This window comes from Lepeophtheirus salmonis, chromosome Z, assembly GCF_016086655.4.
Source record: "Lepeophtheirus salmonis chromosome Z, UVic_Lsal_1.4, whole genome shotgun sequence".
NCBI classification, from domain to species: domain Eukaryota; kingdom Metazoa; phylum Arthropoda; class Copepoda; order Siphonostomatoida; family Caligidae; genus Lepeophtheirus; species Lepeophtheirus salmonis.
Window position 1 is genome coordinate 14,894,095 of NC_092584.1, and position 524,814 is coordinate 15,418,908.

The following is a 524,814-nucleotide window of genomic DNA, read 5'->3' on the forward strand; positions in this document are numbered from 1 at the left end:
TGCAAACCATCCAAGCTACTACCCCCGTTGTTGTGACCATTTAAGCAGTTGTTTTTGCCCTTTACTGAGTTGTGTATCATAATTCTTGATATGTTTAGCTAAAATAGAATCATATTTTATGGTTAGATTTAAAAAAAAATTTAACACTTACTGTGAGATAGTACAAAATTCTGAGTTCCAATTCGATATTCGTAAATACTTTTTACTGATAACTTGATCGTCATTTGGTGTGGATGACTCAAAACATTTTTATATGTATTTCTATAAATGACATCAGTAACAACATCCTCCATTAATTTAATGATGTTTGCTCGGGAAGGGATATGTTTACCCGTGTATTTTCCATAAATTTTTTGAACGTAGATGATTGGCAATGGATAAGGTTATATTACATGCAATAAGCATCGTTGTGAGATCAAAGTTAAAGTCTGACATGATGTATTCATCGTTAAATTGATTTTTTAGATGAATATCCATGCTCTTGATATTAGATGAGGATAATGAGTGGCGTGTAATTCTAGACGGGGGACTAAAGGCACATTTATATCGACAAATCCGACAAACCATCTGTTTCTCATCCGGTAAGTATTTTCCAAATTCCTAGACCTCCATTTTCAGAAATCCAGACAGAAGGCGACGTTATTTTAGGCATTTTATTCAGTTCTTTATCGACTATCCCCATCTAATATTAATATTGAATAATAAAGGCGGGAATGATAACGTTCATGATTGATAGAAGAAGATGTATATTATTTAATCAATGATGCCATAAGTATTTCTTCTCTTCTCCTCACACGCTTTTCTATTCTTACCAAAATTATCACCCTTAATCATAATTAAAAGCTGGGATTTGGGAAGCTAAAACACTGTCGCTTAATCCTATTTTAGTTGCACATATGTATAATACGAAAAAAAAAACCGTTAATAATATTCAACAAAAATGGGTTATTCTGAAATTATTTTCAGATCCACTACGAACCTTTTCTTAATCATGAGTAGATATTATTATTATATTGAATGAAGAGACCGGCTAATAAGGTAATCAATATCTTCAATACCACGAGAAAGTGACTGTCACAATGTACTGTTCGATTAGTTCAGGAGCCTTAACTTTAAAATTTGCTGATAATAATGGTAATGGGGGAGAAAAAAAAAAATATGATTCTACCTACATTGTATTATAATTATTTAAATGCAAATATTTTAGTACTTTGTTAAGCATGTAATATTTTATGGCTCTTTTTTCTTATATTAAATATGTAGCAAAATCAATTAGAGGAAATTTTGGTGAACTAGGATTTTGTGGGATTTTGTTGTGTCTTGACGAGGGAGAGACACAATCTTATTTATAGTAGGAGGGATCCAGGATGACCGAGAGACAAATGAGAAGAAGAAATGGCGTGGAGGAATAAGACTACACTTATTATAAGATCATGTGTATTCTAACTATACTCTATTTTATTTACACAATACGAGACTATTTATACTACGTAAAGCACAGTACTTTAATACACTAAAGAACATACAAGAAAATAAGATCAAGAAAGGAAGTATGAAATACATAACAAATTTGTTCTTTTTTTGTTTCAAATACCGGATTGAGGAGCATCCTCAAATATTATGGCATGGTTGAGCTGAAAGATTCTAAAAAATGTTGGATATAAATTTTACTTTGAACATTAGTTTACTTCATTGAATTTGATAGTTTGGGTTGCCAAAAAAATCATATTTTCAGTTGGCCCGGTTAGGCGTTATAGGTTGGCAAACTGCAAATAAAAAACTGAGAAGAATATGAAATCACATGGAAGAAGTTTTTGTTCCAAGAAAGCCGAACAACCTTCGATGCTGTCAATATCTCTTACGTACAATGGCAAAATAATCTCTGATTGGTGAAACGCATATTTCTATAGTTTAAAGGTTTGATCAGTCAAAAATGCAAGATGGTGGGATGTCATTTAATGACTTGGGTACCTTTGCAGTAGGTAAATGCAGTGTAGCACTTTGCATTAATAAAGATTTCAATAGTTTGCTTATATTTCATACGAAATATTCTAATATTATATGAATGATTAGGGGTTTTCTTTTCATGCATGTATAGTAAAATGGATTTTTTGTTTGCTTGTTTATGTTTTGATATTACCGTTTAAGAGAATTAATTCAAAAATCATTTTTTCTACTTTATATTACTCGTATTAGATATTTCTCAATTTTAGAGCGTCAAATCATCATGATTCAAATACACGGAGTATAAGATATAGAAATTATCACTAATCCTCACTAAATCATTCACATAATAATAATATTTGAAGTAACTATAGATAAAAATATATTATATCTCTATGAAAGTTATGCAAAATAATTATATATAATAAAAGTTCTTTTTTTAAATTATTTATTGAGCTCTTAAAAACCACGAATATCCCTTCTTTAATTTTCAAAATAGAGAATTTTATTATTGTAATAGTAAACCGATATTATTTATCTTTAACAAATGGCAATAATTACTATTAATCAAGTTTTACATGAATCCAACCTTCAATAATATTAAAAAAAAATATATAGGTAATTGAAACGTTGAAAATATCATCTACGTGGATTTCAATTGTGTTATATATTGGAGATAGTTTGAATTAATCTAATAATAATGTCAACATTTTTAACAGAAATTCTAATATTATGCTCAATGGATTTACAGCATATGTTTCTAAATGCCTATAAATAACAAAATATATAATCATAATTGATTAATAAAGAAACAGTCTTGTAGAAAACTTTTAATAAAGAGAAAAATTCGGATTGGGAGCGAAATAGTGTGTATCTCTAACTGTTTATGTGTCAAATGTTCTCAGCTGTTTTTAATGACGTCATCACAATAACAATGTTCTCAAATGTTAAATTATCATATCGTTTATATTAGTAATTTACTTGTGCCTTACAGAACGGACCACTAATTGAATTATTAATTATAAAGTATAGGAGTTCATCATGATATCAGAAGGATTTCTAAAGGCCGTAATACTTATCGCTGGTCCTCAAAAGGGAACCCGTTTCCGTCCATTATCATTAGATGTTCCTAAGCCTCTGTTTCCTCTGGCTGGGATTTGTATGATTGAACATCAAATTGAGGCTTGTTCCAAAGTCAAGGATATCAAGGAGATTCTCATAATTGGGTTTTATCCTCCTAATGATTTAGCTCAATTTATACAGGAAATGAGCAAAAAGTACGATGCTCATATACGATACCTTCAGGTAACGTTCAATAGTATGATTGAGATTAGAAATGAGCTCATATCTAATTTTTTTTATTTATTGAATTGTCATTTTGGAGTTTTAATCATCTAAAAACATTTTATTAATTCATCTTTTATTAGTCATTGTTGGTTAATATTTTACTTCATCGAAAAGGCTGACTCGTTTAAATAAAAAATGACAATTTAAAAGTTAAAGAGAGCCATTTTTATAAATAAAAAAAAAAACTTGACAAACATTGGCATAGAATGCACAAATCTTGTCTATTGTAATGACCAGGTAGACAAACCCTGTTTCGCACTTTTTTTAAGTGTACATAAGTAATCACATGTGCATATATTCATCTAAGTACTTTGTCTGTTAAGCATTCCTTGCCTACAAAAATGGAGCAACATTTTTATTTATTGTATCATAAAATTTAGGAGAAAATATTTATTTATCAGATAATACTTTATCTTCACATGAAGCCTTTTTATGGACATTGTTGCATATTTGCAATAACTGATAAATGATGGTTAAGTGGGCCCTGTAATTTTGTATAATTTTTTTTCTATGGCATACAAAAATCCCTTTAATTAATTTTTTTTGAGCTTGATTGCAACAATTAGCTTGGATCATTTGGGATACGTACAAATTATGAACTCATCGAAAAAACCTTAAACGAAACATGGAACTAAAATAATTACAGGCTGATGCTATTTCAATTTATTAATTTTAATATACATTTAAAGATTCTACTTGGAAAAATGATCCTTAGGATACGCAAGATATGTATCGTTATATGAAATAATTGTTTAACCATATTTTTCTAAAAAGTTTCCCGAAATAGCCCTGGTCTACCTTGGGTCATAACTTGTCCATTTTTATGCAGATGCTAATGTCAAGTCTTTTTTAAATAAATCTCATAAGCAGGGTATGAAAATTAAAAATATAGTTTTAGTTTTTTATAGAATATTTCACTTTCTCTTAAATCTTTTTTTTTTTGAAATTCTTATCAATTGTTTTTGAAATACTCGATTGACTTTTTTACTCATACATATGTTATAAAGTATACTTAATATTTATAGGAATTTGCACCCTTAGGGACTGCAGGTGGAATTTATCATTTCCGCGACCAAATAAGAAGTGGTTCACCTCGTGCCTTCTTTGTTTTTAATGGCGATGTCTGCGCCAATTTTCCTTTGACGGATCTTTTGGAATTTCATAAAGAACCCTCACTTATGAGTTTAACCGGGACCGAGGCCACAAAGCAGCAATCCTTGAATTTCGGATGTATGGTTGAAAATAAAGAAACCCATAGCCTTTTACATTATGTTGAGAAGCCTAAAACATACGTCTCCTCTCTGATAAATTGTGGTATCTACCTATTTTCTAATAAGATTTTCGAAAATTTGCAAAAGGTAATTAAATTCTCTGCTTTTAGTAAAATAAATTATTTATTGATCGATATTCTGCCTTGATTTAGGTTTATCAAGATAATCAAAATAAATATTATTCCAAAGTAGAGGATCAAATTGAGAATCGAGAGGCCATTTGGTTAGAAAAGGATATATTGACATCTTTGGCCGGCACGGGTCTTGCACGAGTGCATCAAACAAGTAAATGGTGGTCACAGATGAAAACAGCAGGATCTGCCATCTATGCCAATAGAGGATATCTAAACCTTTACGCTGAATTGCATCCATCACGACTCACGACCAACAAAGAAAATTGTCCACAAATCATTGGTAACGTCTATGTCCATCCATCTGCCAATGTTCATCCCTCCGCTGTGGTACACTCATCAAGATCATCTCTGTTAATTTTTATCCTTAACTATATCTTTTACAGCTTGGACCTAATGTGAGTATCAGTAAAAATGTAACAATCAGCGCAGGATCCCGTGTTAAGGAGTCCATTATATTGGAAAATTCATTCGTTGGTGAACATAGTTTAGTGATGTATTCCGTCATTGGCATCTCAACAAAAATAGGAAACTGGTGTCGCGTTGAGGGAACTCCTACGGATCCTAACCCTAATAAACCCTTTGCCAAAATGGAAAATGAGACACTTTTTAGTGTAGATGGGAAATTAAATCCTTCCATCACGATTCTAGGTAATTTTTTTTTATATATACCTATATTTTTATCATTGGAAATATTCAAAATTAAATTTTCAATTGAAGGTTGCAACGTGAACATGTCATCCGAAATGATTTTATTGAATACTATCGTTTTGCCTCATAAGGTGCTCAATCGAAGCTTTAAAAATGAAATTATACTATAAAAATGTGATATTCTTATGGTGTTTGTTTTGGTTTACTTTTTTTTGGTTTTGAAAAATATTGTTTTGTTTTTTATTTTAATTAAAAAATTATATTTTAACTGTTCTTTTTCGTACATGCCTTTTGTAGAAAATTTTTATAGTATGTTTTGAAGAAAAATTCAATAAGTGGGTGGGATTCAGAGTCAATTTATCCTTTCCTTCGTTAGCACAAATCCTCCTAAAAGAGTATCAAGCACTGGGTCATGACCATTGTCATCCAAGTAAAAATAAATTAGCATGCTCCAGAATGCTGTAAAATGAATGAAAAGCTTCCCATCTGGCATAATATTTGAGATGAGAAGTATGCAAATGAGTACTAAAGAATAAGTGGACGTAATAATCAACCAAGCGGGAAATCCCTGATTTTGACTTTCCATCTTTAGTTTCATCTCCTCCTCCTCCTCATTTCCATGAAAAGGATCTATTGAAACATGAATCCTTTGCATCGACTCCATTTTCAGTGTCTGTCCGTCCCTTTTCTCAGTTGATTTTTTATGCAGTTTATTATTACTCATAGTCAAAGGACGTTGCTGGGCCGGGGATGGCGAAGAAGATTTTTTAGGCATGGTTGCCGAAGTCAATAGTAACGGAGTAGTGGAAGATCTTGTATATCCATCATCAAGAGGTGGAGGCAATGAATTCCCTCTACTCGATGTAAGAATGGAGTTTTCGTTGAGACTATTACGACGAGACATTATTATTTCATCGTATTGTGAAACTCTGGGTAGTGATGAATCCGTTATTCTTTTTGTTGTAGAAGGGGCAATGGGTCTAGATCTTCGTACTGGCGGCTCAGGACTTTTCTTTGGAGCGGGATATAAGGGTGGCAACTGTCTGAGGGAATCTTCAGGCGTAATCGAAATTATGGGTACATCCAAATATGACTCAATTACTGTTTCTGCTATTGACTGAACGGATGCAGATTTATTTCTATCATTTTTATCTGCCTCATCAGCTATCATTCGTGCTTCCTCGATCATATCCTTTAAAGTCATCTCAAATTTATTTAGTTCTGACATTTTATCTGGTGGAATGAGGGAAGATAGATTCTCTTGGGAACTATGTAGACTCTCCATCAGATTATCAACGCTTCCGATGCCAGTTTGAGATGAAATTTGTTTTAACTCTTCAAAAAGCTTTTTCGCTTTTTCGTAATCCCCTGGATCAATTTCAGAAACAGTTTCCATGTCAGGAGGATTCTCTGTGGAAGATTGTGCGTAAGGATGTTTCTGGCTACCGCTGCTAACTGAAGAATCATCAGGAATATCCACTGAGGAAATCGATGGGATACCATCACCTTTGAGATATAAAATTAAATTGGTGAGTATTTAATGAAATAATTTGAATGTAGATATGATAATTACTATCGTATGATGGTACTCTCAGGTCGTTTAATTTTTTGACTTTTAAAAATCTTTCTAAAATATTTTCTTCATCCTCAGACATCGAATCCCATGCTCGTTTTGTTTCTTGTAATATCTGATTTTTGCGAGTTTTTGGCAATGGTTCATCCTCGATTGGAGCTGGCGGAAGAGAAGGAGCAAAATCCTGGGCTCTGTGTAAAATATAATTCATTAATTAGAAATGAGCAAATACATATAATAGATGAAAGTAATACCTGTCATTTGCTACCCCTGCAACATCAAATGGATTTGATTCCTCTCCAGCTGGACTTAGTCCATAAACGTTTTCTGCTTTAATTCGAAACTTGTATCTTTATGAATAATAAAATGGTTGTATCAAAAATAAGGAATATAATGGAATCACCTTGATCCCGGAATTAGATCATGAATCACAGCCTGTGTTTCTTTGCTTGTTTGAGCCTTTAGCCACACATCCCAAACATCTCTAAAGTATTCTATTATATAATGTTTAACATCCGCTCCTCCATCATCATCAGGTGGATCCCAACGTAGAGTACATCTTGTTTCTGTGATATCTATAACTACGGGACTACTAGGACTAGCAGGAGGTGCTATTTTTAATTTGAGTAAAATAAATTTTAAAACGTGATTTTGATTAAATACATATAAGAAAATGATATATTACATGTCACTGTCACTAGGATTGAAATTGCATCCTCCCCATTCTCATTTTCAGCATAACATCGAAATTCACCACAATGCCAACGTTTTGCTTCAGGAATTCGTATTGCAGTATAATTTTCTAATGTTTCAATGGAGAGATCCGAGCCTTGAGTTATAGGCTCGTCCTCAAAAAACCATACAATCTACCAAATAATAAATCAAGTGATCAACGATATATTTATTTTGTTAAATAAACCTTAGGTGCCGGTTTTCCAACGATGCCCACTTTCAACCGAATCAGCTCATCTTGTCGAAATATGAGCCCTTCTTGATAATTTTCAGGAACGTCAAATCTTGGAGGAGCTTCATCAAAAATATATTTAATATGAGGCAATAAAATAATCATTGTTTATCATTTTATTTGAAGAACAAAGATTATAGAAATCTTAATTAATATTTACTAGGAATTCGTATTTAAAATAGTGATATCAAATGAAAATTAGAGTGTTTGAAGCTGTCCCATTTTCATTATAAGAGAATTTGAAACGCATATATGTATTACTTTTTGATACATACTTTCTATGATTAATTGTGAGGTTGTAACAGCTCTTCCAAGCATATTAGAAGCAACACATTTTATAACACCGGAGTCACTCAATCTGGCATCCTTCAAGCATATATGTGATCCCTCATCTTCCTCTTTTATGTCAAGTCGCTCAGAAGTAAATAATTCCAAATCGTCTTTATACCATTGAATACTAGGCTTTGGAGTTCCCAAGACTTTAACTCGAAATTCAATCTAGAATGATGTTCTTTGAATGAAGAAGGAACGCCGCCACAATAGGAATGGAATAAATGTGTAACTTACTTTTTCATTTTCCAAAGCAATGCTGTCAGATAGAGAGTGAAGAAAATAAGGAGCTATTTGTACGCCAGGAACATCAATCACTACTGGATCAGAGGGCTCTCCAGCTTCAGAGGGCCCAGAATCATTGAGTGCAATAACTCTAAATCTGTACATAATCCCATACAAGATATTACTGAGCGTACATTTTGGTTCATATCCCTCAATAAATGTGATTTCAATCCATTGTCCAGATTGAAGATCAACCATTTCCACTTTATACCCAGTAATTGGATATCCACCATCATCTTCAGGAGCTGTCCATGTTATATTGATCTCGTCTGTGACGGACTGGTCTTCAGGAGTAACAATTTTTGAAGATAACTCTACAGTAGGGCGACCAGGAGGTGAAGGTACTCCTAGGATAAGGGTTATATTATAGTTTTAATATATTTATTTATATGAAAAACATCTTACCTGCAGTCCAGGATGTTTTGGATTTTTTTAACTCTCCAGCAAGTGTACCTCCAGCCGGGCCTTTGCCAGACTGATTTCCCATGGTTCAGTGTATCTATTAGCTTATGGAAAATATAATTGATTCGATGTCGATGAAGGTGAAGTTAGCTTTTGTTTAAAATCTTTCACACCTTTAATTTAACACTTAGCTGCTTCCTCCTATCCTTTCACTCACGAAGAAAGTTTTTCCACTCGAACTGAGTTGGAACGTCAGTAACTAATCAATAGACAAACTGTTGCTCATTTGCTTGCAATCATTTTATGATCTATCATTCTTTTTTAGCAGTATCGTGTAAAGGATCTAAACAATATAATATACAAAAGCAAGATTCCTCAAGCCAAAAGAGGAATTGGAGACTTGCCAAGCATTCTAACTGAATAAAAACTTAAGAGAACGATTTTCTGTACATACAGTAACATTATAAAAGTGAAACGTAAGCTCATAAGAGGAAGTGAAATGCAATTTCTATTTTTGAATATTTGTATGTTCAGAGATCCTCCATGTCTCCACGTCTATTATCGAAGTAATTCATTTTCTATAAAGAAACTCTCGCTTCAACTTAAATATAATATTGGATATTTTTTGAAGACACTTTTTGAGACAAATCACTCTATTAAAGTTAATTTCGTTCGGATCCGTGATTATTTTTTGAATTTAATGTTATTAGATTGGGAAGTTATTATGTAAATTTGTTCAATGTAATAATCAATTATATTTAACAGAGGTGGGGAAAATTCCTTGAATATTTTTCATTGAGTCCTCAGATTTCTTTCGTGCTCATTTCAAGAAGATAATTAAAGTATAGGGACTTAAGAATTTTCTTGAGTTAAGTATAAATCAACTACGAGTACAAGTCAAGTTTCGATTCTTTGATCGTAAAATTCAATTAAGTAGCAAGTACCCCCTTACTGTAACTCAATTCTTCTTGATTGAGCTTAAAACAGAGTTCCAACTGACATGTTGGGATTTGATCTATAACTCTCAAAATGGTTAATAAATTACATAGCAAAGCTCATTTTCGGTGACGAAAAGATTGGTCCTATAAGTTATTTTTATTAATAAACTACCCTCTTTGTTTGTACTGACAAAGCCCATAATGTAGGAGGTTCTGATTATATGGGACAAATACTTACAAACTTACTTTCACTCATCGAGATTTAAATATCGTATCAATAAGTTAAGTAACATGAAGATTATGACGTACATTTAATAACTTTTTTAAGCGATTAGCACTATGATTACACATCATTTTGAAGTTTGAAATGCTACATACTTCAAGTATGAGTCAAAACAAATTAAAATATAAATGAAGATTAAAAAATAAATCATAACCATGACGGGGAAACATCCACAAGTTTCCAAGAAAGCTTAAATGTCAAAGCCTTAAAATAAAGAGAAAGGATTAGGCAGAAATAAAAACAAGGAATTGATCGATCTTGATTGATCTGCTTACTTCTCTAAGATTTAAGGATTTCCCGCTTCTAACACGTTTCATGCATTTATGATTAATTATAGAAGGCATTGCATGGAAATAAAAGAAACCAATTTTGTTAGCTAATCGATCTTCCATTGAGGTAGTATCATTATAAACTCGCTAGAAACGAAACATTTACATTTGGGCACACATTAAAAAGTCATAATTGAGGCAAAAACTAGGAAATGGCCTTACAACTAAGCAATTCCGAAATCTTTCCTCACAGTCACAATCAAAAAGAGGTAGATAGGAGGATGGATTACAAAGGTTGTTTTTGCAACTCCTGCGTTCCACAAAATCCGGACAATTATCATGGGCACGACAACAATTGTCAACCTTAGGGTAAATATTACTCACTGCGTCGATAATGGGGGTATTGTTACGGAATCCACACCAATATGTAGGGTTTATTCTTGAAAGTAATTGACCCTTTAGAGTCATCAATAAATTATTCATATTGAGTCCTGTAGTTGTCTGAAAAAAAGTAGAATTAATTTCAAATCTTTAATATTTTGATAGAGTATTTATTCATAGTTATTACTTAGTTACTTACCCCTGAAGTTAGTAAGATTATTGTAATGGTAATTGTAAAGTTATTCATCATTTTATGTAAATTGACTATTATGAACTCTAGATGAGGCTTTTATGATTGGATCAAGCTGGATCCCAGGATAAAGTAACGTTAGGAAATAAACTTTACCGGTTTTAACATAAATAATAAAGTTTATCATTTCCTCTCTGTGTTTAATCTAAATTAGTAGTTATTTAACTATTCTAGAAAAGGTAGACAAATTTTGTCTGTTTTCCATTACGATTATTAGTAATTTGACAGCTTTCTTATGAAGTCTTCTCATATTTACTATTTAATTGGATATGAGAGACAATGATCGAATATTATTCATCACAAATGGGCATTACATATGTAGATCTGGTGTTCCCCAGTATGAGTACCACAGACCAAATTCAGAGTAACCCTTTGTACATAACATCCACAACAATTAAATAATAACAAATGACTACCAAAATATTCAACTCAACACATCGGCTTTTGACTTATGATCCATAAATTATAAAACATTTGGCTAGACAATAGTCATGCAGCCTCCAAATTGATAATTATTCCTCTATTGAATTTACAGAATAGTTTAATTTTTAAAAGTGATGAATCATGATCACGGAGATTGAAAGGTATCCCTAGGAAGGTCCTCATTTTGGTAATTGAAAATACAGCCACAGAACTGTGAATCATCTCGTGAAAGTTTTCATCCATTAATAATGATTTAAATATTAGTGCTCGACAGACAATTTGTGATCCTAAACATGGATAATCTTTTGTATAAATCGATTTGATGTAAATAAGTCCTAATTCGAATATCAAATTTCATTGTATTAATTTTTGGATACATCATTTGATCTCAGATGTCCTTATTATTGAGTATAAAGTAAATACTTTTATATTAAACTTTGTGGATGATAAGTTTCCAAGTATAAACTGAAAATATTTTATTAACTATCTATGTCGTATAGGTAAGGTTGTGCCGGTTTTGGTTATGCGTTTCTATCGGTTTCTTTCATTAGAACGGTCTCGGTTTAGCTTTATTGGTCTCGTTTCTTTTTTATACTGGCTGAATTTGGTAACATGCACTTAAATCAAGGGACGTTGCTAGAAAATTCAGACACAAGAAATAATATTAGATACAAACAGTGTACCTTATAAGTAAAGTGCATGGTACCTCAAGTTTCAGCTGGGGCCCTGGAAACTAAGGTTGCTTAAGATAATAGTTTTCAAAGTGGGAGCAGTTGAGGGAGGCAAGGGGGGGGGGTACAGGAAGAAGGAGAATAGAGGATTGCTTTCAGTCTAAACATACAAATTACACATGTTTCGTATAAAGGGGGCCTCAGCTAAAAATGTATCAGTCTAGGGGGCCTTGGCATAGTAAAGTTGGGAAACACCTGGCTTAAGAAATATTATTGAACCCGACCTTGATCCATAGTCTACTCCACCCCTTCCCCATTTTATTTACATTTAGTGCCTAAAACCCCTTTTCCAAATCCATAAGAAACCCTTACTATTTGGAACTCAGATACAACTACATCACCCTGGCGAAGTAAAAAAAAATCATTGGAAAACGTTGCAATTGCACAAAAAAAACTTAGAAAATTGACTTATTGATTAAAGTTAGTATATTTTTTATAATATAATATTGTATTTTCTTTATATATACTATATAAGAACAAAAGCACAAGAACCGAGACCAAATAAACAAAATATTGCGGGCTCGGTTCGACTTTGTCGGTTCCAGTTCTAGCTGTTCATGAACCAAAACCGCTCGACCGATAAAAGTACAACCTTGCATATAGGTATATTTTTTTAATAAGCTGTCAGTTCTTTCATAGCTTTTTTCACACAACTATAGAAAAACTGATAGAATGAATCAGTCTCTATTACTAATTAGTCTATTAGTTAATTTTTTTTTTGTTCATACTTGGGGTTAATTTGTGCAAAATTTACCAGTACATTGAAGATATTGTTCTGTCAGTCCTTATTTAGAACTGAAGACTACACACTTTCGTTCAGTTGAGTCTTGGTCCGGTCCAGTTCAGTCCTGCATATCAGTCCTAAAACTTATAAAGTTCGGCCCTTGATGACGTCACTCAACTTTGTACTTTAAAAAAAAAAGGGATTAGTATTAACAGTTAGTGTTGTGTTGGGCCTTATTTATTCAGTATAGTCCAGTCTAAGGCTTTACACCAAGTAGAAATAATAATAAACAGGTGAGAAATGTCTTGGTGAGAATTTAATTTTTTTGTTCGCCAGAGGAAATAGTTTGTTATTATTTCTACCTTGAAGTAAATAACAACTCTAGGGGTACTAGCTATAGACTAGAATATATTCGTTTATTAATATAAAAATAGCTAAAATTGAGTCAAAAGTGTAGAAAGTAGAATATATTCTATTCTACTAATTCTAGTATTAATAAATAAGTATTAACTATAGTTTAGTTATTTTAGTGATAAATTATGTGAGATGATAAGATGGGAGTCTTTTGAGACTTTGATAGCTCCGTAACTTGCCCTTCAAAGGAGCTGACGAGCTCATTGACCATATCAAGCGTAATTACTAATTTTAGAGATGCACTCTTCTAGTCAATTGATCTCTACAAGTACTGTATGGCTTTGCTGCCCAATGTCAGATGATATCTATTGAAACATTCCTGTCTCGATGTTTTGAAGGAGTTTTATTAACTTGAATATATTTTTTATAACTATTTACTGTGTCTATTAGTAATTTGAATTTATATTAAAACATTATACAGTCACATCATGTGTCGCAAGAATTTAAGGTCAATTTTTTCTGGAAAAATTCTTTATATGTAGCCTGTAAGATGATCTTCGTTTACACCACTTATCAAACTCTATGGGAAAACTTGGTACCGAAAATGGAGATATATTTGCAGACAATGGGAGTGAGTGGATCACTTCAAGGAAACATTGAGGCCAAACTTCACTTTTCTAATCAGATACAAAGGAATGGGGGTTTTAATAATATATTTTGAACTGCATTGATACTGCTGGCCCTGCAATAGTGATGCTGAAAAGATGCCTTTAGCTCTCTTAATTTCATCTCCGTAGCTATACAGTTGTATTCTTCAAAGACTCTACACGCAAATTTGCTAATAATTTCAGCAAAAGTTATTCTTATATGCATATTGAAGCGTAATTTTATCTCTTCTGGAGACTATTTTCCTTGCTCGAACTTCTCATTCAAAAAAGAAATGCCAAATCCGGACGAAGTTTGTTTTCATCCGAGAAAATTTATTTTCTAATAAAACAAAGGGTCCCTCCAAGAAGGAGACAGACGGCTCCTTTGCTCAAATAGAATTGAAAGATTCATTTATCTGACGTAAAGGTATTTTCTTCTAAGCTGGTGGAGAGCTTCCCACACTTTTTCCCCCTACATAGAACGACTTCGAAGGAAAAGATGATTCCGAAAGACCTCCTTCCTTAACTTCTTCATTTTCACCTTCCTCAGGAACCTCCTAGTGATAGTAATCAAACTTCTCCGAAACATGAAGACGAGAATGTTCAACTAGGTCTCCGACATTTGGTAGTAAAGCCTTACAATTAGGTTACAATCCGTTACATTCAAAATGAGTCTTAACGTAATGAAAAAGCTCGCTTGCTCCTTTAAAGACAGGTTGCAGAGCTTACAGACTAATCCAATTATCAAAAGACTCCGATAGATTAATCTTAATATCTCACATAATTAATTTCTAACTAAAAAGTAAAATAATTATCAACTTTACAGTATAAATATTTATAAAGACAAGAATATAGATAAACACTTCTTATCGTCTTTAGTATAAATAAATGAATGAAGTCGTAGGAAATGGGCATCTCGTGGAAAAATAGAAAAATACGGACCCATACCATTTCCACAGGCTAACGGTCGTGTTTTTTACTTGGTTTAAAGCTTTAGTCAAGTACTGTATTATGACTGGTCCTTTACGAGCGTCTGTTTTTAGGACTATTAGTACTAGAACTGATTAAAAAAAGAATAAATAAAGTTAAGTAACATCATCAAGAACTGAACTTTATGGACTGGACTGGACATCAATCTTCAGTTCTAAATAAGAATCCACACATCACTACTAATAGTACGAAGTAACGCCGTCTTACAGGCGGTTCCTAAAACTGGACTTGACCGAATAAATACGGACTGAAACAAAACTAATAGAACGTGTATGTAATTATACAAAATATATACGCGAAAAGGGTGACTGCATCCTTGACATAGATTGGCGAAACACTAAAGGTGGTCCTTTGGGTAAGAGATCATCTTCAGGATTAAAGTTCTCAAAGCTTATAATATTATTTGTAGAAGAAGATTTGGAGAGAGAATTTGCATTCTTTTGATTGTCGGAAGAATTGGTAGCATTACTGGATTTTTGTGAGGAGTACGTTTTGTTCAGTATTTTCGGATAGACATGATTAATTGGTTAATTTGATTAATTTATCTGAGAGTGTACACTTTTTATGATGAAGTTTCACTGCACTCTCCCAATTAGAAGTAAAGTGGATGAATCCACCGTAATAAGGTCGTGGACGACGGCACAACTCAGGAGGAATGTCTAAATACGTTTATGAGCTTTTTTGATAGAATTAGTACATGGAACAGCTGGAGGGGTTGTCATCATTATTGGACTCGCTGGACTCGAGTCTGATGCTGTTGTCGTAATTCTGTAGTATTAATTTCAAGAAATTTAAACTTAAATTATGGATTAAAACCTTAAGTGGAGGAGTAGCAATATGAACTTCTGGTACAAGATTTTTGGGCCCATCAGAGACCAAATCTGAAACCACCGGAACACTCCATTTGGTGGCAAATTGAGAAAAAGGCCTGCAAAGTCTGCCACTCGAATATTGATGCCCTGAAGACCTCCGTTAACCAGCAGCAGAAGATCATGAAAAATAACTACGTTGCCAATGTGTGTAAGGAGTCCCGGAGGCGGTTGGTGGCTGGCATTGAGATTGATGGTAGCAAGATTCATGATTAATGTGCATTATTATAGTAAAAAATACTACAATTTTTTTTCTATATACAACATCATCTCGATCAATTATGAGTATTTTAATGACTACTTAGAGGTAGGTGTTACTACTTTTTCTACACTCAGTACTGTGATAGCGATGGTCACCTTTAAGAGAAACGACATATGGTATCAGGGGCGTCTGCAGAAAGTAGGCTGGAGGGGTTTTAGCTCCTTCCCTACAATAAAGGAATTTTTGATCACTACTGACAGAGAAAGTAAATAAATCAAGAAAATAGTGTACTAATCTTTAATTTATTTATGTATGTATTGAATTTTTTTAAATATATTTTCTTTTGAGAAATTACATTTTTCATTTGTATTAGGACATCCAATTAGTTCTATAGATGGGGATTTAGCGCCTTTTCTCTACATAAGAATTGTATACGTACGGAGAGGAAATGAAATATAATATTTTAGCTATAGGAGCGTCAGCAAGAGGGAATTGATTAGTAAGAAATGCATGAATGAAATAAAATAGTTAAAATATTATATGATTTTTTGAATAAATCAAATCAAAAGCAGTATGATGCTGTTAGAGAGGTTGCGTGATTTTAATAGTGAATAGTATATCTAGACACAAAAATAGTACATGCTTCATCATAATTTATTTTCAGTGCATTTCAATGGTAGTTTTAGCATTTTTTTCTAGGCTTCTAGAAGCTTCTGAATATGGTTGCCTGGTGTTTAAAGAAAAACAATATTTAACTCTTCCAGGTTACAAAATCATTTTGCATAATTTGGCACTTCATTATCAATCTGATGCTAGTGTAATTTTTACAATGTAGAAAGTTAAATAACATTCTTCAATCGATGAAAGACGAAAGCTAATATGCGGTCTAACAAAAAAGGACCCTATTGAACTTTGCTCGCTTAGTCTCAATACTTAGCCAAATGTGATAAAGCCTCATTTGTCAAATGTTCATTGCATGTATTTATATGAATTTTCACAAGCTTCAAGGTTGAGAAGCTATGCTTTCATCCAAAGAAACTAACTGCAAATATCTTTGAGCTAGTCCATCCAAATAGGAGAAGTAGGGTTTCTACTAAAGCTTTAAAACAAAGACCACTTCATCAATATTTTTAGTAGTGTCCTAGTGACAAACAACTACTAGGGTCTCAATGGTAGGAAGGAACAGGTTGATTCTGAGAACCCTCTACTTCCTTTACTCTGGCTTGGACACAAAATCCCTTTGCAATCATTACAATAGCACCATCATATCCTTAAACAACCATATGATCTATGAATTTAATGTAAGAAATTATTAGATTAGTTGTGTATGATCATTATTATATTGGTTTAAATAAACTTGATTATAAGTGCTTTCATCATTGGAAAATTCTACTGAAGAGACTGTTAATAGAAAAAAAATTGATATAAATTTAAAATATTAGAATTATTTTTTTAACTAAGATATATCGTTTCTTCACTTTAGGTTGCCTGGATTTAGAACTCATATTGGAAGTCCTAAATAAATACATAATAACTAATATTTGTTGGTATTTGAAGTCTGTCGATAAAAAGGAACTTAACGTCAAACCTTGAATGTAATCGCAAATTCTAGCATGGATTGAAGAAATTCTTGAGGACTCTAAGGGTTTCCAATTTTTTCTTCAGACTGCAACTTCCCATAAGGAAATAGTTCTTCCTTATTCTTTGGGAATCAATAAAAGAAAATGGATTTACCTCCTTTGGTTTGAATGGAATTTCAGCCAAAGACGACACAGGTAGTAGGCATATCGAAGCATACAGTAATTCCCAAGTAACAAAATAAATCCACTTGTAAAAATAAATTTATCCAATTTCATATAATTTTATTGAAAATATTTTACATAGAGTAGGGAATCAACTTATTCAAATTCATCCTATTAGTAGCTACTTGTCTAAAAATAAATGACAGCAACGCCTTCGATGGGTCTGTAGTTGGCTCTTTTCATACCGTACCAATATTTAGTGAATCTATATTTTTTGACTTGATATATATTCATAAAAATATTCTGATGAAATATATTTCCTTTTCTTATCTATTCTTTGATTAAAAATATTGACTATACTTATTATAGACATACACATTTAGGTACTTCTATTTTTGAAAGTATTTTTCGGAACAATAGGTAATTAATGATTCCATAGATGAATGTTTAAGATAATCGTATCTATTACTAAAAATTAATAAAGAATAAAGAATATTAATTAATTATTTTGAAATTCATAATATATAATATACTTAAATTAGGATAAAATTGCTGCCAACACATTTTTACGTGATGACTTAGGATTTGTGAGCAATCGCTCAAAAAATGGCTCAATGCTCAGTTTGACTTTGAAGACCAAAGTCAAAGGCTGATTTAGCTATTTTTTGTTTGAAAATAGCTAATTTTTCTAAACTGGTATGAAATAAAGAAATAAAATTTGGATTCTAGTCAGATTACACACAAATTTTGATGGTTTTTGATTATATTTTTCTAGGAAAATTCGCATGCAAAGCCATTCCTTCATTAAACTCTCTTTTTGGAGATAAAACTATGTATATGATGCAATCAGGTTTACAATTACATAATCGGCTATTCTGAAAACAATTGATTAGAGGAAGAGGAAATTTCACCAAAATGGACTGTTGAATAATCAGCCTTGAATCTTGCAATATAAGAGAAATACTTTTGCTCCAAATTGCGAAATCTTGATTTGTCGATATAAGATAGACAATTAATTTAAATTATTCTTATAAAACTGTATTTTTCTTTAAATACAAATTGCTCAATTTGTCAGTTGTCAGTTTGGAAACTCATTTTACAAAATTTTCTGTATTCCCCCCCCCTTATTTTGTCCAAAAAAATTGCTCAAAAATCTTTGAAAAAAAGTCTGAAAATGACGAATAAAACACAACTTTTTTGTTGGTTTTGTGTGGCACTTATGAAAATACTTATATATAATACGAAACATATATTTTTTAGTTCGTAATCCGAACAATATTTTTTATTTTCCACAGCTGTTATCCTTATACTTAACTTTTGAAGAGAAAACATCAAAGTATATTGTAATATCTAGTGCGTGTGCTCATAAAATACATAGAGTAGCACTGAATATTTGTTGGAGATTTATAAATAGTTTTGTAAATCTGTATATTAAAAAAAAACCAATGTATGGTAACCCTGAGAATTCCAAAAAATAATGTTTGAGAGAAGAGCAGTAGCTGTCGTTTATTTAAATTATTCTGAGTAACTTACCTTTATAACGCCCCAACCAATCCTCAGCATCACTCTCCTTCATTCATGAGCTCACAAATTTGTTTTTCCACTTTAAAATCATTTTCATTTTTTGTCAATAGCTTTGGATTTAAACAAAATTAATTAACATTTGATTTTGTGTCCACATTTTTGAATTTTTTTTTTCGAAAATTTTAATTTTTGAATTTTTTTTTCCAAAAAATTTAATATTTAAAAGTTAGTTTTTGAATTTTTTCTTTGGTGAATAGGTATAAATTTAAAAAATTTTTTTTAGAAAATTTAATATTGAAAAATTAATTTTTAGAAGTTCCATTTCCAAAAATTTTAATTTTCCGTGAATACATATGGATTTTTGAATTGTTTTTTGGGCGAATAGCTTTCAATTTTTGAAATATTTGAAATAAAAAAATAATTTTTGAAATTTATTTCCACAAAAATTAATTTTTTTAATGGATTTTGAAAAAAAATTTCAAAAAACTTTAATATTTGAAATTTCGTTTTTGAATTCTTTCTTCTTTTTTCCAAAAAAATTTCAAAAACCCTGTCCGCCCAAAAAAATAAATATATATATTTATATGATCCTTGCAGACGCCCATGTTTGCAGTGATATGTTTTCTCCTCAAGATTGAAGTAATAATTATAACAGCTTCAGAAAATAAAAATAAACAATATTCTGGTTGCCAACTACAACAAAAAATATTTCATAGTACGAAAATAATTAAGACTTACACACCTAGTGTAAGGTTAAGTCCTTGTTGGACTAGAGTAGAATTGAGAATCTACATCAGAGTAATTAGATACGTAGGTGTTTGAACTTAGCTTTTTCCTGAACATTCTTCAAATTTACAAGAGTTACCATGTTAATTTTTTTTTTATTTTAAAAACAAATATCGATAGGTCATATTTTATACAACTCTACTTCTGAATATATCCATGAAATTGCATTCATATATGTATGTATACTAATATTTATCTTGAGCCAAAAGTTGATTAAATTTTTGGAAAATGTGTGAAAAAAATAAAAATTACATTTTTATTTTTTTGAATGTGTATGATAATTATTTTTGAACAATAAATACTTTGTATTATAATAAGATGTAATTGTAAAAAGAATAGAAATACCATTTTTTCAAAATTAATATCTAGTTTAAAAAAAGAAGAGTTAATAGTTTAAAAAAATGTAAATATTTTCTTCATTGGGATTGCACAGAAGTATTAATGGAAATCTTGTATGTTTTCCACATGTTAAAAAAAAAAAAGGAAGCGGAAATCAACATGATAATCCTGATGATTTGAAGAATGCTTTGGATGAGAGCTGCTTAGCTGTGATGACGTTTCTTTAGATCATCTACAATCAGCTGTGACAAGGGAGGAGGGGGAGAAGGAAATAAATAAAGACATAAGTAAGAATTACTCCGATGTCGTTCCTCAATTCTACTCGGAGTCCAATACGGACTTACAATTATAAATCCTCACCAAATCCTCAAGGTTACTCTCCGTATTTTATGAGCACGAATGTTCAATCAGGGTTTGAATATAATTGAATGTAGTAGGAATGAAAGTTCACTACTCAGGAGTTAAATAATAAAGATAACAGCAAGGGAAAAGAAAATTCATTCTTCAGATTACCAATTCCAAAAAAATGAGCCAGATAAAAAATAAACGATTTACATCACTACATATTTATAACTGTTAGGGTGAGGATTCTACGTCTTTCGCATTGTGTTACCTCACTAACACAAAAAACTGTAGATGTTTCTGCTTCTATTCTCCTAATAAATGTTCTGAACATTGATTGTTTGTATCAAAATTAGTTCTTATTGAGCTGTGAATCCTTTTCAATAAATATTGAATCATAATTACATAGTTTGGTAGAAATGTCCCAAAATTGGCTAATCACTAATTGATTTTGAGCTTTTTTTTTGTTTTCCTTTTCGTATGAAAGATTGCGCGATACAACGGAGGTAACGTTTTCCCAAATTGTGTACACGTAATATATGTATAGACAATTATTAATTTCTAAAAAAAACTTTTCATATTATAATCTTAAAGCCTGAAAAACTCCCCGTTTTAAAATGAAGAGGTTTTGGGATTTTAAAAGCGTCTTGTTTGTAGGAGATAAAATACTATGATATATTTTATAAGTTAAAAAATTACTAACATGGCTGGTTCTCTCCCTCAAATAAGAAACATTTATATCCCAGAACCTATTTATGTTCATAGGGATAATTGATGAGGTTTGGAGATTAATATATGCAAAGTTCTTAGAAAACTGGTTACGTTCATAGGCATGATAGATATGAAAACTCACCTTTTGAGTGCTCAATAGGGTAATTGGACTTCCAAACGACTTTTGATCTTGGTGGCCATTTGAATAATCAAGAAGTTTGATATACTGAGTCTAAATCCGGAATTTAAAAAAAAATTACAAATATCTAATGTTGTCACATTCTTATTTCCGATCTGTGTTAAACAACAACAAAATTATTTGTTTTTTGTTTCCTCTTCTACAAATTTTTTTTTTAAATAAAATAATAATTAGCATCAGTTAGTACAAAATGGAAATGCAAAATAATAATCCAAAAGAAATTTTATTGGAGTTGTTTAGAGAAGAGATCTAAGTATCTTAAGGGATCAAAATTACCAAGCTATAAATAAGTTTTTTTATGTTATTTAGAAAGCATTAAACACATTAAAGCTCATATTTTCCCTTCAGTGAAAGAAGAAGTAGAAAATAGCAACTCTATGTGTTATGAATGAGATTCAACGTTTCTATGATAAGGCAAAAATACCAATGATCAATTAAAAAAAAAAAATTGCAAGAAAAGTTATATCCTTCATGACAATGTCTACTAAAGTTGTCTTTAAATTCTTATTGATATAAAATCAGCTCACAAAAAAGTTTTTCGTAGTCATGAAAGCTTAAAAGAAGCCATGCTGTTCTTCAGGGGCAATACCAAGGAAATTATGCTTCACAGTCTTTAGGGAAAGTCTGAAGAAGAAAGGAATATTGTTCAAGATATAAAGACAAAAATAAGATTCAGTCTTGGAGTTATTTACTATTTTCGTATTGATACATTTCTCATTCTATTTTTCTCCCTCAGAGTGGTAATTTTTAAAAATTCCTTTATTTAGGGAGGGCTACAGCCCTCCAGCCCCCCCTGTTAGATTCTCAGAAAATACGAGATGAGGTCATTTTTTTTTAATGTTTGTACGTATTTTTGATGATATAGTGACAATTTTGCTTAAAAAAAAACTACAAGAAGCGAGAATGAGTATTGAGCTGCACTTAAAAAAGCGGGCCACGATACAACTCACAGGACACGTGTTGGGCATCCTTGCTCTTAAGGTTAAACTTTCAAAACCAGAACAAAAGCCAATTACATCCCGTAACTTGTACAGAGTTTGGGCAGAGCAGCTTAGTGTTCAAGTTGTGTGAACGCAGGTTTAAAAAAAGTACTTAAATCCACTGTTGCTGGTAATATTACATATCACTACTACATATGTAAATTATATTAATAGGTATAAAATAATCCAACAAAACTTTGCACATCAATATACATTTTTTACTTTTTATTGAATGTCTTTGGGGAAAAAAAAAACACATTGTTCAGACAGCCAACTTAAAAAAATATTGCACTCGTTTTGGTCATACTTTCTATAACTCTATACACGAGGCAATTATTTCATATTAAAAAAGAATACCAATCTATGAAACTTTTACAGGCTATCCAACTCTTCAAAAATTAAAAAAAGAAAGTTTTTGATGTGTAAAATTACTAAAGAACAAATATTGATGAACATAAGTTTTTTTTGTCTTAGCATAGATGATATAATTATAACTATTTAAGGTATAGGTATATTATAAGGTAAAAGTATGTCTTTGTAAAGTTATCCATTTTCTAATAATATTATACTATCTAAACTTCCTATTTTGAAATAATATGTAAATATGGCCTGAAAAGTCCCGGCCTTAACAGAAAAAATGTGATTTTTTGTTCAAAATTTATTCATTAATATAATCTCCATCAAGAGCAACACAATCATTTCAGTGCGATAACATTTTATAAAATCCTTTACCTTTTGGCTAAAAATAATGTTCCGTTTCAGCGATAACATCTTCTTAGATAAGAAAAACATTTTTTAGTTAGTAGTCGTTTGGAGCAAAATATTGAGAGTAAAATGGATTCAGAAGCAATTCAATGTTCAATTCATGAATATTTGCCATTGTTTTGATTTACTTGTGACACGGCGCGTTATCCTGGTGAAACAACACTTTTTTCTTCTTGAAATGGGACCGTTTCTCCCTGATTTCGTTCTTCTAACCCTCTAATAACGCTATATAATATTTATTGTTGATGCTATTTCCCTTCTCAAAGAAGTTTATAAATATTATGCCATGTGCATACCAAAATACCTAAGCCATAACCTTTCCAGATGATTGTTGTCCTTTTGGGAGGTTTGTACGAAGTTCTCCAGTTAATGTCCAGTCAGATAAGGATCTTTTTGATTCCAGAGAGAAGTAATTGATCCATTTTTTATTCATTGTCACATACTAACGTAAGAATTCCGGTTTGTTAGGTTTAAACATGGCCAAACACTGCTCAGAATCATTTTTGGTCAACAGTCACAAACGCTGCAACCATTTTGAACAGAGATTTCTCATGGACAAATGTTCGTGCAATATGACGTTCTTTTGATATATTTACGATGTTAGCTAATTCAAACAAATTGACTTTTCAATCATTCAAAACGATTTTGGGGATTTTTTAAATGTTTTTACAACCTCATTTGGACGTCATTTGGACAGATCAGATTCCTAGGGTCTGGAAAGCAAGTTTGATTTTTCACTTACAAGTTTTTTTTTTAATAAAACCCCGTTTAATAATTCTCCGTATCTCAAAGTTTTTTTTTACGGTATGGGTTGTCGATTCGAAAATGCACCAAAAATAATAATACTCCAAAAAGTGCATTATTGTGCGTATTTAGTATATATTATGAGGAGAGAGGATGAGCGAGTTAATCTTAGTATGTACCTTCAATTAGGTTGAAGAATGAACATAGTATCTAAGCAATGACAATGACAATAATTAAATCACAGGATCACACATTTGAATTTTTTTTTGGACATTTACATGGTTAGAAACAATAAAAAATGTTGTATACACGTAGGTTTTAAAAAAAATTATACCAATTTATAGTAAATCGGTTTAGTTTAGAATTTTAACATAAATAAAATATTTTTTATTTTTCATTGGCTATCTTTAATCTGAAGTGCATTGAGTCATGGTCATCATTGTCGTCTCTACGTTTCACTGTGGTGGATAATAAATAATAATTTTCTTCCATGATAGAATGTCTATAAATAGAAGAATGAATAATCAGTCATCAGTCAAGTACACGGATAAAGAGAAGAGTTGCAAAAGAGTTCTAGGACAGCCGGAGTATTAAAGAGTTAATCATCGCCTTAAGGAGTTACTTTTTTTTCTTCCTTTTGGGATATTGTTTTGGCCAATCATTTAATCAATTTTATTAACTCAGTTGATGTAAAAAAAGAACAATGAGTAGAGTTAACGTTGAATAGTCCAAATTTGTTCTTCAAATCAATAACATCTATATCCAATCAATTTTTATAGCGAACTCTTTTCTACCGGGCTGTAACTTCAAAGATACGTCTCCCACACATTATCAAAGGGCCATCAAAAATCCTCTATATCTTTCTTTCTCATTGGTTGGTAAAAAAATAGCTCCATCTATGTGTGAACCCTTGTATTTTTCACCCTCTTAATTGATTGTATTAGTAAAAATATGTTCTTGCTCTAAAAGTTATAACATTTAATAGACATTTCGAAGCGGTGGCTCTTAAACTTTTGATTAAAGTTGTAAATTTATTTATAATAAATATTAAACTTAGAATAAATGACCAAAGAGATGCAACAGTAGAGTTCGAACCATAAAATATAAAAATATAAGAAAAGCGGCGAATATGTCATGCAGCAAAATTTCTTCAAGGCAAAATTACCATCCACAAAAATGTAATCGGAAAAATTACTGGATTCGAAAAATGTTCGTAGCAATGTTAAGAGGTCACGTCTTGAAGCTTTAGCAGAGCTCCAATGATAAGAAAAGCTGTTGTGAACCCTACATTGCTTGTCCCTTGGCCTTTGTAATTGCTCCCAGCAGATCGATGGTAATAGTAATTGAAATTATGTTTTTTATTAATAGGTGCTATTTTTTCTATATAGAAGGAATTGGATTAATATTAGTCATACAGATTAATGATGTGGGAACCGGGTTATCATTATATTATTAATATTCTTTGATAAATATTACTGAACTCTATTATAATTATTATTGTTCTCCTACAATCTGACCTTTGAATGCCTCCTTGAATCCTCTCTGTGATTTGCCTCGTCACATTCAACTACCTTTTCTATTGATGCATCCTGGCTCATAACGAAGATGAAATCACTACTCTTGCCTAATCCGATGTTATACTTGTTCAAACATCCAGGAGTATTTTGGATATGAATAATCCATCATATCTAAAGTCTAATGATAATTATTGATAACGGATAATAAAGCGATTATCACTTCTTTCATTCGAATTTCTGTCTTGTTTATTTATTTTTCTTTAATCTTATATTTATTATTTACTAATATTTTTTATTTTGTTTTTGGTTCGAACTCATTAGTAATTAGATACGTGAGTTTATCACTTTTATTAAATAAAAGAAGGCAAATCTTTCGCCCAGCGAGCATTATCCTAGACAAATTTTTTCAGGGCAAGTAATCTTAGGATACACTTTCCCAAGACAATTTTTTGCGTTGGTGGGCATTCCTGAGACGATTTTCAAAACTGTATACAACAAAAATTTAAATCCGTATTTTATCATTATAAAGTAAAAATAAAAATTGTCTGATATGTTTGATTCCCTTTTAGAAAACGAAAGTTTGCACCCAGTATGGAACAAAATAGATAAACTATTTATGAGTTCTTCGCATACACATTTTAAACATTATCATCGAAAAAAGGTTTTTTGTTCGTTCCAATGGTGTAAAAAGCTTATCACATCAATAAGGAACCATTTATGTAATATGGACGTATCTTTTATTGCTATTATTTATTATACTTAAATATTACATTTGTATAAAAAAAAAAAACGAAAATATTTTTAAATTTGATTAAATAAAGTACTTATGTATATATTGGTAGATACCGTTATTGTTGATATCAGTTTTCAGTCACTAACAAAAAAGCTTGTAATGTGACGATTAAAAAAGATTTGTTCGTACTTTCTGTCATAAATACGTAAATACATGGAGTAGGTTGGTAATGTGAATCCTAGATGATAATACAACCTATTAATCCCTCCATTCAGTTTTTATTACGCTTATCTAAGGTTTGAATTTTAATTGTATATTTTGGCATTATTTCGAAAAAAAATTTCTTATATCTAAGGTTCTCCTTAGTTTAAAATGTATCACTTTTTGAAAATAACAAAAAAATATATATTTAAAAAAAATTATCATCAAATTAAAAGAAAAAAAAAACATAAATAAAATTAAGGGACAACTAATTAATATTATCAATCAATATAGCGGCCTTTGCCTTAATGACCAGTTCCAGCCTGGTGCAGAACTTTACACAGCAGTTATTTACAAGGCTCCCCTCTATGTTGGCTCAAGCAGTGATGATGACGGTCTTCAATTGCTCTTTTGTTGTGTATCAAACTCTCAAAAGGCTCCCTTAAGGCCCCCAAAAGCACTAAATTTCCGGTGTGAAGGGTCGGTACAGTGAGGGACCCAGGAGTATTACTTTTCAAGCTTGTTGAGGAGAATTTTGCACTGAATCACACACTTTACTCAATCCAAAGACTTCAACCCTTGATGACAAGATTTTTGTAGGCATTAAGGTTTAAATGCTTATAAGAGGTGAGTGACTCCTGTCAAATTCAAGAGCAAGGCCATAGACGGTCACCTTGCCTCTTCTGCCTTCAAATGCTTCGACCAATTCCTTTGGTCTTGATATGGACCTTGGAGTCCCTCTCATGATAATAAGATCTAATGGTGATTTTCCACGCACGGATAGCTCCAGAATCACAGCTTCGAGTTTTCCATGTTTTTGATTATGACGCTCTTATTTATCGGTTGACTTTGCTTATTTTTGGTTTACAGTTTCTTTAGTTAATTGTTAACAATAAGTTATTAGAGTGAAACATCAAGATATAGCAAAAATGACAAAGGTACGCCATTTAATGATTTTTTTTTTTTTACATTTTAGAAAGAATGGCTTGTATCAGTATACCAGATGGTATATTTGCATGGATGTCATACTATAAAAACGGATCAAATTTTTTAGATACCAACGAGATCAAAAAAAGAAAAGATATTTGCATATTATCTTCTTTAAAACTCAACAATTCTTCTTTTAAAAATAAAGAGTTTCTGTATCAAAAATATCAAAATGTGAAAATGTCACAAATTAAATCAGCACGTCAGCTGAAGGGGTGAATGGAATTGTGTTTTTTTTTTCATCGAAATGTTGTAATTCGTCTTTTATTTTATAATGTGATTCGGGATTTTTGTGTGATCTATATTTTTAAAACTAAAATATGTTAAAAAAATTGTAAAATTTTTGGCACCAACAAATTTAATAATGTAAATTACGAAATCATGAAAGAATGGTGAAGTTGTGATCACAATTTAGTTAAGTACTACTATATAGTATAAAAACTTTCCTTAAACAATTTTTTCTTGCTTTTGGAAAGATATCTTTTTGATATCAGATAAAAACCAAGTCCTTATACCCTACGTAGCACGGATCACCTTCTAACATCACAGTCTATTAGACATTAAAATAAAAGTTTCATTGATAGTTTGGGACTCCGCTCTTCTCATGAAGAAAAATGACATACAGGGTGATCACTTAAAAATGAGAAAATGCTAAAAGCCGTTTTCTCTTCTCTATATTTTTATTTTGCGCCATTTTTATGACAAACTTTTGAAACAAAAGTTGATCATAAAACAATTTTCTACACTATATGTCCCCCTTCATTCTGAATGATGGCTTCAATACAGGGACAAATAGAAGTTCAGCTGCCCGTCAAAATCCGAGGAAAAGTTGTTCCACTCCTCCGTGATCACAGCCTTCAGAGCATCGACATTGGGATGAGAAGTCTTGTTCGTCTTACCCTCCAAGATGTATCAAGCAGCGAAGTCCAGGGGGTTCACGTCGCGTAAGGAATAAGGCTAGAAGTCTGCTCGTCAGAAGGCAGCTATTTTCTCCCTTCAGAAATGCTACACCTTCTTGGACGTGTGTGATAGTGCGCCATCTTGGGTAAACACGTAGTTGTACCTGAGGAACGTTCTCTTCAACATGACATGGTACCTGATAACGAAAGACCTTAAAGTAGCCGTTTGTGCTGACTTTCTCGTTGCACTGAAGAAGTAGGCAGGCATGTTACTGCCGTTGGACTCCACGACACTGAGAACCATGACTTGAGCTGGATGTATGGGCTTGAAACTTCCCTTGACCTGAGCTCTATAAACATATTTAATGGTAGTTCCAACGTTTCAAAGCTTGAAATGCTCTATTTTATGTTATAGCGGGAGTTAAAAATCCCGCAAAAATCCCGAAATCACTAACAAACCTGGAAAGTTTTGATTTGTGATGATGACTAAGTTAATCACAAGTCAGCTGTGATTAGGTAAGTTCATCCCAGAACCCAAATTTGCAGTATTTTACGTCTATAATGTCACTTTTTTGTGGTCCCATTTTGTGGTTCTTTTAATTTTGAACCCAACTGAAGGTATTTCTGCATTTTTACAAGAATATCTAATATTTAAAATTTTTTTGTGAACAGCTATGGATTTTTGAATATTTATTCCAAATAATTTAATAATTTAAATTTTTTTCCTAATAATGTAATATTTTAAATTTTTCCAAAGGATTTAATTTTTTATCAATACCTTTGAATTTAATTTTTTATCAATACCTTTGAATTTTATTTTTTTTCGAAAATATTTAATATTTTAAATTTAATTTTTGATATTTTTTTGCAAAAATTTAATTTTTTGTGGAAGCTACGGATTTTTTATATTATTTTCCCAAAATGTATTTTTTTTATAATAGGTAAAGATTTTTGAGCTTTTTTACCCAAAAAATTTAATATATGAAACATGTTTCAAAATAATTTAATTTTTTGCAAAATGCTGTGGGTTTTTGAAATTCTTTTAAAAATTTAATATTCGAAACTTTTTCCAGAAAATTGAATTTTTTGTGAATAGTTGTGAAGTTTTGATTTTTTTTTCTAAAAATTAAATTTTTTATCCATACTTGTGAATTTTTGAAATTTATTTCCTAAAAATTTAATTTTTTGTGAACTGCTGTGGATTTTTGAAATTTTGTTTAAAAAATTTAATAGTTCTAATTTTTATGTAAGTGAAAAAAAAATTTGTTTTTTTAATAAAAAATCCTCCAAAAACCAAGTCCCACCCCCCAAAAAATAAATAATAGTAAAAGATATATATATAATTTTGCAGATGCCCTTAAATATGTTGTACATCAACCTAAAAACAGTTTTGAATAAAAATCAGGAAGTGAGAAAATTCCAATTTATTTCATAGATACATACGAACAACACAATGTTTTATATTTAAGTCAACTTTAGGCATGGTATTCAAATTTGTTGCATTATTTGGAATAGGCTAGAATTTTAGCTATATACTTATAACCTTTATTTGATTTAAGAGACTGATATTATTTGTGGCTACTTTAAGTTCAATTTGCAACATACACAAAGAGTTAATTAGAATAATTTGTTGATAGAATTTGACGAATATTTGTCGAAGAATACAAATGCAGACTAAACTTTGAGAAAAATCATTTCTAGATTGCTTCTGTGTTGATGATGCAGATATGTAAATATGCAAAGTTGTTATATATAAATCCTCGTTTGTTCAATATGAAAATGGATCATTTTTAGTAGTGTGATGCTAGTTCGAACCCTCCCATATCAATTTCCAAAAATGTACAAAAACTCACACTCCCTTTTAATCATTCAATCGATGAAGTTTTAAATGATGTTTGGATCCATATAATACAACTCAGATAGAAATAATTCTCGTCCACTGCATTCATGAAACATGTACTGGCATGACTTCTCCTTTATCACTGGTAATAAAATCCCCAACTTGAATGATTTAGTAATTCGAATGCATTTGATAAAGTTTCGTGCACAATAAGAGAAGGTATGTTGAGGAAATGAGCTAATTCCTCTACTGCACTCTGGACGGATGGCTATGACTCTTCCAGGCCAGTCGCAGAGGCCACTGAGGGGATTAAACATGAGATAACCACAATAGTCCATTCTTTTACGGCTACAATCGTAGTAAAGATGACAATTATTTTGGAGTTCTATACAGGATTGACTCAGGGAAGCAAAGAAGATCACTGGACACAAAAGAATATTGAAGGTGCGAAGAATCATTGTGTCAAACTACTAACTGAAACATATCAACGAAACAATAACTGGGGGGTATGTGTTGTAACGGATCTATCCTTTAAATAATGGGCCCGTGTATTGTTTACACTATACGTATTACTATGGAATTACATTTCTTTATTATTGGCCAATAGACCAAGGGAGACATTCCGTTGTTATCACGCTATTATTGTACGTTATTGCCTCCCATTCCCTTCCCCTAGCAGTAAAAGTAATAATTACTTAAAGTTGAGAAATAAAAATTATTTGAGTTAATTACTTTTTATTGGTGCTTGTCTCTTTTTGAATCTACTTGACAGTTAATTCCTCGGATTATGTGTGACTTATGCAACTTGTTTTCAAATAGGAGAATGTCGTAGATAGGGCCCTGAACCCAATTCATGAGATAGGGAAGTTTTATAAAAGTGACGTCAAGAAGTGCTTAAAACAATAATCCCTCAACTCTAATGGCCCCAATGCTATAAACCAAGTGGGAAAACGAAGCCATATAATCCGTAATTGTATAAAGTAGTGGTTTATGATGCATAAGCCAAATGTGTTCTTGGAATCGCGGGTAACAAGCGAATTTTATTGGTTGAAAGGGATCATATTTATATATATAAGTTTGGTACCCACGCATCTTGTAAAGAGTATTGTACTGATCGTCAAAAAAGTAACTTCCCCTTGTTGCTCTCTCACGTGCATCATGGTAAAGAAACCGTCCCTTTTTTTATGGGTATATAACAACAGAGGTACTGACTTGTGAAATAATGATTCGGAGAATAAGAGTCTTGCCGTTTTTGCGGTTTCTTGTGCCAATTTCGTTATTTATGGCAAGTAATCCGTCATTCCAAAACCTCCCATCACATCAACATTTTAAAAGTCTTCAAGAAACACAAGATTCAAGGTAACTGAAGGAGAATACGACGGCATATAGTTCTATTTGGACATGGTAAAGTTATTTGTGTATGGATCATCCCAGTTTCTCCAAGTTTATTGAAAAATTTACTGGAAAAACTTTTCCGTGTCGATATCTTTAACAAATAGGTCGAGGAAGTGTGTCAAGGAGATTTGAATAGAATAAAAGAAGAGGTGGATGAAAGTGATATTTTCGTTGCATTAGATGAGACAACAGATCATTAAGGGAGGTCAATGGCTGCAATTTTGATTGGCCCTTTGGACGGACATTTCTGTGGGAGACCTTACTTTATCGTTTTGATTGATATTGAGATTGCAAACGCAAAAAATGTAGATAACATCGTCTTAAGCTCAGTTTATAAGTTATTAGGAGGAGATTTTGTCCCATGTAGACTTAGGGGTTTAATCACTGATGCCGCATCGTATTGTCTCAAAGCAGGAGAAAATCTTTGAACTAATTTCCCAGAATTGCTTCACATCACATGTGTTGCTCATAAATTATAGTTCAGCAAAAGTTTCCTCTAACGAAAGAACTAATTTATTCATACTGTTTGATACGGAATTCCCTTCCGCTCATGGCCAATTATAACAAGATAGGTTAAAAGTAGTGGAGTACTACTATCATCACTTCGACATCTTTAGAGAATATTTAAATAGCCTTGATGAAAATTTGGTAGCAACCAGAAGACCACAAGAAGTAATCAATAATGATTCCATACGAGAAGAAATCGTATTGAAATTTTCATCGAATACCTTTGGCAGTAACTGCACTTGAAGAAAGATTGCTTCTCCTTATCTGCTTGACCATTGTAGAAAATCTGACTCAAGATTTGAAGGAATAACCGTTCAAGCAGGGCTGCGGAGTCAGAGTCGTGGAGTGGGAGGAGGTGCCTTTTCGGTTGATTCGGAGTCAGGAGTCGTAAAATTTCAACCCACTCCAACTACAAAAATTATTATAGTTTATATAAATGAAACTTATTTATAGTCTAAGGCGTACATAAAGTATTCATAAGATGTTTTGTTTTTTAAATGTTTATAAATTATACGTATTCATTGCTATTAATTTATAAACTTGAAAGTTAACTCAGCGTTATAGGTTTACTTCACATATGTCAAACGTGCTTAATAGTCTATACAATCACAATTTCTGAACATTTCTAAAGTCTAAATTATTAGGTTGGAAAGAGCATAACCACTAGGCATGCTAGTTCATTACTTAGTCTTGCGAATAGTCAATGCCATCCGAGTATATATATGATCAATACAAAAAGGAGGTCCAAACTAAGTCCAAAGAAATTGAGGGAATTATTGATCACCAAATGAAATGAATGTTATGTAAACATTTAAATGTCAACACGTAAATATTAACAATATTTTTTAAATAATCTGTTGCTTTACTGACTCCTTTCTATTCTTTAGATGTGACTTCTTTTTTTTTTTAACACGATAATAATTCAATACACTATTACATTTTAAAATTCAATGACTCCTTTGGGCTAAGTTGATAATCCTGTAAAGAAAAACGCGTGCAAGGAGAAGGGGAGGGGGGGGGGGAGAAAGACTTATGGAATCATTGTTTAAATACTGATGTGATTATCAGCTGCCCTTCTTTATTATGATTTTCGAGGGTATAACAAAAGTATTTATTAGCAAAATGTTTAATGAAGATATACTACGTATAATTGACTAAGACGTTTTTTATCCGTTACAGTAGATTCTATAACGTCACACTCCATGAAATTGTAATTGATTATGAACCTTATTCTCAGAATAATAGCTAATGAAACGACAAAGTAGAGTATTTCGAATATATTTGAAGTTCCAAGTTTAAAACAGAAGGCTTTAATTAAACATAATCTACATAATAAAAAATATACCATCATACATTTATGTTAAATATACAAAATTAAACAATTAGAATCATATAACTAATAATAACAATAAATTATAAATACAGAATATTGAAATAATAGATTGATCCAAATAATGTTTTCTTGTTCTGACATCAAAATTCAGTTAAATATGTCATAACTTTAGGCTGCAAAACACAAACCAGACGTGGAGTTTAATCAAAATGAGCATCACCCCTTTTGCCTCATGTGGAAGTTGCTATAAACAATTGTGCACAAGATAGATATATCTCTACCAATGAGATCTAAATCATTATCCAACAAAATCACATTTTTTAATGCAAAAGAACAACGTATGCTTAACTTAGTACAATTTGATCCCCTGATTCCAAATATGGCCTTATTTTCTCTCTGACAGCCTCGTGGCCTTCAGAATAAGGTAATTCAATTTTTGTTATTTTTGGCTATTTAAGGCTCAAAGTAGTTTTAAGCCCTCATTGTTGAAGATAGGGATAAATTATATTAATATATTTTAAAACGGAATGTTAAAAAACTAAAAACTATTTTTTAAATGTATGCATCATACTTTTAACTCGAGTTATCTTTATTTAAAGTAGAAATTAGGGGCCTTTTTTTCAAAGGCTCATAGCTTTAAGACGAATTGAAAGAAAAGGAGAAGAAGATAAGATATATTATACAATTTGTTATAACATTAAGCCTCATGTCTCAAACTGTATAAATAAATTATTTTAAGCTTCATGGACACAAGAGGACTCGTTGCATATCCGTTGTGAGTAAGAGATTCCACAAAACGGACATTCAAGGGAGTCCTCATAGCATATCCATTTTTTTTTCTCTCTTTCTGTTTCTATCTCATTTCTTCTTCTCTTTCTTTGTTTCTATCTCTTGTGGTTGGGGCATACTTAATGACTTTTATTATAAAATCAATTCAAAAATGAGTTGTATCCTTGAAATATTGTAATGGCCTTATCTTAAATTGTCAACGATATAGAGTGTTTTTGGAAAGGCTCTTTAAAAAAAAATTAAAGATCATACTTTCTACTATTAAATGTAATACTTTTTCAATCTATTCGTCTTGAAGCCATAAGCCTCTGAATAAAAAGCATCTATTTTTCACTTTAAACAAAGATAACTCGAGTTAAAAGTTTGATAAATACATTTTAAAAAAAGTTTAAGAATTTTTTAACATTTGGCTTTAAAACATATTTACAAAATTTATCCCTATCTTCAACACCGATGGCTTAATACTGCTTTGAACCTTAAAAAAACAATAACAAAAAATGTATTGCCTTTTTGTGAAGGCCACGAGGCTATGAGAGAAACAATAAGGCCATATTTGGAATCAAGGGATTAAATTCTATTAAATAGAGAATATACTGTTTTTGTACCATTTTTGCTGTTTGTTTGTTAATTATTAATAATAAAGTAAATGTAAAAATCATAAAGTTAAACAATAAATGCACTAATAAAAAAAGGTTAGAATTAAATCCATCTCTTCTTCCAATATTAGTACGAACAGCTTTTAGAATCCTACTTTCATTTATTTCATGTTTATCTAAAAAAAGAAAAGTTAATCCATGCAGTCAAATTATAAACCTTAATTACTTATCTTAAATATATAAATAGGACTCCTTTATAACAGATAAGACAATTCGGGGAACCATTCTTGACTTAATATAGTTTTCTATCATGACATCGAAAAAAGATTTAGAGCAAAAGGTAATTATGTAGTAATGTCCGGTAATATTACTCAGACAAACTAGTTGCTAACCATCCAAAGCTACTACCCCCGTTGTTGTGACAATTTGAGCAGTTGTTTTTGTTTTCTGAACATCACTTCTTGACTTTTTTTGCAATAAGAAGCTCCATCCGTAATAAACACCTTCAAGCGAATAGCATTAAAGTAGATTCCATGAGTAACTTGAATATTCTCGACAACAAAATTTAAGATGTTCTTGGCTAATGCCAACTTTTAATGTCTATCACGTTGATGAGTTATGGACGATCCAAAAATAACCATCCAAAAGACCAATAAATAAAAGACTGATTGATTGCTCCAGATTATCTTTTGTCTCATCGACAGCAATAAAAATATCCTTCCCTTTGACTTTTTCTTTTATTTTGGAGATGACATCATTAACTTGATTTTTTAGATGAATATCCACGCTCTTGATATGAGATGAGGATAATGAGTAGCGTTTAATTCTGGGCGGGGGACTAAAGGCACATTTATATCGACAAATCCGACAAGCCGTCTGTTTCTCATCCGGTAAGTATTTCCAAATTCCTGGGCCTCCATTTCCAGAAATACAGACAGAAGACGACGTTATTTTAGGCATTTTATTCAGTTCTCTATCGACTATCAGTGTCTAATATTATATTAGTTGAGAATAATAAAGGCGGGAATTGATAACGTTCTTCATAGAGAAAGATTTTTATTATTTTAATCAATGATACCATTAGTATTTTTTCCCTTCTCCTTGCACGCTTTTGTATCTTTACCAAAATTATCATTACATTTGGAAATATAAAAAACAAAACAAGTAACAAATAAACAAGAACTAAAGGGCCACAAAGCTAGCGTGTATGTCTAACATAATTTATAATCAACATAAGATTATTTAGATAATTTTTTTTTCTTCAATCATTGTAATTAAAATTAAAAACTTTTTTAAAGTACTCATTTACACATTATTACCAAATCGTGACCAGAAGTTAGGCCCTGTGCAGTTTTGCCCTCAGAAGTTCTGCCCTGTGTAGTTTCGCCCTCATGCATATGTTATAGCATAAATGTATCTTCTGTATATAATTTAAGGTCTGTCTCCCTTTCTTAAAGTCCTTTGTAATTAATTATGAAATTATGGCCTTTGAGTAATTAATATGAAATCGTCGTTGTTTCTTATTATAACGAATTTGAACCGTTTTTTTTTACCGGTGTACTTAAGCTGAGGGAAAAGAGGAAGAATGAACACAAATAAATAATTTTGAATGAAAATAGACATAGTAAGGGAGGACTTTAATTTTACATGTTTCTAGTCTTTTTATAAAGAAGTTGTTACACTTGTTAACATATACTGTGAGTATTTGAAATACTTTATTGCTTGTTAATAACTTTTTGGCATGAAATGTTTAAATTAAATCGCATGAGACTTGCAACTATCCGAATCCCTTTGACTTAATCCTGGTAAGAAATATAAAAATATTTAATTTCTAATATTTTGACGCTAAATCAAGGTACCTTTTTCAGCTTTTTCAGTCAAGTTATCGAAAGACAGATTAGATCAGGATCGACCATAGCCCTTATCTTCCAGTGGCCATTGAATAACGTAACAGAGACGTTTTTGAGTATACCGCAAGGGATTTTATATATTAATATATGGACATGCCTGGGAAAAACTCCACAAATCTGTCAAGGAGAGGAAGAAAAGGATTTATACGATATTAACCTGAAATATTCATTCTATTCACAACTAAAACGAAGATTTTGTACTGGGACGAATAATACCTCGTAAGAATATAATATAAATATAAAATCGCATATTTTATGGTTTTTTTTTTTTGCATAATCTTTGAAAATGAACTATCACTACCGGATCGAAAGAGGGGGGACCATGGTGGAACCCCTCTTTCAGTATACTGATCTCCCTCAGGATAGTTATTTCTATTACAGCAATGTTTTGATTGAATTGCTGTTGCTACAGGAACGACTTTAATTTTACATGTTCTTAAGTCATTTTATTGCTACTACCAAGATTGGGCATTTTATTGTTGCGTTGAAAACAAATAATAGAATAAACAATATATATATTATATATAAATGTTTTATAAGCTACTCTATAGATGGGGTTGCAGTCATCCACAAGCTTTATACCTCCTCTTCTCGTTTTTATAAGGTGTACCATATCTCTTACTCCACTTGTAAACATGAACTACCCAGATTGTTCGGTTATCATTAATAATGTATTTGAAATGTACTCCACTTTCGGGTGGTTCTTGTACAACATAAGTTTAACTTATAGTCAATAACAATACATACCAAATATTGAATTTGTGAGCTTTGAAGCAAATAATTGACTACCTTAAATTGAAGTACTTTACACAGTTATAATTTTACTATACCAATTAAATAATTGGCTAGATAGTGAAAGAGGATCCCCAAATAGCTGAATCAATTACTACTGATAATATAAAAGTAAAGAAAAACCATTTTTTGATATTAGATTTCAAAAGTATCTTAACACCATCAGACGTAAACGTAAGTTATACAATAAGCAAGTCAGAATACTCCAAAAATTCATCTGAAGATGATGAGGAAAATTAAGAAACTTTAATAATAGTTGATGAATTAAAAGATAATAACTATACCTACATACGTAATACTTTTGCCTTTATACAGCAAGGAAAATGAAAACAAGGTTTATTACGGTTTTAACAGAAGTATCTATCTTATTCACTAAGACTCTTACAGCAACAGTTTTAAGCTCTGTGTCTCCGGTTATTGATAATTTAATCATTCCGACTATGTGGAGTTAAACATTTTTCATCAGAAATATCCAAATACAACTACAGATTTCTGACTAAGTCACCTAGTATTTTTGACTTTTTTTGTTTTCATAACGCCAGTTCTCTTTAAACGATTTTATAGCTGGTTTGTACAAACCAATAAAAACGACCAGTTAAAAATGAATCATTTTATTAATAAACAAAACTGTATTCGAGTAGAAAAAATAAATAAAAATCAATACATTTTCTTAATAGGAGTCCAATGTAAACGATGCAATTACATTTGAAGACCTAACGATGCAATGAAAAGATGTATTTGGATTTAAATCCTACATGACACATTTTATGAAAATTGTTGGTTCTGAACCAATTTTAAAACTATATTGATTGTCCGAAATAGGTGAAGAAAGAGGAGAGGAAGATTGATTGCGTTGTCTCAGGGAGTCCACGTTAAGGTGAGGACTCTTGTTGGGAATTTTTATTCAAGCCGCAGATATAGGAGTTGAGAGGCTCTACAATCCGAGCTTTATCTGTGGCTTGACACAACTCTCGCCTCCTCCTGGATGAAGACGAACAGGACGTGCACAATGCCAGTTACTTAGTTTTAACTATGAGACGTCACCGACCTATATAATAACTGGATTCTCCATAGGCAAAGAAAAGGAGAGTCAACCGTCAGCTGTCGGCAGCCATCTTAGGTACATATAATTTGTATATGAAGATATATATGAGACTTCTCTCTCACTTCGAACATTGGATAAGTTGAGTAGCCAAATTTACCTAATAAAAAGTTAAAAAATACATATTTCTCATTTTTTTTAAATATATCATGTTTTCATACCTTCATTTTCATATTATGAAAGTTAATATGCCTCTTTTTAAGTTTATTTCAAGTCTGTATTTGTTCGGACGATTGAAGTTTTTCCAACTCTTCTCAATTTCACCTTTCTACCATTTTTATCCACCATAACTTTGATAGATACAAACGTATTCCTAACTAATTTTATACAATGGCATGTGTCTAATAAAACAAAATATTTTGGTGGGGATCACTGAGATGAAAAAAGTATGTCCGAAACTCCTTGCCTTTTTCCAAATTAGCCCCCAATTTTTTTCACATAGTTGGATGGCTATTAGGTCCATTGCAAGTTAATGAAGTTTCTTTTATATTGATTGAATGGAGCCTTCTCAGACATTGGTTGACAAGATTTGCTTTTTCGAAGCCAGTCGATCAAATCTTCGAATGAAGTCGACGGTTCCTTCAGAATTTTTGAATTATATCAATTGAAGGTCTTTATGGGAAAATTTTGGATGAATTTTGGAAAAATGGATGAAAAAATGAGCGACTGGAACTTTCCAATTCTGATTGAAAGACACAACCTAAAAGACAAGGGCCTTTGTTGGCGGCAGAGTCTCACATAATTCTTCTTCATCAAGACCAATGTTGACATATGCATAAAATCTTTTCCCATTCGTTTGAATTTTTTTGAAAACTGACATTTCGTCTAATGTCAAATTGACGAGAATTATTTGCCTTCGATTTAAGAATATCAAAGGAAGATTTAGTAAAACCTGGATCCTTATCCACATTAGAATACCATTTTCGAATGGTACTGAGACTAGGTAGGCATAAGTCAAAGGTATTTCTCACATTTTGTCGAGTAGAATGACAATGTCAAATCAAATGCTGGGAGCTTAGGTTAGTAGTATCTACGACTTCCCTTTACACCACTTCTGATATGCATTCTTTTTAAAATGTTTTTAGCAATGTCAGACATTGGATCAAGAATGGATAAAGCCTCTTCTGATAGCATTCTCTTGGATCTCATGTCTTTGAAAACGTCAACCAAGTTTCCTAACTTCTTGAAAAATTTATTCCGTTGACATCTGTATTTTTTAGAACGGTTTGCAAGCTCAGAAATCATATTGGTTTGCCATTGGAGCTTCTTCTTAATGACTTGAGCTGATGGGAGAGAATAGGGATGATCCAATTGCACATTTTCCGTAGCTCAATGTGGGAAGGATCTATCTCGAGTCCAGGAGATGGTTTGACCTTTTTAGGAGGTGAGGAGGACCTCATGTCTTCAAACTTGCGTTTTCGAAGAGTTCTTGCAGCTTTTTCTTGAAGGCGAGGCGGGAATGCTTTGAATAGAGTAGGCACAGCATTGTCTCTCAGCCTTATAACGTCCAGAGTCCGATTGAAGGATTTCAAAGTAAAATGTTCTGAACAAATTCTCGAAAACTTTTTGGGAGAAAAGTCATCTCGCTTGAGATTCCTTACCCATTGTCTGCACCTCTCTGGATCCTGGGTCGGAAAACGATGATATGAAATTGCCAATAAAGTATTGAATCTGAACTTTCTAGTCTAAGTCGAGTAGAAAGTCGGAGTTAATGTTATAAAAAATCAGTAGGATATTTGAAAAGGTATTCAATCCACTTATTGTCAAACTTTTGCATTTAAAAGTTTTAAGTTCATGTTGGGAAAAAATTATTCTAGCTTACTTTTGTGTTGATGGGTCACATATTATATATAATATGTTAGGTATTGTCCAACAAGGGAATTTCTAATAATTTCATTTATCTAACTTCGTTCCTCCCTGTTAGATCAATCAAAATCAGTCACAATTTATCAAGAATATAAGTAGAAGAAAATATGTGACAGCTGACATGGACTGACCTAAAAATACTATTACAATTTATACCTACATTGTACTCGTTGATAATATTTCTATCGTGTTTTGTATTTTTATTCAATCTTAACATGACACAAATACTACTATAAATAATTCAACCAACTACATAGACGTATGTTTTTAATGCATACAGTGTGCGTGAAGGATTTTAGCCTAAATGTAATAATTTAAAAACATTGTGTAATATATACATACAAGCTGTTAAGATCAAATCGGTGCACGTTTCAAAAATCCTTAAATTTTCACTGAGGCCACATTTTTTGGTAAATTTACTCGAAAATTGGCTTGAATTATGTATATGAATGTTGAGAAAGAGCTCATTTGATATATTTGCCTCCAGCATCAATAACGGCTTGGATCCAGGCATAGAAGTAGGGACCTTCGTTGACAAAGTAGTTCCATGGTATGTTGGTCATTGTCTTGTTGATGGAGGGAATCCGAGATACCTTGATGGCATGATTTATTTTAGAATCAACGAGGGCTCAGACAAAATTATTCATCGGATTAAGATCCAGACTGCTCGAGGGCCATATTTTCTTCCCAATGAAGTCATTCCAGTACTCACTCAGACCTTTCAGCGACTTTATCAGACTCTGGAAGAGCCTTACGAATATTTTGCACGGTCCAGATTGGGACACCGGTCACATTTGAGACCTCCCAATTTGAAATTTCTATTTTGTTTAGAATCAAAATCATCATCACAGACCAACTTTGTACTTCCTCTATAAATTCAATCTTCTTTAAATCTGAAGTAGCTGTCGTCATGATGCCCAAAAATTCCCTAAAGTTTGTTGATACAACCACGTTTCTGCCGACAGAAAAAAAGACGCCATCAGACAGCTGAAGTATAATAAAATCGCTGGGGCATGTAAGCGCCGATTTTATTTAGACTAGAGTTGTATAGAATGTGACCATCCAGTTTGACAAAATTTGGTACACCGAAAAAGGGCTTCAGCTTAGCTCTCACGAATAGGTGTATGAAAATTTTCGAGTTACATTTAAAAAAAGTATATGTTGGTAATCTGCAAGATATTAGTGATCTTATTAATTATTTATCCCTTTTTTGAAAATTCAAAAGTATTAACAAGTAAGAAGCAGTATAGTTTTTAAATGGATCTCTTTCAGTAGATTTTCATATCCCTAGTCAACGACTAGAGTTGTAACCAACCATGAAAAACGAGAAGGAAATCTGATCTAGTTCTTCTGGATGTATGATTTGGACATCTGTTTCCAGAGCTCCATGATGCCGGTTTTTAATTCATACCACTTCCAGTGAGAGGTATTAACAGTTTGAAACTCCAAAAATAATCCACACTTTGTAGTTCAGAGGATTGAGATCAGGTGAAAATGAAACTCGTTGAACTTTGCTTAGAAAAAGGCAAAGTGTAACGCAAAGCTTTTGGGAGATTTATGAGATGGAGCCTCAATTATCAAATTTTTACGTTATGTGTTTTCTTGACCTTTGATCTTGACCTCGCAAAATTTAATGATCAATTACTGCGACCATATATAGTCTTCGTACTAAGTTTGATCAATATCGATTTGTAACTTTTGTCGTAATCCTAGTGACTAAAAACAAATAGAGGCAAAAACATAACCTCCATTCAACTTCACTGTGGTAGTAATAATCCCCTAAGATGGCGTCTCCTTCAGTTAGGATACAATTTATGAAAGCAGTTAAATTTCTTTAATAATTATAATTTATTATATTTGATATACTGTGTAAAACTGCGAAACAACGAAGTTTGTTGATAAAAACTAACTATTCTACATACAATGGACAATATGGGATAAGCAAATTTGGTGTACGAACAAATGTATGTACAGTGTACATACATTGTACTAATATTGTACACTTGATGTATTCAGATCACGAAATGATATCGAAAAAGATGAGAAAAAAACCTATTACCATATTCATTTTTTATTTATTTTATGTTCCTGTTAGCCAGCTAGGAGACTCACAATTACCTAGGACTAACTCTTCCTTATACATACATAAATAATATTAGTACCTACTTAATTTTTGCCTTCATTGAATTGAATCGTATAATTACGACCATTCTAAGAATTTAATGTAATTGAATAGGGCGTAAGTGTAGCTAACTTGGTTCTTTGTTATTACTATTTACTAAGTCTTTATAACAAAGTAGCGAAACGAGCCTATTAACTTCAAGCATTGAAGTTATCTATTTTCCCACGCTACATGTCGTTTTTTATGATGAGTCCATATTGAATATAGGACGGATTCACATTTTTTCGGGTGCAGGTCGGCTTAGATCTTTGGACGTAAACATTCGAAATATAATTAAATATAATATATTTATATATATATATATAGTACGACTACATTTAATAAAAATGGTGTGTAACGAGTCTCTTCTATAGTGTTGGAATCAGAATAAATTATGAGAACTAAATATTAATACTAATAATATATTACAAGCATGTTAATTAATTGAAAAAAATATTAGACTATGACATTTAATGAAATAAAAATTTCATATTTTAAGAAACCCTTACCTAAAATATTTACTTTTTGTGTCAAAAATTTCAATGTCGAAATTCTCTATAACTGTAAGCATTAGACAACCCGGATTTTATAAACAAAGGAAGAAATTCAATTGTACAAGAACTGGGTGATCAGAACAACTATACATTTTAAAGTTATTGGCAGTGTAATAAGTATCCTCACTCTCCCCTAAGCTTTTTAAGATCTCGAAATTCCCTCAGTTCTTTTTTATGACCCGTAAAAGTACGATCAATTGAAACTTTTTCAGATCATGGATAATACAAATTTACCTTTGCTGCACCCAAATACTTCGGATCGGGATTCCAAAAATTATCTTTTTTTAGCAATACTATAGCCTTTTAAGATCTGGAAAATCCCTCAGAATATTGCAAGTTTACTTATATCATACCCTGGTCCGAAACCCGTCATATTTCTAGTCACTATATCATTTTTGTCATTTTCTGTAAAGAACTTTGTCTTCCGTTTGCAATGTTAATCCTGTTAATTCAGATAGAAGAGTTAATTCATAGAGTCTTTGTTAAAGTTGATAATTTTGGTAAGGATACAAAAGCGTGCGAGGAGAAGGGAAGAAATACTTATGCTATCATTGATTAAAATAATAAATATCTTCCTTCCTCTATCAAGAACGTTATCAATTCCCGCCCTTATTATTCAATATTGATATAATATTAAATACTTTAGTAAATATCAAGATACTTAGAGACAAGGTTGGTCAGTCATTCTTTTTTTTATGGCGTCATAATATAGTCAGCTGTTTACAAGTTCATTAATTACATATATATATCCAGATATTTTATATATATGACGTCACCGAATTGGGCGTGTGTATCCATAAAATTTTCATGAAAATATCGTCTCTGACCTACCTTGTCTCTCCTGGTAAATACTAAACTTCGGAAAATAGGAAAAAAAAATATCACCTTGAATTTTGATAATTTTGAAATATTTAAAATGCATTATGCTTCTCTTTTGGCTTCCTTTATTGTTCGGGATGGGATTTTGTAGAGACCCATTACAGTTTTATTATTCTGGTATTCTATGAATAGGCATTCATAGATCGAGGATGAGTGAATGAGTGAACATATTTAAGGTACATTTTATTTTATCAACTATTATTTTAACCGGTTTGTCATTTTTATCACTCCTAGTTAGAATTGTAGAAGTTTGTTCTCCTTTAAACTTCAGGTATCTGCAGAGTTGTATAAAATATGCCCTAGAGAGTGGGAGTGGCTTTTGTTATTTGGTACAAGCTTTTTTATTTTCCAAAAGTTATTATCATTATTATTCAATTCTTGAAGACAAAACATCCAAGTATAAAGTAATAACTACTCATGAAAGACGGAGAGTAACAATGAGGGGTTCTTTGTCATTTATAAGTGTAAGTCTTTAATGGACTCGGAGTAGAATTGAGGATTAAAATTGGAGCAATTTTTACCTACATCTTTGCTTGTTATGTAGGGGGACTTGTGTTTATTTCCTTCCTCTCACGACTACTTGCAGCTGATCTAATAAAACTTCATGACAGCTAAGCTACTCTCCTCCCAAAATATTCTAAAAGTTGTCAGAATTACCACGTTCATTCACAGATTATTTTAATTGTCGGTACGTTACTGGTTGTAATAGTAGAAACATAAGTAATTAAAAATAAGAAATCTTTAAAAAAAACACTTTATGTTTAAAAAAAAAGACTTTATTATTTCGGAGCATACTTTATTTATTGAAAAGACTTTTAATGACAAGGCACAGCTTAATTAAAGAACGCATTATTATATGTACAATATAAAGATAGACTTATACGAAGTCAATTAAGGTAGTTGTTAATGACTACTATCTAACTAGAGTGTTAATATTTCATGTGCTACCGTACAATTACAACCTTTTCATGTCATTACATAATATACTACATATTTATGACTAAAGGATATCCTGTTACTTTAATTTCTTTGTCTTTTTAAAGTAACATTTAAAAGCATGCATATGACACAAATAAAGTTTTATGTATATCACTAGTATGAGCTGTCCGTTCCACGGAGGTAAGGGGGGGACAAAAAATGCCCCATATTTATTCTGTCAATACAGAAAAATAAATAATGTAATTTATAATTTATGTTTGTCTATTTTCATCAAGTGTAAAAGTATGTACTTAATTTTTTTAGAACAATAATTAAAAACCCTAAAACCCGAATATATTTATCAATACAACCCAGAAAATAAGCAAAACTCATTTTAAAAAATTTCCGTGGTGGCCTTTTGGGTTTGATAAAAAAAAAGAAGAAGTTCGACATAATTACTCCTGAACGGGTATTGTGTACGGCATACTGCAACAGTTACGGCTGCTTTGAAGATCATCGAACAAATTTCCACTCACACGTAGACCACTTTAAAAGTGACAATGCCCAGATACAAATTGCTAAAGTTGGATAAATCATAATAGTCATTAACAGTAAATAATCAACAGATTGCTACGTAACAATCCTTTCAGTATGTCGCTAATCCAAATTTATGATTAATATTTTTTTTTTTTGTCTTTTAGTTCATGTTTTTTTATTTATTTATTACTAATATAAAGTTTAGTTTATTACAATAACCTCTGTTTTTTTACTAAAGTTATGTAAATTAAAGCTTGTTCAATCCAATGTCACTCAACGTACCTACTCTTAACTTTCCTTCTTACAAATTTAGACTAAAGTGAAGATTGCTTAATACATGCACCAACTACATCTTCCCTTGTCGTGCCTCCATGTACAACTGGAAGTATTTGTTCATGCAAATCACACGAATAAAATTCCTTTACTTCCAATGAATTAGTATCCTGCGTAATATTTTGAATTGTTCGATCCATTGCTTCAATAGAATGCTTATGGGCCATAGGTACGTCAAAATATTACCAAAGTATCAATACGCTTTTTCAAATTAGTTCTGCAATGTCCCTATTTGGGGTTATTGAACAGGTTGAATTCTCATTGATGTTGATTGGAATCTGTTTGAGCAGCTGTTATATGATTTACAGCCATCCCAAACAAAACAACTGGTTAATGCAATCGTACCTTCCCTTTTAATTTTTAATAGTAGAATGTTGAACAAAAATCTTACTACCTGAAAAAACTGCACAAGAGGAGGAGAAGGAAGATTCAAAAGTTTATTTTTGTATATATAAGATGTTGGTAGGGTAGATTTGGGACTATATACCTTATCTCCAGACTATACCCTTGTAGGATGAAAACAAAACAAAACAAAAAGGAGAAGAAATACGGTAGACTACCATGCATTAATTACCTTGTAAATTTGAACGACTGCATTTAAGTCATTTATGAGTATTTTTCAATATATTTTCTTTAGATAGGCAATATACAGCATTTTCTTAATATTAGTTATATATATATATAATAAAAAAAACATCAGTATAGAGAAGAAATCAATAAAATATATAGAATAATGCTCATATTATGAAAAACATAAACTAACAGTAAGATCTTAAATTGCACTTTATCTTGAATATAATAAATATAGAGTTCAATGTCATTATCTTGCTAAGATAACCGAATATAAAGTCTTGAATAATCCTCTTTTGTCTTGTGATTTTGACTTTTCTCTCTAGAGAGAGATAAATGTATATTTAGTAATACTATGGAAATCAAATTTTCTAAATCATCCCCACTTTCATTTTGGCTGGGAATAGTTTGTGCTAAAGGTCAATAATAGTTCATCAAATAATAATTAATAGCACGGATTTTAAAATCTCCACCCGCCTGACAATAATGTCAAATACAAAATAGCATTTGCAGGCCCAAAATTAAACTAAATGAATGAATAAGATAAAAAAATAAAATAACAGAGAACTCATAATTAACGAATTTAAATTTTGAAGAATATAATTAATGTTCTATTATTTTTGCAATCAATACTAAAACAATTGTATTTTTTTTTTTCACATTTTAACTTTAGTTTTCAGTAAAACAACTTATAATTAGCTAGTACAGCAAACATGTAATAATTTATTTATTCCTGTGGAGATCCTAGATCCTTGCGAGAGTAATATTCCAAAATGGTGACCAGCAATTTGGCTGTTCTAGCCTCAAAATTTTGGGAATTGTACTGGCATTCAGATATTCCGACATAAGTCTACAGAAGTTAAAAGGTCCCATATATTTTGTAAAGCACATAATAACTTAACTGTTCTAAATAACTCTATTATCTATAATTAATTTATTTGTGTGAAGATCCTAGTTCTTCGCTAGAGTAATATTCTAATAAGAGGACACACAATTTAGTTGTTTAGAATAGGATCCCAACTCAATACATTTGGGAATTGCCAATATATTCAGATATTTCAGTGTAAGTCCATAGAAGGTAAGAGGTCTCTGATATTTTTAAAGCAAAAAATCACTTAACAGCTCAAAATAACTATTTATATGTAATACCAGAATATAATTTGCTTTGTTATCTTATTGATTTTCGGTTTCTTTTTTTTTACATATCAAAAATGCTTACGATTTACAAATCAAATTATCCTTATTCCTTTATTCTAGACCAGGGTAATCTACGTATAAAGATATTAATCGTGCGTGTCATCATATGTCTTATGGCTTATATGTCTTACACACATATACAGAACAGTTGTTGAAAGTACATTGTGTGTATAGCACATGTGTATATTCAACTAGGCTTAAAAGATTTTTCATCCAGTGTTAAGAGTTATGAGAGTTAATTTTCCATAAGAAATCATCTCTTTAAATGAAGGATTATGATTTCTCATTACTTTATATGTAGATTACACTGCATTTTGTATAAGACTATAACCATTTGCTAAGATTTACATAATATAACGATATAATACGATGCTTCATAACTAGAGCCATTCATAAATAAACAGAACTGTTCAAAATACATTTTTTACCATGTATGTAGTTTGAATCAAGACTCGGTTCTTTGACTTTATGTCCGAGTCAAGTCGATAGTCCTTCTATTTTGCAGACTCTTAATTAGAATTAATGTGTCACTCGATTTTGAGTCGTAAATAGCTCTGTCCTATTCACACTTTATTTTTACGAGTCTGAATCTAGTATCGAGTGTTTGAGGTGGATTCCATGTCGAGTCTAATGTTTTTAAGTGCTATTTGCAAGTTCAAGTCCCTCTCTCTGCCATTTATGTTAATATGCTAAAGTATCGGGATTCGAAACCAATTATCTTGACTTTTTGGGGTATTACTCTAAATGTGCAGGCAAAGAAATGTTGTGATATCCATTTAAAGAGTGCGGAGGATATTTGAGTCGTGAGTCTGGCAGCTCATATTTCAAATACAACGTTGAATATTGACCTTAAGCCAAATAAACTGGTTAGTTAGGAGATTTGTCAGTCTATTGCCAGCAGCCCAGTGGTATAGATGCATTTACCTTTCCCAGGAGTGAAAACGCCACGCAGTGCTCATGATGATATCCACCAGATATGACATCAAAAATCATTGGAAACATGTTGAAAATTGCTGAATCGTTTGTCTGTGAAGTAAAACGTGAGCTGATTGAGCCAAGTTATGACTTTGAAGCTGTGGCTGCTGGAAAGGAATATTCTGAAGGTTTGGCCTGAACCGAGTAGATGAATTCATTGACAAATTCCCATGAGAGTCTTGGCCAGGGAGATAACTGTCAGAAACTATATGAACGGGGACATGAGGTATACAACATACAAGATGTAAAACAAGATACAAGATAGATAGCCGCAAAAATGGATTGCTGACAACTTCTGTGACTTTACCATCCCTGATGTTTGGCCTCCTAACTCACCTACCTGTAATACCATGGCATTTTATGTGTGGCCATGGTGGAGAAAAATACGAACAGGACTGCCTCAAAGAGTAGGGACGACCTCATCAACAGGATCAAATTCATCTTCGGTAAACTCCCCAATGGTTCATTAATTTCAACCCTCGTATTGAAATGGGATATGAAGATTAATTAATGTTAATTATTTCCCAAAGTAATGACCATTATACTTTTAATTACGAAAAGATAACATCTAAGTACGGAGAAGTTACACAGAGGATAATTTTCCGTTATTAATTATAATATTATTAGGATTGAGAAGGTTCTCCTTTCTATAGCGGTCTATCATTTTCTTCCCCCAAAATCATATAGCAAGAAAATGATATTAAGATGAGTCTTAATTCAGTAATACCATATGCTCTGATCCCACCGTCACCTCACGCTCTTATACAAATCCCATCTTTCCCTATGGAATAAATAGTTTTGAATTACGAGCTCCGTACAGTCCCTATTTAGAAATAAATCAATAATTTTATATTTTAAATAATATACAAAAAAATAATGTTAACAAAAAATGTAGACAAGATTTTTACAAAACTTTTTTCACTCTATATGGGCACCTACATTATTAATAACAGCATTTACACGTCGTTTGAAGGCCATGGATGAGTTAATGACAAACTCGTCTGATAACTTGTACCATGCTGCTATTATGGTGGACTTCAGTGAGTCCACATTTGGCTGTTGGTTTCCCTCTTCAATGTGCCCCATATAGAAAAGTCCAGTGGGTTAAAATATGGTTAGGAAAGGGCTTATATCTCTTTGGACCAGAATTGAGCCATGTTATGAGCGCAGAACTTTTGTCACTTGGCAGACGTGTGAGAGGGGTGCAGTTCTGAGTCCACACGTAGTCACCCTACGGGTACTTGGTCTTCAGCCATGGCAAGATGGTGTAGCTAAGAACCAAATAGTAGGCATCTTGGCCGATTTTCTGTCTAGCCTTCAAAAAGAACGGATGTATGTTCTTTCCATCAAAGACAACAACGCCGAGGACCATTGTTTGGGACGTATATTTGGTGTGGTAAACCTATTGTACCTTTTATTTTGTTTCTATATACCAGAAGTCGTTCCGGTTGTTGTTGAATTGATCAACTGTGAAAATCTTCTTCTCTAAGAAAATTTTCGCAATTACCCCATTTGCCTTGATACATGTGAGGATTTTTTTACATCTCTCGAGCCTCCTTGCTTTCATGCCCTCTGTCAGAAGGTGCATGGGGTCGTTGGGAAAAAAGTAATCATAAGTTGTGCTTTATATCCCCCCTGATAGTTCTAGAAGTCGTTGGAGAGGTGATTCATCGACTTAGTGGGATCTTCCTTCATATTCTTCTCCAAACTTAACAAGAATTTCGTATCCCTCTTTAAATTATGCCCTCCACATCCTGACATCCTGAAGAGGGCTTTTCTATTTTTTTCATCTTGGCCAACTTAAAAACCAGGCTTCTAGAACACTTAACAATGTCCGTAGTCTTCATCACATCAAGTCCAGCATCTAAGAGATCTTTTTACTTGTTGCTCGCTCATGACGATGAAATGACTGAATGATTTATATAGTTTGTTTATGAAAAAAGGACGTTGGAAACAGAATATCAAAAAATAATCCCTAAACCTTTTCAGAGTAATGAGAAAATAAACATTAATTAACAGTCCACGTTTTCCTGCCCTACCATGTATAATATATATGTATAGTTATTAAGTATATTGCAATCTGACGTTCCTCCGTTAAAAGAAATAAGTTAATACTTATTATTGTATTTAGATACACAATAAAAATACTAATATTAAAGATATTGTCTGTACAGACATGTTTGTACATATTTTTAATCACTGTTTTTGGGTAGTACATACATCTCTTTCTCTTCTAGATCATGAGGCTAATGAAACTTTTGCATAGTTTCTTAATTATCCTTGTGACCACATTTTCACAATTTTACTGTTTGATTGTTTAAATTTTATATTTCAATACGTCTTCATGATTGGTTCTCAGTTCTGACGTATTTGATTTTGTATATTCAACTATAGAATAAGCACTTCCCGGACTTTACTCTGTATTGCAACCTTTCATCTATAAAAAAGAAAGAAAAAGACTCAAAATCCGTCAAATTATGACACTTGGGAATTTTTTTTTGCAGTTGGATTGATATTGTAATTTCTTAGAGAGCCTCATTTAAAGTGTGTAACAACAAAACCAACACTTCAGGGTTCCAGATTAAAAAAAGTGCGTAATATTATTTTTAAGGTGAAATATACATCCCTTGAAATCTAAGCACTTATTAATTTAATAATTAATGAAGTTGGAGTGATTGAAATTTATGCTTATTTCGATATATGAAAGATAAACAATTAGTTACAAAATAAAACAGACCTTAGCTCTCTAGTTTATGTGTAAGTCGAGGAAATGCACTTGAACTTGATCAACGAATTTCCATTCGTACACTCCAAGCAGTTGGGCGTCTCACAGGACCACCATCTACGCTGTCAGCGAGTCTGAAAAAGTTAGAGAGACAGAAGGGATCTGTCAAAAAGGATAAACTGGAATATAGGAGTTTAAGAAAACAGCCCAGACCAATCCCCTCAAGTCTATGAAGGCCCATACAAGAGATCTCGGGATTTCATACCAGAATGTCCAAAGAGCTATCAAAAAAGTGCGTGGAAAGAGCCTTGGAAGGATGGAGAGGCCTCTTTTGACACCAGCAATGGAAAAAATACATCTCTTCCGTTACAAAACCTTTTAATGAATATTTTAAGTACTTTTGAACTCTTTTTGACACTTTTTGCTCCCCCACAGTCCTGATACCAACCCCTCCACGGGTGCCAGAACTTCCCTCACAGCCTGGAAGCCATCATTACCGCTAAGAGCGGTTACATTAATGAGTAAGAGAGCTCAGACACACATCTATTTAAACTACTAATTTTGCCAAAATTCTATAGTAAATTAATAAAACATATCTTGTTGATATTTAAAGTTCAAAGTTGTCATATTTTAATGAACCAATCGGTGACTGTTTCTAATTGTTTTTATTATTGATCTCATATGTATATATAATTCATGGGCTTATACATATGTTAAGCTTTGAATAATATATAAACGCTGGTATTTGAAAACGAATTTTGTTTAATACATTCAAAAGAAGCTTGGTTCTAGACAAATTTCTTCTACTTTGTGACCATTATAATGTTATGTTGCTTCCTCCTTGCCCTTGATTTTTCTCACAAGTTATCTTTAATGATCCTTTGGACGTAACCTCGCTCACATTCCTCTTCTTAGTCATACTGCAAGTTTCTTTTCACTGTTTATATATCAAAACGGTTTTGACACACATAGCCATTCCTTTTCTTCTTACAGTTCGTTCCCGAAATTGTCCATACTTTATTTTTATACTTTATCAAAAAAACCTAATTGAGCATTTGTGGATTTGTTGCAGAGTTACAATTGTAAGTCTTTGTTGGATTAAGGGATCAACATTGGAGTAACTCTTGCCAATTACTAATTAATTATTTACTTCTCCCCTTCTTCCTTGACATAGTTAATTGTAGGTGATCTAATTAAAAATCGTGGTTACCGGGTTTCTTTTATTTAGACCAAAATACTTTTTATTATATAAAAATTTTCACTTAGTACAAATAACGGGAGTCAATGGTTATTTTTCGGTACAAACCGCGGTCCGACTGTGGACTGTTAATTTTCGGTTTCTTTTATTTACCTTGACCAAAATACACACGGTTTTTATCAAAAAAAAAATATAAAAATCTTTCACTTAGTACCCGAAATAACGACATGGAGTCAATAAGTTATTTGTCTAGACCGATTTGTCCCTATTTTTCGGTACAAACCGCGGTCCTAGACTGTGGACTGAGTTTTTTTATGTCTCACTTTATAGACCAATTTTGATTCGGTCTCACTTTTCGGACCGATTTTTTTCCGGTCTCAATTTATGGACCAATTTCTTTTGGTCTCATATATTATGAGATTATAGATTAAGTCTTCTAATCGACTTATTTATGTTTAATTTCACGAATCCTTTTTCATAAATCGATATTTTTCTTGACAGCAAATATTTTGAAGCTGTAATATAGGGTATGTTTATTATTAATAAATAGTTAAACCAACTTATTAAATATGAAACCTATTGAATCACGGATGGAAAGAAAATGAATTTGATTTAAATGCAAGGAATTTACAATACTAATAATTATGTTAATTAATTTATTTACAAGTGTAAAGACGTGTTACATAACACTCTCGTTTTATTTTCCATATTTTAATATTTACTGAATTACTTTGTTGTGATATTACTAAGTTCGTGATTTAGAGAAAGGTCCAGACAGAGGATGAAGACCTCGAAGGCTTTAAATAATCAGAATATCTCCGTATTAGACGAGGAAATCTTCAATCCGAGGATCAAGGAGGAGAGGTTGATAGGATTAATGAACTAAAAAGTTCCTATAACAAAAAATGATGATCTAACATTATAGTCCCCTTGTGATACTCCCAAAACTAAAGAGAAGGAAGGTATTTTATAATCATGAAAATCTGCTGTAGAATTGGCATCTTAAAAAACGAAAAAAGAAACCGAAAATCAAAATGGCAACCTGACATTTTGATAAATGTTTTGGAGGAGAGAAAGAATAATACTCATGACGTTTCATTCGATCGTCTACAATCAGCTGTGACGAAAGAGAAGAAAGAGAAGAGGATATAAACAAGGACATTTGCCAGAATTACTCGGATGTCGATCCTTAATACTACTCTGAGTCCAACAAGGGCTTACAATTATAACTCTGTAACAATTCCTCAGGGTTACACTCCGTCTTTTATGATCACACAACAATGTTCAATCTCGGCCGGCTTTTACAGTTCCTTTTTTTCTTTATAAGCTCTTTGATTTTTAAGAACATGCTATGAACAAGCGTAAAAATGTTCGCATATGGATGAATGGAGTGATATGTTCTCTGGATAATATAAATAATTTCGTCATTTTTCTCTAGGTCATTTAACAATGTAGAATTGAGTTTCCGTTGTCCTGTATTTCTCGTTTCTCTTAGTTTTTGATATATTTGGAAGCTAATGCCTCTATGATTTGATAACTTTTTTCAAAGACATTGTTATAAAAAGTTGATTCCCTTAGAAAACCCTTGATTAAGAAACTAATCAATACGCAAATATATTTTCCTAGAATGTGTGTATTGAAGGTATGATTACTATTGTCATAATATACCCATACATCAAAGAAATCAAACAAGGACATTATAGACTTCTGTGCTCAAGTAGCACAAAGATGGTTGTTTACAGAATTTAGTAGTGGTTTAATTAATTTTTCGACCAAACGACTTCATATTTCGGAATCTATCTCATGCATTCATTGAAAAGTTAGTTCGGAAAGAAGAATCCATTTATTCGTATCCTGAACTCAGTTTTCCCATTTATCCGGAAATAGTTCCTTGATAGGGTTCTACTGGCTCTCTTCATCCTGACTTAGTTGGTCATGTAAAATAATTTCAACCCTCTGAATATTTTTCCATGGTCACCAAGGAATTACTCATGAGGAAAATAAAGAGCTCATATAGATCATAAGAAAATACTTGAATTTATTAAAAAATGAGAGATCGTCCTCAAGAAATGGAAGGAACTATTGCAGTAAAGATGGACTAAAGGATAATAATAATAATAAAAAGGGAGAAATTATGATTGCTAAATGAGTTCAAAAGCACTTCATTGAACCCAAAGTTAATAGAAATACAAGGTCATACCAAAACGTGGATACTTTATGTTTGACTTCCACTACGCTTTTTAATAGTGGTGTCATTGAATATGATTGGTTGCACAGCAGTTGGTACAATCAATCAACTTGAAAATTCTAGAAATAGTGACGTCATAGAATATGATTGGTTGTGTGTTTTGACAAAATCTGTTTTTCTTGCCCAGCAGTCGGTACGATACATCAAATTAAAAATTCTAGCAAGCCATTACGTAATGTTCTAACCTTTTATTTCTATTAATCTTGCTTGAATCCAAATTTAGTCCCCTTTACAACCTTAATAATATGTATAGCACGAAAAAAAAAAAAAATTCTGTTATAACCAATCTATGATTTAGTTGTAGACTGGAGTCTACAACATGTAATGGAATGTTACAAGTTGTAGTTTCTCTCTTAATTATTGAATCATGTCACTTTTTAATAATTATATTTTTTATTTTTGAAATATTTATTATTCTTCATAAATGCATTTTATATATTTGCAGTCATAAAATGTTTGTTTTTAATCATAATGAATTGGTTTGGATACTAGTTTTGACAAATTTAATTAAATTATACACGTATATAGAAAAAACAATATATATATTTTCCTATCTTGTTAATATTATTGGGTAAAATATTGAGACAGAAAAAACATTATCAAGATTAAATTTACTATAAATACTATACAACGTATTCATAGCCTCAACAATAAATAATGTTGCACTTCGGTCTGAAATTTCTAGACCGGTCTAAGACTGTTATAGTTTTTAGTGAACTGAACTAAATCGGGGATTTGAAAGAAGTTAGGTCCAGATCGGTCTCAAAGAAAAATTCGGCCTTCATTGGTCTTAAAAATCCGGTGTGGATTGGTAATATTTAAAATTTGGTGTTGACCAATTCTAACTGGGCTACGGATTCAGAAAAAAATGTAATGTAACAGCATGAGAATGAGAAAATGATTGATTTCATTTAAAAAGTACCGTCTCTGGCCCAATATTAGTCTCTTAAATGAAATAAACGTTCTCAACTACAAAAAAAAAAAACCTCTTGGGTATCTTAACTTAGCCCACAAATTTAAATAGAACACATGAAACTGACTCAAATTTGTTATAAAATATAGGACTGTATGTATAGAATGGTTTGTTTATATACGGAACAAGTTGGACCTCAATATCTTGACAACCCTGAGATCTATGTTTATGAAAGTGAGCTCATCAGATTCAGCTGACAAAAGTGTATACAAAGTTTTTCAAGGAATCTGATAAATCTGTAATACCTGCAAGGAAGACTGGTTCTGAGAGCAAAAAAAAAAACAACAACACAAAAACACTCCAGACATGAGTTTTTGGGCAAAGGGCATAGCTTGCCGGATCTGAGCCCCTTGGACATCTATGTGCCTTGGAGAGAGAGTCCAATAAACTTGCACATAAAACTGTTTACTCCCCTTGGGATACAATTGATCCATGCAGTGCCCATCATGGACAAGGAGTTCCTCATCAAGCCCTGTGCAAGGTTCAGGACCGGGTTGTAGCATGTGGTTGAAGCTAGAGGTGGCTAATTTGAGCAATTGACTACGTCGTGTAAAGATAAAAATATTTATGAATTACTGAATTAATTTTGGGTAATAATACCTTATTCTTAAATTTTCCGGATTTATTATCCTCAGGCTGTATATAATTGGGGAAATAAAAACATCCGTGGGTTTTTTTCCCCTTTAGTTTGACAATAAAATTCATATAGTTAGGATTATCCTATTTTTAAAATATGCCCCGTTTTGTTGGATAACTTTGTTCCATTTTGAAGGCACTTTACAATTCAAAAACCGATCGATTTTGTTACGTATCATCAATTTGATGCAAAACTTTTTTTGTGTGTCAATTCGTGGGGCACCCATCCATCGAGCATCTACTTATTACCAGCCTTATGAAAATGGTTCCAAACGATGTTTTGGCTAATCTTAAGTTCCTTCGCCATAGAATAAGTGTTCACATGCCGGTCTTACTCGACGATTTCATTTTTTATCGACATTATCGATGACCACCTTCCAAAGCGTCCCTCATTGTCGATGTTCATATTAACAGAAGGGAATCCTTAGAACCTGCATTGCTGTTGCATTCGGTACTGTGTTGGGCCCATAAACAACACAATTTTTGACTTTTCACCTTGGTCCTAGTGATGCTGAATAATGTAGCGAATTTTCTGTGTTATAAATTCCATTTTTTTAAACACACAACTGGCTTCACCAAACACAAAACTGTTAATTAACTTTTTTTTAAAGTGCACAATTAATTTTTAAGTATAATTAAAGCTTTTTTTATGCAATGTATTAATCGTGAGATATATCTTACTAAAGACATCTAGCGAAAATGCTCATAACTTTTTACATAACAAAATATAAAGTACAAAAATAGTTTATGGATTTTCTCCTTTTCTTGATTATTCACTTTTCTAAGTTAATGAGCATAAAATATTTACAAATAAATATTTTTTATCAGAAAAGTCAAAAGTACACACTTAGCTTATTGATCACTAATGGGAGAATCAAATACAATTTCAACTATCGTATTTTACCCATAAAAAAAAATACTGTAAATTATTCATTTAATAAGTTTATCTGATTTTTTCCGTTGCAACTTGTATAATCTGCTTGTAGTAGTACGAGTTGACACAGCTAATTAATTAATAATAATTAAATAATATGTTGCCAATATAATCTTGAAAAGCCTATAAAGAAAATTATACTGTCGAATCACATTTCTCTTTAATTAAATTGGCTACATTTCTGTTCAGAGCAACTCCTATTAAATAGGCAAAAATTACATGTATTCATAGGACAATGGGATCTTCTAAAGTGATTTCTCCCCCCACCCCATTTTCCTCCATATGATGTTAATTGTCTATCAAAAAATAATAAACACTTTCTTCAAAAGTCCTGACTCCAATTTATTCATTTTAACAATCTTTTTTTAATAATTTTACATGAGCATCTGTTCAAAAAGAAGTATTTGCAAAAAAAAAAAAAAACTTTAGTATAATTATGTAAGCCTTCTCAATTTCTTAAAGATTTATAAAGTTAGAAAGACTTTAGTGGATATATTAAGGGACCATTTTTACTCATATTTAAAGTGTGTTATCATCGAAGGATTTTGATTTTTTTTAAATCATTTTATTGAGCTTCAAGATCTTAAAAAAAAAAAAAAATCAAATCAAATTTTTCTTCTTCATCTTTTATTTAAACATCGAATATTTTGACGATGTGTTAAAAAAAAAAAAATTAGACTATGATCAACATCAATATGTTCAATATATGGAAATTCGTCTTCCCTTCAGACTATTTCTTTTGTAGATACTCAGACCCATTGAGAGTCTTCCAAGTATAGTTCCAATAAGTGTTGTCACAATACAAATTTTCTTTCAGGTTTAAAGATTGGACAGATTCACAATTTCTTGGATCTTGGTTCTTGAGACTTAATTACTCAGTTAATTTCGGATACCCAAACTTTCGGATCCAGATCGTAATATTAATTACTGGGATACTTTTATAGAATTTTATCAGCATTTTACCCAAAGTTCATACCTAAAAGAAACACAGAATTAAGCTTACATTTTTTTTCATAACCCTATGTTATTACTATTAAAACATATAGGAATTATTGTTTAATTCTAAAAGCTTTTTAAGATCCGGAAAATCACTTGATTTTTGTATAAGTCATAAAATTTTGGGTACCTTAAGCCGGTTCGGTTCTCGGATATTTTAGGATAATACAATTTACCTTATATCTTAACAGGGTACTTAGGATCCGGGTTATTCTTTAGATAGGAATAACCCTGATGTTGATTCTCGATTCTACTCCGAGTCCATCAAGGATTTACACTTATAACCAGTAGTCAAGTTGTAAAATCAAACGAGGGGGATGGTCAGTCATGTACTCTGATTATTGTTGTGTCTTAAATCTCTTAATCATTAACGTAGCTGCCCTTAGCTGCTATAATAGTTTTCGGGACCAAAAATGTCAAAAAAGAGTTTTACAAAATGAAGAGATGAGTGTTTTTCATTGCTGGTGTCCAAAGTGGCCTCTTCATCCTCACTAGCTCTTTCCACCAACTGTTTTGATAGCCCTCTGGACAGTCTGGTGGGAAGCCCCGAGATCTCTTTCAAGGGTCTTCATAGACTTGAGAGGGTTGGCCTAAACTTTTTTTTAAAACTCATCTAGGTACGCTTTGGCCTTTTTGATAGACTCCTTCTTCTTTTCCAACGTTCCGAACACACTGACGGCGTAAATGTTGGTCCTGGAGACACCCAACTGCTTGGATTGCGCGAACAGAAAATTTTCGATCACGTTCAACTCTGGACTTGTGCGTAAGCTAAAGAGGTCAAGTTTTTTTTTATACTTTAACATATCGGAATATGAATTAATTTTAATTACTCAACCTTCATTAATCATTGAATAAGTAAGTATTCAGATTTCAATGGACCAGTTTATGAACAACTAAAAATTATAGTTTGATTTCAATTTGGTTATTAATGTATTTTCTTATTATTATTTAGATAAGATGTTAAATAATTTCTTCATTAATTGGTATGTGTATTGTATATCATGATTATTCGTACTCCTGTTCTTCACTTTGCTTACATTTTTAAATAAAAGCTATACTTTTATTACATAATACATAGACTCGGTCCAGCACCGAATTTTTTTTCGGTTCGGTCTTAGGTAACTTTTTCTAGACCGATTTTTTGGTCGAGCACGGTGTCTCAGACCGTGGACCGATCTTTTTCGGTCTCAGTTTGTACACCGATTTTGATTCGGTCTCACTTTATGGACGGATTTTTTTTCCGTCTCAATTTATGGACGGATTTTTTTCGCGTCTCAATTTATGTACGGATTGTTTCGGCCTCATATATTATAAGAGACCATATTTTTTTTCTATATCAACTGTGATTCATTTTTTTCAAAAAATCTCAAAAGTACACGATAAGTTCTAGAACAAATACTGTATACATATAAGAGACAGCAGGATCAAAAATAATCCGATCTTTCTCTGTTTAAACTTCGTATAGCGTAATTGTACTTGAACAAACATATGATGTCATGTTATAAACAATTTATCTGTAAAATTGGGCTAAACCGATTTTTTTGGGACCAAACTAAACCTATTTTTTCCTTGTGACAGATCTAGACCGAACTTTTCTTTCTTTGGACCCATCTAGACGAAATTTTTATATCAGAACGGTACAGACAGAGTTTTTTTCGAGTCTAATTCGAAACCCAACACTAATAATACACTTTACTATGAAAACTTTATTCATACATACTACAATTTTATAATTTGTATGATTCCAAGGGATTTGGTTAATATATGTATATGTTATTACAACGATAGAGACTTCTCTTTAACCGTCAATTCATCATAAGTAGAATGCTCACATAGTTGTTCCATAGTTCTCCTTCTTCACTATCATAATTGGGAGAGCATGAAAAGTTATTGGAGTATGAATGACATAAAGTAAGGTTGGATTTTTTTTCTTGTAAGCTCTTTGTCTTCTTTATTCCTATTTAATAAAAGTTTTTGACTTTCATTTTTTCTTATAATAAATATTGTAAGAAAACACGTTGTTATCTTTATTGAATCATGCAAATTTTCCTCCAAAAAGAAGCAGAAAAAAACGCCCAAAATCATGTGGTACCTGGCCAAATGAAACAATCATACCAACTACTATTTATATCTTATATACTTGCAAACTATCACTGCCATATTATTTGTTCACGATTTTTAGAATGAATTACATATTATTAAAATCTACATAGTATTTTATTCGATACTGTACTACAATATTGCTTAGTAATATTTGATTAAAATGGTAGTTATGATTAGTTATTATATTATTTCTATGAAGAAATAGCCGGAAATAAATAAATCATATAAATAATAGAAAGACCAATATATTTTATATATAAACGACGAGGGATCAACAACAAATTGTATTCCTGTTCTTTTGGAAAATGAAAAGAAAATTAATTCTATATATTTTTATTAGGAAAAAAAAATGGGGCATCTAAAAAATACACACGATTTACATCTCCATTGATAAGTATACAATTTTTTTTTAAAATATATTATTTGTTTTAATGTGCTCTTTTTTATAATTATGAAGTTTTATTTCTTCACTTTACGACAAACAATGGCTTTTACTATTGTAATCAAAAATGAGGAATTTAGACTTCTAAAAAAAGAGTCTATTTATCGTCATTTTATGTACTGATAAAGCACTTTCTCCGATTTAGAGAAAGATATAAAAACCATTAAAATATTTTTTGGAACTTGGAAATATGTATCTAAAAACTATATTTTATGCTTTATACTTTCAAGGAGAAAAATAATAATAAATCATTCAGATATTTGGAAAAAATATCTTTCAAACAAACACTTTGTGGACCAAAAGACCAGACATTTCGGAGTCTAAAAGCCATGTTAAGGTTTCAGCTGATAAAAGTAATTAAAAGCACATTATCTCAATCCAAGGCCATCTTTTTGTTATTGATTAGTGTAGTAATCAGATGAACTATAGCCATCTATAAAATATCACAGGTGGCGGTGGATGGCGACTGTAAACGTTACTTTTATGATTTTAAACCTCAAAACAGTTTTCCAAAATCTAAACAATATTCTTAATATGGAGTCTTAATAATCAAAGATTCATCATCAAATTTATATATGAAAAACTCGTGTATTGTGTCCCATATTTTGTATTGTTTTTTATTTCTGAAGAAACATTTGTACACAATTATATTATATATTATTATAAAGAAAAAAAAAACCTTTGAATGGAGCTCCCAATATAATTTCTTCCCCTTACTTCTCCAAATCAAACGGCTCCCATTCACTTGTATGGTCTCTTGTGTAAATAAATATGTTAAAAGAAGCTGAAAAAAACAAACAAAAAAAAACATCATACGAGTATTTTCTTATTTTTCTTCATGAAAAAGTTTTTTTATTATATTTTGATGATATAATGAAATACTATGTACTAGATATACATGGATTTGTTTCTGGTCCTTTTATGGCCCTTCTTCATATTTATTTTCTTTCATTTCTTATGAAAGGACTGAAAGTATATACGTCTACATGTACTTCCAGGGAAAATGGCCTGTTAATGTTTACGATCCCATTTAAAACATTGTTCAAAAAAAATAAAAAATATATATATGAATTGTACCTTTCTAAAGGGGTACACATTTATTTTTTGTATGTGGTTCTAAAAAGAATCCCTACAGGAATATTATCCTCCGGAATTAGTGACTTATCTACCAATCTCTATCATATACAGATGGGACTGACACATCTTACGATCTGTTGATTGTGTCCCACCTGCAAAAAAACACCTTAAAAAGAGGTAGCGGTCCTCGAACCCGTCATTATAAAGAAAATATGGGGAAATTAGGCGGATCCTTTATGGCTCTTGAAGCGGCTGCGGTGGATTTTTTCTGCTTCGAGGGTCCAAGTTTATATTGAACAACCATCTGAGCTGGAGCATGTGCGATTCAATAAGGGATTCTTTGATGTGAAGGGATATGTTTTTAACCTTTTTCTAGGTTCCATGGTTATCATACAAATATTCTGAGCGTTTGGGGTGCAATATGGGAAATTAGGAGGGTCGTTTTATTGTCCCACATCTGCACATAGAAAAATTCATCTTAATTATACTGTATATATAGTGATTAATCTACAAATCTTTACCATCTACCGATGAGAATGACCCATCTAAGGATCTAGTTTCCCTATCAGCAGAAAAACTATTGAAATAGATAGCAGCCCCCACAGTTGTCGTTATTAAAAAGTATGGGGAAATTAGGAGTACCCTTTATGGCTCTTGAAGAGGCTGTGATGGTTATTAATCTGCTTCGAGGCCACAAGTTAATACTACACAACCCACGGATCTGGACTATTCTATAATGGGTTCTTTGATATGACGGGGGTGGTTTTTAACTTTTCTGAAGGTTGCACAGTTGTCATAGGAGATGAGTAGTTTTTATTGAAAAAACGATTGTCACGTGTACTCTTTCCACATTTTTTATTATTATATAATCAGTTGTTGTGGTTTTAACTTCTCTCTCTGATGCATGTATTATTGCCTATACTTGGTGTAAATTGCTTATACCAAAAATCATACAAAAATAAATATATATGAATTTAAATATAATTACAATATTTTCCCTGCGCTAATGTTATTTTAGATCTATAAGGTTCTCCTCTTTAGGTCCGTATTTCATTTATATAGAAGGCAGCTGATATAAACAAGGGTTTTCATTCAGGTGTGCCATATGTTTCCCTCTCACCTTCTCCTCGCGCTCTTTTTTTCACTAACCACTACTCAACTCTAGTTATGATACAGACTAATCCCGTACGTCTGGGGTTCAATTTAAAAAATTAGGAAGGTTATTTTATTGTCCCACATTTGTACATAGGAAAATTATTAACGGTTAATTAGATGGGACAAATTGGTAGATGAATGACTTTAAACGTAGCATAATTGCAGGTAGTTTTTTGGAGATGACAATTTTCCTCAGGGTAATTTTACATTCATGAATATTTTTGGGATAGCAATACTCCGGAAGTACTTAGACTTTGTGTTTCTTTGCATATTCTTTACCAAATGTTATTTTTCAATCCCGTAATTTGGGGTCAGCATTGATTATACAAAAATAAACTCTAAGGCAAGAGACGACAAACTTATCATTGTGATGTACAAATTATTACCTTGAACTATGATAAGTTTAAAATTGTCTGTTGTGATGTATTCATCTTTTGACTCCAGTAATTATTAGGGGTTGGATGTTTGTGGATAAATATTATAGTTTTATTTTCCATGCATTCTAGTCATTTTATGATTGAGGTTGTGTTAATATGTGAAAAAATTTGAAACATATGCTTTATGGTTCATTATTATTTCAACTGCCTTGCTACCTCTTTCCGTAGAGTGTCTTTAATTTTAGCGCCATTGGGGCATAGCACAAAAAAAAAAACAAAATCTGCAAGGCCTTTTATTTTTCTACTTTATTATTTTTTGTCAATAAATAAGCTTCTTTGGAACACATTGATGATAGAACTAGTTGCTCTTCGACTTTGACAAGATCTGGGCCTTCTTGAAATTCTTTTGTACCATTTAATCTTGGAAAAAAATGTAATCGACATTATTTACTTTTTAGAAATTTAGACTTTATTCAAATCTTCCAAAACACTTTCTTTAAGGTGTCTGACGGGATTTAACACCGAATACGGAGGGAGGGTATTTGTTCTTTTATTATGCAGAATGTGCTTTTATTATCTTGTTAAGTAGATTGTTTGAGTTACTCTTATTTATAAGGAATAGGTTAATCTCTATTAATAAAACAAAGTTACACTCCTGGGTTTTTTATAATAACATCCACTCTAGCTACCTTTAATCAAGAAGGATGTTCCATTAAGGGAGTGAGGGAATTTCATAATGGGACCATGATTTAGAATTTGAGCAATCAGTGAGTTGATACAATTTGACTGAATTGAGTTTAACATTTTATTTTTTTCAAAATGTTATGGAAAAGTATTTAAAAAGTAACCTTGATTCATCTTAGGAACCATGAAGCGAGTAAAATATAATTTAGTTATATGTGTATTTATTTATGAATATAGGAAAACAGCTCAATATTGCAGGAGTTTATATATAGAATTGAGCGTGTATACAGGGTGCACTGTATATAGTGGTCCATGATGTAAGTCATATAAATATAGTTTCATCTAAGAAATAACAATGTAGTCGTATTAATGAAATATTGTAGTTTCCTGAACAAAGAATCGAACGTGAATACGTGAAGTAAATCTTATAAATAATTTTTAATATAAGAAATAATAATGTAGTCGTATTAATGAAATACTGCAGTTGTGTACGTATACCGGGTGGTCCATTGAAATCTGAACACTTCCTAATTCAATAATTAATAAGTTTGAGTGATTAAAATTAATTCATATTTCGATATATTAAAACAAAATAAATCTGAGCTCTTTAGCTAACGTACAAGTAGAGAAAATGACCCTTAAACATGATTATCGTATTATTATTTGCGACTTCCAAGCATTTGGGCGTCTCCAATACCTTCATCTACGCGGTGAGCATGCCCGAAAAGTTAGAGAGGAATAAGTGCTCTGTCAAAAAATCCAAACTAGACCTGAAAGACTTAAATAAAACACCCCAGACAAATCACCCCCCCCACCCAAATCCATGATGGCCCATGTGAGATATCTTTGTGTTTCAAACTAAAACGTCTTGAGAGCTATCCAAAAAGTGGGTGTAAATAACCTTGTGAGGGCGGAGAATCCACTTTTGACACGAGCAATAAAAGAAACCTATCTTTTCCGTTGCAAGACTCTTTTGAATGAGTCGAGTTCTTTTGAACTCTTATTTTACAGGTTTGGCTCCCTACAGACCTGAAACTAACACCATCAACTATATCTTTAGGATGCATGTAGAAGGGAAGGCCTGCAGTGTCCAGCATCATAACACTGAGGCCCTCAAAGACACTGTCAGCCAGCACTGGAAACACCAAGATAGAGATCTACATCCACAGCGGGTGCCAGGCCTTCTAAGGGCTGTTATATCAATGGTTAAGAGAGCTTAGGCACACATCTGTTTGTATTATTAATTTTATTGAAATTCTATTGTTAATTAATAAATTATATCTTGAAGCTTAAAATTCAAAGTTGTCATATTTTAATGGACCAATCGGTCACTGTTTCTAATTGTTTTTATTATTGATCTCATATGTATATATAATTCATGGGCTTATACATATGTTAATCTTTGAATAAAATATAAACGCTGGTATTTGAAAACAAATTTTGTTTAATACATTCAAAAGAAGCTTGGTTCTAGACAAATTTCTTCTACTTTGTGACCATCATAATGAGATGTTTCTTCCTCCTTGCTCTTGATTTTGCTCACAAGTTATCTTTAATGATCCTTCGGACGTAACCTCACTCACATTCATCTTCTTGGTCATACCGCAAGTTTCTTTTCACTTTCTTTCCTTCAAGGCGGTTTTGATACACATAGTCATGACCTTTTCTCTTACTGTTCGTTTCTGAACTTGCCCAGACTGTCTAACAACTGTTCCTTGGATTTCAAATCGCTTTTTAAAGGCATACACGGTCGTCCGGCTGATCTTGAGGTCATTGACAATCTCGGTTGGGGTCTTCTGGGGCGAATGCATTTTCAGTACGAGAATTCTTTTGGCTTCATTTTGCCATGTTTGAAGATATAGGTAGCAATATTTATTAATAAAAACAATTGCATAAGATTATTAGAATATAACGGAACCTCAATTTTGTAAAAAAAATCCTATAAGAACTCGAGCTGTGATCATTTATTTCAGTGTAAACTTAAATATAACCAATGAGGTAGAGTATAGTTAAGGGGGGGGGGGCATTGCAGTTTCCAAGCTCAGCAAGGAGGCCTTAATGACATCTCTAGAGGCAAAATTTCTGGATGAAAAAATATTATAAAATAATATTCTCTATGTACAATATCATCCTGATCAATTATGAGTATTTTAATTACAACTTAGAGGCAAGTTTCAGTACTTTTTCTACACCCGTTAGTAAATTCCTTCAATGACTTATTTATTATTCTTAAACTTGTATTAATATATCACAACCTTTCTTTATCAAAGAAACCAAAAAAAGACCCAAAATCTGTTGGTACTGAGCCAGTTATTCAAAACTATGAGAAATTATTATTTAATCATTGTTGGGAGTTGTCCACAGCTGACTAAGAGCTTATTCGAATTCAACCAATCAACGCTCAGAACACTGATAAGGAGGTATATGACAGCTCAAAAAAATACTTATTATTAGTGTTGTAAATCCTAAGCATTTTCTTAGCAACCAGGGGTTTCTTGTTTTCTTGCTTCATTCTTGAGAAGAGAACGTAAAAGTATAAAGTGAAATTATGAATGTGTGTGATAATTAATGATGGAAAAAAACATCTGAGAATTTCTTGGGAGTTATAATTGTACGAGTACCCGTTGGACTCAGCATAGAATTGAAGATTGAAAACGGGGTAATTCATGCCCAGTGCCGTAATCACGAGTTTGTTACTGGTAAGGGCTGGCTAGAGGGGTCAATGATGACTCACCATTAATAAGACAGACAAATACAACTAATGAAAAATTACTGAGGGCCCATGCCACCTGGGTTTTGTTGATTATGTTCTTGTTTGATATCTATTGCCATTTTTGTTTAATTTCCTTCATCTCACAGATGTTTGTAACTCATTTAATTAAACGTCACGACAGCTTATCTACTCTTCTCCCAACATTCTTCACATTGCCAGGGTTACCATGTCAATTTTCTGGGGGGGTTATGATATAAAAAAAAATCTTATTGCTTACAAATCTACTTATTTTGATTTTTTTAATATCCTCATTCATTTAATCATCTCAGTGTAAGAAAAAAAAAACAGCACACACATAAATAATAGCATAATATGATGTTATATGTACAATATAAAATTCAAACATTTAATGTTTGAAGCAGATCGCAAGAAAAAAATATGAATATGTAACATAAAATAGAAACCACAATGACAAAATATACAATTATAACAACAAAAAAAAGAAGAAAAAAAAGGGAACATACGCAAGAAGGTATTGACCAGACTCGTAACCTGTAATAGTTTAAACGAAGCCTATAGTCAAAGGGAAAAATTCAGTGTGGAATGGGCATGTTAAAAAAAAAGAAACTAAAGATCAACATGGTAACCCTAAGAATTTGAAGAACGTTATGGAGGAGGGCAATAATAATGTTCATGACGTTTCATTAGATGAGCTACAATCAGCTGTGACAAGAGAGGAAGGAAAAAGGATATAAAATAGAATATTTGCTAGAATTACTCGAATCTTGATCCTTAATTCTACTATGAGTCCAACAAGGACTTACCATTATATCTCTGCAACAAAGCCTCTAGGTTACACTCAGTCTTTTATGAACACACACGAACCTTCAAACAGGTTCCGAATATAATTTAATCTAATTATGAAAGATGTTCACTACTCAGGAATTAAATAATAAAGCAAACTGCTAAGAAAAACAAAATTCATTCTTTATACTACACATTACAAATTAATGGGCCGGATTTACATGTATGATTACAGTAATGTATAGTGATAAAAAATCGTATGTATTTTTTGCTGGCCTGTTATTTTTGTGGGAATTGGTAATAAGAAAAATGAATTTTCTTTTCTTCAGATGTTGTCATTATTATTTAATTTGTGCGTATAAAAATCCTTAAATAAATAGATTCAATTATATTCAAAGCCTCATTGAACATTCGTGAGTGCTCATAAAAGACGGAAAGTAACTTTGGGGATTTATTGCAGTTATAATTCCTGGTGGGACTCAGAGTAGAATTAGAGATCAATATCAGAGTAATTCTTTCCAGTCCTTTTTTATTTCCTTCTAAGCTACACTCCTCCCGGACATTCTTTAAATTGTCTGAGTTACTATGTTGACTTTCGGTTTCTTTTCTTTAACATACCAAAATGTGGTGAATTTTGTATATCTGCTAAATAGCAGCTGATATTAACATTTTTTAATAACATACGTCTGTCTCTCGCCATAGTCCACAACTCATAGGCCATAACTATAATTGTAAAAAAAAAATGACCTACCAGTATTTGAAAAAAAAAGAAAACGAAAATTAACATAATTATTTGAAGAATGTTTAGAAGGCGAGCAGTTTAGCTGGCATGCTATGTTTGTTGCATTTAGCTGCTATAAGTCGTATAAGGAAGGAAATCAACGAAAATTTCATTTTTTTAATATTTACTTACAAATCACTCTAATGACGATCCTCAATTATACTTTACGTTCTACAGCTCCGCATCAAATCCTCAGTATTACTCTTTGTCGAACGTCTTTCACGCTTAAAGTGATTACTTTATACCGGATCCTCTTCCATTATCATATTATTTTCCTCTATGCTTATTATCCTTAATTATTAATATTAAAAACCATCAAAGTTTGAAGAAATAATAATCATGGAATATTATTGAAATTGACAAATTCACTTTTTCCTTTTTTTTTTTTTTTTTTAAATTGTCATATATGTAATATTCAATTCCTACGTTTTTTAACTAAAATTAATATTTTTCAAAGTAATTATAATGAGTCGTATGGTGACAACCTGTATATGAATATATCTACCCTTACATTATTCATATATAGTAATAATTTAAAAGGAATGATGCACTGAAGGAAATTAAAACTATAAAAAACACATTAGTTTTTTGTTGTTGTTTTAATTCCCTGCTTTGGGTTCTTTGTGAATGGATGTAATTCCATTATGTTTATACATAATTAAAAAGAGAAAAAGCCTCAAATAGTATGTACATTGAAACCTCCTTCCACCTTTTCTACTTTTGCTCTCGATTCATTCATCTAATGAAAACAGCAGACTCTTATATCTGGTCGCAATATTAGAAGAGGCTGAGGCTCTCCACCTGGCTGATTACATTGTTGACGTCGGTTACACTACCCCAAGTTTGTTGGGATCCCACATATCGGAGAATAAAAATTTACTTGTATCGTACCCGAGTACTTGGGTTCCGAATTCAAGGCTAGTACTATTTTTATTAAGCCTTTTATGCATATAGCCTTTTTAAGATCCGAAAAATTCATTGGATCTTTTTTAAGATCCCTAAAGGTTCGAATAACTGAAGCCGGTTCGAGTCTAGGATATTTTATTTTTTTACAAGTTTACTTACCCAGTGCCCAAGTACTTCAGTTCAGGATCCAAGACCCGTCCTATTTATTAAGAAAAAAATTGCCTTTCTAAGATAGAAAAAATCCTTTGGATCTTTTTTAAGCTCCCCAAAGGGTCAAGAACCCGAAGCCAGTTCTCTTTTCTTATAATACAACTTTACCAATACCATAGCCAGGTACATTAGTTCTGGATCCATTATGCGCCCTATATTTATTAAGCAATAATATAAGCTTTTTAGGATCCGAAAAATCCCTAGAGGTTCGAGTACCTTAGCAGGTAAATATGGTTTTTAGATCTTTTTGGAGAATACAAATTTACGTATGCCATATCCAGATACTTTGGATCCAGATTAAAATATGGAGGAGGCTTTCAAAATAGAGTTGGGCATATCTAAAGTTCAGAAGAAACTTTATGCGGCAATACTCAAGGCTCAGCATATCCCAGAAAGGTCTTGCAAAGTTGATTACAAGAGTGCCAATGTTAAATAAATATGTCGAAAATTCATATCAGATAGGTGAGTTCTCCCACTGTCCAATGTACATAAACTGAATAAGCCAAACTTCAGTATTTGTATGTCTGGTGATTTTTTAATTTATCTTTATATTTAAATCTTTTATTTTTTCAATAAGAGACATAAATTATGTATACAGCTGTGAATGATTAACAGATTATATATTATTAGTTATGGGGATTTTGTAAAGGTCTTAACAGTGTTGGCTGTTCCGAAATACAAGAACAAAAAAACCAAAAAAACCCTATCCCTGTAGTAGGAAAACTGCCCTGGGAAAAATTGCCCATGGAAGATTGCCCCGGAGGAAAATTGCTCGTATTTTGGTCAACCGCATGGTCAATAATAACATATTACAATATTAATGTAACACAATTTCCATGCATTTTTTGAAATTCAATCCAATCTTCTAAGAAATGGATATACAGGATTGTAAGGAGATTATTACAAAATAGGAGGAGGAGGTGGATAAATAGCTTAGGGCCTCTAAAAATATGGTTGAATACCGTCCATCATCGGATTGTCCATGTTGTAGTGTGGGATTGCTAAAAACCGTCGCCAATTCATCCAATATATCAAAGGAACCTCTCTAATACCAAAAAAAAAATCCATTCTTTTTTATTATAATTATTGAGAAATACAGCAAATATATGTTGTGGGTATTTTTACATAAAACAAGGTCAAGATGGTCAAGGATTTTTTTTTTTTTTTTGAGAGATCCCTGATTTCATTTGTGAAAAAACTTGCTAGACCTTTAAACACTGTCAAATTACGAGAGGATACTTAAGCTTTCCAATAGATACAAGTTGTCTGGGTTTACCATTGATAGCTTTTGCCTTCCATTATCTCAGTCTATTATCACATAGATCAATTAATATCATTTGTGCGGTCAGATACCAGACAAAATGACTAAGATTTTTTACACCTACAAATATTTTAATAATAATGAAGTTTTCTTAAACCTCAAGTTTTTGAGCTTATGCTTACGCGAGATTATGAGATCTTATGTCAATTTACTACATAAAAGTATAGGAAAGTCGAATTTCAGTAGGGAAAATTCGTTTGAAAATGATCAATATTTATCTTCCAACGTTCTCTCTACAATGGAAGGAGCTCTCCGGGGGAACCGATATCTGATTCTTCCTAAAGTTTCTAATTACATAAGAGGTAAACTCTTCAACCAAAATATCTTAGAATTAGATTTGAAGTTCTTAATCTAGTTTTGGGGTACCGCAATGGGAATTAAAGTGCTACCCACGTTTGCCAATATTTTCATCTGCAAAAAATAAATGGCAATACAATATTTGAATCAAAATGTTTCCAATACTCTTTATTTTCTACGCAGATTCATTCATAATTTGTTTGCAATTTGGACTGAAACAGAAAAATAACTTGAAAATTTCATGTCTCAAATGAATTCAGTTCATCCCATAATAAAGTTCACGTCATCATACAACTTTGCGATACAATCTACCACGTTTGTGCACACCACAGTTTACATATTTTATATATTCCTAGTTTTAAACTTTAATGTTTTTATTTTTTTGTAAAAGCTTGGAATTAAGAATATTGTTGAAAAAAGCTGGAAACAAACCGGTACCGTGTACTTAGAGGTAGGACTATGAAGGACTATGTTATATTATTATTTCAGAAGAGGTCTCAAATGGAGACGAAGTCGATTAAATGTTACTGATCCTCTAAACATCTATGTTTTATTTTGTCGGTTGAGTCAAGTCCATCTTTTTTAAAGTTTTATTGATAAAATAGTACCATACATGCAATGTATCTACAATATTTATAGAAATAAGAGCAGTAGCAGGCAAATTGAAGGAGGGGGTGGGGATGACTAGTGTATGATAATAAAAATTGCCAAGTTTAGATATACAATTAAAATAACATTTTTTAATCTTTTTTTCTTTATATTTACTGGAGCGTCCGCAGGATTATATTTGGGGGAAGGGGCATGATTTTTTGAATTAAAAAAAAAAAAAAAAATTTTCAATATATCCATTACAATTCACAAAAAATTTAAAATTAAATTTCTTGGAAAAAAATTGGAAATAGACAGCTATTCACAAAAATAATTTTTTTTTGGAAAAATTTCAAAAACTAAATATAATATTTAATTTTTAAAATTAATTTTTTGAAAAATCTATAATTATTCACAAAAAATTCAAAAATCCACAGCTGTTGACACTCACAAAAAAAAATTGAAAAGAAGATTTGAAAAAATAATTTTTAAATATTTATATTTTTTTTTTAATTTCAAAAATCCACAATTATTCACAAAAAAAAATAAATTTTTTTTTAAATTTCAAAAATCCATTGGTCTTAACAAAAAATTTAATTTTTCGGAGAAAAAAAATTTAAAAATGATTGTTTTTTTTTTGAAAATTTGGATATCCAAATCCTTTGGACGGCCCTGATTTAGATATATAGTGTACTTCTAATATAATGTCTACAATAGACTTACTCGTATAAATAAAAATTTAATTTTGAATAGTTAATGTTGACTAAGTTTCACAGCACGGATTGATTTTCCTCAAATAAATCTTTCACTATTATATATTTGAGGAGGAGGAAATGAGGCGGGATCACGTTCTTTTGAATGTTTGTAAAAGCTTACTAGGAAATCTTGTTTATGTTTCCAATATTTCGCACATTCCAACCCATTTAACAGTACGAGAATAAAATATAAATACGGAAGATAGCTAGCTTTCAATGGAATATCAATGGAAGTTTATTTTTGCTTCATTACTCAAATACATAGAGCCCTTAAAGAAATTATACAATATACATACATCATTGCCTAGGAATGGGTATTCCGTAGGGAAGTATTATAATGAACTCGATAAAGAGCTTTACTAATAAATATATTGGACTCTCCAAAAATTATTATTATTCGTTATACGAGATGTTTAACGGATACAAATCATTTATAATACTGGTCTTTCTAATTCTATTTTATTACCAACAGAAGTACATTGAATTCCTTTGAATTATTAGGCGTCGAAAAAAAGACAAAGTGAGACAAAAACTATTTTTCTATTATAGAACCTTGATCTAACGGACCCCGCTGTAACGAATTTCGATGGAAAGGACAAAATCAAATACATCAAATTTTATTCGCTCAGCGGGGTGAGAGGTTTGCTGATAGAACAACAGTACAAGTTTATCGGTTTAAATAAAATTAATTTATTAAGAAACAAGTTTGTAACGCTGACAAACCCGCTTTGTTTTAGAGGTCACTCCCGAAGAGTATGCAAGCATTTCGGATCAAAGAAAAAACGCCTCGGAAGAAAAAAAACTAGGAGAAATTCTCTATATTATTGGAAGCAAGCGCTACTTGAACCCACTGCGTCGCTGGCACGGACACCTTCTTCTCTCTATTAGTCCATTAGATCGAACTGTAAATATATATGTATAGAGTTGTATAAAATATGACCTATCGACATGTAAAAATAAAATAAACCAAAAAATCAAATGGTAACCCTGATAAAAATTTGAAGAATGTTTAGGGGAAAAGATCAGCTTAGCTATTTTACTGGGCTATTAAAATAGCTGTAAGAAAGGTATTAAACACAATTTATTTCCTTAAATAGGAAGGAAATAGGGAGAGAGTTATTTCAATGTCGATTCTCATTTCTTCTCTGATTCCAACGCTTAATACACAAATAATATTTATCACTTTTTGTAATGTAATCGAAATTTGAAAAAAGTTGGAAACAAATCGGTACAATGTACTTTCTGTCGAAGACAAAAGAGGCAAGGTCATCGTCAGCAGCCTCTCCGGAGAGTTCAACGTCAGGAGAAGGACCATGGAGCGGGTTGTTAAGAAAGATCTTGGCCTGAGGTAGGACTATGAAGCACCATTTTATTTATTACACAATATGTAATCCTTCATGTTTACAACACTCCTGATTATTTTATAATTAGAAGTTCCAGAATCAAGAATTAAAGAATAATCATAACAATTTTGGAAAAAAATAAAAACACTATTCCGATTGACAAATAGAAATAAATTTCGCACTCATTAAGGCCAGATTTTATACAAATGTACAGAGATATGTACTCCATTTATTTAAATATTACACAGTGAGCTTTACCTACTTATACTACATTATGCTTTCTTAAATAAACTAGTTACACAGTTTTAAGATATTAAAAGGTCTAATTACAAAACAAATTTTGTTTTATTAATATAGATATCCGCGGGGATATATATAGAAATGGGATATTTTGAATAATTTCGGAAAAAGGCTGCGTGTTGTTATTATTATTCAAACACACGTGGGAAAATTATAAAACGTTATCCTCTATTTAAGTTAAAATCCATCACTATGATAGTAAGCATTGATACTAATCAGTAGCATTTTTGCTATGTTAATTGTAATTTTTATAATTTGAAGAACGTTTTGGAGAAGAAGAGTCTAGCAGTCATGACGTTTCATTAGAGTAGCTACAATCAGCTTTAACCATGTGGTAGAGCAATATGGAAATAAACAGGGATATAAGTAAGAATTACTCTGATGTCGAAACTCAACTTTACCCTGAGTCAAACATGGACTCCGCAACAAATCCTCTATCTTTTATGAACCCACACAAATGTTCAATCCAGTTTCGTATATATCAATGATAGTTTGTATGTGATAAAAAAAAGGAAGTTCCCTCCAAGGGAATTAAATAATAATTATAGCAGCTTCAGAAAAGAAAACCATCTTTTCAGGTTGCCAAAAAAAATGGCCGAGCTAAAAAACGCTACCGATTTGCACCACTGATGATAAGTCTTACGATCTGCTTCAAAGTATATTCATTTTTAATTGACATTATAGTTTTCAAAAATTTGACATCAGATAGATTTGCGTATTCGTAAGAAATGGATCAACGAAAGGAATGACAAGGATACATGACTCATGAGCAGGGATGTTAATATTGGCTAAAACACGGTGAGTGAGTGTATATTTATATTCTAGCGTATCAGTGAGTAAGGAGTACTATAGTGTATAGTGATTTCTGTAAGCAGATACTGTCGTCCCAAAAAAAAAAAATTCCCCACCACTTTTTGGCTTACATCTTGTGTATCCGGCAAGTTACAAGAAGGCGCGATTGCCAATCCGAACTCCACAATCACATCCATTGAAGAGTATCTCGGGGTAGAAAAGTCGACCACATTTCTTCCGATAAAAAAAATAGACGTCAAATCCCTCAGAAGAGTTTAAAGGTCCTTATTATTGGGAAAAAAAGAGACTTGAGAGGTCCAAAAACTATTGAACGCGAGGAAGCGAAATCCAGCCGACGTCGTTCTATTTTCGGATAAGAAGACTTTCACGATGGATCTGGTGTTTAACCGACATAATGACGAGGTATCGACACCACAAAGTATGCCGGGTCCGTGATGATGATGGGCCTCGTCACATCCACCGGACAAAAGATGAAACCAATCTGGTTCCCCACCGGATATCACCTTAAAGCTGACGATTACCTCGACATTCTCAAGAAGAATGTAGTCCCGTGGGTCTGGAAATTTTTCAGGAAGGGGTCTGTCGTATTCGTTTTTTTTTTTTGATACAGTGAAAACATTTTTGGGATCCTTTCCCAAAAACGTTTCGATATTAAGTTTAATGATTTTTTTTTTAGAAAAGTATATTTTTATATAGTTATGAAAATTCCTTTTCATAGAATTGAGTACATTCCATTTTTTTCAAGGGGCCCCATTTCTATTTTTTTTAAAGACATCAAAAATTTCTTGCTGATAGTCCACTTTTCTAACTCTTATACTCGATATAGGGGAGGGAGATATCACACCTCCCGTAGGTCCGGTTCTGAGCAACGATTTAAAAAGAAAAATAGAAATAATAGTACCATTTATATTATATATAAAAATGCATATTATGTTTTATAAAATCCATTTAAGTTAATATTCCTTGTTTAACCATAATGGTATCGTGTATTTTCAAAGAACCCTTTATTGTTTTGGCATTGCATACACAATCATTTATTTTATTAAGTTATGACATTATTAAAGCATAAATTTCTTAATGATTGTTGCTTGAAAATTGTATGCAAGGCATTATGTTTAATGATAATCTTTAAACAAACTCGAAAGACTTAAAAAGACAACCCACTCTAAAAAACCTAGATTGAATATAAATTGACCTTGTTCACATAGGGGAAACTCGACCTATATACCTTTCAATGTGTCGTTTTACCTTGAGTTGTAAATTTTAAGGACTTTCGGTACGTAAAGAAAAATAAAGCCGAAAAATGATATGGTAGCCCTTACAATTTGTAAAAATGTTTCGGAGGAGAGTAGCTTTGTTGTTTTATTAGATAAGATTCAAGCAACTATGAGAAGAAATAAATAGACACTAATCCCACTCCGTATCTAGTAAGGTCATAGGTTTACTCTAGGTTCAACTAGAATGGGAACTCGGTAGTGCTCAAAAACTAGACATAAAATCAAATTGAGTTTTGTATCTCAAGACACATGCAAGTTAGGAATTTTTATTCTCAAAATTGAGTGTAAATTACATTTGTTTTTTTATACGAATTATCGTCACTTTTTATGAACAAATTATTCTTATTAACCTTTTGAGTGTGTCACAAATTGACCTCAAAGTAGCCTAAATTGATTGACGTAATCCAATAATAAGAAATTGTTAGATTTTATTTAAAACCCCATCAGGTAATTTATTGAACAGTCATGACAATTAAACTGCTCCTCTTTCAAAAATTCTTGAAATTGTAAGGGTTACCTTGTCAATTTTGGCACAAGGGAATTTTTCCATATTATTTTTGCCCTCAGGACATTTTGTCTTGAACCATTCTCCTTAAAGCCATTTTGCTTTATTATATAAATAAAACGTAGGTTAGATTTATACGTCGTTTTTGTTATTTTTTGGTGAAAATTGATATTCACTTGTAATTTTTAAATCAAAATATTTATATAAAACGGTTTTAAATAGTGGGGTGTTTTTGTTTTTTTTAATCATGAAATCATGCCCCAAAAATTCAATGCATACACCAACAAAATCTTACTAGAAAATGAATTTAAACTAGAGATAAAATATTATATAGTAGAAAGAAATATCTTATTCATTACATTGTAAAATTATATTTATTATCTACACTACGAAACATGATTGTTTAGCGATGTAATAACAAATTTTTAATACCTATTAGGTTCTGATATATAATAAATCTAAGGATTAGAAGGATAGGTTTTGATCGATAGTAAGCTTCAAGCTCTTTTATCTAAATGTTGGCTCATTTAGACTTACAATAGTTGGGTATTTTCCTTAACAAAAATGAAAAAAAAAAAATCTAATTTGTTGTTTTAAGTAATTGTTGATTTCGAGTATATTTTATATCTTTAAATTTTTTTCCATTTTTTATAAAATTTTAATAACAATAATTAATGGCTAAAAAGAAATAAAATATTGTCAAGTCATTGCATGTTATTATCCACGCAGTTTATTTTTATGACAAATCAAAAGTCGTCATGACATATTTATATAGTACATATATTTTAGTATGTAGTCTATATTATATATTTTCTTTAATTTGTGGACACTGGATAATATTGCTTTTATTTAAACATAATATATATAATAGTTAATGAAACGTGTGACCTTCACGTTAACTACTTTATATAGAGTGTGTCAGGTAATTGTGCTGTTCTTTCCTTGATGGATGAAGGGTGAGAAAGGCTACAATTGCACTTTATACAAATATATTATTTATTTAAGGAATTTAAATATGTGGTAAATGCATCGATACAAAATTAATTATAAATGAATAGATTTCTATAAAATATGACCTCTGACTATATAAAATTCAAAAAATAGAAAACTAACATGGTAATTTTGACAGTTTCAGGAATGTTTGCGAGAAAAACAGTTTTGGCTATCATTACGTTTTATTATATCAGCTGCAATCAGCTGTAAGTGGAAATAAATAAACACAAATATCCCTTCAAAAATAGCAAGGACATAGAAGCCAGAATTATTCAAATATCGATCCTCAAATCTACTCTGAGTCAAACAAGCAATTATATTAACATGGGTGTCCACATAATTAATTCAACTCCGAGTAATGAAGGGAAAAAGTAAAATTCCGTCACTGTCTCGGTTCCTCTAAAGCTGTGATTCCCAAACTTTTTTGAGTTCGACCCTGAAAATATGTGACTACACAATGTACACTTCTCGTTGAGAAATAATATATAATTTGGAGTACATTGCATGCAAATAAAGGACATATCAACCCTATAAAGTGAACCCCAGAGACAATATATTTTATCTGTATATATTGATCAAAAATAAAGATTTTAATTCTACATATATTGAAAAATATATTAAAAACACAAGAAATACAACGAAGTAAAATTAAAGTTTTTATGCTTGAACTCAAATATATTTTCAATATTTAATCAGGCAAATATGCTATCTACTACTTGAAATTATTTCTAAACTATCAATCCTCTTTTTTTGTGGTAAATAAAGTCAAAATTGAGACACACAAAAAATAAAATAACTGTCTGTGGATGTACAATTAGCTTTATAAAGGAATCCTCTCGCGACCCCCTCCGTCGCAAAATAAGCTAAAAATATATTCACAAAACTACAAAGAAATTAACCCATAAATAATTAATTATTCTTGAAACCTCAAAGGTCTTTCTTTTTTTTTTAAAGTATAACACAATAACAATAATTCATTATTCATAGAGGCACTTTAACAACCTTTGAACTACATTATTATTGTTTGATAATGATGATAAAAAGTATACATTTTAAAAATGTATACTTTTTATAAATATATGTGTGGCATCTAAATTTAGAATGAAAATAAACTTATATATAAATAAAATTTTCTCAAAATTTGAATGATGAGTGATGACACACAAGATAAAGATCTATATTTATCAACATAAAATCAATATTGAAGTATAATGGGCACTCGATAGAGTGCAAAACCTCCGCTATGTATCTCAATTTTTTTTAAAGTTATTGTCAATTATGCATTTTTCAAGTTTGTCTTACTTTGACGTATTAAAATGTAATGGGCTCTGACAGTGACCATACCTAATCTTCGTACCAAGTTTGATCAAAATCGTTCAGCAACTTTTGTGGTAATCCCCTAGTGACCAACAAACAAGCAAACAGTCCCAAAAACATAACTTTGATTAACGAAAGTAATATTAATCAAGAAAAGGAGAAAAGCCCAATGCATTTCTTTACTTCCTAGAGTATCAAAATTTCATTCACATATTTGAGCCAATTATAGGATTTCACTTCAAATTTATGGGATAAGTACCCAATAATTTCATCTATTGATGGAATATTTATTTGATTCATTTGTAATAATAATTAGTTGTATAAGAGCTGTATATAGAAAAGAATAAAATCTTGCAGGCATTTAGTTTTCTATATATTTTATGCAACTCTATTAAGTAAATATGGCATTAAAGACTCTATTTTAACAACAAACGTGTGTAGTAGCTAAGGCTCAACCAGGTAGTACGATTGAGAGTTAAGTGATCCCTGGCTCGTCCCGTAAATTATTATTTTTATTTTTTTTTCAAGCTGATATTATTTCTTGTGGAGAGAACATACATTTATTTAGTAACTATGTGTGAGCATGCCCATAAAAAAAAAAATAGTAAGAAGATTAATACCGCGGATTTCTTGAGTAGTTTTCTTCTATATTTTAAAGCAAAGCTTGCCTACTCTACGACGTATAATAACTGTAGTCAATCCAGGATGATACTAAAAAACCTATAAGGGAAGAGGCGTCATGTATATCAATCAAGAATGTTTCTTTCTACTCTCTAATTCTGATTCGTCTAAAATTTGGTATATGCACTATTTTTATCTTTTTCGCAGTAGTACCCATTATGGGGCTGAGTCTGTCACGTGAACGACTCACTCGGTCGGTCAAAAAAAGAAGAAAAAGAATAAAATTCTTGTCAATTGACTCGCATCACTATGCGGACTGAAGACGTAGACTACAAAAGATAGAAGCTTTTAAAAATATACAACCGGCCTGTGGAGACACAGGAATGTCCTATTTGGGAATTGCCGCGAAATAAATTATCATAAATCATTTATATTACTTAAAAAATGTGTCTGACGTCACATGTTTTCTTTTTCTAATTTATATCGGTCCAGATCGCGGTCCATTGACTCACTCAATTTAGACCAATGGATAGTCGATCCGGTTCATTCAGTCTAGATCGACCCAACTATAGTCATTATAATCCCGTCTTTTGATTAATGTTCATCTAATGCAATGTAATAGAAGTCAAACTTTCAAACAGGGTTATGTATTTTTCTTTAGAATAAACCAGAAACATATTTTATTAATTAAAACCCTAGTCAATGAATACTTGAGCCACACGGAATTAATTAGATAAAATAAATAAAGAGATTTAAGTAAAAGGAACAAATAAAAAGAAGGAGGAGAAAAGATAGAAGCGTGTATATTGTATTTGTAGATGGTCAGTTTATGAAGGGTAAATTAATATTTTGACGGTTTGGTCCTCCAATTTATTGATTAATTAGATGAATCTCCTGGAATATGGACCTGCATCCACCCATTGTTCCTTTGTATGCATGTATTTTCATTTGGATATACCAGGCACTCACCTCCAGCCTTGACCTTTTATCGTCCATTTATGAAGAAGATCACATGCCTTACTCGGTGGATCTCACTTAAAATCTAAAAGTATCTTTCAGCTATCCTATGAGATACTTTGAAACTTTTTGAATCTATTTGTCTTAAAGCTATGAGCCTTTAAATAAAAGAACATATATTTTCCTCTTTAAACAAAGATAACTCGAGTTATAAATACGATGCAGAGATTTTAAAGATCGTTTTCGAACTTTTTAGCATACGGCTTTAAAATATATTAATATAATTTATCCCTATCTTCAACACCGAGAGCTTAAAACAGCTTTAGACCCTAAAAATAGCCAAAAATAAGAATAATATATATGGCCACGAGGCTTTGACAGAATAAATAAGGCCATATTTGGAATCAGGGGATCAAACTCCATTAATTTGAGTATATACTGTTTTCGTTCCATTTTTGCTGTTGCACAGTTTATAGGTATTGAATGTCTCATAATTTTCTGATTCTAGGAAAATTATTCTGTGAAAAAAATTGTCAGTCCAACAAGGACTTACACTTATAATTCTCCAACCAAATATAAGTGTTACTTTTCGTCTTTCATGCACTAGTAACTACTTTATACTTATTTTTTTCTCTTCAATAATAAAATAATAATGTTAACGTCGTTGAAAAATGAAAAAAACCTCTTTATGCTGCACCTACATACAAAAAGACACCCTCTTTCATTATCATATTTTTTTCATCACTACATATATTACTACTACTATTATTAGATTCGAGTATTAAATTTTTGTTATTTAAAAAAAAAAGCTGAATATGAATCCTGGTTACCCTGACAATTTGAAGAATATTTGACATAGATAAAGGCAGGAATTACTCCAATGTTTATCTCAATTCTACTCCAAGTCTAACAAGGACTTAGGCTTATTAATCTACAACAATTTCTCGGCGTTACTTTCACACGCTAGTGACTACCTTATATTTATTTCTCTCTTAATAGAATAAAATAATAATGACAAAAACTTTGGAAAATAAAAAAATACGTATTCACGTTGCAGCCAATGTTAATATAATTACAAGGTTATACCATAATGCTTAACCTAGAAATATTTTACTTCCACGACACGGTTTAATAGTGACGTCAAAAAGTATAACTATTACAAAGAGGTGCTATATATCGCATTCCTTGACTATTACTGTTAGAGTACCGATGTTATACCCTATGACGTCAAAATCTATCTGTCTGGCCAAGAAAGTCGGTACCGTACATCAAATTGAAAATTCTAGCAAAGCCGATTACATGATGGAATAACTTTGTATTTCTATTAACCTTGGTTATAACTACAAAAAGGCTTTTTGAAGGTCCAATTTCATATTATTTTTATCTATGGGGATCTCTGTCAGCGATATGTACATTACTTTTCTTTTTGATTGACACTACCCCGGATTTAGACCATTTTCACATCCCTAGTTGTAATTTAGATCATTCAACAGCCTATTCATAAATATAAATTTAGGTGAGCCCATGGACTTTCATTATTAAATATAATTTAAATGAGTATAAATTGTCATATCTTTTTTTATATAAAATATTATGCAGTATTTTCATAGATAAATCTTAAGGACATGGGACATCAAGAAAAATATATTTTATTTAATGTATAATTAAAATTTTCTAGTTATAAGAAATCGTAAAAAGTTTTAAATAAAAATATAATAATTTATCATTGTTCTATATACTCGTATATGCAATATACATAGCATGCAAATTAAGCATTTAATTGTGATTTGAAAGCTATATATTTCTATAAATAAATATATTACTTTATAAACGGCAATAAGTTGCATATACATTAGGGTGAACTGTAATTAGAAAAATTGGAAATTTGGTATTGCTGGATATTTTTAAATTTGCATTTTATTCCTCTAAACAAGAAAATAACCATAAAACGTCAAAAAAAAAGGGTCCTTCATGGACGGGTTTTGATTTGAAAATCTATGAAATGTTGAAAAAAAGACAATTTTGGTGTTGTTTCTTTAAAATTATCGATTTGAATCCAGTTACAAGATTTTGATTTTATTAAGTATTATAGTTAAAACACATAACATGCACCAATATTATTACAAACTTTCTCTCTCTAACTTTCCTCAAAAGATGAGTATTTTAGTTCCAAGCATGTTGCCAATAAAAAAGTATTCTTTTTGGGTACCCCGTATCCCGAGCATTTATTTTGATGTTTTTCTTCATTTTGATTACACTCAAATCTCGTTTTTTGATACCTAGTGTCTAATGTATTAATACTAAATATACTTTTGTTGTTCATTTATGCTAAATAAGATACTTTTTTATCAATTTATAATTTTGGACCAAAAAAACTGTCAACTTTTAAAAATATGACCTTTTATTTATGATTCTTTAATTTCTAAGCTTGATTTTTTTTATTTAACCACACTTTTATATTCTATAGGTTTGATATTTTTTATTCAATATGAATATTTAGTTTCTCTTTTTTTTCGATAAAACTAATCAATTGACTTTGAGGAATGACTACAGAGATACAAGACTCAGTGGCGTTGATCAACTCCTTGATATTAATAATTAAAGTATCATCCCGATAAAGGTTAGATGAACAGTATGGTCGTACACTGATATCTTACAAATCACTTACATCTCTTATTTTTGATATCTCCAATAGTCTATCTTCTTGCTTAGAGATGGATAGTAAAGATAGTAGAACATGCTCAGAATGTAACTAATAGAGACACTTTTGGTCCATAGACTTATTCGAATAGTATGTGAATTTCACACAATAAATGAATACTATCTCTCATAATAACTGAACTCGATGCTCTCAAAAATGGAGCTAACTCATTTTCAAGTGACCTAGATTATATGAATAATATACTCATATATACTTCATTATCCGTTTGTTGATGAAAAATAGGGAAACTTGGAAAAAATTAATTCGTGGTAACGCTCACGACTTCGAATTTGATTATAAATTCAGAAAAATAAGCATGAAATGTCTGAAGGTGTCATTGATGATTTGTCTAATGATCAATTTTATGCTTACAAAAATGATGAACATAGAGAATCGTCATTTTTACACATTCAATATGGCTCATATCGGCAATTCGTTCCGTACTACTCTTCATACTAAAGCATTGGTTGGTTGGTTGGTTGGAGATACAACAAAATAGTTGGCCTTATAGTCGAGTACATTTAAAATTTTTATTTCCATATACTGTTCGAAAGTTAAAGTAGATTTAACTATTTTAACCGTTCCATCAAATACGTTACATCAAATACAATTAATGAAAATAAAGTAAAAATGATCACCATGAAATTTGTAGCGAAAGGTGTGTGGCATGCTCACTCTGAGTCCTACCATCTTTACTATTAAATTCCATTCAAGAAAATAGTCAGAATATCAAGAATAAGCGACATAAGAGATGGAAGGGATTTGTGAGATATCAGCGTACGGCCATACTTTTCGCCTAACCTCAATTGGGATGCTACTTCAATTATTAATATCTAGGATTGGAACAACATAACTGGACCTTTTTATAACAGTAGTCATTCCTCAAAGTCAACTAATTAGTTTTGTGTTTTCCCTCCTTCGACTTCTAGATACACCATGCCCCACACAAAGTTGTGGCCGTACAATAAAGAAGTCACCATCACTTCAGTTCAAATTTGTGGGCAAGAGAAACGACTATATCAAAGCAAAATTGCGTTAAATTTCAACTATTAATGAAACAAAAAAAGAATGATTAGAATCAATTATAGATTCATTATTTTTTTTTTTTTAATGGTTATCGAAAAAAAAAGTATTCATAATGAATAAAAAATATCAAACTTATATAATATAAAAATAGACTTAATTAAAAACACCTCAACCTTAGAAAATAAGGAATAATAAATAAATGATCGTATTTTTAATAGTTGACAGAAAGTTTTCAGTGTCCAAAATTATAATTTGGTAGAATGGAATTTATAAATATACAAAAAGTCTGATTTGAGGGATCAATAGGAAGAGAAACATCAAAATTTATGCGTGTAATACAGGGTACCAAAAAAGAATATTTTTTTATTTGCAGCATATTTGGAACTAAAATACTCATATCATGAAGCAAGTTAGAGAAATATTGTAAGAACATTGGTGCAAACTATGTGTTTTATCTGTAATAATTAATAAAATAAAAATTATGTAACTGGATTCAAATCGATAATTTTAATTAAATAACACCAAAATTTCCTTTTTTTTTTCTAGATTTTATATTTTCAAATCAAAACGCGTCCATAAGGGACCATTTTTTGGAAGTTTTGGTTATTTTCTTGTTTAGAAGAATAAAAGACAAAATAAAAATATCCGGTGATACCAAATTTCCAAATTTTGTCATTTCGGTACAGTCTAATATATATACAAAGCCCGTCAACACAAAAACTACCTAAAGGACTTTTTTTTTTTTAAATTGAGATTAGATTACATTTCTCATCAATTTATAAAAACAAATTATTGTTATTAAACCTTTGGGTGCGTTGCAAATTGCACTTAAAGTAGCAAAAATTTATCGTCACAATTAATAAGAGAGAAATTGACAGATTTGACTTAATAAAGCGTATCAGGGCCAATATAAGTCTTTTTTAAAAAAATAGATATAAACTAAAGTTAGCATTCTATGGTATCTTAACTTATCCCATAGATTTGAATACAATCCCTATAATTGAATCAATATGTCTTTGAAATATTGGGCAGTGTGGATATATGAATAAAAAAAAGATTCCTATATTGAATTAAAGTGCAAATTTTTTTACATTAAACCTTTGGGTGGGCCATAAATCGTACTTAAAGGAGCCAAAATTGAATGTCACATTTAAAGAATGAGAAATTGATGGATTTTATTCGAAACGCCATATTGGGGACAATATAAGTCTCTTAAATCAAATAAAGGCCTTAAACTATACTTTCAATTCTTGGGTTATAAAAGTTCATAATAAAAACTTACAATACAAAGCCTATAATTGACTCAAAAGTTTTAGGCTGAATACATATATATATATATAAGAAATGTAACAAATAGATTTTCTCCTTTTGATACATTTTGCTCAAGATTGTTTTATGTTAATGTAAATATTAAATATATTAATGCATTTCCTTATATCAAAACTAAGCAGCACTTTCATAAATGCAATCGTACAAAGAAACATAGCCTTAAGGAAGTAACTTCAATTTTTAGTCATATTTTCATCTTTTGAAGATTGTTTTTTTGTTTTGTTTTTCTTTGTCTAGACGGATAAATCCGAATAATTGCATTTTTTGTTTTTGTCATTGAATTAAGATGGTTACCTCGAACAACATGAAAATGGGATTTATTATTTGAAAATTTTGATTTTGAAAGTTATTTATTTAAAACATAATTTAGGTATATTTGTTGTTCAAACCTCAAAGGTTTGTGATTTAAAATGTCAAGATAAAAAAAAAAAAAGCATGATAAATTAAATTTTGGAAGCACAAAAATGACTAAATTGCCATTTTCTCTCCCTCAAACAAAATACATTTAAATACCAGAACCTCTATATTTGAAAGAAATAATTGTTGAGGTTTGAAGATTATAATAAGTTAAGTTCTTTCAATAGGTCCTATTCTCTATACCTCAGGGTAGTGTCTCTGTCTATATTAATGACCTTTATGACAACCTCAGATCCAAAATATATATGTATGCTGACGACACAAGCTTGTTTGCCACTCAGAAGAGGAGGCCCAACATGACCTCAGAGAATTTCTGAGGTGGATCGACCGTTGGAGAGTTCCTGTAAATCTTGAGAAGAGCTCTTTTATGATTTTTCGGGGCGGTGCTATTGATCTTGGAGAGATGAAGAATGTCTTTAAGGATCTTGGAGTATTGACATCTTCTAATATGAAATTGAGCACTCACATTTACAATACTGTTAGAAAAGCAAACAGAGCGCTTGGGTTAATTAAAAAGGGGTTTTAAAACCAGAAATATGAAGCTCATGAAGAAGCTTTATGAAGCATATGTTATACCTATTTTAAAATACGCTTCTCAGTTGTGGAATCCAGAAAGGAAATAAGAGCTCTTGAAAATGTACAGAAACACTTTATTAAGACGGTATGCGGCGATATATCCTATGAGGTTGGTTTACATCTAGTCGGGCTGTTGTCACTTGAAAAGAGGAGGAAACTTTAGGATGGTTAAGATGTTTAAATTTATTAATAGACTGACTCATTGTAATATCAAGCCCAAAGTATGTAGTGAGGTCTACAACACTAGGTTGTCTTCCGATTTTTATTAGTTCAGCCATCGGCAAATACAATTTACCTCCAACATAGTTTATTTAATCGAACTATATGGATATGGAACAGCCTCTCCGAAGAGGTGAGAAAAATTTATTCACTTTGCGGTTTTAAGAGACTTTTAAAAAATAATTCACATCTACTTTAATTCCACACCACATTATATCATCGCATTTTACCATATTATTTCATTAGATTTTATCGTATTGTTTTATTATACTTTATCATAATGTTTTATTATATTTTATCATGAGTGGACAATATTGGGCTTTTTTAGCCACTTGTATTACGTGTACTCTTTTGATAAATGTGGTAACTTAACTTAATTAATAATTATTTATGTATCTTTTTCTGTCAATGAATTGAAGAAAATGCCTTGTAATTACAAAAATTAATAACGAAAAATATTAGTCTTTGAAAATTTGAAAATTTGGTTTGATAAGTTTGCATTTGTCTAAAAAAAATGCCTCCAATATGCCCCTAGATTTGGGATTATTACACTATCTGGAATGTTAAGGAAACACTTCTGAATTGAAATCCCAAAACACAAATGTATCCCTCAACCACATCGTTACCTTTATTATATTACGAAAACTATCCTTTAAAAAAAACACAAAAAAGGCCCAAGGCCATTTGGTAGTTAGTCAAATAAATAGATCATACCAGCTGCTACTAATCTCATAAGTACTCATAGACTTTTTTACAATTTTTAAAAAGTAGTAAAAATATCAGTTCTATAGAATTTTATTTGATACTGTACTATAATATTGGTTTGTAATATTCTACTAAAAACGTGGCAATAGTATTTATATAAGACAGCTGGAAAACGCTCATGGAAAGAATTAAATGCCCATTATACAGTTTGGCACTCTTCATCAGCCTCCGGTTTATGGTGACTTGGGTCAAGATCTGTCCTGTTTGCATCTTGTAAGACTGGCATTTGAGATCCTCATTAACACATGTCCTAATTGATTGTCAATGACTTCAAGTTCCTTTCCAGTTGAGACAAAATATCTTGTTTGGACCGATCAATGATGGTGCACACCTTCTCGATAAACTTCGCACCCCAGACCTTCATGGAGTCCCCCTGTGACCTTGAAATAGTCCTCCAGAGTTCTCCGAATCCTCCAGTTTCTCCTTGGTTTCTGGATGTAAAGCATTGTCAGACCAGTCGTGTTATCACCGTTCCTCTTCTGTGAACTGAATCTCTGGCAGCTCCGAGTATAGTGCCTAATTTAGACTTAATGAATGTGTTTTTCATTATATTATGCAGGATTTAAAAAAATAGTATCTGTTCACCTCATAAATCTTAATGCATCACGGAACCTTCACCTAAAAAACAAAAAAAAGGGCCCAAAATCAGTAAGTAGTGACATAATTCTTCTCAACTATTGAATTATTATTTAACAATTATTAGGATTTGTTCATAGCTTAGAAAGAGCTAATAATAATTCAAAAATCAACATTCAGAATACTGATTAAGAAAAAAGAAGAAGAAACTTCGATAGCTTACAACAAAATAAACTGTACTGTTTTGTATTTTGTGTTCGTAAAGGGTGTCTATAGTGAACTTTATATAAGACATATTTTTTGTTAGACCGATTCAAATGAAATTTTTCTTTTGCACAGATCTAGACCACTCCTGATCTAATTTTTTTAAGTACCAAATTAGTTTGGTCTAATAAACATCCTAACATCATTAGAATAGTCCAGGACTTTCAGACCGAGCCCTCCAGCACTATTAAAAACCGACCATATAATTTTGCATCATTTATCTTTTTCTTAAAAGAGATTGGATGATGCAATGAAGATCATTAAGTGAAAGATAAATAAGAATGAATATTATCCCATTGCAAAAAATAAATAAAAAAATTATATATTTTAATGAAGAAATTGAATTAAATAAATGTTTTAAAAAAGATTTTAAAAAAACTTGTTAAACAATTTTTTTTATTAGAAATATATGTATGTATAAATCTGATTAGAAATGCAAATTTATAATAATATTTAAAGTTTCTGATAGAATTATTGCATCTAGCATGAAGGTATATGGAATATTAAAGTATATTAAATTTATTTAGAGTGGTAAAAAGGCCTATGCTTGTACTTGGGTTGGAAAAATAAAGGATATGTTATAAATCTTCAAAAGTTTTGCTTGACACGTCAAAATATTGTGTTTTTTTTTTGCTTAAATTTATTTTGTACAATAGAAGGGTGATGAGTAGCATAGCTAGCCTTATTGATCAATAGGGATGACATTTTTGTAAAAGTATGAGAGTTATGTTACAATCGAATTAAGACAATTTTTAACATCAATTGCATGTTATTTGATTTTGAGGTGAGAAAATGAATTACTCCAATAAAGACATGGGCATTAGAAGGGGTTGTGTCGGTTCTCATTTAGGAGTGAGGAATGTGGTCCAGTCCTTCTCAAAAAAATAAAAACCCACTTATAGATACTAAAGAAGATAAAATTGACGTCTTTAAGGGTGTTTTTTCCTTCTTTTTTTAAAATTATTCTGTTAGTATATATTAGATTAAATTATGTCATTTATCTTATTTGGGTAAAAAAAACAATCGACATTTTTATGAAAAAATCCAAAGAACGACATCTAAGAACCATGAAAAACATTACATTTAAAATCATATATGTGTGGCGATAAGATAAAAGCAAGCTGGTATCCTTTTTTCAATATTGCGACAGTATGATAAACGTATCTGTTGATATGAATACTATAATTTATATTCATTCAAAAAAGTGATAAAGCTCTTAGGAGCAACGGTTTTTAAGGTTAAGTCAACCTGATAAAAATCAGTTATTTGGTAACACTGATCATAAAAGATGCTGAGACGTCATGACGTAAAAATTATTTTTAAAGAAGAATGTAGAAGTATTAACGTTGCAAGAATAACGAAAATAAGAAAGGGATTAGCGTGTCAAGAACATGCCTCACCAACTAAAATTGATTATATTGATGATATCATAATTTGATTTAAAGTTCAAATACTGCACGCTCAAATTGACTGAACTTGTATATAATATATTCATATAAAAATTTAAACAAATATTAATCATATTAACAACTTGTTGGACAGTTTTTCAGTAATTTAATTTTGTATTTGACTCTTTAAAAATCCTCTTGGGTTTTTCATTGAACTAAAAAACTTAAAATATGTTTTTCTCTGTTACATCAAAAAAAATTCAGCTTGCTTTTATGTTATTTCCACACATATATTTATTTTATTATGTATTTTTAAAATAATTTAGACCCAAGATAGGTGATAATTCTTCCATCAGAACAACCTATTAGCTAATTAAAAATAAAAACAAAAAAGAGCAAACGAAAAAACCATTTTTCTTTTCTAATTTGGAAACTTGGTATTTTCTGTACAAAAATGACCTCCTTAGTGATCAGTAAAATAATGACATCATACATTAATGATTTCTTCATAATAATGCTTATTGGTCTTAGTTAGTTTTGCTCTAAGTATCTTGGTGGCTATATGATCAAAGGTGGGTTAACCAGAGAGTTTACATAATGAGGAAGATTCGACATCATTTGGCCTGCATCATCTTTTATTCTTCCTAATCATCCTCATAAGAAGATGGATTAAATTAGATTTGGAAGTATTTGGGTCATCGAAGGTATAACATCCAAAGGTTTTAGATGTTGGACCAATTTCCCTTTCTGTATTATAAAATTTTGATCATTATTTTGTTTAGTGAAAAAATTTAGATAGTCAGGTAAGATTTTAATCCATAAACATCCTATTATATAAAAAATAATTCATGTATTTATTTATTAAAATAACTTACATTTTGATAAAATACATCCCAGTTGACAAAAAATCCTGGGATATTGTGGAGGGATAATTTAAATAGATTTTCCAATGTTTCCAAGTTAGCTGGTTGATACCTCGAAACTACAGGTACATCAGTATCAAGCGAAATATTTTTTTCGGCAGCTAGGGATACTGTGCCTGCTAATCAATCTTGTTTCTTACCGGAAAATGTAAAAAAGCTCATCTATATATATACCTTTTTTTATTTTTTTTTTAAAGAAGTTTAGTATGGTACAGAAAAGCAATTATTAAATAATAAAATATCGATAAAAACTCCTGTAATTCTATAAAAAACCATTTTACAAAATACCGTACCGAACTGCGTACCATGAAGTGTGTACCGGGATTTGTACCAACCCGTTGGCTTAGCGTGCCGTCCCAGCCGTAGTATGTACCATAATTAATCTATTGGCTTGAGAGTGAACAATTAAACGGAGCTAAAAGCATTGACTTGGTAAAAGGGATTGCTTGGTTACATTACTACCTTTAACTCTAACCACAATTGTGAAAGTCATTTGACATTATCTGAGTTTCATTTCTGACTTGGGGAAATCTGTTTTTTTTTTTTTTTTTTTTTTTCTTGCAGCTTTTGAAGTCTGTTTTCTCTCTGATACTTATAAATATATATTTTTTTTTATATTATAAAGTAGGGTGACCCTTAAAAATCAATGTTTTACTTTGACTTGCTTCATCCTTCATTATAAAACTTCGCAGGTCAAAAAATATATATAATTTTTTTAATGTCTTTATTTTACAATATATAATATAAAAAAATAAATCATATCAAATCAAAATATTTTAAACTTTAAATCATATTCAATGACGCCTCTTGCTTCTTAATATTTTGCCCTATATATATTAGCAACATTGTCTGTAAGTAGTGTTCTGTCAGTTCAGTCTTGTATATCAGTCCTAAAAACATATAAAGTTAATTCCTTGATGATGTACCTCAACTTTATTTTATCTTTTTTTAATCAGTTCTAGTATTAACCGTCCTAAGGATCGATGGTCTTAAGGATCGATTTCAAAAAACTGGATTGGAATAGAGAGAATAAATAAGGATCCTATCTGAAAGCAGATTTATATTGAATGGCAATTTAATTTTACCTATACTGGATTTTGTACTTTCATTATTCTATGCTTTTTAATTGTGATAGGATAATTCCATATAAAATCCCGATGCCAATATTGATTCTATTCTGATTCTTTAATATTTTTAATAATATTTAGAAAATACTATTTTATTATCTGGGGTTTCCATAGGATTATATTTGGGGAGGTTTGGATTTTTTGGAAAAAAATTAAAAAATTATATTTTTGAAAAGAATTTAAAATTTTTGAAAAAAAAAATTAATATCGAATTTTATTTTAAATTCTTTTTTCGAAAATCCAAAATTATTCAGAAAAAATTTTAGAAATCAATGGTTATTCGCAAAAAATTATTTAAAAAAAATTCTAAAATTCACAGTTTTTCACAAAAAAAATCAAAATCCACAGCTAATCACAAACAATTAAATTTTTTGGAGAAAAATTTCCAAAACTCACATCTGTTCACACAAATATAATTTTTTTTTTTTAAATTTCACAAATCGTCTGCTGTCCTCAAAAAAATTAATTTAAGAAAAGTAAATTTGTAATATAGTTTTTTTAATTACATTCAAATATTAAATTTTTTGGAAAAAATTTCAAAAATACATAGTTATCCATAGAAAGTTAAATATTTAAATTTTATATTTTCTAGTAAGAAGTAAAAATTGCTTAATTTGGAGGTGGGGAATATATATATATATAGGGAAATATATTTTGACAGTTAGAAACGATTGAGAGGGTAAAAGAAGGAAAATAAAAATATTGATGATTTTTTTTTGTACAGAATCTGAGCCACCCTAATGAACAGCTGTAGACTTTTATTTCCCTACATTTTTTTTTTTAATAATAGTATTAAATCTAGGACGAATATATTTTTCTTCTTTCCTTCTTGACAACGTCAGCATTCGTTCCTATCTCAATAAGTTACAAAATTCATCTTTTATAGCGTTGAAAGTGGAATTAAACCTACTCCACTATTACACTTCGTAACTCACGTTTATTTTTTAGTACCTATCATAAATTAAGAAATACTCTGCAATTGGATAGTTTTTCATGGCATAATTTTTGTCATAATTTATCTTCAAAACATCAATAGAAATTATATGTATATACGTACATATAATGTGTCAAATAACTTTTCATTTTCTGTACTTATCTTGTTCAGTTGTGAGGTCCCTTCCGGTAAGTCTATGGATGCGAATATTTATTTCAATACCAATATGTTTTCGAATCTTTTTTCTTTATATATTTGTAAGAGAGGTTGAGTGATATAATGAGTATTAAGAAGTGTTATTAAGGGGAAAAATTTAAAATAGTTTGCCCTTGTGGTGTGCCCTTATCGTTTTAACGGTTCAAACGGTTCTGTGTCTTGAACCGGTAGAACCGGAACGGACAAAGTCGAACCGAAAACACAATATATTACTTATCGGTCTCGGTTGTTGTGCTTTTGTTCCTATATACAATATATATATAAAAAATAAATGAACTTCAATCAATAAGTTGATTATCTGATTTTTTTTTTTTTTTTACAGTTGCAGCCTTTTCCCATTGTTGTTGTTTTTTTACGTCGCCAGGTTGATACAGTTGTATCTGAGCTCTAAATATCTCAGAGCTTCAGAAATCTTTCCTGAGGATGGGTAGGAAAGGTATCAAATTATAAATTTCTTAGTGTACAAGTTTTTTAGTAGTTGGTTTATCTGACCAGAGTTTTTCATTTTCAAAAGCTGGTTGGTATCATGATTCTTTTATTCTTGAAGAGAGAACATCACATTATAAAGAAATAACGAGTGCATGCAAGTTATAACAGTAAGTCTTTGTTGTACTTTATCCTTCCCAGAATGGGCTTTTTGGGGAGGGGAATTGAAAGAAAAGAGGAGGCAGTATGTTGAACAATAGGCAAGGTTGATAATTTTGGTAAGAATAGAAAAGAGTGCGAGGAGAAGAGAAGAATACTTATGACATCATTGATTAAATAACATACATCTTCTTATATTAATCAAGAACGTTATCATTCTCGCCTTTATTATTCAATATTAATATAATATCAGATGCTGAAAGTCGATAGAGAACTGAATAAAATGCATAAAATAACGTCACCTTCTGTCTGGATTTATGAAAATGGAGCCTCAGGAATTTGGAAAATACTTACCGGATGAGAAACAGATGGCTTGTCGGATTTTTTGATATAAATGTGCTTCAGTCCCCAGTCTAGAGTTACACGCCACTCATTATCTTCATCACATATCAAGAGCGTGGCTATTCATCTATAAAATCAAGTTAACGATGAATACATCAAGTCAGACCTTAAATTTGATCTCACAAAGATGCTTATTGCATGTAATATAACCTTATCCATTGCTAATCATCCTACGTTCAAAAAATGAATGAGAAATACACGGGTAAATTCTTCCCTTTCCAAGGAACCATCATTAAATTAATGGAGGATGTTGGTAATGATGTCATTTATAGAAATACTCCCATTGTAAATTGTGAAGTTAAGATAATTTTCAGCATGTTTAGAGTCATCCACACCAAATTTCGAAATGGAACTCTGAATTTTGTAACGTCTAACAGTAAGTATTCATATTTTTTTTAATTTAATCATAAAATATGATTTTATTTTAGCTAAAATTATCAAAAATTATGATACACAACTCATTAAATGCCAAAAACAAGTGCTTAAATGGTCACAACAACGGGGGTAGTAGCTTTGAAAGGTTCGCAACTAGTTTGTCTGGCATTAGTTTCTTCACTTAAAGACTTGGTATGATCATTAGGTTTTCCAATATTACATAGTCAATAAATATCACTTTTTTATCACTTAAGGATTAGTTATGGTTCATAAGCTCCAAGAAAAGGTGTTCAGAAAATTCATAAAAGGCAAAAACAACTACTTAAATGTTCACAACTACAGGGGTAGTAACATTGGGTGTAGTATTATAATTAGCAATTGTGCATATCCTTCATGATAATAGTATACTGTTATACAAGCATAAATAATGGGGGGGAAATCTTTTTTGATGCCCTTAATAAGGAGTTATATCGCTGGACATTACTACATAATTATTTTTTGCACTAAATCTTTACGATGGATTTAATTCTAACATTTTTATATTAGTATATTTATTGTCTAATTTTATTATTTTGATGTTTATTTTATTATTAATAATTATTTAGATCTCATCGATATCTATCCTGTGCACAGTTGTATATAGCAACTTCCATAGTAGGATAAAAGGGTTGATGATCTTTTTGATTAAACTCTAGGTCTGGCTTGTTTTTAGCAACTTAAAGTTATGCCATATTTAACTGAATTCATGTCAGAACAAGAAAATATTATTTGGATCAATCTATTATTTCAATATTCTGTATTTATAATTTATTGTTATTATTAGTTATATGATTACAATTGTTTAATCTTGTATATTTAACTTAAATGTAAGATGGTTTATTTTTTTGTATGTAGATTATATTTAATTTAAGCCTTCTTTTTAAACTTGGAACTTCAAATATATTTTGAAATACTCTACTTTGTCGTTTCATTAGTTATTATTCTGATAATATGGTTCATAATGAATTACAATTTCATGGAGTGTACCATTTTCAAATCTACTGTAATGGATAAAAAACGTCGAAGTCAATTATACGTAGTATATCTTCATTAAACATTTTGCTAATAAATACTTTCGTTACACCTTCAAAAATCATAATGAAGTAGGCGGTTGATAATCACATCAGTATTTTAAACAATTATACCATAAGTCTTTCTCCCCCCTCTCCTTGCACGCGTTTTCTCTATAGAATTATCAACTTTAACAATAGGTGACTATTTCCTTCAAAATGACGGAACATTGTTCTCTCTTCTTCTTACCCACAATAGTGGGTGAATATTGACCTAATAAAGTCCACACATTGAATTCATATATTGTGATTCATAGATGTAAATACTGCTACAAATAATTAAATACTCTTTAATGCCCCCACCTAAAAATTGTGCTTATATATTGATTTTATTTTTTTGAGCTTATACATAATTACCAATTATTAATTTGTAGGATTATATAAGTGTATGAGGGATAGTATCTTATGAATTAACAATTGGGGTGTAGGAACTTCGAGATGAGTATTGTATGAAGTCCCAATTATAAAATAAGTAGTGCTTCTTGTTACTTCAATTTAACACTTTAGCATAGGACCCAATATAGTCAAAAATGGTGGTACTGAGAATGCTCATCTCGAATCCTGCTCATACCCAAACAATAGAATTGAGGATTGACATAATAGTAATTCCTGTAAATATCCTTGCTAGATACGGATTTGTTTTCATTTCAATTATCTCATAACTGCTTCCGGCTTCGCATATTATTAAAAGTTTGCGATGATTAAGTTTACAACTTCATCTATGCTGTCTTCAATTTTGATATGGAAAGTGAAAATGTGACTTGATGGCAAAATTGTAACTGTATTCATTCAGAAAGTACATTTTAAATTTTGTTTATTAACAAGGATTCGTACTTATTTTTTACTGAACCCTGGCTCCAAATTCCATCGACATTTTTAGCCACAATGTTACAATGCTTTAAAACATATTTTATATATAATATAAAGGCTATTTTAAAGACCAAATATCTTTGCAACAACATTAAATGAATTCCTTATAGAGAATAAGCTCTCCTATATTTAATTAGCGAGGCAAATATTTTAGAAGCATTTTAGATATGCCAAAAATATATATGTATAATTGAAAATAATCTCTTTTCAGTTGAAAAATAAGAAAAGGTTCATAATAAGAAATTGAAAAAAACAAAACTGAAATTAAAAACTTATTTGAATGTCCTTATAAATATACATATAAACAACTATTACAAAAATATCCTAATTCGAATAAAGTTTTATTTTTTGTAATAAAAAAACACTCTTTTTACGAAAATTAGTTTTCATTTGTAACATGGAATCTACAGTATGATCATGAATCATGTTAGTTTTTTCTCTAATTTAATAACTTTCTGAGGCTTCAAAAATGCTAGTAGTCTCCTTTTTTTTCGACAATGAAGTCAGTTGAAATCCTTTAGACTTAAGTTAATGCCCACATGTCATACATTTTAAGACATCAAATTGACGGGGGTTGGGGGGGGGGGAGGATGGGAGATTGGATATTTTGGAGTCCACTACATTGATATCAGATAACTAGCCTGGCTAAAAATTTAGCATGTCCAATCTAGAGGAGGTTACAAAGTTTTGGACAAAAAAAAGAGTTTGTAAAAATTGAATATTTTTCAGGGCATCAGAAGTGAATGCCCCCTTATTAGGATTCAAAGAATTTGTTTCCACACGAAGAAAAAATCTACTTAATCAGAGCCACATAAAAATTTTGATGTACAGGGTGCGTTGACAAAAAAAACCGATATTACTCCATCAGCTGGTGTCTGATCCGTCTGTTTTTGTTTCAAAAAATTTCTCGGGTCATAGGCTTCAGTTATTGACCACTTGTAACAATAGCATCATTTTAAGTGCCCAAGAAAAGTTATTATCTTCAATGAGAGAGATCGTAGGTGGAGTGCTATTCCGATTATGCTTAGTGGTCACATGAAATTAAGCAATGCTGACTTCTCTGGCCTTCTGTCAATGCAAGTTAGAAAGGTCAGAAGTCTCAGGAAGCAGCTGGAGGAGTCATAGAACCCCATGGACGTTGTTCACAGGAAGAAAAAGGAAGAGAAGAGCACCCGGATTGTTCGGGACGTCCCCAGGGTCATGAAGATCAAGTTTGCGGCCACTGGCATGGTCTTTGGGATCGTGTCAAGTGAGGGGCATGTCATGCTGCCCCACATCTTCGAGGCAGGCCGTGGATGTGGCAGCAGGACTCAGCTCTGGCCCACAAAGCTAAGTGGACGCAAGAATGGATGAAAAACAATGCTTTTCCGTTCGTACCCTTCCCCTCTTGGCCTCCTCATCACAAGATTTGATCTCGTTGGACTACTTTGTCTGGTCTTACGTGGATAACATGACCAACCGCTCCTCCCATAACACCAAGCAGTCTCTCAAGGAGAAATTCAGTGAGATAGAAGCAGCGCAGATCCGAAATGTTTGTTCTCGGTTTCGTAGTCGCATTGAGCGGATTTTGGCCGCAGACGGCGGCTACATTGAATAAATAGCTGCTCTATATCCTAATAATGATATCCATTTTTATTTTATCAATAAATATTATAAAATAACCTTGTAGTTGTAGTTTTTGAAGCGGCAGATTTTGTCCACGCACCCTGTATTTAATGGGTAAGGAGGTGATTTTTGAAGAGTGAGAGATGAAGTGAAGAGCGAGACTGATGGGATTACTGATCTAGAGCACAAACCGCCTCCTAAAATATTCCATTACAATTGATTTATTTATTTCAATTTGTTCCAAATTATGTTTTTAACGTTTTGTGTTGAAATGACCTTTGATTTTGACATCTCAAAATTTTATAATTTATTGCTATTAACATATTTTCTAGGAAGTTTTAACAAAATTGGTTTGCAATTTTTTTTTTTTTTTTTTTTTTTTTTTTGTAGTTCTGCTTACAAACAGACAAACAAACATACAGAAGCGATTACTTCTACTTAAATTCGTTGGCAGAGGTAATTTTATTTCAATATTTATATATATTTGGTTACCTTTGATAACGAAATTGAACGGAGTTTATACCCCTAAGTGTTGTTTTTTCTAATTTCCAGGATTACGGCAAAAGTTACAAATTGATTTTGATCAAACTTGATACAAAGAATATATATGGTCACAGTAAGAGGCCATTATATTTTGAAAGGTCAAAGTGAAGATACCACACGTAAAATCGGCCATTCCTTTGGAACAAATTGAAGTACATAACTAAATTTGATTTTTTGGTCAAGCTTTTGAGCTCTACAAAGTCCACATTCTAATTTTAGTATGTTTTTTTTTTTATTCACTAAGGCCAAATTCCTCCTTCAAATATAGATGTTTACAAAACGACGCTCTCTTTAAGAGTTAACAAAAAAATAAACAATACAATACAGTAGAATAATTGGAAAATATTATTATTTATGATGAATTAGGTAAGGAGAATTAGCCTATATTAGGCGAGTAAAAATAAACCAATTCCCTTCATTATTACAAATTGATCATTCTAATGGGTAGAAAGGCAGCCCCCAAAAGGATGGAAATAAACAAAAATGGCACTGGGCATCTTACAAGTACATTGAGAGAAAAACTCCGTCATCGATCTTCAATTCTACTCGGAGTCAAACATGGACTTAAAATTATAACTCCCCAACAAATTATCAGCTTTACTTTTTATTATTCATGAGCAAATACACAAGTTGTTCATTTATAGAGTTGTTGAAAATATGATCTGATGGTATGTTAAAAAAATACATTAGATGGTAACTCTGACAACTAAAATAATATTTAGGAGGAAATCAGCTTTGGTCTCATGACGTTTTATTAGATTTTGATGGGAACAGATAAAGGATGAATGATATTATAAACACAAATTGCACAAAAGGAATGTCACTACGTCCCCAACAAATCATCAGTGTTACTCTTCGTTGTTTATGCCTTAGAGACTACTTTATACTTTGATGTTCGTTCTTCAAAAATAAAATTTTATTGATAACAGCTTTGAAAAATAAAAACACTCTCCCGGTTACAACTCCAAAAAGTATAGCACTGGTATTAGCTTTAATTTTTCTTTTTAGAAATATACTAATTTATACTTAGGTACATGAAATGATATTGTGTGATAATTAAAAAAAAAACTTGTTCAGATTAATTATCAACATTCGAATTAATTTTGAGGTTTTTTCTTTCATCTGTTTCGGGTAGAAGATCACAATCAACATATTGAAAACTTATACCAAAACTTCAAATAAACATTAATAAAATATTGACTATATTTCGATTAAATCATGTTATTGAATTGATTGAAAATTTCTTTCTGATAATTTGAGCAAAACAAAAAAACAAAAACAAAAAAACCATAGATAATAAATTAGGTAATGCATTTATTAGATTATTATTAAGATAGACAGCTCCTTCAACATTTCATACTTAATATAAAACAGTCCAATCAATTTTATGTCAATGTTCATAGAGACAATCTTATTAACTATCTATTTATTTCAAATAAGTAACGACATTTCAAAAAATAACATAGTTCGAAGGATTGGATTTGATAATTACATATAGGGTGAGGACTCCAAAATTACAATCCCATTAGAGGCGTTCTAGCCTCAGCTCTAAAATTTTGACAATTTCACTTGTCGCCATTGGAAAGGGCTGACTAAAAGCTACAATTTGATCTTTGTTTTGATTTTGTGCCATCAAAAATGTTTGAACAACAAGCAAAACGGCAAATCTCCGCGCACAAGTTGATCCTAAGGACGTCTCGTTCATTGTCAACGAGTCCCTAACCACCTTCTACAACACCAGGAAGGTGATTAAAAATTCCAACACGGTTTCCAGGAAGACCGGAAGCAGAGGTCATAACAGGAAGAGGAGTGTCAAGTTCGTAGCCATGATTAAGGAGGAAATTGAGAAGGTTCGACGAAATCCATGAGTAAGATAGCAAACAAGATGGAAGTCGACCTCAAGACCATCAGGAGGGCTATCAACGAAAACCTGGACCTGAAGAGCTTTGGCTTGGCACGCCCATATAAGAAGGTACATTATTTACGCTAGGGGAGCATGGCTACCTTCTGACCACCATATTTCTGGCCTTCGTCCTCCCCCAACGTGAACCCCCTGGACTTCGCTGTTTTGCCCGTCTTGGAGGGCAAGACAAACAAGACTTCCAACCCCAATGACGATGCCCTGAAGGGCGTGATCACGGAAGAGTGGAACAACTTGGTATCGGTCTTTATCAAGGCCAACTATGCTTCTGTTTGTCCCCATATCGAATCCATCATTCCGAATGGAGGCGGAGATAGTGAATAAAGAGTGTAGAAAATTCTTGTTTTCTAACTTTTGCTTCAAAAGTTTACATATAAAATGGCACAGAATAAAAATATGGAGAAGTAAAAACGGCTATAATTTTTTAATTCTCACCCTGTATAGATATAAGACACAATATTCTTTCATATTGTTTGGATATCCTGTCACTCTAAATACAAAAAAACAATGGAGAAGACCAAAGAAAAAGAAAAACACAGAGCACATCGTTACATTTATTATATCATCAAAAAAGATAAATGCCCCGAAATCAGTTGCTAAAATTTCCGAATAATTCAATCACACCAAATGCTATTTGTCTCTTAATTATTCCCAGACTATCATTGTCATATTATTTCCCAACAATTTTTACAATGAATTACATATATTATAAATTTCATAATATTAGAATCCTACCGATTGTTACTATGTTCTAAAAAGGATGTTCACCAACGAAGTCTTATTTAACTGCGACTTTTGACTCGACTCCGACAGGAAGTAAAAAGAATCAATACTCAATGTTAAATTATTTACACTTTTTCTGCAATGGTATAATTTGAATTATTGATTAATATTTTGTTATCTGTTGATAGTAATTCCTGCAAATGTCCTTGCTAGATGGTTATAAGCTGAAAAGATAATTTGTAAGCCATGCTCATTACTTGTATGAAAGTAACAACAGCAGCATTTATTAGACCTAAATAGTCCAATATATATCTATATACCAAAAAGAGGCATATTAAAGATTTGACAATCTGGTGACAACTTTTCATATACTCAGACAAAAGGATAAACTTTGTTTTATTAATATAGATATGTTGTATGAAGTAGAAAAAGATGTTCACTGCTCTTGAATTAAATAATTTTGGCTATAGCTTAGGAAAACTAAGTGGAGTTTACTCCAATAAAAACGGAAGGGCTGAAAAATTCACTCGATTTTCATCACTAGTCATCCATTTGTCTGCTGATGACAGGCCTGGGGCTCCAATAAAATAATAAGAAGAATATTTTTATTTAAATAAATGTCGAACAATAATAAGTCATAAAAATGGAACAACCAGGCTAGAAACTAAGAAAATATAAATTGAATTTATCACTTATTTTAAAGGCAATCCCAAGCTACAGTTTAATTTTATTATTTAACTCACAAAACTTGATGTGAACCTTTCAGTAAGCATTTTATCCCTTGTACTATCATTTTTTAAATAGACATTAACTTCTTTGAATGATCTACAAAATGTGATGACTTGAATTTAAATCAATCTAGATTACTTAAAGGTGAGTAATTTAAAATACTAAGTTGCTTTTATTAAAAAAAGGGACTATTCTGGTTAGTAAACAATATATAAAAACCTTTCAAAAATCAACAATTGTCAGAATAGAGCCAAAAAGGGCAAAGGGTGTCTTATTTGCTCCAAGCCCAAGTTATTGTTGAGGAGATCATGAACGTGTGCTCCTGGAGTCTTGTTTAAAAAGTTAGAAACATAGTGGTGTCAGATAAAAGCCTTGAGACGTCCCCTGGTAACGGTAGACACTGAAAATTGGGATTATGGAGAACTTGGACACCGTAATCACCAGAAGTTTATCAAAGTCGATGATGTCGGATTCCAAGGCTCTCTACATATGTAGTTGTATTGGGCTGTGAGGAGGTATATGAAGGATTTGGAAAATACCTTTTACGTATGAATACTTAAAAAGCTTGCAAGGCCAACCGGATTAACATAGGCCAAAAATGTTTGACTTGGTTAAAGCGTAAATGTCGGTTTGGTCAACCTCCTCCCTCGACTATGCTGTTTGTGGTGTAGTCTAGAAGAGAGCCTGTGCTACAACTCACCGAAATTTGGATAACCTCAAGGGCTCTGTAGAGTAGCAGTGTCTCGGGCCTTCATCAAGAAGCGCTGCAGCGCCTTTATGCCCATATTGGCAGCCATGGTAACATCCAAAGGAAATCATTTCTAAAAATAGAAAGATATACCAATAAAGAATTCTTTGACAAAGCCTCAATGTTGTACTACTTTTTGTTATTGCAAAACTTTACCCTATTTGTTCGTTATTAAAAAGTCCTCTATTTTACCTTGCAAACTGTATAGAAAGTATATGTATATTATATACGACAACATCAACTCTTGCTTCCTTTATTCTAAAACAATGTTTCAATCAGGATATGGTACCATGAGATACATTTTGAGTATTCAGTGAGTTTATACAATTTGACAAAATTCTTCTACAGAAAATCTTGCTATTTGTTGTGAATAAACCTTTAAAATGTAACACTTATTCTATTTAAGAGCCATCTAGCGAGTAAAAAAGATCTATTAGATAACTATTGCTTAAACTCTAGTCTCAGTCCAACAACGACTTCCTACCGATGGTGACAATCCATTATCTCACTCAGTTTTTATCAAAGTTGAATTACTTAACTTAAGTTCCAACTTTTCAAAAGAAAGGGATCCAATCCTAGATCATTCGTGTCCTAAAATGGTAAAACCCGCTATGAAGATGAGGAGATATGGATCCTTCACATAACATTAAACTTCCATTTCCTCTAAATATTGAAATCAAATTATCTTCTTAGTTACATAATTATTATGACCAAGAATCGGAATATATATTATGTAGAACGTCAAAGAACAATTCAATCATCAAAGCCAAAAGAAAGACAACTTGAATTGTTTTAAAATATAATTGTGATGGCTAATAACTAAGTTTGATTAAATTAGAAATGATATTGAATTTAAAAATAGAAACTAAATATGAATAATATAGCATAGATATAATTTATTAAGATTTCTATAAAAGGCGTATATTTTAAGATTTATTATCAATAATATAATTTCCTCAAATTAAGATTGTCATTTCTATATTGTAACAATTGTGGAATATCAGTACAGTAATAGTCTCAACTCTTTAATTTTATTTATAGTATTTAATGTTAATAAAAACATAATTTATTATTTCAAATCCTCTCCGAAATACGAATGACTTCAAATTAGTAAATATTTATGATTAATCAAACATAAATATAATTATTCATCAGAGTCCATTAGATGTTAATGCTGTTCATTTTGCTATAAAACGTATTCACCGAACCCGTGCATATTCCACTTCCTAAAGAAAAATTAAGAATATCTTTTAACAAGGGTTTTATACTAAGTATATATACTTTCAAAATAGAAGTAATTTACTCAGTAAATAATTATTTCATAATCTTGTCAAATAATGTAGGTAAAAATATAATGATCATCATTTATACGCTGGGACTATAGCTTTAAAACAAAGTAGCAGACAAAGACCGCTTGATCAGACAATATTTGTATAAGGGGCCGTGATAACATTTTTTCCCCCCGTCACTAGGAGTGTTGACACCATAATCAAGAACGCAGCCTCGTGACCTCTATGAAGAGTACAAAAAATGATTAAATCATCTATTGTACCATTAAAAGAGATACCTTCATTATGAAATTGATCAAACAAGTATCTCCTCAAGCTACTTTATTTTAAAGCTTCACCGGCAAAACATCATAACTCATTCTCACCTTCAAAAATACGCCATACATCCTCACGATTTTGAAAGACTTCACGTCCATCTCGAAGAACTACCTGCTGGTATAATAATAAGAAAGCGATTAATTACCAATAATACATAATAGCCATTGGATATTAAATTTTAAATATAAAATTTTCATTAATGAACTTCATACTCAACGTTATTGTCTTCACTCACCTCAAAATGCAAATCCGTACATATCAACACAATCCAAGAAGATTCTACATTTTCCTATCCATACTAAGATATGTTATCTTTAAAGAGATCGAAGAGAGGTAATCCATGCCGGAGAGATTCACAAAAGGGATCCCTACTAGACGGAGCTTTGTCATAGTGAAACATCTTCCATCGAGTGCCTTGAGATAATGGATGGTGAATTAATTTATACCAAAACATTTCGTAGCACTCATATAAATATCAGCTGACACATACATGGGTAGCAACTGTTTGTTTCTTCCTATAGAAAATATTTCACTGTTATAATTAAATACATATATCGTACTTATTAGGTAAACAATTTAATAAAATGTAATGCGACCAACTTATTAAATTTTATTCAATTGTTTGCTAATAAGGACTATATATTTTAACAAACGTATACCTTATAATTATAATTCTATTGTAAAACTAACTTGGTACCCATGCGTTTATCAGCTCATAGAAACAGACAAATATGTACGCGCCAAAGCTATAAACATACAATGAAGAGCTTTACAATCTCAACTTGTATACATAAATAAATATGCACCGTGTACAAGTTGACATTTTGTACTAATTGTACCTTGTATTCCAAGACTACTACGCAACAAAGTATGAGGACTTGTACTCGGAACCAGAAAAAATTGGAGAATGATGACTCGGACTTGATCTAAACACTGAGAAGATGGACTCAAATGCTGAATATTGAATAATAGATCTTTCCTCATTCTTTACTTATATTTGGTATTTACTATTTAGAATGGGTAATTAATAATTATTTATGGAATATGAAGAGGATCTATAATGAAGATGCAAAATAACTAATGATAATTATGGATATAGTTAGAAACGAGTATAGTATTATACAAGGAGTTCCACTATAACCCCTTGTCAAACACCATGGATTTCGCATAACGCAGTGTTTGGAATTATTCTGACTCCTCGCATAGTGGGGTATCGCTCATATCGCGGTTTTTTATATCATGAAAATTATATTTTATAAAACTATATATTTAAGTAAAGAAGAACTTTTATAGTTTTTGATGAGTTCGTTCATGTTATAGCTATATATTCATAGAATAGAAGTGTATAATTTTGTATAAAGTGGAGGGGGTACGGGAGTATTTTGTAAGTATTTAATTTGATACTTAGACTAAAAACGTTTGATTATTACTTATATAAACTTGCAATTAAAAAGGTTGCTGAATAAATATTTTTTAAGTTCCGATTATTTAAAATATACAGTATTGAAATGAAAGGATGAAAGATCAAGTAAATACCTGGTTAAGATTCAATTTTACAATTATTTTACATGCGTCTGGTCTGGCATGCATTATTTAAAATAATCTATGATGAATAAAAAGTTTTATCGTGCTAATCATACAAAAAGAACCAAAGAAAAAAATGGACTTGGAAAAATAATTTATTCAATTTACGGGTTTAGTATTAAAAAAGTCCTTCTACAACGTGGATATCGTATAACGCGGATTTTTCTTGTTTCCAAAAATATCTTAATATTTGGTTCCTTATATATTTATTGTACACCTTTGCACTCTTTCGGTTCTACCCTTCTGTGGAATCTAATAGTTGATCCTGACGACGAACCTGGATATCTAATTACTCATCATATTAATATACATAACATTAACATCCTCCAAATTTATTAAATAATGACAACCTTTGAAGACTGTAGTCATGGATTGTGGTTTAATTCAAGACAAAAAGATTTTTATTTCCTAAAAGCTATTTCTCAAAACTTTGGGATTCTATTAACTTTGTGATGGGGGAGCGAGAAGGAACATCCATCTTTTTCATATCCTACATAAAATTAAAAGCATTCGGACTTGATTCAATTATATTCTTTGAATAAAGCTTTAAGTCATTATACAACTTTTATTATGCTGTTGAAATTCGAATTTTCTAAAGGCTTCACTTCATTATTTACAAAAAAAAAAAGGAATTAAATTAATATTTCCATATATATAACGTAACAATTATATAATAAAATTGAATACCATTTAATGTGAAAAAATTAAATATACTTAATAGTTAAATTTATTTGTCCTTGTTATATGCATAATATTTTGGTTAAAACATGTTGAAATTATTCATAAGAAAAATAAGTAATAGGGTCAATAATGATCTTATAAATCTTTTGAGAGAACCAAACGTTTCAGGAATGAGATTCCACGTAAACAATAATTCTTCATATTGATTACAAGAACGGGATCCATCTAACCTGTCTCTCTCACCTTCTTCTACGTTGGCCCTAATACTGATAAAATTTTTCCCCAAATGGAACAAGATTGGAATTTCACTAACTCCATTTTTAAATTATCTATGCTTAGCTATTGAAACAAATCTATTTTCAGTTTGGAAAAATATATATTCTCCGGACTTTTTATGATAATGGAATATCTTCAAGCCCTCAAAATTATGCAAATCTTGAAAGGAATTGGTCTTTCAGAGAAATTAAAATTGACGTAAATAGGTTTTTTTAAAATTCTGATAGCCTGATCTTAATAACTCATTCGTCACGGTTATTTTTCAGTCTCGGAAAGTATTCGTAACTTTGAATTTCTAAAAATCACTTTGTAAAATAATAAGCTTACTTCCAAAAACGATGATAATCCCAAACATAATATCAATTATGTTACCATAGCCAGGTAGCTTAAGATTTAATTCATTTAAATGCATCAATAGATCAGAAAGAAATAATAGAATACTGAGCCAGCCATCATCATCTATCCCGAGAAAATTGTTATTATTTTTCATGTTTAGAAAGAGCTTTATCTCATTCAAACATTCGACAAATCTTTCTAGAACTTTTCCTCTATTGAACCAACGTGCATTATTACATATTAACTATCTATTATAAGCAATCATGATTCTAATTCTTTAATCAGTAAGCTAATACTTACCGGATGAAAAACATTCATGTTGTTTGTGTAATGGTCGTGCTGATATCTAACCCTTGGTGGGGGGGGGGGGGTAATATGACAACTAATGTGAGTGATGTGCTGCTTGCCTTCATGTTTGAACATTTGTCCAGATTAAATAATAAAAATAGTAAAAATATATATTATTTTGTACTAATCTCAAAACAAGTCTTGATAAAATTGTTACTAATATGTAGTTTATTCCTACGTTAATAAAACAAAAAAAGTTAAAACTTAAGGATATCATAATAAATAGCAATTGAAATATGACACAGTTCCAAGTCCACTGCACATTTCAATTAACAAGGCCTAACAGGAGCAGACGTCACATAGCTCTACCTCATTTCTACGACACACAAGATCCAGAAATTTCATTTGCCCCCCAGCTAATCAATATACATTTCAATGCACTTTTGGCTTACTATTTCTATGTACACCATCATAAAAATTTTCTTATCATGTCTGACAAAATCCCTCTGTATGTTACTAGTGATGGTCATGTTGACTAACCCTTGGTGGGTGGGGGGGAGAGGAAAAAAATATCATGAAGTCCTCATTTCTAACACACAAGATCCAGAAATTTCATTTGCCCCCCCAGCTAATCAATATACATTTCAATGTGTCATAGATTTGTCATCACTGACAATACATAATATACACAATATAATATAATCAAATTCAATTTTTTTTTTAATCTACATTAAGGAAGAATACAAGTTATAAAATTAACTTAATTTTATATTTTTAAATTCCGCATCATTTTATTTTATTTTTAATCAAACTTGGGGAATTTCAATCAAAATTAAACAGTTTGATATGCTATTCTTGGCAATAACAATTTTGTAATTAAGAGACTAATATAATTTCACTATTTAGATGACATGGTAATTTAATATTGTAATATCAAAGATCCCCATTGTCAACTCTTCCTATGCTTTTATTGAGAGCAATGTCATTTTAGGACACAAATGATTCAGGATAATGTGAGCATTTGGTAAGTAATTCAACCTTGACAAAAACTGAGTAAGATAATGAATTAATATTATAACCATTCTTCGCTCTTTAACATTGGTTATGAGGTTATAATAAAAAGTATTTGTTGGACTAAGACTAGAGTTTAAGATCGAATTCGAAGTCATTCCTGGTAATGTTTTTACAACATAATATGGAGTAGGATTTGTGGTTACTTCCTTTCCAAGCTTCTCAGGGGGATCATAGCAAATCTAATAAAACATTATAACATTTGAGCGGCTCTTCTCTAAAATCTTCTTCAAATTATAACATTAATTTTTTTAGCATACCGGTGGATAGTATTTCAAACATCTTTGATAATCATTTCAATTTAATGTTTATAGTCATTAGTCAGTGCACTTTTTGAAGAAAAAGTTGCATTTTTATTAAAATCAATTCTGTTGATTTTGCATATTCATTGATTTGTACGAAGGTCGTTTGAAGAGTCCATACAAAGTCCAAGAGATGGCACTACAGGAGCGTATCGGCGTTATCTTTAGTTAGTAACATCTCTTGGAAGAACACATACCAACTTTCAGCCAGATTAGTTTACTTCTTTCTGTTTTGTATTCGTTTGAATCAAGGAAGTGGAGTGATTTTCAAAAAATGGCGGAAAATGAATTTTGTGTTTTGATGAAACATTACTTTATGAAAGGGCAAACGCATTAGGAGACTAAAAAGGATCTTGATAAGCATTATGGAGACTCTGCATGCTCGACTAGAAAAGTTTATATGTGGTTTTAAAATTTTCTGAGGGGCCTGACGGGCATGAGTGTAGCTAAACATTCTGGACGCCCTGTTGAGGTTAATACTCTAGAAATCATTGATAAAATCCATGATATGGCTATGGATGACAGAAGAATGAAGGTGCGTAAGATTGTGTGTGCTGTGGGCATCTCGAATGAACAGGTATACAATATTTTGCATAAAAAAAACAAAAATTGTTTTAAGTGTTGCAAGGGCAACTTGCAGCTGATCTAGAAGAATTTGCAGACTTTAAGCGTCGTTTCGTCACTGTGGATGAAATATGGATACATCCCTTCGTTGGGTTATCAAGGGAGAATCTGCACCAAAAGGGGGAAGATCGTTCCTCGATTCAAACAAATGCCAAACATAAATAAATTGAGCAATATGGCTGACAGTTGGTATGTGTTCTTCCACTAACTGAACATAATCTTGAAACGCGACACTTGTGCCATCTCTTGGACTTTATACAGTCTTTTCAAACAACCCTCTTATGTATCATCATTTTAATACATTGTTATTTTATTTTTTCATCTGTCTTTTTTTCTATTTCCTAAAAGACAACAGGTCTCATCTCATTTTCTCAAGAAAAATGTTCCATTTAATTGAAAAATCCAAGAAATTTGCAGCAATTTAACCCGTTACAATCATGTAAAGAATGGGTACGTTGTAGTCCAAAGACTAGCCGAAGGAGTTAATGAAGAAAGTCTTAAGATGTCTTGCATTTCCACCTCTTTCGATGAATCCATATGTATCAACTAATCGTGAAAAATAATTTACCATTGACGTCGTTCGAGTCTGGTGATTGCTGCAATGCAGCAATTGATGGATGTGATGAGGCGGATAGTGATTTAACTCTGATCAAAGGTATTTATTAAAGAATAATGTTAGGTCACAGCTGTACCTTTGTGTTTCACATATGCGTTCTAAAATGTTATTTCCAGGTAGCGCTGGCTTCCTTTCCCAAGAAAAAATTGCAACACAACTCTCCAAAGATTTCGTAGTGATTGCGGATTATCATAAAAAGTCAACAAAACTGTATTAATTGTATTAAATAATTATGGAATCTAATTCAAAATTGGAAGTCCATAAGAATAAATATTTAATGAAAAATGTAATTCCTTATTGTAATATAAAAAAAAACCTTCAATGACGTTACGAGGGATCGATTGGACTGAACTGAGGTCCTAAACTAGGAACTGATGCAACATTATTCCTAACTACAGGGACAACATCTATAGTTTTGATATAAGTCCTTTGATAATATTTTTACACCCTTTTTGATCACGAAAGAATACAACGTGCTAAATACATGTATTCATATATGTACGACGTACCCCTAGTAAGGCTATAAATCAAAGGGATTTTAGCTTGATTTGCAGATCTTGATTAAGATATACATGTACACACCAATACCCATAGAAATCCACGGCACACAACCCCCTACACATTATCATGGTACAACACAAAAAAATTGTGCCTCAAATTTAAAATAGAGTAACTGTTCAGCTTCTAACTAGTTCTGTTAGTGCATGACATTTTCATCAATATCATCTCCTCCAGTCCATGAGAGGAGTAATAAATATAATGTAATTATCAAACCATTCTTATCAAAAAATAATTCAGCCATTTTATTTCTAAAGGAAATGAAAAAAAACCCAACTAATTAACTTATCATTTTAAGATTTACACACAGGCACATAGCTACGCTATCAGGAATTTGATTACTTGCGAAACTCCGCCTTGCTTTTTATCTGATTCCTACAAGAGAACAATATAATGACAGTTTAATCTAAATCTTGGGAGTTGATTAATATGAAAAATAATTCCTCGTAAATCTATTTATAATATGTAAATGTGAGTGATATGGGAGCTACGTCTAGTGGGGTCGAAGTTGAATGGAGTTGGAGGCGTTATGAGTTGACTATTGGTCGAAGGACATTTTGCCCTAGGACAATTTTCCAAATATTTCTTTGTGTCTAAGAATAATTTCCCAACAATACCCTAAGTTTCTGAACATAATTTATGCATTCGTAAACTAAGAACGATTATACACACAACATATCACTGTAACGTTATAATTTACACTGATGGCATTGACTATCTACAAGGCTGAGAAATGAACCAGCAAGGTTAGTGGCTATACTCTACACAACATAATAATTTAAACTTTACCAGAGTTTAAGAACTATGATTGTATAGACCAGTGGTAGGCAACCTTTGTGCCATGGAGTGCCAACTGTAACATTTCTAATCAATGAGTGTGTCACTATTAACAATAATGGTAAAAACACACACACAAACTACGTGAATATACTCTAATTTGCGATTGCCAGTAAATATTCTTCCACTTACCAGCAGTGACACACGTGCCATAGGTTCCGACCCCTGGTATATACTATAGAGCACGTATAAAACGCGTTTAAAATTTGTGAAACAACCTTGTATATTAAATTTTTTAGGATAACTTACTTTCAACTTTCAAGTTTAATAAATCAGTAGTACTTAATAAAATCTATAATTTATAAGCATTTAAATAAAAAAAAACTTTATTAACAATTAATATAAGCCTGAGATTATAAATAAGTTTTATTTCCATAAATTATAATCATTTTCGTAGCCGGAGTCGGCACAACTCCTGGCTACAACTCCACCAAAAAAAAAAAGTCTCACTTTGCAGCCCGATTTCCTCCCAAACATTTTTCAAATTCTCAGGATTACCACAATCACTTCCATATTTAGACAATCCGACTTTCTTGCTTCATTATATAAAAATCTTATCTAAATTTTCATAATATTCTTTATGTAAAGTTATTTGAACTTACACAATCCGAATGTGCAAGGTATCATTGTTCAAACATACTTTTATTTAAGCAAAAACTCTGGTAATAACTTTCCCCATACACATAAATTATATTATATGTTACTTGAAACAAATAAGTTTCTAAGAAAATTTTTTATTAGTGTTGAAATTTTTTAGTACACTTTCTTTAGGAGGAAAACGGTCAAGATATAAATGAAAATTATCCGTTATAATCTCCAGGGTCTATAACTTCATAAAATTTAAGTTACAACTTACTATTATTCGTGTCTTGCAATTTTTATCGGGGGATTTTAATACAAATTTCATATTGATATTGTACTTTTAATGACGTGCATTCATTTGAGCTTTTTGTCTTTCAAGTAAACTGTTCCTAGTAGTATTACATATCCACATCAACGAAAAACTCGTATTAGTAGGCAGAAAATTATTTAAACATACAAAATTAATTTTATGTAACGTGTGGTCCATTGAAATCTGAACACTTACACATTCAGGAATTAATGAAGGTTGAGTGATTGGAATTAGTTCATTTTTCGATATATCAAAGGATAAAAAACACTACAAAAAAAACACATTAGCTTACGTACTAGTAGGGAAAAGGACACTTACACGTGATGGACGAATTTCTATTCGCGTACTCTTTATAGTTGGGAGTCTCCAAGACCGCCTTCTACGTCGTCTGTAAGTCCAAAACGTTAGAGTGGAAGAAGGGCTCTGTTAAAATGGCCAAACTGAACCCGGAAGAGTTAAAGAAAATAGCACAGGTCAATCCCCTCAATTCTATGAAGAAATTCTAAAAGAAAATTCGTTCTTCAGATTACCAATATAAAAAAAAAAGGCCAACTAAAAAATGACGTCACAAATTCAGAATTGTCCTACAAATGAAGGATTTTTTGTATACTATTAAAAATTTCTTCTTGAAGAAATAATTTAATAAGAAAATCGGTACAAAAATTTTGTTGATTTATTTCTAAAAATCTAAAAAAATATAATCATGCGGACGTCCCTGTAATTATATACTTAGACTTAGAATAGAATGGAGAGTCGACATCGGAGTATTTCTTACTTTATTTCCTGCCTGGATAAGAATCCTTTCTCTCAAATCTGCTGGTAGCTTATCTAATGAAATGCCATGGAGGTTCATCATTCATACATTATTCAAATTGTCATGGTTTCCATTTCCTTTCTCGGTTTCTTGTATTTTTACATACAGGAAGTACATGGGATTTACATGTCTAAAAATGCAATCCGACGTCACTGGCATTTCCTCTTCCCATCTCTCTTTAAAAAAATAAATAAATAAAGAATGAAATTCCCCTTCATCACAATGTTTCTATTCGAAATTGCTAAAAATTTAGTAAAACGCCTCTTGTAATTAATTATATTAAGAGCTTAACCGTTAACGTAAACATTATTCTTGTGATTTATTTAAAATATAATCACATTTTTGTATATATATATGAAAAACTACCCATAATTTAATTTTTCATCTACATACCTACCCATTTAATCCAAAGTGATAGACTAGAAGCTCTTCTTAATGGAACCATAAAATATGCACATTGTATTATAATTCATACCTTATGTATAGGTCTCTATCACACTGAGTGATGTCATATTAAAAACAAATTATGATGTCATCGACAGAGCTGGGAATTAAAGAAAGAAAACTCTTTATGACTAGTCCTCTTGTGTTAATAATTTTATACTATGTTTTTCGTGGGGTTCGTCCTTCTTACACGCACGGTATTACTACACTAAGTGATATTTAAAGATATCAATCAGTTAGAACTTCGTTATAATTAGAGATGGATTTATTAAGAGCGTAATGAGAAGGCGGGAGCAAGACATTTGTTATTACCGAAATAAGATCTATTGAAAGATCAGCAGCCTGTTTTATGAATTTGAAAGGAGAAAAGGAGTAACTACTACATTTAAAATAGTATTAGTGCAGGGAAAATAGTATATTTATATTGAAATTCATATATAGAGATTTTATAATGAATTTTTAAATCAATTTACACCAAAGATAAGCGATAATTCTCTTTTTTAGAGGGAGGTGTTGACACACACGATTGATCAAATAATGAACATAAAAGATAAAAAGAGCACACGCATCAACATTTTTTTTCTTTTCAAATCGCTATCCTTAGTTTTTTATTTATACACATTATTTTAGTTATAATATACAAGGATGCAAGATCTCATTAGAACTTACACAGAAGTGTGGTAGTAACTTGTTTTACTGTGTACAGAGTGGGGATCCAAAACTTGCAGATGTATGACTAAATGACAAACAAAAAACCTTGCTGTGCCGTCATTCAGAAGGAATAACAGTTTCGGCACGCTGGCAAAGAGATTAGCAATTCTAATTGTTCAAATTTGGATGTTACATATGGCAGACGTTCTTCTCTAAAGACACCTTAAACTTCAAAGTCTTGATGTCAGGGCTGGAGGAGGTCACATGGAGGCCGGCCAGAAGTAAGACATATTGTTGCCTCAGATGCTTTAATTATTATTGGCTCTATGGGAATGTAATTGACTTTCCCCCAACAGTAATCCAGATTGATTTAAAGTTTGACCTAAATTTTACCTCAAACAAAGTATGTAGGTATTTTTTTAAATAATTTGATGATTCTAAGTCATAATAACTAGGAGTAATAGAGGCTAAAAAGTGTTGCACCTCTCTCCATTTCCTTTAGTACTACATGATTTTTACAGCTTTTTAGACTTCTTTAATGTATAAAGAACATACATACATTGGTGATATCCTACTGTAATCGTTTGATATTAAAGTTAATTAGAAGGCGCATTGCCAATATGTGAATGTAATGTATGAAAAAAAAACAAAAACTGGCTTTCAAATTTGTTGTAGTTATTTGAAATCTCGTTTTTGACTTGCACCTCTTTAATGTTTATAGCATGTCTTGTTTTATTTTATGAACTGTAAATATTTGATTGCTTTTAAATACTTTTTTCATTATAAGGGGGTATATTTAGCACATAGATATGTATCCCGTCCACACAAAAGCAGGCTAGAATATTTTTTCTTAAAATTGCAATTGGATTACATTTGTATTCTCCGACGGATTTCAATCAATAAATTACTTTTTTTACCCCTTAGGATGTGTCGGAAATTGCACTCAAAGTAGCTAGAATTAATTGCCGCAATAAAATAATGAGAAATTAACATGTTATATTTGAAAGATGTGAAACCAAATTGGAAACATTTATCCCTAAGTCTATCATCAGAGATATTGGCCCACTCCCTCGCAACTGTAGCCTTGAGATCTGGTACATTTTTGTGAAGGCTTGCAGAAGCCTTCCTTTCAACTTCGCCCCAACACAGGTGAAAAATTTGATGATGAAAAAGGCCACATTAACAATTACCAGAAATACGCCAAGTTTTTCTTTCACCAATTTTGGAGCAATTAGATTATGTATGATGGAGCAAAATCTTCTTTTGAAACGTATTTGCCTTCTGGGTAGTCTTTGGTCCAGCAAGGTCTTAATAACCTTTTTCAAGACGTTCAGATAAGAATATTTATTGAATTGGACCCTTTTTCAAACAAATGAGGTTTCATGCGCCTACCATCGTAATCAATTACGTCATTGCAATGACAGGATGTTTTGTCTTAAGAATTGGAGGAACATCGTTCACACAGTAAGTAAATAATCTGTCGTTTCTTGCTTGATCCAATTCAAAAGATGTATCCACCCTCTTCCTCCAAACCATGATGGTCAAGAACTGACTGCGGACATTACGGACCATTTCAAGATCCTTCACAGCCAACCAGATCGCTTTAGGGGAGACTTGAAGCTTAACAATACCGTAAGTCTCTTAAATCAAATCAAGGTTCTAAATTATAGTTAAAATTATTAATTAAATCACAAAATTGAATACAAAGTATGTAATTGACTCATATATGTATGTTTATAGATTATTGGCCTGTAAATTGTATATAGAGGGCGAATCCTAAATACTTAAAAAAATGTTTAAACTTATATAACTCCTAATGGGTTCGAGACATTGTAAAAAATTCCTTGGTAAATAATTAATCAATTGTCAACAAAGTGTGTTAAAAGATTATTTTATTGTTCATTTACGAGTATAGGTGGCAAACGTGAAGCTGTCACTAAAGCTGCTTGGGGATGAGAAAATCAGAGATTTTTACGTGTTTAATGATCTTGAAGATTAACAGAAACGACATTAAACGCAACGTATACAGATATGTATGGAGACAAAGAGTGTCTAATATCGTCCTCGAAGACGTCGACCACGAACAATACAGACTACGAAGAATATCAAAAACATACCAGAGAGGATTCGGAGAAATCCAAAGAGGAGCCTCTGTAAAATGGCGATGGAGCTAGTCATGGGTCATGCAACATTGAAAAAATTTCTGAAGAAGGACCTGAAAATATTCCCTTACCATCATCTGAAGAGACAGCCCCTTTTGGTCAAAACCAAAGAAAAGAGAGTCAACTGAAGCAAAACACTCTTTAGTCTGTTGAAGTTGGAAATGGCTCCCGACATTATCTTAAGTGATTAGAAAGTTTTTGCTTTTGAGGCTAAATGGAACTCTCAAAATGATCGAGTTTTGGTTATAAAAGGATCTGATACACCCATACAATATATCGGAAGCAAAAACCACAGTAAATGATGGTCAGAAGAGTCGATAGTAGATCTGGTAAGGGCCCCTAGTCTTTGTACTCTCCGGAGTCATAATTAACAGCTTAGAGTACGTAAACTCGATCCTTGAGAAAGGTTTTCTTCCACTTGTAAATTCCCACTTCGAAAAAGAAAATAAGATCTTTTAACAAGATGTTGCTCATTCTCATACATCTCCCATATTACACAGGAGTGTTGCATGACTCATCTTTCTAGCTTTTGAACAAGTGCCTTTTGGCTTGCATCCGTCCGTATTTGAACCAGATGGATTTTGGAATTGGGTTCATTTAGGAGGAAACGAGCTCCAATAAACTTCATCCAAATTTATATGCAATGAAAGTCTCCCTAATTCGAGAATGTGATAATTTTCCCGTGGAGTTGGTACTCCATGACTACGATGTCTTTCCTAATAGACTAAAGCTGTAATTTCGGCAAAGAGAGAACCTTTCGAATAATTAGTTTCTCACTTATTTGTAAGTTAGTGATTAGTATTCATGTAAAAATATAAATAAGTTCTATACAATGACTCATTTCAGTCCACCCTGTATATCTGATATACCACCACATAAGTATAAACATTTAACATTTTATATTTCCTTTTGAGTTCCAAAAAGAAAAAGAGACAAAAGTCTCAAAATTAGTTGTTTGTTGGCGCATCATGTCAGACATTTTCCTATTTGTGCTAAATATTTTATTTATTAGTAAGGATACATGTATTTATTATACCAATATTTCGTAAAGGATCAGGTATTTATATAAATATTGGCATTTTCGTACTTTTTGATTCTTTTTCAACTCAAAATATATAAGAAAAAGCTCGTTAAAGGAAATTCAAAGAGTTGTATTAAATTTAACCTACTGGTAGTATTGTTTCAGGCCTTATTTCTGGACCGAGGGTAGCAGACCAGTCAGGTGCTATCCAGTCTAGCTCAGTCTCTATAGTTTAACTCGAGTCGAGAGTCTGGTTCAATTCAAAATTATAGCATCAAGAAAAAAGCGAATATCTCAAGCAAGAATATTTATTCTTGATGTTTCTCTGAAAAATAAAAAATTAATGATTCATATTTTTTTCAAAAAAATTAATATTTGATTTTTCTTTTTTTTCTTTTTAAAGTTTAATTTTTTGTGAATAGCTATTGCTCTTTTTAAATTTTTTTCAGTAAATTTTAATGGTCCTGATGGACCACTCAACTTTAACCCAAGCCTTACAACTGCGGATCAGTACTATAAAGAATTCTCTAGAAACATTGCAGATTGGATTCTTTACTCAGGGGTTTATTCCATGACTATTGACTAGTGCTACTAATTTTCTAGAACAAGAACCCCCAATCCCCTTCTTTATAGGAATGGGCTCAGTGGAAAGAAAAAAAAAAAAAAAAACTATGACCGAAAAATACAAAACAACAACATCAAGCTTATTGGTGGAAGAGCGCTGGAAGAAACTGAATATGGAAGAAAAAGGAATCAATCGAAGAATAATACATACAAACCCCTTTACAATATGCTCACAGAAGTGGTTTTGCTACAGTCTGGCGACATCCTCGATGTACACCAGCAAGTCAAATAAAACGGACCGTGGATGTTGAGTCTTCGTTCCATCTATTATATTTTTTTTCTGTGATCGAGTGAGACCTCTACTCTTGTTGTTGGAGAGTGTAATTAACTGATAGGTTTAACATAACTCTAAAGGCGTCAAACTGGTTCATTGTTCTTTCAATCAGGGGAGAGAATGATTTTAATGTGGAGGCTATAGTTGCACAGACTGTAACAATTATTTACGCTTGTAGAATAAAAAGGACTCCTCTTCCTCCAGGCATAAACAAAATAATCACAGGATATATATTGAAACAATGGACTTTTAAACTGTACAAATTTCATATTTTATTTTATAATAACTTTTAAATCTTTAATACTTTTTTAAATAACTTGAGTAAACTCTGTTTTTTCTTTACTGTTTTTTGTAAGTTAAATTATTGATATTTGGTGGGAATTTTGTATACGTAAAAGAAGAAGAATAATTTGAGCCTCCCCCAAAAAAAAAAAAAATATATATATATTTTTATATGGATATTCCTGTAGACGCTCTTGTTAATCAAGCTCAAGCAAGGGACAATAGTTTTTTTGGTGGTTTTTATTTATAAATTGATAATTTCCATAACTCTAGTAATTCAAAGGAATTGAATAGAGCATGTCCCTTCCGTTCTCGTCCTCTTATACCCTTCGCCCGTGATATGTACATTCATTTATCTACCAGATACATAGAATAAGGTCGTTTGTTCAAAAATCAAGACAGCATTAAATCGTTTTTGATTTTATTATTCTCTCTCTCTCTTTGTAAGATTGAAAATGTATCAATCATTGTGTTTAAATTTAGATCAACCATAAAATTACTTTCTATAAATTTAAAAAAATAGAAAAAAATGTATTCTTATTACGAATAACCTACACAAAATGCATGTATTATTGTATGAGCATTGACCTCACTTACTGTTGTTATAGAACACTTTCTAAATACAATATTTAGAACTGCTTTCGTTTCATCTATTTTCATCATTCTAAAGGGATTTCTAATATCACGATTTAGAGCTTTCACAGTAGAACCTTAATATTTTTGAGCAATTATCTCTAGCATCGTATTTACGGAAGAGTGAGGGTACGATATTTTGAATTTATGGGAGAAATAAGAGGAGAAATGGGGAAAAAATCCACTTCTAAAGGTAGGGAAAATCCCCTATATATGCAGCGGCCCTTGAATGTATTTACTAGCGTTGAGACTCGGTCCAGTACCAATTTTTTTTTCAGGTCGGTCTTAAGTGATTTTTTTAAGACCAATTTTTTTTATCCAGACAGCGGTCTCAGAGCGTGGACCGTTTTTTTTTTCTTGCCTCACTTTGTAGTCTCATATATATATATATATACCAATTTTTTTCTAGATCAATTGTCATTCATTTTATTTTTTTATTTGACAAGTAGACAATTATTTCTAGAAAAAATTGTATAAATATAAGAGACGGAGGGATCAAAATTAATCCGAGCTATCTCTGTTTAAACTTCGTATTACGTCATTTTACTTGAAAAAACATATGATGTCATGCTATAAACAATTTTTCTGTAAAATTAGTATATACCGATTTTTTTGCCACTGAACTAGACCCAATTTTTCCTTGGGACAAATCTAGACCGAACTTTTCCTTTTGACCGATCTAGACCGAATTTTTATTTGAGACCGGACCAAACCAAGCTTTTTTGTTGGATCGAATAGAACGGTTATATAAAGGATTTCTAGACCGAAACCCAACACTAATATTAACAACTGGAATATTATTAACTATATTATGGTGATTTAATAATCACTCAACTCACAATTTTATTTTATAAATACTATATTAAGTCCATGAAAGTGGTGGGCTCCTTAGTCCCTATGATTACGTCGCCACTCGTCCAAACTTTTTATTATCGTGTCCTGAGTCGAGTATCAAGTCTTTGCACACAAGGCCAAATACTTAAATATTCTTATAAAGTTCATTTCGAGTCCTTGGATTTCTTTGTAGCTTCATTTAAGTCCCTGATTATATGAATATTTGATTCTTGATTTATTAATTATAGATTTAAAGTGTGCTTAATGAAGAATTTATGAGAAAATTCGTTATAACATGGTCTAAGTCTAGAAATGTATATAATCTTCGTAGTCGAGTCTAAGTTAAGTCTTGAGTCTTTAATTTTGAACTCAAGTCAAGTCTTAAAAATACAAACTCGAGCCAAAGTCCTCAACACTGTTGAGTTAATAGCTAGGGTTGTAAATCATAAGCATTTTTTCAGTATGTTAATAAAAGGAACCCAAAAATTAACGTTGTAAGCCTGACAATTTAAAGAATGTTTGGGAGAACAGTAGTTTAGTGGCCGTGAGGTTTATATTAAATTGTCTGCGATCAACTGTGAGATTAAGTAAATAAACCCAAATTCCACTCCTTATTAAGCAAGGTCACGGACAGGTATGACTCTGTTTAAAATTATCAATGCTACTTTGAGTACAACAGGAATTTATACCCCCTAACAAAAATATTTAGTGTTACACTCAGTCATTCACTTGTGGTTTTACTCTATACTTAGATGCTCTCAAAAAGAATAAGGATAACATCTTTAGAACATGAAAAACACTCATCAAGTTGCCAGCAACAACAAAATTCTCACGTTAAACAATGCTTAGGGCTGACAACATTATTCATAACTCAAGTTAAAAAAGAGTTAGAAATTGTAAGATTTTTAAAATGATCTAGTTTCATGATTCTGATTTATTATTAGATTTGATTTTTTGAAGTGTATAAAAATTGCCCGAAAACACTTAATTAATTTCCCTAATTTGCCCTAATTTAGAGGATAATTCCCCTTTACCATCCCCTATGTAAACAACTTTTACAAATATATAAGTTAGAGATAGTAGAGAAGAATTATTCCCTCAATTAGGGCAATACACTGAGGAATTGGCTTTAAATACTAACTGAAACGTTTAACAGGATGTTAAAGATAAAAGAAAAACTGATTGAACATCTCAAAATTTGAAAAAGTGCACGGACTCTAATTACAATTCATTGCTCATTACAACTTTATTTAAAACATAACACTATGGAACCAAAATTCAAGTCTTTGAGTACGCGCCGATTAAAAGCCACTTTTATTATTGTTATTTACGCCGTAAAAGAATAAACCTTTAAAACATTCATCTCTATAGGTTTGGCTTTAAAATCTTTTTACAAAAATAAAGTTTTCCATATTTCTACCCCAAAGAACTATATTGATGGAAATCAATTGATAAAATTATTGCAGTATAGGTATGAAAAATGAAGGATGTCTTACTATATTCTGAATAAAATTCATAAAAAAATGTGTATAGCACTACAAAATTTCGAAAAAAATGAAGAACCCCACTCAGAAACTAATATTTTTCCACCTCTTTATATCATAGCTGAAGTTCACAAATAAACCATATATTTCATTTTTTTTAAATTGAATTAAAAAAAAGTCGATTTTGATATTTTTTTTTTTTTTTTTCAATATAGTTTTAATATTTATTAAGAAATGTAATAGATACGTTGGTAGTATTGCCTAAATCACTTATGAGTTTATGACTAATTATGTCATTTATTATATAAAGGCAAAGGGATTGAAACAATTTATAGATACTTCATATTCCAATTAATTTATTAGTGTTTATGAATGATGATACATCAAATTTTCCCGGAATATAACTGTAAGTATATTTCATGCAAACTAACCATTGTATTTATTACATTTATTTATATACTTTTATCATTTTAATTTAGCAATAAGGGATGACTGGTAAAAATGATCTTAATTGAGTTTGAGTCCATTAAGAAGAACAAGTCTTCAATAGCTCACCCTCCAATTAAGAGGAAAGAGATCTGTAGAGCTTGAGGGCCTCTTAACTACTAGTGTTGTATGGTTCGCTTACAATTCGTTCTTTAGAACGAATCCTTTTAGTGAACATTCTGAACCGACTCAGTTGCATGTGTGATTCGTTCGTTAGTACCAGTAAGTTTCTCATATACAAAATATATATCTCAATATTTCCCTAAGCAGTTATGGAAAAAGTTTGGAGGTAGAGGAGACTAATAGCAATTATATTTTAAGTTATTATTTTACATTTAAGAAAAAATCTAAAAGATAACATTAGGATGAGGAACAACAGCGGCGGAAGGTATTTGCGAACGGGAGAGGTAAATAACGGTGAAGTCATTAGGGGCGTCTGCAGTATTTGAAAGAGGCAGACAGAGCCGTAGGTAGGATTTTTCTTTGAGAGGGGCAGTTTTTTTTTTTTGTCATATTACACAGTTGGAAGAGACTAATTCTTAACCAGTTAATAAATAAACAACTTTCATCAGTGATCAGATTAATTATGAGTATTGTATTAGTTAACAAGTATTCATTGTGTAGCTGCAGTTCGCTCCGAATATTATATTATGGAATACCATAGCCTTTAAAAATCTATGATCGACATATATATTTTTAAATAGATATTAAATAAATTTACATCGAATAGTTCATAATTTTTTCATTAAAATTGTATCTTTAAAAGTTTTGAAACATTGATTCAATACATGTCTTCTGAATATGATTTCGAATCATTCCAAAAAATGCTTAACAATTACTTTTATTGGGGGATTTTAGAAGTGATTAAGTGAACAAATCTTTTGACTGAACTAATTCAAGTAATTCACCTCGTAGTAACTATGCATCAACTAAACGACAATATTTGCTTTAATTATATTGAAGATAACTCCCCATTTACTAGGAGTTTTACCCAGTATTGACAGAGTAATTTGGCGTAGGTTAAAATACACAATTTGCTTTATTAATATGGAATATAACTCCCCAAGAGATGCAAAGTGTCACTTCATGTTATTCATGAGCCCACCACTCGAAAATACTCCTTACATACATATATCAAATCACCAGCGGTAGTACCACCCGGGATTGTCAGAGTATTTAGGTCCCGTTTTATCCCAGCTTCTGGAAAAAAAAAATCTATGTTGTAGAGGCAGGAAGTACTTTTTAAGTACTAAAACCTGTAAGATGGGAGAAGTTTTTTTTCAAAGTTAAATCCCTAATATTTTCTCTTTATTTTTGTAGTATGGTAAGGACAATAAAAATATTTTATTCATCACAGATTACTTCAAATAATGTATGCGAGCCGTTATACTCGTAAAATAATTGTAAAATTTAATCTTAATCGGGCATTTACTTGATTTTTAGTTAATGTCTAAGAAAAATGTAAAATTTGAGAATTCCAGATATAATATTGGGTGAAATCTATGTAATTGTTTAAATGACCCCTATCGGTGCTTTAGGAGGCTTTTTAGGTTTAAAGAAATATATCATTTGAATAGTAAATTTATAAACTATATCCCCAAATTTTTTCCCACCTTAAATATTCATCACCTCCAATGGGCTAAAGAGCCGGTCAATTAAAATTATAATCACTGTAGGTTTTAAAAGTATAAATTGGTAACCTGCAAGATATTTAAAAGTATAAATTGGTAACCTGCAAGATATTTAAAAGTATAAGCGAGCAAAAAGCACCATAGTTTTTATACTACAGATATGTCGTCTATCAAAGTTGCCAAAATGTATTATTATTTTAATTTATACTCATGAGGACTTAGACAACTTTTACTTCTTCAAGGCGAGTTACCACAATTATTATGCGTGTTCACGTATACTATTAGATGATTAACTCTTGTTAGTTGATTAAAGTAAGTTTTAATGTGAGAGCAACTCTTGTTCATATATCATTTATATATAAACTTAGACGTGTACACGCAGGATAGATGTAGTAACCGGACTATACTCATTGATTCATAATTCATATAACGTTTGCTCACAAGTAAAAATGGCTCAACAACTAACTAGGTAGCATAATTATTTATGAATAATCATGATTACATCTCAGGCGGGGTTTTTATGCAAGTTACAAGGATTAATTTCAAAAATCATATTGAATCGTCAGTCGTTAAGAGGCAATCAAGATCTTCATATATTTATCCTCTTGAGTAGAGGGTGAGCTGTTGAAGACTTGTTCTTCCTAATATACTCGAATTCAATTCAAATTATTTTTGACAGGCCGTCCCTTACTCCACTTTCCGAGTGAAGGAAGTATGCTCCATAATTAATTTTTTGTTCGATTAGTTCATTTTCTGATTTCTTTTTCTTGGCCCTTCCATTCGGGGATTTGGATCTGGAAAGTGAGACACCTTTTTAATAGCGACAAAAGAATAAAATAATGTACTGAAAAGTTTTTTTATTTTGTTTGCGGGTCACAACATTACAACGTCCCCTTTTTAATGAAAAAAACCTATTATTTTATTAATGAAGACTAAAATTCTCACGACTATGATTTGCCTCAAAAAGTCCTTTTTTTCTCTATTTTTTCTTTTGTATTTTAGTTTTAGTTTAATAAGAAATGAAGAAATCTTTATTGTCTAAAATAAAACTATTCAATTATAAAAGCAAGTTTAAATTTGAACAACATCCATATCCAAAAATATACTAATCTGCCTAGAAATAATAAATTTTACATTTGTTAATGGGTTTGAGTGTTGATAGGATCTGAAGTGATTTTTGTTTATGACTAAAGATAAATTTAGAATAATTAATATTATTTACATGAATAAATAAAAGATTCACTTTTCAATAACTTTGACATATGTTTTGAATTAGAGCTCTTAAAACTTTAATATGAGCAACTTCTAGATTTCTTGATTAATAAAAGGAGATGAAAAATGATAAAAATTGTACAAAAGGGCAGTTGTTTTTTTTTTTTTCCCCAACTTTTTCGAATTTCATTTACGGCCAGTAATCAAAAGTTGTGATATAGTATGTAAATTACTCATACAAAATTGCATTGTCCTTCGAGGTCATCCTTAGGGGATTGCACATCTCGATCAACTTATAAAAAAGACAAAAAATGATCACTTAATGAACATAGATAATAAAAAACCCTTTATGCAAAATATCTTTTTGATATACATTTTTCTAACTTATTCAAAGTATTTCATAAGTATTTTTTTCTATTAAATTAAGCGTGGTCCAGATAAATTGGGAAAATCTTTAATGGCTTATAACTAACGAACTAGATGGGGGTAGAACCAAATAATTTTTTTTATTTAAAAGGTACATTTAACAAAATTCAATTATCAATTATCTCTTTTGATTACCTCGTACACACGGCTCCGGAAGCTTTGGCAGGGCCGGGTGACCTCGTGTGGATCCAGCTTTGTCACTATACCGACTCTGATTTTGCACTTTTAATTAATAATATATTTAATTTATATTCCCTGGATTAATAAAGTAGGCCAATGAAGAAATTACACCTTCCAAGAAGACAGGGCACTGGGCCACAAGACACAAGAGGTATGTTTGTTTTTGTTAGTGAGCACTCTAGTGAACAATGTACTCATCAGTCATTTCATCGTATTAATATTTTTTTCTCAAGCTCATATAATTATTCTTGAGGACATACGTATTGATATAATTATGGAGTAGTTAATTGTGAATGTACTTATGAAAAACAAAGATGATTTATTAGGGAGTTATCTTCTATATTATAAAGCAAAATTAGAATTGTTTATTGATAAGATAGAGCTAGGAAGGATTTTAAGTAATATATCATTTTGTTTTGTTAGCCTAAAATATGAGAGTTGCAAGGACCTTTTATGCAATAAAGAAAGGGAAATAAGCTCATTAATTATTATCAAGATAACATTATATATCATAATAGTAAAATAAAAGGGGCAAATATTGAATGGTTCATCAATGGCAATGATCGAATTATACTATTGACACGGCGAATGCTACCATCATTGATCAGTTTAGAGTTTTTTATGTTTGTTTGTAATTGTGAGAATCACGATTAATCCTAAACGTCATCACAATCCTTAGGTGGTAAGATAACCTTCATGGGATGTGGTTATTGCCCAGTGTCACCTCTAGCTCCCTGCAGGAAAGCTCAAATTTGTTGCTGTTCTTGAATGGCTACAGTAACACGAGTTTTAGTAAACAGGGATTGCTGTTGATGAAGAAGTTTTTCCTTCCGGAATGCTCAAATTCTTTAATCGAGTACTTTTTTTTCTACACTTGACAGCCATGTTTTTATTAGAATCATTCAAAACCTCTTCCACTTCTTTTTAAAAATCTCCGAAACTGAGTGACTCTATATTATTTTTTTCTTTTGATTCTGATTAAATAAGTCGTTCGATTCTGAGCTCAAAAATGAATAAACTCCGGGGAAACAATTTAGAGTAAGTTCACAAGCTTCATGGGAAATACGACCATAAAGGTGGGCTACCACATCTATCGTGATATTTTCAGGGTGGGGCAGCAAAATGCGGACTGTTAATTAATGTTTATTTTCTCATTACTATGAAAAGGTAGGGTGATTATTTTTTGATATTCTGTTTCCCCCGATCTTTTTACATAAATAAACTATATTAATCAAATAGTCATTTCCATCATCTTGAGCGAGAAACAAGCAGAAAGGGACTATCTCAGATGTCCTAGCTACTGGAGTTGATGCGATGAAGATTACAGGTATTGTTAAGTGTTCTAGGAGCCTGCTTTTTAAGTTGGCCAAGACAAAAAAAAAAAAAGAAAATAAGAAGATCTATCTAGGAGGTCAGGAAGTGAAAGACATAATTTGAGGAGGTATACGAAGTTCTTGTTATGTTAGGAAAATAATATAATGGTGGATCCCACTAAGTCGATGAATCGACTCACCAACGAATTTTCTGTGGCTCCTAGGACCATAAAGAGGGCTATAAAGTACAACTTCCGATTAGTTTAATTAAATTTAAAAAAACCACGCTACCTTCTTACTGAGGATATGAAAGCCAGGAGGATCGAGAGGTGCAAGAAAATCCTCACATGGATCAATGGGTCAAGTTAGAAATGTTCTTGGACACAGTTGATCAATTCCACAACCACTGCAACGACTGCAGGCTTGCAAAAACCAAAGAAGAGGTACAAGGGGTTTGCCACACAAAATATCCGGCCCCAAAAATGGTATTCGGCGTTGTGGCCTATTATAGAAAGAAAATCTTTCTATCTGTTCTTTTTCAATGCAGCACAGAAAATCCACCAGGAGGCATACTATAAGGAGCCTAGATACACAATCTTTCGTGCTGAAAACCAACTACCCAGAGGGTAACTACGTGTGGCCTCAGGACAGTCCCCCCTCTCACACGTCCACCAAGTGTCAAAAGTTATGTGCAAATAATATGGCTCGATTCTGGTCCACGAGATATGGCCACATTCCCCGTCAGATTTGAACTAACTGAAATTTTCTATATGGGGCACTTTGGAGAGGGAACCCAACAGGACCTCACGCCCAAATGTGGACTCACTGAAGTCCTCCATAGTAGCTGCATGAGATAACTTGTCAGAGGAGTTTGTCATCAACTCCTGCATGACTTCAGGTGACGTATAAAGGCTGTGATTGATTAAAAGTTTTGGAAAAAAAGCTTGTCTACATGTTTTGTTAACATTATTTTTGCCCCCATTATTGAAGATATAAAATTATTGATATAGTTATAAATCCATCTCTCGAGTCCACGTTTTGCTCCTCTACCCTGTATATATATAAATAATATTTTTGCGAGAGCAACTCTTCTCCGAATATCATTAATATATATATACTCGTTGATATCTTCTGATCTTTTGAGATGCCTCTTAGGTTGGAAATTCCTGTGATGAAGGACTGGACGAGTAAAGTCGATTTTGCAAGCGAAGCAGCAAATTCAGGTGAGCTAATAAAAACCTGAAATTCAAATTAGCTTTTGGGAATTATGAACCAGTTATATACCTACATTGCAAATACTTCTTTGATTAATTATTAATCACCTTTTCACACTCATCGAAGACGGAATTTATTTTTCCATTATCCAACTTTTTATGATATTATTATATAAAGCAAAATTCATTAATAATACTCAACAAATAAATGAAAATAGCACGGACACAATACTTTCTAATATAATATTAATCATTATTATTAATCAATCACTTCTACTGCTCTGCTTTTTATTATGTGCATCGACCTTTAATCCAGAAGATTCACATGGATGGTATAATTGGTTTTTCTACACTTTTGTCCCACCAAAAGTGTCTTTGTTATGCAGATGACTAAACCATAACTTTTTTTTAGTGGATTTTTAGTGGACAAACAATAAAGTATTTTAAGAGAACTTTACGTCTCGTATATGTTTTTCCCATAGATTTTGGAATAAAAATAAGCCCTGAGAAAACTAAAATACTCAGCCAGTATCATGGAATCATTGAAAAAGCATAAAGACACGATAGAATCCATGAAATTATTGGAACCGAGTGCGTTGAAATTTTTTTAGAAGAAATCTCCAGAAAGATTAGGGGTGCTTGTGTTTATTTTTTTTTTCAGCCTTCAATCTTAACATCTGGGACAAAGTTCAGGCTTGGAACACGTATATAATTTTAGAAATGATTCACCGTTTACGAGTAAATCTCTATGATGAAGAAATTGCCACACAGATTCTCATGATGGAGAGGACGTTTTTAAAATTAGATAAGAAAAAAAATATATCAGGGAAGAGAATTCATGATCCCCTGAAATAAGGCGGCCTTTCCGTCATGTCTTTTAATACTTTATGGAAAAAGCGTAATTCCTACTGAATAGGACAACTTTGGACGGAAAAACATTTTTGGAGTGCTCAATGCTCATCTCTCAATTTTTTTAGATAACAAGTACAAGAGTGAGCCCTACAAAGGTCTTAGAAGGGTTCTGGAAAAATTGGCAACCTGTTCGGGAACGATGAAAATTAAAGATTTTTTTTTTGTTGACAGGGCACCGATCTAATGTTATGTGTGAAGTGTTTTATTTATCTGAAAAGACTTTAAAAGAGGGTTGCTGATATCTTCTGCTCTTTTGAGAAGTCCCTCAGGTTGGAATTTAATACAAGAGGTTCTCTTAGTGATATGAAGGTCCAGACAAGTGGAGTCGATTATGCAGGCGAAAGAGCAAATGCAGGTGAGTTAATAAATTTAATGGCCTCGAACAGTAGAAGTTAGTTTTTTGGAGTTATGTCCCAGTTCCAAGACCTGCATTGCCAATACGTCTTCGATTGTTTTTTCTTAAAACGTTGTATCTTAGAAAATCTATTCAAACTCCGATAGGGGATCTTTTGCTAGATACCTGGAGAGAAGGGCAATAAATTACTCTATAAGGAAAATCCCAAGCATTAGAAAAAAATACTTACGATCATCATCAGAAAAATGGCTAAATCATAGAATACTATCTGGTACTCTAGAAGCAAGGGCAAAGTTTTTACGGAGATATAAGAATATGTGGCTTGTGTCGGACCAAGGACGAGACAAGCGACCATTTTCTATTTGAATGCGAGACACTCTGCCCAATATATAACGCCATTGGCACACGTTTAGAGGAACACTTTGATATTTATAACAATTAAGAAATATTAATATTTTCCTTTCACTGTGGAAAAAAGGAGAAGATTATTCATAGAACTATTACAAAGGCTCAGCATATGCGAAGCGTGCTTCGTCGGACTATGATATATCTTATATTGCAGCGTAGTGAAACTTCACTTTTGTGTTTTAAAACAGATAGTCCTTCTATAAACAAACTCTACAGTGAAGTGTTTTTTTCGAGTTTTATTTTATTTTTGTCTGATAAATGAATTTTTGTTTTATTCTATGCCTTTGATTAAATTTTAGTATCGTTTTGTTTCAGGGGACGTATACGTACACATTTTTACATATGGTATTGATTTCAATATTTTTCAATTTTCATAGTACTATTAAATTGAATTTTAGATAAGCATTGTTGGTCAAGAGAAAAAAATATATAAACACTGAGACGTGTGCACACGCGATAAATGTGGTAATCTACGTTTAGGAAGTAATTATTTGAAAATCTTGTTCATTGCCACCTGGGGCTTGTATGGTATTTTATCAGCTTGGCCTGTTTCTTCTCCTTCTTATAAGAAAGTTTGAAAGAGTCGTTCATTTTTATTTTTAAATAGTAGTTATATAAAGTGTCTTGATCATTTCTTATATACACGTATTATAACTTGGTATATTCAATTATTCGTACATTCTCGATGATCCTCTCCTTTATAAGAGGGAGAAGAAAAAGAAAAAGGAATTACCAGTTCATATAATAGAAGATTTGAACAAGAAAATAATGAAAGAAGAAATTTAATATTATATAAATAAAAAAATAATAAGTTTCCAGACCCCTCTAGACTCCCGTTGGAGTTCTACAAATCGCAAGTAAAACTTCTCAGTCCCATTCTGAAGGAAGTCTTCCTTGAAATATTTGAAAAAGGAGTAATCCCCAAATTTATGAATAATCGGAATATAACTCTCATTCCAAGAAAAGGTAAAGATCCCTTGTGTATTGATAACTATAGACCCATTATACTACTTGATACAACTTGCAAAATTCTAGCGGGTATGTTGAGCAGTCGTCTAAAGAAAGTTTTACCATGTATAATGTCCACCTTTCAAAAGGATTTTATGGGAAAAAGACTCGCCGAGGACATATCAAGATCACTTCAAGATGCGATAGAAGTGATTAGAAAAACTAATATTGAATTTGCAATGATACTTGTTGATTTCGGAAAGGCTTTTGACTCTATAAGACATTAATTTATTGTAAACCAATCAAAGATGGCTGATTTACCTCCAAATTACATTTCAAATGTGGCAAAAATTTGTAGGTTATATTTCTCAATACTCAATCTGCCTGGCAATAAGAAAAAAATAAGAATAAATAGAGGATACAAGCAGAGTGACCTATATTCGCCTTCATTGTTCCTTATAGCCATTAATCTGCTATATGAAAAAGGGATCTCTAACTCATTAATCAAAGGTCTTAAAATAGGAAGGAAGTCATTGAGGATAATGCTATTTGCTGACGACGTATCTGTATTTATCGCTAGTTCACGGGTCGAAGTAAAAACTACTGTACGAAAACTAGAAAGGGTGTTAGTACAATTCCGAAAGGAATCTGGATTAAAGGTCAATTTATCAAAGACACAAGTACTTACATCTATGGAAAATGAGCTTATCGAGGAATTTCCTTCGTATTCGTACGTTGACTCTGCATCCCTGTTGGGTATTATAGTCTTCTACCATAGTGAGGAAGAAGCATTGCACGAAAACGGCGTTAAAATGTTATGCATAATTACAAAAGCAGTCCTATTTAGGATAAACAAACTTGATCAAATATACATATGGAACCAAAAAATTCTAACAAATTTTTTGCATCTTTTGCGATATTCCCTTTTCGTAGAATGCATTTGCAATATAATCACAGCAAAGAGAGAGAGCAGTTTCTATGGGAAGGACGAAGGAACTATATTTCCGAATCGAGATTGATTGTTTCTGTTGTGTCTTGACGAGGGAGAGACACAAACTTATTTATAGTAGGAGAGATCCAGGATGACCGAGAGACATGAGGAGAAGAAATGTGTGGAGGAGTAAAACACTTTTTACAGGAACATCTGTATTATTTATTATACAAAACCATACTCTAATTTATTTACAAAATACTACGTAAAATATAGTACTTATAATACATAAAAGTAAATACAAGAAGATAAGAACAAGGGGAAAGGAAATATGAAATACATAACAGTTTCAACCTCAAATTAGGGTTTAGGACTTGTCAACCTGGTTTTTTTTTCTTTTCAGAACCTTGAACATTAGCTCTCTCAAAAGAATTCGTACAAGTAAAGATTTTTGGGCGATATCAATTAAGTCAAAGTATAAAGAAACAAGAGGAAGAACTTTCAAGGAAAGTATATTTAACGGGCCTTTAGACCTTTTTGAAGTGAAGAACAAGCTTAGTTAGTACTGGAAAAGAATTTCTCAAGGGTGGTCAAAAACCTTTCTACAAGTTAGCAAGATCCTAGGCCATGAAGAACCCCTCAACTATAACCCAAGACTGGATACAGGTAATGAATACTATTCACTCCTAAATATTACTACTGCTAGAGAACTCTGGCTTTGGAATGAACGAGGAGTTGGCCTTCCAAAATTTATAACTCACAGGAGGACCACTTTACTTGTCTTCAAGTACAAAGGAACTAGGCGTTTTGGACCTTCTTTCGTAGCTCTGGAGACAATAAAAAATAAAAGAATAAGAAAGGAACTACTAGGTCAGGGAGGCACATCAGTGGAAAAGCTGGTAACCAAACGGTTGGGCAGACTAGGTCTTCCGAGGATTGACTTCGATACAAAAATACTATTTACCAACCCTTTTATTTCATCAAAGCAAAAAGTGATCCGCTACAGAATCACTACCTCATCAATTCATACGATTAAGTCGAATAACGAGGATGAGTATATGAACTGCTAATGTTTCCGACAATGGTTGTTAATTCCGACTTTTGGGTAGTTGTATGGAAGAAAAAAAAAAGATAAAAAAGATGTGATTTTGATTGTCATTTTTCTTATTATTGTTTTTTCATTAACTCATATGTGTAAGGAGTGTGTTATATTCTGTTAGAATGTTTGTTTGTTTTTTGCCAGAATTGTAAATAAATGTATAATCAAGTTAAAAAAAAAATATATGTGTATTTCATTGTTAAGGAGAGAACGTTTGAGTAGAAAGTGTAACCACGAGTGTTTATGCTCATAAATGAACAAGAGTATCACTGAGGATTTATAGCAGTGTTACTTTTTGTCATTTATGAGCACAAACACTCGTGAAGGACGAAGAGTAACACGAAGGATTTATTGGGGTGTTATAAACATAAATAAAAATAATACTTTAATCAGTCATGTAAATCCGGTGTTTTTTTAGCTGTCCCGTTAATTTGTAATTGGTGCTATAAAGAACGAATTTTATTTTCCTTGGCAGTTGTTCTTATTATTTAATTCCTGAGTAGTGAAGATCCTTTCCTAATAATTATTTCCTAACTCAATTATATTCAAAACCTCTTTGAACGTTCGTGTGTGTTCATAAAAGACCCTGATGATTAGTTATAATTCAAAGTCTTTGTTGGACTTAAAGTAGAATTGGGGATCGACATCTGAGTAATACTAGCAAATTCCCTTGTTTATATCTTTGTTTCCTTCCTCTCTTGTCACCGCTGATTTTAGTTGATCTAATGAAACGTTATTCTTTCTCTCCTCCAAAGCATTCTTCAAATGTTATGGTTACCATGTTTAAATTCGGTTTCTTATTTTTAACATGCCCATTCCATACTGGATTTTCACATTTGACTATTATACTTTTTGTAGTTAATACCTAAATGTATGTTGTTTTTTTTGTTTTTTTTTTCAATTTTCTAAAGCCGTTATCATCTTTATTTCACTCTTGAGTTGATAAAATATACTTATAAAGTGCATCCACGAATATGTTTGCACATAAAGACGGAGATAAACAATGAAAAGTTGTTGGACTCAGAGTAGAATTGAGGATGGACATCGGAGTAATTACTGTTTATATAATTTCTACAATCAGAGTGGAGTCTATGTCTATTTGTTTGATCTAATAGCTGCTCACATTTGATTTAAAGAAATGCACAGCATCTAAGATGCTCTCTTCCAAGCACTCTTCAAATTGTCAGGTTGACTTAGTTCATTTTCCATTTCTTTTTTATTTACTATACCCGGTGGGGATAGTGTTATCTTCATCAATAGTTATAAATAAGTATTATCTGTTGTATTCAGTCGTATTGAAGGTCGACATTGAAGTAGTTCCTGCCTATGTCTTTGCTTGATCCGAAGTAGTACTTGGGTTTATTTTCTTCATATCGCAGCTGTTTGTAACAAATTTAATAGCCGTCATAGAAGCTAATCTGCTCACCACTCAAATATTCTTCAAATTGTCAGGACTACCATGTTAATTTTGGTTTTTTTTTTTTTTTTGTATACTGAAAATGCTTAGAATTTATAATTCTACTAATACAGATATTATAATAGTAAATGAATTTTTACTTTACGAGCTATTATTAGTAATTACATACTAATTACACCATACCTGGTTCTTTAAATATTATATAAAAGAAACAACGCATAGATATATTAATTTATGAATGCAATTAAAACATTTTAAGTCGTAAATAAAGTATTAGCCACTGTTTGCAATATATACAACATGCATATTCTAATATACACAATGCACAATATAATTTATTTAACTTGTACATACTTTTAATCAAGATTCAAGTAAATAATGCATATTAAAATATAACGTACAGGGCTGTCACTTGTATTTTTCTTGTGGAAGGGATGTTGAATTGTAAATTTCAATTTTTTCGACCGAAATCTCTTAGTATTATTATTTTTTTTTTTTTGAAAACCCTATGACCTACAAGTCCGATTTTGTGAAAGGTTATATTATTAAATATTCTGTTAAATTCTTGTTGATTAAAAAGAATAACACCAAAGTTTCACTTCATTTATTATCCAAATTTTCCAACTCAAACAATCCATGGGGCCTCTCTCCCCCCGAGGCAACAGTCCTGATTGCATACATTCTTTAATGTATTGTTTATCAACTAATGAGTATCATTTACAATCATTCTCAATTACTATTTTATAATAACATTAAATAATATAATGAATAGCTGTTTTGCTACCTATATGTTTAATTTGATTACAGAAGTGGTTACTACATATAAAAAAACACTTTGTACCTACAACATGACGTTACAGTATGCTTGTTTCTAATATTTAGATAACAAATAAAGTGTAATATCAAGGTTAATTACAATTTCAAAGTGAGGTAGATCCTATGATTTGTCATTCAAATATAATTCTTTCATTTAGGAGTGAGATTTGTGTAATGATGCGAGCGCCATTGAACATCTTGATAAGTCTAAAGAAATTAAAAAATGACATTTAATTACTTGAAATAAGCAGAGCTTTTTTTTATTGTTATTATAAAAAAAAGCTTTGTAATTGTGTTTTATTTTATTGTTAAAACTTTTGGTTGATTCTGAAAATGTCATTATAGAAATTACCTCACAAAGTGAAAACTATAATAGTTACGATTGTAAATCCTAAGCATTTTTAGTGTGCAAATTTTTATTGTTATTATCAGCCTGAAGAGTGTTATTTATTTTTTAAAGCTGTAGCCATTATTTTCTTCATTCTTCAGTATAAAGTGTAACCCCGAGGTTTTGTTAAATGAGATTGTAGGTGTTCTGAGTTCAGATTAGGTAGGAACGAAAACTTATAAATAACAAAATGGCAAATGCATGTTAAGTAAAAGGGATTGGGCATGTGCAGTCTGTGGTTTATATATAAAGTTTCTATAATTATAATTGGAAACTATTCTGAAATAGCAACTCTTGTTTGATACTATCTTTCTCCTGGACATTGAGAGTTGAATATAACTCAAATATAACCCAAAAAATCTTTCTAAATCATGCTCAATATTGAATAAGGTTAAATATGTAAGAAATTATTGTATTATACTATGGAAAGGGTGTACACCTTAATGGTGACAATCAATTTTGCCTACGATAAGGGCAATTTGTGACACCCTAAAGTGTTAATAAGAATAATTTATTAATGGAAATTGATGAGAATGTAATCCAATCTGCATTTTGAAAGCTAGAAATAATCGTTCTTGCTTTCTTTTGTGTTCTTCGTATATCTTTACAATTATATTCCTTTATACATAAGTTGTTTGATTTGGAAGAGGATTTGCAAGTAAATTGATGATTTAATTATATATTTGTTTATATATATATATATATTTTTTTTTTTTGCACGTAATCATCTCCAAATATATTCGTTGTTCAAGAGGATTTTTATTCAACAATAAGATGAATTATTCAACCCTTATCTTGACTAAGTGTTGTAACTCGACATCAATAGATCGTTTTCAGGTGGCGTTAGCATTGTTGATGTTGACCATTTTAGGTTCCTAAACAACCAAGTAATACAAGAATAAAACCCAAATTTGTTCATTTTATGTAGTAAAAATATCAACTTTGAGCCCTTAAAATGACGTATCCTTCAATTATAATGCAATTTATGACCTCAATAGAAATTATCTGTTAATTAAACTTGCTCAAAATTGTCAATACATTCATATTTTTTAGGACACATATATTTCAAATTCATAACCCAGATGAAAATTTTATTGTTGAAAATATTCTTCAGGCACCCTCCTAATTTGATCATAATTCCATTTCAACTGCAATTTTGTATGTGTTACATAAGTTAGTTGTATGCTACTATGCATGTTTGGTTTTTATCTGATTAAATATATATATATATTTTTTTTTTGCAAAAATATGTTTTTGAGGGTGGATCATATATACCTACAACATGTCATAGCAAATTGTGAATTAAACTTTGGAGAAGTTTCATTAACTTACTAAATAATTGATCAATTTTTTTCTTAATATCGACTGCTAGAAAAATAAAATGTAACAATTCCGGAAAAACAAATGTCTTCACCAGACCAAAGAAAACTAAGATGGAGGCCTAAAGAAATCATTGTTGGTTCTTCATGACTCCTTGTCTATGTTGGCCACTGCCTCACAAATGGAAGCCTACAAAGAATCCATAATCTAATGCCACATTATTTGGAGTCTCTCTCCAAGTTGCCCCACACATAGTATTCCAAGGGGTTCCGATCCGGCGAGCTAGGAGGCCACATTTACTTTGCACAAAACATAAAGGTCTTCAAAATGTCGGGTTTTCCTGAATAAATCAGGTTTCAATAACACGATTTGGAGAAACTGCATCAAGTTAAAAATGAAAGCATGACACCGGATCTGTTAACATTAATTTAAGCTCTCAAGCATAATTATTTATGGAGTTATTTGCATCCTTAGGCGTGCGCCCCGCACAGATGCACACAAGTTCGTATTCCGAGGACAACACAAGAATTACATATTTTTTCTTATACAGTTTTTTTCTGCTGAATGCAATGAGCACACTTTTATAAATATAAATCTCAGGATTGCCATGATATTGAGGACTAAACTTGTTCCGGATTTAAAATCCCAACCTTCCCAATAAAATATATCAATTTCTCATTCTTTAAGGGGAAAAAATGTTGATTTTTCCTTTTCTTGAATTTTGTTGAAGATTCTTTTTATGTTGACACACCACTTATATGGAAAAGGTGTTTTTGTACCTTTCAATATATTATAACTCATTTATTAAATTGTTATATAAATATATCGAAATGAATATTCCAATAAGTTGATAATTCTTAATAATTATTATTTTATCTAATTTTTTTAATTTCTAAATCAAATTTGATTTAGTAAACCTTCGACAGATCATATTCAAATGCAATTTGTGATTACAAAATTATGAATGTCATAATTTAAAAGTACCTTTTAATCGATAGCACACATTTTTTGATATGTTGTGTTAAAATTTGAGGACTCTAAGAACACAGAAAGGGTATCGTTTCACCTAAAACAAATATTTTTGAAAAATAGAGTGAGATAATCTGAAAACGACTTTTACGCATAAAATAACTTGTGCAAGTTATAGCTTATATAATTTATCATTTTTTATCTGAATAAAAGAAATATATACCTTTGCTACAAAGTTGAAGTTGAATTTTAAAAATTATGCTAACACAAAGCGTAAGCTAAAATGGCACTCGTTAGAGTGCACAACTTTCTCCTAAAATCAAATTGAGTTAAGTATCTCAATTTGTTGCAAAATTATGGTTGATTATGTATTTTTACGTTTTGTGTTACCTCGATCTCTCAATATTTAATGAACTCTTAGTGTGACCATATATAATCTTCGTACTAAGTTTGATCAAAATCGCCTTGTAACTTTTGCCGTAATGCTGGTGACTAACGAACAAATTTAAAAAAAAAGAAGGTAAAAACATAACTTCGTTACAAAGGTAACAATCCAGGATCAACTTAACAAACAAAATGATATAAATAGTTCAATTTAATTTTAGAGGAAGGTTTTACTCTCTATCGAGTTCCCATTCTAGTTTCGTTTTAAAACGTCGTCGTATGGACAAGGCCTAAGTCAAACCAGCTCCATATAATTGATATAAAAGTAAAAAGTGTTTTAATTGCAATGGTCTTCACAACATTAATGTATTTGATACTAAAAATAAAAATTAATTTAATTTAAGTGGAGTGTTTGGTCCTCCAAAATATGGTTTGAACCTCCTAATAATATTAATAGTATATTTCAAAAGAATAAAACAGTATTTTTTAAAAAGAAAGTTTTTAAAGACTTTAATTGCAACTTGTCTTATTGACATGATAGTTGACTCAAACTTTATGGCTAAATATAAAAACATAAACATAAATGATTATTAAGATCAAAATTATTATTTGGGGTCTCCCAAGTATCCCGCAGTTGGCATATCTGGATAGGTTTCAAAGTTATGGAGGATTATGGATTTTGATGTTTTTGTGTTATCTTGACCTCTGAAAATGTAATATTCTATTACTGTGGCCATATACAGGATTGGGCGGGAAAACGTGGATTCTCAAGCCTCCTAGCCTTCATGATCTCTGTCAGAAGTTGGCGTAGCTACGATTCTAAGTCGCTCTTCACAGCCCTTCCGAATGTCTTTTTAGACATGGAGAAGTCATTGACGTGGCGATTCATCGATTTGTTATTCTTCTCCCAGGTGGACAGGAACTAAGGATCCTTCTTTAAATTGTTCCCTCCACTCTTACTTTCCTTCAGAGGTCTTATTTAGGTCTTCATTCTCAATCTTGGTCACCTTAAAAATCAGGCTCTTGGTGCACTTCACAATACCCATAATCCTCACCTACTCAAGATCAGCATTTAGGAGATATGAAATGCGCTCCTTTTTGGGTTTTTGCTCACTCATTGTGATGAGATGGCGAAATGATTACTATAATTTATTTTATACAAAAAGTATGGGTTGACCAGAATCACAAAAAATAATCACTAAACCTTCCTATATCTATGAGAAAATGAACGTAAATTAAAAGTCCACGTTTTGCTCCACAACCATGTACCTTTGTACCAAGTTTAATAGCACTAAATATCGTATTGACAACTATAATTTTTTTAAAGAGGTTGCTTGCCGTTTTAAGGATTTCAAATTTCCTGTGTCACCTTTACTGGCTTCTTAAGAGTTGTGTAGTATACCAACGATTAAATAACGAACAGCAGATGAGCTTCACTTTTTATCGAAGGATAAATTTATAATGCATAGGAAAATAATCATCAAAAGTTTTTGTCGTGGATAAGGTTTCTTTTAATATTTATATACAATACATATATATTTAAAATCCATTTGGTGATAATTAATATTATATTGAGTATTTGATTAAATTATAATTAAAATTGAAATTGGCCAATTTGCTTTTTTTCCTCTTATTTCTTTACTACCTCCAGTATTACATTCTAATTGTGCATTGAGGTATCTTATTCGTATAATTTTCCTTGTCATGGTGAAGAGATACAGCCTTGTCATACTTGCTTCCAAAAGAGTCTTCCAAAAGCTTAACAAAAACAATGGATTACTTTTGGATGACGATATAATTAGGGTAAATGGAATTCCTTGAACTTCTGATCCAAAACTTGACCATCTTTTAAAGATAATAATCAGAGGCCACCATCTGTCCTCCTTTAGACAAATGATATAACCATGCTGTCAGGCCATAATCATTCAAATTAATGTCACTTGTCTTCTTCCCCAAATCTGGATATAAAAGTTTCACCTTGTGGGCAATAAAACCCATTTTTGAAACTGATCTAGTGGGTCTGTAATTGCAAAATCCGTATGAGCTTCATGATAAATATAAAAAGTAAATTCTGAATAGCTTTCTTCACCAATTGTGGCATCTAAGATGTCTCCAGTAATTTGCTTTGTCAAGGATTCTTTTTCCTCTTCATCCTCAATTCTATAAATGTCATATTCTTTCTCAATCTCAACAGCCAGATTGATCATCTAAATTTTACAATTTCTAGAATTATCATCCTCTTCATTGCTCCTATGGCTCCATGGTGACATCATCATCGCCAGCACTTTTCAAATGGGTTAACAAAATTCACGGTAATCTTGATTAGTTATGGACATCAAATGAAAGAAAGAAGCCCATTAGAAAATCAAATCATCAAGGTTCTAGTTGATTTGATTGAAACTCGTTTGCCACTCTGATATGGCAATTGAATCTTATTTTCCGTCCAATGACCTTGTATATATCCAAAAAACAATTCAGTTTTATCCAAGGCAATAAATTGATCTTCAAAATTGATACCCAGTGCATATCTGAGCTTTACTTGGTCATAAATTTGCCTGCTATTTACTACATCAAACTAATTGTTGATTATTTCTACTTCGTTTTCCTTGGTTCTTGCTTCTCTCCTTTGGCTATATATGGTGAAAGCTTTGGCTACTGTATAACTCAAAATTTATGCAGTCAATCTTACTTGTTGTCTCACTCCTCCTTTACAGTAAATGTGAAGAGGTTGAAGCTTAAAAGTAATTTTAAATTCTCAAGAATATTTCATCAATATTTTTTCAAAATCAGTCTTAACAAGGCGGACTAATTTCCATCCTCTGCTGGAACCATAAAGCTTTTGTATAGTAAATGATTCCTATAGAGCTTCAGAAGATGAGGAAAATCTTCTAGAATCAAATGGACTGTCAAAGAAAAAGTTTACTTTGTCAATCCCAAGTTCAGAACTAAGTGCGTGGTTCCCAAGATCACAAACAATTACTCTTATTTCAAAACTATTGCTCTCTATCTTGATTATGATATCATCAAGTAGATTCTTGGTCATAATAGTATCAAAATGGAACCAGATTAGGTTTTTCCATTTTTTTTTTTAACTAATCGTCTCATCATAACCACTTGAACTTTAGAGTGAAGCCCATAAATCTTTTGCGTCTTCATGTTAGTTTCATATTTTTTTCATAATTGAACATTCATAAAAGCATAGTACAGAAAACTTGTAGGTATTTAAATGTGTTCGTCTTGATCATTTCTTGAAGGACTTTGATACTATCACCTTGAAATACTTTATTCATTTTAAACAGTTGAAGCCATTTCTTTTGAGTTCGAATGCTTGGCAATTGCATGATTTTATTCTGTCTCAAATATTCAAAAGCACGTCTACTCATTGATTTTATTATCAAGGTTGTAACAATATCTTCTTTTGAGTAATGCACCCATTTCTAATTAGGGGTCATAACTTTCAGAGCCTTAGTTCGAGTACATGATTCATTAAGAGTCTTTTCAATTTGGGAGTGGCTCTTTTCCTTCGTTTAATATCGCTCGAGTTTCTTTCTGAGAATGCTTAACTTGACTTTTTGTTTACATGGATCTGCTTTCGTTTTCTTTAATTCTCCTTTGAGATATTCCATATTTTCCAGAAAAAGGGAATGCTCTGTATGGATCCCAACATCCTTATCCTTTTGATCCGGATACGTTATCAATGAACTAGTTACCATTTGTTTGGTCTGCCTCCTCATTTGCCTACTGGAACGAGGTGAAACAAAATCTACTTGGTCTTAACTTTTACCACATTGATCCTCAGGCTTAGGAATAGTGGAAGTAAGAAGTAACCGACTTGGTACTGTCATCTGTTTTTAGCCTCTTTCTTGGAGTCAAATTAAGAAGTTCATATTCCAGGTGCCTCTTGTAGCTTCAATCAATAAAGTGCATACTACACACTTGTGCATTTCCTGCTTTAAATGTATCTTTCCTCTCACAAATATTCTTCTAAATCTTCTGTCGAACCATTTTATTTGAAAAAATTTGTTATATGACACCATCAGGACTTTTGCACTCGAAGATTGCACATATTTTATGATGATTTTTGTAAGGGATTAGACTCAAGAGGTCATTCCTATATGATGAGTTATTCATAGTAAAACTCTAACAAAATTTCTTTCATATAGTTGTCCACCTTCTTTCCATGTCGATTCGAGTCCATTATGATTTAGATCCAAAGCATGTTTTATAATTATATTCTAGGTAAGTAATTTATTTAATTTTCAGTCAAGTAACACTTGGGTTTATTTTGATTTTTATCCCTTTTGTGACGTCATCTGCCTGGTTAGGAGTGTTAAATGAAATGCCACGAACTTACATATAGGATAATTAGCCACAAATGCCGTTTCATATTAAATCTAAATTCAATAAATATTTTTGTTTGTATTCATATTTATTAATATATCAAAACTTGTTTACAATTGGAGAGCCCAGTTGAAGCAAAAACAAAATAATATTTATATGTACAAAATAACATCAATTGAAGTTGATTGAAGTTTATCTTATGACCCTTTTTTTAAATTTAGCATAGCAACGCAACTATTGGACTGATAATTATGAAAATTTGTAAACCGTTTAAATCAAACTAAATTAAACGAAATTACTTAAATTTCTAATTACGTTGTCTTAGTGACCTTTTTACGGAAAACGACCATTTTAATTCAATATTTTAAAACGTAAAGCCAGAAATAAAAATACATGTCATCTTATTCGAAGATTGTACCTTCAAAAAAATATATCATTTTTGTTCTTTTTTCTAATTAATGTATCAAATAAATTATGAGTGAGTTTTAAATTTAACGTAGAGTGTTTACATACATTTTTATTCAAAAAAAAAATAAATCATGTGTTCTGACACTCTATATATTTTGTAAGGTTCAAATACTGGTAACAATAATGGAACTTTTGTTCTACTTGAAAAATTACAATGCAAAAAACTTTTACCATTTACACGTAGGTACCATATAATGGAATTAGTTATTGAAACTATTTTCTAAGAGTGTATGGGTGCTGAATCTTCACCACTTGGAGATGTTCCTTTGTTCAAAAAATTTAAGAAAAAATCCTCCTTAATCAACAAAACTAACTTAAAATCTGGAATTGCAAATAAATATTTATAAATAATAAAGGGTAAATAATATTATTTTTGATTTTATCTTAGGTTAGAAAAAATAATGACTTTATATCAACACTCAACCCCATTTATTTAATTAAATACATTTTTAGATGAAAATCCAGTATACAACGATTTGCAAGACCTAAAAAATTTTGAGGGAGACAATTTACAGAAACACACCTATTGTAAATTGTGACTTAGGAAGGATTTTCAGCATATTGAGAGCCATTCATTACAAAAACAAGATCCTGTTTAGCAGTAAAAAGTGTCAGGAACAAGCTAATTATAAAATGGAATATTGAAATATTAGATTTGTAAAATTAATTATTTAGCCAATAACTTTTGGATGACTAAATTACATTTATTCCTAAATACAGTAATATGCTCAAGAACAACAGCATCAATGGTCTCAAAGGCAGTCTTAGCTTCAAATGGCGTGCAGATAGTTGGTCAAACATCAGTTTAATGTATTTAAATATTGAAAAATTAATTAAACAAATACTTCTTCAAATTTAGGATTAGCATATAGTTAAATATTCATAATCTCCGAGATAAAGTGTTAGAGAACTACAGTAATATAGTCAAGAACAACAGCCTGAATGGTGTCAAATGGGGTCTTATCTTCAAATGGCGAGTAAATAGTTTGTCTAACATCAGTTTCTTCGGGTTAAGAATTGGGTACGCTCCATGGATTCCAACATGTGGAAGTACAATTTATTTAAGATAAGTATAAGTCGTTTTAAATATTGAAGATATTACCTTACTCTTTCTTTTCTTAGCTTAACAAATTACATAGATGACGAAAAATGAGGATTCTACATGGGATTTGAAGTATGATAGAAAAAAGACGGATTTTATTTCTACTCATAATTAGTATATTTTTTTCTGCATAAAAATATCTCATTTATGTTTTTATATATTTATGGTTTACATTTGTCCCTAATAATTTGTAGAATCCACTCGTAATATTTAATTTTAATAACTTCAATTTCGTTTCATTTGTCCCTCATAATTTATTTAATCCATTTGTTATATTTATTATTAGTAACTTCAATTTCGTATCATTTGTCCCTAATAATTTCTTGAATCCATTTTGTAATATTTAGTGTCGTTTGTTATTATTTATTTATTTCACTTTTTGTGTATAGCTACTATTAATATTTCTAAATAATATTTTTCGTTATAATTAATTGTTTTTTATTTTAGCCATACTTCTTTAACTTAATATCACAAATATACGTTATAATACTTTTTTTTAAACTTACAAGTAATTAATTTTAAAAAAACAATTATTGTTCTACACTTCATATAAAACATACAATCAGTACAGTACGGAAAATGTAAAAATGACTTTAACTTTTGGTCCCCTCCGAATAGTTTGCCGGACTAGGTATCATACTGCAGTGCGTCCTCGAGGTGTTCTAGGGATGGTGCATTGTTTAGGTCAGAATTCATTAAAAAACTGGAGAGGCTAGAGGCGGAATGTCTAAATTTACAAGTAATCCAATAATACGGGTTAAGTGATAATCATAAGTTTTTGACTACTCATTGTATGACATATCATATTATCTACTTTTATTGATATTTGTAAGTAAATCTATAATATAGAAATTCGGAAGTTTTTTCATGATTTTCACGAAGTAAATCAGATATTCCTGAATTTGAAAGTTTCAACTACTTTTTATATTCACTCTTCTTGTGTAGTATGAAATATAGAAGATTCTCATTTTTATATTAGCATCACGATATTTTCCAAAACCGTAACTTTTAATCAACAGTACCAAATGTCTCGCTCCTGTTTTTTACAAACACTCGCTCGATGACCAGCCCTACCTATAGTTAAGAGATTAAACTTTTAACTAGGCTATTTCAAAATGAAATAGAATTGTAAGAAATAAATGGAATTTTCTAAAAATTGACCCTGAGCAACATTAAGGATCACAAAACATTTCCTAATGAAATTTAATAAGTAAGTAATATGTGGATAACATAAATGCTTAATGGTTGTAAAGCACTTTGTACATTTGGAACAAGGAAATCAAAATTTAATATTCTTTATTATTACCTCTTTGTATTTTGAAAAATATACTTATTTACATTTTTCTTGATTAATAGCTTTATTTTCTATTCGCATAAAATATATTAAGGCTGGAAAATTGTAACTTTCAAGATTTGAAAAATAAAAATTTAAATTAACAAGAATAAACTTTCTTATTCTTTTTTGAAGTTTAAAATTATACAAAAAAAATTAATGTTGGTCTTTCCCCCATTTAAGTACCCCAACATGAATACATTGACCATGTTTCACCAAGAAGTGTGAAAGCGGAGGATCAAGCTAGAGAAATACTATCGGTTCTAGAAGATCATGAAAGCTTAGAATCCATAGTTGCCATCATATGTGATGGATGCAACACAAATGTAGGAATTTGGTCTGGCATTGTAAGGAGGCTTGAGCTTTCCCTCCAAAGACCCCTTCAATGACTGGTGTGTCAACTTCACATGAATGAATTGACATTGAAGGAGGCATTCAAACAAATTGATGGGGGTCAGCAAGGTATTTATAGGGGCTCAATTGTAAAATCAATAAATGAAGACTTACAAAAAATCAGTCGTCAATTTCAGGCGTGTTGTAGGAAAAGTTAAAGAAATTAATGAACATATTTTGGCAGATTTAAGTTAATGACCAAGCTACCTTTACGACATTGTTTTTGCCAATTCAATATGGAAAAAAATTTCCTGGTTCCCACTTACCTCTTAAATCAATAGGAACCTTGTACGAGGCTAGATGGGTTACCAAAGCTAATCGCATTTTGCGATATTATATATTGAATAAAAAGCCTAGCAAAAACCTCTTAAAATTTGGTAGCATTTATCTTAAGCTATTAGGCGCCAATGTGGTTTGCAATTATATGTCAACCGAATTGCTATGATGGTCCCAAGCATTTTCAGCTCTTGCAATTTTACTATCAAGAGGTATTGATCAAGATCTGGTATTTTACAAAAAATTATCCCAAAATATTTCTTCGCTCATCAAAAATAAATTGTTAGCAGCATTGGTAGATGAAGATTCCCAAACAAAGTCTTGAATGCAAAAATTTCTTGACCCTCATCATCAAAAATAAAATAAACTTGAATCAAATCATTTCATTATGATTGATTGGTCGAAAGAAATCTTACAATATTGGTCAGATAAAGAACATATGAAGCAAAGAATGAGCCTTTGAAATTAAAACCATTTCCAATATGTAGAATGGGCAGTGCAACTAGTTTCAGAGGCTTCCTGTAAGGTTTACGGATATAACCAAAGACACGGATACATTTAAAATCAAGAGATAAACTAAGGAAATTTAAAACTAAGTGTAAGTACCCAGTTTGATATATTTACATATAATATGTTTAAAAATAGCATTCAGCAAAGATTAAGGATAATTCTCCACACTATTATATACTAACTTATATAAAATTAAAAAAATAAGACATTGGCAGAATTTTCTCCTATTCATAAGTTATTTTTATCTTTTTCGTCTATTATTGAACTAAATTCGGGGGTGCACAACGTTTATTTCGCTGTAGAAGTAAGGAATTTAACTTTAACAAAAAATTATAAATCGTGCAATATCATTTTTCAAAGCATATTAAGCTTTTTTATTAATAAGAAAAAAAAAGTTTATTTCATAATTTTTTTTTACTTCATACAGAAACCTTTCCGGACAAAAAGGGAGGGGGCGTGAAATTTTCTCCGGGATTTTTTTAGTATAACAGATTTTTATTTACCATGCGCAACTTCTGAGGTCAGAATATTTGATAGATCAATTTTGGGCTCCCATTATACACCCTAGTGTACACCTTAACTCATAATTAATATATACCCATCTGGGAAATGAATTTATAATAGCCATGAACTCAACAATAACATCAAAAAAATAAATAACGAATACTAAAATATTGAATCATTTTTCCGCAAAATACTTTTTGATTTCTTTTCATATTTAATAAAAAGTTTATATAATGATCACTTGTCCAACTATATGTACATTTAGTTTGGATATTCCAGATCACGAAATTGATTTTTTATTTTCATTTATTTGATATCTCATCAAGAAAAGGAATAACAATGTATCCAAATAATTTTTTTTTTCTAGGTGCCATCTTTAACTAGAGGGAGCAAGATTTTTAATACTAGTTTTATGTGTTACAAATTGAATTACAATGGTCAATTTCTGTGAAAAGGTAATGTAATATATTTATAAACTTCTTTTTTTTTTTCTGAAAAAAAAATAATCCCAACCCCCAGTATATACATTTAAGTTGAGAAAAAAAAATAATAATTAGCCGGTTTTGAATTTATTTTTTTCCTTCATGCAAACATAATTTGTATTGAGTCAACATAAAAAATCTGGAGATTCTATCTAAAAAATTTAAGATTTTTAGATTCTATCTAATTTTAAACTATATATAAAATTATTAAAATATCTATTGATATTTATTGATGGAAATTACTACGATATAGCCTAAGAATAAAAATGTAGTCTGGAGAAAAAATATTCAATCTTATTTTGTGTGGATATATATGGGTGTTTACAGGATTATATATTTTTTTTCGGGAGGGAGGGCTTTATTTTTGGAATTTTTTGAAGAATAAAAAAATCCCAAAAATACAATTAAAAGGAAAAAAATTTCAAAAATTAAATATTTCTGAAAAAAAAAAATCAAAAATTCAGAACTGTTCAATATGCAATTTTTGAAAAAAATTTCAAATATTCAATTGTTCTTAGAAAAATTTCAAAAATCTATAGCTTTTCAAGACAATTAAATTTTTTGAAAAAATAATAATTTTTTTTTTTTTTTTAGGGTTAGATATAAATTTAAGTTTTATTTAATTAATACGGAAAGCAAAATAAATAGAAATACATTAATAAAGAAATCCAACATAAATAATATAGATACAATCGATAATTTATAAATTGAAAGTTTAAAAGTCAGGCCTACATTAAGTTTATTTTACAAATAATAACTTTAAATATTGATAATTGGTTTAATTTAAGAGTTAATGTTGTATTTTGTTTTGAAATATTAACTATTATACTGAAAATTAGTGAATCAAATATGTACGTACATAAATTTAATAAAATAGTAACATATTATATTAGATTAATATAAATTATCTTTTCAAATATTTTTTTTTCTTTTTTTTTTTACTATTGTAATCAAACATCTAGGGAATAAATTTAATTAATTAATAAAGAAAATTAAAATTATTAAATTTAAAAAAAAAATCAAATATTTAATTTTCTAGTAAAAATCATAAATTCCAAAGTAGCAAAAATTCATCGATAAAATAAAAGAATGAAAATGGATTTTATTTGAAAGGTACCGCATCCGAATCAAATGAAGGTTCTAAGGTTATTGGTAATAACTAATAAGTAATTGTCAGTTGAATTAAATAATAATGGCAACAGCTTGGGAGAAGGAAAGACACAGTTCAGTTGACTACTCAAAAAAACACTCGGCTCAAAATCCTTAGATTTAGTATAACTAATTGCATCCATCAGGGACATAAGCACTATTTTAATTATTTGTGCATAGGCCTCCATTAACACCTTTGTTAATATCAGCTGCCTGTTATAGGATTTTGGTGTAAAAATATGAATCACTTTTTGAAAGAGGAGAACCTTCAACATTTCAAAGAGCATTAGTGCTGAGAAAATATTACAATTACATTTAAATTTATATACATATTTTAAAAACAATTTTTACCAAAGTTAAGTAATAATTAAGGGTGATAATTTTGGTAAGAATACAAAAGCGTCAGGGAAAGGTAGCATCTTGATTAAATAATATACATCTTCTTCTATCAATCATGACGTTATAGTCGAAGAAACTGAATAAAATCCCAAAATGACGTCGCCTTCTGTCTATTTTTTAATGGTAGTTTTTTATTAAAATACTCAACTGAGAAACAGATGGTTTGTCGGATTTGTCGATATAAATGTGCCTTTAGTCCCTGTCACATATTACACTACTTTTGGTGGATATTCATCTATAAAAAGATCTTTGAATCATCATATATATTTTTTGATCTCACAAGATGCTTATTGCATGAATATTGAACCTTATAGAATTGCTAATTTAAAAAAATTTATGGAGAAATACAAGGGTAAACATTCCCTTCCCGAGGAACCATCATTAAATTAATGGAGGATGTTGGTACTGATGTCATATAAGAAATACATAAAAAATGTTTTGAGTCATCCACGCAAATGATGATCAAGTTTCAGTAAAAAGTATTTACGAATAAAAATGGAACTCTGAATTTTGTACTATTCACATAAAAACCATAAAATATGATTCTATTTTAGCTAAACATATCAAAGTTATGATACACAACTCAGGAATTCTAAAGTTCTTAAATTAAAGATTTAAGAGCTTTGGATGGTTTGCAACAAGTTTGCTGAGAATTATTTTTAAGACTTGGGTAATAATTAGGTTTTCAATAATTACACGTAATTAATATTATTTTTATCCCTTAAGAGCTTTTGATCTTAATGGTTTCAGAAAATAATGACTTTGTTTAAATGGTCACAACAACGAGGGGTAGTTACATTGGGTGTTGCATTATAATTAACAATTGTGTATATCCTTCATGATAATTATGTTGTTATATAAGCATTTAATAACGGGGAAAATATTTTTGATGCTCTTAATAAGGAGTAATATCGCCGGACATTACTACATAATTAGCTTTGCTCTAAATCTTTAAGATGAATTTATTTCTAACATTTTTTATTAATATATTTATTGTTTTTTATGATTTGATATTTACTTTTTATTTAAAATCTCATCGGTAGAGATATATCTATCCTGTAATACATTGATAGCAACTTCAAATGAAAAGGGATTATCTTTTGATTAAACTCCACGTCTCGACTTGTGTGCAACCTAAAAAAGTTAGGACAATTTAACTGAATTCCGATGTTAGAACAAGAAAATATTATAAACTATTCAAATGATTTATAATTTATTATTATTAATAGTTATATGATTTTTATTCTTTAATTTTGTATATTTAACTTAAATGTTTAATGGTTTATTTTTTTAGTATGTAGATTATATTTAATTAAAGCCTTCTTTTTTAAACTTTGAGCTAAAATATATTTCAAATATTTTACTTTGTCGTTGTAATAATGTAAACTTCAGAAGGCAGCTAACACCCACGACGACTGATTCAATAATGAATAAAAAAAAAGAAACAGTACAAACAATAACCGTTTACACTTTTCTATTTTTAAAGGTAGTTTTTTTATTACAAACTACTCAACTCAACTCTAATTATTTAAAAAAAAACACATATTACACTACTTTATCTGACATAAGAATGGTCTTTGAAGTCCATATACATATTGTATATATGTTCCTCCTCTAGGAGGGACAGAGTATTGAACCAAACCATATTGAGTTTAAGAGAATAATTTATCCTGTTGTCGATTATGCTATGTCACTATTCTGTTTTTCACGATGGAAAAATTGACTTTAACATCTTTTGTTGTTAAGGAGGAATATAAATGTTTTTAATATTAAATTTTTAAGAGCTCGAATTCAAAACATATGCAAGAATTATTTTAAAAATTATTTTTTTATTAATTCAGGTAAATAATATTATTTCTGATTTTATCTTAGGTTAGAAAAAATAAATATTTCAAATCAACACTTAAACCCATTTACAAATGTACTATTTATGTACATTTATTATTTCTATTTTTTATTTAAAATAAATGTTAAATTTTTCTCCTCTTATGCAAGAATAAAAAAATTTTTTGTATTAAACTCAAATACCAAAGGAAAAAATAATACTTTCAGATCAACACATAAACCATTTACAAATGTACTATTTATCTACATTTATTATTTCTAAGGCTGACAAGTATATTTTTGGGTATCATTGTTATTAAATTTCAAATTTGGTATTATATTTGAAAAGTTTTATTTAAAATAGTTAAATTTTTCTCCTCTTAATAAATTGAAACTCAAATACAAAAGGAAAAAAGGACTTCTTGTGCCGAATTAAAATCATGAGAATTTTAACCTTCGAATGAGAACACACAAAATAATAGTTTTTTCGAATAAAAAGGGGGACGTTGTGAAATTGTGAACCCCAAACACAATGGAAAAACCTTATATAACTTTATTTTATTCTTTTGTTGCTATTAAAAAGGTGTCTCACTCTACAGATCCAAATCCCCGAATGGAAGGGCCAAGGAAAAAAAACTTCAGAAAATAAACTAATCTAACAAAAAATTAATCATGGAGCACACTTCCTTCACTCGCAAAGTGGAGTAAGGGAAGGCCGGTAAAAAGTAATTTGAATTGAATTTGAGTATATTAAGAAGAACAAATCTTCAGCAGCTCACCCTCCACTCAAGAGGATAGAGATCCGAAGAGCCTGATGGCCTCTTAACAACTGAAGATACAATATCATTTTTGAAATTAATACACCCCCTCCTTTCCCCGTTACTCATATAAAAACCACGCCTGAGATGTCATCATTATTATTCATAGATAAATATAGTAACTTGTAACAACTACGCTCACAAGTAATGTCACTTGTGAGCAAACCTTACATGAATTATGAGTCGATGAGTAAGAATGAGAAAGTTGTCTAAGTCTTCGTGAGTATAAATCAGCTGTGCTTTATGAATGATTAGTTTCTATTATACAATATAACGAAAAAATTATACATAGTACATTTGTTTTCATGGAATGCAAGGCTTGAACACCAGATACACTATTACCGAGTTAAATATAGGGCACTGTACATTCTTCCATGTTATTCTCCCTCCATACACAGGTGTTATTGCATCCAAGAGATCAACTTCTCCTGCGTCCTTTTTATATTTCGAAACACCATTAGAGACTCTCAGGTTTACATACTTTTTTTCAACTAAATTCTACCCTCTTACTTTAGAATTTGGGAGATCTTTGAAACTAGCAAAACTTGCTCTTTCTTCCAAAAATTCTCGGTGCACTTACTTGGATGTAAAAGGGACATTTTTATAAGCTCCAATTTTTTGATTCCATTTTAATTTGAATATATATAAAAATCTATAGTTCTATTCTTCTTTGAGATATCAGGGGAGTTCCTAAAGTTCCAGCCTTGAGGTAGTGCCCATCTTTTAAACAGCTATATCTCTTGTGTTTTTAATCATATTGATCTATTTAAACGTGATTGGATAGATGGATACAATAATTGTTCTATTTTTATTTTTACCCAATAAATGCTTTGATTTGAGTAACGAGGTCAAATATTTGTTAAAAATTTTGATTACTTCAATTTTCTCAATTTTTTATGAAATGACCGTCAACATATATTAATTAATTTTTAAAATGTTTTGGGGCTGATTTCAAATTTGGGTCAGATTATTTCGAAATACTAAGAATGGGATGTACAAAACTTGGGTATAATATTAAAAAGATAATTAACTTAGCATTGTGGTGAGACAAATATACTAATATATTTTTAAATCCAAGTTATATTTTAGTATACTACAATGAACTTAAGTGTTGTAAATATTATAAATTATGTAATACCTAAACTACTATAAATTTTACTACCTAGTGCAAAAATAAAACTTATAACTTATCAAATAATATAAAATATAGAAGTGTTGAATTTTAACTTTTTTGTTACAAATAAATAGAGCCTCGAACTTTAAACTTTGTCTCTCAAAAACTACATAAACAGACACAATTTATTATTTGAGCATGGAAATATTGTTTCCTGGAGTTTGTAATTGAAGATATATTTTAATTTATAAAACTGATATTGCTTCAAACAGTAGTTCACAATGAGGATTTTCGATAAATGGTGTTACCAATTGTTTTTGAGACACACTCGCTGAATTTTTTTAATACAATTCAAAGCACTCATTTATCTAATTTTTCCTTAAGTCATTCAATAAGTCTGGTAAAAATTTGTTTCTGTTATTTTTTGGTCTCACCAACACTTTTGTCCCTCCCACTAGTCCTCTCAAATTAGATTTTGACTAGATTAGCCAAATTTGGCAGCACTTGGGATAATTTATTTTTCGACCAGGGGCTAGATTTTTTGTAAGAATACCTCGTAAGGTATTGGAGGTATCCATGGGATAAATGACATTATCTTGTCGAAGTGGATCGTTATATTCCTTCTCGAGACTGAGTTGGATGCACGGATATAAGCATGATCCCTTTTATTAATTATTAATATGGTTGATGTGAGGCGTGAGGGAGTTGAATGTACCGTACATCTCTTCCTCACTTTCTTCTTTCTGATCAATAGCTATTTGAATGATTTTCTTTTCGGTATCTAGCTATTTATTTGGCTATTTAGTGAGCTATTCGTTATTTTATTCAATTTAAAAAACTGTCCAATAATATGAGTTTGTCAATTATTTGGTTCATATTATCAGATTATTTCGCAAATAGTATGACAAAAATTAGCAAATAAATAATATACTAATGTCAAAACTCCTATTGAACTCGAACATGGGAATTTATTTCTAATACAACCAAATGGAGAGGAAATATACATATTATCAAATAATATAAAATATAGAAGTGTTGAATTTTAACTACAAATAATTAGAGCCTCGAACTTTAAACTTTTGTCTCTCAAAAACTATATAAACAGACATTTATTATTTGAGCATGGAAAGCTTGTTTTCGTAGAGGCTGCTGTAATAGGCAGAGTGTAAGCTTCCTGAAAGCTACCCAAAGACTTAAGTAAAGCTCTCAGTTTATCTAATTTTTAATAAATAAGCGGTAAAAATGTTTGATTGGTGGCCTAATCCTCCAATGTTGATGACTAAATTAAGTAAAAACCCCACTATGTATCTTTGACCTGAGCCTCTCCAACAAAAGAGGTCCCTCAAATAGGGAGTTGAATGATGGACATGGAAATATCGTATGTATTGATCATTTTTGAGTCTCCTAATTAGTAATTACTTTCGTATTCGAACTCAAAAGTAGCAATGTCAAACAACTGCTCCTAACAACCAATAACATTCATTTATGAGTTTGGCCCTCTATCGTTTACTAGCTGTACTTCTCAATAATAATTATTAAAAGGATAAGGGAAGGGGGGTTAGTGTTGTGCCGGTCTTATAAAAGACCACAGTAGAGTCTAGTTCGGTTCTATATAGTGCAATCCAATTGCTGGTCCTTAAGGAAGGTAAATTCGATCCCTCGTGATGTCATTGAGTATGTTTTTTTCCTTTTTAAATTATACAATCTATATTAATAAAGCAATGTCTGTATGAATATCTGAATCACAAGTCACCGGGTGAACTGTTTGTAAGGCTCCTTTATGTAAATCTTGAACATTAATAATTAATAAGTTATAATATTTATTATCTGTTTCAAAAAGGACAGGAATACAATTTCTCGTCAATCTCTCGGCGTATATATATATATATTGTCTTTTTTATCATTTATAGGAAGTCATTTTGACAATCACACAAACGGTTTTTATAAAATATTACTAATCAATATTATAATTAGAGATGGGATTTGTGTAAAAGCGCTCAAACAAAAATTATGGTACATCTTAAAGCATTAAAACAAGTAGCGCATCAAAGGCTAACGTCATTATTAACCAAAAAAAATATCTTGGTAAAAAGTTACTTTTTTTGTCGGCTAGAAGTATTATTATTTCAAATATTTCGGAGAATAATTTCCTGTTCTCTCGGGAATTAGTGAAGAACTACACTGTTTCTATTTTTATTTACTTCATTATAACGTTATTCATATACTGTTTGCTTGAACAATTATGGATAAGAAATTATAAATCAAAATGATTTTCACATACAGGTTTCAAATTAGGAGGATATTTATGATTTGATATCCATTTTTTTCTTATTGCAACTTTTTTTGGAAATTTGACTCAGTTCTATTTTTGCATCCTCGGGCACTACAATGACCCATTAGTAGTAATTTGTTTCAATTTGCTTTATAATAATATGTAAATATAAAATATTTATGACTAGAATAAATTATAAATGTATTATAAATGAGGCTTATTTATTCAAACTTATTAATACTAAGTCGTAGTACATACAATAAATAAATGAGTAACGCCATAGAAAAGCGAAATCTTGCGAATATATTATGACAAATATTGGCCATACTATTTCTTCAGGCTAACAGTGCTCGATGCGCTACTTGGTTTAATGCTGTAGTACTAATGAATTAAGAGCATTGTTAGCATCATGTGCCTCTTATATAATTTGGAGTGAGAAAATTAATTACTGCTATAAAAAGGATAACTTACTACATTTACATTCAGTGCAGTGAAAATCGTATTATATTTAAATACTATGCATTTTACAGAAATTTATACCAAAGATAGGCGAGAATTCTTATTTTAGAGGTAGATGTTAACAGGCCCACCACTTATTAAATAATAAGCAAAAGAGAAGAAACGATGTATCAACCGTTTTTCTTTTTCTAAACGTTTTATTTAGTTATTTTTTTTATACACGTTTTATATAGTTATTTTTTTCATACACGTTTAATTATGAAACTCTGTAAAAAAAAATATTATGAAAAATGTTCCAAATTTTGAACAAACAATATGGCTGTGATAGTTTGGAAGTACATTAGAGATAAATAGCAGTTGGTATGATTTACTTATTTGGCTAACTCCTCGATGATTTCTTGCCTTTTTTTTTCTTTTTGGACGAAGGGTTCCGTGATACAGTAAAAACAAATATTCCTTCTTTTTTTTTTGGGGGGGGTTACACCCCCTGTGGACCCCACTAGAGTAGTCGTTCAGAAGAGGAGGGGATGTGTCATACTCTCCTTATAACATCATGTTAGGTTGAAGAAGGTAATAGATATCCAAATATGTAAAACTACAAAGAAAAGTTTCCTTCTGTTTACTAATTCTGCTACTTTGTCGTAATGAAAATATATGTATAATGTACATACTCCAAATATGCAAATTAAATCCAATATGTTGGTATATTGTTGATATAGAGGTACATACTGCTACATACCTACATAAGTATAGAGAGAAGCAGAGACAGCTGTAATTCTACTTACATTTTAATTAAATCAAGAAGTTGCATATGTTCTATAGGGAGATATCAATTTTACTCAAGAAAGTCGATTATAGATTATAATAGTATTTAAATAACAGAGTATCTAAGGGACCTATTAGGCGTCGACAGTGGAGTCATTAAATACAATTTCGTAAGCACAGCATAAAATATGTACGATTTGATCATTAATATGGCATTATTATCTGTATGTAACTTTATAAAATAGAGCTTATGTGTCCTTTATAGGCGCCCACGACGTTGTATCTAGGAGGATGAAACTTTACAAGGGAGTTTCTTTTGAACTTGGTTGGGCTATGACGGGGGACACCTTTTTTTTGTGGGCGGGGGGTATTTTTTATATCCAAAATACAAACACTGCATTTTGGTCCTCAATGATACTAAATAGGAGTTGAATTATAAATCAAAAAGCGTCTTCAAAAACAACTATACGAATAAAAACCTTTCCAAATTTATTCAACCCCCATAAAAAGAAATTGCTGAAAAGCACAGTTTTTTTTTTTTTCAGTTGCAAACATAAATGGATTTTCAATGAAGTATTTGATTAATAGATCAAATAAACTTTGCAGAAATGTGTCTGAATATTCGTTTGCATATAAATTCGACATATGAAAACTTATGTTTAACTGCTATGTCGGTCATTTTATGAATCATCTTTCATTTTTTTACATCAAACGCCAATTTTCAGTTTTTAAAAAGAAATGCCACAACTCACAGAATCAGTATAGTATTTTCAATTTCTGGAACATTTTATTAAATAATTTTTGCAATATTTGCAAAAAGGAATCATTTATTTTGTTAACGACATAATTTTGCATTACTTTTAAGTTATGCAAGTACGATTTTTTTTGGGTATATTTGTGTTCCTCTTTACAATACCAATAAAAGCCAATTTTCTACTTTGTTGCAAAATTTGTGCAAAATAGTTTTTTTGCAATTTTTCGCAAATTTCATTTTGTCAATTTTTTGAAAAAAAATATAAGATGGATTTTTCATCTAGACAATTTTTTTCATACATATATGTTGTTATATTATTTTAAGTTTATAACAATTTCATTTTTTTAAATTCATATTTAAATATATATTATTTCATATTATATTTATTTGGAGGCGCTATATCATAATGCTCACCCACACCGAAGGGATCTAAACATTAAGAAGAAGTTATATTCACCATTGTCAATGTGATTTCCCGCTCTCTCCTTGGCCCGAGCAACTCCGGGCAGCCATATATTAATTACATTATAATTTAAATAGAATGATGTAAATCCATTGAATTAGTATATAATAGTAAGTCCTACGTTGGGCTCAGACTAGAATTGGGAATCAACATCAGAGTAGTTCCAGCTAATGTCCTTGTTTATATCCTTTTCTCCTTCTTCTCTTATCACAGCTAATTATAGTCGTTGATCTAATGAAATGTCATGAGCAATATTCTTTCTCTCCTCCAAAACATTCTTCATATTGTCAGGGTTATCACATTGGTTTTCAGTTTCTTTTAATTGACATGATCATTGTACGCAGGATACCTAATTATACAATGAGAAAGAATATGTACACACATAGATATGGGGTGTGTCAACACCAAAAACAATCTTGAACAAAAATTATGAAAAAGAGAAATTCCCAATTTATTGTTCTACTTCCTAAATATAAATCCATTATTTAGGTGAACTTCTTCATGGTATTTAACTAGTGGTTGTACCCAGGAATCATTATTGCCTAGAGTTATTAGGCATCGACGATCAGAGACACTTTGATTTAATAAAAATGAAGATACCTCCCCAAGAAATCCTCTGTGTTACTCTACGTTTGTCATGTGCACACTTACATGTAGCTACTCAATAATTTGATGTTCTCTCCTCAAGAATGAAAGTATAATATTGACAGCTTATTAAAAAAATATTAATATGACTAGTGTTGTAATGGTCTTTAGGTAAGACCAAGGACTGTGCTCCAGTTCCATCCAGTCCCTCTTGTCAGTATTAAAGAAGGTGAAATTGATCTCACGTGACGTTATTGAGGGTGTTTTTCCTTTTGTTAATTGTTGCGTTATATAATATAATTAATTGTGTAACTAGTGAAAATATAATATTCTATTGTACTAGGATATACCTGTATTTTATTACGAATTATTTTATTATGCACATACTAAGACATACTTGCTAAACTGCAAGCAGACGGGTGGAAAAACACGTAATATAATATTATATTATAGTAGACTAGGATATACCCGTATTATATATTTTATTATGTACATACTAAGATAGACTCACTAATCCTTTTCTTTCCCTTTATTACGAATTATTCTATTATACAAAAGTAAGACAAAGTTGCTAATCCAAAGGACGGACGGACAGACGCGTTATCTTAAAAAGAAAATAGGATTTTTTTTTGCAAGATTTGATCTTAATACTTCTATGAATCAAATATATATTATTTACCTTAATAAACCATCGAAATTTTTAGGAAAAATTCCAGGGACCGAGCGTTAAGGACTGGTCCCAAGCACCAATAGGCCTTGTTCTAAGACTGAACAGGTTTAAATAAATAATGACTAACTAAAACAGTACCAATGCACTGGGGATAACATTATTCTCTAAAGAACTACCTAGCTGAGTTTTAACTAAACACTGTCGATGCTACATTACAAATGCCAGCGATATTTCATTAGTCTACGGTTAAATCACGATATAGAAGACTGATAGGGCGATAGGGTGTCTGGTAAAGTCAATACTCCCTTACAGCATGGCAGTGCGTTCTAGTAGCATTTGGCCACAATGATGCAGAGAATTCCTTCTTGCTTATGTTTTCCTAAATCGTTTTTTATTTGATCCAAAATGTTTGTGTATTCTTCGTAAGAACTTGACTTAATTTGATGTCCATTTTCTTAATTAATTCAGATTCTACTCCAGATCTATCAACAAGCCTCCCACTTCCAAACAGACGAAATTAACTGTGCATTTGTTATTCATTAAATCTAAAATACATTTATTGATACATACAGATAAACTTTCCGTTATTAATATAGATATAACTCGTCAAAGATGTAGTTTAATTTAAAAAAAGAAAAGAGAAGAGAAGTACATTATATAAAATAAAAAAATGAAAGTGACTTTAGAGGAAGTTTAATAACGATCATGTGACTGACATAAAGAAAAGAATAGAAAAAGGGATTACATAACTACAAAGTGTATCTGTTTGAATGAAAAACAGTCATGGGGTGAACTGTATTTAGAGTTCCCTGATATATATCATAAACATATTTTGATCTAAGAAATAGCAGTTATATTAATGAATTTTTAAAATTTGAGATCATGTCAGATTTTGACTGGATAGAGGGTGTCCTAGGGGTTATTCTTCTACATTTAACAGTTTCTTTAAGGCACTAGCATAAAAGATGAAGTGAAATAAACTATATCTGGTCAAAGCATGAAATATTCTCAAATTTTAAACACAAAGATGAAGTCAAATTTCTTTCAAAACATTCAAATTACTCCATGGTATCATTTTCTTGGGATATAAATTTTGCATTGAGCTTGGACTTTCAAAATTTTGCTGATTCAATACAGACTTTTTAAATATCAGTTTGAATCATTCCAAAAAAGTTATTCAGTTCACTAAAAGTAATCACAACTCCCTACAAACCCTCCCTAATATAATTATCATACCTAGTAGATATCATGTTATCTAATGATGATGAGTATGAGTCAATGAGTCATCTGCCCTAAGGCATATTCCAATCACGATCTCTACTGGGAGAATCAACGATTCTACTGCATTTCAATCTCTACTGTGACACATATATACGATAATATAACAAGGGAGAAAGAAGAAAATAAGAAGATCAATCGGATTATAATTAAAAAACACAACAATATCAGAGCTTGCGTGCGAACCACCCAAATGTGCTGAATGACATACACAGAGAATATTCAGTAATGTAGGAACGTCTTCTTATATTTTTCTTGTGACCCTATTATTTATTCCGACCACAAAGCTCGCATTGTCAGTCCTAATGCCAACCCTAACCTTGATGTCCAATCCGTATGTATCTAAGGACAATTTGAGAACTTGAACTCTACCATTTACATCACATATAGGACAAGCTGTAAAAATGTAGACACCAATTTCTTTGGATGTTTACTAAAGTAATGTATGGCTAATCTTAAATACTTAACACTTGATTGTTTGGGGTGGTCTTTGCCATTATAGTAAAAATTTCTAGGATTGAACATTAATGAAGAAATAAGAAAAATTGTGGTATTTGTAAAAAAAACATGATGTTGCCACGCCAAGGAAAAGAACAAATATAAATTGAGTACTTTTAAATACATTTCAATTAACAAGACGTAGGAAAGACAGCGAACAATAACAACACTTTACTTTTGGTTCAATTATGCTCACTTGGTTCGACTTACATAGACATCCCCAAATTTAACGGACATATCGACCTGTAATATCATCGTGAATCAATATAATTAAGAGTAATTTCATTGCAAGCCAATATTATCGTGCGCAATTTCGTTACAATTAATATTATATTCAGACGATAAAACTATTAAATGATGAAGAAACATGCTAGCCTAGAACCCTTTTAATAAATCTATCCGTCTCCGCTTCTCTGAGCATCAAAGAACCCTTCTAATATCCAAAAAATACACCCCGACCTTCAGATTGTACAGTTGAAGGGCTGGGCTCCAAGGTATTTTAAACTCCACCGTCGCTGCATTTCTAATCACCCAAGAACTATTCTAATATATAATGATATAACCCGCCCCACGGGTTGTTCAAGGCCAAATCTGTTTAATATCTGCCTGGATATGGTTCAGTGTGTATTATAGTCTTTATAGTATTATAGAGTTTAAATTGCCTTGGGGCCCAGAACTTCACCTGTATAACCTTAGGGATGGGGTGTATTTTGAGATATTACAAGGGTTCCTTAACGCTCAGGGATCGTGTGGTGGATAAAATTTAAGTTTCCTTAGGGTCCAGCATTTAAGCTACCCAACCTGTGGGCCAGGGTGTATTGTAGTTTATTAGAATGAGTATCGGTGTAGTATGGGCAAGGTCATCTGAAAGGCTTTAGGAAGGTCGCTTAGAATAATTGAGAGGGCACTCCTTTCCCAACGTCAAAAAGGACTCCGTTTTCAGCGAGGAAAACAACTCTTGAATAATCTGAAGCACAATATCAACTGTGTAATTTTCTTCTCTGATGAAAATACCTTTACCGCTCATCCCGTCTAAAAGAAGCAAAATGATCAGTTTGTATGCATTGGCAAGGCTGACAAAAGTATCAGGACATTATTTTTAGAAGGCGTCATTACTTTTTCTACGTTTGGTATATGACTTATTTGAGCTCATTTTTGGAGGCAAAATTACGATTACAAATCCATAATCGTTCGTCGTTCAAAAAATAGAAAAAAAAAAAAAAAGGGGGTAAGTACATAAAAAGATTAGACAAATTTACCTGAACGTGATAGAAACCAAGGTGAAGCTCTAGATAGACATGGTTGCCAATACATACATGTGGCAGCAGGACTCGGCTTCCCACCACACATCGAAAAACTCTCAAAAAGCTCCAAGACAATTTTGCGGTTTAAACTCGTTGGATCTGAATCCGATGGATTTTAGATTTGCCAAGGGACCAAGTGTCGAAGGCCTTTCCACGCTTTCATCCTCGTATAGAGACTATAATTGAGGATGGATGTGATTTGGATTAATAAAATTAATCCAAATACATCAATTTTTCAAAATATTTTTATTTTTTTAAATCTGATAACTGGTTGGAAAAACAATTGCGTTTGAAAACAATCCTTTTCTGAGAACAGATAGCTTGCACACCCTGTATATATATTGCTTGCACAGAAGCTATTATCTATCATAGCAATAATAATGCACTAACATAGGAGATGAAGCAAAATAAACTTCATCAATCTTAGTATTATTCCTTGTTATGTATAAACTTCAAACCTTAAATATATGTATACAGAAACTTAAATTAATGCATACATACTAATGAATACCTACATGTTGGTTTAATTGTATATAATTTGCATGTGCATAGATAGTAATAAGATATAATGAGAAATTTGAAAAAATAAAAATAAAAATTACAAAAAAAGTCTGTTTATAATAACAAAAAAAAAGAAATATTATTTTGTCAAACTTTTATGATGAATATTTTATTATACAAGGAGTAGAAGGGAGGGTGGAACTTCTTTATATATAAGTATATTTACTAGTGTTGACAATCGGTTCGGTCTTAGGTGATTTTTCTAGAGCGATTTGGATCGGTCCAGACCGTGGGCCAATTTTTTTAGGTTTCAATTTGTTTTTATTTTAAGATTATGTACAACCTCTTAAACCAGTAAATATACTATAAACTGTTCATATATATATATTTTTTTAATTTGTCAACTTCCAATCAATATTATGAATTACTGTAGTTCAGATTTATTTTCTAAGTCTATTTAAATCCTAAAATAAGTTTAAGATATAAACACATACGTAAAATTTACACAATTTCCGGAGAAAAGGGATCTCAAATTGAGATCCTACCCTGAGAGCGATGATAATAGAAATTGCAGGTTTTTTGCACAGCCCTACATATGTAAAACATGTTGCCAAGGTTTCATATTCATATGAGCTGGGCAATTGTTTTTATTCCTAATCAAAATTTATTCGTGTATTTCAGATTTTTTTTTTAAATCAAAAGTAAATTTATAAGATATTTCAATATTCTTCTTTTTTACTTCATTTTTGAAATCCTCACACTTCAAAACAGTCAAGTACCAAATTTCAAGAGGTAAGCTCTTTTGGATAAAAAAAAATATATACAAAAAAAAGTAGCGTCCGATTATGAGACATGAAAGCAACGTTGAAATTTTTGGTCCAAAAATGTACATGGTTGTACATATATATACTCATGAACGACTCAGAATGATGCCCTGAAGTTTGGTACATATAATTTACTCATGAATTTGAGCTAGTGTACCAAAAACCATCCAAATCTTATAAGGGGCTACATTTCATGGCCCCTTTTTTTGTTAGATTTGACATGGAATGACCCACATGTAGTAGGTGAAGTAAAAAGTTTTTTGGTTAATCTTCAGTTCTTGGTCACTGGAATAAGCGCACACATACGCACATGATTTTATTGACATTTTCCACCTTCATATTAGCAGAACGGAATTGTTGGAACTACCGCTTTGCTGTTGAGTTTAACCTTTAAACATACTTCAGGTTTTTTTCATTCAATGTATTAATTATGAGATTAATTATATGGACTAAAGACATCTAGCGAAAAACCCTCAGACCTTTTTACTTAACCTAATATATACAAAACATAAAATAATATTAAATGAAATTCTAAGGGGATTGAGTTATATGAACATAAATATGGAATTTTGCTTAAAATTTAACCTCTTAGACACCTAAAATAATGAAAAATTCCAATAATTAATAAACAATCACACACTAAACAATTTAAAACAAAATAACCAATTCATTGGTCTCCTGCGATGAAAGCGTTCATGCTTCCTAACAATTATTCTTAAATTGGTCATATAGCATATTGAACCTGAACTATTTATATTTGACGATGCCAATAGCCACATCCTAGAAATCATAATCCATCCTTCTTATTTTTAAAATAAAAGCACCATTTCTTGAAGCGAAGGACACTTGGAATTGGTTTTCCACATTCGAATTACGTAAGACGTATTTTTTTTTTTTTTTTTTTTTTTTTTTTTTTTTTTTTTTTTTGCTTCGACAACTCCACACAAAATTCCCTATGGAGTTAGTCCAAAACTCGAGCAGTTTCAAAATTTGGAAATATCTTCTTTGATACATCATTTGATCATCAAGGCGAAATTCTAATTTTTGAGTGACAGGGCCTTGAAGGTAAATGATGTCTCGCAGATTTTGTAAGGGGAAACCGATGTTTTCTATTATTTAATAGGGATTTTGTGGGGGGTTCAGGTCATGAACAGTAATTATATTACCATGTATTGCTCCCATTTCTAAGCAACTAGGAATTTCTATACCCTTGAAATAGTATTACATGTATGCATTTTGTCTTATGATATCCACTAGAAAAAATTAAAAATCAAAGACAGGATCCCCGTAACATATAATTCATTGTACATCTTCCCAAGTTTTAGAAATAGACTAAAAAAACTATGAGAAAATTGAGACAACAAAAAAATAAAAAAATGTTCAAGATCTTTATTAACATTTAAAAAATCAGTACACGATTTAAAAAACATTAAATTTTGGTCTTCGGTCTGAAATCACGGTCTGTACCGAAATATTGGTCCAATTCTCTCAAGAAAAAATCACTCAAGAAATTATGTCTTGAACTGAGTCCCAATACATTATATTCTTAAAATGTCCTTTTGTTAATAAAAACTGAAGAAATCTAAAGTTTCCATTTCTTCAAAAGTTATATTGATTATAATTTTCTCACGTTTTATATGAGCTTCATTTCTCAAAATTTAATGGCATCTTACTCTCAACCGCCTCCGGAACCCCTTTCACACATTGGTAATGTAGTCCTTTTTCATGATCATCCACTGCTGGTTAGCGGAGCATCAATATTCGGGTGGCAGACTTCTCAATTTGCCACCAAATAAAGTTATCTAGTGGAATCAAATCTGGAGTCCCGTCCTGCTGAAATACTTACGTGTCCTTGTCGGACTTCTTCATGGTCTTAGTGATCTATAGGACCACATTTTCCTTCAACACCATAAAGTAGTTGGCCGCAGGGTATCCAATAGGAAACCAAATCCGAGGCATTTCTTCTCCAGTTGATACAACCACCCCAAAATAATCACAGAGGCCACATGTTTGGTATTTTTGCTTGTTGTAGACGGGGTCAACAGTAAAGGTATTTTCATTAGAGAATAAAATTGACAAGGATTCACATCCTTGAACAGATCCTAAAACAGACTATTTTGCTTTTAAGCTTTGAACATAAATGTTTGTTTATATCTCTTTGTAATCTCTTGCAGAGCCCTTGATGATTTGCCGCGGAGTATAAGGGCTCCAAGAAAGTCATGTTTGGGAACCAAATATGATGTGGCACATTATAAAGTTCAAATAACCACAGTCATATTTCTCATAAATGTATAATAACCATATAATTTTAATAGATCAAAAATAGTATCAATTAATTATTGGTAATTAGAATGACCAATATTGTAATTAAATAAAACATTTTAATAAGAAGAAACTACTGGTTGTACAATTTACTTATATAAGTTTCAACTTGTGCAGACATTGTAACTTGTATACGACATAATATAATATGCATGTACCATAAACTGAAATATCACGGCTTTAGGCATCCAAAAAGAATATAAATCTTTGAATTAAAGTGAATTTGAACAGGAATCTTTTTTTTGGAAAGGTTTCTATATGAAGTGAAAAAAAATCGTATAAAGTAATCTTTTTTTTTTTTCTTCAATAAAAAAGCTTTTCCTATATAAAAAAAGGGACTTTCTCTACTATGTAATATATATTTCTAAATTAATAATCAGTCACGATAAACGTTGTATTTAGTAAACAGATAAAAATCACAAATAAAAAGGAGAAAATTCATCTAATTTGTTACTTTTTACTTTATTTAATTTGTGTAAAATAATGCGGATACCATAAATCAATCGTTCTCAAACTTTTTTTATTTCAATCCTAAAAATATGTTGATAGACAATGAGCAACATCTCTTATTGAAAGATGAATATAAAATTCGGAGTGCATTTTATGCAAATAGATGCCCTATATCAGCCTTATAAAAATAAACCTTGGGGTAAAAAATATAAGTTATTCGACTATGTTGCTCAAAAATATTCCGTTTTAAATCTATGATTCTAAATTTCAAAAAAATGTTATTGTTTAGTTCATGGCTATTATAAATTCATTTCCCAGATGGGCACATATTAATTATGAGTTAATGTGTACATTCTTTTTATAGTATTATTCAATAATTACTGACTTATTTAACATTTAATTATCTCTTAAAAGAAACCGTATTTATGATTAAAATTAAATGCCTCAATATTAACAATTTTATATAATATATATAACTTGATGTATGATTCAAATTCATTTATTGGTTCTATTTGAATTATAGTCCACTCTCAATGTCCAAAAGAAAGATTGTATCAAAAAAAGAGTTGTCATTTTCATGATACTTTCTTCATTATATGATTTTACCATCTTTTAAATTATATTTTAGGATGGGACAATGTGCGTAGGATTATATAGGTATATATATATATAATTTTTTTTTTTTGGGAGCTTGTTTTTTGGAATTTTTTTGAAAAAATATTTTTTTTCTGTAAAAACTTTCAAAAATCCAAAGCTATTCACAAAAAACTAAATTGCAAATATTAAATTCTTTTTTTTTAAATTTCAAAAATCCATAGATATTCATAGAAAATTAATTTTTTCTTTAAACTACATCACAAATAGTAATTTTTTTTAAAGAAATTTCAAAAATTCATATCTATATCACAAAAAATTTCAAAAAGTTACATTTTTTATCTGCTACATAATTTCCCCGAATGACGAAAAATTCAAAAAATCCTTAAATTGTGGGAGGGGGATTACAGCCACTCTAGCTTACCACCTACGGACGCCCCTGAATTAGGCTTTTTTAATGCTATGGTGGTGTCTCGTGGATGTCGTTGGGAACTTTTTTTTTAGGGGTGGGGGACCTGTGTCTGAACCAAAATATTAAATATATTCTATATCCTAATTTCTTAAATAGGTCATCTTTTATATTAAAAAAGCAAGGGTTGATGTTAGATAATAATAGAGGTACTTTATATTGGAAGTAGAACCTACAATAAATTACCAGACTGAAGGATATATCTCTCATCAGTTATCCTATCACATTGAATTTTGTTTATCAAATTCTAATTACTGTACTACGTTCTTGAGATCATAATACACATGAATAGATAAACGTATTATTGATTGCGTAGTTACTTGTGTGTGTGCTCACAAAAACCGGGGATGATGAATTCTTTTATATTATAAAAGAAAAATTTGGGGTTTAGCTACGCCTTATTACTCCAGGCAATGCTGGGTATTAAAGCTAGTATTATACATACATATATAAGTATATATTATTTACTGGATCATGACATTATCCAAGGTATTAGCTCGAATTGAGGGTGTGGTTCAGTGGAAAATGATGGTTTCCAGGAAAAGGCAAATATCTAATAAAGCATATGCCCTACTTATTAAATTTCAATAGGAAATGTTTTTGTGATCCTTGATGTTCCTCAGGATCAATTTTTAATAATTTCCATTTATTTCATTTTGAAATGCCCTTGTTAAAAATTTAATTTCTTACCTATAGGTGAAGTTTAGTGAAAGAGAAGAATATATTGTTTTCAAAGGATATATCTTACGGTATTTTATACCAACTTAATGAAAAATATTCTAACTTAATGACTAAAGCAAAAAGTTGAGAGAAAATATTCAGTTTATCATATTTGCTCCATGTAATTTAATGTTGTTGAAAGTGTTGTGTGGAAAAATAATAGGCCCTATTACTTAGCTAGCGACAGTTTCAAAGATCTTCCAAATTCTAAAGTAAGAGAATAGAATTGAGTTGAGAGGAAGTATGTAAACCTGAGAGTTCATAATGTTATTTCGAAATATAAAAAGGACGTAGGAGGAGTTGATCTCTTGCATGCTATAACAGCAGTGTATGGAGGGAGAATAAGATAAAAGTATGTACAGTGGCCTATATTTAACTAGTCAATAGTGCTTCTGGTGTTGAAGCCTTGCTCTCCGTCAGAGCTAAAACAAATGTATTACTTATAATTTTTTCGTTATATTGTATAATACATAGACCCGAATCAATCATGAAGCGCAGAGAACCAGCCCCTATGTATTTTTTGACAGGAAGAGCTAGAAAAAGTTGAGATGCGGTCCACTTTATCGGGTCTATCTCTTAATTAAGATATTGCAAAGTTCGAATGTGCAAGAAAATGCCAAATTTGCGTGTCGCATATGTAATATTGGGCTACAACTACATTGCTTCTATAATTATATCAAATAATAGCAATTATATTCAAATTATTATTATTATTTTTTTTCCATGTAAATGAAAAGTCAACCTGAATATGTTTTTAATTACCTATATTATATAATTATTTTTTAATTTTAGTTATAATTGTAAGCCTTTGTTGGACTCAGAATGGTTTTAGAATAGACAAGAAAAATTCTTTAGAGTTAAAATTTTAAACAATGACTTTTTTTTAGAATTAGTATAAACACTTTTGAAGAGAAAACTTTGAAAAAAATAAAACTCTTGATTGGAGGATGGGAGAGGAATCGAGGACCTCTAGCCCAACCCTGTAGACTCCTTTGAACTCAAATAATATTATATGTGGCGAGTTAACAAAAACACAAACTTGAACAAAAACCAATTGGAAAAAGGTTCCATTTCAATGTTAAGACATATTTGGATCAATTATAGGCTTTTAAATTAAAATTTATGGGATTAATTTTTTTAAAGTTATAAACAATTTTAGAACTCTTAATCTAAGCGTTTTTATCACCATATTGGTGAACAAATATGTTGATTGTTGTGAACTGACAATTACTTATTAGTTATTACTTAATAACCTTAGAACCTTCATTTATAAAACATCATTTGACTCGGATATGGTACCTTTCAAATAAAATCTATCAATTTTCATTCTTTTATTTTATCGATGAATTATTTGCTACTTTAAATGCCATTTGTGGCTCATCCAAAAGGTTAATAATAATAATTTGTCCATGGAAATCGGGAAGAATTCGTCGAAGAATACAAATATAATCCAGCTTGCATGTTTTGAGAAAAATAATTGCTTTTTTATTGACTGGCTAGGTATATGAGGAGCGTACGCAGGGGAGAACTGAGTCTTGTTGTTTAAGGAATATATTATTTTTACTAGAAAATTTAATATTTGATTTTTTTTTTTCAAAAAGTTTAATATTGTAATTTTCTTTATTTATTAATTTAATTTATTCCATAGATGTTTGATTACAATAAATGACAATACTAATAAAAAAAAAAAAAAAAAAATTATTTGAAAAGATAATTATTCATATTAATCTAATATAATATGTTACTACTTTATTAAATTTATGTACGTACATATTTGATTGATTAATTTCCTGTATAATATTTAACATTTCAAAACAAAATAAAACATTTACTTTTAAATTAAACCAATATCAATATTTAAAGTTATTATTTGTATAATAAACTTAATGTAGGCCTGACTTTTAAACTTTCAATTTTTAAATTATCGATTGTATCTATATTATTTATGTTATATTTCTTTATTAATGTATTTCTATTTATTTTGTTTTCCTTATTAATTAAATAAAACTATTTTTTTCAAAATTGCATTAAACAGTGAATATTTAATTTTTGAAATTTTTTTTTCCTTTATTTTTTGAATTTTTTTGTTTCAAAAAATTTCAAAAACCAAGTCCTCCCTCCCCAAAGATATAATCCTGCAAATGCCCCTATATATCCATACAAAATAAGATTGAATACTTTTTCTCAAGATTGACTCCAGATTACATTTTGTATTCTTTTACCAATTCTTTGTAATTTCCATCAATAAATCATTCTTATTATCCTTTGAGTGCATCGGAAATTACATATTTAGTAGCTAAAATTGATTGGGATGAGCTTTGACACTATTACGTAGTCGTTTCCTTAGATTTGCAATGAATTTCCAGATTGTTATTTGATGGCCCACCGGCTCCTTTTTAATTTGGGGTATTTCCTTGGAAAAGAAATCCTCTAGCAACTTTGATTTATATGTATGAAGATCATCTTGTTGATTGGAAGAAATACTAAGCGTAGCACACTCTCTTCTGTATAGGAGCCAGCAATTTATAATAGTCACATCTAGCAAATGAAAAACTATTTTTAGATATGCCTTCTTTGTTCAGACATCGATTATGTATAGACTTCTATAGATTCCATGAAATCGACTCTCCCATAAATGAATTGTAAGTCATTATGATGGAGAAAGATGGCAGGGTTGAAAAATCTTTGCTTTTTCTGATGTACCTGTTGACTTCCCTAATTGGTCGAGTCTAAATTTTTTGCCCAGTTCCACAAAAGGGAAAATATTTAAATCCCATTTATGCGGCTTAGTTGGAATGTACTGCTTCATGACAAGTCTTTCTTTGAATGGAACCATTTGTTCATCCACACAAAGCATTTGATGCTTCTCAATATTTCGAAACTTTTTTTGGAGATGAAAAACAAATGGCTTAATTTTGGAAAATCTTGTCGTAATCTGGGTGATTCCTTGATGGGATTTCTTCATTATTCACTAGAGGGAGACATCTCTTTATTTTACCCCATCTATCTCTAGAACAAGTTTCTCGTATCTCATTTCCAGTTGCAATATCTGACCTCCAATAGTTTCTTATTCTACATACATAGCTTTTGAAGACTCGTGATCAGGAGTGTTGCAATGAATTGCTCGAGTTCTGCTTGTGTCATCTGCAATGGCTTATTGATATTGATTTGACTGGAATACAGATTAGTTTGCTCCACCATATGTATGAAAATTATCATAAAAAATCTTGAAAGTATTCGATGGGAAAGCGAACATCGACTACATCTCCAAGTTGCCCTTTCTATTGTGGAATTTCTCTTCCAGAGTAATTCTTTGATGAGTTTCCACGGAATAGTAGTTCTATCTTTCCCTTTAGTGGATTTTGAAGAAGAAGGTGCAAATGAGTTTGACTCTTCTTCATCCATGTTGTTGTCTTCCCATAGTACATACAATTCCCTTTCGGTGATAACTATTTCAAAAGATTCCTCGTCACTTTCTATAAAAATTATATTTTACTTTTATACTCATATAATCACAAGCGTAAGCATACTTTTTGAAGGGCAGGGGCGAGCAGAAAAAGACAGGGGCAACAAATGCTAAAGAAGCAGGGAAAGAAGTTAGAAAAAGATACTTATAACATTGATTTTCAACAATTAATTTAGAAGGACAAAGTTCATGAGGATGAATATAACTATAGACTTTATGAAAAAAAATAATTTGGCATTGAAATTGCATGAGCATAACTTCAATACAGGGGCACACGCTGAATGTTTTTTTTGGGGGGGGGACTTTACCCCCTCCCTCCTTTGTATCTTTCTACATCATATTTTCGAATTGGGCTGCATTTTCAGGGTTCGGAACATCGGTGTAAAAAATTTTTTGTTTCATTTTTGTGATGAAGAGGAAAATACTTTATATTTCAATAAGCCTTTCAAAAGGACACGTACATAAAACAATTTAATTATGATAGGATTTTAAATTAATTATTCAATCCTAGAGTATTTATTTTATTAGGTTATGCACTTAGTTGGAAGTATGGATTTACTGTAATGTATTTCATATTTCCTTTCCCCTTGTTCTTATCTTCTTGTATTTATGTATTAAAGTACTGTATTTTACGTAGGATAAATAGTAACGTATTTTGTAAATAAATTAGAGTATGGTTAGAATACACATGATCTTATAAAAAAGTGTTATATTATTCCTCCACGTGATTTCTTCTCGGTCTCTCGGTAATCCTGGATCTCTCCAACTATAAATAAGTTTGTGTCTCTCCCTCGTCAAGACACAACATTTACGACCATCCATTTCTTGACTTCCAAACTCAACGCAAAACGAACAACAAATGACGTCATTTTTGAAGGTAATTACAACTATCAAGCAAAGTACTTTGTATTAAAGAAGTAACTTTGGATCAGAAGTACAGGATGGATTAATCTTGGGGAAAAATATTGTTTTGTTCGCTACGTAAAATATATATTTCTATTGGGTACTTTTAAAGGACAATCGTTCATATATAGGTTAAATATAATATATTTTATGAAGATTTATGAAGTTAAATATAATTTAGAATTTCTCCATCTCTTATTTTTGTTCAAGATTGTTTTTCTGTTGACATAATACAAATTATGTTTGCATGAAGGAAGAAAATAAATTCAAGACCAGCTAATCTTTTTCTTCTTTATTAAATTAGTCTTAGACAACTAGAGAACGAAGAAGCGTGTCTTTGTTGCCTCGAGCTCAATCCTTTGTGAACACTCTCACTGCGTGGGTATGATAATAATTAATAACTTTTAGACATTATCTGCTAAATTTGTATTAATCTAGATGTGATCGATAAAGAGGTGAACTACAGGTAATATATTCTCTATTAACTAAAAGGAGTCCATTTAGCGTTTTATTAAGCTTATGATTTGTTTAACTCGAGGACCGTCGTGGAATAGGTACTGGGATGTCTCAATTCCAAAAGGAGTTACTTTCTATCATCTCAAAATTATTGGGATAAAGGAAATATGTCACCATTTGTATCCAAACCATTTTTATTTCGAGGCCGTGAAAGGATTCGTAAATATCTTGATGTGTTCTTGGACCCCTCGTAGTTTCTTCCCAGGCGATGGATGGAGTTTTGATCCAATGGAATGGTAGAATAAAGTTATCACCGATTTGCAAATGTTTTTTGTATTTGAACGCAAGGTGGAGGTCTTCAAGACTGATGTAAAACGGGAATTGGAGGATCAAAACTCATGTTAAGGTATTTATTGATAAGTATTTTTAAATTATTCAGTGTAATAAAGTTATTGGATTAATATAAATCTTTTCTTTCCTCAGGTGACCAAAAGAAACACCACTCTGGATGGAGTAAAACTCATATTTCGCGTCAAATCTTTGGTTAAAGTTTAACGGTTTGTTTGCCCTTACTAAAAGAAGAAACAGAGATATCACGGATTGCCAGGAATTTATCTTTTCTTTCCAGTACTCACCATTCTTTATCGATACTCTAAATAAACTTGAATTCCCTAGAATATAATGTTTTCGAAAGAAAATTAGGTAAATTTTGTGATTTATGTTTGATATATATTTTATAGCTCAATTACCTAGGCTTCCACGGAGTCTCGCATACAAACAGAAATTCAAAACTGTCTTTACAGCCTCCACTCTTTTTAATACAAGATCCCACGTTGAAGTTGGAAGAATATATTCAGTTTAAGGACACGTACATTCCTTTAACTCGGATATTCTTTTATATCGTCCTGTGAATACGGAGGGAATCTTAATAGGTGAGTCAACGAATCAGATATTTTTATTACCTCCAATGAGTAAATGATTGTGTGGCTTTTTTTCTCTCGCAGCTTTAGAATCTTTATTGGCGATTAACTCATTGTTACAAAATTAGTTCCTTAACTCGCCACAAAAACTCTCAAGAGGGTTTTCCGTATTTGATGGATGGCTTTGAGTTCTTTTTTAATAGAAGTAAGTATAACCCATTTTTTTAAGTTTATATTCAAGTATGATGGTTTTGAAAATAATTCCAGGGTCTCGTCTGTATAGATGATGTAACGTTCTTTACTGTTAATGAGGAGAAAATAGTAAGATTGTCTACATAAAGACCGACATATGCGTTCTTGAAGACTGTTGATGACTATTAAAAATTAAAAGGGAGGGTTGGTTCATCTTTCTTACAACCTTAAGTAATCTCAAACTAATATTTCTCTTTTGACGAAATGAATCTAGTTGATGATAATCTGTTAATCGTTTCTATCATGTTGATCAGTCCCATTGGAAGTCCATGGCTCAAAAGTTCTGAGAGAATAAACTTCCGCGACAAAATCAAAGGATTTTTGAAGATCTACCTGCAACGCAGGGAATTTTATATTACCTTAAATTGACGCATCTATTGCATCCTTAATTAAACGTGAAGTGTTTTTTGCTCTTTAGTGTTTCATAAATCCCTTTTGTGAATTATCACTGATGAATCGAAGAGTTTTTAAGATCTTTTTATGATCTTTTAATAGGTATTAAACTAAGTTATGGGCCAATATTTTGAAATAACCACTTAATGCTTGTCTTTTATTGAGAATTAGGATCAGTACTCCTGGAAAAATCATTTTAAAAAATAGAGCCTGGCTTATATATTTTATCAACACGTAGCCTTAAGTATTGGATCTAGTTTTTCTACGAACTATTGTAAATTTCGAAAGGTAAGCCTGGTATTCCAGTATATATTTATGTAATCTGAATGATTGATAAATTTGTTGTTAGTTATGATAATTCAGCACAGTTCAAGACGTGTTCATTGAGATTTTGTAACATTAGTTACAAAGGTATCTGTTATAACAAGTGTGTACTAAATCATGACCAGTACAGGTGACCCGTGAGGTTAATATGAGTGTAAATTGAAGTGAATCTATCCGATCTCTAAAACTGATCAGTGATCTAAAAGATGCATCTTATTGTATCATAATTTGCAGTAATAAATTGAAAATTAATTATTTGAAACCTTGAAAAGTATATTTATTTATTCTAATTCTCTTAATTTCTTACAAAAATTCGTTTTTTAAACCATATCCACCATCCCCAAGATGTTTTTAGAACTAGTAGAGTAATAATTAATTATCTATTCAGATCTAATTTTTCTATAATTACAAAAGGAATTCGGAAAATCAAACACCTATGAACAAAAAATTTCCCAGCCTTTAATATACATTAATATATACTGAAAGGGTAACAACGTGGTATAAGGGTATGATTCTTTATGGCTTCAAATGTATACGTATACAAAATCAAAACAAAGAAATCCACTTTGTCACTATTTTGAATTAATAACTCAATTATTTTTATGCTTTTGTAGAAAATAAATAAAAAGGTTGCACTTTGAGCTCTCTTAGTTTTAATTTCGTCAGATATGACTAGATGAAATTTAACAAATGTTTTTGAATGACGATTACGAGACAAAACGATTTTTTTAAGTGCTTGGTCGGACCAAGCCGCCATTAAGCGGCTTTTCAATATGTACGCAAGTTACCCTAAACCCCCTAATTGAATTATAATCGTTTAAGTAAAGAATTATTTCGGTAGTTAGTGATTTGGAATTTGATGGATTTACTTTAGTTGAACTTTTGGAAACCAAAGAGTGGTATGAATACCTAATAAAAAGTATGCTAGATGAATCTGACATTGATATTTCTGCAGAGAATATAGATTCAGAAATTAGCGTCAGTGAAAACTAAATAGATGATCTTCCTACTGACACTGTAAACTCTAGGTGGGCAGAACTAGAGGTGGATTCGTCAAGAAAATACTGGATTAATTTGGACTACAAGGTATCGGGTTAGGGGATAGCCCGCGGGCTTTTGGGCCAAAATATGGGAATCTATACTTTAAATGTAATCCAATGTATACTCATGAGAGCTAAACATATTTTAAACATCAGCATGTAATAACTAATGCAAGAAATCAATTAACACAGTTATATCCCGATTAATTTAATAAAATGACATTCATTTTGAAGCATATATATTGATGACCTTATTTATGATTTTTTGATCCTACAAACACACCTATTTTTTCAATTTCTAATATTGGAAGTTGTTTGAAGGTCATTGGCATGTATGGTTGCGGCGCCACTGGAAGTGATACACCCCGTACAAAGCTCTTCCCCACTTTACGTCTAAGTAAAACAAGCTTACAGTAAATATGCAAAACCCAAAAAGACCCTGCAACTGTCCACCCTACATTTATATGCATTATCAATGAATACTAAATTCATTATATATGTATAAACTGGATCTTGAGAACTTACTTAAAGGGATATATTATATAATTTTAGGTAAGAAATTATATTATTTATGTAATGTGTCATAAATATTAGAAAGGAAATAAAACGGTTACCAAAATTCTACCCATGTAAAAATAAATAAATATTTGTTGGTATATACCGGGTGGACAGTAAAACAGTTGATACTGTTTGGATATTATTTTTGACTGCCCTATATATTTTTTTCAATATATGTTACAAAAATATTATTTAATACAAAATTATGTCCATTACTCTCAGCTATTCTTCTATTTAATTCTATGTTACTATGGTAGTAGTACTCTTACAAAAAAAAATGTATCACACACAGATATAGTCCGGAGTAGTGAATAAAATTGCGTGTATTCCAACTGATAAAAAGTTGTTAACTATTCATTTTACCAGCGTAGTTTGTATCTCCTCAATTAAAAATTCAAAAACATTTGAATAGAAACATTCTAAAGATCCTTTCTTTAGAAAGAAAATAAGGTTATGTATCAAATACTACATTATTTTTTAAATAATTGAAGAGATACAAATTACACAGTTAAAATGGAATGGTAAACAACATTGTCAGTCAGATTTTTTTTGATTATTTACGTAATGACTTTAATTAAATTGGAATGAGGATCAACATGAGAGTAATTCTTGCCAATGTGCTTGTTCATTTCCCACTTTTTACCCCCGGATAGTTCAATTCCCTCTTTTCACCTCAATGTATGTTCATCGCAAGGAAAGTTCATCACGAGGAAAATTAATCCCCAACAATACAATATTTGGAATATATCTTAGTGAAAATAAATCATCAATGATGCTTTACTTTAGTATATTCTACTTTTAATACAAAGATTTAATAATTCAGTAGTATAATCATTATCTTAGTGAAGGAGTTCCTAATTGAAAAAATAACTTAAAATTTATTCAGCTTAACGATAAACTTAATTTAACCCTTAACCACCGATTGCAACAAATATACAAAATAGATTTATATTTTTCTAAATTGAATATAGACATATTAGTAATTTAGAGTGATAATTGTCTCAAATTATCTAGAGTTCTATTTTATATTTTTGAATTTATTTTGGATTACTTATATTTTTTTTGTTAGTTGAATTAATTCCTGTAGCATTCAAATAATTCAGGCGATTAAGGGTTGAGTTTCATGCTTTACAAAGAGTTATAAATGATTGTAACTCAGATCCTTTTAGTTAAGGAATGATTAACAACATTCCATCCACTTTAAGAATATTAACTAGACTATGGAATATTGTATCCGTAAAATATGATTACGTCAAATAGGCATAAATTTAACAAAATATGCATTGATACGAATAATAAAGAGGAATCTATAGTTTTATTATCATGAATATAACGTTGTAGCTGCTCCAGGTAGATTGAAAATCTCACTTGACATTTCTCTAAAAAACAATTATTATGATAAACTTGCTATTTTTGAATGAAATTTTGAATTTTTTTTTGTCAATTTTACATACATTAACATTGCTTGAGATGAGAAAATGAGCACATTCGGCGTATTAAAGTTGGGGAATGTGTTCGCTTCTCATCCTTTTCTCAACACAATCTAGAACAGACTGAATTATGGTACCTTGGACCTTATGCCTTCATATTATGTGGCTCCCAATTTATATCTTAACGAACCCAGTAAAAATCAGTATAATTCAAATTATATTCCCAACTTCTTACGAAAAAGTAATGGCATAAGTTAAATCATGTCCTCTTCTTGAGTTAAATCTGAAGGAATTTTGAAAATTTTGAAGAACAATTCGCAGACAAAAGCTTGATAGGGAGTACCTTACATTGAAGAATACAAAGTGAGTCGTAGAGGTTTTCTAGTAATGCCTCCATTCAAAATTGGAAGTCGTCAGTTTACATCGCAAGAAAATGGTGTTTGCTAATAAATAGCTTCTCAGAATCTGGAAAAAACTATTTTAAGATTGAATTTTATTCAAATACCTAGAGAACTTATAGATCGTCAAAGTTGATGAAAATATTATTAGTGTCGTAGATGTTGTAAATTACTCAGGGGAACAATTATAGGTTCAAAACTTATTAGGAATATCATGCTTATATCATAGAAAAATATACTATGTATTATTTAAAAAAGACCTATTAAAAAAAAAAAGCATATTTAAGGATGTTGGTTCGATTTTATATTGAGTTATCGTATTTTTTATATATTTGAAATATATAATATTATCCTCCGCCATTATGAAGATAGATCCCAACATTATCTTAATAATGTTTACTATTTTAATGTAATGATAATGACGTCATATCCCACAATAAATAATAATATTTAATAAGTAATATCTCAATGTCAATACGAGTATAATAATTAATACTGCGCTTCGTACAAATTCAAAGAAAGTAATTACTAATTATATTTGATATATTGAAATTCCCTGCTCATCGTTAATGGATATCTTCATTGTTGCACTCCTGGAGTCTTTTTTCCAAAGAAGGAGTTGACTTGGCTCTCTTATGAAGCCCGGTAATTGGATGAATTTTCATCCCGTTGTCGCTCGTGGATACAGACTTCTGATTAAGAGCATCTTTTGAAATGGATGATCAAGTTAGAAGAATATTTCTTCCTATCTTAATAAATGAAGAAATATCTTAGGCCTTAATAATTCTCAAATTAAGGACATATTTAAATTTCAAATTGCTGTATATTTTAGATATATGTTTATAACTTCATATTGTTGTTGTACCTAATTAACACATTTTTATTTTATATTTTACAACCAGAACATTTTATCTGAATTTGAATAATGTAAATTGAACCCCTCATAGTTTCAACTCTTGAGTATATTCTTTGTTATATATGGATGGATAGATTCCTACACAAGGAAGGAGTCGACTCTATTCTCGTAAGAGGCTTAGGTTGGTTTGGTTATCTTCTACGGATAATTATCATTCAGTCATTTTCCCTGTGGATATCAGAGTTATAGCATCTACTGTTGAAGATAAAGTATCTTGGATCTCTTCTTTTGTCCTAATTCTTAGAAAGCCTTGTCTTCTTTCCGTCTTTAATTAATGAAGATTGATCTAAGCAAATGAAAAATAATTTAATTAAATTTTATAATCATAGCTTATGTATCAAATTAATGTTGTGTTTATACATAATATTTTACTGAATTATAATAACATATTATTTTAATTGTAGTGTCTTGAAGAAACGTATGACATTGACTAATTTAACATATCTATTTTATCATTTATTCATAAATTCATTTCACTTCGCTTTGTAGATATACAATTATATATATATATCTTTGTCGTGAAATAGGAAATAAATACGGCTAACCTTACTAATTTCTTCCATCTTCACTATGTCAATCTTCTTTTGTTTAGTTAATAAGCTAGAAAAATCTATCAAATGCACACAAGGATATATCAGAAACACTGATAGCAACACAAAATGTAATTATGGAAAGAGTACCGATATTTTAATATGCATATATATTTTTATCTAATAGTTTATGCTAAAAATTGTCTTTCATTATATTTTATTGTTTGTTCAACTTCAATACAATTTCTTTTTATGCTCCAGGAATAGTCTATCATCATATGCATATCCCATCCTCCTCCAAATCATTTTTCCATTACTATTAAATCTTGATGAAATTTTTCTTCCATTTCATCACTTACTTTATCAAGATTATCAGCAAAGCTTGCAAGATGTCTTTGAAGAAAATGAAGTTTGATACTTATTCAACATTCCATTGCTCTGTAGTCCTCTATTTGTATATACTCTAACTCACAATATTTAACCCTGAGCATTGCTTTCCAAATTTGTCATTTTATTGTTGAAATCTTCATCTCTAATAAGTTTTCATATTTTCACCCTATCATAAACACCGTATCCCAGGAAGTTAATTTCTATTTTTCAGTTGAAGCCAAGGTTAATAGAAATACAAGTTTATACCATAACGCGAATAAGGCTGATGTTTCCCTTTCACCAAGCTTTTTTAATATTGACGTCATAATGGATTAGTGATTGCGTGTTTCTTCAAAATCTGTTTGTCTTACTCAAGAGTTGAAACTATGACGGGTTCAATTTACATTTAGATTCAGTCCGTAAGATACATTAAATAGAAAATTCTAGCAACAGACTATGAGTGGTTGTGTGTTTTGTCTAAATCTACCTATCTTGCCCAGCAGTCGGTACGATACATCAAATTGAAAATTCTAGCAAGCCCGATTACATGAGGGTCTGACCTTGTATTTCTATTAATTTTGGGTTTAAGCAATCTTTTCTGATTCAAGTGGGGGAAGATAGGAGCAGATATTTTTTTAAATCCCAAGTAATGTATGATATCTTTTCATTCTTGTAGATCAAATTCTTTAAGGTGCCTGGTTATATCTTTTGAAATTTCTAAGTCTAGATCATTATCTAAGGTTTCTTGCTTGAATTCGAACTTCATGAATATTAAAAGGATGGTTAGTTGTAATGAGACTGTCGCCTTACTAGTGCCAATTCTTGTATTTCAAACAGTCCCTATAATGCACTCATTTTACCTTTTCCAATAATTATATATTTAATATTATATAAATCGCATGTTAATTCCTCGAGATGAACTTGTCTTGGGATGAAATTTCCTAACGGGGAACTTGCTTCACTATGAAGTTGTTTCGAGATGAACTTTCCTGTAACCGTTTATTTCCTTCTCCCACTCCTTCCTTCTCATAGCCTATTGTAGCTGATTTAATCAAATGTCATGACAGCTAAGCTGCTTTTCTCCTCTAATAAATTCTTCAAATTCTCAAGGTTTCCATTTTGATTTTCTTTTTTTTTAACATCCCCAAAATACACACTATTTTCATGTCTATGTATAAATGTTTATTTTCCACTCGATATCTATCTAACTTGGAATTGAGAGAGATAGTGCTTACATATTATTATACTAACACTGATGGTGAGAAAAAAACCATTTTGTAGGAAGCCTCATTCATTAGTTTGTACATACATATTGATGTGCTGTAGTATCAATGTTAATTTGTATTTTTAAGAGGCACTCAAATAATAAATCGATGTTTGAAAAACTCTCTTTCAAGAATGAACATTTTATTTTAACTTATTTATTTTACAACACATATATGTATAACAAATGATCTGACAACTGAGTATGGCTTGAACATATTGTAGAATGGAAAGATTTCCACAATTTTTGTTTTGTTTTTGTCAAATACATATGTATATATATATATGCCTATGGTATATATATAAATTCTTCTTTAGATTGTATTCAGAAATTAGTCGGAAATTAAGTATAAACATGGAAAAATTCGTCGAATGTTGTATTCTTCATGAATACTCAATTCTTTTTTATATTTACATATAAGAACATTTCTGCTTAATGGCCTTTAAAGCACTTCGTTGTTCCTAATATGTGTTATCTCTTAAACCAAAAAATAAGTGGGAGAGTGTGTTGTTAAGATGTTATCATGTCTAAAGAAGGGATCTGTGTAGAGAAAAAACTAAGCATACTTATTTAAAAAGAAAAATGTTTCTTTCTTCTTTTAATTCCTATATATTAATAAAGAAAAGTTTGTCTTTGTATATTAAATGTATGAGCAAAGAAAAACGAGTTACCGGGTGCACTATATATAATAAATCTATTTTGATCTAAGAAATTAATAATGAGGTCGTATTTATGAAATATTGCAGGCGTGTGCAAATATGCAAAGGGATAAGGCTAGAACGAGACATTAATTTTATTATGCATTTTTAAATCAATCTACAGCAAAGATACTGCAATAATTCTTCTTTTATTAAATAATAAATATAAAAACACACGGATAACTGTTTTTCCGCTTCTAATAGTTTTTTCTTTACACACATCCCCTCTTTACCTGGCTATATGATATAACAGGGTTCGGCAACCTGTACCACGCGGAGTCATATTCACTGGCACGTGCAAATTAGAACAAATTCTCGTAGTTTGTGTATGTTTTTTTTACCATTATTGTTGATAGTGGCAAACTTATTGATTATAAATGTTGAAGTTGGCACTCCATATCTCAAAGGTTGCCTACCCCTGTGATATAGCATCCAACGCGTATACAGGGTGCTTTGTATGTTATATCATTTTTATATTTTTGATATAAGAAGTAATCATGTAGTCTTGTATATTACGTATATATATTCATGATTTATGTGTGTATATATTAAGATTTGAATTAATTTTATAGGCTGGCATGTTAAAATATTTTTGTTTGTTTTTATTGGTGAGCACTCCTTCAGACAAAAGGAGTCTTGTATCAGTCCTAATTTAGGGCTGAAGACTCCAGTTCGGTCTCGGTCCGGTACAGTTCAGTACTAAAATTTATAAAGTTCTGCCCTTTCATCACTAGTTATCTTTTATATATATATAGGTTTTTTTTTTTGGTCTTTTAGCCGGGAAAATGCCGGGTATTACGTTTAGTCATTTAATCAGTCGTGAGTGTGTTAAAAATGAACATCTCCCTCTAACAAAAGAATTTTTGCCTATCTTTGGCGTAAATCGATTTAAAAATTCATATTAAAATTAATATATATGTGAGTTTAAATATAATTATGATATTTTTCCTGTACTAAAGATATTATAAATATGTAGAAGGTTCTTTTCTTTAGAGCAGTAACTCATTTTATACCATCGAAATCATACAACAGGTATATTAACCAAGGTCTTAAGTAGTGTGGAACTGCGATTCCTTTTACACTTTAATATTGTGCTGTTTCATAATCTCACTTGAGTTGGGACTCGGTACAACTCCAAATTTTTCAATGGTCTCGGTCTTAAGTTTTTTTTGATTTTTTTTTTGTCTCATATATTATGTGATACCAAAGTAATTTGATCCAAACCAAAAGTACCAAAGTAGGTTCGATCTAGACTGATATCATAGAAAAAATCGGCATAGTTTGGTCCTAAAGAACGGTCTTATGCAAAATTCGGTCTATACCGATTTTATATATAAACTGTTTATAACGTCATAAGTGTACAAATTGTACAACGGCGTTAAACGAAGTTTAAATAGAGATAAGTTAGATTTAAGGACTCCAGGAAAAGAGTGGACAGACAAAAAATATCTACAAGCATATGTATTTATATTTTTATATTTTAAGAGTTCAATATTATTCTCTATGAATGAAGGATAGCTTCTAATAGTTGTTTTTTGTTTCATTAATAGGGAAAATCAATAGAAACTATAATTTTGCTCTGATATAGAGCTCTCTTGTCTATAAAATTGAGCTGAAGCGTTGGTTTCTGCTTTTACTGCACGTTCACAACTCTGTAGGGCATTGTATTTTAGGAAGTCGAAGTGGTGAAAAGACAAAACTAATCTGTTGACCTTGAGGAATGACTGCCATGATAAAAGGCTTTGTGGCTTTGTTTATATCGTAGATATTAATAATGGAAGTAGCACCCCAATGGAGTATAGGTGAACAGTATGAACGTACACTGATATCTCCCAAATCACTTCCATCTCTTATTTTTGATATCCTGAATTGTGTATCTTCTTGCTTACAGCTTGATAATAAAGATAGTAGAACATGCTCAGAGTGAGCATGCCACGCATGTTTCTCCACAAATTTCATAGCGGCACTTTTGTTGAAAGTGCATCTTTTTTTTCATGTTCTGAATTAACTGTACTTGATGCAATGTATGTGTTGGAACGCTTAAAATTTTTGAATCTACTTTAGTTTCGAACCATATGTGGAAGTAAAAATTCACGATGAATTCGACAATAATGCGCAACTTTTTTGCTTTATCTCCATTCAACCCATGTTTTGAGATGTACATAGAGTCTTACGAAAATGACCGTTCCTTATGAGCCATCTCTTGAATGTGAAACAACGACTATTTTCATTTTAAGATGATCTTCATCTACAATTCCTGAGATAACCATTTTTTTTAATACAATAAGTAGAAAATTGATGATTAGAAAGATCATCAATTAGACTTTATAAAAAAATTATGGTTATTTTTCTCAATTCTAAGTCGTAAACGTTACCACAAGTTATACCACAACGTTTCCCAAGTTTCCCTATTTATAACAAAGTTTAAATATATTATTCATATAACCTAACATACCTGAAACGATACCTTAGTGTGCAAGAAACCCAATATATTCTTCTTCTTTCGAAAGATATATTTTGCCATTATTATCAGATACATTCAAATTTGTTTATCTAATCAGTCATAAAAAAAATACACTCCTCCATTGGTTCATTTTAATTTAACTTTAGCTCTTGATTTTCTTAAATATATTTTGAAATTTCTTCAGCGATTTTATCTTCTTTTTGGTCTGGTGTTATAATTTTGTTATCAACTGAAACACTTGTAGCAATGACAGTGGTAGCTCGTACAAAAATGGCATATCCAATGACTTCTTGAGCTTAGGTAGGAACTTGAATCCGATTTTGCAAATTATTTTCTGAGCGAATCTTGGAATTCAAATAACTCAATTTCTTTACTTTTCTCTTGATTTTTACATTTCGTTGTTTCCGATTCAAGTATTAATTTGCTACCATCCTGATTTCTTATTTGTAAGGTTCCTTTTGTGCCAAGCTTTTCTCTCTTTGATCTTTGATGAAATGTCAATTTTACACTTGGAATCTTAGATTCTCAATTACAGAGACATAACATATGAACTGATTGACATTTTTTAACATTGTTACTTGCTCTTGCAGAGGATTAAAAAGGACAATTACATTTGAGAATGTCGAATAATCTGTCAAGTCCATGCTCAAAATTTTCCAAAACTTTTGTTGATATATTCCCTATATTGCCAGTGATTTTTTTAAAGAAGATCTCATTTAGTTTAATCTTCCAAAGATTAAAGGGTCAGTTGTTCGGGATCGTGGTAAGGTTAATATTGGCTTGTTTTCATGTAGCAATTACAATTGGAAGAACGTCAGCCACCAAGGAGGTAGTATCGTACTTATTTAAAGGCCCTACATAACGTTCTTGTAGTTGTAAGTAGTTGACAGCCTTTCAATATGTCTCGAAGAGTTGGCAAATCGGATTTTGGTAATTCAGAAGAAGGACCAAGGAATTTAACAATAGCAGATGTATAGTACTTTTTAAACGTCATTTTCCAATTATTCGACAAACTAAAATGTTCTTGGTTTTTCTATGTCTCATTCCATCTTGCATGATTACTTTCTAAAATACTTACCGGTCAATCCTTTATTTATATTTGATTGCAATATTCTTGAAAATTTATTATTTATGTTAGTAAACAATCAATAATAGTGATTAAAAATATATACATAAATCATTAAAGGTCGTATTTAGAGTTACATAAGATAGTTTTAACTTGATTCAAATGGATAATTTTAAGAAATAACATCAAAATGTCTTCTTCTTTTTTGACATTTTACATATTTTCAAATCAAAACGAGTCTATGAAGGATCATTTTTTCGGACGTTTCTTGATTATTTTCTTGTTAAGACGGAAAAATATTCGGCGATACCAAATTTCCAACTTTTGCCCTTGAGGTACATTCTAATGTATTCGTTCAAGAACATATCGTTTACTTTTTAGATTTTCAAGGTTATCCAGTTATTAAAAACACTAGATGCAACATAATTCAGGTTTTGGAATGTCTGTCGGCTAGAACTCACAAATATTATTATTATTTAAGCCGTAAAACAAGAAAATGACTTAAATTCTTCAACAACAGTAGATTTGCCCTTTACAAACTTTTATTTAAATCCTTTTTTAGGGTATAGTTACAATTCAGAGCCATATATGATAATATCCATAATGACTAAAGAAATATTCCAGGATTCAAAAGATCAATTGATTATTAACTTATCTTGAATATAGTTCTTAGAAAATGTGTCTTAATCATAGAAAAATCCAGTAAAATGAAGGATCATATATTTTTTTTTTGTATTATAGCTAAGCCGAAAGAATAAACCTTATATTACACATTCAAAAAGTTGCTTTCAATAAAAAGTTTGATTTTGATGATTTTTTTTAAGTTTAACTCTCAATTTTCTTATAAAATATTTCAACGTTCAGAAATTTAATATAATTGGGTCGATTATTTGACTATTTGTAGAAAGTAATTAATATTTTAGGAGCATGGAGATTAAGCCCATTTTAAATATATTTCATAACTAATCTATTTGATTTGTAATTGAGAATTATTGCCTAATTAATCTGATAATCCAGTGGTTCTTAAATTGGGGGTCGCAGGACACAGTGTTTTGAAATGATTTCCAAAAAAGAACACAATTAAAATTGTGCCGTCAAAACATAAATAAATCTCTTTTGGATCATTTCTTAAAGTATTTCCCAGAAGACAGTGCTTCACAAAAACTATAGCTTTGACCGCCACAGCTAATCGTCTGACAATGAACTTTTATGTGACTGAACACTAAAAACAGATTTAAAACACTAAGTCTAGATTTCTATGATGAATTAGTACCCACTTCTTATTAAAACAGCTTTGGATTTACTTATACCATTTGGCTCAACGGATTTATTTGAGAGGACTTTTTCCGTATTAACTTTAGCGGTTTAACGTGGAGGATGATTTTCGAATTGTGTCCAAAAGTAAACCTACAATAGAGCTACTTTTCTCAATGTATACTGCCTTGATTCGTTTATAAACCTATTTTCACATCTACAACCTGTAATTTTTTTTTGCTTTTGTGTTTTAATTTTGACTTTATTAAACGCTAGAAAGAGAATTAATGGTATAGAAATGGTTTCAAGTAGTACATAAGAGTATATTGCTGATTTTATATTGTAATATGCATAATAGCTGAACAAGAACGTTAATGTGCATAAAAACTCGGTAATATGTAGAATAACTGAACAAGACCGTTAATGTGCATTATAACTGAAAAAGAGCGTTTATGTGCAAAATCATTGACATAATAAATTTCACATTATCTTCCAAGACCCTTTCCATAGGCACAAATTGATGCTCGGCTTATGGGATAAGCAGCATGTCCACAGGGATTGATTAAGAGTGATCACTCTTCGACAATTCATGTATTACGATCAGAAACGCCATCCACAATAGCCCTGGGTGATATCGCAGCCTACAGGTATTGTTGCATGCCAACGCGGCTAAAAAGCGGTTGTAACCCACCATAATATCTTCAGAAACGCCATCCACTGTAACCTTAGTGGTTATCATAACCCATGGGTTGCGTTGCGTGCCAGCAAGACTAAGGGACGGGTTGGAACCCACTGCCAACTCATGTAATATCATCAGAGATGCTATCTACTGTAACTCCGATTGTTATAACAGCCCACGGATTGTCTTCCGTGCCAGCACAAATAACGAACGAATTGGAACCCACTGCCATATCATGTATTTTTAGTTGGTAATAGCTTTCAGCCAGATCGGTCTATTTCTTTCTGTTTGACATTAGTTTGAATCGAGGACATGGAGTGATTTTCAATAAAAATCAAACAATTAACACCAAAAAATAGGCGAGAATTCTTCTTTTAGCGGAAGATGTTAATACACGACTGATAAAATAATGAACAAAAAAGAGGAAAAAGAAGACGAGTTTTTTCTTTACACAAATCCCCTCTTTGGTTATAATGCTCGCCCGCACCGAAGGGATCTAAACATTAAGAAGACCATTGTCAATGTGATTTTCCGCTCCCTCCTTGTCCAGAGCAACGCCGAGTAACCCTTTGCTAGTCAGTCCATTAAGTTCATGGGCCACAGTAAATATATTTTAAGGAAAGAGTTGACAGACATATACATTAACAACGGTAAAGGCATATGTGTTCAAGTTTTGAGACATGTTGATCCATTTTTTACTAAAGAAATTATCATTTCGATAGAAGGAAGTGGTAAAATGTGAAAATAATTTTTGAGTCTGGGGCCTGATGGCTTCAGTGGGATCTGTGACATGTTTTAAATGCAGAATATGAAAATATAATACATACTTAAATTAATGAAATTATGTATGCTTCTTGTGTGATCCCTTTCATCGCCTTTTCTTCCTTTACAATGTATTTTCAAGTAGATATAAAAAGTAAATTTGATCTGATTATTGTTAGTTAACAAGAGAATTTCTTTTCTTTGTCACAATATTAACAGTAGAGATATTCCTTGTGAAGTGTACACACTCTCAAATTTAATTAAAAAATAGTCTTTGTGCAAAAATAGAATCAAAACATTGTTGCAAAATATCAAAAATAGCCCCCAGCCAAGTCGCAAGTTCGGTTTTGCCATTTTTTGTTCGAATTTTTAACATATTCATACCTAAGAATGTTGTGTGTTCTTTTTCTGTTCATTATTTATTTATAGTAACTTTATATATAACTTATCCCTCTGAAGGAAGCATTCTCGTCTAAAATTTGCGTAAACTGTTTTAAAAATAAATAGTGTGTCGAAATGCGGCGGTGGTACATTTTAAACTGCTTTGAGGACCAATAGTGTATTTTAGGATATTTTGAGAGCTCCTTGGTGGTGGAGAATTTAACTTGATTGGGCCCAGCAGTTCACCTGTACAACCCGCGGGTGGTGGTGTATTCTAGCATATTATAATGGTTTTTTGATGTGAATAATTATTAAAATTTTAGGGTCTTTATTTGTTTTATACTCAGCAGAAGAGTTCTCAATTATTTTTAATTCCTTAATGTACCGTGAAACGCCGGGTAAACCTACTCTAGTTTTGATTATAATGTAAATGTATTATAAATTATTGTAAACAAGAACTTTTTTTTTGTAGTTGTTTTTGATGAGTGTCCTTTAAATATTTGATTTGATACTAGCCTTTTGATTATTACTTAACATATAAACTTGCAATTAAAAAGGTTGCTGTATAAAAATTGGTTTAGTTTCAATTATTTAAATTTTACTGTTTTGAAATACCTAGATTAAAAACCAATAAAATACCTGATTAAGATTAAATTTTACAATTATTTTACGATTACCTTATCTGCCATACATTATTTTAAATAATTAATGATGAACTAAATGTTGCATAATCATAATAAAAAACAAAGAACAATAGAAAAAGGGTGGAATTTGATAAATAAGTTCTCGGGTTTTAGTATATCATAAAACGCGGATTTTTCTAGTTCCTAAAACCGCAATAAGTAAGGACCCCCTGAATTTGGATTTATTCTTTATGATAATGAAGTCAAAAAATTAAGGAAGGGGAGTGGAATTCATTTCTTGTTTTGTTTGACAAAGTTCTAACATTCTTTGTTAAAACTTTCATTTAATTTACAATTTCTACAATAATATTATTATTTATATTCTTTACTGTCTTCTCCATTGTTTTAGACTTGGAAAAACTTTGTGGAACTTGAGCGTACTATTACGTAGTGTACATTTTAAACTTAATGAGCATGAAATCTAAACTATTAAGTTTTTTTTTGTTTCTATTTTAATATATGCATGTTCTTTGGAAAGGATATTAGAGCCTTCTATGTAGCGACATATTTCATGAAATGTAGCCCTTCAACACAAAAGTAAAATATATTTTTTCTCTAATTTGAAACTGGAGTAGATTTTGTATTTTTTCGACGAATATTTAATGAATAATTTATTGATTAAATATCAATAAATTATTCATTTTAACACTTTGGGTGTGGCGGAAATTGCTAATAATGTAGCTAAAATGAATCTTGACAAAAAATAAATATGGATTTATTTTATTTGAATGGGACCATATCATGCCTAATATAAGTATGGTATATCAAATAAAAACTCTAAACTATAGCTGGAATGATTGGGCATCTTAAATCATCGCACATATTTGAATACAAAGCATATAATTGACTTAAATATGTCTATGAAATCTTGGTCTGTATGAAATTAATTTGAATTGTCTCCTTTTCTTTATTTTTGTTCAAGATTGTTTTTATGTGGATTACAAAGGAAAAAAAAAAGAAATGCAAGACCATCTTTGTCAATAAATTACATTTTATAGACTAAGATGTATAATTATTCAAAGATATCCGAGGATTAAGTTACAACTTTTAGTAGCCCTTCTTGCTGTAAGTATCTTGAGCTACATGTTTGTCTTGGCTGCTCAGACTCTGAGAGCCCCAAGGTTAATAGAATTACAATGTAATCTGGCTTGCTATAATTTTTAATTTGATGTATCGTACCGACACATGGACGAAAGAGGCAGATTTTAATATAACACGCAACCACTCATAGTGTCACTATTGCTAGATTTATCAATTTAATCTATCGTACCAGCTGCTGTGTTAGAAAAACAGATTTCAATATTAAAAAGCGTGGTAGAAGTCAAATAGCAGTGGCACACCCCTTAATGTATAACCTTGTAAGAAATCAATATATCTAAACCAGTGAGTGAGTGTAGGATCCCCTTTTGTGAACGTTATATAGGGGGTGAGTGTTCTGTATTACCATTACTTAATTAGAATAATTTACTATTATGTCTCGTTGCCTAGATGAGGTGGCAGTGAGGAGTAAAGGAGACGATAACTTGAGCTGCTCAATTTTGTAATAATCTACATGTGATTAAGAGTCAAACTACATATAATCTCTATACCAAGGATATACAACTTTTTAATATAATGAGGCTCATAATCACTTAAAATATGTAATGGGACATAGAACTTATTAAATTAAAGTTGATGAAAAATGGCTTCTTAAAACAAAACTATTAAATGAAGATACTATTAAGAATATATTTATTTCAAATTTAGGCAGATCTAATTTTTCAAGGCCAATATAGCAGTCCTATTCAGAAGGCGTCCGCAGGATTATATTTCAGGGGAGGTTGGTTTTTTGAAAAAATTAAACTATTTGCTCTGCTGCATAATTTGATAGATTTTCTTCTCTCATTATTATTTTTTTCTCCAAGAGCGATAATTTTTCAAAAAGTTCCTTTATTTAGGAAATATTTTAATATTCATACTATGGCGTTCTACACATTTTGATGATATTGTAACAATTTTGATAAAGAAATACTAATGAGTAGTGGGCCGCACATTAACATTGGACATTCCTGCGATAAAACAATTAACCAAAATTTAGATGGAGTCCATTAAGCGTTGTATTGTCGGTCTTATAATGTGCTTAACTCTACGACAGTCGTGGAATAGACGGATGGATGTCTAAATCTCTTCACTATTTTGTATCCAAACCATTTTTATTTTGAGCTCGTGAAACAATTAGTAAATAATTGGATGGGCCCTTTGAGTATGTCATCCTTCGTAGTTTCTTACAAGGCGATGGGAGGGATTTTGAACCAGTCGAATGGTAGAATGTCCAAATTGTTTTGTAGTGACTACCAGAATTATTTCTTTCATTTAAGACTCTGCTTACATTTTTCTGACAGTAAATAAAAATGGAGCAAGGAAGCAGGTCGGCTATAGTCGTTCTTCCTCGTGCCAGAAAGACTGTAAAGGAGATTAGTAAGGCCACCAAGCTCCCCAAATCGACACTCTACTCGAGGGGTGTAAAATTAATTTAGGTTTGCAAGCCAAATACAGCTTAATCTGATCTTAAGCGGGCCGGACTGTAAAATCATTGCAAAATTATATAAAGCTAACAATAAGTCAAATTTTTCTTCTTCTGTGTATTAGTCACTTACTAATATAATTAGTGCAAAGAAAAATAAATCATTTATAAAACTATTTATTATTGGAATTTTCCTGTTAATTATAAAACATTATGAACATTATAAGAACTGAAAATAAGAATATGCAAATTTAACAACACTTTAACTCAGTTAAAGTTTTATTCAAGGGATAACTGATCAAATTGGTCGTAACGAAGGGTACAGAAATAACTTCATACTGCGTTTCAGTTGATAGTCCAAATCTGCCGATAGTTCATAAATCCTGTCTTCCAGAGTGTTTCTTGTCAAGCTAATGTTGGCAAAAGCATGTCGTTTCTAAGGACACAATTTCAGCAGCCGTCAAAATGCAGTTTTTAAACAATTCCTCATCACTATAAGGCTTTGATGCTACAACTAGTAAGATCTCAATTAGACAACTGGCCAACCCAGTGTCAATGGTTCTTCGACTCGGGATCTAAACAGATTGTCTTTTCTTCATACGCGTTATCATTTGATTTAACTTTTGTTTTCTCAAACAAAAGTTAAATCAAATGATATCGCATTGTAATATTTTTCACTGTGCTTAGTTTCATAATGAAGCTGAATATTGTACTCTTTGAACATCGAAACCTCGCATACCAAGCACAAGGTATTCACGCCTGTGAGCAAAAATGCATAAGAAAATGTCATACAACATTTTTTTACACTCTTTCCCAACTTTTCTCTTTTTTGACAAAGACCTTTCGCAGATGAGGGTGCGAAGCTAAAATAATAGTGAAAATACCACCAAACGGTGCTTCAGACTCGAATACTACTATGTAAGGGTATTAGTTCTGCCATAGTGTTGCTTCAATGATGCCTACGAGTAATCTGCGTCCTATGCGAACAATATAGGAATTACACATTATATAGAAAATCTCAGTAAATTAGATCAGTTATTTTAATAAAGCAGATTTATCTTACGTTCCGTAGCAAACTTTTAGACGCGCCGGACACAGCCTTTGGGCCGTATATTTGAAATATAAAGAGTCGTGAAGGCCCTCCACAACAAGGGAAATCCCAAAGAAAGAAACATCAGTCCAGAAGTAATTTTTGGACGGAATTGAAGGTTCTTGGCAGGCTTTAGAAAGTCAATCATGGGGTTTTGACACTTTCCTAAAAATGATAAATTTTAACAAATAACTTGAACGGGAATAAAACTTTTATAGTTAAGATTTCTTCTATGGTAGTCCCAAATAATGGACTCGAAGGAAAGAGCGGACATACAAAGAATGAAAATAACTACCAATAAGAAATAATTTTCTCATCTACGAATTCATGGAAGACTATAATATATGAGTACGTGGAGAGTGGACGATTTCCAGGAATATACAATAATAAGTTGTATTGTTGACATGGGAAAATTATATTCATTATCATTTAAAGATAACTTTTCTGAAGTTTGTCTCGATAGTTGAAGTTGAAGCTTTTTAAAGAAGATATATTTTTGCCATAATATATAAATGAGGGCGAAACTTCTCAGGGTGAAACATCCTAGAACATCTTACAGAAAATCTATAAGTTGTCATAGATTTTAATATACAAAAGTAAATTTAAAAGAGCCATCTGGATATCAATCATATATGTATTAAATATTTACATTTTATGAAGAAAAAAAATAAAAGTCATCTTGATACTAGGTATAAGTAAAGAGTGTTTAATTCAAAAATGCTATGAAATTTACAACAAATTATTAAAATATCGAAGTTTTTCCGAAGAAACAAGAAGGATTATGCAAGAAGACGAATAGATGGATTTCTTTGGAATACATGAGATAAATAAAAAGTTTCAGTTTAACCAGAGATTTTTTTAATATCTTAGAATGTTCCGATAAAGTTAGATTTGCATTATGTACTGGATACTTCCGTAGAAACATAGATTTTTCAGAATGAGCATAAAGTAAATAATTTAAGCGCAAGGATGGAATATAAAACCTCTCAACATCCTTTTATAACAGCTCAATAATTTAATTTTTACATCCTTCACATAGTAAAAAGTAGTTGATTATATTACTTGACAAAATATTGAGGATTTGGTTGGAGTCCAATTATCACATTTGGAGACATTGATCTACAACTTCCTTCTATTAATGTATTTTAAAAGGTAAATATTTTCATGGACGAGAAGCGTGAAGATTTTTTTAACTGTAACTGATCTATTTTTACACTACATATTTGGCATATTCATAATATATTACTATTATAGGCTAATTGTAACAAATACTTCAATTAATACCACAAAATAGTAAATAAAGCACCTCCAAGACCTTCTAAATAGATATTGTGGCAGTGGACAATTTTAAGCCAATCAGCAACGAGAAGACGAAACGTGTTCTTCTTCTACTGAATGTCCTCCACTCTTTCCATTAAATCCGTTTGGCCCAACAATTCAAACAATTCCCATTAATAAGTGCCCTCTAGAGTAATGGTTTGGGATCGTGACTCAGTGGAGAACAAAGTTTATTCAATTAAATTACATATTTTTTGCAATTCACTCTTGAACATAAATCCCTTAGAAGTGGGAGCTTGAGGTCCGTCCTACTAGAACACCCAATTAGACTACTTAGTAATTTAATAAATCTATGGGGGAACCTTTTTCCTCCAAAGTAGTGTGCCACTGTTCATCGATTCACTTTTATTTTCGTTTATAATATAATTAAAAAAGCAGTAGAATATACACACATATTTTATAATGGATGCATCGTTGTTTATTCGAAAGATATAATCAATATTTTGAACAAAAAAATATTGAAAATTGCTTTTTAAAAAAACAACACACACAGATAATTTTTTTCATGATTAAATCACATAAAATAATGCAATTTCCGCTTGACGTACTGGAAACAGTAATGAGAAAATACACGATTTATTCAAGGGCAGTTAATTTAATGCAACGTGTAACTTTAAAAAGCATGAATTAATCATTTGATATTTATTGTGTCTTATCAAGACTTGGAGTGTGCGAGGTAAAATAATGGACTTTTTGAGAACGAATAAATAGAGTAAACATTTGAAAGTATGAAAAGGAGTTAAATATTGCAGCTTTCTCACAGACTTATTTATTCATATATCTTTCAAAATGAATTATTGTACTGCTACCAGGGGCTCCAACCTGGGCCTAAAGATACTGCAGCACTTTTTGATGAAGGTATCGAATATAACCGCCCACTGCTGCTCGACGGAGGCCTTGAGATCATCCAAATTTTGGCGAGGAGTAGTACAGTATCTCTTCTCGACTACGAACGAAATGGCATAGGCGACTGGAGGAGATGCAAACTGTTGACACATTATCCTATAACTTAGTCAACAATTTATCACCTCTGTTGACCTGGTTGACCTTGGTTGCTGTTGAAAGCAGTTGCTGATGTGTACATAAGAGACCTTCCCCAAATCCTTCACATATCTCCTCACAGTTCAATTATTGAGAGGCTTAGCCTCATCGACTTGGTCATAATTCTGGTGATCGCAGTGGCCATGTCCTCCATGAACCGATTTTCCGTTGTCTGCTGCTGCCAGGGAACTTCTAAAGGCTCTGAGCTGAGGCTTTTAATCTTGTAAATAAGACTTCGGAAGTTCTCAGCGACATTCATAATCTCTTCGACACTCACTTACTTGGGCGTGAAGCAAATCAGACACCTTTTGTCCTTCTTCTTTTTTGTTCAATATTAAATATGTTGCTGTGGTGTTAACTTCTCCTTCTGAAGTAAGCATTTTCGGATTTCTTTGGTCTAAATTGTTTTCAAAATAAATAATAAATTAAATTTACTGGATTTTTATGATTGTGATTTGTAAATTTCTGATGTTTCATGTGACCGCTGACTTTTTAAGCTTTCGAATGAGCTATTGCAATCGTCTCTATCATTTATGTAAACAAAAATAGAAGCAAAAAGAAATCAGATTGCTGCTTTGATTTAGACCGGCCACAGCACTCCTGAAATTGTCAAGATTGTTGGGATCGAGAGGCACACCGTCTACTGGGTTAAAAAGCTCATGAAAGAGAGGAAAAACCTTTAAATCGAGCCCAGTAGTGGAAGGGCGGCAAAACTGACGCTGATTTGGTTGAATACTGGGTACAAGATGACGGCGGCCGACTACTTGGAGATCTTGAAGACCAAGGTACTCCTGTAGATCCTCAAGATCATGAAGTATGACAAGGCGTCCTACGTCTTCCAGCAGGATGGGGCACCCGTCCACACAGCCAATGTTGTACAAGGCTGGATGGAAGAGAACATGGAGTTTTGGCCTAAGAACTTCTGGCCTCCTCAGAGTCCTGATCCGAATCCTTAGGATTACTCTATCTGGTGGCAAGTCGAGTCCAAGACCTACAGATCACACAAGGGTCTTAATTCAGTAATACCGTATGTCTCGCTCCCGCCTTCTCCTTGCGCTCTTGATTTACTTACAAAAATGTCAACTCTACTCATGACAGATGCAATCATTCATTTAAGTACTAAACATTCCTTATCTACAATGGTTGAAAAACAATTTATTTTCCATTCCCTTCTTGCTTTCTAATTGCATCATTTACAATATCTAATAATTTTCTCCGATACGGATACGATGCAGATATTGAATATTTTCCCAAATATGTTGTTTCTCCATTTTGATTCGATATATCAGGCCATGTCGTCTAAAATAAACAATACTTTAAATTTATAACACGGAAATGACACAAAATTACTTGTTTAAAAAAAAAAAAAGCTAATTTCAACGTAAAAATTGGTGTATAATTTAATTTAAGAATACACCACTATGTATCGGCTATAGAAATAAATGAGAAAGATTTAGGAAAGAATGCAATTTGCCTTTATGTTTGTGTATAGTCGTAGATATTTTATGTATGGAAGAAACATCATAAATCCTTGGGTATTAGATAAAAACATTTTTTAGCCCATAAAATAGCACTGAGATAATATATATTTTTAATTTATATAGAGCTTATCAAAAACATCCAGGGCGAGCCCCAAAGGAATACGAACCATACTATTTTGTAGACTACTTTTCTAAGTACATACATACATATTAACAAATTTGCAAAACAAATAATTAAATCATTCATTAAGCTAAATAATGTATATTAATGACTTGATTCCAGGTTTTATTTAAAAAAAAATGTTCTTTTCGTGGTTGCATACACTTTTACGGATACCAAATATCCTGTAACAACACTAAACTAACAAACCACACGAATAATTAATTAACCAATTAGTTGTAGGATTTTTTTAAAATCATTGTTCAACTTTTCATATCAATGTATGTACAATCAATCAGTCAACGATACGTATTTTGTGTGATTACTTAATTACATTTGACTTAGTCATACAATAAAATAGTTTTCATGAGGTTTTAAGACAATGGGGCGAGACGACATTTCTCATTAAAAAAAATATGATTTATGGGGTATCCATTGATATTTATAGAGACGAAGATCGTGTGTATGTTAAAAAAAGAAACTGAAAATTAAGATGGTAACACTGACAATTTGAAAAATGTTTTGGAACTGAGCAGCTACAATAAGCTGCGATATGTGGCAGGGGGAGAAGGAAATAAACAAAGACATGAATGACTCCAATGCCGATCCCCAATTTCACTCTGAGTACAACTAGGACTTAAAATTTTAACACTGCGACAAATCCTCAAGGTTACTCTTCGTATTTTATGAGCACACACGTATGTTCAAACAGTTTTAAATATGATTGATTATATTTAGAAAAGGAAGTTAACTATACAGGAATAAAATAATAATGACAACTGCCAAGGAAAAGAAAATTCCTTCTTCAGACTAGCAACTCCTTTAAAAAAAATGTCAGCATAAAAATACACACGATTTAGATTACTGAATATTTATCATTCCCATTGATGTTGCTCCAAATATAATTATTGGCTGCTTAAAGGGGATTCATTATACTGTTTTAGCGTGAGTGAAGCTTTGAGCAAATATACATATTATGGCATATTTTTCTTTCTTAAAATTTGAAATTATTTTCCAACACTGGAATTATTATTCAATAATTGTTGATAATTGATCATTTCAACCTATCAACAATCAGAATACTGATTAGGGGTGGGTGGGGGAGCAGAAGTATCGACAGTTGACAACAAAGCACAGTGCTAATTTTTGTGCTGTACTTCATAATAATATTTACATCGATAATTCGAAATAAGAAATCTTGCTAGCAACATGAAGTTTTGTTTTTGTCGCATTTGTTACATGAAAAAACTATTGGAAATAAAGCAATAATATCTATAAGACTTATCAGTTCAATGTCAAAAGTTTTTGTTTCTTTTTTCATTTATTTTTGGATTTGCGTTAGGACAAATATCTAAGTTAAATGAAATAACATTTTATTTCATTCATGGGAAAATACAAAATCCTTGCACTACGAAATACAGTTTGCATAAAAAAATCGTACCACGTCAGTTAGAGTTCCATAAAACCATTATGACTTGCAATTCATGTTAGGTTATTAACAAGAAATTGTTTAGAAATGTATCAGCATTCATACGCTGTGTTATTCGTTACGATACGCCAAACGAAATAAAGACAAAAGGTAACATCGATCTTCCTCACGCCCATCTTTCTGTAAAGGAGTACCATGAGGTGATGAGAGAGGTTGTAAAGCCCTTGTTGGATGCCAAATACGCTAAAGGGGATTATTGTTGGTAATAAGACTCAGGACCTAACCATAAGGGTATAATAACACAGTCTTGGTGTAAGGAAAACCTCACCGATGCCGTGCCTACAAACTTGTGACACCCCTCATCACTGATTGCCACTAGATTATGGAATATGGGGCTTCGTGAAGAGCTAGTCCTCGAAGGTCCCCCTCGATTTGTTGATTCTCTGTAGGCGTCTGTTGTGTGCTGATATGGCTAATCATTACGTAATCAAGGTGTGCAAGACCTTCAAGGCACAGACTGGAGTCCATGGTGGCTGCAGAAAGAGAGCATTTAGAGAAATAATAACTTTCAGCTGCCGAACACTGTGCAAGTAATTCAATATCATAAAAGACAAAATAATTAATTTTTCTTTGTATCGGTCCCCCATTTCTGAGATTATCAAGAGGACTAACGTGTCCAGGAGGGTCGTTTTTAACGTCCAAAAAGGGCTGAAGGATGTATAAGACCTCTAAAACTGACGCGTAGTTCCAGCCAGGTTAAGATTCAAGTCTTTAAAAGTAGCCTACAAGGTCAATCCAAAGGTGAAGATGACGACTTTTGCCATGAAGAAGGAGGGGGGAAAAGGCTGGTCGTTCGTCTTTCAGACATGTTGAAAGGTCTCTTTTAACTCAACAACTGCTAGAAGTCCACCTTGAGCGTTGTGGGCGCGTTATGAACAGCTTGAAGCATACTGATGGACGGATCTACGATCTGAATCAAGACGGAACCGAGAAAAAAGTTCACTCCCTACACTTATATATACTACTTGCATCAGATAAGTCCCGTAATTTTGGTACTATCATTCATAGGGATTTTCAAAATTTAAAAACTCTCCTTTCGCCTTTTAGACTACGTTTATTGATATACAAAGACCTTAATTTTATTACATATTTGAGTTGGTATTGGTTCGAAAAATGGATCGAGTCTAGATATACAATTACTGCCAAAGCAGACGTTACATTCTACTTTTTTGGATAATAATTTTCTAACAAATCTTATATAAAAGTTTTTAATGAGGAAGTACAAAAGAATCCTTTACTTTAGTAATAGTTGATTTATACCACTTATTGAGGTGTATTGATTGGTTATGTATAAAATAAGGGGGGAAGGCATTCAGCTCTGTATATTTTCGTGCCTCCTATAATTAGTCATCATTCCAGAACAGATGATGATCAATTATGACGACGTGCTTACAACTTGACTTTATTTTTATATTTTTGACCAAGAAGTTGTTAGTTGTCAACCTCAGGTTTTTGTATGAAGAAATATATGTGTTTAATTATGATCAAGATGAGGAGAAAACCTAGTTTTCCTAGTGTGAAAATAAAAACAAATTAAGGAAATTATATTTTTTATATCCTTCTTATTTTTACCATTATGTGGTACATTTAAAATGTTTTTATAATCCTAATGTATGAATACTATAACGTGAAAAAATCACTTAAAACCGAAGTGGGGGAAAAAGTAGGTCTTGGATATTCAAGAAATTCTTATGGCAAGGTGACAACAAGAAAAGTAAGTTGGCTGATAGACAGTGGTTTGTTGAGAATGCCAAGAATCCCCGCTTTCACTCTGGTATTGGGCGAACTTCATACCAAACAATGTATAGCCACCCAATAAGGGTTGAACTTGAGGGCTTAAATGTATCCAAAGAGTGTGATCCATGAAGCAGATAACAAATAATATAGATTAGGGACAAAAAAGGATTTCTTAAAACAGCTAAATATTGGAAACCAGTTTGAGGCTTGAAAGGAGTAATTCCTCAGTTATGATGAGTTCCCAGGTTGAAGGAAGATACATTGCGACTGTTTGCATCAATTTCTGTCGGATGGAAATGAGCAAGGCTTTAAGGGGTACGATTGAACAGACTCCGAACAAATAAGTTCATCTGCAAAAAAGGAACACCTGTAATAGCACAATATACTCCAAAAGTAGTTGATTTTGTTTATGTGTATAACTTAAGGATCTATTAAGTAAAAATATTTAGGTACAAAAATCGGCAATATTAGGTATGTTCAAAAAGATGAGTTTTTGAAATGATTACATTTGATTTTCAAAAGTATATTTTAATAAGCTTTTTGTTTATGTCTATTTTGAAGAAACTAATAAAAATTTATATAAAATATAAAACCGTGTCGTTCGAATATTAGTAAATAGGATCAATAATTCTATTGTAAATTTTTATTAGATCTTTACTTGTTGCTCAATTCATCCTGATATACCCACATTTTATTACGTTTATTCAAATTGCCAACATTTTGGCTTAAATTTTAGTATTCAAAAACACCTCCAGTTGCAGACGAGCCGCACAACGGTCATAAACCACCACCAATGTTAGACATACCTTCACAGAGCCCACTAAGTACATATAATACCCAAAAAAGTTCAATCCCTTGACTAGTGAGAATAAAGAAGGTTCTTAAAGCTCAATGAAGCAGTAGCGGTGGCTAACGTCCCAATTTGGACTACCTATGGGCTTGGTCATTTGCACATTGCCCTGACAATTTGCAAAATGCCTGATTTTGCACAATGCCAGTAACATATATATTCTTATGGTTATTTTATTTCGTGCTTGTGTCTCATGATGTTATTGTATGTGAAGGGTTAAGATTTGTTAATGCACGGGAAAAGCAATGCAAGTTCGAGACTGGCCACAGGGTTACAGCTTTTCCAACGTTGGTGCGAGACAGCTGCTGGGTGTAACGAAGCTCTCAAGGTTAAAGGCATCATCAATCCTTTGCTGGGGGAGTTTCAGCGCTATTTTCCAGATTTCAAAAGTGACAACACAATTTTGGAGGTCACGATGTTTCCTTTCAGCTTTTGAGTTGACAACTTCCGGACGGAAGTTGAAAAATCGAAGACCAGTTTGCATTTCTCTGCAGCAAAGGCTGTTTTTGCAGAGAAGTCTTAATGCATTCTGGGGCAATAGCACTGCTTTTGTGGCACGAGGATACTGCTTGCATTTCCCTCCCAACTACCAGTGCGAGTCGGCGTTTTTGAGCATGGTTGAGATCAAAATGAAATAGCAAAACCACCTAGTTTTGTATGATTTTATGGGCCAAATAAATTGAGAAAAAAACATAATGGGAGCTACAAAAATACATCCTCCCTCTTCCATTATCATATTTTTTTCATCACTACACATATTACTATTTTTATTGTAGGATTTTTACAATTACATTTTCGGTTTGTAGAAAAAATGAAACCGAATTAAGTGGTTACCCTGAGAATTTGAAGAATGTTTGGTAGAAGAACAGCTGTCTTGGCGTTGTATTAAATTAGCTGCCAACAACCTTTAAATCAAGGAAATTAATAATAACTCAACACATCATCCTCAATTTTACTCCGAGTCCAACATGGACTAACACGTATGACTATATAAAAAAGTGTTTCTTCTTGTAGTTTATAGCACAAGTGATTACTTATTTATTTTTCAAATAGTTATTTAATAATAATAATGATAACAGCTTTGGAAAATAAAAATAACGATCTTTTCAGGAAGCAACTACAAAAAACCGGTGCTCCTCCGTTATCATATTCTTCTCATCCATGGTGATTACTGTTAGCGATATGTACTTTACTTTTCTATATAAATTACGCAATCGATGATTTAGACAAATTTTACATTCTTAATTGTATTATAGAACAATTAGCAACACATTTTGGTTCCCGAATTTGATCTGCCGTAGCTCAATTATATTATGTTATAGTACACCAAAACTAAAAAAAATGTTGAGTATTTATTTCTTTATGCGAGAGGTTTCGTGACTCTATATTTCAGTACAAATATAAATTGTTACAGAATCAGAATGAAGGCTGACTCTGTTCATACATTAACAATTAGTCATACAAATAATTCCGAATAATGTAAATGCAAACCTTCAAAAATAAATTCTACAATTATAACCAGTTAACCTATTTTTGTAATACTAACCAGTATTTCAATTTTCTTTCTTATACGATCACTTATATATACTAAATAAACCATACGTATATCCACTCAACCATAAACTGATTGGCATATTATTTTTCTATTCCATGGAATTGGATGGTTATGAAGGGAAGGATGAAGAAAGGGGGGGAGTGTATCTCATTTCAAGAATCCCCCTCCCTGTTTTTCAATATCTATCAAAATAAATGTAATGATAGGTTCGCCCTCCCCTCAATCATGTAATGATTGATGATGCTGTATCAAAAAGTTTCTATTGAGGGAACATTTGATTTTCCTCGAGGGAAATCAAGATTTTCACGGGTAAAAATATTTATTAATTAATTAAAGTGATAACAATTGAAAATGTGACAATTACAAATCGTTTTTGTTTTAAATGAAGTTTTCACAGATGAGGTAAACTTTGAACGATGTTTCTCAAACTCTGTGTCAGGGTGCAATGTAATTTCAAAGTGAGTCACAAAATTATTGTTTCTATTTTAATAAAGTAAAGTTCATCTTCCTGTTTGTTTGATTTTCTGAAAAGGACTCATTTTTGACTACGAGCGTGTGTAGTGACTAACACCTACTACAAATTGGGCTGAAGAACTGAGAAATGTCATAACATATGTTCATGAGACAATTTGTTTACCATTTGTCATATTTTTATTTTAACACCCGATTATTAGATTCAAATAGTCAAATTTATAATGTTTATCTATACCTAAAAAGGGCACTAGGTAATTTTACCTTTAACTATTTTTTTCTGAGGATATTTCAGATTAACAAATCAATTCATGAGATTTATAGGTTGTTTTGTTTATTTATGGTTTCAATTGATGTTCTCCATTAGTAATTATTATTAGACATAATTGATTATTAATATTAGAGAAGACTCATTGTTTGAGGAAGAAACATACTATGTTTTAAGAGCATAATTTGATCATTATTCAAAAAGAAATGTGAAAAAACAACATTAAATGCATTTTATAGTTATAAATAATACATAATTTGATTTAGATAATTCAAAACGAACATCAAATTAAAACATAAATAAACAATGAACCTCATTTATTTATATTTTAACGCAAAATATCTGAGGCAACAAGGCTTTAAGGGAAAATGTCCAAAGGCAAAATGGTTTAAAACAAATAGTTAAAGAAAAATTACCAGACCCCCTAAGAAAAAAAGGCCTGTGATAGGCTTGATATTGGAATAAAATAATTTAATATAATTCTGATTTATGAATTTCATAGGGCTAATTTTTTTATATAGGTTTGGGTATTTAAATCTTATCAATACTTTTTCCCCCATAAAAACCAGACAAATGGACTTATTTTATATTTCTAATACTGTCTATATAAATTTTAATCATAATAAAAAAAAGGCTGCTTAAATATATCAAGATGGAATTCTCAATAAATATTACTTGTAAATTACTTAAAATACCTCCAAAAAAAAGGCCTAATTCTTGTAATTAAAATTTCAATTTAAGCTACTTTAAATGTGCTTGGGCCCTCTAACTTTAACATTTTTAACATGTTTTGTTGTCCTTGGAAACCTGAGCAATTTTTTTAAATTTTCTCTAGGAGATAACATCTAAGTATTGAGTAAGTATTTCTGAGCGTACTCATTAAAAATAGCGAGTATCACTGATGATTAATTGAGGGATTTTGTCTGTTCGTCAACGCCTAAGAGCTCGTAGCAACTCTGAATACAACCTCTAGCTATCTATTAGGAGTTTGTTGGTTCGCAGTTTATTAAGCTTGAATATCTCAGATATTTAGGTGTTGACGCTATATCTCAGTGCTTCTCTTATTTTTTATATTTATTTTCCGATACCAAAAATATATATCTAAAGAATAAATAAAGATATATTAAAAATAAAATATATTATTTCCCTCTGGGTTGAATTTTATAGGGCTGATATGCCTTTAAGTCATTTATTTGCATAAAATGCACTACTAATTTCATATTTATCTCTCAATCAGCACATTATCTAGCCACATATTTTAAGGGCTTAAGTCACAAAAGTGTGTGACCAACCGGCATAACACATATAATAACAACGACTCGAGTTATGAAGTTGCAAGTCTTATATACTTATTTTATTTTCTTCTGTTTTAAATTTACCAACAAAGTATATAAATCATGTAATGGCAAGTAATATGTATACTTATGCAGAGAGGAAGAAGATGTGCATTAAAGTAGCTTAGAGAGTAACATTATCACACAACAAACATTAGGAGGGTTAGAAACAGATTTTTTTTTTTTTTTTTTTTTTTAAATAAAAAAAAAACAATACAAAAGATTTTTTGCAAAATGCAAAAAGGATTCTACATTAAGGAAAAAATGTTAAAAAAAGACATGAAATTAGTTTAAAATATATATGTAAATTAATTCAAGAGCATTTAATGGACTCTATACTAAATTAAATTATGTTGTTTCTGGTTCTGTAAGTGTTCATTTTGATTTATCGCCATATTTACTTTAGGATCAGAGGTGCCAGGATGTGTTTACTAGTGTTTGTGGGCAAATTATATAAATATGATGCCATAGTAAAGCAAACTTACAATTTTATAATAGAAGCAAGAGTTAGAAAAATTTCTCCTTTCCGACATTATTTGGTGACACTTCTGATGATCTTGAGACTATTCTACCCCTTATCATATTTTTGATTAGTTTAAAAAATCCCTCCTTTGAGCGTAAAATGTAGTGATGAAAATCCTGTGTATTTTGGGCATGTTAAACAAAAGGAACTGAAACTCAACATGGTAATCCTGACAATTTGAATAATATTTTGATAGAAAGCAGCTTAGCTCACTTTTGGTTTATCTTTTTCAAAATGCATATTAAAATAATATATATATAAAAGGTACACCGATATATCAGAATAAGCAAGAATCGAGTTCTTTTTTCTTTATTTTTAAGTATCATAATTGGTAATCGGAATTAGCTCAATCATGCCGATTCCACCGAAACCTGTGCTTACTTAATTATATATATTATTAATCAAAAAAGTAATTCTAATGGTCAACCAATAAAGTATATGGAGGTCATTTCATAAACTAACTTAGATAGAAGCTCCTAACTGTAGCGACCACAGATAAAATTATTTTTTGAGTCCAATAAACCTGCATCTAACACTGTTGACTCCTTATGGGTTTTCATTCTTGAGGCAGTGGCCAACATGGAGAAGGAGTTCATCATCAAGGCCTGTACCTGGTTCAGGGTCAGGTTGAAGCTCTAGATGGTTAATTGGAGTGATTGACTTCACTATGGATCCTTACATATAAGAAAAAATGACTTTTGAATTGATGAATTAGTTTAGGGAAATACATTTTCCTTAAATTTTCTGGATTTATAATTACAACCCTGCTTAGAAGGACGTAGCACATTTGGAATTATTTGGAAAACTTATTATCTTAAACTCAATGTGCGTAGATTTGATACATAGTCGCTCTTAGATAATGAAATTATACATTCTGTGTATGGACTTCAAAGATCATTCCTATGTTAGACGTTATGTTATGTAATACTATAATGTTTACTGATACTGAATCAGTGCGACTCCATCTGATTAATTAAAAAGGAACTTTAAAAATGTTATATATCCCATAAATTTAACATTGACAATTTTATCAATATCAATTTTATTATTAATCACTTCAATACTATTGATTTTAGTTTATTTTTCATCAATATTATCGAAATAAATTATTAGTTTTTGGTGATTCATATGACTCCTTTTTTAACTCTTGATTTAACTTGTTAAATCCAAATCATTTAATAAAAAACATACATTGGTTAATGGAGTGCTATTTTTTGAATAAAATACTAGGGAAAACAGTGGTGAACACCAAATTTCAAACCTGTAGTTCAATTGTAATAAATTAACCCTCCATTAGTGAATATCCATTATTAACGCGGATAGTGAACTGGTTAAAAGATAAGCAGTTGAGCGATTATAATAATTACGTTCCTTGAATTTTGTATCCTTTTTTTAACTATTCCATCCATCCGCACTCCTAAATATCAGCTCAACTACTTATATCAATATAAGACATCGAGTAAAATACATATCCTTATTTTAAAATAATTTTAAAAACATGACTTTTGGGTTTTAACAAAATGTTATTTCTTATTCGTATTGTAAAGACATAATTTATTTTGGATAACAATTTTTATGAAACATTCATTATTTAAGCGAATCAAAAAATGACCCATCAGTTTCATTTTAATGATGCTGCGATTACTATAAGAGCTAAAATACCGGGTAATCCATTGAAATCTGAACACTTACTACTTCAATAATTAATGAAGGTTGAGTGGTTGAAATTAATTTATATATCGATATATTCAACCATAAACAATTACAGTTACAAAAAAAAAAAAATCTGAGCCCAAGAAATTCCCCCAAGTCCATGCGGACCCATGCATGAGATCTCCAGGTTTCACACTAAACTGTCCAGAGAGCTATCAAAAAAGTTGGCGAAAGAGTGCTGTGAGTCTGAAGAGCCCACTTTTAACACAAGTAAAGAAGGAAATTCATCTCCTCCGTTGCAAGACTCTTTTGAACGAGTTATAAATAAGTTTTTTTGAATTCTTTTTTGACACTTTGGGCCTACTACAACCCTGATGCTAACCCTTTCGACTACACCTTTTGGTTGCATGTCGAAGGGAAGTGCCTGTTATCCAAACACTGAGGCCAGCACTAGGATGCCATGACAGAAGACTACATCTACAGCGGGTGCCAGGCCTTCTGCGCGTCTGAAAACTATCATTCCCGCAAAGGGGGGCTACGTTAATTATTAAGAGAGCTTAAACAAATATATATTTATAGTATTTATTTTATATGTTGTAGAAGTTTAAAATTCAAAATGATCAGATTTTAATGGACAACCCGGTATTGTCCAATAATAATTCTTGAAATGAATTATTTAATTACAACATTGGTCATTCTAATTACCAACAATTAATTGATACTATCATTTCATTTTGATCTATTAAAATCGCAGGATTATTATGTATTTATGAGATATATAACTGTGGGCATTAGAACTTTATGATGTGGTACATAACACTTAAATTTTAGTAATTATTATTTTTAAAATAGTCTAAAATTACATCACTGATTTGTCAATCATTTATAGAATATTCAATTATTGAATTACCCTTTTATCATTTAATGTAAATCCTTTATTTAAAATTGTTCATCTCATTTTTTGGTTGCAACTTGTACAATTTTATGATACAAGTTACAACATTTACAGAACATACAAAATATTAATATAAAAGTCTTATATTATCCAATTCTTATTTCTGTAAATCCCCATGAATTAAGTAAATATTGGCTTTGTAGGTCTTAGGGTTTTCAAGAATAACCCATTTTTTGTGGATATGTAAATTTTCCGTGTTATTTTAAACATAATATATATTAATTTAGTCTAGTCTAGTCGAAAGCTTTCAGTTTCAAGGCTTTCCAAGGCTTATTCATATAAATAATATTTAACATTTATAGAACGATATTATCTTTGTTAAAATATAAATTATGATATGAATGAATACAAAATATAGCTACAGAAAAGAGGAAGATTATAATTAAGTGGTAAGTGGTGCCTGCCCGATGTATAATATACTCGTATATATGCAATATATATTATGAAAGTTATTGGAGAGCATTTATATTACATAAAAATGTCTTCAGTTTTGTGGTAAATGAAGTTTTTATGTATCTAATGTTAAAATCGATATTAAAGTGTACGTACAGCCCTATATAGTGCATAAAAAATAACTATATTCTTATTAAATAAGATATATGATGTATTAAAGAGACCTATTCCATTGTTCTATTATTCACTACTTCCCAAAAGATGGATCTTGATGGTTACAAGCGTAGATCATTATGTGTCATAGGTACAAAGAAAGTAATTGCCTACATAGGTCGTAAAAATATGAAGATAGAACGCGTATGATGCTTTTTGTATTTGCAATCTGAACAGAAAGGTTTATTTTCAAAATAAGAGAACCCATACGATTTAAAAAAAATGGATTTTCTCCTAGACTAATTATTCAATTTTAATTTTAATCAATGACAAAGAAGACCTTAAAAAAATCAATCATTATTATTCTTCAATATCATCACCTTGGGCGCAAATAACGCCCCCTACTCGACCTCGGAAACGGAAGTATGTCTTGATGTTAGTCTCTTTCGGCAGATCCCGGAATTTCTCTCGGATTCTGTAAGTCAGACAGCATTTTGTATTGTAGGTGGGTCTTTTGGTGTGTTGCACAACTGTGCCCTGCTCAAAAAAAGTCAATGAGTTGAGGTCCGGAGAGCTTGGGAGTCCAAACATTGGCCCAAAAAAAAAAAAAAAAACTGACACACTATGATTTATGACATGGGGTAGTCTATACTCCAGACGAATGGCCTTGTATCTTCCTTCTTTACTCTCCAAACAAATTATACCTATCCAGGTTTAAAAGGTTACAATGTCATCATTGTCTCGTCCGGCACGGTCCGCAATAAGGATACCCTCCCTTTTCAAATATTCAGGGATAAATATTTCAATGATCGATCCCTCTTTTTATGGACGCCAAACACTTAGCTATCCGCCAAAAAAGAAAAATAACGTCCTACCTATTATACGCTCAAGGTACGTTGTTAAATAACATCTGCATGCTAAAAAGCAGGAGTCGCCAACGCATGTCTGTGGACACCCGATCACCCGTTGTCTTCTTCTTAGTCACCTGCTGGACTTGTTTGTATGGTTTTGATTTCTTGAGCTGGTAGTCCTCAGGCCTTTTCGGAATCTTAAAGTAGACTTCAGCTTTAAAAACGTTGGTGAACCCGGCTATAGAGTGAAGATGCTTTTACTGAAGAGACTGTTGTCGACTTAAATTGACCTGAAAATTGTATTAATCTTTTGCATGAAATAGTTCATAATTCATGTTGTTCTTTATTACCCTAGGGAGGTCAGTCTTGTAGATCCATATCAAAATACATTGAGAATGGATCTTAAATTTTAGTCTATCATGGCATAAGATTTGTATATTCAAAATAACAACATTTAAAGTCTTACTCCGTATCAAACAAGGGCATTTTGCAGGAACTACTCTGTTGTCGATGAACAATTATACTGTGAGTGCAACAGGGACTTACATTTTGCATCTTAAACATTCATGAGGACACACACTCGTGGTTAAACCTTATACAGGGAATCCCCGCTTATTTCAGTTTTTAGGAACAAGAAAAATCCACATATTATGAAAATGTACGTTGTACGGGGACTTTTTTAGTAATACAACACGTAAAATAGGTGAAATTATTTTTCAAAGTTCACTTTTTACTATTTTTTTTTTTTTTTAAACATAGTTAGGATTAAGGGAAAGAGTGGACACTCAGTAGAGGAAGATGATGTTTTATCCTTCTCTACCTGATGGACTTAAAATCGACAGCTCTATTAGGTCTATTTTAAAGGCCTTGAAGGGAATTCATGTACTACTTTGTTGGCTTTATTTGATTATTTATCATAATTAGCCAATACTAATTAATAGCAATGTATTTTTCATAATGGTAACGTGTAGTGTATTGTATTGTAACAATAGATCAGCTACGTGTAAAATTTTCCAGGCTTATCGCCTATGAAAATGTTTAATTTTTCAAAAGACATTAATCGAAAAAAGAAAGTTTTGACTCCTGTCAAAGACTGGAGTGTTTTCCGAATAATATAATGAAATATTTTATACTACGTGAGGGATGTGAAAATTAAAATAATAGGTTGTTCTATCCGGTTGTCATTGGCTCCATATTCTAATTTATTAATACTTAAATTATTTGCTTAAGGCTCTCTTTGAAGAATCAATGTTTCTGCGGAAGTCTCCAGAAGGACGGTAGTGATTGGTATATAAGCAATTCCTACTTAATTTGAACATTCTAAGATAATAACATATATATTTTTTTTTTAAACAGACATATTTTATCTGTTTTATCGGACTGTCTTATTCCAAATTCCTTGATCTAAAAGATTATATGATGCAAATCCTACTTTATTTGAACATTCTAAGATTTAAAAAAACGGAAGAAGCTCTCGTTTAACCGAAATAGAAGCGCAGAAGAACTTCAAAGGAAGCAAAGAATTCTAATGTTAGAATATATATTCTAAAACTCATTGGGGTATCAAATAAGGAAGATAATCCTTATCACAAAGTTCAAAATTCACTCTCATCCGATATTTTTATCCAAGAAGCCACCGAGATTAAAGTTTTTACATACGTACCATGCTCTATTTGTATCAATTTGTAGCGGTAAAATAAATCTTTTTCTATAAAAAATATAGCATATTCAAGCTTAACTTGCCATGAATTAGGCTTCAATAATCTCAACTTAAAGAAACTGTAAAAAAAAGTATCGAAAAAGGTGGTATCTATAGATGATATATGACAGTATCATTTATAGATACCACCTTTTTCGATATTTTTTCATCTACTGTCAGATGTTCTGTTGATACTCTAAATCCCTTCTATATAGGTTTTGCGACAGAACTGAGCCTAAAACAATAAATATGATAAAAGCAATATCAATGAAACTGTCTAATGTGGCAAATTACTCTTCCAGTGCACATACGCGAATATGCAACACATATTTTTGTCATCATGCTTACTCCATAATCTGATAATGGGGCAGTACTGTGGAAAATTACAAAGGATGTCGTCATAAGAGCTTCCAAATTTGTCTACGTGGTAGATCAATTACCACAAATATGGTCCCATCAAACCAGGCAATGTTCTGTTGTTGTGAACTTTGTATCTCATCCGGCAATTGTTATCCTCATATCAGTCTAGCTGTTTGGGCTTTCTTAGTTTTTTGTTTTGGAGATAGTGAGCTTCAAAACTCATATTCAAAGCTCCTCCATCTAAAGGATTATACCAGCAAATCCTTTTGCCCCTGTATCAAGGAAGTCCTCAAAAATATATTCATTACAGGCGAAAAGTGATTTTGCAACATCAATAAAACTCGCAAGTTTAATGATTTAAGAAACATAACCAAAGTCTTGGAAGATCTGATTGAAAAAGAAACAATAATCCCTACCCGATTGTCATAATATTAAGACAAAAATTTTAATTGAATTCTTTAATTAAGATAATAAAACAAAATATTTACAATTATTTGGAAAAAATAACAATTTTATACATCAGTTGTTACAATAGCTGTAGACTTAGACCTTATTTCTTTCCCTTATATTTTTGTTGTTGTTGTAGATTTCTTGTCTGTTGAGTCCTTTAGTTATGACAATAAAAAACATTTTCTTCATAATAAATTATTATAAATAATGTATGTCAGATAAGATACTTGTAAAGTTTAATCCGAATTTACTTGATTTTTAATACGGTTAATTCAAAATTGTAAAATTTGAATAATCTGAACTAAAGCATGATTTATTCAGTAAACTGTTTAATTACAAGTTCTTATAATAAGTAATTACCAAAAGCTTTAAGTTTAGATATCAAATTTCTTACAGGACACGCCCTTACCTTCATTATTTCTCGCAACCTATCCATTACAAAAATAGAAGGCAGTTAATAGTTAGCCAATTATTCCCAACTATTGAGCGTTTTCATGTATCATTACTAGTGTTTATACCAACCAATTTGAGGGCCTAAATAAATAAGTTTTATGACTAGGAAAACCCTTTTATTAATTATACTTAAGGAAAATATTGGCTGTCAAAATTAGATCAACGAATAAAATGAATCAAATCTTACTGTACATCAAAAATTCCTCTATTGCCTAGTTTTATTATATATTTTACCCTAAAAGATGTTATTATCTACATCGATATACAATCTTTTTTTTTTAAGTGTAGAGAAAAATTAACTATTAGAATGGAAAGAAAAAAAAAATTCTTATTATCTTGCCCTGGTCCATTTTAAAAGATAATTTTTAGTACATATAACCTTAATTATTTTTAAACATCAATATTTATCATTAGCATCTAACAGTAATCAATGCAAATGATAAGTCTTTTTTATTCTTAAAGTTATTAGATGCACTTTAGTCACAGAGTTGCAAATAAAGCCTCTCACTGATTAATGATAGGAGGAAATGCACTCATGATTGGTCATATATCTTTTCTTCATTGATCATCATGACCAATCAGGCATATGTATTCTTCTTAATACCCATATCTTAGTAATCAAAGTGTAAATAAAGTAATTTTTGCAGTGATACTTTTAATCCATATTTATTGGAAACTCATTCATTTTATGTACAAAAAAAAAAAATCAACTCAGAGTCCGAAAATGACTTATCTATTAATAAAAATGCAATATGAGTAAAACACAATATAGAAACATTATTTAATATTGATATATATATTTTATTTTTTTCAATCAATAATAATTTATTTCAACACTTCTAAAATTCAATACTTTTGACCATAACGAACAAAAACACAGGACTGAGTATAGTCTGTTTAAAAAAACACTACTTTACAGTGATAATCAATAAAACTAGCCAAAACCTCGGACCCTAATTTGGAGGAATTACTATCCATGGTTGATCATTGAGTCCATAGACAAAACAAGGGTTACCTTTTCTACAAACTTCTACAAAATATGAAATTCTTTTTCTACCAACTTATCAAGGCTTGTCAAAATCAAGGGCTTATTGTAACGTGGGGTGTAAAAGACAAATATGACTTTTGAAATAGTTAGTTTGATTTCTTTGAAGTTTTTATAGAAAGAGGATGACATCAATAATAGAACGGTTTGATTTTCAATTTCGTTCGAAATTCGAATACGCGTAGTGCGGAAAAGTTATCATATGTTATGAAGATTACTTATGCAAAATTTCATTTTTCTACAATGTCATCTTTAGGTAGCACATCTTTTTTCAAAGTTTGAAAGGGTACATATGTTCTTTATTTTACAAAAAAGGATTAATCAATATTTTACATTAATTAATAATGATATACATTATTATAATATATAATATATTTTTTTCTAAAGCTACGGTATGGATCCCATAGAGCGAATAACATAAGAAAATTGGAAAATTTTGTTTATGAAAATATAAAATCAAAGATGCACACTAAATAAAATTTTCCTAACTTTTTTTCCTTTTCGTTTAGACGATTTTAGATAAACACTTTTAGGATACTTTTTTTAGGTTAGGAGAATGTCTAGCAAAATAATTTTATGCAAAATAACTAAAAATGTATTCTATAGTTAGTCGTAAAAAGTTTTTGCCTTTTTTCATTATTTGATCGAGATGTGCGACCTAAAGATGGCCACGTAGGACAGAGTAATTTAGCATAGGTCATTTTCATGCCCCAAAAAAACTTTTCCACACTATCTGTAATTGAAATTTGAAAAAAGTGGAAAATCTAACCAATTAACCTTGAAGATAGATGTTTGAAATTTAAATCATTGTTGATAATTGTTCACAGCTTAAAATCAGCTACTACGAATTCAATTAATCAACGTTCCTACGACTGATAGGTGAAAAGAAGCAAAAAAATCGAGGTTTGACAACAAAATACATTGTAAGTTTTTATATTATGAAGGTAACACTACTGTAGATATATTTATTGAATTCAAATACGCACTTGCTGTGAAGAACTCCCGACAGTTAATTATTGAATAATTATTCCATAGTTGGCAAAAGGAGCCGCCCTTTCCTTTGTTTCTTTTTGGAGGAAAGTTTTTGATATGCAATAAAGATAACGACGTGAGAGTATCAAAGGTAGTTATGTGGTGCGTCAATATGAAAAAAATCTTATACATAAATCAAGAGAAGGAAAAAAACCCCAAACTAAGCTATCTGTGCCGCGAAAAGGGATTTTTTTTTTTTTCAAATGCAATTTTCTCTCCAACCAGTGATTAGATAAAATAAGTAAAACTAGATTCTGAAAGGTTGATGGATTCTTATTCATTTTATTTAATAAAGTCACCTCCAGCTTAAATTAAAGTCTCTATATGAGGCCAAAAGTATGAGCAGGCATTCGCCACTCGGTTCATTAGCAAATCCTTGATTTACTTCTTAATAAGTTGGTCTTTATTGCTGTAGGGGTTCGGTTGGTCTTTCTTTTGATCACGTCCCACACACAAAATAATCTATCGGAATCAAATCTGGCAATTTTTGAGGCCAAGGATCCGGGAAGAGTCATTTGAGGTTTTATTCGTCTTGTGACCGGGAGCCAAGTCATTTATACGTCTTAATTCCCTCCTAATCTTACGAACGAACGTGTCACTGAGTCTAAGAGTTCGAGCAGTTGTTATGTTGTCGATCCGAGCGCGGATTCTAAAGAGGGGTCTGTTCCTTTTCCAAATATTTGGGGACAACAAATTCGTCAATTGATTTCATTTTTTCCCAAATGATGAAGGTTTGAACTAGATATATAACAAATAAAAATTAGTTGCCTAAGTGTGTGCATTTGCCTAAGAGAGAGAGCGCCAAAGGGTGTCATAGACAGCCAATATTCCATCGACCTGTTTGAGTCTATTGTAAAGGTTTTGTATTCAAATTTGTGGAATGAGTCATGGAATTCTAGATACATGAAAGACTATCGTTGCAATTTTGTTATCTCTTTTTCCACTTGAGTTAAAGATCATTTTTCTTATAATTGGTGTTGTAAAAGGAAATCCATTAGTTTTCCCTGAACTTCCCCTGTATCTCGCGTTGTATAAGTGTGATCAGACTACACAAGATGGTGTTAGAAATATGAGATTTCGTATTAATAAACTTAACAGAAAAGTTTTGAGCTTGTTTGACTTAGTATTGTTTGAAGGCGCCGTCAACGTTGTTCAACAGGAAAGAGAAAATACGCCATATTTTACAGTTTTTCTTGGATAAAAGCAAAAATGCAAGCCGAGCGGCTGAAAAAGTGAATGGTGTTTATGGTCCTGAAATTGTAACAACTATTCACTTGCGACTTTGGTTTCGTCGATTCTGTTTAGGTAATTTTGATGTCAAAACTGTACCATACTTTAGAAGGTCAATTGTCGAATGTGGATAAATAATGGAAATCGTTGAGTCGTACATTTTTCTTGTGTAACTCTTTAAAATAAAAATAAAATATATTAAACATTCTCCAATGTAAGTAATTAGTTTTTTATTTAAATTTTTTGTCAAAAATGATCGTTGAAATTAAAATTTGTATTAAAAAAAAATTGAGGAAGACTAATCTTTATTCAAATTTACAGTTTGACATTCCAAAAATATTTAACACACAATATTCGGTACCACTGATATATTATTATACTTGCGGTAGTACCCGACATTGTCTTGAGTATTTAGATTTTGCATTAAAAAAAAATTGCTTCAATAATATAGAGGATATCTCTCCATTTTTTATGAGCGTTCTCTCACGAAACGTTTCCATACTTTCCCATATGACGTTTTTATCCTCAAGAATGAAAAAAATAATAATAAGAGTTTGAGAAAAAACAAATAATATGTTGGGATGACTGATGTGTACTTTAGGCTTTAAATCGCTTACTAATAAATACAAACAAAATTAATATGAACAAACCAACGTTTATATTTTATTCAAATCTTAACGTATGCTGAAAATGCACATGAATTATGAATTACATAAGAGACGAATAACAAAAACAGACAGAAAAAGTGATGCACACGCCTACAATATTTCTTTAAGAGTACTAAGTTATTATTTCTTACATCAAAAATATTAGTATTATTAATATCAGGTAGCACTACCGGGCTAACGTTGATGATTAACTCAGCTCTATTATGAAAATTTTGAAAGGTTAAGAGTCATTTGAGTTCTGATGATGAATTTAGAATTATCTGTCGATTGCTAAGAAAAACATTGTCCTAGTCACTACCATGAGAACACAGAACAAGAATATGATTGATATCACAGTGCAACTCTGCGTGGAATTGTTCCAGAACTCCATCTGGGACCTGATTGGTGCCTCGAGGAAGATGAATTACAATGTTTCCATAGGATTGAAGGTCGGGGAGGACTTTAAAAAAAAAGTAGGACTACAATTTTTTGAAAAAAAGTGTCCGAATATTTAATTATTTGTGGGAAAAACTTTTCAAAAATCCACAACTGTTAACTAATAGTAAAAAAAATTTGGAAAACCTTTTTTAAATTAAATTAATAATATTAAATGTTAGTGAAAAAATTTTAAAAATTAAATTAGAAATGTTAAATATTTTCGAAAAATCCAAAGTTATTAACAAACAATTGATGAATTTAAATTTTTTGGGAAACAAAAATTGAAGAATTAAATTTGATGGATATTTGGAGTCGGGGTACAGCCCCTTCATTCCACCCCTGATGATTCCCCTTGTAATACACACTCAATTTGAGAGAAAATCCTTCTAATTTGTTTTTGAATTGGCAGTCCACATATATATATTAAATATTTAATTTATTGCTTTCTCTGATTGATAATATGTTTTTTTGTTTATTATTATGAATCAGAAAGGACATGAAATTGAGTGTGGATCGTTAACCATTTGATACCTAATTGTTATTCTGTATTTTAAAGGTCATGCCATTTAATACTCCATCTGAAAAAAAAATTACTAATTAATTCAAATAATAATTAACTTCTATTAGCATTATTTTATCCTACAAGTCAGCTTTTCTATAATTTGAAAGGCACAAGCCGCCTAATTGTTTTTGTTACTTCATAAATAACCATAGTTTTTTACATGCTCAAGTTTGCTTTTTCTTCCTTTTTTTTTCTTCTACGTGAGTGTTATTAAGAAAATAATAAAGTAGATTCGTGATTAATGATTTTTTTTTTTTTTTGAGAGAGAAACAAATAGAAAATTATTAATTCTAACTTTTTGCATTTTTTCCTCTGTATGTTGTACAATATACCTTGTAATATTTTTTTAGTGTTACATTTACATGGAAAAAGTACGTTCTATTTAAATGAAGGGGAAGAAAATAGTTCAGAAAACAAAAATCTGGTAGAGTAGCCTGGGGTTATTTTTAGTCATTCTTATAAATAGTAGTCTGAAAAAATATGTTCAATGTTGTAGTTAAATATTTTAACTATTTGTTAGACATCATCTTTTTTATAAAATGGCTAACGTATTTAGTTACATGATACACAGTTAAACAATTTTATTTTTTACGTCATTTTTTCTAACTATTAATTTTGCACTCCTACATATCGATTAAAATACAAAAAAAAGTAAAAGTTTGGGGTTTTAAGAAGATATCATTTGTTATTCTTTTAGTCAAAGCATAAAATTTGTATGCAACATTCATTTCTTTCTGTAAATTTTGGGAATCAAACGAGTACACATCATTTTTTTTATAAGGTTGCATGAATTATATAAATTAATAACCGCAATATTATGTTTCTGTAGCTACCTTTGTACACCTGCACGCGAATAGCTTTTTCAATGACACTCAACCTTGTCTTGAACTGCTCCTTTAATTGGTCAGATGGAGTTGCATTGATTAAGTATAAGTAAACATTAAGGTATTACCATAACTCCATAAATATGAATTATCTTTACATTAATATACATTCAGTATATTATCTTCTCTTGGTACGACCGAGACACGAACCCAAGGTTATTTTATAGTGAGATGTTAACATCTCCAATACTTAGTGAAAATGAACAAAAAGAAGAAAAAGCACACACGCATCAGCCGTCTTTCCTTTTCTAATCCCCATACGTAGTGTTTTCTTGAGCAAGATCCCTTTTTTTTTATATTATATAGCTTAGCTGCCATAACGTTCCATTAGATTAGCTGGGAGCACCCATGAAAGAAAGGAAATAAACACGAATCCCACTCCATATCTTACACAGACATAGACAAGAATGACTCTGATGTTCATATTCAACTCTTCTCCGAGTACAGCCAGGATTTACACTTATACCTACCAAGCAAATCCTCATTATTACTTCCCATTTCTTATGAAAATACACACTAGTTATTACTTTATTCTTAGATCCTCCCTTTTTAAGAATTAAAAACATAATGATAACAACGGCTTTAGATAAATCAAAAATCATGTTTTGTTTATAACTACAAAAAAATTTTCACCCGTTCTATCTCATATTAAATCTACTTCATAGTGGGCTTTAGAAAAACCCTTTATTAATATTATATATAGTCTAGAAAAGTGTCTATCAAAGTGACTTAATGCAAACTACATAATATATTCGTAATTTTAATCTTTATTGATTAAATATTGGGTTTGTTGTGTTTTTTTTTAAAGATTTGATCGAGATTTGAAACTGAAAGATGACATGGCAGAGCAACAAGGTTTTGCATGGGTTATTTCCTTGCCATAGGTTAACGCTTTCAACCTAACCATGTTAAAAAAGTCAAAATACAAACCACCCTAATGTACATAATTTTTATAAATAAACTATGGTATGCCCTGTTTTATTGAAATAATATTACAAATTAATTATGAGTCAAGTTTATTCCCTTGAACAATGAATGTAAATAATTAATTAATGATTTAAATTCTCAATTTTAAATAAGTATATTAGACATAAATCCATTATCTTAAATGGATTTTTTTTTTCCCATTCATCTTATCTTTACATTTAGTGGTTAGTTTTTCGGACAATATATTTTAATGCAAGTATCATACAAAAATCACGTACTTTTATTTAAACTCTTGTCAGCAATTTTTATACTAAGTGGGAGTATTAGAAAGAGTGTTAATTCAAGAATGTCAATAAATATTAGTAAAGTAGCAATTTTCTTCATCTTTCTTAAATTTAATGACCCATTTTTTATTTACCATATAACCCAATTAAATTCCAAACATCATTTTTCTTAAGGACGTAAGTTCCTCCATTAAAGGCTTCTTCCACTCTGTTGTATCTAAACTGGCCTCTTCCAGTGACTTTGGAGCTTCGTGAAAAAGACACGCTATCTCTCCAAGGCGATCTGTTTGTTTCTTTTATCTTGTTGATCTTCTGAGTTCTTGCACACTATCCTCAATGTTATGAAGAGAAAGATAGCCGATATCTTTCTTTAAATTTGCTCCATCCTTTTAGTTCGCAAAAACTATCCCTTTCTCATCAAGCTTAGGCTCACAATCATGTTCAGTTAAAGCTACGACATTCTCATCAAAGATAACATCTTTACTAAAAATAAATTTCCCAATCTTTGGGTTATATTTTACTTCTTCCCCATATCGACCCTTCTTCCTATTTCTGCGAGTTCATCAAATATTTCAGTCATTTGCATCACATGACCTTGAATACACTTGAGGCTTTCAACTTGTAAGCAACCAGGCTCTTCCATAATTCTAGTTTGTATGCCTTATTTCACTTATGAAAATAAAATTGCAGTCGACTCGTAACCACAGAGGGATCCGTTGCATCAGCAACAATGTATAGTAGAGTAGTAAATATCCCTAATACATAAATAGCAAGTGAACATGTTTAGTCAACTTCTCAGCCGATATTTTAGGCTCAATTTCCTCTCCCGAGACAATTTTCCAAGGATTATCCTTCATCCAACACTGAATCTTCCACGTGGAGTAGTTAGATCCTTTAAGGGGATCAATTGACATTATATCTACAGGCGTAAATATATATATACACTTCACTACTCCATTCAAGCATCTATAGAAAGGTATTTGGGCCTTTGGATTGTGATAATATAAAAGGACATTGGGAGAATAATTTATTTTTATCAACTTAAAACAAATTAGTTATTATACACAGGCCTCGTAGATAGCAACACAAGATTTGATATGAATACGGACAGATATATACATAATTGTTTCAAAAAGTTCAAAATATGGATAACTGCATATACAAAAACTCTAAACATATGTACACAGATCAGTATTGACATAATATTACTAACAAATGTGTCCTCCTTTCCTTCTCCAAAAAAAACAGAAATATTCCACTCAAGTCTTATGGTGATGGAGGGTTTTTTAGACTTAAAAATTTTCATCTCTATTGATTTATAAGGAAGGCAATCAACATTTGGGAATCATTTCACAACACGTAACCCTTCTTTCATGGTACAAATTTACAAATTTTATGCCCAGCCTATCTTAATGTACGGATCTGAGATCTGGAATCCTTCCAGAAACTATTTGATAAAATCTCTGGAAAAGGTACAAGTTAAGTTGTTTGTGTCTGTTTTTCCTTCATTGGGAGATAATGGCTATAATATCCTTGCTAAATTAAAACACTTGTCCTCATCATACGGTATTAAAGATGCTATTACGTTCCACATACTTTTAAACACACCTATCCCTCCACTGATAAATTTTTTTTTGTATGGGGCACGAAAGGAATTCCAGGAATTGCCTAAGGACAGAGTGGCAAAGGCCTGCTCGCGCTTTTGAGCTCGTATAGAGACCGTAATTGATGCTGGAAGTGATTTTATTAAATAAAATAATTTAAAATTCTCAAAGCTTTCAGAATCTGGTTTTATTTTTTTAATCTGAAAACTGGTTGGAGAGAAAATGGCGTTTAAAAAAAATCTTTTTGTTTAACAGATAGCGAGTGTATTATATTTTTACATTTAATGTATTAATATATAGTAAATGGCATTGTTCTTTGTTTTTGTTTAAAAAAAAAAAATATTCTCATCGTGTTTGGTATTTTTACAAAAGTCCAGCGTCTTAAAGAAGGGAAAATACTCATAGACGGGGGAGCAAATGGAGAGCAGACGCTTGCTTAACCAATAGTCATATTCTTGCTTGTATGTACTTTATTTTTTTCTTCTTCTTCTTCTGTTTCTTTGACTTCTCGAGGTGTTTTTTTACCCTTGCTCAATATTTAGTTTTTTACAAATACTTCAGTGATAAAGTGATCAGAATATTTATAAAACATTTTTTTTTTTTTTAATCCTCAACTTTCTCAATTGCAGATGATTATGTTAAATTAAAAGTCGACTCATGCTGTTATTAAATAAAGCCATATTAATAATTTTGTGTTCTCTTACGACACGAGTCTCTCTTCTTGAGAACATCTCCAACCTCACTAACTCATCACCCCCACCTTCTCAGGACCTCCACCATAGAAGAGTGGAAATAATCAAAACAGATACATGGGATCCCAAGCTCAAGGAGCGTTGGAACGCCTTTCTTGAAAAAAGAGGCCGCGAAATCGCCTTCGACTCCACCTCCTCTTCTCTCAATATCACATCCGTAGCAGGAAAGGACGTGTATCTAACATGTGCTCTCAACAAGCCCATTCGAGGGAAATATAAAATCAGTCTAATGAGACTTCGAGACCTCAACCTCCTAGCAGTTGATAAAAGCCTTCATACCAAGGATCCGCGAATGGAGATCCTTAAAAGTAGTGTGGAAAATCGTGTATGGACTCTGAAAATACGAGATGCTGTCCCAGAGGACTCTGGCCTCTATGAGTGTCACTTAAACTCAATCCCTAAGAGTAAAACTTTACTTCTAAGTATGGCCATTATCGAAGGAAGGATTCGGATCCTTCCCACTAATCACGTGCTTCATTTAAATGTGGGCTCAGATTTGAATTTAACGTGTGTTGTTGAGTCTGGGCCAGTGCAGCCGAAATACATTCATTGGTATCATAAAAATATCCTCCTACAATACGCAGAGAATTCTCCAGCAACTATTAAATCCAACTTTAACCAAATTGGGGGTGAACTTAATCGAACTTTTCATTCCAGCTCTCTATTCATATCCTCTCTGAGTCCAGAGGATTCTGGGGAGTACAAATGTGGCTCAGATTTAACGGGCGAAGTTTGTGTAAAAGTGTATGTCGTTCAAGAAGATTTGAAAACTCTTCATTTGGGGACTGCAGCCGTGGACAGTGGAGAAAAGGAGTCTGGGGAGAGCTCTTCCAGTGGTTTTGGACTCTCCTGTAAGGGATATTTTCATGTCATAATGATTTACTTAACGTCAATTTTGTCAGTAGTCTTTTTTTTCACAATTCCATTCTAATCCTTGAAATACATTATGGAAGAAAAAAGATATATGATATGATAAAACAATTCATTTTTTCCATCTTACTTTCGAGTCGTCAGAGATTATTTATCTTATAGTTAGTATGTGAGTCCCTTCTAACTCTGTTCCACTCAAAGGAGCTGGATTTATAGAATAATCAATGATATGATATCTAAGGAAATCCATTCACTGATAAGTTCATTATAACTCGTTTGTGTGATTCCCTTTCTATAATAATTATTTTTGAGTGTAATTATTATTAAACAAAACAAGGGAAATAAACTATAAGAAAGTGAAAATTAGGAAGTCAATAGAATAAAAATATAAAAAATATTTCATTGTTTCAATTCCAATAATATAATTGAATTATTTTTTAAAAATTCTGGTTTTTTACACTTACTACTATGATAGATATCTACAATTCAACTTCAAACATTAATTTAAAAAAAGAATAGATTTAGTAAAAAGTAATTGAATGAAAAACTATTTCAAATATATACATATATATTAGACTGTACCGAATAGTTGGTAATTTGGTATCACCAAATATTTTTTATTTAGCATTTTATTTCTATAAAAAAGAAAATAACCCTCAAACGTCCAAAAAAATGGTCCTTCATTGACGCGTTTTGATTTGAAAGTCTATAAAATGTTTTAAAAAAAGGACATTTTGATGTTGTTTCTTTTAAATTATCAATTTGAATCCAGTTACAGGATTTTTATTTTATTAAGCATTATTATAGATGAAACATAAATATTGCAATATTTATTTCTCTAACCTTCCTCAAAGGATAAATACTTTAGTTCCATGCATGCAGTCAATAAATAAATATTATCTTTTGGTATAACGTGCATTTATTTAGACGTTTATCTTCATTTCGACTACTCAAATCTTGTTTATTGATACCAACTATAAAAAAGAGATTATTATTAAATATACATTCGTTGTTTATTTATGATAAAATACCCTTTCTTACAAATTTATAATTTTCTACTACGAAAAATGTCAATTAAACTCTTCAAAATATGACATTTCATTTATTATTCCTGAATTTCTAGTGTTGATTTCTTTTTATTTAAGCATATTTTTTTTATTTATAAATGAAAATATTTTTCATTTATTACACTATGCAACAAAACTTAAGTTTTGAATTGCCACAGGCTGAAACCCACAATTATTGTTGTTATTTAAGCCGTAGAACACGAAATGATTATTAAAACTGTCAAACTCTAATGGTTTGTTCATTAAAGCCTCTTTTTTTTTTAAATCCCTAAAAACGGTTTGATGTTGATTGATTTTTGGTCAATGTAGTTATTAATATTTATTAAGAATTTTAATATAATAAGATAAATAGGCTATGTGAATTTATTTAGCACAATAATATTCTATAATATAATATTTCTTCATATTAATATATATTATTGCTTAAAACCTCAAAATGAGTTCAAATTTGTTTCCTTGGAATATTATTGTGATCTGTATTCAACGCAACCTAACCAGCTTATTTTTTGAAAATTCTTATAAATATTAATAACTAAATTGAAAACAAACAAACAATCAAAATCCAACCTTTTTCAAAGGCTCTTTTTTTTAATGGAAACGTAAGTTATATTCTATAAATTTAGCTACGATATAAAGTACTTGAAGAAAAATAAAAAGATATTAGTAAGGTTTTTCATTTTACTTTATTTTTTAGTGGTTATATACATTTTTTATGGATTATAATCAAGATAAAGTAATAAATAATTCATTTTTCAATTGCTGAATGTTTGTATCAATTAGTTTTTTACTTTGATTTTCATCTAATAGTTCTTTCATATCGAAATATAGGACTGAATTGTAGCTATACCTTAAAAACTTCATTTTTTTTTAAAAGCTTTCAAGGCCAAAGATATAGAGGTTGAAAGTTTTAGTGGTCATTTTAGTGTTCTAAGGCTTTAATTACAATAATAAATTTGGGTTTCAGCCTGCGTGCAAAAATACTGTTGCATGTTGTTGAGAATATTTAATTCCTTGTCTTTTCTAAAAACAATGTATTTTCATTTTAAGAAGTTTTTCATCTACAATTCCATTTTTGTAATGCGATAAGCATAAAATTAATCATTAGACAAATCATCAACGACAATTTCAGAAATTTCATGTAGGTGAAACTTATGCTTATTTTTCTTTATTTTTCTTAAATTCAAAATTGTGAACGTTACTACAAATAATTTTGACAAGTGTCTCTATTTCTCATAAATAAACGCATAATAAAGTTGATATGTAATATAGGACACCTGAAAACGAGTTAGCTCAATTTTCGGGACCATTGAGCTCAGTTATTATGTAACGTAGTGGTAATTTTTTCAAATGAAAAACACTATTGGAACTATGGGCTAAAAGTTTATCTATTAGTTCCACTCTGAGCATTAGGCCAGACCGTTTTTGGGGGTAAAATATTTTTTTTAGCTGCTGACACTCAATTGAAATTATATATGTTGTAATTTTGCAAAAATTATTTACTTTTATTAAAACGAAAGATATTCAATTAAAAAAGTTTAATTATTTTATTTTGGTTTATTTCTAATCATAAGTAGAATTGATGTTTGATGTGCAAATAAATCCGAAAAAGAATATTTTTTTTGGTTTTAAGGTGCACTTCTCCTAGGCGTTTCCTGAATAAATAGCAATGCAAGTCCCTCTATCTGATACACATACCCTCTCACAGGCTTCTGCATATGAGCCCAAGGTTTTTATTTGTTCATTGAAGTTACAAAATGGGTTTTTCATTTCTTCTGATAATATCCTCTTCAGAGTCGTTTTTAGTTTTAGTTTTAAAAAAACTTGGTCGCTACTTTTAATTACAATAGACAATTGACATCATCTGGATTTGGTTTATCAATTGAAGGGAGTTTTTGGAAGTTAATTGTTCCACTATATTTTGCCTAAATACTCTTTATTACAGGGTAACTTTTGCTTTCTTGTCTAAGACACCAATAAACATTTGTATTTCCTTTCTTTGATCGGACAGGAAGTTTATTTCCATACGAGTAATTTTCTTAGTCAATATACATGATGAAAAATTTATACATTTACATCATGAAATATCAAATAAATTATGTGAATCATTAATAAATGAATCTATCTTTTTTGGTTACTTCTTAGTAAAGGGTTTCATCAAATTTCTATATTTTTCATGATATGATACTATCTAATCTGCTACTCTTTTTGCATAGATGGTAGGTATTGAAGCTCTTGGGTAGATATTTAGGACTTTAATAGCTACAATTTTACTTATATCAGTCACAAAATGTTCTTTTTTAGGTAAAGGTTTAGATTTCACCTTATGCAATAAAACGCACTAAATCACATCTTCATATCTTGGTATATTTGTTGAATATGCGATGGCATTAAAATAATATGAAATTATTAGATTATTATATATTTATTAATTTGTACATTCTTTCGACGATTTAAATACATATCTTCCTATGATTTTAAACTGGATATACTTACTTCAAGTATATTTAAATTAACACGAATGCTATATCGAATATCTTTAACAATAACATAACAAAGGAGGAAATAGTTATGTCTGAATTGTGTCCTTCCAATATATTTTTTAATTCTTTATTTATTGGTGGGGTTATACAATTTTAGTTGTCTATAGTACAGTGATTACGTGGAGAATCACCAGGAGGAAGGTGAGATTTACAAAAATATATTTATTTAATACTTTCAAAAAATAGTTTGCGTTGGGTGGCGAATACGTGGCTCAAAACATATTTCGAAGGCGGTAAGTCAATAAAAAAGTTTGAGAACCACCGATAGGGATTTTAGTAGGGATGGGTTTCGGTTATTTTTTTGGTGAACGGATAATTGCGGGTAATGAATCTTTGGACCCGAGTAAAGCTGTTCGTAAAAAAATTTGAATACTGTTTTGAGTTTCATTGATACTCGAGTATTTTTTATTACCGCGGGTAATCAATGAGAAAGTATTGTATCATTTATCTTGATATATATTTTTTAGCTATTTAATCATAAAATAAACAATAATACAAAATACATTGTCCTTACATAAAAATAAGACATTTCTTACAAGAACAAAGCTACATATTATATAATTCAGAATGACCATGCATTATTAAGTCCAACATTTCTGATTTCAGCTCCTCAAGACAATAATTTACGCTATTTTCTTTACGAAATGTTGTTTTTATAAAGTGCATCCAAAATCGTAGCTTTTGCAAGTAATTTACATTTTTCTTCCAAATACGAGATTAATAAGATTTTCTTTAATTTGGTCAGCCATTTTACAGGCCAATGGACTGGATCAGCAAGAATGTTTGTATATTTAAAAAATAAAAAATTTACCTAACGAATAACTTTGCTACTATTGACAAGTCTTGCCGAGCTAATCTCAAGAGTGGCATAATTAAGGGGCTGCAAAATTTTACCCATTCCTCTAGAGAAATCTGTTCCATATTTTTTTCAACCGCCATTTTTTCCATAAAAGGTAGAGTAGTTCGCTTATGCTCCAAAAAGCGTTTTAACATTGCAAATGTAATGTTCCTGCGGGTTGGGAAATCTAGAACGAGAACCAAATTTTCCATGTGCAACTCAGATTGAGCTTAATTAAGAGTCATTTAGCATTTGTGCTTAGTCTTGTCAATGTTACAATTGATTTAACTTTTTTCCTAAGGTAATTCAATGCAGTATTATTCTTCATCCCACATGAAATACCAAATTAAGAGAGTGGGCAAAGCAGCTGATATGCTTGATGTTGGTATTTTTAACAGCCCGAATCATAACATGGTCATTGTCGGTTGTAATAGCAACAACTTTTTCCTTGATAGATAGCTGGGGGATCGTATTTTCAATGAAAAAAAGTTTTACATACGATTGATGAAATGTGCTGTCAAAATAATATAGGCGGTATTGTTACAGGAAGTCTAAATATCTGTATTGAGGGAAATCGGTTATGCAGTTGCTAATTTACCCATGAGAAGTGTCTTCATTCTGTAAAACTTAAGACGGATTACTAAGTATCTTTCTATTTGGTAAAAGATATCCTAGATCAAGATTGGCGACTAAATTTTGCAATTCAGAATCTTAAACACAATGGAAAGCGTGTAGATCTTTGTTAATCATTTCTAAAACAAGATTGTCTAATTCCTTCTTTCGAGGATGGGATGATTTTTTGACACGACACATGTATTCTGATATATCAGGAAGCTCTTTACTAAACTCCGCAAGATGAAGAGAATCAAGATTTTTTTTTTACCCTATAAGAGGTACTGCTACCACAAACTGTTATTTTTTTTTTTTTGTAGAGACCACCTTTTTGTTCATCTTGGTTCTTGTAAAAAATAAAGGATCCAGACTTCGGGCTACTGCTCTAGAATAAGAACTTCCTTTGTTCTAAGCAGTTGACGGTTCATCATGGATTTAAAGACGTCTATGAATAATTATTGAATAATAAAGAAGTACAGACACAGTACTCACTTTCATTATCCTTTGATGATTGCATTAGGAGGCAAGGCACAATAAAATCATCATATGGACTTCATTCATAATAATCAAATAATCCTTCCGTATTATTTCAAGGCAAGCTGAAAAAGGATCACACTTCATCTTATAAAATAAAATATACCAAGGCAAAGCTTATTTTTATTGATTAAATGAAAATACATTATATTGTTAGAAATATTTCTATGGACTGCAACAAAAATCAACACACCTTAGAGTTGTAATCATAACTGTATAAAATATGCAAGGTAGCATTATTTTATTACAAATAGCTCTTCTTTTATTGTTTACAGTAAGATATGCTGCAGTTTTCAAACATAAATGGGTAAAATCTCCCCCTCTCAGATAAGAAATACCCAGATTCTTTTGATCAAATATTACCAGTGAAGATTTTTTACCCGCCGAGTACCCCTTTTTTCGGGTAAAACACCGGTATATGTTCCATTGATGTTCCGGGTACGAGCCCACAGGTAAGGGTATTACCCATACCTACTTTTAATCAATATATCAATTTAACATATGATAATTTATTCACTATTAAACTTATGTTGTTTGTATGGATGTTTAAAAAAAAAAAAAAATAATAAAATAATATGAGACATTCATATTTCAATCCTGTTTCGGCAGCTAAAACCGTTTTCCCATGCATACTAAATATGGCAAGTATGCTTATTTTAATGCATAACATTGAAATACAACTAGTTATATTTGATTTTTTTTTAAACTTTTGGTTTTTGGCTCTCTCTACTGAGCATCTTTATTATCAAGCAAGAAGATAGACAATTTGGGATATCAAAAACAAGATACATAAGAGATTAAATAGATTTGGAGATATCAGTGTACGGATATACTCTCCACCTACCCTTAATCGGGATTAATCTTCAATTATTAATATCAAGGATTTGAATAACGTGATAAAAAGCTCACTTTTATCACGATCGTCATTCCTCAAAGTCAACTGATGAGTTTTATATTTAAAAAAATCATAATGAATGAAAAATATCAAACTTATAGAATATAAAAATAAAATATGCCTAAATAAAAACAAAGCAATACCAGAAATTAAAGAATAATAAATAAAAGGCCGTATTTTTAAGAGTTTAAGTTTACATTTTTTGTAGTATAAAATTATAAATTGGTAAAAAAGGATGTCTTATTTGGCCTAAATGAGTAACAAAAGTATATTTAATAGTAATATATTATACACTTGATTTCAACAAACGAAATTTGAGTAGTTAAAATGACGGGAAAGTCTAAATAAAAGGGCATATTACGCGATAACAAAAGCAATATTTATTTATTGACGGCATGCATGGAACTAAAATACTCATCTTTTGAGGCAAGTTAGAGAAAGACTGTTAGGATAATACTACAATATATATGTTTCATTTATAATACTTAATGAAATAGAAATCCTGTAACGGGATTCAAATCGATAAAATATTTGTTAGTTTGAATGAGTTAAAAAAATTTGATTAACAAGTTTCATATATGAAAAAAGATCTACGATGATTCACGCTTCAATACTATCTAATTATGATTCTCTTTTATGTCATAGATTAAATGTTGATTGTAACTATTTGCCAAGAATTGAAGTGATTTTGTGTTCATTAATTAATTATTGATTCATTTCAGACTTTATCTCTTATTTAAATAGTTTTTATCTTTCTAACTTATACATTTATTAGCGGTAGTACACGTAGTTTTTATGCATCGACAAAAAACAAACATTTTGTTTTAATTATATGACCTAACTCCTCAAGAAATCCTCGGACAGACACTCAGTTTTCCATGAACACACTCTCCTTTAGTATAAAATAATACTAATACCACTTTAAAACATGATTTGATGAGCCTGTGAGTCATTAGCTCTTTGTTAAACTACATAGTATCATTCATTTTTTATTCTACTTTAATTTGAGTTGAACTAAACACTTGTGAGATGTAAATTCGTTTTTGAACTACCAGTGGTCTATATTTTATACAACTCATGAATTAATCTTAACAACAATACATAATGATCCTAAAAATTGGCTTAAATATGTCTATGAACTATTGGGGTGTATATTGGTTAGTTAAATATTTATAACCGTTTGCCATACAAACATGAAATAAAATGTATATATATAAGGCAACGAACACGAAGCACTTTGCAATTCTTAGATACAGACATTGCACGTTGAGTTTATGTCCTTACACTTGCTTTGGTGGGCTAGAAAAGAGCCTTGCACATTGTAGGTATGTACAATGAGTCTCAATAGGTTGATACTCATCGACTTTGGCTTATTCATCAGAGTATGTGTTTTTTACATTGATCTTTTTTATTTTGAGCACACCAATAATGATACAATAAGTCATGTCTACCTTCTTTATGTAGCTAAGAACAAACTGGTTTTGGATCTCAGTACCCCTATTCACAAAATGGTCTGCAAATTTATTTCCTGTAATGTCAGAATATCCATGTATACTTTTCTTTCTCATTCCTTTGATGATGGTTTCTTTACATTTTTAAACTTATTTACTAGAAGTAAGCGGATTAAAGATTGCAGGAATTGCTGATTCGGAGTCTGAACCGATTATTACATTGTTTAGTGTTTTTTCGTACTTGAGAAGAGCTTCTACACCTTTTGTTATGACGAAAATCTCTACTTGAAACGCAGAAGCCTCTTTATTCCATGAAAAATTGATGCATCACATTTGGTGATAGCCCATCCAGCCCCTGTGTTTTTGTCTTTAGACACATCCGTAATGATGATCGCGTCAGAATTCTTAATCTGACTATTATCTAACCAAGTGGGATTACTTTTTATGTAGTCAATTGGTTTGTCCCAAACCAAAGTCCCACTTGTAAAAGTTTTTTAACATTATGGAACTGACCCCCACGACGTTTTGGAAGATTACCAATTCCATCCCAGGTATCATGTAAGAAGTGCTTCGTTCTCCATCTTGGTTTTATAGCCTGTCCCTTATATATATGTTCAGAGGAGCAATACCCAAAACTGCATCCATTCCTGCGGTTCGTGTCGATAGAAATGTATGAGTCTTGGAAGTTACAGCCCTTCTTCAAGGCACTGCCGGAGTGGAGAAAACTTTTTCAAAGCTCAATTTGAATAAGAATAAACTTAGAAACTCATTGAGTACTACAACAATGGACTCCATCATCAAAACATTAGAGTATTTCCCTCGGTTTTTTTTTAAATTGATGATGAGCTAATGTAATTTCATTATTCAACAAGATCGAAGTATATGTCTAAATATTCCAAAGAACATTTCAAATTTTCTTTATTTTGTTATAGATTTGTATTATTATGAGGTACATTATTACTTATAAAAAGTAGATTAATTTACTCCAACAAACGCTACCATTAATTTTGTTAGGTAGTTTAGATGTGGAATGTTTTGTTTTTTTAACTAGCTGAGGTGAATTTTTTTGAAGCCACGAGCTTTATTTATTGGAAATGACATTTAAGTCTCTAGAATAGGCTACATAACCAAAAACGAGGAACATAATGGAAATTTCAGAAAAAAAATAACTTCTTCATGCTACTCTTTTTCTTCTATGATATATAATTTCATTAACAGTGAAAATATATGCTCGCTAAATTTGCGGATTTTCTTTTCTTTTATAATGTATTGGATAAGCATGAGACTTACTTTGAAGTTCTTATGATACGAACATTGGAATGAATTCTGGAAATAATTCTAATAGGTCGTAAAATTAAAACAATATTTTATTTTTGAATGGATGTTATTTGGAAGTGTTTAGTTGACAATTTGAGGCACAGTTATTGAAATCAATGACACAGTGCGCTAGGAAAAAACCTTGCTCTGTTTGAATGATGGCTTCATTTTCACTTGATATCCTGGTAGTGGCTTTAGAAGCGCATCTTTGAATGAATATATATTTGGGAAGATTTGCTATAAACAGCAACTGGAGCCAAATATTTTTAAAGATTGTTTTCAATCCCCTGTGGTTGTATCTTGTATTTCCGAAATCCCTTCATTTGTCCATTCTCTCACAGACAAAATCAACATGCAGAAAAAGGAGTGAGATAATTCTTGAATAATCAGTAGTTACTTCGTCGTCTAAGAATAACTCTTAGGCAGGAGCTTTTGGAATATTCGTCCTGGAAGAAATAATGGAGTGATCTGGAGAGATTCGGGGTATGAGTTTCATAAGCAAATATAGTAATCACCCTCATTAAGCACTGTATTTTTCCTTTTCCCCGGAAAAGAAGTCTTCCATTCACTTAGAATTCCGTGGTATTTAACAATATAATCTAAATATTCGGACATAAAAACAGTTTCTGCTTATATACGTGCGGCCGTAATTTTAATATTGAGCCAATTTGTTTTTCAATAAACAATCACATTAATGACGTAGAGTATGCGTAGGGAAATGTAGGGATTTTTAGTAGGATCCCTGGACCATGCATGCAAATAGTTAGCAGATCGTATACAAGCCTTTGGATTTGACCCAGGTTAGTCGAGGATTGTAAATCATCTTAAGAGCTAGACTTTTCGTTGAGCTCCGAGTTTGCTGCTTTAGAGTGTTGAGTATAGCATGAAACAACTCAAGGTACATCTTGTTAGCCGACCTTATTCTATCAGAATTCTCCTGCAATGTGCGAAGGAGCTTTTCTGGCAATTCTATATAAGACATTGGTATTGCCTCAATGCTTCGGCAAAATTCTGATATAACTCCACCATTTTTTAGTTGCTTAATACTTAAAGCAGCAAGTAAGTTGTTCCGTGCTCTGATGCAAGAGTCTAGGACTCGTTTAGCTGGCCATGATGGAGGTATAGTTGCTGCAAAATGAGCTAACTTCAGATTCTCACATGGATCTACTAGATTATCCCAGCAATCCTCCAACCACATGTTGGACATAAGAGTGATTTCCTCTGCAGTCAGCTCCACTTCATCATAATTCCCGTAATTAAGTCAAAATCTATGATGTATGTACCATTGGCTTGTCTTCCTACCTTCTGCATTATTTGAGCAATCCTATCTTCTTCAGGATCATCTTGAATCTTCCTAGCCTCATAATCCACAAGAGAAATTGTCCGTGGAGCCTGTCGCTTTGCAGGTTGCTGGCCTCCCTTCGATCCTTTCCCCTTCCTTCTCTGATGGTTCCTCTTTGGGATTGCCCCAGTAGGTTGGTAGCATGTGGGGTCCGTGTCCACAGGAGCCTCTTGGATGGCCGGGTCACGTTGGGGAGTATCAACTGGTTCATGATCACATAAAGATGACGCTGCAGGCTTAAGAGAAGCTTGGAAAGGAGCAACTTTTTCTGCAGCAAAGCTAGCAATGTTTTCATCGACCATCTTCCTCATTGCAGCAGAAATAGGCTTGGGGGCGGATCTAACAATGCTTGAAATTGACTGTATAGCTTGTCCTCAGAATTAGATTGGGTTCATGGGTTCATGAGTATTTTTTGGGTTGTTTTTGTAGCCTAATCCATTCTTCTACAGCATCATCAAAGAACTTGTCTATTTTGGAATGCTTTTCCGGACTCTTCCCAGTTGACTTTTTAAGTTCTGTTGTTGGCTTCTTAGGGCTTTGATCGACTTTTTCTCTATTTGTCTGGGATGTTGCTTATTCTATTGGCCTGTCATCTTCATTAAGAGCTTCAATCCCTTTACAATTGGCATCATTGACACCATCAACATCCGTTGATTAGTTTCCTGCAATATCAATAGCAATATGGCAGTATAATCTTTTATGCTAGTGTCACGTGTGGTTTTTGATTTATTATCATCTCTTTGATTTGGTATTGCGGTGTTAGGATGTCTTCTTCCCCTCGTTGGATAATGGGTGATTTTTTGGGGTCTAAGTAGCAGAGCTTCAAATGCCAGTGGGTCTATGCAAATGTACCTTAGCAAAGTTAGTCATTTCAGATATTGCAAGTTCCACCTTACCTTTTTGTTGCGTCTTGACGAGGGAGAGGAGACACAAACTTATTTATAGGTGGAGAGATCCAGGATGACCGAGAGAAATGAGAAGAAGGAATGGCGTGGAGGTAATAATACAATACTTATTAAAGGAACATCTGTATTCTTTATAATACAAAAACCTACTCTAATTAATATATAAAATACAGGACTATTTATACAAGGTAATTTATAAAAGACAGTACTTTTAATACATATATATCGGGTGTCCGGAAAGTCCTGACTGATTTCTAACTTCCAACTTCATTCAGATCTACAAGGACTAAAACTAGAGATACAGAGAAAAGTTTTTAATAAAAAAAAACTTTGCTTGGTTATAATCTATAATATATTTTTAACAATTTGGCCTTTAGCTTCCATAACAGCCACAACACTGGGACGAAAGGAGGAGCAGGTGTTCTTGATGTAGGTGGGGTTGGTGATACTGGCCTTGAGAGCTTTGGTACTGTTGTGGCGTTTTTTGCAAGCCTGCCTCTCAATGTGCGCCCAGATGCTGAAATCCAAGGGGTTCAGGTCAGGGGAGGAGGGGGGCCAGAATTCCACATTCTCCTTCAACCATTTCTGGGTGTTCTTGGCTGTGTGTGCGGGTGTCCCATCCTGCTGGAAACACACCCTCTTGCCAGGATGCTCCTTCTTGATCCATGGGACCACCTTGACGTAGACCTCCGAGGTAAACCTGTAGCCCTCTCGGAAGAAGACTGGAGGCATGGCTTTACCATCTGAGCCAACAACTCCAATCATCATAAGTACTTTTGACAGGGGAAGTACGATAGTTGGCTTATCTATCAGAGACTCCGATATATAAACTCCTTAATCGACTAAACACATTTTTGCGACCTCAAGAGCGGTTGAACCATGTTCGCCGACGATCCTACAGCAGGGAGGTTACGTGATCCTGATCCCATCCTCGTCGCCAATGTTGTGTCTTGACGAAAGTGAAGAGGTTCCAATTAGTACGTTTGAATTGTGAAAATAAGAAAATATATTTAAAAAGAGCATTAGTATCTTACAAGTCACCAGTATATATTTTTACGCTGTATAACTTACCGAGAACTTCGAAAATTTGGACGTCTCTAAGCATGGAACTCAAGATGTCTAGAATTTCATGACATACCCTAGGTTAACAAACCAACTTCAACGCAGGAAAGAAGATCAAATAAGAAAAATATGCCTTATCAAAATATAATGATCCATTGTTGGAAACATCTTCTCTATTTACAGATAAAATAATATATAATTATTTATTATATCTATTTATTTATCTCATATACAAACACCTTTTTTTTCTTCTTATGAAGGCCTTGGAATTCAATACTGCCATTTTTAGTGCTTGACAATTTTCAATTGTATTAATAATGATGTTTTTATCAGTACTGTATCGAATGAGCGAAAATTGACTGTTTGGCTTTCTTAATACAAGGTAAATAATTATATTGCAATGAAAACAAAAAAAAATGTAGTTTTTATGCTATCCTTGTAGTTACATCAAAATGTGTGTATATAGTTTCTCAATTAGCTACAAGCATTTGTTAAATAAACATACAATGTAATTTTTTTTTTTTAAATACGCGTAATTTTCATTGCGTAACATTCGGCTCTCATTCTAGTTCTTAAATTCTCCAAGGATCCTCAATTCCTAGAAATTGAGTCCTGTGCTCTTTTGGACTTGTCCAAAAAGTTAGCTTTGGGTAAATTTGATGAAAGGCTCAAACATCTCTGTTCTGAGCTACAAAAAAGTGGTCCTCCAAAAAAGACTTATCAGTTTAATTTGATTATTGCAGTGGCTTGGAGTTTTCATCCTAACGGACAGCATTTGAGGACCCTATAAATTTTAGGAAATCTTCTCTCTACTCCCAATATAAATACTTCCTCCTCTAATTACTTTCCTCTCGCTGAAGCTAATTACCTGGTATGTCATTCTCCCTATCAACAAAAAAGGGCTACCCAACTCCAACAGGGCTAGCGTCGCCGACGATCCTACAGGAGGGAGGTCATGTGATCCTGATCCCATCCTTCTCGCCAATGTTGTGTGTCAAAAAGTCAGCGGAAGTCCTCAAAAAGAGTTTGCAGGCTCTTATATCTCTATCTAATCGAATGAATTGGTAAAAAACGACTTATGTCCTCTTCATTTATAATTAATATCACAGATGTCACATGTTTCGTGAATCTGGGCTGTATGTTATATGAAATAAAATAACTGAATTGATATTCTTGATATATTAAATGGCTAGGGTTGGCACGTGACATTGTCCAGAAAAATTAGCCGTAGTCGAACAGATAGGTTTTGCAACACAAAAAAAGAAAGATAAATACCAAAAAAAATCCTCATTATTAATCACCAGTTTATGAGTATTGCCTCAATAATTAATGAATAATAATAACAACTGGAGAAGAAAGTATTATTATGACGTGATGACAGAGTGATGTAATTCGTGTTATTTATTTAGCTGGCCCGTTTTTTTGGAATTTATAATCTGAAGAATAAATTTTCCATTCCTTAGCAGTTGTCATTATAATTTAATTCCTGAGTTTAATTTACCTCTTTTCCTAAATAGATAAAATTATATTGAAAACCCGAGTGTGCTCATAAAAGACGGAGGGTCACCTTGGGGATTTGTGGAAGAGTTATAATTGTATGTCCTCGTTAGACCCAGAGTAGAATTGAGGATGGACTTCGGAGTAATTATTGCCTACGTCCTATTATATTTCCTTCTCCCCCTTCCCTCTCGTTACAGCTTATCTAATAAAACAATATGGCAACTAAGCTTTAAAATTATAAGGATTACCATACTAATTTTCGGTTTCAAACTTCAAAACAGTAATAAGTTTTTTAGCTGATTTGGTTTATTTTTATTTTTTCTAATTGGTAATTTGAAGAATGAAGTTTCTTCTCTTTAGCCGTTGTCTTAATTATTTAAGTCCTGACTAGTGAACTTCATTTCCTACTTCATTCAACTATATTCAAAACCTGAATGAACATTGTAAGTCCATGATGGACTCAAAGTAGAATTGAAGATCGACATTGGAGTCATTCTTGCCAATGTTCTTGTTTATTTCCTTATCTCCCTTTATTGTAGCTGATCTCTTCCAAAATATTCTTCTAATTGTCAGGTTTACCATGTTAATTTTCGGTTTCTCTTTATTTCACATTCCTATTATACAAAAGATTTTTATCACTACTGATGAGGGAGTACTATTGTCTCCAGAGCGTTACCAGGCGTATCCTTTACTAGACACGCTTTATGCTACGTGTCAAACGCCTTCTATATTTCATTATTATGACAACATTATTATTTTTTAGATCAAAAATATGTATTTGATACACACTCGATCCTAATATGTCTACATGGTTATTTCTAATTTCAAAAATGCCTTTTTTCAAACATCCAAAGACACATTCATACATACAGAGAAGCTTCTATTTATTAATATAGATTTGACACTAGTCATGATTTTTGTTACAAGGATTTTAAATATCAGTTTAAGACGGCTGTTGAAGCATCATCATAATGATATGAATTAATGATAAATACATTCTCACTCACAGATTGCAATCCGTAGTAAATAATTATTGAACGTTTATCTTTTAAAATTGGTTGAACATGAATGGGAATAGATTTGCAGTATGAAATATTATCAAATATATTTATTATTTTATTTGGTAATGTGTTTTAGAACTCAAAAATAAAGAAATTTTTCTCGATCCAAAACTATTGACTTGTTTAACGTTGTTCTAGTTCATATATGTCAGAATTATTGATTTTCTGGTACTCAACCCTTATTGCATCCTCCACCAAATATTTATAAATATATATTTAGAAAAATGTGTTGTAAATTATACGTAAAATGAGGTCATGGGTTACTTACTGAACGTTTAAAGTCAGAAGGGGATATCTTAGAGTAAAGACTGTAAAAGTTATTATTATTTATTTATTTAAGAGTCCTCTCTCCCTTGATACAAATGATATATTTTTAATACATGATTTGTGATGATGAAGAAAAGTTATTATTATAAAAAGTATAGCACGACGTGTTATTTATTAGATGATATTTGACCCACAACTTGAGATAATTCAACGAAATAGTTGAGAATCAGACCCTTGACCAAAATTCGGTAGTGAAATTTTTTTTTTAAAAAAAAATATGAATAAACTTTTATGTGTCTTTGAATATAAAAAAAAGGTCATTATAAAATATGCGTCCTTTATTTTTTAAAAGATTTTTTTTAAATAGTCCGTCAAAATGGATCAAAGTTTCATCATAAATTAAAACTTCTCTACACCCAAGAAGATTTGAATGATTTCTAGCAAAATCCACTACAGATATCTTAACATCAAGCCTAAAAAAATGGAATTTATTACAGGAGAATGGGCTTGTAACAGTTCATGGAAAACGTCATGATAATTTTTCAACTTTTTTTTACGTTTTTTTTTTTTTGCTTTTCCCATTATGTGACTGGCCAATTTGAAGAATTAAAAATTTGCCTTGACATCGATGAGCGGCGTCTTTTTATAGGCAGTTTACGCAGAAGCCTTAGAGCAGTTATAGATAATAACATTAAGATCTTGATAGATGCCATAAAATATGAAGAGGACAAATGGGAAGTAATATGGAATTTCAAAATAATTACATTTTTCATGGGGTGGTAAGTTACATTGGCATCTTAATTAATGGAATAGCAGATATGACTCAGCAACTTATCGTAAGAATACGCGACTCGAATTTAGCGTGGGAAAGAAAAATGTTAAATGGGAGCCATTGATAGATGCAAAAAAAGTTTGTTTCTGCCACTTAAGTTTAAGCTTGGTAGGGTAATAGAAATACAAGGTTATACCATTATGGGTTTACGACTGATGTTTGACTTCCACCACGCTTTTAATATTGACATGATAACAAATGAGTGGTTGCGTGTTTTGTCGAAATCTAGGGGTTTTTTTTTGCCCAGCAGGCGGTATGATACGTTACATTGAAAATTTTAGCAATAGTGACGTCATAGGGTATGACTGGTTGCTGTTTTTGTCAAAAATCTGCCTGTCTTGCCCAGCAGTTGGTAGAATATATCAGATTGAAAATTCTAGTAAGTCCGATTACATGATAATCTAACCTTGTATTTCTATTAACCTTGGTTTAATTATGAAATTCGTGAGAACTTTAGATAATGAGTATAAAGCCTTCCTGTGCATCAATGATTTTTCCCCTCAGCTAACACGAGCAAAAAAAAAAAAAAAAAAACAGATCCTCATAAAAGAAATCATGAATTTTATTGAGTTCCAAAAGAAGCTCAAGAAAAAGACAGATGAACATGGAATAGTTTCATTGAAGTAGTGATCGGATTTTTGGGCAATACAAAAAATGAAAACTATGTTGAGCATGTGGAGGCTATGTTTGCCTATAATAAAAAGATGGCTATAGGATGTCCCACAAGCTGTGTATGTTAGATTCTCATTTTGCAAATTTTAAAGAAAATATGGGGATGTATTTTCAATAACTAAGCGAGAGGTTTTACCCAGATATGCTCAGGTTTGAGCAGCGGTAGCAAGGGTCTTATAATGAAAATATCATGGGAGACTATATGTGGGGACTAATTCGAGAAAGTGATATGGAATATAATGGAAAATATAACAACATAGAAACACTTCACTTCTGAATCATGTAAATATATAATTTGTGATAAATATACTTATAGTTGATAATATCAATTCTCGAATAATATAATTGATTAAAAATTATATTCAATATTATAAGCTACTATTTGGAAGAAAAAGAGTATTTCCTGGTTTTTGCTCTTATAATTTCGCGTAATATATAACTAAATGAATCAGCTTTATTTTTATACATTTTAGATGCTATGTTTGACTAATATATAATTATTCATAGTGGGTGAATACTAATTAATTAATTTGGATATGAAACATCTATAATCTTGTTTTAATCCCCTTGCGTCTAAATTATTCATTACACAGTTAGTTATAAACTCATAAAGGATTCAATTCCTCCCCCCCCAGGAATATTATTGTAATCTGTATTCAACACAACCTAAACAGCTTATTTTATTTAAATTCTTAAAAAATATTAAAAACTAAATTGACCAAAAATCAATCAAAATGAACCTTTTTTCAAGGCATCTTTTTTTTATTAATCAAAATATAAGGTATTTTTATAACTTCAGCTATGATATAAAGCACTTGTTGTTAATTATAATCAAGATAAAGTAGTAGCTAATTCATTTTTCAAATGCTGAAATGTTTGTATAAACTTGTTATTTACTTTTGATTTTCATCTACATAGTTCTTTCATGTCAAAATATGGGACTGAATCGTAGTTATACCTTAAAAACTTGATTTTTGTAAAAGTGTTTTAAGGCCAAACCTGTATATGTTGAAAGTTTTAATGGTCATTTTTTTTTACGTCTTAAATAACAATAATAAATATAGTTTTCAGCCTACGGCCAAAAAATGCTGTTCCATATAATAGGTGCATTAAAATTATTTTTTTCCCAATATATGACTTAAGTGATATGTATCTTACGTTATAAGTGTGTTTACGCTTAAAAAAGAAAACTTTTTAGTAAAAAAACTTATCAAGACAGTTTTCTGATTGTTTGACTCGGTATTGTTTGAGCGTTCGTTAAAAATGGACACCTGGAAAAAAAAGAAAACGCCATATTGAATAATTTTTCTTCAATATAGTTTGCTAAAAATGTGAAAAGTGTTGACGACCAACATGCAATCACGTGCAATTTTACTTTTGTGTATTCCGTTTTGGTAATTTTGATGTCCAAGATACATTACGCTCTGATAGGCCAATTGTCTAAAATATGTATTAAAGCAGTGTTCATTTCTAAACATTTAAAGAAAAAAAAATAGATTAAAAAAATCAATCCATTAAAAATGATATTTTTCTTTTTACTGCACCTAATAAGGGACTTCCAATGATATGGTTCATTCATTTTTTCATCTTCTGTATTTAGAAGGCCTTTCTTTCGATTTAAAAAAGAAGAATTCAAAATATTTTTTTGAATTCTGAAAAATTTTATTTTACTTGAATCTTTAAAGAGAGAAAGTAATAATAATAAATTACGTAGATGTTGCGTGAAAAAATATATTTCAAAAAAGCTCCGTGTAGACTACAATTGAATAAATGTCGAAAAAATATATTGAGCATTAAAAAAAGAAGAAGCAATCATCGATTAGATAGGAAAGGGGCTATATTGTAGTTAATATAATTTTCTTAAATCAAATATAGATTCTTAGCCTCGGCTTAAATTCTTGGGTATCTTAAATCATTCCACAAATTTGAAAACAATGCCTTTGTATACTAATATCCTCAAATCTGAACAACTTTCCCTTTCATAATGAAAAGGTCTTGTTATTTAATTGGTGTCTTGATTGTAGGAGTGAAAATCTCATGTTACATTTTCTCTCCCCAAACAAGAAACATATTGAATCACGGACCCTCTTTATTTTGTCAGGGATAATTTTTGACGTTTGAAGACTAATATTTGCAATGTTTATAGATATAAATTGTGTATACACGCAATATATATGTAGTAAAATTATTTTTTGTATTTTTAAATCGAGACTTTAAAGTTTTTGGTTGAAAATTTATACAAATGAACTGAGTGACATTTTATTTTTAAACTTTTATAAAATAAACATTAGCGTTGGATTCGGTATAAAAAAACTAAAAATGCAGCAATTCTATTACTTTGTACCTAATCAAATTGGTCAGTCGCAAAATCGGTTCTTATCGGTCTTTTATGGTAATTACAACAGCTGAAATGACGTAGTTACTAACTTTTAAAGGAATTTATTATGTAATTTACTGTCTATGTCCTTTCAGTTTTTCAACATAATCTCTTTCAAGAGACAAGTTAGCTGAAGTTTAAGTAGGAGATGTGTAGCTACAACTTATCGTTATACGTTTTATATATCTTTGTTTTTATGTTATTTAATCCTAGCTATGAAGATAGCAATATATCTTCGATCCTTAGGCACGGTGAATGGAGTGATTAGGTTATCAGTTCTCCAACTTAAATGAAAAGTCTTTGATATTTTCCTTGGAAATACCCTTATTTATTTAAACCCTTATTAATTGATAACATATTTACAATTGCATCTGTGATGTTATGTGAGGCAAAAAATTGTCAAAAATCAATTTGTGGACTTTAAAAGCATAATTTTAATTTTCTACATATAAATAAACATTAAAACCTAGGCAAAGCAAATGTTCAATTTGTGTGCATAGTGTTATGAAAAATATTTACTAGGCGTCTATCAAACTACCAAGCCATTATTTCGTGTAGTTTTTGTATAATTACTTTGCATGTTTAATTTTGATGTGGATAAAAAAGAAATTACTTTGCAAAAATCTACATCAATATAAATATAAGTTCATCCTTTTTATTTTTGTATATTAGTATTGTTTAATAATTATCATTTGTATCAAGGATTGAGTTTTATGAATGCCGTAGAATACTCCGTTCTTGGGTAAATACTTGTTTCTCTGTACATAAACCATATTCTATTGGGCACAATAAAAACTGAATTGAGTAATGTTTGAGGCATTTTATCAAACTCTAGCGTTAGATCCTGACATTGCATTGAGTTATTAGGGGTCGACGAACAGACAAAATTTAATTTAATATTATAGATGTGACTTATTAATATATGAAATAACTCCTCCACAAATCCTCAGACTTATACTTCGTTCCTCATGAACATACTTATGCGTCGTTACTCAATTTTTAGATGTTATCTCCTACCAATGAAATAATAATGATAATAACTTCAGTAAATAATAGACATTGTTCATCTCTACCACGACGAAAAAATCCCTCAAACTTTACTAATATCAATTTTTTATTTTGACCTAAAGAAAAGTTCTGACAAAAATATGAACCGGAAAGCGGGAATTAAATTGTATTGAATTACATGTACATATTAGACTATTTTAAAATGCAGTCCGCACAACACTTATTGACATCAATGGGTTAAATTCTTAGATAAAAAATATGACCTGGATGATTGGCTTTTTAATTCATCGCTGATCAACCCAAATACCGTCTCTTCTCCTGGTAAAAGGTCAAATTATAAAACTAAACTTTTTCAAAAATAGAAAACAGTGTTCTAACTTTTTTCGTTTTAAGCATACATCAACGGATTGCAATAATGATAAGTTAAGATAGGCAAATATCAAAGGCACGTTATCGTCACCCTTCAAAAAAGTGTCAGGGTCCATGACTCAGTTAGGTCTTATGCAAGCCATAAAAATGAAAATCGACCATTGTCCCCCTATCCTTTTTTAGCGTAAATTCCCTGAAAAACAAACTTTACTCTACCATAAACAAGGGTCTACCCACTCAACCCCAGAATTCTAATGTTTTTCCTGCATGGCCATCTGCTGATTATGATTCTAGCTCTCCTTTTATTTTAATGTCAGAAGATAGATACATCCAGAGGAGACGTCGCTCTCCTGATGAAAAATGAACTCCAGAGCTTAGACAGACTTAGAATCCCTTCACAAACATATAAAAACTTCCTTCGATCAGCTCTTTGAACAGATGCTTGCCCCGCTTGACGTCAACGGAGTCTCCAGAGAAGAATCTTGCTACGTTAGTTACAGTTCAATCACAGGATAGTGGTAAAAAAGAGCACGGATTCTGTTGTGTCTTGACGAGGGAGAGACACAAACTTATTTATAGGTGGAGATATCCAGGACGACCGAGAGACATGAGGAGAAGAAATCACGTGGAGGGATAATATAACACTTATTTATAAGATCATGTCTATTCTTTATAATACAAAACCATACTCTAATTTATTTACAAAATACACGACTATTTATACTATGTAAAATACAGTACTTTAATACATAACAGAAAATACAAGAAGATAAGAACAAGGGGAAAGGAAATATGAAATACATTACAGATTCCTTTATAGATGCAAGGAAACAATAATAGACCCTAACTAGCGAAACGCAACCAGCAATTCTACTCCAGAACCTCCTGCCAAAGATTTGCCCTTATAATGGTGCTGAAGAACGTTATAGTCAGAAAGGCAGCCTACGAACGGTTAATGAAGTTCTTAATAGCTCCTCCGAATAATAAGACAATTTTTACACCAACTAGAAGACATTCTTCCCTGGAAAAAGGGGAAAGCCTTTAAAAGAACAGTTATACATAGATACAATATCTATGTCTTAAACTTATTTCTTGAATTTTATTATTTTAAAACTATAATAATTTTGACATGAGTTCATTAATGACCTTTAATGTTAAATCAATATCTTCCATTGGCAGAGCTGTAAAAATTGTCAACTTTATTAAAGTTATTTCCCATCCAGATCTTATAATTTTAGTTGACACGAGACTGGAAACTACGAAAGGCATTCTCCATTTTTTACCAATGTCTTACTTGCACTTCTACGCCAAGACAAATAGAAAAACGTCCCATCCCTCAAGGGGGAGTAATAGTCCTTTTTAAGAATGCTCTTGATCCTTGAGCTGTAGTTTCAGCTCCAATAGGCAATTTTATGTGTCTAGATCTCAAATTTTCTAGAAAAATAGCGAAACTTTACGCAATATATACACCCAATTACGATTCAACAACTTGGTTTTCTAGAGTTGTAGAAAAGTATCCCCCAAAAGTACAAAAAGTAACAAACATCACAAAAAAATCATGCAGAGATGTACTTAGATGTAAAGGATCCCATATTATTAAGAATGCTAAAAATCATGAAAAGTAGTGAGGTACCTTAATCTTAACGATGCCTGCTAGTATTTGACAATGCCTCACAAAAAATGAACTATGGTGGAAGAACGGAATTTGGTAATGAAATACATGGAAGATTCTTATTCTATATTTTAGTCTCCAGAGGATGAACGAGCCTCCAGGATGAGTTTAGGGTTTTGCCTTCCTATATTTTGGGTCATCTTCCAATTTGAACATCTTTTAAATGGCCAACAAGTTCCAAAAAAAATCCTTCTGGAAACTTAACGTCTCCCTTTTGGAATCCAAGGAAATAAATAATGAAATTTTAAAATTATAAGAAGATATTAGACCAAGCTAGATTTAGGGAAAATACCGTAGTGGGACCCCTTAAAAAACATTGAAACCCAATCAAAAGTAATTTTTGCCTAGAAGAGAAGAGAAAGGCGAAGGAAGCGAAGAACATTCAAGATCAAATCGAAGCATTGAACAACAGAACTGAGGGTTCATACTCCAAGTTAGAAAGTTTTCTAGCATAGGAAAGAAGGGGTTTAATGATAAGATGTAAAACCAACCTGGTGGAGCTCAACATTAGAGTTAGAGTCTTAGTCTTCTTTCAAATTTTTGGAAGACCTTGGACACACGAAAAAATTGACATCTCATCCTTTCAAAAGTTTTTCACAATATGTACCAAATTCTCAGGTATTTTGTGAAACAGTTTATAAAATAATAAAAGACCTTGTATGAGGTCAGTCTCGAGTGTATGTTTCAAGAAACTGCATCAACACCCCTATCAAAATTTGCTCGGCTCGGCCAACGTAGAACCCACGTGAAGACGTTGAATCTGTCATGGCTCAAAAGATTAAGAAAACGTGACAGTTTCTGAACTGAGAGAATACGATATGTATTTCAGCTTACAACATAATAAAATTTTAATTAGGGGATCTATACAGGTCCACTAGAAGGTTTCAGAGGACTTAACAGGTGTGGAAAGAACTGAGAGAGATGTGTTCATCATGGAGATCAATTATAGACTACATGCTACTACTTTTGGTGCCCGATGAGTCCATCAACTTGAACACTCGTCAGAAGTCCTGATGAAAAATTCAAAAACCAAGGAGTAAAGTCTGTGAATTAGCTTCACTCAAATAGCATCGTTTTGAGTAATTTTATAGCTTCTCTAAGGGCTAAACCACTGTTTCGGATCCATAAAGCGGATAAGAAGCGTTCAGACCCTCCAACTCTTAACATATATGGCACTAGAAACTGTTTTTAGTAAATTTATAACAGAAGCTTTTCCAACAGCCTTATTCCACTCAATATGTAGTTCCGAGAAGAATGAAGAGACTGAACATAGAAAGAGACATGAAAAAAGTAGACTCATTAGTAATTTTGAAAAACCCCTTCAGCGACTCCCACCAGAAGTGACTTATGGATAAGTTAGCAATATTATACTTTTTACTAATAAATCGAGAGCGAGTCCATAGAATAGAAATTTTCCATTCTGTAAGAAGGAGACTGAGATATAATCTCAAGTATTTTACTTATGCCAAATGTGTGTACTCATGTTGAGATTGGTGGCGAACATGGATTGGCACCACTTCCGAGTGAGACTCAAACAAGCTGGATTGGATTATCGTCGCGTCTCCTACATATGAGGAGTGTTTCAAAATAGAGAACATTGTTTCCAAGGTCCAGAAAGTCCTCTACGCGGCTAAATATAAGAATTGAATTATGGGGTAATGATATTTTCATCCAACTTTTAGATATTTTTTACTCGATGGGATAAACAAAACATTTTTTTTTTTTAACTTTCAAAGATAACATATTTAGGTTTCGAGATATTTTTGGGAACCTATTGTTCTGAAGGGTAAAAAGACGAATAAAAAAATTTACAAACAAAAAAAATGTATCTCTCATTCTGATAATTATTTCCGAAAACATACCTTAACTTAATTCTTTATTTCAAATATAAATAAATAAATTGTCTATTATAATCGTAAATAAATAACTATTCTTTTTGAGCAGGACCTCAACAATTTCTTTATTTTTGTCCAGAAGCAATACATAAAGATATTTCGCATAATTTACATTAGAATATGTGTTTTATGGTCTATTTTTATTATTGTTAAAAATTTCTAAATTTCACTCTCGTCAAAAAAAAAAAAATGGTGGTAGTTTCAGTGGAATAGATTGAGGAATGATTTCTTGGCATGATGCATGACTTGTTTGTAAACTTTGCATTCAACTATTTGAAATCCAATAACTCCATCCCTTTTGGTTTTTTTTTTTTTTTTTGTAAACAATATGTAAATTAACAACACGGATATCCAAGGGATAAAAACCCCTCATATAATAACAATCCTCCCCCTTCCTCCCGATGATTTTCCAATCTATAAGTAGCAGTCTTTTGATTCAGAATATCTACACATCCCATACCAGAGTTATATTTTTTATAATGGAGGGACATGGGCGACTATTTTAGAATTTTCCCCTTTCACTCTTCTTAAAACCAATGAAGCTTGATTGTAGCGTTCCAAACTCGTGCACTAATTAAAGTTACTCCACGACTTGACTGTTATTATATAATTTGTATATTTTAGTTCGACTCATATCTTTATATTTCTTCATAGTTGGCATGTTTTTCCTACCTTTTCTTAGAGTTCCGATTCAATATAATCCATTTTCGTGTAATTTATTAACTAACGGGGAAGAACGGAAGAAATTATCGAAATATAGTGTATAGAAGGAACATTTGAGCTTGTGCAAGCACAACAATTTGTCCAAGAACATATTCATTATATTCTTTCTTCCCAAGGTATAAATTAAACTGAAAGATATCCTGTTTTGCTGTATCACCAATACCCCCATTTGAATCCTCACTTTATGGTTTTATTCTTCATTAAAATTAAATTAAATGTACTTGCAGGAGATTAACTTAATCAAGTTGACATCAAATGACTCTTCTGTAGTATCAGACATGAAAGATTTAAATTGTTCATTTAAATGGTTAATAATTGCTATTATTTTTTAAGATTTGTCCGATTGTTTTGCTTCTAAGTTATTAGTGAAGTGAAGGTTTTGAATAAGGACATTAATCGAGTCCTGGTGAATGTACTTTTGATTCCCTCAGATGATATAAAATTATCGAGGCTCCAATCAGATTTCAAATTAGGAAGTTTCATCTGACTTTATGAGATTGATTCCAGAAAAAACAGATTTCTTCTATATTTGTTACAAACTTTCTACCATTATAATGTAATTAATAAATATTGTTACCCATAACGTATTTTACCCTTCAGGACAATAGGGATACCCACGTTCCTTTGTTTAAAACATAAAAATAATTTCAAATTTTCAAAAATTATCAAAATAAAAATCAGTTAAAATAAGATATTTATTTTGCTGAGCGTCGGTGTGTTGGTTCAGCAAAATTCAAAATAAATGGAGAACAGATGAGCCTCCAGCGTGTCCTCTTTGAGTGGAAGTATGGGAGGCCTATCCGCATCAATAGAAAGCCTTGAATACAATATCAGTGCCCAGGGTCAGCTGTAAATGAGCAAAACAATATTACACATCAATATGACAATAAAATAAATGAAAGAACAGATATAGATTGTCATTTTAAAGTAAAAAATAAATATTTTTGAATGATGATAGAAAAGTTATAGCCAATTAAATTGGTGGTCCCTATTGTACCGAAAGAGTTAAAGGAAGGAGGAATAAATCATAGACTTTAACAACACATAAAAATATATTCTTTTTTATGCTCGATAATCGCCAACCATACGCCATTCTCCAGGATCTTTCCTAGGAACAAAGTGAAGAGGAGTAGCCGGAGATGATTTTGAAGGACTGAGCACTCCAGATTGTAGTAGGGAATCCAACATAGATCGACAACTTTTCAATTTCTCAGGAGAAAGTCTCCTTGCTTTTAAGGCTAGTGGAGGAGAGTCGCCAGTATCAATATGATGATGAACATCAGAAGGAAATATTGTAAAGTCATGACCTAGTTCAGATGCAATTATGTTAAGAAATTTGATCAAAAGCTCTTTAATGTATTCATGATTGTATTCAAGATTAATTTTTACTAAATGAATGCCTTCTCTCAAGGTTAACTCTCCCGTTGTACAGATATCTATTTTGGGATCTTGTAATTTGCCTTTGCTACAGTTAATAATAAATTTATAATAACGTAAGAGATCAATAGCAATTATCGGACACTCCACTTCAGCTACTATAAATGTCCAACAATATTTCCTACGAAGAGTGTGAATTGAAATTGAAGTTGCTAGTTCACCTACTACATTAATTTTAGTTACATTTGTAGAGGCAATTTCACAGCCATAAAAAGTAGGGCCACGGCAAACTTTAGGTCTTTGATCTTGGTGAAAAGAAACTAGAGTCATAGAACAAGGACGTTGTGAAGTCTCGCGGCGATGAAATTGATTTTCGTTTTTAGATAATAGGCTTGAAACCGATCTAACATTTCGTATAACTGATCAGGCAATTTACCCAAAACTTCCAAAGAGTCTTGACTACGAGATGCTAGTACGGGTACAATTTCAGAAGGACATGCACCAATGAACTTATGAAAAGTGATGTCTTCAGAAACTTCGATTCGTTGTGCAGTATCACTAAGATCCTTTAATTATGAAGAAGGCCGACCATCAACTTATTTAGAAGCGATAAGATCATCGAAAAGTTGCAATTTGGATTTATCAAAAGCGGAAATCACAGCTTCTTTTAACTTATTATACGCACAGGAATCTCTTATTGACTTACTAACTTGAGAAATTGCTCTTGAAGATAATCCTGTTAGAGCGTAGTAAAATTTAGTAGTATCTGACACTACTTTTTATAAATGAAATTGTCCTTCCAAAATTTTTAAGAGTATACACGGATCATTTGAATTAAATTGGGGAGATTTGACTGCAACTCTCATATTAATTTCTTGTGGTAGGAGAGTAGATAAGTTTCTTGATTGTCCATAATTTAAGATTTTCTTGGAAATTAATTTAGGAGAAATGGATCCCACCGCCTCCACCAATGGTGGTTTAAAGGAAGGAGGAATAAATTGTAGACTTTTGCCAAATAAAAATATATTCTATTTATCTTAATTTTTATTTTAAGATTTATTAATTAATATTATATACTTGACTTAGTTTTTACGTTTTTTCAAATTATATAATTATTATTCTGGGCGACGCCACATAATTAATCCCACTCGGAATTCAAAGCTGCGTGTCCACTTTTATGAATATCATGGATTTCTTCTCAGGTGGAGGCACACTATTAGCTAAATAGTAATTTTTAATAATACTTTTGACAAAAAAGTTATTTGTCAACAAAACATCCATCCAAGGAGCGTTCTTTGCTTGTCGGCTTCTCTATCTCTGAAAATTTTTAATGGGAGGTTTACTTGTTTTCCATCCTCTTTCAAGAGGGGGGAACAAAAATAAAAATATAGAAATAGTAGAACTAGACTATTGATCCTATTTTAATGTAATTAAATATTTTAACACATTGTGTCTATCATTTCATAATTGTGAGCAAATTAGTGGACGTTATTAACTTATGAAACTAACCTCAGACAGCCTTTTATATTATTAATAAACCCCATAAGTAATTAATTAAATGATTACTTTAATGAAATAATAACGACAGAGATTAAAATGAATTAAGACTCGCGTCCGATATTTATTAACGCTAATTTGCAACTATCTGTATATTAAAAAAAAACAAAAAAAAAACAGCGCACGCCCTTGAATTATCATTCTGAGTGCGTTGCTTGAAATCCTTGTAGGCGCGCACAAGCTAATGAAGAGTACTTTATACTCTTCGTGTTTTTGGCGCGAAGGGAACGATATGAACAGGAATGAACTTGTAATATTTGCTAGCGTAGATTGTATAATGAATAATGCAATATTATACTAAAAATCATATTATATATGTTGATTGTAAAATTGTGAGTTTAAAGAATATAATTAAATATTTAATGAATAAATCAATTCCTTCTTCTATGATTTCATAACCTTCATTAGCACCAACCGTAGGTTCTGTGAATATATGATATATAATGACGGAAATATTGCATAAACTAAGTTGCCACCAAATAACACGCGAAAAGCATATGGTATTATTCATAGTTGAAAATAATACTATCCATTGGTATTTTGAACAAAAAGAAACCGAGAATGAATATGGTCACCCTGACAATTTGAAGAAGGTTTTGAAGGAGAGGAGCTTAGCTGTCATACCGTTTCATTAAATTAGCTGTGAGCAGCTATGATATGAAGGAAACAAATATAATCCCCACTCCGTTTCTAGCAATGATATAGGGATGTCAAGCAATGACTTGCACTTATAAATCTTCAAGGTTACTTTCCGCCATTCATGAGTAAAAACATTCGTGGTAACACTTTATTTGTCTACTAACGGTAGTGTCCGGCATTGTCCAGTGTAATTGATCAGGGGACACTAAAATGAATATGGAATGTGCGGAATTTGGCGTGTGCTTTTTTTATTAAAGTGCAAATGGATTTTTCATTGATCATATTAATAAAGTAAAGCTTGAACCCTTTTTAAAACTAATAAAAATATAATTTTTTATTGAAAACTTAAACATAATTTAAATTGAACTGAATTTAAGCACTTTTCCTTTTTTTATTTACATGAAAATGGCTGTTTGCCTCAGACAAAAATTATTATTTTGCAAACATACCTTCATGTTTTTTTGAGAGTGTCTCCCATTTTTTAATCCATTCTGCAAACTTAATCAAGAAATAAATTTGTTCCCGCTCATTTACAGAAATTCGTTTGATTTAATCGTCTCTCTTTTGGACGTACATAGAATTAGAGTTCACATTTATACCATTCCAAAAGGCCTTAAGAATATTTTTAATTGGTGCTGTTTCTTTGAAGCTTCTGAATTAATCTTGTTTAATGGTTAAGTTCATTCAGAGTGGAGTCGTGAAAAAACCTTGCAGAAACATTAACATTACACCTTTCAATTTGTTTGAGGAGAAATTATTTTATGATTAAGCTTGTGAGCTAATTTCAATCCCTGGCCTAGCTCCATATAGTAGATTTGACTCAGATTCCCAAATTCGGCTTCAAGAATAACATCCTCATTTTCAAAAGATGGACATAATAATTTTCGTCTGCTAGTAAAGTTGTTATTTTTTTTTTTTTAAGATATGTACCGAATCGAATAACATGAATATTTTTCTTGCAGAAGTGGAAAAAGGATTCAGTATATATCTATGAAGAATTATATTTCCTAGTTCATCCACATATAATTTTTTGTTTGAGGCATGTGCATCCATAATTGTTGCTACGGGTTCTAGGCCAACTTTGGTAGCTACTTCAAGAACTTTCAAATAATATTCTTTTAAAATGGAAGATTTTATATCTGTGATTCGTACCATAGCTACCACGTCACTGTATTTCCCAAGTACACTCTTCACCATAAACCAAAGTATGGTTTTAGAATAGTTTATATTCCTATCACATCCAAAAAAAAAAAATGTCACTACTAAATTCAACTCTCTGTGAGTAATAATAGACTTCGTCAATTATGACTTTTTCATCCAATAATTTAACTCTAGATTTTAAATAATCAATTGTTGAGACTGGCACTTCTCCTTGAACTGAGAACGTACTTGTTATTCTTCTTATACGTGATTCAGATGGCAAGTAAATAATTCCAGATTATCTAATTTGATTACATAAAGCTGGGCTTGTATTGTGCCAAAGTATTGAAATTCCTACAAATTCAGGAGAGTATCCTCACTTGTACTATAATAAAGCTAATATGATTTTTCGAATTAAAGCCTTGATGATGCTACTTCCAATATCTCAGGGGCATACTTTATGGTTGAAGCTAGTTTGGGTTCATTCTTTTTAATTTTTTAATATGCTAAAATGTTATTGATATAAGAATAAAGGTTCAGACTCTTTGATGATCATATATGACTCACTTCGACGGAGGGTATAGGAAGTCTTTCTAACACAATTGAGAAAAAGAGGTAATTATTCATTCACTTTTAAACCAAACAAAATGTAAGGAACAAGATCCTGTGATAATAAGTCGAAAAACATGACGAAGTCTTCATCATATATTACATTAATGCTTTTGGGTAAAACATGATTTATTCAGATTTTTTATTATATATCCGTGTAATTTTTTATCTCATCTTCTTGAAATAAACGTTCAATTTGAGAATTGAGACGAAATCTATCTTGCTCAAATCTGAAAAAGTAACAATGCACTTTAAACTACTTTGAAATGTTAATATGCCTTTTCTTAAGTATAACCTTTTTGTAGAAGTAGATAAAGTTGTTGTCCTTCCAGGAAAAGTTTTGTTTCCTCTAGTTTTTTGGAATATCCAGAAATTCTGTTGGAACAGCATCAGATTTTAATTTATATCGTTTAAGTGGACTAAATATTTTTTGCCGAGTTGAATTTGTATCCGTTCTTTCATGAATAAAAGCTGATTTACGAAAATACTTGCTACAAATTCTTGAATATTGATTTGGCTCCTAGTTTTTTCTTCCGATGGAATTGACCCATACTTTAATCAGTTCAGGGTCTTTTGGAAACTTATGAAAAGAATGTTTATCTTCAACAATTTCTTCATTATGATTTTAAGTTTTTTCTTAGGAGATAACCAGTCCTACAATCTGGGCAACAGCAAATCAGTCTGTTTAAAATAATAAATGCAAAATATCAATTTATTAGAGGAAATTGTTAATAAATTCATTAAATAATTCATGTGAAAATGTGATAGATATATATTTTATATATAAAATATGGTACCTAGAATAACTTTAACCACAAAGTCTTTAAGTACACAAAAAGTTAGACTAAACACTTGAAATAAATATATGTGTAGCGATAATATAAAAACAAGCTGGTATTGTTTTTTGATAAAAAAGAGAAAAACGCATTATATGTTTTTAGTTTTATGAAAAACCGAAGAGTCAAATACAATATTAAACTACTAAAAAACTGTCTTACAAGTTATTAATATGATTGATATTTGTTTAAATTTTTACATGAACATATTATATACAAGTTTAGTCAATTTGATCGTGCGTTTCAATTAAATTTTGATATCATAAACATAATCAAATTCAGTTGGTGAGGCATACTCTTATCAAGCTAATCCCTTTCTTATTTTCGTTATTCTCGCAACGCGAACACTTATACACTCTTCTTCAATAATAATTTTCACGTCATGACGTCACAGTATCTTTTATGATCAGATTTACCAAATATCCGATTTTTATCAGGCTCAGTTAACCTTAAAAACCGCGGCTCCTAAGGACTTTTTTGAATTAATATAAATTATAGTACTCATATCTAGGGATATATTTATCATACTGTTACAATATTGAGAAAAAGTATCTCTGCTTGATTTTATGTTATCGCCATACATATAGAAAATGAATTATTCAAAAAAAAAAAAGAGCGCGTTCCATATTCATTTTTCTGTTCCTTGAATTAATTGTCGGTTAAAAGACAATTTTTTATTTGATAATCTGTATGTGTCTTTTATGGTTGTCCTGTTAATTCCGCTTTCTAGGTCAAACGGTGTGTTGGACCTAGAAATCAGAAATTTGTATGGATCCCTTTTTTTAACTTGAGCAGGCTAAGAAAGGTGTGCCGATATTCATTGGTGTCATGTGGGGTTATTCCATACCCAAAAGTTCTTTTGGAGCTCAAGGAGATTAGATAGGGGGTTGAGTTATGAATCAAAAAGTGACTGGTGCCTCAAAAAGCAACTATACGATAAAGAACGTTTTCTAAATTTATTCAAAATCAAAAAGTTATGTGCAAAAAAAGAAATCTTTGAAAATTGCACATTAGTTTTTGATCAGATGTAGAAAAATGGATTTCCTATGGAGTATGGGATTGTTAGGTAAAATAAAGTTTGCAGAAATTTATCTAAAAATTCGTTTGGATATAAAATTTGAAACAATAGAAATTGATGCTAGACTGAAATTTCTGTCATTTTTTGAATAATTTTTCAATTTTTAATCTTTTTTTTATCAAACCTCAATTTTTAAGAAGAAATGTCACAGAAACTCTACAGAATCGTCGTATTCTTTTATATTAAGAAATTAGGAGTTCCATAAAAGGACAGAATAATCAAACATTCTGCGCTTACATATACATTGTTATTTGGAACTGTTATGTGATTATGTGTTTAAAAATATTAGGAATAATTACTAAATGTTTGCCACTAGAGTTTTATTGAAGACAATATTAAAAATGTAGCAAAATAGTAATACGATTGTTTTAGTTTTGATTGAACAAATAAATTAAAAATTAAAGATATTCAGAAAAAATTAGAATCACCATTTTTGTATTCTTCGTTATCATATCTTTGTATCTTATTGAGTTATCTTTATATTAAGTTGATAAATTAGATTAAGCCGGGACTAGGAAGTGGAAGGTAGTAAATAAACTTGAGGGGACTCTTTGATCGATGTGAATCCATGAATGATCAAATGACTACAACGAAGAAGAACGAAAGGGATTCATCCCTCTGAGAGGATTGATAATCCAAGATCCATAAGTTTTCAATTTTTGTCATGCACTATTAAAATGGGGTTTTAATCTTGATTTGTATCAGTCAAAGCTATTGAGCAAATGTCGAAACAATAACCACGTGATCAATACTTGTATAAAGTAGTTGTTGTTATAAGGGCACCTTTTTGCTGGCTAGGAGCGTTCAGTTTAATTGAATATTACTCTACAATTAAAGCTGAGCAAAAAATATCCAAAAATAACTGTTTTGAGATTAGAAAAAAAAACAAAAAAAAACACGGTTGATGCGCGTAATTCCTTTTTTTTTTTTGTTAATTCCTTGACAAATCATTGTTGTGAGAACATCTTTCTCTAATAAAGAAATAGTTTGTGGTCCATCTTTGTACAATATAATTAATATTATTAGTGAAATGCCATAAAATTTGAAATATAGAAGATTCCCATTTCTAAAACAGAATTAAATCATATTCTTTCTATCTTTCAAAATCATACCAAAAAAAAATAAAAAATACTTGAATCAATAGTTCCTATAATAGTTACTATTGATTCAAGCATCCTCTGTAAAATGCCCTGTCAATCGATAAAATTTTCAATAGAGTGGTCATTTTTAAGTTCATTTATATTGTCAAGCAAAATGATTCCTGGGCAATTTGACTTTTAAACAATGCATTGCAAGCAATTCGATCATTAAAGATTTGATTATGATACAATTTCATTGCTATAAATTTGATAATCTTGTGCATTTTTATTAAAATTTTTGTTGTATTTGGACAATCAAACTATTTTATGATAAGAAATTGTCACCTAAAACCCCATTTTATTTTGTAAAATATACCTCGGCCAACAGTCTGTTCAGGTATACAAACTGTTCCCAAGAGGTATCAAAATCTATCACCAACACGATTCTGAGTATGAAGGATCCTATGATACACCTCCATCCCATGGGTTGTGCAAGTAAACCACATGTCCAAAAGGTGGATCAAACACCATAACCGCAACTTCCTTGAGCATGGAGGATCCCTACTCATTTCCTTTAATAGGGGATGTGTAGGTGGACTGCATATTCAAATGGTGGGTTATTACCCACCACTACCGCTTCTTTGAAGAACAAGAACCCATTTTAATAGCCTATAATAATCTCTGGCTCACGGTTTGTGCAGGTGGACCACTTGCATTTCATACAATCTAATATTTTAATTGTTGGACTATAATAATTATATAATATAAATTTCAACGACTTTGCAATACAATGAAATTGTTTTGCCATCAAGTTATCCACAATCTTTTTACCTGCCATTGTAAAGGAATGTAGAGTTAAAATTACATTGGAAATTTTATATATTGCTCTGTATATTATATATTTTACTGATTTCCTGGGCTTTTAGAAAAATGCCCGATTTCCACATTGGCCATAACATATATGTGTAATTCATTGTAAAAATTGTGGAAAATAATATGAAGATGATAACAAAAGAAATAATAGCAGTTGGTGTGATTCACTTAATTGACTAACCACCAGATGATTTTTTGGACTTTTTCTATTTCTTTTTAGATGTAAGGTTGCGTGATACAATGAAGGTAACGATGTGAGTAATATGTGTTAATTCCGAGGTTTCCCAATTATATATTTCTCTATCTTAACGCATTGTCATCAGTTTTTTTTGTCTAAAAAATGATTTAGATATTAGCACTTACCCTCTTGCAATTTCTTTGTCATTTCATTTGGGGTTTTAAATAAAATTATATACATATATTATCATACATAGATGTCATTTTAAGTTGAAAGATATGCAATTTTGATAAAAAATAAAGAATTATTTTTTAGATTACTTTTTTAAGCAAAAAAAAACCCCAAAAAAAAATCGTTAATATTAAAATGAAAAAATTATATCCATTCAAAAGAATTTTGCTTCACAAATAAAAAAGTTTTTGTTATGGTTTTTTTTTGTAATGATGTTCGTCCCATTGTGGTGCAACAAATGATAATTATTTTTATCCAAACAATTTCGCATATTTTTATGTATTTACACACAAAACCCATATTGCAAATAACAATATTGTTGTATTTTTTTTCTTCACATTTTTTATGGTTTGGAAAATGATAATTCCTAATGCTGTGATTTCCATAAAAAGTTTTAAAATTAGACATATTCAATTATATAATATAATAGTTGTTGATATGCATGTGTATTATGAGGGCTTTAATGAGAGTAAATGTTAAAAAATATTAACTAAATGAAAAAGAATGGATAGTTCTTATAAACGTTTACAATTTCCTCTGGCCATTAGTCTAATTAGTCATCGAAATTTATCTTGACTGTATCTCTTTTCTGATCTTATGCCTGGATTTTTGAGTCAACAATATTTTATTTCAAGGACAATTTATTGTACGGGCTGCCTGTCCCTGTCGCAATGCGCGGAGTGTAAAAAAAGGGATTCAAGTAATTTATTTTTTGAACAGACTCTTTTAGATTCGCTAGTATGTCTAGAGTCAATTACTAACACGTGAACAATCCCTCCAGAAACAATAATACTCATGGATAATATTCGGATGCAGTTGTTCCAGGATTGACGTTAAAATCCGGGGTTTCCCATTGTCTTTTACTGCATATTTCTTAGTTGCACTAAACATGGCTCAACATGTTTTTAAATAAAATTCAGTTTTTCAATCTTTTTTTTTGAGTGAAAATAAGGAATAAAAGATTAAGATCAGTGATGAGAGTTATATGAACTCGTAATTAGTATTTATCTTATTTACGACATTGCATTCACGAGAAGTTTTTTTCCAAAAAAAAAATAATTACATTAAGGATGTGAATATAGGATAAATTGAGGTAAGCGTAAAAATCCCACCTCAAAGAATGTCATAACAAATATAGTAACCTTTTGAGACAACATATCTACTGACAGAGATAGATTTTTTTAGTTGCCCTGTTTGTTTGGACTTGGCAATTTGAAAAGTGAATTTTCTTTTCTTTAGTTGCTATCATTATTATTTAATTTCTAAGGATTGAACTGTTTTTGAACTACATATTGTTGGACTTGGAGTAGAGTTGAGGATGGACATTGGCGCAGTTCTTGCCTACGTCCATCCTCAACTAAACTACTCTTCTCCAAAGCATTTGTCATATAGTCAAATTACTATGTTAATTTTTAGTTTCTTGTCAAAAATAAATAATGATCTTGCTTGCAGATATACAGTGATGCAAAAATGTTAAAAAAACCAGAAAATTAACTTGATCACTCAGAGAACAGTAACTTAGCTGTCATAACTTTTATTTAGATCACCTGCAAGAAGCGCTGAGAGGAAGGAAATAAACAAAAAACCCCACTCCATATATAGCAAGGACTTATAGGCTGAAATTATAACGATGCTGATCCTCAATTCTACTCCGAGCCCAATAAAGACTAACACTTTTACCTCCTGAGTAAACCCTCATTGTTACTCTTTGTCTTTCATGAGTACACGCACTACTTATTACTTTATACTTAGATGTTCCCTCTTCAAGAATTAAATAATAATGACAACAGTATTGGAAAATATTGAATTCTGTTCAGATTACACCTTCTAGAACATGTTTTAAACTACTCTACTAATACGTTAGAATTTTTAAAATAGAGAGCAATAATTAAAAAAACATTTTTAATTCACTCTCATCAACATATACTTTCTTTAACATTAAAGCTTACCTCTATGTATCTAATATTCACATCCCTAGGGACCATATTTGCAAAAAACAAAGTTTAAAAGAAAAATTGTACTTTTGATTAGAGAAAAAAATCAATATCGTATGATGCTTTGTAATTTGTGCATATTTCTTAAATGTCTTAGATTAATTATTTATTCAACTATTTTCTACAAATGTTGTTTTCCCAGTTTTTTTTCTTATTTGTTTATCTCTTATTAATCATTATGGACTAATCTATCTGTTTATTTTTGCTATTTTATCCCTTGTTAGTATATCCCATGGGTATCAGCGTTGTTTGCTTATTAAATTGAGTATATCTTCGTTATCTTACGACTATGAATGTTATTATGTTAATTCTCTATAAAGACTGTTTGATGTACAAAAATGGCCAGCATCCTATCCTAGGATATCGAATTTAAAGAACTACGAGCGAAAAAAAATTCAAATTATGGATTTTCACATTTCGTTATGTTTTTAGTGAAAATTATATTTTAGAGTTAGTGATGGGACGATTCCAAAAACAATTCCGATTTCAATGCGATTCTAGTAAAAATTTCCGATGCGAATTAGGATTCGTTAATATTTTAAATAATAGTTAAAAAATACAATTTTGCTATCACGGGCTTTGTTTTTGGAAATTGTAGAAAAAAAAATTCAAATATTAAATTTTTTGAAAAATAATTCAAATATACTATTTGATATTTAAATTTTTTTCAAAAATAATTCAAATATACTATTTGATAATTAAAATTTTTTCAAAAATAAATTCAAAAATCCACTATTATTCAAAAAAAAAAAAATCAAATACCATGACCCAAAAACCTACAGCTGTTCATAAAAAATAATTTTTTTAATTTTTTTGGAAATATTTTCAAAAATCCAAAGCTGTTTTTAATTTTTTTTTCCCGCAAATCACGAAAAATTAAATTAAATGTTTAAAACAAAAAAAAAATTAAGTATTAAATTTTCTTGTATAAAGCAAAAATTTCTTAATTTGGAGGACTTAGAGAAGTAATACATAATAATAAAAAGGAATCTGAATTGCAAATTAAACATTATATTCCTCAATGCCAATCCTCATTCCGATTCCAGGTAAAACATCCGACTCTCGGATACTGATTAATCGTCCCACCAGCTGAGAAGATATGCCCGACGTTAAACAGTCCTATTGCGTATTAGTAAAGCTATAAATCTAATGGTGAAAGGAAGACCACATCAGCAATATATCACCAAAAAGTTTGCCTTTGGGATTACTTCTTGGACTTCCAGAGGCATAGTAGAACATAACTTTTATTAACTACGTATAATAAGATTATAATTATTAGTTATTGTCATAATGCCATAGGAATAACGACGTAATGCAATTGTTGATGTTGCTCCAAGCAATAATCAAGATAAAAGATTTTTTGATATAGATAAAATAATTTTTTTACTTAGGATTAATTTTAAATAGAGATGGTTTTTTTGTAAGAGCGCGAGAAAAATGCAAGAACGAGACTTATAATTTTACTGAATTAATACCTGTTAATATCAGCTGCCTGTTATATAATTTTTTGGAAAATAAAATCATATATTAAATTTCTTGAAGAAAAACTTCAAGTATTAAATTTTTGCAAATTTTTTTACAAACTAAGTTTCAAATATTAAATATTTTTCCGAAAAAAATTAAAAAAATTAACACCTGTTCTCAACAAATTTAAAATATTAAATATTTTTCCGAAAAAAAAAATTAACACCTGTTCTCAAGAAATTTAAAATATTAAATTATTAAGTAAAAACCAAAAAATTCTTTAATTTATGGGGGGCTACATCCCCTTCAGCCCACCCGTTGCGGACACTCTTGAAACTTGTTCATTTTTAACTTTTTTTTTTTTGCTAATATTCAGCTCTCATAGTGATTGATATCGTTTCCATGTATTTTTATCCAGTTGGATACCACCCGGCCTGTCCTATTCGTCTCATTGTATTATACAATCTCACCCTGAGTCCTATGAATCACACTCAACTTGGACAAGATAGTATAAGACTTTAGAGTAATCCCGGAATCGTTAGACGAACTTAAGTTCGGAAAAAGGAAATTCCACTACAACACAGTATATTATATTCGCATGAAGGTGTGTTCTGATAAATGTGCTTTAATTTCTGTGTATTAAGTAAAGAAAAACATCGTTATCCCCTCTACTGTCACTGTATTTTAAAAGATACTTAAGTAGGCATGTTAATGGATAAAACAAGCCTGAGTAAGCCCATTATTTATGTTTCACGAAATAACTATAATGGAACTGAAACTATCATATATTTTAACAATCAAAATTAAATATTTAATAATATAATATTTGTTAAAAAGTTTATTCAGATAATTATGTTAATTCGCCTTTTGGGAGCTGGATCCTAGTCTGCGGCGTATTTCCTTTTCTCGTGAACATTGTCATTCACAGAAGAATCAAAGTTTTCGGCCATGTAATTAAAAGTTTTGTAGGCGATTTCTTCAATAAAACTTTAAAATCTTCAATCTTATTATATAAATATATTATGAATATATCCCGTGGATTTTGAAAAGAAAAAATAACGCTATAGTGGCTACTGCCCGAAATATATCTTCTTTTAATTTTACAGAATACAAGATCTGATGGCTAAATCAGTCGTGCTCCATCCTTTAAATCTTAAATCTGTTTTTTTTCTAAATTATAAAAATTTAAGAAATCATTATCTTTCCACTTAGGTGTGACATTTCCTATATTTAATGATTTGATTAACATTATTTATATCCTTCACTTTGTCTTGCATTAATTTTATTTCTTTTACTTCCATATTGTTAAATCTTATGAGAGATTGAACGATATTGTTATTTTTTTTCCAACTCGAAGAATTGACGAATGGAAACATTTGGAACCGTTTAACTGTATGTACAATTCAAATCTTCTTTTCTCAGAATCAGAGTTTATCTTACAGAGTAATATATATAATCCAGGTCACTAACATCAAATAAGACATGACAAAGGTGAATCTGTTCTTTAACGGTGTGAACCAATGCTGATCCACTCATCTTTGTGAGCTTTTCCATTCAGTGATCTGTGTTTAAGATATGTGCTAAATTTTAGTTTCCGGTCTATAACCAAGCTTAATTTTACAATAGGTCCCTTGAGTTTATTATAACAAATGAACAATTTGTCTTATTCTTATGATGAAGGAATCCAGATGGAATTTTAGTTAAATAAATTTTTTCAAGGAAGTCGTCATAATCTTTAAGTTAACTGGAGTCTTCAAGTTCCACAATCAGATCATATATCAAATCGGATTCCCTGGAATACCTTGATTCTGATGAAGAATAGGTGGTAGGTCTTGGCTTAGCATACTTAATTGATAGATTTGGGGGTAGGTTTGAAAGATTGAAGTTTCTTGTTTTAAAATCTTTTTTTTTTTTTAAATCTCCCCGACATATGGAGTGGCAGATCTTTTTATCTGATCTCTAATTAATGAGGTCGTCCGATTCAAAATGAAGAGAGCTAACCGTTTGAACATGTAGTTGGTGTCTAATTTTTTCGTGCAACATCCTTGATCCATACATCTCTTGTTAGCTTATTCTGGGGAAAACAATTTAATAAAGGTTTACATTCATCGTCTCCAAGTAGAACAGATCCTTAAGGAGGAGTTAGCCCACTTTTGTAGCCAACAACAGAACAATGATTTAACATTGTATCCCATAAATAATTGAATCACAAAAGAACAACGAAATTACATTCAGCAATATTATTGAATAAATATATCATGCCAATTCCTTCTTTATGAATAAAACACACTACGCGCTTTAATAGCACGCCAATCTTTTACCTCCTTTGGGACTGAAAGGAAAAATGAATAATTAACATGTCCCTTCCTCTTAGCTATAGACTTCCTTCATTAAAATAATTTATATGTGTGTCTACATATACTTAAATGACTCTTGCGAAAAAGCGGTTCATGGAAAAATAAACAATTCATTCTAAAAACAAGGAAGACTGTGCGCCTAACACCGACCCATAATATCGTGTTAGTGTTGTTATATAGTCATCCTTAAGTTATCTGTTCACTAGGAAGGAGACGGCCTGTTCAAACTGGCTAGCTCCCTGGAGGAACATGTAACAGTTTCAAATTTTAAGCCTATCTATCCTTTACTGAGCGTTAGTCCGCTCAAGAAATCCTGAGCACACTCCAACTCCCGCTCGTTTTGTAAAGCAATGAGCGGGCTTCCGCTCCAGCTCAATGAAAAATGAGCGGCGCTCATTTTTTCGCTCGTATTTGAACTTGACAACTCTTTATGTATGTATGTTACAAAAAAAATTCAATTCAATTTTTTCCCTTTTTAAACCTATTTAATCTAATAGATAATGGTAAAAATGACATTTTGAACCCAAAATCATGTCTCTAGCTTCAATATTAAGGAAGTTATGACCAATTTATCATCGGAATTTCACGCCATTTTTTCGTAGTGTTAAATCTGTTAATGTTATAACCTACACCAAAATCTGTGATATAATAAAAATGATATTTCAATAAAACAACACAACTTTCTTAAACATCAAGAGAATTGAATGACATTTTCATGAATTACAGAATATAGTACTGTGCAAAAGATGATATTTTTAAATACCTGCAATTTAATTGTATTATATGAAATTCGAGTATATGAATACCACGGCTCTCCATACAGTTAATGATGGTTATTGAAAAAAACAGAGGTTAAAAATTAAGACTAAGTACTTCCATATTGCACAGTAATAAATATTGAAGGTGCTAATGTCGGGTTAAAATTGATGTACGTCGCATAACCAATTTTTTTTTGAAACTTTACCAAATACTATAAAATAAATCTTTTAAAATCCATTTTAACTTTTATTCAATCCATTACACTCTATTTGTAATTTTGAAAGCTATCCTGAAATGAATTATTTTATATCGAATAGTGCAATTAAACGAAGCAACGGATTGAAAAAAAAAAAAAAACTGGATGAAAGATTATGAATTTATCTACATTAAATATAAATGACATTAAATTGATTTCCCCAATTTAAGTACTAAACATCCAGCATTTATATAAATGAGGGAACATTCGAACGATTGTTTCGCTCTTCTAAAATGGCTCATGCTCTCGCTCGCTCTAAAGAATGGTGCTTACTATTGCTTTGATCCTTTACATAAACCCACTTGTCGATTTTTCTACTTTCTCCAATTATTAATGCTCTGAACATTGATTGATGGAATATAAATTAATTCTTGTTAATAAAGTCCCTAATATTTGGGAATAATTTGCTATCTTCAAACTGATTCTGATTCCTTTGTTCTCTAAAAAATCTTTGGATGAATGGTTGCAAGATAATGTCGTTTGGAGTTTATATCAGATAATTTATTCATAATTGTTTTACATATTGTGTAAAAAGTCAGTTAGTAAACTACGTAATAGCTTCATTTTTGAAGGACTTTGGATAAGTAGTAATCGGTTGTTCTATTTTTATAACATTTGATTGTATCCTCACATATCCAAGTAAATAAATATAATTGTTGTTCTGTATAAGAGATAATAAAAACACTTCAGATATATTTCAAAAATATCATTCATAGATGGAGCTCTATATTGAAAGGGCTACGAAGGATCCCATTCTGTTTTGTCAGATGGGACCTGACAAAATTCCCATCGTAAAACTTGATTCAAGACTGAAATTTCATATCCCTTCCTGTATTTATTCTACTATAAAATAAAAATCCTTATATATTAGCGGGGAGAAAGCATCCTTCTCAAGTCCGGTTGTTTTAATTAATTCACGGTGTTTTGAAGGAATGAGAGTATTTTGGCTGAATCTAAAGCGATTTAAAGAACGTTTTTTGAATTGTTTTTGTATGTGTATATTTTTTTAGAGCATGGTACTCATGCTTAAAATTAAGGCAAGGGGGGAAAAGGCATCTTCAAATTTTTTTTACAAAACTCTTGTAACCCTATAAGGACAATTGTAAAGAATCATTTACGTTTGAAATCGTACTTTTTTTTTACTCCAAAGATTAATTTGACAAAAAATTTAATATGGCTATTATCTTGTTGATCTACCATCTAAGAGTACTTTGAGTCTTGGTTTCTCCTTTATTTTCTTTTTCTAATTGAAATTTATTGACCTTTAATAAGGTATTTTGTATACAAGTGTGCTTCCCTACTCAGTGACTTTTATGATTGCAATTATTTGTTAAATTTTGTTAAATTTTTTTTTGCAAAAAAATATTGAGTTGTTTGTTATTACCTAATCTTTAAATAATATTATTGATATTTTCATCTATTTATCATTTACTAGCATTTTTATAATAGAGTTTCACTTGTAAAGAATTCTTTACGTTCGTCGTTTGGGATATTTTTTTATCTACTTCAGAACTTATAAACATTCATTTTTTAAATTACTATATGGATAAATAGTATAATGATAACGAACAGCACTGATTATTTTAAAGAAGCTCGATTGACTGATGATGAAAAGGAAATTAGATTAGTAAAATGGATTGACAAAAGATGTGTGACTCTTGTATCAACATTTTCTTTCCGTCAACCCACACAACTTTGTCGTCGTTTTGACAAAAAGAACAAAAAAGAATGATTGAAATTCCTTGTCCAAATATTGTTAAAACCTATAACAAATTTATGGACGGTGTCGATTTAATGGATTCCTTCTTAGCTCTATATGGAGATCAGACGATATCGAAAAAAAAAATGAACACCGTTTGTTATTCCATTTTATTAATGTATCCGTTGTAAATTCTCGGATAATGTACAGAAAAGACTGTAATGAAAATGGAATTGGTTCCCAAAAAGTAATGAATTTACAAACATTCAAAATGGCAATTGCAAATGCACTTATGAAGCAAGGGCCTCATATCTCGACCACGGGGTCGGCCATTATTGACAATTACGGTTCAGCATGAAAAAAGCCAAGGAGCTGCCACACTCAAAATCCCTCTAAACGAAGTAAGGCTTTGAACATTTTCCTGAGGTTTAAGAAAAAAGTGGACGGTGTAAAAACCTTTCTTGTAAAGGTATCAAAGTGTTTTTTGTACATAATGTAAAACTAATTTATGTATTACTAAAAAGAAAAATTGTTTCCGAATTTTTCATGAGAAAATATAACCATATTTATAAAGAATATTTATGAAAAAAAAAATATTTTTACTCTATCAATTATTTGAAAATAATAACTTATATAACTGTGTGCCTATTTGAAAATAAATAAGAATAATTGTTTATTTTTTACCTTTTACGACGAGTCTAAAGAATTCTTTACGTTTAAAAAAAAGACAGTAGCCATATTACAAGAAAATGTATTAAAAGTAAATTGTTACTTTAGGGGTATAAATGAAGAAAAACAAAACAAATTTTTTTTATGGACATAGCAAAAAAGTTTGTCCTTAGAGGGTTAATAGATCCATATCTGAATTGTTTGATGTAGAATAATAGCCACTAAAACCCCCGCTATTCAATCAAAATCTGACAGGTTCTCCAAAATTTAAACATTGAGAGTAAGTTGAATTTCTGTCGATAAATTCAATTTGTTTCTTTGGAATTATTTGTTTGTGATATAAACTTTGCTTTGAACTTGGATTTTTCTCACTCTTAATTTTTTCAGTCGTAATTATTGTTTATATTTCATTGAGTTTTTGTGCGGATACTATCACCGTACATCCATTAAAAAGTCGTACTACACGTTAAACAGTCTTTATAATGTACAAATAACATAATTTTAATATAGATTTGGATTCGAAACATTATTTTAAGAGAAGGATTATTTATAGCAAGAAGAATTAGGAGGCTTAAACTGGTAAAAAAAAAAATGCAATGTATATTTAAGCAAGATGAAACAATACAAACATAATACTTTGTAGTCTTTTATTGGTGTTATGAAGGTTCATTTGTTGAACTATTTATTGTCAACAATTTTTAAGATCCATTTACATATTATTGACTAATTTTATCACTTTTTTTCTCCCATTTTTTTTGTATGAAAGGTATAAAGATATAATATGAACAATATTTTTTAATTTTGTTTTAAGCTTTTTAGACATAGGGAGGGCGAAAATCGGCCTTTTTGATACAAAAATCCGGCATATAACTCAATATGTAGAAGTAATATGGAGGCGTAATTTATTTTTGTAAAGTGAAAAAGAAAATACAACGTTTTGCACCTATTTTATAGAATAGTTGACGCAAATTTAAGCTATAACATCATTTTTTGTGTTTTCCATTACCCCCCCATCATCATCATCATTATGAATGGGGCAAGTTGAAACAGTGGGATGATCTTCTCAGTTTTTCTCCCAGCCATATTATTATTGTTCAGAGTCATTTTCCTTCCAAAAAAACAATCCCCAAATTTAAAGTATGATTTATAAAACTCAGGCAAAACTGTTTTTATTCCTTCTTTATCTTGTTCTGAACTCGATATATTTCAATTTTTAGCCTGAAAAATGATGAAGCAGACACTCTTCTTTAAACCCTTATAACTTATTCATTACATATAGTGATGAGGAATGTCATAGCTTACAATGTATAATTTAAAAAAAATATGCATCTTTAAGGTTTATTGTTCCATTTTTTAAGTGATCCCATTTTGAATTTTTTAAATTCTCTACTTATCGTGAATGGAATGCTTTATTGATTCGATCTTGGTGTCTCATTCCCTTATCAGGTCTGATAGTCTTCCTCGGATAAATTTTCCTCCCCCTCTCCCTGGGGGAATTCAAAATCCAAATTCGAACATCTCTTGAGACGGATGATCAAGTTAGAAGTATATTCCTTCGATTGTCTCAATTTTTCTTTTACGAGGCATGACGTCATGAAATTGGCAATGAAATCCGGAAAAATATCATGATAATGTTCACTATTTGCTTGTACATCCACATTAAAAATGGAATAACTGCAAAATGTAACAAAAATCCTTAGAGATGCATATTCTTTGAATAGATATTTTTTTAAGTTATACATTGAATATTTTTCTTTTAATTGGGGGATTATTTTTAAGGGTAAATGATTACTCTGAACGATATTAGTTCGGAATTAATATAATCCCAGATATTTCAGAATTCAGATGACTGACATCAATTTTGGATTCTGCGCTCATAGATAAATACGATTGTTGTTTTCAATTCATTCATATGCCTGTGTAATTATAGAAAATAACATTGCTTATTGGAAAAATTGAAACATAATTTGATTTAATAGAAAATATATGGGTACTATTTGATTAGTGAATTTTTTTTATTTTCCAACCATTTCCGCTAATAAAGTTGAGCTGCAGTTTTATACTTATAATGTATAAGAAAAATAAAATATTCTTTCTTTTTCCCTCTTTTTTTGTATGTCTTAATTTGCCCCCATATTTAAAAAAAACGCACAAACTTTCAAACATACTTTCATTAATTATGAAAAATACTTCAATTTAAAAATAAAATTAACGACTAGGAAATAATTTATTCCGAAGGTATAAATTCAAATAATATGTCATAGGGAAGGGTTGGTTATTTTGATCACCCTTAAAGGATTGGAAGCTCTGATGGGTTGTTATTTCACGAAAAGTTCCATATTAGAAGTCGTAGAAAACCTTTAGTGTGAAGTGTGTCAACTAAATCCACTTTAGCTCTACATGTGCTATAGATTTAAAACGAATTTGCTATTTTCTTCTTTAAAAAGTTATATAACCACTTATATATATATTACATACATATATATATCCAAACATAGAAACAAAATTGCTCAAAAATTAAATTGTTTTTGTTCAATTATGTCATTTTCCCCAAATGTTGGGGTGTATTCTTTATTTTACGTCAGGGATATGCTCATTCCCCATTGCTTAATAACATTTAATTTGTCTTTGAAATTCAGATCTACAATAAGAAAAGTTTACTAAGAAATTTGGATGCTGTTAACACTCAAAAAGATATAACGAAAAGAAATACAATTGTAAAATTTTTTATTTAACTACTAATGATATGATGACTAATTACATAATTTGCTTATAATTATAGACTTATGCCGACAAAAGTTTCAAAAGGTCTATGGCTCATTCTGGAAGTGCTGTTGGGCCTGGGGAACAGGAACTTCCACCATGATGTTACGGATGTACTCCTTGATGTTGATCCTCGTCCCGGTCAGCACTAACACACACCAAGCGGGACTTCTTTGTCTCAGTCACTGCCACCCAAACCATCATACAATGTGGCTTCTGATTTCTGTTGACTCGATGGTCACCCAACTCACTTTTTTTATCCAGAAGGGTTTTCAACAGTAAAAATCTTATTACCACTGAACACAAAGTTGGGAGCTGTGCCAGTCCTCAGCTTCTGAAGAATAACATCGCTTCTCTCAAGCCTTTTAGCCTTAACCTTGCTTGACAAGTGCTATTACCTCTCCAATTTGTAGGGATACATTCCAAGGTCATTGTTGTTGCGCCCATATTGAAATCCTTGGACATCTTGGTGAGGTTCCTCCTCCTCTCCTTTCTTTATATCCTTGCTTTGACGACTCCGGGGGTCTTTTTTTACATTGGTGTGCCTGATTTGGATCTTCCTCTATAGATTGAGTCTCCTCGTACATCTCAATGGTTCTCTTGATGAGTATGGGATCAACCTCCAGGCTCTTCAGGTTTCTCAAAATGGCTGGTCGAGATTTGTCTTTCAGGTACTCAGTGATTTTAGCCTCTCTTTTGGCTTCCATTGTTTTTAACAAAACTGTTATTTTATTTAAAACTGTTTGTTTTGATCTAGTTTCGATGCTTCTAGAGTTTAAGCATAATATCTCGTAACCTTACATATAAGTATATTATATTAAGTTAATTTAACAGGATATTTGGTTTTATCAATACCAAGTACTACGGCTATTACGGGGTGCAGCGAAAAAATCTTTACTCTTCGTTTTTGCTACATAAATCAAGGTTTTTGTGTATGTGGTAAAATTGTTCTGGTGAAATACTAAAAATAAACAAAAAATAAACTAAACCAAAAAAATCAGATCATCCAATTTCAGTCTGCGCACTTTGGGACAGTGGACCCTGTAAAAAAACGGCCTAAATGCTGTGTATTTGTCCTTTGGATAGGTCTTTCTGGACTCTATCTACCACAAAGCACCCTACATCTTTAATATCCCTGGGCTTTGTGGACTCAAATGGTAAAACCATTCCCCTCATATGGTTCACGGTCGGTTACAGGCTAACAGGGACCAACTACGTTCAGTCCTTGAAAGAAAAGTTATTACTGTTGTTCCAAGCTAACTACCTGGACATGAACGTGCTGTTCCAGCAGGATGGTGTGTTTTCTTATAAGTCCAAAAATGACCAGAAGTGGGTGGAGGACAATTTGCCACCTTTCTGGCCAAAGAAAAGGTGCCCCCCCCTACGCACCAGATGCCAATTTATAAGGATTTCAATTTTTGGGTGAAATTTGATTCCAAGGCCTGTACCGTCTGTCCCAAGATGTCAAGAACACTGTCAACCAGCGCTGGGACGCATGTCTGAGGACTACATCTGCAATGGGTGCAAGGCCTTCCGTGGCCGCTTGGAACCTATCATTGCTGTTGATGACTAGGGTAGACATTCCCTATAACAATTGGTTGCTGAAATACATCTTGATAAAGTTTTTTTTGAATGAAAGAAGTGTAAAGATTTTTTCGCCGCAATCGGTATTCTTCAATTTATTGACTATGAATTATATGCTTTAAATAACATTTTCCCATGAAGACCATGTATATTTAAATGGTATTTGCCTATAAAGTATATGTTTAAATGGTATTGTGACATTTCCCTATTTTTCTTATTCATTTTTTTTTTTAAATGCAGAGCGGGTTCCTCCAGATTATTGTATTTCTTCCCATCTCACCGTGACCCTAAAAGGAACACTCATATTTTTGTCCTCTAAATCCAATATATCTAAAACTCTCGGCACTAGTACTCTCACTTCTTCCATTTTGGTGCACTCGGAAAAACCTAAAATCGAACATCTATTTTTACACAAACAAAGGTGGATAATTTGTCTTTCAACCACTTCCGCAAAAAAGGTTACAAAAAGGGTTCTGAGTTTTATGTTGAATTGGACATTCCTGCAAGTCCTTCCCTAACATTTCTCAAGGATCTGTACATGCTAAGGTCTTGTTTTTTCCTATACTCATTGAAAAGGTTTTTTGTAGATATATATGTGTATGAAAGGACTTTTTTGGATCCGTTTGATAATCTTCATTTCTTTAGCCATGTGAACAAAGAAGGGATCTGTTTACAGAACAAATTACCTTTAAAAAAAATAAAAAAACCCTGGTTGTTTTGTGTGATTTTTCCTCCTTTTTATTCATTCTATAATAGGTCATTATGGTCTTTACTTCTCCTTCTAAAGTTAACACTCTCCCCCTATCTTTAGTGTAAAATAGATATACCTTTATAAATTTAAATATAATTATAATAATTCCCATGCATTCATGCTGTTTTAAATGTAGCAGATTATACTCTTTATACAACGGATTTTTACAAGGGCCTTAATTCAGCAATACCATATAATATATTACTGCGGCAAAGTAGTTATCAAAACATGCCAATTTTTGCAAGAACTTTCATTAGAGAAAATTGAATGCTATTTAAATAATTACTATACAATGATTATTTTAAATGTAGAAGCAATTCATAGCAATAATTCATTCTCTGATGTATTTATGGGTCATTTTATTTGATTCAAGTCTTTGAGCTTTTTTCCTTTTTGCTGAAAGGACGTGGATTTTTGTTAGTGAAAATATATATTATTAAATTATAATATTATATTAATAATTCTTCTATAAATAATACTATTATTAAGTGATTAAGCAATTAAGTTCATTATGCATCTGGATCGTCAAGGATCGAAAGGATGTCATCTAAAGGGGGGAGGGGAGGATGCTCCCCTCAAAGAAGTCACCGTGACACAAACGACGAGATAGTACTAGTCAGCAGCATAGGCCAGCAATCGGGGCTAGTTGTGGAAGATATTAAAAACATGTCGGAGGTACTACCCACAACGGTTTATCGGGCTTCTGATCACCAAAAAGATCCCTACGACCTTGAACATGACGTTATCCATGAAGGAAGACCAGAAAGTAAGTCAAATAATGATGATCAAGGAATTCCTTGGGAATTCTTTCATTTATTGATTAAAAAACAAGACGGCCTTGTCCCATCAAATGACGACTTTCTGAACTGTGATGTAGTTGAAATAGCCATAAATAAGTTAGGAATCGCGGTATATGATTTGTCTCACGTCAGCTCTAAAATGGAGCCTGGAAAGGCCCTGATTGGAGCTAAGCATCCGATTGATATACTGAACAAATTCAAAAACTTCCTTATGAATAAAAAAATAGAAACGGAGAGTCTTTTGAAATTGACAGAAAAGGTCTGCCAAAAACGATTGGGTTCCACTTTACAAAAAAAAATCGCGTAAAGACACCAGGGACTGTTGGTCGTGTCTCGAACTCTAAAGTTTCGAAAATATTACGTTTATTCACAGAGAAGGTTAAGGAGGTGGGTTTTGTGAGCTTAGAGTCAAACAAAGAAAGTCTTAATCCCCCCCCACTTAAGTCATCGAATTTTTCCCTTGGATCTGGGCTCCATTGTATTTGAAGTGACAGGAGAGCCTTTCAATATCCCTTCCCTAATCCCAGTAAGAGGTCTGATCATCAAACTCGATTTACAAGAATGAGAAAAACAATCTTCCAATTGCTTCAAATTTAGACATACTCGTTCTACTTGTAGAAATAGTTATATCAGCACAAAAGAATACCAAAAAATTTTCATGGGCTCACTAATAGAAAATTACAAATTGTTATTGTAATATCATATGCTCAAGCTGTTACCGCATCCTCCGCTACCGAAAAAACGGTGGCAAAACAAAACAAGACAGAGGTAGACGACACTGTAAAACCCAACCTAAAGGTGACAAAAAAAAGTGTCTACTCCAGACAAAAGTTGGCAAAGTGAGCCCCTGATCCATCACAGAATAATAGTAAAAAAGCATGGATTTCCTTCATGTTACTAGGTCATGAAATAGATCCCGCTAGCGATGTTCAACCTTCAACTCTACCCTAGAACCTTACATCATTCCCTAAATTGCTCCCCAGGAGTTTAATGTTAACTCAATATCTTCCATTGGCAGAGCTGTAAAAAATTTCAACTTTATCAAAGTTCTTTCCTATCCAGATGTCGTAATTTTAGTTGACACGAGACTGGAAACTACGAAAGTCATTCTCCATCTTTAGCAACGTCTTACTTGCACTTCTACGCCAAGGCAAATAGAAAAACGTCCCACCCCTCAAGGGGAGTAGAAGTCCTAGTTAATAACGCTCTTGATTCCCAAGTTGTATTTTAAGACCCAGAGGGTAATTATATCGTACTAGATATTACATTTCTGGAAAAAAAAATGACACTCTACGAAATATATAGACCCAAGTACGATTCAACTTGTTGGTTTTCCAAAAGTAGAAAAGTATCCCCCTACAAAAGTTAACAAATGTATCTTAGTGGAGACCTAAACATCACAAGAAAAAAATGCAGAGCTAAGGGGAAAAACACTGATCTTGATCCAAAAAGCGGATAAGAAACGTCCGGGTCCTCGAACTCCGGCATATATTGCACAAGAAACTGTTTCCAGTAAAGGAATAAGAGAAGCCTTTTGCAACCCCCTTGTTATGAAACACCCTGTCACTCTAATTGAGTGAAGAATGAAGAGACTGGACCTAGAAAAGAGATATGACAGAGTAAGCCCATTAGTGATTTTGAAAAACCCTTTCAGCGATTCTCACCATAAGAAGAGTACAGGCTGGCAACATCCTTACTTTTTACCAATAAATCCAGAGCGAGTCCGGAAGATACAAAGGGTTCTTTCTGTCACAAGGAGACGGAGACATCATCTCATATTTTTTTGATTTTGCCAAATGCCTTTACCCATGTTGGGGGTGGTGGAAGACATGGTATGGCGCCACTACGGAGTGAGACTCATCCAGATGGATTGGCTTATTGTCACCTCTGCATCATATGAGGAGTGTCTCAAAATAGAGAATATTGTTTCCAAGGTTCTGGAAGTACTCTACGAGGCGAAGCTTACGGATGGAGTTATTCCACTCGGAATGCTGCGTGTCCAACTTGATTAATTTCATGGGCTCCTCCTCAAGTGAAGGTTTCAAATATGCTGTTGACAAATAGCGTCCATCCAATGGAGCGTTGTTTGTTTATTATTTCCTTCTCTATCACTGAGAATATATAATTGGGAGATTTACTCGTTTGTGATCCTCTTTGAAGGGGAAGGGGGAGAGAAGAAAAAAAAATGTCCTTTTATTAAGGTTATTGAGTATTTAAATATTTTAGATTCCGAAACTAATGTTCATTTCAATTTATATATAGTAATATTATCTATTATTAAAAAAAACTTTTTTGAAAAAATTTAAAAAAAGTAAATATTTTTAGTCAAGACTTATTACTGGTTGTGGGTGGAAGTTAATAAAAGAAGGAGACAATTTTCAAAATCTTAATAGCGTTCGGCTAGCTCTAAAACTTTTTCAGCATTTTTGTAAAATTGATAGTCATTATTTTTACCTAAATATGCTTATGAGAGCTCAACGTTTGTAAAAAAATAGTTAGAATAATCCTCGAGGCCGTCTAGCCTCAGCTCTAAAATTCTAACAATTTGTATTTGGCGCCATTCAAAAGAGCTGACAAAAAGCTACAATTAGATATTTGTTTAACACGTTCCCTAAAAATGGACAATTAAACCGGCAGTTACTCTAAGCACACAAGGCACCCGGACACACGTCCAAGAAGGTTAAGAATTCCTGAAAGGAGCAAAGTCGACTGCTCCAGGGCAGACTTCTTTCCTTCGTCCTCACCCGACGTGAACCCCCAGGACTTTACTTTTTGGTATGTCTTGGAGAGAAAGACAAGCAAGATCCGAATGTCAATGCTCTGAAGGCCGAACTCGCTGAGGAGTGGCTCAAGTTATCCTTGGACTTCATCAAGATCAGCTATGGTTTTGTTCATCCCCGTATTGAAGCCAACATTCAGAATGGAGGGGAAGATACTGAATAAAATGTGTAGAAAATTGTTGAATTACTAACTTTTGCTTTAAAAGTTTGCCCTAAAAATGGGGAAAAGATAAAAATATGGAGAATTGAAAACGGTTTTAAGAATTTTCTAATTTTTGAGTTCTATCCCTGTATAATTTAGTCAATCCCCCTTTTTTTTGTTGTTGTTTAAATTACCAATGTTGATAACAGTTAGGATTTTAGAAAATATTATAAGGATAAAGTAATATTTTTTATTGTAAAGGTTTTTTTTTAATACTTTTTATTTATAAAAAAGGGTTTATATTATACATACATAATACATATGTAGTTAAAACTAAACTAATAAACATTAACGACCTGCATGTGAGGTTATTATTCTTATCGAAGTGCATCATAAATCAGAGTTCAATGTAGAACATAATATTTTTTTTGCACAAATTGCTAACAAACTTTGTTTAGTTCTTCATTTCTTGTTCATTATTATTTTTTTTTTGTAGAATTAACAGATAATATCTAGTATTTTCTAGTTGAATAAATTGATGAGATAATTTGTGATAATGAAAAATAAAATGAAGGGCTTATTAGAGATGAAGATTATATTATAAAACAAGAATGGGGTCTCGGTAGAGCGAAAACTTCGTATACCGAGTCGTCCATTAAAATCTGAACACTTTGAATTATAAACATAATCAAGATATAATTGATTAATTAACAATAGAATTTCAACAAAATGACTACTAAAAATAGATATATGTATGAGCTCTCTTAATCATTAATGAAGCCGCCTTTATTAGCAATTAAGTCCTTGTACCCTCTGTGGATGTAGTCCTCCGTCATCGCGTCCCAGTGCTAGCTGATAGTGTTTTTGTGGGCCTCGATGTTTTGATGACGGACACTGGTGGCATTCTCGTCGACATTCACCCAAAAGGTAATAGTCGAGGGTGTTGGCATGAAGGATGTGGGGGGGGGGGCAGAGTGTCAAAAAAAGGGTTCAGAAGGATTCTTGCAAAGGAGGAGATGGCTTTCTTTCATTGCTGGTGTAAAAAGTGGCATCTCCATCCTCAAAAGGCTCTTTTCAACCACTTTTTTTGATAGCTACTTAAACAGTCCGGTGTGAAACCCCACGATATCTTGCATGGGGCCGTTATCGACTTAAGGGGATGGCCCTGGGGGTTTTCTTTCACTCATCCGGAGCCAGTTTGGACTTTTTGAGAGAGCCCTTCTTCTTTTCCAACATTTTGTATTTTCTGATGGCGTATATGGCCGTCCTGGAGCCCAACTCCTTGGAGTACACGAATGGAAATTCGTAGATCATGTTCAAGTGTCATTTTCTCTACTTGTACCTTAGCTAGAGAGCTCAGCTTTATTTTGTTTTTGCAACTAATTGTTTATACTTTGATATATCGAAATATGAATTAATCTCAATCACTCAACCTTCATTAATTATTGATTTCAATGGACAACCCGATAAAGTAAAATAGCTAGATAAAGAAAAATAATTTTTTTCTGAATTTCTTTGTTTTTATGTTTACACGTCACATTTGAGTTAAAAGAGTCTTAGACTAAAAATAAACCGGCAACTCAAACAAACATGAAGCAAGGTTTTGAGACCATTTCAAAATGTGAAAGGAGTTTGAATCAATTGTAGGGGTCTTCAACCGTCTATCTCACACGGACTATCATCGTTTCCAAAATGGATTCTCATGATTTATTAATGGTCAAATATACATAAACATTTGCGTAAAATTTTGATCATTGAGACCATTCGTTCGAAAATTGAAACAAGTAACAAAGCAATCAGATAGTTACAACAAGGACAAAATGTTTAAAATTATACTTAATTAATGATGAAAATCGGGTGCATATTTTAGGCTAGACGTTTTTTTAGATTGGCATACTGAAGAGTGCATTTTCTTTCCCTAATCTGTTCGTCATTATTATCTGACTCCTTTTACACTATATATAAGCTATCGTTTATGTATACGGAACCGGATTGAACATTTTCCTCTGTTTATTTCCTTCTCTCCCTCCTCCCTTGTCACACCTGATTGTAGCTGATCTAAAAAAATGTTTTGACAGCTAAGCTGGTCTCCTCTAAAGCATAATTCAAATTATCAAGGGTACCATGTTGATATTTTTATATGCCCAAAATGATACCAATTAGTATCAATGCTTATACGTTACTAATTGAATGTTTCGTCTTGGATATGTGGTTCTATAAGGTTTTCTTTGAAACATTATTTTTCCGATTTATGATCAGATCTCATCCGAGGAAAAATATACACCATTTCAAATCAGTTTCTTTTTGAATGATTATTATATAATACTTGATAGTTATGATTGAGAGTTTAATAAGATATAATACGGTTCCTAACAATAAAAGATCAAATGAGATGAAAATAAGAAGAAACGTCGACAGCTGACGACCAAGTACAGTGTCATTTTTTGTGTTAGTGAGGACACTTTACCTCGCTAACACTAAAATATACAGTGGGAGCTTTGAATTTTGTGCGCCTTTTCTTCTATTCAGTGTTCCGAACGTTGATTGGTTGAATTTTAATTAGCTCCCTTTAAGCTTTTAACAATTTTCAACATTTATTGAGGAATAATTCCCCATTTGAGAAGAATTGGCCAACTATCAACTGATTTAGGAAAGGTAGCGTGTTAGAATAAACGTAGCTACGTGCGTGATGCAACTGTGTATGTAGATGTCGCTCCAAGCACTAATCAAGATAAATATAGATGTTACATTCAATATAGATAATATCTTTTATTTTAACTAGGATATGTATAAGTTCAAATACCCGAATCCAGTTTGGGTGTCGGATCTTTTCCGATAGTGCAAGTTTACTTATACAGAATCTGGATACTTAGGGTCTGGATCCACGAGCCGTTCCTGCTTTACTGAGAATTTCTTAAGGTAGTTATCCCTTATATTTTTAAAAGCAAAGTGTGTCTGTTTGTCGACCCCTAATAACTCAAGGGGAAATTCAACTAGTATTAAATAGTAATATAATTCAGGGAGTTAAGTTATTTATGCGTTAAAAACTAATAATAGTAATCAACGTTTATGCCCCCATTATTCAACATGTATTTAATTCTAAACAAAGGGATCATTTACGCTCTCAATGTCTCTCAATAATAACTCAAATTACTGTATAAATATTTAAAAGTGCTAAAACACTGAGAAACTTCTTTCAAAAGAAGAAATAACTTTTACAAGGACCCTCATTATTTATGTTACATTAAGTGCTCTGTTTTTCTCTCGCACTTCTAAGAAATACGAAGGAGCTATGTTTTGTAAAGATCATAAAATATTTTTTATATACATTTTTCTACTTAATGGTGACTGCAATAATGAAAGTGAAACAGAAAACCAATAATTCAAAGACATATTTCTTAATAAAAGACATGCACATAAACTTCTATTTTTATAGAAATTCCCTTTCCCCTAGTTTTGCAATGTTTTACTACCTTTCTACGTAGTTATTGGGCGGATTCCCCATCATAAGTTTTTATTTTATGTTTTCAAGTGAGTGGGTCTTACCCATTGTGAAAACCTTATAGGTATATATATATATAAGTTATCAATTGTCATTCATAAAAAAAGAGTATACGAGGATCGTTTGAAAAGTCCATCCAAAGTCCAAGAGATGGCACTACTGGCGAGTTTCGGGATTTTATTCAGTTGGTAGCATTTCTTGGAAGAACACACACCAACTTTCAGCCAGATTGGTCTATTTCTTTCTGTTTGATATTCGTTTAAATCGAGGAGGTGGAGAGATTTTGGATTATCAATGAATAATCCTCATCGACTACCTGGAAAAGGGTAAAAATATTGTATGAGCATATTATTCATCGTTATTGTACCGTTTGAAAATCGAGATGCAAGAAAAACGTCCAGTATTGGCCCACAAAAAGGTGTTTTTTCATCACGACAATGCACGAGGTTCCAAGACGAGATACCCGCACCACAAGTAATCTCACGCAACTTTACTCTGCTCATTGCAAAATCCAACTTCACACCAAATTAATTAACTTAAAATGAATATATTTATTTGAAGGTCACAATGACATCCTAGAGATAAAAACAACTTCTTCAGCAAAATTGCCCGTAATGTTAAGACGTCATCATCTTCATTACAATCAATCATGTACCTTTACAAAGTTTGAAAGCATTTTTCAAGTTTGTTTTTTTTTTTTTTTTTTTTGTGGAAAGCTGTGGATTTTTAATTTCTCTTTATAAAAAATTTAATTTTTTGTGAATAGCTAAGGATTTTCGATAAACATTTCAAAAAAAATTTAATTCTTGGTTATTTTTTTTATTTTATTCCAAAAACCTACTCCACCTCCAAAATATAATCCTGCGGACGCGCCTGTCAATTAATCTAAAAACGTTTTGTGCTGGGCTAAATAAATATTTAATAAGTGGTGCATCAGTAAAAAAAAGCTTGAGAATTCCTGATATAGAGTATGGGGAAAACGGTTGTAGGTCAAAACGTCGACAGCCAGAACGCTGACCGGAAAATATTACTTTTCAAAATATTAAAAACAGTTTCTAGGATATTTAACATTTCCCCCCCTAAATATTTATCCTACCACTCCTACTTGAACTAACAGTAAGAAGGGTGGGTGCCATTGCATTTTGGGGCCCAGTGTTACTTAAAAGCAGCCCCAACACTTGGGGTGTAAATAAGAGGTTGCGATGGTCTCTTAGTGGTCACGTAAATAGTGGCACTGGATTTCATCCGATTTTGTGTTTAGGTTGTACCCAAAAATAGCCACAACATTTTGGCTGTATAAAGGGGTTGTGAGGGGCCCTTTCTTATAGTTTATATAGGAGTGGATGTGTTTTGACGGTATGTTTCAGGTGGGAAATGTGCAAATGGGAAACATTAGTAGGACCTCCTTATTTTATGTTTTATGGTCGACATTTAGTCTATTCGATGTTTTGTCGGTCGACATTTTGTCAATTTTCAGCGGGGAAAACATATTAATCCAGTTATATAAATTCTTACTATGATACTAAATATAACAGTTCCTCAAGTCCCTCAAAAAAACGTCTGAGCCATGTTCTATAACATGTTTGGCTTCTGTTTTGTTTCGGGCGTGTCACCGCTGTCATTATTAACAAATTAGCCAATTTTACTTAATTTGACATCATCTGGTTGATATTTTTTCCCTTAGTGGCTTTATTTTTTGTAAGAGAAGTAAAAATACCATGTTAATTATGGTAAAGGCTGGTGGGAGGAAGTCTAAGATGTTTGAGAAGAGGCCATTCTTGGCTTAGAAGGATCAACAATTTTGTAGTAAGCGTTTTAGAAGTCTATAATTTATAATTGAAATATATGGCAGTTTTTTCTTTAAAAAAAAGACTCTATATATAAAGTATATTTTAAGAATTGGGATTGTTTCCTGATTGCTTGTTTGAAAGGTTGGGAACAACTGCTTGAGAAGTTTTTCTAAAGATAATCATCCAACGTTATATAAGTTTTTTTATGTCACTCACGCTCTTTGCTACATTGTTATTTTATATCTTATTTTTCGCGCAGTTCTAAGATATTAAGCGCGCGCTCAAAAATGAGGCCTCCACAGACAAACCTTCCTTTATTAGTATAGATTTACTTGAAACATATTAAAAGATTGGCCAAATTACTTATTCGTGAATTCCTAGTTAACATACATATATAAATTTGGCTGTGCAATCCGATTATTCTCCAAAGAGCATTACTACACCGTGCAGAGTTTGAAGACCAATTACCTTTTACTCTCTAAGTGCTCATTAGTGTTAATTAATAAATGATAATGTATTTATGTAGAGAGCCACGGAATACAAATAAACATATTTTTAGTGGATAAATAATAATTGCTTCAGCTTCTATGTAGAAGATTGTATTACCTATGAATATTATATTCTATTTATATATAACACCATACAGTGGAAGAAATTCAGTATTAGCTTCCTCGCCAATGTTGTAATTTTAATCACTGAATGGGATTGAGGTGCAAAACGGGCTAGGCCACTCCATGATCTTAATTGTCTTCTTCTGAAGACACTCCTTTGTTTCTTTGAACATATGTCTTGAGTCATTGTCATATTGGAAGATTCATTTTCAGTGTTCTGCTATGAGGGAAGTGATGTCCGATGTAGTGAAGTCCTTCTTCCTCTGAGTAGAGAAACACCCCCCACAAAAAAAGAAGTAAAATGAAATTCTTTATCTTCAAACCCCACTTTTTATCATTCAATGATTATCTCCAGGTAAATCAAAACCATCCTTACATGACGGTTAGACTCGACGATGTCCATTATTTTATCCAAATTCTCGACAATTCGATTAACATCTTTTCACATCAAAATTACCAGAACAGAAACGACGAAACCAAAATTGCGCGTAATTGTTTGTTACAGTACCAACTGTCTTGCTTGCGTTTTTACCCTTCATAAAAAACAACTGTAAAATATGGCAAATTCTCTCTTTGCTGGTTTCCATCATTGACGCAGGGTTAAACAATACTGAGTCAAACAATTACATAACTGTGTAATAATTTTTACTACGAACCCTTATTCTTCCAACGTCATCTACCGTAAATTAATCGTACTTATAAAACGTTATAACTAAAGCCATTTGTAGAAAAAATAATGGATTTCCTTTTAATTCAAATATTTTTTTCCTCTCTCATGCTTGACAGTAAGAATGGTTTTCTCAGGGTTATATTCAGCTGTTTCCTTCCTTAAAAACTTTTTTTTTTTGTTCATATATTGTCACTTAATGTTAAAATAAAAATATGATTATTTTTTTTTGTTAGTGGGCAAACTAACAATATTGGAAGGGATAAAAACTATTATTTTATCTACTTTATATATCAGTCCTATCAGATATTTTGAATAATGTCAAATGGAATATCTATAGGTATAATATTTAGAGATGAGAAGATAGTAGGTAGATTTACTTATTGCAAAGAATAAAGTTATATTTTTCTTCCTCGAAATAGACTGCTTTATGTGGTGTGTAATCCATCATGGAAACATTTATGAAAACAAATCAGCGAAATTGGAGGTCATTCTGGGGACCCCCTGAGCCCCTAAAGTTTACCGTTTTTGTAAAAATTGTTTTTCTCTCTTACCAAAGATATTTGCAAAAAAAAGTAATGCTTTAACTTCAAAAATCGTACTTTTTATCATTTTAGTTTATTTATGATACAAAGTTCTTACATGTTTTCCTATAAAAATAATTAATTCTAGAAACAAGAATTAACTAATTTGGAGATACTTACTTTCTAAACACTAAATTAGAAAAAAGAAAATTTATTATACTACAATATATTTACATTGCATTGAAGTACTATTTTGATGGATTTCTTAAATTTGAAATTATTTTTTTTATTTTGTTACACAACCTGCAAAACATTTTGTCAGATGAATAATTAATAACGTTGATTCTTTCGACAATTTTCTTAGACATCTTGAAATCTTTGTTCTTCTCCTATGTTTCTATATTTTCTTCAATGAAACTCATATTTAAATCTAAAAGATTTGTAGTAAACTTGCACGTGCCCGACGTTCTAAAACGGGGTCTTTATCAAAAAACAATGCCATAACAATTATTTCTGGTGTTAAGTACCATAAATGCCTATCAAAGGCTTTCAAAGCATTTATTGAAATAGGAGCACTGATTTTTTTTTGTATTTTAATAAAGTCTAGCACAGGCAAAAATCTGACTAAGGATCAAAACAAGGAGATTGAGTTGTGTGCCACCAACCACAGTAAACGTAAGTAACAAAAACTACAAATTGCTTGTGTTTTGATTACTAGTAACTGGTTGATACACTTCCATTTAAAGAAATTTGCTCTTCAAGTAGACACATTTTTATTGAATAGAGAATTTTAGACAATCATCTGACTTTATGCATTGCTCCTGGTTTGTAAAGCTCATCTTTTTTTATATTTTCGCTAGTGAGAACAACTTTACATAGTTGTACATTTCCTTATAATCCTCTCTATAATAATATGAGGTAACTCTTTGTAATGAATACTAGAAACATGTTTCATAAATAAAAGTATTTTTGTACCATCTGCATCGTATTTTTCTATGTCAACTTTTGACAAATTTACTACGCTCCTCACAAAACCGAAGTTCCCAATTCTTTTGGAGCATTCTAAATAAGGAGACTTCAGGTGACTTTGTGGGCTCAATTTCAAGACATTGAAAAACATTATTTAAAGTTATCTCTCCAACATCATATCGACATGCTGACCACAAGGGGACACGGTCAAGTTTAATTTGAATAAAAATACATGCAGCTATAATATGTCCAGTATTCGAAGCTGTTGTATTGAAACATAGTTTTACTACCAATTGCTTGATCTGCCATTTGTTTAAGAATTTAAGAGTATGTTCTGGAATTATATCGCCTGATGACCTTAAAACTTCTTGTAAGATATCTTGCTACACCAAGTAATTTGATTTCAATGGTGTTTCCAATTAAAATTGGTAATCTCTCTTCAACTATATATATTTTTTTTAGTGTTGATAGCTGTTGGGTATCCCAGTGTAGTGTTACGAATACGGGTTCATTCCAATTTTCCATAATTTCTTTAGCAATAACATTTGTTTTTGATCTCTTAGCCTTGTCTGCAGTTGAGTACGATTTTCCAATGCAAGAGGTATCGCCTCCTGATTCTTCAATCACCCCTTGAGCGCAACCTGTTGAGCAAGACGGATATTCAAACGAGTCGCAACTGAGACTACCCATTGCCTTTTTAAAACGTCGTGAGGAATTATGCGGGTGTACCTGTATATATTAATCTGTGGTGGGAACGTTTCTTGTGTTAAGTGATTTCCTCGATCCTATCCGAGCTCCCAGTAGACTCATAGTTGCTTTCAGAAAAATTTACAGGCTTTGGAAAATGCTTCCAGTTTGAATATTTATGCTGTTCTAATCTCGATGCTTCAGATCGACGATGAGCTCCATAGCTGCTTTCTTTCTGTCTGCAACACCAAATGATGTCAACTGATTTGATTTCATACATGACAAAAATCTTTTACTTCATTCATTAATAATCTTTTCCATAGCATCACTAACCCATACACAAAATGTTTTGTCAAGTCGTGATTTATCAGACTCGAGCTTCGTCAAGGTATTTTGATTTCTCCGACGAGACGAATGAATTGAACATAATTTGCTGTTTTCACTGAGAAGCTCAGGTATTAATTTACAGCATTGATGATCCAAAAGGATAGGAATATTCGCCTTATTGTATAATATTTTCAGCTGAATGTGAATAGTCCTTGCAGATTTTCACATAATTGGCTGTGTTTGCTTACTTTCCCAACTTAACGTGCCACATCAGGCATCTAAGTACCTGCCCACAAGTTGGGAGGCGGACTCCCGTTAATATACCCTTCTCCACTTTTAAGCCATTGCCAAGACCAAATATAACACTTGTTGTTCTAGTTTTGTTAGTCACCATGGGCACAATTTCAAAAGAAAAATTGCAGAAGTAAATATCACAAATGTTAGTGCGTAAGTATTTATTTTCTCAATTTTAAAGTACTTATATCAACCGAGCTGTATAATTTTTCTTCTTCTCCTTTGTTTCAAACAAAGGGCATCAACAAAAGTGAGATATTTAATTTTGACTATACTGCAGCTTAGTTCAAAAACTTCAGGGGCTCGGCAGTCACCCAGGACCACCTCCGATTTTGCTGATTTTTTGCACATATGTTTTTTTCACTAAGTCACACATTTAGGAGAATAGACAAGAAAATCGAATAACATATGTAAGGACGTTTGATGCTCCCTAATAACCCCTTTGCCGATAATATATAATTTTAAGTTTGCATATCTATTTTGCTTGTATACTCTATGTAATCAATGAACGTTTATTTCTTAGGGTTACAAGTATTAAGCATGTGGTTGTTGTTGTTGTTGGCAAGCTCACAGATGTTTTTTTTTATTTTCCTAGGCTGTTATTATTCTTGTTTTATTCTTGAACAGAAAACATAGAGTATAAAGTGGAATCACTAAAAACATGAAATTTCAAGATGGCTTCTTTATATAATTACTACCTGAAGGTTTTTTGTTATTTTGAAAAGCTGTCATTATTATTCTTTTATTCTTAAATAGAGAACAATAAATTTAAAGTAGTATGTGTTGTTAACTTTTAATTGTAAAGTCCTTGTTGGACTCAGATTTGAATTGAACATTGACATCGAAGTAACTCCTGCCTATATCATTGCTAGATACGGAGTAGGGGTTAGTATTTATTTCTTTCATCTCGTAGAAGCTCACACCTAATGACAGCTCAGGACAGCTAGGCTGTTGTCCTCCAAAACATTATTAAAATTACCATGTTCATTTTTTTTAATATACCGGCATTTAATATTAATATATCATAATTTTTGGTGAATCTCTGGTTGTGTAAGTCCCTGTTGGACGACTCAGAATATAATTGGGTATTGAAAACTGAGTAATTCCTACACATGCCCTTGATTGATAAGTGAAGGATTTGTGTTTAATCCCTTCCTCTCATAGCTTATTGTATTTAGTCTAATGAAATATCTTACATAATATTCTTTAAATCGGCGGGGTTACGGCGGGGTTACTATCTCATTTTTCGGCTTCTTTTATTATTACATGCTGGCAGGTGATATTTTTTTGGAGTAGTGTAAAGTAATCACAAGTGCGTTAAGGAAAAAGGGTTCGTATGGTTTGTTTTTCAACCACGCCCCACACAAAAAATCCATTGGATCCAACGAGTTTGGAGGCCAAAAGTGAGGCGAGATGAAATGTTTTGGAGACATTTGAGACTGAAACCGAATTACTGTTGCCTCAAAAACACCCTTACAGCCCTCCAATTACCTTCTAACCCTTGTGATCGAACATCTTACTGAGTCCCAGGGCTCGAGCAATTGTTATGTCGTTGCTCCCTGCGCGGATTCTAAGGAAGGCTCCGTGCCATTTCTAAATATTATTAACAAAGAATTCGTCATTTGTTTCCATTTTTTCAACTGGTGCGGTCTGAATCAGCTATCTGAAATCTGCTGCCTAAGTGACTGCGTTTGCCCAACAGAGTGCGCCCTGTTGAAGATGTAGTATACCGGGTTCGTTAAAAAATTCAGCAACCAGTTGGTTGTAATAGGGTATGTCAATAAAATAAAAATAACTAATATGATGTCTTGGATACCTTCATCATAGATGTAGTGCCCCTTGGCAGCAATGATGGTTTCCCGGTGGCCATGGAAGGCCTTACACCCATTGCACATATAGTCCTCGGATATGACATCCCAGTGTTGGTTGACAGTGTCCTTGAGGTTGTTCATATTTGATTGACGGACGGTGCAGGCCTTGACTCAACATGTACCCATAAAGTAAAGTCCAATGACTTGGCATCAGTTGAGTAGGGGGACACATTTCCTATGGCCAAAAAGACCAGTTGTCCTCCAACCACTTTTGGGCTTATTTGGACGTGTGTGTTGGAGAACCATCTTACTGGAACACCATGTTCATGTCTGGGTTCATGCTGGAGATCCCTAATTGCTTTGCAATCTCTGTTAGTTTCTTACCAGCGTCCTAAAGTGCGACGACCGAAATTCATTGGTCCCGTTCAAATGGTATTTTCTCGGCTTCTAAGACACTTTGGAAGATCTGATTATTTTGGTTTATTTCATTTTTTTTATTTTTAATATTTGACCTGAACAATTTGACCACATTCACAAAAGTTTATGTAACAAAAACAGAGTGTAAAATTTTTTAGCCGCACCTGGTAATAGTGAAGTATGATGATAATAATTGATATAAATAAACAAAATGAATTATTTAAGTTTAAAAGAAAAGTTGATCCATATTTTGGACATTTATACATATGATTAACAACTGTAACATTGTACCAAAAAAAAAAAAAAAAAAAGACCCGGCAGAGTAGGTACAAATGTAAGGGGAAAAAAAAAAAAGAATATCAATGGATTCACTAAGCTTCAAGAGTCTATTTGACGTTACCATAGTTTTTACGCACGTAAATGATTCCGATGACGCCTGATGAAATTTCTCGACGTGACACCTCTTCTTACGTTGTATTGTAAACCTACCTCAACACGGAGGATTGGTTGGGAAATAACAATTGAGAATCGACATGGGTCTAAATTCTGCCTATGTCCTTCCCTGAGTGAGATTTCTGTATTTTTCCTTCATCTTATATGTAATTGAATGAAACACCTTGACAGCTAAGCTGCTCTCCATTGCAAGACTATTCAAATTGTTAGGGTAACTATATTAGTTTTCATCCTGATGGAATACCAGGACTTTGTCCTGACCAACTCTGACATACTTGTGGTTGGATTGATCTCCAATACATTTTTAGCAGCCTCTGAGGTCTATTTTACTGTTCTGCCAATTCAAAGCCGACCCTTGAGGCTTTCTCTATCATCCACAAGTTACTTTGTACACTTTACTTTATCCTCTTAAAAATGTCAGAGTTGCTATGGCGGGTGCAGACCAATGTGGCAAACTTTTTTCTTCGATTTTTATTAATAATTAGTATATAACAATATCAAACCACTTTTTTCGTTAGCTAAAAAATCCAGCTTCTACTAATGAAAATGAAAAAAAATAAATGATTGGAACTTAACAAAAAAAACCTAAATCGTGGTTGTGTAGGTGCTTTTTTAAAGGCCCAAAATGCTTACAATTGACAATCCTATTAACTCTACTCATTTTGAAAAGAAGAACCATAAAAAATGGGAGTATCATCATTTATTAAGGCTGGAAATTCGTTCAAGCTAATCCTTTAAAAAGTTAAAATCGTTTTTGTTTTTTTTAGAAATAAAAATATGTATGTGAGAGTATCTTCATTTTTGCTTCTAAAGGGAATTTTTCACACTCTTTTTCTTTTTTCCAAAGCAAAGTAGATTATTTTTTTCGAGAAAAATTATCATAAATCAGTGATTTTTCATAGAATCCTTTTTCTTTTTATACCCTTCATTCTACATTCCATGACTTGCTTCCACATACATACATTAATAGTATCGATAAAAGACAAAATCTTATATTTCATATCTTTTTTTAGGCTCATGATTCCTCTGTTGACAACTTGATATAAATATTATCATAAATTTGTTGCTTTCTTAGCCTAGTGACTTCATAATAACAGTTTCTAAGCATATGTTAGTTGCTCTTCATATCTAACATCATATTTGATCTTGTTGTTTCCTATTTTTTAGAGGGAAAAAAAGGTATAAACAATTACACATGTACATTAAACCCTTGTCCGACCGTTTGGGACAGGCCAATTGACAGATGGTCACAATTCATGCAAACTAAGTTCGTATTGACATGTGACATAGTTATATTATTGTATAATAATTGGATTCTGCTTTATTTTAACAAATTTACATCGACAGCCATTATTTCCTGCGTATAATTCTCCTATGTACATTACGTTGAGCTTCTCAAACTGTTGTACAGGTGCTAATTTTTTTTTGTAGGATTGGTAAAAAAATTCATAACCCGTCCTACCACATAATTTATATATACAAAATCATCATATTATTATTATTTTTCAAACTTTAACAATTCTTCTATTCAAAGTATTGAGGTTCTGATAATTAAAATGGTTCTTGTTTGTTGGAGAAAAAATGGCAAGATAAATCAAATTTAAAAAGTTACTAACATGTTAAGTACATAGTCGTTCAGGTAAATCTGGACAACCTTTAACTGCATCCTGATCAAAAAGGGAAGGAATTAGAGGTTTGCAATTTTATTTACATGTTCTAATCATTCGCTTGATAAGAGTCTACAAGATTTTCAGGCCTTGATCACGGCCGTGAGAGAGACTTTGTCTCAGTACTTGAGGATATAAAAAAATGTTGAATTGCACTTTGTTTTCTTATAATAATATTTCTGATTATATGAGGAGATACTATAAAAATAACAAAGTAACTGGTCCAGATAGTATAAGTGGAAAAATCTTTACTTTATGTGCTGATGATATCCTACCGTATCTTCTTAGTTTTGGTACTCAAATGGAAAAAAAGGCAGACTTCCTGCTGGACTGACTCGGGTAGGATATCTTTCATTCCAAAAACTGGAGATGGAACTAAGATTAGTAATTGGAGAACTTTAACGATTTTAAATTAATCTTATAACATTTTAGCAGGAGTGGTAGCAAAACAAATTAAGCCGATTTTAAATAAAAGGTTGGGATCAAAGCAGAAAGGATTCCTTAAAAAAAAACACATTTATGATAATTCAAGAAATATTAAGTCGGCTCTTGAGTCAATGAAAAAAAGGAAACATATTACAGCATTAATTGCAATTGATATTAGCGATGAATTTGATACAGAGTATGATAATTTCATCCTTTCATCAGTGAAGAAATACCTCCCGAAAATATTTTTTAATCCAATCCGAGCCTTTCTTTATAATATGACTTCTAAAATTATGTTAGAAGGAGAGCAGAGTGACCCCCGACAGTGCTAGGTAAAATCTGCAGACAAGGAGGATATCCGGTCTCTCCTTTACTTTTCGTTACTACAGTGGGCTACTTAAATTACTCCTTGACACGCAAGTATGGAGGTTTCTGAATCTATTTAGGTGAAAAAATATACTTAATGGATATAAAAAGTTTACATCCCAGTTTCAGATATCTACTGACATAATAAAATTCTTACTACCGTTCAAAGACTGTGGTCAAATATATAATAATGTTATACACCCCTTTTTTGACTGCCCTGCGTTGACTGAAGTTCGGGATTTTATTTTACTTAACCATAGCTATATAAGAGATTTTGCAAAGGCTCTTTTTCTGCTTTGTATTCCGTCTCAGCAGTTGCGTCGATCGGAAAAAGAAAAAGGCATCAGTGCTGGTTTTGGTAACTGTATAGCTTTCATAGCTCAACGTATTACGGAGGATAAAGTGATAGAGGGGATGGATCTGAGAGCTATTTTAATTCATGCTGCTGCTAGAAATGCAATTCTTTAAAGATTCCCCAGCTGCATCGTAATTACTGGAATTACGCTTCGGGTCCTATAAAATATTACCCAACTCCTTCAATAAAATATGACAAAAAACTTGAAGAAACATCATCAATATGTACAACAGACACAGTAAGATTATCGCAGGCTGACAAGTTCGGATTTTTTGTTTTAATCTTTTGTCTCACTATGAGACCTTTTAACTATCATTCTATAATTGTTTATGCTAGGTACTATGTTTTCTGATTTCTGTTGAGGTTTTTTTTTGTATAATTGTACCTGTAAGGTTTTAGAGGTTTAAAGAGAAAATTAATTTGAAACTATAACGTTTATTTGTGTATGTTTTATTCTAAACACAAATTTTCTTATATTCATTTTACAAATGTGTACATATTGTAATTTTTAGTGTAAATGTGTCAATAAATAAAGACCGATTTGAGGAAAAAAAGGGTTTTTTTTCTTAGGAGAAGTGTCCTGTCATAATTTGATTCTATACCTAGAATTAGAACTTATGCTTAACTTATTTATATACAAGTTTGCAAATAAAAAGGTTGCTTAATAAATATTGGCTAAGTTCCGATTATTTGAATTTTACAGTATTGAAATGACCGGATTAAAAAACCATTAAGTCAGTGATTAATATTAAATTTTACATTTAAATTGTCTGGCATACATTATTTAATTTAAATAATCTATAATTAATAAAAAATTTCTGTGGTCCTAACCTAAAACTAATGAAAATTAGTAGAAAAATTACTTTTAAAAATAATTTCTTCCATTTTACGGGTATTAGTACTAAATGTACAACAAAGATGTAAAAAATGGAGTTTTTTTTTTTTGCTCCCAAAAACTGTGATAAGGGGGACCCCCTGTAAATATTTAATGTAGAGGTTAGGCGAAGAAATTTGTAATGTTTTGATAGAAATGACTATAAACTATAAGTATTTAAATCCATGGCACCTAGTCCTATTTATTAAGTGTGGCTGATTTTCATGCTACAAATTAGTAGGCTCATGAGGAAAACATTGAGATAAAAATAAATTAGTTATATTATATTTTGGTAAAAGTAATAAATGTCATTATTTTATATATACGGTATTATCTGCCGCACCTAGATCCTGTGCTAAGATTAATGTGGGGTTTTTTAGTACAAAATTTACATTTACATTAACATAATGAAAACATTTATTATAAAAAATTTACATTTTCAATGCACAAAATAAGGAAGTTGTAAAAACTTAGCTGTTTTCAAGAATGAAAATATTTTAATAGCGTGTTAGAGCCAATTATTGATGGATCGTTACATCACTTTGTACAAAAACAGAGTTAAAGATATAAAAAAGGGATAATTTTTATTCCATTTTTATACATGAATAAAATGGGCTAAAAAGTTATGGGCTTCACTTATAGATGGCTCTATTCTTTTAATTCATCTCTTCTTCAATTAGTAACATCCTTCAAAGGACATATGTTGAAATTTAATGATAATTTTTTCTCTAATTTGTGAGTTATTCTGCTATGTGTGACGCTAATTTTGCTATTTCCAAAACATTGAATTACAAACAATTTTGTGTTTGTTTTTTACAGTACTTCTTGATAGGAAGAAGTGTTGTTCAAGCTCAGAATAGGCTTGAAATGTATAATATAGACTCTGCTTGATAAAGCAAATAATAATTGAAAATTGAACGAAAAAAATCGTTTTTTCTTTCTTAAGACCGGGACTCTACAACCAAAGTCTGATATAAAATATTAAGGTTTTACATTGGATTGTTTTGAAATTACAAAAGAGAGTTTTAAAAATGTCAGGTAAAGTTATTTGCTATGTGAATGAAATTTGTATTTTTCCTTGGTTTTTGTATTTTTGATGTTTTTAAATAACGGACCACTATCTAAAGATTTCAAAGTCTATTTATTTATTTATTTTTGTCAAATTTGAAAAGAAAACAAAAAAACAATAAAACTTTCTCTTCACTCATATTCGAGAAGACTTACGAATGTTGTCATTGGGATAATCCTCCTATCTCTAGCTCAACGTTTCGTTAGAGGTATTTATTTTGTCCCGGTCATCATGTACCCCTCAGATACTTGATGCCCGGGACGAAATCAATTCCTCTGACGAAGCTTTCAACGAGAAACAGAAGGGTTTTCCCAATGGCTGAAAAAATAGCTGAAAAAAGTTGAAAGACGACATTTATAACGGAGCATGCAGTAAGAGCTCATTACGACCTTGAAGTAATTAATTGATATCTTAACTAAACATTCATAACTTTCAAAACTTGGGAACTATACGTAGCTGACTTTATTGTATCACGCAAATTTTTATTTATAAAGAAACATAAGAAAGCCCAAAAATCAGTGGGTAGTTAGACAAACATTATAAAAGGCCAAAAATCAGTTGGTAGTTCGCCATATGAGTCAATCATACAAACTGGTTTCCACATCTTTAGTACTCTCACTGAGTCCTGACAATCATTGTCATTAGAATTTTCCACGTTTTAAAAAAATGAATTATATATATATTAGCGATAGTAGATTTTAAGTAGCAATTTATTGTAGTAATTTTGTCCGGAGTAATTAGTGTCGGGTAAAAGACAAATTTTGCTTTAATAATATAGCATAAAGTTTACATATACTTCATAATAATTAATATAAATGAAGTAAAACTTTTGAGTAGATTTCACCCTTTGAAAAAGCTTTCGACAGTTTACTGTATAAGTGCATACTCCAACAGCTCTACATAAATAGATTTCCAGATAAATTCGTAGATATGTTCTCGGCTGTTCTACGACATGCAACGTCGACAGTTAATATTCGAGGAGTAAATTCCAAATTCACAATACACTGAGGTGCCAGCTAAGGAGATAAGTTATCTCCAGTCCTATTCATAATCACTATTAACAGTTTGTAGGATAAAGTAAGGCTAAATAATGCAATCAGAGGTCTAAAAATCGAGAATTGCCTGTTAAAGTTGGTATTGTACGCTGATGACCTTACCTTATTTCTGACAAGATCTCTCGATAAATCTTAAAAAGACACAGATTCTTTGGAATTGTACTCCTGAGTTGAGGGTTTCTTTTGGTAAAGTAGACATCATATGCATACTTGGTTTTTGAGTTTTCTGTAGATTCTTCAGAAGCCACGAAAATAAATGAATTGAAAATGATCGAATCACTAAAAAATAAGTCTTACAATTTATAATAACATCCCTTTAACTCGATACGTAAGGTTGAAAGCATGGGATATAAATATACTCCCTCGGATCTTCCATCTATTAAGATATACACCCATTTCCGGTCAAATAAACCAAGACATAACCAAGATAAGAGAGTGTCTAGTATGGGGTAACTCAAAACCATATATTTCTCGAACCAAAGTAGATGATGTAGTGGATTGAGCATTTTCTCCCCTTGAAGTAAACAAGTGTGGAAGTTTTTGAACTTTTCTTGAATTAAAAGGTTACTTTTCAATAAGGATTTTTGGGCTATGAACATTAAAAACATATTCTTAAAGGAGTCAAGGAAGTGGGTAGGAACTTCTGGAAGGAAGACTCATGATCCTTTTTCCTATTAATAAATTAATAGAATACATGATTAAAATGAATGGACAAGTGACCTCCTAGCTTGCTAGATATGAACCCCTTGTGTTATTATATATAGACTTCTTAGAGAAGTTAAATGTGCACATAACATTGTTGACTCCTTGCTGGAAGCAAGACAAGGATTTCCTAAGCAACGCCTGTGCGGATTGAGGGGCAGGTAGGAGGCTGTGGTTAAAGCTGCAGGTGGTCGGTTTCAATGATTGACTTCAATATAATGGACCCTGTCATGACAGAGAAAAATATTTGTAAATTCCTAATAAATTTTGGGAAATAAATATTAATATACGAGGGTCTTTTGAAAAGTACGTACAAAGTCTGAGAGATGGCACTACCGGCGCATATCGAGGATATTAGCATCTTTTGGAATAACAAACACCAACTTTCGACCAGATCTGTTTCTTTCTTTCTGTTTTACATTCGTTTGACTTTCAAAAAATGTACGAAAAATAATTTCTTATGTTGATTAAACATTACTTTATGAAAGGCAAAATGCTTCAGGGGACTAAAAAGAAGCCTGATAAACCTAATAGGGAGTCTGTTGTACCTTCGATTAGAACAGTTTGTAAGTGGTTTAAAATTTTCGGATTAACCATATGCCTTCTGAGGTTGAGTGTTGAGGTTATTACTCCAGAAATGATTGATTAAATTCATAATATGGTGATGGATGACAAAAGAATGAAGGTGCGTGAGATTGCTCTTACTGTGCTCTAGTGGATTGTCATGATGGAAAAGGACTTTTTTGTGTGGCAATCTAGGATGTTTTTCTTCCAGCTCAGTTTTCAAGCAGTCCAACAACGATGAATAATATGTGTCTGTTATAGTTTTACCCTTTTCCACATAGTCAATGAGCATGATTCCTTGAGAATCGAAAGGATAGTTGCCATAATCTTTCCGGGGGTTCCTCGATTTAAAAAAATGGCAAACTGTAAGAAACAGACCGATCTGGCTGTAAGTTGGTATGCATTCTTCCAAGAGATGCTACTAACTGAACATAACCTCGAAACGGCCCATTAGTTTCATCCATTGGACTTTTCAAACAAGCCGACTTTCTCCTTTTCTTGATTTTTGTGCATGGTTGTTTTTATGTTGAAACACCACATACATGTTCCTGAATTTTGATGTGCAATGTAACACCCAGTAAATATACTAATATAATTAGTAGTAGCTTTGCATAATTTTCTTTTTTTGGTATACAAATATATTAATATCTAAAACAGATACCATACAACTGATTAACTTTGTGTGATAACAGTGCACTTTAGTTGTAATTTAATCAAAAAATAGGCCTATTTCAATATGACGTTCCTTATAGTAAATTAAATAATCTGTAGCGTGAAGGAAAACACTCTTTATAAAAAAGATCCTTTGTGGTTTTATTATGAGATTATAATGTACTTGAATTAATGTTATATAAATAACAATTAGTTTTATGATGCTGACCTCATTTCCTCATTTGATGTTATTAATTAAGACAAATTATAAATGAAAATAGCCAAAAATGTTCAACGAACAAAAATAACATTTCCTTTTTCATTAATAACATACATTTATGTATCGCTAGTAAACTAGGGAGATGTTCCTCGGAGTTATTTGGAGCCGACGAACAGAGTAACCTTGTTTTATAAATTTAGAGTGTGTGGTTGTTGTTTAGCAAATAAATTTGAGCTATCATAATGGTTTCAGACCGGCTTAGAATTTCCAGACAGAAATCTAACGCTAATATACAGAATGTTTTGTGAGATGTATCTAAAAAACGAGATGAATAATTTTAAATGAAGGATTTACAGCACTTGGGATATGGATAATTAAATTATATATCAATGATGTAATAATCTTTGACTATTATAATACAAATAATAAATAAAAAGTACTTCTTATCTTATTTTAATGAATAAAAATCCCGCTTGGTTACAAAAAAGCAAACATGACAGATAAAAATTCTTGTGGGATCGCTAAAACTGAATATTCCCACAACGACAGGGCAACAAATCTTGTAGAACTTGTAAATATAAATGTGCTAAAGGGAGTATTGGTGAGAATTATTACTTATTAAGTGTACATAATCTTTTTTTTTAAATACATGCTTGTTGCTAAAGTCACATTGATATTTTATATTTATCAAAAATTATTATCGTTAACCCTTTGGGTGTGTCGCAAATTGGACTTAAAGTACATTAGTTCATCCCACAAATTGGAATACAAAGCCTTTAATTGTTTCGAATATGTATTTGAAATATTGGGTTGTATGCATATTTGAGGTAAATAAATAAATTGTTATTTTTTCCCTTTTCTTTATTTTTGTTCAAGATTGTTTTTATATTGAGGCATCTCAGAGGTACTTGTCTTCTTTTTTTTTTTTAATGTGATGCTCTGAGTTTTAGCTACACATGTTCGTCAAAAATGAGTCCTTCAAAGACAAGGAGACGGACACACTTTGATTGATTTTAATATAGATAGTATTACAATTAAAAATAGAACCCTTTTAATTAGTTTTCCCTCAAAATATATATATTTGCGCTCTGGGCCTTTGTTGGTCGAGGGCCCTGTTCAAAACGTGTACTACTTAATATTATTACATTAATAATTTTATAAATTATATTAGAATAAACCAACGATTAAGGGTTCTCTTAAAATCAAGGTTTTTTTTGGAAATAGGGTCCTTTTTGATTTGCCTTATGCTTATGATTCTTTAAAGAAATTACTTAATATAATTTTTTATTGAAATAGACATGACGTTTCAAGGGAGAAGAGGGAATCAACGGATGACAACCATATACTTAGGGTATTTTTGTCTTAGCGAGGTAACACCGTTAACTCTGAATACATCCTCAGTGTTATTCACAGTTTTTCATGAGTGTTCTATGAAAAAATAGCCAAAATTTATTCATATAAATAATAAAATGGCCAATATATATATATATTATATCACTCAACTGTAGTTAATCAATACTTAGATGTAGTTATGGAAATCGTGTGTATATTTTAGTTTGCCTTTTGTGGGGGGATTTGCTAATCCGAAGAATTGTTGTCAGTTGTTGTCATTATTATTTAACTCCAGAGTAGTTACATCCTTTTGTACTACATTCAATTATATTCCAAACCTCATTGAAGATTCGTGTGTGCTCATAAAAGCATAGACTAACCTTGAGGATTTGTTTCAGTGTTGTAATTTATAAGTCCATGTTAAAAATCAATATTTAATAAGTACAAACTCGATAATAAATCCTCACGTTTCTTTATTAATATAGATATAACTTTGTCATATAATAAATATCAGATAGTCATTTTTATTATTAAAAAGTCAAAAATTACATTATTTTAATATATTGAACATGCAGGGGGAATGTTCAATTATCAATATTATAACTTTTAGTCATTACAACACAAAAACATGGCTTTATCCCCTTGCAAATGATGTAAGGCATCTGCAATAGACTTAATTCCAATTACCCATTCATCCATGAAGTTTTACTGCTGGGGCATGAAAGGTCTGGCATTAGCAGCAGCTAGGACAGATTGGAAAGAGCTGGGATCCTTGTCTTTCATTTCCCTAGTACGTTGGACCGAATCATATTAACTGTTCCACCTTGTTACTTCAGCGGTTAAAATGTTCTTAGAAAAGTTCTTCTAACGGTGTTCGAGAATTTGGTGGATTGGTTGTAGAAATTCCATATGTTTGTCAGCTTAGCAAAGGTAGGATAATATAATTTTGCATATTCTCCACTTCTTGGCTACAGAAGCTTCTTGCAGTCATTTTTTCCTACCAAATATAGGTTATGTGTCTGGGAATAAATTGATTGCCTAAATGTTATCTTATTATACGAAAGACTACATATTAATTTAAATTTGCTTTGTCAGATTAAATAGACATATATTTTGGTATTTAAAAAAAGGAATTAAGATATGTTGAACATGTATTAAATTACATACCTAAAATAGTTGATACTACTAAAGGAAAACATTTATTTTCATAATACATGAGTTTTTTGTAAGATCGATCCTGACCAAATGTTTCTCTCAGCCGTATTCAGACTAAACTTCTTTAATGACTAAATTAGTTTGGTCATCTAAAAATCATAACGGTTTCAGACCGGCTATATGATTTCCAGACCAAAATGTAACACTAATATACAGAATGTTTTTTTTTTTTTAGAGTATGTATATATTAATAATGTGTACAAGTAAAGATTTTATATAAGATGCAACTAAAAAATGAGATGAAGCATTTTAAATGAAGAACTGGGATATGGATAACTAAATTATATATCCATTATGTAATCTTTGGCAATTTTAATACAAATAATGAATTAGAAGTGCTTTTTATTTCATTTTAATGAATAAAAATCCCGCTTAGTTACAAAAAAACAACAACATGAAAGATAAAACTTCTTGTGGGATCGGTAAAACTGAATTCATGACCTTCTTGCAGACATTTTTTGCGACCTAATTGAGGTTATGTGCGGGGCACATCTGGGAATAAATTAATTGCCTAAATTTATCTTAGTATATGAAAGACTGTTTATATATTAATTTAAATTTGCTTGGTCAGATTAAATACACATAGATGTTGGTATTTAAATAAAGGAATTAAGATATGTTTAACATGTATTAAATTACGTCCCTGAAATGTATTGGAAGTTCATAAGCTATTACTTTATTGTTATTCCGGCTGAAAAGGTCGTTATGGTCTTCATCTACCACTTCTCCATATTCTTCAGCTGTTAAGTTTGGAGACTCATAGCCTAAAGATTGTTTTCCATAAAGACGAATAGTTTTTTTAAAGTTTGAGGCGTTATCAGTCACAGATCAATCGTCTTCCATTGAATTCCCCACTCTTTGAGGATTTTAGGGATAGCTTCGGTCATAGTGTGAAAGTTGTCGGATCTTTGGATTCTTCGACAGGACAAACTTTGTACTTTTTCTATTCAGTGTTTGAGCGTCAAGGGTATGGGCCCAAATAACTTATGTGTTAAATGCTATAAACATTGCAGGCAGTGGATATGTGTTCGGCTTTATCAAGGTCTTCCTTAGTTGTGGTGGTGATTTTTTGAAATTGCCTATCTAATTTTGCAATAGGTACTCGATGACTTCCTTAGAAGGGTTCATGATATGGGAACATTTACTAAAATCTATATCACCACTTTCTCTTTTCAATTATTCTTCCTTTTTTTTCTCTCTCTTTCTATACGAAGAACTTTTTTTCCGTAGACTCTATTAAATATCCTGTAATATAGAAAAGTATAGACATAGGAAATTAATGAATTAGATACTACAAATTATTATTTTTCCATTTTGAATTTGAATGAGTATGAATCAATGAAGTAGCTAAGAATGAATTATACTAATTTATATGTCTTCAATATAAACCCAAGATATTTTTTAACGACCACTTCCAACCACCTTGATATAAATAAAATAACAATTTTTGATAGATATATATTAAAGTTTTATTTTCATGATAATATTTTTATTTTATAAGTAAAATAAGATAGACGTTTAAATATATATCCATAATAACAAGCAGATTTTTTCTATAATATCCACTTCAGAAAAACATGCAATATACTTCACCTATTGAGATAAAAAAAAAAATCTTTCTAAAGAAATAATATGATTTATTCTTACCTTTGACAGTATTCTTACAGTATTCAACTCTTTATTTTTTTTTAATGATTATCAGAGGTTCAGAGAAGCAATAGTTACTAATCTGTGTTTTCTCTTGAATCACTTACTCGTTCAGATACTTATAGTGAATATATGTAGCTCAATAATATGATCCAAAATGTGATCAAAAACTTTATCCTTTGATAATTTCTTTCGTATCATATACTCTGGGAGATAGGTGGGAAAGATATCTCCTGAAGTGTTGAAAACACGTATCTTACGCATCATACTCCACAAAACCTCAATAGTATGAGCTCCAGTCAAGGGGTCCACATCATTTCTCCTTTGCACCACAGTAAAGTATCGCATACCTAAGGAATGCACCCCCAATAGGACGCCGAATCGTCGGACATGACAGAAGTTCCAGGTTCGACGTACTTTGCGATGATCCAGATTATCATGGTGATTTATTTATATGTATTGTATGATGCATTTTAATATATTAGGTTGCTGTAGGATTAATATCTAGTTGAGTCTAGGGGAAAAAGTTCTTGGTATAGAAAGAGAGAAAGAAAAAAAACGAAGAATAATTAGAAAGAAAATTGGTGATAGTAGGTTTTACTAAACGTACCCCATGATATTCATGAGCTTGATAAATGCTTGATATTCTACAGTTTGAAAAGCCTCTCCAGTTTCCACGATGAATTTCACAACTCCCTTGTCTACGTCAGACTGTGAAACCTAGGACAACTTATTGAAATCACTTCCATTTTTTAGATATCCAAGAACAAAGGGTCTTGCTTGAGTATTTTAAGATCATACCTGTCTTCATTGTATTATTTTCTAGAAGATTTAAGAACTCCACCATAATTTCTGAATGCTGTAATTTCACGTGACGACAAGGATTAATCTTGAACTAGTATTAGTTTGAATTTTTTTTCTCGGCTTCACAGAATACAAGAGTATTTTACATTGTAATAGTCCCCTTCTTATTAGATCCTTTTTGTCAGAGAAATAAATTCCAAGTAGTTCTTAAGGTATGGCCAGGGATCTTTACATTAATCTTGGGACTCTATGCCCTTGTCTACATCCATAGTACTTTCTTCTTGACAAGATGTTACGACAGAATTATTGCTGTCGTCCAAGATAGATCGAGAGGTATTGGATTGTCGGAAGAGATCCATTATTAAGCCCTATTGCTCAGAAATTTAATAATTAAATTAGGCTTTTTTGGTTAAACTAGCTACATTAATAATCATTTGGCTCCTAGTGGTACACCAGAAAAGAGCGAAACTAAATGACGAAAGGAGCACCCTGTAATTATAATCCTAGGGAAAGCTGAAATTCAAAAGTACTAGTACTCTGAACTGGTGGGTAGGGGCCACTTAAAGCAGTTGATAAATAAATCAGAGGGTGTGTGAATTTTAACTGATTTATAAAACTAGCAGGACTACACTCAGCACTGCTTAGAATTATTTGTTTAATAAATACTTAAAGTTTTTCAACGTCTTTGTTACCCTTGCTCATCGTATATTTAATTTAAAAGAATTCACTTTTTTTATATTTATTCATAATTACGAAGTTTGTAAGAATCTACATTTCTTAATGAAATTATAATAACACCAAATTTTATTGACAACTTATTTGGAAGTATTCTAGGTAGATACGTAGAAATAATAATCTCGTTGGATAGTCTACTGTTTCATTTTTATCTATTACCTGGTCAACTGATTGATATGTTCTTAAATACATTTTACCTAAAAGATCTTTAATTATTTTGTCAACTTATTGATTCCTTGGTGCTAGAATTGCTTTTTCTTATAATCATCTTATTTCATTGTAGTCCTGAAAAAAAAAAAAAAAAAAAAAAAACTTTTCTTAAATTTCTACTGAAGAAAAAAATTGATTTCCATAATACTGTTTTTTTTTCTAAAATCGATCTAGATCAAATTTTTTTTCTGACCAATTCAGACCGAACTTCTTTAAATGACCAAATTAGTTTGTTCATCTAAAAATAATAAGGGTTTCAGACCGGCTTAGGATTTCCAGACCGAAATCTAAAACTAATATAAATAATTTTTTTTGAGTATATTAATAATGTGTACCAGTAAAGATTTTGTACGATATGCAACTAAAAAATGAGATGAATAATTTTAAATGAAGTATTTACAGTACTGGGATATGGATAACTAAATTATATATCAATGATGTAATCTTTGACTATTTTAATACAAATAATGAATAAAAAGTACTTTTTATTATATTTTAATGAATAAAAATCCTACTTAGTTACAAGAAAGCAAACATGAAAAAAAAGTTCTTGTGGGATCGGTAAAACTGAATATTCCCACGACTACAGGGCAATAAATCCAGTAAAGTCAGATCTTGTACATATAAATGTACTAGAGGGAGTACCTTGCATTGTTTAGAATGATTCTTTATTAGGCATACATGAACTTTTTTTAAAAACATGGTGCTAAAGTAACGTTCATTTATTTAATATATATAATATTTGTCAAATTACATACAAGTTAGAATGAATATTCTGTATTTTTTGACAAATTATGGTCAATTTTTTTATCAAAAATTATTATCGTTAACCCTTTGGGTATGTTGCAAATTGGACTTTAAGTAGCAAAAATTAATCACCATAATTAAAATTGACAGATTTTATTTGAAAGACCATATCGGGATTAATAAATCAAATAAAGTATAGCCATAGCAAAAATTATGAGGTTCCTTAGTTCATCCCACAAATTGGAATACAAAGCCTTTAATTGTTTCGACTATGTATTTCAAATATTGGGTTGTATGCATATTTGAGGTAAATAAATAAATTGTTATTTTTTCCCTTTTCTTTATTTTTGTTCAAGATTGTTTTTATATTGAGGCACCACAAAGGTACATGTCTTTTTTTTTAATGTGATGCTCTGAGTTTTAGCTACACATGTTTGTCAAAAATGAGTCCTTCAAAGACAAGGATACGGACAAACTTTGATTGATTTTAATATAGATAGCATTGAAATTAAAGATGGAACCCTTGTAATAGGTTTTCCCTCAATATATATATATATATTTGCGCTCTGAGCTTCTATTGGTTGAGGGCCCTGTTCATAATAATATATATATATTAATATATATATATTGAGTAATACTCAATAGTCTCAACTTATATGGTATGTTTGCTAAAATGGTATCAATTTTCCTGATAAGAGGGCAAATCTGTAATTATAATTACTAAAGGTAAGACTTTGGCGTAACATCAACTATTTAATTGATTCAGGGTCTGTAGTTGTTTCATAAAACAAATTGCCCGTCGTAAGCTAACACTGATGCTTAATCATTATCAATTTATAAATAAAGTTAATAAAATTCATTATAAAAATGATCCTTTTGATCTATTTTTACTATCAGTAAAAACTTGAATTTAATCAGCAAACTAAAGATTAAGGGTTCCTTTAAAATTAGAGTATTTTGGAAATAGGGTCCTTTTTTGACTTGCCTTATCCTTATGATTCTCTAAAGAAACTACTTAGTATCATTTTTGTTAAATCATTAGTAATATAAATTGGAAATTGTAGCATATAATTATTTTTTAGTGTAACTCTGGAACTGATTAGTTACGTCCAGAGGTGATATCTCATAACGTTAAATAGAATCATCTTTAGTTCAGACTTCAGATCGGAAGTAGAGGAAATAAAAATATTTTATTACATTATAAAGAATTTCGAAAGGTTATTCATTACGACCTCCTTGGTCCTAACAGCATAGCACTGAAAATATTTTATCTGAGATAAATCACTTCAGGGCACCAAAAAAATGTTACCTTACATATTATCTATAAGCACCCTCCTCAATGTGTTTGACTATACACTACATTGCCCACCTTGTGTTGTGTCTTGACGAGGGAGAGGAGACACAAACTATTTATAGGTGGAGAGATCCAGGACGACCGAGAGAAGTGAGGAGAAGGAAAGGCGTGGAGTAATCAGACAACGGTTATTTATATGATCATCTGTATTCTTTATAATACAAAAACCCTACTCTAATAAATACAAGAATATTTAAACAAGGTAAACCACTGTACTTTAATACATATATATATATATATAAAAGAAAATACGAGACTAGAAGAAGAAGAACAAGGGGGAAGGAAAACACGAATACATTACACCTTGCCTTAAATTATATTCAAATTTTAATAAAATATTTAACAATAAGAAATGAATGGGTATGTAGAAAATTGCACTCTATACCTAACACAGAATACCTATTTAGTCAAGTGATTTACAATTTGCATGATATGAGATATTTCATAGAAAGTAATCAATGTACACACGAAATCAGTCTCATAATTTTTCAATATTAATTAATTTTATTTTAGGGACCCCCAAAGACAATAATAATTAAATCCATTATGAATAAAAAGATTATTTCATTTTTTTCTTGTTCATCGTTCAAAAATGAACGGAAAGCGTTAACGCCGTTCATTTTTCCGTTTAATATCCAAACTTGATTTTTTATACAAGATTTCATTTGGTCCCTTTCAGATCTAACTTTTAATTGCAGCCCGCCATTATTAGTGAATATTTGGGTTTTACTTTTTATTAAACTACATGGAAGTAAGATATTTTTGAGGGAGTATTCCTTACATACATTGTTATAAGATGGTCAGTTCCTTTGTAGTTCATCATATTTATCTTACATTGGAGAAGAGTGTCTTTTGATGAACCTATTTTCATCTATAAATGACCTTACATTAAGTAATTGATGTCTCACCTCATGTATTTGGATTTTATCTCCCCTTTTCTAATTGATTGAAAGTGTTAAAATAGTATTTATGATTTGATTTCCTAGATGATTATGTTTGTGGTTCATTTTTCAAGAGTTTATTATCGAAGATGTCTCATACATATATATATAGACGATGTCTGCTTGAATATGTACATTTAACCTCATAAATTTTAGACTTATATTATGATTAAGAGCCTAAGTGTGGATTATTTAACATTTTAAGCATGATATTAGTCCATATTTTCTCTACTATAATGTAACAAATCGTTATTATTGCCACTACTCAAACTGAAGACACGGCACATACTGAAGTTGGATTGATATTTCTTTCATTTCAAATTGATTTTGATAATTTATTGTGACAGCAAGTTCAAATTTTACTACCTGATTTTATGTATTAATTATATTTAATGCTATGAATCTTTAATTTGAATAACTCATGGTTACATTGATCACTCAATGTAGAGTAATTCACTTACAAAGTAACATGTTGGAATAAACTTATAATTCCTTGTTCAGTTCTATATTTATTGTTTTTATTTGAAAATCCTATCATGTGTTACTCAACAGGAGTGTTCAGTAATCCATGATCACATTTAATATAAATATTAATACTTAATGGTAAATCAGTTGATAAATTTTAATTTCTTTATTTTTCGCTGGGATGATAAGTTTTTCTTTTTTCTACATTGGACAGATGTTTCTTTTATTTTCTCATTTTGTTCAACTACAAAGTTTTTTATCATAATATTAAACAATTTATTTGGATATTATGGGTAAGAAGGAAGAAAATTAATGGGCCGATTTGCAGAACGTTGAATAAAAGAAATAAATTTACTAAAAAGGGGGGAAGGACATGGAAAACTTAACACTATTTTGAATGCATGAGATTTTTCAACAAATATCTCATTCGGAAGCTTAATACAAGTCAAACATGGAAGATATATAAGATCTGACTGAACTACTAGTCCTCCTCTTGAAAATTACTCGATCAGTGATTAATTATTCACTTAAATAAGCGACCACACAAGTTAAATCTATTTCAAGCTTCTTGTGACTTTCTAAAATCAGCAACATACAATCCGGAAATTTTAGTTATTGATCTGGCAATTTATTCTGAAACGTAGTATATTACTCCCTGTTGTTTTGTAAGGGATTATTCAAGGAATATTTTTATTTCTTGAAAAATTTCTAATAGCAAATTAAGATTTTGTTGAAGCACTACACCTATTGTGATAGAAATGCTTTAACTTCACTTTTCTTTCAATTTATTTATCTTAACTAAAGAGTACAAGCGTATCTTTTTCTCAGCTTCCAAAAACTGTTTAATTCCCTCCTCCCAAGGATCTGTACAAGAAATATTTCTTTTCTAACTTATCAGAACTTATTTTTCCTAGAATAACGTACTTAATACAATTATTTTCTAGTAGATACTTAGAAAGTTCTATAAGGCCAGAAATTATCGTTTTTAATGCATGAAAAGTTTCTTTTGTTGGACCAAGTTTTTTTTCTCAACTCTTCAATCCAATTTTTAAATTTCCGAAGGAACTCTAATGGACCATAATTTTCTCTAGATGGCTTTTCATCTAATATCTAGCGTTCGATGGGATGCATAAATACTCTTAACATTTACTGTGTTCCAAAATTGCCTTATAAGTTTCATAGGCTCACCTGTATCTCTCCATCCATTTTCTGCTGTAGAAAAATGTAGCTTACCTTGTATTGTGGAATCGTGAAAAAACGAATTCGCCAACACAATATTTGACCTCTCTATAGGTTTAGGATACAAAAAAATCCGCATAGCTTATGAGCATATTTAACTTGACTTTCCTTTACAAATTCCGAAAGGGATCTGACGTGGTTTAATTTGGGTGAAACTTCGACTTTTTTGAAAATTGGACATATGAATAATTTTCTGTTTAACAAGTTATTGTAAATAGTTTAGAATAAATGAACTTGGTCAAATATTATAAATATTTCTGAAATAGCTTCAAATAGGTTAATGAATTTTTCCAGCTTTAACTACTCAGAAATAAATTATACTTTTTCATCTGGAATTAATTTAGCTAGTTCGGAAATGGTTTGACTAAAGCTGTTTATTCTAATGATTGCATCTAGTTCCGCAAAATCCTCATACTTAGTCTTCAAAAAAGAAAGTATATTTATAAGTTCGCTACATGTATTTATGCCCTCTGCAACCACCAAATGAGTTATTTCATTTATCAAAATCTTATTGGTAGTACTCCACATTTGAAATTTCATGTCTATTTGAATTATCACACTAATCCAATAACTGGAAACCTAAAATGAATTAATAGTAATCATCAATCATTAGTTAAATAAATATATAGTTATTAAATCAAAATAATAATTAATTATCTTCTCAAAAAGAGAGTTTGGATTTCACTAATTTTGTGTGTTGATCAAAATACCTGAATCTGATTATGTTATGTACAGAAATTGACCGTCATCTTGCGTCCAATCTACTTTTATTTTTGTGAGCACACAATTGATATATAGTTTTTGTGGTACAAATTTGAAATATCACCTTCTCTCAAAAACTTTTGCCCCCTCAATTCCATTTCATCAATTTTCCGTTCACGCCTCATCACAGCCATTGACATTATACTGTTCCTTTGTTTAACTGTCAATTATTTTTTTAATCCCAAATATGGAATAGACCTTTTTATAAAATACGTCTTTTTAGTTCATCATTTGTGCATTTCGTTTCTGCTTCAAAATATTCATCTTTGAAATGAAGAGGACAAACAATTTTTTTTGAGCTATCCCCAGGTTTAATATCTATATGAACAATAATAATCGTATATTAATAGTAATCATATTTCACTAAAATAAATATATAGTATTTTCACCAGGAACTTAATTTATTGGTATATCTGATTTCCATTTATCAAAAATTTCTATGTTCGATGTAGGGAATTTATGCAAATAAATTTTTATTTTATAATCATTCAGCTTTCGACTAGATGCTATACCAGTGTGGCTACAAGGAACCACAAAATTTGAAGGCATATTTTACGTATAGGAAGAATAATTACTGTCTATGTAAAATAATATTTATTGATAACTAATTGACGATAAAAGAATATATTTATATAACTTATTGAATCAAAACAGAAAAACTTCTAATAGTGTATGATTTTAATATTGAATAATTTATCCAGTGCACAAGTTAACACTGTAAATGAATAAATCTGGTAAAGTCATGGAATTAGGAGTAATAGTTTGATTCATAAAAATTATGAGTTCATTTATATAGTCAAAAAAAAAAAAAAGGTTTCAATTAATACAGCAAAGAATACCTTATAGTATATAATTAAGTTTTGATTTTTAAAAGTTACATTATTACTCCAAATTTCATGCATTAACTGTTGTTTACTTTTACTTTAAAGCATATTAATTGTACTATTTATAGAAAATGAATGTTTCTAAATAAATCTAAGAAAATTAATTTTAAAATATTTAAGTCAAAGACTAAGGTCATGGTTAAATTCTTTCTTCTCGATCAATTAAAGTCTGAAGACTTTGAATTATAAACTTAAACAAGATATGATTTATTAATTACCTCAATATAATTTCAACAAAATAAATGGATGTGTGTCTGAGATCTCTTCATTATTAATGTAGCCATCCTTAGTGGCAATAATTGCTTATAGGGGTCGGTGGAAGGCCTAGCACCCGCTGCTGATTAGTCCTCTGTCTTTGGTCCCAGTGCTGGCTGACAGTGGCTTTGAGGGCCACTGGAGACTGTAGACACCCAACTGCTTGGATTACACTAATGAAAAATTTGTTGATCACGTCCAAGTGTCATTTTCTCGACTTGTCCCTAAGCTAGTGAGCTCAAGTTGGTTTTATTTAGTAACTAATTGCTTACATTTTGCCTTAATTAGTAAGTGTTCCGATTTTAATGGACCACCTGGTAACACGAATTGCAAAAAAAAAAAATAATTATAAGTTTCTTGGAACGAACTAATAGCCCTTCAATGATGTACTTTACTTGACTATCATTGCTTTAGTTTACGACATATACATAATCAAAAATTCATCAACAAGGTTATTTATCTTTAAGATAGTAGAACTAAGAGTTACAAATCCAATATTTCAATTCTGAGTAGAACTACTATCAATAATAATAATAATATGTACCAAATTGAGTTAAATATTTTTCCTCGAGAAAATTTATCTTGGATTAAAAAAAAAACTAAGAGACTCATCTTTTATTGATTATAAAAGGTTTAAAATGTAGAAAAAATAACACCCCACCCTTTATTTTGTTTTAATATAAGAGTTGAAAAAAATATTACATGAAATAATGTCCTAGATCATATTATGTATGAGATATAGGTTAAAAATAAATCAATTATGTTTTCAATAGATGGCTTCAAAAATTCTTTTCTAGCGTTGTATAAATGCGTTTGGTTTACAGTAAATGGCTTTAGAAAGGTAAGTAGTAAAAAACCTTTTTAGATAGTTTTGTTATTGTTATGTAGAACGCGCTTCAAAGATGAAACCTTCAAAGAGAAAATACACTATCCATATACTTGATAGCTTTTCGTTGATAAAGGTGAAAACGCAAGCCAAGCAGCTAAAAATATGAATTGTGTTTAATAGGGCTAGATCAGTACAAGGTTGTACCACGGTTCGGTTCGGTACGATCCTAACGGTTGAGTTCTTTTTTAACCTCGATGCAGTCACGTATATATGAAATATTTTGATATTTTAAAATTTTGCATATATTTATAGATTTTGATAGTGTGTTAAGATTTTAATTCATCAGGATCATTTTATAAAAACCAATTTCTGTAGTTGTTAATACAAGAAAGAGATAATAACTTACAAAAGGATAAAAATATATCTTAGTTGACAAATATGGTGAAGGGATAATTAAATTAAATTTACAAATGGTTGTAAAGATTTACCACCAAATCGTGGTTTTAACGTACTAATTAATGCTGTACTTAAATTTGTATTGATGGAATAAATAACAATTGTCTCTTTACTAACTTTAAAAGAGATGTGCTACCTAAAGATGTCATCGTATGAAAATGAAATTTTGCATAGGCTGTATTCTTACTCTATCGCAACTTCTCCAAATTAGGTGTAATGGAAATTCAAAAAAAGTTGAAAAACGAACCACTCTAATTCCCCACCTCCCTCTATTTTGATAACTTATCTAAATCCATCTTCCTCCCTATATTAAGATTGAATAATTAATATTAATTATATCTCATTAAAGAATAATGTTTCCTTCAAGTGTGCGCATGAATAGCATTTAAGATTTAATCAACATTTATGTTATTATGTCCATTAGGAAAATTTATCGTGTTAGGGGTGTATTATATGTATATAAAAGGAGACTGCATAGACGATCTACTAAACGGATATAAAATGTATAAGTAAACCAAGATAAGTTAATAGGTTCCATTTAGTACTATACTATAATGACAAGTAATGCGTGAGTGGACATTTTTGTAAGGAAAAAAAGGGCACGAGGAGGTGACAGGGGCTGACCATATGGTTCAACTGAAGTTAGAGCCATGTTAATATCAGTTGCATGTTATATGATTTTGGTGGAAAAACATAATTACTGCTATAAAAACCCTCTAACTTTAAAATAGTTTTAATGCTGAGAAAATTCTATAGTTTCATATACAGAGTTCGAAAGCAAAACGTGGACTGAATGACTGATTTTAGAAAAATGTCAATAATTTTAGGTTTGATAAATAATTTTGAATTTTTTTAACAAAACTTTGAGACACGACCTTTGTGAACATGTTCAGTCAATATGGCCGCCCTCATCAGCATTCACAGCCTCCACACGGCAGCGGAAAGCCTTGCAGGAATTGATAATGAACTTCTCGGACAAGTTTTTCCACTCCTTCACGATGGTGGCCTTTAGACTTGGGGGAGATGTCTAGTTAGTCTCCCACAGCCCCACACAGCAAAGTCCAATGTGTTCAAATCCGGCAAAGATGATGCCGGCCACATGTCCTTGGGCCAAAAATCAGCCATGTTGTCGGTGCAGAACTTCTGGCATTTAGCCAATGTGTGTGAGGGTACCCCATCTTGGGTCCACACATAGTTGTCCTCTGGGTAGGTGGCCTTGAGCCATGCGAGTATGGTGAACCTCAGCACCTTGTAGGCTTCCTGGCCGATTTTATCCCCAGCCTTAAAAAAGAAGGGAGACATCTTCTTGCCGTCAGATGCCACGATCCCCAAGCCAATTTGGCATATGAAAATGTCATAAGTACCCTGCATCAGTAATGGATAATGATGCTATGTGCTTTAGCACAAAAGGTCGTCAATGTGGCTTGAAAAAGGTTCTTCTATATTATATAAAATCACTAAGCAGTTCCTCATTTTTCTTGAACTGTAATTATTATACAATAATTAAATGGACAATTGAATATGAAAATTTGATTGAAAGAACCTTTGCTTAACAGAGCTTTCAATGCAACACAAATTGGCAAATATAGTTAAGATAAATGTTATTATAACAAGATTAGTCAGCAATGATTTTCAGTTCTCACTTAAAACTTTATGGTTTCGTCAACTAAAAAGAGTGAGTCAGTGATCATGAAACAATAAAGACATTAATACATTTACTAAGAGGGTTTTTCTCAGACCTTGCTATAAGAGATATTATTCCATTAGAACTATCCCAGGCGGGATTATAAAGGGTCTATCTGTCCCCCAAAAAGGATTTTTATTCAAACTCAATTTTTTCTCCAAGCAGTTATCAGATGAAAAATTTAAAACCAAATTCTGAAAGTTTGATAGATTCTAAAATACATCAACTCCAGCCTCAATTACAGTGTCTATAGGATGCCGAAGGCGGAAGGAGGCCCTCTCCACTTGGTCTCTTGGTGAATCCTGGAATTTATTCTTGTTCTTACTTAAAGTTCGTCTTTGTTTAGGATGAGTATTCTGTTTGGTATATTGCTCGAACGTACCCCACACAAAAAAATCCATCGGATAAGGATCTGGCTAGTTTGGAGGCCAAAAGTCTGCCGAGATGAAATTGTCGAAATTGTTTTCTTTTTTTTGGTGTGGGAGGAATCCGAGTCCTCCTGTAACATATAAGCCCTACCAATACCTCGTAGCCTGTCGGAACAGCTTATCTCCAAGTCCCAGCAATCGTTATATTTCCATTTTTTTTTCCAACTGGTGCAATTTTGGATAAGTTATTTAACAAAAAAATAATCTGGTACCTAAGTGCCTGCGTTTACACAAGAGGGCACACCAAAATTTCGGATAGATAGCTTACACATCCTGTACTTAGGGGATTCTCAGGCTCATAACTTTATTTTTGCAGCTGTATGATTTTTAATAGTTATACCTTTATTAATTGTAGGGGCTTTATAATTAATTGGTTCCTTTAATGTTGGGGTCTCCTGATATAGGTTTCCCATAGACCCAAAAATACAGGAATATACCAATAGAGAATAATTGAAACCCCCTTATTTTTAATAAGTATGGAATCAATGGGAAAAACAAATATAAATTACGACATTTTAAATGTATTACATTTACCCAAACAAATAAGTCCAATGACTTCACCAGAAAGAAAGAGACAGAGTTACTTAATCAATCGGATTTGTTTGCCCTAGATTTTTCTTGTTTTTATAATATTGGTCCAAAGTCTGTCAAATACGTCAGAGTTGTATTGAAGTAATCCGTCATCAAAGGATGGAGAAAATGGACACTTAAACTATATTTTTAAAACTTGTATGACATTCAAGCCTCGCTTGAAGGTGATTATTGATGCCAATCGAAACCCTATTAATAATTAAGAATAATTTACATATGTTAAATAAATCTATATATTAAAAATACCTGTGGATAACTCATCTATCTTCGTTAGGACTTTTTAAAGACCCAGCAGATAAGCATTTTGTCATATTTTTTTGTTTTGTTTACAAAACAGTTTGGGGGTGCTAAAAAAGTTGTTTACAACTATCATTGAGTGAAATAACAGGTCTTCTCATCACTTATCTATCATCACAGTTTTAGAATCTATTGCACCGATGAGCAAACAACTGCTTCCTACACAAAGCCCGATGATGACTGTCCTCAGAGCCAATCCTTATCCCGACGTTACGGTTCTAATATAGCGATTTCCCTTACCTACATTATTCTATCGACCAGATGCTGTTCACCTCGGCATGAGTACTTCATAAACAGAAGTTAAGTTACGACTCTTGTTTCTCCGCAGGCCCTCTATTTTTTTCTCCCAAAACGTTACTTACTTCTTATTCAGTGTGTTCCTGCGAATCCTGAACAAATTTCCGAAACCTTAACTTTATCAAGAAGTAAAAGTCGTAAAACATTTTAATTAACTTTATATAACAATTAAATCTCAAGGCGACCACCTAAGGCCTGAAAGCTTGTAAGTCTTCTTCACGTATTCCTCCCACCTATCAGCTCAATCCTTCTCCACGGCAATCTTTTGGGCTTCTACATTTACATAGGAGGTTTACATATGCCTTTCTCCCGATGGCATCTCCGATCAAGAGGGTTGCAGTCTCTGAGGAGCGAGACCACATTAACCAGGGTCAGCAATTCATTGTCTTCACAAAACTTATTAGTTTATTTAGACTTAGTCGCCGTTGCAGAGTCTCGAAAGAAAACATAACATCCCTTGGTCCAGTTAGACCTGGAGGTCAAAATCTTGATCCCTTTGTAAACTAATTGCATCCTTTTCCCATTTTTTCGGTTTTGCCCACAACTTCCAGGCTTCCTTTGTAGGTTATTGTTGTCGTCCTTCAGCTTTTAAATCTTGGTAATGATAACCTTGACCCAAGAGACGATAGGGGAGAAATTTGTTTCATAATAATAGTTTTTTTTTCTAGGACACGCTGCACTGCCTTTCCAATCAGAAATTGGTTGAAATCCTTGAAGACTTTTCTCTAGAATTAACGTTCCTTGAAATTGCTTTATGTACGTATATTGATTGTGTACGAATGGTAATGGAATGCATAGTTTATGACGTAATTTGCATCTTCTATTTTTTTTTTTTTGCATAGGAATTATTCGTAATTTGTTAATACCATTTTTTTGAAAGGAATTGATTGGAACAATTTATTCCCTTTACTTCTGTGTGAAGGATTCTATATTTTGATATCATTTGAAGCTAAAAAGATACAATAAAAGCTGTCATATTTTCTATGTACAAATTACATGCAATGCAAAGGCTCTTTGTCTTGAGTAGCTACTGCATTAATAACAATATTAATAATGAGCTGTAGTTGTTGGTATATGTAGTACGTAAAAAAAATGATGGTTATAAATGATTCGGATTAGTATAGTTATGAATAAATTTTCTGCTAATGGTTTGAACTGTGTGTCACTTGACTTGTATCTTATTTTCCCACCGTACTAGTAAACTGCTTCTTCCTCTACAACACGATATCCTTTTCCTAATTTTGTAAAGAGTAATTGTCTTTTTGAAGAAAATGTAACTTATTTGCAAATATGAGGGAATATGCATAATTTATAAATATTCAGGTATGTACTAAGAGTCATAAATTGCAAATGCATTATTTAGATGTAGTTAGCAGTACATACTACTAGTTGTTAGCTTTTCGTACCGAGTGGCCCATTTAAATCTAAACACTTTGAATTTGAAACTTCAACAATATATAATTGCTGTTTTCTTGTGCTCCTCCGGGTCCAGTTTGGCCTTTTTGGAAGAACCCTTCTTCCTCAGCAAGGTTTCGGAGTTTCTGATGGCGTAAGCAGGTCCAAACCCTGCTTAGAGCGCACAAATGGAAATTCGTCTATCACGTTAAAATTTCATTTTCTCGACTTTTATGTAAACTAGAGAGCTCAGGTTTGTTTTGTCTTGTAACTAGTTGTTTATTCTTTAATATATTCAAATATGAATATATTTCAATCCCTCAACCTTAATTATTATTGAATTAGCAAGTGTTCATATTTCAATGAAACACCCGGTATAAGGCTTAGGAGAGAAAAAATATTCAAGTTGAACAGTTGTTTGCTCATTTTTCATTTTATTGTCCAAAATTCTTTGTCTTATCGTCTCTTATTTTTTCTCTCTCTCTCAACCTCATAATTTCCTTTAAAAAAGTTTGCAATGATACGTATCAATATGAAGGGGATAATTCTTAGAACTACACTGTCTTTATTTTAATTTTATATGAAGTAGTTTCCTGTTCAAAAAATTAATTTGTTGTAAAATGCTATTTTAAGGTCGCTATGTCTTTGAAAGACAAATAAGTGGCTACCAGAACCATTTTTTGAGCCTTCAGAACCTACATCAAAAATGCAACGAAATCCATCCATTGATTTGGTCGTGATTCTTCGACACACACATATATAGATTTGCAATTAATATTTAGATAGATTGAATTAAAGTGTGCAACTTGCTTCTAAATATTTTGCCTTATAATAAAAAATTAACTTCAATTTTTTCTAATACTAATTCATAAAGTTATGACTCTAAATACTGTAAAATGAATTAAAAAAATTAATAATAAAATTTTAATTTATATATTGTTAGATACTTAAAATGCAATGTGAATATTACTATTTTACAAAAAAGTGACAAAAAAATTATTCAAAATGGTATCCTTTTGCCGAAATTATAACCTTGAGAACCTATGCAAATATTGCCACACATCCAAGTTTTCAGTGCATCCAAATTTCGCTGAAGTTTCTTGCAAGCCCTTTTCTTCAAAATGGACCAGATTTCAAAATCCATCGGGTTCTATCCGGACTGGATTGAGGCCAAAAGTTATAGCTTCAAAAGCTAGGGAGGTTAGTTTTACACGGCCCCTACCACAAATTGAAAGTATGAGACAAACTTGTCAGAAAGGGTGCTCCTTCTCATACGTTCAATTTGAGGCAGGGGTCGTGCAATTAGAATTAAACTTATTTTCGTTATTCTTAGTTGAAATACTACAAAAAGTGCCTTTGAATAACCGTTAGTTCTCTGATGATTTAGTTAAATACTGTGTTTTATTAAACTTTTCAACTGGGTTTAATAATCAAATCGATAAAAAGGATATTTTCTCAGTGTCGTAGAAATGTGTTTCTTATATTATCTCCGATATTTTTATAATTTTACATAAGATTTAAAATTAGATAGAATCTCAAAAATCTAAAATTTTATATAGTCTTGGACAGCTATTTTTGTAGTAACTTGAATTTGTATTTTTTTCTTAATCGTTCAATTGAAAGTGGTTAAAATTTCAGACAGAGAGACCGACAGAATAAGTTTTATTATAAAAACTTGATAAATCTCTCAATGGAATAACTTAAATAGTTATTTTTAATATCAAAATCAATTTTAACTTAAGCAAGGTTGCGTTTAGTTAATTTAACTTAAATTACTCTAAAGGTTATTAACTTAAACTTAACTAGTAACAAAAAAAACATCGAAATTAACTTTAACTTAGCTAGTTAATTTTTGTAGAAATCGAAATTAACATTAATTCAACTAGTTATAAAAAAATAAAGTAATAACCAACTTTAACTAAACTAGTTGAAATGATAAATTAACTAGCCCATCACTGAGTTTATGAACATAATTTGGATTTTCTCCTTTTTTTTTTTGTTCCAGATTTTTATGTTTGCATGAAGGAAAAAAATAAATTCAAGACCGGCTAGTCATTATTTTTTTTTACTCAACTTAAATGTATACACTCGAGGTTGGATTAATTTTTTTTCAGAAAGAAAAGAAGTTTATAATAAATATTAGAGTACCTTTTCACAGAAATTGACCATTATAATTCAATTTGTAACACATAAATCCAGTAATAAAAATCTGGGTCACTCTAGTCGAAGATGGCACCTAGAAAATTAAAGTCATTTAGATATGTTAGAATATTTCTTCTCAATATGATTTTACCATCTTTTAAGTTATATATTGAGAATATATGCGCAGGATTTTATAGGTGTATATATATTTGTACTTGGTTTTTGTAATTTTTAATTTTTTTTGTAAAAAATTTCAAAAATCAATAGATACTCAGAGAAAATTAATTTTTTTTTCTAAGATACATTTCAAATATTAATTTTTTTGAAAGGAATTTCAAAAATTCACTCCTATTCACAAAGAATTTCAAAAATTAAATTTTTGCTCTGTTGCATAATTTGCCCGAATGACGAAAAAAAATTATAGTAAAAAGCAAAAATTTCTTAAATTGAGGGAAGGGGAGCTATAACCACTTCAGCTTACCACCTACGGACGTCCATGACTTAGAAGGTTTTTTAATACTATGGAGTTATCTTGTGGATGTCGTTGGGAACTTCTTTTTTTAGGGCCCGTGTCTGAACCAAAATATTAAAGATCCTCATATCCTAAATAGGTCATCTTTTTAGATTAAGAAAGCAAGAGTTGATATCATTATAAATACTTTGAATAGATAAACGTATTATTGATATGCATAGTTACTTGTGTGTGTGATCACGAAAACCGGGATGTCAATAGGAAATGTTTTTGTGATCCTTGATGTTCCTCAGGATCAATTTTTAATAATTTCCATTTAATCTCTTACCTATAGGTTAAGTTTAGTGAAAGAGAAGAATATATTGTTTTCAAAGGATATATCTTACGGTTAACGAAATTGTTGACCAAATTAATGAAAAACATTCTGACTTAATGAGGAAAAAAAAGTTGAGAGAACATATTCTTGTTATTACATTTGCTCCTTGTAATAAAATGTTGTTGAATGTGTTGTGTGGTAAAATAATAGGGCCTATTACTTAGCTAGCGACAGTTTCAAAGATCTTCCAAATTCTAAAGTAAGAGGGTAGAATTGAGTTGAAAAGAAGTATGTAAACCTGAGAGTTCCTAATGGTGTTTCGAAATATAAAAAGGACGCTAAACTGCTAACTGATAATTTCCTTGTGTCCTAAAACCTTGTGGCTAAAAAGGAGCTAAACTGCTCTCCTTCCTAACATTCTTCTAATTTTTGGAGTTACCATGATGTTTTTCGACTTCTTTTTTTTAACAAGGCCATAATACCCACAGTTTTTATCACTATAGCCCGTATGTACTACGTAAACAGGATTTTATTCTATAGAGGGTTTAATTTTTTAGAATAGACAAGAATTTTTTTTGGTTTAAAATTTTCAAGAATGACTTATTTAGAACTAGTATACAAACTTGTGAGGAGAAAACTTTAAAAAAAATCTTGATTGGAGGATAGGAGTGGAATTAAGACCCTCTATCCCCCCCCATGCAGACACCTCTGCATCAATAATAGGCCTTAAAATTTAATTTTAATAGATTATTTGATAGCTCAAAAATTAGTATTCAAAGACCTTTAACGATTCCTAATTAATCTTATAAAATTTTAGCAGTAGCGTTTGGAAATAAAATAACGATAGTTCCTCGCCATCGAATACAAATGTTTTGAGAAAATCCCTTTTGGGTCGTTTTTATATTGACGGGCCACATATTGTGTATATTGTATACGTTTTAGATCTACCTACTTTTCAATAAATTATTATTTCTACTTTATATCTCTTAGAAGTGCGTAGAAGTGATGAAAAAGTACAGTGTTTTTCCTTTTCCTTTTAAAAGAACGTGTTTTGAATCTCAATGGAAGGATTGAACTCCCTCATAGAGAACGAAAAATAAAAAAATAAAAGATATCTTGTTAAACATTTCTCTTGTAGATATGTACATATATTGTATATTCAAATATCTCTTTTATGAAAGGGAATTAGATCCTTAGAATGGTGTACAAATTCATTATCACTTTCAAAACTATGATTTCATTTCTTCAAATAATTTTTCCTCTAGCCAAATATGGGTAGGGCCAGTTTTATTGGTAGCTGGGCCTGGAGCAATGATACATCCTTTCCAGAGTCTTTTTCATTTATTTATTTTTTAAATTGTCATACGTCGTAGAAGATTTCCTCAAGATGCTTTTGGACGCAGCCCGGGATGGAGATATGTCAAACAGAAGATAATTAGATGAATCGCTTCCCATTATAACGTATTAATAGATTTTACTATAAGAAATTTATAATTGTTCTGTATATTTTAGGTAGAACAAGACCTAACTGAACTATCCCTTCCCCAAATGGTCTCCTTGGCCTTTTTAGAACCTGCATATAACTTCGGTGAAATAACTCCTGTAACAAATCTTCTTCAGTTTTGATCCCCCAATTATTAATCTTGGCGACACACTAGCTTAATAAAGTGTTGAAGGAATCAACTTTACGCTGTACATGTTGTCACGTGTGTGCAAATTCAATCTCCTCCATTCAGTTATCCTCAGATTATTTTTTTTTTAAAGCAATTTTCCTTTCAACACAAAAACAAGTTAGAAATATTTTTATCAATCGTATGTTTCTAAGAACTAATTAGTATTATTTGGGTGTGTTGCAACTTGAAGTAGCAATTATTCATTGTCATAATCATATGATGATTAATTAAGGGGTCATATGGGTACCAGTATTAGTTTCTCAAATAAAATAAAGGTTCTGAACTAATCCAAAATGGTTGTGTATTTTAATTCATTCTACAAATTTGAATAATAAGCCTAAAATAGATTCAAATATTTCATGAAATATTGTGCTATTAATATGAAGTAAAAAAAAATTGGGATTTTAAAGTTTTCTTGATTTTTGTTCAAGATTGTTTTTATGGTGAAATACCATAAATTTGCTTCTCAAGTTCTTAGTGTTTAATTTTTTTAATAGTGTAAATAGTAAATGTATTACATTTTCAAATGTGTGGCTAATCTACAGTAGGTAAGGAGACCATATCTAACAAAATTATAGATTTGGCTAAAATGTAGTATTTTGTAAAGAAATGCCCTTGCATTAGATGCAAAAAATTGCATTTGAAAATAGTGAGTAGGACTGACTTTATCAAAGATTTTCTGAAGCACTTTTAGGATTTTTTTTTTCTTTGTTGTACATTTGTTGCAAAAGTTGTTATATTTCTTTCATTATTTAAAAAAACTATAGTCAATGTCCTTTGCAACACAAAAAACGATATCTAAATTGCATTTATTGTTTTTTAGTGATGTGGGCTCCAAAGAATGACCATTTTTAGTTTAAAAAAAGTACTAGTAGTTTTTTGGGTGCACGAATTTATGTTTGATTTTATGTACAGGGTTGACAAGGTAAATCCGGAATAGCTTTAACGGCTAATTATTATACTTGTATGGGTTACATAATAAAAAATTTAATACTTGCGACAACCTAAATGTGTTAGCTATCGAATTTAATTACAAGGTTTTTTGAGTATCTCGTCGTTCAAGAATGGAAAAAGTCGGGAGAAAGCTTTCCTTCTTCAAATATCCAAAATCAACAGTTTATGACGTGATTAAGGCCTTTGATGAGGAGGGAAAGACTGAGAGAGCAACTCATTCGACAAGATCTGATAAAATCCGGACTAAAAGGATCATAGCTGACTCGAAACGATCAATTGTCACTCATCCAGACACGCCAATAGCTAAGCTGCCCAAGGACCGTAACGTGAGCAAAGGGACTTTCAAAAATGCCATCCGGATTTACCTGGGTTACTTTTCGAGGGTCAGAGCCTCAAAGCATCTGCTAACAAAGCAGAATCAGGCAGACAGAATCAGCAAAGTTAAAATTCTTATTAATCAAATGAAGTGCAAAGGTGGTTACTTGCGTTTTTTTCCGGACATTGACGCCAACCATAACTGTAGAAACGATAGATGGATCTGTTTGGACCCTGAAGAGGTCCAACCAGCATGAAAAAAGTAATCCGGCTTCGGTTATGATCCTGGCGGTCATCAGTACGGAAGGACAAGTTATGCAAACTTCTAAAAGAGCCAGAAAGTGACTAAGGAGGTCTACAAATGGATGAATGAATTCACTGATTGGAAGTCATATATATTCCAGCAAGACTCAGTTCCTGCTCATAAGTCCAAGATTGTCCGAGAGTTATTAGGACAAAATGTGCCAGATTTTTGCCCTCCATTCTATTGGCCAGCCACCAGGCCGGACCTCAATCTGTGATTTTTACTTGTAGGGGGGCGGAGAAGAATAATCATGCCTCAATTGTTCCCTTGAAGGCCTCTATCATCAATACAATGAAGGACCTGGATCTGCACGAGGTACCAGGTTATGCAAGACATTCAGGCGCCGTGTAGAGATCGTGATCGATAACAAAGGCTTGCATTATAAATAATAATTTTATGTTCAATGTGGCTTTTAAATGAATAAAAAATAATATTTCTATCTCTTAAAAAGTCTCATTGTCTCAGATTCGTTCATTAAGACCAAGAGGGCATAAAGTTTATAAAGTTAATTATGAACGATATCTGGGTCATTAAATAATCTAATAGTCCGAAACTATGGATATAATTTTTGGGGTGGTCGGTGATTTTGCCTTAAGTATATTTCGTCTTAACATATAAATAAATGAGGCTTATGCATCGTTATTATATATTTTTGGTTGAAATTGCTGTTCTTTTTGAATTTTGTAAATCAAAATATTACATATTTTGATTTACAAAATGCATTAAAGATTTGTTTTTTTTTGGAATAATGATGGAATTAAGTTCTTACCTCATATTATATTTGCTCGTCAGTCCATGAGTATTTTCCAGTATGAATTATCCATCATGTATATTGATAATTACTAACGGAGAGGTGATTAGCAAATATTCTATTCGAATTGTTTGTTGATTTGGTTATCTTATTTTACTAACTTAATTTCCATTTTGTCTCTGGCTCGAATACATAATATAGTGAGATTTTGTTGGTGCATGCATTGAAATTTTGGGGGATGATTCTATTATATTTTGATTTAAAAATTATATGGGAACATGAATTTTAACCAAATATATACTAAAAAGACGTTTTAATCTCATTTATTTATATTTGAAGGCGGAATATCCTTTAGGAGAAATGGCTTTTAGGCAAAATCTCCTAAGGTAAAATAGTTTTATTTCAAAAATAACCGAATGCCAATTTTTATGTATCCTAACTCACACCACAAATTTGAATAAAATACTATCATTTATTCAAATACGTCCATAAAATGTTGGACGCTATTTATATCTACACGAAGTAAAAAATGGGATTTTCAACCTTCCTGGATTTTTGACCAATATAGTTTTTAAATTGACGCACCACATATTTTAATTCAAATCTATGTAAAGATTTATTATTCATAAATTTCACATTTTACTCCATATGTTCCCCTCTAATACTTCATTATCAGGTAATATTTTAACTGTTGCTTTGATGAAGTAAAGTGACGTATGTTATACATAAATGTAGATGCTTTATTATAAAGTTATGAGTGCAACCTGCATCCATTGAAAGTTATCATTTTGAAAACTTTTTAATAACTAACATAATAAAAAGTTTGAGTGCATTTGATCAAGTGGTTTAATGAAGACATTTTGTCACTCCTTCAAAAAAATCATAATTAAAAAATTGGAAGAATGAAGACGAATATTAAAATGCAGCTAAATATTTCTATTCCTATTAAATCCAAATTATAAATTCAATTGCAAAACTAAAATTGCACGGAAAATATTCATACACTGCAATGGGGTATGAGTCTTGTTTACTTACATTAGTTTGTGAGAGTCTTACGGCAAAATTATATAGCTCCCTGAATGATAATATTATTCAGTAATATAATATAGGTTTATTAAATTTCTTCATAGCAAACGCCACTTTATTAAAGCAACTATTTTAAACAACCTACAGAATGTCACATCACCTTTGCGGATAAAAAAATATTTTTATGTTTTCTGATGTTCTATCGGTAAGGATACAAATCTTGTATGTTTTGGCATGTTAGAAGAAAAACACCCAAATAAAAATGGTAACCCTGACAATTTGAATAATGTGTTGAAGGAGAGCAGCTTAGCTGTTATGAAGTTTTATTTGATTAGCAACAATCAGCTGTACAAGGGAGGAAGGGTAGAAGGAAATCAACAAGGACATTGTCAAGAATTACAACGATGTATATCCTCAATTCTATTCTGAGTACAAAAAGGACTTACAAATTTAACTACATAAAAAATTATCAACGTTACTCTTTGTCATGTATGAGCGCACAAGAATGTTCATTCAAGTTTTTAATATAATTGAATGTAGTAGGAAATGAAGCTCACTACTCTGAAGTTTAATAATAATAACAACTGCTAAGAAAAAGAAAATATACACAATTTGCCTCACATCCTATTCTACATAATCTGCTCTTTACGCGAACAAATATTTATTCAATAATATTATTTATGTGTCATGAGTAAAACTCGTTAATAAGAACTCGAATTTTATGAAGTAACTAAAAAATACACACACAAAACATGGCTGGGGGATATAATTTGCCCAGTATTACAAGGAACTTGCCAATTACTGGAGACCTATACGAAGTAAATAATATGCTGAGCTCTGATATGTTAATATTGTATATAGATTTTATGGCTGGTAGGCACATACATGGGTAGCCCAGTTCTTCTAAGAGAAAAAAATACTGTGTTTAGTGCCCCAAACACTGTAATCTGACTATATTAAGCATAAACAAACATAGACAGTGAGTTTCTTCTTGAGAAATTTGAAAAATTCGAGTCGCAAATTTATTCTGTCACACATCACTTATTAATATTCATTCATATCATTTAGATATACATCGTTTATTACGCGACTATAGTAAAATATTTTTGTGTTGATTACATAAATGTGTATTTAAATAACCGACAAATAGTGGGTAAGTTTCGGAAATCATCTGTTACCACTCATAGATTGGTTATAGAATTTTAACTTATTTGTATCAAAGATTGTAAAGTTTCAATGAAGTTTCAATTAAATTCTTAATATTCATGATATGGATAATTTTGTACCATTTGGGGGGGAGGGGGCAAAAAATGCCCTCATTGCCCTTGACATCTTAAAAATGGAATGACTAATTCATCGGATTAGGGAGAAAAAGTTGTAATGATCATATCAAGCTGTTAGGGCTTTTTTTCCCAACAGCAAGGTCTTTATTTATTAATATTTTTCATGTACAAAAATAAAAAATAAACACATAAAAGGAAATTCGCGTTTGTTAAAAAAAGATCATTTAACATTTTAGTTAAAAATTAATTTCCCTCTAAAAGACCTACAAAATCAAAGACAATTAAATAATCAAACTAACAAAGAATACGTCTCACATAATCACATATACATAATCAAATACTGTAACACAATGTACTTAATAAATAATACAACAACAAAAAAAACAAAACAGAAAACAACCCAAATAAATAAAACAGGAAAAGAAACACCCAACTTAATCCGTATTTTCATTCCTATACCTCTTATATCGCCGAATAATCATTCTAAGGGTACGTTCATACCGAAGTGATATCGATGGAAAATATCTAATTAATTCGGCGGCATAATTCCACGATGAGTCTTGCGATTGGGGTATCCTCAGAGATAAAGCGGTGTATCTAGCTGCAGCCGGTATTAAGATAGTCCTTATATTTCTTTGGTCAATTACCCTATTTTCGGTGAGCTGTTGAGCAATAAAAGCTTTGCAATTACTGACAGCCACACTAATTGCTTTTTCCTCTTCTGAACTCTGCTTCCTGTTAGAAGGAATACCAAATAGCAGAAATGCTTCCCAATATCTTGCCTCAAAATTTAAAATATACTCGGAATTAAGAAATATAAAATCCTTTATAATTTTCAAAAGTGGGCAGGAAACAAAAGCGTACTTGACATCGTTATATATTGGAACCTGCTGCACGCCTTGATCAGGTGATCTTTATTCATATTGTTCACAACCTCAATAATGAGGGTCTCAGAGCAGCCAAATTGTTACAAGCACGCTATCTCTTCAATACGCTTCACACGAAATAGTCCAAAGGATTGGAGTCCAGGGAGCTAGGGGGCCACATTACCTTATACCAGAAAATCTCCAAATTGTCCGAGAGCCAATTTTGTACACAGATCGATCTGCCTTCTTCTTTGCTGGTGTTCCAATCCTTCCAGACTCCTTGAATTCCTTTGTGAATTTGTACAAGGTGGCAGAGGACAACTTGAGAAAGTCAATTATCTCTTTGGGCGTACGGCCCTGCATGGAGGGTGACAATGATTGCTGCACGACGGTCATAAATCTGCCTGCTAAATCTGATAAACTGGTTTTTAAAGCTGTACGGCTCAGGGTTCCCAAGAAAAAAACGGTTAAAAAAATTATCCATTGTAAAACTGCACCCTGTATATTAACCTTACACTGTATTATATTTGTAATGTTGCGAGATATTATGTTCTAACTCTAGTTTCGTCAAAACTAGATTTAAAAAAAAACAGTTTTGAATATTATAACAGTTTTGTTAACCACTATGGAAGCCAAGAGAGAGGCTATAATCAAGGAGTACATGAAGGCAAATCTCGACCAACCATCTTGAAGAACCTCACCAAGATGGCCGAGGATTTCAACATGGATGCAAAAGCAATGAGAGACCTTATCCGAGATGCCCTTGGGATGTATCCCTACAAATTCAAGAGGCAACAGCATCTCCCAAGGCTAAAAGAGTTGAGAGAACCAATATCATTTTTGAGAAGCCAAAACTGGCACTGGTGCCAAAATTATGATCAGGAATGAGAAGATTTTTACCGAGGAACAGTGTTTGAACCTCCAAAGGGATCTGATTCTGGTCAAAAAAAAAGAAGTGAGATTGCTAACCATGGAGTTAACAAAGTGCAGAAGCAACAGTCTGAGATGGTTTAGGCGGCTGTGTCCCTTGGTGTTTGTGCCGAGCCATAGACCTTCCAACAGGATGGTGCACCCTCCCACACATCCAAAGAGATGCAGCGGGTGTGTGAGACCAATTTGAGTGGCTTCTTGGACAAGACAGTCTAGCCCCCTCTAGCCCCGACCCCATCATCATGTATTACTCCGTGTGCTCTATTCTTGAGAGAAGATCCTTGATGACCCCCAGCAAGAATTTGGAATACCTCAAGGCCAAACTGGTGGCTAGATGGGACTCCATCCCCGTGGATATAGTACGTGAAGCATGCAGTCCTTTTCAGAGAGACTTTGGATGAGGTCGAGGCTGAGGATGACCATTTCAAATGAAAGTTATGCCACATGTTTTTTGAACTTGTGTCGACCTATATCTATAATGATATGCAAATTATGTAGTTACTTTAACAAACATTTTACAAAACTTTCCTTCTAACTTGATTATATATAATGCAAATGGTGTGTGTTTGTCTAGCAATCACGCCCAAACCAATAATTAAATTTTTCTGAAATTTTTCATAAAGGTTCTTAAGTGTGAAAAGATGGTTTTGGTAACAAATTTTGGCCTTCAAGGCCATGTTGTTATTTATCTTTGAGCACTTATAAAAAGAGATTTTAAGGTTTAGAGGAGAAAAAAAAGACAACTACTTTATCATGTTCCATGAAGACGGAGGAGCAGTGACGTCAATATCTTGCCAAGAAAAGAACAACAACTTTTTTTCACGTTCCATGGACACAGAGGAGCAGGCAGCGTCTGATCCAAAATAAAGCTACCACTTCCTCATCGCGTGCATTCAGACAGAGGAGCAGGAACGTCAGCTTATACCCAGAATAAAGCGACCACTTTCACAACATGTGCACTTCAGGACATTAATTACTAAAGATCTTTGCACTTCAATAAAATGACAGCCTAGAGACTCAGAATGTGGAATGATTTGAGGTTGACTGCATTCAAGTATGACAATAATAATGATTTCGATTCCAACAAGGTGGAGATAAATTCCATGAACCAGAGTTGAACACATTGTAATGTACTGAAATGGAAAAGAGAACCACAAGGAATGAGGAGCAAGCTACTTGGCGTTGCAGAGCTGTTTCAGAAGGACATGAACTGAAACCAGAGATGGTCTGACCCTTTCAAATTATGCTCCATGCTACAAATAAGTATTTAAAAACATACTATGGAGCAGAACCCTCAGCCTGAAACTTACATTGAACATCCATGCTGACCAAGTACCTACAGGAGAGCATGAGCGGTGATATAATGAACCAACTAATGATGAAGTGGTTTTATTAATTGTAGGACAAGAATTTAACAATCGAGAGATAATTATCAGCAGGATAAACAATTCACTTTAATTCTAATACAACTAAAAATCAATATTATTTAATAGTGTTTTAAAATCATATTTTTTTCATCCCTGCTACTAGAAGATGTACGCTGAATAAAGCTAACACAGACAGCTCTATTGTAAGGTACTATTCGTGTCTTAGAAAATGTGGTAAAACGACTTTTGAAGTATGCCATTGACATATCAATTATGACGGTATGTGGCCTGGGAGAAGATGTCTTCATTCCATGAATACCACATGACTGGCCTTCATAGTTTAAAAGGCTTCAGTTCGCTGTCAAATTGGCTTTTGCAATGGCAATCAATAAGTGACAAGGCCAGCCACTCAAAGTTGTTCGAGTTGAATTCACAGATAACTGTTTCTCTCAGGGTCAATTTACGTAGCTTGCTCAAGAGTAGAAGTAAACAAAAACCTTCATCTTTTTACATCATACGGTAAAACAAAAAATATAGTTTACCCATCAACCCTGAGCTAATAATGACAATCAACTACCAATGAACAAAGAGGAAAAATTAATACAATAACGTTATATTTGTCTTAAGTCTTTCCAACATGAAAAAATCCAATACAAAATTGAAAACTTTATATTTTTTTCATGTACAACATTTATTATAAAAAAATCAATATCTGTAATACCTACGAATATTATAGTACATACTATCAATTATTTAACACAAAGATCTATTAATTTGTTTATCCGTGAATCCTGGACCACATATACATAGAGATTCGCATTTAGGGTATTAAAGATATCTGTTTTTGTCATTTCCATTAAGAAGTACTCAAATTTGGTGATATTATTAGAATTAAAAAATTATGAAATCTTATAATTATGGATATTTTAATTTTAAGTCCCGAGAAACGCTGGGCCACCTACTCTAGTATTTAATATATTTAAACAGCAATGATCTATATATATATTTATAAGAGCTTATATGTGTTTATCTTATATAGATGCCCACATCGTCGGGCCTAGGATGCTGAAATTTTGCAAGGGCGCCTTTTTTTTGAATGTGGTCAAGCTAAGAGGAGGGGTGTGTGTGTGGGTGCGTAGATTTTCAAACCAAAACACAAAGATTGTTTTTTGGAGCTCAAAGAAACTAGATGGGGAGGTTTCAATAAAAGTTAAAAGTGACTGGCGTATCAAAAACAACTATAACAATACTGACGTTTTCTAAATTTGTTCGAAATAAAAAAATTGTGAGCAAAAGAAAAAAATCAATGAAAAATGCAGTTTCGTTTTTTTTTCTTTTGCAAGTAAATGGATTTGCAATGAAATATTGGATTTGTATATCAAATAAAGTTTGTAGACATTTGTCTTTAAATTTGTTTGCATATAAATTTGACACATATAAATTGATGTTTAACAGAAATAACTGTCCTTTTATGAATTATTTTTCTTTCTTTTTTTTTATCAAACGTAAACGATGCGTGTTGGACATGAAATTATAAACCTTCATTTGACAAATATTGAATGTAGAATTTGTAGAACATTTAAATGGAATATTTTTGCAATAATTGCCCAAATGAACCATATATCGAGGGTTATTTTTGACGATATTATTTTCCATAACTTTTTGTTTTTGCAAATAGCAAAAAAAATCTTGTTAGGTTTGTGTTCCTCTTTAAAATGCTAATTAATACATTTTCTGTAAAACTTTGCAAAAAAAAAAAAAAATTAAAAAAAACTATTATACAAATATCGATTTAACAATTTTTGACTAAAATAATCGATGGAACTTCTCATCTAGACAAATTTTTTCTTGAATATGTTTGAAATTTAAAATTCTTTGGTTTAAAATTCATAATAATACATTTCATATAATATACAAACGTTATATTATAATGCTTGCCCACAACAAGGGGCCTAAACATTAAGAAAAAATAACATTCACATAACATAACTTCAATATGATCTTACGCTACCTCCTTGGCCTGAGCAACGCTGGGTAACCTATCCATATTAATAGCATACATATATTGTATATGTACATATAAATACTATGTAAATAGTATGAAGGTAATGAATTGAGGAATTGAAGACCATTTATAATAAATTGCACTTCTTCCTCACATTTGTTTAAAGTTATTTTTCTAAAAATAAATATATTTTTTTTTTCTCCAGTTACTCTCCTTAAAAGTTTTTCCTTTTTTGTCATACCATGGAATTTATGTAACATTCTTTTTAATATACATTAAACTTATTTGTTACGAAAAAATGTTTCTATTAAAATATAGATGTAATCAACTTTTCCCACGTGATATACAGAAAAGAGAGATGTAAAGACGTTATAAGATGTGGACGAACAGACACACTTTGGTTTCATAATACACAGGGTAGAAGAACAAAATCCGGAAATTTTGATCCATCTATTTTAATCCAAATAAAATGGTCATTTTTTAAGACTTATTCAAAAACCAAAATTTGAGCAGCAAAGGCTATTATTGAGAATATATCCCACTCAAAATAGCCACTGTTGGCCTCAAAATCAGCCTTGATTCGGTCTCTGAAGCGGAAGCAGATCCTGGATAATTAGAGCATGATCTAAATTCTTGTATTATAGGACAATGGAGTCTATCAGGGACTTCTGGGCAAAATGAGGATCTCTGTTGTTCTTTGTTTAAGGTAGCTCGAGACAAAATAATCGATCAGATTCCGATTGGTCGAGTTAGGAGGCCAAATATCCTTGGACACCCCGTTGTAGCAGCCCTTGTGATCACTCCCCTGGGTCCTTGGTCTCCACCAGGACCTTCAGCTTCACAATCCTTCTCTGCATTATATAACATTGCTGAAATCCATATCATTGTACACCAAAATTATCAGAACCGTGCATCTGAAAATGTAAAAGGGTTAAAATCTTCTCTTGTTGACTCAATGGCGGTGTTTTGGCTACTAAGTGAAACGTTTATATGTAAAAAAAGAAGAAAAAAGGAAACATTGTGCAATTTCATAATCTTATATGCCGGGAAAATTCGAAAATCTGATACCCAACTCCTCCATAAATCTTCAGTGTTGCTCTCTGTCTCTCATGAGCACACTAGTGACTACTTTTATACCAAGAACTTTTCTCCTTGGGTTGAAAGAAAAATAATAACAGGTTGAGAATTAAAATATAATATGACTTGATGAGCTAGTGAGTCTTCTAGTCTCTAGTCGCTCTACCTGGATGAGCTTTAGCTACGCACACTCATTATTAAATCTCATCTAAAGTCATATTTTATTATGTATAGCTGCGCTTTTAAAAAAAAATATGAAATTAACCCCATTAAAGGCAGTAATTATTTTGTACAGTTATAAGAAATTCGACGATATAATTTATTTAGCTATGACTCAAATAAAAAATTATAAAAAACCCACATGACCCTGATATCTCTCAGTATCAGTGGCATTTAGATGCAAAAAGAAATATGGTATTTGAAGATATATTCGTTGTAAATTTTTTTATTTAAAGTTGAGAAATTCTATAAAAATATAGGAAAATATTAACATTTAACGTTTAATTTGTCTGATTTTCTAGTTTTACACTGTCCGATAATCTACATAAGTCAAATTATTTGGTTCATATTATCACACCGCAATTATTTCGCAAAAAAAAAAAAAAAAATCACAAAATGCAGCAAATAAATAAAATAAACCTGTCAAAACTCCAACTCATCTAAAACATGTCAAGGTTGTTTTAATATAACCAAATGGAGACGAAATATCTTCACATTGTTTAACACCAGAAAATATTTAAGTATAGAATTTAAACTGCATATTATTAGAACATCGAACCCTAAAGTTTCTTACCGAAAAACTATGTTCATCACCAATCAATTTGAATTTTCACAGTATTATTTATAAATTTGCGTAGATTACATAACAATATCTTTTGATGCCCTAAGTACTTCAGAATTATTGCAACATATTTGTTACATGTTTGACAATTTGGAACGTCCGACGATACATAACTTATCCTAAATGGAAAGGATAAAAAAATAATACGGACCAACATCAACTATCACAAAAACATTTACAATTGAAATTTAATACGTAGACTTTATACTTTCCGAGATATTGACCTTTTTCTATATAAATCCAGCTTTGTTGGATGGAAAATATTGTAATTATATTTAAATTAATATATATATGATGTTGTCATTATTATTTAACTTATTAGTTGTGAACTTCATTTCTCTACTACATTCAATTATATTAAAAACCTGATTGAAGATTAATGTGTGCTCATAAAAAGACGGAGAGTAATCTTGAATATTTGTTGCAAAGTTATAATTCTAAGTCCTTGTTTTACTCAGAGAAAAATTTAGGATCGACATCGTAGTAGTTCTTGAATGGTCCTTTTTGATTTCCTTCTCTCCCTCCTTCCTTGTCACAGCTGATTGTAGATGATCTAATGAAACGTAGTAACAGCTAAGCTGTTTTCTTCCATAACATACTTCAAATTGTTAGGATTGCCATGTTGATTTTTGATTTTCCTTTTAATAACACGATTTTCATCACTAAAGACTATACTACTTTTTGCTCTCTAATGCGTTTGAATTTTCAAAATAAGAAGAAATGATTACTAAGAACACTAATATCTTGCAGGTTACCAAGTTATGCTTTTAAAACCTGAAAACCTGCAATGATTATGATTTCATTTGACTTGCTTACTAAACAATTAGAGGTGAAGATTTTAAGGGTTGCAAAGAATTTGATGATACAGTTTGACTATTTATTATTCAAATAGGCAGTTATATTTATATAAATCTAAAATCCTGGCTTACCGAAGGGCCGGTTATTTAATTAACCTATTGGTATTTAGATATAGGAATATACATATGATTTGGAGACTTTTTTGCTTTAGAATTATTGGATTTAAACTTAAATGAAGATATTTAAACAGCTTGATTTTGTATATTTTGTATTATATGAATAAAAATTTCATGAAAAAAACAAACAAACTAGGGCATAATTTTTGATATAAAAGATAACTATAGAAACAATATAGATGTAGCCAAAAATGGTAATAGGGACACTCAAATTTTGCATTTCTTTATACATTGGAACTTTGCTTCTCAACTTTTGCTGACTCTAACTGTCAAAAGAAAGATACGGACAGGCTTTGATCTCCAAACTCACTGGATTTGAATCAAATGGATTTTTTTTTGTATGGGGTGCGATCGAATTAGAAAACAACTGAACTCACTGCAACACCAAAGACTAACTTCTCAGTTAAATCAAGATCTATTTCCAGGATTTTCCAAGGGACCAAGTGGCTAAGGCCTGCTCACGCTTTCAACCTTGTTTAAAACCTGCAATTGAGGATCGAGTTGATTTTATTGAATAAACTAAATCAGGTTTTATTTTTTAATTTGATAACTTTTTGCTGAGAAAATTGAGTTTGAAAAAAAAATCATATCTTTGCCACACACCTTGTATATACACCAGAAATTTTTATTTACTCGTTAGATGGCTTTTGAGTTGAATGAATGTAACTTTTTAAAGACTGTTTCATGACAATTAGCAAGATATTTTGCAAAGGAACAGATATTTCCCTTTATCCAGTTAAATTGTATCAACTCACTGAATACTCAAATTGTATCACATGATCACCTAATGAAATGCCTTAATGGAACATCCTTTTTGATTGAAGGGAGCATGAGTTGATATTATTATAAATACCCAAGAGGGAACGTACAAATGTGATGTGCATGCACAAACTTTGTTTTATTAATATATGTGTTTATGTCATTATTATTAAAATATTTAATTAAAGGTTTTTTTTTACATAATGAAGGAAAGCATTTATAAGAGTTGCATATGAAGAGTAATCAGTTGTGATAAGTTCCAAGGCATTAAGCTACTGCAATTTTGACAACGGAGACCCATTCATCGATCATCTGAAATATGAATATGGCGTCAACAATCTAAAGAAATAACTTGTCCGCAAGATGGTGTGACTTTCTGTATCCTTGGCTAATTTGTATATATACAGTATGTCCAAAAATTGATGGTGGTTTTAAAATAAATCAATCACAAGCTTGAAATAACTAAACAAGTGATTTTTTTGGGTTCCCTCCATACATATTATTCAAAGTATCTAGAGACATTTTTTCCCAAGCTTTTGTAAGTTTAAAAAAAAAATTCATCTTCTGAAGTTGCTGGCGCATTTTCATTGTCTCTCTTGCTTGATCCACATTCTATCATGCCATCAACCTTGGTCCTGGTCTCTAAAGAGTGCTCTCTCACCATTTCGGATATTGAATTTCAACTAAGATCCTGTGGTGTTTTCTAAGCCCTTTTATGATGTATGATGCAATCATCGAAAATTATTACATCAGAAAAATTCAATATTGCCTAATGATTGTATCATCCTAATATCATTTTATTCCGACCGAAAATATTTTTTTTTTAACTATATAAAACGGATATTTTTAATACCACCCCTTCAATTTTTGAACATACTGTATAATAGAGCTTATGTGTTTGAGTGTCCCTTTCAGGCGCCCACACTGTTGGGCATAAGAAGCTGAAATTTGACATGGGTACCGGTTTAGCTAAAATATCAGTCATATGTTTTCATCAAACATCTATTTTCCATTTTTTAAAAAAAAAAACCACAAAACTATGCATTTTGGGCATAAAATTAGAAACCTTTATAATTATTACAGAAAACTTAGATGAAAGGTTCTAATTGTACTGCTTCACTTTTATATCAGGAAATAATGCATTATGAACTTAACCAGAAATTTAATACGACAATTGTGGGTTTATTTGTTATATATTTTTTCACTGAAAAGCAGTGAAAAAATATAAAAAAGAAACAGAAAAAATACCCCAAAATAAGTTGGTAGTTAACCAATTCTTCCCGACAATAAAACAATTATCCAATAAAAGTTTTGAACAATATTCAAATCAAATAATCAACATTCAGAACACTGATTAGATGAAAAGAAAAAGAAGTAATGTTGGGGAAGTGGATAAAATCTATGTTCATTTTCTAGTAGAGAGTTATTCCAAATTTTCTTTCAAAAACTTAGCAAAGTATAAATGGTATTGAAGACTTAATTAAAGCAGTAAATAATACGTCTCCGAAATTGATGCAAAACAAAATGGAGTTAAATAGTTCAATTATGAAAAAAATTATAGATAAATACTTTAGGAAGATAAAAAGAATACAAGAATACTCAGAGCAATCTCGACTATTTTTAGTACTCTTTCTACCTTCAATCCGTTTCCTAACACGAATATCCTACCTTAAGTCAATTCACTAACTTAAATCTCCTCTACTCTTACCTTTAATATGCTTTCTACCTCAAGCCTTCCTATATTAAATCAGATTCCTTCTTCAAGTCCTCTTCTTACCTCATCATCATCAAGAGTTTAATGAAAGTACTACAATTATTATGTGTGTTTCTTATATAAATGATAATCAATAAAAAAGACAGAAAATGTAGATGGTTTAAATTTTGCTTAAACAAACATATAAAACAGTTGTCTAAAAAATTAATATGTAAAAATATGAAGAAATTGTTAAATCACTGTTATCTTGATACCTAATTTTTTTTTTTTTTTTTAAATAAAAAAAAACATTAATGTTCTAATATTAAAAAACCCTTGTATAACACATTGAGAAGAAGTTATGGACACAAAACCGAAATCTCCGAATAATTTATCCTAATCGAATTTAACGAATCACTCTATTAATCGATGACTCACAATAAATATATATTCAATTTAGTTTGTAGTAATGAACGTATAACATCAAAAAAAGAAGTATTATCCAATAAGATCCAAAGTATCGTAATTCCTTTCTTGATATTACTAAGATAAGGAAACTCAAAAGTCAACTTATATACGTCCCATCCATTTTCTTCTTCTCTTCAACCCCGTATTTTTACTTTATTACGTCTTTAATGTTGACGGTTATGTAAAATTTATATCGTATAGGAGTGCTAAAAACCCTTCCGTCAAAATAGAAATCTAATATAATGAATGATATTGGATGTCAAAGAAATTATGAATCCAGAAACTTCCTCTCAGCTGCTTCAATAAACATCACCGTCCTCTTCATCCTCCAAAGAACAATTTGTGGCATAGATCCTAACAGTAAGTCAGTAAATTGTTAGCAAACTACTTGTGACTGCAGTCAAAAGTACTTTTTATGAGTTAAATGTAAAACTGAAATATAAATGATTTTCCGGGGAGTTTGATTGGAACTGAGTCATCCTTAACCATCTCTAAGTCGATCCCATACTTAATTTATATAAAAGGTCTCCGATGCAAGATTTGAAGGTCACCTCCAAGCAACAGTTTAAGTCCTTTATCATGGATGTTTGAGCCATCCTAGACAATAATTTCAATAAGAAGAGAGCTGCAAGAAGTTCATGTGCATGGTGGAAGCCATGATTACCAATGATGCTTACTTTTTCGGATAATTCTAATCTTTTATGTTAAAAATTTATTATTTTAATAGGACCCAACTTTGACCTAATTCAGATCACATATGAGTGCATCACGTTCCATTTTTTCCTACTCATACAATACATTCCGAAACGGATAAAATAGATTTTTTTCCCCCTTCAGTTTTAGTCAGTTGTCAAGATGGAGAAACAAGAACACTCATCAACTAGTGTTTTCCTAATTTGAAATTTTCAAAATTCTTTCAACTCAAATTACTCCAGAATTAATTATTCTAAAGTGCTATACTTGATTTTCATCTGATTTTCTGTAATTTAAGAACTTTAAATTGATGTGATTGGTTCAGATCAAGTAATTAAAACCAATTCGGGGACAGCTTACGAAATATTATAAAATAAAATGGTTACTATCGCTTTTACTTAATAAACTTATATAAATGCGAATATTGACATGTAAGAGTTAAAAAAGAATAATATGTCAGTAAAATTAACAGTTTTGAATTGTATCACATGGCCTACTCCAGTTTTGAAATTGTAAATAGTTTCTATTCCTTGAAAAAGTGCAACTCTGAGAAAAGTGGAAGCTAGCCCAGATATTGGAGACATTGTTTTACTCTAAACTGTGTATATTCAAAAAAATCTATCAATGCTTAAAATAAAATTTGACTGTTAAGCAATATTACCAACTCTGGGACCGCTTAGTCAAGATTAATATTTTTCTTTAGGAAGTAAAATGGTTACTCCATGAGATAATTGATGCAGTGACAAGAAACCTATAGAGTTAATATTGTACATTAATATGCTATTAAATAAACCTAAACAAATTGTAACTATGTTTTTGTTAACGTTCAAGTTTTTTCTAATTGTAGTGCACGACACTTTATATAAATAGTTTGTGACATTTTTAAGTAATCTATAATAATTTTAATCTAAACTGTAGAATCGAATAAATACTAAATAAAATCCAAATTATTTAGAATCTAAATTAGTTGTATTATAATAATGGGAATCTCAGCGATCTTTTTTATGACAGGACCCGTAGGAATCTTTTAATTATTCGACACTTTGAAATATTAAGAAACAAGGGGGGATAGTAAAATATTATATTTACATTTTTGATCAGCACGCTACGACATACCTTAAACGGATCCAAGATCTACTTTTGGATCTTAGCCTACCTATTGAACAACATTTATGTTACACACTGCTAAGCATAATGATATCAGGTTTGGTAAAAAGAAATCCATAAAAAAGTCATTATTTTTAAACGGATTGAAAAATCCTTGTCAATCAAAACAGTGCTTCTATGATGGTCGACTCAACAATTTCCCTCATTTTCGACAATGCACCTTCTAGAATGCAATACATATTTGACATCAAAATCATCGGAATGGAATTGACAAAAACGAAATTGCGCCGTATTGTCTGTTACAATATCAGAACCATCAACACTATTCATATTATCTGCCGCCGGGTTGCGTTTTTGAAAAAACAAAAACAAAAAAAGCCCTGTAAAATATGTGGTATTTTCTCATTGCAGGTGTCCATCTTTGACGCCCGCTCAAACAATACTGAGTCAAACAATGACAAAAACTGCCTGAAAAGTTTTTTCTAGTGGGAAATCTTATCTTTCTAACATTTCTAGCGTAAAGTGATACCACTTATACTTCTCGAGATACACAATATTAAAGCTACTGAAAGAAGGGATTTCTTTTTATTACACCTATTATTATACAAGGTGGAACGATAAAAATATCGCCTTAAAGAAAAAAAAAACACTTCAGCTTTAGTTTAAAATTTGATTTAAAAAATCAATATGGGTAGATGTATGTAATAGAACTGACATACATTCAATGTAGCCGCCTTCAGCCTCAATCACAGCCTCGATATGGTTTTGGAAGCGGGTACATACTTTTTCCACAAGCGCCAGTTGGGAGCTCGGCGGATGGCAGTGATCAGGCTGACACTGGTGTTGTGGGTGGCCAAGTTATGTATGAATAAAAAAAGTAGTCCAGTGGGTTCAAGTCAGGAGGGGGTAAGTGACAGAAGGGTACAAAGTATTAGCGCTCTTTCTGAAGCCAAGTCTGGGTCATCCGGTGCATGGAGCTGTGCCCTCAAACGTTGAACCACCCGGATTTGTATTTGAGGATGCTGGTAATGATCCTATGGACATAACTTAGATTCTAGAAAGCATTAGGTGTAAAGTGAAGCATCTTTGATCTCGTTCGTTGAACATTGTGTCTCTTTTAGGTACCTATTAACTTTGGGATTTGTACACAAATTACCAACTATTAGATGGTCTACTACAAAAAAAACAAAAAAACAAAAAACAGTTTTCTATCAAAAGGAAATAGAATTATGTCGTGCCTTCTAGGGTATCAATTTTATCTTTTTACCCTGTACATCGATAAAAGAAATTAGATAAATGTGTAGGAACCTAAAGGCGAACGAAGATTTGGGATATCCCCATATTTGTATAGGGTTGTGGTTCCCAAAGTAGGGGTTGCAAAATGATTTCCAAAAAGAAGAATAAAATTTAAATAAACTTTACTTTGAGTGACATCAAAAGATATGTAATGATGATTGTACATAGTTTCTAAAAGAGATAGTGAAAGTAGAAATAACAAAAAAGTTATTTTGCAGGTCGTACATGAAGAACAACGCCTCAGTCAGTAATGTGTTCGAAAGTACTTGCTCAAGAGAGTCTGAAGCCTGTAAAAATGCTTTGACATCTTAGTCCTAAACATCCCCATTTCGCTAATAAACCAATAGAGATTTTTACAATGGCAAAAGAAACTCCTTATTCAACAAAGTAATATTACTGCGAAACCCTAATGATTAAAACAAGATGCTGTTTTGCTATTTTCTCTTTAATCATCTATAAAAGTTGCATCATACACGTTTAAAACGATTACTAATCAATAAGCCTCGTGAGACGGTTACATTGAGTCAATTAATTGACGAGTGTTTGAAAATCCTTCCCTTATGAAACTTAAAAATCATATTAGGAGAAAAATTAAATATTAATATCTTAGTTTCGTTAGAATTGAAATTCGAACATCTTTTCCCTCAATTACAGCTTTATGCAAGAAAAAACAGATGGAATGATGAGTTTGCATATGAATAAGTTTCTGGAAGTTCTAAAAGCAACCATAAAATGATAATCCCTCTTAATTCCCCCACGTTTATAGTTTTCGAATGTGTATCTCGAGAAGTATAAGTGGTATCAGTTTAACATCAGTTTCTTTGTGATAAGAGCTTTGCAATTTAAAGTGAGATTCTCTATTGCTTTGTTCTTTTCTATAGCATTAACTTTTTGTAATCGATTATCCAAATAGTAAAATTGGAAAAACCGCTCTTTCTGTAGCTCCCTTCAAATTGAGCAAAACAAACTCTCTCAGTATCCGTAGAGCCTGAAAATTACTAAAAGTATGAACTACAGATTTAAATAGCTTACCACAGTCTTTACAGAGAGAATTGAAATAAATACATCCTGAGGATATTTGAATTTGTGCCTTGAACTCGATATCATCTACTATACTAGTGAGAGATTTTAAAATTCGACTTTGGTAAGACTCCAATAGCACAAGGGCATCTAAAAACCAGGTGCATTATTTCTTCGCCTCATCCACATCTCCCGCTGGATGTTCCATTTCTCCATGAAAAAGGACTGTTAGAGTTCTGAACTCTTATTATATCCACCAAATCTAGTTGTAAGATTAACTTTTGCAGATTTTTTTATTTGCCTAGTATCTCGATGCATCAAGATCGACGTTGAGGTCTCCAATTAACAAGATTGGAGTTGATTCTTTTCCTTGTTTGTTGAAAATTGCAAGAAAAAACTGCGATAATTGTTGATTGGGACCATAAGCGATAATTCGAAAAAACTCTAAGATCCTATTAGAACTTTGTACCACTCTCCTGAACCTAAGTATACTTTTAGAAATACAGGATTCTCAATTTAAAAAAATTAATTGTGAATACCAATATGGATGATCTAGAGCCAGAAAAAAAGATTAAAATCTGAGGAAGCAGACACAAGTGATATGAAGAATTACACAATGAGGACACCCTTCCTTGATTTAACTTCTTGTAGGCATATAATGCCAGACTTGAAAGAAAACATAAAAAAGTGCATGTCGGAATAGTACATCACTTCCTCCTTTAATATTGAAATACATTATTTATTATACAATTCCTGGGTTGTATCAAATGCACGCTTATTTACGCGAACACGTTGGTTCGGGAAAGAATCAGTAACTTTAGTTTGACTTATGTTTGAGCGCATGATCTTATTTAAAAAAAAGTAACAATAGACGATAAAAACACATTGATTTAATTTTATCCTAATATTATTTTTCATTGAAAGCTTCATTTTAAAACAATGGAGAAAAGACAACCGGAACGTACGACCCTCAATTAAGAAGCACCCGTCTCAGAGCTGAAAATTGCTTGAGGTAGCTTTTACTGGAGAGATTATTTTCAATAGTTTGGACAGGAAGGTAAAACAAGAGGATATTTCTTGGAACGAGTGCCTATCAGTATGCACAAATGGTGTTGGAGCAATGCTATGTAAAAATAAAGGATTCAAAGCACGACAACTTTTAGTTTCACCCCACGTCCCTTTTACACACTGCATAATACACCGCGAAGTCCTTGCTTGTAAAACATGAAATGCAGAGTTGAGAACTGTTTTTAACACAGCAGTAAAAATGGTTCATTTTACGAAAACATAGCCACTTAGCACAAGAATGATAATTACTTTGTGTAACAAGATGAAATTTGAGCATCAGAGTCTCTTGTTGTTATATATAAATATAAAGTGCTTATTGCGAGACAGTGTTGCAACTCTACAAGCTGTGGGATGAGCTGCACATTTTCCTCAATATTTGATCAATGAATTCACTTAATATCTCCCTGCAGAGTGAAAATACAAGCATATAGTCTCTCAATAGCAAAATACGTACTGTTTTCGTGAATTGGAGCGCTGGATTAATAGAATTGAAATGCAAGATAATTTTTTTTTTAGCGTTATCAAATTTATAATAATAAAGATAACGCAATACATCTGGAAACTGCCAAATTGTATATTTCTTAGCACCTCTAGTCTTATCCTGATAATTTAAAAAAGTATTTACTAGAAGAAAACGTAACTGGATACAGTTTCCCTTTATGAACACAGCACTTATCGAACTTTCATGTGACCAAACACTAAAAACAGATTTTGATTCTAAATACTTGAAGAATTTTGGTTTTCTGTGACGGCTGCGTAAAGCACCTTTAGATTACTTATACCATTTGGCTCAACTTATTTATGTCAACCAACCTTTTTTGTATTAACTTATATCAAAAAGAAATACAGATCGTTTATGAACTTATTTGCAAATCCACAGTTATTTCTTTGTGAGTCTTAATTTTTAATTTATTTATCAACTTCCTCCCCCCCCCCCCAAAAAAAACAAAAAAAAACAACAACAACCCAATACTATAAAACCAATTTTAGTACATACGAGTATATCGCTGATTTTATATTTACTATATATTCGATGAATACAATTAGCTGTATTTCTTATTTTTTTCTTACATTTTTTAAAAATAATATCTTTATTTTTGATCAATATAGTCAAATAACGTTTGCCTCGGGGTTGATATGGCCTTTAAGTCAAAAATTTGCATAAAAAACACTTCGAATTTTAATTTAAACTTTCAATGAGAGGTGTAGTAGTCGCACATTGTCTTGCCATATATCTTAAGGGTCGAACTCAAAAAAGTTTGGGAACCACTGCTATAGGGTTCTATTTTTTTTTAATGAAACTATCTAATTAAACATAATTTATATGGTTCTCTGGACCCAAAAAGTTGAAAAGACTACTCGAATATTTCATTAATATATTTAAATCTTCAAAATTTGTTTGCGGGATTTAAAAAAAAAATTTAAACAAATAAATGTAAACTTTTGTTATTTGGATGTGGAAACTAATTCATTGGCAATACAGTTAGTCATCTTTAAAAAGAAGTCTAGTATTAAATGTAAGTTTTGAAATATTTTATAGCCAGTCTATAAAAAAATATTTCAATAAATTAAAGTGTAAATTGGCTTATTAAAAAAAAATATTTTCACGTACGTTTATACTGTATTTTTTTATTTTTTTTAAAGATTCAACTAATTTAACTATAAGATAATATTGCAAACTATTTTTCACTAATAAATAAATAAAACTTTAATTCCAAGTATTCTTGTTTGTTGGTTTGTTTATTTAAAAACAGTTATCAACTTAATTAGATATTTTGATAACTTTAATTTTCTTTAAAAAGCATACATTGGAGGAAATACTTCAAGATCTGAATGTGCTTTTTCTTGAACGATTCCTTCGTTTTTTTTTGGCCCTATGTTTTGGCCAATGTTGTCACATTACACGACCCATTTTCCGTGCCTTTCCCTGAGGGAAGGATGTAGTCGCCCAAGATTTCCTACAGGATATATGGGCCCGTTCATCCTCTTATTGATACGGTAAAGACGTCCCAAGCAGACAAACACCCCCAAATAATCATGTATCCACGCCCATTCTTGACGGTGGGGATGATGTTCTTTTGATTAGAGTTGTGTTGGTCCATATTTAGACTGAATAATACAATATTGTCCTGTTTAGTCGGGTTCATTTCAGTCCGACAAAATTATAAAGTTCAGTGATTGATAATGCCACTCAACTTTATTAATTATATTTTACATATGCTCTGGTACTGGAAGTCCTTCAGACTATCCCTAAAACTGTATTGGACCGAATAAATAATTATCGGCGCAATACTAGTTATACCTAGTGTTGTATCAGTCCTTATTAAGGACTGAATCCTCCTGTCCCATCCAGTTCGGTCTCAGTCCGGTAAAGTTCAGTTCTGCATATCAGTCCTAAAATCCATAAAGTTCGGTCCTTGATGACGTCGTTCAACTTTTTTAAAAAACAGTTTCAGTTCTGACAGTCAGAAGTACCGACAGTCTATAGAACTAGTCTTAACAAATGACTGGAACTAATAATTACGGACTCGGCTTCCTGCCATACCTTGGAAAAATTCTGAATTGGCTCCTAGACCATTTTCGACTTCATTTTACCGGACTTTTGCCCTCCAACCTCGCCCAATCTGACTCTGATGGATTTTTTTTGTGTTATGTGTGATGGAATGACAAAACAGCCAAAATACCTGCAATACCAAAGACGAATTTATCCGTCGGATCAAGAAGGAACCCCAGGATTTGCCAAGGGACCAAGTGGACAAGGCCTGCTCGCACTTTTATCCTCGTACAGGGACTTTAATTGAGGTTGGGGATAGTTTTATTGCATTAAATAAATAAAAATCAATTATCTTTTAGAATCTGGTTTTAATTTTTAATCTGATTGCTGGTTCAAGAGAAAATTGCGTTTATAAAAAAATCATTTTCTTGGCACAGATAGCTTGCACACCCCGTATATATTTGCAAATGTACTTGTGATGCATGGTATACATTACTACTCGACCACATAACTACTTATTGCATTAAATCATGGAATTTACAAGAGCAAAAAAACAAAAACAAAAAATACACAATTCCCATACATTTCATGTAAATAGGAAATTCAAGAGATTCATTACTTGTGCTATTTGTACATAAATAAATTCGTTTTATTCAATATAAAAATACCAAGTTTTATAATAGTTTTTTGTTTAAAAAAATATTTTTTCTAAAAAGAAAAGTTACTTCGATATTCTCAAATGTGTGGTCTCTTATCGCAAAATAAATCTTTCATATTTTTTCTCCAAATTGAATATTATTTATATTTTGATAAATTGTTGTCAATTTCTATCAACAAACTATTATTATGAATCCTATCTAGGCACCTGAAGGTGTTCTTAAAGTAGCCAAAACTGATTGTCACAATGAAAGAATGAGAAACAGATAGATTTTACTTGAATGACCATAGCTGGGTCAATATAAGTATCTAAATTCATATAAAGGTTCTTTATTATAGTGTAAATTCTTCGGTAACTTATTCAGCCCACAAAATTGAATAGAAAGTCTATAATAGACTCAAAAATATCTAAGAAATAATGGATTGTATGTATAATATAAAGTAAAAATTACATTGGGATTTTTGTTCAATATTGTTTTTTTTGTTTTGCATTTATTACTTTCCAATTTTTTACCTCACTTTTACCTTAAAACCAACACAGATTAGTGTCCTCCTTTTTGGAAATCAGACTTTAAAAAACCTTAAACTAGTAGAGAGCAAACCTCCGCCTATATTCATTTTTTTCTTAATGAAACATAAATTCATTTCTACATTAAGGTCCCAAATGTGAAATGTTGACCATTTTGAATTCAATGAAACTTAATATCTATTGAACTCATACTTTAATATGTATTATGTGTCATTAAGAGATGATTTTAGTACTGTGTCTCATTTATTTTTCAAAAATTATGGTCTATTATGTGTTTTTGAGCTTTTGTGTGACTGTGAACTTTAATTTTGTGCTTGGATTTTTGTTATATGAAGTAGTTTTATTAAATCTACATAAGTACACCAATTTAAGCTTTTTGTAATAGAGCGAGTAGAAGGTGGGAGTGAAACATATGGTAGACCTGAATGAAGACCCTACTTAGTTTCAACTTTCTGCAGTGGGAGAAAATAAATTAGTTCTATAAATAAGAGAACCTTCTACACTTAAAATATCATTAGTGCAGGCAAATTTTATATTTAAATTTATACATATTTGTTTTATTTTACATTTTTATATCATTTTACACCAAAGATAGGTGATAATTCTTTTTTCAGAGGGAGATGTTAACATACATATGAATGGTTAAATAATAAACAAAAAAGAAGAAAGAACACAAGTAACAACCGTTTTTTCTTTTCTAATCACCATATTTATGATATGAAAAGAAGCTTCACGCAGCTTAGCGCATAGGGATGTTTGTCTATCTGTTAAAAAGAGCCATCCGGTATTTGAGTCTATCATGAAATACAGGGCTATTTCAGGGGTTTATCTGCCGTGATGTACATAAAAGGGAAAGTGTGCTTTCCGTCTCTTTTATTGAAAGGAAACTGAGGGATGCTCAAAGGTTTTATGTTTACTGAAGAACATCAGAACTGTGAATGCACTGGTATGTCTATATTATAAATACAAATCAGAACATTTTCAGTGACGGGATTCAGTCGATATTTCTTACTTTGTAGAGGAGCAATAGAAGTGGTGTTCAATCTTTATTACGAGAAATATCAATCTATACAAGCTGAACTCTGAACTTATGAGACGGTAACAACAAGATATCTGCGGAGAGATCAGGGCACTAAGCTAGCCTCATTTCTAGCACTTACAAGAAACACAGATTACAAATAATCTTTCTCTGTTGATCGATATACATTTTCAATCTACTTTAGTCATAACTTCCTATCATCTATTCGCCAGAGTGCAAGAGAGAATAATGGCAGTGTGGTACGCCAAGATACTTCTGTGTCATAGTTTTGCCGTACTGCCTTAGCTCAACATTAAATAAATTTATTTTTCTTGCTAAATAGTTCTAACTGATTATATTCAGCTTAAGATGTCATTGATTATTTATCAACTGGGCATGATCCAACTAAAAAATATAGTATCTGTAAGGTAGTTTACAGTCTGTAGCTCGTGATTTCAACTAGTCCTTTAAAGAAAATGGCGCATGCGGGTAACATACAACTATAAGTCCTATTAAATAATACTATCATTCACAAGTTTGTACTATTTTTCTCCAAGATAGTACCACTCTTTGTCGATTTGTTTACAAACTAATATAAGTATCTTGCCTTATTGAGACTCAAAAATAGATAATGCTAAAAACCTATCTAAAAATTGTATTAGCCAAGCTTATCATGCCTCACGATTGTATATCAAACTTAGTAAAAAGACCATTAATTTGATTGATATTTTAGTAAGTAATGATAATATAATCTCTTTATATCCCTATAATGTTTATTATTCACTTTTGGTATTAATTATAACATGATTTGGATAAGTGTGACTGCTGCAATCTTTATTTCAGACAATTAATTATGTGTATAAAATGTCTCCAATATAGGATTTGAAGGTCATTGGTTGTAATAGAAAGCTTCAAAACTCCAAGTGACTACTTAACAAGTTCAATAAAAAGGCAACAAGACACCCACACAGTCATCTGTCACCCCGTTATCTTTGATGCTTGAGCCATCTTGAATAAGAACTTGAGTAAAAATGGCTGCAAGAAGTTCAAGTTTCTTGCTGGAAGTTGATGGTAGCTTTATCGGATATATTCTGTTAAAAATATATTTGGAGTCTCTTTACTAGTAAGGGGACGATTAATTAGAAATTAGAGTATCGGTTACTTTTTCTGGAATAGGAATTTTCATTTTCATGGGGTAATATCGTAGTGGGTAATATCATTGTGAGACAAAAAATTTGTGGGTCATATCGTTGTAAGAATATGATTGTGATTAATTTCATTGTAAGACCATATGATGGTATGCAATTTTATTGCAATTTATATCATTTTCGGACGATAAAACTATTGAATAACAAAGAAACATGCCATGATAGAACCCTTCTAATATGCTATAATACACCCTGGACCACAGGCTGTGTAGGTGAGCTGGTGTGCCCAAGGCAAGTTAAATGTATCCACTGATGATTTCCTAAGCATCAAGGAACCCTTGCAATATCCCCAAATACCCTCCCCCTGGTTGTACTGGTGAAGTTAGGGGCCCCAAAGGCAGTTTAAACTCCACCGCCGCCATTTTTAAACACAAAAGGACACTTCTAATATGCTATAATACACCATGGCCCATGGGTTGTGTAAGTGAACAGATCTGCTGCTGCTTCCCTGATCATCAAGGACCCTTTGTAAATCCCCAAATGCAGTTTTTGTCTCACAATAATAATGTACACAATGATATTACCCGTAACGTTTTTGTCTGCAATCTTTTTACCACAATCATTTTACATATCATTTTATTCCAGAAAAAGTAGCCAATTCTCTAGTTTCCAAATCATGGCCCCATTTCTAATAAAGAGACTCCAAATACATTTTTAACAGAAAATATTACAATTATCCGATAAAGCATCGATTTGGCTCTAGTTTATAAATATATTAGACAACCGACAATATATATATATTTTACTTGCATTCAGAACATGCCCATTCATAAATGTAGTTAACTTGGATTTACCGACTTGCTTTAATTAAATCCATACTTTTTATAAAATATATTTTGATAGGTCGATTGACATATCCAAATTCATTGCTCCTCTTGAATTTGTATTTAGAAACATTAATTTTGACTTGCAATTTGACTTGGACTAGAAAGTTAGGACTTGATACTCTATTCAATTTATTTCTGAAGATTAGAGAATAACTAAATCTTGCTAATAATATAATGAAATCGACTCACATATATTACTCTAGACCTACTTTATAATAAAGTGTAAGGGTATGTGTTTTTATTCATAGTATTTGGCTAGAGCTAAATATGCATAAGTAAGTATCTTTATTGTACAAATATATGCAATGAGTGAAAATTATAACATATACTATGTATCTGATCTCCTTAAAAGTAGATCTTCTTAGACATCTGCACATTTAATGTAGTAAAGTCTACATATTAAAATAACCAGTAAAAAATATATATAATTTGAAGAAAATGAAATTAAAAAAAAAAAACAATTTTAAAATGGTAAAAGGCAGTCAACATCTTCGGATCTCATTCTTCTCAGTCGAGGACGAGGTTCTCAAGACTTCTTCTTCAGGTGCACTCTTTAGAGAGGAATCTTAATAGACTCCAATTCAATTTATATTATTTTGCTTAGGCCTTTCATGCTCCTAAATTAATTCTTGATTAATTTAGTTTATTTTGTGTAGTTTTTTTTCTTGGCCCTTCCATTCGGGGATTTGGATCTGGAAAGTTAGGCACACCTTTTTAATATTAAAAAAAGAATAAAATAAAGAACTGAAAGGTGTTTTCATTGTGTTTTAGGTTGACAACGTTCCACTTTTTATTGAAAAACCTATTATTTTGTGTGCACACATTCGAACAATAAAATTCTTAAAAAATTCTCTCTTTTCTTACATATCTGAATTTCAATCTTATAAAGAGGAAGAAATCTTTATGGTTCCAAAAACAAATTTTCAACTATAACACCAAATTTTAAATTGACAAACACTCATACCTAAAAATATAGTTGACAGCCTCAAAACTAATAATTTACATATAATACATTTATAAATGGTTCTGAGTGTTGATAGTCTGAAGTCATTTTTGTTTTTAACTAAATATAAATTCGGTAGTAATATTATTCTCAAGAATTGTTCATTTTGATACAAGATCTAATTTTTAAATAACTCTTACATATGTATCGAATTACAGCTTTTAACACTTGAACATTAGGAGCTTTTACAATTTATGATTAATAAAAGGAGATGTTAAAGTCAAATATACGTTTTATTTTTCTGAAATATACAAATGTATGTGCTTAAACTTCTTAAAATGTTTAATATCTTACCTAGATATATGTTCAAATAAAAATGATGGTCCTAGTGAATCTTTTTTTATCTCATCTACCTTAACTCCAATTATATTGTATGGTAATACATTTACTTACTTAGTAATTGATATAATTTCCAATATGCATCAATATGAGTATTTTAATGTTGTGTATAATATTTGATCAATGATGGCAATTGAAAAGCAAAAATTCACTTGTTTCCATTTACATGAATTACTCTCAAATATTTTTAAAAGTAACTTAAGAAGATATGTTATTAACTTTAATAAAATAATTTGATAAATTTCTTGGATCTTTAAGTAACAATTGTTTTTGATGCAGTAATCCATCCTTAAAAATTGAAAGCAATATGTAATTTTAATTAGTTGGATTTTAGTTGTAACTATGTAGTACATTACGGTATTTAAATGGACTAGATTTCGTATAATCTTTATTCAACTTATTCAAAAATGTTTTTTTTTTGTTTTACGACTATGAAAAGTGATTGATACTGACATAAGGGCTACCAATTTCAAATAACATTATCATTAATTACTATAAGATATGGATGATCACTATCTACACAACCTTTGAAGCTCAACTTTTCAGTTAGTGTTCAAAGGATATTGTTTATTACTATTATGATACTTAGGACTTTTAATAATGTCATTAATTACAGTCCGAAACTATTCGTATCCTCACAAAAATGCCAAGAAAACATAATTAGATGTTCATGTTGTACCTACAAACTCATTTAGAAAATCAATAGTCAATCAAAAACTACTCTTAACTCTTAAGAAAATTAAAAATAATTGTTAAAGATTTCCAATATAGGTATCTCAAATATTGAAAGGGTACGAATACTATTGAGCTGAACTGTAAGTGTGACTCGTAAGTTCCTGAAGAGCAGCAAGTCTTTGCGAGCCCTTATTTCTTCGTTTAATCACGAGACGGATAAGTATTTACTTCATTGTCGTTATATGGGATTCAAGATGCCACATTTTACTTTTGAGACAGAAAGTGTATTTCTTTATAGTGGTGGAGGGTATCCCCTCCTTAAGGAATGACTTTAATGAGAGGAAGATGAAAAATACCAAACTGATCCCTCATTAATTTGGATGAGCCTTTCTGACCTTAAAATTCATCAAGGAGGGAGATAATAATCTGTGTTGCTGGATACATTTCAGGATCGTTAGTACATGAGTTTTCCTAATTTACATACTACAACGTCAACATAAATGATTATATCGATGATATCTTTATAAATGATCAAACACGTTGAGGTTTTCTATGAAGAGTTATCAGGATAAGTGTACGAAGATATCTCACATTCTATTCATATATAGCCTTATAAAGTTATACGGATTTCCCGGTGGGCCAAAGGGATGATTTCCCTCACCATAAATAAAATAGGACTTTCAATGACTCCTACTGAATTTTTTCCTAACCCAATTCTGTCTAAGTCTTACTTTCATCCTTTGGCCATGCCTCCAAACCTTTGAAAACGCAACGTTTATATGGTAACTCCTTTTGTCTTTTCCTCTATTGTTGATCCCATCAAAGACTCAGTATAAGCCTCATATCAATATATTTTATGAGCCAATTGATAATCTCCTAGTGAAATAAATTCGATGTTTCATATTTTTCAAACATGTAGAATTAAAGCTTAAGGAAAAATGAAAAATCCCATGCTGAAAATTATCAGATTATGGAATTTGTGAGCTCCTTAATTTAATGTAATATATTAAGATCATTATTAAAAATTTAAGATTGAGTGTTTCTAAAACATTCATCAAAAATAGTGGACACTGTGACTGGTAAATTAAATTGCTTGCTTGAACTTCATAAGCATAGTTATAAAGAAATTTTAAATGACTTTGCTTCATCAATATTTCAAGAAAGTTAAAAGTATATTCTGAATCCAACTACTAAAGGTTTGAACAATGGGATAGAGTCCAATTAAACGAAGAGTATTGTAATTTTAAAAACGTTAATATTATATTAATTTAACTATAAACCTACTATTTAGATAGTTTGTTCTAAATAATTTCTAATTATTTGATTTTAACCGCAAAACCAAATCAAATAAGGATTTTTATAAATTATAGCGATGAGTATTTTTTATACTTTTATAATACAATTTTTAAAAGCTCAAATATATAATTAATTTTTTTTTGTTGGTTGTGTTTGTTAGCGATTGTATAATAAAGATTTTTTTAATAGTTGAATTTTTAATATTATTATATAAAACGATATAAATTACTACTTTCAATATTTTAATTTTATTTTATCAGACCTGCATAATTTTTAGTTATAAATAATAATTGAGCTTCATTTTCCGGCGAAAAAAATTGAATTCCTTTTGAAACGCAATTCAAACGTAATTTTACCTTCAATTGATATAAAGATGAAGCATTATCATCGTCAAAAAAAAAGTCACGATATTCGATCAAGTTCATTAATTATTTTCTTCCTTTGTGCTTCAGCACAAGAAATTTTTTATGTTCCTTTGGTGTTTTGCTTAATCATAGAAGTATTATGAAGATTTAATTACGGAACTACATCTTCCATCAGTGAACGGTGTTTGATATGTTTAAGCTTAAGGAAAAATGAAAAATCCCATACTGAAAGCTATCAGATTATGGAATTTGTGAACTCCTCAATTTAATGTAAATTATTAATATAATTATTAAAAATGTAAGATTTAGTGTTTCTGTAATTATGACTCTCGAATTTTTAATATAGTCACTTCAAGTAAATTTAGTTTTTTAATTACAATTCTATTTTATATTCAAGAATAATTATGTTTATTTCAAAATTAAAAGAAATATCAAAATAGTATTAATAAACATCTAATTTGGAGGTGTGATATATTTTCATTTTTCTGAAAGCTCTTGTTTTTGCTAGAAAATTGATAAAAATAATCTTTTTTATGTTCTTCAACATATTTTCGAGCAATTTTTCCAATTTTACGAAAATGAACTACGCATGTAGATGGCATAATTATTTTTTAATAAACAATACTTTTATAAAATTTAGTATATAGTGAAATACAGGTGTGCGCGTCTAAAACTGAACACTCCTTTAAATTTTAGGCGTTTTTCCTTGTTTACAGGCTTGGAGGTGTAGACCTTAACACCAAGATCTTTCTTAACTAGCCGGTCCATGGTCCTTTTACTGATATTGAACTCCCCGGAGAGGCCGCTGACCTTGCCTCTTTTGTCCTCGACCGACTTTTTCACGGCAGCAACCATTTCATCCGACCTTTGAGGCCTTGACTTAGATCTTGTGGTCGCCTAAGGAGTCCTTTTGGCTACCACGCTGTAAACGATCGTGCGGCTTCCACTTATCCATATACCCAATAATCCATGCATTTATACATGAGAAATGCATATTAAAAAGTCAACTTTTGAATAAATACAATTAAAAAAATACGATGATTTTGTTGTAATTTTCTATAAACTATGGTTTTTAAAAACACTTCTGATCTGCAAAGAATGATGTGACTGCAATTAAGGATGCAGACTACGTGTAAAAATTGCATTAAAAGATTTTAATCTTCACAAAGAAATAAAGTACCCACTGAAACATTAACATTTTCTACTTCTAAAAAATTAATAATTAGAAAAGATGTAGAAATTAAGCGTAGTAACGTTAATTAATTGGTGCAAAAATCTAATAATTTTTTTTATAGCTTAGAAAAAAGAATTTAAAAAAAAACACAACAACTTTGTTTAGACTTAAAACTGTCATGTATATGTCCAGTAGATCTGGACTGGATCTCTATCTTGCTTTTACTCCGTTTTAACTATTTAGTATGTGGTCTATCTTTTATAATTCAGTGTGTATCAGGACATCATGTAGCAACTGGTTAAAACTTGAGTCTCTTTCTTTTTCATTTATTTTCCTCCACGGAGCCCCCAAATAACAAAGATTTTGAAACCATTTTTTGACTCCGGACTCTGACTCCACCAAAAAAGGCTTCAACTCTGACTCCATAGCCCTTGACCAAACATCAATTGAATTGTCAAGTCCGACTCTCATGTAAGCACGGTTTTATTGCCCAGGAGATAAACATTAATGAAAAAAAACATCCATTAAAAATAACAAATTTCTTTTTATTAAAAGGTTAGGCAGAAAATCGAAGATTCTAGAGGATGGATTACTTAACATCTGTATAGACGAAAGCTACGGAAACTCATCATTAGAACTTTTTAAAGGAATAATAAATAATTCTTCTATTAAATAACAATTTCTAGAAGAAAAGAATTAATTCTTGTTAAAAAGTCATATCATGAGCTCCGAGATATGGACTTATCTAATCGTCTTTGAAAACTCTCATTTGTGATTTAAGTAATCAATTATGGAATTTTGGGTGCTTTGTTGAAAGATTTTGACGGAAAATTTCAACTTTAAAAAAAAAAAAGTCTTCCAAAAGGATTGATCAAGTATGATTCAATTCTGTCGAAAGAATGCATTTTTTGAAGGAACATCCGTAATATAGTTATGAGATTGTTAGTTCCTTCGTAGTTCATCATATTTCTCTTGTGTTGGAGAAGAGTGTCTATTGATGAACTTGTTTCATCTTTAGATGACTTCACATTATGTAATTCATATTTCACCCTCTTGTGTTTGGATTTGATCTCCCTTTTCTAGTTGATTTAAAAGTGTTGAAAATAGTGGTTCTGATTTGATTTCCAAGATGTGTATGTATTGGTGCTTCATTTTTGAAGAATTTATTATCAAGGATGTCTCATCCTCCCCTTTACATTTCTATGTATATATATCTGCTTGAATATGTACCTTTAATCTCAGCAATTTTAAAATTACATTATGGATTCAGAACCTAAGTGTGGATTATTCAAGCATTTATGAATTAATTAGTACATATTTTGCCTATTTTAATGCAACTAATCGTTATTATCGCCACTACTCAAACCGGATCTGCCTGTTTTCCTGGATAGGTCTTCTTTATCATTCTTTGCCTGAGCCACCTTAAAAACCAGGCTCCTGGAGCACTTAATATTGCCCATAATCCTCGTTATCTTAACTTTAGCATCTAGGAGATCTGAGATGTGCTATTTTGTGTCTTTTTGCTCACTCATAATGACTTAATGTTTATTTATGCAGAAAGACGGATGAAGCAGAATGTCAATAAATAATCCATAAACCTTCCTTTATTAATGAGAAAATTGAAATTAATTAACAGTCCACGTTTTGCTTCCCAAACCTGTACAGTGTACACCTCATATAATCCAATGAAAAAAAGAGATGTTGTTTTTCCTTTTTTTAATCTCATAACTGTCTTTTTACATGTATTATCGTTTGTTTTTGTATTTCTTTGCTATTTGATTAAGTTAATGAAAAACATTTCAAATCCTTTTATTTATTTTTATTCTAAATCCAATTTTCTTTCCGTTTTATTTGTAGTATGTAAACTTGTCTTGTTTATTTTATTGATGGCATCATTTATAAATGTACAAATACATATGTATATGCATCATGCAGTAGAAAGAATCAAGAATGCAGAGGGAACAAGCATCAATATTGAACCATTGCCAAGTTAGTAAGTAGTGAGGAGAGAAACGGAAACAGAAAGAGAGAGACATAGAAAAGGATAAAAATATGTGGTTGGTTTTTTTAAAACTCTATGATTTATACTCTTCATTTTTCCTGTCTCAAATAATTTAATTAAAACTTTTTATTTTCCTATAAAGTTTGTCGTCGATTCATATTTTTTTATATATACAGGGTGTGCAAGCTATCTATGCCTCCAATTTGGAGTGCTCTCTTTGGGGAAAACACGGGCACTAAGGCAGTTTTTTTTTGTTTTTTTTTGTAAGATAGCTTTTTCAAACCTACACTAGTAGGGGAAAAAAAAATTAAGCAATTGACGAATTTGTTGTCCCAAATATTTGAAAAAGGCACGAAGCCCTCATTGGAATCCGCGCCGGGAGTGACAACATAACAATTGCTCGAACTCTGAAATTTAGAGAGACATTTGTTCACAAGGTTAGGAGGTAATTTGAGACTTCTAAAAGTGATTTTGAGATAGCATCAATGAAGGCTGAGGTCAAAGAGACTCTGTCTGGACGCCTGACTTTGTCACGAGAATCCAGCAAATCGTCAATTAGGACAAAAAGAAGTTTATCAGGGTAATTGATCGAGAAGTTGGCCGGTAGGAGCAGCTGATATGACTCTACATACACGAAAACCCTCGTAACTAATCATACAAGATGAGGAATGTTCAGATCTTGAAAAAAAAAAGTCCAAGGAAAAGCCCTCCCGAAAGCTCCTTAACTGCTCGAACCATTCATTGAGACAGTCTCAGGGGTTTCTCGTACAAGAAATACTTTTACCAGGACCACAAGGTAAACAACCAAAACAAAATGTGTTAGGCCTTCTGTCCAAGTATATAGCCGTGTCATTTAGACAAAATTTCTAGTCTACGTCTTAGTGGTGGTTAGCTCCGAAGACCACGTCAGGCTGCCTCATGTGTTCCCACTAGACCTCAGGATCAACACTGATGCCTACCTATGCGAACTAGATACCTAGGTAAATCCATAAATATAGTTGCAAATGTAAGAACTAACATGTGGTAACAGGACTGGGCTTCCAGCCACATCTCGAAAAATAAAAATAATCAAATAGCTCCAACATAATTTTGACGGTTCTTCTCGCTGGACTTTGGCTTCGCAACACGTAAAATCTGAATTGGATAAATTTATTTTTGTAGGGTGTGATCGAAAGTGAAACAAACTGAACCTCCTGCAACACCAAAACCAAACTTATCAGTCGGATCAGGATTTACCAAGGGCCCAAGGGGCGAAGGCCTGCTTGCACTTTCGGCTGTGTATAGACCCAGTAATTAAGGTTGAAGGTGATGTTATTGAATGAAATAAATGAAAATTCATCAATCTAACAGAATCTGCTTTTACTTTTTTAATCTTTTAGCTGGTTGGAAAGAGAAAATTGCGTTTGAAAAAAACCACAAAAACACTTACGCACCCTGTATATATGAATATAACCTACGAAACGAAATACAAGAATGTCAAAAGTTATGCCACCGACAACAACTACATCGTATTTAAATATACAGATGTCATATTTTTGTACATTGTATACATATGCATGAGAGTTAGGTATCCAATATCGAAAAAAGGAATGCATCAACATAAAAACAATTTTCCACATAATCGAGAAGAGGAGAAAATCCCATTTTATTTGTTTTACTTCATATAACACTTGGGCTGAAAAGTCCCGAGCTTCACACATAGATGGCGCTGATTTTTATTAGTCTCATTTTGAGTAAGTACCAACCTTCATACCTTTTGTTATTTCAATAATTATTGAAAAATTTCTTTTGATTTCAATGGTTCTTGGAAAAAAAAAAAGAAGCAAATTAATAAATAATAATAATAAGTTAGAAAAATCCAATTTTGAACAAAAAAAAATAACATTCCTTTCTTCTTTATGCGCATGTGTTACTGAGTGAGCTTATACGGAAACCTCATCCCATGACAAGTTCATCCCAAAGGAAGTTCATTGCGAGGAAAGTTCATCATAAGTAAATTCTATTCCAAGGGAAATTCATCCCGAACAATACATATATTTGGAATCGTGACCGGTAATTTTGCCGTGGACGTATTCTTCGCAGTAAATTTTACCCTCTACATTTTTTGACGGCAGTTATTTTGTGTCGATCAGATTTTGCCGCGGGAAATATTTACTGCCTTTGTATGTTTTTATATCATCTCTTTGAACTTTACTGTTGTATTTCGATCAGATTAATTATATAGCTAGACTAGGGACTTCTTACTAGGGAGGTGAACTTTCCTACAACCAGGGTGGGGGATAAGTTTATGAAGATATGTTTTAGTTAATAAATTCAATATAAATTTGTTCATAACCATACAATTCTATGAAAATGATCAAATTATAATATAAATTAATTTAACAAAGGCCCTTTTGTTCGAAATAGCCACCCTTTACCACAAGACTGTTTCTTCAGATGTATTGGCCCATTCCTGGATGAGGGTAAACTTCAGAGTGGCATTGGTGGGGTGTTGCTTGGAACAAGCTCTGACCTGAAGGATGGATTACATAGAAAATTTCATCAGATTCATGCCAGGGATGCTAGGAGCCCTATCGATCCTTGGACTTTTTTTAACAAAATTTCGGTGGTTTATTGAGTCAAATAATATATGAATGAGAGATCAAAACTTTCTAATCTTATTCTCTTTTTTTGTTCCGTAGGGTAACTTTAGACAAAAAACTTTATTAATTTTTTTTATCGGTTAGAATAATGTCAATCATAATTAATAAATGCAAAATAATGAATAATGCTGTACTTTAATATTTATTTACGCAGAAAATAATTTTTGTCTCCTTTCAAAGTTTGAACAAGGTGTGCTACCTATAGATGACATCGTTGGAAAATAAAATTTTGCATAGCTTATTTCCTCACCATATGAAGAATTTTCCTCACTTCTCCTAATCGAATTTCGAAAAAAGTTTGAATAAAACTGCTCTAATATTTGAGTCAATGATAGAGGTTTTTTTTTCAAATTTGTGGTATGAATTAATGTACTTCATAATTTTAACTATACCTTAATTTGATTTTATGTACTCTAATTTCGCCCTTTTAAATAAAATACATCCATTTCTCTGCTTTATTTTATAACATTAAATTTGTGCTACTTTAAATGCAATTGCAACGCACCCAAAGGTTTGATAAGAATAAATTATTTGACATAAATTGACTATAATTCATCGTTGAAAAATACAAATGTAATCCATACTCAATTTTGAGAAAAATCATTCTAGCTTGCTTTTATGTTTTGGGGCACAATATATGCATAATTTTGGAAAGTTTTATTGAAAGAAATGGATTTATCAAAAAGTTACAATATTTCATTGCCATTTTTGTGGTGCACAATGTAAGTTACTCGTATACAAATGTAATATTGAGACATTCAATACTTTATTGAAGCAAATAAACAATTTATATAACATATGTATATATTTGCGGTATATCAATACTTCACTATTCATATGTATATATTGATATACGGCTCAATGATATCATATAAAATTTGCCTATATCAATATTTACACTATAATATTATGTAAATATTATGAAGATAATGAATTGAGATATTGAAGAACATCTAAAGAAAATTGCACTTCTTCCCCACAATCTGGAAAAAAATAAAATGAAAGAGAAAGTCCCAATGTATTTTTTTTCTTGATAAATACTCCATGCGTCATATTTAAGTTTAGACGGAAGATTGTTTTTCAAACATGGCTAAAATCTAGTTTGTGAAGGCAGTGAGAATAAAATTAAGTTTATTTCTAGTAAATTAAAACTAAAATCGACATTTTTGTATGCAATATGGACGCCCTCAGCCTCAATGGCTACCTACATCCTCTTCCTGAAGATGCATAAGCCTTACAGATGTAGTATTTTGTCAAATCAGTGCAAGTTGCATTAATGGCGGATATTAAAGATCTCAGAGACCCGTGAGGGTTGTTGTAGGTATTTATATCGAACTTTGCCCAGATGGAATAATTTTAAGTATTCAAATCGGGGAACTGGGAGGTTGCATGTTCTTGGATACATTCAATAGAAGCTTGGCCTCTAGACAACCTATTCTTCTTTGCGTTTCTTTCTCCTTCCTTTTGATTTTACTCTTAAGATAACTTTGATGATATTTCTGAGGTAACCTCGCTCACAGTAATTTTCTTAGCCACGTCTACTCTGTCGGTTAGCACTCTAGAGGCTAAATTACTCCCTGACTCATTTTATTGTTTTTTCACAAGCCATTGTTATTACAATAATTATTGAGGAGAGAACATTTATGTATTGAGTAACTGTGTGTGAGTGTACTCATGAAACGGTTTAGCAACAGGAGGATTTCTTGGATAGTTATCTTAAACATATTTTATGGGACAGATTGGTTGTTCGAAGACGCCTAATATCTTCGTGCAATGCTAGATACTATCGCAAATATTAAGTAATTTAATTGATCCATAAACATGTATTGAATATTGTAATTACAAACAATACATAAACCCATAAGGATATTATTGACATTGGCATACAATGTATTTAAACCTACAAACAAAGTTTGTATTCTGCAGGGTGGATCCTAAATACTGTAACAAATGTTTAAAATGGTTTAACTCATAGAATTTTCCATTTATTATTGTATAAATTTAAATAATTGAATAATCAATAACAAAGTTTACTAAAACTATTTTTGTGATACTTCATTTTACAAGCATGGAATTGCCTTACATGATGCTTCCGTCAAGCTTCACTTCCTGGGAAGAGCAACACAGAGATTTTTAAGGCCTTAAAGGTGATAAAAATTAACAAAACCTTCATAAAACGCACAAGACAAAAGGTAACAAATAGTGTCAAAGATGGTCTTCGAAGTGGTGGACCGCGAAAAGCACAAATTACAAAGAACATTGAAATCATACAAAAGAGGATTCAGCGAAATCCAAAGGGGAGCCTCCCTTAAATGGCGATGGAGATAGATATGAGCCACATAACACTGAACAAACCTGAAGATGTTGCCTTAACGTCATCTGAAGGGACAGATCCTCTAAGTCAAAACCAAAGAAAAGAGAGTCAACCCTAGGAAGAAACTCATCAGCTTGTTGAAGTCGGGCATGGCTACCTAAATTATCTTTAATGATGATAATTTTTTTTTCTGTTGGTACCTTAAAAAAGATCGGGTTTTAGCTACAAAAAGATCTGATTCCTTTTGAGGAGCCGTCAGCAGATCTGGTACGGCACCCACTAGTCTTTGTACCCCTGGAGGTAAAATTAACAGCTTAAGGCCTTCTTATCCCAGCACGGTATTGACATATTACTCCATTCCACACATGTCACCCATATTTTCATTATATACTGCATTATTCTTGGAATAGGAACATCCTTTATATATATTGACTATTCAGAGCAAACCCAAAGCTGTGCAGTATTAGGCAATACTTAATTACTAATTGTTTTCATTTCATTGAGTAAATGCTATAGACTTTTATAAATGCATATGCTGAGTTCATTGATCCACGAGACTATTTCTTGATGGTAGTTAAATTTGTCAAAGTGCAATTATTTATGTGTCTACCTATTTGTACCAATTGTTCCGACGCAATTATAGCCACGCTTCTTCAGCTCTGTAAATAGAATAAATTATCTAATATAATAAGATTGTCACTGTATAATGTATACTGTAACAAAATTTTATGGGTTAAATAATAATCAATAACAGGGTGCGCAAGTTATCTATGCCGCATCTCTCGGGTAAACACAGGCACTTAGGCAGCTGCTTATTATTTTTTATTGAATAGCTTGCTTAAATCTGAAACAGTTGGAAAAAATGGAATCAATTGACGAATTTGTTATCCCAAATATTTGGAGAAGGCGCGGAGGTGGGAGGAACAATCTAACAATTCCTCCAACTCTTGGACTTAGTGAGACGTTCGTTCATAAGATTAGGAGGGAATTTGAGCCCTCTAAAGTTGATTTTGAGACAACATCAAGCTCAATTTCCTAGCACCCTCGAAAGAAAAAAAGTATGGAATGGCTCCAATGCCATTTTAACTACCATATTGTTGGAATTTTGGCCTCCAAACCCGCAAAATCAAAATACAGTTGATTTTTTTTGTAGGGTGTGCGATTGAACAACAAAATAAACTTATCAATAGGATGAGAAGTAATTCCAGGATTTGTCAAGGGACCAAGTGGCGAAAGCCTACTCGTGCTTTCGGTCTCGTACAAGTACTTTACTAGAGAGTCAAAATACATATATATACATAATATCACTAACTAAAGAACCTGGATTGTTTTAATTAAAAAAAAAAAAATATAGGAAAGAAACTAAAAAAGTAGAATCCCACAAAAGAATTTTCTCTTTTTCTTTCATTCATGTTTAATGTGTATATCTTTGTTTTGTTTGTACCTTAAGTAAGTCTCTATGGTATACATATAAGTAAAAATAAAAATACAGTATACATTGTTTAGTATAAAAAATTGTTATCAATGCAGTATGGACGACCATATTCATTAGATGCACAAGTTACAAGAATATTAGACAGGGTGGGCAAGTTAACTTTTCTCCACTTTAGAGAGCTCTCCTGGACAAACGTAGGCACTTCAAGAGCTATTTTTTTTGTTAAGTAGCTAGTGCAACTTGCACCAGTTGAAAAAAAAAAAAATGGGATGAATTCACGAATTGGTTGTCCCAAATATTTGGGAAAGGCAAGGGGTTCTCTTTGTAATTTGTCCTGGGAGGGAACGCACAACAAATGTTTGAACTCTGGGACTCAGTGAGAAGTTTATTTGTAAGGTTAGGGGAATTTGAGGCCTTTAAAGGGGAAAATCAATGCGGGCTGAGTCTCAAATGGTTCCAAAACAATTTATCTCACCTGAATTTTGTGCTCCAAGCCAACCGGACCAACTGCGATACCAAAGATGAACCTATCAGTCGTATCAAGAAACAATTCCAGGATTTACTTGGTCACATTGAGGTGTGAGGTCATTTTATTGAATAACATAAATTAAAATCCATCAAGCTTTCAGAATTTGGTTGTATTTTTTGATCTGATAACTCGTTGGAGAGAAAATTGCGTTTAAAAATAAAATCCCTTTCGTGATTACTTGTGCACCCTGTGCATAAGACTGTCTCATTTTATGACACACTTTTTTTTTCTGGGCAAATATACTAAAAATAAACTAGCTTTCTTTAAGAAACAGGACTTCTAAGGCCTTTTTTGGGTGAGGTACACAATGAATGCAACTTATTAATTTGGACACTCGCCCTTTTGTGCTAGTGATATTTGAAATCTACTTGCCCAGGCAAAATGTTACTCACCCAGATTTTATAATATTATTGATTTATCAATAAATTTATACAGCAAAGTTTGTCTTTCTGTATGTATGAATGCATGTATGAATATATGACAATAAGTCACGGGGTGCACTGTATATAATACTCCATTACTTAAAAATATTGTAGGTGTGTGCATATGATTTATATCATATGCAAGTATATATTTTTGCTAAAATAAAAAATAATTTTTACGGAGTAACGAAATCTTGCCGGCATGTGTGTTTAACAAAAGCACTGTTTCTGTTTGTTTTTGTTATTGGTCTCCTATGTATATATTCATAGGTACTCTGTAATTTCAGTATATGTTAAGATTTGAATTAAATATAAACGCTAGAATGTTAGAAGGTACTTTGTTTATTGTAATTAGTGAGGGCTCTTATAACCAAAGTATTCATCAGTCATTCCAACAATTTTTTTGTTTCTGAAAATCTTATCTTTATTTTTGGAGATAAACAGCTTTTTAGTGTTATTGTATTTAGTAGTTACATGTGTGTGGGCTCATTAAAAATGGAGAGTAACTCAAGAAGAGGCCTAATTACTTCACCGATACTTAAGTAACTTCTTAGAACCCTTCATAACCCCTTTAATTGTACCTCGAATGTTGGGGGTGTTTTTGGGTACTACTGGATCCCAAAACAAGATATAACCCACCGCCGATACTTGAAGAAACTATTTAGAGCCCTTACAGTCCCTTAATTGTATCCCGAATGTTGGGGAAGTTTTCGTGTACCGCCGGTTCCCTAAACGGGATTCAACTTACCACCCATACTTGAAAAAACAACTAAGAACCCCCACAATCCCCCAATTGTAACACGAATGTTGGGGATGTTTTGGGGTACCGCTGGGTCCTAAAACGGGATTCAACTTACCACCAATACTTGAAGAAACAGCTAAGATCCCTCACAAAAATTGTTTTTTAAAATGTGTAAGTTATTTTTGAATTTCAAAATAATTATAGCATTTTTCCCTGTGCTTATTTCAGAAAAATGACATGTTTAGCCATATTATACCTGAGAAGCATAACAAAGGGGTGTCTGTATAAATTTTGTGACACCTTGATCAATCTTTTATTATTAAAAAAAAAAGTTTATATTTCAATATTAATAGGCTTTATCAAATTTTATCTCATTTGGACGACAATTCAGAGTCTTTTATGTAGTACTCTCCAACTTGGGCTAGTGGTTTGTGACAGTTCTTGACCAAAGAAGGGTCAACTCTTGTTACATTCTTTCATATGTACAAACCATTTTAATTTGAAAAATGTAGTATTTTTTAGTTTAAAAATTGGCTATTTTTAGGCCTCTTGTACTGTCGTCCTAAATATGTTTCTATGAGTAAAAAAGTTAAATCCATATATGTACATGAAATATATTTCTTTCTCTAGAAATCAACCCGGGACGAACATGCAAACTTTCTGTCAAATTTAATAGTTTCTCCTGAGTATGTTGTCCTTGAGTTACGGCGATTCTATTTTACGGTCGTTATTTTTTGTTTTATTTGAACCAGAATAGTTCTTAATTAATTTTAATTTCTTAATGTCCCGCGCAAGGGCGGACAAACTTAGTCTAGTATACATTATTAAGCAATATATTTATATATATTATTATTGTTATTTCAAATGGTTAGCCCATAAAAGGAAGTGAGGATCACACACTATAGACCATGGAACTTTAGATACCTGGAATAAGGAAGGAATTTTTCCTTTTCCCAAATGAATCATTATTTTTCTTTTATTACATACAATAATATACCCTAGTAAAATAACGACCAAATGTACTGTGTTGAACTACAAATATCCAAAAAAAAATTGCCTTTTTCACATTTTTTTAAGTCATAAATATTAATCTTAACAATTGTTTTTAGAAGAATTTTAACTTTTAATTTTTAAACCAAAAATTCATTATTTGCCAAAGATCTCATTTAATAGATTGTTTTCCAAAGACTTTCCAAGAAAAAATGAACCTATATAAATACGAATTACGGTTTAAGTATTACAATTTAATATATTATGACATCAGAATAAATGCTACCCAAAAAAAAACAAAAAAACTCGATAGTATTTGTATTTTTGATTCAAGAAAGTAATTTTAATTAATACTATTGAGGCCAACTTTGTGCTCCCAAGCGTGTTTGCCATAGACAGGAACAAGTGATCGTCACTCAGTTCCAGGTCCGGACTGTAGGGGGGGGGATGTATAAGAACTTCCTATCCGAGATACCCGGAGCTTCTGTCGCGTCAAATAATATGTGTCTGGCCTTGCGTTGTCTTGATAAAACATAATTCCTCTCCCATTAACCAATCCTGGCCGTTGCTGTTCGATTGCCAGCTTCAAATGGTGGATTTGTTCCCAGCAGAGGGCAGAATTGTTGTGAAAATTTATCTTTCAAATTTTCAAAAAAAATTTAATTTATACTTAAAATTAAATTCACAACCACTGTTGTGCAACACGAACCAAAAGAGTATCAGCCCTTTATACATCGCATATTTTCTTAGTAGCTTTATACGGTGAAAAAGGTAAAGGGTCCTTATTGCAAACAGGTACTAAAAGTGTAAAATATGGCGATTTTTTTCCTTTTAGACCTCCATACTCGACGCACGATAATTAACGTCTGAGAAGGTCAAACACAATACTCTAGATTACAGTCACACCTTTATAGCATTTTATCGTATGATTCGATGTGACCAATAACAAACAAGGTAGTTAAAAAAAAGCCATGAAATACGAACTCATTTTTAGCTCAAACAAATAAGTTTTATCTTTGCTTTAAAATGTGCGTACTCCAAAAGAGAAAGCATGAAAATAGATAAAATTATAGCTCTATTCCATGTTATATTAAAAAGCTTCTCGGATAATATATGTGTAATATAAATATAGGCCTAGAAGAACAACTTGGAACTTGAAGCATATGTAGGCATTTGTAGTTTTAAAGCCTTTCTCTTAATTAATTTAGTTAATTTGTTTCTGTATACTTGTTTTGTATTTCTTTTCAATAGTAGTTTGTAATAGAGACACACACATTAGTTAGTAAATTGAATTTCACATAAACTATAACAGATCTTTCAGTAATGGATAAACTCATCCTGTGTAAAAGGATCATAAGCTCTTAAATACTTAAATAATTGACATGATTAGTAAGTCGGTTTGATTTTTACCTTTTTTTGGAATTTCGACTACGGTTAGTGCATCAAAGTTGTCCTACGGTATGAAAATTTCATTGTTGTAAATGATCATCAATAGGTCGATACAAATATGAGGAAAGGCAAACACTCTTTACTTAGTCAGTATAGACGCTAAAGGGCATTTTTAGTTATTTTGAATAAAATAGGTTTTATGGATTTTTTCTTGACCTATAAAAATAATTTTTTCAAAAAAAAGATAAAACAGATAGGAATATTTTATGACCCGCGTATAGCGCGTATTATTTATTTTTTACAATTTCAGAAATGAAAAGATTAAAATTTTCTTATGGGATTCTCACTTTTTGCTTCATAGAGGAGCTTTTGAAAAAAACTTTATTTACGTTTTTTTATGGGCTAGAATAATGTCTATCATAGTAAATATATGATGCATATGAATGCTTTATAGTTATTTAAATTTGAGCCATTTTTCTATGTCAAAGGAAATTAATAGTTAACGCCAGTTGGGAATTCGTGTGGTCATTGTTTAACGACTTACTTTGAGCTCCTGCGACTGATAGAATATGCAGCTAGTACGTTGTTTGTTGTTTTCTTGTCAATCCAGAAGGGTTTAGTATCATTTAAAATAATGACATCGATCAACGAAGTATTTAACCCAAAGTTGTGAAAAAGGCAGAGTGTCCTTATTGCAAGCCGCATCGGACGAGACAATGTTTAGATTGCAAACTTCATAAGTATGGACAGATTCTTTTTTCGGAGAGTCAGAAAGAAACTGGAAGCTGATTATGAATCAATAGAAAAGCATGCTTCTAAGAAAACAATTTAATACTCCGCCTATTTCGATTTGGATACTGCATTCATTATGAATAAAATAGCACAACCCTTAAATGAAGCATAATCAATATGGACTCTTTAACACTAGGCAAGGGGTTTAACTCGGAAGGAGGACTTGGGATGAGTTGTTGGTTCCATTTTGCTCGATTGGCATCGTCCTCAAACAGATTGGTCCAATCCTGTCCACCACATAGAATTCTGCACTACTGTTTTCATCTTTATTAGCACTCATTGATTCGGGCGAAGATGATCTAGGTACATTCTATCTAAGGAAGTTAGTATCAGGAGTCTGATGTCCCAAAACAATAGCTATTTTTTCCGAGACAGACAACCCCATTTCTGAACGTATTCCATTTCAGACACTGTAGTCCAATAGCAATTTTTTGAAGCCTCAACGTCTTTAAATAGTTCAAGATCACCTTCTGCAAAAACCAATATTTTGAACTCTTTAACAAGAGACAACCCCTTAAGCCTGGTAAATTCATGTATATCATTTTTTTACACCAAGTGTAAATGTAAGACTTCGAGCTTTTGGTCCCGTATTTAAAAATGACAAATTGTACAAATTTTTCTGTATTTAATTCATTAATGTTTTTATAAATAACTACTTAAGAGTTTACCAACATAGTTTTCCTTGATTTTTCTAAAAAGAAAAAGGTGTTTTTCTGAGATATCGTTTACTTTTGATATTTCCGCTCATCCATATCTTAAGTAATTCATGTCCTTGTACACTGTGTGTACTTAGTGTCTCAATACTCAAACCTGGGATATTTATTTCTTATATAACTAAGGTATAAAAATTGTTTGAATGTCGGTTACCTGTAAAACATTTGGGGTGAGTCAGTATAAAAATAATCTTGACCAAAAATCAAGAAAATCAGAAAATCCAAATTTATTTCTTTACTTAATATATGTATACATAAGCTTCCCCATAATTTTGCTTTAACTATTTTGTCTCAGTACATTTTGCCTTAAATTATTTCGTCTTAGTACATTTTGCTTTAATAATATATATATTTAAGCCGTTATTGTTTATTTTGGTAGAAATGAAAGTTATCTTTGAATTTTTAAATAAACATATGTAATATTTATTACTATAAAATGAATTGAATGTTTGTTTTCTCTTGGAATAATGATGCAATGAAGTTCTTATATCACATTATATTTGTTTGTCAATGCATGAGTCTTTTCGAGTATAAATAATCCATAATGTCTAATGATAATTACTAACGGAGAATGGATTTTAATCCTTTTATTCAAATCGTTGTCCTATTTATTTTATTATTATTTTTTTTATCTCTGCTTTGAATTCATTACATAGTGAGATTTTGTTGGTGTATGTATTGAAATTTTGGGACATGATTCCATCGTTTTCCCAACAGAAAACAATTATTCAATTCGTTTTATGGTAATGCACATTACATATTTCGATTACGAACTACAAGGTAACATCAATTTTAACAAATAATAACAAGAACGACGTATAAATGTCGTTTATCTATATATAAAAGCGAAATATCCTTGAGGGAAAATAGCTTAAAGCCAAAATGTCCTAAATGTGAAATGGTTTAAAGTAAAATGTAAAAACGTAAAAATTACCTAACGCCATACATATAGTTCAATCATATATGAATCAATTACAGGGTTATTAGTCAAACTTGTGGGATTTCAAAGAACTGATACCGATTAACTTTGAAGATTTTCCATTTGTTTTATTATGACAATCAGTTATAACTACTTCAAGTGTCATTTGCGGCGACTCCAAAGTGTTAACAAAAATAATTTAAAATAAATATTACTAAATATTTCATAAAGAAAGACCGTTAATTAATGTTAAAAAATATTCATAAATTAAAATATTTTATGTTATAAAAAAAAAAAAAATCATACTACAGTGGGAAAAGCGGTATGTGATTCTGAAAGTTTAAAGAAAAATTCAACATCTCTGCGAAAAAAATCCTAGCGACGGCCGTGGGAAGCTGAAATCCCACAAAAGTAGTTTTTTAAAGTTAACCGATCTCAAAACATAGTTTATATACAGTGTCTGCCATAATTCTAATTCCAAAACAATTGATATTTGTACTGGATTTATTGAATACAAATCACGAAACCTTGCATATAAGCATTTACCCGAAAATACTCTACCAAAAACAATTTGACCATACTGCAACACAACTTTAATGAGCTAGGTTAAATCAAATTCTGCAACCAAAAATGCCCCGCGACCTGTCTATGGTGACAAAAAGGTCAATTTCATGCTAATTTAAGAATGATTAAATTATAATAAAATAATTAGGTTTCAAATGAGCGGACTAGCAAGTCTTTTTATGACCGAAATTACACCCATTGTAATGATCTTTGCGCACGTATAGCAGTGAAGAGTTTATTGATATGGATTTTATAATATTATACTATAACTCCCGTCTCCTATTTAATGTAAATGACGTCTTAAGTGTATTAAAGGCTAAGTAGCGATGTAAATCGCATGTATTATTTAGCCGGCCCGATTTTTTGGAATTTGCAATTTGAAAAAATAATTTTATTTTCCTCGGCGGATGTCATTGTTATTCAACTGCTGAATAATGAACTTCCTTTCCTAATCGATTCAAAACTAATTGAAGATTCGTGTGTGCTCATAAAGACTTGTTGGACTCTGAATATAATTGGGGATCAACATTGGAGTAATTCTTGCCCATGTTTTTGCTTTATTTTTATTCCCCCTTCTTTCCTTGTCACAGCTGATTGTAGCAACATTATGACAACTAACTGCTCTCTTCCACCATGTTGATTTCCGGTTTCTTTTTATTAAAATGCACATAATACACCCAATTTTCATTACTAGAGGCAAGTCCTTCTCACAGATACGGGGTTGGGGGGGGATATTTATGTATTCATTATAATGCAATATAGTATTAACATTAGACATCAGCTGATTATTGGATCGAAATTGGAAAACGGATACATGGGACAAAATATCCAATGGCATGGTATTGCTAGATACCATAGATGATAGAATCAGAAAGAAGGAGGAAAAGGTTGTTTAATTTTGGTAGCCAGTAATTGCTACATACACAGTCTCCTCAATCTTTACAAATGAATGCAATAACTTCAGATGTATTTCTGAGACAATCTGTTCTAGTTTAATGAAACTTTAAAAAAAAAATTTATACTCATATATTGAAATAACCAATTGACTAAATGTAACCTCCATCAGCCTCGATGACGGCCATTAGGCTTCTCCTGGAGGAAAAACAACACTTATTTATGAAATTTTGTGTTCATGATGCTTCAGGACTCAGCATTAACGAAGGCTCTCAAGGCGTCAATATTGAGGTGATAAAAATTATCTCCTTTGGACTCAATGTGAAGCCAGTAGGTAAAGAAAAAAGTTTCAGGTCTGGTATGTATGGGGACCACATTTCTTTGGACCATAATCCATGTTATTATTGAGAAAATTCTGTACCACTTTTTACAGCGTGTGTGAGAAGTGGCTCCCCTCCCCCTCACCAAGGAATTCCCCCAAGATTCTTATCCATTTTCCTCACTGTCTTCTCATCCAAACTCAAGTCTGTTGGATGATCTCTCATTGATTTTATTTGGATCTGCCTCCAAAAAGTACTTGGTAAATTCTGGATCAAGAATTTTCTTGCTGGCACCTCCTGGACGCTTCTCAATGATGTTGTCGTTCTTCTCCGGACTGCCTAGACTGTGAGGCTGGATATGCCCATTTGTCAAGCAGTCTCTGCCACACTTATCCCTTTTCGAAGGAGTGTCGAGATCTGATTTATGTTTTCTCTTTCTGTGTTCATCTTAGACTTCATGTAAAAATGCGTAAGAAATAAACATCATGGATGATTTATCAAGGAATCCTTTGTTTTAAAACTTTTTGTAACAAATGTCACGAAACACCTCAAGGGAGAAAGTTAACTTTTTGTATAGATTGAAAATCTGCAAGCGGTGTTTCTTAAAAAGAGTTTCATATAAATTTTGCCTCCCTAGTTATTACTTTTGGTATAAAAACCAACATAAGGCTTGTACAATTTATCTTCCATAACATTCACTCTCTTTTTAATGGTAATATTATTAACATTAGTAAAACAGGATCATATTGATGGATCCTTACGGTATAGCTCTCTCGAGTCAGCCTTCTCGCTCAAGTAAATCAGTAACCAACAAGGACTGAAACAAAATACAAACAAAACTAACTAACTATCATCTAACCATATTTAAAATATTTTAACGGAACACGGGATCGGAAAATATTTGGATATCAACCCATGTCTAATAAACATATTTATTTTTACTTAATTATATAATTTATTCTTAGAGTTGTAAATATTAATCAATTTAGCTGTGGGGGAAAATAAAACTCAAAACTGACATGGTAATCCTGACAATTTGGAAATTTTTTGTGAGAAGAGCAGCTAAGTTCTTATATTGTTCATAAAACAAGCTAATTCTTTAGAAGATATGAGAGGAAGATGATAAATACGAGACCTTTGTTCCTAGAATACGTCTTGACATTAGGGATGTTCATAGTATCCTAATTTTTTCAGAAAAAACTAAAGTCTAAAGTTTGTACTCTCCACGTTCAAAAAACAGGATATCAAGATTATTTTGCGTTAGGAATAATTCATAAGCCACATGCTAATTTTTTCACATAATTCTAACCCCATGTAGACTTACGTGGTCCTTTCCTTCACTTCCCAAGAACCACAAACCCCTCCTCTCACCTTTTTAAGTATTAATTATTTTATTGACGTTTGTGATTGTAAATTTAAAAACTGACAATTTTTTAGGCAAGCCTAACCTTCTTATGGGCTTTCTAAAAAAATGTTCATACTTCAGTTAACGACTTTTTTTTTACACATTCAATATACATATATATATTTTTGCATTTTCCCTATGACGTCATTTATGCCATTTTGGAAAGTTATTCGAGTTTATGTAGTTATAGGTTAATCTCCCTACTATTGAGTGGCAATGTGATTTTGAAATGCCCCTTATTCCCTAAAAAGTCAGGAAACTTATGATAACTGATGGTGAAAATCAAGCAAATACCGTGATTGACTTTGAAAATGCCCCAAATCAATACTTTCATCAAATTTATCATGCTTTTCCAATTTCAAAATGCAATAAAAGTATACATAGTATAATCCACTAAAAAATGTTATTAAAAGTGATCGAAGATTTTATAGATGAAAATGAATTACCTCAAGAAATTGTGAATTACTTTTGAAGCTCACAATCTTTTCGAAATATTGACTTCCATATCTCCAATATAGCTCTGGAACATTTGCTATATAGTAAATTAAGACATAGAGCGAAGAAAAAAAATTGCAGAGCTTTCAATACATTTTAAAAAGCTCAATGTCATCACACTATTCACGTATCTGAAAAGTAATCAATATTTAAAAAAAACATTGTGCTATTAAAAACTGTTCAATGAATTGATGGTTAGGAGATTACCACTAAAAAATAAAAATAAAGATGTCAATAAAAGAATAATAACTATTTTGGCAAGTTTTTATTTTTTCCAAAGGAATTATAAAAAATATTTATATTAATTAACAAAAGACAAAGACTCAAAATTAAACAAATGAATCTTAACAATATTATATTTGGGCATCTTATTAAAGTTGAAATAGTATAATTTCATTTTCGATAAAAAATGTGATGAGATTGATTGGTATATATGGAATAACATTGGATATTACATTTGTAGCTACGGGTATACCTTCAATTGAAGATAAAGAAAAAGCCAAACCAAAGGAACGACTAAAAATGGCCCAATTAATTTAATTCACAATTTTTTAATTAAAATTGTAAAATTTATTAATATAACCCCCCCCAAATTGTTCCCCTTTGTAATTATTCACTTACGTTTTTATAGGGAATTTCTTCAGTACTAAAACAATAAATATTGATTTGAAAAGAAAGTAAACAGACTCTATTTGGTTAACTAAATAATTTTCAAAACTAAATAATATAGTGTTAAGGTGGAATGAATATGAGTAAAAATACTTTTTACAAGATATTTTGGGAATTCGAAGACTAGTAATCCTAATCCTTCACTATAATTGGGACACGGTAGGGCCCAAATATTCCCGCATAAAATTATATTCCATATATTCCTATTTAAGGGATGTATCTCAATTTGTTCCAAAATTATGAACGTTATGGTTTTTAACGTTCCGTGTTACTTTGACCTCTCAAAATTTAATATTGTCTTATCGTCAACATATACTATCATCTTACGATGTGGTTTTACCTCTTTCTCTAATTCTGCTTAGAAATAAAATATAACCTCCTTTTAACTTCGTTGCCGGAGAAAATCTAGTGTATGACTGATTAATTAACAAAAATATTTTTTGTTCCTAGGTAGCAACTACTTGCTGGTGTTTGCTGATCGTCTTAGAGATTGCCGATAGCAAGGTCTCATCTTGATTAAAACAGTTGCTATTTGTATTAGGGATGATCCCTTTTTTCATCGTCTCATATAGTCTTTCTGAAAAATGATAAAAATTCAAAAAACCACTCCTTAGAGTAATTTACAATTGTGTTGCATTGTTGAAGTGTCCTTCATAGCACTTTTTTATCTATCTGATCCAAGAAGAAAGTCTTACTAGACTTTTTCAACAAAAATACTCTCAAGTATCCATTTTCTATTTTTCTGATAAACCGAAAGTAACCATTAGAATAATTTTTTCATTGGCCTTTATTTAGCATTCATATGTCTTCAAATTTAAAGAAAAAAACAAAACACGTAAAAGCAATAGTAATAAAAATAATTATCCACCATGTCATAATGAAGTTAATATAAAAAAGAACAATTATACATATTTTAAAACACTCACATACAGACAGATGTATGATGTTAAAACTTCTCCAGTGTCCTGTTTCTTCCTTAGGGCGTACAAAACATTATGTTCCATCGTAAGCCAACATCTACTTTTTTACTGAAAGTCTCTCTAAAAAGTGTCAAAAAGTCGTCACTTTGGACCTTGCATCCGGTTTTCTAAAGCCGAAAGCATGTCTATATATATTATATTTAAAAAACGACAGTCACGCAAGAAATGTGTCAGTCGTTTTATTTATACTCGTACATTAAAAAGGGATCTTAAAATGTATGTTTTCAAGATTTATGTCACGTAGATTTTAATGTTTGAAGTGGGGAGTACCAGTAAAAATTTAATGGAGAATTTGAAGATTTAAAGCTAATAATTTTGTCATTTTGATGGATATCCTGTATTCAAAATTCGATGCATAAAATAAAAAGTATTGAAGAAGTCACACCCCAGTTTTGGAATAAAAAAAATAAGCATTTGTAAGTACCGTATTGAAACCACGTTCGACTTCTAGATAGGATAAAACGAACCATTCTAAAAATATAATCACCGAACCCCTTTCTGTAAAGGCTCTAAATTGTATATTTGTGAGATAAAGTTTGAATTTTGTTATATTTTTATCAGATTCTAGTAGAGTTTGTATGGGAAAAGGTACTTTGTCCATTATTTTGTCGTTAAAGACACCATACCAGAATGTATGCACTATATTGTTTAAAACTATACTAAATCTATTAACAAGAACGTAAGAGAAGATTTGATATAATGCATTTTGCATTGTTAAGGGGCGCAGGTTATCCAAGCATGTAAAATATTTATTGGGTTTCGGAATTAAAACAAACTTTCAGTCAAATTCAAAACTAGGGAAGAAACCATTTGACACAACCTTTATTAAAAACAATGCAGAATAGGAGCTCATTATTTTATATATATTCATAGGTAAATCCATAGCAGACAGCTGCTTTATTTGTAAAACATTATTTTCAGTAGCTGTTTTTATTTCTTCAACATCAATATGGCGTTGAATGATGTCGTTGTCTTCTACATAGGCATTTTGGGAACTAAAGAATTTTACTAATATAGTCAAAAGTCTGCATTGTTCATTTCACATAATATGCATGTCTTCATATTTTCACAATCAAAACATCCCTGTAGCTTTAAATATAATTTTTCAATTTCATTACAAAACATTTATTGATATTTTGAATAATGCCATCCGTTTCAAATACTAATATATTTTGTTGAGTATCTATTTTATTTTTGTTGTTGTACAACTAGTAATCTTGAGTGTGATAAGTCTTCTATATTGTTAAATTTGAGTATTATTCTGTACAATAAGTCTTAAAAGATAATGTGTACTTGAATTCAACTTTTACACATCTCTGGCCTGCTTAAATAAACTCTATTTGTGTAAAATCAAACTAAAAACGGGGGAAAAAGCTTTAATAAAAAAACGAATTTAATTAAAAAGTTATATAAACAGAATTACTTCAACGCCTTTTTAATGTTTGACAATTATTGTTATTTATTATAAGAAAGATACATCTTTTAACGGTTTTTTTTGAAGAAAAACAAAAGATATGTTATCTAATACTATTGTTCCTTATATTTCTCCTTAGTATTACAAATAAAAAAACTTTACCATTTTCCATTTCAACTTTTCATTTGATTAAAAGAAAGTTGTATATCACAAAAAAATACATAGAAATCAGCTCATGATCTGTATTGAACTTTTAAGACAGATATAAATTATTTTTTATAAGGGTCGTAAATTTTAAGCATATTTACGCGTACGAGTGTTGTTTTTGGCAAATTGAAGGGTGTTTTTTTATTTTCTAAAGGTGTTATCGCGTGTTTTTTTTAATGTTCCTGTCATTGGTTAGATGGAGTTGAACTGATTAAGTATAAGTTAACATTAGAGTATTACATTAACTCCATCTAACCTAGGAATCTTTTTGTGTAACCCATATACATAAAGTATATTTCTTTCTCTAGTAATGACCTGCTACGTCGGTTCTATCGATTCTTTTATTATTGAGGAGATAACATAGAGTGTGCGTAATTAAAAATGCATCATAACGTATAACAATAACAAAATCATCAAGAAATCAAATGTGATTAAGGACGGCACCTTGAAATTGATTAACTAATGAAAAAATACAAATTCGTTCCTTACACTTTTGTTTTAATTGCAGGCTTTTCTTGAGGTCGGAATGACTTGCACATTCTGATGACATACTCATTAGTCATGACCACTCACTCAATGGAAGCCTTCAGCCCAATAGTATTTTTGTGGGAGTACAGCTCATCCCATGACCTCAATGGTACTCCAAATCTCATAGCCATGTGGGTTCAGATCTTTTAAGAAGGAGGACACAATGCCCAAAACCAGAAATTTGCTCAATTCTACCTACACAATGCTTGGATTTCCTTAAGACGTGTGCCCCAGAACATAGTCCTGTTGCCTTACATAATTGCTCTCCGGATAATTGGCCTCAAGTCAGGGCTTTAGAGTGTACTTCATAGACTCTATTTTTTTTTTTTTTGAAGAAATTGGCAATTTTCAAAACTTTGAGGTCGTTGAGCTACCTCATAACTTTGTTCAATTTGACTCAAACTTTGCCTATTGTATATTTTTTAACAAAAGTAACAGGTTTATACTTAAGAAACCGTACAACCTAATAAAAAATAAGCAGCACACCACTACGTATAAATAATTCGAAGAAAACAAGAAATTAAACACGAGCGAATAAGAATAAAAAGTACAAAAAATTTCCCACTGTAAAACATTTTATTTCAAGATTTGTAAGATAGTAAAATCTACTTTAACGAGTTTGACGATATTTACTGATATCAAGGTACCTAATAATATAAGGCCTATATTTCCATCCATATCGAGAGGTGTTTATCTAAATATTAAATGATAATTTCTGGATGTGTGTGTTTGTGGTTATGTGCATATCAAAGGATCAGTAGCTTTATTAATTGTATTTAATTTTCTATTGATCAGATTTATTAATCCACTTGAATAAAGATACTCTAAGTAAAGTAGAGACAAGATGGTTGAAAAAAAAAAGTTTAACAAAGAAATATTTATATTAATTTTTTCTTCAGTCACGTACGTTGATCAAAAATATATAATATTAATACCCTTTATAGATGATTAGGGTTATTTATTTTTGTTTTCAAAATAAGTTATATAATTTTTTTACAGCATAATTATGATTCAAATAGTGAAAATTATGGTTTCTATAAATATTTTGTGTTTGTAGTTCATTCGAAAGAAAAAAACATAGACTGGTTTGATTTTCAACTTTTTTCGAATTTTGATTATGGGTGGGGCGAAAAAATTGTTATATGGTATGAAAATGAGGCTTTGAAAAATCTCATTTTTCTACGATGCCATCTGTAGATAGTGTATTTTCTTCAAAATTTGAAGGTAGACAAAAGTTATTTATTTCGCAAAATATGACTACAATACAGTATTGATATTTATTTTGAATGAATGAATTAACCTTTTGTAACATATTAATAGTGTTTTTTATAAATAAGAAAATATAAAAAATTAAGGGTCATGTAATTTTCCAAAAAATTTTTTTTTTTTTTTTGCTCAATAAGACAATTAAATTTAAAATTGGCAATATGTCTAAGTAAAGAGTATTGCCTTTTTTCATAATTGGCTTTGTGTAGGTAATTTTTATACCGATGGGTTACTTTGCCGCACTAGCCGTAATCGAGATTCGAAAAAAGTTGAAAGTTAAACCGGTCGAACCTATAGTCAGATAACGTATTTAAAATAATTTAAAAAAATAATACTTTAATTAATTTATCACTCTCATTGGGTCATAATGAAGCTCTTTTCTTAGGCAAATCTTTTACAAAGTCGGAGATAAAAATAAATAAATCATTATGATGGGAAGATAAACTTACACTAAGAGCTCACGTCTCTCTAAGAATAGAATAGCAAGACGAAAAATATTCACAACTATTATTAACAGAATAGTTATATTAGGTCTGTTGATATGTTCGTTGGGCGACACATAGATGACGCCACTAGAATTAAATCATAGCATAGCTGACAAAGGATAAGTGTACAAGAGTATCAGCTATCAGACAATTGGTTTGTGCGACGCGAGGGAAGTCACTTTTTTTTTTATAATAAAACAAAAATATACATAAAATAATTTCGTATGTTTTAAAATTAGCATTGCTTCTTGGTGAAAATCGAAATACTGTTGAAGCCTAGACTTGACTTGATAAACATTATTCAAACTCTGCACCACCAAAATCAACCGTTGAAAAAGGTTTTTCTAAATTTAAACGTGGCAAAATGAGCGTGGAAGACGTTGCACACACTTGACGTCTTAGGTAGCAGTTAACGACAAAAAATGTTTTTGAATGACCTTAAAGTTAATCATACAAATACATATGGCAGAAATAGATATCAAAAGAACGTGTTGAAATATTTGGATATGCGAAATCTGTGTGCAAAGTAGGCGCAGCGGGAGCTCACAATCGATTAAAAATAAGATGGTGTTTATGATTTTGAGCAATTTTTAGCGAAATTTAAGCTTATTGAATAAAAATTTTCTACAAGTGATCATTTACAGTATATATTAAGATTTGAATAAAAAATAAGCACTAGTATGTAAAAATAAATTAAATCTCGCAGACGTTTTGTATGTAGTATCGCCGTTGGGGTAGTGAGCGCTCTAGAGACTGAAATTTCACATGATGTACCTGTATAGCAATATCTATAGAGCAAAATTTCTTTTTCATTTTGTTTGATTCTCTGAAAATAACTCATCTTTTATGTTTGTATCTTTTACTTAACGCGTTGATCCCTTAAAACACTTTCTTCACTATCATTATTGGAAAGACCTGACATTCGTAATATACTGCGAGATTTCATTACTACATTGTTATTGTTGAATATGTATATGATATACATCAAGTAGCAACTGTATACAGTCCACCCTGTATAAAAGCTCAATATTGCTTGCAAAATATCTGCAAAATTTTGTTAAAATTACTTGAATCTTATTTCTTAGATCAAAAATGACTGTATTAAAACATACAGATAGATAAACTTTATTAATATAGATTATTATTAATGTATCGATATATATGTACATTGTTCAAGTTGTTTTTGCTCCTACATTTATGTGTATCGTTTTTCCTTTTTTCAGGAGTATGAATTGTTTTTAGAATCCGAAATTATCTCATAATAGATTAACTTGATGAGCCCTGTCTCAAAGGGAAGATTATGTTTTTTTCTCCTAAACAGATCTAAAATATTGGAAGACAAATTGTGCTTTAATAATAACTCCACAACAAATCTCAGTTTTACTCTTTGTTTCTTATGAGCAAACTGAAATCTGGTTATACTGGATACTTGGGTATTCTCTCCTGAAGAATGAAATAACAATCATAACAACTTTAGAAAAAAAAGAAAAAAAGGATGTCAACAATAAAACAAATCGATCTTTAAAAAATGTTTCGGATTTAGAACACTACATACATATAATTCAATTTTTGTGTGTAATCTTTACTACATACGCTCGTTGCTAAAGTTCATCCAGAGTCACATCCATTATTTTTTATTTTATATGTTTACCCCTCTTTTCTTTTCTTTTATAATATGTATGATGCGCTGAGCTGTAGCTAGAAATGGGATTTTTGTTAAAGGAAAAACACAATTTAGAGATTAGAAAAGGAAAAACTGTTAGTCCGTGTGCTTTTTTTCTTCTTCTTCTTTTTGTTCATTCTTTAATTGATCGGTGTAGTTTTAACATCAAGAGGGTGACTCATAAGTCTTACGACAGCTTCAACAGACAAGAAAATACACAAATATTTATGCACTTCTAAGATCTTATTACACGCTGCACTTGTTAAGGGGAAAATTTTCTCGTCAGTCCAAATGATTGAAGCGCGCGTACAAGAATTGAGGAATTTCAGAAGTACCTTCGCCTCTTGGCCTTGCTGAGAAGCTGCCGCTTTTGTAGACGATACGGCTTCATCCTCAGGTACTCGCTAACCACGCTACACATGGTTTCTCGAGACGCACCAGCCTCATAAGCCATCTTTCACATTTAGCACTTCCATTTGCGGTTGATCTTCGACTTTGTTGCCTCGATCAACCGGGCTGTCCTCATGGACCTCGGCTCGGGAATTACTCCAGGGCCTGTCATCGACATTTCTGGTCTTCTTGTACCGATGAATTGGACATATTGAGGTCTTTCAGGGGCTTGGAAATGGCCCTTCAGGTCTTCCTTTCCAAATAAAGCGAAATTATGGCGTCCTTCGTTTTCATGATGTCGTCGTTAGAGGCTAAAGAACACGTTTTAGAAAAAGTTTGTACAACAACAAACAAAGAAGGAGGTCGTATGAATAATACACAACAAACAACATTAAAAAATATAATAAGTTGAAGGTGTTGTCCTAAAACTCATGGATCACTCTGTATATTTAGAATAAGACTTCCAGCTTATCTCAGGAGTATTTTTAAAGTCTTAATTAAGTAATATTATGAGTATCGATCCCATCTTCTCATCACCCTCTACAAAAATTCGATTTGTTTTTACAAATTAACACTCCACGGACAAACAAATAAAATTTTACCGAGTGGTCTATTAAAATCTGAACACTTTGCAATTTAAATTTCAACAATAAATAATTGATTAATTTACAATATAATTTCATCAAAATTAATACTAGAAATATTAGTGTGCTGATCTCTCTTAATCATTACTGTAGACCCCTTTAGCAGCAATGATGGCTTCCAGGTGGCGGTGGAAGCCCTGGAAAGTTCTCTTTCATGGTTTCTCAATACTGGCTCACAATGGGTTTAAGGGTCTCGATTTTTGGATGACTGAAAATGGAGGCCTTCCCCTTGACATACTCCCAAAAGGTGTAAGTTAATTGAAAATAATTTGTCACTATCAGGGCTGTAAGGGGGCCAAAAGTGTCAAAAATATTTCAAAATAACTCATAAGAGGGTTTCTACGGCAGAGTCTTTCTTTTCTGGTGTCAAAAGGGGTCTCTTTACCATAACAAGGAAATTCGTCGATCACGTTCAAGTGTCCTTTTCTCTACCTTTACGTAAGCTAAAGAGCGCAGAGTTGTGTCTTAACTAATTGTTTATGCTGCAATATTACGGAATATAAATTAAATTCAATCATTCAACCTTAATTAATTATTGAATTATTAAGTATTCAGATTTCAATATACCCCCTGGTATTAATTAAGGGTCAAAATTTTCAGATTGGAGTTTGTTAAATATAATAATTAAATTTATCTTTTATTAGAGATAATTTTCACAAATATTGATTCATTTATTTTGCAAATTTCTGGAAAGAAGTAATAATTTTCTTGCTTATATATTTATTGTCTATATTATTTTGTTTTTAATGGGGAAATTTGCATTTTAGATTGCTTTTTTGCAAATATTTAAAATTGCATTAAGTTAAACTAGTAATTTTATTATATTTTAAAATATATCCACTTTTTTGGTGAATTCGTTCTACGTAAGAGAGTTCCTTTCATATTTAGGCTGAAATTAAAGAAAACTTATTTGATGAAAATCCAAAAAGGGGAAAAACAAGAGTAAAGTGAATCAATTTGACGTATTTTTACCGGATCAGAAACGTTAAATGTTACTTGGGAAATTTACATTTGTTAAGGTATTCTTCAGATGTTATAATTATCTAAAGATTATTGAAAATAATATATATTTTTTAAGCACCAGTTTGTAGCAGAGCAAGTTAAGATTACTTCTTTTTCTCTCCTGAACTTTTTTTATTTATTTAATTATTATAAGGAGTACCCGTCATTGCGTGGAATAATTAGGCGTCGGGTAAAATTTATACTTTCTTTAATAATAAATGAAGTTCCTAAGCTTATTGAGTCGGAATTATAATCCAAACAACGTAATTGTTTGTCACCATATCGCAAAAATACTCTCGTGAAGATCTAGGATCTCTAAATAAATAAATAAACTACTGGTAAATATTTTATGTTTGTCATAAGAGCTGATTATAAGTTGTTCTATTGAAGACTAGTTCAAATGTTACAAAATAATATTATTATTTTAGTATTGATGGGCAAATAAATTTAAAATTAAAATATTAGCAAAATTTGTATTCTTTATTTATTTTTAATCCTTATATATTTTTTTATCTTATTGATCCCTTTGACTTTGTTTTGGATAAGCAAATGATATTTCATTATTACTAGAGTAGGTTTGCCCGGTGTTGCCTGGGACATTCATAAATTAATTTTGAACTCATCTGCTCTATATAAAATATATAATAAATACTGTAAAATGTTATGAATTATTCTTGCTGAACGTTGCTATGTATTTTTGCACACTTTTTTTAAAGGAGATTATAAGATTTTTGAGAAGAAGAAATATTCCCGTTAAAGTGTTCTTCGCTCAACTTTCATATTATTCATAAAAATCCTTTGTTTTATTCTATCTTCCTATTTTTCTTCTCTAAACCTTGTAATCTCCTTCAAAAAAAGTGTGCAAAGATACATACCAACATCCAGCAATAATCAAAAAGTTTTTTTTAATACGTCTGATATTATTAATGTTTTAAATATATAATTTGTATAGTTTTATTTATATACTTTTCAAGGTCACAAATAGATGGATGCTAATTACCGATTGAGCTAACAAAACATATATAATTTTTTTTTCCTTTTTATATACATATCAGTTATAAATATTTCCTTGATTAAAGGGTTGTAAAATCAAATTAAATTGTAAATCTTTAGGCAATATGCTCAAAAAACAATTTGAATTACAGATTATAAATTTTATTCTTCGTTATCATATGAGCAAACTATCACTATCAAGGCATGTCCAAAAACTAAATTGAAAAAAAAGAGGTTCAGATCAACCTAACTTATTGATGGTGGCTCCATGTGGTGGTGAAAGCTGCTGCAGACCCTCTGGATGTACTCGGCGCTCATGGAGGGCCAGACCTGGTTGAAAAAGGCATTCAGATCGTAGGTGCTGTTATGGCGTAACCTTTGTATTTAAAAAAATACATAATAGTAATAATGTAATAGGTATGTTAAATATAATTTTATAATATTTTTCCTGCAATGATTTTATCATTTACCCATTGTCCATTTTTACATATTGGGCATCTTTAATCACTAGTTGATTGACAATCAAAATAAGTGATACTCCTATAATATATATGAACAATATAGACAGAAGTGTTTATTAATTTAAAGAATTATTTATTAGCGGTTGGTCCATTGAAATCTGAACACTTACTAATTTAATATTTAATGATGTTTGTGGGATTGAAGTTAATTCATATTCCGATATATTAAAGCATACAAAATTAGTTACAAACAAAACAAAGTTGAGCTTTCTAGCTTACGTACAAGTCGAGAAAATGATACTTGAACAAGATTGATGAGTTTCTATTTGCGCAATCCTTGACGTTGGGCGTCTCCAAGATCATTTTCTATGCCATCAGCAAGTTCAAAACATTGCAGAAGAACAAAGTCTCGTTCAAAAAGGCCGAACTGGATCCCTAGGAGTTAAAGAAAACAGCTCAGGCCAATCCCCACAAGTCTATAAGGACCAAAAGATCTCGGGGCTTCACACAAGACATTCCAGAGAGCTATAAAAAAAGTGGATGGAAAGAGTGTTGTGAGGGGGGAGAGGCCACTTTTAACGCCAGCAATGAAAGAAACTCATCTCCTCCATTGCAAGACTCTTTTCAGTTTTTCGAAGCCCCTCCTTCGACCTCACCTTTTGGGCGAATGTCGAGGAAGGTCTGGAGTGTCTTTCATCCAAACACCGAGGCAAGCCACTGTAAATCAGCACTGGGACGCGCCATGACAGAGGGCTATATCCTCATCTGGTGCCAGGCCTTGCGCCACCGCCTGGAATCCATCATTGCCACTAAGGACGGCTACATAATTGACTAAAAGAGCACACACCCACATATATTTAGAATCTTAATTTTGTTGAAATTCTAATGCAAATTAATAAATTATCTCTTGTTGAAAGTTAAAATTCAAAGTGTTCAGATTTTAATGGACCACTCGGTATAAAAATATCCTTTTGTAAATAAAAAACATTTGATACTAGCTAATCAGTGTAAAAATCACGACTTGAAAAAAAAAGAATATATAGCGACTAATTAATAATATTACTTTACTACTCACGTTGCACGTGTTATATAGCTATATATAAATATACCTACTCCAAAATGAAAAATTAAAAAATAGGAAACGAATAAAGCAAAAAAAAATAAAAAAAATATATATAAATATATACTAGAGTTTAAATAATATATTATTATTTGTATAATGGTAAAAATATATGTATATCATAATTAATGTGTTTCCTTTTGTCAAAAGTACTAATATACTTATATTATAATCTAAGCCATTTTGACATTTTTTATATTGTATAAAGAAATTAGTTCTTTCTCCATATTTGATATTACATACTAACTCCTATTTTAAAGTCAAAAACTAAAGAAACACCCAATTTTTATACAAAAATTTAAATGTATTTTGTGAATATAACATGTTCCTCTAAAAAATATCATTTTTTTCGATTTTAGAAAAAAATGTCAGAGAAAAAAAAAAGGAATTAAGTGACGAAAGTAAAAACTTTGGCTCTGTTCTTTTAAGATAAGATTATGTATCTTCAAGTTAATAAATTAATTGTTTATTTACTATTACTCTGTCTTCCTACAATTTAAAAGGATGTGTCATCCAAAGGAATTAGGGGCATTCCATTATGTAACCATAATACAAAATTTGAATATTCTGTGAGTTGATACAATTTGACTGGATTGTGTTTGTTCTTTTGCATTAAATCTTGCAATTTGTAGTGAAAAAGTCTTTAAAAAAGTAAATTTGATCTCCTTTAAGAGCCATCTAGCTTGTGAAGAAAGAATGAATGCATGTTTGAAAATATCTAATTTCCTTGTATTTATTCTTGCAGGCGTTAGCATGTAACATTGAGCGTATATACAGGGGGAACTTCATAAAGTGCTCCCTGATGTATATCATACACATATGTTGATCTATAATTATGTAGTTATACTCATGAAATCTTGCAGGCGTTTTGCATGTTCAATTGAGTGTGTGTGCACCTAAGGCTAAGTCAGGTAGCGCCATAGATACTAAAATAGATTCCTGCACTTCAGTCTTAATGTCATAGTATTATTTTTTCTCTCAAGCTTTTATTATTATGATTTTATTCTTGAAGAGAGAACATCTATTGTGAAAGTATTGAGTAACTACGTGTGAGTGTGATGATGGAAAACGGTGAGTAACACTGAGGATTTCTCGGGGGTTATCTTTTATATTTTTAGGGAATTTTTGTCTGTTCGATGATGCCTAATAACCATGCCCAATGCCAAGTACTACTGTGAGTCATTAATATAAAATATTAAAGGACAAATAAACATATACAACAGTGATTCAAATGGCAGGAGTGCTTCTTCACTTCTCCGTTATCAATTAGTATTCGACATGTTGAAAAAGACTCATGGATGGATAAGTAAAGAACAGTGACTTCCACTTTGTTATGATTCAGGTTGTGTCAGAAGAAGAGGCGGTGGTTGGCTATGGCGAGGCAAACCACTGAGAGGATTCGAGAAGTTAGTCAAAGATAGGGTTGATGCAATGAGAGACTACATTTGGAGCAATCTAGAATCATAATTGAAGAATGAGAATGACTTTCTATAGTAGATCAAGGAATACTTTAGAAAAGGAGAGAGTACCAAAATAGAAACTATACAACTTCTGGCCTTAAAAAAAAAAAGAGTGGGCGAATATATATGCGTAATAATTTACTAAAATAAACCATATAAATATATCAGTTTGTAAAATATAAAATATATGGGGGGTAAGAAAAAGAAGATGTCACTCAGAATGTTTTAATATATTTGTTGTGACTTTCAAAAATAGAAATGAAGAAAATGCAATATGATGCATGATGCAATAAAATATAACTTTTTTCAGAAAAATAAGTTTTTAAAAATAGATAGAACTAGAATGGGGACTCTGTAGAGTGTAAAACCTCTGCTTATGATCAATTGAGCACTGTAACTTCATTTGTTTCAAAGTTATAGTCGATTATTCATTTTTTAGATTATTTGTTAACTTGACCTAAGCCTTGATCTCGACCTTTTAAAAAATTTATTGGCCTCCTACTCTTACAAAGTTAACTCAAAATCGATTTGTAACTTTTACCGTAATTCTGATGACTAACAAAAAACAAGAGTGAAAAAATAACATAACACTGCTAGAAGCAGAGTAAAAAAACAGATAGAATTACATGTATAACTTACCTACCTTATAAGAAAAGTAACTTGATAACCAAGGGTGGCTATAGACTGGGATAGCCACTAATTTTTTACCTGTTCAAGTGTGAACAGAAAAAATGAAGTTTTCAAAAATGAAAAAGATTAATAAAGTCAATAATTCTGAAATATCATCAAAAATTTGTAAATAACCAAATATGATATATTGAAGTATTTTTTTTAATATATATATTCACTTAAATTGAGACCTTTTAATACAACGTAAGGTATAATTCTGCATTATCAATGATAAAAAGATGAATTACAAATATTGATCTTAATCAAAATGTGAAATGTATTTTTAGGATTTAGAAAGGGCTATCAAGAATATTCAAATAAATTTTTTACTCTTAGTCTCTTACTCTTTTTAGTCTTAAAACTGATAAATGAACATAGTACATTTGTGAAGGGGTTTGAGTGTGATATGATCTAAAAGCCTTTTTTTTCCAAGTTTAGAAATAATATTATTTACTTAAGCCACTATTTTGATACAAGATTCAATTTTAAAATAACTCTTTCGTATGTTTTGAATTAGAGTTCTTTAAACTCTAATTATAGCAATTCATTGTAAATTGAAGGAGAATTTCAAGTCAAAAATTCATTTTTCTATACTCTAAATTCAAAATGTAACGACAAGGCGCAATGGATAATACGCTCGGTATAAATTATTTTTCTGAACTCCATCTGTTTGGGTTTGTTACTCGGTCGATCATTGAAAAGGAAAATAACATTTTCTACAGGGTTTTCCAATAACATGTGTTACTTTGGATATATAAAAAAAATGACATTTTTTGAGATAAATGATCGAATGTTTATTTCAATGTAAAGAATAAGGTATACCATTAATTATGTGCCTTATCTTTCACGTGGCCCCAAAAGGAAGAGGTCGGATGGTGTTAAATCAAAATAACTCTGTGGTCAATTGCGATCACCTCTTCCAGAGATAAGGGACACCTTTCATGTAAAACGTACTGCAATCTTGTTGCAATTAAACGACGTCGAGATCAAAACTATCCAATTACGGCCATAAAAAAATAATTAATCATTATGTTATCTCTCGAAGAAGTGATCGCTATTGGCCACAGAGATATTGTGATTCAACACCTTGCGACTTCTTCCTTTGGGGCCAGCGTCGATTAAAGACGTCAAAAATAGAACTTGTCGAGCTATTAAAGTCATACAAAAGCTATTTTGTGATTTGGTGATGAAAAAATTCATAAAAAAGATACGGTGCTGTGGCGGCCAATTGGTTGATTTTTTTTCCCATTATTAATAATATATATTTACTCTTTACATTGAAATAAACATCCAATCATTTATCCCACTGTTGTGTCTTGACGAGGGAGAGACACAAACTTATTTATAGGTGGAGAGATCCAGGATGACCGAGAAATATGAGGAGAAGAAATCACATGGAGGAATAATATACCACTTATTTATAAGATCATGTATATTCTTTATAATACAAAAACCTACTGTAATTTATTTACAAAATACACGACTATTTATACTATGTAAAATACAGTACTTTAAAACATAAAAGAAAATACAAGAAGATAAGAACAAGGGAAAGGAAATATAAATACATTACATCACCCCCAAGCACCAAATCCATGACGGTGCTTACACAGGTTGAATAGCAGCTTATAGATCCGCTCCATCCATGTCCAGGCGCGGACAAACCATTCTTTCTTGTACATCAAAATTTTTATCTCCATAGACAGTGCCGTGCTCTCAGCACGCGCACCGGAGAAAGGAGAACAATACTCCTCATAGAGGTTTTAAGGACCCGAGTACCCTGCTCGTCCCTGGGAGAAATAACATTCACCCTTAACGAGGTTTTAGGGACACGAGCACCCTGATCGTCCCTGGGAGACATATCGATCTTGCTCGATGTACCCTCATCCAACTTGGGATGATCCATAGGAGAGACCGTTGCACATTCATTAACCAATGATGTGAACTGGAGAGTAGGAACAGCAGAGAACCAAAACTTCGTAGGACTAAATCCACTTTTAATTAGGTGGTCCCTTACCCGGACACACTTCTTGTAAGTGACCAAGGTTCTCTTCCTTCCTCCACGAGGCCCAAACTGAGGCACAGTCCATATTGCTCCGCCTTCCGCAGACGAACGAGCGTTCTCCCTGTCGACGAAAAAGGGTTACCCAACTCCAACAGAGCTAACTTCTCCGACGATCCCACAGCAGGGAGGTCACGTGATCCTTATCCCATCCTCGTCGCCAATGTTGCGTCTTGACGAAAGTGACGAGGTTCCAATTTTTTTAACCAATGAATCCAGAATGACCGAGAGAGATGAGATGAAGGAATGCGTGGAGGAGTAAAACACTTTTTAGAGGATCATCTGTGTTCTCATTAATACAAAAACCTACTCTAATTTATTTACAAAATACACGACTATTTATGCTATGTAAAATACAGTACTTTAATATATAAAAGAAAATACAAGAAGATAAGACCAAGGGGAAAGGAAATATGAAATACATTATACCCACAAAATGCAATTTTCCTTTGAATGTCAAAATAACATCTCTTATTAGAAAATAATATATTTATATACTATATTTACTTGAAAGACAATCAATTCCTAGGTCAGATGGAGTAAGTATAATACGGAAATGCTTAAGTATTATACTTTATCAGTGCAACTCCATATGAACAGTTAAAGGAACAATAAAATAAAAACGAATGTATGAGCCTAAACTTTTTATTCTCCTCTAGCAAGTTGACTGTTTAAACAAAAAGAAATCCCCTTTGATGGAAATTTAACTTGACAACCCTTGCTCACGAATAAAGACTATGTTAGATTTCTTACCAAATGTAATGTTACCAGGGAAGCAAATTTTATTTTGCATTTTTTTAAAATACTTGGATAAATTTAACTAGCCTTAGGTCATAATAGATATGTTTTCTCAGACTGATTTGTGAAGATAATCCTAATATTCTAAAAATGGCACAGGAGAAAATTCAATTTTTACAAGTTAGTCCTTCTCGATCGTACCTTAGATTGTTTAAGATTAAATTTTATTTGTAGTTAGTAAAAGTAGAGATGCCTTGACTCTCTCACCGCCCCACCAACCCATTACAAAATCTGTACCGGATAAGTAAATTGATAAAAAAAATGAAAATTTGTTCATTCAGGACAATATTCATTGTACACTCAAGCTGTCGTAGATCATTTAAAAATTAGATGATGATTCTAACGATGCGACGAGATAATTTAAATAAACTGCATGGTTTGAGTGAAGAAATAACTATACGCTCTCAACAATTGATATTAATTTTATTTCGAAAAATAAGGTTATAAATGTGTATTTATTTAAACAACGAAGAATCTTTAATTTAAATATTGTTATATTTACGTATATGTTAATTAAAGTAAAGAAACTTCAAAATAAAGTTTCACTTAAAGTAATGGTCTCTTGATATTCTTCACATTGGCAATAAGTTGAATTGATTCTCATAAAAAAAACTGTTTTCATGGCTTTGACCCTCAAAGTACCTAACGTTGTATGTATGTAAAAATGTGAGGCACCGTGCAACCAGCACTGGCTTGAGTAATTGTTGTTGAAAAAACACTAAAATGCTGATTATCAAAACAAATACAGGTTTATGTTTTTACTGTTTATGAAGTCAGCAAATATTTGTTTCAAATGAATTCGGACTTCGGAAACCTTTCTCGCTTTTTATTATGGTTGTTACTCAAATGAATAATATTTTATGGAAATCTACTTAAAAATATGATTTGAATAACCAATAGATTTATAAGGAATATTTTCTGATATAATAACAGTCAGCATGGTTGCAAATTTAAAACATACAAGATTCAATCAAGTATTGGCAGTTACAAATATTATTTTTCATACCCTAAATTTTGCATACTGTTTTTTAATAACACATATCAACTTATTTTCAATAGACATTTATCAATTTCAGAAAGTAGGGTTACCTTCACAAACGGCCTAATTGATTAATGGGTTACGGATCGGGAATGGGAATGAACAAATAAAGGATAGAGTATTGAACGGTGTTCCTTTAGCAATTCATGCTTTCATCCCTATTTAGTTTTATTTCTCCCGCTTATTTTTTGTTCTCCACGAACAAGTAGAGGCGAATCAGAAAATGTTCCATAAATATTGACGTCTAATGAAAAAAGAGAAAAGATACTGAAAAAATTATTCAGAAAATGACTAATATTTCAGTAAAACATTAATTTTTATGTGTCATATTTATATGCAAACGAATTTCCAGACAAATTTCCTTTTCTAATACCTATATTGATTTTTTCCTTTACAGACTTTCATTATGTACTTGTTTAATGTAAATGGACATAGATTCAAATCGACCCATAAATATATCCGAGTCCGACAAGTACTTACACTTTTAACACCACAACAAATCCATTGTCTTTCATGCTTTAGTGATTATTTTATACATATTTTCCCCTATTTAAGAATAAAATAATAATTATGACACCTTTTGTAAATATAAATTATTTTTATGTAGCAATTAAAAAAAGAGCAGGAACTTCAAATTTCATATTTTTGTAATATTTTGTATATTAACATCAAAGACAACTCCTAGTTCCAATGGAGTAATTGTAATACTATAAGGCTTACATATACTAATCTGATCAATTAAAGAAACATTATAAAAATGAATGTATGAACGACCTCAAGCCTCATTCCTAACAAGAACCGAATTCTCAAAAACACTACAATTGACATCGGAATAATATAAACTTTTTTTTTGCGATCAGAGTAGATACATATTGGTACGAACTTTATGTTAAAGGTTTCCATGACTAAGAGACAATAATAAATATAAGTCTATAAACAATCCATATTAGTAGATCACTCCATAAGATATAATTAATTGATAGATTTATCTTCATAAAATCTATAACTATTTTGTTGAATATTATATTCTCAAATTTAGTTTATTGTATGTTAAAATAAAAAAGATGGAGAGCATTAAACATAAAAAAAAAGTAGATATCGCAATATGATTTTAATGAAGATCGATTAATTTAAGGCATTGTAACTTTAATCATTAAAGTAATGTATAAAATTTAAAAGTAAAGTAATATAATAATATGAAGAAGGTAATAAAAATATTAATTATAGTTTGGAGAAAATCGTAATTTTTACATTCATAATAGCGTTTTTTCACTCTATTTTGACAATGAAATTAACATAGCTAGGATTACTCGATTCAGATGGTCCGAAACGGTTATCTAGCTAATCCTCAGTTCCTGGGCAATGGAATAAGTGTCCCATGCCGGTCCAATTCGACGATTTTCATTAATTTTGACGCAAAAATACCATTTTTTTAAACCAAAGTAGCCTGAACAATCCCCCAAAAAGGACTAAGAGGTTATGTAACTTTGCTAAAGTCAGCTTTTTCTTTAAAAGAGTTTATTTTGGGATAAGAAACTGAAAATCAACATGCTAACCCTGACAATTTGAAGAATGTTTTGAAAGAGAGAAAGAATAACACTCGTGACGTTTCATTAAATCACCTAAAGTCAGGTGTGGCAAGCGAGGAGGGAAGAAGGAAATGGATAAGGACTTTTTTACAAGGATTATTCCAATGTCGAGTCTCAATTCTACTCTGAGTCCAACAAGGACTTACAATTATAACTCTGCAACAGATCCTAAAGTTTACTATCTTATTTTTGTGTGCACACACGCATGCTCAATCAGGGTTCGTATATAATTTAACTAGTAGAAAAATAAGTTCACTACTCAGGAATGAATAAATAATCACAACTGCAAAGGGAAAGAAAATTCATTCTTCAAGATTACCAATCCCAAAAACAAAAAACGGGCCATCTAAAAAATTATGACTAATTTATAACATTAGGGGAGTTGACTATATACATTATGTAACTCAATATTTATGGTCCTACAATGTAAATGATCCACACACGTTAACATTGCCATTTTATTTGAGATGCTGTATTCCTTTTTTTAAAGCCGAGAGGCATATCTTTATTCTAAATCAACGAAAACTCTAACTTAACTACACACAAATATTATAAGACTGTGGACAAAAAAGCAAAATAAATAAATAAAAATGAAACGACACTTGCATGTTTAATTCAAATAAGGTTAATGACTCAAGGAGAAAAATTAAAAAGAAAAACCGGGGAATCCAGAGATCTGATAAGTAAATCATGTCATGAAGGGAGGATTTCGACCTACATGTTCTGTCAAATAATCGTTAATAAACATTCTATATTGTGTATTAGTATTTCCTATCGATGGAGAAGGGCCTACTGATTGCTTGAAAGAAGGAATCATGGCTTTTGTTTCATACTTTGGAGATACACCACTGAATGTTCCACTTATCCTAATACTGTGAGGACGTTACAATGCACCTATCCCAGGGACCTAGCCTCATATCAAAGTTTATCCAGATCTCTTCCTCCACCATCTTCAGGATCAGGGTAATCTTTACACATTCATAGAATAGATATGAAACGAGGTCTCCAACTCTTGATGGTAAAAATAACAATTTTCTGCTTTGAATATGTCAGGGATTTGTTGAGATGCTGTATTACAAAGTGTTTTTACCCGGAAAATAATATGAAAATGACCTTATTTCCAAAAATTTCTGAGGTATAAGTATGTATAAGTTTGCCTGCACTTCAACTATTTTCTCTTTCTACCTCGAAATCGGAGAGAGCAACAGTGTACAGTTTAAATTGAATTATCGTAACATTTTACTATTAAGAAAACAACTTTACGAGCCAAGAGCAGGAGGAGAAGGATATCGAATTTTTAGAGATATTCCGACAGTTAGAGCTTTGGAGGATGAGTAAATTATATGAAAGGTGTCAGTAAGGAGACAAGGTTGCAAGTTTCTCTCTTAAGTAGTATTCGGAGGGTGTCAGAGGGTGGTGAAAGGGACTTGGAGAGATAGGATGGGTCTTGGACCCAGATCCAAAGTTTTCGTGTAGGTTATAAGTAAACTTGTATTATATGAAGAGGTCCGAGAACCGAATCGGCTTCGTATAGCCCAAACTTATACGATTCATAAAAAAGATCGGAGGAACTTTCCCGATATGAAATAGCTAGCGGTATTGCTTAATATCGAGAAAAAATATTCGACGCCACATTACAAAATACGCTGTATATTTTTGTTTTTAGCTAGGTAACGCCGTGCTCACAAACACGAAAATTGTCATTGTATTTGGTTGTCAGCTGTTCCTTCTTCTTTTCCTCTAATCAGTGTTCTTAAAATTGATTAGTTGAATGCAGACTAGTTTTTATTCTCTATTATTATTCAATAATCATTCCATATTTGAAAGAATTGGCGAACTAACAAAGGATTTTGCCCCTTTTTCTATTTCTTTTCGGATGAGGAGTTGCTAAATAAATTAAAGTTCCAATGTTATTACAATAATAAGTAATATTTATATTTTAACAGTAATAACATTGGGTCATTTATTGTTTCGGCATGACTATTGAGTAAAAATTTAACCATAATCAATTTTATTTAAGTCAGAGCTTTGGGTAAAAAACTTTTAAAATTCGATACAAATTTCTTTGTAATTTGGTTTTGGATCTGAATGTTCTAGTAACTCAAATTTACTTAAAATCCGAACCGACCCGGTCTGAGAAAAGGTAGGCCCGTCCTATCTTTAACAATGGACTGAGATATGCAGCCGGAGGAGATAAAATCTCCTTATGTTAGGCACTACGACTTTTTATTGTATCTTGGCCTCCTCCCTCAGTTCACAGATCAAGGCCGAGTCCCTCGCCTCCCCCTTCCCGAATTATCCATATGAAACGCACTCACAATCTCCTCTAGATACTTCATTATGATTATAATGTTTTTATAATTGAATTTCAATTATCCGCTGTCGCTCTCTCCAATTTTGACTTAGGAAAAGAAAGTATGACGTAAAGCTCAAAATTTGAGCCTTCAGCTACCACACGTTTTTTGAGACGAGGGAAAAACTCCAACAAACCTTATGGATTTTTCCGATCAATTTCGGTCCACTCCCTATTTATGAAGTCCTTGAGTTCAATTAAACTTGAATGGTGGACTTGTTAAGGCTTTGTCTTGGGGATAGTCTAAAAATCAAAATCAAAAGTATGTAAGTCTAGTGATGAGGGCCTCCTTTGACTAAATTTTTCAAATTGTTCAGAGCAGAACTTTTATGATTTTTCGGATGTGTGACAAGGAGCACCCTCTTGTTGCCAAACATAAGCTCCATTTGGAGAATTTTTGTCAATCCAGGGCTTAAAATCTCCTTGAGTACCTGAATTTAGGGATTGGAGTACATTCTTGGGCAATTGTCATGAAAAAAGTGAGGTGGCATTACATTACTATCTGACTAGATGGCACCAAAAACCATAACTGAGATGGGAAACTTAGTCTGAGTGGCTCATTCTACTCATGCAATCTCATGCACCTTCACTTTTCTGCCATCCATCACCATATCATGGATTTTATCAATGATTTCTGGAGTAGTAAACACAACGGAGCGTACAGAAGGTTCAGCGTCACTTGTGTCCAGAAGGTCACTCAGAAAATTTTGAAACCACTTATAAACTGTTCAAATCGAAGGTGCAGAGTGCCCATAATGTTTATCAAGCTTCTTTTTAGTCTCTTGAGGTGTTTGCCTTTCATAAAGTAATTTTTAATCAAGACACGAAATTATTCTTCTCCATTATTTAAAGATAACTCTACTTCCTCGATTCAAATGAATGCCAAACAGAAAGAAATATGACCGATCTGACTGAATGTTAATGTGTGTTTTTACAAGTGATACTACTAACTAAGCATAACCTCGATACGCGCCATTAGTGCCATCTCTCAGGCACTATTTTTGGAAATTATTTCTGTCGATATCCATCAAACAACTTTTCCTTGAATCTCTTATATTCATTACAAAAAAATTCAGGAAATACCAAAAGAACGAAATATGTCTTTGTGCTTTTGATATGCTCTACATCTAATTTCTTCTCTTTTAATCCCTGGTATTATTTATTCAGTTATGTCAAATGGTTATTTATCTATATTTTCATTGCTTAGTTTGTTTTTGTTTTATGGCTTTTAGTGACATATGTAAATCGTTTTTATTGATCTCTAAGATCATTTTATTTTGATGCACTTTGTCTCTGTATTTTATATTTATTGATAGTTTATGTTTGATGTTGATTGCTTTCCTACGAATGTACTATTAGTATATATTTAGTCTTCATGAAAGAAATAAACTAAAAGGTTTATTTTTATGTCAAACGTAGAGTTGTATTTGAGTAGTACTCGAACTCGAAAAATACTCGATATAAGTAAAGATGATTTTTTTTTCTGTGGAATTACTCGAACTCGTCCCAAATATCTTTTGAAAAATTTAACATAGTTTGAACTTGAACTAAGGAAACTTGAAATATTTATATGAATCTCTAGTAATTAAGTATTTACTTTTGATATCAAGGAATATCAAATTATTCCAGCAATATGCAAATGTATAAATAACTATTCCTAACAAAGGATAGTGATGGCCCCAGAACTTACAGGTTATATCAATAATATGAGTTATAACTAGTTCTCAGGGCTACCACACTCTACAGTTTATAACTGACAGTTTTAACTCCTTTGGCCAAGGGTCAAAAAATATTTTAATATCTTATAAACGTTGGATTGTATTTCAAAATCAATATTTAGAATTTCCCTGTACCTATTAATCATATAATCTGCTAAAATGTTGGAAAATTAGCATTTCATTACCTATTTAAGTTAGCCAAAAAATACATATTAATACCTGTAACTTCAGTTACTAGTGAAAGGGTCTTCTCATCTCTTAGGAAAATAGTTTCCAAGAAGAGAAACATGTTGAAATATTAGGTAACAAATATACTCCTTCACTTCAATAATCAAATAATTATTATATACCCTTCAGGTGTGTCGTAAATTGGATTTAAAATATCCAGAATTGATTGTCATAATAAAATAATGAGAAATAGATTTATTTTATCTATGAAAATAGGCATATTGGGGCTAATATGAGACTCTTCAATAGGATAAAGTATATATATGCAATCTCATGCACCTTCATTCTTCTGTCATCCATCATTATATCAATGATTTCTAGAGTAGTAAACACAACAGAGCGTCCAGAAGGTTTAACGTCACTTCTGCCCATAGGGCCTCTCAGAAATTTTGAAACCACTTATAAACTGTTCAAATCGATGGAATAAACGTCCTTTATAACGTTTATTAAGCTTCCTTTTAGTCTCTTGAAGTCTTTTATTTTTCATGAAGTAATGTTTAATCAACACACGAATTTTTTTCCCGTCCATTCTTTGAAAATCACTCCACTTCCTCGATTCAAAGAATGCCAAACATAAAGAAATAAGCCGATCTGGTTGAAAGTTGGTGTGTGTTCTTCCAAGAGATATTACTAACTAAAAATAACCTCAATACACACAAATAGTACCATCTCTCGGACTTATGCACAGACTTTTCAAATGACCCTTTTATAGGTGATCGTAAAAGGCCATTTAATTTTGTGAGGTCAATGTCAAGGTAACAAATAATGTACAAAATGCACAACCGACCATAATTTTCCGTGAATTAGCAATACATAATTCAATTTGATTTGAGACGGAGGTTTTGCGCTCTACCGCCTGCCCATTTTAGTCATTTTTGTTCTCACAAAATTCCCTATTTAATATCAAGTAATGGTTTGGTAATTGGAAATAAAGGGATCTTTAGAACTAAGATCCTGGGGTAGTTCTAATTTATTAGATAGCGACTCTAAATGAAGTAGAAACATGTCATTTAATATAAAAAGCGTTCCTTCTTAGTCAGCATTAAGTCTGAAATATTTGCATACAGAATAAAAAAGATTATTCCTTTAATTTAATAATAAATAAACACATTTAATATGAAGACAGCACATTTTGAAATAATGTGCGTTTCAATTAAATGAACACATATCGAAAAAAATTTTTTTAAATATATATTTAAAAAAATATTTATCTTATATTAAATTATTGCAATATGGTAAGTAAATTATAATAAACTATTAAAATGGAGTTTAAGAGAAAAAACCTGCTTTCACTTTTTCAAAGGCTTTTTTGTTTCTTTTCCTCTCAAAAAAAAAAAAAAAAAACTTGATAGAAAATCCTTACTATTCATATTAGTGTTGGGGTTGAGTCTTCAAACCTTAGACCGGTCTGAGAGCGATATAACTTTCTAATATTGATCTAATTCGACTTAAGTCTCGTAATCAAATTTGATCTACAACAGAGTTCTTCGGTATATGGATATTATATATAGTAAACATGTAATGGATGATGTAATCGGTACTTTCAGCTTGTTTATGTTACTAAAAAAATTGCCTGCCTATGATGTAAATATAATTTTTCGCTATGAAAAAATCAAGAATCAAAATTTTCCTTTGTAAAAAAAAGTCATTAAATTTCTGAGTTACCCCAGACTAACATTTTGCAGACGCCCATGTCAATAAGGAATGATACACGTTTTTTATATATTGTTCTGTATTTTTTTGTTTGGCATTTTCCGTTTTTTTAAACAACAAAAACAGACTGTCACACTCACTTACGGAAATATATCTTTTAAAGTTTGTTGATACCCTATTTTCCTCAACGACATTTTTTTTCTACTTTTAGTCGATGGAAAAGTAACTATACCTAACTTGGTACTCGAAACGGTACGAAAATATTGGTATCGTGACAATACTAGTCTGCACACACACACACACAAAAAACAACAAAACTTGTTTTATAGAGAAAATAAATAAATTTGTAAATCGAAAATAATTATATGTGTTATCCCGAATTAAAAAAATTAAATTGGCCCCATATAAAGTCTTAACACTTATACATATTAATTCAGTAAGTATTTTATTTATAATGATATACATGGTGCGCAAGCTATCTATGATCACCACTTTTGTACGCTCCCTTGGGCAAACGCAAGTACTAACGTGCTGTTTTTCTTATTAGATAGCTTGTTAAAATCTACATCGGCTGAAGAAAAAATGGAATAAATTCACGAATTTTGATGTACCCATCGTCAGACCATTTCCGAGCACACGTTATGATGTTTGGAATAGTTCGCTCCGAAGAGCACGTCATGCTTCTTTATGGGGTCTCTCAATGCACCAGGGGGAATATTGATGCCTTTCTGGACGTGTTAGAGACCAAGGTAAATCCCTGCATAGGGGTTTACCTTGGTTTCTAATTGATTGACATGGTTGTCAATGGGAGACCTTACATTTGGCAGCAGGATTCTACTCACTGCCACTCCTCGAAAAATAGTCTCATAAGGCTCCAATACAATTTTGACGACTTCATCTTAACGGACTTTTGTCCATCAACCTAGCCAAATCTGAGCCCGATGGATTTTTTGTGTGTGGTGCAATCGAACGACCAACCAACAAAGCAATTAGAAACACTAAAAAAAACTTATCAGTGGTATTTGCCAAGGATTGAATGTTGAAGACCTGCCCGGTCTTTTGGCCTCGTAATTGAATCTGGAGGTGATTTTAATCGACAAATTTAATCACAATCAGTCAAGCTTCAGACACTGGCTTTATTTTTAAAATCTGATAGCTGGGTGGAGAGAAAATTGTGTTCGAAAAAAATCCTTTTCGTGGGGCCGATATATTTTGCATCCTGTGTAACCCAATGCAAGTAAAAGTTGGTATTTTTAAATGATTATGATTCTCAGTATATTTTAATCAATGAAGTTTTTATAATTTCACGCTTAAGTACGAACTTGATTGGGTTATACTCATGTATATTCTCTTTAAAAATAGAAAATTTCTGCTGGGAATAATTAAACAAACAACTTTCGAAAAGTTTTTTGTCTTTCCTACAAATTTATATTTTAAAATAATACTTTTGTGTTAAAATAGAAATTTTTAGTCCTCACACACTGTCAACTTTTTTTCAAGGGAACTATGGCATCCAAGATCCCTGGATTTTAATCCTTTGACTACTTGTTGTAGTTGTGAGCATTTGTAATGCATCATAAGAATTTTGAGAGCCAGAAGGTTTTGGTGGCTAAGACATGGCACCAAATCGGTGATGAAGTTATCTGTACCTCCGTCAAGGACTTTTGTCCCCATCTGACGCCAAATATGAAGACTGGAGGTAGGCATTTTGAATTAAATTTTGATATATTATTAAAGAAAAAAATAAAATTATGTGTATTAAGTTAAAATGTCGTAATTTAGAAAATAAACTTGGAATTTACGTGTTTCTGGATTAATCTCATTTCTGTGCATTCTGTATATATTTTATAAACTTGTTGTACCGGTATAAAATATTATACACCTTGATTTGAATGATTTAAGGGGTCAAATATGTGTAATCCCCAGTTGTAGTTGTTGAACAATATAATCAATCATATATATAAAAGACATGGAATCGAATCAAATATAGCTATTTTTTTTCTGTGCCTTGTACCAAAAGAGTCAAAACGGATGTCAAATGATCAAATGTAGTGATTCATAGACATTTATATACATTGAAAGAATGGGGAGAAAATTCCTGCTCTAATAGTCAATAAAATACATTTCCAACTTGGTTTTTCTTTATAGCTACTTTTATCTGCATAAAAAGTAACATGGAAAAAATATTAATGTATTCAAATCTTTTGCAATTCAACTAGTTTATTGCTTATTTTTAAATATACATACAAAAATATAATATTAACATAATATATGTATGATAAGAGTACAATTTGTAATATGTAAGTGTGCAATTCTAAGGACATCTTCTACGAAATGTGTTACAACCCAACAATAACTATTTTTTTCTCCAGTGACCCAATAATGAGATTAAACTACAAAAATGTATATCTACACACCATAGATTACATTTAAGGTTACATACTCAAAGCTCGAATTTTGATAGATATTTTAATAAAAAGTAGGCTCCATTATATTTTAAAAACACAAGGGAAATTTTGAACAAATTTATTGAAAACAATAATATTTTTTACCCTCAAAACAATCCCCAAATTAAAAACAGGTTTAATAAAACTTACGCAAAAGTGGTTTTATTATTTCTTTATCTATTTCTGAACTGGATATATTTCGATTTTTAGACTAAAAGGATGAAAAACGATACGGTTCTTTAGACCCTTATAATTTATTCATAATACACAGTGATGAGAAATATCATAGCATATATTATAGAAAAATAGTCAATGTATAATTTAAAAAATATACATTTCCCAGGATTTTTGTTTCATTTTGTTGTCATACCATTTTTTATTGGGGTATTAGGCAAATAGTCAATATTATCATCCTTTCCCGATTTCAATGCCATTTGAACGTCATGGCTCGTAAAAGGGAGATTGAGGCAATCTATGGAAGATAATAATTAGATTATAATTATATCCATGATTTGTATGAAGTCTCCGAGTACGAGCTTATACATCGTGGGAAAACATGGGAAACATTTTAATTGTTCGTGGGTCAACCACATACTTTTTTTTTTTTTTTTTTTTGCATCTTCGAATAAGTGCACATAACAATAACATTATACGACAATTCAACTAGAGGAAATACAAATGTTTGGAGTCTAGTCTTGAATACAGTAGTCATTTCGATGAATACATACATGAGAAAAGTATATGGAAAACGAGAGAAGATTATATAGTCATTATTAAGTCCCAAACCTCCGAATGGTTCATAACTCAATTAATGAGATATACTCAAAATAATTTATAATAAATTAATTAGTTCATTAAATGTATATTATCATATTCTATTGATTGATTAATAAAACTATAATTTATAATATTGGAAATGACATCTTAAATAATACAATCAATAATAAATTGAATATACAAAGGAATGGTTAATTGTTAGTTCTTAAAACCTGGGGGAGACAACCATTTTGTATTCTTAAAAAAAAAGAAAAGATGAACTATCAAGGGGTGATATACTTATTCCAACAATATACTGAATAGTATGATTTCAATCCTTTTTAAAACGTGTTCTCGTTTATGAATTTGCCTCAATTTGAATTTATATTTATAAACTATTATCATTGATTTATTGTAACATCTTCAATTACAACTATTGAAGTAGTCATATTAATTACTCATTATCATCTGATTTCATTAATAATAAAATTACATAAAAATATATTGAGTAATCTTTAATTCATTTGTTATCTTTACATACTTTCATAGATATATATCATCATCAGAGTATCATTTTGATTATAACAAAATAAACATACATCATATGAACAATATAACATACATCAGTAGAGATTCACATAATATGAAAGCCCGGCATGTTACAAAAAAAGAAAAACAAGAAACTCTAATTAAAGTGGTAACACTGACAACTTGAAGAATGTTTGGGAGGAGAGCAGCTTAGCTGTCATAACGTTTCATTAAATTAGTTGTGAGTATCTGCAGAATGAAGGAAATAAGCACAAATCCCACTCCTTAATCTAGCAATGATATAGGCAGAAAGGACTAAGACTTTGATCCTCAATTTTACTCCGAGATCAACAATCACGTACACTTATAACTCTACAACCAATCATCAGACACCTCTGTTAAACTTTGTTGGCAGAAGTAATAATAAATTATTTAAATAAGAAGCTACATATTCTAACTTAACATTGTTGCATTTACAATCTGAACTTATTCTTCACCATATTACTTTCAAAACTATTTATTATCTATTTCACGGACAGTTTGATATTTAGTATACTATCCCTAATTGCCAAAATCCGTGTAAAAAAAAAAAAAAAAAAAAAAAATAGAGCAAAGGTTTTCCCCAATATATAGTTCCTAAATTTTAGTAAAAGTTAATTGTATTTTTAGGCATAATAGAAAGAAAAAAGAAAATTTGAAGTCGACGTTATGGTATGAGAGAGTCTTTCATATTCATCCTTTATCATGCTAATCGGGTTGAATTTTTTAGCTCACCCGTTCTTTTGGAGTTGTTAACTTGGTGAGTGAATTTTCTTTTCTACTAGATATGATTGATCATTGATATCCTAGGTGTGTTTAAAAATTAAGGTGATTTTTCAAATTTCACGGTCAAGGTACATTTGGTATGCTCGATTTTGATTTATATTTTAGTACACTCCCCACGAATAAATATTTACTGTTACAGGTACATAATATGTTTAGTATGTTAAAAAAAATGCCTTGTTCCATCATACTAAGGGTATGAGAATACGCGGGAAAAAGTGTTTGGATGTCTCTAGTGATTGTTTACCAAAGAAACATGATATTTCTTCCGTTGTTCTAGCCTATAAACTCTGCACTTCAATCAAAATAAGAAATAGTGTGACATCTTATTATTAAGCACTCTGACTATATCATCGACTGAGGATTGAAAACCCTCCCTATCTTTCTTCTTCTCTATATGTTCTAGAAATTGATTTATTTTTGATATGGTTACTAAAAGCATTCTCTGCCTATTTTTTCATATCATTTTCATACATGTAAAAAAAAAGAAAACTATCCCTAAAGCTAATTCCTCTTTTACTTAAAAATACCTTTCTTTAAAATTCTTTATCTTTCCAAAATTTCATTTGCCGTAAACTCATTATTTTTATAAAAACTCTCTCCCAAGAACGTCTTTTGATTGATGTATCTAATATACCAGGTGGCAAATTGAAATTTTAACAATTACTTTTTCAATAATTAATGAAGTTTGAGTAATGTAATTAATTCATTTTTCGATATATTAAAGTATAAGCAATTAGTTACAAAAAAAATAAAAATTATTGAGCTCTTTAGCTTACGTAATAGTTGAGTAAATGACACTTGAACGTTATCGACGAATTTTCATTCCACAGTCCAAACAGTTGGGCTTTTCCAGGATGACCGTCTACGCTGTTAGAAATTCCGAAACGTTGGAGATGAAGAAGGGCTCTGTCCAAAGTTGTCTGAAGAAGTTAAAGAATATAGTGCAGGCAAGTCCTCTCAAGTAGATGAGGGCTCATGCAAGAGATTTTGGGGTTTCACACCAGACTATATAGAAAGCTAATTAAAAAGAGGGTGGAAAGAGCCTTGTGAGTGTGGAGAGGCTACTTTTAACATAAGCAAGGAAAGAAACTCATCTCCTCTGTTAATAGACTCTTCCGAATGAGTCTTTTTAGTTCTTTGGAACTCTTTTTTGACATTTTTCCCTTCTCCCTACACCACTGATGTTAACTGCTTCGATTACACCTTCTGGATGTATGTCGATAAGAATGCCTGCAGTGTCCGCCATCCAAACTCCGAGACCCTCAAACCTACTTTCAGCCAGCATTTGGATGCCATGACTAAAGACTGCATCTGCAGTGTGTTCCAGCCTTCTGTCGCCTCCTGGAAGCCATCATTGCCACTAAGGGTTACATTAATGATTAAGAGTTCAGTATATTGGATTTATATTATTGAAATTATATTGTTAATTATTTTTTCTATTTTCTAAAACTAGTTCCTGCCATACCATTCTTTCTGAGACTTTTTCAGCCCAATTAATTGCTTCATTTTTTCATCGAATAGGCTTATATCCGACACTTTTAGCTTGATATTTTCATATATCTTCCTTACAAAAACATTTCTAACATTATATTTCAATGTTGTCCCTAAGCAAGGAAGTCTACAGCATTAGTCATAAGCTTCATTGCCCGAAGATAATAATAAAAAAAAAAACTTGACGCATAATGAGGAGGTCGAAACAAGTATTATAAACTTAAACTTGTATAGATGAATACATAAAAGATAATGTTCCATGAACACTAAATCACGATTAAAATTATGGTGCATCTTTTATGTTGGAAAATTAAAATGCTTTATGCATTCAAAGTAGTTATAATTCAAATAACGGCTAAATCATAAATTCAATAGAGTAGAACGAAGCTTTTCCGTTTATTTTTATAATACTTTTTCAATGTCTTATTAAGTCATCCATTATAAATTATAATGTTACTAAAGGTTTAAGGGGATATAAAAAAGTTAGAAACTCTTCGAAAAAGGTGATATGGGTCCCCTCAACTCAAAATCAAGTTAAATTGTTTAAAAAAAAAAGAAAAAGAATGGGGAGTACATTTGTATTCTTGGATGAATAACGCAGGGGAACAATTAGGGCGGGGTTTTTTGTACAAATAAATTGAAGACAATAATTTAATTTATCTAGGAGCAAAGACTCAAAAACTGAACTCAGTTTTTATCTTAGTCATGTGAATACTGAAATATCTAAGATTATAGTAATATAAGACTGTTACCTTTCAAAGTCCAATTTTATTTTTAAAACAATCCTCAACTTTCTTTATAAAAGGATTTATAAAACACATATATAGGTGTTTTTATGATAGAAAAGTGTTTTAACGGATTCTTTATTTTGTTTTAAATTCGGTATATTTCCAGTTTTAGCCTGAAAAATGACAATTGATAAGGAATATCACAGCTCTTACTATAGAAAAATATTCAATGTAATGAACCAAAAACTAAATTCGGATTTTCTCATTTCCTTCATTTTTGTTAAATATTGTTTTTTTTTCTTTATGGAACCTACGCAGATTGAGCTCGGTAGGTTAAATTATCCAGAGTATATTGAGCTAGGTCGCTCTATACTCTTTTTTCTTTCAAATTAGTGAAACAAAATATGTCCTCAGTAAAACAATAGTACATATATGGTCAAAGTTACAGAAAAGGTCGTAAGACCAAAACATATTTCTAACAAATTAAAAATTTATTAAGGGGCGTCTGCAAGGGGTGAACTGGAAAGACTATAGCACCCCTAAATTGAGGAATTTTTGCCTATTTTATGAATTTGTTCTTTTCATTGGCAAATTATGCAGCAGAGTGCAAAATTTATTATTCGAGTTATTCACAAAAAATATAATTTTTTGTGAATAACTGTGGATTTTTGATTTTTTTTCGTAAAATTTCACGAATAAAATTTCTTTCTAAAAATTTAATTTTCAGTGAGTAGCAATGGATTTTTTTTTAAAAATTAAAATTATAAAATTTTATTTTTTGTCAACAGCTGTGGATTTTTAAAATTTTGTACAAAAAAATTATATATTTGAAATTTTTTATCAAAAAATTTAATTGTTTCTAGGTAATTGGGAATTTTCATATTTATCAGTTCAACATTTGGGTTACAATATACTAAAGAAATGAAAAAAGGGTCATGAGCTAAATTTCAATCAATTCCAATTGACGTTATTTTGTACATAAAAATATTATTTTTGTTGAAATTATTAAAAAAAATATATTTATTTGTAAATTTAGTAAGCTCAATTGATTGTTTTTACAAAAAAGCTTTAATTTGAAGTATATGGACAGTATTCAAGAAAAAACTCAATTGTTTGTTTAAAATATGTAAATTTTCAAAATTTTAGGGTCGTTGAAACTTTTATTAAATGTTTTTGTTCAATTAGGAACCTTTTTTTTTAACCTACGCCATTTACTTTGCTTACAAAAACATGTTTTTATAGTCAGTATAATGAGAGTTCATGCAATATATCTCGAGGTTTCACACCAGAATGTCCAGAGAGCTGGGTGTAGAGGTCACTTTTGACACCAGCAATTAAAGAAGCCCTATTTCCTCCGTTGCAAGACTATTTTGAACTTTTTTTTGTCACTTTTGGCCCCTTACAGCCCTGATACTAACCCTTTCGATATGCCTCTAAAAGGTATAGTCGAGGGAACGGTGGCTGTCATCCAAATACACTAAGAGCCGCAAATATTCTATTATATCTAAAATGAAGCTAACGCTGTATATATGTTTCAATTTTATTTTTTTTTTAACTTATCAATTTACTCTGAAAAAGCTAATCAAAAAACCAAGCTAAAAATCTCTTTCAAATGAATTAAGAATTAAAAAGATACCTTGCTAATAAAAAACACCCTATTTATTTTTTTGTCAGCTATCGATTCCGTCGTCTCACTTGATACGTGGTGGCTATTTCATAATTTATTCTTTTGACAAATAAACAAAGTAATAAGTTATTCTATACGTATGGTCTATTTCTAAAAGGACAGGAATACTATTTCTTGTTGATCCCTCGTCGTTTATATATAAATATGATAGAGGCATGGGAAAATTGATTATCCAAGTTTTTTGACAATATGGGCAAGGACTTCTACGCGAAGGGTATTATGATATTGAATTCACGTTGGCAAAAAGTTATCGAACAGAATTTGCCTTAAATCAGACGATGATAGCACTTCTTACAAAGCATTTAAATAAAGCAAAACGTAATTATTTTTCAACTCATATGCGTTGCCAGTTCTTGTTGGTCTAATGAAAAGTCTCAACAAAGGATAATTTAAGCACCTTTTCTAGAATTATCATTTGTTGTACAGAGGGTTCAAACATTATCACTACTAGGATATTAAATATATATATATTCATAATTAGAAAATATTTTTTTGATGATATATGTTTTAAGATTTATTAATTAAAAGTGGCAGTACCCGGCATTTCCCAGAGCTACTAGGCGTTGACGAATATACAAATTTTGTTTTGATCATATAAAAGATCATTTTGACCCCCCCCCCAACAAAAACCTTAGCGTTATTCTTCGCTTTCATGAGTACATTCACACGTAGCTACCCGCTCAATACTTAGACATTCTTCCATAAAGAATAAAAAAATTATAATAAAAAATGGAGAAAAAAAAAGTGTACAATTTGATGATCCAAGAGTACTTTAGTTCGTTTCTAACCCTCATATAATGTCACATTCATTTTTAAATTTTTTTATATAAAGTACTTCACCGCTTTATTCTTTTTTAATATGAGTTGAACTAAATGTCTGCAAGATTTCATTCATTTTATAGAGTGCTTCTTAACTATTATACCCCCTTTTTTTATTTGTACTGTATTGTTATATGAATCAGAGAGCACTCTATACAGTGCACCCAGTCAGCTGTTATATTCATACCGGCTCAGAAAAAGGATTAATTAATTTTATCATTAGTAAATTCTAAATTATTTTATATATTATTTCGATGTACAAAAACCCTATTGTCAGATAGTTACATTTTTGTGTATAAGTCATATTCTATCCTGCTATCAAATATATAATAAATAGAGTATTGGTAACTGATTATGATTTTTTTAAAGTTACCTCTTAGCGTCTGTAGACTTCTATCGGAATATCTGGGATTTCCCAAACTGATTGTTGTAAACAAACAGGTTGCTTGTCCCCATATCTCCATACAAATAAATTAATTCCAGATATTTATTAAATGTTTGCCATAATAGTATATTATATATTAAGGTATTTTATTAAAAATAATAGTTAAAAAGTGACATAATAATAATACGATTGGTTTAGACAATTAGCAAAAAAAAAAAAAAAAAAAATTTAGATTTCTTATTTATGAGTTCTCTTTTATTTAATTTTTTATATTGTTGGTTCCTTTGGCTATTCAAATTTTTCAATTTAAAAGTCAAGTTTCAAACTTCTTCTTATGATTAGTTGTCGAACTATAATTGGTCTGCATTAAAAACTATTCCAACTAGAATGAAAGTAGAGATTTTTTTAAAGAAAATTCGATGTTTTAAATATGCCACACTATACCAGGAGTCAGAATAATTCCAACACTGCGTTATGCCAAATCTGCGGTGTTTGAAACCATCTTATACGCGAGCTCTTCTAAGTATATTGAAATTTGTGTGTCAATCTTGATGAATACTTCAACCAAAAGAAGACAAAAGACTCTCATACTCTCCAAAGTGGCTCACATATGATTAATAGAAACTTAAATTACATAATTTTGACTGTCATAAAAACGTAATTTAAACTTTTATCTGTAAAAATAAACATTTTCGTTTCGATCATGTATATTTACAAAGACTATATGTAGGCATAAGAAAAAACTAGAAACAAGTATTTTCATATCCCAGTTTGCTCTTAAGAAAAAGATTGCATTCAATTGATTCTCCATCAGTGATGCCCTCTGAACACTTACAATGAATTTCATAGTACGCAAGGGGACAAACTGCAGATGAATCGAAGGATGTTTTTCCTCGGAGTCGAGGTCCATTCTCGACATTGATTATTGCAACCTTCAAATCTATTTTTCTTGAGCTAGGGTGAAATTTTTGAGGAGTTATCTTGCTCCATGCTGACAAGTATCATAATAAACTTGTTTGGATAATACAAAACAGAAAAAAGAACTCGAGACTCCCATTAAATATAGAAAAGTTCTAAGAAAACAGAGCAAATTTACGAGCCCACAAGCCTGAGTTAACACCCTTGGTTATAACTAAGTCCTTGCTGGACTCAGGTTAGAGTTGATGATCGACATCGCTGTAATTCCTGCCTATATTATTGATAGATACAGAGTAGAATTGGTGTTTATTTCCTTCATTCCATATCTGCTCGTAGCTAATTTAATTAGTCATGACAGTTAAGTAGCTCTCCTGCCCAGCATTCTTCAAACTATCAGAGGGGCGACCATCATTTTCGGTTTCTTTTTTTATTTAAACATAACGGCGATAATATAATTGTCATCTATGCCCAGAACTGGTGTTTAAACCTATCTAACACTACTCTCCAGTCAATAACATCATCACTAAATTGAACGAAAAAAATAAATAAAGAATGGATGTAATTCGGGTTCCTATTATAGACTCATATCAAAAATGACTTAGTTAGTATTGAATAGTAGCATTATATTAATTCAATTCTGCAGTATTTTGAATCAAACATGAAACTATATACCATTTTTTTGATGTTGTTTGTTATTGTCGTAAATCAATATTTGTTTAAAGACGCTACTATAAATCTTGCGTCTTCTTCTTTTCATAAAGATTTTCACATTAAGGAAAAGATACAAAAAAAAATCTTACTTTTTAAAAGAGTCTTGAAAATATAAAAAATAAAAAAGTATGTAATAGGCTTCTTTGCAAATTTCATGTTGATATTAAAATGAATGAAATAACAAACAATGCAGAATCAGTTAGTTAAAGAATGGAGTGATTTATTCACTTTATGTTCAACAGGGAATTCTTAGAATATGAATCATATTTAAACTACATATACAATATGGGATTGAAGTTATTTAACTTTTGAAATAAAGACCTGGAAAAACCACAGCAAAAATTCCATAACTGTGCATTCAAACTATTCTCCCAATTATTGCTAGCAATGGAAAATTGCCTGCTGCTGAAAATTGCTCGCAGTAATACTTTCATAATAAAACAGTCATAAACCAGACGGTCTGGAGGGCCAGAAAACGTGTTTTTTCATTGGAATAGTGTGTTCCCGTGGATTTATTATTTATTCTATATTTATCATTTTATCTGTTAATAACATCAGGTGTTTTTATCACCAAAGAAAATTTCAAACGTTTAAGATAATTTAGGATGAGTTTACAGGGCTAGGGACGAAAGGGCTCCTTGCAATGGGGGTTTCTCGCCCAATTCAGTCATTTTCGTTCTGGGATTGGCCTCAAAGGCCTCTCAGACAGCTTTTGCAAGTTACTTTGCTTAGACTAACACCTTGTTATTTATCTTTAAAAAAAAGTGTTATGTATCTTGCTAGAATATAAATACAATACTTACATTCTAAATTTAAATTTATATTATATTTGAAAGATAACAAATAAGAAAAAAAGAACAAAAGGTTTTCCTGTTTTTATTTTCTACACTGAAGTTTAATAATGTCTGTTATATTTAATAAACGATCTAGGCACGATCACATATTGCTCTCTACAATCAAGGAAATTAGAGTGACAAAAAAATTATAAAATATGAAAAAAAAAAAAATAATGATTTGATTATAAAGCATGTTTAAAAAATAATACACCATTTTTTTTTTTTGATTCATAGATGTTTAGAAATTGCAATTGTGTTAGAGGTAAAAGATAACAAAATTTGCTAAAATTTGGTATTTTTGTTCAACTTACCTAGTTGCAGTACCCGAATTAGGTTTTGCTGATTCTGACAAGGATTTTTAATTTCGGTGGTGACTGTATCACTCTTGTATACACCAAAATTATAAATGATACCGGTCCAAAGGGAATTTGTGTGATGATAACAAAAAGTGATAATACGATTTTTCTCCTAAAAAATAAACCAAGAATGGTTTTATATTCATAGTTTATTGCTCTTCAATTTATATTATTTAAATATTTCAATTATTCTACTGTACGACCCGATATTTAAGGTTAATTATTATGAAAATATCCCACTAAATAAAAATTAAGCTATGGTAATTGTTACTCCCACATTTAATAGGAGGCGATTCTTTAAGTGCAAGGAATAAAAGCTGTAGAAATAATAACACGAGAAAAAACTGTACCTCCACTGAAATTCAATTGAAATTGTTCAATTTTGTTCATTTTAATTTGTATCTTTTCATTGTGTCATTCATTACTTTTACTTAAATAATGAGATCCTAATTAGGTATGAACTTTGACTAATTTCAAATTTGGAAATTCAGAAAAGGTTTTTTTTTTCCTCTTCATATCTCACAAATGAATAAAGAATATTTAATCTGGTTTAATGTTTCACTTTTTGAAATACAAATTTACTGACTTACCATATCGAGACTGTTAGTTAAACTTGTATCATATAATTGCAGTATATATGTATAAATTAAATGGGAGGATCACATTGCTGAATGATTGGGAATATTAGAAGTAGACATTCTTATAATTTGAAATGAAAAATTTATCAATTTTATAGATTAAGATGCACTTTTAGTTTAGATAATACGATATTTATTATATTCCCTATTAAATTTGATTTTGCTGTTTGCTTGAAAATCATTATTATCAATTATTGAATAAAGAATTTCGGCGTTACTGATGGTTTCGATTTATATTATTAAATATTATGGAATTGAATGCAAGAAATAAAGACTATTATTTCACATTTCCCCGACTTTTAATTTATGGAAATAAATTGATCTAGACTAAAAGACAGAACAAAATTATTTCTTTACATTCTCAATGTTGATAATGTTTTAAAATTAAAACAAAATTATATATAAATTTAATAATATATAAAATTAATATTTGGTTTATTAACAACTATAGTTAATTATACAAGTACAACATAAATATAAACTTATTCCTTTACAATAGGTTCTTATTCATAACCATTTATTATGAATGCAGAAGGTAGACAACAAATAACCTCAAACAAGAATACTTTTCTAATTCCTTGTATAGATTATGACTTGTATCTTGTGCAAATAAATTTATTGCACGATTTTTTGTAATGTTTTTTAATTGCAATGTGTGCAATATCCATATTTATTTATCTCCTTCTCAAATATTTCCTGTGCAAATTACATCTATCACATGAAAACCACTTCTTTTTTATTCTTCGTGATTTAAACACATCAGGAAGTTCTCCATCTGGATCAAAAGATGTTGCTAAATACGTATTTGTGCTATCAACGTCACATGATGTACCTGTTCATAAAAAATAAGTAGATTAAAAAAATGAAGTTGACGGAGGAACGAAATCGTTATGATTAGAAGTAGATGGAAGTACAAAATTGTTATCTTGAGAAGAAAAAATATTAATTAATTTTGTGTCGGATAAGTTAGATTCCTTTTTTTTAGACTCTAAGAAAAACCTCGTTTTTTCATTACAAGAGACCAAAGGAACATCATTCTTAATTAGATATTCCATTATTTCCTCCGGTAGTTTATTTTTTATCAAAATATATTCTTCAGGAATAGATAATGGCAAATCACAGTCATAATCAGAAACAACTCTTCCCGGTTCAGAAATATCATAATCCTTCATTAGGTTCCCTAGATATATTTAATACCTTCCCTCCTTTCATTTATATTTCGATTGTACAGGTTATTAGATGGATTTACAGTCAATTTATGATGTTTATGTTTAAACCAATCTTTAAATAATTAGTATATAGTCACTGTACTGTAGATCTCCCTATAGCCAAAAGGAAAGACAAACTTGCCACACAAATTCTGTCCGCTAATTTTGAATTTGATATTCTGATTTTCCTAATCCAGGACAGGAAAATGTCCTCACACATAGGCTTGATGACTCAATGGAGAAATAGAAGACATTTCTATGCATTGATCACGCAGATAAGAAATGTCTTCGTGGCTAAACCAATTAAAATAAAGAGTTTTATTTACAAAAGTATCCAAAGATCCCAGAAAACAAGAACAACCATTTTTGAGGAACCTTTTAATTCCTTGTCCTTCTTCCACATCCACATCGCAGAATGTTACCCTTCCATGATCTAAAGGTCGGATCTCAAAGATATTGCTAAGAAATGAAGATGAAATCGAGGAATTCTTTATAATATGAATATAACTAATCAACTGAAACATAGCGTCACAGAATTGAACTATATTATAAGAACTTCATTTCAGATAAGCCAGTTAATAACTTAATCAAACCCACATCAATATGAATTCTTTCCTATAATACAATTTCATCCTTTGTCATCTTTGAGGGGTTATATCGGCTTCACCTATGAATTAATTTTTATTAAATATCCGTTTAAATTAAACTAGATATTCTAAGCAATAATAACAAGTACTGTTTTTGTGAAATTTTTAAGAAAAAGGTGTAAAATTTATACTAACAAGAATATCCTTTTCTATCTTTTGAAACAAAAATAACTAGAAAAATAAAAATCACCGTTTCTCTTTTCCTTCTATTTCTTTTGCCTGATCATTTCTTGTTATCATCGCACATTTTTCATTTAGACCAGTCCGGACGGAACTTATTTAGAGGAACGAAATAGTTCGCTCCACTAAAATTCATCAAAGTCTTGGACCGATCCAGGATTTGCAGACCGGCCTCAACCCTAATAGGTATATACGTGGTCATATATGAGTAAATAACTTCAGCAATGATGAATATAATGACATTATTTTTAACACATTAACCATTTTTCCATATTTATCCCCAATAAACTTTTTTTTTGAATACCCCATATATATATGGTAGTTTTTTTTTCTGCATCAGTTTTTAAAATCTGTTTTGGTTTATTTTTTACACAATATATATTGAAAAAGGAAATTGAATATTTTCCTTTCCTCTTTTGTTTCCTGCTACTTAAGTCTTTTATTTCTTAAGGAAAAAAATATTCTTAATTTTTCTTATTGTTCTTTTGTCGACTTTTTATCCTTAATGTATATGCCATGCAAATCGTATTAATGCTAAATATTTGCAAATATTTAACCCTCTATTGTATATTGATTTCAAGGCCAGCAATTAAATGACTTACTTACAATAACCATGTTAATCCTTATAATATGTTAAGCTTTTATTTAAAGAATATTTTCCAACCATTTTCCAGTCAATATAAATTAGGGATGTTCCGTAAATCCTTAAAATGGGAATTGTGTACTCGGTTTTTGTAAAGGGGTTCTGAGATCAATTGAGACGCTGTATCTACCTTTATTGATAGCTGGAGTGTTGAAATTATCTTTAAATAAAGGATTGCAGGAAAGTTTATATATAATGACGTTTGTTTAGTTGATCAATCTTCAGTAGAAGATAAATGGAGCTCAAAAAAAAGTTATAAGTTACTCGAATGGGATGTTTTATCGAATTGTGAGGAAGTTCAAGTTCACAAGCATGGTTCACAGAGCTAAACATAATCTAAAAGGGGACTATAAGCTCATACAACCATTTTCGCATGTTCAAAGAGTTCAATTTAGGGCAAGCGTGATCCATCCATCACTTTGCTTGCCAAGAATAGGAACGTCTGCGGGCATACCAATGTTAATACTTTGAGCAAACTAAGGATGCAATGCTATATATTGACAAAGTGGCATCTTTTAACTACTTTTATGAGAGCTAAACGAGCAGTGTATTGTCAACGTCTACGAAATAGTCTGAAATTAACTTCAAACTGAAGTAGGATGTATATAAGTGGCTACCAAACTAGGAGGATGTGAGATCCTGAGGTTATGGGGTACTTGGAGATGATAAAGGTGTGAAAGGTCAGCCATAAGACTAAGGATAAGCTGAAGGACTCCATTAGGCGTTAGATAACTAACCTTGACGCCATGCTGGTAGTTAATGACATTCAGACGCTGTGTGGAAGCTGCTGTTCAGATTGAAGGGGACCACTTAAATTTATGAAGGAGTACATCAATGTATCTTTTATTTGGTTCTGAAGCTTCTCATTCAAGCAAGATACAGACGTTTATAATAAAGGTCCTGTCCACAAAGAAACGTTTTCTGAGGAAAATGCAGATTATGTATTCCTTTTGACTAGCATCCACACGAAGCTGGTGTTCTGTTTCACCTAAAAAGATATTTTTGAAAACGGTTTCTAGAGTGGAATAATCTGACAACGCTGTTTACGATTAAATAACTTGTACAATCTGTTTATACAAGTTGTAACTTGTTTTCGGAAATTTAACAAAATGTGAGAAGGATTTCTTCACCACTTTCTTGATCAGCAAGAAAGCCTCCTAATATCCAAAAAAACACTTTGACTCTCATGTTGTACAGGTGAAGTGCTCAAATACAGCTTCACCTCTACCACCACTGCATTTCCAAGCACCATGAATCCCTCCTTATCTACTAGAATACACTCCCGCCTACAGGTGGTGGGATCTGGTCCCTAAAGCAGGTTACATTCTTCCACCACTGCATTCCCGAGTGGTAAAGAGCCCGTCTTTATCCAAAATATACCTCGTCCCGCAAGTTGAACAGGTCAAGTGCTAAAAATACTATTTAAAGGCTGCCATGGCCCGAAAGACAAAATAAAAAAAATTACTAGAACCGTTTCTGAGCCCTAAAGAAGCTTCATTAAAATTTTCAGGAAAATCCATCGATTTTTGTAGCCGGGATTGAAGGACAAACAAACACACAGACATTCCCATTTAATATGCAGAATAATAATGATATTTTAAATGTGGAAAGTGCTTTTCATTATAGCCGTAATTTATTTTCTTCCACCAAAATTATAAGGCAGGCACCTGATATTAATAAGGTCTTTATTGAGGTGTAGCAAATATCTCCCGCCTTGTCTTCGCGCTCTTACAAAAAAAGAACATCTCCAGTGATGATCTCCTCAATACCTTGGATCCTCAAAGTTGGATTCTCAAATTCTTATTCTCGGGTAAGGTGAGACTAGTATTAAAATAGAAAGGCCTGGTTGGAACCCCCAAAATAATGCATAGAAACTCTCTTGATCCACAAAACCGCTTTTTTCTTAACGATTCGTCATGTCCCATGATTGGCGGAGTTATGAGGCCGTATTGAAAAATATTGAAGCCCTAATTATTTTGAAACCGACTTAATATTATCTGAAAATTGTGGAGCAAAGATTTGTTAGGACCGTGAACCATAAAGATAGGACCCGTGACATCCCTAATGTGAATGAATATCTAAGATAAAGAAATACTTATTTAATCTATAAATTATTTAAAAGTGCTTTGCAAAAATAACCGCACAAAAAATATATTTTTTATGGATGATTTAATTATAATTAATCATTGTACAATTTCACACACCAAGGTTTGGTTTGGGATTTACATATTATATATCGTTTTTATTTAAGACGTTAAAACCATTTTGGGAGATAAAATACAGTATTTGTAGATTCCGCATACCTTGTACATTTAAGATATAAAGTATATTAAATAAAAGTAATAATATGTATAGGAGAGACTGGGGGAAATTGCAACACCGAAAGGTTGCAACCGTCCCTTTTGCCTGAAAAGTAACAAGTAAAACGTATCTATTAAACGTACATCGGAATAATATAAAATAGTACACATAATTGTTATTAATATTCTTAAACATATTGGATAAAGACTGTTTTTGAGGGCTATAAATCATTTTTTGTAGGAGTAAGATTTTTGCTATAATAGAGTCAGTTTTTATTGTTGGTGACATCACTGATTAGTGTTGTGGCCGGTCCTTATTTATTTGGTACAGTCCAGTACTTTCTTAGCAGTGATTTAAAAAAAGAGAAACTAAAGTTGAATGACGTTATAAAGGACTAAACCTTATAAGTTTTACGTAGGATATGCTGAATTGAACTGGAGCGGGCCAAGCCTGAACCTGACAGGAATGCAGAATACAGTCCTAAATAAGGACCGACACAACAATATTACTGATATAATTTAATTGTTAATTATTTTGCTTTCATTAAATATAAATTTATTATATTTCAAAATTTAGTCAGTGAAGATAAATTGGAGATAATCTAAGGCATAGAATAAAAGGTGACAATTGTAATACGTTCTGGAGATTTCCTTACATTTTATACTCTTTTTCATCATTATATTTAGTCACACTTCTCATCAGTGACATTGTTAGCTCATTTTTGAAGTGCTCAAGTCATCGGAACGGACGTTCAATTAACCGGTTTAAAAAAAATCGATGAATGTTATAAATGGGATTTTAGCACTCCGTTCTTTACGTATTCTTTGTGGCATTCACTCTTAAAATTGAAATAACTTGCACGATCACTATTTCTACTTAAAATAATAATAATAATAAATAATGTCTTCTAAGGATACCTTTCCTTCGAAATTTTCTCTAAAATTAAGGACTTGCCAAGAATCCAACACATATAAATAAGATTAAATTTTTTACGTATTGCTAAAATCTAATAAACATAATTAGCTGTCAATTGCTATGTAAAACATTGACCTAATTGACACAATGAACACATCGCACAAGAAGGGGATTACGATAGCAGCGCTACTCTGCCTGGATTGTACCAGAAGACCATTGACCAGCAGACTGGGGCCTAGAGGATGATGATAAACAAATGTCTCGAACGTATGGAGACATTATTAATTGACAGATAATTATGTGTTCTAAAACATTGCACATAGGAAAACTGTAAAAAAAAGGAGTCATAATCTCTCAAAATTTGCTTAATAGAGATGAGTTAATAATGACAGTTGTCCGGTATAATATAAATCGGATTATATTTATCTTAATCTGTGAATATACATTCACATTTGGTAGTTCGACATCATGAAATGTTTAGCTATTTGTTTTTCAAAAAATATTGTTTAGTCATTCATTTTTCCAAAAATATTATTTAGTCATTTATTTTTCCAAAAATATTATTTAGTTATTTATTTTAAATTTTAAATCAAATTCGCTATTTTGAAACTTTTGCAACCGTCCCTTGGCTATAGAAACAGTTGCAACATTTGATGGAGTGGGAAAAATGCAATTTATGGGAAAACTATTGACCTGTATGTAGAACTCTGATTAAAGACTGCATTTTTCGTATACCGAGTCATTTTTTATTTAAATATAAATACAATAATATATCAGAGTAAAATAGAGCCCCAATATATTGTGTTTAACATTTATCTACGAAACTACAAATTTCAGCTAAGTTTGATCGTTTTTGTATTTTTTTTTATGTTACAGATTTTAATCTTAACAGTTATTTTTGACGAACATTTTAATAATTAAATTTTAAAATCTAAATTTTAATCAAATGACTTTCCAGCCCTCTAGCCTCACGGCGCACACCCCAGAAGAGTTGATTTTAGTGTACAAAGTTTCTCTTTTTAAATAAAAATTATTAATTGCCAGCCAAGTTTGTCGAAGAATTCCTAAAAAATATAAATTAGGTTTTTTAAGGCTATTAACGGACACATGTTTAATATAAATCAAACAGACAATCATATTTTGATCAAAGAAGGGGCATAAACACTAATTCTAGGTTTTGACTTTTTCATCAAGGAAGAGTCAATAATTAGAAACTGCACTCCGAATAAGTGAGGAAGACAATTGCGAGAGAGTTATATTCCAAGGAAAATAATTATATTACTTTCCTTAAATTCAAAAAAACTTGAATGCATTTTAAGTTAAATAAATATTATATACCAATATTTATTGCATTATCATTCAATAAAAATGTCATAGATAACTCAAAACAATAATTTATATTCAAAACAAATAGAAATGTTTATTGGAGCAATATTTAAAAAGTTATAACGAAATAACAAAAAAAAACAAAAAAACTTAATACATAAATTTAAACACTTTACTTTCGCATCTAGTTAGATAATTACATTTTTTTTTCTGTTGCTCGCTTTTTTTATTCTGCAAATGCCTTCCTCTTCTTAGTATTTCTTCAGAAGTGTACAAAATATGTCCAAAAAGCAGGTAAAGCTTTTTGTACTTTGCAGTTTGAACATGATTTTTTTTCCCTAAACTGTTATCATTATTCTTCAATTCTTGAGGAAAAAGTATAGAGTAATTACAAGTGCGTGGGCACATGGAATTTGTTGGGGAACAATGAAGAAAATCCATTGTAGAATGGGCATGTTAAAAGCAATACTTCACAGATAAGGGAGCCCGGCTTGGATCGGGAGAATGAACGGACAAATGTGTATAGGAAAGGATGGATGGATGGTGGGAAAAAATAAATCTTGTAAATGTGTTTGTTTATAAAGGGGTTTTCAATAGGGACGCTCACATTTTACGGTAATAGGTTTCAAAAAACGACGTGATATTTGTTATTGTTTCTTTAACAGCTGTGCTTAGAAATAATTGTAGTTTCATCATGGAGCAGTACACACTCAAGCAACGTTTACAAATTATTAAAATTTATTACAAAAGTGGTGGGTCTTTGATCCAAACTTTAAGAGCGTTAACGCCAATTTATGGTTAAAATCAACAATTCAACGTTTGGTGAAAAATTTGAGTCCACATACATGCTACATAAAGTTCCTGTGCCAGTGAGACAAAGAAATGCACGAAGTGTAAAAAATATTGCTGCCGCAAGTGCATCAATTCAAGATGACACAAATTTGTCTCTTACGCGCCGTTCTAAATCGTTGGACATCTCTGTGAGATCGTTGTGGCGAATTTTGCGAAAAAATCTTGACCTACACCCGTATAAGATCAAGTTGACACAAGAACTGAAGCCGCTTGACCACTTCAAACGTCGAGAATTCAGTGTCAGATTAAGTTATATGCTGAGAGAAGAGTTAATTAAATGATATATGAGTATGACTTCGTAATGAGTAAATTTCCTTGTGTTTTTGGCTTTAATCTTGTAGTCTTTTTTTTTTTTTTTGACATTTTGGCGGGGTATTTTGTAGACAATAAATCAGTCAGTCTTTTTATTACAAAAGGATCAAAGTCAACTCTATATTATAAAATTTTAAAAAGTAACTTTCCATTTCTTTCCAAAATTACAAGAATTCTCCTGAGGGCTGCATGATACCTCCTTGAGATTTAGAAACAATCCATGGACTTACTTGTATGAGTTGATCCGAATCTAAATATTTTGTGTTTGTACCGACACTTGGAAATTATTCAGGAAGTTTATTTGCCACAAATTTAGTGATATAAGTGCATGATTCCTTTTTCATTCATTTGATATCTTTGATTTTTTACCCTCATCTTCTAAAATATCATCAATGTCCTTTTCTTCATCGTCATGGTTAAAATTTTCATAAATATTAGGGTCTTTAGTTATTATTTCACCTTCTTCAAGCAGCAATTGTATATCATTTTCATCATTTCTGATTTCATTTAGTAAGATAATGGAGTACCAGAGACTCTACTTTGATATCAAATATTTGGTCTTTTTTTTTTTTTGACAAATAGTTACTTCTTTGGATAATGACATTTCATCAAAACACAGGACATCATATTCCTAGTTTGGCTCCTTACAGACTTCAACTTGTTTTTCAATAACTTTTAGGATATCTCTTTGTACTCCAGGAAGTGTTTCAAAATCTTTAATCCACCTTATGAGGGTTATCGCACTCGGTAAAGGAAATAACTTCTTGTCCCTTATGTAGTTATAAGTCTTGCTTGAGAGGCTATTTAAGGCAAGGCCATTAATAATGTCTTCCTTTTCTCACCGTGTCTTAGATTTGTCCTTAGCTATGAGCAAGTTTGTTTGAGAAGGTGTGAACCATTTAAGGAGTTCTTTTCTCACGAGTTTTTTAATACTCTTCTTTGACTTGAATCTTACATTTGCCTTCTTATACAGATTGAAGGATTCTGCAAGTGTATGCACATAGTACTGCAACACTTTGATTGTGCTTTTCAGCAACCTAGTTTGAAAATCCTTGATGGTCTGGGATCCGGTAGTTGCAATTTCAGGTTTTACTTGAACACTCTTGGTTTTTTTTTTTCAAAAATAGAATCTTCTTTGGCTTTAGTTTCAAATTATCTCATGACTTCAAGAACCATTTCTCTCGTCTGTCTCTTAGTCAATCATACATCTATTTTATCCTCACGAGGATTAGGATCTCTATCGTCCACCACAGAGTTGAACAATTTCAAACTTGGAATGTCATCCTTCTGCAGTTTTTTCACATCGGCCTTTCCCAACAATCCATTTTTATAATTTCTCTCATAATTTTCTTGAGTAAAATGACTGGAACAGAAACTGAGGCATATTATTACTCTTTCTGTATACTTGTATCCATATATGACTAAAATGAGAATCCTTGGGGAATCCAAAGTAAGAAATTCCATTTGGGGAATTGCATGAAGCAACGGCACAAATAGTTTTAATATTATTCCTTTCATTTTTGATCCATAGGCATTGATTACATAGCTACTATTTTTAATAAAACGGCTTTGCCGCTTCGCTGACGTATTGATTTTTACACAAAAAAAATAACAAAAATAGTGCTAAAATACGAACGACACATCATTATTATATTATCATTGAAATTGTGTGTTTAATGTTTATATTAGTTGATGTTGTAATAATGTAATAGTAATTTTTAAGAAATGTTTAGGAGGAGAAAAAGAATAACCCTTGGGACTTTTCATAACAGGAAATGTAAAAAATCAGCTGTGGCTAGAGAGGAAGTAGAAAAGAATATAAACAAGAACATTTGCTAGAATTATTCCCATGCCTATGTTCAATTATACTCTGAGTCCAAGAAGGGCTTACAATTATAACTGCGACAAATCTTAGGGTTACGCTCGGTATTTTATGAGAGCACACAAATGTTCAATCACGTTTTGAAAATAATTAAATCTATTTAGGAAAGGATGTTGACTACCCAGGGATTGAATAATAATGGCAACTGCTGAGGAAAAGAAAATTTACGTCATTGTTGCGGGGTAATAAGTAAAGAGGAGATGTGTATAAACAAAATACTAAGTATAGCGATTAGAGAAGGAAAAGCGGTCGATGAGTTTGCTCTTTCATCTTTTTTGTTCATGATTAAATCATTCTTATGCGTGTTAACATCTCTCTCTAAAACAAAAATTATCCCCTATCTTTGATGTAGTTGATTTAAAAATGAATAATATCAAAAATATAATTATAATATTTTCACCTGTACTTATAAAATTATATATATAAAAGGTTACACTTTTTATACCAGTTTCTCTAAAATCATTAAACAGGCAGCTAATACAAAGACATCTGTTAGTAAACATCCTTTTTTTGATGTTGTTAATTAACTTGGGTGAAGAGCGTTAACCAAAATATTAAGCAAATTATATTTCGTGATACACAGCTCACATAGACTAAAAATTACGCGAATTAATCTTAACAACATAAGATTGGGGCATCAGCAAAATATAATTTGTGATTATTATAGTTGAAATATTATAATCTCATTTTCGATAAAAATGTCTATAAAATATTAATTACCTTTAACGATATTTTTGCAATAAAAATGTGCTCATTAACTTTGATAAGATTGAGTGTTATATATGGAATAATAGCTTATATTACATAAAACTAAACCAAGAGAACGATTGAAAGGGACAAGATTAACAAGTTTACCAAAACTTGATTAAAAATTACAACATTTAAGCATGATTGTAAGAAAATACAATTTTGCAACAATAAAATTCGCATTTATTCCGAAAGATGTTTGAGGAGTATACTAAAAAAATATGGATTCAAATCTATTTTAAACAGATTTGAATCAATTTTATAAAATTTGAGGTACAGAAAATCATAAACGAAGGGTTACCAAAGGTCTTAATTCAGGTGTACACCATCTCTCGTTCCCACCTTCTCCTCGCGCTCTTACCTATCTCTAGTAATAAGAATAAGTCCTATTTGGACTCGGAGTAGAATTGAGGATCGACATCAAAGTAATTCCTGCCTATATCATTGCTAGAAACGGTGTGGGGTTAGTATTTATTTTTTTGATATTATAGGTACTAGCAGTTAATCTAATAAAAGGTTAGGACAGTTGAGCTGCTCTATACCAAAATATTCTTAAAATTATCTGGGTGACCTCGTTCACTCTCGGTGTCTATTTTTTAACAAACAGGCAGTTCATATTATTTGAATTCATGACTACTTTCATCTTCGTTAACAGCTGAAGTTTAGATCAAACTTATGCCCCAGACTATCGCCTCTTACCGCGTTACCTCTCAAACACAAAAAATCTCTATGTATTTTGATGTCAGCTGTTGATTTCCTCGCCTCACTTGATACGTCATGACTATTTCATAATTAATTCTTTTTGATAAATAAAGTAATAAGTCATCCTCCCTTCCCAAAAGTTCGTGTTGATTCCTCGTTGTATATGTCTATTGATATTGCCCATTTTATTATTTCTACAAATAAATTTTAGCTGTAATTTATAAATCCAAACACTTTTAATAAATTCTTCATAGAGTAATATTTTAATACCTTATCGAATAAAATACTAAGTAGGATTTTAATATTATAAAATATATATACGACTATATACATAGTTGTGCAGGCAAAACGCAAACTTATAATTAATGTTAATTTTCTCATAGTTTTATTATGAAAAAGACAAAAACAGAGCATATCAGATCTCCTAGACGCTCAAGTTGAGGTGGCGAGGATTATAGAGGTTATGAACAGAATCGATAAAAACACTATATAATCATAAAAACCCTTTTACATAAATTATATTTATCCTACTTTTAATTTGGGTTTGTTTTAGGGTAAACTATGACTCTGAACGATAATAGTATCAAATGACTATAATACCAGATATTTTAATATTTACATGTTGGAGAGAAAAATTGAGATCAGTTTTGAATTTTGTGCTCAAATTTTTTTGCCTTGAATTCATTTATACAAAATGAGTGTTCCCTTGTGTGCTTCATTGAATATAATTATTTTCAATATTTCCTTGTACAACCAGTGAAAATCTGTTTGTTAATCAATACATTTTTGGGAAAGGGATGCTGCTTTTAGTTCAGTTAGTTTCCATGGCTCAAATAGCTTCCGCATCCTCTACGTAGGAATTGTTGATCCTAGGCACATAAAAATCTACATATACCCACTTTCTTATTTTGTCACTTTTCCAATTTTTCAACCTTTCCCCTATTATTAATGCTCTAAACGTTTAATTGATATTATATTTATTAATTATTGTTAACGAGTGAACAATCTACTTATCTAGATAAGTGATTACACAAATAAAAATCGATTGTTTATATTGCTTATATCATCAGATATTAAACCATTGTTAATCTGTATTAGAGATAATAAAAACCCTTCAGATATATTTTAAAAATATTATTCATAGATGGAGCTCTATTCATAAAGGACTACGAAGGATCCCAATTCTATCTTGTTTGAAGGGATCTGAAAAAATTCCTATCAAAATTTTTATTTAAAAAGCTAATTTCGTTATTCCATCCCGTATTTTTTTCAACTATAAAATAAAAATATTTACATATAAACGAGGAGAAAGCATTCATCTCAAGCCTAGGTGTCCTCATTAATTCATGGTGTTTTGAAGAAATGAGAGCATTTTAGCTCAACCTAAATTTATACAAAAACATTCCATAAATGAACCATGTGTTATCTTTTGGAGCATGATAATCATGCTTAACATTAAGGAAACGGAAAACATATCTTAAAATTTCTTTATTTCTGTGTGAAAATCTTTTAATAGATCGGCATATGGAGTGTTTGATGTACTATAATAGCCACTCAGAAAATCATGCAGACGTTAAACAGTCCTTATAATGTACAAATAACATAACTTTCATCTATATTTTGATTTGAAAAATTATATAAAGAGAAGGATCATTGATAGAAAAATGCAGCAGAACACTGTAGCTGGTATAAAAAATGCAGTGTAAACTTTCGTTAGAGGAAACTTTACAAACTTCATTGTACCAATCAAACTATTACTTTAAGCTGTCGATTTATTCTACTAACCGTGTAGCCTCTTTATAGTGTTATAAAAGTTCATTGGTTGAACTATATGTGGGTTTTGTTAATTCTAAAAAATGATTGAAGAAATATTACATGTTATTGGCTTAATATTAGTACAAGCATATTTAGTGACTTTTTTTTCTTCCTTTTTTTGTAGGAAAGGTTGAGAGATACAATATAAATAAGATGGTGTATTATGTTTTAGGCTTTTTAGAAGTAGAGAAAGGGGAAACAGGGAAATCCAAAACTGATCTTAGTTTTTTCTCTCAGCTATCTGAATTTTGAAATATCTGTAATTATTGTAATTCGAAACTATTATCGTTCAGAGTTATTTTTACCCCTAAAACAATCCCCAAATTAAAAGTAGGATTAAAAAACTTGTGTAAAAGTGTTTTATTTTTATATTAAATAGTGGCTATAAAATGTTGAAAAATTACACCTTTTTTTTTAGATCCGTTTCACTTATTCATAATTATAGTGATAAAAAAATATCATAGCTTATATTATAGAAAAATATTCAATGTATAAATTTAAAAAAAAAAGATCTATAAAAAAATATGAATCTAAATGGATTTTTGTTCCATTTTGTATTTTTTAAGTGATCCCAATCATAAATGTTAAATATCTCTAAGTGAATAAATTTCTTAATTTTTTCAATCCTGGTATTTCATTCCCATGGAAGGAGTTTTCTCTACTCCTGAGGTCTGGTAGTTTTCCTCGGATGAATTCTCCTCCCTTCGTTCCTCATGGAACTTGGAATTCAAATTTGAACATTACTCGTGATGGATGATCAAGTTAGAATTTTCTTCCTTCGATTGCATTGATCTTCCTTTTATGGGGAAGGACGTCATAAAATCTACATATAAATTTTCTACATATAATTTAAGATTTAAAATTAGTTTCCCTCACAATTGAAGTCATTTGTAATGCATTTTTGTATTCAGTAGTGCAAAATTTAATTCAATTTTAATATATTTTAAAATAGAACATCAAACGGTTCGAATTCATTATAATAAGAAACAACAATTATTTCATATTAATTACTCAAATGCCATAATTTCATAATTACTTACAAAGGACTTCAAGTTGAATTAATGGAAGACCTTAAATTATATGTGGAATATACATTTATGCAATAATGTATGTATATGTACGAAACTTCCACAGGGCGAAACTTTCCAGGGAAAAACTTCCCAGGCCAGAGCTTTCCAGGGTAAAACTGCATTTTAAACCGTTTTCATAATAATTGAAGAGGAAGTCACTTTTTTGAAAATTGGCAATTTTCAAAACTTTGAAGCCGTTGAGCTACCTCTAAATACTTTTCAATTTTGCTTAAACTTTGCCCATTGTAATTTTGTGTCAATAAGAACGGATTTTGACCTGGCGACTCGAATATTTCAATAAAATGAAAAATAAGAAACCCCTTAATATATAATATAATATAATTTAAGTTCATTATCATCTTAGACCCAATTTTAAATTATATACAATAATTTTTCAATTTGTTGTTAGCCATTAGCTAATAGATAAAAAAGAAATCAACTATCCCTTCCTCTTTTCTCTTTTTGCTATTAAATCTTACCACAGGGAAAAGAATATAAAGTGCAGTATTAGGCATGTATTGGTGAAAGGGAGGACCAATATCCACTTCTGATTCTAGAATGTAAAAAGCATCTGCTAACATTTCTATAATATTTTTTTGACACATTTTGAAGAATTTTTTAAAATCTGTCTTTTAAAATTGACATTTTTTTTAACTAACAAAAATATTTCAGATGCAAAAGTGGAAAGCAAATATATCATATCAGATGGACGAGTAAGCCCACCCCAATCAATTTGATTGAAAAGAGTCTGCCGTTCTTCATTTCTTTCATATCTAATCAAATTTACATTAAATTTTTTCCTTTGATATGTAAAGATATTTTTACATCATCAATAAAATTTGAATCATTCCAATATCAAATTCAAAAACAAATTAAGCAATTGAAGTGAGCTTCTATATTCAGTAACCCTCGTTTTACAGATGAATAAAATCATAGAATCAGGTTGACCTCAAGGAGTCCCGGACAAGAAAGAAAGACACCAATAAGGATAATGAAACTTTCTCAGGCAGTCAGAAGAAAAAACAAAATCATCAGGAAGTTAGATATTTAGAATCAAGTGAGTATATCAAACTGATAAGTATCTTATCTCATCCCATAAATTTGTATATGAAACCCATAACTGATTTAAATAATTCTGTAAAATATTGGACATTATGTAACAGGTGTGATTAAAAATTAAGGTGACTTTTCTAATTTCGCGGGCAAGGTACATTTGGTATGCTCTATTTTTTTATGTTAGTACACTCGACACAAACATATATTTATTGTTTCATTGATATAATATGATTAGTTTTTTTTTTTGTTAGAGGCATAATGGTTACAAGTATTTTGCGTGTGTGGCGATTTTGCTATTGAAAAAGGAGGATCAAAGAATTTGAATCAAAACTTGGTGTAAAAAATGATATTTACAAGTAGTCAAAACTCTTCCAAGATGGCCGGGAAGATGCCAATGACGAGCTTCGCTCTGTACGCCCAAGTACGTCATCAACATATGAAAACGTTGAAGCATTGAAGAAAATTGTTTTTGAAAACCGACGAATCACTATTAGACAAGTTGCTGAGCATTTTGACATCGGTTGGCTCGTGGCACAATTTTTTTTCGAATGTTTTGGGCATGAGACGTGTATCAGCGAAGTTTTTTTTTCCAAAACTGCTTAATTTTGATCAAAAAAATTGTCGTATTCTTTGTCCAAAAAAGTATAATAAGGACTTTAACTTTCAACTCCGCAAAAAATCATTAATGTTTCTTTCCGTATATAATTACTTTTTACTTAGATGTTCTCTCTTCAAGAATAGAAAAAATGTGATTACACTTTTGAAAGATAAAAATAAACACCGTTCAAGTTGCAATTAAAAAAAGTATCACTCTCTTCCAATGTCATATTTTTTACAAGTATAATAAAAGTTGCAAAAGAAGTAGAACATCGACAATTGACAAAAAAATAAAATTGAGGTCTTTTTTTTTTCGGTCTTTATTAGGGTACATTCTTTATTTAATTAAAAACTATTAAGAAATATTAAAAACAAAAACAAGGAAATCACAACAAATACATATTAATAAAACATCTCAGGTAGAAAGTTAAAAGCGATATTAAATTAAAATTTCAAATTAAATACAATTGAAAGTACTCGAGTACAAAGTTAAATTAGAAATTATTCCATTTGAATCACTGTATTTGATAGTTCTTAGCTTATATAAAATATACTGTACCTTGGTGATCCTGGTGCCCATTTTAGCTTTTTTACTGGTTGTCAGAAATTCGATCCTTCCAATCTTCTTAACATGTCACTCTTCAATGAGTTGATGGAATTAGATGGAAGTTGTTAATAATTTTGTGAATATCCTTGTGGTACGTAGTAAAAAAAGGCACCCATTTCCATATATCTACAGAAACCTCAACAAATAAAAAAGAAAATTACTGATTTATAGGAGCATGGGTTTTTATTGTTATAAACTTGTTTTCGCCAACTTTACGATTAATGAAGTCACGTGAAAACTTTCTATGGATATATTTATATATAACTCATTTTCGGGGAAGAAAAGTTTCTAACTATCCTTAATAAATAACACCACTTAATACTACAAATCTACTATTACAAGGATACAAAGAAAAGTTTCTTAAAGTACATATGCTTAAGAAATTTTCAGCTTCAAATATCGAAACAAATATATTGGTTTATTTTTCTTGTATTAAAAGTTTTACATGATAACTCATAATGTAATTAAGATATATTTTTCTATGCCACAGGGTATACATGCACTCTTTGTTTTCTTAATAATATTAAGAAATGGCTATCACTAGAGTTGTATAAAATCTGACCTGTTGGTATGTTTAATAATAATAAAAGTCAAAAATTAACGTGGTAACCCTGAGAATTTGAAAAATGTTTGGGAGAAGAGTAGGGTCAGAACATTTCCATAGGTTAGCTGCGAGCTATGAAAGGAAGGAAATTAACACAAATCCCCCTTAGTATAAAGCAAGGACATATAGGCTGAAATAAAATGAAAACTGATCCTTAATTCTACTCTCAGTTATTCCAACAAGGACTTAAACTAATAAGTCCACCACAATTCTCAGTTATAACCTTTGTTTTTTTATGAACGAGTTATTAATTTATTTAGGTGTAATTTTTTTTATAGATGCTAAATTTGACATTTTGCCAATTACAGAAAGATCTTAGATAATATTTTCGTGAGAATAAAAGAATAATAAGAAAGGATTTATAAATGAAGAACAAGTTGCATATTATCAAGAATTTCATCACGAGTAAAAAAATATAAATGTCTAATTTTGCGAATAAACTTCAAAATTTATATTAATACTAGCAAATGGTTACCCGGGATTACTCAAGATAAGGAGGGAGTTGGAAAACACATTGACATTGCTCAATGTGATTTCTTCTTAATGTTTAGACCCCCTCAGTACAGGCAAACCTAATAAACTTGCGCTTGTATATTGTATAAATGTATTATTATGAATTAAAAAATAAGAGTGTTATAAACTTCAAATAGCAAATATGAATATCGGTCTATCGTCTAATTTTTTTGAAAAAATTGCCAAATCGAAATTCATGAAGAAAATTACAAAAAAACTGTTTTTCACTAATTTTGCAAGAAAGGAGTAGTTTATACCATTTATTACCATTGTAAAGAGGAACGCAAAACTACCATTCTTCTTAAAAATTGAAAATTGATGTCCAAAGAAAAAAAATTGGTTTTTTGAGAGGCCAGTCACTTTTTGAATTATAAATCAGCCTCCTATTTAGTCAAATTGAGCTCCAAAAAACATTTTTTAAGAGTTTTGGTAATAGAATAAGTCTTATTCATATGAGCCCCCTCCCGAATATCGGCACTCCCGTCTTAGCCTCACCAGGTTCAAATGAGACACCTATGCAAAGTTTCAGCCTCCTAGGCCCTAAAAGGACACAAACAAACAAGCTTTATTTCAAATATATAAAGATATATATGCAAATCATCTTCGAGACACTTCTTGATCTGCCTTTCGGAACAGTTGAGTTCCCTGGCAATTTGCTCATCGATCTGGTTGGCTCAACATTTGTGATTTTTTACAAATTCTAACAGTCTGACCTCATCCTTGGGATGAACCCCTTTTTGATCTCCTCCAGACTCTTCCAGTTCTTTCCCTACTCTCCAGACTCAAGATCTTTCCAGTTTTAAGAAGTTTGTAATCTCAACATTGCCTTGTCTGGTACAGATCACTACAAGGATACTCTGTTTTTTCCACGATTGTGGAATAAATCGATAGAATATATTTTAACTAACCCCAAACGCTGTGGCTAGCCTACAAAGCAAGAACACAACATTCACGCACCAAGGACGTCTGAACCACATCTTAGTACTGTCATATTTTTGATTTATTAGGCTCTTTCAGAGTAAATACATGGTGTCCGGCTAACTTTGATTGTTTAAAGTTATGCACAAAATGACAGCGTTTGAATAAGAAAAAATGCTACCCAAATTCACAATTTATGTGCTTTGAAACATCTATTTAACAAATATATAATGAATATTTATACATAGATTGGTTTAGAATTAAAAACTTCATTAAACTCTAGAAGATACCAGTGTTTCCATAATTTTTTCGGCAAAAAGGATGAGCGAAAAAATTTCATTAATTTAAATAGTGTTTCTATGATCCTAGAGACATCAAAAAGTCAACATTCATCAGAAAATACATTTGAATTCAAAAAATTTCATCCATCAGTGAACATCATTTTTAATCACATATGATTATTATAAAGAGTGTAAAAGTAGCGACACCCTAAGGGAAAATTTCAAACCGTCGCCCTATATACATTTCTAAAGTCAAATAATATTTATTCAACGTCGAAAATATCTTTCGGATTAGAAATGAAATTATAACTTTATTTATTAAAAAATCGTGGAGTTTATATGCTTATATATATTTTTTACCAAGTCAAACCCTTAGATATTTATTAGCATGTGTAGAATTTAATTAATTTTAATTTGCTAATCTTTTAGTATAATAAAAAAATGTAATATTTTTCCATGCGAAAGGAACCAAAAGAATATATTCTATTGTATTATTAAAATGCTTTACAATTGATTATCATCATATATTTATAAATAATTTGTATGACTTCATATATATTTATATGAAACAATAACTTTTGTTTCATATAAAGGGAATAATAAAATTAAAACAGACTGTCTTTTTTGGAAGGGCATTATTTAGCAAACTTTAATATGCATATGAATAGTAAGCATTTTGGACTAGTTTAAAAAAACAACTAAAATGAACCTGGTAATTTGGACAGTTTGAAGAATGTTTATAATTATTGACAGGTTTAACATAACTCTAAAGGCACCATTACTCTTAAATTGAGAGGAAATAATGATTTTAAAGTCGAAGCCATAGTTGCAAATACACTCATAATTATTAACGCTTGTAGAAAACACCTTCTTGTAGGTCTAAACATAAAAATTGCAAGATATATTGAAACCATGGACTTTTTAACCGGACAAATTATATATTTTAGTTTATGAAGGCTATTGTTACCCCATCCTTGTATTATCTTTGATGCTTTTTTAAAATAACTTGAGAAAGCTGTGATTTGTTTTCATAATTTAAATTATTGATCTTTAGTGATAATTTTGTAGATATAAAAGGATAATAATAATAAAAGTTCGACAGACGTTTTTATAAAACAGTTATACGCAGCTATGTGATAAAAACAAATTTCACTCCGTTTGTAAATGAATAGATAGGAATTACTCCGATGTCGATTGTCAATTTTATTTCATGTCCAACAAAGATTTATACTTATAACGGTTCACAGTAAAATGATTTTGGTAAAAAAGGATGCTGACCAAATTGTTGTAGGAATATAATCGTGAAGCAATATAATTGTAAGTAATTTCATTGTAAGTAATTTCATTGCAAGATAATGTTGATACTTAGAAACGTGGAGGAGTTCTAGTTTAAACTACCTTGGGGCCCAGCACTTCATTTATAGAGCCTGAGGGCTGGGGGGTATTTTTGGATATAAAAAAAAAGGTCCTTGATGCTTAGGTAAGCGACTGCGGTGGAATTGTTTTCATCATTCAATAGTTTGATTGTCCGAATATTAAATAGCAATAAAGTTGGACAGGATAATATTGCCTGCCAAAGAAGTTTTTTACAAAAATAATGTTGTTTCATGATGATATTACACATAAAAAGTTTATCTCACAAGGATAATGTACACCACAATTTTACAATCCAACGATATTACCCCAACAACTTTGTTCATAACATTTTTAATAATCGTAATCGGACGAATTTTGGGCATGTTAACAAAAAGTATAGTAAAAATCAAACTTTCTCATTTAAAGAATGTTTTTGGACTTAGCTATCATGACGTTTCATTAGATCAGCTACAAGTAGCTGTGACGAGTGGGAAGGGGGAGAAGGAAATAAAAAGGGTGATGGCAAGAATGACTCTAATGCCGTTCCTCAATACTACTCTCAGTCGGATTACATTGATAACTCTGCAGCAAATCCTCAAGGTTACTTTACGTCTTTCATGAGTAAGAAGAATGTTCAATCAAGTTTTGAATTTAATTAAAGTAGTGCCATCCGTCGGACTTTGTACGGACATTTTATGGGAACCTCGTATTACCGGACAATCTTTTTCAACAGAGTATACTATTGCTGGGAATCTGATATACAATAAGTAATCAAATCAAAGCCATAGTCCCAGGAGCTCTGTCCCAAGTTTGGGATCTTTAAAAAAATGAAGCATATCTCACAGCAGCAGATTTAACCATTGTGCTCAGATCTTGGTTGCAAGTTGTTACACTGCAGCACTTAAGACATTCTCGATGAAACAGAAAATAAAATAGTGGCTTGAATTTCACTAACGTTGTGCTCTGTCATATACATGTTCAATTAAAAGAACTCTTGAAGTATTATCACAAAAGGGCATTCACCGAATGAATGCCGAACACTATTAAATAACTTCCCACAGTCTTTATAAGGACTTTTGAAAGAGTGACAATCTGTGGAAATTTAGAATTATGAATTGAATTAATGCAACCTTTTCTTGCTAATTCAGTTAAAAGGGAAAATTCCAGGAAGTTTGTATAGCTAGTTATAGAGTAATTTTCAAGTATTTTAGGCACCCCTTGATGCCTAGATAACCATATTTAGACAAATGTTAATTCCGTGATCTTGGTTTTGCCATTTGGCTTATAGCATTAGGTAAGGCTAGCTAACATATGTTTTCTTATTATATATTGGTTAAATTTCCTAAAATTTGTTATTCCCGGAATTTTATGGGGTCACAAAATTTAAAAATTTATTATCCGGGAACAAGTTCATGAGCAATTTCTGGGAAAATGAGAAATCCTATTAAATATTTTATTTGTTTATTCCCACAAATACATCATTGCTTATTTATCAATTACGTCAGAATTAAAGTTTTGTGCTTCACACATAGATGGCTCTTTTTTAGAAATAAATTTCATTTTCAGTTTGTTCCAACCTTCAAAAGATAGTTTGCAAAATTTCATGATAATTTATTCCTTAGTTTGTGAGTTAGTGAGAAGCTACTTTTGTCATTTCCAAAACAATGAATCAAAAACAATTTTTGTTGTAATTTGATACGGCTTCTTGATGGGAAAAATACCGTTCAAGCTAAGCAAAGGCTTGAAAAATGTTATGGAGACTCTACTCCATAAAGCAAATAAATAATTAATAATAATTTTTTTAACAAAAAAAAAAGTGTTTTCTTTGTTAAGGAATGGGTTTTCTGTCCATGTATTATCACTGTGTATCAAGAAAGGACATATAGGCTGGAATCACATCGATGTGGATCCCCAATTATATTTTGAGTACAACAAGGACTTACATTTAACTCGCCAACAAATCCTCAGTGTTTCTCTTCTGTATTTTCCTGTTTTCATTAATTTTTATGTTATAAACTCAAAAGAAGTTACTATATGGGATTTGGATTTTTATTGATCAAGAACCTTTGTTTAGAAGTCGTTTCATTTTACCCTCTACCATTGATAGGATTATCATTGCAGTCTGTATAATAGTTATTAATTATACTCTAAATGATAATTTACATTTTGCAAGAAAAATATAGAAAACAAATTACAGGGGCGTTGCATATTTTTTGGCCTTAAAATAGCATTTTCGACAAACGAACTTTTATACAAAAAAAACAACACACGATTACTTAATGTGAAACAAAAAACAAAGACCTAAAATTTAAAAAACTGATTCTGGCTTCATCTTGGTATGTATCTTTGCTCACTTATTTTAAACGAGATTATAAGATTTAGAGAAGAGAGAATAACAAATATGATTTTGTTTTAATAATATGAAAGATAAGCGAATGATAATTGAAATTTAATATTTTTTATTTTATTTTATTCATGGAAGATTCAGGGCCTTAATAACGGCTATTTTCTTTTTGCGTTGATACTAAAGCGCTACATTCTAGGATTGATAGGTTTTGGAGGTTTAAAGACTCGGATTAGTTGCGTTCTGTACTAAACATCAATATTTTATAGATTGATGACTCAGTGATGAATCCACTCAATTCCAACTGAGATTTGAATGTGAGATTCTTTAAAATCTTTAGATACATTTTTGGTAAAATATTCAAATTAATACTAACCCTCCTTCTAGTTGAGACCGAGTATCTTCAGGGCAGAGACGTATTTCTTGTCAAATAATGTATTCAACCATCTCTCTTCTTCCTTTAAGAGACTCTCACCTACAAATGACAGAGAGGTGACAGTATAAATCATTTGAGTAATTAATTTTTAGTTGTATAACTCTCTACTCTCTTTTACAAGTAAAATCTTTTCATAACCTAATTGAGAGTTTAGCTTAACAAAGTTAGATAAAGGAAGTTGATTTGTCTCCCATTCTATTTCCAAAATGAGTGTTGTAAATTAATATAGAAATAAAAACCCTATTTAATAACTTTTTTGAGTTCACAATACGAAGAGACAGCAGTTTTCATTCATACAAGAGTCAACTCATGAAAATGAATGAATGAATGAAAACAGCTTGAATGAAAATGCAGAGGATCTTTGTTGCTTTCAAAAAGCTATTCCTGATATTTTCTCTTTCTATCTCGAAATTGGAGACAGCATAAGCTGAAAGTTGATCCAATCTTTTAGTAATAAGGAAATAACTTTGTAAAGCGAAGCGAATTATATATCAAAAATGGTAGTAGCCGGCATGGCCAGATTCATTTTGGGTCGGCTAAGAGACAAACTTTAATTTGAATAATATAGATGTCAACCACTGTTTTTCAGAAGCACACTCCCACGTGACTACTTAATATTTGTATCAATTCATATGACGTGTTCTATCCTCAGGAATGACAGAATAATAATAAGAGTTTGAAAAAAAATAATTATAGAATGACTGATGAGTACTTTATTCTCTAGAGAGCTCACCTACAAAAACAAACAAATTGCTGGTAATATTTGAAATTATTTTAAAGTTGCGCAAATAGTTTTATAGTTTTTAAATGCATTATTGATATATTTTTCATTTTGGTAATATTTGACTCAAGCCAGACGTGTTAACAGAACGAAAAATTGAACGACGTTCCATGGAAAGTTCGTTCAATGAAGGGAACACAATTTATTTTAACGTTCAGCGCTTAAAATCCGATTTTAACGTTCCGTTCCTATAGCACTCTCAAAAAAGTCAAGATATTAAACCTTATATCATTTTAGTTTTTTAAATATGATTTAAGGGCTAATAAAGCAAAGATGAACGTTTGGGAGACCTATTTTGTGGCAGTGACACAGGGGGGGCTGAGCAGGTACTTTTTGGCTCTTATGGATCATGAAAGTTTATATTAGTCTACCTTAACTATAACATATGAACTTGACCAGTTCAATAATTCTGAATCATAGGACCGTCATCATTTAGCCGTAAATGGAAGCAAATGGGTATTTTAAAATAATAAATTATGCTTTGTACAATAGAATAGATGCATGCCTTGTTGAAATAAGATTACATACAAATGGATGGCGATATATTTACTTTCTTGGAAGTACCATTTTCATACCAAGAAAGATTGACGTTATTGGAAAACTTTTAATGGTTTACATTGAACTGAAAGTGTTAATGATACAAATCTTTTTGCAAACAAAATGAACCAAATAAATCAAAAATTCCCATTTGCACATATTATAAATTCTTGTGGTAGACGGCACTAACAGCAACAAACAGAATCTTACCAATCTTATTTCAATACGCCGTCGACTTATGTACTTTCAGTTTTAGAGTTCCCTAGTTTAATCATTGCCTCTGATGATGATTTTTAGTTTGTTTAATTTCATTTAAATTACTCTATCTTTGCGTGAGACAAAAAAAAAAAAAAAAAAAAAAAAAAAAAAATAACAACTCTTTTTTTAATGGCACCATTATTATTTTTTTAAATATAACAACAATATTGATGATGATATGTAACGAAATAGGGTATATATTCAACATACATAATTAAATTTTATGTGAAATGTTTATTTTCAAAATGAACGCTAACATATAACATCAAAATAAATTGTTTCACCTTATATTTAATTACTTAATGAAGTAGGTTTGCCTGGAGTTGCCCGGGGCATTAAGAAATTTCAATGAATTAAGAACTCTTTTGCTTAATATAGTACAAAAAATATAGACCTTAAAATTTTAAGAATTAGTCTCATGTTGTTTTTATACGTATGAGTATACACTCTTCTTTCACGCGATGAGGAAGTAGTTGCTTTATTCGGAGTCAAACACCGAACTTGCAGTCTTAAAGCAACTTCCCTGATAATCAAGAAAACCTCCTAATATCCCAAAATAAACCCTGGTTCTCAGGTTTTACAGGTAAGTTATTGTACCATAATACAGTTTAAACTCAACCGTTTCAATGTTTCTAGGCATCAATGAACCCTTTTACTTTACTAAATATATCCTAGCCCAGGGGGTTGTGTAGGTGAACTGCGGGGCCCAAGTCAATTTAAATTTCTCCATTGACACTTCAATGAGCATCACGGAACTTCTAAATAATATACAACAATAAAGACTTCTAATAATCTAGAAGACACCCCCATCCACGAGTTTTGTTTATGAGATACTGGTTTCTGAAGCAGGTTAAATTATTCCACTGCTCCTTCCCTGATCATCAAGGAACCCTTCTAATATGGAAAATACACTAAGTTTTTCAGGCTGTACAGGTGAAGTACTAAAAATTGCTATTTAAATGCTGTCATGACTTTAAAGACAAAAAAAATTATGACCAGAACATTTTCTGGACCCTTAAAAAGCTACATACAAAATTTCAGGAAAATCCATTCCTGAAATTGAAGAACAGACATACACACACATAGAGACATTCACATTTAACTTATAGATTTGCAATTGTTATTAAAATTAAAGTAAATATATCTGAAGATATTATTTTTAGTAATTAGACCAGGGCTGCGGAGTTGATAAATAAAATGCCCAACTCCTACTCCAACACAGATTTTTTTAGTAATATTTTTTTATAGCCTATATAAGTACTATTTAGTCATTTGATTCTAGAAACTATAAATTTAGATATCTTTTATAGCTATAGGTAGTTATTAGTTATATGCATTAAATAACTATGCCAGGTATAAAGAAAATATTTGGAATATACATAATATATTTAATAAGATGAACCACAAATGAAATGGATCAAAATCTATCTATTTCTAATACATTCATAAGATTTTAAACATAATTTATGTACTCATAACTTAGGAACAACAATGCAAACATTTTTTTTTCGACATATGCAAATAGTTATTCATAAATTATTTTTTGGGTTATACATAGGGTCCAAATATATATATATATATATATCTCACGTTCCTGATGACCGCCATGATCCAACAATATAGCAGATAAAAACATTTAGATTCCATTAAAATGAAACAATTGGCTAGATCATATATCTGGTGAACTAAAATATATTCAGATTTAAAATACATTTCTTTATCATGCGCTCATTGTATATCCCGTAGACTTTCTCCCATCCATGGGAGTGGTCTTTAATACCATGGACTTGTTTACATATTGAATATGCTGTTCTTGTTTATAATAGCTATTTTTTTAGTAATTCTTGATGCTCATTACAAATGTTTAGAAGTATAACCCAGTAATTCTATTTCATATCATACAGGATTTTCCAATGAAAGGTGTTATTTTGGATAACCTGCTATTTCGGTAGATGCCACTTTTGAAACTCTAATTTGTTTACATTGGACAGGTAAAAACTACGCCATTTATAAAAATGGAATGATACACGCTTCAACAACACATTAAAATGATTAAAATTCACTATAAAAGTGGGGGAAACCCGGGAGAGACGGTTCGTAAAACTAAAACATTTTTGGATCGTCGTTAACCCCTTGTCAGACCACAATACAGAAATTGGGGGAAAAATTTGGCCTGTTGTGACAGGTTAGTGATTTGAAGAATAAAATTAGTTCACGTCGCTGAAGAACAACTGGGAACATTATAGCTGTAGCTCAAAGTGTTGATGAAAACCCAGGTTTTGACGTTTTGAAAGTTCAAAGTAATAAAAAAACGTACTAAATGCATGATCGACCATAACTTTGGAACACATTGGGGTACATAACTCAATAATTCGTGGAAGAATGCAAATATACTCCACACTGAAAAGTGAAAAGTTGGTCTCGTTTACTATTGTATTGATGACCCTCATATGATATATAATATTCACTATAAATCCCTACATGCTATTGTGATTTCAAAAGTTTGAATATTTGTGGCAATTGAATTATAATGGGATTGAATTATTAATTGTATTTGAAGTCTTTTCTTTTTGAAATACTTAAGAAGGGGGTAGTAACCCTTTTACATCAACTATAAATTCACAAAAACATACTATAATTAATTTAGTAGGTACCTGCATAAATATCATAGAGGTAATCAAATTTGATGTACTTGGATTTTTGTTCGAAAGAATATCAACAAAAGGTATTATTGTTATTTAAATTCTTTTCATTGTAGGAATTGCGATAGATAATGTTTTAATATAATATGATTATACTTATGGAATATAGTAAACTTCCTATGGGATTACTTGCCGTCTAAAACACTTTCCACTTAGTCCAACAGGCACTTTGCTGAATGAATATTAAGCTAAACACACACTTTTCCGATTAAAACAATAAATATATTTAATGATGAATCATGCTGCAATACTATGTAATTATGATCCCATTCATGCTACACAAATTTTGAAGGATAAAATATTTAATTATTTGCAATTATATAGCAATGATAAAGAATGGATTCACTAATTATTGATTTATTTTGTACTGTGAATACTCCAACAGTGGTCTGGGACTACTATTAGAACACCAGTCATGACAATCGTCTAATAATTAAATAATGAGTTGAAAAATTTTTAAAAAATGTTTAAAGAATTCGTTTAGATCAATGGAGTTGGAGTTCCTATATCAAATCCTAATCGACACCGTTCTATCCCGAGATCGTATCGAACTATAATGACCCTATCCAACAGCAAAAATTATACACAAACATTATATGCTCAATTTAATAGATGGTTGATCACCCTAATTCAAAATATGACCTTATTTTGTCTGTGAAACCTTTGTAGCCTTGGGAAAAAAGCCATATATTTTTGTTATATTTAAGGTTCAAAGCTGATTTAAGTCCTCTGTGTTAAATTATGTTAATATATGTAAAAACCAAATGTTAAACAATTCTAAACTTTTTAAAAATGTCAGCATCATACTTATAACTCGAGTTTAAAATTGAAAATAGGCGCTTTTAATTCAGAGGCTCATAGCTTTAAGACGAATAGATTAAAAAAAAATTAAACTATCTTTTTGAATAGCTAAAAGTATGAACTTTAGCTTAAAAAAAGGGCCTCCCAAAAACACTATATATTGTTGCCAATTTGAGATAAACCTAAGGTAATATTTCAAGGATAAAACTCGTTTTTGAATTTATCTCATAATAAAAGTCCATATTTATTGGTATGCTCCAGCTAGAAGAAATAGAAACAAAGAAATGAGATAGAAACAAAGAAAGAGAAAAAGAAAAAATATATTATTCAATTCTTTTTCTTTTGTTGGATAGTGTTTTTATAAATTTTTTATTATTCTTCGGCAAAGTTTCCTTCATCCAGGATCGTTTCATAACTGAGTGTCTAATACACCTCTTGCCAACGTCCTACCCAAAATATTGTTTATTCAAAAAATTTCCAAACAAATCCAAAAAATTATTTTTATAGTGTTATTTATTTTATTGAAATACATATTTACATATATTAATGAGAATCTTGCTTATATAGTATACAATATATAATTAAATAGTCAAGATACATTAACATACACCGACATACACTAACATATTTTGATCTAAGAAAATAATGAAGTCATACAAAAGAAATATTTCAAACGATACAGTTTTACAGGGTACATCATGTATATCATATATATATATATATTTGATCTAAAAAAATAAAAATATATTAAGGAAATATTGCAAGCATGTGCATATAGCATTGAATATGAAGCACTATTTATATCATTATTCATATGCACTTAAAGAATATGTTAAGATTTAAATCACATATAAACAGTGAAATATAAATAGTGAGCGCTCTAAAGACTAAAGCAATAAATACTTATCCCAACATATTAATTTTTTTCTCAAAACCTTATTATTATTCTTTCACTCTTGAATTGATAAAACTATTGAGTTGTTTTGTGTGAGTCTGTTCGTCAAAAAAGGAAACAAACGATGCATTGATGTAAGTACTATTGTATTGATTACATACATGTGCATAAAATACGTAGAATAACACTGAGGATTTTTCGTGGAGTTATTTTCTATATTATTAATTCAAAATTTGTATTTTATCGACGCCACTTAAATTTTTCCGAATGTAAGTTTTCCACACGTAATCCCACGACCAATTTTACAGCGATAAAGCTTACTGAACCCAAATTTTCGATTAATGGAGTTGTCAGTCGTCGTGTAATTCCTTTTCTTTTACACATAAGCTATTTGGTCTTCTTCTGAATGTATCTTGAAATATCAACTTAATTATGCGCCATCAATTGAAGTCAGCATCCTTGATAAGCTAAAATGTAAGGACAAAGTTTTTAAAATTCAACGATGCTTCTAGATATTGGGATTTTAATACTAAAAATTAGTAAAAGCACAACAACGTGCAACATACTAAGAGGATAATTCACTAAAGGATGTTGAAAACATATTGGAGTAATCCAATTAAAGTAAATCCTGAAAACTATAAGTGATTTGAAATAGACGCTTGTCTCCAGCAATGTGGCAATCCAAATCGTTAGTCATCCCAATTTTGTAAAAAAAAAAATCTTATAATTTGAGGGTGTGTCAACATAACTTCGTTTTTATAATGCGTGACAATCAGGCTGTAGAAGTATTAGCAGGATGAGTGTGGTTTCTTTCTAGAGACAAGATACTAAAGATATATCAGAAATACAGTCAGTTCCGATTTTACGTTGGATTAGTGAGGAGCGGGTATTATTACATCTTACTAGGATGTTCTGTCTTCAAAATATATATAATAACAAAACTTGCACTTTAAAAGTGTATAGGATTTTCTGCCATAACTGTAGTCGTAAAAATATGACCTTTCAGTATTTTACAAAAACCCAAAATTAAAGAAGTAGCCCTACAATTAAAATAATATTTGACTGGAGAGCACCTTAGTTGCGATTGTATTTAATATATTAGCTACTATCAGCCATGAGAAAGAGTAAATAAACTCAACTGTTACTCTGTATATAGCAAGGATATGGCCATAAATCACAACGATGTCAATCCTCAATTCTACTCAAAGTACAACAACGACTTACAATTGTAACTCCAGAATCAATTATCAGGGTTACTTTCCATTATCAATTAACTCACGTACGTTATCCTTAAATGATCTTCCTTCATAAAATAAAGAATGATCAAAACAGCTTTAAGAGAATAAAAAATAGTTGGTCAGATTGCCAATATAAAAAGTATCGCCCTAGTCTCAGATCAGAGCTTTTACTTCTATAGTTATGAACATTTCAAATTTAGCCATGTTTTGTCTGGCCAACATGTACGCTAAAACACTAGAAAGACTTTCTAAGGTCATTATAATTGAAAAATTAAACGTTAAGGAAAGTAATCAGAAGTATTTCCGTGGTGAGTCCGACTTAAACTTCAAGACCGAATCCTGAGTCTGACTTGAAATTAAAGATCAAGCCCGGAGTCTAACAAGAATTTCAATTACGATTCCCGTTTCTAGCAAGTCACATACTGAGATAAATCCATGTAAAATTATATTGAAGTCGGGTTATCTATCTTGATAAACTCCGACTAAAAAAAAGAGGAAAAAAAAACTCTCATACTCTAAAAAGTTGTCCACACTAACAAAAGTATATACGTTATAAACAATTAGGTAATATTAGTTATGATTTTTATAAAAACGAAATGTGAACATTACATTCAGAACTAAATATTATGAAGACTTACAAATACAAGGGGGGCCTGGCTTATTGCGATTTTTGGCATCAAGAAAAATCTGCGTTGTACGGGGACTTTTTTAGTATTAAAACCCTTAAAATGCAATCAACTTTTCACTGTTTTCCTTTTTTTTAATAGTTGGTACAATAAAAATATTTTATTCATCATAAATTATTTAAAATAATGTAGGCCAGACAAAATACTTGTAGAATAATAGAAAAATTTAATCTTAATCGGGTATTTACTTGATTTTTAATACGGTTATTTCAATACTGTAAAATTTAAATAATCGGAACTTACCCAATATTTATTCAGCAACCTTTTTTGCTCTTAAGAAAATGCCTGCATTCAGAAGATCCTTCTTCATTGATGCTCTCTGGTCACATAATATGAATTTCAATGCAAAGAAGAATTGTTCGATTCTCCGTTATGACAATGGTATTAGTACTAATGTGAAAGAAAGGCACGAACGTCCAAGAAATACATGGAAGGATTTTTGCATAGAGTTATGGCGTCGAAGGCTGTTTTTCCTCGGAGTGGAGGTCCATTCTCGACATTGGTAATCGCATCATTCAATGCTATTGTTCTTTTGCACCAGACACCCCCAGCCCTTAATAAACTTTTATTAATACAAAACCAAAGGAAGAAACAGGGACTCGCCCTAAATTTAGAAAAGGCCGAATCCTAAGAAAAAATAGCAAGCCCGCGAGTCCACAGCTCTTTTTAAAATGAAGAGCTGAAATTAGAAACTTCAGATAAATAGATATACGGGATTGATTTTATCTAGTGGAACACATTTTATAATTTTTCAATAGTAACATTTCAGTAAGAGGTTTTATGCCGTCCTTTACAAAACGAAACCATCTGGAAATAGTGCTCGGATCAACTTTTATTCAAGATGTGAGTCCTCAACTATAATAATTGTCTCTATACAAGGCCTAAATCCCTTGCAGACATTTACTATTAGTCAGACTCGAGCGAAATCTACACCTTCTACATGGAAGCCTTTAGTGACTGGACACCCTCTCCTCCTGACGCGCCTAAATAAAGTAGTCCAAGGAATTTGCGTATGTAAATGAGGGCGACTACATGTTGAGGTCCCAAAAATAAGGAAAATGGTGTCCCAGGAAGGCCTGGATCTTAGTGGAGCGATACCACTGACCTCCGTCTTGAGTGAAAAAAAAAGTTTCCCCCTAACTTTTCTCTGGACCAATGTGGAACTTTCTTATACAGAAGATCGATGTAACCATCTGCATTGAGGCGGTCCGTCCTCTCCACAAAAATGACAGGGCAGACTTAACCTGTGTTGGCTGCTAGATTTTTTGTTCTGGACACATGTCTTACTAAATCTTAGAAATTATCTGAATGTTTGGTTTTGATGTAACGATTATTCCTCTTATTCACAGTGGCATCAACGTGGGAAGTTTTAAAACTTTGACCAAATTGTTGTTGGCCTTGATAAAATTAAAAATTTTATTTACTACTAACAAACGTCTGAGCTTGCTTTGCTCAAAGGTAAGATGTCTTGTTGTCCTCCTTTATGACTTTCCTCCAAAGTCATTTCAGATTTAAAATAATAAAAATGTACCAGAAGATAAGATCAAACTTGCTCCCCCCTATTACATTGTTCTAATTTGATCTAAATCTATGACATTTGTTGTCCACGAGGGTTAAAACTTTTAATGAAATGACTTATTTTCCAAATATTATAAAAGAAATTTCTAGAACCAAAAAAAAAAAAGGATTAAAATGTAATATTGCAGAGCTTCAAGTTTTATAAATTTGACTTAAAAAATATATGTTTAGAAAATTGAGGATGGCAAATATTTACTAGATACTGAGTCCCGCCTTTTTATTTGCCAAATCATTGTTTTAATAACATTTTCATAAAATAAAGCCTCTATATTTGGCGCCTAAATTCGTTGAGTACGTTCATATTATTAGTCAAAAACTTTTAAAAATTTAGACTATTTTTATATTTACTCTCTTCTACTGTTATTTAAAATATAGTAGATTCTTATTTTTAGAGAAGAAAGTGTCACATCATTCCAAATCATAGCATAATAAGCAGCTGATTTGTAAACATAAACTTTAATCAATCGTTCCATGTGTCTTGCTCCCACCCTCTCCTTACCCAGATGTCTAGCCCTAACGGGCAATCAACACACTCTTTCCCTGATATTTATAAGATTTATACTTATTGCTTCACAAAATTACCATAAACAGCGTTTTCACGTTTGAAAGTTGATCATCTCAGAGGTGACTATTCGAAGATGTCTGAAATGTTTCCGACCTAACAAAGATACATAATTTTTTTTCTGAAGTTTTATTCATAAATTTCAACATAGTCTCCTTGTAACTCTACAAACTTCTCCTAGTGATACTTCATTTTCTGTAACTCCTCCTAATAGTACTCAGCGTGTTTCTCTTCAAGATAATTGTTTACGAAGTTGATGATTGCTTCTTCCTTTGACAAAAATCTTTGTCTTCAGAGTATTATTTTTGATGAAGGAACAAAAAGAAGTTGTTTGGGGGCTAGATTTAGTGAGTAAAGCGGATTGTCAAGCAGTTCAAACCGTTTTACGTGGATTTTTGCCATGGCAACCACTGATGTGTGAAACTTGTATGAATAACTGTCAAAGGATGCAAGATAGATATCACTACCTTTTATTTACGAATGCTGCCATTTTCACATTGAGGTAGGAAACTTTTTAGACCACCCTCGTAAGAGTTAAAACCCTTGCTTTTGAATGCAAGAGTTTAGTTGCTAGTTTTTTAATTTTATTTATATATCAACAACTTATGATGCTTTAAGCAAAGCGTTCCTTTTCATTTATGCAGACTGTGACGGTTATGAAAACACGTATTAGTACATCCAGAGCATCGACTTTGTTTATGTTTTTCAACAAACCTCTAACTTCAGATTAGAAACAAATCATGAAATATGTAATAAAAATAAAATAAAAGTATGTTGAAATGTGTATCAGGGGTTAACGATTTATTACAGCGAGTATGATCCAATAAGCCTATTACTTCATGGCTTTTTGAGCCACTCCACATATTTTAACAAATGTTTATTATTATTTTTTTATTTTCATCATTATACGAAGATTTGTCGCAGTTGGAGACCTGCTGCGTTGCGATCGGCATTTATTAAAAGAAAAATAACATTGAAGTAATGCTTAACCAAGCCTTTTTTAGGTGTGCTATTAAACAGTGCATCTACTTGGGTTTTACATAAAACAAGTTGATTGTATGTATGTTGGGGGGGAATGCTTATAAAAAGTTGAAGGAAAACTTTTTATGTTAAAAATAAACTTAGATAAACAATTCACATTTGAAAATCAATAACTGTTTTTTATTCTTTTTTCTACAATTCAAGTACAAAAAAATAAAATTAGTGTTGAGACACATTCTAAGACGGGGTTTTCCCCCCGATATCAGTCTTATGTAATTTTTTCTTTGGCAATTCTAACAAATATTTCGTTCCAGACCACAATCTTATATAGAAATTTCATCATTTACAAATCGTGGACCGATTTTTTCAATCACGATATATGGACGGACTTTTTTGGTCTCAGTCTATGGATCGATTTTTATCCTTGGCCTGATTTATGAGTTATACAATAAATGCAACAGATTTAACCTGATAAGACTTCAATGTTCATAATTTTGAAACACACATGACGTCATCAAGAATTCATCTATAGAAGCGGTCTAGACCCAATTTTAAATTAAACTGATTCAGGCCCTTTCTTTTGTAGAATAGATTTAAACAATTTTTTTTTGTGGTATCAATTTGGACTTAAAATTTCTTTTAAACCGATTTAGACATTTTTTTTAAGGAAGGATTTAGACTGATTTTTTCTTTCGGGCCGATCCAAACAGGTTTTTGTAGGATCGATTTAGACTGATTTTTTCTTTTGGAACGATTCACAAGGGTTTTATTGTGATATCGATTTGTACTAAATTTTTCTTTTAGACCGAACCAGACCAGTTTTTTTGTAAGTTCAATTTAGATTGAACTTTTCTTTTGAACCGATCCAGAATGATTTATCTATACCGAATTTGTCTTAGAGATATATCAAGATCAAACTCATATAGAATACCAAATTAGTTGAGCCTACTAAAAATCATAACGTTCTCAGACCGGTCTCAGATTTTCAGACCAAGACCCAACACTATTCTCATATACGTATGTATAAATAAATTGTAAATAATCATATATACATTGTAAATAAACATATTTCAACTAATAAAGAACAAATAATTTGTACGTATATAATAATATCGTAATTACGTAGGCCTACTATAATTTATATATGGGGTTTACAAAGACACAAAGAAATAAATATCGATCTTTTACATCATATATATTGTGTAAAAGATAGGGTTTTTTCTACAATTAGGAGCTCGAAAGAACCGATTGTACAATCTCCAGTTTATAAAATCGCTAAAGCAACGATGACAATTGCAACACTTTGTAATTTTGGCACAATTACTCCAAACTAATTATACAAGGCTATCCAAATTTAACTCAAGTTTCCTTATCGATTAGTAGTTTTACCCAGACTTAGTGAAAGGTGAGAATATGTGTGGGTTTAAAAAATGGAATGACCCATCTGTTGCATGAGAATACCTCGGGACATAGTATCAACTATTCTATCAAACATTAAGTGTTTTTTTTACAATATTAGATGCAGAACAGGGATATTTGCAACTGGAAATGGGAGAAAAATCAAGAGAAATGACATGTTTTATGACTCCTTGGGGTAGATATGTCTTTAATATTGTCCCAATAGGATTTATAGAAGTGGGGAATGCATATTGTCTTTGTGGATATTTATTTAACACTTACAAAGTAGTAGATGACATTTTCATGGTACCACAAAATTTCGAAGCCCATATTCAGGATGTTCGTAGAATCTTACAAAGATGTATAGAACCAAAATCCCCCAAACTTTGTATTTGAACAAGTTAAATTAACATATTGTATTTATATTCTATCGAAGAAGTATATTGAAGCGGATAGAGGTAAAATGAACGCTAAAAAGGATTATGCAGAGACATCATCTTGAAAGAAAACTTTGGGATGAATTAATCAATTGAGACAATTTATAGTATTTTTTTTAAAAAATTTTGTGAATTGCAAATTATAAGTACATGTTATAATTTCTACAAAATTTCGATTCATACGTGATTTATCAATAATTCTTTTTATAATAATGATGACAACAAAATGTGTTCTTGATCCCCAGTTAAGGGGTAGTTAGTCTGCAAATTCTTACCAATTACTTCAAAACAGACAGGAGCGAAAATCTTAGTGTCAAGTCTGTGAATGAAAAAGAGAAACACTGAGGATTTCTTAGAGAGTTAGTAGGCTAAATCTTTGTTGGACATATTAAAAGTGGAAATTAAGGACGGAAATCGGAGTAATTCCTGGCTATATATCAATATTCTAGATACGTACTAGAATTTTTGTTTATTTCCTTAATTTTAGGGTTGATGGCAGTTATTTTAATAAACAGCTAAGCTTCTCTCCTCCAAAAGATTCCTTAAGCTGTCAGTGTCAACACTTTATTTTTCAGTTTATTTTTAAACACACCGACTGACCGAAAATCACTCTTTGAATTGCATTCCTAATCAGTGTTTATGTATAGTTACAGCCTAAACAGGGTTTTTTATTTTCCAAAGCTGTTATCCTTATAATGTAAGTCTTCAGAAAGGAACATCTAAATATAAAGTACTCCCTAGTATTATATGAATTAAAAAGAGCAACACTGAAGATTTGTTGAAGTGTTATAATTGTAAGTCCTTGTTAGACTCGGAGTGGAATCGAGGATGGATAGCATAGTAATTTCTTGCTATATACCCTTGCTACTTAAAGAGTTGGATGTGTGCTAATTCAATTCCTCTCAAGGGTGCTTTCAGCTGATGTAAAAAACGTCATGAGAGCTAAGCTTCTATTTTCCTAAACATTCTTCAAATTATCAGGGTGACCAAATTCATTTTCTGTTTTTATTTTTAACATACAGGCAGGTCATATTTTTTACAATTATAGATGTGATGTATATCTATGAAGCACAATTTCTACAAAATACAGACTTGTATGTATGTTCACAATAACATATGTAGGTACTTATTTTTGGGTCCAGAAAAATATTTCATAGGTGTTCTTAATGTCTCTTAAATTATATTTATTTCCTGCCAATCCCCTACCCCCCTAAAATTACTTTTTCACCCATGAATGCATATTTTTTAAATCTTTTTCAATGTAATACAAAGAAAACTCGCAAATGTCGTGATCAATAAAGACTTTAGTATGCTTAACAATAGACATATAATATTTTTAGTTTAGTTTTTAAAGTACAGTTTTAAGGTCATATGAAAGATCAAATGTAACAAAAAAATGTCAACTTCTTCTAAATTTTAATTTTAGAGGTTGTTCTACTATGATGTCCAATTTGTAGGGTACCTGTTAATGAAAAAATTATATTTATAAAGTTATAGCTTTCAAAGAACGTTTTTTGGCCTCAATAACTATTTGAAAATGACTTTTTCTAATAACATTTTCTATTTATAAAGAGATTCCGAAGTTTCAATTTTAAAATTAGGATGCTGAATTTTTATGTTGTTTTTGAATTTCAATTTTTTTTTTAAAGTTCCCAAGTGATTTTATTTTGCATTTTTTTATGTTTTCGAAAAAAGAATAATATTATAATGCTAAATTGTTGTAACTTTATTTGGAAATGGTTATTATTTACAGAGTTCTTTGGACAAAAGACATTAAATGGAGAGTATTAAACTATTATTTTCTTTTTGAGGTTATTGGCTTTACTTTGGAGCTAGTCTCTTTGCGCATATCTTTAGAAACAAATATTTCTATAGAATGAAGATGTTAAGTTCCTATACTACAATTCTAAGGATTTATTAGGGCTTTTAATCTTTATTTCAATAAGGTTGTTGATGCATATGGTGTATGCTTTAAATATAGCATCAATGGGGAAATATTTATGTACATATGTAATCGATGCTCAAAAAGTATAATTTCTTTTTGGAAGGTGTTGAAAATAATTTTTCATATTTCTAAAGGGAATACGGTGGGCTTAAAACTAGTTGGACTTAATTGATCGATGGTGCTCCCTCGGGTGTCAATATTATTAACAAAAACTGTCTACTTGTTTGATTTTTAGTTTTATGACTAATTTTTAACAAGAAGCGTACGTAGGTAAAGCTCAGCTAAGGAGGGCTCTAGAGGGGTCAAACATTTTAATAAATGGCTGCATTCCCACGTGAAATATTTTAATGGGCCACAAAACCTATTAAATGAAATTTTATAAACAATGGATACATAAAACAAAACTATTAAATACATATTTATTTCAAATTTTGACCAAATCTAATATTTCAAAGCAAAGCTGCTTTAAAAAGGGCAATCTGGTAACCTGTTCAGGGGCACCTGCAGATTTTTTTTTCTTTACAGTGCAGTAATTTAAAAAAAAAACTATTTAAAGTGAGAATGATTAGTGGGCTGCACTTAAACATTAAGCGGGTAATGTGGCCCGCAGTCTACGTGTTAGACATCCCTGCTCTAGAGAATCCTTATCTTATCACTAAAGGTGGGATGTTTGGTCAAATAAATTACTGTTTTACAAGTGAGGAACGGAAAGAGTTCTCATGGTCCATCCACAGCTGCTTCATTGAAATTATGAAGTTCTTAAGTCAACTCTACTTCGTCTCTTACTCTAAGAAAGATATTTCATTTATAAGAGTCCTTCAGTTCCTAGATGTATATAACGCATAAATAACTTATCTCAGTCACAATTCCCTTTATAAGGTGGAGTTTGTGATGTATAATCTATATAACCTGCATATTACATGTGTGCCTCTTTTGTCATTGGAAAACAAAAAGATCATTCTAGACTCCTAAAGATATACTTTTATTAGATTGGTCTCAAGTATCCGTTCGAAAGACTATATAAACACAAATATGAGACGGTAAGGGCATATAGATTGAAATTACTCCGATTTCGATCCTCAATTCTTCTTTGAGTCTAACTAAGATTTTCTTATAACCAGTGATAGTAATCAGTAGCAATTTAAGCTTGTTCAAAATAAAATAAAACAGAAAATCAACATGGTAACCCTGATAATTAGAAGAATTACCCTAGCTGTCCTGATGCTTCATTAAATCAACTACAATCAAGCTACAACAAGGGGGAGAAGGAAATAAACAAGACCATAGGCAAGAATGACTCCGATGTCGATCTTTTATTCTATTTTGAGTTTAACAAGGACTTAAAACTATAACTCTATAACGAATCTTCTATAGTCGAGCTAAAAAATACACCGGATTTTTATCACACGTTGTTTACTTATTAGTTGTTTATGTACATACACAATGGTAGTATCGCCACTTTGTGTAACTTATTAAATAGTTTATATACTGATTTGTTTATTGGAACAACTTAGTACATCGGTGCTATTTTACGGATATATATTAAAACAAGATTTTCCATTTTTTAAACTATATTTCAAAGTTGCAAACATTTCTAGAAATATAAAATCGGATTCTTACTTTTGATAACCTAAAAATTGGGCAGTGGAATCTAGATGTTTAGCCAGCATTTTGAATAAATGCAATTTACATCTGATGAAAAAGTACTTTTTTGAAAAGCAAAGCAAAAAACATACACAAAATTAAAAAAATAATTCTAAATCTTCACATCAATGATATCCACTATATCTTCAGGTATATTACGGAGTAATGGAAGGGCTTCACTGCTTTCATTCGATAAATGAAGTTTATCTTCAATATCCAATACATTTATCTTTGCCGTATGAAGACAGTTGACTCCAGGACGTGGTGTCACTTTCTTATCCTTGGCCATATCGGTACAAGTTATATATGTTCGCCCTGGTGTTATCTGTAAGAGAAAACAAAGAAATGAAAACATATAACATGATTTGTCTAAAATACGACTATGTAAAAATAATTGAAACCGAAAATGAACACGGTTATTATGGCCATTGAAGATTGTTTGGGAGAAAAGCAGCTTAGCTGTCATGATGTTTTACTTTATTAGCTGCTAGTAGCTGTGAGAGAAAAAAAATAACACAACTCTCACCCCTATATTGTAGGAATCTGGACTGAAATTGGTGCTAAATCACAAAGGAGGAAAACAATACATCTGATCTCTAAACAAATCAAGCTGAGACGGTTGGACAGAGCAAAGAAGATTCTTAAATTTCGTAGGGCCAACAAAAATTTGGCCAAGATTTTGCTCTTTTCTTATTAAAAAATTATTGCCGAACAAGTGAACATCAAAACAATGTCTCAGTTTCAGTGATAGAAGTCTTCAAAACAAAAATCCAGCCGAAACAAAAAATCCTATTTTTGTGGTAAGGTATGCACCTGCATTGAGCCGCTCCGGCTCAATGCAGGTGCATACATCGAACTTTTGGATAAGAAAGTACTACTTTCGGACAGATAAAAGTTTGTAACAACTTTGTTCTGACTTCTTTGTGTCTTTGTGCACCTTTAAGATACAGGCCTTCCTGAGAAACGACTTTACATACTTTTTGTGACCTCAACATGGTGCTGCCCTCTTCTCCAGATGCAAATCCCTTGGAATACTCTATCTAGGCGGGTTGGAGGAGAGGGTGTTTGCTATTCATCAGAGGAGCCCCAAGGCTCTAGAAGCTTCTATCAAGAATGAGTTGACCCAGCTTGAGTCCGTCTACATAGTTTAGGTTGGCAAGAGATTTAGGCTTCATATTGAGACAATTATTAGAGATGAGGGCTCACATATTGAATTAAAGTTGTGCCAAGTACTTTTTTCAGATGATTTTCTTAAATAATTGTCCTTACATAAGCCTTGTTTAAATTTTACTCTTGAAAAATTAAATATAGTAAATGTGTCCCTCGAGATAAAATCAACCATGTACTCTTAGTAATATTAAAAAATAATGTAGTATGAGTTCAGATACTTTATAATTTTCCATAAAGTTTATAACTCTTATTTTTATTTATGTGACTTATTTTGCCCTTCATAAGGTTCTTTTCATATAAAATTTATTATTTATATTTTGGCTACTTTAAATGCAATTTGCATTTAAACCCCCTAAGGGGCAATCAGAATAATTGGTGATAGAAATTGACGATTATTTGAAAAAAATACAAATTTAATCCACACTAAAATTTTTGGAAAAGTAATTGGACCTTACTTTTGTGTTAACGAGCCATATTTAAGCCAAAAATAATTGCCAATGTTGTATTTTTTTTCCATTTTGCTTTGATTTTTGATTTCAAGCATTGAACTTTAAGTACGAAGAGGAAGAAAACTTATAACATTTATAACTTCTAAACCAATCCTCAACAATACTTCATCTTTCATTAATGATCACACGAACTAGTTATTACTTTATACTTCGATATTCCCTTCTCAAGAATAGAATAATGATTATAACACCTATAGAAATTTAAAAAATCATTCCTCTAGCTTCTACGCTCTCACTCGTTCTAGAGAATATTTTATACAACTCTGGACATTACTATTTAAATAAAGGGCGTAAGGTATCTGTGCATCAAAAATATTTTTTTTCAAACTCAAATTTCTCTCCAACCAGTTATCAAATTAAAAAAATTAATTGGATGAAGAAAGCTTCATAGATTCTCATTTTTATTTGCAATAAAATCACGTCCAGTCTCTATATGATACCAAAAGCGTGAGCAAGCCTTTGTCAATTGGTCCTTTGGCAAATCCTGGATTTTTTTCTTTTTCATCCAAGTGATAATGTCCCATTTGGTATTACAGAAGGCTCGTTTAATTTGTCGTTCGATTGCAACCAACAAAAAAAAGTCCATGGAACTCAGATCCGCAGTTTGGATCCAAAATACCAGCAAGATTAAATCGTCAAAATTGTTTTGAAGATATTTGAGACTCAGCCCACTTTGCTTTTGCCTCAAAATCACCTTTAGATACCTCAAATTCTCTCTTATCCTTGCAAAGGAAACTTTGTCCCATGGTTCGATCAATTTTTATGCTGTCATTCCCGGCACGGATTCCAATAATGGCTCAATTCGTTCCAGTGTTAAACAAGCTATCTATCAAAAAAACAAAAAAATCAGCTGCCTGAGTACCATGAGAGCGCGCCAAAGTGGGGCGTATATAATTGATGCACCCAGTATACGAATAAATTAATTAGGTGCGTGGGTGTGATGTGATATTTATATTGAAGACTCATGAACACGAACCTACCCTTGACTTCCCTACTGTAGATAAAGTGCTGACCTCATCCCTCTAGTGACAATCTCCTTTTATTTAAATATATATTTTTTGAAAATGCAAACCATTTAGCATAGTTTAAGTACTGCAATGATTAAAATAAAAAGAAATAACGAGTAAAAATTAAATTTATGACTGCAGTGGTTACAAAGAGTTTGGTGCTTTAACTAATACCTCTTTTTCAAGAAGAAGAAGAAAGGGGGGAATGACAGAAACTGTTATTAGTACCCCTCCCACTCATGTAGAAATATATATATATACATAAGATATCATTAGTAATTAACCATAAATTGCCTAATAAACTTGGAATAAAGCCTTTGTACTAAAACAGAGTGGTACAGAATATGAGTACCATCAAGACAATTAAATATGTTCTAAATTATGCTTTGTATTAGAATATGTAATAATGTTTTTCTGATTTAATACTGTATTACAGTTGACTTATGTACATCTTGTGGTGGGATTTTTTTAGGCTGCGTGCAAAAGGTAGGAAAGTAAATTTGGATTGTCCTCTTACACGACGATGCCACGCCACCCTTAAACAGTGCTCATGAAGGGCAGAAGACGTGAGATTCCACGTTTTTCTGCCTAACTTTATTGATTCTGACAAGAAAAACACCCTGCTGTTATTGACTGAAAATCTAGAGACCAAAGCTATAAGCCACATATTCTACTTATCCCTTACTTTTCGAAATAAGCAAACTCGATCATACTCATTCTCCACATTAAATTTTTTGAAAGTATCTAAAACTATAAACACACGCTAGATTATCTAGTCTAATTCCTTCAATTAACAAATGTCTGCCTTCAACAGTTATGTAAACATACACATCAAAGCCAATTTATAATAAAGACCATTTATGGAATTCTTAGACCAATATTTTGTAGCAAGTGAAATATCTTCCATCCTAGTTTATAGAACAACACACAGAAATATTGTCTTAAAAAGTTTCAGTTCACTTGACATTAGGAAAAAAATATGTTCTTTAAGAGCAATCATAACTTTATTAGCAATTTTCTTTGAATAATAAGGGTGCCACTTAGGATGTTTTGGTTCCAACCACACAATATATAATAAGTGTATATGGATATATATTACACATTACTATATGGATAGTTCTAAAAAATATCAACAGCCGGTAGTGTTGTTAATGAAATCTTAAATGATTGCAATCCTATCAATCTCGTCCTAATTAATGTGTTCAGTCATAAGACTTAACTCCTTATTGGTATTTTATGGTAAATACAACAGCTTAAATGAAGTTGTTACTAATTACGTTATTTCAGCTGCTGTTGAAGTAGTATCATACCTTCTTTAAAACCGACATTATATTTTTTCTCCCTCTTTATTTTCTTTAATCTTAGTTAAAAGTGAAGAAAATTAAAAGATAGTTGGACTGAAAGACAAACTAATAGTTCTGATGAATGGTAAAAGAACGGACCGATTAATAAAAGGCTGCATGGGGCAGAAAAATAGACTGATTGGTAATACAGTCTTAGAACCAATTCAACAACTGTGTTTTAAAAAAGAAACCGAATATTAATGTTCTGAACCTAACAATTTGAAGAATGTTTGGGAGAAGAGGAGCTTAGCTGTCATGACGTTACATTAAATGATCTAGGAGCAGCTATGAGATGAATAAAATAAACAGAACTACAGTCACGTCGATACTCAATTCTACCCCGAGTCCAACAAGGAATTACAATTAAAACTCCGCAACAAATCTTCACTGTTACTATTTGTCTTTCACGCACGATTGAGTACTTTATATATACTTATATATTCTTTCTTCTAGAACAAAATATTGAATGCCTACACATCCTCATTATAAACTTACAAATTAGCAGGGGAAAATAACTTCTGTATTTTCTGTGCTTAGAGATCGAAAATTCAGAACATATCTTCTTTCTATGTCTGTCCGTGATGCAATTAATTAACAGAGTTAAGGAGATGGTTCAGAAAAATAGAACTGTAGAATAACGAAAAATAATTTTGAAAGATGATAATCTAGTGTAGAAGTTCATGTTAAAAAAAATCAACATGGTAACCCTGACATTTTGAAGAAGATTGTTTTGGAGGAGATAAAGAAATCAACTGTAATTAGGTAGGAAGGAGGAAATGAAATAAACAAGGATAATTTTTAGAAGTACTCCGATGTCGATGCCCAATTCTACTCGGAGTCCAACAAGGACTTACAACTATAACTCGACAAAGTTATAGTTTGGTTGACTCTTTGTCTTTTATATGCACATACAAACATTCAAACAGGTTTTGAATATAATTGAATCTATTTAGGAACGGATGTTCACTATTCAGGAATTAAATCATAATGGCAACTGCTAATACCTTCTTTATACCGAAGCTAATAGAAGTACAAAGTTAGACCATCATGTAATCGGGATTGTTAGAATTTTCAATTTGATGTATCGTTCCGAGTGCTTGGCAAGACAGGCATATTTTCACAAAAAATGCAACCAATTATGGTCTATAACATAACTATTGGTAGAATGTTCAATTTGATGTATTGTACTGACTGCTGTGCAAGAGAGACAGATTTCAAAAGATCACGCAACCACTCATATACTATGACGTCAATATTAAAAAAGTATGGTGGAAGTCAAACCTCTGTCGTACACGCGTAATGCTATAACCTTGTATTTCTATAAACCTTGCTCATTACTACCAATTAAAAATTAAAGGTCTAGCTAAAAAAACAGACTGGATTTACATCATTGACGATTGTATAGTGAACGGCATTTTGTCACCTAGAAAAGCTCAAAATATAAACTTTGATGGTAAAAATACAGTCCGTCATGGATACGCGGCAAGAACTAATACAAATATGATACCTCGAGGGATGGAAAAGATGGCAGAGAACAGAATACAGGGTCCCACTTATCGATGTTTTCGGGAAAAAGAAAACTCCGCGTTGTACATGGACTTTTTAAGTACTAAAAACCCCTTCAGATGGGAGGATTTATTTTTCAAAGTCCACTTATTACAATTTTGCATTTGATTTTTTAGTATTTATTAATGTATAGCAGACAAAATACTTGTAAAATTTAATTTTAATCAGATATTTACTTGATTTTTTATCCGTTCATTTCCATTCAACTATAAAATTGAAATAATCAAAACTTAACCAATATTTATTCTGTAACATTTTAAATTGCAAGCTTGTATATTAAGTAATAACTAAAAGTTTTAAGTCTAGGTGTCAAGTCAAAAACCTCCAGTGCAAAAGTAAACACTTCTGTTATTTGAATATATAGACATAGTATCAACAAACTCATCAACAGCTACAAAAATTCTTGGGGAAATGTTAATTATTGTTTAATTATCTATGACATTATTGTTCGATGATTATGTAATAAGTACTGTTTTTAATTTATAATGTTTATTTTACGTAAATTAATACCAGCTTTGGAAAAGAAAAAAACAATCTGAAGGTGGTAAGAACGAAAAGTATCACTCTCGTTCAATGCCATATTTTCCACAGATGAAACTATGTGTATGTATTTTGTTTGATAAATAATAATCATATACATTTCAAAATATGTACATTGTAATGTAAGCACATACATATATATATTTATATATATGCAGTATGCTTCAAAATATGACTTTTTTTTATTGTTTTATAATCCTAGCAAATATATATCTATACATAGTTATATAAGCAGCTAGCTGAGGATTACAATTTATCAAATGTAGCATAAGATGACAAGAGAAGGGATAATCATAGTTAAAGAAAATGGTAGTAGAAAATCATAAGATTTTTAAGGAATAGCTTTTTTTTTGTGAAATGGTTAAGAGATATATTGTATGTACCTACAGTGGAACCTCCATGGTACATACTAGTAGTTTTACAGGGTGTCCACGATGATTGCAACTGTCTTCTGGATGTGCAAGGAATAATACTCATCGACATCTGGAAAAGGGTAAAACTATTACAGGTACATATTATTTATCGTTATTGGACCGTTTGAAAAACGAGCTGCAGGAAAAACGACCGCGGTTGTCCCACAAAAAAGTTATTTTCTATCATAACAATGCATCAGCTCACACCTCAGCAGTTGTGCTTGCAAAAATAGTGGAAATAGGGTTCCAACTCGAGATGTCCACAGCACTAGCAATATCAAGCACATTCACTCTTCTCTCATCCATGACTATATCATAGGTTTTATCAATGTTTTCAAGAGTAGTAACCTCAACATGGCGTCAAGAACGTTCGGCGTCTCTTGTACCCATATATTTTGAAACCATTTATAAGCTGTTCTTATCGGAGTTCCTATAATGTTTACCAAGCTTCTTTTTAGTCTCCTGAGGCGTTTTGTCCTGAATAAAGTAATGTTTAATCAACACACAAAATTCTTTTTTGTCCATTTCTTGAAAATCACTCCACTTCCTTGATTCAAACCAATGCCTTACAGAAAGAAATAGACCGATCTGGTTGGTGTGTGTCTTTCCAAGATATGCTACTAACTAAAACTATCCTTTCTAGTTTCAGTTGCTTTTATGGCCAGAGAGGCCATATAAGCTACTGAAACTTCTTTCAGATTCCGCATTCCTATATAAGGTTGTCAATTCTCAGCATCTTTTTAGTTTTTTTGAATTTTGTTGTAGTTGGGAACATTAACTCTTTTTTAAAGGCTATTATATTATTATTAATTCTTGAGAAGAGAACATCCAAGTATAAGGTGCCATCATAAATGACAGAGACTAAGTGTTAGTTATAAGAATAAGTCCATGTTGGACTCCGAGTAGACTTGAGGATCGAAAATTGATTAATTCCAGCCAATCTCCTTACTTAAGGCAGAGTTAGACTACTTTTTTATTTACTTCATCTCACAGCTAAGTTAACCCTGAAACGTCATGATAGCTATTTTTTCATGTTGTCGAATAATAATGAAATGAAAGGTGGTAATTGAATGTAATCAATCTTGTACATGGAATAACCTCCTGACAAAAAATACCCTATGCATTTTTGTGTAAGCTGTCGATTCCCTCCTCTGACTTGATACGTCATGACTATTTCATAATTTATTCTTTAATTAATGAACGAAGTAATAGGTTCTTTTATACTTATTCTCCGTAAAGGGGCAAGAATATCATTTCTTGCTGATTCCTCGTCGTTTACATATACATATATATAATTATAGGCTATCTTATTATTTCTATGAAGACATTTTGCACATCATATAGAATACAAATATATTAATTAGAATAATATAAAATAGGATTTTAATATTAATATTTAATAATATGACAATGATAGTCAGGGATTAATTCGAAGATAAATAGCAGTTGGTTTGGTTGATTATTTAGCTAACTACCATATGATTTCGGACCTTTTTTCTTATTCTTTTTGGAAGAAAGGCTGCGTGATGCAAGAAAATTAACGATACGTATAATGAATTAAACAAACTTTATTTATTAATTATTATTCTGACGACATAAAATAAAAAGATATCTTCCACCTGTATAATTTTTTTCGAAAACCTTGTGAACATATATTTAAAAGAATAAAAAAAGTATTAGTCTTTTATAAATTATTTTTCCCCATTTTACAAATCCAATATACGGTGTTACCTCAATTACACAAAAATGATACTGTGTATTATGATAAAGTCGATGTTTCTCCTAATATGTGTTCGGAACTTGAATTGGCTTAATTTTGATTAGTTTATGTTATTTCTTAAGTGCGATAATTTTGTTGTTGGAACCTTAACCTGTGTTTTTTTATTTTCCAAGGCTCTTATCATTATTATTTCATTATTCAAGAGATGCTTTAAAGACATAAAATAACACTGATGATTTCTTCTTGAGCTAAAAGTTCCTTGTTGGAATCGAACGGTAATTGATAATCGAAAATGGAGTAATTCCTGCCTATATGCTCTTCAAATAATCAGGGTAACCCCTTTAATTTTTAGTTTCTTTTTTTTTGCAAATCATATATAGGGTTGTCAATTCTCAGCATCTTTTTAGTTTTTTTGAATTCTGTTGTAGTTGGGAACATTAACTCTTTTTTCTCTCGGAAATTCTTTAAATTGACTAGTTTCATAGTCATTTTTTAAAGCTTTAATTCTTGAAGAGAAAACTTATTATACGTATAAACTATCAAATGTAACCACAAATGAGTTTGCTCATGAATTACGGAGAGTATCTTGAAGAGTTATGATTGTAAATCCTTTTTTGAACTCAAAGTATAATTGAGAATCGATATCGGAGTAATTCCTGCTTATATCCTCGCTTGAAACGGAGTGTGATTTGCAGGGGCGTCAACAGGATTGTAACTTTTTTTGTGGGGGTATGGTGAACTTGGTTTTTGGACTTTAAAAAAAAGAATTTTTTTGGACAAAATTTCCAAAATTTAAGTTACAACATCAATTTTTTTTTTACGGGGGGAAATCAAAATCTACAACCATTAACAAAATTAATTTTTTCCGAAAAATTTCAAAAATATGAAAATTTTCGGAAAAAAATTAAACAATTCCAAAGCAATTCTCAGAAAATTAAATTCGTTGAAAAAGAATTTCAAAAATAAAAAGCAAATATTTAATTTTTTGTAAAAAATCAAAGTTAGTTATAAAAAAGTTAAAATTTGAGAAATCATTATGCTTTACAGAAAATTAATTTTATTTTTGAAAATTTATTATAAAAAAAATTAAAAATTTAAATTTCTTGTAAAAAGCCAGAATTCCTTTGTTTTGTGGGGGGGGGGATTACTACAAACTCATGCCCACCCCCTACAGACACCATTGATTTTTGTTTTTTACTTGATCTCATACGATTGATGCAGCTGATTCAGTTAAATGTCACGACAGCTAAGCTGTTCTCCTCCCAAAGTATAATAAAACATATCAGTACCTACATGTATAATTTGCAATTCTGCACTTTTGATGAAAATAGGTACATATTCTTATAAAAGCGCATACATAGTCTATGTGCAAAAAACGTTTTTCGCACACAAAAAATCTATTTGATTATAAAGATGACAATAAAATTACATGCCTCATCATGTCGTATCAAATAAAATAAAAAAGAATTAAAGGGTAAGAAAATTGCTTCTTCACTTGACATAATATTTTTTGAATATTTCTACCTTTTTTATGAAATTTATGGATCTCTAAAAATTTAAAATATGCATCTAAAAGATGTTAAAACTTATATATAATGTATTGTACACCATCTGGATCTCTTATACCAATCTATCTAGGGGAGACCGTGACACTTGTAAGAGTTCTCGTTTTTGAATATCCAAAAATCTAAAAATATTATATAATATAATATGGATGATCGTGAAAAAATATCATTAATTTTTGAAATATTGTACAAAAAATGATTTTAAAAGGTCAAAGTATATAATTTCTGGGAGAAGCAATATTATTATCATAGTATAGTCAGTTTTTCATTGTTATTCCCTGTAACGGATATTGGTTATAGTTTACAATTTATATCCCTATCTCCAAATTGGAGACCGTATAAACGGAAGGTTGATATTCACACAACCTTTCTCCGAAAATAAACCTAAAAAAGACCAAAAAAAAGTTGGTAGTTAGTCAAATTCAAGCCAATAGCCATAACTATTGTCCAATAATTTGTGAGAATTGGTCGCAGCTTAACAATTTGCAAGTTCATATTCAAGTAATCAACGGTCAAACCCTGATGAAAAAAAAAAGAAGCAGAAACCTCATAGCTGACAGCAAATTACTTTTAGTATAAGTGCGGTGAAGCCGAACTACTATTAAAAAATATATCTATTATTTGAACAATTGATCTCATTTACATGTCATGTTTTATTTTTTGATCTCGAAATTAGAGACAGTACAAGTGAAATGTTGATATGATTGATGGAAAAAGGTCACACCTTAACACTACCTAATTCGACAACTTAACAATAGCTAATTTGTATTCAGTCTATCTACATTCAGACGACTGATTAAGAGAAAAGAAGAAGAAAAAAGCGACAGTTTACAATATTGTATATTTTAGTGTAAGGGAGGTAAGGCTAATAAAAAAAAATATTACATAAATTGTATTATGATTTACAATTTCACCTACACGCCATATTTTCTTTTTCTATCTCGAAATTAGAGACAGTATCAATGGAAGGTTGACATTCATATAACCTTTGCTCCAAAAAATACAATAAAAAAGGCCCAAAATCAGTTGGTAGTTAGCCAATTCTAAGTCAATAACCAAAACCATTGTGCACTGATTATTAGGAATGAGTAGCAGCTTAACAATTGGTGAATCCGTATTCTTCCAATCAACCTTCAGACCATTGATTAGAAAAAGAGACCCAGAAAAATAAACATCTGACAGCGAAGTATATTTTAGTATAAGCAAGGTAAGACTTTGCTACCATACAAAAAATAATTATTTGAATGAAAATTTTGCCCGTACGTTATTATTTATTTTACTAATTCGAAATTTGGGAAATTATAAACGGAAAATTGAAATTTAATCATCACAGCCTTTCAATAATATGCGTAGCCACGTGAATTATATATTATTGGAGTAAGAGCAGCTCGTAATCTCGACTCATTCGAGTTATTCGGACAATTAGTATTTTGGAAAATCTAGAAAAAGTATTTATGGTGTCATTATGTGATGTAATGTTGTAAGTTCATCTCTTATGGAGTGCAGGAGCGTTCCTAATATTTTTTGGAAAAAATTTAGAAGCAGATCTTTATCCCTCCAAATGTCCTTTATTTAGAAAGATAACTAGAATTTCTCTTTCTAAGTTTTGCCATTTTAAATTTTTCAGACAAGATAATAAATGTTGGGTTATCATATCATTGATTTGAAAGGGTATTAAGTCTCTCCGTCCCACCACCTGCAGACGTGACATTTCTAGCATTCTTATTAACCTCTTGGGTTTCTCGCAAATAAAGTAGGCAAAATTGATTGTCACAATAAAAGAATGAGAAACTGCTTGATTTGATTTAAAAGGTGCCATAACGGGGCCTATATAAGTCTCTCAAATCAAATAAAGATATACCAAGTGGTCCACTAACATCTAAACATTTTGAATTTTAAACTTTAACATTATTTAATTTTTTAATTAACAATAGAATTTCACCAAAATTAATATTAAATAGATGTATTTCCCAGCTCTCTTCATCAATAATGCAATGTTTAATAGATGTATTTCCCAGCTGTTTTCTGTTGTATTTTAATGAAAAAATTATGTTTGTTAAGTTTCACTCTTTAACGAACGTTTTTTGACTTTTTTTATTTCAGTCAATTGAAAATGAATTTCAAAAGTTTCATTAAATTTCATTTTCTCAAGTGATACATGAGAATATAGTTCTTATTTTTCATTTTGAAGAAAAATGAATTGTAGACCAACATAATACTTTTTGCAACGATCAAAAACACTTTACTTTACTTTGAAAATATTTAAATTAAAAAAATACCCATTCATGGGTGAAAAAAGTAATTTTGGGTGTGTGGGAGTCATAACCTCCTCCACATTTTAGCATATTTGCTTGCTTTTAATATCTGGATTGCACATAATAGATATGTGAGGATTGCTACGGAACCCACCTTAAAAGCTGTTAGGGGCATATTTGCACTCAGTCGCACAGTTTAAGAACCACTACTTTAAAGGAAGGCCAAAATTTATTATTTTTCATCATTAGAGATGCTACACTCAAATTTTAAATGGCCAGTTTTGTTCTATTTCATTTCAAAAATAGGGAACACTCTATTCTACATACCTTTACTTTAAAGAACAAAAAAGCAAAACATTTCAGCATAAAAATAAATAAAGTTTGCAATTATATATTATGAAGCTATTTACGCATATTTCTAAAGAAGAAAGATATTTATTTTATTTTTTTGCAAAGCATCTATTGAATCAAAACATTCTTTTGTACATATTTTTGTAAAGGTTATGTAATTTTCTTGTACAAAAAAATAAAGGTAATATTGAAGAGTATTACATAATATGCCATGTCTGATTCCTCAAAAACAAACAAAATAAATTAACCAAGTACATTTATATTTTGTTGATGTTATGTTGTAAGAACTCGTGGCTTAATCTATTGATTCCAAATGTTAAAAAAATGCGACCTCTTTGTTAATTTGTTAGATGACCTAAATGGATAACAAATTATGGAGTGAATAGATTGGAGATTAGACATTGATTTTATCTACAGTTAAACCGTAAAAATAATCGTTGGACTAATAAAAAAGGATTTATAAAATTAAGTTTGAACTCCTTGGTCCATTCTGCCTTTATTTGCCCCTGACCAGTAGAGATAGGGCTGGTCTGGGACTCGAATTATATAATACTCCGGTACAAGATAAGTAAACTTGTACTATCCGAAAAAATCTCAGACCTGAACTAGCTTCGAATATACAAACTTTTATAGATTATAAGAAAGAACCAATGGGTTTTTCATATCCTAAGAAGCTTTTAGTATTTCTTAATCCCAAGGTTAATATAGATACATGGTTAGAACATCATGGAATCGAGCTTTCTCGAATTTTTAGTTTGATGTATCGTACTGATTGATTGGCAAGACAGACAGAGATTGACAAAACATGCAATTAATCATATTATATGACGTCACGATTACTAGAATTTTCAATTTGATGCATCGTACCGACTACTGACAAGACAGACAGATTTTGTCAAAATACTGAACCAATAATTTTATATGAGTTCAAATTAAAAAATGTGGTGGAAGTAAAACTTTAGTCGTACATATAAAAAATGTATGTGAACATACAAAAAGAAATGAAATGAGACGAAGACAAAATGTGAAGAAACGAGAAGACACGATTGTCTTGTTACATCAAATCTCGTCTAACTTTGTCTTACTCCCGTTTCTTCACATTTTGTCTTCGTCTCGTCTCATACACATATTTCTCATATTTTAAGCCATACGACGGTTTAAGTCCGACAATACATATACTGGGGGATTTTAATAAAAGCAAGTTTTTAATCACTCGGTATATGTGTCTCAGTGTATTTTTTCAAATTACAAAAACAACAATTCAGTCAAATAAGAATCAGTTTTATTTTGATAAAATCAAAAACAAAAATGTTATTGTCTTTAAAACATTTTCCATGCAACATTAAATTATGCAGCCAAAAGACATCAAGCAGCAAATGCTCGCGAGCCTCATTTTGTTTCGGACATACGTTGATTATCTCCTCCATTTTATTAGCCTCAATAAAGTTCTTGTATTCACGGTCAACTTTTTTCCTCCTTTTTTTCCCATTTTGAAAATGAGACAAATTTTAAGGTGTATTTTGTTGTCTGCTGTCGATGATTCTTCTTCATATTCTTAGTAATTATTGGTTGGTTAAGATTTAGTTTTTTATAGCTACCAACTGATTTTGGGCCTTTTTCTATTTCTTTTCGGAGGAAAGTTTGCAAGATACAGTATAGACAACGAGGTGTTCAATGATATTATAACAATAAATCTATTAATAACTAATAATTATGTGTAATTAGTAGTTACATTGTGTTATTCATTGTTTAAGCATCAGTAATCCTTAAAAATCAAACCATAATCTAGATCCTATTTTATTTAGATCCGAACTTTGGGTGAAATGCTTGTACAATTCGAGAAAATAATTCCTTTAATTTTGGTTTTGGATCTTCCTCCGAAAGTTCAGCTAGACGAAATCTACTTGGATATTTGCCTTTAAAGATTTAAACCGACTCGGATCCAAGGAAATGTGGATCAAACTATCTTAACTAACCTTTTGTCTTAAATAATTAGAATCTTTCATGGTATCCGCAAATATTTTAACCCAACATTTTATAGCTGTGCTACTCTTAAAAGTTGGTTTATCAACTGAAATAATTTATTATGTGATATAAGTTTTAGAGAAAGGCTCTCATTAAATACTGAAAGGTATTTTGTTTTCATTCTCATTCCTTCAGCCTCTCAATCGGCTGTAAGCGTCAAAATATGTTATTGTAAATTTGACATTTCTCAACATCTGCTGACCTTTTTTTTTTTTTTTTAAACACAAATAAAATATAAAATAAATGTATATTCATCCCCTTTTAAGAATAAATTAAATATTTTGATAACGCGGTTAGTGGACTAATTATAAAAGAAACCCCCAAAATAGAACGTATTTAATTACATGATAAACAGTTGAAGGATTATAATAATTATGTCATTTGGCATCATGTTTATAACTATACTCTCCTTTTTGCAGTCGCAAATATCAATTTAAATATTAAATATACTTATAGGTATGCATATAATACATTAATAAAAATAAATCCACATTATAAAATCATTTTAACAATATGGGTTTGGTGTTTCAACTAAGTATAGTTTGCTACTCTTACGGTAAATATATATTTTTTTTAAATTGACATAAATTTTTATTACTTTATGCGAATTTTACGAAATACAATTATAGCATCTGTTTTTATGAGGTTGCGTGTATTGTATACAATATATTATTATTATTTTGTAACTACCGTTGTATGCCTCAATCTTTGTATTGATAAAAGAAAATTCCAAAAAATCATAAGGATAAACAAAGCCACGACTTTATTAGTAAATAGATAAGTAAATTCACTAAACCTCGATTGTATATTGTGAAATATACAAAATATATGTTAAGCTAGGTATTATCCAGATAAATAATGAATTTTTTATAATTAAATTAAACGTTTGACGAGCATACTGAAAAGTGTAGGCGATAAAATGTAGATTTAAAGGAATAATAAGTCATTTTTATAAATCTTTGGTGTGTATAAATGCCCATTTGACTAACAGAGGATTAAATTATCTAATTGATCATGTTATGACGGGTTGAATATTGAAAATACAGATACGACTAACCAGTAAAAGTAGTATAGGGGCGTCACAGGATTTTATTAATGGGGAGGGGTTTCCTTACTTTGGCTTAGTTTTTGGAATTGAAATTTTAATTTAAAATTTTAGGCCCGGTCTTATATATTATCAAATGACCTCTTTTTTTTAAAGATTTTTTTCTATCTTCCCATTTCATTTTTTTTTATGGAGGCATAAATTTATTTTTTAAGTTGAAGACAATTATATTTTGATGTTTTTAAGGGAGGGGGAGACTACAGCCTCTCTAGCCCCTCCCCACCCTGCGAACGCTAATGCAGTATGATGAAGTTGGAATAGTACTTTGTTATTTGAAATAGTGAACGGACAGATTGCCGAAAACTTTATAACCGGAAGCCACTTTGCCGAATTACCACTGTAACGAATGGACAATTTACCGAAAGACTACTTTGCTGAATTAAATAATAAGTATATTTGTAGAGCATTCATGATCAAATACTATGTTATTCGGATTTTCATTCCTACTTCTCCAAAATTAAAAGATAAAATGTTTAATTATTGATCAAAATTTTTGATTCATTTAATTATGGGGATGCTTCAAAAGTTGGTTTGAACCACAATTACAATCATTGTGTTAAGAATCAAGACAACCGCACAATAAAAATAAAAAAAAGAATTGAAAACATTTTTAAAGAAGAGTCGTGTGTGGATTAATCAATGAGAGTCGATTGAGATTCAATGGGCAATGCGAATGAAGAATAATTTGGATGGAATGTGTTGGAGCTCCTATGACCCTGGTCAAGTGTTAAAGGACACTCCTTTATCTCGAGGTCGTCTGAGTCTCAATAATTCTCAAGATGTGTTTTTTATTGGAGTAAAATACAACTTACACAAGTAATAATTAGTTATTACTAAGTATGCTTACCGTGAAATTTAATCATGAAGGGAACAAATTGGAGGGATACGACAGGTAAGTGTAAAATATTTTTTCTAATGGTGCTCCCATACCAGTGTGTATATACAGTCAGGGATATTTGTTCAGATTTCGATTATAGACTCTATAGATTATATGTTATCAAATATTTATCCGTCCAATATTACTAAAAATTATTTACTGGTTTAATCTGGTATTTGACAAAAGATTAGATGCACCCGTATCTGTTAGTACTTTTTTCGAATGTTACAAGGTTTGCTCTTCAAGCCTAATCCAAAAATAAACCAGCAGTTTTTTCAGGATATTTGGAGAGAAAAGGGGTACTTCTCGCACTTTTTATCACAGAACCTAGTTTCATTGGTCATACAATGAGCTCATGGCCGAAGATATACATAAAAAAAAACAGGTTTTGAATCATAACGAAATAATTAATAGAGTTTTAAGACTTTCAATCGGAAAACTTCTTGCTATAATAGTTTTTTTTTTTTTTGTAAGTACCCGTATTTCAGAGTGTTCGGAGTCGAGGTTGAGTTAATGCTTACTTGCCCAATTTATTTGAATAACAATATTTTAGTTATAAAGAAGGAATTCATCCATTTGATTTTTTTATTCTTGTGGTGTACACTGTAAAAAAAGATTTAGAACCACTTATGTAGCTAATTTACGAACGTGAAATTTCCCAATTTCATAATTCTTGATATTAAAAGATAAATCTTTTTTCAACAAACTTCAGTAACAAAACTTAAATTATATAAGCTTTAATTTCCATGATTAATTTATTCTAAGCTATTAAATTATATGTTCTTAGAAAACTGTCTTAAAATGCTGCACATTTTCTTTGGAAATAAAGTCTTAGTTATATTGGGATTTAACTTTAGAGTGACTTTTTTTATAGAAATTTATTCACAATTGATGATCTAAGGCTATTGTTCATAATAAAAATTTGCCTTGTCAATACAAAATCATGCTAGAATGATTTTTTTTTTAATTGAGTGTGAATTCACAATAAAAGTATCTTAAATCAAATAAAGATTTTAAATTAAAACTAAAAGTATTAGATATCGTAACTAATTTTACAAATTTGAATACAGAGTCTATAATTGATTTAAATATGTCTATTAGAGTGACCCTATTTTTTAAAGGTGATCAAAATCAAAATTATTATATATCATGAGATGTCTTTAGGTGTTGCTGATGGCATTAAAACCGTCCGGACAAAGTTCTGCTAACACTTCAAAATGAGATCAAATTAAAAACAGATTTTTTTTTATAATTAAGGTATATGAAAAAAATGTATATTCTAATTTTTTTGAATTTGTTAGTAATTTTTTTATTTTATTATTTAGTCGGTTTTGTAAGTAAAAACTCATAGAGTAACTTTTGACGGCATACAAATATAATTAAAAAATAATGGATTTTCTATTTATTCAGTTATTTATATTATTAAATTTTTTCAGAAGCAAGATACAAATGGTGATAAATATACATAGTTTTTAAGTCTTTGAATAATCAGTAAATTAATTCATGAAATCAGACTTTTGGAAATTTTTATTCAACTATGATTTTGAATGATTTGTAACAATTTAATTTTATGGGTTTTTTCTATTTATTTATATGTTTTCTAGGATTCCTTCGTTGTTGATGCTATGTATCTTTCAAGGATTTGAGAATCACATGGAATATTTGTTAGATCTAAATCTTCACCTTGTGCACATTTTAACAAATCATTTTTGGTTGTATCAAATATTAAGGGATGTTAAGTTTATTAATTTTTAGGATTTGTATTCAAGTTTATAAAATCTAGGTAACTAGTTACACTCCTATTTAGAAATTCTTTTGTAGCAAAAGATTTTCCGACTTGAACTTTTTGTCTTTTTTTACGATTTTCTAAGATGTCGTCAACTGGTTTGAATCAAACAAGGCACGTTAAAAGACATTTTCTGGATATGCAAAACACAAATTTGTCTTAAATAAAACCGATTTTTTCATTTCTTTTTTCAGAGTTAAGAGTTAAAAATTGTTTAAGTGTACGTTTTACATAAACAGTTTGAAATTCGGGAGCTGCATAAGATTTTGGCCCTTTTTTTTCGTTTCATAGTATTCAAATATTTTTTTAAAGTAAGTTCAATCATGTAAAGTAATTAAATGAACAACATCAAAAGCAAACGAATCCCAGAAAACATATGATCATGAGAAAAGACAGAAAAATTTAATTGTTACGAATCCCTCAAAATCAAAATTGAATAAAAACTTTCGAAAGTTTGATTTCATTAATTAATTTACTGATTATTTAAAAACTATACATATGTTTATATTTATGGCCATTCGTATAGTGTTCATGAAAAAATTTAATTGTATAAATAGATGAATAAATAAAAATCCATAATTATTTATTTATAGTCAACTTTAAAAAATAGAAAACACTCTAATATTTATTAAGTATTGGGATGCCACACATTGGCTGAAAAGTCCGGGCTTCACCTATAGATAGCCCTATTTTTTTTCTTCTATTAACCTCCTTTTCAGCTAGAACAAATCTTCAAAACACAGTTTCCAAAAATTTCATGCCAATTTGTTGTTTGGTTTGTGATATTGTGACAAGTGTGAAGTTACTTTTGTTATTTCCAAAACAATGGATCAAAAACACTTTTACACTGCTTTTCATTGTAAAAAATACCATTCAAGCTAACCAACACTTACAAAGTGTTATGGGGAATAATTCATAATAATAATTTTAAAAAACAAAACAATTTTCAAGTGAAAAAAAGTTGATGTAGCCTAAAACTGTTCAGCCCATTTGTAAATGCAATGTTATTCTTTTTTTGATTTTTTAAAGACTTTTTTATGTTGATACACCACATTTAACTTTAAAGTGAGCCTTTTTATTGCGAATGGTCTGTGGGCATCGTTCATGTTGCAAATATTCTTCTATTTGATCCAAAAACAGTGAAACATCACTACTCTTGAAAAACATTTTTAAGACGTATTTAATACTTATCGAGATATTTTTCAAAAGGACCAAACACGAATTTAATTAACTAAAATTAAGATAATTGACCGTTTCGAAATTTGGATTAATTGTATTTTTTAGTCATGGGTTTTGGTCTGAAAATCTAAGACGGGTCTGTGACCAATATGACTTTACTGGAACGAACTAAATTAGTCTTGGAATGGGATGGATCTATTTCATAGATAAATTCGATTTAGACCAATTGTATAGATAAATTGTTAATGGGATCAATTGAGTTACAAAATTATAAGCATTTTATGAAGTTAAATGTGTTGTATTAATCAAATGTGTTCAACTTATAAATCAAGATCGGGAAGAAAATCGGTCAAAGTTTTAAAAATCATTAAATTTTGGTCCACAAATCGAAATTGTGCGGGAAAAAATCATTAAGACTTAACAGAAAAAAAAATTGAGGGTGAGTAAACTATGTTATCGATTGCTCCATAACTGAATTACCGCCAAAAATGTGTTCCTTGAGAAATTTTTTCATTTATGTGGTACGTCAACTTAAAATAATATTCAACAAAAATCAAAAAAAGGAGAATCTCCAATTTTTTTTATTTTTTTTTTTTATACAATATACATTTAGGTAATTTTTTTTTTGTCATATTTGAGGCAAATAAAGGCTTTATATTCAAATTTGTGGGATAAGTCATGATATTAAATTATTTGACCTATAGTTAAAACCCTTGCCTTGATTTATGAGACTTATATTTGCCCGATTTAGCCTTTGTAAATAAAATTTGTCAATGGAACGATGTAGCTCAATGGACAAAGCGCCCAGGAGAAGTTATTCTCTTGAACTCACTGCCTTAGGATCGCACCGTGGTCGTTCCGAGAGAAGGGAATATACATGATGTATATGAACTAAAAAGAAGATTCCTTAGTCAAATAGAGTTCATATAATAATATAATGTTAATTTATACTTAATCAGAAAAACTCCATCTCACCAAATAAAAAAAAATGTATGAAAATTCAAACTTGCTCAGGAATCACGCAGGTATAGTTTGCAATTTCAATTTATACGTGTAACTAAGGCTATTTTTATTTATTGTTCCTTTAATTGGTTAGATGGAGTTGCACTGATTAAGTATAAGTAAACATTATCGTATTACATTTACTCCATTTGAGCTGACTTTGAAGTCCATATCTTATAAATAAGAAAATAAACTTTTGAATCTTCCTCTTCCTCCGTTTTTTTTTCCTCAGCTTAACAACATTTTTTGTTCTTCACTCTACTATTAAAAACTATTACGGAAGGGTAGATTGCATTTAGCCAGTTAATTCGTCTTGGATGAACACTTCAATAATTTCTAAGGTAGTAACATGAAGGGGGGGTTGCATTAACCAGTTGATTCGTCTGCAACTCAAATAAACACTTATAAGAATTTAATCTGTTCAATAAAACCAAATAGTGATATTGTATAACTAATTTGTCATTTACTTTCGTAATATTTTGAAGTATCTGTAGCCATTCTATTGAAGCATTAGATATTACATAGGCTACTAATTTATTTGGAGGTAAAGTAAATTTAATGTTGTTTTGTAATTGGTGCATATATTAAGCGATCTTCACTTCAGGAAATTCTCTTGATCTTCAAAAATTGTTCTTTAGATCAAGACCAATTTTGAGAACTACAGTTGTAGCTCGTCAACACGAAAGTAAGCGATAATGATTTTTTTCAAAATTGAAGGGGAATTACATTATTGTGTCTCTCTGTTTTTCATGACCAAACCCACTAATTATTACTTAAGACTTAAATGTTCCATTCTCAAGAATTATATAATAACGATGACTGCTTTGTAAAATAAAAATCTTGGTTTTATTCTGCGACGAATTATCGTCGCTTTCTATAAACAAACTAATCTAATTAATCCATTGGAGGAAACGAAAATTGCACTTAAAGTAGCTGAAATTGATCAATACAATGATAGAAAAAGAAGTTGAACGATTTTATTTGAAAAACATTATTGGGGATAAGTCTCTTACATCAAAGAAAGATTTTGAACACAATATATATATTTTTTTTGTAACTTTATTTTTCCCACTAATTTTAGTACAGATCATATAGTTAACTTAAATATATTTATGAATTATTATAAGGGTTGGGAGGCAAAGAGGAAATGCTGAATTACGTTACTTTTTATTATTTATGAGTTTTTAATAACCATTTTTTTGGGTACTGAGAGGTGTGGTAAAGAAGCTTTATCATTCAATAATACATCCACTGGCATCGATTATGACCCTACAGTTAGCGTAATCCTTCTTGATATTCTGTTTAGGGTAGTCTGTGGACTCCTTGTCGATAGCAGCTTTGAGGGAGTCCACATTGGGGTGAGGTGTCACATTAGTCTTCCTTTCGATGCCACCCAATAAAAAAATAGTCTAGGAGGTTGAGGTCTGTGGAACTGACCTCGAATCTCTTCTTCTTTAACTTTTTGCTGACGAGGTGCATTGGTCTTCAAACATCAGAATGGATAACTCCCCTGATAGTCTTGTGGATAACGTTGAGGTCTTTGGCCAGCCTCCTCATGCAAGTCGTTGGACCGGGATCCACCTTTATCTTTATGATGTTGATGAAGGCATCATCCCTCTTCTTGTTGTAGCCACCACTTTCAGGAGACCTATCGGTGGCCAAACCGGTGTTTATAGTGCGCTGCATACTATGTTGACATTGATGCCGACAACCTTAGCGGTACCCTTTCGGCTTACATGAGCATCAAGGAGGTTGTGTACTCTTTTAGTTTTGCCTGTTGCTTGTTTACTTATTTTTTTCGTTGTAAAATGTAAAATACACAAAATAAAAGCTCTTTGACTTGAGATTAATTTTTGCAAAAAAAAAAAAAACTTCCTAACCAAATGAGTCTTTTGCACACTAGATTTTAAAAAAATTAACCACTTATTTTTGTCTCCCACTATGTATGTATGTTATATGGGTAATTCCATGAAAAATAAATAAAAAAAATCATCCGATTTGAATAAAATTGGGTATACAACCTAACTTATTGTTAGGAAACTCAAAACTTTAGAACTTTCAAATCATGAACTTAATCCAACTCTGAGTACTGATCTCATTTCCAAAATGAAATTTGTCAAAATTCTTCTTGAAGGCCCTTGTATTTTGAATTGTAGTTCGTAAGCCTAATGGATGCATACTTATAACAACTCATTTGATAGCTATTGAGTTATGTAACAAAGTGATTAATATTGTCTTGTAAAAAAGTATAATGTACCTGGACTATATTATTTGACCATGAATATGTCAAATACAAAATCCTCTGATTAAAAATAAATAAATATTAGAACAAGATCAGATTAATATATCACTTTAGTAAAATAGATTAGAGTTGTAGATTTATGGGTCTGGGAGATGAGATAAGTTTAATTAGTTTATGTCACATTTCATCGTTTTTAGAGGTATAAATCTTAAGAATATAAAGTTAAGCAAACCAATTCATGTGAAACATTTAAACTCCTATAAGGGTTACTTTTAAAATGTCATTATCATTCAAAACGAATGTTTTTAATAACCCTTAGTTGTATTAATATATCAAACCCCATAAAAAACAAAACTAAGTCTTAATAACTAACTAATTTATTCAAAATAATTTGATGATTGAAGGTGCATTTTTTTATATAAGAGGTTTAATTTATACACATAACTTTTTTTTATATATAATGGTTTCTAGAGTGTAATACTTATATAATATCTTCAATTTTTAAATTATGCAATCTGGATTGTTTAATTATTAGAATGTTAGCTTAGTTTCATTAGTTATGGATTTTGTAACATTAATACAACCAATTGTTTAAATAAACCAACGCAAAGTTTTATTCAAATCATAGAATGGCCCATTTCTATACTAATAAATCAATGTTTGTCTTTCTGAATATATGACAAAAAATCACCAATTATATAGCATCGAACGTGTATACAGAGTGCACTTTATATAGTGCTATTAAATGTAAATGATATATTTAAATATTCCTTATATAAGAAATAATAATGTAGTCGTATTAATGAAATATTGGAGGCGTGTGGATATGATAATATTATAAAATTTTGTTATTAGTCTCTTATGTTTATCATTCATAAATATAATAATTCATGTGTATGTATATTCCCAACATAATATTTTTTTGTTCTCAAAATCGTATTATTCTTCTATCATTTTTGAGGAGAAAACATGTCATATGAATTGATACAAGTATTAGTGTATTGAATAGTTAAGTGTGAGTGTGCTCATGAAGAACGGAGTGTAAAATTGAGGATTTCTTGTGGAGGTATCTCCTACACCAGGGATGTCCAAACCTTGGTCCGTGGGTCTTATTGCGGCCTACTACTAATTAACACTGCAAGTAATATTGTGTATCAAAATTGTCACAATATCATTAAAACGCATAGAACAAACATACAATAATGCTTTTACAAACATTGAAAATGAATTTTAGAAAAATTATCTCTTTAATAAAAAAAAAATTTTTTTTTTCAGGGTTTCTTTTTGTAAAAAAAAGATCATTCGTTCGAATTATGTAGAGAAGCAAAAAAACAATCTGTGGCTTATTAAAATGTTTCAAGTGGCAATGCATTACATTAAAAGGTTGACATCCTTGTTCTAGATAAATAGAAAAGAAAAAATCGTCTTTTAGGAGATGTCTAATTACTTACGGCAATGCCAGGCAATACAGCTAGTATGAAAAAAAATAATATATTCGGATTTTCTCCTTTTATGATTTTTGTTCGATATTGTTTTTATGTTGACCCTCGACAAATAATATGCCCAATGAAAGCGACAGAGCTTACGAAAAAGGTGGATTTTTTCTTTCAGTTGAGAATAAACTGAAGTGGTTACATTTGTATATCACAACTTGCTATAAATTAATAACATCATTCATGATGTTGAAAACACTTTTATACCAAAGTGTCTCGCATTTCAAGATATTACTATAATTCTTAAAAAAAAAAAAACGTTGCCAACAAATGAATTTTAGTTGAACATTTATCCTGCATCATAAATAAATGGCTGTCACCTTAATTACATACATTTACAATCAAAATACTAATAGTAACAGACAAAAGAGTTCTAGATATGGGTAGCTCAACCCACAAAATTTAATCATATTACATTATTGTGGGAATTACTCAAAAAAAAAAAAAAAGATTATTTTTTGCAATATGTGATAAAAACTGTTCTTGAATGATAAAAACAGTTTTTGGGAGTAATATTATTTTTGTAACAATGTAAATTTGTCATTGTTTTTCCTGTTACGGATAGCATTTGAATATAGCATGAGCGTTGTTTACTTAAATTAGTTTGTAAATAAAGAAACAGAGTTTCTTGTGGAAATTCTAATATTAATCAATAAAAAATATAGGTGTTCACATAGAGGGTCCAGTGAAAATTATTCTGAGCATACGTCATTTTTTTTTTTTTTCAAACCAAGCTACTTATATACTGTTACACAACTTTGTTAATAAAAAAAATTATTTTAGTTTGCTTATTCTCAATTATTGATTATTTTGATATCAGTTGCTAATATTTTATCACAATTTAAAACTTACTTGAGGAAAGAGACATTTAAGATATTGTAACGCTTAGTACAAAGGGACCAAGTTCTTCACATTGCTTATTCTACTTTATTATTTTTTATAATTATACTTCATTTCAAGCTTTTAGCCAAGACAGGATCCTAAATATTTTTTGAAACTGAATTTATCCAATCTATAATATAAATCTTCTGATATCTTATTATACAATTTAATACATTGAACATCATAAAAATTCCAAATATTTATTTTAAAATATATCAAATTTGATAATTTTTGATATGTTCCAAGATCTTGGGATATTGACATTACGTAAGAATGATTTGTATGCAACAATAATTGATTACTTTTCATTGATTATATTATTCATGTAAATGAAACAAATCGTTACTTTTATTTTATCCAAAAAGAAACAAAAAAAGACCCGAAATCATCTGGTAGTTAGCTAAATAAGTGGACCGTAGCAACTGTTATTGTTCTTTTAAGTAGTGTTAGACTATTATATTCTCATTATTCCTTTACAAATTTTAAAATGAAAACAGAATTACACATACATATGTCATATTAGAATCACCTATATATCTTCTAGACTCCCTTCACGGCACCCACTTTTAAAACTATTGTCTTAAGCAACCTGAATTTTCTAATCACGCCCCCTTGTTTAATGTGTCTCTTAGCAAACTGAGCCTGCATAAAAAGAACCGAGATCTTTTAAATGAATGAAAGTAGACTGAAACCATTTAAATGAACGAAGAGAGATCGGGCCCGATAAAACCGCTGAGTTTGAATCGAGGACAACCTTGCGAACAAATTGGCAGAAACTTTGGTGAATAATTTTCAACAAATGGTAGAAAAATATGCCTATCTTTATTCACGAGTGCTACCATCTTCACGTTCAAGAGGGAAATTTTCAAACCATTTCCGTATGTATGCTGTATTGAAATTTGGCGAGTCTAAGTAAAACCAGCTAGAAATAATTGGGCCAATTGCAAAAAGTGTTGCAACTATCCCCTGTCCCCTCCTTCACTATGAAAGCTAATTAAGCATAAGTTAGAAACAGGGTCATTCACAGGGGGGTGGGCTACAGGGCCTACAGCCCCCCTACATAATTAGCTTTTTGCTCTAAATCTAAAAAATTTTTTTATGTTGTTTTTTTTTTGCTTTTTACAATAATTTTTTTTTGTTATTTCATTTTCTTTTCCAAAAAATGTAATATTTGAAATTTTTTCCAAGAAATAAAACTTTTTCTGATTAACTGTGGCATTTTGAAATTTCATATTAGAAATTTCCATTAAAAAATTTTTCCCCAAAAACATCAATCTTCTGTAAATAGCACAATGTATTAATAATTTTTTTTTTTTTTCAAATAATTTAATATTTGAAATTTAATTTTTGAATTATTTTGTGAATTATTTCCAATAACCAAGCCCCTACGGACGTACCTGAACAACTAAAAATTGTAATCATATTTTTGGGTGAATTGTGTTGAATTACCTGATACTTTAGTATACTTCTATACTAAACATCGATTTGTCACGTACATATTTACTTTTTACAGTCATTGAATCAAGACAGTACATACTTATATTCATATTTATTAGTGCTGAGTAGGTTCAAGAACATACCTTTTTCCGCTATGGTTTAATGGTTCTAAACGGATATTTCGTTCGAGAATGCGATCTTGGTATGTATTTTATCTCCTATCCACCATATTGATTAGTTATAAAAATATAATTTATGCTGTCGTCCATGGGACATTCAGAACTAGAACTAGTTTAAAAAATAATAAATAAAGTTAACTGATGTCATAAAGGGAGTAACTTTATAAGTGTTTAAGAATTATATGCAGGACTGAACTGGACAGGATTGTAGTCTTCAGCGCTAAATAAGGGCTAACACAACACTTTATGACGTTATTGAAGGTCGATGCTATCAATTTAGAACCCCAATTGACGTCATTAACAATTTATCGGCACTCTAGAATTCTTCTTCGGATCGATTTAGAGTGAATTTTTCTTTGAAACACATCTATATCGAACTTTTTTTAATTGAGCGAATTAGTTGGGTCAGCTAAAAATCATGACCTTCATATATGGGTCTATGATTTTAAGACTGAGCCCCAAAACTAATATTTATATACTCAAATATATGAATAATGTTTCTCAATTAATAATAAATTAACTATTACTTATTTTTTGATAGAATAAAAACCCCAATTAAAAAGTGCTTCTTCAAGTCTCTGCCAACATTTAAAAATATATATAAATTATAATTGACATGAATAAGGAATTTTGCAGAAGCAAAAAAAAAAAAGAAGAAAGATTTGTATGGATAGATTAAAAAACCCTCAAGGGAAATGTATATTTTTGAAATATAAATGAACTATAATCGAAAAAAAAGAAGAAAAGAATACACAAAGCGTAACCGGAAATATTTATATTTATAATGGGCAAAAACGAAGTACTCTTACTTTGTTCATTTGTTAAGAATTACATTAATAGTACATTTTTTTAGTGGGGGGCAGTAAATTGGATTTGATTTTTATGCGGACAAACAAAATGGCTCCAACATTACAAAACCTCTTGATTTGACGGTCCAATATCGAATCACTTATTAAATGGTCATTGCTAATTCATTCATATTTCATCTGCATGATAATTACAAGTCCATATAGCATTGTATTTAAATTGTCCGATTTTCTTACTAATAATTTTTTTTTCATTACATTACCCTTACAGTATAGAGAGTAAAATATATTTGACCCGTCAACACAAAAGCATGCTAGAATGAATTTTCTCCCAATTGAGTGAGGGTTATATTTTTATTCCTACACGAATTATCGTCAATTTCAGTCAAAAAATGATTGATTGTGTTTAACACTTTAGGCGCATCGCCAATCACCCTTAAAGAAGCCAAAATTGATTGTCATATAACAATAATGATAAATTTATAGATTTTATTCAAAAGGATCTTTGTTTTTTTGATTTTCTTTGAAACAAATGTCCATAATGAAATATCAAATATTAAATTATTTTAAAAAAAATTGAAAAATTAAACTTCAAATATTAATTTTTTGAATATCAATTTAAAAAATCTATATCTAATCAGAGAAAATGTAATTTTTTGGAAAACAATTTGAGAAATTACATTAAATTTTTCAGTACAAAACCAAAATTCCTTAATTTGTTAAGGCTACTGTCCCTCCAGCCCACCCGCCGTGGACGCCCCTGTATCGGGACCAATGTAAGTCACAAAACTAAGAAAGGTTCTAAACTTTACCTAAATTTAATTCATCATTAAAAGCCTTTAATTTACTCAAATATGTCTGGGAAATATTGACTTGTATGTATTATATATATGTATATGAAATAAAAAAAATGAATAATCTGCAATTCAGAATTTTTATTCAAGATTATTTTTATGTTACACAGTTCATATTTAAAATATTCATACTAAGTATTGGCATTATTAGAGGGACGGGTAAACATGATCTCTTCTTGTTTTATGTAACCCTCAAAATGTAACCACCCTTCGCCCTTGCTAAAAAGCAAAGTCAGTCTATAACAGTCCAGATTCAATGAGTATTGCTATTTATACTTTTTTAAACACCTATTTTAAATAAAGTTATTGCACTTTACGGTGTGTATTCTGCTCTTTCTAATGATACCCAACCCACTCAAATTAAACAGGTGATATTAGAAATTTAGGATTTTTTGATTCCCATTTTTTGCCTTTTAAAGTGGAAACCTTTGCAGCTCTAACATTTTATATCACTTCACAAACAATTGAGTTTTTTTTTTTTTTTTTTGGTTGAACATTAAATCATTCAAAATTGGGAGCCCTACAAGAACAATGTGTATACTATATATACATGTCAGTATTGATACACTGTAAAACCCGATCCCCCCCGTTTATTTCTTATATGATTTTGACTAGACAGATATTTGGTCCAGGCGTGAACCAAAATTTAATCGTTTTCAAAATGTGAGCCAATTTTTTTCGTCTCAAAATGTCAAAATTTTTTGTATTTAACAAATATAAGATTTAATGAAATTTCAATCATTACATTACCCCTGTAATACGTGTTACAAGTACACGGTAAATTCTTCATTTTACTTTTTTGTTTGAAACTTGCACAAAATGCGTAATAGTACGGCTGTTTCCTTTCAGCTGTTTTCATTAATTTTCTAATATTGGCTCTTGAATTATTTCCAAAAGCTGACTTTACGCACAAAGCATAAAGGGCGTCCGCAGGAAATTGGTTGGAGGGGATGTAGCCCCCCTCCCACAATTAGGGAATTTTAACTTTTTACTAGAAAATTTAATATATGAAATTTAATTTAATTTTTTGAACTTTTTTCAAAAAATTTAATTTAGTATAAATAATTCTGGATTTTGGATATTTTTCTCTAAGAAAAATTAATATTTTAATTTGTTTTATTTAAATTTTAACTTACATTAAAATATTTCAAATATTTTTCCAAAAAAACAATTTTTGTAAAAAGCCGTGTGTTTTTTGGAATTTTTTCTCTAAAATAACATTTGTTTTTCTTAAGAACTTTTGATTTTTTAAATTTTTTTAACTCAATTTAATTTTTGTTAGTAGGTGTAGATTTAAAAAAAAAATCCAAAAAATTAAATTTTAAAGAAACAGCAGTGGATTTTTGATTTTTTCTTTTAAATATTTAATAAATTCTTTCGAAAAAGTTTAATTTTTTATGAATAGCTGTGGATTTTTGCATATTTTCACAAAAAAATTAATTTTTCAAAAAAATCCAAAAACGAAGCACGTTAAAATCCCCCGCCCCCCCACCCCCACCCAACAAAAAAAAAGAAGTCTATATATATGGACGTTCCTGAAGCCTCAATACAATAACGATATAAATAAAAGTTGTACAACTCATTTAAACTATAACTATTTAAAATTAATCATCTCATTTTTTTTCGTTGCAACTTACAAATTGCACTTGTAAGTTACAACTTGTACAAACCATTTATTTATATATATGTATACATATATATAGGGATTGAGACTTAAAATTTATGAAAAAACAAAATGAATACAGGATTCATTAACATATTCGATAAAATCCCCCGCTCTTCCCTCAATAATGGAATTAGTAGTACAGTGGAGTTAACCTCCCCCCCCTCCCGTTTATATACAATTTATGCGCATATTTCAAGCATTTTTAAGTAGGAGCACATATGCATATATATGATCCTAATCTCTTCAACAAGAATGTCACGTATCTAGAATGTATGTAGAGTCATAAATTCACTTCCTGTAACCCCCTCCCCCACAATTCCCCATTCTCTTATATCCACTTTGTGCACTCAAGGAAATTGAAAAAATTTAAGGATTGATTAAGTATTTTTTGTTCTAAGAGTAAAGTGTGAAAACATTAGTACTAAGGAGCATCATCCCCCATGAATGAATCTGCAGTGTATAAAGTCAACTAAAAATATATTATAATGATATTTAAAAAAATATTTCACAGGTTTTTAAATGATAAAGTAAAACATTTGAAAAATGGGTTTCAGAGAGAATTTATATAGATATATTATGATACAACAGAGCAGGAGATATTATGTACATCCAAGACTTCTAGGGATATATTTGAAGAAGAAGACAAGGAAGCTCAAATTACCTTATGAGACTCAAGAGGCCGCCTTCGTCCTCTCCGTGGTAGTTGAAGAGGATTTTGAGGAACGGGGTACTCATAGCCCTGAGGAGTAGTTGTTCTGGGCGTAGTTGTTCGTGAAGGAAGGGTGAATTTGATTTTAGGAGTTGGGTATTCGTAGCCACTAGGGGTTGTTGACTTGGGGGGTAGTGTGAATGGTACTTCTGGAGTCGGGTATTCATAGCCTTCATTTTGACGTTGCGAAGTGACAATTGAACTCTGTAAATGAGATGTATGAGAATGCATAAGGGTGTTGGGGTACAAATTCGAAATTACACAGAGTACATATTTATTTCAAAAAGTACAACATTTAAAACATTTCTAATTAATTTAATAAAGGAAACCACAACAAAGAGAGCCCTGTGTACTCCTCTGTGGTTGAGGAAGATCCTTGGAATATGTAACATGAAGAACTTAATAAATCTTTTTATATATATATAGATATATGATAACTTACAAGAAGCACTAATGTAGTAATCAGACGAATATAAAATTGAATTGAAACCATGTTGATGGATTTTCCGTGACTGAAAACTTGAGTTGCAACGTCGTCTTTACTTATGGCATTATTGTTGTTATTCTATGGTCTTATGCCATAATAAAAATCTTTATCGAAATAGGAGTGTTGTTGCTACTGCGTTCGCAAGGCATTCCCCGATGTGATGTCTTCCAGCAAGCAAGCAAGCACAACAATGTGGATCAATGTCAGGCTTGCTAAGTATGGAAGAACGCCTTTTTCATTCTCATACACGAGGAGCCTAATACAATATCTTATAAAAAAATCAAAAAATGGTGTGGGTATTAGAAAAAATATTTATCAACCAGACTTATATGAACGATTTTACGTAATCCTAATGCAGTTTGAAAAGTGTGTTTTCATTAGACGTGAGCATTGTTAATGCCCACCATTTTGGGGCCTAATTAACCAAGTTTTATAGTTAACAATGAAAACCCTGTTTTTTTTTTATTAATATAAAGAAGAACAGTGAACTATTGAATGTCAAAATGGGTTCAACAAATAAAAGTACTTGTTCCTCACTGTCTATCAAAGTATGTCTCTATCACGTCGTTACTTTTATGGTATCACACTCCCTTTCCTCCAAACAGAAACAAAAAAAAAGGCCAGAAATCATCCGATAATTAGCCAAATAAGCTCATCATACTAACTGCTATGTATCTCTTATGTACTTCCAGATCATCACTGTCATATTATTTCTTCATAATTTTTAAAATGAATATATATTCTGCGAAATATTTAAATCCTGCAGTATTTTATTCGATACTGTATTAAAATATTACTTAGTAATATAAATATAAAAACGTAGCTATAATAAATATGTATAGCCAAAATCTCATCATAGAAATAATAAAATGACCAATATTATATATATGAGGAGGGATCAACAAGAAATTGTATTCCTGTTCTTTTGGAAATTGAGCATAAGTATACAATAACTTATTACTTCGTTTATGTATCAAAAATAATAAATTATGCAATAGCCATGACTATCAAGTCAGAAAAGGGAATTGCCAGCTGACAAGGAAATACATAGGCTATTTTTGTGTGAAGGAGGTAACCCAATTGCCTATTTTTATTGCTATTAAAATTGTACAAATCAAGCCATTTTTATGGACTTTATTTACATATTAATTTTATTTATTTCAAATATGTATGCGTTCATTATTACCACACAAAGTGGTATTCAATGCATCTCTTCAGTTTTTGGTTTATTCGTAAATCATTTGATGAAGTTTCATCAAGATGTATTGGATTTGATTTTGATTTTATGTAATAAAAATATCAACTTTAAACTCCCAAGTTCAATTAAAATTCAATTGTGACTCAATAGTGAGTGTTTCCACTGATGTCACAAATTGTACCATAATTGAAAGTTAAGCCAACTCAGGGGCACATAGATTATATTTTATTACATAAAATGGACAAATCTTTAATAAATCTGGATGAAATATCATGAATTATCGTTTAAAAAAATGCTTTAGAACTGTACTACTTTATGCCAATGATTAACACTGATATTTGAATTATATAAAATATATATATGTGGAAAATGCACGTCAAATGGCTGGATGCGTACAATTATTCCGTTTTGTATCGATGAGGGATAAGAACAGTAGAATAATTGGGAGAAATTTTTTATTATGTCCTTGCTAATGGAATAGTTAATTTAAATATACCATATAGAAACAAGTACATATATATTTAACAATGTATAACATACTTTTAATATATTTATGGTAAGATATATAATAAAATCAGGCAATGTTGTGATATTGTGATAGTTTTTCCATTGTTATAAGACTTGGTCATTGAGCACTCCAAAATGGTCCACATCAATAATGATTAAGGCACATGAAAACGTGTGGTAACCCAACTTAAGACTGTCATCAATTTCATCATAGTTAATTGTCTATTGCATCCGTATTATGGCATAATGAAGCTAGGGGGTTGGGAAGGAGCAAAGTATTTGTTGTATTGTTAAATAAGCAGTGAAACAAGTTCAGATTATAGAATCTTGTTGACCTTTATGTCAAGATGCAAAAACCTTGAAAAGAAGGATGCTGAGTGAGACGACGTGTACATAAATTATAAAATATTTGGGTTTTTTAACAAATGAGAAATTACTATTGATTGAGGGTGTTTTTTTTTTTTTTTTTTGGTTATAAGGCGTTTAAATCATAATTACAAGCTCAAAGTCGATATTTTTGCAATATAACATGGACAAATTTCTAATAAATCTGCATTAAACTCCATCAAATGACTTGTAGAATAAAATAAAACTTAACACATGCATCGGATACTATTTGATGCCAATGATAAATTGTGGTATTTGCATTAAATCGAAGTAATATTTACTGGAAATCCCTAAAAATGGCTGTACTTTTACAATTTTTTTGTTGATCGATCAAAGAAGAAAAAAGTAGGAGAATTAGAAAGAATATCTTATTATTTTTCTTGTAATAGTTAATTTGTATCTAAAATATGGAAATAAGATTATATATCGATGTAATAACGTACAAGGTAGGTCTTTTGTATATTGAAGGATTATGTATATTACAATTTATTTCGCAAAGTTAAGTCTGTAATTCAAAATTTTTTTGCTCCTACATTTAGGGATCTGTAGTGAAGTCAATCACACAATCCAACCACCTCCAGCTTCAATAACAGTCTCCAGCCTGGCACAAGCCTTGATGAGGAAATAATTGTCCCTGTTGGCCACAGGTTCGATAATGGAAGCACGCAAGGAGTCCTCAGTACACAGATATTAGACGGCCACACAAAGTTGTCCAAGGGGCTCAGATCCGGTGAGTGAGGAGGCCTCATTTCTTTATTCAAACATATAAATGTGATGAAATTATTGGGTTTTCTGGAATAATTCCAGTTTCAATTGCCCGATTTCGACAAACCACACCAATTTGAATATGTAGCATGTCAGTGGATATGAAAACATAAATTTAAGCACTCTAAAATAATTATCTAATAAGTAAATAACATCCTTGGACGTACACCCGGCACGGAGGCACACAATAATTACCACATGGGGTTTTTATTTTTAGAAGAACCAAGGTTTTCGTATTTTTAGATACAGTTTTGTCAGTTGAATCTGATAAGCACACTTCCAATAATATAGTTCAAGTTTAAGTATATTTATTTGTTGGTTCCATTTTGATAGATCCAATAGTTCTTTATTATACTATGTATCATTGTAAAATATGTTTACATTGTTATAAAAATTGATTGTTTAAGCTCCCAAAATTGCAGACATTAAAAATGCTGACGTTGCATAAAATTGCTCTACACTCAAAGAAAGAAGAAATAAATAAGCTAATCGGAAATCAAATCAGGGTTTTTCTTTATGATTAAATGTGATATGCCTTCATAAAAAAATACAATAAGCAAAAATTATTGCAAGATATCAATGGTTTTTCTTTATATTTCGTTTACATGCAAGCTGTGAAAAAAGGTATGTACATGAGCACATTATTTTTTTTAAATATCATGAATCGAATATGTATGTAGAGGTTTTTATACAGATCAAGAAGGATTTACCATTTCATTTAACTGGTGGTACATTGAAATATGTGTACTTACTAATTAAATAATTAATGAAAGTTGAGTTATTAAAATTAATTTATATTTAAATAATCAAGCATAAACAAATAGTTACAAAAAAAAAAAAAACAAGTTGTGAAAACGTTACTTGAACGTGACCGACGAATTTCCATTCGGGAACTTCAAGTAGTGGAGCATCTCCAGGACTACCGTCTAGACCTTTATCAAGTCCAACACATTAAACAGGAAGAAGGGATCTTGGCTAAAAGGCCAAATTGGATCCGTAGGAGTTAAAGAACACAACCTTAACCAATCCCCTTCCAATGGAAGAGATCTCGGGGTTTCACACCATACTGTTCAGAGAGCTATAAAAAATTTGTTGTGGAAAGAGTCTTATAAAGGTGGAGAGGCCACTTTTGACACCATCAATGGTAGAAACAATCTCCTCCGTTGCGAGACTTATTTGAATGAGTTTTAAATGAGTCTTTGGAGTACTTTTGAACTCTTTTTTGATATTTTAGCTCCCTACAATCCTTATGCCAACGCCGTCAACTACACCTTTTGTATGCATGTCGAGGGGAAGGGTTGTCTTCCAATCACGGAGACTTTCAATGCTACTGTCAGCTAGCACTGGTACGCTATGACAGAGTACGTCATCTGCAGCGTGTGCCAGGTCTTCTGACACCATCTGAAAGCCATCATTGCCGATGAGGGCAGCTAAATTAATGATTACGTGAGCTATGACACACGTCTATTTATAGCAGTATCATTGTTGAAAGTCTATTCTTAATCAATATATTATATCTTTTTGTAGTTTAAAATGTAAAGTTTTCAGATTTTAATAAGAATAAACAAATAAACACTTATCCCACTCCGTATCTAGAATGGCTATAGGCAGGAATTATTCCAACGTCATTTCTCAATTCTCCTATTACTTAGGCTAGCAAATACTTGCCCGTATAACTAGTGATGAAAATCACTTTTGTATTTTAGATTGCCTGTCTTTTTGGAATGGGTAATCTGAATAAAAAAATATTTTCCTCAACTGATTATTGAAGTCCTGATTGATCAACTTCATTTTGTACTACATTCAATTATGTTCAAAATCTGATTCCAACAAGGACTTAAAATTAAAACTCCGCAACACATCTTCAAGGTTACTCTCCGCCTTTTATGAGTAAATACGAATCTTCAGTCAGGTTTTTAATATAATTCAAAGTAGTATAAGAATTAAGTTCAACTACTCAAGAGTTGGATATTAAAACTAAATGCAGAGGAAAAGAAAGTTCATTCGTCAGATTAGCAATTAAAAAAAAATGTACAAGCTTAAAAATACAGTGGGTTTTCATCACTAGATTTGTTAACACCTCAACCAAATATTAAGCAATGAACAAAAAACAAAAAAAGAGCACACTCACCAACCGTTTTTCCTTTTTTACTAGTTAACCTGTATTTCTAATCTGCAAAAATCACATCCCTATACAAAAGTATTTGATTAGTACATAATAGGGTTTTAGTTCCAAAATGAAACGACATCCATCAATTACGAGTTGTTCATTAAAATAATTGGTTTAATAATTACAAATAAAACATTATTTTACGTTCAAGCAAAACCATTATTTATAAAGGAAAACGGAAGTATAACTCGCTCAATTGCCCATTTTACAAATATAAATCAATTAAAGCTAATTTACAAATGAGGTTTAAAAGACTATAAATTATATTTTAACTTGTATACTCCAAACTACAATAATGGTTGCCACATAATTATGGTTATAACTTATGTATCCTTTTAATATTTTAGGAGAATTAACAAACACAACAATAAGGTATTTGATTAAAGAAACTCGTTTGACATGAGACAAAATAAATATTGCAACATTTTCCTCAAGGACAGCCAGATATATGGCTACAATATATATTTATACATGTATGACCTCCAGCGCGCGTTGCTTCTTTTGTTCTAGGAAGCAAAACAAAATACAAACCCATTGTTTCTTAGGTTATTCATGTTAAGAAAGGAAGGAGAAGAAATTTGCAGGTTCAATCATGAAATTGGGCGGAATACTTTATAAAGATTAGATATTACATCTTTCTAATAAATTTGTAATACATATGTGTGGCGATAAAATAAAAGCAAGCAGATTTTTTTTTGATGAAACAGAGAAAAACGCATTATTAGTTTTTTACTTCAATGAAAAACTGAATTTTTAAAGAGTCAAATACAATATTAAACCACTGAAAAGTGTCTACCAAGTTATTAATATGATTAATATTTGTTAAAATTTTTACATGAACATATTATATACAAGTTCAGTCAATTTGATCCTGCGGTATTTGAACTTTAAATCGAATTTTGATATCAAGCTCTTAACGGGCTAATATCTTTTTATTTTCGTTATTCTCGACACGTGAATACTTATACACTCTTCTGTAATAATAATTTCCACGTCATGACGTCACAGTATCTTTTATTATCAGTGTTACTAAATATCCGATTTTATCAAGTTCAGTTAACCTTAAAAACCTCTGCTTCTAAGGACTTAATCATTTTTTTTGAATTAATATAAATCATAGTACTGATATAAATAGATACATTTATCATACTGTCGTAATATTGTAATATTGAGAAAAAGTAGCACAATGACAATACATAAAGATACAATCATACTGGGTGATTCTGAATTATAGGCTCATCAATATGCATTAATATTGTCTTACTGCTGACCAATATCTTATTCAATGTGCTTGAACAGCTTGGTAGAGACGCCTAGTCAAGTACTAAAACTGATTAAAAACGAAGAAATAATATTGAGTTACGCGACTAAGTACCGACTTTTATAAGTTTTAAGACTTATATACAAGGCGGAACTGAAACATATTGAGATTGAACTGGAGGGTACTACAGTCCTCTGTCCTTAATAAGGATCCGTACAACACTACGCACATTGTCTTCTTATAACCCGTGATACCTCTGGAGCTACCACCAGGTTGTCCTTGTTGAGCCTGAATTGTCATCCTCTTCGATCGTATTCTATTTTTTCAAGTCAAGTGGGATAAGATAAGGTGGAGAGCAGACCTGTGACTATATGTGTGGTTAAACCTTATTGCCAATTTTGTTGAAAAAAAAGTTTTTGCCAAGTTTTATTTGTTCTTGTAGGAATTAACAATCTTCTATATTCAAAATTGTGTCCAAAGGACCCAAAAAAAGAGCGTTTTGTTAAAAACAAAACAAAACAAAAAAAATCATGTTATAAGTTTCTAATTTGTCGCTTGTAAAAAAAAGGCTATTCTGTCAAATTTTGTCTCTTCAAAAAGTTTGACATTTAAAATTGTAAAAATAAGACATTCTCTCAAAATTGTCAAAAATTTCTCAAAAATCCTAGTCACAGCCATGTTGAAAAGTGAGGCCAAAAAGTTTTGTCACAAAAAATCTCTAAATTGTCTTTGCACCATTCTTGCACTTTATGGACATTGTGGGCAATATTTTTTTCTGACAAAACCATGTTGCCAATTTTTTGAATTGGAATACGAAATCTCTCTTTCATTGAGACTATTTTTAAATTTTTGTAAATAATACTATTATATAATAAAATAATTTATTTAACGAAGTAAAAATAATATATGTGCGGCGATATGAAAAAAGCAAGCTCTGATACTTTTTCTCAATATTGCGACAGTATGATAAAAGTATCCGTTTGATATGAGTACTATAATTTATATTAGTCCAAAAAAGCGATAAAGCCCTTAGGAGCCGTTCTTTTTAAGGTGAACTGAACCTGATAAAAATGGGTTATGTGGTAATACTGATAAAAAAAATACTGAGACGTCATGACGTGATAATTATTATTAAATAAGAGTGTTTAAGTCAATGTGACTAGAACAAAGTTAGGCAAAAAGAAAATGGCTGGGAAACCACAGTAGATTTATTAAATAAATTTCTATCTCTTTTTATTTCTGGTGACGTCATTGGGATGTGTTTGGGTTATTGAAACTACATGAATTTAAAAAGTAAAAATTTAAATAAATGATATCATTATCATAGAAGTGGTTACTTTATATTTTTGAAGCGATATTTTACTAAATATATATTGGATAAAGTAAGTTCTTAAATTTAATAAATTATCAAACACTAAGGATCAAAATGTTGAGCACAAATTCTGGTTTCATCAGTATTTAATTTATCTTTTCTTTGACAAGGTAAAATCCAAGCCAATCCTTCCCTCTCGCAATGTCTTTGGGAAATCGGTGGAATGAAATGCCTCTTGGGTTTTTACAAATAACCACTGCACAGACTCTTATAGTTTTTTTTACCTAATTAAACATATTATTTATTAAACTGTGTTACGTCTATTTCTGAATAATCTATGAAATTTAAAAACTTATTTTTGGCATTAAATTTAGTTAAAAATCACTTGAGAAATATTAAGTAACCACAAATTTTTCCTTATTAAATTTATGTAGTATTAATAACCAAGACTCGTCCAAAGGACGTCACCAGAAATAGAAACAGAGATATTTATTTAATAAATATGCTGTGTTTGCTCACCCATTTTCTTGTTGCCAAACCTTTTTCTAGTAACATTGGTATAAGTATTCACGTTTGAGAATAACGAAAATAAGAGAGGGATTATCTGGTTAAGAACGTGCCTCCCCAACTGAAATTAATTATATTGATGCTATCAAAATTCAATTTAAAGCTCAAATACTGCACAATCAAATTGACTGAATTTGTATATAATATGGTCATGCAAAAATTTAAGCAATACCATTAGTAACAACTTGTTGGACGGGTTTTCAGTGGTTTAATATTGTATTTGACTCTTTAAAAATTCCTCTTTGGGGTTTCATTGAAGTAAGATACTTATATAGCGTTTTTCTCTGTTTCATCTACAAAATTTCAACCTTCTTTTATATTATCGCCAATCATATGTTCGTACTAAAGGGTGATTCAAAACAAGGATTATTTGACAGGTGCGCGCGAGTTCTTTCAAATTCATACGTCCTTTTTACTCAGTATTGTTTTACAATTCTTCATAGAAAGATATACACCACAACAACGTGTACAAATTGTTCAATTGTACTATGAAAATCAGCTTTCTGTGAAAGAAGTTTTTCGCAAATTACGCCAAACTTATGGTCCACATAATCGATCTTCAGAATCCATAATTCGCAGAATAATCCAAAAATTTGAAGGGGCAGCAACTTGCTGGGATGCCCCATTGTCTGGTATGCCACATACAGCTCGCAGCCTAGAAAATATTTCGGCCTTAGCCGAGAGTGTAGCCGAAGATCGTGAAGAACCGATTCGCCACCGCTATCAAAAACTTGGCTTGTCGTATGCAACAACCTGGCGCATTTTGAAGAAAGATTTGGGCTTAAAGTCTTACAAAATATAGCTCGTGTAAGAATGGAAGCCGCCGGACCTTATTAATTCGATTATTTTGAAGAAAAAAAAAACAAGTACTATTCGGGCAGGTTACAGAGATTGGATAATTGCTGGGAAAAGTGTGCATAATTACAAGGAGACTATTTTGAAAAACATAATCAAAACTCAGGAAAAAAATCTTGCATCTTTGTTAGTTAGGAAACTTTTCTGACGACCCTATGTATAGGTCATATATATTATTTTGCTTAACGAATCATATACATTCTTTGTAAAAATTCCAAGGATCGATAGGACCGGCCCCAATGATAATATAATAATGATGGCTCATCTTCTTCTCGCAGCGTTTAAAATGCAAAAAGGAAAAAAGTGCTTTGTGACGTCATCGAAACGGCAAATTTCGATCATTTAATATAATATTCTTATTTAAAAAAAATAAAACAAACTTACGTACGTTCACAAATGAAAATCAAATAATGAGGACAAAAGAATTCCGTTTTATAGGTTTAATACAGTTCATTAATTTATTAAAAACATCCAGAATTACAACAAAATAGTAGACATATAATAATGGTATAATAGTATGGACAATTACATACAATAAATAACTTGTCAGATTTAGTTATGTGCTGAGAGGAGAGTTAATTAAATGATATATGAGTATGACTTAGTAATTAGTAAATTTACTTGTGTTTCTTGCTTTAATCTTGCAGTCTTTAGTTTTTCTTGAGAAAGTTTAAGTACTACGATGAAATGTTCTTTTTCTGATAAATTTCTTAATGATTTTGACATTTTGGTGGGGGTACTTTGTAGACAATAAGTCAGTCAGTCTTTTTATTACAAAAGGATCACAGTCAACTCTAGGATTATGAACTTTTAAAAAGTAACTTTCCATTTCTTTACAAAATTCCAAGAATTCACCTGAGGGCTGCATGAGACCTCATTGAGATCTAGAAACAATCCATGGACTTGCTTGTACTAGTTGATCCGTATATAAATATTTTGTCTTCATGAAGTTTATTTGCCAAAAATCCAGTGAATGCTTCTTTTTCACTTTCCTTTGATGGATCCAGTAGTTCATCATCTTTGATTTTGTTACCCTCATCTTGTAAAATATCCTCAATGTCCTTATCTTCATCTTCATGGTTACAATATTCATACTCATAAGTATTAGGACCTTCAGCTATCCTTTCACCTTGTTCAAGCAGCAATTGTATATAATTTCGTATGTCAATATCATCTTCATTATAGTTGTTTTCTTTTGGTTCATCTACCAGATAAATTTCATTAAGGGTACTTTTTATCTGATCCAAAATAGAGGAGTCATATGATGCAGTTTCTATTGGACATTTAACAATGGCGGTTGAAACAGCAAATTGTGATTAATTGGATATAACTAATATACGAAATCGATCCATAAGTTCTATAGTGTTAGAATGCTGGTGAAATCGACCAGTTCCTCGGATACGTGAGAAAAAAATTTCAATTATATCTTGATTACATCGAACTGACAAAATATATTCAATGGTGGTATTTTGAGAAGTAAGATCACCATGCAAACTCATAAGAGACTTGGATGATATGATAATTCCCTTGTGATACAGTTTTAATTTGGTTTTCTTGTTGCTCTAACCGGTAGTTGTCTCATGGATGAAATGATCTTGATGGTGTCCACGAGAACCTTTTTTTGCTTTTCAAGGTACTTTCCAAATCCGCTTCCGACGCCAATCTTGAAATCGTAAAGACCATGACTGTTCATAAGATCAAACCAAGAACTGATTAAATCCACAAAATTAGTAACATTTTGAGAGTCTTCTTCATGGGGAAATAATAAACGAAGACTCATAGGAGAGCTCTTACTTAACAATTGTGTAGCTAAATGGACGCGTTGTCTTTCATTTTTCACGCAATTGAAATGTTTAGGGGTCAATTTATAATTCATTCGTAACTCATTATTGTCAATTTGTAGAATTCTTTTCAGAGAGTCTGTTTTTATGATTGCTCCATCTCGTAGTTTGAAAGCATCATCGATGAAGTGATTTCTTAATAGTTTGATTAGATGAGGAACATCTGCAAAAACGTGAATTGAACGATTGGAATCCACTAGATTTACGAATGACGTTTGATCAATCGTTATCCCCAACTGTTTCCACAATCTTTGATTTTTCGTTCCCATGTCAGACACCATTGGGTATATTTTGATTCCTATTTTTTCTGACTCGGAAATAATTTCGAACAATAAATCTTTGGTGATCGCTCTATCGTAATCATTAAAAATCGCTTGTTTCCAGGATTAAATCAAACCTCGACCCATAATGACCTGAAAGATGAAACAAAAATATTATAATTCAATACGATAAAAGTTTTGCAAAGGGAGCTAATTGAATAGGAAATAGTTGAATAGAAGAGAAGATAAGGAAATACAAAATACAATAAAAAATGTATTATTACCTTATTCTATTGTTTGTATGGCTATAGTAATATTAAAATGGTGGCTGTTATCATGATAAAATAGGTAAGCTGTATAATTTAAAAAAATCTGCAATCATTAATCAATTTGCTGTTTTCATTTAGTAAGAAAATGGAGTACCAGAGACTCTGCTTTGATATAAAATATTTGCTCGTTTCTTTGACAAATAGTCACTTCTTTGGATAATGACATTTTATCAAAACACAGGACACCATATTCCTTACTGACTTCAACTTGTTTTTCAATAACTTTTAAGATATCTCTTTGTACTCCAGGATGTGTTTCAAATCTTTAATCCACCTTATGAGGGTTGTCACACTCGGTAAAGGAAATAACTTCTTGTCCCTTATGTAGTTATAAGTCTTGCTTGAGAGGCTATTTAAAGCAAGGCCATTAATAATGTCTTCCTTTTCTCACCGTGTCTTAGATTTGTCCTTAGCTATGAGCATGTTTATTTGAGGAGGTGTGATCCATTTAAGGAGTTCCTTTCTCACGAGTTGTTTAATGCTCTTCTTTGACTTGAATCTTACATTCGCCTTCTTATACAGATTGAGGGATTCTGTAGGTGATTGCACCTGGTTATGTAACACTTTGATTTTTTTTTCCCAGCAACTTAGTCTGAAAATCCTTGACGGTCTGGGATCCGGTAGTTGCCATTTCAGGTTTCACTTCAACACTCTTGGTTTTATCAAAAATGGAGTCTTCTCTGGCTTTAGTTTCAACTTCTCTCATGACTTGATGAAGCACTCCACTGTCTCTTAGCCTCTTTCATCCTCGCGAGGATTAGGATCTCCATCATCCAGCACAGAGTTGAACTTTTTCAAACATGGAATGGGATCCTTCTTTAGTTTTTTCCCAGAGGTCTTTCCCAACAATTAATTCTTCAAATTTATCTTATAATTTTCATCAGTAAAATGACTGGAACAGATTTTGGGAAACTGAGGCATATTGTCACTTCTTCTACAAACTTGTATCCATATATCATGAAAATGAGAATCCTTAGGGAATCCAAAGTAAGTAATTCCATTTAGAGAATTGCATGAAGCAACGGCACAAATAGTTTTTTTTATTCTTTCTTTCCATTTTTACTCCAAAGGCATTGATGATTGATTAGATATGTTAATTAAATATGTATGGTATAAGAAACTACTGCTATTGAAACGGCTTTGCCGTCTAGATGACGTAACTGATTTTTACACAAAAAAATGGCGCGAAAATACGAACGACACATCACTACTATATTATCATTAGACCGGTCCTAAGACTGGACTGGACCGAATAAATAAGTACCCACACAGCACTATCTAGAACTAAGATACCTTTTAAATTACATATCTATCCATTTTGATTTGTTTGAGGTTTGAAAAATATAATTTTCAAAGCTTCTAGAAATAATTTGTCTATAGAGATATAAAAGTACACGTATGATAGGTGCGGTAACTGTACTTTAATTTAATATCGTTAAAATTAATGGGAGTTAAATATTTTGGAGCACCCTGTATTCTCGTTCCACGACAATTATTCGCCTACACTTTGTTTGAGGAATACACAAAAAGGAAGGAAATTTGATTTTTAAAATCTCTCATTATGGAATCACTCAACATGAATACGGAAGGACAAGAAACTTGAGGAAATGCGTAGATTACTTGGGGACTTGTTCAAGATGCGTGGTTCAAAAAAAATATTTATGCTTCTGAGCGGTTAAGGAAAAAAAGATTATATTCGTTTTTGAAGACATCTTAAATTCTTGGAGTAAGTTTGATTGGAACGCATATTTTAAAGATTTTTTTTGTAAATTATTGATATGTTGTGTGTCAAGATTAACAGTCAGGTAAAAGGAAAAAGTCTGAATTTATCTTTTAACTAAGTATATATATATTCCAGAAAAATTAAATGTCAATAACTGTTGATTTTTTGTAATTTTCTCTAAAAAATTTAATATTTGAAATTTTTTGCCTCAATTTTTTTTGTGTACAGCTCTGGATTTTTATAGTTTTTTCTAAAAATTTCATACTAGAAATTAAATTTTTGAAAAAATTATTTTTTTTGTGAGCAGCTGTTGATTTTTGAAAGTTTTTCAAATAAATTTAATTTAATTCAACAGCTTTGAATTTTTAAAATTTTTTTCATAAAAATTTAATTTTTGAGAATAGCTTGTATTTTGAAATTTTGTCCCCAAAAAATAATAATATTTGAGATTTAATTTTGAATTTTATCCCAAGTAGTTTAAATTTAAAAAAAAAAATTTCGAATTGTCTTCAAAAATTTTTGTTAAACAAATGAATTTTTGGATATTTAAAAAAAAAAGGACAAAAAAAAAAAAACCATGCCCCAAGGGAGAACTCTACTTACAATGCAATAGTTCATAAACATATTTGCTTTAATTATAAACATTGTATTCAATTTTTTAGTATAATTACCCAAGAGTTCAAGCTAAAGTTTAAAAACCTTAAACTTGATATAAGAAATATGCTTTCCGATTTGTCTTTGTAAATAAAATATGTAAATCCCTCATTATTTTATTGTGCCGATCAATTTTGAATACTTTAAGTACAGTTTTGCGACACAGACAAAGAGTAATAATTTGTTGATATAAATTGACGATAATTAATTCGTCGATGAATACAATTGTAATCCACACTCTCATTTTGAGAAAAATCATTCTAGCTTACTTTTGTATTGATGATGCACATCCTAACACAATTTTAATTGATTGTATTTTTTAACCCGCCCATTATTTTTTGGAATTGTTAATCTGAAGAATGAATTTTTTTTTAGCTGTTGTCATTACTTTTTTAAATCCCTCCAACTTCATTTTCTACTACAATCAATTATAGTCAAAACTTGATTGAACGTTTGTGTGTGCTCATACAAGGCAGAAACTAATCTTGAGGATTTTTTGCGAAGTCTCAAACTCAAAGGAGAATAAAACATCGACATCAGAGTATTTCTTGCCAAAGTCCTTTGTTTTTTTCCTTCTCTCCCTCCTCCCTCGCCATAGCTGATTGTAGCTGATCTAATCAAAACTAATCACAGCTTTGATGCTCTCCTTTAAAACATTCTTCAAATTGTCAGGGTCCAAATTACAAATGTTTATCTGTACTATTTATGGATTTCAAAGACATTTCCTATGTCAGATAGAGTACTTACAATAGGATAATGTTTACTTATACTTAATCTGTGTAACTTTATCCGACCAATGAAAGGAACATATAAGTATAGTTGATAATATTGTAGAGAAAAACGCGTGCAGGGAGAAGGGGGGAAAAAAGACATATGGTATCATTGTTTAAAATACTGATGTGATTATCATCTGCCTGCTTTATTATGATTTTTGAGGGTATAACGAATGTATTTATTAGCAAAATGTTTAATGAAGATATACTACGTATAATTGACTTCGACGTTTTTTATCCGTTACAGTAGATTTGAAAACGTCACACTCCATGAAATTGTAATTCATTATGAACCTTATTCTCAGAATAATAGCTAATGAAACGACAAAGTAGAGTATTTGAAATATATTTGAAGCTCAAAGTTTAAAAAAGAAGGCTTTAATTAAATATAATCAACATACTAAAAAATAAACCATTAAACATTTAAGTTAAATATACAAAATTAAACAATTAAAATCATATAACTATTAATAATAATAAATTATAAATACAGAATATTGAAATAATAAATTGATCCAGATAATTTTTTCTTGTTCTAACATCGGAATTCAGTTAAATATGTCATAACTTTAGGTTGCAATACACAAGCGAGACGAGGAGTTTAATCAAAAATATAATCACCCCTCTTCTTCATGTGGAAGTTGCTATATACAATTGTGCACAGGATATATATATCTCTACCGATGAGATCTAACTAATTATTAATAATAAAGTAAATGTCAAAATCATAAAATTAGACAATAAATATATTAATAAAAAAATGTTAGAAATAAATTCATCGTAAAGATTTAGAGCAAAAGCTAATTATGTAGTAATGTCCGGCAATATTACTCCTATTAAGAGCATCAAAAAGATTTCCCCCCGTTATTTAGGTATGCTTATATAACAACATACTATTATCATGAAGGATATACACAATTGTTAATTATAATGCAACACCCAATGTAACTACCCTCGTTGTTGTGACCATTTAAACAGTTGTTTTTGCCTTTTATGAGTTTTCTGAACACCATTTCTTGGAGCCCATCAACCATAGCTAAGCCTTAAGTGATAAAAAAGTAATATTTATTGACTATGTAATATTGGAAAACCTAATTATCATACCCAAGTCTTAAAGCGAAGTAAGTAGTCTCAGACAAACTAGTTGCAAACCATCCAAAGCTACTACCCCCATTTAAGCAGTTGTTTTTGCCCTTTACTGAGTTGTGTATCATAATTCTTGATATGTTTAGCTAAAATAGAATCATATTTTATGGTTAGATTTAAAAAAAAATTGAATACTTACTGTGAGATAGTACAAAATTCAGAGTTCCATTTCATATTCGTAAATACTTTTTACTGATAACTTGATCGTTATTTGGTGTGGATGACTCAAAACATTTTTATATGTATTTCTATAAATGACATCAGTAACAACATCCTCCATTAATTTAATGATGGTTCCTCGGGAAGGGATATGTTTACCCTTGTATTTCTCCATAAATTTTTGAACGTAGATGATTAGCAATGGATAAGGTTATATTACATGCAATAAGCATCGTTGTGAGATCAAAGTTAAAGTCTGACTTGATGTATTCATCGTTAACTTGATTTTTTAGATGAATATCCATGCTCTTGATATGAGATGAGGATAATGAGTGGCGTATAATTCTAGACAGGCGACTAAAGCCACATTTATATCGACAAATCCGACAAACCATCTGTTTCTCATCCGGTAAGTATTTTCCAAATTCCTAGGCCTCCATTTTCAGAAATCCAGACAGAAGGCGACGTTATTTTAGGCATTTTATTCAGTTCTCTATCGACTATCCCCATCTAATATTATTATATTAATATTGAATAATAAAAGCAGGAATGATAACGTTCATGATTGATAGAAGAAGATATATATTATTTAATCAATGATGCCATAAGTATTTCTTCTCTTCTCCTCGCACGCTTTTCTATTCTTACCAAAATTATCACCCTTACATATCAGATAGATTTAAAGCAAATTTTCTAAAAATATATTGCATCTACTCGCATGATAGATATTTATAAATACATTGCCCGGGACATCAAGAAATTAAAATTAATTAAGAACTCTTCTGCTTAAAATAACATAAAAAAGAAAGACGGTAAAATTGTAAGAATTATTCTCATGTTGGTTTTAAGAGTATGATTAATCTTTTTTCAGGCAATGAGGAATTAGTTACTTTATTCTGAGTGAGATGCTAAACTCACAGTCTTGCAGCCCCTTGCCTGAGCATTTAGGAAACCTCCTTATATCCCCAAATACACCCCACCCCGGCTATAAAGTTGTACAGGGGAAGTACTGTTCCAAAATAGAGTTTAAACTCTACCTCTACAGCGTTTATAGGCACCAAGGAACCCTTCTAATATGCTATAATACAACCCAAGTGTTGTGCAGGTAAACTGCTGGGCCGGAGTCAAATTAAAATCTTCCCTTAGCATCAAGAAACTCCCCTGATATCCAAAGTACACCTTGACCCTCAGGTTGTGCCGGTGAAGTACTGAGCCTCAAGGCAGAATAAAAATAAAACTGCAAATGGAGTTTAAAAAAATAATTTACAGTTGCAAATCAATTTTTAGCTTTTTCTTCAGAGTATAATAGTTTATATTTAATTGCTTTGGATAATTCTCAAAATTGAGTGTGGATCATATTTGCCTATAAATCTTGTTATTTTTTTGAAGCCAGCAGTAGTGTGTTACAATTTATATTTATGGAAGAGTAAAAAAAAATATGTGAACAATTTTTTTCCAATAGCTATTTCCATTCTACACATTTTTATAGAACTCAATGATGCAATGGTGAAACTTTTTTTCTTTATGAATGAAAATCGAGATGATATTGTTTTTGTCAAAGGTTGAAGATAAATATGATATTTAAATATTTTCCCTTATTTTCAATCAAACGCTTCTCAAAGTAGCAAAAAAATAAATAAATATTGAAATTATAAACTAGAATTAGGTATGATGATTAAGCCATTAAAATGATAAAAGCTGAAGCAAACTCATTTAAAAAAAAAAAGCTATATTTTATTACTTAAAACTTTGAATCAGGAAATTTTCCTGGTGCTATTGTTTTTATGCTGATATATACCTATGAACACTTTGAATTTTCAACTTCAACAAGATATAATTTATGAAATAAAAATAGCAATATTACAAAATTAATACTTTAAATGAATGTGTGTCTGAGCTCTCTTAATCATTAATGTACCCACCCTAAGCGGCAATAATGGCTTCCAGGCAGAAGGCCTGGTACCTTTTGCAGATGTAATCCTCTTTTATAGTGTCCCGTTGCTGGCTGACAGTGACTTTGAGAGCCTCAGTGTTTGAATGATGGACACTTCAGGTCTTCCCCTCGACATGTACCCAAAAGGTGTAGTCGACGGAGTCGGTATCAGGGCTGTAGAGGGCCAAATATGTCAAAAAAAGTTCAAAAGACATCAATAGACAGATTTAAAAGAGTGTTGTAACGTAGGAAATGTGTTTATTTCATCGCTGGTGGTAAAGGGGCCTCTCCATCCCTCACAAGGCTCTTTCCACCAACTTTTTTGACAGCTCTCTGAAAAGTATGGTGTGAAACAATGATATCTCTTGTATGAGCGCTCAAGGACATTAGGGCATTGCCCTTCTTTATCTAATCTGGACCCAGTTTGGTCTTTTTAGCAGAGCCTTTCTTCCTCTCTAACGTTTCGGACTTGCTGACGGGTAGGCAGTGCTCCTGGAAACACCCAACTCCTTAGAGTGGGCGAATGAAATTTTTTCGATCACGTTCAAGTGTCATTTTTCTCGACTTGTACGTAAGCTAGGGAGCTCAGAATAGTTTTGCTTCATAAAATTCAATTTTTTATTGAATTGGTAAGTGTTCAGATTTCAATGGACCACTCGGTATACATAATAAACATAATAAAAATTGAGGAGCTAATTTGCATTTCTGGCTTTCATCATTTGAGAGTGGGGTGGAGAGAGTTTAGTCCCAAAAATTATCTATATATATATATATATACAAACTTCCCTCCTTAATGTCGTCACTCTACTTTATTTCTTCTTTTTTTAAAACATTTATTGAACTAACAGTCATTAGGACCGGTTCTAATACTGGACTGGACTGAATAAATGAGGACTGACACAGCGCTATATTTTTGTACAATTTTTGCAATGGAAAATCAATTACCAAGAAGTTCATTTCCTCCATACCTAAGTTAATTATATGGGTTGGGTTTATACTTCCTTTAAGAAGTTTAATAATTGAATCCTGAGAAAATTAATGTTACTCAATTTGACAAATAATTTAAAACTATATAATAAGCTAATAATGTACCAAATGTAGTGAAAAATAATGCATAAAATGTTGACTTATTGTCAGATGTTCTTCATTATTAAAGGTACAACCAGCAGTAATGATTAGGAATGTAATTTTTGTACAGCACGAGGAGAAGTTGGGAGCGTGGCATGTAGTATTACTAAATTTAGGCACTTTTTAACATCAGATGCCAGTTTTATTACTTTTGGGAAGAGGGCCACATTTAAATTAGCTTTAGTCCCGGGAAAATATTAAATGTATGAATGTATTTTTTTTAAATACACCAAAAGTAAGCGAGAGTTCCTCATTCAATAAAAGGTGTTTACACCATCTATTTAAGAATGAACAATAAATAAAAAAGTGAACACAGTTATTCACTTTCTGATCGTAAACTGTGTGTTATCTGTAGAAAAATCCCATTTCTGGTAATGAAAAACTCAGAATCATATTACCCTTTTACTCCAATTTCAAATGTATAAATTATAAGGTCAAAATCTTTTTTTCTATTAAGGAGCTATATTTGAATAAAAAGGAAAATATATATTAACAAAAACTAAATGAACAGTAAAGTAGGTCTTAAATAGAGGCGTTCGCAGATGTTGGGATGGAGGGGCTGAAGTTTTCTACCAAATTAAGGATTATTTTTCTTTCTCCAAGAATATGTAATACTTAAAATTTAGTTATAGAAATTTTTTTCTAGTTTTTTTTATATTTTTGAGAATAGCTATAATTTTGTAAAATTTTTCTCCAAAAAATTTAATTTTTTCTGAACAGCTATGGGTTTTGAAATTTTTAGTGTATTTTTGAATATATATTACAAAAAATGTAATATTTGAAGTTTAATTTTGGAAGTATTTTTTCAATTTAAAATTTTTGTATTTTATTAAAAAAAAATTTTAAAAAGCCCCTTCCAAAATATAATCCCACTTTTCAATTACTTTTGTTTATCATATTTTGAAAAATAATGTTGAAAATGTTTCAAAAACGAAGAACCGTTCATTTAAATATTCATATAGATATGTATTAAATATGTAATTGTTGGAAATAAATAAACTTCAAAATAATCTGTCACTTGCAGTATTTATGGGCTACTACTATTTTTAATCTTTGCAAAAAGGTATGAATCATAATTTACTTTTTTTTTTCATAACATAAAAGAGTATGTCTTCAGGGTCTTTACCATGAGTGAGACCTAAAATAAAGATAAAATGCAGGTATCCTGTATGCTATGTTTATTCACAAAGGATGGTTAAATCGCAGTGTAAAAAATTATTAATAAGCCTTTCTCTATTAATGAGAAAAATTAACATTAACTATTAGTCTACATTTTACTGCCCAACCTTGAATATAGGTAATAAAAAGTGTACTAATACTTCAATCGATTATGCGTAAAAAATTTTGTAAGCGTTTTGTTCATTTTTTTTTGTTTTCAGCGTTTAGCCATTTTTTCCGTTCAATTCCGCGTTTCAAACACACTATACACAGAACGACAACATATTGCGACTTGCACTTTGATAGTATCAGGGAGGCCTCATTTAAGGACTATCTTCCCAGATTTTTGTATACAATAATTTAGTGAAAAGTTGCGTTAAAATGAGCTTCAACAAACTAAAATCGGTTCATTGATTGTTGAAATGGAGCAAAAAGGCAAAGTATAGCCTATTTGATTTGCATCCAGCACAGAACCAAGGAAAGAAAAACTTGACGGTCGACTAATCCAGGATCTCCAAGAACAAATGCTACCTTCCCTACTCAGTCGATGAGATACCGCTGATCAACCAGAATAAGTTACCAGCCTTTGTGAAAAGGGTGCACCCGTATTGTTTCCCCAAAGGCATGAAAATCTGGGCTAAGGAACACAAGGACGTCCTCAACTAGATAGTCTTAGCCTAGTTGAAGTCCAATCTCACAGAGGAAAACTATTTTTTTTCTTTTACATGACCCCGCAGTAATGATTTGATTAGAATTGGTCCGATTTCTGGAAACACGATTTGTTGCTTCACATGTTTAAGTTATGGTGGAGAACTATAAACTTTCCTATTCGATAAAAAATAAGTGTCCCTAAGCCTCCCCCCTCTGTGTCACTGCCACAAAATAGGTCTCCCAAGTGTACACCTATGCTTTATCAACCCTTTAAATCATATTAAAAAATGAAAAGTAAATATAAACTTATATTTTTTGAATTTTTTGTAAGTACTATTGGAAAGGAACGCTAAAGTCTCCTTTTTTAGATTTCAACGTTCAAAAGTAATTCCGTTCCGTTCCGTTCAGAAGATTGTACAAGATTATAATTTAATTTTTTGTATATAGCTGGAATTTTTTTAATTTTTTGAGAAATGATATATATTTTTTTCCGAAACAATTTAATAGTTTAAAAGTAATTTTCCAAATGTTTTCCAAAAAATGTAAATTTTAAAGTTTTTCTTGTTCGAAAATTGTAATTTTTTGTGAACAACTGTGGATTTTGGTATTTTTTCCCCAAAAATAAAAAAGTTTTATTTTTTTTTAAGAATTTAATTGCTTAAATATTTTGGTGAACAACTGCAGATTCTTGATATATTTTCATAAATATTTATTAATTTAAATTTTTTTAAATTTAATATTATGAATTTATTTTCCAAAAAATTTAATTTTTGACATATTTTGTGAATATCTATGGATTTAAAAAAAAAATCAAAATTTTACTTTTTTTTATCAAAAAAATACCAAAAACCCCACCTCCAAAAAAAATATATTATATAGATACAGATGTCCCTGTCAAGTCCTTGTTTGACTTGACGTATAATTGATGATTGACATTCTAGTAAATCTTCCCATATATCATTGCTAGATACGATTTTGTAGGATTTGTGCATGTTCCCTTAATTTCATAGACACTCGTAGCTAATTTATTCTAATTTATGACACCTAAGCTGATCTCCTTCCAAATAAAATAAAAAAATCGAATTACTAGGGTCACTACGTTCATGTTGTGTTTCTTTTTTTAACTAACCGACAGGTCATATTTTGTACAACTTTTGTATATGACACCCCAAGAAATAGACACCATTTTGTATATATGACTATATGCAAATACAATAATATAAATTATATATGTAACTTGAAACACCGTACATTTGTGCAATATGTATGTACTTGGAAAAAGCAAAAATAAATTCAAATGCAAGGATTATATAAATAGATATTGCAAAGGAAATTTAATCTCAAACCCCGAGCAAGGTAAGCAGCTAAAATACAACATTATGAATTTACATATACTAGGTTTTATAATATATTTTTTTGTAACGATATTATTTTGAGATAAAGAAATTAGAAGGTACAAAATAGGAACATATATTTTTTTGCAAGGAGCTGATAAATTACCTACAATAGGTATGGGTAAAAAATGACTATTGATCGCCTTATTTGAACGTTGAGTTTTTAATTTTATATTACGCAAGGGGTCAACATAAATAATTAATGTAGTGTCGTTCCTTATTTAATCTGTCAAAACTAGTCTCAGGACCGGTCCTTAGTACTGATTAAAAAAAGAAGATATGATGTTAAGTGACCTCATCAAGTACCAAACTTTATAAGTTTTTACCGAAATTTATATTTCGGTAATAAAAATAAATAAAAATTATCGATTCTAAAAAATTTTAAATGTGATAAATTTGGAAAAAAAAGTAATTTTCCTTTTTTTTAAATTGATATTCGTTTAAAAAAGATTATAAAAGTTATTTTTATGTTTTTTCTAAAAAAATTGTCTAATTTGCAATTTATAAAAAAAAAGCTATTCCGTTAAAATTTTTAAAAAGCCCAAACGGCCCAGCCCCTTCCCTCCCAAAAACGACAACTAATCTTTCGGAAAATCCTGATGACTAAGGGGCAGAAAAATAATTACAACTCATCCTCTTATTCGAATATAAGGTGGTAATTTTTTGAAACCATGGGATTAGCAATAAGCATCGTTGTTTCGGGCCTAATATACTGTACTGTCTCAAAACTGGTTGGATTGGTCTTTGGGACAGATCCTTAAGACCGTCGCTCTATAGGACTGATTTAGAAAAAAGTAAAGTTTTTCAGAATTAAAAATATATATATATATCAAATATAAATTTGATAATTTGGGGGGAAAAAAACAATTTCTCCTTTTTTTTAAATTGTTGTTTTTTCAAATTTAGTATTTGTAAAATTGGGCATTTATAAAAATAAAAAACTTTTTGTTCAAAATTGTCCGATAAGCTCCAATGGACCGCTTCCCTCCCCCAAAAAAACCATGCAGACTCCCTCCATGATGTCACCCTTATCTACTTCCCACCCCCAATTGAAAGTACCTACATCTGGATAGACACGATCCACACAACCTCATTATTAGAATTTAAAATAAATAATTATTCTATTAAATAACAATAGTAAAAGAGAATAATTAATTATTGTTAAAAGTGATGGATCATAAACGCGGAGATAGAGATTTATCCAATCGTTCATTGGAAACCCTCATTTGTGATCTAAGTAATCAACCATGGAATTTTAGATCGTTTGGTAAAAGATTTGTTATGAAAATTTCATTTTTTGAAAGTGAAACTTGAAAAAGTCCTTCAAAAGCAATTATCAAGTAAGATTCTTCTATCGAAGAAAGTGTTCATTTTTTGTACAACATTTCCTTTTCGATCAAACTTTTAATTGTAGTAAGCCTTTATTATTGAGTATGAAGGAAGTATCTCTTAGTAAACCATCGATGGAAGACAATTTTTTAATGAATATCCACAACATAGTTAAGAAATTATCAGTTCCTTCGTAGTTCATCATATTTCTGTTGTATTGAAGAAGAGCTTGTTTTTATCTATAGAGGACTTCATATTAATTAATTCATGTCTCACCTATTGTATTTGGATTTAATCTCCATTTTCTATATGTTTTAAAGTGTTTCTGATTTGAGTTCCAAGAGGAATATATGTTTCCTTTTTGAAAAATTTATTATTAAGGATACATAATCCTCCCTTGTACATTTTAAAATTATATAATGGATTAAGAACCTACAAATTGGATCATTCAATATGTTAAGCATGATTTAATGCATATTTTGCCTATTTTAATAGAACGAATCCTTATTATCATCACCACTCAAACCGAAGACACGGCACATAATGAAATAGGATTGATATTTCTTTCATTTCAAATTGATCTTGATCATTTATTGTGAGAGCAAGTTCAACTTTATGTACTTATGTATGACATTATATTTAGGTATAAATCTTTTTCCATTGGAAAAACTCATGAATACATTGACCACTTGATGTAGAGTAATTCACCTATAAAGTAGCATGTTAGAATAAACTTCAGCTATATGATTATTATTTTTATTTGAAAATCCTATCATGTATTGCATGGAAATAAATAATATTTTTTCAAAGTAAATTAATTTATCTGCTAATCTGCTAATTTCATCACTTGTCCATTTACGCCTCACCTCAGCTAATGACATTAAAGTTACTAATTTTTTTAATTGTCAATTCTGTTTTTAATCCTTCAGATGCTACAGCATTTGTTCTGAAGATACATCTTTTTATTTCTCCATTAGATTCTGTTTCAAAATCTTCATATTTAAAATGAAAAGAGGAAAAACCTTTTTTAGAGCTATCAACAGATTTACTATATATAAATGTAAACAATAATAATTGTGAATAAACGCTTACCAGATATCACTAAAATTAATGTATACTAGGTATCTAATTTATTGGAATAGCTGAATTCCATTTATTATGTCTTTCCATGTTTGGTGTAGGAAATTTATGCAAAAAGTTCTTATTTTATTAACTTTGAGTTTTGAACCAGATATTTTACCATTTTGGCATCAAGGAACAACATAATTTGAAGGCATATTTCACGTCTACAAAGAATAATCCTTTTCTATGGAAAATCTGATTTATGTTTAACTAAAATCCTTTTCTAAGCAGTATATTAGAATATTACTCTTGAAAAGATCTTGGATCTCCAAACTAATAAATTTATTATAGATAATAACTAAATGTTTTCCTTAGGAGCGAATATTATGCGTTTTATTGAAGACAGTAGTTAAAATGTAACAAAATAATAATAGAAGTTGGTTCGACAAATAAATTTAAAAAAAAAGAAGTTATTCCTCAAAATTTAATTCCCTGTTTATGAGGTATCTGTTATTTCATTTTTGTATCTTACAAATTGATTCCTTCAATTTTATTTCGACAGACTAATGATATTTCATTATTGTGATTGTAATAATGCGAGTTATCTAAATTCTTATTGTTATTAGTTGTTGAACTACCATTCGACTGTTACAAACTGTTCAAGCAATATTAATATATAGCAACTTCAGAAAATTTTATTTCCTGAGTATCATTTAAATATTTGTAAAAATATATCTCTCTAAAGAAATAACAGTCAAAATCACAAGACATACTTAAGACATTATATTCAATTATGTTAGCAAGATTGTTATAGAGCTTTATATTGAGGTTAAATGAAAAATTAAGATCTTATTATTAGTTTATGTTTCACATGATCATTTCAAGTTTATTACATAATATTTGATGATTCTTAATATACTACTTATTTCTCCACTATTTTCATGACTTTTTTATGACAAAAATATACCTAGTAGCAAAACAATAATGTTTACTCCTAACTAAAGAAATATATCGAGTATATTCATAAATGACTTGGATGCGGTCGATCAAAGTTATATTGTAACTAAAACTGGATTACCATATTAATACACTTTTTGCAGAATAATCGCTTTATATACAAAATTCAAGGTATTTACCTAATCAAAATGAGGTGGTATCCCTTCTGAATGAAAATAAATTATATCACATCCCCAAGAACCTTCTTACCAAAATAATGCATCATAGGTGTAGAAAGGAATATCTGATACTTTGCAGACTTTCTCTTAGTCTATAGGTTTAGAGAGTGTTGTTCAATCAATTAAATTTTTTAATCAAGCATAAAATAGAGAATCTTAAAAAATTTATCATGATTAAAAAAATGAAATGCTTGAAGTCGTATTTGATATCCAGAGGCAATCCAACAACTGGGAATTGAAAGCAAGAATCCATATAATGATGTCTTAAGCTCGATTAATATAGAATATATATAAATGAAGGGAGGTTAATATTTTATTATAAGCAAAAAGTTTGTAGAGACAAAACCTATTTTTTATTTAATCGGTCTTATACTCTAAGATTGTTTTTTTAAATGCAGATCAAATTGGATTATCGGCATTCATAACTAATGTTTTATTAAGAATAAGTATAATGATATATTTAATACAACCCGTTTAAATTCAAATTAGAGTTATAAATATTTGTCACATATTTAATATTTTTAACTATTCTCTATAAAATCCACTAGATGTTAGTCATTCACAATAAATTGAAGGTAAAATAATTGAATTATTAATTTGTATACATTTCCCACAGCACATGTTAAAGACAAAATCTGATAGAGTTTGTACAAAGCAGAGGGGATTAACACATTTGCACTTTGAGTTATTTCATTTGCAGAATCTACAAGAAATCCATGTTTACCCGGACTTGGCGGGGTATCAAAATAAATTGCAAAAATGGAGTGAAGTCCGCAAAGTGGCAAAGTACACATTTCGATTTAATCGAGCCATTGTTATGTCCCATCAAAAATAGAAATTAAGAATTTGTAAAGTTATAATTGCTCGTGTTGTCCAAAACTTAATTTGGATATTTTTAATTAAAAAATAAGACTATTTGTATAATATAATCAATTTTTGTTAAATTGTAATTTAATAATATAGGTCTTCTTCGACTCTAACTAATAAATGTCACTGTTAATCTATCCAATTCCACAGTATATATAAAATCCATGTCTTTTCGTTGGCAATTCTTGGAATAGTTAAATTTTATACAAAAAAAGATTAATAAGTATATTTCGGCAGATTTAGGTTGAATTTACAATAAAAGAGCACGGCTTTGTTGCTTTTTTTTCTGAGAACTATTTTCATGTTAAGCAGGGTCTGATCTTCGAAATCCTCAGCTTGCATCCATAATCCTACCAAATAGTGATCGAAATACTCTTCCTCGCCTGTTTCTAACCTCTAGAACAAGATCTCCCCCTCGATTCAATAACTTTTCATCATCTCACCTCTCACTCCACTTCTCCTCTTAAGCCGTTAGGGTAGTAAACTTCTGTCTCAGCACATTGGAAGAGCAAGAGCTTCTTCCCCTTTTCCAACACGTTGGTTAAGTTCCGTGATAAGTGGTTCTTAACATCTTTCTTCGAGCCACTAAAAGATATTGCCCATTGCGTCGCTTAAAGAGTCAGACTCCTCCGGCATAATATGAGAGTCTATTTCAAGGCTCAAGCCAGACATACTGCATACACGAAGTAAACGGAACGGATCCCATGTCCCATCAAGAACAGAAATTAAGATTTACTTACTGCTTAGCATCAATATGTTTATATTTATTGTTGTTATTCGACTAATTAGTGATGATACGATCCTTACTTTTGATTGAAGGTAATTCTAATATAATATATATATATGATACGCCAAAATGATACCGCGCCAAATAGAAGTAAGCTGAAATGATTCGCGCTGAAAAAAGACTCGCTCAAAAGATGTACGCAAAAAATAGCGCTCCCAAATGAGTGGACACGATTTTTTCTAATATATATTGCATTTTCTTTATATATTCTATAAAGGAATAAAAACATAAGAACTGGTACCAATAAGCAATATCGTGCAGTTTCAATTCGACTTAAACTATTAGAACAGGACATGCTAGAGCGATAAGGACACAACCTTACTGAGGGCTATTAAAATTAGACAGGTGACACAAAAAAAAATAGTTTGTAGATTTTTATCAATTGTCCTTTTGAAAAACACACGTAGTAGGTTTTTAGGAAAACAAAAGTTAATTGTTAAAAACACTTACAAAACCGTCAGTAAATCATTGCAACATGTCGAATCTCACGTTTTACCAGCATTGCCTCTTTATTAGTATTTAAAATAAAAAATAATCATTTATCAACCCATAAGCTACAGAAGGCTTGACCCCATGAAATTACTTATGCCACCTAGAAAATTGAATTTATGTTTGTCAGCCTGCCCCTCCTCCTGGAGTTGACCTCCAGACCCCCGTGAAAATAGCGTACGGTTGATTTATTTGAACCGTAAGGAAACTTGAGTCTAAACCCCCCACAAAGTATCCCGAAAGCCCGTAAAATTTGCATTTTTTGACCCTATAAGATACATCGACAAAACTTGGATTGGTATATAGTACTATGTCAGGACATAATAAAAAACGAGGACTGAACAAAAAAAAATCCGTCAGGGAAAATTAAGTCAGACCCCTCAAAAAAGTACTGCTCCTCCTCGCTAAATTAAAACAAAATATTGATAACGATTTATCAAGACATTATAACAATCCCAATCTCACCCTAGTTTCATTTACACATTGTATTATAAAGTTTATAGATTCATATTGAAATGAAAATTACAAAGACATTTGCCGTGGATTTAAAATCTCCTCATCAATGTATTCCCTTTCATCATTACTATCGTAATCCTTGTCAACAGGCACTTAAAGAAGAATCACATAAGAAATAGAATTTCCTAAACAATTTTATCCATTTACATGTTTTTAAAATTGAGATATATTGTAATTTGGATGTAGGGGGTTTAGTTAGACAAAATTAAGGCACGATATTTTTCAGTTTTTAAACTGAATTCAGTATTTTTATCCAATAAATGAACAGTTTTTAATTTATTCTAACCATTAGGTGGGGGGCGGGGGGGATTTTGCACACTTTTTCAGTTTGTAACACTTTCAGTTTTTTCTGGAAAACTTTTTGATCCACAAAATTTTGTTAGGCAAACATGCAATTGGCAACTTACGTTTGCACTATCTTCTTGGAAGAGATGGGAAATCACCCACAAACCACACCAACTGTTAGCAACAATTTACATCCTTCTATCCATACTCTTGAGGAAATAATTCTGCTTGGGTCGGCATAGTTACAATAAGCCACCGTCTTGCAACAAAACGAGTGCGACGTATCTTTTAGAGTTCTGATCTACAACATGGTGGTAAAGAAATCCCTTCCAACTTCTGCAACCATGTGATTCGTTGCTTAGCTTTCTTTGTTTTGTACTTTTCTAAAACTAACTAGAACTGCACTTTATTTACAGATGTCATTTTCTTCTTGGTGCACACAAACATTTCAACTGCGGCAATAGTGGATGCCAACTTCATCGAAAACAAGCTCACTGGACTTTTTTGTTTTCTGGAGGAGATTTAGTGGTTTTATTGTTCCCTTTCCATTGAATGATAATGTATAGTCACAACCTGCGAAGGGATGATAGACAGGAAGTGATTTGCAGAATATAAAGCCAAGTACTTCATTCATATGAGAATTATGCTTATATATCCCTGAGATAGGATTGTTATGATTTCCTGATAAAACATTAACAACATATGGTTTTAACTTAGGGGGTGTACTTTCTAGAAGCTTGAACTCAAGTTCCTGACCGAATTTTTTATCAATCTTTGTTTTTTATGATGTTCTAGCATAGTACTATATATTGGTACAAGTATTGTCCATGTACCTTATGGTTCAAATGAACCGTCTGGAAACTATTTTCAGGGGTGTCTCATCCAGCAACTCAATGCTCTAGGTGACATAAGTAATTCCAGGGAGTCGAACCTTCTTTACCGTACGGAGTGATTTTTTTGTGACAGGCTCTTGGACTAATTCTAACATAGCGCTCTAAGAAAATTTAAATCTGTCAAAATTCAAGGTGATCTTTTAATTTTTATTTTTTAAATGTAATTTCTCTGTGTCTCTTATGACTATCTACAGAAATATCATCTCAAATATTAATGGAAGCTTATGTTTTGAATGATTTAAATATGGTTTAAGTATGGGTAATTCATAAAGCTCGTGGTACTGTTCCCCGACCTTCTAACATTCTTCGTGTGGTCTTATGTGATTATTTTCTTTATTTCTTACCAAAGAAGTTGTTATTGTTGGTTCTCCCGTTATTGTTGTTGGGTTCATGTGATATCACTTTACTGATCAAGCCAGCGTATGAAGTACTTTGTAAACCTGTTAAAGTTATAATAATATTTTTTTTTTGACAGTTCTGTTCATTACTTTATCTTCTAAATAAACCAGACATTTACTTTTAGGCTATGCTGTGGCATTTTTAATAATATTTAAAACGGGGGGCACCTTGAACTTTTATGTACTTTTGTCAGGTTCCCTACCAAAAAAAAATTTAGAAACTATTTGTTAAAGTAAATTAAATTTTTATTCCATCTAAAAAGTTCTGTAAATGGAATAACTTTTTTTTACTCACTAAGACAATCTGAAGATGTTAATTCATTTTTTGTTCATTTAGATGTAAAAATATAAATACATACCACGAAGTTCCCAGTTTTTTTTAGCAAAAAAAAAACCCCAAAAAACCAGAGGAAATATTAACCATGTAATAATATTTGTAATCTAAAAAAAAAATGACAGATGTGAAAAAGTACATACATTGTGAGATAAAAAAACTTTAACTCGTTGAGGCTGGTACTTCAATTCTTAATCATTTCTGCTCAGGGAAACCCTACTCTTTCTTTTCTATGATGAATGTAAAATAAGAAGGCACACAGATGAAAGATGTCTCTTTCTCTTTAGCAACATCTTGTACATATGTATAATCATTTTAAGATTACTTTGTACTCTTGGGAGGACGTCATGATAAGAACAGTACAGCAAATTAAAATAGAAGAGAATAGAGTAGAAGTCGGGTAACTCGAACTTGAGTGGGCGTTACTGATGTAAGAGGTTGGTCTGAAAAGTTTGCAACCTAACAAAGATACAAGACATTTATTCTGATTTTTTTATTTTTCAACATAGTTTCCTTTTAAAACAATCCTTCCAGCGATGCTCTCAGACAAAAGTAAGTGCTTTCCTCTAAAAAATTATTGATCACGAGACAATTTTTGTTTTTAGCTCAAATACTCCGAGTTGGATTGAGTTGAATTGACACTGTCAAAAAGACACATTGTATGGCAAATTGATACTCGATTTTAAAATTGATCTTTCACAAGTGCCCGAAACCATAGAAAAATCCATCTATCAACAGCAATGCAAACTTTTAGTCAGTTTTTATTTTACAGGTGCAATTGATTGGATCCAATTTCATTCAATGGAAAAACAAGGTATTCCAGAGTGTATCAGATCCTGCTGCAAAAACCTAATAAGTACCCGTACGGTCACAACCAAGCTTAAAGGTAAAGAAGTTTGTGTCAATCCAACCCGTGGGAGCCCAGAAGGGGTGTTCTATTGCCGATCGTTTGGAATATGATTATTTCTCATCACTATGAATTATGAATAAATTATAAAGGTCTAAAAAAGAGTATCATCTTTCATCATTCTTCAGCCTTAAAATGGAAATATATCGAGTTCAGAACAAGATACAGAATCAATCAAAACAATTTTACATAAGTATTTTTAAACACCAATTTTAATTCGGGAATTGTTTAAAGGGTAAAAAATAGTTTGAACGATTATGCTAATTAATATAATCTCAGATATTTTAGAATTCAAATGACTGAGAGAAAAACTGAGATCAGTTTTGGATTCTGCACCCAAAGATATATTCCTTTTTTCCCTTGAACTTAATTGTACAAAATGAGTGTTTCACTGTGTTATTCATACAAGAAAAGACAAGGATTTGCTTACAAAATGAGGTAAGAGCATCATTTTATCATTATTCCAACAGAAAACATACATTTAATGCATTTTATTATAATAAATATTTTTAATTTCAACAAAAATTAATCAATGACGTAACCGTTGTTCCATTAAAATCTGAACACTTTGAATTTTAAACTTCAACGAGATATAATTTATTTATTAACATCAGAATTTCTTCAAAATCAATACTATGCATAGTTGTTTTTATGAACTCTCTTAATCATTAATATAGCTACCCTTAGCGGCAATTATGGCTTCCAGACGGCAGTGGAAGGCCTGACACCCACTGTCGATGTATTCCTCTGGCATGGCGTCCCATTTCTTACTGATAGTGGCTTTGATGACCTCGGTTTTTATATAACGGACACGGCAGGCCTAATACCAACCCCCTCGACTACACCTTTTGGGTTCTTCAAACTCTGTCTTCTATTTTCAAATATTAACAGTAAAAGTACGAAGTACATGCTTGAGACCCAAACTTTAAATGTGGATGAGATAATGATACAGTACTATGGATCACATGGAGACAAGTAGCATATTCGTGGCAAGCCAGAGAAGTAAGTTTATGTGTCTTACTTTTGATTTTTATAGAATATTCTTGCTATTTCTAAATTTTGGTTTCAAGGTATGGGCACTTTGCAGTAGCACTGCTCATATTGTGTTCGTTGAGCCTTATTGTCGTATATGCACTGACATTGAAAAAATCATGGGTTGTAAGGGTCCAAATGTGGTGATGGAACTTGTAAATAAGCCAAGTTTTCTTTAATAATTTATTTACTTCTATTCCTCTTTTGAAGTAGATAAGGTGTAAAGGTAAATTTTCATTAAACGTAATAGGTTTCTTTTAGATATTTTTAAAATTATTTATTCATAAGTAGATTATAATTATGATGAAACCGAATGTAAATATTTACAGAATTATCGATTTAATAGTTTGTATTGCATTCATTTTATAAGTCAAATGTCTTTTTGTTATTTATGCAGGTATTGTTGGAACTGGGACAATGCGCCAAAACAGGCTGGGGCCATTCCTTTGACTTGCAAAAAATGGTCAAGAAAGAATTTGAGACGGGAAATATGGAGACTAAATTCTATTAAAATTTTGCAGTAGTTGTGTGGAAATGTAATAATGCAGTGAACTTAGACCCCAACAGCTTCAAAGATATTCCTTATTGCAAGGCAAGAAGATGGAATAGATTAAATAAGAAATATGCGAATCTGATAGTTCCTGATAGAGTTTCAAAATATTATAAAGACATGGAAGAGTTGATCTTTTCGATGCAATGTCGGCTATAAATCGAAGAAGAATTCAATGCAGAAAGTGGGGGTAGCTTACTTTTAACTTGTCTGTTAGTTTTTCTGCTGTTCAAGTCTGGCGAATTATGAAGGCTAAAACAAATTCATAAATTACTTACTTAGAATTCATCCATCAGCATTTAGAAGAGACTCTCACAAAACATGGAACACCGAGACATAGACCCGGTCCCAATCTAATTTTGATAGTAGTAAGTGGTGAAAGTTGGAGAGGCGACGATGGTCCCACCTTATCATGTTTCTCTCTCAATTAAAACGTTGTAAAGGCCTATAAGAAAGAGAAGGGAAACATTTGAGTGTTTACGGTGTAATGTTGGAGTTCATCCACATTGTTTTTATAATTACAATAAATATTAACAATTATATTATTATTTCTATATTTTTTATTGAAATCATAAGTCAACCTATTTGTTTAATTAATCCTTCAAGTTTGTCTATTATGTCTCCAAATAACAGGCATTGTTGTCAATTAATAATTAATACTCTTACTTAATTCCGATCCAATAATAATTAAATATACAATTTGAATTCCTTTTAGAGCCAATTCTCCTTTTCTACTATTAGCCAGATGATAGTAATATTCTCCTCTCTCAACAGTAACCTGTAAATATCAGTAGTAAGTCACCATTTTTATATGTGCAATGTCATGGTTATTTAGTTATATATTGCTTATAAGTAATAAGATACTTTATACTTAGGTGCTGTTTTCAAAAGGACAGAAACCAAAATTCTTATTGATCCCTTGTCAAGGGGTGTGCACTTGGACTCGTCTAAATAAAGTGCGAGTCCCGAGTCATTTTTTATCTTCGGAAACTAAAATGTATTTGCATGGATATATTGGGTTACTTTTAATCTTATATTTTTACATTACATAGCTGTGTAGCCACTGGAAGTATATTATCCTATCCGTATTCTGATTTATTATTGCTGAAAAAATAAGGCTCCCGTTGAATAGTCCCTATTTATTTACAAATAATTTATGTTTGGAAACTAAAGATTTATTTTGAGTGAAGTATCCTTCAAATACCATGTTGTAGATCTAGTGGTCTCTCTTCTCACTTTTGATTAATCTGGGATGCGAGGGCTCTTGAAACCTATGACTCGCCAGCATGGAATTTGACATTCTCGAGAAACAATGAGGGCTTATGTGATGGAAAGGTATAAAAGAAAGAAAACAAAGCTGGGTGACAATATAAAAGGGAAACTAATTTTCATGTAGGTGGATGGTGCCACACGTCACCTGAAGAATTTCCTGGCTATATCAACTGCCTTAAGTAAATGGGGAGAAGTATGGGAGGATACTAGTTTATACACTTGGTATTGTTGATTTGAAGGGAAAGCATACAAGCCATGACACACGAAATATAGTGGAAAATATGATAGAAAAATTTAAGATATCCGAAGAACAGTTGTTGGCATGAGGTACCGATAATGCCTCAGCTATGCTAAGACAGTTTGTTTGATAAACGAAGACATTTGAAGTGTGGTTGAAGACGACGAAGAACAAGAAGATTTTGATGACGAAGAATTTAGTATGAGTATAGCCCCAACAGTACACTGTATTGTCAAAATAAAATATGAGGAACTCCTACGTTCTGGCTGACATCCTCAAAAAGACAATAAAATACCAATCTTAGATTGTGTGACGAGATGGGGGAGCACAAAGCTTATGCTGGACAGGCTCATTGATCTCCTGAAAGTGGGGATGATTTAGCAGCGAAGTCCAAGGATTTGTACATGTTTGAATGCATCTATATGGATTTCAATTAGGAAATTGAATCATGTCCTTAATTTGCTATATTTAGCAAGTGTAAAGGTGCAATCAGAAAATTTGAATCCCGGATGTTTTTTAAAGGAATGTGAGTAATTGAAAATAAGCTCTCTTTCGAAAAAAGTATATGTGCAGGAGATACTCTAAAGTCCACGATAAAACTAGAAGAAGGACTTTTGACAAATTCACTATCTTTGGCAGGGGTTTATCTCGATCTTAGCATTCGTATTCTACTAGAAGAATCTCATAAAATGTTAGCCAGAGAAGCTATTATGGAAACTGTTATAAGAATGTTCCACATTAAAAAAGGAAGGAGGCCTGTTGATGGCATTGGACTCGAGTATAAGTAAAAAGGAAGAAGAGGATTATGTTGAGAGGAAATTATATATTTTTGCGAAACGTTCGAAGATAACTTGTCAAAAATTCAATATCAGCACAAGAAAAATATCATTGAAGGATGCAATCATCAATGTCGAGAATGTCCTCGGAAGAACAATGTTTAGTTTTGTAGTTTTTTTATCTTCCGTTTTTATGTAAATCAAAACTATATTACTTAAGTTTCAATTGTTCATATACTTTTGTATGTGTACCACTTTGTAGAATTTGCTGTGTACAAGTTACTATAACTGCAGCTAAAAAATGAGACGAATAATTTTAAATGAAGTATTTACAGTACTTTGAATGAGGATAATATAATAGTTGAATATTCCATTGATGATTGAAATTGAAATGTTGTAATTTTTAACCATATTAATACAAATGACGCCAATTCTATAACACATTATGAACCTCAAATGTACACAATTATACTACTCATAAATATAGAATAACTATGTAATTTTATTACATCAAATGAAATAATAGTACCAATAAATAGCTGTTGATTAGAATTACTAATGTTGTTATGCAATGCCGCCCTCTGTTTGTAAAACCTATTATCCACATTTTTTTCAGTGATTTGCCTTGCCTCCTCAGAATAAATAATGTTTTCCAGATTTGCTTGCTTTAATGAAGAAGGCATAAACTATATTGTTGAGTAAACAAAGTAATTTGACTTAAACCCCACTAATTAGCTACTTAGTTAATCTAAATGGTTTATACAATCACAAAAGACTGTAGTTGTTCAAATGTGGATTATAGGTTTTCAATAACAGGGGGAAGAATGCAAGTTGCAACTCGTACAAACATCGCAACTTGGTACACATCGTCAACATATATATTGGCCATTTCATTATTTCTATGAAGTAATTTTGGCTATACAAATGTTTAACTACTCTTTTAATAAAATATTAGCAAGCAATATTATAGATTATAATACAGTCTCAATTAAAATACTATCTTAAAAGATAAATAACCTATGGAATGATTGACTTATTTGGCTAACTACTAACTAAATTTGGGTTTTTTTTTTCTGTTCCTTTTTGGGGAAGGTTGTGTAATACAATAAAGGTAACGACGTGACATTTATTTGCAAAAATTGGATTGATAGTGTGATAATCTTGGTTTGAGTTCAAAGAATGACTATGCTTTTTTTTAAATAAAGGATTTTTATCGTATCTAAAAAAAAGAAAAATTATATGTGAGCAAGAATTACTATGGTTTTCATAATCATTTCTATCAGCAGAAATATTGTCTATCAAAATTATCAACATATACTTTTTTTTTAGATTCATACTCAAGAGGATTTAGACAACTTTCACATAAACTCTTAATTCGTAGAGCTATTTTCTACGAAACCTTGCAAATTTACTTTTTTTATCGAAAATTGGCTTTAAAGATGTTTCCACGTTTTGGTAACGTACGGTGTACATTCTTTGTAGTCTCCCAACTGGAATAACATAGACAACACGTAAATAAATCTAATCTAATAACAACTAAATACTTTGAGTCATCGTGATACAATCAATTTAATTAAGAGATATATATTTGTGATCCTTTGTTAGTAATAAATGCATCCAATTTGTGAGGTATGGGATCGGCACTGAAATAGGTTTGTATGTACTTTGTATATACAACAAAGCCTTGAATAAACAATACACATAAACGCCTACGAAGTAAATTCATTATTCCACTTCATTAAATTATAATTCTTTCATCATTCAACGATTGAATATTCCCCATTGCAAAAAATAAGAGTATGGTCCTTTGTAATTACTAATTGGACTCTATTCAAATTATTTTGCTGTTTCCTCCAGGTCTAATTTGAAAGTGTATGGATGTAAGTACACTGATACACCAATACAATAGACTTAATTGTTATCAGTTTGTGAAAAAGACCCCCCCCAAAAAAAAAAAAAAAAAACCCCGGGAAACAGAGGTCGATATTTTTAATACATATAATCAGCAGTTTACCTGTATTTCAGCAGTTTAAAGCACGACAAAAGAAGGCTGCCAATTCAACCGAACTGCCCGTATTGCTCTTTTAGTTCTGTATATATATTCTTTTAAAATGAGCCACACAACGGAATCTACAAAAATGTAATAGTGCCTTTTATCACTTTATTACATACACGAAACCTAATCAACACCGAAGGTACTAAATTGATTCCCAAAAGTTGCATAAAGTAATGAATACTTCATAGAAACTTTTATTAAAATATAAATTTTTATGTTTTACTTTAAGAATAACAAATTATATCTTGTTGGAAACACAAACTCATGTTTTTAAGAAAATTTTATAATAAAGATTTATTTTTTCACAATGTCTTATATTCACACAAGTTAATAACTTTTATTGATATTTACGACATCAAAATGAAGAAACTAGTCTTTTAAAAAATGATACAAAATTTATATGACTTAAGTATACAATTCAACATATTTCTTTTTCAGTCAGCTCACTATCTGCGTAATAAATAGGATGTTCATTAACAGAGGGTTAAAAGTATAAAGTTTACCATGTCAAATTGATCTGACATATAAAAAAAAAATTATAAAAATCACCCTTGCTAAAGAAGGCCATTTGAAAAAAATAAACATAAAAAGGGACCTGCATTTTATATTCTAAAAAAATGAAGATTTGACATTATTTTTTTTTCTTTTATTATGAAAAATGATTTTTCTTTGATTTTTTTTTTTTTTTGAAATTTTAAATATCTACAGATAGAACACCTATAAATATTCATAAAAATTGTAGAGTGGCAAAGTTCTGTAATATATGGTGTTGATTATTTTAGAAAAATCAAAAACAGTATTCGACATTAAATTCAGATTTAAAAAATAGAAAGGGAGTAGGCAGCTATATACATTACAGGGTGCACAGGAAACAGGAGAACATAGAAGGAGTGATGACGTTGCCTTTGGACCTACCCACAACGCAATGACTTGGGTTTGGAACTTCGTCTGCTTTACTACTAGTACATCATTGCGGCAGAAGGCCTTTTTTTCTGGTTGTTGACCTTCTAGTCCTGGAAAAAGTTTTTTTCGTTCATGAGAAAAAAAGAAAAGAGCATTTCTCGACAATGTGGGTATTTTAGGTTTGTCATCTTATATGAGTATAACGAAGTTACTCTGACGGGAAAACTTTACAAGCAATTGCCAATATGGACTTCTTTAGTTCTCATTGACGATTTGTTAAATTCTGGTCACGAATTCCGGCGTCTAGAAAAATCCACTTTGACCACAGCCTGCAATGCTGTTGCCTCAAAACCACCTTTACAGTTCTCAAATTTCCTTATAACCTCGAAAACGAACGTCTTGCTCAGTTACAGAGTTCGAACAATTGTTATTTTTTTTTTGCTACTATTTTGGACAACAAATTCGCCAATTGATTCCATTTTTTTTAGTGTATGCCCAAGAGAGTGCCCAAAGTGGTAGTACATATAGGTTGTGCACCCTATACCTTGTCTTTAGATATCTTGGTATCACTGACATTTAAATAGGGGTCTCTTCATTTATGAAAATGAGCCAATTTAATTTTAAACATCTTTTCCAATTACCTATAATTTTGAGATTATTTTGGTGAAAAAGTATTAAAGTGGACCTAAAAAAATCGCTCAATATTTATAAAATATAAAAGTTGGGCCATGATTCAAAATGATTTATTTTTTCCAGATGATTTATATTCGACTCTTAATGTCCGATATATTGGATCATACCATAGTTCCCATTTCATGATCTTTTTAAATTGGTAGGACATCATCATCAAGCACCTTTGAAATTGTATTTCAGAATTCTGTCATCGATTTGGTTAAGGAATCATTTAATACATTCCAGAACTTATTTGTTTAACTATGATCCATTTTCTGATCACATCAAAAGCTCCAAATATACAAATACTGTCCTCTGTCAATGGAATCCTTCTGTTATTTTGAAAATAGCATTTACTTTTACTATTCTGTTTTAATTAATTTAAGGCTGGCAGAGAAATATTTTAAATATCTCTAGGATATATTGTTTTCAAATAAAAATAAAGAGCTTCATCTTAAGGGTTAATTAATATTTGTCACTTCTAAATAAATTTAAATAAAATGGACGAACTCAAATGACAATGTAAGCAAAACTTTTTGTACCATAGCCATATTTTGAGTGGAATGACCAAATATAAAGATGAAAGTACATAATCACGGGACGACAGTTAACCCCAATATCAAATTATGTTCAAATTATTATGAATTTATTCCATGATTTATAGTGGACGTTACTTCAAAATTATTTTTTGGTCTTGCATCCAAAAATTAGAGCAAAATTTGAATTTGATTCCTCCCCTCCCCCTCTCAAAAAAGAAGAAGTTATATTGACTTCAAATGAACAACTTCTTGAGATATAAGGCTACATCTACTAGAAAAGAGTACCCAGCGTTTCTCGGGCTAAGTAGAAGGAGGCAGAGGGGAATCACATAGACAATTTCTTATTTAGACCCTTTCAGTGGTGGCCAGTGTTAGGGCATAATTACAGGCATTATTTTGTATGGAATTATTATTATGAAACAAAAAAAAATTGTGTTATATACATTAAATTTGTATATTTGTATATTTTTTTGTGTATATATACATCCTTTATTTTTTTCAAAAATTATCATATTGAAATTCGCAAAACAAAACAACAAAGAACTGTTTTGTACTAATTTTGCAAAAAAATAATTAATAGTACTTGTATTTATTAGAAAGATGAACACAAAAATTTATTTTATCTACGAATCCAATATTTCATTCTAAAACCCTTTTTTTTTCTTTTCAAGTACAAAAAAACTCTAATTTTAACCAATTTCTTTTTTTCTAGTTAACTTGTTTTGATTTTGAACAAATTTAAAAAAAAACCGTCTTTATTCGTATAGTTTTTATTTTTTTTAGACGCCTGTCAGTTTTTGTTTGTAATTTAACTTCTTATCTAATCTCCTTGAACTAAAAAAAAACATTTTTTGTGTTTTGTGTATAGAATAAGCCCTTTATATTATCCCCCTGAAAATCGGCACCCCTGTTTTATCCTGATTAGGTCCAATAGAGGCACCCTCAAAAAGTTTCAGCCTTCTAGGCTCAACGGTGTAGATACCAATAAAAGACAGACACACTCAAAAATTGTATTATATATATACCGGGCTGTGCAGAATTATTTAGCGATTTTTGTTCAGAACATATCGCGGACAATAATGACATTTCGAATGACTTGAGAAACAATTTATTCATATATTTTTATAATAATAAAATAGTTTGTGATCAAATTTAGTCAATGACACTGGTCAGACGACGTCTGAAGCTGCCACAGACTTGGTGGATGTAATCGGCGTCCATGGAGGCCCAGGCCTTGCTGACAGCAGCCTTTAAGGCATTTATGTTCTTGTGTCGTTTTTTGCAGGCCTTGGTCTCCACGTGCGCCTAGATAGAGAAGTCTAGTGGGTTCAGATATGGGCTCTGAGGGGGCCAGTAGTCCTTGGGCCAAAAGTTCATGTTGTCCTTGATCCCCTCCTGAGCTTTCTTGGAAGCGTGGGCGGGTGCTCGATCTTGTTGAAAAACCCAAGGAAAGTTGCCGAATATGGATTTGATCCACGAAAGGACCTTGGACGCCAGAATCTTCACATAATCCTCCGCTGTTAATCTGTAGCCAGTGGGAAACCATACCGGCTTCATTGCCTTCCCGTTGGAGGCCACGAGACCCAACATCATCACCGAAGCAGGGTGCTTTGTTGTTGCCACATAGCGGTGCTTATCTTGCACATCTCCAAAGCTCATAACACGGTCATTTTGCCTGTTGAAAACAGGATCGACGTCCAGATGAGCTCTTGATATCATTCAAGATTTTCTTGGCACGCTCAAGTCTGACTTCTCGCTGACGTTCAGTTAGCAGAGGGCGTTCAGTACGCCTCAGGGACTTTCCTCCAGCCCTTTTCAATGCCCTTGAAACAGTTGATCTCGACGTTCCCACTTTCTGGCCATGTCGGCAATGGACATGTTGGGAGTACTCTTGAATACTGCCTTTACTTGCCCAGGGGAATGCTTGAGATCACCCCCAGCCTCCAAGCGATTGGAAACGTTGTAAATTGTCTTGAACAAGGCCCCAACTTGCTCCTTAATGTTGTTATGAGGCACTCCCGCTCGGAGGAGGGCTGCAATTTCGATCCTCTTTGTTTCCTGATTGGACATGGTCTCATGTGTAGAAGTTGTTACGTTCTCACAGGAAGGAGTTTTGTTTATTTTAACAATAAAAATACGAAACAATCAGATTGGTTGCCACAACACCTCTTAAAAAGTATATTTACATCATCGGTAAATAATTTTGCACGGCCCCGTACAGATTAGATTAAGCATAAGAAATTTGGAATTCCTTTAATCTCAGTAATCTTTATTAAACTAACAAACCTCATATTCATGTAGTGGACATATGTCCCCACTAATTAATTTATGGGCATTCCTCCAAATCTTACTTTTCTATCAATTAAACTCTGTTTACAGATTTAAACATTGGAATGAAGGAATATTCAACTTCTTTCCTACTTCAAAAAATGTGTATTACATAACAATGCTCATTGTATTTGTAACTATTAACTTTTCTTTTGGGGTTCGGTATAATGTTTATGGCAAAATTGTTGGGGTAGTATTATTGGGTGGTAAAATCGTCATTGTGAAACAAAAATTGGTAATATCATCGTGAAGCAATTTTCTTTTAATCAGAATGATTGTGAGTAATTTCTTTGCAAGAGAATATTATCGTGTGTAATTTCATGACAATTATATTATATTCGGGGAAATAAAAGATTGAATCACGAAGAAATATGCAATGAAAGAACTATTGTAATATAAAATAAAATAAAAACGACCCACAGGCTGTGCAAGTGAATTTCTAAGCTTTGAGGAAGGTAAAATTTTCTACCACTTCTTCCTTGAGCAACAAAGAACCCTTTTAATATTCAAAAATACAACTCAAGTTATACAGAATAAGTGATAAGCGCAGAGACAGTATAAACTCCATCTCAAGCGTATTTTTAAGCATGAAGACCCCTGATAATGTGCTAGAATGAACTGTTGGATCCCCAGAGCAGGTTAAATTTATTCCCCACTGCCTTCAAATGCATTAAAGAACTGGCAAAGGCGTATTTAGTGATTATTGATACTAAAAAAAGTGATAAAGGAGGTACTTAACCTGAATTGGGTTTCAGCAGCTTACCTGCACAATCCGTGGGCCGAGTTCTTGATCCTTAGAAACCAGAAGGCGTAAAAATTTAACTTACCTTCGGGTCAGAAGTTCAATTTGTGTTGGCACAGGATGTACCTAAGCATATAAGAAGGGTTCCTTGAAGCTTAGACACGGTAGAGTTACATTTTACATATATTGAGAAAAATAAGAAATAAACAGGAAATACAAATAATCGAATATATCGTAAATATAAAATCAGAAATAAAAAGAAGGGTGGGAACGTAATCAAGACAGATAATGACATGGGTCCTTCAAAGCATAAGCTATAGAAAGAATTGGGCATATCAAAGGACATACATTTTTTCACTCATTTAGGTATTTGGAAATATATATTTTTTTAAACTACATAAGTACTTAACCTATATTTTTTAAATGTTACAAATGACGTCGAAGGAAGAATATTTTATATGCCTGATCAGCCACATCTAATTAAACTTGTGATAAATAATTTATTAACTAGTGGATTTGATCTTGCAAATCTTGGGTAGAACCCTAAGGAAATAACTATTCCTAAATGTTTAAGAAGCTCAATCACAATGTAATTTGACCCCATTAAATTTAAATGGGATTTAATATTTTTTGGCATAGCGGTAATTTATTGGTTTTAAGTTTAACTATTCGAACAAGTCTATGGACCAAAAAAATTCTCTATTAGTTGCACTTTCAGCATGTTTTACTATCTTTACGATCAAAGTCTAAGCAAGAAGTTGAATAAGATAAATAAGAGATTTAAGTGATTTGGGAGTTATCAATGTATAGCCATACGGTTCACCTCACCTCAAAGGGGGTAATAATTTCAATTATTAATGCCAAAGATTTGAACAACGCTACTGAGCCTTTTAATTTTACCTATGAATTAGTGTAGCCAAAAATGTCAACATCAACTTTAGAAACTATGGAATAATAAATAAAAGGTCGTATTTTAATTAATTTAATTGATAGTTTTTGTAGATTATTAAAGTATCAACCCCAAAATCGACGATATGATATAACGAACACAAGTATATAATGCTCAATTGTTCAATTTCTAAAAAGTATTGTAATTTACTCATTTTTTTGTGCTAAATCCAAATCTGGCATCCATTTTTCTATTTGAGCAGCCAATTGGGAGAAAATCGTAACTCTACAAATTTAGTAATTTGTCCTATTATTATCTGCTTGGGTGAAGGATAGAGGAAAAATAATGAAAATGACTTTTTTCGACACTACTCCAGGAAAAAAAATATCAGTTTTTAATCATTCCGTTGATTGAAATCAAGAATATTCCAAAAAAGGCACGAGAAATGTCGGAATTGAAAATGTTTATGAAACCCTCATAAAGTAAGATTCATTCGTCTTTGATAATTATCCAAGTTAATTCTTTAACAGATTTTAATAAAAGTGAATAATATTTAATTCTAATAATTATCAAAATAAACTTCAATCATCGTAATCGGTTTAATAAACTTCTGCACCCACCCCCACCCCGGGTTGTAAGTTTATAAATATATATAGGTGTTTGTATGTGTGTAGGATAGCTTAGACGGATTGAACCTCTTTCCCGACAAACATACTGTTGCCTAAATATATTATTTGATTTGATTTAAACACACAGACAAAAAGACGAACAAGCGTATTTGGTACACAAAAATTATAGTGGTGTTCGTACCACCTAATCCCTTTACTATTTATCTGTCGCTTTGAAGCTATTCTTTAGCTCCATCATTCATAATTCAAAATTCATAAAAGACTAGAGATATCTGGAAATGAATGTAAAATGGAGCACGTTTTTTTTCAACAAAAGAATACCTAGGATTGTTCGGCTTTTTTTACAAAGTAAGAACACACAATCACCATGACATAATAATTATTGCTAATGAGTGAACTCCAAGTCGCATAAAAGTGTTATACTTAATGTTTAAAAGACAAATTTCTAGGTAAAAACACTTATTTTTTTTTACGAAAAATATTGTAATTTTGAACTCTTCTTCAGCCTTCAATTTCTTGAAAATAAGCTTTAAATTGCGTTACTCAAATGCCTCCTTAATACGTCCTCAAAGTAATATATTTAATGATTAAAAGACAAATTTTGAAGTAAAAAAATTGAATTTTAATTTTTTTTTTTAAATATGGTAATTTTAAGCCCTTTTTTAGTCCAATTTCTTTAAAAAAAGCTTCAAATTTCGTTTTTTTGGTCAAAATCCTTTATACAACCTCAAAGTGCTATATTTAATGTTCAAAAGACAAATGTCTAAATAAAAACATGGAATTTTGATTTTTTACAAAAAACATTGTCATTAAAACCCTTTTTTTAGTTCACTTTCTTGAAAAATTCTCAAATTAATATATTTAATGATTAAAAGACAGACAAAGTCGTATAAAGACGTTTGGGCAAAGAAATAACACAATTTGAAGCTTTTTTTAAAAAGAAATTAGACAGATAAAGGGATTTAAATGACCATAGTTTTATTAAAAAATCAAAATTCCGTGTATTTTTGAAAAATTGTCTTATAATCATTTATTATTAATTTTTTTTATTGATATTTATTTAATTAATATGAGATAAATATACACCTATTCAACTTTATTCATAAAATTATGTACTTTCCATAAAAAAGAAATTACAGATTGTGAATCTACATTCTTACAATAATATATTAAAATATATAATCTGTTTATTTATACTATATCTTTGTAAAAAGAACTTCGTATATTTTTATTTGCACCTGCTAAATGTTCAAGTCTATAAATGCCTATTTATGTGATTTCTTATCCTCCCACGCGCTCGTAAAGAGACGACCAGAATAATGTAGAATTATAATAATAACAAAAAAATACACACAAAAGAGACACATATATGTAGAATCAAATATCTTCCGTTTTTCTTTCCTAGATAAATCTGTTATAGAGCCCTATTGTTTAATAACATTGGATCCAAGGTTGTTGTTTAAAAAAATAACAGCTCCACTAATAATCTTTTTACTAATTTTCCAATCCCTAATGGCATGGGTTGATCATTTACTTTTGCCAATATAAACTTTATATTTAGAGCCTCCTCCATATTTACTGACGTCAAGACCAGCCAGTCGGAAGGACTCAACCTCTTCTTGTAATAGATTCAGATCTCAGCCTCCACTACTCTCACCACAGGGCGATACGAGTACAAAAATAAAAGAGGTGGAAGGAAGTCTAGATTATAGTTCCACAAAAATCAAGCAACCGCTCCCAAAGATGTATCTCGACTCTTGTTGGTAAATATAAACGATGTTGCAAATCTATATCTTAATCAGTTTTGCTTTGTGTAGCAAAAAGGATTTTGGAATATCACGCGCAGACTCACATTTGTAGAGCTCCAGTCTAGACCAAGCCTCTCCATCTTTCTCCTCAAGAAGACTTCTGGGTTAGTACGTATTTTACTGCTGAATACGGCTCTTCTAATTTTCTGATTTTTCAGAGAGTTCACAGTGAAGAAAAATAGAATCGGAGGTCCGTTTGAAACATGTCCCCAGGCTGTGAGAAACTCTTTCGAGCCCTCCATAATAGTACAAAGTCTTTCAAATCCACTTCCCCTGGCAGATGAATTGACAAGCTGAATATAAGTCGACCTCCTTGACAAACTCATCTCTATTCCTCAGTCTCGAGTTAAAAAATTTAATGGTTCCTTAGGACAGAAAAGGGAAACACGTAATTGAAAATCTCGGCCAATGATTATCCCATGTCTCACCAATACAGTCCGCATTTTTGGTAACTAAAATGATTTATGTTGGGCCCATGTCCAAGAAGTTGTATATACTAACTTTTATAAAATTTTCTTTTATTCTTTTAAATCAGATATCTTCACAGTCACGGAGTCTATTAATCCAGGAAAAGTTTAATTTTTGCTGCATAGACTTAATATGTAGAGATCCGGCTTAAAATGTCTATAAAGGCGTTTGAGCAAAGAAATTTCGCAATTTGTAGCTTTTTTCATGAAATTCAAGTCAAATATGACTTAATATGACCATATTTTTCGAAAAAAACCAAATTTCTTGTATTTTATTAAAAATTCATCTTTTAATAATAAAATATAGCAATTTTAGAACCTATTAAAGCGTTTGAGCAAAGAAATATCACAATATGAAGCTTTTTTCAAAAAAGGATCTAAATTTCGTCTATTTTATAAAAAAATCATCTTTCAATCATCAAATATACCACTTTGACGACCTACAAAGGTGTTTGAGCAAAGCCATATCGCAATTCGAGGCTTTTTTCATGAAATTCAAGTCAAATATGGCTTACAATGACCATATTTTTCGAAAAAACTCCAAATTTCTTG

The 524,814-nt window shown here is 31.1% G+C and overlaps 5 protein-coding genes and 7 long non-coding RNA genes across 16 annotated transcripts in view; 6 read left to right on the top strand and 6 right to left on the bottom strand.

Moving 5' to 3' along the window:
• Positions 1 to 302, bottom strand: part of LOC139907348 (uncharacterized) — a 543-nt gene extending 241 nt beyond the window's left edge. The window contains exons 1-2 of the long non-coding RNA XR_011783894.1: positions 152 to 302; positions 1 to 98 (exon numbers count right to left, since the gene is read on the bottom strand). The exon at positions 1 to 98 is cut by the window's left edge and continues 41 nt beyond it. This is a non-coding gene — a long non-coding RNA (uncharacterized lncRNA). The remainder of the gene's footprint in view (positions 99 to 151) is intronic.
• Positions 303 to 2,851: 2,549 nt separating this feature from the next.
• On the top strand, positions 2,852 to 5,627 carry Gmppa (GDP-mannose pyrophosphorylase A). The gene is made up of 5 exons (XM_040725773.2): positions 2,852 to 3,249; positions 4,317 to 4,649; positions 4,715 to 5,023; positions 5,080 to 5,344; positions 5,414 to 5,627. The coding sequence occupies exons 1-5, from the start codon at positions 2,986 to 2,988 to the stop codon at positions 5,512 to 5,514; spliced, it is 1,272 nt and encodes a 423-aa protein (XP_040581707.1). The 5' UTR covers positions 2,852 to 2,985; the 3' UTR covers positions 5,515 to 5,627.
• On the bottom strand, positions 5,431 to 9,277 carry LOC121130070 (uncharacterized). The gene is made up of 10 exons (XM_040725772.2): positions 9,072 to 9,277; positions 8,902 to 9,002; positions 8,449 to 8,843; positions 8,157 to 8,379; positions 7,837 to 7,943; positions 7,603 to 7,783; positions 7,321 to 7,528; positions 7,172 to 7,267; positions 6,918 to 7,108; positions 5,431 to 6,850 (listed from the first exon to the last, which is right to left on the bottom strand). The coding sequence occupies exons 2-10, from the start codon at positions 8,981 to 8,983 to the stop codon at positions 5,697 to 5,699; spliced, it is 2,637 nt and encodes an 878-aa protein (XP_040581706.1). The 5' UTR covers positions 8,984 to 9,002; positions 9,072 to 9,277; the 3' UTR covers positions 5,431 to 5,696.
• Positions 9,278 to 10,128: 851 nt separating this feature from the next.
• LOC121130072 (phospholipase A2) lies at positions 10,129 to 11,129 on the bottom strand. Its single transcript, XM_040725774.2, has 4 exons — positions 10,969 to 11,129; positions 10,611 to 10,889; positions 10,395 to 10,535; positions 10,129 to 10,323 (listed from the first exon to the last, which is right to left on the bottom strand). The coding sequence occupies exons 1-4, from the start codon at positions 11,017 to 11,019 to the stop codon at positions 10,267 to 10,269; spliced, it is 528 nt and encodes a 175-aa protein (XP_040581708.1). The 5' UTR covers positions 11,020 to 11,129; the 3' UTR covers positions 10,129 to 10,266.
• A 6,667-nt stretch (positions 11,130 to 17,796) lies between these two features.
• Positions 17,797 to 21,745, bottom strand: LOC139907303 (uncharacterized). Its single transcript, XR_011783796.1, has 2 exons — positions 21,546 to 21,745; positions 17,797 to 18,169 (listed from the first exon to the last, which is right to left on the bottom strand). It is a non-coding gene; the product is annotated as an uncharacterized lncRNA (long non-coding RNA).
• Positions 21,746 to 103,696: 81,951 nt separating this feature from the next.
• LOC121130185 (uncharacterized) lies at positions 103,697 to 104,821 on the bottom strand. Its single transcript, XR_005868618.2, has 2 exons — positions 104,457 to 104,821; positions 103,697 to 104,028 (listed from the first exon to the last, which is right to left on the bottom strand). It is a non-coding gene; the product is annotated as an uncharacterized lncRNA (long non-coding RNA).
• A 67,634-nt stretch (positions 104,822 to 172,455) lies between these two features.
• Positions 172,456 to 173,270, top strand: LOC139907318 (uncharacterized). The gene is made up of 3 exons (XR_011783834.1): positions 172,456 to 172,498; positions 172,555 to 172,978; positions 173,056 to 173,270. It is a non-coding gene; the product is annotated as an uncharacterized lncRNA (long non-coding RNA).
• A 58-nt stretch (positions 173,271 to 173,328) lies between these two features.
• Positions 173,329 to 481,505, top strand: LOC121130392 (uncharacterized). Of its 5 annotated transcripts, XR_011783831.1 has the most exons (8): positions 173,329 to 173,504; positions 173,577 to 173,697; positions 173,760 to 173,888; positions 173,959 to 174,239; positions 174,309 to 174,425; positions 395,601 to 395,799; positions 480,780 to 480,970; positions 481,048 to 481,505. It is a non-coding gene; the product is annotated as an uncharacterized lncRNA (long non-coding RNA). The 5 variants fall into 5 exon arrangements; XR_011783830.1 differs by having other exon boundaries at positions 173,760 to 174,239; XR_005868715.2 differs by lacking the exons at positions 395,601 to 395,799; positions 480,780 to 480,970; positions 481,048 to 481,505 and adding an exon at positions 354,967 to 355,327.
• LOC121130260 (uncharacterized) lies at positions 220,455 to 222,402 on the top strand. The gene has a single exon (XM_040726019.2). The coding sequence runs from the start codon at positions 221,071 to 221,073 to the stop codon at positions 222,094 to 222,096; it is 1,026 nt and encodes a 341-aa protein (XP_040581953.1). The 5' UTR covers positions 220,455 to 221,070; the 3' UTR covers positions 222,097 to 222,402.
• LOC121130550 (uncharacterized) lies at positions 432,315 to 434,661 on the top strand. Its single transcript, XR_005868745.2, has 3 exons — positions 432,315 to 432,696; positions 432,750 to 433,046; positions 434,105 to 434,661. It is a non-coding gene; the product is annotated as an uncharacterized lncRNA (long non-coding RNA).
• LOC121130345 (uncharacterized) lies at positions 446,890 to 478,262 on the bottom strand. The gene is made up of 3 exons (XM_040726098.2): positions 478,104 to 478,262; positions 477,614 to 477,865; positions 446,890 to 447,305 (listed from the first exon to the last, which is right to left on the bottom strand). The coding sequence occupies exons 1-3, from the start codon at positions 478,152 to 478,154 to the stop codon at positions 447,093 to 447,095; spliced, it is 516 nt and encodes a 171-aa protein (XP_040582032.2). The 5' UTR covers positions 478,155 to 478,262; the 3' UTR covers positions 446,890 to 447,092.
• A 27,378-nt stretch (positions 481,506 to 508,883) lies between the features above and the next one.
• On the top strand, positions 508,884 to 511,619 carry LOC139907346 (uncharacterized). Its single transcript, XR_011783892.1, has 3 exons — positions 508,884 to 509,799; positions 510,039 to 510,619; positions 510,791 to 511,619. It is a non-coding gene; the product is annotated as an uncharacterized lncRNA (long non-coding RNA).
• The last annotated feature ends 13,195 nt before the right edge of the window (positions 511,620 to 524,814 follow it).

Coding starts and splice junctions, on each gene's coding strand:
- Gmppa (XM_040725773.2), top strand. CDS start 2,986: ATGATATCAGAAGGATTTCTAAAGGCCGTAATACTTATCGCTGGTCCT. Junction 3,250..4,316: donor CTCATATACGATACCTTCAG/GTAACGTTCAAT, acceptor TAATATTTATAG/GAATTTGCACCCTTAGGGAC. Junction 5,345..5,413: donor TCCTTCCATCACGATTCTAG/GTAATTTTTTTT, acceptor TTTCAATTGAAG/GTTGCAACGTGAACATGTCA.
- LOC121130070 (XM_040725772.2), bottom strand. CDS start 8,983: ATGGGAAATCAGTCTGGCAAAGGCCCGGCTGGAGGTACACTTGCTGGA. Junction 7,944..8,156: donor CTCACAATTAATCATAGAAA/GTATGTATCAAA, acceptor TTTTTGATGAAG/CTCCTCCAAGATTTGACGTT. Junction 7,529..7,602: donor AATCCTAGTGACAGTGACAT/GTAATATATCAT, acceptor AATTAAAAATAG/CACCTCCTGCTAGTCCTAGT.
- LOC121130072 (XM_040725774.2), bottom strand. CDS start 11,019: ATGATGAATAACTTTACAATTACCATTACAATAATCTTACTAACTTCA. Junction 10,890..10,968: donor TAATCTTACTAACTTCAGGG/GTAAGTAACTAA, acceptor ACTTTTTTTCAG/ACAACTACAGGACTCAATAT. Junction 10,536..10,610: donor GATTTCGGAATTGCTTAGTT/GTAAGGCCATTT, acceptor TTTCGTTTCTAG/CGAGTTTATAATGATACTAC.
- LOC121130260 (XM_040726019.2), top strand. CDS start 221,071: ATGCTGTTATTAAATAAAGCCATATTAATAATTTTGTGTTCTCTTACG.
- LOC121130345 (XM_040726098.2), bottom strand. CDS start 478,154: ATGGTTTCAATTCAATTTTATATTCGTCTGATTACTACATTAGTGCTT. Junction 477,866..478,103: donor TTACTACATTAGTGCTTCTT/GTAAGTTATCAT, acceptor TCTCATTTACAG/AGTTCAATTGTCACTTCGCA. Junction 447,306..477,613: donor GGCCTCTTGAGTCTCATAAG/GTAATTTGAGCT, acceptor TTTCTCTTACAG/ATAACACCAGGGCGAACATA.